The sequence below is a fragment of the Callionymus lyra genome, chromosome 6 (genome assembly GCF_982586985.1).
Source record: "Callionymus lyra chromosome 6, fCalLyr1.hap1.1, whole genome shotgun sequence".
NCBI classification, from domain to species: Eukaryota; Metazoa; Chordata; class Actinopteri; order Syngnathiformes; family Callionymidae; genus Callionymus; species Callionymus lyra.
The window spans coordinates 18,053,691-18,581,655 of record NC_141823.1 but is presented as its reverse complement, the minus strand read 5'-3'; the positions used below and the strand labels follow the sequence as shown (position 1 = coordinate 18,581,655).

The 527,965-nt window shown below is 39.0% G+C and overlaps 14 protein-coding genes and 429 non-coding genes across 449 annotated transcripts in view; 5 read left to right on the top strand and 438 right to left on the bottom strand.

Annotated features, from left to right (window-relative positions):
* Positions 1-35,908: 35,908 nt before the first annotated feature.
* On the bottom strand, positions 35,909-37,723 carry LOC148077056 (WAP, Kazal, immunoglobulin, Kunitz and NTR domain-containing protein 2-like). The gene is made up of 2 exons (XM_087794031.1): positions 37,538-37,723; positions 35,909-37,450 (listed from the first exon to the last, which is right to left on the bottom strand). Exons 1-2 carry the CDS (start codon positions 37,721-37,723, stop codon positions 35,909-35,911), a joined length of 1,728 nt encoding a protein of 575 aa, XP_087650157.1.
* A 2,866-nt stretch (positions 37,724-40,589) lies between these two features.
* On the bottom strand, positions 40,590-68,855 carry abcc3 (ATP-binding cassette, sub-family C (CFTR/MRP), member 3). Of its 2 annotated transcripts, none has more exons than XM_087794030.1 (31): positions 68,603-68,855; positions 62,834-63,010; positions 62,204-62,329; positions 61,738-61,875; positions 60,037-60,162; positions 59,887-59,948; positions 59,511-59,642; positions 58,565-58,810; positions 57,946-58,123; positions 57,709-57,870; positions 57,540-57,632; positions 56,346-56,549; positions 53,987-54,133; positions 53,822-53,909; positions 53,587-53,653; positions 53,139-53,265; positions 52,241-52,417; positions 51,670-51,837; positions 51,317-51,500; positions 51,119-51,230; positions 50,523-50,676; positions 50,078-50,285; positions 47,323-47,636; positions 45,672-45,871; positions 44,545-44,671; positions 44,038-44,139; positions 43,773-43,919; positions 43,161-43,319; positions 42,315-42,481; positions 42,059-42,253; positions 40,590-41,088 (listed from the first exon to the last, which is right to left on the bottom strand). In XM_087794030.1, the coding sequence occupies exons 1-31, from the start codon at positions 68,636-68,638 to the stop codon at positions 40,977-40,979; spliced, it is 4,635 nt and encodes a 1,544-aa protein (XP_087650156.1). In that variant the 5' UTR covers positions 68,639-68,855; the 3' UTR covers positions 40,590-40,976. The 2 variants fall into 2 exon arrangements, with proteins under 2 accessions (XP_087650156.1, XP_087650155.1); XM_087794029.1 differs by lacking the exon at positions 47,323-47,636 and adding an exon at positions 49,206-49,516 and having other exon boundaries at positions 68,603-68,854.
* An 11,001-nt stretch (positions 68,856-79,856) lies between these two features.
* trnav-aac (transfer RNA valine (anticodon AAC)) lies at positions 79,857-79,929 on the bottom strand. Its single transcript has one exon. It is a non-coding gene; the product is annotated as a tRNA-Val (tRNA).
* Positions 79,930-80,040: 111 nt separating this feature from the next.
* trnav-aac (transfer RNA valine (anticodon AAC)) lies at positions 80,041-80,113 on the bottom strand. The gene has a single exon. It is a non-coding gene; the product is annotated as a tRNA-Val (tRNA).
* Positions 80,114-80,592: 479 nt separating this feature from the next.
* On the bottom strand, positions 80,593-80,665 carry trnav-cac (transfer RNA valine (anticodon CAC)). Its single transcript has one exon. It is a non-coding gene; the product is annotated as a tRNA-Val (tRNA).
* Positions 80,666-80,776: 111 nt separating this feature from the next.
* On the bottom strand, positions 80,777-80,849 carry trnav-aac (transfer RNA valine (anticodon AAC)). The gene has a single exon. It is a non-coding gene; the product is annotated as a tRNA-Val (tRNA).
* A 111-nt stretch (positions 80,850-80,960) lies between these two features.
* On the bottom strand, positions 80,961-81,033 carry trnav-cac (transfer RNA valine (anticodon CAC)). The gene has a single exon. It is a non-coding gene; the product is annotated as a tRNA-Val (tRNA).
* A 111-nt stretch (positions 81,034-81,144) lies between these two features.
* On the bottom strand, positions 81,145-81,217 carry trnav-aac (transfer RNA valine (anticodon AAC)). The gene has a single exon. It is a non-coding gene; the product is annotated as a tRNA-Val (tRNA).
* A 111-nt stretch (positions 81,218-81,328) lies between these two features.
* On the bottom strand, positions 81,329-81,401 carry trnav-aac (transfer RNA valine (anticodon AAC)). The gene has a single exon. It is a non-coding gene; the product is annotated as a tRNA-Val (tRNA).
* A 111-nt stretch (positions 81,402-81,512) lies between these two features.
* trnav-cac (transfer RNA valine (anticodon CAC)) lies at positions 81,513-81,585 on the bottom strand. The gene has a single exon. It is a non-coding gene; the product is annotated as a tRNA-Val (tRNA).
* A 111-nt stretch (positions 81,586-81,696) lies between these two features.
* Positions 81,697-81,769, bottom strand: trnav-aac (transfer RNA valine (anticodon AAC)). Its single transcript has one exon. It is a non-coding gene; the product is annotated as a tRNA-Val (tRNA).
* A 116-nt stretch (positions 81,770-81,885) lies between these two features.
* trnav-aac (transfer RNA valine (anticodon AAC)) lies at positions 81,886-81,958 on the bottom strand. The gene has a single exon. It is a non-coding gene; the product is annotated as a tRNA-Val (tRNA).
* A 111-nt stretch (positions 81,959-82,069) lies between these two features.
* Positions 82,070-82,142, bottom strand: trnav-aac (transfer RNA valine (anticodon AAC)). Its single transcript has one exon. It is a non-coding gene; the product is annotated as a tRNA-Val (tRNA).
* A 295-nt stretch (positions 82,143-82,437) lies between these two features.
* On the bottom strand, positions 82,438-82,510 carry trnav-uac (transfer RNA valine (anticodon UAC)). The gene has a single exon. It is a non-coding gene; the product is annotated as a tRNA-Val (tRNA).
* Positions 82,511-82,805: 295 nt separating this feature from the next.
* Positions 82,806-82,878, bottom strand: trnav-aac (transfer RNA valine (anticodon AAC)). The gene has a single exon. It is a non-coding gene; the product is annotated as a tRNA-Val (tRNA).
* A 111-nt stretch (positions 82,879-82,989) lies between these two features.
* trnav-cac (transfer RNA valine (anticodon CAC)) lies at positions 82,990-83,062 on the bottom strand. Its single transcript has one exon. It is a non-coding gene; the product is annotated as a tRNA-Val (tRNA).
* A 111-nt stretch (positions 83,063-83,173) lies between these two features.
* On the bottom strand, positions 83,174-83,246 carry trnav-aac (transfer RNA valine (anticodon AAC)). The gene has a single exon. It is a non-coding gene; the product is annotated as a tRNA-Val (tRNA).
* A 663-nt stretch (positions 83,247-83,909) lies between these two features.
* On the bottom strand, positions 83,910-83,982 carry trnav-aac (transfer RNA valine (anticodon AAC)). The gene has a single exon. It is a non-coding gene; the product is annotated as a tRNA-Val (tRNA).
* Positions 83,983-84,093: 111 nt separating this feature from the next.
* On the bottom strand, positions 84,094-84,166 carry trnav-cac (transfer RNA valine (anticodon CAC)). Its single transcript has one exon. It is a non-coding gene; the product is annotated as a tRNA-Val (tRNA).
* Positions 84,167-84,277: 111 nt separating this feature from the next.
* trnav-aac (transfer RNA valine (anticodon AAC)) lies at positions 84,278-84,350 on the bottom strand. The gene has a single exon. It is a non-coding gene; the product is annotated as a tRNA-Val (tRNA).
* A 111-nt stretch (positions 84,351-84,461) lies between these two features.
* Positions 84,462-84,534, bottom strand: trnav-aac (transfer RNA valine (anticodon AAC)). Its single transcript has one exon. It is a non-coding gene; the product is annotated as a tRNA-Val (tRNA).
* Positions 84,535-84,645: 111 nt separating this feature from the next.
* Positions 84,646-84,718, bottom strand: trnav-cac (transfer RNA valine (anticodon CAC)). Its single transcript has one exon. It is a non-coding gene; the product is annotated as a tRNA-Val (tRNA).
* A 479-nt stretch (positions 84,719-85,197) lies between these two features.
* Positions 85,198-85,270, bottom strand: trnav-aac (transfer RNA valine (anticodon AAC)). The gene has a single exon. It is a non-coding gene; the product is annotated as a tRNA-Val (tRNA).
* A 111-nt stretch (positions 85,271-85,381) lies between these two features.
* On the bottom strand, positions 85,382-85,454 carry trnav-cac (transfer RNA valine (anticodon CAC)). Its single transcript has one exon. It is a non-coding gene; the product is annotated as a tRNA-Val (tRNA).
* Positions 85,455-85,565: 111 nt separating this feature from the next.
* On the bottom strand, positions 85,566-85,638 carry trnav-aac (transfer RNA valine (anticodon AAC)). The gene has a single exon. It is a non-coding gene; the product is annotated as a tRNA-Val (tRNA).
* A 111-nt stretch (positions 85,639-85,749) lies between these two features.
* On the bottom strand, positions 85,750-85,822 carry trnav-aac (transfer RNA valine (anticodon AAC)). Its single transcript has one exon. It is a non-coding gene; the product is annotated as a tRNA-Val (tRNA).
* A 111-nt stretch (positions 85,823-85,933) lies between these two features.
* On the bottom strand, positions 85,934-86,006 carry trnav-cac (transfer RNA valine (anticodon CAC)). Its single transcript has one exon. It is a non-coding gene; the product is annotated as a tRNA-Val (tRNA).
* Positions 86,007-86,301: 295 nt separating this feature from the next.
* Positions 86,302-86,374, bottom strand: trnav-cac (transfer RNA valine (anticodon CAC)). The gene has a single exon. It is a non-coding gene; the product is annotated as a tRNA-Val (tRNA).
* A 111-nt stretch (positions 86,375-86,485) lies between these two features.
* trnav-aac (transfer RNA valine (anticodon AAC)) lies at positions 86,486-86,558 on the bottom strand. Its single transcript has one exon. It is a non-coding gene; the product is annotated as a tRNA-Val (tRNA).
* Positions 86,559-86,669: 111 nt separating this feature from the next.
* Positions 86,670-86,742, bottom strand: trnav-cac (transfer RNA valine (anticodon CAC)). Its single transcript has one exon. It is a non-coding gene; the product is annotated as a tRNA-Val (tRNA).
* Positions 86,743-86,853: 111 nt separating this feature from the next.
* Positions 86,854-86,926, bottom strand: trnav-uac (transfer RNA valine (anticodon UAC)). The gene has a single exon. It is a non-coding gene; the product is annotated as a tRNA-Val (tRNA).
* Positions 86,927-87,037: 111 nt separating this feature from the next.
* trnav-aac (transfer RNA valine (anticodon AAC)) lies at positions 87,038-87,110 on the bottom strand. Its single transcript has one exon. It is a non-coding gene; the product is annotated as a tRNA-Val (tRNA).
* A 112-nt stretch (positions 87,111-87,222) lies between these two features.
* trnav-aac (transfer RNA valine (anticodon AAC)) lies at positions 87,223-87,295 on the bottom strand. Its single transcript has one exon. It is a non-coding gene; the product is annotated as a tRNA-Val (tRNA).
* Positions 87,296-87,406: 111 nt separating this feature from the next.
* Positions 87,407-87,479, bottom strand: trnav-aac (transfer RNA valine (anticodon AAC)). Its single transcript has one exon. It is a non-coding gene; the product is annotated as a tRNA-Val (tRNA).
* Positions 87,480-87,590: 111 nt separating this feature from the next.
* Positions 87,591-87,663, bottom strand: trnav-uac (transfer RNA valine (anticodon UAC)). Its single transcript has one exon. It is a non-coding gene; the product is annotated as a tRNA-Val (tRNA).
* A 111-nt stretch (positions 87,664-87,774) lies between these two features.
* On the bottom strand, positions 87,775-87,847 carry trnav-cac (transfer RNA valine (anticodon CAC)). The gene has a single exon. It is a non-coding gene; the product is annotated as a tRNA-Val (tRNA).
* A 111-nt stretch (positions 87,848-87,958) lies between these two features.
* On the bottom strand, positions 87,959-88,031 carry trnav-uac (transfer RNA valine (anticodon UAC)). The gene has a single exon. It is a non-coding gene; the product is annotated as a tRNA-Val (tRNA).
* A 111-nt stretch (positions 88,032-88,142) lies between these two features.
* trnav-aac (transfer RNA valine (anticodon AAC)) lies at positions 88,143-88,215 on the bottom strand. Its single transcript has one exon. It is a non-coding gene; the product is annotated as a tRNA-Val (tRNA).
* Positions 88,216-88,326: 111 nt separating this feature from the next.
* trnav-cac (transfer RNA valine (anticodon CAC)) lies at positions 88,327-88,399 on the bottom strand. The gene has a single exon. It is a non-coding gene; the product is annotated as a tRNA-Val (tRNA).
* A 111-nt stretch (positions 88,400-88,510) lies between these two features.
* trnav-uac (transfer RNA valine (anticodon UAC)) lies at positions 88,511-88,583 on the bottom strand. Its single transcript has one exon. It is a non-coding gene; the product is annotated as a tRNA-Val (tRNA).
* A 111-nt stretch (positions 88,584-88,694) lies between these two features.
* Positions 88,695-88,767, bottom strand: trnav-gac (transfer RNA valine (anticodon GAC)). The gene has a single exon. It is a non-coding gene; the product is annotated as a tRNA-Val (tRNA).
* Positions 88,768-88,878: 111 nt separating this feature from the next.
* On the bottom strand, positions 88,879-88,951 carry trnav-uac (transfer RNA valine (anticodon UAC)). The gene has a single exon. It is a non-coding gene; the product is annotated as a tRNA-Val (tRNA).
* A 111-nt stretch (positions 88,952-89,062) lies between these two features.
* Positions 89,063-89,135, bottom strand: trnav-aac (transfer RNA valine (anticodon AAC)). Its single transcript has one exon. It is a non-coding gene; the product is annotated as a tRNA-Val (tRNA).
* Positions 89,136-89,246: 111 nt separating this feature from the next.
* Positions 89,247-89,319, bottom strand: trnav-aac (transfer RNA valine (anticodon AAC)). Its single transcript has one exon. It is a non-coding gene; the product is annotated as a tRNA-Val (tRNA).
* A 111-nt stretch (positions 89,320-89,430) lies between these two features.
* Positions 89,431-89,503, bottom strand: trnav-cac (transfer RNA valine (anticodon CAC)). Its single transcript has one exon. It is a non-coding gene; the product is annotated as a tRNA-Val (tRNA).
* Positions 89,504-89,798: 295 nt separating this feature from the next.
* On the bottom strand, positions 89,799-89,871 carry trnav-cac (transfer RNA valine (anticodon CAC)). The gene has a single exon. It is a non-coding gene; the product is annotated as a tRNA-Val (tRNA).
* A 111-nt stretch (positions 89,872-89,982) lies between these two features.
* trnav-uac (transfer RNA valine (anticodon UAC)) lies at positions 89,983-90,055 on the bottom strand. The gene has a single exon. It is a non-coding gene; the product is annotated as a tRNA-Val (tRNA).
* A 295-nt stretch (positions 90,056-90,350) lies between these two features.
* trnav-uac (transfer RNA valine (anticodon UAC)) lies at positions 90,351-90,423 on the bottom strand. Its single transcript has one exon. It is a non-coding gene; the product is annotated as a tRNA-Val (tRNA).
* A 295-nt stretch (positions 90,424-90,718) lies between these two features.
* trnav-cac (transfer RNA valine (anticodon CAC)) lies at positions 90,719-90,791 on the bottom strand. The gene has a single exon. It is a non-coding gene; the product is annotated as a tRNA-Val (tRNA).
* A 111-nt stretch (positions 90,792-90,902) lies between these two features.
* trnav-cac (transfer RNA valine (anticodon CAC)) lies at positions 90,903-90,975 on the bottom strand. Its single transcript has one exon. It is a non-coding gene; the product is annotated as a tRNA-Val (tRNA).
* A 111-nt stretch (positions 90,976-91,086) lies between these two features.
* trnav-cac (transfer RNA valine (anticodon CAC)) lies at positions 91,087-91,159 on the bottom strand. Its single transcript has one exon. It is a non-coding gene; the product is annotated as a tRNA-Val (tRNA).
* Positions 91,160-91,270: 111 nt separating this feature from the next.
* On the bottom strand, positions 91,271-91,343 carry trnav-aac (transfer RNA valine (anticodon AAC)). Its single transcript has one exon. It is a non-coding gene; the product is annotated as a tRNA-Val (tRNA).
* A 112-nt stretch (positions 91,344-91,455) lies between these two features.
* trnav-aac (transfer RNA valine (anticodon AAC)) lies at positions 91,456-91,528 on the bottom strand. The gene has a single exon. It is a non-coding gene; the product is annotated as a tRNA-Val (tRNA).
* Positions 91,529-91,639: 111 nt separating this feature from the next.
* On the bottom strand, positions 91,640-91,712 carry trnav-aac (transfer RNA valine (anticodon AAC)). Its single transcript has one exon. It is a non-coding gene; the product is annotated as a tRNA-Val (tRNA).
* A 111-nt stretch (positions 91,713-91,823) lies between these two features.
* On the bottom strand, positions 91,824-91,896 carry trnav-uac (transfer RNA valine (anticodon UAC)). Its single transcript has one exon. It is a non-coding gene; the product is annotated as a tRNA-Val (tRNA).
* Positions 91,897-92,007: 111 nt separating this feature from the next.
* trnav-cac (transfer RNA valine (anticodon CAC)) lies at positions 92,008-92,080 on the bottom strand. The gene has a single exon. It is a non-coding gene; the product is annotated as a tRNA-Val (tRNA).
* A 111-nt stretch (positions 92,081-92,191) lies between these two features.
* trnav-cac (transfer RNA valine (anticodon CAC)) lies at positions 92,192-92,264 on the bottom strand. Its single transcript has one exon. It is a non-coding gene; the product is annotated as a tRNA-Val (tRNA).
* A 111-nt stretch (positions 92,265-92,375) lies between these two features.
* On the bottom strand, positions 92,376-92,448 carry trnav-cac (transfer RNA valine (anticodon CAC)). The gene has a single exon. It is a non-coding gene; the product is annotated as a tRNA-Val (tRNA).
* A 295-nt stretch (positions 92,449-92,743) lies between these two features.
* Positions 92,744-92,816, bottom strand: trnav-aac (transfer RNA valine (anticodon AAC)). Its single transcript has one exon. It is a non-coding gene; the product is annotated as a tRNA-Val (tRNA).
* A 111-nt stretch (positions 92,817-92,927) lies between these two features.
* On the bottom strand, positions 92,928-93,000 carry trnav-cac (transfer RNA valine (anticodon CAC)). The gene has a single exon. It is a non-coding gene; the product is annotated as a tRNA-Val (tRNA).
* Positions 93,001-93,111: 111 nt separating this feature from the next.
* trnav-cac (transfer RNA valine (anticodon CAC)) lies at positions 93,112-93,184 on the bottom strand. Its single transcript has one exon. It is a non-coding gene; the product is annotated as a tRNA-Val (tRNA).
* Positions 93,185-93,847: 663 nt separating this feature from the next.
* Positions 93,848-93,920, bottom strand: trnav-cac (transfer RNA valine (anticodon CAC)). Its single transcript has one exon. It is a non-coding gene; the product is annotated as a tRNA-Val (tRNA).
* Positions 93,921-94,031: 111 nt separating this feature from the next.
* Positions 94,032-94,104, bottom strand: trnav-cac (transfer RNA valine (anticodon CAC)). The gene has a single exon. It is a non-coding gene; the product is annotated as a tRNA-Val (tRNA).
* A 112-nt stretch (positions 94,105-94,216) lies between these two features.
* On the bottom strand, positions 94,217-94,289 carry trnav-aac (transfer RNA valine (anticodon AAC)). Its single transcript has one exon. It is a non-coding gene; the product is annotated as a tRNA-Val (tRNA).
* Positions 94,290-94,400: 111 nt separating this feature from the next.
* On the bottom strand, positions 94,401-94,473 carry trnav-uac (transfer RNA valine (anticodon UAC)). The gene has a single exon. It is a non-coding gene; the product is annotated as a tRNA-Val (tRNA).
* Positions 94,474-94,584: 111 nt separating this feature from the next.
* Positions 94,585-94,657, bottom strand: trnav-cac (transfer RNA valine (anticodon CAC)). Its single transcript has one exon. It is a non-coding gene; the product is annotated as a tRNA-Val (tRNA).
* A 111-nt stretch (positions 94,658-94,768) lies between these two features.
* trnav-cac (transfer RNA valine (anticodon CAC)) lies at positions 94,769-94,841 on the bottom strand. Its single transcript has one exon. It is a non-coding gene; the product is annotated as a tRNA-Val (tRNA).
* Positions 94,842-94,952: 111 nt separating this feature from the next.
* On the bottom strand, positions 94,953-95,025 carry trnav-cac (transfer RNA valine (anticodon CAC)). The gene has a single exon. It is a non-coding gene; the product is annotated as a tRNA-Val (tRNA).
* Positions 95,026-95,136: 111 nt separating this feature from the next.
* On the bottom strand, positions 95,137-95,209 carry trnav-cac (transfer RNA valine (anticodon CAC)). Its single transcript has one exon. It is a non-coding gene; the product is annotated as a tRNA-Val (tRNA).
* Positions 95,210-95,321: 112 nt separating this feature from the next.
* trnav-aac (transfer RNA valine (anticodon AAC)) lies at positions 95,322-95,394 on the bottom strand. Its single transcript has one exon. It is a non-coding gene; the product is annotated as a tRNA-Val (tRNA).
* A 296-nt stretch (positions 95,395-95,690) lies between these two features.
* On the bottom strand, positions 95,691-95,763 carry trnav-aac (transfer RNA valine (anticodon AAC)). The gene has a single exon. It is a non-coding gene; the product is annotated as a tRNA-Val (tRNA).
* A 111-nt stretch (positions 95,764-95,874) lies between these two features.
* Positions 95,875-95,947, bottom strand: trnav-aac (transfer RNA valine (anticodon AAC)). Its single transcript has one exon. It is a non-coding gene; the product is annotated as a tRNA-Val (tRNA).
* A 112-nt stretch (positions 95,948-96,059) lies between these two features.
* trnav-aac (transfer RNA valine (anticodon AAC)) lies at positions 96,060-96,132 on the bottom strand. Its single transcript has one exon. It is a non-coding gene; the product is annotated as a tRNA-Val (tRNA).
* A 111-nt stretch (positions 96,133-96,243) lies between these two features.
* Positions 96,244-96,316, bottom strand: trnav-aac (transfer RNA valine (anticodon AAC)). The gene has a single exon. It is a non-coding gene; the product is annotated as a tRNA-Val (tRNA).
* Positions 96,317-96,427: 111 nt separating this feature from the next.
* On the bottom strand, positions 96,428-96,500 carry trnav-uac (transfer RNA valine (anticodon UAC)). Its single transcript has one exon. It is a non-coding gene; the product is annotated as a tRNA-Val (tRNA).
* Positions 96,501-96,611: 111 nt separating this feature from the next.
* Positions 96,612-96,684, bottom strand: trnav-cac (transfer RNA valine (anticodon CAC)). The gene has a single exon. It is a non-coding gene; the product is annotated as a tRNA-Val (tRNA).
* Positions 96,685-96,795: 111 nt separating this feature from the next.
* On the bottom strand, positions 96,796-96,868 carry trnav-cac (transfer RNA valine (anticodon CAC)). The gene has a single exon. It is a non-coding gene; the product is annotated as a tRNA-Val (tRNA).
* Positions 96,869-96,979: 111 nt separating this feature from the next.
* Positions 96,980-97,052, bottom strand: trnav-cac (transfer RNA valine (anticodon CAC)). The gene has a single exon. It is a non-coding gene; the product is annotated as a tRNA-Val (tRNA).
* Positions 97,053-97,347: 295 nt separating this feature from the next.
* Positions 97,348-97,420, bottom strand: trnav-aac (transfer RNA valine (anticodon AAC)). Its single transcript has one exon. It is a non-coding gene; the product is annotated as a tRNA-Val (tRNA).
* Positions 97,421-97,531: 111 nt separating this feature from the next.
* On the bottom strand, positions 97,532-97,604 carry trnav-cac (transfer RNA valine (anticodon CAC)). The gene has a single exon. It is a non-coding gene; the product is annotated as a tRNA-Val (tRNA).
* A 111-nt stretch (positions 97,605-97,715) lies between these two features.
* trnav-cac (transfer RNA valine (anticodon CAC)) lies at positions 97,716-97,788 on the bottom strand. The gene has a single exon. It is a non-coding gene; the product is annotated as a tRNA-Val (tRNA).
* Positions 97,789-98,083: 295 nt separating this feature from the next.
* Positions 98,084-98,156, bottom strand: trnav-uac (transfer RNA valine (anticodon UAC)). Its single transcript has one exon. It is a non-coding gene; the product is annotated as a tRNA-Val (tRNA).
* A 479-nt stretch (positions 98,157-98,635) lies between these two features.
* Positions 98,636-98,708, bottom strand: trnav-cac (transfer RNA valine (anticodon CAC)). Its single transcript has one exon. It is a non-coding gene; the product is annotated as a tRNA-Val (tRNA).
* Positions 98,709-98,820: 112 nt separating this feature from the next.
* On the bottom strand, positions 98,821-98,893 carry trnav-aac (transfer RNA valine (anticodon AAC)). Its single transcript has one exon. It is a non-coding gene; the product is annotated as a tRNA-Val (tRNA).
* A 111-nt stretch (positions 98,894-99,004) lies between these two features.
* Positions 99,005-99,077, bottom strand: trnav-uac (transfer RNA valine (anticodon UAC)). The gene has a single exon. It is a non-coding gene; the product is annotated as a tRNA-Val (tRNA).
* A 111-nt stretch (positions 99,078-99,188) lies between these two features.
* trnav-cac (transfer RNA valine (anticodon CAC)) lies at positions 99,189-99,261 on the bottom strand. Its single transcript has one exon. It is a non-coding gene; the product is annotated as a tRNA-Val (tRNA).
* Positions 99,262-99,372: 111 nt separating this feature from the next.
* On the bottom strand, positions 99,373-99,445 carry trnav-cac (transfer RNA valine (anticodon CAC)). The gene has a single exon. It is a non-coding gene; the product is annotated as a tRNA-Val (tRNA).
* A 111-nt stretch (positions 99,446-99,556) lies between these two features.
* On the bottom strand, positions 99,557-99,629 carry trnav-cac (transfer RNA valine (anticodon CAC)). Its single transcript has one exon. It is a non-coding gene; the product is annotated as a tRNA-Val (tRNA).
* A 111-nt stretch (positions 99,630-99,740) lies between these two features.
* trnav-cac (transfer RNA valine (anticodon CAC)) lies at positions 99,741-99,813 on the bottom strand. Its single transcript has one exon. It is a non-coding gene; the product is annotated as a tRNA-Val (tRNA).
* Positions 99,814-99,925: 112 nt separating this feature from the next.
* On the bottom strand, positions 99,926-99,998 carry trnav-aac (transfer RNA valine (anticodon AAC)). The gene has a single exon. It is a non-coding gene; the product is annotated as a tRNA-Val (tRNA).
* A 296-nt stretch (positions 99,999-100,294) lies between these two features.
* On the bottom strand, positions 100,295-100,367 carry trnav-aac (transfer RNA valine (anticodon AAC)). Its single transcript has one exon. It is a non-coding gene; the product is annotated as a tRNA-Val (tRNA).
* Positions 100,368-100,478: 111 nt separating this feature from the next.
* Positions 100,479-100,551, bottom strand: trnav-aac (transfer RNA valine (anticodon AAC)). Its single transcript has one exon. It is a non-coding gene; the product is annotated as a tRNA-Val (tRNA).
* A 112-nt stretch (positions 100,552-100,663) lies between these two features.
* trnav-aac (transfer RNA valine (anticodon AAC)) lies at positions 100,664-100,736 on the bottom strand. The gene has a single exon. It is a non-coding gene; the product is annotated as a tRNA-Val (tRNA).
* A 111-nt stretch (positions 100,737-100,847) lies between these two features.
* Positions 100,848-100,920, bottom strand: trnav-aac (transfer RNA valine (anticodon AAC)). The gene has a single exon. It is a non-coding gene; the product is annotated as a tRNA-Val (tRNA).
* Positions 100,921-101,031: 111 nt separating this feature from the next.
* trnav-uac (transfer RNA valine (anticodon UAC)) lies at positions 101,032-101,104 on the bottom strand. The gene has a single exon. It is a non-coding gene; the product is annotated as a tRNA-Val (tRNA).
* A 111-nt stretch (positions 101,105-101,215) lies between these two features.
* Positions 101,216-101,288, bottom strand: trnav-cac (transfer RNA valine (anticodon CAC)). The gene has a single exon. It is a non-coding gene; the product is annotated as a tRNA-Val (tRNA).
* Positions 101,289-101,583: 295 nt separating this feature from the next.
* trnav-cac (transfer RNA valine (anticodon CAC)) lies at positions 101,584-101,656 on the bottom strand. Its single transcript has one exon. It is a non-coding gene; the product is annotated as a tRNA-Val (tRNA).
* Positions 101,657-101,767: 111 nt separating this feature from the next.
* Positions 101,768-101,840, bottom strand: trnav-cac (transfer RNA valine (anticodon CAC)). The gene has a single exon. It is a non-coding gene; the product is annotated as a tRNA-Val (tRNA).
* Positions 101,841-101,952: 112 nt separating this feature from the next.
* On the bottom strand, positions 101,953-102,025 carry trnav-aac (transfer RNA valine (anticodon AAC)). The gene has a single exon. It is a non-coding gene; the product is annotated as a tRNA-Val (tRNA).
* A 111-nt stretch (positions 102,026-102,136) lies between these two features.
* On the bottom strand, positions 102,137-102,209 carry trnav-uac (transfer RNA valine (anticodon UAC)). The gene has a single exon. It is a non-coding gene; the product is annotated as a tRNA-Val (tRNA).
* A 111-nt stretch (positions 102,210-102,320) lies between these two features.
* trnav-cac (transfer RNA valine (anticodon CAC)) lies at positions 102,321-102,393 on the bottom strand. The gene has a single exon. It is a non-coding gene; the product is annotated as a tRNA-Val (tRNA).
* Positions 102,394-102,504: 111 nt separating this feature from the next.
* trnav-cac (transfer RNA valine (anticodon CAC)) lies at positions 102,505-102,577 on the bottom strand. The gene has a single exon. It is a non-coding gene; the product is annotated as a tRNA-Val (tRNA).
* Positions 102,578-102,688: 111 nt separating this feature from the next.
* Positions 102,689-102,761, bottom strand: trnav-cac (transfer RNA valine (anticodon CAC)). Its single transcript has one exon. It is a non-coding gene; the product is annotated as a tRNA-Val (tRNA).
* A 111-nt stretch (positions 102,762-102,872) lies between these two features.
* On the bottom strand, positions 102,873-102,945 carry trnav-cac (transfer RNA valine (anticodon CAC)). The gene has a single exon. It is a non-coding gene; the product is annotated as a tRNA-Val (tRNA).
* Positions 102,946-103,057: 112 nt separating this feature from the next.
* trnav-aac (transfer RNA valine (anticodon AAC)) lies at positions 103,058-103,130 on the bottom strand. The gene has a single exon. It is a non-coding gene; the product is annotated as a tRNA-Val (tRNA).
* Positions 103,131-103,241: 111 nt separating this feature from the next.
* trnav-aac (transfer RNA valine (anticodon AAC)) lies at positions 103,242-103,314 on the bottom strand. The gene has a single exon. It is a non-coding gene; the product is annotated as a tRNA-Val (tRNA).
* Positions 103,315-103,425: 111 nt separating this feature from the next.
* On the bottom strand, positions 103,426-103,498 carry trnav-aac (transfer RNA valine (anticodon AAC)). The gene has a single exon. It is a non-coding gene; the product is annotated as a tRNA-Val (tRNA).
* A 111-nt stretch (positions 103,499-103,609) lies between these two features.
* Positions 103,610-103,682, bottom strand: trnav-cac (transfer RNA valine (anticodon CAC)). The gene has a single exon. It is a non-coding gene; the product is annotated as a tRNA-Val (tRNA).
* A 111-nt stretch (positions 103,683-103,793) lies between these two features.
* Positions 103,794-103,866, bottom strand: trnav-cac (transfer RNA valine (anticodon CAC)). Its single transcript has one exon. It is a non-coding gene; the product is annotated as a tRNA-Val (tRNA).
* Positions 103,867-104,161: 295 nt separating this feature from the next.
* trnav-uac (transfer RNA valine (anticodon UAC)) lies at positions 104,162-104,234 on the bottom strand. The gene has a single exon. It is a non-coding gene; the product is annotated as a tRNA-Val (tRNA).
* A 479-nt stretch (positions 104,235-104,713) lies between these two features.
* Positions 104,714-104,786, bottom strand: trnav-cac (transfer RNA valine (anticodon CAC)). Its single transcript has one exon. It is a non-coding gene; the product is annotated as a tRNA-Val (tRNA).
* Positions 104,787-104,897: 111 nt separating this feature from the next.
* trnav-cac (transfer RNA valine (anticodon CAC)) lies at positions 104,898-104,970 on the bottom strand. The gene has a single exon. It is a non-coding gene; the product is annotated as a tRNA-Val (tRNA).
* A 112-nt stretch (positions 104,971-105,082) lies between these two features.
* On the bottom strand, positions 105,083-105,155 carry trnav-aac (transfer RNA valine (anticodon AAC)). The gene has a single exon. It is a non-coding gene; the product is annotated as a tRNA-Val (tRNA).
* A 111-nt stretch (positions 105,156-105,266) lies between these two features.
* Positions 105,267-105,339, bottom strand: trnav-uac (transfer RNA valine (anticodon UAC)). Its single transcript has one exon. It is a non-coding gene; the product is annotated as a tRNA-Val (tRNA).
* A 111-nt stretch (positions 105,340-105,450) lies between these two features.
* On the bottom strand, positions 105,451-105,523 carry trnav-cac (transfer RNA valine (anticodon CAC)). The gene has a single exon. It is a non-coding gene; the product is annotated as a tRNA-Val (tRNA).
* A 295-nt stretch (positions 105,524-105,818) lies between these two features.
* On the bottom strand, positions 105,819-105,891 carry trnav-cac (transfer RNA valine (anticodon CAC)). The gene has a single exon. It is a non-coding gene; the product is annotated as a tRNA-Val (tRNA).
* A 296-nt stretch (positions 105,892-106,187) lies between these two features.
* On the bottom strand, positions 106,188-106,260 carry trnav-aac (transfer RNA valine (anticodon AAC)). Its single transcript has one exon. It is a non-coding gene; the product is annotated as a tRNA-Val (tRNA).
* A 296-nt stretch (positions 106,261-106,556) lies between these two features.
* trnav-aac (transfer RNA valine (anticodon AAC)) lies at positions 106,557-106,629 on the bottom strand. Its single transcript has one exon. It is a non-coding gene; the product is annotated as a tRNA-Val (tRNA).
* Positions 106,630-106,740: 111 nt separating this feature from the next.
* Positions 106,741-106,813, bottom strand: trnav-aac (transfer RNA valine (anticodon AAC)). The gene has a single exon. It is a non-coding gene; the product is annotated as a tRNA-Val (tRNA).
* A 112-nt stretch (positions 106,814-106,925) lies between these two features.
* trnav-aac (transfer RNA valine (anticodon AAC)) lies at positions 106,926-106,998 on the bottom strand. The gene has a single exon. It is a non-coding gene; the product is annotated as a tRNA-Val (tRNA).
* A 111-nt stretch (positions 106,999-107,109) lies between these two features.
* Positions 107,110-107,182, bottom strand: trnav-aac (transfer RNA valine (anticodon AAC)). The gene has a single exon. It is a non-coding gene; the product is annotated as a tRNA-Val (tRNA).
* Positions 107,183-107,293: 111 nt separating this feature from the next.
* trnav-uac (transfer RNA valine (anticodon UAC)) lies at positions 107,294-107,366 on the bottom strand. Its single transcript has one exon. It is a non-coding gene; the product is annotated as a tRNA-Val (tRNA).
* Positions 107,367-107,477: 111 nt separating this feature from the next.
* trnav-cac (transfer RNA valine (anticodon CAC)) lies at positions 107,478-107,550 on the bottom strand. The gene has a single exon. It is a non-coding gene; the product is annotated as a tRNA-Val (tRNA).
* Positions 107,551-107,845: 295 nt separating this feature from the next.
* trnav-cac (transfer RNA valine (anticodon CAC)) lies at positions 107,846-107,918 on the bottom strand. Its single transcript has one exon. It is a non-coding gene; the product is annotated as a tRNA-Val (tRNA).
* A 111-nt stretch (positions 107,919-108,029) lies between these two features.
* On the bottom strand, positions 108,030-108,102 carry trnav-cac (transfer RNA valine (anticodon CAC)). Its single transcript has one exon. It is a non-coding gene; the product is annotated as a tRNA-Val (tRNA).
* A 112-nt stretch (positions 108,103-108,214) lies between these two features.
* Positions 108,215-108,287, bottom strand: trnav-aac (transfer RNA valine (anticodon AAC)). The gene has a single exon. It is a non-coding gene; the product is annotated as a tRNA-Val (tRNA).
* A 111-nt stretch (positions 108,288-108,398) lies between these two features.
* On the bottom strand, positions 108,399-108,471 carry trnav-uac (transfer RNA valine (anticodon UAC)). The gene has a single exon. It is a non-coding gene; the product is annotated as a tRNA-Val (tRNA).
* A 111-nt stretch (positions 108,472-108,582) lies between these two features.
* On the bottom strand, positions 108,583-108,655 carry trnav-cac (transfer RNA valine (anticodon CAC)). Its single transcript has one exon. It is a non-coding gene; the product is annotated as a tRNA-Val (tRNA).
* Positions 108,656-108,766: 111 nt separating this feature from the next.
* Positions 108,767-108,839, bottom strand: trnav-cac (transfer RNA valine (anticodon CAC)). The gene has a single exon. It is a non-coding gene; the product is annotated as a tRNA-Val (tRNA).
* A 111-nt stretch (positions 108,840-108,950) lies between these two features.
* trnav-cac (transfer RNA valine (anticodon CAC)) lies at positions 108,951-109,023 on the bottom strand. Its single transcript has one exon. It is a non-coding gene; the product is annotated as a tRNA-Val (tRNA).
* Positions 109,024-109,134: 111 nt separating this feature from the next.
* On the bottom strand, positions 109,135-109,207 carry trnav-cac (transfer RNA valine (anticodon CAC)). Its single transcript has one exon. It is a non-coding gene; the product is annotated as a tRNA-Val (tRNA).
* Positions 109,208-109,319: 112 nt separating this feature from the next.
* Positions 109,320-109,392, bottom strand: trnav-aac (transfer RNA valine (anticodon AAC)). Its single transcript has one exon. It is a non-coding gene; the product is annotated as a tRNA-Val (tRNA).
* Positions 109,393-109,503: 111 nt separating this feature from the next.
* Positions 109,504-109,576, bottom strand: trnav-aac (transfer RNA valine (anticodon AAC)). The gene has a single exon. It is a non-coding gene; the product is annotated as a tRNA-Val (tRNA).
* A 111-nt stretch (positions 109,577-109,687) lies between these two features.
* Positions 109,688-109,760, bottom strand: trnav-aac (transfer RNA valine (anticodon AAC)). Its single transcript has one exon. It is a non-coding gene; the product is annotated as a tRNA-Val (tRNA).
* Positions 109,761-109,871: 111 nt separating this feature from the next.
* Positions 109,872-109,944, bottom strand: trnav-cac (transfer RNA valine (anticodon CAC)). The gene has a single exon. It is a non-coding gene; the product is annotated as a tRNA-Val (tRNA).
* Positions 109,945-110,055: 111 nt separating this feature from the next.
* Positions 110,056-110,128, bottom strand: trnav-cac (transfer RNA valine (anticodon CAC)). The gene has a single exon. It is a non-coding gene; the product is annotated as a tRNA-Val (tRNA).
* A 111-nt stretch (positions 110,129-110,239) lies between these two features.
* Positions 110,240-110,312, bottom strand: trnav-cac (transfer RNA valine (anticodon CAC)). Its single transcript has one exon. It is a non-coding gene; the product is annotated as a tRNA-Val (tRNA).
* A 111-nt stretch (positions 110,313-110,423) lies between these two features.
* Positions 110,424-110,496, bottom strand: trnav-cac (transfer RNA valine (anticodon CAC)). Its single transcript has one exon. It is a non-coding gene; the product is annotated as a tRNA-Val (tRNA).
* A 111-nt stretch (positions 110,497-110,607) lies between these two features.
* Positions 110,608-110,680, bottom strand: trnav-cac (transfer RNA valine (anticodon CAC)). Its single transcript has one exon. It is a non-coding gene; the product is annotated as a tRNA-Val (tRNA).
* A 112-nt stretch (positions 110,681-110,792) lies between these two features.
* Positions 110,793-110,865, bottom strand: trnav-aac (transfer RNA valine (anticodon AAC)). The gene has a single exon. It is a non-coding gene; the product is annotated as a tRNA-Val (tRNA).
* A 296-nt stretch (positions 110,866-111,161) lies between these two features.
* Positions 111,162-111,234, bottom strand: trnav-aac (transfer RNA valine (anticodon AAC)). The gene has a single exon. It is a non-coding gene; the product is annotated as a tRNA-Val (tRNA).
* Positions 111,235-111,345: 111 nt separating this feature from the next.
* Positions 111,346-111,418, bottom strand: trnav-cac (transfer RNA valine (anticodon CAC)). Its single transcript has one exon. It is a non-coding gene; the product is annotated as a tRNA-Val (tRNA).
* A 111-nt stretch (positions 111,419-111,529) lies between these two features.
* On the bottom strand, positions 111,530-111,602 carry trnav-uac (transfer RNA valine (anticodon UAC)). Its single transcript has one exon. It is a non-coding gene; the product is annotated as a tRNA-Val (tRNA).
* A 111-nt stretch (positions 111,603-111,713) lies between these two features.
* On the bottom strand, positions 111,714-111,786 carry trnav-aac (transfer RNA valine (anticodon AAC)). Its single transcript has one exon. It is a non-coding gene; the product is annotated as a tRNA-Val (tRNA).
* Positions 111,787-111,897: 111 nt separating this feature from the next.
* trnav-aac (transfer RNA valine (anticodon AAC)) lies at positions 111,898-111,970 on the bottom strand. Its single transcript has one exon. It is a non-coding gene; the product is annotated as a tRNA-Val (tRNA).
* Positions 111,971-112,086: 116 nt separating this feature from the next.
* On the bottom strand, positions 112,087-112,159 carry trnav-aac (transfer RNA valine (anticodon AAC)). Its single transcript has one exon. It is a non-coding gene; the product is annotated as a tRNA-Val (tRNA).
* A 111-nt stretch (positions 112,160-112,270) lies between these two features.
* On the bottom strand, positions 112,271-112,343 carry trnav-cac (transfer RNA valine (anticodon CAC)). Its single transcript has one exon. It is a non-coding gene; the product is annotated as a tRNA-Val (tRNA).
* A 111-nt stretch (positions 112,344-112,454) lies between these two features.
* trnav-aac (transfer RNA valine (anticodon AAC)) lies at positions 112,455-112,527 on the bottom strand. Its single transcript has one exon. It is a non-coding gene; the product is annotated as a tRNA-Val (tRNA).
* A 111-nt stretch (positions 112,528-112,638) lies between these two features.
* On the bottom strand, positions 112,639-112,711 carry trnav-aac (transfer RNA valine (anticodon AAC)). Its single transcript has one exon. It is a non-coding gene; the product is annotated as a tRNA-Val (tRNA).
* Positions 112,712-112,822: 111 nt separating this feature from the next.
* On the bottom strand, positions 112,823-112,895 carry trnav-aac (transfer RNA valine (anticodon AAC)). Its single transcript has one exon. It is a non-coding gene; the product is annotated as a tRNA-Val (tRNA).
* Positions 112,896-113,195: 300 nt separating this feature from the next.
* trnav-aac (transfer RNA valine (anticodon AAC)) lies at positions 113,196-113,268 on the bottom strand. The gene has a single exon. It is a non-coding gene; the product is annotated as a tRNA-Val (tRNA).
* A 111-nt stretch (positions 113,269-113,379) lies between these two features.
* On the bottom strand, positions 113,380-113,452 carry trnav-aac (transfer RNA valine (anticodon AAC)). The gene has a single exon. It is a non-coding gene; the product is annotated as a tRNA-Val (tRNA).
* A 295-nt stretch (positions 113,453-113,747) lies between these two features.
* Positions 113,748-113,820, bottom strand: trnav-uac (transfer RNA valine (anticodon UAC)). The gene has a single exon. It is a non-coding gene; the product is annotated as a tRNA-Val (tRNA).
* Positions 113,821-114,115: 295 nt separating this feature from the next.
* trnav-aac (transfer RNA valine (anticodon AAC)) lies at positions 114,116-114,188 on the bottom strand. Its single transcript has one exon. It is a non-coding gene; the product is annotated as a tRNA-Val (tRNA).
* A 663-nt stretch (positions 114,189-114,851) lies between these two features.
* trnav-cac (transfer RNA valine (anticodon CAC)) lies at positions 114,852-114,924 on the bottom strand. The gene has a single exon. It is a non-coding gene; the product is annotated as a tRNA-Val (tRNA).
* A 111-nt stretch (positions 114,925-115,035) lies between these two features.
* On the bottom strand, positions 115,036-115,108 carry trnav-cac (transfer RNA valine (anticodon CAC)). Its single transcript has one exon. It is a non-coding gene; the product is annotated as a tRNA-Val (tRNA).
* Positions 115,109-115,771: 663 nt separating this feature from the next.
* On the bottom strand, positions 115,772-115,844 carry trnav-aac (transfer RNA valine (anticodon AAC)). The gene has a single exon. It is a non-coding gene; the product is annotated as a tRNA-Val (tRNA).
* A 111-nt stretch (positions 115,845-115,955) lies between these two features.
* On the bottom strand, positions 115,956-116,028 carry trnav-aac (transfer RNA valine (anticodon AAC)). Its single transcript has one exon. It is a non-coding gene; the product is annotated as a tRNA-Val (tRNA).
* Positions 116,029-116,139: 111 nt separating this feature from the next.
* Positions 116,140-116,212, bottom strand: trnav-aac (transfer RNA valine (anticodon AAC)). The gene has a single exon. It is a non-coding gene; the product is annotated as a tRNA-Val (tRNA).
* A 111-nt stretch (positions 116,213-116,323) lies between these two features.
* Positions 116,324-116,396, bottom strand: trnav-aac (transfer RNA valine (anticodon AAC)). The gene has a single exon. It is a non-coding gene; the product is annotated as a tRNA-Val (tRNA).
* A 111-nt stretch (positions 116,397-116,507) lies between these two features.
* Positions 116,508-116,580, bottom strand: trnav-aac (transfer RNA valine (anticodon AAC)). Its single transcript has one exon. It is a non-coding gene; the product is annotated as a tRNA-Val (tRNA).
* Positions 116,581-116,691: 111 nt separating this feature from the next.
* trnav-aac (transfer RNA valine (anticodon AAC)) lies at positions 116,692-116,764 on the bottom strand. The gene has a single exon. It is a non-coding gene; the product is annotated as a tRNA-Val (tRNA).
* Positions 116,765-117,064: 300 nt separating this feature from the next.
* trnav-aac (transfer RNA valine (anticodon AAC)) lies at positions 117,065-117,137 on the bottom strand. Its single transcript has one exon. It is a non-coding gene; the product is annotated as a tRNA-Val (tRNA).
* Positions 117,138-117,248: 111 nt separating this feature from the next.
* On the bottom strand, positions 117,249-117,321 carry trnav-aac (transfer RNA valine (anticodon AAC)). The gene has a single exon. It is a non-coding gene; the product is annotated as a tRNA-Val (tRNA).
* A 295-nt stretch (positions 117,322-117,616) lies between these two features.
* On the bottom strand, positions 117,617-117,689 carry trnav-uac (transfer RNA valine (anticodon UAC)). Its single transcript has one exon. It is a non-coding gene; the product is annotated as a tRNA-Val (tRNA).
* Positions 117,690-117,984: 295 nt separating this feature from the next.
* Positions 117,985-118,057, bottom strand: trnav-aac (transfer RNA valine (anticodon AAC)). The gene has a single exon. It is a non-coding gene; the product is annotated as a tRNA-Val (tRNA).
* Positions 118,058-118,720: 663 nt separating this feature from the next.
* trnav-cac (transfer RNA valine (anticodon CAC)) lies at positions 118,721-118,793 on the bottom strand. The gene has a single exon. It is a non-coding gene; the product is annotated as a tRNA-Val (tRNA).
* A 111-nt stretch (positions 118,794-118,904) lies between these two features.
* On the bottom strand, positions 118,905-118,977 carry trnav-cac (transfer RNA valine (anticodon CAC)). The gene has a single exon. It is a non-coding gene; the product is annotated as a tRNA-Val (tRNA).
* A 663-nt stretch (positions 118,978-119,640) lies between these two features.
* Positions 119,641-119,713, bottom strand: trnav-aac (transfer RNA valine (anticodon AAC)). The gene has a single exon. It is a non-coding gene; the product is annotated as a tRNA-Val (tRNA).
* A 111-nt stretch (positions 119,714-119,824) lies between these two features.
* On the bottom strand, positions 119,825-119,897 carry trnav-aac (transfer RNA valine (anticodon AAC)). Its single transcript has one exon. It is a non-coding gene; the product is annotated as a tRNA-Val (tRNA).
* A 111-nt stretch (positions 119,898-120,008) lies between these two features.
* trnav-aac (transfer RNA valine (anticodon AAC)) lies at positions 120,009-120,081 on the bottom strand. The gene has a single exon. It is a non-coding gene; the product is annotated as a tRNA-Val (tRNA).
* Positions 120,082-120,192: 111 nt separating this feature from the next.
* On the bottom strand, positions 120,193-120,265 carry trnav-aac (transfer RNA valine (anticodon AAC)). Its single transcript has one exon. It is a non-coding gene; the product is annotated as a tRNA-Val (tRNA).
* A 111-nt stretch (positions 120,266-120,376) lies between these two features.
* Positions 120,377-120,449, bottom strand: trnav-aac (transfer RNA valine (anticodon AAC)). The gene has a single exon. It is a non-coding gene; the product is annotated as a tRNA-Val (tRNA).
* Positions 120,450-120,560: 111 nt separating this feature from the next.
* trnav-aac (transfer RNA valine (anticodon AAC)) lies at positions 120,561-120,633 on the bottom strand. Its single transcript has one exon. It is a non-coding gene; the product is annotated as a tRNA-Val (tRNA).
* A 300-nt stretch (positions 120,634-120,933) lies between these two features.
* On the bottom strand, positions 120,934-121,006 carry trnav-aac (transfer RNA valine (anticodon AAC)). Its single transcript has one exon. It is a non-coding gene; the product is annotated as a tRNA-Val (tRNA).
* Positions 121,007-121,117: 111 nt separating this feature from the next.
* On the bottom strand, positions 121,118-121,190 carry trnav-aac (transfer RNA valine (anticodon AAC)). The gene has a single exon. It is a non-coding gene; the product is annotated as a tRNA-Val (tRNA).
* A 295-nt stretch (positions 121,191-121,485) lies between these two features.
* Positions 121,486-121,558, bottom strand: trnav-uac (transfer RNA valine (anticodon UAC)). Its single transcript has one exon. It is a non-coding gene; the product is annotated as a tRNA-Val (tRNA).
* A 295-nt stretch (positions 121,559-121,853) lies between these two features.
* trnav-aac (transfer RNA valine (anticodon AAC)) lies at positions 121,854-121,926 on the bottom strand. The gene has a single exon. It is a non-coding gene; the product is annotated as a tRNA-Val (tRNA).
* Positions 121,927-122,773: 847 nt separating this feature from the next.
* Positions 122,774-122,846, bottom strand: trnav-cac (transfer RNA valine (anticodon CAC)). The gene has a single exon. It is a non-coding gene; the product is annotated as a tRNA-Val (tRNA).
* Positions 122,847-122,957: 111 nt separating this feature from the next.
* Positions 122,958-123,030, bottom strand: trnav-cac (transfer RNA valine (anticodon CAC)). The gene has a single exon. It is a non-coding gene; the product is annotated as a tRNA-Val (tRNA).
* Positions 123,031-123,693: 663 nt separating this feature from the next.
* On the bottom strand, positions 123,694-123,766 carry trnav-cac (transfer RNA valine (anticodon CAC)). Its single transcript has one exon. It is a non-coding gene; the product is annotated as a tRNA-Val (tRNA).
* A 111-nt stretch (positions 123,767-123,877) lies between these two features.
* Positions 123,878-123,950, bottom strand: trnav-aac (transfer RNA valine (anticodon AAC)). The gene has a single exon. It is a non-coding gene; the product is annotated as a tRNA-Val (tRNA).
* A 295-nt stretch (positions 123,951-124,245) lies between these two features.
* Positions 124,246-124,318, bottom strand: trnav-aac (transfer RNA valine (anticodon AAC)). The gene has a single exon. It is a non-coding gene; the product is annotated as a tRNA-Val (tRNA).
* A 111-nt stretch (positions 124,319-124,429) lies between these two features.
* trnav-cac (transfer RNA valine (anticodon CAC)) lies at positions 124,430-124,502 on the bottom strand. Its single transcript has one exon. It is a non-coding gene; the product is annotated as a tRNA-Val (tRNA).
* A 111-nt stretch (positions 124,503-124,613) lies between these two features.
* Positions 124,614-124,686, bottom strand: trnav-cac (transfer RNA valine (anticodon CAC)). The gene has a single exon. It is a non-coding gene; the product is annotated as a tRNA-Val (tRNA).
* Positions 124,687-124,981: 295 nt separating this feature from the next.
* On the bottom strand, positions 124,982-125,054 carry trnav-uac (transfer RNA valine (anticodon UAC)). Its single transcript has one exon. It is a non-coding gene; the product is annotated as a tRNA-Val (tRNA).
* Positions 125,055-125,349: 295 nt separating this feature from the next.
* trnav-uac (transfer RNA valine (anticodon UAC)) lies at positions 125,350-125,422 on the bottom strand. The gene has a single exon. It is a non-coding gene; the product is annotated as a tRNA-Val (tRNA).
* Positions 125,423-125,533: 111 nt separating this feature from the next.
* trnav-cac (transfer RNA valine (anticodon CAC)) lies at positions 125,534-125,606 on the bottom strand. Its single transcript has one exon. It is a non-coding gene; the product is annotated as a tRNA-Val (tRNA).
* Positions 125,607-125,717: 111 nt separating this feature from the next.
* On the bottom strand, positions 125,718-125,790 carry trnav-cac (transfer RNA valine (anticodon CAC)). Its single transcript has one exon. It is a non-coding gene; the product is annotated as a tRNA-Val (tRNA).
* Positions 125,791-125,901: 111 nt separating this feature from the next.
* On the bottom strand, positions 125,902-125,974 carry trnav-cac (transfer RNA valine (anticodon CAC)). Its single transcript has one exon. It is a non-coding gene; the product is annotated as a tRNA-Val (tRNA).
* A 111-nt stretch (positions 125,975-126,085) lies between these two features.
* trnav-cac (transfer RNA valine (anticodon CAC)) lies at positions 126,086-126,158 on the bottom strand. The gene has a single exon. It is a non-coding gene; the product is annotated as a tRNA-Val (tRNA).
* Positions 126,159-126,269: 111 nt separating this feature from the next.
* Positions 126,270-126,342, bottom strand: trnav-cac (transfer RNA valine (anticodon CAC)). The gene has a single exon. It is a non-coding gene; the product is annotated as a tRNA-Val (tRNA).
* Positions 126,343-126,454: 112 nt separating this feature from the next.
* On the bottom strand, positions 126,455-126,527 carry trnav-aac (transfer RNA valine (anticodon AAC)). The gene has a single exon. It is a non-coding gene; the product is annotated as a tRNA-Val (tRNA).
* Positions 126,528-126,638: 111 nt separating this feature from the next.
* Positions 126,639-126,711, bottom strand: trnav-uac (transfer RNA valine (anticodon UAC)). The gene has a single exon. It is a non-coding gene; the product is annotated as a tRNA-Val (tRNA).
* Positions 126,712-127,005: 294 nt separating this feature from the next.
* On the bottom strand, positions 127,006-127,078 carry trnav-cac (transfer RNA valine (anticodon CAC)). Its single transcript has one exon. It is a non-coding gene; the product is annotated as a tRNA-Val (tRNA).
* Positions 127,079-127,189: 111 nt separating this feature from the next.
* On the bottom strand, positions 127,190-127,262 carry trnav-cac (transfer RNA valine (anticodon CAC)). Its single transcript has one exon. It is a non-coding gene; the product is annotated as a tRNA-Val (tRNA).
* A 111-nt stretch (positions 127,263-127,373) lies between these two features.
* Positions 127,374-127,446, bottom strand: trnav-cac (transfer RNA valine (anticodon CAC)). Its single transcript has one exon. It is a non-coding gene; the product is annotated as a tRNA-Val (tRNA).
* A 112-nt stretch (positions 127,447-127,558) lies between these two features.
* trnav-aac (transfer RNA valine (anticodon AAC)) lies at positions 127,559-127,631 on the bottom strand. The gene has a single exon. It is a non-coding gene; the product is annotated as a tRNA-Val (tRNA).
* A 111-nt stretch (positions 127,632-127,742) lies between these two features.
* Positions 127,743-127,815, bottom strand: trnav-cac (transfer RNA valine (anticodon CAC)). The gene has a single exon. It is a non-coding gene; the product is annotated as a tRNA-Val (tRNA).
* A 111-nt stretch (positions 127,816-127,926) lies between these two features.
* Positions 127,927-127,999, bottom strand: trnav-cac (transfer RNA valine (anticodon CAC)). The gene has a single exon. It is a non-coding gene; the product is annotated as a tRNA-Val (tRNA).
* A 663-nt stretch (positions 128,000-128,662) lies between these two features.
* trnav-cac (transfer RNA valine (anticodon CAC)) lies at positions 128,663-128,735 on the bottom strand. Its single transcript has one exon. It is a non-coding gene; the product is annotated as a tRNA-Val (tRNA).
* Positions 128,736-128,846: 111 nt separating this feature from the next.
* Positions 128,847-128,919, bottom strand: trnav-aac (transfer RNA valine (anticodon AAC)). Its single transcript has one exon. It is a non-coding gene; the product is annotated as a tRNA-Val (tRNA).
* A 295-nt stretch (positions 128,920-129,214) lies between these two features.
* trnav-aac (transfer RNA valine (anticodon AAC)) lies at positions 129,215-129,287 on the bottom strand. The gene has a single exon. It is a non-coding gene; the product is annotated as a tRNA-Val (tRNA).
* Positions 129,288-129,398: 111 nt separating this feature from the next.
* Positions 129,399-129,471, bottom strand: trnav-cac (transfer RNA valine (anticodon CAC)). The gene has a single exon. It is a non-coding gene; the product is annotated as a tRNA-Val (tRNA).
* A 111-nt stretch (positions 129,472-129,582) lies between these two features.
* Positions 129,583-129,655, bottom strand: trnav-cac (transfer RNA valine (anticodon CAC)). Its single transcript has one exon. It is a non-coding gene; the product is annotated as a tRNA-Val (tRNA).
* Positions 129,656-129,950: 295 nt separating this feature from the next.
* On the bottom strand, positions 129,951-130,023 carry trnav-uac (transfer RNA valine (anticodon UAC)). The gene has a single exon. It is a non-coding gene; the product is annotated as a tRNA-Val (tRNA).
* Positions 130,024-130,318: 295 nt separating this feature from the next.
* On the bottom strand, positions 130,319-130,391 carry trnav-uac (transfer RNA valine (anticodon UAC)). Its single transcript has one exon. It is a non-coding gene; the product is annotated as a tRNA-Val (tRNA).
* Positions 130,392-130,502: 111 nt separating this feature from the next.
* On the bottom strand, positions 130,503-130,575 carry trnav-cac (transfer RNA valine (anticodon CAC)). Its single transcript has one exon. It is a non-coding gene; the product is annotated as a tRNA-Val (tRNA).
* A 111-nt stretch (positions 130,576-130,686) lies between these two features.
* trnav-cac (transfer RNA valine (anticodon CAC)) lies at positions 130,687-130,759 on the bottom strand. The gene has a single exon. It is a non-coding gene; the product is annotated as a tRNA-Val (tRNA).
* A 111-nt stretch (positions 130,760-130,870) lies between these two features.
* On the bottom strand, positions 130,871-130,943 carry trnav-cac (transfer RNA valine (anticodon CAC)). The gene has a single exon. It is a non-coding gene; the product is annotated as a tRNA-Val (tRNA).
* A 111-nt stretch (positions 130,944-131,054) lies between these two features.
* Positions 131,055-131,127, bottom strand: trnav-cac (transfer RNA valine (anticodon CAC)). The gene has a single exon. It is a non-coding gene; the product is annotated as a tRNA-Val (tRNA).
* Positions 131,128-131,238: 111 nt separating this feature from the next.
* Positions 131,239-131,311, bottom strand: trnav-cac (transfer RNA valine (anticodon CAC)). The gene has a single exon. It is a non-coding gene; the product is annotated as a tRNA-Val (tRNA).
* Positions 131,312-131,423: 112 nt separating this feature from the next.
* On the bottom strand, positions 131,424-131,496 carry trnav-aac (transfer RNA valine (anticodon AAC)). Its single transcript has one exon. It is a non-coding gene; the product is annotated as a tRNA-Val (tRNA).
* Positions 131,497-131,607: 111 nt separating this feature from the next.
* Positions 131,608-131,680, bottom strand: trnav-uac (transfer RNA valine (anticodon UAC)). The gene has a single exon. It is a non-coding gene; the product is annotated as a tRNA-Val (tRNA).
* A 294-nt stretch (positions 131,681-131,974) lies between these two features.
* On the bottom strand, positions 131,975-132,047 carry trnav-cac (transfer RNA valine (anticodon CAC)). The gene has a single exon. It is a non-coding gene; the product is annotated as a tRNA-Val (tRNA).
* A 111-nt stretch (positions 132,048-132,158) lies between these two features.
* Positions 132,159-132,231, bottom strand: trnav-cac (transfer RNA valine (anticodon CAC)). The gene has a single exon. It is a non-coding gene; the product is annotated as a tRNA-Val (tRNA).
* Positions 132,232-132,342: 111 nt separating this feature from the next.
* On the bottom strand, positions 132,343-132,415 carry trnav-cac (transfer RNA valine (anticodon CAC)). Its single transcript has one exon. It is a non-coding gene; the product is annotated as a tRNA-Val (tRNA).
* Positions 132,416-132,527: 112 nt separating this feature from the next.
* trnav-aac (transfer RNA valine (anticodon AAC)) lies at positions 132,528-132,600 on the bottom strand. Its single transcript has one exon. It is a non-coding gene; the product is annotated as a tRNA-Val (tRNA).
* Positions 132,601-132,711: 111 nt separating this feature from the next.
* Positions 132,712-132,784, bottom strand: trnav-uac (transfer RNA valine (anticodon UAC)). The gene has a single exon. It is a non-coding gene; the product is annotated as a tRNA-Val (tRNA).
* A 111-nt stretch (positions 132,785-132,895) lies between these two features.
* trnav-cac (transfer RNA valine (anticodon CAC)) lies at positions 132,896-132,968 on the bottom strand. The gene has a single exon. It is a non-coding gene; the product is annotated as a tRNA-Val (tRNA).
* A 111-nt stretch (positions 132,969-133,079) lies between these two features.
* Positions 133,080-133,152, bottom strand: trnav-cac (transfer RNA valine (anticodon CAC)). Its single transcript has one exon. It is a non-coding gene; the product is annotated as a tRNA-Val (tRNA).
* A 296-nt stretch (positions 133,153-133,448) lies between these two features.
* On the bottom strand, positions 133,449-133,521 carry trnav-aac (transfer RNA valine (anticodon AAC)). Its single transcript has one exon. It is a non-coding gene; the product is annotated as a tRNA-Val (tRNA).
* A 296-nt stretch (positions 133,522-133,817) lies between these two features.
* On the bottom strand, positions 133,818-133,890 carry trnav-aac (transfer RNA valine (anticodon AAC)). Its single transcript has one exon. It is a non-coding gene; the product is annotated as a tRNA-Val (tRNA).
* Positions 133,891-134,002: 112 nt separating this feature from the next.
* On the bottom strand, positions 134,003-134,075 carry trnav-aac (transfer RNA valine (anticodon AAC)). The gene has a single exon. It is a non-coding gene; the product is annotated as a tRNA-Val (tRNA).
* A 111-nt stretch (positions 134,076-134,186) lies between these two features.
* trnav-aac (transfer RNA valine (anticodon AAC)) lies at positions 134,187-134,259 on the bottom strand. Its single transcript has one exon. It is a non-coding gene; the product is annotated as a tRNA-Val (tRNA).
* Positions 134,260-134,370: 111 nt separating this feature from the next.
* Positions 134,371-134,443, bottom strand: trnav-uac (transfer RNA valine (anticodon UAC)). Its single transcript has one exon. It is a non-coding gene; the product is annotated as a tRNA-Val (tRNA).
* A 111-nt stretch (positions 134,444-134,554) lies between these two features.
* trnav-aac (transfer RNA valine (anticodon AAC)) lies at positions 134,555-134,627 on the bottom strand. Its single transcript has one exon. It is a non-coding gene; the product is annotated as a tRNA-Val (tRNA).
* A 111-nt stretch (positions 134,628-134,738) lies between these two features.
* On the bottom strand, positions 134,739-134,811 carry trnav-aac (transfer RNA valine (anticodon AAC)). The gene has a single exon. It is a non-coding gene; the product is annotated as a tRNA-Val (tRNA).
* Positions 134,812-134,923: 112 nt separating this feature from the next.
* trnav-aac (transfer RNA valine (anticodon AAC)) lies at positions 134,924-134,996 on the bottom strand. Its single transcript has one exon. It is a non-coding gene; the product is annotated as a tRNA-Val (tRNA).
* Positions 134,997-135,107: 111 nt separating this feature from the next.
* Positions 135,108-135,180, bottom strand: trnav-aac (transfer RNA valine (anticodon AAC)). The gene has a single exon. It is a non-coding gene; the product is annotated as a tRNA-Val (tRNA).
* A 111-nt stretch (positions 135,181-135,291) lies between these two features.
* On the bottom strand, positions 135,292-135,364 carry trnav-uac (transfer RNA valine (anticodon UAC)). The gene has a single exon. It is a non-coding gene; the product is annotated as a tRNA-Val (tRNA).
* Positions 135,365-135,475: 111 nt separating this feature from the next.
* Positions 135,476-135,548, bottom strand: trnav-cac (transfer RNA valine (anticodon CAC)). The gene has a single exon. It is a non-coding gene; the product is annotated as a tRNA-Val (tRNA).
* A 111-nt stretch (positions 135,549-135,659) lies between these two features.
* trnav-cac (transfer RNA valine (anticodon CAC)) lies at positions 135,660-135,732 on the bottom strand. The gene has a single exon. It is a non-coding gene; the product is annotated as a tRNA-Val (tRNA).
* Positions 135,733-135,843: 111 nt separating this feature from the next.
* Positions 135,844-135,916, bottom strand: trnav-cac (transfer RNA valine (anticodon CAC)). The gene has a single exon. It is a non-coding gene; the product is annotated as a tRNA-Val (tRNA).
* A 111-nt stretch (positions 135,917-136,027) lies between these two features.
* Positions 136,028-136,100, bottom strand: trnav-cac (transfer RNA valine (anticodon CAC)). The gene has a single exon. It is a non-coding gene; the product is annotated as a tRNA-Val (tRNA).
* A 112-nt stretch (positions 136,101-136,212) lies between these two features.
* Positions 136,213-136,285, bottom strand: trnav-aac (transfer RNA valine (anticodon AAC)). The gene has a single exon. It is a non-coding gene; the product is annotated as a tRNA-Val (tRNA).
* Positions 136,286-136,581: 296 nt separating this feature from the next.
* trnav-aac (transfer RNA valine (anticodon AAC)) lies at positions 136,582-136,654 on the bottom strand. Its single transcript has one exon. It is a non-coding gene; the product is annotated as a tRNA-Val (tRNA).
* A 111-nt stretch (positions 136,655-136,765) lies between these two features.
* trnav-aac (transfer RNA valine (anticodon AAC)) lies at positions 136,766-136,838 on the bottom strand. Its single transcript has one exon. It is a non-coding gene; the product is annotated as a tRNA-Val (tRNA).
* Positions 136,839-136,950: 112 nt separating this feature from the next.
* On the bottom strand, positions 136,951-137,023 carry trnav-aac (transfer RNA valine (anticodon AAC)). Its single transcript has one exon. It is a non-coding gene; the product is annotated as a tRNA-Val (tRNA).
* Positions 137,024-137,134: 111 nt separating this feature from the next.
* Positions 137,135-137,207, bottom strand: trnav-aac (transfer RNA valine (anticodon AAC)). The gene has a single exon. It is a non-coding gene; the product is annotated as a tRNA-Val (tRNA).
* A 111-nt stretch (positions 137,208-137,318) lies between these two features.
* trnav-aac (transfer RNA valine (anticodon AAC)) lies at positions 137,319-137,391 on the bottom strand. The gene has a single exon. It is a non-coding gene; the product is annotated as a tRNA-Val (tRNA).
* Positions 137,392-137,502: 111 nt separating this feature from the next.
* trnav-uac (transfer RNA valine (anticodon UAC)) lies at positions 137,503-137,575 on the bottom strand. Its single transcript has one exon. It is a non-coding gene; the product is annotated as a tRNA-Val (tRNA).
* A 295-nt stretch (positions 137,576-137,870) lies between these two features.
* On the bottom strand, positions 137,871-137,943 carry trnav-uac (transfer RNA valine (anticodon UAC)). Its single transcript has one exon. It is a non-coding gene; the product is annotated as a tRNA-Val (tRNA).
* Positions 137,944-138,054: 111 nt separating this feature from the next.
* On the bottom strand, positions 138,055-138,127 carry trnav-cac (transfer RNA valine (anticodon CAC)). The gene has a single exon. It is a non-coding gene; the product is annotated as a tRNA-Val (tRNA).
* Positions 138,128-138,422: 295 nt separating this feature from the next.
* Positions 138,423-138,495, bottom strand: trnav-aac (transfer RNA valine (anticodon AAC)). Its single transcript has one exon. It is a non-coding gene; the product is annotated as a tRNA-Val (tRNA).
* A 111-nt stretch (positions 138,496-138,606) lies between these two features.
* On the bottom strand, positions 138,607-138,679 carry trnav-cac (transfer RNA valine (anticodon CAC)). Its single transcript has one exon. It is a non-coding gene; the product is annotated as a tRNA-Val (tRNA).
* A 111-nt stretch (positions 138,680-138,790) lies between these two features.
* trnav-cac (transfer RNA valine (anticodon CAC)) lies at positions 138,791-138,863 on the bottom strand. Its single transcript has one exon. It is a non-coding gene; the product is annotated as a tRNA-Val (tRNA).
* A 111-nt stretch (positions 138,864-138,974) lies between these two features.
* Positions 138,975-139,047, bottom strand: trnav-cac (transfer RNA valine (anticodon CAC)). Its single transcript has one exon. It is a non-coding gene; the product is annotated as a tRNA-Val (tRNA).
* A 111-nt stretch (positions 139,048-139,158) lies between these two features.
* trnav-uac (transfer RNA valine (anticodon UAC)) lies at positions 139,159-139,231 on the bottom strand. The gene has a single exon. It is a non-coding gene; the product is annotated as a tRNA-Val (tRNA).
* Positions 139,232-139,526: 295 nt separating this feature from the next.
* Positions 139,527-139,599, bottom strand: trnav-uac (transfer RNA valine (anticodon UAC)). Its single transcript has one exon. It is a non-coding gene; the product is annotated as a tRNA-Val (tRNA).
* Positions 139,600-139,710: 111 nt separating this feature from the next.
* On the bottom strand, positions 139,711-139,783 carry trnav-cac (transfer RNA valine (anticodon CAC)). The gene has a single exon. It is a non-coding gene; the product is annotated as a tRNA-Val (tRNA).
* A 111-nt stretch (positions 139,784-139,894) lies between these two features.
* trnav-cac (transfer RNA valine (anticodon CAC)) lies at positions 139,895-139,967 on the bottom strand. Its single transcript has one exon. It is a non-coding gene; the product is annotated as a tRNA-Val (tRNA).
* Positions 139,968-140,078: 111 nt separating this feature from the next.
* trnav-cac (transfer RNA valine (anticodon CAC)) lies at positions 140,079-140,151 on the bottom strand. Its single transcript has one exon. It is a non-coding gene; the product is annotated as a tRNA-Val (tRNA).
* A 111-nt stretch (positions 140,152-140,262) lies between these two features.
* trnav-cac (transfer RNA valine (anticodon CAC)) lies at positions 140,263-140,335 on the bottom strand. Its single transcript has one exon. It is a non-coding gene; the product is annotated as a tRNA-Val (tRNA).
* A 112-nt stretch (positions 140,336-140,447) lies between these two features.
* On the bottom strand, positions 140,448-140,520 carry trnav-aac (transfer RNA valine (anticodon AAC)). Its single transcript has one exon. It is a non-coding gene; the product is annotated as a tRNA-Val (tRNA).
* Positions 140,521-140,631: 111 nt separating this feature from the next.
* On the bottom strand, positions 140,632-140,704 carry trnav-uac (transfer RNA valine (anticodon UAC)). The gene has a single exon. It is a non-coding gene; the product is annotated as a tRNA-Val (tRNA).
* A 111-nt stretch (positions 140,705-140,815) lies between these two features.
* Positions 140,816-140,888, bottom strand: trnav-cac (transfer RNA valine (anticodon CAC)). Its single transcript has one exon. It is a non-coding gene; the product is annotated as a tRNA-Val (tRNA).
* A 111-nt stretch (positions 140,889-140,999) lies between these two features.
* trnav-cac (transfer RNA valine (anticodon CAC)) lies at positions 141,000-141,072 on the bottom strand. The gene has a single exon. It is a non-coding gene; the product is annotated as a tRNA-Val (tRNA).
* Positions 141,073-141,183: 111 nt separating this feature from the next.
* On the bottom strand, positions 141,184-141,256 carry trnav-cac (transfer RNA valine (anticodon CAC)). The gene has a single exon. It is a non-coding gene; the product is annotated as a tRNA-Val (tRNA).
* A 295-nt stretch (positions 141,257-141,551) lies between these two features.
* On the bottom strand, positions 141,552-141,624 carry trnav-cac (transfer RNA valine (anticodon CAC)). Its single transcript has one exon. It is a non-coding gene; the product is annotated as a tRNA-Val (tRNA).
* A 112-nt stretch (positions 141,625-141,736) lies between these two features.
* trnav-aac (transfer RNA valine (anticodon AAC)) lies at positions 141,737-141,809 on the bottom strand. Its single transcript has one exon. It is a non-coding gene; the product is annotated as a tRNA-Val (tRNA).
* A 296-nt stretch (positions 141,810-142,105) lies between these two features.
* trnav-aac (transfer RNA valine (anticodon AAC)) lies at positions 142,106-142,178 on the bottom strand. The gene has a single exon. It is a non-coding gene; the product is annotated as a tRNA-Val (tRNA).
* A 112-nt stretch (positions 142,179-142,290) lies between these two features.
* On the bottom strand, positions 142,291-142,363 carry trnav-aac (transfer RNA valine (anticodon AAC)). The gene has a single exon. It is a non-coding gene; the product is annotated as a tRNA-Val (tRNA).
* Positions 142,364-142,474: 111 nt separating this feature from the next.
* trnav-aac (transfer RNA valine (anticodon AAC)) lies at positions 142,475-142,547 on the bottom strand. The gene has a single exon. It is a non-coding gene; the product is annotated as a tRNA-Val (tRNA).
* A 111-nt stretch (positions 142,548-142,658) lies between these two features.
* Positions 142,659-142,731, bottom strand: trnav-uac (transfer RNA valine (anticodon UAC)). The gene has a single exon. It is a non-coding gene; the product is annotated as a tRNA-Val (tRNA).
* Positions 142,732-142,842: 111 nt separating this feature from the next.
* trnav-aac (transfer RNA valine (anticodon AAC)) lies at positions 142,843-142,915 on the bottom strand. The gene has a single exon. It is a non-coding gene; the product is annotated as a tRNA-Val (tRNA).
* Positions 142,916-143,026: 111 nt separating this feature from the next.
* Positions 143,027-143,099, bottom strand: trnav-aac (transfer RNA valine (anticodon AAC)). Its single transcript has one exon. It is a non-coding gene; the product is annotated as a tRNA-Val (tRNA).
* Positions 143,100-143,211: 112 nt separating this feature from the next.
* On the bottom strand, positions 143,212-143,284 carry trnav-aac (transfer RNA valine (anticodon AAC)). The gene has a single exon. It is a non-coding gene; the product is annotated as a tRNA-Val (tRNA).
* A 111-nt stretch (positions 143,285-143,395) lies between these two features.
* trnav-aac (transfer RNA valine (anticodon AAC)) lies at positions 143,396-143,468 on the bottom strand. Its single transcript has one exon. It is a non-coding gene; the product is annotated as a tRNA-Val (tRNA).
* Positions 143,469-143,579: 111 nt separating this feature from the next.
* On the bottom strand, positions 143,580-143,652 carry trnav-uac (transfer RNA valine (anticodon UAC)). Its single transcript has one exon. It is a non-coding gene; the product is annotated as a tRNA-Val (tRNA).
* A 111-nt stretch (positions 143,653-143,763) lies between these two features.
* trnav-cac (transfer RNA valine (anticodon CAC)) lies at positions 143,764-143,836 on the bottom strand. Its single transcript has one exon. It is a non-coding gene; the product is annotated as a tRNA-Val (tRNA).
* Positions 143,837-143,947: 111 nt separating this feature from the next.
* trnav-cac (transfer RNA valine (anticodon CAC)) lies at positions 143,948-144,020 on the bottom strand. The gene has a single exon. It is a non-coding gene; the product is annotated as a tRNA-Val (tRNA).
* A 111-nt stretch (positions 144,021-144,131) lies between these two features.
* trnav-cac (transfer RNA valine (anticodon CAC)) lies at positions 144,132-144,204 on the bottom strand. Its single transcript has one exon. It is a non-coding gene; the product is annotated as a tRNA-Val (tRNA).
* Positions 144,205-144,315: 111 nt separating this feature from the next.
* Positions 144,316-144,388, bottom strand: trnav-cac (transfer RNA valine (anticodon CAC)). Its single transcript has one exon. It is a non-coding gene; the product is annotated as a tRNA-Val (tRNA).
* A 112-nt stretch (positions 144,389-144,500) lies between these two features.
* trnav-aac (transfer RNA valine (anticodon AAC)) lies at positions 144,501-144,573 on the bottom strand. Its single transcript has one exon. It is a non-coding gene; the product is annotated as a tRNA-Val (tRNA).
* A 296-nt stretch (positions 144,574-144,869) lies between these two features.
* On the bottom strand, positions 144,870-144,942 carry trnav-aac (transfer RNA valine (anticodon AAC)). The gene has a single exon. It is a non-coding gene; the product is annotated as a tRNA-Val (tRNA).
* Positions 144,943-145,053: 111 nt separating this feature from the next.
* On the bottom strand, positions 145,054-145,126 carry trnav-aac (transfer RNA valine (anticodon AAC)). The gene has a single exon. It is a non-coding gene; the product is annotated as a tRNA-Val (tRNA).
* A 112-nt stretch (positions 145,127-145,238) lies between these two features.
* On the bottom strand, positions 145,239-145,311 carry trnav-aac (transfer RNA valine (anticodon AAC)). Its single transcript has one exon. It is a non-coding gene; the product is annotated as a tRNA-Val (tRNA).
* A 111-nt stretch (positions 145,312-145,422) lies between these two features.
* trnav-aac (transfer RNA valine (anticodon AAC)) lies at positions 145,423-145,495 on the bottom strand. Its single transcript has one exon. It is a non-coding gene; the product is annotated as a tRNA-Val (tRNA).
* Positions 145,496-145,606: 111 nt separating this feature from the next.
* On the bottom strand, positions 145,607-145,679 carry trnav-aac (transfer RNA valine (anticodon AAC)). Its single transcript has one exon. It is a non-coding gene; the product is annotated as a tRNA-Val (tRNA).
* A 111-nt stretch (positions 145,680-145,790) lies between these two features.
* On the bottom strand, positions 145,791-145,863 carry trnav-aac (transfer RNA valine (anticodon AAC)). The gene has a single exon. It is a non-coding gene; the product is annotated as a tRNA-Val (tRNA).
* Positions 145,864-145,974: 111 nt separating this feature from the next.
* trnav-aac (transfer RNA valine (anticodon AAC)) lies at positions 145,975-146,047 on the bottom strand. Its single transcript has one exon. It is a non-coding gene; the product is annotated as a tRNA-Val (tRNA).
* A 111-nt stretch (positions 146,048-146,158) lies between these two features.
* trnav-aac (transfer RNA valine (anticodon AAC)) lies at positions 146,159-146,231 on the bottom strand. Its single transcript has one exon. It is a non-coding gene; the product is annotated as a tRNA-Val (tRNA).
* Positions 146,232-146,342: 111 nt separating this feature from the next.
* On the bottom strand, positions 146,343-146,415 carry trnav-aac (transfer RNA valine (anticodon AAC)). Its single transcript has one exon. It is a non-coding gene; the product is annotated as a tRNA-Val (tRNA).
* Positions 146,416-146,524: 109 nt separating this feature from the next.
* On the bottom strand, positions 146,525-146,597 carry trnav-aac (transfer RNA valine (anticodon AAC)). The gene has a single exon. It is a non-coding gene; the product is annotated as a tRNA-Val (tRNA).
* Positions 146,598-146,708: 111 nt separating this feature from the next.
* On the bottom strand, positions 146,709-146,781 carry trnav-aac (transfer RNA valine (anticodon AAC)). Its single transcript has one exon. It is a non-coding gene; the product is annotated as a tRNA-Val (tRNA).
* A 111-nt stretch (positions 146,782-146,892) lies between these two features.
* Positions 146,893-146,965, bottom strand: trnav-cac (transfer RNA valine (anticodon CAC)). The gene has a single exon. It is a non-coding gene; the product is annotated as a tRNA-Val (tRNA).
* A 295-nt stretch (positions 146,966-147,260) lies between these two features.
* Positions 147,261-147,333, bottom strand: trnav-aac (transfer RNA valine (anticodon AAC)). The gene has a single exon. It is a non-coding gene; the product is annotated as a tRNA-Val (tRNA).
* A 111-nt stretch (positions 147,334-147,444) lies between these two features.
* trnav-cac (transfer RNA valine (anticodon CAC)) lies at positions 147,445-147,517 on the bottom strand. The gene has a single exon. It is a non-coding gene; the product is annotated as a tRNA-Val (tRNA).
* A 295-nt stretch (positions 147,518-147,812) lies between these two features.
* On the bottom strand, positions 147,813-147,885 carry trnav-aac (transfer RNA valine (anticodon AAC)). Its single transcript has one exon. It is a non-coding gene; the product is annotated as a tRNA-Val (tRNA).
* A 111-nt stretch (positions 147,886-147,996) lies between these two features.
* On the bottom strand, positions 147,997-148,069 carry trnav-aac (transfer RNA valine (anticodon AAC)). The gene has a single exon. It is a non-coding gene; the product is annotated as a tRNA-Val (tRNA).
* A 111-nt stretch (positions 148,070-148,180) lies between these two features.
* Positions 148,181-148,253, bottom strand: trnav-aac (transfer RNA valine (anticodon AAC)). Its single transcript has one exon. It is a non-coding gene; the product is annotated as a tRNA-Val (tRNA).
* A 111-nt stretch (positions 148,254-148,364) lies between these two features.
* Positions 148,365-148,437, bottom strand: trnav-aac (transfer RNA valine (anticodon AAC)). The gene has a single exon. It is a non-coding gene; the product is annotated as a tRNA-Val (tRNA).
* Positions 148,438-148,548: 111 nt separating this feature from the next.
* trnav-aac (transfer RNA valine (anticodon AAC)) lies at positions 148,549-148,621 on the bottom strand. Its single transcript has one exon. It is a non-coding gene; the product is annotated as a tRNA-Val (tRNA).
* Positions 148,622-148,732: 111 nt separating this feature from the next.
* On the bottom strand, positions 148,733-148,805 carry trnav-aac (transfer RNA valine (anticodon AAC)). The gene has a single exon. It is a non-coding gene; the product is annotated as a tRNA-Val (tRNA).
* A 111-nt stretch (positions 148,806-148,916) lies between these two features.
* trnav-aac (transfer RNA valine (anticodon AAC)) lies at positions 148,917-148,989 on the bottom strand. The gene has a single exon. It is a non-coding gene; the product is annotated as a tRNA-Val (tRNA).
* Positions 148,990-149,100: 111 nt separating this feature from the next.
* On the bottom strand, positions 149,101-149,173 carry trnav-aac (transfer RNA valine (anticodon AAC)). The gene has a single exon. It is a non-coding gene; the product is annotated as a tRNA-Val (tRNA).
* A 111-nt stretch (positions 149,174-149,284) lies between these two features.
* On the bottom strand, positions 149,285-149,357 carry trnav-aac (transfer RNA valine (anticodon AAC)). Its single transcript has one exon. It is a non-coding gene; the product is annotated as a tRNA-Val (tRNA).
* Positions 149,358-149,468: 111 nt separating this feature from the next.
* trnav-aac (transfer RNA valine (anticodon AAC)) lies at positions 149,469-149,541 on the bottom strand. Its single transcript has one exon. It is a non-coding gene; the product is annotated as a tRNA-Val (tRNA).
* Positions 149,542-149,652: 111 nt separating this feature from the next.
* Positions 149,653-149,725, bottom strand: trnav-aac (transfer RNA valine (anticodon AAC)). Its single transcript has one exon. It is a non-coding gene; the product is annotated as a tRNA-Val (tRNA).
* Positions 149,726-149,836: 111 nt separating this feature from the next.
* Positions 149,837-149,909, bottom strand: trnav-cac (transfer RNA valine (anticodon CAC)). The gene has a single exon. It is a non-coding gene; the product is annotated as a tRNA-Val (tRNA).
* A 295-nt stretch (positions 149,910-150,204) lies between these two features.
* On the bottom strand, positions 150,205-150,277 carry trnav-aac (transfer RNA valine (anticodon AAC)). Its single transcript has one exon. It is a non-coding gene; the product is annotated as a tRNA-Val (tRNA).
* A 111-nt stretch (positions 150,278-150,388) lies between these two features.
* Positions 150,389-150,461, bottom strand: trnav-cac (transfer RNA valine (anticodon CAC)). The gene has a single exon. It is a non-coding gene; the product is annotated as a tRNA-Val (tRNA).
* An 8,134-nt stretch (positions 150,462-158,595) lies between these two features.
* trnav-aac (transfer RNA valine (anticodon AAC)) lies at positions 158,596-158,668 on the bottom strand. Its single transcript has one exon. It is a non-coding gene; the product is annotated as a tRNA-Val (tRNA).
* A 111-nt stretch (positions 158,669-158,779) lies between these two features.
* Positions 158,780-158,852, bottom strand: trnav-aac (transfer RNA valine (anticodon AAC)). Its single transcript has one exon. It is a non-coding gene; the product is annotated as a tRNA-Val (tRNA).
* A 112-nt stretch (positions 158,853-158,964) lies between these two features.
* Positions 158,965-159,037, bottom strand: trnav-aac (transfer RNA valine (anticodon AAC)). Its single transcript has one exon. It is a non-coding gene; the product is annotated as a tRNA-Val (tRNA).
* Positions 159,038-159,401: 364 nt separating this feature from the next.
* trnav-uac (transfer RNA valine (anticodon UAC)) lies at positions 159,402-159,474 on the bottom strand. Its single transcript has one exon. It is a non-coding gene; the product is annotated as a tRNA-Val (tRNA).
* Positions 159,475-159,585: 111 nt separating this feature from the next.
* On the bottom strand, positions 159,586-159,658 carry trnav-uac (transfer RNA valine (anticodon UAC)). The gene has a single exon. It is a non-coding gene; the product is annotated as a tRNA-Val (tRNA).
* A 295-nt stretch (positions 159,659-159,953) lies between these two features.
* trnav-cac (transfer RNA valine (anticodon CAC)) lies at positions 159,954-160,026 on the bottom strand. Its single transcript has one exon. It is a non-coding gene; the product is annotated as a tRNA-Val (tRNA).
* A 111-nt stretch (positions 160,027-160,137) lies between these two features.
* trnav-cac (transfer RNA valine (anticodon CAC)) lies at positions 160,138-160,210 on the bottom strand. Its single transcript has one exon. It is a non-coding gene; the product is annotated as a tRNA-Val (tRNA).
* A 111-nt stretch (positions 160,211-160,321) lies between these two features.
* trnav-aac (transfer RNA valine (anticodon AAC)) lies at positions 160,322-160,394 on the bottom strand. The gene has a single exon. It is a non-coding gene; the product is annotated as a tRNA-Val (tRNA).
* A 111-nt stretch (positions 160,395-160,505) lies between these two features.
* On the bottom strand, positions 160,506-160,578 carry trnav-cac (transfer RNA valine (anticodon CAC)). The gene has a single exon. It is a non-coding gene; the product is annotated as a tRNA-Val (tRNA).
* Positions 160,579-160,690: 112 nt separating this feature from the next.
* On the bottom strand, positions 160,691-160,763 carry trnav-aac (transfer RNA valine (anticodon AAC)). The gene has a single exon. It is a non-coding gene; the product is annotated as a tRNA-Val (tRNA).
* A 111-nt stretch (positions 160,764-160,874) lies between these two features.
* Positions 160,875-160,947, bottom strand: trnav-cac (transfer RNA valine (anticodon CAC)). Its single transcript has one exon. It is a non-coding gene; the product is annotated as a tRNA-Val (tRNA).
* A 111-nt stretch (positions 160,948-161,058) lies between these two features.
* Positions 161,059-161,131, bottom strand: trnav-cac (transfer RNA valine (anticodon CAC)). The gene has a single exon. It is a non-coding gene; the product is annotated as a tRNA-Val (tRNA).
* A 111-nt stretch (positions 161,132-161,242) lies between these two features.
* Positions 161,243-161,315, bottom strand: trnav-cac (transfer RNA valine (anticodon CAC)). The gene has a single exon. It is a non-coding gene; the product is annotated as a tRNA-Val (tRNA).
* A 111-nt stretch (positions 161,316-161,426) lies between these two features.
* Positions 161,427-161,499, bottom strand: trnav-aac (transfer RNA valine (anticodon AAC)). Its single transcript has one exon. It is a non-coding gene; the product is annotated as a tRNA-Val (tRNA).
* A 111-nt stretch (positions 161,500-161,610) lies between these two features.
* On the bottom strand, positions 161,611-161,683 carry trnav-aac (transfer RNA valine (anticodon AAC)). The gene has a single exon. It is a non-coding gene; the product is annotated as a tRNA-Val (tRNA).
* Positions 161,684-161,794: 111 nt separating this feature from the next.
* Positions 161,795-161,867, bottom strand: trnav-cac (transfer RNA valine (anticodon CAC)). Its single transcript has one exon. It is a non-coding gene; the product is annotated as a tRNA-Val (tRNA).
* A 112-nt stretch (positions 161,868-161,979) lies between these two features.
* Positions 161,980-162,052, bottom strand: trnav-cac (transfer RNA valine (anticodon CAC)). The gene has a single exon. It is a non-coding gene; the product is annotated as a tRNA-Val (tRNA).
* A 111-nt stretch (positions 162,053-162,163) lies between these two features.
* trnav-cac (transfer RNA valine (anticodon CAC)) lies at positions 162,164-162,236 on the bottom strand. The gene has a single exon. It is a non-coding gene; the product is annotated as a tRNA-Val (tRNA).
* A 111-nt stretch (positions 162,237-162,347) lies between these two features.
* trnav-uac (transfer RNA valine (anticodon UAC)) lies at positions 162,348-162,420 on the bottom strand. The gene has a single exon. It is a non-coding gene; the product is annotated as a tRNA-Val (tRNA).
* Positions 162,421-162,704: 284 nt separating this feature from the next.
* On the bottom strand, positions 162,705-162,777 carry trnav-uac (transfer RNA valine (anticodon UAC)). The gene has a single exon. It is a non-coding gene; the product is annotated as a tRNA-Val (tRNA).
* A 111-nt stretch (positions 162,778-162,888) lies between these two features.
* On the bottom strand, positions 162,889-162,961 carry trnav-cac (transfer RNA valine (anticodon CAC)). Its single transcript has one exon. It is a non-coding gene; the product is annotated as a tRNA-Val (tRNA).
* Positions 162,962-163,072: 111 nt separating this feature from the next.
* trnav-cac (transfer RNA valine (anticodon CAC)) lies at positions 163,073-163,145 on the bottom strand. Its single transcript has one exon. It is a non-coding gene; the product is annotated as a tRNA-Val (tRNA).
* Positions 163,146-163,256: 111 nt separating this feature from the next.
* On the bottom strand, positions 163,257-163,329 carry trnav-cac (transfer RNA valine (anticodon CAC)). Its single transcript has one exon. It is a non-coding gene; the product is annotated as a tRNA-Val (tRNA).
* A 111-nt stretch (positions 163,330-163,440) lies between these two features.
* On the bottom strand, positions 163,441-163,513 carry trnav-cac (transfer RNA valine (anticodon CAC)). Its single transcript has one exon. It is a non-coding gene; the product is annotated as a tRNA-Val (tRNA).
* Positions 163,514-163,625: 112 nt separating this feature from the next.
* On the bottom strand, positions 163,626-163,698 carry trnav-aac (transfer RNA valine (anticodon AAC)). Its single transcript has one exon. It is a non-coding gene; the product is annotated as a tRNA-Val (tRNA).
* A 111-nt stretch (positions 163,699-163,809) lies between these two features.
* trnav-cac (transfer RNA valine (anticodon CAC)) lies at positions 163,810-163,882 on the bottom strand. Its single transcript has one exon. It is a non-coding gene; the product is annotated as a tRNA-Val (tRNA).
* Positions 163,883-163,994: 112 nt separating this feature from the next.
* trnav-aac (transfer RNA valine (anticodon AAC)) lies at positions 163,995-164,067 on the bottom strand. The gene has a single exon. It is a non-coding gene; the product is annotated as a tRNA-Val (tRNA).
* Positions 164,068-164,178: 111 nt separating this feature from the next.
* Positions 164,179-164,251, bottom strand: trnav-cac (transfer RNA valine (anticodon CAC)). The gene has a single exon. It is a non-coding gene; the product is annotated as a tRNA-Val (tRNA).
* A 112-nt stretch (positions 164,252-164,363) lies between these two features.
* Positions 164,364-164,436, bottom strand: trnav-cac (transfer RNA valine (anticodon CAC)). Its single transcript has one exon. It is a non-coding gene; the product is annotated as a tRNA-Val (tRNA).
* A 111-nt stretch (positions 164,437-164,547) lies between these two features.
* trnav-cac (transfer RNA valine (anticodon CAC)) lies at positions 164,548-164,620 on the bottom strand. The gene has a single exon. It is a non-coding gene; the product is annotated as a tRNA-Val (tRNA).
* A 111-nt stretch (positions 164,621-164,731) lies between these two features.
* On the bottom strand, positions 164,732-164,804 carry trnav-cac (transfer RNA valine (anticodon CAC)). Its single transcript has one exon. It is a non-coding gene; the product is annotated as a tRNA-Val (tRNA).
* Positions 164,805-164,915: 111 nt separating this feature from the next.
* On the bottom strand, positions 164,916-164,988 carry trnav-cac (transfer RNA valine (anticodon CAC)). The gene has a single exon. It is a non-coding gene; the product is annotated as a tRNA-Val (tRNA).
* Positions 164,989-165,099: 111 nt separating this feature from the next.
* trnav-cac (transfer RNA valine (anticodon CAC)) lies at positions 165,100-165,172 on the bottom strand. The gene has a single exon. It is a non-coding gene; the product is annotated as a tRNA-Val (tRNA).
* A 111-nt stretch (positions 165,173-165,283) lies between these two features.
* trnav-cac (transfer RNA valine (anticodon CAC)) lies at positions 165,284-165,356 on the bottom strand. Its single transcript has one exon. It is a non-coding gene; the product is annotated as a tRNA-Val (tRNA).
* Positions 165,357-165,468: 112 nt separating this feature from the next.
* trnav-aac (transfer RNA valine (anticodon AAC)) lies at positions 165,469-165,541 on the bottom strand. The gene has a single exon. It is a non-coding gene; the product is annotated as a tRNA-Val (tRNA).
* A 111-nt stretch (positions 165,542-165,652) lies between these two features.
* Positions 165,653-165,725, bottom strand: trnav-cac (transfer RNA valine (anticodon CAC)). The gene has a single exon. It is a non-coding gene; the product is annotated as a tRNA-Val (tRNA).
* Positions 165,726-165,836: 111 nt separating this feature from the next.
* Positions 165,837-165,909, bottom strand: trnav-uac (transfer RNA valine (anticodon UAC)). Its single transcript has one exon. It is a non-coding gene; the product is annotated as a tRNA-Val (tRNA).
* Positions 165,910-166,204: 295 nt separating this feature from the next.
* On the bottom strand, positions 166,205-166,277 carry trnav-uac (transfer RNA valine (anticodon UAC)). Its single transcript has one exon. It is a non-coding gene; the product is annotated as a tRNA-Val (tRNA).
* A 111-nt stretch (positions 166,278-166,388) lies between these two features.
* Positions 166,389-166,461, bottom strand: trnav-cac (transfer RNA valine (anticodon CAC)). Its single transcript has one exon. It is a non-coding gene; the product is annotated as a tRNA-Val (tRNA).
* Positions 166,462-166,572: 111 nt separating this feature from the next.
* Positions 166,573-166,645, bottom strand: trnav-cac (transfer RNA valine (anticodon CAC)). The gene has a single exon. It is a non-coding gene; the product is annotated as a tRNA-Val (tRNA).
* Positions 166,646-166,756: 111 nt separating this feature from the next.
* Positions 166,757-166,829, bottom strand: trnav-cac (transfer RNA valine (anticodon CAC)). The gene has a single exon. It is a non-coding gene; the product is annotated as a tRNA-Val (tRNA).
* A 112-nt stretch (positions 166,830-166,941) lies between these two features.
* Positions 166,942-167,014, bottom strand: trnav-aac (transfer RNA valine (anticodon AAC)). Its single transcript has one exon. It is a non-coding gene; the product is annotated as a tRNA-Val (tRNA).
* Positions 167,015-167,493: 479 nt separating this feature from the next.
* On the bottom strand, positions 167,494-167,566 carry trnav-cac (transfer RNA valine (anticodon CAC)). The gene has a single exon. It is a non-coding gene; the product is annotated as a tRNA-Val (tRNA).
* Positions 167,567-167,678: 112 nt separating this feature from the next.
* trnav-cac (transfer RNA valine (anticodon CAC)) lies at positions 167,679-167,751 on the bottom strand. The gene has a single exon. It is a non-coding gene; the product is annotated as a tRNA-Val (tRNA).
* A 112-nt stretch (positions 167,752-167,863) lies between these two features.
* On the bottom strand, positions 167,864-167,936 carry trnav-cac (transfer RNA valine (anticodon CAC)). Its single transcript has one exon. It is a non-coding gene; the product is annotated as a tRNA-Val (tRNA).
* A 111-nt stretch (positions 167,937-168,047) lies between these two features.
* On the bottom strand, positions 168,048-168,120 carry trnav-cac (transfer RNA valine (anticodon CAC)). Its single transcript has one exon. It is a non-coding gene; the product is annotated as a tRNA-Val (tRNA).
* A 111-nt stretch (positions 168,121-168,231) lies between these two features.
* On the bottom strand, positions 168,232-168,304 carry trnav-uac (transfer RNA valine (anticodon UAC)). Its single transcript has one exon. It is a non-coding gene; the product is annotated as a tRNA-Val (tRNA).
* Positions 168,305-168,599: 295 nt separating this feature from the next.
* Positions 168,600-168,672, bottom strand: trnav-uac (transfer RNA valine (anticodon UAC)). The gene has a single exon. It is a non-coding gene; the product is annotated as a tRNA-Val (tRNA).
* A 111-nt stretch (positions 168,673-168,783) lies between these two features.
* trnav-cac (transfer RNA valine (anticodon CAC)) lies at positions 168,784-168,856 on the bottom strand. The gene has a single exon. It is a non-coding gene; the product is annotated as a tRNA-Val (tRNA).
* Positions 168,857-169,151: 295 nt separating this feature from the next.
* On the bottom strand, positions 169,152-169,224 carry trnav-cac (transfer RNA valine (anticodon CAC)). The gene has a single exon. It is a non-coding gene; the product is annotated as a tRNA-Val (tRNA).
* Positions 169,225-169,336: 112 nt separating this feature from the next.
* Positions 169,337-169,409, bottom strand: trnav-aac (transfer RNA valine (anticodon AAC)). Its single transcript has one exon. It is a non-coding gene; the product is annotated as a tRNA-Val (tRNA).
* A 296-nt stretch (positions 169,410-169,705) lies between these two features.
* trnav-aac (transfer RNA valine (anticodon AAC)) lies at positions 169,706-169,778 on the bottom strand. Its single transcript has one exon. It is a non-coding gene; the product is annotated as a tRNA-Val (tRNA).
* Positions 169,779-169,889: 111 nt separating this feature from the next.
* Positions 169,890-169,962, bottom strand: trnav-cac (transfer RNA valine (anticodon CAC)). Its single transcript has one exon. It is a non-coding gene; the product is annotated as a tRNA-Val (tRNA).
* A 112-nt stretch (positions 169,963-170,074) lies between these two features.
* On the bottom strand, positions 170,075-170,147 carry trnav-cac (transfer RNA valine (anticodon CAC)). Its single transcript has one exon. It is a non-coding gene; the product is annotated as a tRNA-Val (tRNA).
* A 111-nt stretch (positions 170,148-170,258) lies between these two features.
* trnav-aac (transfer RNA valine (anticodon AAC)) lies at positions 170,259-170,331 on the bottom strand. The gene has a single exon. It is a non-coding gene; the product is annotated as a tRNA-Val (tRNA).
* A 111-nt stretch (positions 170,332-170,442) lies between these two features.
* trnav-cac (transfer RNA valine (anticodon CAC)) lies at positions 170,443-170,515 on the bottom strand. The gene has a single exon. It is a non-coding gene; the product is annotated as a tRNA-Val (tRNA).
* A 112-nt stretch (positions 170,516-170,627) lies between these two features.
* Positions 170,628-170,700, bottom strand: trnav-aac (transfer RNA valine (anticodon AAC)). The gene has a single exon. It is a non-coding gene; the product is annotated as a tRNA-Val (tRNA).
* Positions 170,701-170,811: 111 nt separating this feature from the next.
* Positions 170,812-170,884, bottom strand: trnav-cac (transfer RNA valine (anticodon CAC)). The gene has a single exon. It is a non-coding gene; the product is annotated as a tRNA-Val (tRNA).
* Positions 170,885-170,995: 111 nt separating this feature from the next.
* trnav-cac (transfer RNA valine (anticodon CAC)) lies at positions 170,996-171,068 on the bottom strand. Its single transcript has one exon. It is a non-coding gene; the product is annotated as a tRNA-Val (tRNA).
* A 111-nt stretch (positions 171,069-171,179) lies between these two features.
* trnav-cac (transfer RNA valine (anticodon CAC)) lies at positions 171,180-171,252 on the bottom strand. Its single transcript has one exon. It is a non-coding gene; the product is annotated as a tRNA-Val (tRNA).
* A 112-nt stretch (positions 171,253-171,364) lies between these two features.
* On the bottom strand, positions 171,365-171,437 carry trnav-cac (transfer RNA valine (anticodon CAC)). The gene has a single exon. It is a non-coding gene; the product is annotated as a tRNA-Val (tRNA).
* A 112-nt stretch (positions 171,438-171,549) lies between these two features.
* Positions 171,550-171,622, bottom strand: trnav-aac (transfer RNA valine (anticodon AAC)). Its single transcript has one exon. It is a non-coding gene; the product is annotated as a tRNA-Val (tRNA).
* Positions 171,623-171,917: 295 nt separating this feature from the next.
* Positions 171,918-171,990, bottom strand: trnav-uac (transfer RNA valine (anticodon UAC)). The gene has a single exon. It is a non-coding gene; the product is annotated as a tRNA-Val (tRNA).
* Positions 171,991-172,101: 111 nt separating this feature from the next.
* On the bottom strand, positions 172,102-172,174 carry trnav-uac (transfer RNA valine (anticodon UAC)). The gene has a single exon. It is a non-coding gene; the product is annotated as a tRNA-Val (tRNA).
* A 111-nt stretch (positions 172,175-172,285) lies between these two features.
* trnav-aac (transfer RNA valine (anticodon AAC)) lies at positions 172,286-172,358 on the bottom strand. Its single transcript has one exon. It is a non-coding gene; the product is annotated as a tRNA-Val (tRNA).
* A 297-nt stretch (positions 172,359-172,655) lies between these two features.
* Positions 172,656-172,728, bottom strand: trnav-aac (transfer RNA valine (anticodon AAC)). Its single transcript has one exon. It is a non-coding gene; the product is annotated as a tRNA-Val (tRNA).
* A 111-nt stretch (positions 172,729-172,839) lies between these two features.
* On the bottom strand, positions 172,840-172,912 carry trnav-cac (transfer RNA valine (anticodon CAC)). The gene has a single exon. It is a non-coding gene; the product is annotated as a tRNA-Val (tRNA).
* A 111-nt stretch (positions 172,913-173,023) lies between these two features.
* trnav-cac (transfer RNA valine (anticodon CAC)) lies at positions 173,024-173,096 on the bottom strand. The gene has a single exon. It is a non-coding gene; the product is annotated as a tRNA-Val (tRNA).
* Positions 173,097-173,207: 111 nt separating this feature from the next.
* trnav-cac (transfer RNA valine (anticodon CAC)) lies at positions 173,208-173,280 on the bottom strand. The gene has a single exon. It is a non-coding gene; the product is annotated as a tRNA-Val (tRNA).
* A 112-nt stretch (positions 173,281-173,392) lies between these two features.
* On the bottom strand, positions 173,393-173,465 carry trnav-aac (transfer RNA valine (anticodon AAC)). The gene has a single exon. It is a non-coding gene; the product is annotated as a tRNA-Val (tRNA).
* A 479-nt stretch (positions 173,466-173,944) lies between these two features.
* On the bottom strand, positions 173,945-174,017 carry trnav-cac (transfer RNA valine (anticodon CAC)). Its single transcript has one exon. It is a non-coding gene; the product is annotated as a tRNA-Val (tRNA).
* Positions 174,018-174,129: 112 nt separating this feature from the next.
* On the bottom strand, positions 174,130-174,202 carry trnav-cac (transfer RNA valine (anticodon CAC)). The gene has a single exon. It is a non-coding gene; the product is annotated as a tRNA-Val (tRNA).
* Positions 174,203-174,314: 112 nt separating this feature from the next.
* On the bottom strand, positions 174,315-174,387 carry trnav-cac (transfer RNA valine (anticodon CAC)). The gene has a single exon. It is a non-coding gene; the product is annotated as a tRNA-Val (tRNA).
* A 111-nt stretch (positions 174,388-174,498) lies between these two features.
* Positions 174,499-174,571, bottom strand: trnav-cac (transfer RNA valine (anticodon CAC)). Its single transcript has one exon. It is a non-coding gene; the product is annotated as a tRNA-Val (tRNA).
* A 111-nt stretch (positions 174,572-174,682) lies between these two features.
* trnav-uac (transfer RNA valine (anticodon UAC)) lies at positions 174,683-174,755 on the bottom strand. Its single transcript has one exon. It is a non-coding gene; the product is annotated as a tRNA-Val (tRNA).
* A 295-nt stretch (positions 174,756-175,050) lies between these two features.
* trnav-uac (transfer RNA valine (anticodon UAC)) lies at positions 175,051-175,123 on the bottom strand. Its single transcript has one exon. It is a non-coding gene; the product is annotated as a tRNA-Val (tRNA).
* A 111-nt stretch (positions 175,124-175,234) lies between these two features.
* Positions 175,235-175,307, bottom strand: trnav-cac (transfer RNA valine (anticodon CAC)). The gene has a single exon. It is a non-coding gene; the product is annotated as a tRNA-Val (tRNA).
* A 295-nt stretch (positions 175,308-175,602) lies between these two features.
* Positions 175,603-175,675, bottom strand: trnav-cac (transfer RNA valine (anticodon CAC)). The gene has a single exon. It is a non-coding gene; the product is annotated as a tRNA-Val (tRNA).
* Positions 175,676-175,787: 112 nt separating this feature from the next.
* Positions 175,788-175,860, bottom strand: trnav-aac (transfer RNA valine (anticodon AAC)). The gene has a single exon. It is a non-coding gene; the product is annotated as a tRNA-Val (tRNA).
* Positions 175,861-176,156: 296 nt separating this feature from the next.
* Positions 176,157-176,229, bottom strand: trnav-aac (transfer RNA valine (anticodon AAC)). The gene has a single exon. It is a non-coding gene; the product is annotated as a tRNA-Val (tRNA).
* Positions 176,230-176,340: 111 nt separating this feature from the next.
* On the bottom strand, positions 176,341-176,413 carry trnav-cac (transfer RNA valine (anticodon CAC)). The gene has a single exon. It is a non-coding gene; the product is annotated as a tRNA-Val (tRNA).
* Positions 176,414-176,525: 112 nt separating this feature from the next.
* Positions 176,526-176,598, bottom strand: trnav-cac (transfer RNA valine (anticodon CAC)). The gene has a single exon. It is a non-coding gene; the product is annotated as a tRNA-Val (tRNA).
* Positions 176,599-176,709: 111 nt separating this feature from the next.
* On the bottom strand, positions 176,710-176,782 carry trnav-aac (transfer RNA valine (anticodon AAC)). Its single transcript has one exon. It is a non-coding gene; the product is annotated as a tRNA-Val (tRNA).
* A 111-nt stretch (positions 176,783-176,893) lies between these two features.
* Positions 176,894-176,966, bottom strand: trnav-cac (transfer RNA valine (anticodon CAC)). Its single transcript has one exon. It is a non-coding gene; the product is annotated as a tRNA-Val (tRNA).
* A 112-nt stretch (positions 176,967-177,078) lies between these two features.
* trnav-aac (transfer RNA valine (anticodon AAC)) lies at positions 177,079-177,151 on the bottom strand. The gene has a single exon. It is a non-coding gene; the product is annotated as a tRNA-Val (tRNA).
* Positions 177,152-177,262: 111 nt separating this feature from the next.
* On the bottom strand, positions 177,263-177,335 carry trnav-cac (transfer RNA valine (anticodon CAC)). The gene has a single exon. It is a non-coding gene; the product is annotated as a tRNA-Val (tRNA).
* Positions 177,336-177,446: 111 nt separating this feature from the next.
* Positions 177,447-177,519, bottom strand: trnav-cac (transfer RNA valine (anticodon CAC)). Its single transcript has one exon. It is a non-coding gene; the product is annotated as a tRNA-Val (tRNA).
* A 111-nt stretch (positions 177,520-177,630) lies between these two features.
* Positions 177,631-177,703, bottom strand: trnav-cac (transfer RNA valine (anticodon CAC)). Its single transcript has one exon. It is a non-coding gene; the product is annotated as a tRNA-Val (tRNA).
* A 112-nt stretch (positions 177,704-177,815) lies between these two features.
* Positions 177,816-177,888, bottom strand: trnav-cac (transfer RNA valine (anticodon CAC)). Its single transcript has one exon. It is a non-coding gene; the product is annotated as a tRNA-Val (tRNA).
* A 112-nt stretch (positions 177,889-178,000) lies between these two features.
* On the bottom strand, positions 178,001-178,073 carry trnav-aac (transfer RNA valine (anticodon AAC)). Its single transcript has one exon. It is a non-coding gene; the product is annotated as a tRNA-Val (tRNA).
* A 295-nt stretch (positions 178,074-178,368) lies between these two features.
* On the bottom strand, positions 178,369-178,441 carry trnav-uac (transfer RNA valine (anticodon UAC)). The gene has a single exon. It is a non-coding gene; the product is annotated as a tRNA-Val (tRNA).
* A 111-nt stretch (positions 178,442-178,552) lies between these two features.
* Positions 178,553-178,625, bottom strand: trnav-uac (transfer RNA valine (anticodon UAC)). Its single transcript has one exon. It is a non-coding gene; the product is annotated as a tRNA-Val (tRNA).
* Positions 178,626-178,736: 111 nt separating this feature from the next.
* trnav-aac (transfer RNA valine (anticodon AAC)) lies at positions 178,737-178,809 on the bottom strand. The gene has a single exon. It is a non-coding gene; the product is annotated as a tRNA-Val (tRNA).
* Positions 178,810-179,106: 297 nt separating this feature from the next.
* On the bottom strand, positions 179,107-179,179 carry trnav-aac (transfer RNA valine (anticodon AAC)). The gene has a single exon. It is a non-coding gene; the product is annotated as a tRNA-Val (tRNA).
* Positions 179,180-179,290: 111 nt separating this feature from the next.
* On the bottom strand, positions 179,291-179,363 carry trnav-cac (transfer RNA valine (anticodon CAC)). The gene has a single exon. It is a non-coding gene; the product is annotated as a tRNA-Val (tRNA).
* A 111-nt stretch (positions 179,364-179,474) lies between these two features.
* trnav-cac (transfer RNA valine (anticodon CAC)) lies at positions 179,475-179,547 on the bottom strand. The gene has a single exon. It is a non-coding gene; the product is annotated as a tRNA-Val (tRNA).
* Positions 179,548-179,658: 111 nt separating this feature from the next.
* Positions 179,659-179,731, bottom strand: trnav-cac (transfer RNA valine (anticodon CAC)). The gene has a single exon. It is a non-coding gene; the product is annotated as a tRNA-Val (tRNA).
* A 112-nt stretch (positions 179,732-179,843) lies between these two features.
* Positions 179,844-179,916, bottom strand: trnav-aac (transfer RNA valine (anticodon AAC)). Its single transcript has one exon. It is a non-coding gene; the product is annotated as a tRNA-Val (tRNA).
* Positions 179,917-180,395: 479 nt separating this feature from the next.
* On the bottom strand, positions 180,396-180,468 carry trnav-cac (transfer RNA valine (anticodon CAC)). Its single transcript has one exon. It is a non-coding gene; the product is annotated as a tRNA-Val (tRNA).
* A 112-nt stretch (positions 180,469-180,580) lies between these two features.
* Positions 180,581-180,653, bottom strand: trnav-cac (transfer RNA valine (anticodon CAC)). Its single transcript has one exon. It is a non-coding gene; the product is annotated as a tRNA-Val (tRNA).
* A 112-nt stretch (positions 180,654-180,765) lies between these two features.
* Positions 180,766-180,838, bottom strand: trnav-cac (transfer RNA valine (anticodon CAC)). Its single transcript has one exon. It is a non-coding gene; the product is annotated as a tRNA-Val (tRNA).
* Positions 180,839-180,949: 111 nt separating this feature from the next.
* Positions 180,950-181,022, bottom strand: trnav-cac (transfer RNA valine (anticodon CAC)). The gene has a single exon. It is a non-coding gene; the product is annotated as a tRNA-Val (tRNA).
* A 111-nt stretch (positions 181,023-181,133) lies between these two features.
* On the bottom strand, positions 181,134-181,206 carry trnav-uac (transfer RNA valine (anticodon UAC)). The gene has a single exon. It is a non-coding gene; the product is annotated as a tRNA-Val (tRNA).
* Positions 181,207-181,501: 295 nt separating this feature from the next.
* Positions 181,502-181,574, bottom strand: trnav-uac (transfer RNA valine (anticodon UAC)). The gene has a single exon. It is a non-coding gene; the product is annotated as a tRNA-Val (tRNA).
* A 111-nt stretch (positions 181,575-181,685) lies between these two features.
* trnav-cac (transfer RNA valine (anticodon CAC)) lies at positions 181,686-181,758 on the bottom strand. Its single transcript has one exon. It is a non-coding gene; the product is annotated as a tRNA-Val (tRNA).
* A 295-nt stretch (positions 181,759-182,053) lies between these two features.
* trnav-cac (transfer RNA valine (anticodon CAC)) lies at positions 182,054-182,126 on the bottom strand. Its single transcript has one exon. It is a non-coding gene; the product is annotated as a tRNA-Val (tRNA).
* Positions 182,127-182,238: 112 nt separating this feature from the next.
* trnav-aac (transfer RNA valine (anticodon AAC)) lies at positions 182,239-182,311 on the bottom strand. Its single transcript has one exon. It is a non-coding gene; the product is annotated as a tRNA-Val (tRNA).
* A 296-nt stretch (positions 182,312-182,607) lies between these two features.
* trnav-aac (transfer RNA valine (anticodon AAC)) lies at positions 182,608-182,680 on the bottom strand. The gene has a single exon. It is a non-coding gene; the product is annotated as a tRNA-Val (tRNA).
* Positions 182,681-182,791: 111 nt separating this feature from the next.
* trnav-cac (transfer RNA valine (anticodon CAC)) lies at positions 182,792-182,864 on the bottom strand. The gene has a single exon. It is a non-coding gene; the product is annotated as a tRNA-Val (tRNA).
* Positions 182,865-182,975: 111 nt separating this feature from the next.
* Positions 182,976-183,048, bottom strand: trnav-aac (transfer RNA valine (anticodon AAC)). Its single transcript has one exon. It is a non-coding gene; the product is annotated as a tRNA-Val (tRNA).
* A 111-nt stretch (positions 183,049-183,159) lies between these two features.
* On the bottom strand, positions 183,160-183,232 carry trnav-cac (transfer RNA valine (anticodon CAC)). The gene has a single exon. It is a non-coding gene; the product is annotated as a tRNA-Val (tRNA).
* A 112-nt stretch (positions 183,233-183,344) lies between these two features.
* trnav-aac (transfer RNA valine (anticodon AAC)) lies at positions 183,345-183,417 on the bottom strand. Its single transcript has one exon. It is a non-coding gene; the product is annotated as a tRNA-Val (tRNA).
* Positions 183,418-183,528: 111 nt separating this feature from the next.
* Positions 183,529-183,601, bottom strand: trnav-cac (transfer RNA valine (anticodon CAC)). Its single transcript has one exon. It is a non-coding gene; the product is annotated as a tRNA-Val (tRNA).
* A 111-nt stretch (positions 183,602-183,712) lies between these two features.
* Positions 183,713-183,785, bottom strand: trnav-cac (transfer RNA valine (anticodon CAC)). The gene has a single exon. It is a non-coding gene; the product is annotated as a tRNA-Val (tRNA).
* A 111-nt stretch (positions 183,786-183,896) lies between these two features.
* trnav-cac (transfer RNA valine (anticodon CAC)) lies at positions 183,897-183,969 on the bottom strand. The gene has a single exon. It is a non-coding gene; the product is annotated as a tRNA-Val (tRNA).
* Positions 183,970-184,081: 112 nt separating this feature from the next.
* trnav-cac (transfer RNA valine (anticodon CAC)) lies at positions 184,082-184,154 on the bottom strand. Its single transcript has one exon. It is a non-coding gene; the product is annotated as a tRNA-Val (tRNA).
* A 112-nt stretch (positions 184,155-184,266) lies between these two features.
* On the bottom strand, positions 184,267-184,339 carry trnav-aac (transfer RNA valine (anticodon AAC)). Its single transcript has one exon. It is a non-coding gene; the product is annotated as a tRNA-Val (tRNA).
* A 295-nt stretch (positions 184,340-184,634) lies between these two features.
* trnav-uac (transfer RNA valine (anticodon UAC)) lies at positions 184,635-184,707 on the bottom strand. Its single transcript has one exon. It is a non-coding gene; the product is annotated as a tRNA-Val (tRNA).
* Positions 184,708-184,818: 111 nt separating this feature from the next.
* On the bottom strand, positions 184,819-184,891 carry trnav-uac (transfer RNA valine (anticodon UAC)). The gene has a single exon. It is a non-coding gene; the product is annotated as a tRNA-Val (tRNA).
* A 111-nt stretch (positions 184,892-185,002) lies between these two features.
* On the bottom strand, positions 185,003-185,075 carry trnav-aac (transfer RNA valine (anticodon AAC)). Its single transcript has one exon. It is a non-coding gene; the product is annotated as a tRNA-Val (tRNA).
* A 297-nt stretch (positions 185,076-185,372) lies between these two features.
* Positions 185,373-185,445, bottom strand: trnav-aac (transfer RNA valine (anticodon AAC)). Its single transcript has one exon. It is a non-coding gene; the product is annotated as a tRNA-Val (tRNA).
* A 111-nt stretch (positions 185,446-185,556) lies between these two features.
* On the bottom strand, positions 185,557-185,629 carry trnav-cac (transfer RNA valine (anticodon CAC)). The gene has a single exon. It is a non-coding gene; the product is annotated as a tRNA-Val (tRNA).
* Positions 185,630-185,741: 112 nt separating this feature from the next.
* Positions 185,742-185,814, bottom strand: trnav-aac (transfer RNA valine (anticodon AAC)). The gene has a single exon. It is a non-coding gene; the product is annotated as a tRNA-Val (tRNA).
* Positions 185,815-186,109: 295 nt separating this feature from the next.
* trnav-aac (transfer RNA valine (anticodon AAC)) lies at positions 186,110-186,182 on the bottom strand. The gene has a single exon. It is a non-coding gene; the product is annotated as a tRNA-Val (tRNA).
* A 111-nt stretch (positions 186,183-186,293) lies between these two features.
* On the bottom strand, positions 186,294-186,366 carry trnav-cac (transfer RNA valine (anticodon CAC)). Its single transcript has one exon. It is a non-coding gene; the product is annotated as a tRNA-Val (tRNA).
* Positions 186,367-186,477: 111 nt separating this feature from the next.
* Positions 186,478-186,550, bottom strand: trnav-aac (transfer RNA valine (anticodon AAC)). The gene has a single exon. It is a non-coding gene; the product is annotated as a tRNA-Val (tRNA).
* A 111-nt stretch (positions 186,551-186,661) lies between these two features.
* trnav-aac (transfer RNA valine (anticodon AAC)) lies at positions 186,662-186,734 on the bottom strand. Its single transcript has one exon. It is a non-coding gene; the product is annotated as a tRNA-Val (tRNA).
* Positions 186,735-186,845: 111 nt separating this feature from the next.
* trnav-uac (transfer RNA valine (anticodon UAC)) lies at positions 186,846-186,918 on the bottom strand. Its single transcript has one exon. It is a non-coding gene; the product is annotated as a tRNA-Val (tRNA).
* Positions 186,919-188,434: 1,516 nt separating this feature from the next.
* On the top strand, positions 188,435-202,214 carry LOC148076625 (ras-associating and dilute domain-containing protein-like). The gene is made up of 18 exons (XM_087793141.1): positions 188,435-188,559; positions 188,981-189,165; positions 189,721-189,895; positions 189,993-190,225; positions 191,983-192,410; positions 193,663-193,953; positions 194,023-194,376; positions 195,363-195,400; positions 195,471-195,694; positions 196,176-196,288; positions 197,965-198,202; positions 199,337-199,509; positions 199,750-199,894; positions 199,968-200,143; positions 201,233-201,446; positions 201,511-201,695; positions 201,765-201,904; positions 202,019-202,214. The coding sequence occupies exons 1-18, from the start codon at positions 188,435-188,437 to the stop codon at positions 202,107-202,109; spliced, it is 3,528 nt and encodes a 1,175-aa protein (XP_087649267.1). The 3' UTR covers positions 202,110-202,214.
* Positions 202,215-203,359: 1,145 nt separating this feature from the next.
* On the bottom strand, positions 203,360-216,860 carry slc22a31 (solute carrier family 22 member 31). Its single transcript, XM_087794025.1, has 9 exons — positions 216,427-216,860; positions 210,423-210,526; positions 210,197-210,351; positions 208,112-208,280; positions 207,367-207,512; positions 207,179-207,287; positions 206,903-207,117; positions 204,372-204,483; positions 203,360-204,254 (listed from the first exon to the last, which is right to left on the bottom strand). Exons 1-9 carry the CDS (start codon positions 216,814-216,816, stop codon positions 203,807-203,809), a joined length of 1,848 nt encoding a protein of 615 aa, XP_087650151.1. The 5' UTR covers positions 216,817-216,860; the 3' UTR covers positions 203,360-203,806.
* A 1,353-nt stretch (positions 216,861-218,213) lies between these two features.
* Positions 218,214-297,547, bottom strand: ankrd11 (ankyrin repeat domain 11). 2 transcript variants are annotated; one of them, XM_087794023.1, is made up of 14 exons: positions 297,149-297,547; positions 267,790-267,870; positions 236,565-236,710; positions 234,660-234,792; positions 232,049-232,222; positions 231,143-231,343; positions 230,906-231,048; positions 230,678-230,825; positions 225,588-229,989; positions 222,805-225,499; positions 222,463-222,561; positions 222,142-222,285; positions 221,973-222,065; positions 218,214-221,899 (listed from the first exon to the last, which is right to left on the bottom strand). In XM_087794023.1, the coding sequence occupies exons 3-14, from the start codon at positions 236,649-236,651 to the stop codon at positions 221,714-221,716; spliced, it is 8,505 nt and encodes a 2,834-aa protein (XP_087650149.1). In that variant the 5' UTR covers positions 236,652-236,710; positions 267,790-267,870; positions 297,149-297,547; the 3' UTR covers positions 218,214-221,713. The 2 variants fall into 2 exon arrangements, with proteins under 2 accessions (XP_087650149.1, XP_087650150.1); XM_087794024.1 differs by having other exon boundaries at positions 222,805-225,496.
* A 1,656-nt stretch (positions 297,548-299,203) lies between these two features.
* On the top strand, positions 299,204-304,692 carry spg7 (SPG7 matrix AAA peptidase subunit, paraplegin). The gene is made up of 17 exons (XM_087794022.1): positions 299,204-299,662; positions 299,780-299,882; positions 299,951-300,046; positions 300,118-300,350; positions 300,433-300,572; positions 300,710-300,812; positions 300,894-301,019; positions 301,146-301,308; positions 301,506-301,679; positions 301,746-301,870; positions 301,939-302,041; positions 302,134-302,244; positions 302,329-302,444; positions 303,066-303,222; positions 303,399-303,562; positions 304,180-304,257; positions 304,320-304,692. The coding sequence occupies exons 1-17, from the start codon at positions 299,468-299,470 to the stop codon at positions 304,518-304,520; spliced, it is 2,388 nt and encodes a 795-aa protein (XP_087650148.1). The 5' UTR covers positions 299,204-299,467; the 3' UTR covers positions 304,521-304,692.
* Positions 304,693-306,374: 1,682 nt separating this feature from the next.
* Positions 306,375-310,598, bottom strand: LOC148076621 (cadherin-15-like). The gene is made up of 10 exons (XM_087793432.1): positions 310,277-310,598; positions 310,081-310,203; positions 309,835-310,014; positions 309,020-309,159; positions 308,826-308,944; positions 308,141-308,368; positions 307,847-308,074; positions 307,616-307,749; positions 307,357-307,530; positions 306,375-306,762 (listed from the first exon to the last, which is right to left on the bottom strand). The coding sequence occupies exons 1-10, from the start codon at positions 310,325-310,327 to the stop codon at positions 306,532-306,534; spliced, it is 1,608 nt and encodes a 535-aa protein (XP_087649558.1). The 5' UTR covers positions 310,328-310,598; the 3' UTR covers positions 306,375-306,531.
* Positions 310,599-314,131: 3,533 nt separating this feature from the next.
* LOC148076620 (cadherin-15-like) lies at positions 314,132-329,697 on the bottom strand. Its single transcript, XM_087793264.1, has 14 exons — positions 329,647-329,697; positions 321,045-321,173; positions 320,464-320,619; positions 319,321-319,465; positions 318,770-318,951; positions 318,573-318,701; positions 318,286-318,468; positions 317,772-318,016; positions 317,567-317,703; positions 316,406-316,636; positions 316,091-316,330; positions 315,524-315,663; positions 315,270-315,461; positions 314,132-314,740 (listed from the first exon to the last, which is right to left on the bottom strand). The coding sequence occupies exons 1-14, from the start codon at positions 329,695-329,697 to the stop codon at positions 314,540-314,542; spliced, it is 2,361 nt and encodes a 786-aa protein (XP_087649390.1). The 3' UTR covers positions 314,132-314,539.
* A 1,564-nt stretch (positions 329,698-331,261) lies between these two features.
* Positions 331,262-334,369, bottom strand: LOC148076619 (uncharacterized). 2 transcript variants are annotated; one of them, XM_087793524.1, is made up of 5 exons: positions 334,288-334,313; positions 332,088-332,161; positions 331,840-331,986; positions 331,413-331,552; positions 331,262-331,348 (listed from the first exon to the last, which is right to left on the bottom strand). In XM_087793524.1, exons 3-5 carry the CDS (start codon positions 331,967-331,969, stop codon positions 331,292-331,294), a joined length of 327 nt encoding a protein of 108 aa, XP_087649650.1. In that variant the 5' UTR covers positions 331,970-331,986; positions 332,088-332,161; positions 334,288-334,313; the 3' UTR covers positions 331,262-331,291. The 2 variants fall into 2 exon arrangements, with proteins under 2 accessions (XP_087649650.1, XP_087649649.1); XM_087793523.1 differs by lacking the exon at positions 332,088-332,161 and having other exon boundaries at positions 334,288-334,369.
* Positions 334,370-356,095: 21,726 nt separating this feature from the next.
* Positions 356,096-379,424, bottom strand: acsf3 (acyl-CoA synthetase family member 3). The gene is made up of 10 exons (XM_087794021.1): positions 379,399-379,424; positions 378,028-378,784; positions 377,001-377,156; positions 374,010-374,164; positions 373,207-373,352; positions 370,111-370,211; positions 369,110-369,236; positions 360,178-360,312; positions 359,684-359,795; positions 356,096-356,986 (listed from the first exon to the last, which is right to left on the bottom strand). The coding sequence occupies exons 2-10, from the start codon at positions 378,703-378,705 to the stop codon at positions 356,872-356,874; spliced, it is 1,725 nt and encodes a 574-aa protein (XP_087650147.1). The 5' UTR covers positions 378,706-378,784; positions 379,399-379,424; the 3' UTR covers positions 356,096-356,871.
* A 93,414-nt stretch (positions 379,425-472,838) lies between these two features.
* Positions 472,839-509,465, top strand: cbfa2t3 (CBFA2/RUNX1 partner transcriptional co-repressor 3). 3 transcript variants are annotated; one of them, XM_087794012.1, is made up of 13 exons: positions 472,840-472,938; positions 472,994-473,879; positions 491,518-491,673; positions 493,632-493,873; positions 493,959-494,048; positions 495,505-495,686; positions 498,081-498,364; positions 498,801-498,886; positions 500,399-500,684; positions 501,755-501,823; positions 502,382-502,435; positions 504,114-504,304; positions 505,457-509,465. In XM_087794012.1, exons 3-13 carry the CDS (start codon positions 491,544-491,546, stop codon positions 505,844-505,846), a joined length of 2,004 nt encoding a protein of 667 aa, XP_087650138.1. In that variant the 5' UTR covers positions 472,840-472,938; positions 472,994-473,879; positions 491,518-491,543; the 3' UTR covers positions 505,847-509,465. The 3 variants fall into 3 exon arrangements, with proteins under 3 accessions (XP_087650139.1, XP_087650140.1, XP_087650138.1); XM_087794013.1 differs by having other exon boundaries at positions 472,839-473,879; positions 493,632-493,870; XM_087794014.1 differs by having other exon boundaries at positions 472,839-473,879; positions 500,399-500,534.
* A 2,861-nt stretch (positions 509,466-512,326) lies between these two features.
* On the top strand, positions 512,327-516,875 carry pabpn1l (PABPN1 like, cytoplasmic). 2 transcript variants are annotated; one of them, XM_087793275.1, is made up of 6 exons: positions 512,327-512,567; positions 513,955-514,078; positions 514,430-514,497; positions 514,567-514,673; positions 514,743-514,830; positions 516,313-516,875. In XM_087793275.1, exons 1-6 carry the CDS (start codon positions 512,493-512,495, stop codon positions 516,616-516,618), a joined length of 768 nt encoding a protein of 255 aa, XP_087649401.1. In that variant the 5' UTR covers positions 512,327-512,492; the 3' UTR covers positions 516,619-516,875. The 2 variants fall into 2 exon arrangements, with proteins under 2 accessions (XP_087649401.1, XP_087649400.1); XM_087793274.1 differs by having other exon boundaries at positions 512,330-512,567; positions 513,955-514,075; positions 514,427-514,497.
* Positions 516,876-517,106: 231 nt separating this feature from the next.
* Positions 517,107-518,280, bottom strand: trappc2l (trafficking protein particle complex subunit 2L). The gene is made up of 5 exons (XM_087793278.1): positions 518,224-518,280; positions 517,862-518,034; positions 517,561-517,648; positions 517,283-517,362; positions 517,107-517,223 (listed from the first exon to the last, which is right to left on the bottom strand). Exons 1-5 carry the CDS (start codon positions 518,254-518,256, stop codon positions 517,178-517,180), a joined length of 420 nt encoding a protein of 139 aa, XP_087649404.1. The 5' UTR covers positions 518,257-518,280; the 3' UTR covers positions 517,107-517,177.
* A 373-nt stretch (positions 518,281-518,653) lies between these two features.
* The window catches only part of galns (galactosamine (N-acetyl)-6-sulfatase), a 28,837-nt gene continuing 19,525 nt past the window's right edge, over positions 518,654-527,965 (top strand). The window contains exons 1-9 of the mRNA XM_087794011.1: positions 518,654-518,799; positions 519,097-519,220; positions 520,126-520,200; positions 520,290-520,392; positions 520,669-520,812; positions 522,898-522,964; positions 524,184-524,311; positions 524,392-524,531; positions 524,609-524,712. Of these exons, the coding sequence (XP_087650137.1) occupies positions 518,692-518,799; positions 519,097-519,220; positions 520,126-520,200; positions 520,290-520,392; positions 520,669-520,812; positions 522,898-522,964; positions 524,184-524,311; positions 524,392-524,531; positions 524,609-524,712 (993 nt within the window). The 5' untranslated portion in view covers positions 518,654-518,691. The remainder of the gene's footprint in view (positions 518,800-519,096; positions 519,221-520,125; positions 520,201-520,289; positions 520,393-520,668; positions 520,813-522,897; positions 522,965-524,183; positions 524,312-524,391; positions 524,532-524,608; positions 524,713-527,965) is intronic.

The window sequence follows — 527,965 nt, the reverse complement described above, 5'->3', positions numbered from 1 at the left end:
AATCCTCGCCTCCCACACCCACGCAGCTGACTCGCAGCAAGGACGTGTATACAAATACAGCGTGGAACAATCCTGTCACGCATCAGCGGCCGCTGTGATGTAACAGCCAACGCAGACAGATGATTGGAGGGCGGGCCGTGCGGAGGCGCTCCCATGTCACTGGCATGAGGAGGAGCCCGAGTGACGCCAGAGCCGTGAAGGAGGATGTAGCCATGACAACACCATTCCTTCACCTTGTAATAAAAGTAATGGTTCGCTGACGCAGCGAGGTGGAGGAACTGAGGAGAATATACCGCAGATGCTTTCCCATTATTATCGACGATTGAACACGTCGCCATGACAGAGGGATGGATGGAGGGGCAGATCACCCAGAAGATGGACATACATTTTATGTTTCTTGTCTCCTCCACGCCCAAGAGGTTTCTGGGAAAGAACAAAAATATTCTCTTTTATGGAGCTGAGAGTCGATGTTGTTTACATCTAGTTTGTGAGTCGATGATCTGAGCTTTGACTGTAAACAACAACAACACACTGAAGAGTTAGTAGAAATGAATAGTAAAATATAGTAATATCTAAAATATTTCATGTAGTAAACATAATGAATTACTGTAGATAAACAAACACAACATACCTTTAAGTGTTACATTCTCAAATATAGAAAACACACGATCTGTGAAAATGAAAATAGTAAAAATGAAAATTTTTACCATTTTATCAACTACTTGTCATGTTAAATTTAAGGAAAAACACTGGTTGTTTTTTTCTAGCCATACAATTGTATTTTTGAGGGTAAAAGATTAAATTAATAATGAAATTCCAAGTGTAAAATCAACATCATGTCAAATTAGCCGTAAAACTTTTTTTTAAATGTAAAAAGTACATTTGTTACAATAACATGTTGCATTTAGCACATTTCTTAACTTTAAAATAAGCAGTATCGATAATTTTTTTTTTACAGGAAATGGAAAAAATAATTTAAACGATTTTCATCGAGTACAGCTGTTGGTATTTTATCATAAGTACAACTTGAATTTACAACAACAATGTTTGGGAAAAAGTGAGAATAAGGGTCAAATTGGAGTTTGGTTACATTTCATATCTGTATTATAGTAATGCTTCTGCAGAATATGCTTATTTAAAAAAAAAAAAGTTTTAAAGCAACAGTATTTTTTAAATAATTCCACTTGTATCTTTTATGAAAGATAATTATTATTATTATCTCCTTTAATATACATCCTATTACATCTTTCCTCGTGCAGAAAACTGCAATTTCAATCAAAAATGTAGATGGTAAAAATGGCCAAATTAGCTGCTTCTTCAATACGATAAGAAGTTATCATTATACTGTATGTAATTTGAAAGTTGTTTTTGTGATTCTTTTTTTGCAGCTACTTTCCTAAAGTGGATCCACAATGTCGTCCCAGTTACATAGGGTGAAAAGTGGTGTGGTTCTGGACGGGTTCATCATAAACACATGTAGGGACTATGCAAGAAGCCATGCTGGACTCAAACCTAAAACCCTCTGGTTTGAGAAGATGACCTGGTTAGATTTAAGAAAGCTCTTCAGTGCATCAGAAGTTTGATCACGTCCTTGACAAGATTTCAGCGAGTGAAATGGTATATATACTGCAACATGCTCCCGCCTGTGCTTGAACAAACACAACAAAAAATGGAAGAATTCTCAGCAGCAGAACTTTATAACATGGTTGTTTATCCAGGTCTCATCGCTCTCCCCACGGTCCAGGAAGCTTCTCTTGTATGATGATCCCCCACCATGTAATTTCATCTCTGTGGTCCCATGGAGCTCTCTGACCATGATGCTTTGCTCTAATAATAGAACACCGGCTGCTCTCTAATGTGTTTGCGTGGAAGTGTTTTTACCTCTGCACTGTAGAGATAAGGCTCCCCCTCACACACACACACACACACACCGGGACACCTTCAGCCCGTGACAACAACTGCGATTGTGCCCATAATTGATACAGAACCAGAGATACCACATGAAGCGGAACAGACCTTTAAACCATCTAAGTTGATGCAGAATTTCTCCTGTGTGTCCTGCCAGGAGACTGTTGGCTCTAAATGCAGCATCAAGGTAAGTTGAAGGCAGCCCACATCCTATTATTAGCACTGGACACCAGAACATTCTGTGTAACTCAATCTGCACAGTCAAGAGCTCAGAGGCTCTTTCACGGATTGGACCCACTGAACACGGGCAGCAGAATCAATGCCATTTATCAAGTTTCCTTTTTTTTTTTCCAAAACTGTTCTGAATTCGGCGACACAAATGTAATTAGGAACTTGACATACGATAAGATAAAACTCTAGTCAACAAGAAAAGTAAAGATAAAGATTAAAAAAGAGTTTAGTTAGTTTAGAGTATAGTTTAGTATTATTATTCATCATTGTTGTATAGTTATTGTATAATTATTGTGTTATTATAATATAATTTTTTTGTTTTGTTTTTTTCACTGTATGATTAATCTAACATGTATTTGTTTTAAAAGCTAGAAGACAGAAGATATCTTTATTTTTTCCACATCAAGCCTCTTTTAGTTTAGGTTATCTTGTGTATTTTTTCCTCAAAAACCATGAACCTCGTTGTAAGTCAATATCGATGTAATACAAAGTATTGTCTTTTACCCAGAAATTCCCATAGAGAGAGGATTAAAAGGTTAGCTTTAGCCGCTGTGCTAACTTGTTGTCATGGTACTAAGATGAGCAAAGAAGTCGAGGATTCACATGATTTGGTTAATAATTGGAAATAGTTTAAAAGGGTTACTTATTCGTTTAGCTACTAATGCTTTTGTCAACATCCTCTGATAGTAAGTAAGTAAGTAATGGTTATTTCTAAAGTGCCTATCTAGGCCAGGGTGACAAAGTGTGATAGTGTCATCACCAGAACCAACCATCAACTTCCTACCTAAAATGTATTAGAATTAATTGTATTTTGATTGGATTTGTATCAGCCCTGTTTCACCTAAAAACAAACATACCAGTCTTAATAACGACCAGCGAAAGTAAAACAAATTAGCTTGCACTTTGCAATCTACCATATACATTATATTTGTGTGTGTCTATCCCCTTTTCTCCATCTTTCTATATAACTATCGAAAAAAATGTAGGTAGAAAAATAAACCCTAACCCTAACCCTAACCCCAACCCTAACCCTAACTCTAACCCTAACCCCAACCCTAAACCTTACCCTTACTCTAACCCTATCCCTATCCCTATCCCTATCCCTAACCCTAACCCTAACCCTAACCCTAATCCTAACTCTATCCCTAACCCTAACCCTAACCCCAACCCTAACCCTAACCCTATCCCTAACCCTAACCCTAACTCTAACCCTAACCCCAACCCCAACCATAACCCTAACCCTAACCCTAACCCTAACCCTATCCCTATCCCTAACCCTAACCCTAACCCTAACCCTAACCCTAACCCTAATCCTTACTCTATCCCTAACCCTAAGGTTAGCTTTAGCCGCTGTGCTAACTTGTTGTCATGGTACTAAGATGAGCAAAGAAGTCGAGGATTCACATGATTTGGTTAATAATTGGAAATAGTTTAAAAGGGTTATTTATTCGTTTAGCTACTAATGCTTTTGTCAACATCCTCTGATAGTAAGTAAGTAAGTAATGGTTATTTCTAAAGTGCCTATCTAGGCCAGGGTGACAAAGTGTGATAGTGTCATCACCAGAACCAACCATCAACTTCCTACCTAAAATGTATTAGAATTAATTGTATTTTGATTGGATTTGTATCAGCCCTGTTTCACCTAAAAACAAACATACCAGTCTTAATAACGACCAGCGAAAGTAAAACAAATTAGCTTGCACTTTGCAATCTACCATATACATTATATTTGTGTGTGTCTATCCCCTTTTCTCCATCTTTCTATATAACTATCGAAAAAAATGTAGGTAGAAAAATAAACCCTAACCCTAACCCCAACCCTAACCCTAACTCTAACCCTAACCCCAACCCTAAACCTTACCCTTACTCTAACCCTATCCCTATCCCTATCCCTATCCCTAACCCTAACCCTAACCCTAACCCTAACCCTAATCCTAACTCTATCCCTAACCCTAACCCTAACCCCAACCCTAACCCTAACCCTATCCCTAACCCTAACCCTAACTCTAACCCTAACCCCAACCCCAACCATAACCCTAACCCTAACCCTAACCCTAACCCTATCCCTATCCCTAACCCTAACCCTAACCCTAACCCTAACCCTAACCCTAATCCTTACTCTATCCCTAACCCTAACCCTAACCCCAACCCTAACCCTAACCCAATTTAAATCAAAAGATATATATGATGGTTAATCCAAATGGGTTCCTGCAAATCTTAAAACTATTTTGGTTTTCTGGTCAGTGGCCACAAAGCTGGTTAAAAACCCAACATTCATTGGTAAACAGCAACATCGAGTTCATGTATCATTAAGATTCAAAATAAATATCCTTAATAAAATTAATATTTTACACCTTTGATCAGGTCATTTCATAGCACTTGGTTTTCTTAAACCACGATGCAACACTGACATTTATGCTCATCATCCTATTATCACACAATATTTGAGGAATTTCATGTTTATTATTTAAAAGCGAACCTGCAAGCTTTTGGACTTCAAAGCTGAAAAGCACAAGAAAACTTTTTTTTTTTCATGCCTCACATCAAAGTAGCTCTTGCACACTCAGAATTCCCTTCAGCAGCTATGAAGAACCAGCTCCGTGCTTTCTGAAGCTATAAATATTTTACCAGCCCAGAGAGTAAATGCCATTCTGATGTCCTACACAATATTCAGCGAAAGGTCAAGGTGGAATGGAAAGATTGACATCTATGCAGCGGTTAGGGGTCCTCCAGAAGAAGCACTGCTGGGAAATCTGTCGAGAGAAGTAACATCAGCCTCGGATCATAGCTCGCGGGTCGATACTTTTTTAACCGCCATTGAGAGCCTCTCTCTTGCACTATTGACCTGTTTGATGGTGCTGTGGAACGGCAAAGGAAACTTATCTTTGGAACTTTTGTCGGATTTAACTGAGCTCACGTCCTCAATGATCCTGGCAAGTTTAATAAATCCTGTTGAGGCACAAGTACTCTCGATGGGGGTTTTAAATCCACGTGTCCAAAACCTTGCTCAAGGATAGACAAAGAGAGAAGAAACATTTGCTCAATCGCTTCAACTGCTTCTTTAGATTTCAGTGGCTAACGGTAATACTGATTTTCTCTTCCTAAAATCATTATTTTAAGGAACTGATACCTTCTGGCTTACTTTTTACATTAGTTTGTTGCACTTCCTTATGTTTCCATATTATACATCTTTCTTTTTATTGATTTGTATTCTCTTGTGTTTGTCAAGCACAGTGATGTGCACTTTAATTTAATCACAATTCGTAGATACAACATTTAGATCTAATATCTGATGTCAAATGTCAGTCCAAAGTTTACCAAATTCTGAATATAGAAATATAAATAAATCATGTTTTTCTACTTGAAACAACCATCCAGAACGGTTGGGTCAGCTGAGTTCGTTGAAATTTTTACAAGCAAACTGAAAATCTTAACCATTTTTCTGACCATGTTTTAATGGATCTAATTTATCAGAATCAGACATTTTTATTGCCAGTTTTGTGAACACAACGCCCAAAATCTCTGTGGTGGCATAGCAGAATAAAAGAAATATAAATTGAATAAAAACAGATATGGTTAATTAAAATAAACCAAAATGTATTAACATAAAATTACATATAAATAATTAATAAAAAATACTTTAAATTAAATAGTATTGCGGATCTGGAAAGACGATGGAGAGAAAGAGTTCTTGAACCATTGTGAAGTTATTGTCAATATTATTTAATGCTCTTATTTTTAAATCATATTCTCATCCAATTAAATAATCTGAGTTGGTTTGAACAGGCTGAAAGTCTACGACAGTTTTTGATTTTCCATTCTTCCTAATCATTTTGAGTGTCATTTTGTGAAGAATGCTTTATAGTTTTGAATGAACAAAGGTCTCAAATGTCATATTTGAGACTCCTGATAGTTAACTTTGCAAATACAAAAGAACACATTTTAAAACATAGTAATTGTGGTGTCAATGTTTAGTTTAGTTTATTTATTTAAAAGGACAATGTTTCTGTTTCTATTTTAGTTTTTTGTTAATTATCCAGATGTACATTTTTTTTAACAAACAAGTAATTTTCCCATTTTCTTCTATCCTGTAAACTTCAAATACATCTCTCATTTCTTGAGGCATTATAAACAAATACAAACAGATCAGATTATCATAAAGGTAATGAGTAATTTACGTTGTGCAGTGAAGTACTACTCAAATAACAGCCAGAGAGTTCTACTGACGGTTCAATTTGAAACCCATCATCACAGTACAATATCAAGTCATATCAAATGTTACATATCGGGCTTTAAAAGATGGTTTAAAATTCCATTATAACAAGCACAGCACTATTCTACAACTCTACGTGTTGTTCACTCCTTCAGTCCACAGATAAACTTGTGATTATTTCTTCAACACACACACAAAGGACCTTTTCTTTTCAACAGCTGATGTATCGATGTCTCTCGGATTTCTGCGCTAATGAGCACAAGCGAAACACATCGTTTCTCCACCGAGGCGATGAAAGAAAGAACTCACTGACTGTATGTGATGAAGCCGGATTCACTGTTCGTCAGCCTGAATCATTTCTTGCTTCCACCTTGTTACGCTGCAAAAAAAGAATTTGGACAGCACGTGTTGTAACACCTGCCGGCTTTCCAGAGTCTTTGCTGACGCCAGATGTGCAGCTCTTTGATGGTTCACTTGTTTACTACCACCTCTCCTTCTCTCTGGAGCTCTGTCCACCTTTTATTTACTGCATTAGCACCAAAGTGGTTGCTGGGTTTGATATGGATGTGGATAGTATAAATATAATCTCACGGATGGAAAGGTTCGGATTTCGACTTGTTTTGCTCCCGCTACCTCCTGAGAGGCTCTCAGGTCAGCGCTGAGATGATTTTCTTCTCACAGGTTCTCAGCCTGCTGTGTGGGATCAACTCAGCTCCAAGTTTTGAAACTCAACTTCACTGGCTCTTGGTGAAACCTATTAAAACTTGTTCTGGTTACACGTGCCAGCAACTTGTTAACGAAAACCTAGAGTTATATTTTAGTTATTTAAATAGTGACTTTGCTTATGGTTCATTAAATTGTTGCATGGAAACAGGCTGGATTCTTATATGCTGCACAAACTCAACAACTCTGTTTTAAAAAACAACATTTATTGTATGTCCCTTTTATTTTTTAATCAGAGATCATTGTATTAGAAACAAGACAACATGATATAGCATTGGTAAGCATTAATTAAGGTGATACTTTGCCCAAAATTCCGATTTAACTAATTTTCTACTCATGTCAACTAAGATTTAGGATTATTTTCAGAGTAATCTGTCTGTTTTTGGAGTTATAGGCAAAGATGTTTTCTGAATTAGGCTCCATTTTCTTCCAAAAAGACACACTTAAACACATAAATATACCTCCATACTACTCGTCTGTAATGTCCCTCTTGTTTTGAGACTTTGACAAGAGGAATTTCAATGGTCAGTAATGAAACAAGTCTATATTTTAAGCTTTTTTGTAGCAGAAGCTAACATGCTACACAGACAGTAAACACTTATTCCTGTGTCTACTGTCACTACTACACACACACAAAATAAAATAGATGACAAAGAGTTTCTATAGTGATTAGTGGAAGCGCTAATTTATTTAAAAATTAATTGTTACTCTATCATGGACTCACTTTTATGCAGACTGCTACAGAATTAAAAATATAATTTTAAACTGGCCTATGGTGGGCTAGTCTTTTGGGGACCATGGTTGGTGACCCCTGCTCTAAATCATGTGACAAAAAAGGAAGCACATTTTATTTCCCCATTGGTGACTTATCATCGCACCATAAGTGGAAAAGCAAGATGCAAACTGTAGCGTCTTTACTGTGTATCACTAACAACTTAATCATCCAACTGTCATGGTTGTATTGAGGTTTTATTACGGGTTGATAAATATCAACAGTTATGTTCTTTTAGTTTTGTTATTTGATGCACAATATAAGTCTTTACTTGTCTGATGTATTTGTGTCTTAATGCTCACACCCGTTTCTTTTCAAATGTTTCTGTCATCAAATATTTAATTTCAGTTTTTTTTTAGAAAATCCTGGGGAACATCTAGAAATGCTTCTGTCATTATATATCCTGTAAAATCACCTTGAAGTGAAACATTTTTTGACCCTAACTATTAAAACATTGAAGCCACAATGACCTGAAAGTCTCTGCTTTTACCTCAATGTCGATCAATTCCTAACACTGTCATAACTTTTTTTGTCGTTTTTATGTGTCTTAGCTTTGCGCGTGAAGGGTTTGTGAGTGTTTTGTGTCTTTCTGTGAATTATCTTAATAAAAACAAAACAAATACTGATTGATTTGCCATTTTGTAAATGTAGAATTTAAAAGTTTTACAAGCAGTTTCTGTTATATGTAACATGACTCAAATACTGAAACAAAATAGTCGTTTTCCAAACAAGATTCATGGATATTAACTAACTTTCTTAACTAAAAACAAGATGCTGACCGAGCCACTTCACAAAAAGTTAATTTGCAATGCAAAAAAAGGATTGTTGTCAAACACAGGGGACACCATGTTTGTTAAGTCATGGCAGCACGGTTTCCTGCACCACCTGTACTTGTCTAATCTTCTGCTGCGTCACAGTTTACTTTGGCGACAACCGACGCTGACCGTCTCGGTGACGGCGACATCCGCCGCGACAAATTGGGATGAGGCTTTTGAAATTGCATAACTTCTTCTTGCTCAGCTTTATCTGGCGGCTGCAGAGTTTCAAAGGCTGCCGGCGGAGTGGCGAACAAAGCAGCACAGTGGAAACGTAAAGCTCTCAGTGTGACTGTGTGGATCTTTGCTTTAAGAATCTCATTACCGGATCAAGTCTTTCATCCCGGGGTTGAAAGCAGCAGCTCAGCCGACAGCAGCGGTCGAGCAGACAGAAAGTACCAATAGATGAAGGGACGTAGATCAGAGGCAGCCGGCGCAGGGAAAACAGAGAGGAGAGGTTAATAAAAAGAAGGGAACCCTGTGCAGGTGCCACAGACATCAGGGAGTCAGAGCAGGGAAAACTGACTCTGCACGTTGGCTTTTGCAAAATACCAGTTTCTCTTTTCTTAATCTCCCAGTTTGCTTTATCTCCGCTGTCCTACTCCGAGATCACGTTGCACATCGAGTGTTTTCATCATCCTTACTTCCTCCCCTCTCATTCCACATTCTGGCCTTTCTGGAGATTTTTTAATAGCCTGCAGTTACTGCCTCTGCAAATCAATAGGGTGACATTCTGCTGGCGTGGGGGTCAGCTAAAAAACAGCTCTGTGTGCGACTGCTGACATCTGCTAGACAAATGAAGACAATCTTAAATTCTCACCCACTAGTTTAACAGGGTCTGACGCTGTTGCGGGATCAGCCAATTATTCGAAGAATAATGCAAGCCATGCTAGCAGTCAGTTTTTTTTTTTTCTCCTCCATGTATGAGCTGGTTGAGATAAAACTTTTGGTCTTGGGAAAAGCGTCTGACAGGCAGTGATGAGGCAGTAGGACTTTGAGGTTCCAGATTCCTTTACAGTGAGGGTGAAACTTCACCAGAGATGCCTTTTATTGTAATAATGTAATAATGTATTGGTAAAGCTATAGAGAAGAGGATGGTTTGAGATCTAATGACGGATTTACGCTTTTATTTTTTCATGTTTAATGTGGAGAAATTATACCCAACCAAATTCCTAATTGGTGGAACCTTTCACTGATAAAGGCAATAAAATAAATTCTGATTCTGTTTCAGATCCTGATTTATTCGATTGGTACAGTTTCCTCAATTATTTATTTGTGAAGTTCTGTCAAATTTCCTTGTATTCTCTCACAAGTTTTGGGTAGTTACCAAAATGACAAGATTGTCTCTTATAAAGATGAAGTCATATATATATGCAGAGAAACGGCTTCTATCGGCTTCTGCTATAGATTTAAATAGCAAAACAATCGAAAAGCTTCTTCATTAAAGAGCAAAACGTTTCTATTGACAATCACTGATCTATTTCCAAGGGTTAAATAAACCCAGCTAACCAATATTAGCATGTAGCTGGTTTCTAGTAAAACCTTTGGTAAAGTTAAAGGAAAGATGTTGCTTTAACTAGTTGGATGTCCCCAAAACTAAGCTGAAGACTAAAGGGGACAGAGCCTTTGCAGTGGCAGCTGCTCGGCTCAGGAAAGCCCTGCCTTGGTACTATTGAGCTTTTTAAATAATCTTTAAAAACCTACTTTTATTCCATGGCTTTCAATACGTGTTGAGTTGGACTCCTGTTTCTTGTTTGTTTTGTGTCTGCTTCCTATGCTTTGCTATGTCCTACATCGCTTCTTAAATGTTTTTATGTTGAATGTTTTTTAGGCTTTCGACTTAAGGTAAGGTAAGGTAAAACTTTATTGATCCCTCAGGATGTTTATTAGTGTTAGTATTTGACGTCACAGTGTACAGCACTTTGGTTAACCTTGGTTGTTTTCAAACGTGCTCTATATTTAAACCTTGACTTGACTTGACTATTTACCGTGAGTCTTCTTGGTAGTTGTTTAAATGATTTGGTTGTGTTTTTTAAAAGTCATGTGAAAAATAACTCCTTGGCTGAGGTACGTGCAGCCTGATTGCTCTTTTAAGTGGAATAAAGTAGAAAAAAAGTCAATTCAGCTAAATCTGTCACCATTATTGTTTCGTCTTCATGTGCTAAGCTTTACTTTATCAGCCGAGGTGTTAAGTAACTATTTTCTTACCATAACTCAGGGCGTGAACAGAGAGAGAATGAAACACTACTTCCTGGTTTATGGTAACATACTGTAGGCATGTATATGCGAGGCGGCTCCATCGTTCAAGGTGATGAACTGTTCTGTTTGATGGAACCTGCTCGCTCCATTACCCTTCTCTCAGCAGAGTCATTGTGTGGAGTATTGACTCAGTGTTCTTAGCGCCACCGTCGACTGTCAGATTAACAACAGAATTGAGGATGAGTTTAAATCTTTGGTGTGTCTTGATGTTGAGGTAAATAAAGTGGTGGAGAAGCAGCTGAAATAACTGAAGCCACTTTTTATAAACATGAATCCAATCTTCTCCTGCTTTGAGAGATGGTCGTGGCAATATCGCCAAAGTGCTTCCATGTTTATGGGAAGCTACATGTTACAATGTTATTAGGATTCTGGTCAGAGAAACTAAATCATATCCATTTTAGCTAATTTGAAAACAAGTCCCTGTTTAATTTGAATGATAAACAAGCTTGACAGATGCCGCAGAATCTGCCCACTGCTGAATACTCAATGCAAGGAGGTGTTTTCGGATGTGGGATGAATAAAACATCAGAGCGGCTTGTTTATTTCCATCCTCCAACCGTAACTCGTTCTTTACATAATTGAATTTCAGTCTCTCTTTTTTTTTCTCAGAGGTTCATCTAATTGAACCTCCAGCCCTAAACCGGGGAATGATTGGTTTCCGTGCTTTACTCGCCAAGCGGGTTCCCCCCCGAGGGCTGCTCCCCCAGAAGCTGCAGGTCACGCGTGTGCAGAGGCGGACCCTCCGAGTGTGATTCCCCGAGAAACGATGTTCTATTTACAGAAGGAAACATGTTTGAGATCCATGTTGTATCTTAAATACATGTCAACTTTTAAAATTCATTATGACCTTTGTGTATTTTGTTTTGTATTTTGACCCTCGTTGCATGTTCAGAGTTGTCTATAACCTGCTATAACAATCCACCAACACTCTCACAGATAAAGTAACGGTTGTCAAGCAAATATAAATAAATGCAAAAGGTACTTTTTGTACGTTTCTTAAATTGTTTTGTAGTTAAATTAACTCAGCTGCCACATGATGTTATACATTTTACGATGACTTTAAAGTTGTGATTTTACGTATTTTGTTCCGTCTTATGTATATTTGATCACAATATAAATTGTAAAAAGACAAAACATAAATATAATGCAAAGATACTTCATTTCAAAATACTTTTTTTCCAAACCCTTTTTGACTTATTTTGATGGACAATACCAAAATACTGCTAATAATACAACTACCAAATACCAAAAGTATTAATTTTGAAAAAAATGAAGTTCCAAAAAAAAACATTTCTATTTTTATGATCAGTTTTACTCTGAACTCTAAAGGGCCACGTAAATACAGTTGAAGGGCCACATATGGCCCCAGGGCCGCATTCTCCCCAGGACTAATCTTTCTCGTCTTTTCTGTACACATAATTGCTGCTCATAACAAGGTCACTTAAAAATGCCAATTTTCAACAATATTAAATACACAAAATAACACAGCTAGACAGAGTCCTGCAAAACAAGTTGTTTCTGCGTTGCTAAATTCTCTTCTAAGGTTGGACTTCAAAGTACGTATGCTCAACGATTAGACTGAAGAATTTAAAGAATTTAAAAAAACAATTTAAGACTCATTTGTCACATTGAAGTTCAGACCATCTCAGAAATTCCTGAGAGAAGAGGGCGACTGATACAAGAAGGACAGAAGGAGGCAAAGAATGAGGTTAGTTGAGCAGGTGGTAAAAGTACACAATGGAATAACACACAAACAGAATGATTACAGATGTCAGATTTTTTTTTCGAGCATTTAGAGCTTACTTTACGTGGCCAGGATTAAAGTGACAGATCTGTAGACGGGATGCTTTGGGAGGGGGGGGGGGGGGGGGGGTAGAAGCCACAGATGGACTGCAGGTTTGTTGCCATGGAAAAAAAAAACATCCACAAGGTCCAAAAGATGAATTTATGTTTTTTCTCCTTCAAAGAAGAGAAACAGCCAGACTTTTCTTTTCATCATGCTCTGGAGCGCTGTAACTGGTATCTGACCTCTGACCTTCCAGTTAGCCCACTTCCAGGCCATTGTTCAGAACCAATTACCCCGTACTCGTTAGCCATCAGCTCCTCTCCTCCTCCGAGCAGAAAGAATGTTTGTGCTGAGCTGGCCTTCACACACCATCCACAGGACCTGAGCTGCATCTGGAACATTAATACTTACCAGAGTTTTAAAAAAAAATACTGCTGTTACACACGTGAGCCTGAGGCTATTTTTTTATTTTATAAATACCACAGGGGCGATCCTCCCCTTCTGTCACAGTTCCAGGTTTTTTTTTTCTTCTTTTGTCCTTCAAGTGAATTATGTAATAAAAACACACTACAATAGACTCGTTCTGTGTTCGCGTCTGCTTCAGACACGATTGTCTTCGTGCACCATTACTGAGAAACCCCTTGAATATGATGTCCTGAACATGTAATTAATTGCATAATGTTTATACAACAACAAGACAAAAGTCTCTGGTATCTCATTATCTTTCTATATTAAAATTAAACAACTGTTGTCCTCACTCTTATATGAACCAGTCGCTTGTTAAAACCCATATTGTGATTTTATATTTATTTTTCTTTCAGTATTATTGAGCTACATTTATAATTTTCTGGTTAGAAAGACACCATTAATTGCGCTTTTGAAATATCATTGATTGCTTTGAGCTCCGCTGGACTATGGTTGGCGCTGATTTGTTCACGACACACAGCAGACGAGCACGAATCCAAACATCTTTAAATGGTTTGTGGAACCAGATGATCCATTGAAAGAATCCCATTCCTGAGGCCTGTGTGTTGTCAAAAGACGGGCGTCAAGTCTTATTCAACAATCGGTTTTAATAATATTAAACAAAAGCCTTGAAATATCTAGAATAGATTCACAGATTAATTTTAATAATTAAATGATGAGGAAGAAAAAGAAATTTCCCTTCCAAAAAATTAGCACTACTTAATCTAAGGGTTAATTTGAGATAAATAAAAGGACATACATTAAAGAATCTAAATGTAAAAAAAAAGTGATTGTCAACTTTACTTTACTTTTGTACAAACTTTTATTTGCTCTTTTATTGAAAATAAATGTGAATTATTTTGCATTGCATTCTGCAATAACTACAGTGAAAGGTTTCGCTAAATATAAGTAAAAAAAAAAAAAATACAGCAACACTTTCAAATCATTCTGATGTTTGGTAAAGTTGTTTTTATTGTTGTTGAATTTAACTAGAAAAGTAAAAAATAAAACTCTATAATTTAGTAAAAAATATATAATAAATATTATACTATAATATACTGTATATATATATGTGTATATATATATATATATATAGATTGTGGTCCACATTCAGCACTAACTGTATTTATAAGATGCTTGAGGTCAGAGTAAAACTAATTATAATCTTTACTGACAGCAAACTTAAAATATGATTATTGATTTTAATACAAATGTATCTATTTCTCCCTCTCTATGTGTGTATTTCTTGCCACTCAATAATTCCAGTAAATTCTATATTAAACTGTTGGGTATTTAAAACATAATAAAACAAGCCATAATAGTCGTAATTGCACTTGATTTTAATTTTCGTTAGATCATATTTTAAGTTTTTTTGTTCATGTTTTTATTTTTATTTTTTAATATTTTGATCATATTTAAGCTATTTGGTCATTCTTTGTTTTTACCCTCACAACAAGGAAATTGAATGGCCCATGTTCTACTCCACGTCTCTTGTAAATGACAAATCTTCAATTCTTTGCTGTTGTCTCAACAGTTCTAGATCATCGTTTGTGTTTTTTAAATAATGGATTTCTCATGAAAAACTAAATAAAAGTATAGATGTATAAATACTTTTAATTGATAATTGACAAAGTACAACAAAGCTTGGACTGTGCTGTTAAATACATTCAGTTTAGTAAAGTTAAATCTCTGATATACTTCAGCAAAAATCCCTCAAAAACACTCTAAGGGTGATAACTGTGATTGACAGCAAAAAAATCCCATCAAAATTATGATTTTTCCGCCGTTAAACTGCGTTTCAACTCCCATAATGATGATAAATGATTTTGATAAATTAGTTTCGTACGTAAGTATGTACGAAAAAATTATAAAGGTGTTTCTTTTTTCATAAAAATCAGCTCCTAAATATGTGAAGAAACAGAAACTCTTGTGCCTGTAGTTCCTTGATCCAACAGAATATAATATCAAAAGTAAATAAAAAACAACAAATCCTGTTGCTTTTAAATGGCAATAAAGTTACAAAGTTACAGTTATTAACAATAGAAGGAATAATTGTCTCAACCTGTGAAAGAAAAGCTTCATGAAAAATAAACATCTGAGGTCATTTGTCAGATCAACAGCTGATATTGACATTCCTCCTCATCTTCCTTGTGTGGGAAGATCACATGAAAATAGTAAGCTGATCTGTTGTGTTGGAGGGCGGAGGATGTGACAAAAGGTCGAGTGGAATGACTGAGATCAGCCTGTGCATGGATCATGTGTGTGTAGTCTAGTGACTGACAGCCGGTTTCCAGTGTTCACCAGGGAAACAGGAGACGAGGAGGTCAGCCGGGCTCTCTGGCTCAGGTTGTCAGGATCACTGTTTCCATCCACACCTTTCCATCCCAGTGAGAGAATACCCCCCGAGGAAGTCCTGAGAGTTCCTGGTCCAAGAACCCTGAAACCTCCACAGCTCACTCCACAATGACAGATTCCTGCACTTTGATTATTTGAATGTCACTTGGATTGGCTTCAGGAGTCAGTCGTCTGCTGAAGAAGTTACTTCATGTGCATAGAAATGAAGAAGAGAGCGTTAAAAAATCCACACTCTTTCATCATTCCTTCGTCAGCTTTCATCAGGTTCCTGCATTTATTCCCAAAAATTAATTTGTAGAACTTCTTGCAAGTTCAAACAATATTCTTTAGTCGTTGCACGATTCCACAACTCTATTACACTATTATTATTAATACTATTATTATATTATTATTATTAATACATATTATTATTATTAAATACTACTACTAATACTAATACTACTACTACTTGGTAATAATTATTATTGTTATTATTACAATTGTTAATATTATTATATTATTATTATTGACGGTGTCTTTAAGGTTGAATCACAGAAAATACAAAGGTTGAAAATATAAAGAATTTGAAATAACTATATTATATTATGATTATGATTATGATTCTGGTGATTATCGTTATTTTTTATTAATTATTATTGGTGTTGTTGTTTGTAATATTATTATTATATTATTATTATTGATGGTGTTTTCAAGGTTGAATCACAGAAAATACAAAGGTTGAAAATATAAAGAATTTGAAATAACTATATTATATTATGATTATGATTATGATTATGGTGATTATCGTTATTTTTTATTAATTATTATTGGTGTTGTTGTTTGTAATATTATTATTATTATTATTATGTTATTATTATTTTAATAATATTATTTTTATTGTTTTTTAAACCCATAATATTACTCTTTTTTATACATCTTTTTTTTCCATATATCTGTTCATTTACAAAAAACATGTGCATACATTATATAAAATAATCAAACTGTAAACCTCATTTATGATCATGATCTAAATAATTTCTTGATCAATTCTTCAAATAAACAACAAAAGGTTTAAAAAAAAATCTTTCAACAGATAACCTTATCACTCTGTTTACAAACAAATATCAAACAATATCCAAATAATAGTTGTTGTTCTGTCCTCCTGTGATGTTTCATCGCTGTACTACCCAACAGAACAATGGAAGGAGGGCACATTGGTTTGGCCTCTGAGGTCCAGACAGCCCCATTGCTCTGCAGATTGTGACAGAGATTGTCTCCAGGCCATCACACACGCATATAGCTCTGTCCATGTCCAGAAATATCTGGGTACATATCGTCGATGTAATGTCAGGTGAAAGTTAGGGATGTGTCAGCAGCCGCGGGACTCCTGACAGCCAGTCGACCTCTCAGCTTGTTTTTCATGGCCGGGTCTGTGCTGCGGCAGCTGAAGATGCTCCTTTTAAATGTGACTGTCTCCGTGAGCGAGTGCAAATAGACGCGCTATTCTCCGCCTGCTCTGCTAAGCTAGGACACCCCACAGCTGATGAGAAAACTCCCCGAATATAAAACACAGCAGGTGTGAAGAAGGAGCGGTTCGCACGGTCGATTGTGTTCTTGCTTGATGACGTGTGTAGGCTGGTGTGTGTGTGTGTGTGTGGGGGGGGGGGGTGTGTGTGTGTGTGTGTGTGTGTGTGTTGAAACAACAAGCGTATGATTAGGTTCTGAGTCAATACCATTTTCCCAAATAATTATTTTGCTCTCCTGGAATGTTTTGGCTGCCATTACAATTATAATAAATATATATATATATATATTCAATAATAACATTTATGTATTTATTTATATTTATATAGATACACATTATTAAGCAATAATGAAATACATAAAAAAAAGAGTAATGATGATAAAAGAATATCAAAAAAATGGGAAAATTGTTATATATATATATATATATATATATATATATATATATATATATATATGATAATACAATAAAAAATAAAAAATAATAATAAATACATTATTTTAAAATACATAGTTTCGAATTAGTGTTTCATTTATTATATTTATTGTTATGTTTATTTTACGATATTTTTGTTATTTTTATTATTCTAATTATTTTATTCATAGTATTATAAATATATTTATTATTTATTTTGTTTTTTTTTTGTTTTTTTTATTTATTCAATTTATATTTTTAATTTTTCTTTAGTATATACATATTTTGTTTGTGTGTGTGTGTGTGTGTGTATGTACTGTCCTACTATGACAGTATTTTTCTTGTGAAGTGCTTAGAAAAGTTCACTTTCTCCAAAGTGGAAAGAATAAAGTTTTATCAATCAAACAATCCAGGTCCCTAAACAAAGTTAAGGAGGATTTCTGCTGTGAAACAAAATGGACAGCAGGTGATTATGGAGGTTTATTTCGACACCAGGCTCATTTATCATGTCGAGCAGGTTGAATTAAAAAAGCACCAACAAGGAATATGAATAGAAATAAACGTGTCTCTGTTTTGGTAACCGGAGAACGACATTAAACGATATATTTATCATTTTCCATCAACCTATTCTCAGCGAGACGACGCTTTCAAGCGGCTCCCAGTTTAAATTAGCAAAATGTGTTGATGCTTCCTTTGATTCTGAGAGACAAACAGAGAGACGCCTGCTGTCATGGTTACACTTGCGTCAAGTTGTTTTAGGTGAACATCAGACCGAACCGACAAGAATACACTTGTGTGCTTAAGAGGAACCTTCAGCGTGCATCAGCACATATTGACGTTATTATTCACACGCTGTGTTTCTGTGTCACCGCCGAGAATAACACGTTAGACTCATGTTACTGCACTGATCATTTTGAGAGAATATAACACTAGATTGACAGTTGATCCTCACAAACTGTCACTTCTTCTTCAGAAAACACTTCTAATCACGCCATTGGTGATGTGTTGATGAAGCTTCATGAAGCAGTGTTCCTATTGTGAGTCCACTAGATGGCGCTCTCTGCTCGAAAATCAATCTAAACCTTGTTTTGAAACTATTGAAACCTAACATCTTTTTTTTTTTAATCTGAGAGCGCCACACTCAAAATACTGCTTCATGAAGCATCATGAAGCTTCATAACATGATCCAAACATGTGATCCTGATGAAGATGGAAAAGAACAAGAAAAATTGAGGCTTTGTTTTTATCCAAGTCTTGGAAATTGTGCCGGATAATACTGCATAAGTACGTTGTTGCTCTGAAGTTACAGACAATAATTGACACTTGAATTAATGGATACTTGAATCAGAACATGGATCCATCTGGGTTTCTATAAAGAACAAGTCAACAGGTGGAATTAAAACAGAAATAATTATATTCATAGACAAAATAATGACATCAAGAATCTAAAAAATCAAATTAATTTTGATTAAAACTTCCCCCGTATATGAAAATCCTGCTTCAAAGAAAAATAAAATACATGTTTTTATCATTAGAAATATATGAATTTCAAATATATCAGTTTCCCAAAGAAAAAATAAAGGGCAGAAAACGTTGCATCATATTTTGATAAAAAATTGTAGCTAAAAGGTTTTGTATTATTGACAAAGTGCTGTCAAAATGGTGACGAAAGCTCCTCAGATGTGAGCCAGAGACGTTTCATAAATGTGAAGTCAGCCATAATGCTCAGTCTTCCCCTCCTGCTGCAAGAGCCCTCGCTCTTATCTATTAATAATTCTTGCTGGTCTGTTGGATCTTCGACGTCACTGGCCAGTGGAAAAAAAACATCGAATGACACCGCCAGTGTATCACATGATAGGAGGGGGGGGGGGGCAGCTGCTGGACATGGTGAGAAAAAGTCACACTTGAAAAAGCTTTGATTGATCCGTATTCATTTCAAACTCCCTCGTCCACGTGTTGACTTGTATATGAAGCTGCAATAAATACGTGGCTTTAAGTAGCTGCGAAACATTCGCTGCGTTTACCTGAGTAGACATTATAGGAGCCTGCAGGACACCGTAGTGTGATGTCATGTCATATTAATAGCAACACGGCTATTTTCTCTGTGCTGACTATATCCTGTTTCTTGTTCCTATGGAAGTATCAGACCCTTCAGGATACTGTCTGGTTCAATTCATTTCACGTTTTGAAAACGTTTTGAATTGTACAATTGAAATTTCTTTCCAAGCATTTAAGGTAAGGTAAGGTAAGGTAAAACTTATTAAACTTATTGATCCCTCAGGAGGTCTCCTTCAGGAAATTGTTTTTTCCAATAGCCACAGAAAATACAGCAATTTTTCATTAAAAAAATTTTAAAATTTAAAATTTAATTAAATAAAAAAAATAAAAAAAAATAAAATATTTAACATGTTTTTAAATAATATTTTTCAATATTTGAAAGTATGATTGTGAATTAGTAGCCTTTTAAATTAAATATTAAAATATGTCTTCTATTACGCAAACTTCTCCATATCCAATTTTAAATTCTACAAATTAAAAAAGTTTTAATTAAGAAAGAAATTCAAACATTTCTTTGTAATTATGTTTACGTCTGTGTTTTCTTTTCTGTGCCTGCGTCATTCTCTATTCCTGTGTGGTGCTCGATATTTAATCTTTTCTGCGGTATTGTTCATTCCAGACACACATTATATTCTGAGAGAGTTGAAGTGAGCAGCCGGTGATAGAGGACTCTTAGCTGTCATAAAATACATGATGAGTTTTAGTTGCTCGTCTGCTGCGACACACACTGCTTCTGTGAGGTGAAATAGATAAATACGTGAAATAAAAATTAAATAAAAGCAATACAAAGTAGTACCAATTGTTGGAGATCACGATGAGTCATGTCCATTGAAAGTCTCGCATGTTAACTATTTGAATGTGGGTTTTGAAAATGTCAAACTTTATTCATCTAAGCGAATATAAGAGTCTATAGAGTGTGAGCACATTCAAGGAATACACTGAGCAGGCCTTCCCTCTTATACGGTGGATGAGGCAGCTGCTATGGCGATGACCCAAATCCCAATTAGCTGACTTGTGTTGAAGATACTTACATCTTTTCCATGATGGAGTCGCTTTACTAAGAAGTGTACTTAGTAGCATGTTAGCAGTTACATGGAGCACACGCTTTTACTGTCTATGTTTGTTCTAACTTGAACTAGCGAGTATTATTAATCAGCCCGGTGTCTCTCCTGCTACAATCCCTGCAGCTATGTATGCACAATTACGCATTCAAACTGCACCTTTGATGAGTGGAGTAGACACATTTTGAGGCTTTTTTTAAGTTAATATTTGAGATATTTTATAGAGAGGTTTGTCAGAACCTATTTCTTAATCACAAAGATGAAAAGACCTCTCCAGGGTGTCTTCTGGAACTCGGCCGATAAAAGAAAGTCTTAGTTCCACCCCCCTGGTCTAACTCTGAATATTGAATCCCTGAAATAACATTATTTATTTATTTTAAACAGAGGTTCCTTTTACCACTTCCAGGTTAGCGTCGAATTGACTTCTGCTGAGTCCCCACAGACTCAGATCTATCTGGACCTGTCATCACAGATGCAGAACACAAATCTACGTGTGTGTGTGTGTGTGTGTGTGTGAGAGACACTGTGCATGTGTTCAGAGGTCCGACTTTACTCTCGCTGGCATCGGCCCTTGTGCGCAGATGTGTTCACGTCACATGACCGAAGCTGATATTCCTGCAGGCAGGTAAAAAAAAAAAAAAAAGGTTTGAGTCGTCGACGCGATGAGACAGAGACGCCTTTGAAGCTGCAGCTGAAAGAGGCCAGTCTTGGTGAGGAAACACTGCAGGACGGTGAATAAGAGCCTCAGTCTGCTGGAGGACAGACAAACAAGGTCGACGGGCGTATCAGTGTTGCTGCGCTTTGGCATTGGGGGGTGGAATGAGGTCACGGGAGGGGGATCAGGTTGGGTCGAGGGGTGGAGAACATGGGTCGGGGGGACATGATAGAGGAAGTGTCCCAAAAGTACATACCATCAGACTTTTGGACTCCGACCAGGAAACTGTGCCCCGAGTACATGTTGTTCTCTCCTCCTCTGCTGCTCACTGTATTCTCTCTCACACACATGACACTGAAACGAAGTCCTTACAAAACGTGGATCGGAGACGACTCGACATCTGGACTTTTGATTGAATCAGAGTGACGTGAGTCATCTTGGCGTCCACTTCTGACCCTACTAGGTCGAGCGGAAACATCGGCGTGTTTGTGAGATCAACCATTGAGAGGATGCAGGGGTGAAGACGATGACTGTTCCCAGATTGAAATGTGAATTAAAGCCATAGGCAGGAGACGCAAGAGAAACGTTTGCAGAGAAGAGAGCGTGAATGGTTCAGTTGCTCTTTAAAGTCATGAATAAGCTGCTAATAAAATGATCTCCTTATATTCTCAAATTCTTCCTTTTGATATTAATCATTTTTATTAGTTTATATTAGGATCCCAGTCATATAGATATCGATTTCTTTAATATATCTGTTTAAACACTGTTCTGTTTGGAAGGTTGCATTTTTGTTTGTTAAAGCAACAATATGTAGTATTTTGACATTAGCAGACGTGCTCCAGCTCCCACTAGCTCGGTTCATTTACTGTGATAGACTGGTAGCTTTTGCTACAAACTAGCTTAAATTATATCATATTCTTTTTTTCTAAACCATTTCTCATGTCGGGGCTTCAATACATAGGGGACACTGCATATGAGCAGTATGGAGGTATTTGGATGTTTTAAAGTGTGTCTTTTTTGGACAAAGGAAAGTAATTTTATAACTTTGTGTGAGCGTCATGTACTTTAACAGAGCACTGAGTCAGATAATTTATTTTTTATATGAAGAACTGAGACTTCTTGAACTTAGCAGTAAAGTAATTCCAGACACTTTTAAAAAAAAGCATAAAATCTAAATAGAAATTTAGCAACAGCAAAAATTGGAATTTTGAGATTGCAGCAGCAATAATAAGCCACTAGGGGGAGCCATGAACACTGATTTAAATGTAATATATTGGGCCTTAAAAGTAAGTAAGTAAGTAAGTAATTTATATTTGTATAGCACTTTTCCAGACCAGGGTCACAAAACCCTAAAACAATCAAAAAAAGGGCAACTAATGAGTAAACACATCTCTCGTGATATACATGTTTCAAATGTGAAAGTCTTCCTCTCCAAGATGCAGGAAGTCTCTCATCATGATCATGTTTTGAACTTATTACTTTATAAAGTTCTGCCCCGTCTGAAATCTCATCAAAGTAGAGGTTACAAGAGTGGAGTCCATTATGACCTTATAATGGCTTCACTCCTCTTCCAGCCAGCTGTAATCATACTTTGTTTATACAATGAGTCCCTTAAAGGTGGAGACTCCCAGGAATGACGTGTGGTTGCAAAGTTTGACGTCGACCAATCACAGCAGAGTGGGTGTGCTTATTGTTAACAAGATTTAATCTCCAGAAAGAATGTTTTTAGGGCAGTATTTAAGATTTTTTTTTTATGTAAATATTTCAATGAAAAGATAGTTTTGTACAAACGGACACATACTGCATACGTACAATAGACGTCCAAGATCTATTTAAGATACACTTAAATCAACACATTAGTTGAACTTTAACAGCAGTTCATGAGAAAATATATTGTGTTACTGTTATACTTTAACAAAGGTGATGTTCTTGCCTTACAATTTTTCTCTTATTCCATTTGTTATTTTTGCTCCCTATAAGAAAGAGAAGTTTTACATTTTCTTCTTCATGGAAAGCCTGACATTAAAAAAGAATGCGGAGGTTCGGAAAATGTAATGTTTGAACTCAATCATAAGTTCTCGCTCGAGTCTACGACCTTGGATTCAACCCACATATTTGTGGTCTCACGTGTCAGCATAAATAAATGAGTAGATTGAAAAGGGAATGTGGATTTATTCATGGTTTTGTTAAACGTGGCCCAACAAGGCCGGGTACGGAATGACTTTGCTGGCGGTGATGAAATAGAAAAAGGAACATTGGTGAGGCTGCAAACAGACTCTGACTATGTTATGCACATCTGCCCGCCATGCCTCCCCTGGAGTGCTGATACAGTCTGTCTTTCCTACTTGCTCAGCTCCACACAGACAGAATAGAAATAAGAGAACGACGGCTGGATGTGAATTCCAATATTCCACCTGAGCCCTCCCCCGGCGGAGCCGAGCCGAGCCTCTGGCCTTCAGTGAAATAACCAAGAATGTGTTTCTGTTTTGTAACTGCTTCTTCTGTCAGTCACAGGATGATGAATCTCTTCAGCCGCACACATGTCACTGATCCGTCTGCGCGAAGACACGCCCTTCAGGACATCCCTGTCCTCGCCGTCTTATCATGTGACACCAGGTCCAGCCATGATAAGGAATGTTCCGCCATGTATGTCAACATGCTCAATCGCAGACTTTGGGTTCAGATGTTAAACCCTACCGTCGAACACAACTTAGTACTGGTTTATTGGTCTTCCTACCTACAGTACCTGTCGACCCACTTGATTCTTCCGTGTCCTTCTACCTGCCTGCGTATTGACTTGGTTAACTACTAACCTTTTTGGTACTAGGACCGGTTTAATGTTGGAATTATATTTACGCTCCGACATTTAGATAAAAGTAAATCAGACGGAGTTTGTCATTCTCTCTAGCTAACAGGTTTATTTTTTACTAAACATGACTAAAAGTAGAGTCTTGATGTGAGAAGAGTCACAGGCTGATGTTACTTCATTAAAAAAATGCTTTATTCAAAACAGATTAAATTTCGGACAGTAATAATCGACAGAACAGAAATTATCTTCTCTTTCTGACCGGCTGGTAACCAGTATTAGTCGTTGAACTGTGGGTTGGGGACCGATGCCAAAAGAACTTTAACCAAAATGACCTCCCAACCCAAGAATAAACATGTCTGCCTCCCTTGTCTGTACACTTACTGAGCGAGTTACCAAAATACTACTGAACATTAAACCTTACAACCAAATCTTAAAAAACTTGAACTTTTGTCAAGAACTTGGTAATGGACATGGATGATACTTTCTACGTTATTCTTTTTTTTTCCAGTAATGTATGCAAAGAAAATTACACCAAAAAAAAGGAGAAGATTAACAAAACCCTTCCCCTCATCCGAGTGACACGTACAGTATCTATCAACACAATAACCCTTGTTCCTGCATATGTTTTAATTGTGTAAACACAAGCGTGCAAACCACCGTGATGCATCATAACAGCCATTAACAGATGCTAATCTTGAGAGAACTTTTTCCAGTTTTATAAAAAGTCATTTTATCCAGCACGTGTATGCGAGTGGCTTCAAGGATTTCCAGTTCAGCAAAAAATAACTCTTCTGGGCAACAGAGAAGCAAATGACTGAGTCCCTTTTATTAGCCGTGAGTGTGCGTGTGCAGAGACAACATCTAATACTGTGGTCAGACAGTGTTAGGAGGGTGAAGAGATACAAAACTGTTAGACTGGTTTCATTCAGTTGAGCCAAACATACTTTAGTAATTTGGATTAACGAGCTTCAACTGAATGAAACCATGTCTTACAAATATAGATGGACCACATACTTGCTTTAAAACCTTGTTCTAATCATGTGTTTTTTTGGAAATTCTAGAAATGTAAAGAGGAAGGTTTCCAAACAATGTCTCATGTCACAGTCAAGGGGAAGAGATGGAAACATGGAAACACATCAATAACAAAGCTGTGGGTTTGATGTACTGCAAAAGTATTTTTTTAACCAACCAATCATTTCGTACTGATGTATCAACTTAAAACAATATTCACATAAAGCTCATAAATATGTCAGGTATATTCTGAACTGTACACATGTCATCATGAAAAAGGTTTTCAAATCAAAACTGGTCTAGTCTGGAGGATGTAGGAAGTGGGTTGACCAAACCAACCTTAAGCCAAAACCAGCGGACCGACAATGTTTACCCATAATGCCTTGCTGCCGTCTATTAACTTAACACAAGGACTCGAGTTCCAGCAGCTCATACATCTACCAACACACAACCAGAAGGAGAAGGAAAGACGTTTCATTTAGCGTTTCCGTGTTCTGATGATTTGTATGTTGACGAAAAAAAGACATAAATCAAGATGTGTCTTAAGGTGTCGAGGTTCATATCGAGACGTGTGTTGGTGGCTTATGTGGTGAGGCTTCGCGAACCAGCATACCACCACATGACCGGTTCAGGATGCGCTCGTGGCTTCCCTCAAAATTGAAAATATCACAACACAATCTTTTAGGTTTAGTGTACTTTTATGTGAGACTTAGCAACCGACCTTTTGTACTTATGGAGCTTATGCAGTAGCATTCTCCTAAATATGTATAATAATTATCTGATATATTTTGAAAGGCAGGTGAAAGAATCTCAAATAATTAAACCTCCTGAAGCCAAACACTTTTAAGAAAGTTGTTATTCTTGAATACAAATGAATAATTGTTCCCCCGGAACAGAAGTAATTGAAGCTTCACAGCGTCAGTGTTGTTGGTGACTTTAAAGCAGGCTGGTGTGAAGAACTGTCTCATTAATGTTCATTATAGTTGAGACGGGGAACTCAGCGGGGGTTGAGAACAAACTGAAGCCTGCAGTGTTTCAAAGAAGAAATTTCTTAACAAAAACTGCTTTTCTTCCTTCAAAAAACAAACCGTTTCATTGTGCTTTGTTATCATCGTTGTCGCTGAAGATGTTCTTTCGATGTTGGACACAGAAGCTCGGCCACATCTCTCACCAGAACACACGTGGATTCTTCCTCCGATCACTGCGATTACAGGCAGCAGAAGAAAACACAAACCGTCCTCCAGCCTGGATGCGTGTTGCCGACGTCACTGGCTGGCACGTGTGCGCTCAGCAGGAAACAGTCTCACTTGTTTATGCAATCATGTCTCAGCTCTCACCCACTCACCGTGCAAACACATCCCTCCTTCGAATGCCTCGTTTCACTACCGATGCCCGGGCTGAAGCAGAGGAGAAGTCCAAGTATAGCAGCAGGAGCGTGAGTCAAACCTGCTGTCCATGGAGACACAGTCTTCAGGGGGAGAATCACCTGAACAGTGACGATCAGTTACTATAGCAGCCGAGTCAGCTCCACGTGTAGAGGAAGAAGATTCAACAGTGTTGCTACATTTTAGCTTCTCCACCAGATTGGGAAAAATACATTTATATATAAACAAGTACATGGTATTAGAAGACTAACACAGATTAATATAGATTTGTAAACAAATATATCAGGTACTTAAGTCAAAAACATTTGTTTAAAATACAAGACATTGTGATTTAATTTAACCCTTGTGTTATCTCAGGGTTAAGGTGACCCCGGAGGCAGGAGCTCAATGTGTTTGTGGTATCCCTTGTGTTGTCTGTGGGTGCAGGTGAACGACCTCCACCTCTGCACATGTATTTATGGAAGCCAGAGTTCACCTCACAGTGAATAATTTAAGTAATGTGCGACATTGTTAAGTTAATTCACAGAGAAAAAAAAAATATTGTTATACTTTTATACTTTGGTTTTATCTGCACCTTTCTTGTTGAATAAGAAATAAAGAAGTGGTTTATACAATTATATTTTATACAAAATATTCTTGCTTATCAACATAATTAAATAGATAAAAGGTTGATTGGGTCAGTGCATGATCTTCTTAAGATGGAGCCAATTAAAATGATTAAGAATGAGAAAGAAATAAACAAACAACAGGGGCTAACACATCTTAGAAAATAGCAAAGTTGAATTTCTAAAAAATAAAACTTTAAAAAAGATGGAGCCAATATCCATAAAACCAGCTTGTTCTGTTCTTTAAAAGACTGAACTGTCAACATCCAAAAATAAAATAAAAATTATTTCTGGTCACAGACTCCTGCCTCCTGGTGCTCATATTACATCAAGTGGTTTAATTGGACTTAATAAAAGTTGTGAGGCACGTACATGTGTTTGTGCTTGAAGCAGGAAAAAGAGAGGCAGCTTTGTTTACCCAACACTTTAAACTAAGGTAACCTGGTCTGTTTAGGCAAAGATATTGTGAATTTTAAAGAAAAAAACAATACAATTTAATTCAAAATATTTTTATACTTTGTATGAAGTTTAGATATTTGGCCCAGGTTAAGTTAGTTTCTAGAATAAACTAAATCTGTTCTCAACCAGGAGAGTTTAAAATCAAATCTATTATTATTATTATTATTAGAATAACGCCACTCAACAAATGATAGATCTGCTGGTGAAGTTAGAATGTAATTATATAATAAATAACTGCTGTATTATGTAACAATGGCCGACAGCATGTGTTTGTGTGTCAGCAGCAGCGAGGAAGTGAGCAGGAGAATTAGAGAGTGAACACAATGTACTCTCACAGTTTCCTGCCTTGTGTACGAACGTTTGAACTCCAGGGGAGACTCGTCTGGCTCTTCGACGTCACTCTCACCTGACGCCCCCATGACCCTTATTCCTACTCCCCCCGTGCCCTTGAACCCTCTCTCTCCTCACTCACCTCCAGTGTTTTTATTTGTACCACCGGACTCTTGTGACCCTTCACCCCCCGTCCTCCCCCCCTGGCCTGGAATATTACTCTCCACAGCTCAGTGCCAGGTCTGTGCCCGGGTCTGCTGCCAGTGTGAGAAAGTGAAAACCCTGAGCCGGGACAAAGACGGGCACTGATATGTGAGTGCAGATCCTCTTCCTCTCGAGCCCCCGTCAGGGACAGATGGCAGGACGAGTGCAGCCGTACCTGCTCTTCAGCCACAGCACCCTTTGTGGGAAGTAAAACCCCATGTTTCCACTACTTTATTGAACTATTTCAGTTTCTTTGAGGAGTATTTACTCTCTGGCTCACACACACAGATTAAGGCAGATTGCATAATAAAGCAGGGTAGTGGAGATTTAGAACAGCAGTCTCTCTCTCTCAGCCCTATAACACTGGCCTCTCTCCTCCCTCGCTCTCTGATAAAGAGATTGCATAAGGAAAAGAAGATTGGATTGGGGTGGTGGTGGCTGTGGGAGCCGATGTGAGTGATTAGAGCAGACACTCTCTCTGTCTGTCCCGGCGCTTCCAGGCGACTCCTCCTGCCCTGGAACACTGTTCTATTCCTGACTCATCCCTGTGCAAGCTCCAAAAATATGACCCATGGAGAGGCTGGTCCTGCACCTCCAGCACCTCCAGACACAACACCCTCAAACAAACAAACCTGCCTGAAGAGAAAAGTGAGGTTAATAGATGCACATAAATCATCACAGAACGTCCTTTCCAGTCACAACGAAAGAAAACAAAAACACATCTTCTGAAAGTGCAGCTTATATGTCACCCACATAAATAACAACATAATATTGTGTTGGTAGAGTCTGAAGCGTCACAATATGTTTGTGGGGAGTTGTTGCTTCTCTTGACTGTTGTACTGGCTTAAAATGCAAAATGAAGTAATAATAATTGCAAGTACGTGATGTTCTATGTTAATCTGTCGTTGAATAATAATTCCCCAAAAAAAAGGAATACGCTCCAAAAACACTAGCAAGAGAGATTAATAAAATCTTTAAAATATGTTTTTGATTAATTCAACATTTTATTGGTCCATAATGAAAAATTAGTTTTATTGAGACCAACTGAATTATTATTTTGGAGGATTTTAGAAATTTGAACACAAATGTATATTTTTAAGTATCAATTATCTGTAATCCACACGAATATAACTTACCATGTCCGGTATAGGAGATGGTATCTCAAATTGTCAGTTTCTCACTCACTCAAGAAGCTTTATTTACAATTTGAGCGTGAGCATAAAACATACATTACACGCTGCTGCCCTCTAGTGGTTTAATCAGATGACGCAGTGTGACTTTACAGTAGCGCTTCTGTTTTTAAATTCAATGGACGTCTTGCAAAATAAAATAAAACAACTAGAATCTAAACGAATATTCAGACCAGCTCTTGTGTTCGTAAAGTGTGAACTGTGTCATGAGTGATGTATCAGTGACCACCAGGAGGGGCGCTCTTGGTCTGACCACGACCAGCGTTCACACATTGGGCAATTCAACGTTGAACCAGGTAATAATAAAAATAACACGAAAAAGAAAATTGATCTTAAGAAGTTAAAAAAGATCTTAAGAAGTTTTTAAGAAATCTAAAGAAGTTAAAAACTATCTCCAGAAGTTATAAAGATCTTTAGAGGTTAAAAAATATCTAAAAAAGTTTTAAAAACAATTCTAAAAAAGTTGAAAAAGATCTAAAGAAGTTGAAAAAGATCTAAAGAAGTTGAAAAAATATCTAAAGAAGATTAAAAAAGTATCTAAAAAAGTTAAAAAATATCTTAAGAACTTAAAAACTAACTGAAGAAGTAAAAAAGATCTTGAGAAGTTATAAAAGTTCTTGAAACATATATAAACGAGAAATTAAAAAATATGTGGAGAAGTTAAAAAAGATCTTGAAAAGTTTAAAACAATATCTAGAAGTAAAAAAAAAGAAGGTAAGAAGGTCTGGAAAAGAAAAAGCAAATATTTAAAAATATATATATATCTGGAGAAGTTAAAAAGATCTTAAGAAGATAAAAAAAGAAAGTAGAAAAGATTAGAAGAAGGTTAAAAAACACATTACTATCTTTAAAAAGAAAGAACCATTAAGAAGTTTTTAATGATGCTTTTTATCACGAGAAGTAACCAATAGACAAATAACTGCTAGAAATTCCTTCAGGTCTTGTGAACTTCTTTTTTTTTTAATTTCTCAAGACCTTTTTTACTTTTCCAGATCTTTTCTTCTTCTTCCATGTTCTCTTAGAGGCTCTGTAGGATCAGGCTGGTCAATGAACTTCAAATTTTCAACAAGTTTCTAATTTTTCTGTATGGTTTGATGTGATGTTGTAAGGCTGTCACCTCCACACCCCACTCCACATTGAATTAAATGACAATAAATCATCTGAGAATCCTTCAAAGTTAAAGCTATGATGGCCAGAGTGTCAGGGACTGGTCAGAGGAAGGTGAGCGGTGCAGCTGTGAGAAAAACCAACTCATCAGATCGACTGGAAAGTTGCAACAGTCATCTTCACTCATGTTTGTTTACTAAATCTAGCAAACGTGGTCGTGTCAGGAACGAACTCTGTGATTCCATCTTTCCTGGTTTCACTCCATCATGCACTGATTGACTTTTCAGAGCAGCACCGAGAGAGAGGGAGAGGGAGAGAGAGCGTCTCCTTCTCGGTCAAGGTCTCGACTGATGGCGCTTCAGGGAAGTGACTGCATCCCTCCATCATTTCCATCCAACTGTCATCGTCTGCGTCTCCGAACTGCCACCACCTCTCAGCTTCAAACCTTCAGGCTCCTGCTGCTCAGCCGTGATATACGGCCGTGGCATTTGCTCACCTGCGGATCGGCAGCTACTGTATCTCTGCTAATAGACGGCAGAGATGATATGACCATAACAGATGCAAGTCATGAATCAAGGGTCCCCGAAAACCACCCGGCTGGTTGATGTCTTCCACAGCTGCGCCACAGTGCCGTCATTCCTGGGACAGAACACAGAGGAGTCCAGGGGGAAGCATCCTGTATACCTGCTGCAGGTCTGAGCCCACCAGGCCTGAGCTGAACTGAGCTGGTGAACGCAATGACCCCGTCCAGAGGGAGGAGAGCAGAGGGAGCGCCAGAGACGACGAGACGCTTGACTCCCGCTCACTTCGTAGTTGGTGAGGTTTACACATGTTTCAATTTAAATTAGTAATAAATCCACTTTGTGGGTTCCCGGATAGAAGCCGGGAAACCAGAGGGAGGGAAAAACAACTTATTCTTGTAGTAAATTTCTACGTGAGATTTTCTTACAACTATTTATGGGTCATTCCATGGAGCTGGTTATTTTGTTAGTGTTTGAAAATGTAGAAATGAATAAAATTGATGTTAAAATAAACAAACGTGTTCATTTTAGATAGAAATTACACAATACACTTTTCACTGCTATTATCAGTATGGTCTCCACTAACACTAAAAATAACTTTAGAATATTTCTACGTCTTAAAAGTCCTAAGTAAGTAAGTAAGTAATTTTTATTTGTATAGCGCTTTTCCAGACCAGGGTCACAAAGCGCTTAAACAATCAAATCAAAATATTCAATAAAGTATATACTTAAAAGATCAAGATAAAAACTGATAACACAACAGGAGTTCCAGAAAATCAAGGAAAAGGCTGAACAAATAAAAACATCTTAATTTGTTTCTTAAAGGAGTCAGTAGACTCCATCAAGCGCAAAGAGAGAGGAAGATCTTTCCAAAGCTTAGGAGCAACAGCCTGGAAGGATTTCTCTCCTCTGGTCCTGAACCGTGTGTGAGGAACCATCAGTAGATTCTGATCCACAGACCTCAGAGCCCGAGCTGGGGTATAAGGCTGGATCAGATCAGTGATGTAAGGAGGAGCCTGACCATGAATAGATCTGAAAGTAAGAACCAGAATTTTAAAGTTGATCCTAAAAGAAACTGGAAGCCAGTGAAGAGTTTTAAGGATCGGAGAAATGTGAGTTCTTCTACTAGAGCAGGTCAGAAGTCCAGGCGAGAAGACACAAACGCATGGATAACAAGCTCCAGATCATGTTCCGACAACATTTTCCTAAGTTTAGAGATTTTTCTCAGTTGAAGGAAACAGTTTCTTGTCAGTTTTCTGCAGTGTTGAACAAGAGACATGTCTTTATCAAATACAACACCCAGGTTTCTCAGGCTCAGTTTGACAGACTGACTTAAGTCACCCAAGTACTGACTCAACCCTGGAACCTTATCATCAGGAGCAATCACCAGAGTTTCAGTTGTGTCCACATTTAGCTGCAAAGTGTTTTCACTCAGCCATTGTTTGATTTCTAGCAAACAATTTACTAAACTGTTCAGCCTCTGGGGCTCAGTTGGATCAAAAGAGCAGTAGAGCTGGATGTCATCAGCAAAAATGTGATAAGAAATATCAGGAAATCTCATGATTTTACCGAGGGGAATCAAGTACAGCAAAAACAATAAAGGACCCAGAACAGAACCTTGAGGGACTCCACACAACAGATCTGCCGATTCAGACCTCATTTGATTGGCAGATACACTAAAACTGTGCCCAGAAAGGTAAGATGAGAACCATTCTAACACAGACCCAGACAGTCCCACTTCATCCCTCAGTCTACTTATCAGGATCTGGTGATCAACTGTGTCAAAGGCTGAGGACAGATCCAAGAGAACCAGAAGAGTGGATTTACCAGAGTCAGCCGACATCATGATGTCACTGGACACTTTCAATAATGTCTCCGTAGAGTGATGTTTACGGAAGCCAGACTGAAACTTCTCATGGATGTCGCTCTGATCCAGGAACAAAGACAGCTGCTCAGACATCACCTTCTCCAAGATCTTGGACAAGAAAGGGAGCTTAGAAATAGGCCTGAAATTACTGAGGTCAGTTGGGTCTAAGCCTGTTTTTTTGAGCAGAGGCTCCACAATGTTTAAATGCATTGGGAAAAACCCAATAAGTTTCCATGTTTCTAAATTACTTTATGACCCATATTATGTCCTTTATAGTTTTAATAAATAAAACATTTATTAATAAATGACTGGTGTCACAGTTGTCCATAGCACTCTGTAACACTTAACAACATCTGGCTATTACAAAGACACTGATTCTCCCAGTGACATGAATTTCAATTCAGTATTGACTTTACTCAAAACCTTGTAGGAGACAGGGTCTCAAGAAGGTTATTTCTGACTCAAATCAATATCTTTATTTGCTCTTGTTTGGTAGTTAGATCGGCTCAGTTAAGGCCTCACTTACGACTTTGTTATGCAGGATTAATGACATGGTTTTATGTTTACTCTTTGGTGAAGTGAAGAATATTTGAAACATAATGTCAACCCTGCCAAGATTATAAAAAGTATTGAATATCCTGAGTTGAAAAGCCTTTGAATAAGTTAAAGATAAGAATCGAAATTCTGCATATCTCTTTAAAAACCAAAACTTAAAAAATATAATGTGAGATAGTTTGAAGACAGGAAAAATTTAAATGTTATGAAAAAAAATACTGTATTGTGTCTGAAGTGGAGCCTCGTCTGTAAAGAGGTGGTAATAGATCTTCTTCTTCTTCTTCAAGAGGTTTCATAAAACTTTTCAATGGCCACTAGATAGCGCACACTTCTTCAAACTCTTCTTAACTGATCAACTCATTCAATTACACCCATTTTAAACTAACAGCGCCACCTACTGAGCTCCAAAAAAGGACAGTTTTTCACAAAGCCTCAACCCACTGATAGTGTGTGTAGAGAAGCACTTGCATTGTTTATTGAGGCGTACATGTGGAGTGTTTGCACGTTGTAACCAAGAGAACAAATCCTAGTTTGTAATTTCCATCACAACTGTGTCTCTCCAAACTAATGTTGCTAAACATAAAACAAAAACTAAATTATTCTAACTTTTCTTTTCATAAATAAGGGCGCCACCTACTAAAAACATGACACTGCTTCATGAAGCTTCATCAGTCCATCACTAGTGTAGAAGTCTAGTGAACCGGGCGATGAAACCAAAACCATTTATACTAGTGATGCTGATATTGGTAATAGTTCAACAGTAACTTGACCCTTAGAAACAAATAATGAAGCTGGTCAAGCTGTCCTGAACAAGAATATATAAATGGATGGATAGAACTTCATTGATCCTCAGGAGGTCAACGATTACAGAGACAGAAGGAGAGAATCAGATGATAAAAAACGATGCCAGGTCATGTTTACTGAAAAATAGAATTTCTCCATCATGAGACTTATAAAGTCAACTTTAAAACCTTGTTTATTTGCCGAGGGTGACATTTGGAACAACAGCTGCTGAAGTGCAGATCTGCTTCTTCCAGTAAACCTCAACCCTACACACACTCATCTGGATGGGAGTAACAGAACCTCATCTGGGAGGTAGAACCACCCTCATCGAAGCCCACCAAGGCCTGTTCCCGTCATCCCAGAGACGCCTGCTGGCACCTCATCAAACACCCCCACACACACCCACACACACACACACACAGGAGTAGATGTGAGATTTACAGGATTACTACTATTATGTACGAAGCAAAGATTTTTTTTCTCAATACCGCAGGGGTCGTCGGTATTTAGTGAGGATGTTTGAAGTGTTTGAAGGCTGAAGGACAGATGAAGTAGAGCAGAGGCCGACTATTCCCCTCACTCTTTTATCTCCACCAGAAGACCCACAAGTATTTGTTTGATCGCACAAATACACATAATCTCATATTTGGAAACAATTAGGGAGTCAACAGTGGACCTTCTTTTATTAAAGGTTTACAAAAAACAGCCACTTTACAGAGTACAAAAAGCACACATGGGGCCAGTTGTTCAACAAAAATGCAATCTGTATTAAACTGATTAAACTAAAACTCTAGGTAACTTTTTACTTTAATGCTGGTTATTCAAAGCAACGTTGAATTGGATCACCCTGATATCGAAAGATTTTAAGATAACCAAATCTGGATTACCACAGCTTTAAATGGAACAATAATTTCAGTGTTTTTTATTTTTATTTAGTTTTTTTATTTTTGAGACAAACACAAAAGGAACAGAAACATCCACATTTTTTAACAACTTTTATCTGAACCACAAGAAATAACAAATATACACAAACAAATACATTGTGGATATATTGAAATACATCCAATTTGTATCATTATTACACAATTATCAGAGACAGACATGTTTAATGAACCATTTTTTTTTGTTCGTTTTTCGACTCTCGTTTATTTCATGGGGACAAGATCACAAAAAATCCTTTGATATGGCAACAAAAACTGTTTTTTTATTTCTACTTTACTATATTGGCATAATTGGTAGACTATGTCTACTTTATTAACTTCATCACTGGAACAGTTGGACAAATCAAGTGGAGAATACAATAAAAGCAGTTACAGAAAAATGATAAAAATCATTTATTTGACCTATTTTAAAATTTTGCAACATTTCCATCCTGAAATCCACCTTGAAATCCGGCCCCCTTAAGGTTTAGGACAATACTATTTTCTAAGCAAAAGTTTTTGACAACACATGTCGGAAGTTCGATCCAGATTAGAACTAGGATCGGTTTATATGATCCAATCCGATTTAAGAATCCTTCTTTCCCTTTTGAACAAATCATCTTCAAGATTTGCTCCGACAACATAAATCCATTAATACATTACCTTTGAACAACTGGCCCCTGGTGACAATAAATATATTTTTTTATAAAAGTAAAGACGTGATATTTTACAGCTTGTTCAGGTTGTCCTTGATACTTGTGGACATAGTTAAGTTGGAATATCAGATACTTAAGCTCATAACATGAGGAACACAAGGAATTATTCCCGACAACATATTTAACTTTCAGTCCATTCATATTTTCAGGAGCTTCAACTGCGTTCAGGTTGTGTGTCTGAAGGAAAGATTCATGCACGATAAAAGTCTGCTGAGTCAGCAGCAGAGCTACTGAGGACTGTTGGTGATGGCCCTCAGAATGTCACAGGTGTTCTTGGAGATGACCTCCTTCAGCTTGCGTACGCGCCGGGGGCTGGACGCGCCCACGTAGCTCTCGGGCTGAAGCACCGCCATGCCGTCTTGGGCGTTACCCATGATGATGACCTGGCCCTCCGCGGCCGCCCCCGTGATGTTCGGGCAGGGACAGTTCCAGTCCATGTTCAAGAAGGTGACCTCCAGGGGCTCCTTTCCAAAGAAGCGCAGCCCCATCTTCTCGTCCTTGAGAATCTCCTCAACGGTCACGAGAGCGTGTCCCGAGTCTTTCTCCTCCGTGAGCTCGGTCATGCGGCCCAGCACCACGAAGTCGCTCCGACAGAAGCTGGTCACCATCTTGCCTTTGGGCTTGCAGGCTTTGCAGTGGTGGTTTTTGGGGAAGGGGCAGAGCTCCTCGCAGGCGTCCTTTGACTCAAAGTTGTTGTCGTTTCCTTCGCACCCGCCGTAGATGAAGGACTGGCACTCGTGCTGACTGCTGCTGTAGGCCCAGCGTGGCTCGTAGGCTTTGCAGGGGCCCTGCAGACTGGGGAGTCCGCATGGTCCCGACAACTCTGGTCCGCAGCACTGCATGCATTGCTCGTAGGTGGCGAGGCCGGTCCTGGTCTGGAGTCCGCTGTGGTTGCCGAGGCAGTGGTTGAAAGAGAAGCAACTGTTTCTCTTGGGCTCGTAGTACCAGCTCACTTTGTCCGCCTCGCAATCCTCCGGAGCGTCGGGGGGCTTCAGGCACTCCCCTGGCTGGCAGCGGGTAACGTTCTTAGCCTCTGGTACGGCAGGTGGCTCTATGGGTAACACCGACAGAGGGTGGTGGGCTTGTATGGACCCGGACGGGTTCTGGGCCGTGCAGGTGTAGACGCCAGAGTGCTGCAGATCGGTGTTGTAGATGACCAGCTGGCCGATGTTGGTGACCACCATGTTTCCCTTCACGTGGTTGGGTTTCATGACCACCTTCTCCGCCCCGACGTGCTTCTCCCAGGTGATCTCCGGCCGCGGGTGACCCGTGACCTCGCACAGGAAACTGGCGGTGTCGCCCACCTTGACGGTCTGGAGCGAGGGGCTGCTCATCAGGGACGGGGCCTGCGGCCGCGTGGGGGGCGGGACGGTGACCCGGAGCGGGGCGGTGGTGGGGCGCAGCGTGGTGGCCTGGGTCAGCGAGGGGCTGGTGTTGGGCCAGGTGAGGTGGAAGCGGCAGCTGACCACCGACAGGCTGATGCCCTTGGAGCAGGCCTCGGCGTCCATGTAGCACTTGTTGTAGTAGGTCAGGCCGTCCGAGGCGCAGGTGAAGTGGGGCTCCCTCTCGCAGCGGTCCCTGCACTTGCACACGGGCTGGCCGTCCCACACGTCGCACCGGGACCCCTGCTGGGTGCACATGTAGCTGGCGCAAGTGGCCCCCGTCGTCGGCATCCCCACAGGGCTTTTGTTCCCGTCTACATAGCGGGCAGCCACGCAGCTCCGGTTCCCACACACGTTCTGACAGCACTTCTCAAAGGACTGGCACTCCTGAGGGGTCAGAGGGCGCCAGGTTTTTTAGCAGAAATGTGGTAATTAAATGATGTATTATTATGAATTAAAGAAACTTTCTCTCACCTGGTCAGACTGGCACTCCCTGGTGCAGGTGCTCATGGCGTCCACCCACAGGTTGGGGTTCATGTCGTTGGGGCAAATCCCCGCGTGCGAGTAGGTGACCTGCGGCAGCACCGCGACCTGCAGATGCGTCCACGTGAGCGCGCACGCCAGGAAACAGATCCAGCGTGGAAACAGCATCCACCACATCGCCAGACCGTGACGCGTCCCGGGGACAGAAAATAAGACTTCAAAAGGTTTCAACTCCTCAGTTCAGTTCAGAAAACACAAATAAATCACTGGAGACCGAGAGAGAAGAAGGTTTTGCGTTCACGACCCGCAGCATCACACGCGCTCCGCGAGAGGATGGAGGCAGCTTTATACACAAGTGAGAAGGGTTCGGGGTTGAGGGGCTGGCGGGGGTACCTGCTGTTTTTAAAGAGTTCGCTGGGAACCGGTTTAACCCTTCGTAGGATCCACGAGCGCCAGAGCGCATGCGTAAAGACGCACAACCTCTGCGAACCCACAAGCAGATACTTCATGAAGAATGAAGCAATAAAAAAAGTCGGTTTTAATTGAATTTCATTACGTTTTTAAAATAATAGTTCAGTGTAACGAATATAATGATTTTTATTATATTTTATCGTGTGTGTATATGTATATATATTCAACTTACCTGATACTAATATTTGCCAAATGAAATACCATACTACTTTCAATTAAACACAAGTGTAAAACCTCGAAATATAATATTTCATATAGGACACATTATTATGATAATAAAACAATAGCTGTCAAGATCCTTTGATGGATGGATGGATGGAAAGATAGAAAGATAGATGGATGGATGGATGGATGGATGGATGGATGGATGGATGGATGGATGGATGGATGGATGGATGGATGGATGGATGGATGGATGGATGGATGGATGGATGGATGGATGGATGGATGGATGGATGGATGGATGGATGGATGGATGGATGGATGGATGGATGGATGGATGGATGGATGGATGGATGGATGGATGGATGGATGGATGGATGGATGGATGGATAGATAGATAGATAGATAGATAGATAGATAGATAGATAGATAGATAGATAGATAGATAGATAGATAGATAGATAGATACATGTAATTTGACACTCATATTAAATAACTAATTGGTTACATTTAAGTAGCTACTAAACACAGGCAATTTATATGTTTCCTGACTTTATTTTCCAGTCAAACATCATTTTGTTTTGTTTTTTTTAGCCCAATTTTATTATCAGTGGGTTTCATTTACTTGTGTTCCAGCTTTATTTTTTTATTTTTTATTTTTTAAAACATTTATCATGAAATGTAATGCTCTTCTGACGTCCCTCCACTGGACCTCCAGACCTGTCCCGAACCATCCCTCTGTTGTGTGTCTGCAGCAGAGTTCTCTGGTGGGTGGGTGCGCTCGGCAGTAAAAACCTGTGGCGTGAGATATTGATGAAGAATTTCCCCCTGCTGTGATACGTGACCACCTCGGCAGCTCTGGACTTAAACCCTCCCATCAGACAAAGCTCCTCTTTGTACCAGGATCAACCTTCTTACTCAAATGTACAAGAACATAATAAAAAATATAATCTGGCACAGGAACTCCGACTACGTTTTGGCTCAACTTGACAGAATTTGGGTGAATGAGTCGGCCATGTTTAGCACGCAGGGGCTGGCAGCACTTTTCTTACTTTGAGGTTTTTTATTTTGATTGTAAATCTGTGATTGTTTTCTCCAAGTTTACCTGAGGACACACACACACACACACCAGGCTGCCGACTCTCACTGTGTGTGTTCGTCTGAGTCAGAGCTTGTCGACCTTCTTGAACTCAATCCCATAAGACGGATTATGAACATATTCTATATGTACTATATGAACCCGGACACTGATACGCTGTGGAACAGAGCGTCAATGGTTGGCACCCTGACCTCGGAGGGAGGCCGGAACACACTTGGAGGTCCGATTGTGGCCCACGGTAACTACACAAATGTGTGAAATGAATAATGTAAATTATCGTTATTCAGCTCCCTATAAAGGATGACTAAAGCATTATAGTCATGATTAAAGCAGCACTATATAACATTTTAATCCCCCACCCACCCATATTTTCTGTGATAGTCGGTTCTATTCTGTGCTGTAGAAGTCTCCAACTATAACTTAAAAAGTGCTCTTAACTTCACAGCATAGACCAGGCGACCCACTCAGTCACCCATGTGACCTACCAAAACCTTGGTTTTGCATTCATTTCCATAGTGGCCCCAGATACATGGACCGTGCCATTGGAGAATGACTTTTCACATATTTGCAAATACACAGTTTCAACACCAGGGAATCTCCAGATTAATAAATTCTGTAGTGACTAAACTGAAAGAAAACACCAGATAATTCATCACTAGACACACTGTTCTTTCATTTATTCATACATGTTAAGTTGCTTAAGATGGAGAAAAGGCCGCAAGTTAATACTTAACAAATAAGCTTAAGTGAATTGCCTTAATTTGAAGTGGACTATTTTTTTAAATGAATTAACACAGTCCTATATATATATATATATACATATATATACATATATATATATATATATATACACACATTACAAAATTAAAATGTTCAGTCTTAAATTCATTTAATACATATTAAATTAACAGTGCTCTATAGTGCAGCTCTTACAGTTAATACAGCCTTCAACCGTCTTCCGGTTTGAACTTTACTATCTGCATCTAAAGTAAATGTTTTTGTGAACATGTGACATGGGTTTCATGATGACACAAGCACAGACGTCAAACACTTTATGTATAAAGTCAGCTGTTCATTTGCAGACTTTTGGTCATAAAGAGTAACTTGTCTGTTGCGAAGGTGCAACAGCGCGCTCTGGCGTTTGGCAAGAGTAGTTACATCCAACCTACCGCTAGTAATATCAATAACCGACTGATGTTTTCTCCTTCGAACATTACAATTTAAGCGTTATAGCCACGTAAGACATCACTTGAAGTTCACTCTCAAAATGTTGTTCACTCTCAACGACGCACAGAACAGTCAACTCCCATATATTATAAAGCTATTTAATATTTGAAATATACCATTCAAGTTTTTAATAGATTTGGTTCAGATTACAATCACCTAGTACACTTAAATAAAAGCACAGTACAAAAATAATTTTTATAACAAAGAACAGAGTGTTTTTTTGTTTTTTTTAGGAATACATAGAAAAAAAACCCCTCCCCGTCCTACTTGGTAGTAGCAGCTCTCTGCTTTATTTCCTACCCTGGAAAAAGGCACTTGGTACGACTATTTCCTAAAGATATGGCTTCACTGCTTCCATCTCAAAGAACATGATCACAGCAGTGCACGTCACTTCTTTGCTTGTTTCCGTGATCGCTGGCTTTGTCTGGTCAGGATTCCACGCCACAGTGCAGCAGTAGAGAGGCTGAGTCTCTACTGTGCCAGCCCTGCATCTTTTGCCATGTTGTAGAAGATTCCTTTCTTTGCAAGGAGGTTCGCTGGCGTGTCGAACTCTGCCACCTGTCCCTTGTCCAACACCAGGACCCTGAAATCAAGCAGACAGAAGAAGAATGTTTGACCAGCAGGGGACCAGAGGACGCCAGACAAAGTGCCTACACAGGCCTTCGATTGTATACATTAGATAGACCTTAATAATCCCTCAGGAGATCTATTTCCAGGATCCGTTCGTTCTCAAGATAAAATTCTGTTTTTATGTACACACAGTGATAAATATATGTGATTACTCCTTCAAAATAAATCAACGATGAATGTGTGGATGAGGTACGTTGGAAAAAACAACACTTTCCAAGCGAATGATGCATTCAATGACATTAGTTTTGCTAAGTTTTGTTCAAGAGCTGATATTTTAAAAAGCAAACGCAAAAATCTATACAAGTGAAGAGTAATAACTTCCATGAAGTAATGAACACATAAAACAGGCGATAAGGAATAAATTCTCCTTTTTTCAAAGATATAATGAAGTTGTCTGTACTTTGTTATGTTAGTTAGTAATGTATTTTTATTTAACATTTTGAATTTGTATTGTTCAAAAATCAGTAATAAGTATTGGCTACAAAAATGACGATCGGTGAACTCATAAAACTGACGTCAAAATGCTTTGTAAAGCCGACAATTCCATTCATAATTTTTACTTGTTTAAGTTCTTAAATGCGATTTCCCCAATTTTTTCCCGATAAATTTGTTTGAGCATTGGTCACCCCTCGAAATGAATATAATAAAATGTATAATAATATCAAATCAAATAAGCCTGGATGTATAATGTCAAGTAATAACACTTGAAAAATATTATTATTCAAGAGTTTTTCCATTAAGGCAACAATATTTAACATTTGAGATTATTCTTTTTTTCAAATTTTCTATAATGATAAGGGTCTGTGAGGGTAATGTGACCCACTGAAGAGCAGTGTTTTCATATCAACTACTGAGAGATTTCCTTCATTAACCTGGAAGATAAAAACAGAAACTGTAGATGAGAAAACGAGGAGATGATTCACCTTGTGTAGTCCATGATCGTGTTCAGCCTGTGTGCGATCGTGAAGACGGTGCAGTCCTCGAACCGAGTCCTGATGGTGTCCTGGATGAGGTCGTCCGTCTCCAGGTCAATAGCAGCGGTCGCTTCATCCAGGATCAAGATCCTGGTCTTCCTCAGCAGTGCTCGAGCCAAGCACACCAGCTGCTTCTGACCCACGCTGCAACGAGACAGACGTCAGACCTCGGCTCAGGAGAGACACTGGAACGTTCACGCTTCACCTCAGGTTGTCTCCTCCTTCTGAACACTCCAGCTGCAGTTTGGCCGGCTGGTTGCTGATGTACTTGTGCAGGTGAGAGTGCTGGAGAGCGTTCCACACGTCCTCGTCACTGTATGTCTCAAAAGGGTCCAGATTCATCCGGAGGGTCCCTGAAAACAGAACGGGCTCCTGCGTGGAAGAAGAAGAGCTGCTCGGTGAGGGTGGATTATGAAAGTAAGTATCAGAGGCATCAGAATATTGAATGGTTTGATTTGAAATTTCAAATGTTGATTTTTTTCGAGTTTGTTTTTTTATGCAACATTGCAAATATGTATATTGGATAAATTGTTGAGTCGTTTTTGTTTAAATCTTTAAATGTGTTAATTTGAATATGATCAAAATGAAAATTCTTTTTCATAGCATTTGAATTCAATAAAAAATGATGACACTCATACAATAATTTTGGAATAATTGGATCTAGAAACTATTAAATCTTTAGCCTTTTAAATTCAAGATAAACATTTTGGCACTTTTTTTTTTACCAACATTTTAAAATACTCACAAATGAAAAATAATGATTTCCAATTATTGGAATGACAATATCAAATTATATGTGTAAAAGGTGACAAAAAATGAAGGGACTTTTATACCAATATTTTTATATTGAATTTAATAATAAAAAAATTAAATAATATTGAATTTAAAACATTAATTTTATGATTTTTTTGTAAGGAGAATAGCAAACCTCAATCTTTTAAAAAGCATCAACTTTTAAAATTCAATAAAAAAAGAAACCTTTCAATATAGAAATGATTGAATTAAATTATATTAAAACAAACTTTCATGAAAGTCTCTGCTGAACGCTCACCTGAGGGATGATGGTGAGTTTAGATCTCAGGTCGTGGAGGCCGATCTCTGATATCTTCACATTGTCGATAGAGATTTCTCCTGCTGCAGCTTCCAGAAGTCTGAACAGGCTAAGAGTCATGGAAGACTTTCCCGCCCCAGTGCGACCCACAATGCCGATCTACGAGCACACAGAGAATTTACAAAAAAATAAATCATACACAATTGATATGCAAATAGTATTTGTGTTGCAATTAAACTTATGGCCGCTCAACAGCAGCAGTCATTACATCCTGAGCTTAAGGAACAATAAAATTTGACAAGATCCTGAAAGATGACTGAGGACGAGAGGATACAGTCGACTCCAGTCAAGTACTCTGACAATACTACAAATATATTTTTGGTCCTACAGTATCACAATACATCATATAGTTGCTCATGTATCTTGATACATATTGCATCGCCAAATTCTAGCCAATACACACCACAGGTTAACCTTCTTTAAACTGTTTTATTTTATCCTCCTCCATGAAAAGTAATTTGTAAATAAAGTATGACGTAGTATGACAAGTATTAATGAATCACTCTTTTCCACCAAATGTAGACTCAGTGTCACTTCCTTGATTTTTCGCACCTTTTCACCTCCTTTGACACTCAACGTCAGGTTCTTCAGGACCAGATCAAGTCCCTCACGGTAACGAACACTGTATTCGCTGAACTCCACATTCCCCAGTGTGGGCCAATCAGGAGGCGGCTTTTTGTCCTCCACCTCCCAGGGAGCCTGTGGAGACGTTTAAAGAACCATCAGTCAAATACATAACGAGAGCCACTTATTTCTCCATTAGGAAAAGACATTAATAAAAGATCATGTTCAACGACACACACACACAAACACACACCTCAGTCTGGGTCTCAGAGTACTCCTTCACTCGCTCCACTGCCACGATGTTGTTCTCCAGATCTGAAGTCATTCTCACCAACCAGTTCAGTGACATCGTCACCTGCAACAAACCAGGGAACATTAACATTCATGTTGTAACTTGTATTTGTTTGAGTGGTTTTCAGTCTGTTTGGAGTTCATGGAATTTAAGGGTAAATCACTGAAGTTGACTTCTTTATCTTTTATTAATCTGTATATGGTCATCATTAACCCACCAACAGTAAACTGTTAAAGTAAAGTACAGGTCAACTTTAACCCTTTAAACGGAAAAAACATTGGAATTACATTACAAACAGACACATACTGATGAGTACAATAGAGGTCCAACATCTATTTAAGAGACACTTAAATCAACACATTAGTTGAACTTTAAGTATGGACTATGATAGTTTGGAGCCATAAACTACAGAGCAGATCACACAAACACAATGTACATGAATATATTTATCATACATCCCAGTTATACCTGAAGGGCGTAGGACAGCGACAATCCAACAACTCCGGGGTTCAGGCTCTCTTTTCCAATGACGGCAAACAGAGCAGCAAACAACACAATGCAGTTACCGATGAACTCAATCCGCACTCCAAGCCACCTGCAGGACACATAACGAACAACAGTCATTAGCCTTTATTGAAATTATATTTTCAACAATATGTCCCTTGAAAATATTTAGTTTCTGTGTGTGTCCACTGAATGTGCTTCAGGTTTTTACACCTAGAAAAATGGCTTCCTTCTTTGGTATTGAACTGTTTGCTGCTCTTTATACGCGTCCTGAAGTTTGAACGCTAGATTTTAGATTCTTAAAAAAACAGCTCCACATAATGCGGCCCGAGGCTAAATGCGGCGCTTCACTGTATTCATGCCGTTTGTGACTGAACCTATGAAACTGACCTGAAAAATGTAAAATCTCTGGTATTCATTTCTCATCATTAAAGTATTAAGTAAAATTGTACTTTTAAGGATGTTTATTTAGGACATACAATTCTATATTTAGCCTTATACTACCTACCTGCATTTAGTGCACATCCTACCCACACTATTACTAGTCAAACTAAACTGTTTAAAAATATTTTAATAAAAGGGAAACGAATAATAAAGCAACAAAGTTCTGTGAATGTTTTATTTGGCCCTCAAATGTTTTTATTTCTTACTTTTTTCTGCAAATCATGTAGTTCATCATGTAATTAAAAGTATATTTTATGAAACATTATCAAACTAAAAATATAACATTATTTATAGCATTTGATTTGTCTTTGTGTTTTTCTTTGATTCTTCCTAATACAGTTGGAGTCTATTCCCACCAAAAACATATTCTCATTATGTTATAGCTAAATTTATTTATTATTTTCAGAATCAGGGTCAAGATGACCTGAAAGCCCCTCTGGGTCATCTTGACCCTAAGATAACACTAGGGTTGCGAAATTGGTATTGTTTGTGAACACGGTAAATAAAACTTAAATAAAAGATAAATATAAAAAAGAACAATATACAAGGATTACATTGATTGAAGGTTTTGAAGATGCTGGTCTTATTAATGCTGACAACATCAATGATCTACATTCAAGAGCTTCATCACACATCAAGACATGTACCTGTTGGACACCACACCAGGGTAGTAGCTCTTCTGGTTCTCGTCCACTTTGGCGTCGCTCATCAAGACGAAGGCGGGGTGTCTGCTGTACGCTCGGATTACACTGGCGCCGGACAGGGACTCGGAGAAATGCGAGTATATGGGTGAGCGGCTGACTGACTCCAGGCGCTTCAGCTGCCGAGACGTGGTCACGTAGAATCTCTGCGGGCCACAGGAAGATAAACACACGGACCGAAGCAACAACAACACAGAAGAAACCATTCACAGTTTCATGCACACTCATGCACGCCGTCCTCCCCTGAACACCTGGCACCGGTGGATGAGCCCACTTTAGACGAGCACATCCACAGATGCAGGTGTTGGGTTGAGATGCATCTAAAGAGGAATCAGGCTCACAACCATGATTTGATTCTTCAGTCAAACAGTGTCTGCAGCCGTTAGTGATCAGAAAGCGTGTGGAAAATACAAGTCATGCTGAAGGAAGTTTTCATGAAGGTTCAGAGGAGTAAAAGAAGAGGTGAGAACGACGCCCACTGATTTCATTACTTGGTTGTACAAACATAGGAGGGTTTTATATGTCAAGGGTTTCATCCTTCTGACCTCTCTAGTACTTATGAGTCAGATTCAGTCTTGCCTCGTCTACTATACACAAGTACAATTTACTTTGAGGAATATTAATCAACTTAATTTCTCATTCAAAATCCACGTTTTCACATAAATCAATGAACATTAGCCTCGTATCACACAAAAATCAACGAGTTATGTTTACACACAGACAACACCAACACGTTAATTCTATAGAAACACAACATCTTGGCCAAAATGCAAAGGACCACCATTATAATCATTTGTCACTTGTTTTGTACACTGATCAATTTTGTACCAAAACTATTTTGAATTTGGAAATAAAAAAACCTACAAAATAAATTTCATCAAAATGTTTGTTGTCACTGCTTTATTCATCAATCTGTTTTTTTACTCTCTTTTAATCATTTTTCTATAATACTCACCATATATTTTTTTTACTTTTTGAAAATTTTTCTCATCATATCGTTATTACTATTGAGCTATTTTAAATGAAGCAAATTGTTTTTTTTTAAGCAAACGCGGAATATCTAAAAAGTGCTTTATTTTAAAAATATATTATTAATATAGTGAAACAATGGGAAAAATAAATATATAAATTGTGAGATCACAGATATGAAATGGTCACATGGAAGAAATCCACCCAATCAGCATCCTGGACTATGTTGCTATCAACATGTTAGCATATTGTTATGTTTGTTAAGAGTTCTTATGGTTTCAAACACAAACTACAATCAGATCAATACGTTTACGATTTTTGTGTCAAGAATACTATCTTCAAAAGCCCTTAGTGTTCAATAATTCAAGTGGTACAGCGCCCCCTAGAATTATTTTCACCATATGCCATTGATTTATATCATTATTTTGGAGGCTTTGTAAACGTGTACAAGTAACACGACCTATTTATGATTTCCATGAACTACACATTTTCTTCTGCCAATGTTGGTGATCCAAAACATATTGACAAGACTGTAGCAACACACACAAACACACACACACACACACACCAGAACACTCGCAGACATGCACGTTGAATTATTGAATGTGCAGACTTGTGTCCAATTTACCTGAACCCACCAATAGAACCCCATTAACGGGGCTACGACTATGAGGAACATTGGGGTGAGGGCAGAGCATATGAGCAGCACATTCAGTGTATACCAGAAAGTGCGCATCCATATGTCAATATTGTCAGGGATGTGTGTGTCTATGGCATCCACGTCCTTGCTGAAGCGATTTAGTAAACGCCCAGTAGGGTTGCTCTCGAAAAAGGCCTGCGGTGCTCGCAGGACCCCTTGAAGCATGTTGTGGTGCTGGATCTGGGCGGCACGCAACATACAGTGGGCTCGGCACAGCAGGCAGTTACCCAACAACAGCCCACCTGAAGAAGGGAGAAGTGAGGGTGTGAATGTGTAGAGAGAGAGAGAGTGACCCGTTCTGTGTTCAATCCACCTGACCTTTGTGTGGACGTATATCAGTGCCATCAGAATATTTAATGCTTGAATTTAACATTTAAAAAGGTTGATACTTTGAATGTATTGCTTTGATTTATTTATGTGTTTGGGGCATGTTTTGTTAAGCATTGAAATATTCTTATATTAAAATTACAATATCAAACATTATTTATTTAATATTGTATATTTTAATGAACAAATAGACTAAAACAAATTAAACTTTTCAATGTACAAATTACTGAATTAAATTATACTATATTATTATAATAGAAACAAACCTTTCAATATAGAAAATTGCAAATTATTTAATAGTTAAATTCAAATATTTGTATCAATTATTTTGAATGATTCTAAAAACTCTATTTGTGAAAAGAACTTCTCTCATTTTAAATATTACATTTTAAATGATTAAAAATCAAAAATATTTAAACAAAAAAAATTAGTATTTTAGTTTTTTAGTTTGATATTGGAATTCCAATCATTCACAAATATTTTTTTTAAATGCAATATTCTTTTAGGTTGTAACCTTAAACCCTTGACAGAGAGATAAGGGTTAAAATTCAATACAAAAATATTGAACATTTTTATATTTATTCTAAAAGGCTACGAATAAAGAAAATTAATTTAGAAAATGTACTTTTGATTTATTCTAAAAATTATATTTGTGGGCAAACATTTTTTTTGAAAATAAACCTTTTTAAAATAAATCATTATTAAAAAACAGAAATAGATTCAACCCTTTAATGTATAAATTATTAAATTAAAAACATTACATCTTCAATATAGAGATAACATTTGTTGTTGTTAAATAGTTGTACATTATATATTTAGAGGTTGAATTTTAATAATAAATACAAAAATGTAATATTTTCAAAATTATGTTTCAAAATATTCTAATCCCAATAATTCCCCAAATATTTTTGGCATAAAATGGCTATATTTTACTAATACATCACATTTTAATGACTACAATAAAAATAAAAAAAAAGAATTTAGAATAATTTTAACAATTGGAATTAGTATATGAAATGGAATATGTGAAAGAACATTCATTCATTTTGAAAATATTAATAAATAAATTTAAAAAAAATATATATATATATATATATATATATATATATATATAAAATAAAACAAATCCAATGAATCAATATACAAATTATTGAATTAAATCATTCAAAACAATAATGAAATGCTTAAAAACTAGTTTTTAAGCATTTGTTAAATGTTAAATTCTATCCTAAAATAGTCTGATGGCACAATTAGAAGTACAATTGTGTCATCAGGTGGTGTCACTAGAGGGCTCTTACACATGTAAGGAAGTCTGAACTAAAAGAGAGTAGATGTCCAGCAGAAGCCTTGGAGAGGGAAAAAGTCAAAAGTAAACGGCTCCACCACCAGCAACGCCACATGCCTTGAAAGGTTTGCAAACAAAAGTAGGAGAGTGTGGCACACAAGCAGCGGGACACGTAAATCTGCCACGACTTAAAGAGTACCTGGACGAGGATGTATATGAAAGCCAGGGGTGCAATGACAACTGCGAATATGGGAGTGCTGACAACGATGACTATAATGGTGGAGAGGGAAGAGAAGAAGGTGGCCAGGCACATGAGCACGGTAGACGGTAACGCTTCGTCTATGATGTAGATGTCCTTGGAGAAGCGGTTGATGATGCGTCCTAAAGGCGTGGTGTCATAGAAAGACTGTGGTGTGTGAAGTTTGTTGTTCAGCAGGTGGTAGTGAAGCCTTCGGGCAGCACCGATGTTTCCCATGGCCAACGTGAACGAGGAGACCATGACCAGTAACCCTGGAAAGTTTCGTGTATGCAGGCGTCAAACACAGGTCGAACAAATTAAATATTTGGGTTGTGAATGGATGACATGGATTATCTATAATTAAAACAGCAATAAAATAGAAATGTGATTATAATTCATCTACAATATAGTTCTAGCGTAATGATACCTATCCTATATGTTGTCTTTTCACTCCCATCTAACCTTTAACAACCACAATATAATTCTTTATAAATTACAAAACACAGACAATGTTTCTCTTTCTATCCTGTGTGAGTTAACGTCTTGTTGCTGAGGCATGCAATGACTTAAATATTAATATATAGATCACATTACCATTTAAAGACAATCTGATCCTTGTCCTTTCTATAAGTTAATAAGTTATTTGTTGATATTGTTATACCTCCGTACACTTTGTATCACACACAATATTTGTATCTTAAACGTATAGTTCTTAAACCGTCATGCCAATTTATACTTATAATTTACAGTATTAAATTAAGTGTCAATTTGCCATTAAATCCAGATATGAAAAATAATCTTTCCAACAGTGTCTGAGACAACATTTTTCTTACCTTGTGCTAAGCCCAGAGCTGCGTAAACCCCGACCCTCAAATCCACATTCTCTTGGGAGTTGTTTTTGTTGGCATCGTTCGTCCACTGACTGAGCCAAATGTTTGATCCCATGGAGGCAGCGCTCTGGCAGGCGTACAGGAAACAGATGAAGATCGACAGCACGACTCCTACTGCCTTGGCGTACTCCAGATACACCTTAGCCTTCACCTGGAGAGGGGCGGGACGTGTCAGAGGTTACAAGTTCATCAACGTCAATCAATGTGATGATCGGATGAAGCTTCATTATGCACTGTTATATTTTGAGGGGTCAGTAGGTGGCGCCCTAAATTAGAAAATGATGGAAGATTTCAATAGAAAAACCTGTTGAAAAGCAACAGATTGTTGGCCATAAGAGTGACATCTAGTGGAAATGTTATCAGCTCATATGTCCAGTTCAGTACTGACCCGTCCGGTTTCTGTCGTCTCCGTCTGGATCAGTTTTTCCATCCCGGTTGATTTTTTCTCTTGTATTTCCGGGTGTTTCCTTTGGCTGCAACTGTACCTCTTCACTGATCTGGACCTGGGGTTTTCCCCCTCACTAGACACAGCACTTATTTGTCTGTGAAACAATTCAAAGGTGATTTAGTTTTTACTTTTGACCAGAACTTCACTGTCTTCGCTGTCTGTGAATTACATCTCCAAATATGCTAAGGGCGACAATAACCAGGATTATACAGAATAAAGATAAAATGTTGTAATGTCATTATATTATTTGCAAAAATGTTTTTACAATGTTATATTGTAAAAAAAAAAAGAAGTAATGATTTTGGATATTAACTCAATTTTAAATTGAAAGAGTATCTGGTGAATGTTATGCCATTTTACATTATTATATGGCCTCTTGCGTCCTTACATACATCAATTCATACTTTATTAATTCAGTATAATAATAAATTAAACAAAAAAAGAAAGAAACAATTATTAGGGGTCTCCATTCTAAAATGTTCTAACAGTTTATTTATCTTTGGGGCGTCTATTGATAAAGAAGTTTAAAATATCACCTTATAAATCTTCTTTTGGTTTCATTTATCACCGGTTCACTTTCAACCATGTCGATGTGGTTGCTGAGTGTTTCAACAGGGAACTCATCATCCTCATCGTCCATCTCGTTTTCTAGAAGGAGAAGGGTTTGATATTGAGACTACAGAAGACCAGTCGCGTGTTAAATGAATAAATAATTACTAATTAATAGTAAAAACCTGAGGCCTCATCTTCCTCAACGATGTCTTCCATTGCATAGTTCCTGAGAAACTCAGCAAAAGCTCCATTCTCTTTGAGCAGTGCGTTGTAAGAGCCCATCTCCGACACCGTGCCGTCCACCATCACCATTATGTTGTCCACCTGAGGCAGGAAGCTGATGCCATGTGTGACCAGGATGCGTGTCTGTTGCACAGATAGAAACAGGATGTGTGAAGGATTTCAAAAGTGAGTGGAATTCCCTGCCAAACGGTCATAAATCTAAGAAGGAAGATAAGGTTAACTGGTTCAAAGTTTAACTTCCTCATCCTGAATGAATTTCACTTCCCCTGGAGATGAGAGAATCACTTCTCACCTTCCCCACCAGCGCTCCTTCTGGACCAATCAGGTGGTCGAAGATATGTTTAGCGACGTGGGCGTCTACAGCGGACAGTGGGTCATCCAGCAGGTAGACGTCGGCATCACTGTAGAGAGCTCGGGCCAGACTGACTCTCTGTCTCTGGCCACCCGAGAGGTTGATGCCCTGCAGGAGGAAAAAGAGAAAGAGAAAGAGAAAAAATCTATGTTTTAGGACAGAGGACAGTCTGTTGAAATGACCTTTCCTGCACATGTCAGTCATATCACACAAACTTCTGGGCAAGGATAATAAAAGCGGGAAACAATATCCTTATTCATGAAACAACTGATGAGGTTTTATGATACCGTGTTATCTTCGTCGCTCCACTAGAATGCCTGACCTGCTGTATTTGTCTTAGGTGTGAACCAATATTTTAATGAAACCTTAAATATTTTTTAAACACCATATCAATAAATCTTATCAGCTGCTTCATGAAAACTCATCAACCAATATCAGTATAAATCATGAGCATATATAGTAGTAAAGGACTAGCATCAGATGGTACTTGAAACCCCCAAAAAAGACATACCTTCTCCCCAATCTCGGTCAGGTCTCCTCCAGGCAGCACCTCCAGGTCAGGAGTTAAGGCACAAGCCTCCAGCACACAGCGGTACTTCGGCTCGTTGTAGGGTTTCCCAAACAGGATGTTGTCTCGCAGAGTGGCGTTTTGAATCCAGGCTTGCTGAGGTACGTACGCCACTGAACCCTGAGAGGGTCCAAAAGAGGAGTCAGTTCAGGAGCAAAGACATGAATTTCAGCAGGTTTGCTCATTTTTGTGTTGCAATTAAATTTCTGGGCCGCAGTCACTTCGTCCTCCGCTGCTATAGGAACAAAGAAATCCTGTGAGATCCTTCGCGATGACTGAGAATGAGAGGATACAGTCAACTACAGAGGCTTTTATAGAAAGCCTCAATAAACATTAAAGCAGTTATGACTTTGGCATTGAAGTATTTACGTACAGAGTCAAGTACTCAGGCAATACTACAAATATATCCTTGTTCCTACAGTATAAAAATACATTGTATCGCAGCACTTGTATCGTGACAAGTATCGTTTTGCCAGATTATTCTGTCGAAGTCAAGCGCAGCTGAAAAATTATTAATGTCATTTTACAATTTGTGAAAAAGTCAGAACTGTTTGTAAGGGGACTCATTAAAAGAGGCAATAGAAAAGTTATTAAATTCATAGTTTTGCTAAATTAATAATACAAAATAACGTTAAAATACACCATACCAACAATTAAAGGAACAATAACAAAATAAAGTATGAAAACAATTACCTTAAATGTGGGTGAATTGGGTTTTTTCTCAACCTATTTTTACAGTTGTGTTAGGTTGTTATGGAAATGTTCCGTTATATTTTATTTTATTTGTGTTGAATGTTAAAAGATGCATTTTTCAGCACAAAAACACAAAATATGGTCATACCCTGACAGAAATGTCCCCTTCAAGTTTCTCCATTTCTCCAAGCAGTGCAGATATGAGGGAAGATTTCCCGGAGCCAACATGACCAACCACTGCCAGCAGGGAGCCACGAGGCACCATCAGGTTGACACTAAAACACACATCGAAAATCTTCTTTAATTCAAGTGACAACACAGATTGTTTGACTGTTTGGGTGAAGTTGAAAAAGATCCACTGGTCTTTCGAGTCTATTATGTTCTAGGGTATTAGTCCAATACCACATTTACATCAGCTTTACAGTGATGAACTTTTTTCAGAAGATTCAAGGTCCAAAAAACCTTATATGGACGTAAAACAACTAATTAAATACACAGGTTTGCAGGATAATATACAAAGTATTCGTCAATTAAATGTAATTAGAAATTTGATAGAATTCTGCCAATCTAGGACTTGACTTTAGTTGGATTCATACTTGTGTAAAACAGGCGAGTCGTCTTTGCTCCAGGTGAACCTCCCGTTGAGCACAGACACTGCGTGTTCTGTTGAATAACCGAAAAAAATGTATTCAGTCAGTTGCAGAGAAAACCAAATTAAACATTTTAGTATCTCAAACCATTTATTTATTTATTTGTTTGGATTGGCTTCAGGGAATTAAGAAACATTTGAAAGGATTTGGATAAATAAAGTCCAATAGAAACTGCCATCACCTGAGGAGGTGTTCTTTCTGTCAACCGAGTCTGGATCCAGCTCATCGTGACTCAGGAATTGTTGGATTCTAGTCAGGGAGACACTGGCCTGCAACCAAGTAAATGAGACATAGCACTCTTGTGGGCTAGAAAAGGGAGTGGTGATAGAGAAGAGAGAGCTGGCACCTGAACTATGCTGCTAATGACTTGTGGAAGCATGTTGAGAGGAAACCGGAGAATGTTAAAAAGGGAGAGGGACACAAAGGCCTTCTCTGCATCCAGAATGTTCTTCTCATCCACAGTTACGTACACAGCAAACGTTGTCAAGGCAACCTAGAAGCAGACAAGTCAATGTTTTTTAAAAAAGGACAATATATAAAATTTCGATATTTTCTCTGCAAAACCGAGAGTTTACGAAATTACACTATTAAATTTTGCAGACAAAACTGTGTGAGTGACAGAAACAATACAAAAATCTTTAAGATTCTATTTATTGTCACTGTAATGTGGAGTTATCTGTGAAGAATACCTAGTGACAGATAAGGAGATGGTCAACTGATATAAAAGTACACCAAGTAAACTCACCAATACCAATTAATAACTGTATTGGAAACACTTTGTACTTGTACAACAAAATGGACTGAAATCAAGAACAAAATAAAAAACAGTGAATGAAAAATGGAAACAAAGAAATAGTGGTCAAGTGCACTTAAATTCAACCATCCAAAAATATGCCTCAGATGGCGATCATTTTGAAACTTAAACAACGTAATGCATTCTTGGAAATCAAGTATCTTTCCAAAGTTTTATTTTATTTTATAATGCACAAAAGGAATTTTTCAAGAAGAATATTTCAACTTATTTACATATATATATAACATATTTCTTACTATTTCCTTTTTTGCAACTTGCAATATGTGTTCAATTGAAATTTGTGATATTGAATAACATATCTCGGGAGACTTTACTTCTACAATTGCTGCAACAAATTCATCTGTTCCCGGGTCATGTTGCACAGTATCCACATAAAAATACCTGAAGAGAACTTCATGAACTAGCCAAAGTTTATATCTGGATTACAAACTAGGTTATCTACTTTAATGGCATGTATAACAGTTAAGTGTTCAAGTTTATGACAGCTGTGTTTATTTTTCAGTCAGCCTTATTGGAAAAAAAGAATAAAAAAAAGTTTGATTATGTCATTTAAATGTATTTTTCTCAAACATACATCAGCTTAGACAGTAAAAGCTTTAACTGCTTATTACGTTTTGTAACTCGAAAGGGTTCATGCAGGTCATAAGGTCACATCTCTGCATGGAGGAAGTGTTACAAACATTATTTAATAGAAGCCTATGAAACATAAGGTAAGGTAAGGTAAGGTAAAACTTTATTGATCCCTCAGGAGGTCTCCTTCGGGAAATTGTTTTTCCAGTAGCCAGCAATTTTTCATAAACAATAAAAAATAATATATAAAAAATAAAATAAGAAAAGAACATAAGAGGAAGAACAATATGACACAATCTAAGTATAAAGATAAAGACAAGGAACATAGGTCAAAGAAAAACAACAAAGACAAAGGATACAAAGACTAACATGGAACAGAACATCCAGATACTCTCACTCCACTCCTGCCCCCGAACTCAGAATTGTACAATTTAATAGCCCGAGGGATGAATGAGTCCCTGAGTCTATTTGTTTTGCACCTGGGTAGGAGCATTCGTGCACTCATTCTGCTTCTCTGCTCACTGATGACGGTGCTCAGAGGATGACTGTCATCATCCATGATGGACAGTAGTTTGTTCAGTGATCTCCTCTCAGCAACTGTCACCAGTGAGTCCAGCTTCATTCCAACCACAGAGCCAGCCCTCCTGATCAACCTGTCCAACCTGTTGACACTCCTCTTGGACACATTTCCACCCCAACACACCACAGCATAGAACATAACACTGGCCACCACAGACTGGTAGAACATGCAGAGGAGCTTCTTGCAGATGTTAAATGATCGAAGCCTCCTCAGAAAGTACAGTCTACTCTGAACCTTCTTATATACATGGTCTGTATTGCAGGACCAGTCCAGTTTACTGTCCATCCACACACCGAGGTACTTATAGTTGTCAACTATCTCCACCTCGTCGCCTCTGATGGACACTGGACGTGGCTTTGTCCTGGACCTCCCGAAGTCCAAGACCAGCTCCTTGGTCTTTGAGGTGTTCAGCTGCAAGTGGTTCCTCTCACTCCAGTCCACAAAGTCACTTATCAGACTCCTATACTATACTCATGTACTCGTCATACATACATATTTTAGTCGTACATGTTCGACTAAAAAGCAAGGCTTGCTGAATCAGAAGTTAAACTCAACGGGAATACCTGAACCAGAAAGGGCCAAAAACATGACATAAAAAGATGAAATCTTTGAAGCTTTGAAATCAAGCTTTGACTCTACAGTTCAACCAGCTGACCATTCAAAAGGACAAGCTTTCAAAACCACATAGCTAAAAACATGCTATACTCAGACTTTCAAGGTTGTCCACATGAAGGAACTCACCAGGAAGGGTGCGCTAGTCCAGGCCATAGTTGACAGGGCTCCAAGATACGCAGTCTTTTTTAACACATTCAGCTCTTTCTGACGGATTTCCAGGACCTTGTCCCTGAAGGAGTTCTCCCAGGCATACAACTTCAGAACTTTAATCCCATTCAGGATCTCGTTCATCAGTTTGATCCGATCGTCCTTGTGATGCATCATCTCCACCTGTGAGATAAAAATAATGAGAGTAATGACCTTAAATTGAACTGAAATTCTCTATTTTTCTAATCTAATTGTGAGAATAAAATAATATGGATTATAATAGTACAACAGCGGTTGGATATTTAGTAAACATTGAAAAACATTTTTTATTAATGGAAAATGTTTGCAGAGAGAAAAGAGTTAAACTTTCAGAAGGAGGCACATTTTTTGAAGATTCAAACAGACCTTTATTTTAAATGGTTCATCTGCTTTTTCAGCACCCAAAGCATTTTAAAACAAGCGATGCCTTCACCCATTCACACACTGATGGGACTACAACTTCTCATGCCAAAAGTCAACCACTCTATCGTCATAGCGATGATATTTCAGCTGAATACAAGTTTTAAATTGTTATTCTCTTCTTCTCGTTAACATTTATTTCAGTTTTTCTACAATACATTTTATGGGACTATTAATAATATTAGCTTTCGTTTATTAGTCGAACAGATTCTTAGTGAGTTTTAAGTCGGTGGTGAACAGTCCTAAATAGATCTTTAGATGATAAATATTGCAGACTCCTGAGCTAGATGATGTAGGTCGGGAGAGAAAAGTCTGGGCTTCCCTGCTGAAGCTGCTGCCCCCACGACCCGGAACAGATTAGCAGAAGAATACAAAGAGTAACTGATGTAACTCATCAAATCTTTAAATAAAAAAAAAACAATCTATTTTCTTTACAAGTAAGTTCAAGTAAATGGTTTACCAATGTTCTAAATTGTAACTGCTGACTCAAGCTGCCACTGGCACCGTTTTGTTGGTGTGTTACAAAGCCTGTAGCTGGATCACATCATTCTTTCTCGTTAATTAAATAAAACAAAAGATTTGAATAAAAATACATAATTTTATTAATGAGGAACTTTACAGTGGTTGAACAGAGTAGCATTGTTGTTGTTTTCTTTGTTTCTTTTTGCCGTTTTAAGCACACAAAATCATTATCTTAATTTTTTATGGCTTTACCTGGTAGGCCCGCGTCTTCATGGCAATAACAGCATTAAAAGGGATCAGCAGGACCATGACAGCGACTCCAGCCAGCACAGATGGTCCGAGAGTCTGCAGCACACAACGCAATGATCACAAACACCAACTGCATGCTGCTGCACACAGACTCATTTTAAACGTTTTGTACCTGCCAGAGGAAATAAAGTGCGAGCACAATCTGAAGGGGAGCAGACCACATCATGTTGAGGAAGGTGGTGAGATCCATGAACCTCTGAGCATCCACAGACATCAGGTTGACCACCTCGCCCACTGTAGAAGCTCGTTTCGCAGCATTTGTAATGACCATAGACTTTTATAAAAGCAGATTTGATTCAGTAAACGTATTATGAACGTGTGCAGAAATTAGATAAAAAATTAATCTTACCTTCCTGTAGATGGCTCCGATAAGAGCCGTGCGGAGGTTCATGCCGGTGACAAAACAGTACTGGAAATGCTGGTGGAGGACGAGGGTCTGCATGAAGGCGGTGAAGAACATGAGAAAGGCCAGTGAGAAGCCCCACCACTTAGGAGCACCTTCCTGTTTTGTGAAGGTGATTAACATCCTGCAGAAGAAAAACATATTTTAATACAATGTTTAGTTGCCATCAAACTGATATCAAAATTACTAATGATCCCAACATCTACGATTTCAAAAAACTTTGTTCTGGAATGACAAATACCATGCTGTCGTCAAAATCCCCTTCAATAGTTAATTAATATGCACTAAAACAACATTTGAGAAGGAGATTTTGGAATAAAAATCCCTCCAATCGCTAAAACCTTCTAACCATCTAAAACAGGTATATCCAGAGAATCTTCCCAAACACGTCATTTGTCAGCAACAACATATCCCTGATGACGTTGGAACATAATTCCATATATATATTTTGAATAACAAATTACTTATCTGTAAGGAAGCATTGAATTGATGCAAACAGAACATGCAAATAAATGGTACATTAACTTGTTTTCAAAGAGGCGACCTGCAGGTAGAACATGTTCACCTGAGTAACTGTGGGTTGATGAAGGTGATGACGTCCTGCAGGAGCTTGTAGGCCGAACCAATGAGGAAGTAGGGTGCAAAACCTTTGACAATGGCTCGTAGGAAGGATGGCTTTTTGGGTGCAGCTTTTTGGGACAGCAGAACCTCTACCTCCTCAGGGTTGGTCTCTGCTCCGCCTGGTGCGTGGTTATTGGTGGGTGGTGGCGGCTTGCCGTACTGGGCCTGACTGGATGAGTTCTGATCACATCTGTAAGATATCCATGTTTTTTTTTTCCCATTCTCAAAACCATTTATTTTCTAAATTAGAAATACATTAACGTCACAAACCTTCCGCTGACAACTGCGACACAAGATTGTTTATTTCTTATTCAGAACCATTTTTTATTTAATTGTCTCGTCCTTACTTACTTGAACACCCGAGACTAGGACTTTAAGAAAATGGTTTTAAATGTTTTAAATAATTACTCAAAAGCCTGAAGTCTGTTTGCTTTTTCTTTAAGAAAACAAACATGATAGTTAGATTATTATTTTCTTTAAATGGAGGAATTGTTTATTATGTAAAAATGTGTTAACTTTCAAAAGTATTCAAAATTAAATTTAAAAAACTTAAGAAGAGTTGATTGAAAAAAACGAAAAAGCGAATACAACCTTTAATACAAGAAAGAAGGATTAAATCTACAGCCAACAATGTTGTAAGTTAAACACAAAACAGGTTTTCAGAGGATCATTTTACTTCCTGCTCTCAGTGATACCTAATAGGAAGCAGAACCACAAAGTGAGGTCACTTATTCAGACAGTTTTTGTCCCAGAAACAATGAATCTCTACAGAAAATAGCGTCACAGAGTCTCAGAGATGAAAATGAGTTTGTACAAGTTGATTAGCTTGACTGTTTATTTAGGGTTTAGGCGTTAATAAAGTCTGATTGAAAAACAAACTTTTTTTTTACCTCTTGCTCTTGGACAACTCTTTCTCCCATTCTTTGAGGAGTTTTGGTACAATCACTTTGGAACCGTCACGCTCATTCAGCGACCATAGGTCCTTGGCTTCCAGTGGCATTTTGTATCCCTTGATGGCCAATCTAGAAGAAAAGTTAATTAAATACTGTTTAAGTCAATACAAAATAACTCTTTAGCACCTGCCATAAAGCCACTTGTTGAATTAAGAAAAAAAACACTGAGAAAATCTGAATTTTTAATTAATTTTAAAATAAAGAATTCATGTTGCATTTCGCTGTATTATATTCAATTTTCTTGGTATTTTTCTTACATTTATTTGAACTCCTAAAACTCCTAAAACTGACACAAGTTTTGATATTGACTCACCTTGTAAACCACCAGAATGTAATGTGGGAGAGAAACCCTGCAGTATTTTCAGGGCATGGATTCTGAAGTGGAAATAGAGTGTTAATATAAGATAAAGAAAGCCACATGAAAGAGTGAATATTTTGATATTGGTTTGTAGAGATGACTCACAGGGTCTGTGATAACGCTGGAGAAGAGTGGAGGTTTTTCATTGAAACAACAAAGAATCAGCTCACAGACCACCAGACCAAAGTAGAAGTAGAAGGTCGTGAATCGCAGCTTGTCTTCCACTTCACTCTGAAAAATCCAACAGGGGTGAATACTTGGAACTTCCTGCTTTTGAACTTCAAGGGAGAACGCAAGTTATTGTGCTTGGACCCAGACTTTGAGGCTCCCCACTTTGGTGCTCAAAGACAGCAGCAACAAGTGTCCCTTTATCACTACACATTTCACTGTGGTCTGAATGAGTAACTTATAATTGAAATCTTGACATGTTCGACTACAGGACATGATGCAAGTTATGAGAATCTTTGGGTGTCTCACGACTCAATTTTATTTCTTGGGGCCGAGATACGATTCTAGCAAAGCACCCCATTTCATTCTTTTATTTCCTGGTTATAAAGACTTAGACAGCAGCTGATTTGACAAGTTGCCTGGATTGACCTTGTCCCATGACTGCTTCACTTATTTTCAAAGCCTGCCTGAGGCCGATTATTTTTATGCGCTACACAAACGAATAAATTACTCCACGGAAGCAACTTTCCTCAATAAACTCACGTGTTGACAAATCAGATGGAGCTGCGTTACGTGGAGTTACGTTGAATTATTTTCCCAAATGTTATTAAATATATTAGTATGATGGGGACTTTAATAGACACATTCCTCCTTCATGTATCAAAATTTAAAATCACAATATAATAAAAAACATAATTCAGAAGTTGAGCATCATTCTCCTGAGATAAAATGTACATTTATGAACATATATACACTTGTAACGTTATATATTTCGGTGTCAAGTTAAGTTTATGGTAATGAACTTCCATGGAGAACAGGTTTATGTGCCATGTTTTAGCATAAAAATAAGTAATTCAAAGTGCAAGTAATTAAAAAAAAACCCTCTTTTGAGTCACACACAAATGTTGAAGTCTTCCTCTCCAAGATTCAGTTTTAAATGATTGCGTCGTAGAGTTCTCGACAAACGAGAGGTTACGAGAACGGAGCTCATTATGATGTAATAATGGGCTTTAATGTTTTACCAATCAGAGCACAGTGGGGGTGGTTAATCAAGGTTTAATCTCCAGAAAAAAAAGAGGGTTTTCAGTGGACGGGTGTAAAAGAATTTTCTTGTGTAAAAATATTTATATGAAAAGAGATTTTGTTCAAACAAAGACACATACTGATGAATACAACGGAGGTCCAACATCTATTTAAGATACACTTAAATCAACACATTAGTTGTCCTTTATAATATAGTGTATTCTCTATATTTTATATTAATGTAAAATATAATCCATTCTCCTACAGTTATGTCCATCCAAGTCTTAGGTTTGTTTTTGAAAAAATACCCTGGCCCTGGGCATACATACACTGTGGACATTGTGTCAGATATACAAGTGTGTCAGCTTTGTGCGACGTGAGCTTATTTTCTGCTGGTCTAAGATTTAAAGTAAACAAACAACAGCACAATTATTTTCCCAACACTCTCTGTGGTCTGTCCCGTCCTCACATGAACTCGTTTCAACACTCGGGCGAGGCAATTTGAGAGAGAAAACACATCAGCGCAGTAATTTAGACTCTGAATGACGGTGAGTAAAATGTCAGATGAGTAAAGAAAGAGGATGTTTGTTGCTACTCGTTGATTTATGTTCTCACCTGACTCGATGCCAGGAGTATATTGGAGCGGAATGGCACAATAGCGCACAGTACTGACAGGAACCAGAAGATGAAAAGGATCCCTGAAGACTGAACCCCACGCAGGCGTTCATACTGGATCAAAAAGGTGGCCAGCAACTGAAAGAAGGAAGAGAGTTAGAGAGACAGTAGGAGTCAAAGAGAGGTCGTGTGAGGTTAACTTCAAGCTCGCTGTCTGACTAAGACTGCACGAGTAATCAAGAGATCTCAGGCTGAGAGAAACACTGCAGTGTCTTCACGTCTTTCATCTGCTAATCTGTGTCTGACCCAATTCACAATGTGTGTACAAACTTACACGGAGCAGCTCACGTCCAACGAATGAAAGTTACTGAAGATTAAAAATGGAATCGATCTATCTATCTATCTATCTATCTATCTATCAATCAATGCATGGCAATATAAAAAAACGTCATGTTTGTGTACTCACCATGGTCATGCCAAGCACCAGTGGAGTAATAAAGTAGATGGGGGGTTGCTTGTTCCCACCTTGTAATTCATGGAAAGTGTAGAAAAGATCCAACCAACACACAATCCATAACAAGATTCCAAATATCTACAACAAGACAAGATGGGAACAAAGTTGAAAATTGTTGTGACTAAAACAACAGGGGAAAACTTAAGAACATATTTATCATCAGATTTAAATCACACGTTCGATACATCCTAAAAGTAAATCGATTTTTATGTCTAACACAAAAATAGACAGTTAAAAATATTTTTCAAAGTTCAAATTAAGGCAAGTTGAAGTCTCTTATAATACTCTTTTTTATCCTTTGAAATGTATTTAAGACACGTGTAAATACTTTGAAAAAAATTGTGCATGTGTGTTTTTAGACATTTTAAGGTTAAACCCAAGATAAAATCTTTCTTATATGTTCACAATTGACACTTTTTAAAATGTGATTTAAGACATTTTAATTAAGACGTCTTTTTTAGATTCATTAAATATTATGCCTTTATAAAACCTTTTATGGACCCAGAATAATTTGCTTGGGAAATGACAAAAAGGTCAAAGGTCATTTTTTTTGGACAGTCTGGGGCTGTCTGATCGTCTTACCGTTTTGAATCTGTTCAATATCGACACCATGATGTAGCCCTTGTGAACCCGCTTCAGATAAAAGATGTAGAGGGGCGAGACCACCCAGAGATATAAACAAGGCAGCCATGACAGAACCGTGAGCTGGAAACACTTGGGAAGGTCCGGCTCATCGGAGTGGAGCGTCACATTGGAGACCTGCAGGGAACAGAGATGTATCAAGTGAGGGACATCCGTCAAACTTCATGACACCAAGTATGAAGAAACCTAAACGCATAACATTCCCGAGACATGTTTTTGAACGTTTTGCGGCAAATATATGCTGAGAAAACACGATGATATCCCTGTAGGATTGCATTTGCTTGTATTAAAATAGTTATAATTGAAAAAAATGACACCTTCCCCTGGCAAACAATCGGAGTGAGTGAAAGGTTATTGGCAAAGCAGTCCAACAACATTCCGTAGACACAACACTTGAGCACATGCTTTGAGCATTCACACACCTTTACACTTAACAACTTACCTGTAATAACAACCTCCATCCTCACATGTGCGCCCTAATGAGCAGAAATCTATGTGCAATTCTTTTTCATTATTCTGTTAAATATTTCTACAACGATCCATGAAACAGCGGGAGTGGTGTGTAGCAAAGTGCGTGCGAGTCAAGAGGACATCCGTCGCACCAAAAGTAAACATGAGTCACAGCTCAGAGACAGAAAAAAAAAATTAGAATGGAACAAAGATAGAGAAGCCTTTTGTATAAACTAGATTGTTTAGTTTTCAACGGCAAAAGAATTAGGAAAGTGTGGGTGCTCCATCTATCATCAAGTTTCATCATGCCTTGTCCACCCTTAGTCAGTTACTGGGTGAGAAGTGAGTGAACCTATGGGATATTGGCCTATCCCTCACCAAAAATATTGCAGAGAAATTATCTGTAGACTGTTCACTCCTTGGAGAACTGAATTATTACACGGACAACAGAACTACATCAAGAGCCAAGTCAACAAGACAGATCTGGTTCATACTTGTACTTGTTGGCGAGCTTATGGACACAAATGGTGTCTTGTTCAGGTAGATTCAAAAAAGGTTTGACTGGAATACTAGAATGGAAAATAAAGGAATACACTTAAGAAAGTTAAGGTTAAGTCAAGGTCAAAGATCAGCAGATGATTATTGTGATTGTGTTGAACTTTGCAGTTTTGTTTTCATGAGAAGTGAGCATTTCATCAAATTTATTGTTGAGAGTTCTGGTCATTAAAACATTTTTTTTTAAATGGAGTATTATTATAATTTCCAGGCTAACAGTGAGGCTTATACAACGATGTGGCCAATCTATAGATCGCAAATGAATGGCCTCATGGACCTGATCTTGCAGGGCGCCAGAGCCAGTAAGAAGAGACAATAATTATAATAATATTAATACAATAATAGATTTTGTTTTAATAATTCATCAACGAATTGACGCTGAGCCATTGGATACGGTAAAAAGAACTGAGTCAGTGCAAATAAATCTTTCTAAAGAAATAAAAGCAAATGGCCTGAACATGAAAATGATTGTTCCGTTAGGAAGTTTTTTCTTTTCATCAAACCGTGTTACTGGTGCTTTACAATCGCTATTACAACCAATTCTGAGGACTAGGGAAGACATGGAGCAAAAATCTTGGCTAAAATCATTAAGCAGGATAGAAGGTCTGCATATATATTGATATTTATTAACACTTATATTCAAGTGTGCTCCAAAGTTAACAACGTTCATAAAGTCCTTGTAAAAATATATAATTTACAGGAGACATTTTTTCTCATCCCTGTTAAATTCTAGGGTTTATAAACGCTTGTTTTTGTACTAGGAAACAATTCCGAGTTAGGCTTCCGAGTATAAAACAAAAACAAATTCTGTGACTGTCATATCTTTGGTCATCTTTTTCCAAATGAAATACAAATAAGGGTCTGATGAAATGATGAATATTTAAATAGAACAGATTTAATCTGGGGAAAAACACATATTATCTTTGTTTAGATCTTACTAAAAACAAAATAGGATATCTGGGTGGATTTGCATATTTGTACATGTGCGTACATGCACGTCTATGGAAGGAAAGAGGAGATACGAAAGGTAGTTTTTTTAACGGCATGCGTTGTTCATTAACTTATCAATCCAGTCACAAAAATGCCACATTCAGTGACTAAGAAACCTCTGTTTTTCTCTGCATTTCTCAGCGAGTGTGTCACACTAAATATTAATATAAAACCTTTATCTTCACCCACAGCCACACTTTTATTGTTCCTACAACAATCAAGTATCACATGTAGCGAGGTGTTATACCTTCGGAGTAGCACTTGCACAGATGTTGTGCGTTAATAGCAAGCATCTGCGAACACTAATAAATCTTTCCTTTCCAAGAGGGTGGGACTATTCTTTCGGATAAGAACCGTGTATGCGAGTGAGAAACTGTTCACTTAGGGCTTGTCATTGTTTTTAAGTTAAACATTACGTTACTAGTGTAAACACTCAAGTGTACTGTGTGACTATCAGCGGGAAGACAAGAATGATGAAACAAAGGGACATTTTTAAAAGCAAATTAACTAAAGAAAAAATTGCAATTGAGTTGGAAATAATGAAAAATACAATAGGATTGTTTTTTGCAAATTTTACAATCAAAATGAGTGGTATGGAAGAACCTAAACTAGTCAACATTTGAGAGAAGAATCACCCTGTACATTGGATACACTGTATATAATGAATTACACTCAATTATTCCAATAAGTTGTCACAGAAGTACAGCTAAACTCATCTTTGGAGCAGATTGAAAAGAAAAAACTACATTACAAAAACAATCATCATTTCATTAATAATTTTAGATTTTTTATTAAAATCTGTAGAATCTGGTATATTTATCTGTGTATAATCATGAACATTACTATCACAGTGTGTGTCAGTTGATAGAAACAGTTTTTTTAATTTGTAAATCCAAAAGAAGAAAAACAAAAATAACACATCTGGGTAAAATTGATGGCACACTTACTAAACACCAGAAGAGAATTTGATAAACGAATGAACAGCATATTGTGTCTAAATGTGTATATTGAGGAGGCATAAACAAGGCCTGACGCCAAATTCCACTGAGCTTGAAAACCTCCCGTGTGAGACTTTTTTTAAACAAACCAGGTTGTTGCATGGCAACTTAATTGTATCACAAGATAGAGTTTCAGCCGAGGGGATTGAAAGATGATCACACAGACTATGCACCTACAGAAATTTGAGTTGGTAAATCACAGGCCACAAAATGATTGCTGCATCAACTCTTAAATCAGTCATACAGAAACAATATTCTTAGGGCGTTAACATCGAAATCATAGTTTGCATTTTAAATCTAAAAAAAGTAAACACTTCTTATTACTGCAGGCCTTTCCCTGGTTTTCTGGGACTCCTGTGTTTGTCTTATGTGTTTACACATTTACATTTACATTAACTTTGAAATAGTTTGATTAAACAGTGATTCTGATGTCCATTTCAAATCAGAAAATTCCTTATATAGTGTTTATCCTGTTTATCAATATTTAGTCAGGCCCAGCTAACAAACAGACCGACATCAAACATGTTTAAACGTCAGACATCTGTTCTCTTTTGGCTGCAAAGGGGAAGAATAATCACAGCCTCACAAAAACTTAGTTTTTACCTACATTAATGCTGTGCATAAATTACTATAGCAGTTTAAAAAAAATGGTTTATTGTATTTTTTATTGATCGGTAAACCAATGAAAATGGTGAACGAAAAAAAAAAAAGCAGTCAAGATGCATCAGCGACACATTCACATGTCGAAAATGTTTCCTGTAATTACTTGCAAGATCAGCAACAAAATATTTCCCCAGATTTTATGAGGAGAAACACCCACATTTCGCTATAGCTGTTAAAAAGCATGTTAGGAACGTGTTGTATGAGAGGATTTAATAATAAAATAATAAAATAAAAATATACAATATCATCGTATTTAAGTTCATAAAATAATATTTTGCTAACTCAAATTGCAAAGGCTGAGATGCATGAAATAAAAGGTAATTTAGAGAAGTATATGGTAATACACATTATTCAACCTCAGTTGGAATCCTGTGTGTTGTAATAAAAACACATGATCAGTCTTGCTCACTTCCCATTTTTGTGATCATCACACTGATAAGATTTTCCTTCAAGGGCAATAAAATGCAAAGCATTACAGTAACAAAAACGAAAATATGGCCAACAATTTGAGTATTATAGCAATTAGAAAACAGATACAAAATACCTATTATTTACGTAGACAAGTGTTCATTGAGTCCAACAAGTCCAGTTACTATTAAAGTGAACCTTCTTACTGAGATCTAATACTCTGAGAGAAGAAGTCTGTTGTACATATTTTTGATAATATAGTTTGTAGAAAAATAACCAATAGGCGGATGTGTACAAAAAGATATCGTACAGAAAATAATTCTACTGCCATCGACTTTCTTCTCTTAAAAAGAAAACATTAAATAGTCAAGTGGTTCCTAAACAGTGATGCCGTGAGACATTCATTTACCTGATTACACAGAAAACCTTTTTTGTTGTATGTATAATTACTTTGCAAAAGGTGTTTAGTTTTGAAGGAAAACAAACATTTTCTTCAATGACATATAATCCATTGACTGTTGACAGAGCACGTTTATTACAAGATAATATTAAAAACTAGTGAAAATGATAAAATAACAGACTTAAAATGAGACAATGTCGTTAAAGAGAAACCAGCCCAGGTTCATGCAACTGGTGAGATGTGTTTCCATGCACTTTTTTTGTTGGTCATGCCTTTTCTTAATACATCTAATAATTATCTAATAATTTAAACGGTTTGTGAAAGATCTGGACGATGTCACGACACTAAAACTTTTGAAATTACAAACAAGAAAATGTTGCCGAAAAAGTACTTGATAAGTCAAAAGAACAAAATTCTACTACTTTTTTTATATATACAGATTTATTTGAAATTATAAAAAAGGAAACTATGAATCTAAACCAGACTTTGGCAAAATATGGCCCGGGGGCCACATGCAACCCTTTGACTGTAATTATGCGACTATTTTAGGTTGATGGAGTCTACTGACTCCTTTAAGAAACATCTTAAGACGTTTCCATTTGTTCAGGCTTTTCCTTGATTTTCTGGAACTCCTGTTGTGTTATCAGTTTTATCTTGATCTTTAAAATTTATACTTTATTGAATATTGTTTTGATTGTTTAACCGCTTTGTGACACTGGTCTGGAAAAGCGCTATACAAATAAAAATTACTTACTTACTTAAAATATGATCATATAATAATTATAATTAATATTTTTATAATTTGTTCAAACAGAATTCAAACAACATCATAACATGTTTTTTCTTTCCCTCATGGATTAGCTCTTTATTATTATTATTATTGTTATTATTATTTTTGTTAGCATTTCTTTTCACTCAAAATGATATTAAATTTAATTGAATATATTAAAAAGTGATTTATTTAAATAACTTATCGACACAAACCTGATATCAAAAGCAAAATGAAGGGCTTTAAGATATTATTGTAAATTGTATTACGTTGGATATACATTTACAAAGAGCCTAATTTTAAAGATGATAATCCCCCCAAAATAATGATCGACTTGTTTGTTTTTAACTCAGGTCATGAATGGAAACACTGGTCAAGCAGTCAAAGTTTGACATGGTAACAAGTTCGATGGTGAGACGTTCAGGAGAAAAAGTAAAACCAGTAACACACACAGTGACAGGACACACGAAACATACCCAGAACGGGAGATCCGCGCCGCAAAGCCGCTCCATCTTCTTCAAACGCGGCGGGAGACCGTGAGTCTTAGCGAGATCTCAGGACTGATCCCTGGTCAGCGAGTCCTTCTGTTCATGGAAACAACCCGCGCGAACGACAACATACGCCCGACAACAGTTGCACACTTTCTTCGTCTGGGACGCCCGCCTCGACGGTGAGTCTACCTGCAGAATAAAACACTATTTCCGCTTCGTTGTTCCCTAACAAAAAAAAATGTGGACGAAGGTAGCCTTAAAATATCACTGCCGTGGGAGGTGACGTGACGTCACAGAAAAGGCGGCGTTTCCTGTCATAGGCCACGCCCACACCGTGCTTCCTGTGGCCACAGCATGACTCGACAAAAAGCGAAGCATTTTTTTGCAAGTCATGTTGGGACAGCAATTTTAAAAGAAGTGTTTCAGTTGGCGTGTCGTTTGCTGTCTTGATGACTCTTAGCGTAAAACAAGAGCTTTTCAATTTTTATACCCAGAAACTTGAGTTTATTTTTTTCATAATCAGGATACAAATGTTTACTTGCCAGTGTTGTGTTAGTTTGTGGTGGCATTACATAAAAATAAAATACAATACATTCTGAGAATACTCTCTAAACTTAGGAAAATGTTGTCGGAACATGATCTGGAGCTTGTAATCCATGCGTTTGTTTCTTCTCGTCTGGACTATTGTAACAGTTTGTTTTCATGTCTTAACAAGAAGGAGCTGTCTCGTCTGCAGTTGATTCAGAACTCTGCAGCGAGAATTCTGACCCGCTCAAGTAGGAGAACTCACATTTCTCCGATCCTTAAAACTCTTCACTGGCTTCCAGTTTCTTTCAGGATCAACTTTAAAATTCTGGTTCTTACTTTCAGATCTATTCATGGTCAGGCTCCTCCTTACATCACTGATCTGATCCAGCCTTACACCCCAGCTCGGGCTCTGAGGTCTGTGGATCAGAATCTACTTATGGTTCCACGCACACGGCTCAGGACCAGAGGAGAGAAATCTTTTCAGGCTGTTGCTCCTAAGCTTTGGAACGATCTTCCTCTCTCTTTGCGCTTGATGGAGTCTACTGACTCCTTTAAGAAACACCTTAAGACGTTTCTATTTGTTCAGGCTTTTCCTTGAATTTCTCGAACTCCTGTGTTGTTCTCAGTATTATCTTGATCTTTAAAGTATGTACTTTTTTTTTTTGAGTATTGTTTTGATTGTCTAAGCACTTTGTGACCCTGGTCTCGAAAAGCGCTATATAAATAAATATTACTTACTTACTTACTATAAGTTGCTCCAAAGCTTTGGACTGACTTACTTTTTAAGACCTATTTATTTGTGCAGGCTTAAATGCAAATGTAGGCTTGCAAAAATAAAAATAGAAAAACGAGGATATACTGTATATATATAGAGAGAGATATCTCTCTCTATATATATCTATAGATATATAGATATAGATATAGATACAGGGTGTCTTAAAATAATGTGTACACTCTTTAAATATTAAAAGTTAATAATATGTTTTTTTCTATTTCAGATTTGACTAACCGTTGATGATGGAGGATACTCAATTGACATTACAGCCCAAAAAAATATTTTAAAAACATTCTGAAAATATGAGAGCAAAGCTGAAGTACAAAGATGCTTCACAAGAAAGTTCCACAGGGACACCCTGTATGTATATATATATATATATATATATATATATATATATATATATAGTATATACAATGCAAAAGTTGTAGGCAGGTGGGAAAAAATTCTGTAAACAAAGAATGCTTTCAAAAGTATTAATAATATATATATATATTTTTAACAATTTACATAATGCAAAGTGAGCGAACAAAAGAGAAATCTAAATCAATCAAATCATTTGCACAAACTCAGGGGTTTTGTAGGATTCTAGTGAGGTGTACGATCAACCAATTATACCAAACAGGTGCTAATGATCATCAATTTCACAAGAAGGTTGAAACAGTCATTAAGTGAAAAGTGTAGGAGGCTGTGGGCGAGGAGCAGCCAAACTCTACCAAGCTGAGGTTGTGGAAGACGGGTTCATGTCACAGGTCATACATCATGGCAAAACTAGAGCAAGAAATAAGGGGCTAATAAATCATAGCAAATTGACAGTCCTTGTCTTCTTGCGACCTTGGATCCTGAAGTGATCCATGTTTCTTTTATTAACTTATCTTGTCATCATGATTGTCATCATCTGTTTGTTCTCCACCATCCCACATGTCAAACACTAGATCTAATTACTGTCTAAGCTCCTCTTCTTTCCGGTTCTCACTGGCTTTCATCCAAAAGCAGATGTCCATGACAACCAGCTATTGAGAAGCAGATATAATAATGGAGACCTGTAGAACGTATATCCTGGCCGGTGTTATCCTGAAATAACTGCCAGTGGCATCAGACCTCGCCTGTTGCATGTAGAGCATGTGTGCAGCTCCACCAATGGATATCAAGGTCATTAATCGAGGATTACCTGACCTGTATTTACAAAAACACAGTGCTAAGATTAGATGAGAGAATGACACATAACAAGTACTGTTATGACATAGCATGTCTAGCTAAAATGTAAAGGTTTTGTTTTTCTGTACTGTGCTGTTTTTTGATATATAATAATATTTCAACAATAATCAAGTAGTCAGAGTTATAATTATTATGCAAAGCAAGTACCTGTTTAAATGATTGAAATAAATAATTGCTTCTACTGTCAATAGTGAAGCAATCTTCTGTTGTTTTTTTTGCTCGCTTTTTAAATTACAAAATATCATTGTTGAGAAATGTTTCTTTTTTTTTTATGATTTCAGGATTTCTCTTTTTTATCTGCTTTAATGGAAAATGAATGAAAATTAGAATCAGAAAACCTTTATTGCCAGTGATGTAAAACAACAGTTTTGTCAGTTATAAAGTAAGTAAGTAAGTAAGTAATATTTACTGTATTTATATAGCGCTTTTTGAGACCAGGGTCACAAAGCACTTAAACAATCAAAACAATATTCAATAAAGTATATACTTTAAAGATCAAGATAATACTGAGAACAACACAGGAGTTCCAGAAAATCAAGGAAAAGTCTGAACAAATATAAATGTCTTAATATGTTTCTTAAAGGAGTCAGTAGACTCCATCAAGCGCAAAGAGAGAGGAAGATCGTTCCAAAGCTTAGGAGCAACAGCCTGAAAAGATTTCTCTCCTCTGGTCCTGAACCGTGTGCGTGGAACCATAAGTAGATTCTGATCCACAGACCTCAGAGCCCGAGCTGGGGTGTAAGGCTGGAAAAGTGTATTTAAGTATAAATTAGTTAAAATCAGAGTAATTAAATAAAAGTGAGAAAAATATAATTTAAAGGGCTATGAAATAAATAATGAATTCATACAACTAAGACAATTAAGACTGTTGTTTAGTTTTATAAAGAGAAAAATCAGCTAAAAGGCGTCATCTAGTGGACAAGAGCGGCAAAGGAAATTCCAAATTTGATACGATAGATTGATATAGGTCAACTAAGTGGTTTATCCAATTTTTCCAGAGAAACGTTTTAAAACTCCACAATTATCAGTGCGTGATAGAACAAGATAGTTGTCACCTAATATATGGAAATTGTTCTGGCTCCTTCTGTTCTGTGATTAAAATGAACAGTGATCGTCCAGGAACCATACACTTGAATCAGGAGTGTCTTTTTCATTGATAAGATTTAATGGAAATGTCTCCTATCGTAGTGGCTGTGTATGTTGCAAATGTGGAAGGCCCTGTCATACTGTCTCGATGGCTATTACAATTTTTAATTATATATTTTATTGGGTATTGTTTTGATTGTTTAAGCGCTTTGTGACCTTGGTCTGGAGAAGCGCTCTATAAATAGTAACTTACTTACAATAAAACTATGTAAATATATTTTACAATATATTGGCTTAATTCAATTACAATACAATCAATGAAATTTATTTGGGAATCCCAATGAAATTCGGGATTTTAAAAGGACGACTAATGTTGTGTTGGCAACACTCACAATAAAAGCTTCTGATTCTGATTATCTGGAGAATTACCCGTTACCCACGTTAAACCAGTAGAGCGAGATAATGTAGTGTTTTAAAAGCATATTTTCTAATTGTATGCGTGTCCTTGTTTGAACTATGGTCTTCTTTGGAATTGTATCTTTGCACTGAGCTACAGTCTACTTTGGATTTAATCTTTGCACTTCTGACGAGTTCTTTATCAGGGTCTGAATTATCGCTGCTGGATCTTAACCCTACTGTGTGGCTGGCCATACCACTGCACAGATAAGTCGACAGCTTTTGAGTGCTGGATGTTATCATTTGACTGATTTATTGTTCAGCAATGTATTAAATGTCCATGTGAGCTCCATCACTCCGTTAAGGGAGTTTTTTTAAGCATATTGGCCTTTATCTAAAAAAAAAAAAGAAAAGAAAATAGAAATTTCAAAACAAACAGTTATGGTACTTTTGACACTCACAGGACACATAGACAAACCCCAGACTCAATGGATGACTTCAAGGTTGGGCTTGTACACAGGTATATGAATCTCGTTAATGCAGGTGATGATGATCCTGTTGATGTAGATATTCAGTGTAGAAAGGGTCACAATAATAATAAAGACTTGACAGAACATAAATGAAGCCAATCTTGCTGAACTCCTTTTAAAATGTATAAGTATGTTCAAAAAGAATGTATTAGTGAGACCAAAACCTTTATTTTTAGATATTTTTTTTAATGTTGTAAAGGTTGAAGAAACGTCAACAGAATGTTTGCATGATACTTTTTTTTACCACACATAAATATGATTATGTTTATATAATATGTATTTATATTGACAAAAACACAATCTTCGTCAACCTAATCACTTTCCGTTCTTTAATTTCCTGACGATACATGTGACTTTGACACCAACGGAAGTGCCCGCGTTACATGTGACGAAGCCTCTGATCGTCCATTTAAATATCGGCAAAATTCAAAATGATTCCCACTTGATGACTTATAAGTGATTAAGTACCGAACGACAAATGGAAAACTTTCACGATGAAGTTCGCCATTTCTTGGCCAATGACGACTACAAGGACTTTACTCTTGACTGTGATAATCCTAAGAAAAGAAGGAGGATAATAGGAGAGCAGCAAAACAATACACTATAAAAGGTAAACACTAATTACATGTATCCTAAAGACTAGATTTTAGGTGATCTTCATTATTTTTTTCTAATAAATAAATACAAATTTAGTGAACATCTTACTTAATCACCCTTAAATAGTTTATCTGCTTTTTATTGTATATGAATGAGAAAATGGGGACATTTGTTAATATTCACCTTTACTAATTTACTATATTTTTTTTTCTAAAAGATGGCCATCTGTATTACTGCTTCAATGATGTTCTACGCCTGGTATTGTTCACACGGGACCAGGTGTGTGAAGTCTTGAAGATGTGACATGATGACCTTAGCACGGGTGTCACCCAGGTTTGTTCTTGTTCTTTTGCATGCCCAATATTCTTTAACCTAATTGTTTTTCTTACTCCACTCCTTCTGTATTTATCTTTCTCCAACCTGCCTAACTCTCATACCAATGACACACCCAATGATCTGATCACGCAGGTAAACGCCGAACTTATGGAAAGGTTACGGCATCAAACCACTGGACTAATCATCGACAAGATGTGGACAAATAGGTAAGATTTTTGAGAATTGTGGACATTGTACTCAACATAAGATAGGTCTTTAACATATTTTTCCAAAGGTTGATGAGTGTCCCCGCTGCCAGCATCATGAAGTTTTGAAGACTGTTGCTCCAGTACTTCATCCCATCGAAAGGAGGCATAGACTGTTCTTGGGATACACTTGTTTGGTCTCCTTCTAACCACCGTGAAGGGAAAATAGTAAATCGATACTTACAAAAAAGAGTAATTGCCACAAGACCTTCAGCATGTCTTAGAGTAGTAGTAGAATTTTTCGATTTATCTATTAGGTTCATATTGATGGCCACAGATTTATTCACCAAGTGGGTGGTGATTGAAACACTTTATACTAAAAGTGCCCATGAAGTGTCCAAGAAGATTGTGAACATTCCTTTGGAATTCGGACAAAAAAATGACTGACCAAAGCAGAGAATTCTTCAATGAAGTACGTGATATATATACGGCAATTAATGTGATTAATGGATCATGTGTTCAGCTCAACAGCAGTGTTTTTGAGGCTCTTGGCGTGAAGCACTGCATCACCTCTGCCTATCATCCACAGGCCAATAGTCAGGATGAGAGGACAAACAAAAACATAAAAACAGCCCTGGCCAAAAACTGTGGAGAAGAACAGAATGACTGGGATGTTAATTTCCAGGGAATTGTTGCAAGCATTAACACATCCAAACAGGTAACATGCCACAAAGTACTCTGATGGACAAAAACAACATAAACAAAATAAAATGTTTTTTAAAGAGGTCAATCAAGTACACACTATTGTATGCTCGTTTTTGAAGACACCCCTGTACTCCAGGTGAAATGATTGCTATGCCAAGTGGGATTGAAAGCACATCCGTGTCTGTTGAAATCTCAGAAACACAACTGGAGGCAAATGTTGCAACAGTTGTAGATTTACATGCTAAGGTTAATGTAATGATCATCTGAAAACTTCATGTATTTAAGCAAAGAATGTAAAGTATCCAATAACATTTGGTTTTGTATGCTTTTGTAGATCTACAAGAACATCAAGATTGCCCAAAAGAGCCAAAAGAAGGCATATGAGGCATGGAAAGGAAAACACGTGAAGTCTTTCCACTTTGACGTCAGCTATGAGGTCCTTAAGGCGAACAAGAGGAAGGAAGGCCGCAAAGGAGGGCGTTTGGAGTGCAACTGGTCTGGGCCCTATGTTATTGCCTCCATTTCAGGGAAAGGTGTGGCAATGCTGGCGAACACTGCAGGATATCTCCTGAAAGAGCGTGTAAACATTTCCCTTCTCAAACCCTTCATCAGACCTGAATAAAGAGGTATAAGTATTTTTCTTTATTACAAGAGTAGTTACAGTCTGAATTATATTTACATATTGACCTGATGTCTTTTTGTCTGCAGCATCCATTAACAACAGAGGGAACAGCATACGAGGTACATTTATAAAAGCAAGGAGTTTACTTTTAATGAAATGGAATTTCATGCATTCTGAAGCATTTAGGTAGTATGTAGCAAATAAGTATAGCAGGTGAACAATTGTTACAATAAGATTCTTTTTTTTTAATAACCGCCTTTAAGTATCGGGTAGGTGAGATGCTGTATGTAAAGGAATAACGAATATTTGCTACATTTTGATTTTGTTTAAAAGTATCCACATCGGAGCATTCACCATCACCAGGTTCAATGCATGGCCATGGTTACTGGTCAGATGCTGGATATTTAGGAGAGAGGTACCCTGACCAAGTCCTGCTGGTATGTATGAAAATGGTACATTTGCAATCCATCCATATTATGATGTATGTGTGATTTTGTTCCCAAAACTATTATTTATAGCTTGACTTCGTGCTGGATGACCTCAGACCACCCGCAGAGATCATTGCGGGTGAACAATCGGTGTGCCTTAGAGAGGACTTTTGGAACGTGGGCCTTCCTAGATGTTTGGAAGCCAATGTAGCTGTACAAATGTTCTAGTATGATCTGTCTCTGAAAGATATGATTGTCATTCCTGCCTAGAGCCGACAGACCGGGAGAGCAGATCACTATTCGTTCGAAGTGAGTGAATTTAAGATTTTATGAATTAATCTTATTGTAACCATTGTTCACCTGCTATACTTATTACTTGCTACATACTACCTAATTTTCAGAATGCATTAAATTACATTCAGGTCCTGAACCCAGCAAAGAAAGTGATTATCTTTCTTGGCTACCTTAAACCTGATGGGTTTGGTGACAGCTCCTACCAGAGCATTTTTAGGTTTCATAAATTCACTGAAGCCCTGTTTAGTGGCTTGTTTTTTGTCAATTTTATAGAATTAACATAACTTAACTTCATAACTTTATAAATATAATACATCATACATAGGATAAATACTGTGTGATCCCTGTCCTTAATAGATGCCTTGTTTGAAAGGCTTACATAGGTTGTTGTATGTATTTTGCATTCTACTGACTACTTTATAACTTTTATTTCCTGTGATAATTACAGTAACCTTGCTCATCTCATTGCTCCTGGCCAGTGGACAACACAATTTGGAGGAGACCTAGAGGTGCACTTCTTCTGTCACTAGTATTTTGTTTTATAACCCCCAAAAACAGCACTCAACTTTTAATGTATTATCCTGCAGGGATTTCCTAAACAAACCTCTGGGAATTACTGTGGAATTTTCATGTTGATGGTAAACTCACTACAGTACGCACTCCATCTAACCACCAGATCTCCGTTCTGGTTTAATGAGGTCAGCTTCTTGTATGTATAAAATAGGATATTGAATATTAAGATGATTAGTTGTACTGTACATGTAATGGGTATAACAATAATGTTATATTAATAGGATGACATACCACATATTAAATTGGTGGTGTATAACCCTGATGGAAAGATTTGAGACTGAAGGGTGATCTTTCAAAATGTAAAGCAATGGACGAAGATTTGCCTACTGGACCGATGAAGCCAGAGTTCTGCTTCAAGGGACACTGAAACATATTTACAGGTGTCCCAAAGTCCCACAAAAAGATACACATGGTAAGCAAGATAATAAAAGTAGCATTCAACTTTTGTTTGTCTGCACATGAATTCACTAAACTGTTATCGTTTAAAGGTTCGGACTGAAAAGGCGCATAGGTGTCTCATACTGGAGGTAATTCTAATTCATATTATGTTGCTCTGATTAACAGGCATTACAAAGTGAAAAAAAATAGTTGATGCTTCATGTCACTCGTGTCAAAAACATATGGATGTTTCATGTGATTTTTTTGTATTATTTTCAATCACATTCAATCTCTGGATTGCATCTAACCATTATTTTGCAGTCGCCAAAGGAGATCCTCTCAGAAATTCTCCTTGAGGTTATCTTACTGGTGGGAGATGGTGCATGGACCACTTTCAGAGATACCTTTTCCACAGATTTCTTCAGAATACGGAATTTTCAGTGGCTTGATAGTAAGTACAACATGCATGGATTTACAAATCCTCTCCAACTCCTTTTTTATGACTTTACATTTCCTGAGGCATTGATAACTGGAGCACACATTCTGCATCCTTCAAAAAACAGGATGTACAGGATCGACTCCTGCAGAGGTTGTGGCCTAGAATTAAAAAAACAGGTAAACCAGTAGATCAATTATATGGCTTAGAATCACTCACACATGTACATTAAGGTCACTATTTGAACAGAAAAATTGATAACCTTTATATTTATTTTATAGGTTACACTGGGACCGGAAAAAGCAGAGACCTGCAGGCCTTTTACTCAGAAGTTACTGGATACTGCAGTCATTCTTGCAGTCTAATGCCATAAGCAAAAGTAAGTTGATTTTAGATATCAGTGTAGTGTAGTTGCACTCTCTACCATGTATCTCTGCCTTCACAGTTCTTTGCCTACAGGCACACATCCAGTCTCCATTGTCCTTGTAATGGTAAGGTGACTTTTTGCCAATGTTGAGTTGGAAGATTCAGGCGAGTATTGAGTCTGATATTTGAGTTTCTGCAGTAAAAGAAAAAGAGACTGAGAGACATGATGAACCATTGGTGGATCAGACAGTTTATTACTGTGTTTGTTGAGTGTTGTGACCTAGAGGCCACATTCTCATGAATATACTGAAATACCGTCTTATGTCCAAGTTATTATTTACTAAAAAGGGAATATTCGTATACAAGACATTTTCTTCATGTGGTTGCAGGTGTTTTGCTCCAAATTGTGTTTTCTTGGTTGTCTTGTGTTTTTTTTTTTTTTTCAAAAAGTCCCTCAAGCATCTCCTCTATTTGGAAAACTATCAGAAAAGACTGGAGCCATTAAGCTTAGCAGAGATTGATTTGAGAAATAGGTATGCCATATATTGCAGGTCCAAGTATTTCAAGGAATCTTCTAGTTTGAATTGTAATTACTCTCTTGTTATATGGGGAACTTGAGGTTATTCTGGTCGGAGTTTGTATGTGCTCCCTGTGTTTACGTGGGTCTAATCCTAGGCACTCTGCAGTCCAATAAAATGACATTGATTTACTTTTATGTTTCTCCCCATATCCCTGTCAGGCCAAGTGGATGGAGCTACAGTGCTGACTGCCTGACCATAGCACCACTAGATGGGATAATACCCTGTGACACAGAAATGTGAAAATTAAAAACATAATTATTGAATGTTGATGTCATTTTATCATTGTTTCAGTCATTTATTGTTTTTGTCGCAGTGTTAATAAACAGACTTAAGTGTAGAATTGTACATATTATGCAATTGGAATAAACAGCCTAAACATGTTTCCACATTGTTTTAAAAGCTTGTTTACAATTGAGAACAAAAAGCAATATCGGATATATTCCAACAGTATTATGTTAGGAGAGCAAATCACAATGATATCATGAAAATGAGAAAATGTTGATTGCCAGTTGTGTTAGAAAAACACAGGATTTTTTAGTAGTGCATACATTATAAAAATTAAACACATTAAATAAAATTAAAAATGACTCGTTAAATAAAGTGGGCACATATACAAGGAAAAAATCGAAATGAAAACTGAATAATTACTGAGGTGTGTCACGATCCGATAAAGACAGAAGACACAGATGCGAAAGCAGAGAATAGATCCACGGAGAAAAGTAAAAAAAGAAAAACGTCTTTAATAACTCCAGAACACTATAAAAAGAGGAAAAGAGATCAAAACAAAAACAAACAGGCATTGAGGCAGGTCACAGCTGGAGATCGGGGACTCAATGGCAACTAAACAAAAGACAAAAACTCACATGAGTAAAGAAAAGCACTGACAAAGTCAGTTACAGTCCAAAGGGGTTCAAAAATTATGATCCAATACGTGCGAGAACGTGACAATAAGACAACCTGGTCTTGAGACGTGAGTTCATCCAAGTAGAGACGCTCCTTATCAATGGGAAGAACCCGCCATTCAATCACCACCCATTTCGTTGTTGAACGTTAAACAAATATTTCACCAAGTTTCAAACTGGGGACTTTTAGTAAGGCAAACGTGATAACCACAACACTATGGAAACAAGCTGACAGTAAAAGTATAAGTGTTACCAAGATGAAGTGTAACACCTCGAGCCCTTCATGGTCCAGTGTTAAAAAGATGTTTCCACCCAGTTTCGAACTGGGGACCTTTTGCATGTTAGGCAAACGTGATAACCACTACACTATGGAAACAAGCTGAGCGTAAAATTATGGAGGTTACAAAGTTTATCTTTAAGGAAAGTATAAGTGTAACTAAGATGAAGCGTAACACCTGGAGCCCTTCGTGGACCAGAGTTAAAAAGATGTTTCCACCCAGTTTCGAAATAGGGACCTTTTGCGTGTTTGGCAAACGTGATAACCACTACACTATGGAAACAAACTGACAGTAACAAATTGGAGGTTACAAACTTTATCTTTAAGGAAAGTATAAGTGTTACTAAGATGAAGCGTAACACTTTGAGCCCTTTGTGGTCCAGTGTTAAAAAGATGTTTCCACCCAGTTTCGAACTGGGGACCTTTTAGGTGTGAGGCAAACGTGATAACCACTACACTATGGAAACAAGCTAATAGGAAGAGATTAGAGGTTAAAAACTTTATCTTCAAGGAAAGTATAAGTGTTACCAAGATGAAGTGTAACACGTCGAGCCCTTCGTGGACCAGAGTTAAAAAGATGTTTCCAACCAGTTTCGAATTGGCGACCTTTTGCGTGTGAGGCAAATGTGATAACCACTACACTATGGAAACAAGCTGATAGTAAGTGATTGGAGGTTACAAAGTTTATCTTTAAGGAAAGTATAAGTGTTACTAAGATGAAGCGTAACACCTCGAGCCCTTCGTGGACCAGTGTTAAAAAGATGTTTCCACCCAGTTTCGAACTAGGGACCTTTTGCGTGTGAGGCAAACGTGATAACCACTACACTATGGAAACAAGCTGAGAGTAAAAGTTTGGAGGTTACAAAGGTTATCTTTAAGGAAAGTATAAGTGTTACTAAAATGAAGCGTAACACATTGAGCCCTTCGTGGTCCAGTGTTAAAAAGATGTTTCCACTCAGTTTCGAACTGGGGACCTTTTGCGTGTTAGGCAAACGTGATAAGCACTACACTATGGAAACAAACTGACAGTAAGAAATTGGAGGTTACAAACTTTATCTACAAGGAAAGTACATGTGTTACCAAGATGAAGTGTAACACTTTGAGCCCTTCGTGGTCCAGTGTTAAAAAGATGTTTCCACCCAGTTTTGAACTGGGGACCTTTTGCGTGTGAGGCAAACGTGATAACCACTACACTATGGAAACAAGCTGACAGTAGAAGTTTGGAGGTTACAAAGTTTATCTTTAAGGAAAGTATAAGTGTTACTAAGATGAAGCGTAACACCTCGAGCCCTTCATGGACCAGTGTTAAAAAGATGTTTCCACCCAGTTTCGAACTGGGGACCTTTTGCGTGTTAGGCAAACGTGATAACCACTACACTATGGAAACAAGCTGATGGGAAGAGATTGCAGGTTACAAAGTTTATCTTTAAGGAAAGTATAAGTGTTACTAAGATGAAGCGTAACATCTCGAGCCCTTCATGGACCAGTGTTAAAAAGATGTTTCCACCCAGTTTCGAACTGGGGACCTTTTGCGTGTTAGGCAAACGTGATAACCACTACACTATGGAAACAAACTGACAGTAACAAATTGGAGGTTACAAACTTCATCTTCAAGGAAAGTACAAGTGTTACCAAGATGAAGTGTAACACCTCGAGCCCTTCGTGGTCCAGTGTTAAAAAGATGTTTCCACCCAGTTTCGAACTGGGGACCTTTTGCGTGTGAGGCAAACGTGATAACCACTACACTATGGAAACAAGTTGAGAGTAAAAGTTTGGAGGTTATCAAGGTTATCTTTAAGGAAAGTATAAGTGTTACTAAAATGAAGCGTAACACATTGAGCCCTTCGTGGTCCAGTGTTAAAAAGATGTTTCCACTCAGTTTCGAACTGGGGACCTTTTGCGTGTTAGGCAAACGTGATAACCACTACACTATGGAAACAAGCTGAGAGTAAAAGTTTGGAGGTTACAAAGGTTATCTTTAAGGAAAGTACTGTATAAGTGTTACTTAAATGAAGCGTAACACCTTGAGCCCTTCGTGGTCCAGTGTTAAAAAGATGTTTCCACCCAGTTTCGAACTGGGGACCTTTTGCGTGTTAGGCAAACGTGATAACCACTACACTATGGAAACAAACTGACAGTAATAAATTGGAGGTTACAAACTTTATCTTCAAGGAAAGTACAAGTGTTACTAAGATGAAGCGTAACACTTTGAGCCCTTCGTGGTCCAATGTTAAAAAGATGTTTCCACCCAGTTTCGAACTGGGGACCTTTTGCGTGTTAGGCAAACGTGATAACCACTACACTATGGAAACAAGCTGATAGGAAGAGATTGCAGGTTACAAAGTTTATCTTTAAGGAAAGTATAAGTGTTACTAAGATGAAGCGTAACACCTTGAGCCCTTCATGGACCAGTGTTAAAAAGATGTTTCCACCCAGTTTCGAACTGGGGACCTTTTTCGTGTGAGGCAAACGTGATAACCACTACACTATGGAAAGAAGCTGATAGGAAGAGATTGGAGGTTAAAAACTTTATCTTTAAGGAAAGTATAAGTGTTACTAAGATGAAGCGTAACAACTTGAGCCCTTCGTGGTCCAGTGTTAAAAAGATGTTTCCACCCAGTTTCGAACTGGGGACCTTTTGCATGTAAGGCAAACGTGATAACCACTACACTATGGAAACAAACTGAAAGTAATAAATTGGAGGTTACAAAGTTTATCTTTAAGGAAAGTATAAGCGTTACTAAGATGAAGCGTAACACATTGAGCCCTTCGTGGTCCAATGTTAAAAAGATGTTTCCACCCAGTTTCGAACTGGGGACGTTTTGCGTGTGAGGCAAACGTGATTACCACTACACTATGGAAACAAGCTGACAGTAGAAGTTTGGAGGTTACAAAGTTTATCTTTAAGGAAAGTATAAGTGTTACTAAGATGAAGCGTAACACCTCGAGCCCTTCATGGACCAGTGTTAAAAAGATGTTTTCACCCAGTTTTGAACTGGGGACCTTTTGCGTGTTAGGCAAACGTGATAACCACTACACTATGGAAACAAACTGACAGTAACAAATTGGAGGTTACAAACTTTATCTACAAGGAAAGTACATGTGTTACCAAGATTAAGTGTAACACTTTGAGCCCTTCGTGGTCCAGTGTTAAAAAGATGTTTCCACCCAGTTTCGAACTGGGGACCTTTTGCGTGTGAGGCAAACGTGATAACCACTACACTATGGAAACAAGCTCATTGGAAGAGATTGCAGGTTACAAAGTTTATCTTTAAGGAAAGTATAAGTGTTACTAAGATGAAGCGTAACAACTTGAGCCCTTCATGGACCAGTGTTAAAAAGATGTTTCCACCCAGTTTCGAACTGGGGACCTTTTGCGTGTTAGGCAAACGTGATAACCACTACACTATGGAAACAAGCTGATAGGAAGAGATTGCAGGTTACAAAGTTTATCTTTAAGGAAAGTATAAGTGTTACTAAGATGAAGCGTAACACCTTGAGCCCTTCATGGACCAGTGTTAAAAAGATGTTTCCACCCAGTTTCGAACTGGGGACCTTTTTCGTGTGAGGCAAACGTGATAACCACTACACTATGGAAACAAGCTGATAGGAAGAGATTGGAGGTTAAAAACTTTATCTTCAAGGAAAGTATAAGTGTTACCAAGATGAAGTGTAACACGTCGAGCCCTTCGTGGACCAGAGTTAAAAAGATGTTTCCACCCAGTTTCGAATTGGCGACCTTTTCCGTGTGAGGCAAATGTGATAACCACTACACTATGGAAACAAGCTGATAGTAAGTGATTGGAGGTTACAAAGTTTATCTTTAAGGAAAGTATAAGTGTTACTAAGATGAAGCGTAACACCTCGAGCCCTTCGTGGACCAGTGTTAAAAAGATGTTTCCACCCAGTTTCGAACTAGGGACCTTTTGCGTGTGAGTCAAACGTGATAACCACTACACTATGGAAACAAGCTGAGAGTAAAAGTTTGGAGGTTACAAAGGTTATCTTTAAGGAAAGTATAAGTGTTACTAAAATGAAGCGTAACACATTGAGCCCTTCGTGGTCCAGTGTTAAAAAGATGTTTCCACTCAGTTTCGAACTGGGGACCTTTTGCGTGTTAGGCAAACGTGATAACCACTACACTATGGAAACAAACTGACAGTAACAAATTGGAGGTTACAAACTTTATCTACAAGGAAAGTACATGTGTTACCAAGATGAAGTGTAACACTTTGAGCCCTTCGTGGTCCAGTGTTAAAAAGATGTTTCCACCCAGTTTCGAACTGGGGACCTTTTGCGTGTGAGGCAAACGTGATAACCACTACACTATGGAAACAAGCTGACAGTAGAAGTTTGGAGGTTACAAAGTTTATCTTTAAGGAAAGTATAAGTGTTACTAAGATGAAGCGTAACACCTCGAGCCCTTCATGGACCAGTGTTAAAAAGATGTTTCCACCCAGTTTCGAACTGGGGACCTTTTGCGTGTTAGGCAAACGTGATAACCACTACACTATGGAAACAAGCTGAGCGTAAAATTATGGAGGTTACAAAGTTTATCTTTAAGGAAAGTATAAGTGTAACTAAGATGAAGCGTAACACCTGGAGCCCTTCGTGGACCAGAGTTAAAAAGATGTTTCCACCCAGTTTCGAAATAGGGACCTTTTGCGTGTTTGGCAAACGTGATAACCACTACACTATGGAAACAAACTGACAGTAACAAATTGGAGGTTACAAACTTTATCTTTAAGGAAAGTATAAGTGTTACTAAGATGAAGCGTAACACTTTGAGCCCTTTGTGGTCCAGTGTTAAAAAGATGTTTCCACCCAGTTTCGAACTGGGGACCTTTTGCGTGTGAGGCAAACGTGATAACCACTACACTATGGAAACAAGCTAATAGGAAGAGATCAGAGGTTAAAAACTTTATCTTCAAGGAAAGTACAAGTGTTACCAAGATGAAGTGTAACACGTCGAGCCCTTCGTGGACCAGAGTTAAAAAGATGTTTCCACCCAGTTTCGAATTGGCGACCTTTTGCGTGTGAGGCAAATGTGATAACCACTACACTATGGAAACAAGCTGATAGTAAGTGATTGGAGGTTACAAAGTTTATCTTTAAGGAAAGTATAAGTGTTACTAAGATGAAGCGTAACACCTCGAGCCCTTCGTGGACCAGTGTTAAAAAGATGTTTCCACCCAGTTTCGAACTAGGGACCTTTTGCGTGTGAGGCGAACGTGATAACCACTACACTATGGAAACAAGATGAGAGTAAAAGTTTGGAGGTTACAAAGGTTATCTTTAAGGAAAGTATAAGTGTTACTAAAATGAAGCGTAACACATTGAGCCCTTCGTGGTCCAGTGTTAAAAAGATGTTTCCACTCAGTTTCGAACTGGGGACCTTTTGCGTGTTAGGCAAACGTGATAAGCACTACACTATGGAAACAAACTGACAGTAACAAATTGGAGGTTACAAACTTTATCTACAAGGAAAGTACATGTGTTACCAAGATGAAGTGTAACACTTTGAGCCCTTCGTGGTCCAGTGTTAAAAAGATGTTTCCACCCAGTTTCGAACTGGGGACCTTTTGCGTGTGAGGCAAACGTGATAACCACTACACTATGGAAACAAGCTGACAGTAGAAGTTTGGAGGTTACAAAGTTTATCTTTAAGGAAAGTATAAGTGTTACTAAGATGAAGCGTAACACCTCGAGCCCTTCATGGACCAGTGTTAAAAAGATGTTTCCACCCAGTTTCGAACTGGGGACCTTTTGCATGTTAGGCAAACGTGATAACCACTACACTATGGAAACAAGCTGAGCGTAAAATTATGGAGGTTACAAAGTTTATCTTTAAGGAAAGTATAAGTGTAACTAAGATGAAGCGTAACACCTGGAGCCCTTCGTGGACCAGAGTTAAAAAGATGTTTCCACCCAGTTTCGAAATAGGGACCTTTTGCGTGTTTGGCAAACGTGATAACCACTACACTATGGAAACAAACTGACAGTAACAAATTGGAGGTTACAAACTTTATCTTTAAGGAAAGTATAAGTGTTACTAAGATGAAGCGTAACACTTTGAGCCCTTTGTGGTCCAGTGTTAAAAAGATGTTTCCACCCAGTTTCGAACTGGGGACCTTTTGCGTGTGAGGCAAACGTGATAACCACTACACTATGGAAACAAGCTGATAGGAAGAGATCAGAGGTTAAAAACTTTATCTTCAAGGAAAGTACAAGTGTTACCAAGATGAAGTGTAACACGTCGAGCCCTTCGTGGACCAGAGTTAAAAAGATGTTTCCACCCAGTTTCGAATTGGCGACCTTTTGCGTGTGAGGCAAATGTGATAACCACTACACTATGGAAACAAGCTGATAGTAAGTGATTGGAGGTTACAAAGTTTATCTTTAAGGAAAGTATAAGTGTTACTAAGATGAAGCGTAACACCTCGAGCCCTTCGTGGACCAGTGTTAAAAAGATGTTTCCACCCAGTTTCGAACTAGGGACCTTTTGCGTGTGAGGCAAACGTGATAACCACTACACTATGGAAACAAGCTGAGAGTAAAAGTTTGGAGGTTACAAAGGTTATCTTTAAGGAAAGTATAAGTGTTACTAAAATGAAGCGTAACACATTGAGCCCTTCGTGGTCCAGTGTTAAAAAGATGTTTCCACTCAGTTTCGAACTGGGGACCTTTTGCGTGTTAGGCAAACGTGATAAGCACTACACTATGGAAACAAACTGACAGTAAGAAATTGGAGGTTACAAACTTTATCTACAAGGAAAGTACATGTGTTACCAAGATGAAGTGTAACACTTTGAGCCCTTCGTGGTCCAGTGTTAAAAAGATGTTTCCACCCAGTTTCGAACTGGGGACCTTTTGCGTGTGAGGCAAACGTGATAACCACTACACTATGGAAACAAGCTGATGGGAAGAGATTGCAGGTTACAAAGTTTTTCTTTAAGGAAAGTATAAGTGTTACTAAGATGAAGCGTAACACATTGAGCCCTTCGTGGTCCAGTGTTAAAAAGATGTTTCCACCCAGTTTCGAACTGGGGACCTTTTGCATGTAAGGCAAACGTGATAACCACTACACTATGGAAACAAGATAACAGTAGAAGTTTGGAGGTTACAAAGTTTATCTTTAAGAAAAGTATAAGTGTTACTAAGATGAAGCGTAACACCTTGAGCCCTTCGTGGTCCAGTGTTAAAAAGATGTTTCCACCCAGTTTCGAACTGGGGACCTTTTGCGTGTTAGGCAAACGTGATAACCTCTACACTATGGAAACAAACTGACTTTAAAAAAATTGGAGGTTACAAACTTTATCTTTAAGGAAAGTACAAGTGTTACTAAGATGAAGCGTAACACTTTGAGCCCTTCGTGGTCCAATGTTAAAAAGATGTTTCCACCCAGTTTCGAACTGGGGACCTTTTGCGTGTTAGGCAAACGTGATAACCACTACACTATGGAAACAAGCTGATAGGAAGAGATTGCAGGTTACAAAGTTTATCTTTAAGGAAAGTATAAGTGTTACTAAGATGAAGCGTAACACCTTGAGCCCTTTATGGACCAGTGTTAAAAAGATGTTTCCACCCAGTTTCGAACTGGGGACCTTTTGCGTGTTAGGCAAACGTGATAACCACTACACTATGGAAACTAGCTGACAGTAGGTGTTTGGAGGTTACAAAGTTTATCTTTAAGGAAAGTATAAGTGTTACTAAGATGAAGCGTAACACCTTGAGCCCTTCGTGGACCAGAGTTAAAAAGATTTTTCCACCCAGTTTCGAACTGGGGACCTTTTGCATGTAAGGCAAACGTGATAACCACTACACTATGGAAACAAGCTGACAGTAACAAATTGGAGGTTACAAACTTTATCTACAAGGAAAGTACATGTGTTACCAAGATGAAGTGTAACACTTTGAGCCCTTCGTGGTCCAGTGTTAAAAAGATGTTTCCACCCAGTTTCGAACTGGGGACCTTTTGCGTGTGAGGCAAACGTGATAACCACTACACTATGGAAACAAACTGATAGGAAGAGATTGGAGGTTAAAAACTTTATCTTTAAGGAAAGTATAAGTGTTACTAAGATGAAGCGTAACAACTTGAGCCCTTCGTGGTCCAGTGTTAAAAAGATGTTTCCACCCAGTTTCGAACTGGGGACCTTTTGCATGTAAGGCAAACGTGATAACCACTACACTATGGACACAAGCTGACAGTAGAAGTTTGGAGGTTAGAAACTTTATCTTTAAGGAAAGTATAAGTGTTACTAAGATGAAGCGTAACACCTCGAGCCCTTCATGGACCAGTGTTAAAAAGATGTTTCCACCCAGTTTCGAACTGGGGACCTTTTGCGTGTTAGGCAAACGTGATAACCACTACACTATGGAAACAAACTGACAGTAACAAATTGGAGGTTACAAACTTTATCTACAAGGAAAGTACACGTGTTACCAAGATGAAGTGTAACACTTTGAGCCCTTCGTGGTACAGTGTTAAAAAGATGTTTCCACCCAGTTTCGAACTGGGGACCTTTTGCGTGTGAGGCAAACGTGATAACCACTACACTATGGAAACAAGCTGATAGGAAGAGATTGGAGGTTAAAAACTTTATCTTTAAGGAAAGTATAAGTGTTAATAAGATGAAGCGTAACACTTTGAGCCCTTCGTGGTCCAGTGTTAAAAACATGTTTCCACCCAGTTTCGAACTGGGGACCTTTTGCGTGTAAGGCAAACGTGATAACCACTACACTATGGAAACAAGATGACAGTAGAAGTTTGGAGGTTACAAAGTTTATCTTTAAGGAAAGTATAAGTGTTACTAAGATGAAGCGTAACACCTCGAGCCCTTCATGGACCAGAGTTAAAAAGATGTTTCCACCCAGTTTCGAACTGGGGACCTTTTGCGTGTCAGGCAAACGTGATAACCACTACACTATGGAAACAAGCTGACAGTAGGTGTTTGGAGGTTACAAAGTTTATCTTTAAGGAAAGTATAAGTGTTACTAAGATGAAGCGTAACACCTTGAGCCCTTCGTGGACCAGAGTTAAAAAGATTTTTCCACCCAGTTTCGAACTGGGGACCTTTTGCATGTAAGGCAAACGTGATAACCACTACACTATGGAAACAAGCTGACAGTAGAAGTTTAGAGGTTACAAAATTTATCTTTAAGGAAAGTATAAGTGTTACTAAGATGTAGCGTAACACCTCGAGCCCTTCATGGACCAGTGTTAAAAAGATGTTTCCACCCAGTTTCGAACTGGGGACCTTTTGCTTGTTAGGCAAACGTGATAACCACTACACTATGGAAACAAACTGACAGTAGCAAATTGGAGGTTACAAACTTTATCTTTAAGGAAAGTATAAGTGTTACCAAGATGAAGCGTAACACCTCGAGCCCTTCATGGACCAGTGTTAAAAATATGTTTCCACCCAGTTTCGAACTGGGGACCTTTTGCGTGTTAGGCAAACGTGATAACCACTACACTATGGAAACAAACTGACAGTAACAAATTGGAGGTTACAAACTTTATCTACAAGGAAAGTACATGTGTTACCAAGATGAAGTGTAACACTTTGAGCCCTTCGTGGTCCAGTGTTAAAAAGATGTTTCCACCCAGTTTCGAACTGGGGACCTTTTGCGTGTGAGGCAAACGTGATAACCACTACACTATGGAAACAAGCTGACAGTAGAAGTTTGGAGGTTACAAAGTTTATCTTTAAGGAAAGTATAAGTGTTACTAAGATGAAGCGTAACACCTCGAGCCCTTCATGGACCAGTGTTAAAAAGATGTTTCCACCCAGTTTCGAACTGGGGACCTTTTGCGTGTGAGGCAAACATGATAACCACTACACTATGGAAACAAGCTGATGGGAAGAGATTGCAGGTTACAAAGTTTATCTTTAAGGAAAGTATAAGTGTTACTAAGATGAAGCGTAACACCTCGAGCCCTTCATGGACCAGTGTTAAAAAGATGTTTCCACCCAGTTTCGAACTGGGGACCTTTTGCGTGTGAGGCAAACGTGATAACCACTACACTATGGAAACAAGCTGATAGGAAGAGATTGGAGGTTAAAAATTTTATCTTTAAGGAAAGTATAAGTGTTACTAAGATGAAGCGTAACAACTTGAGCCCTTCGTGGTCCAGTGTTAAAAAGATGTTTCCACCCAGTTTCGAACTGGGGACCTTTTGCATGTAAGGCAAACGTGATAACCACTACACTATGGAAACAAGATGACAGTAGAAGTTTGGAGGTTACAAAGTTTATCTTTAAGGAAAGTATAAGTGTTACTAAGATGAAGCGTAACACATTGAGCCCTTCGTGGTCCAGTGTTAAAAAGATGTTTCGACCCAGTTTCGAACTGGGGACGTTTTGCGTGTGAGGCAAACGTGATAACCACTACACTATGGAAACAAGCTGACAGTAGAAGTTTGGAGGTTACAAAGTTTATCTTTAAGGAAAGTATAAGTGTTAATAAGATGAAGCGTAACACTTTGAGCCCTTCGTGGTCCAGTGTTAAAAAGATGTTTCCACCCAGTTTCAAACTGGGGACCTTTTGCGTGTAAGGCAAACGTGATAACCACTACACTATGGAAACAAACTGACAGTAACAAATTGGAGGTTACAAACTTTATCTACAAGGAAAGTACATGTGTTACCAAGATGAAGTGTAACACTTTGAGCCCTTCGTGGTCCAGTGTTAAAAAGATGTTTCCACCCAGTTTCGAACTGGGTACCTTTTGCGTGTGAGGCAAACGTGATAACCACTACACTATGGAAACAAGCTGATAGGAAGAGATTGCAGGTTACAAAGTTTATCTTTAAGGAAAGTACAAGTGTTACTAAGATGAAGCGTAACACCTCGAGCCCTTCATGGACAAGTGTTAAAAAGATGTTTCCACCCAGTTTCGAACTGGGGACCTTTTGCGTGTGAGGCAAATGTGATAACCACTACACTATGGAAACAAACTGAAAGTAATAAATTGGAGGTTACAAACTTTATCTTCAAGGAAAGTAAAAGTGTTACCAAGATGAAGTGTTACACCTCGAGCCCTTCGTGGACCAGTGTTTAAAAGATGTTTCCACCCAGTTTCGAACTGGGGACCTTTTGCGTGTGAGGCAAACGTGATAACCACTACACTATGGAAACAAGCTGATAGTAAGAGATTGGAGGTTAAAAACTTTATCTTTAAGGAAAGTATAAGTGTTACTAAGATGAAGCGTAACAAATTGAGCCCTTCGTGGTCCAGTGTTAAAAAGATGTTTCCACCCAGTTTCGAACTGGGGACCTTTTGCGTGTGAGGCAAATGTGATAACCACTACACTATGGAAACAAACTGACAGTAGCAAATTGGAGGTTACAAACTTTATCTTTAAGGAAAGTATAAGTGTTACCAAGATGAAGCGTAACACCTCGAGCCCTTCATGGACCAGTGTTAAAAAGATGTTTCCACCCAGTTTCGAACTGGGGACCTTTTGCGTGTTAGGCAAACGTGATAACCACTACACTATGGAAACAAGCTGATAGGAAGAGATTGGAGGTTAACAACTTTATCTTTAAGGAAAGTACAAGTGTTACTAAGATGAAGCGTAACACCTTGAGCCCATCGTGGACCAGAGTTAAAAAAGATGTTTCCACCCAGTTTCGAACTGGGGACCTTTTGCGTGTTAGGCAAACGTGATAACCACTACACTATGGAAACAAGCTGATAGGAAGAGATTGCAGGTTACAAAGTTTATCTTTAAGGAAAGTATAAGTGTTACTAAGATGAAGCGTAACACCTTGAGCCCTTCATGGACCAGTGTTAAAAAGATGTTTCCACCCAGTTTCGAACTGGGGACCTTTTGCGTGTTAGGCAAACGTGATAACCACTACACTATGGAAACAAGCTGACAGTAGGTGCTTGGAGGTTACAAAGTTTATCTTTAAGGAAAGTATAAGTGTTACTAAGATGAAGCGTAACACCTCGAGCCCTTCATGGACCAGTGTTAAAAAGATGTTTCCACCCAGTTTCGAACTGGGGACCTTTTGCGTGTAAGGCAAATGTGATAACCACTACACTATGGAAACAAACTGACAGTAACAAATTGGAGGTTACAAACTTTATCTACAAGGACAGTACATGTGTTACCAAGATGAAGTGTAACACTTTGAGCCCTTCGTGGTCCAGTGTTAAAAAGATGTTTCCACCCAGTTTCGAACTGGGGACCTTTTGCGTGTGAGGCAAACGTGATAACCACTACACTATGGAAACAAGCTGATAGGAAGAGATTGCAGGTTACAAAGTTTATCTTTAAGGAAAGTACAAGTGTTACTAAGATGAAGCGTAACACCTCGAGCCCTTCATGGACCAGTGTTAAAAAGATGTTTCCACCCAGTTTCGAACTGGGGACCTTTTGCGTGTGAGGCAAATGTGATAACCACTACACTATGGAAACAAACTGAAAGTAATAAATTGGAGGTTACAAACTTTATCTTCAAGGAAAGTAAAAGTGTTACCAAGATGAAGTGTAACACCTCGAGCCCTTCGTGGACCAGTGTTAAAAAGATGTTTCCACCCAGTTTCGAACTGGGGACCTTTTGCTTGTGAGGCAAACGTGATAACCACTACACTATGGAAACAAGCTGATAGGAAGAGATTGGAGGTTAAAAATTTTATCTTTAAGGAAAGTATAAGTGTTACTAAGATGAAGCGTAACAACTTGAGCCCTTCGTGGTCCAGTGTTAAAAAGATGTTTCGACCCAGTTTCGAACTGGGGACGTTTTGCGTGTGAGGCAAACGTGATAACCACTACACTATGGAAACAAGCTGACAGTAGAAGTTTGGAGTTTACAAAGTTTATCTTTAAGGAAAGTATAAGTGTTACTAAGATGAAGCGTAACACCTCGAGCCCTTCATGGACCAGTGTTAAAAAGATGTTTCCACCCAGTTTCGAACTGGGGACCTTTTGCGTGTTAGGCAAACGTGATAACCACTACACTATGGAAACAAACTGACAGTAACAAATTGGAGGTTACAAACTTTATCTACAAGGAAAGTACATGTGTTACCAAGATGAAGTGTAACACTTTGAGCCCTTCGTGGTCCAGTGTTAAAAAGATGTTTCCACCCAGTTTCGAACTGGGGACCTTTTGCGTGTGAGGCAAACGTGATAACCACTACACTATGGAAACAAGCTGATAGGAAGAGATTGCAGGTTACAAAGTTTATCTTTAAGGAAAGTATAAGTGTTACTAAGATGAAGCGTAACACCTCGAGCCCTTCATGGACCAGTGTTAAAAAGATGTTTCCACCCAGTTTCGAACTGGGGACCTTTTGCGTGTGAGGCAAACGTGATAACCACTACACTATGGAAACAAGCTGATAGTAAGAGATTGGAGGTTAAAAACTTTATCTTTAAGGAAAGTATAAGTGTTAATAAGACGAAGCGTAACACCTCGAGCCCTTCATGGACCAGTGTTAAAAAGATGTTTCCACCCAGTTTCGAACTGGGGACCTTTTGCGTGTGAGGCAAACGTGATAACCACTACACTATGGTAACAAGATGACAGTAGAAGTTTGGAGGTTACAAAGTTTATCTTTAAGGAAAGTATAAGTGTTACTAAGATGAAGCGTAACACATTGAGCCCTTCGTGGTCCAGTGTTAAAAAGATGTTTCGACCCAGTTTCGAACTGGGGACGTTTTGCGTGTGAGGCAAACGTGATAACCACTACACTATGGAAACAAGCTGACAGTAGAAGTTTGGAGGTTACAAAGTTTATCTTTAAGGAAAGTATAAGTGTTAATAAGATGAAGCGTAACACTTTGAGCCCTTCGTGGTCCAGTGTTAAAAAGATGTTTCCACCCAGTTTCGAACTGGGGACCTTTTGCGTGTGAGGCAAATGTGATAACCACTACACTATGGGAACAAACTGAAAGTAATAAATTGGAGGTTACAAACTTTATCTTCAAGGAAAGTAAAAGTGTTACCAAGATGAAGTGTAACACCTCGAGACCTTCGTGGACCAGTGTTAAAAAGATGTTTCCACCCAGTTTCGAACTGGGGACCTTTTGCGTGTGAGGCAAACGTGATAACCACTACACTATGGAAACAAGCTGATAGTAAGAGATTGGAGGTTAAAAACTTTATCTTTAAGGAAAGTATAAGTGTTACTAAGATGAAGCGTAACACATTGAGCCCTTCGTGGTCCAGTGTTAAAAAGATGTTTCCACCCAGTTTCGAACTGGGGACCTTTTGCGTGTGAGGCAAATGTGATAACCACTACACTATGGAAACAAGCTGAGAGGAAGAGATTGGAGGTTAACAACTTTATCTTTAAGGAAAGTACAAGTGTTACTAAGATGAAGCGTAACACCTTGAGCCCATCGTGGACCAGAGTTAAAAAAGATGTTCCCACCCAGTCTCGAACTGGGGACCTTTTGCGTGTTAGGCAAACGTGATAACCACTACACTATGGAAACAAACTGACAGTAAGAAATTGGAGGTTACAAACTTTATCTTTAAGGAAAGTATAAGTGTTACTAAGATGAAACGTAACACTTTGAGCCCTTCGTGGTCCAGTGTTAAAAAGATGTTTCCACCCAGTTTCGAACTGGGGACCTTTTGCGTGTAAGGCAAACGTGATAACCACTACACTATGGAAACAAACTGACAGTAACAAATTGGAGGTTACAAACTTTATCTACAAGGACAGTACATGTGTTACCAAGATGAAGTGTAACACTTTGAGCCCTTCGTGGTCCAGTGTTAAAAAGATGTTTCCACCCAGTTTCGAACTGGGGACCTTTTGCGTGTGAGGCAAACGTGATAACCACTACACTATGGAAACAAGCTGATAGGAAGAGATTGCAGGTTACAAAGTTTATCTTTAAGGAAAGTACAAGTGTTACTAAGATGAAGCGTAACACCTCGAGCCCTTCATGGACCAGTGTTAAAAAGATGTTTCCACCCAGTTTCGAACTGGGGACCTTTTGCGTGTGAGGCAAATGTGATAACCACTACACTATGGAAACAAACTGAAAGTAATAAATTGGAGGTTACAAACTTTATCTTCAAGGAAAGTAAAAGTGTTACCAAGATGAAGTGTAACACCTCGAGCCCTTCGTGGACCAGTGTTAAAAAGATGTTTCCACCCAGTTTCGAACTGGGGACCTTTTGCGTGTGAGGCAAACGTGATAACCACTACACTATGGAAACAAGCTGATAGTAAGAGATTGGAGGTTAAAAACTTTATCTTTAAGGAAAGTATAAGTGTTACTAAGATGAAGCGTAACACATTGAGCCCTTCGTGGTCCAGTGTTAAAAAGATGTTTCCACCCAGTTTCGAACTGGGGACCTTTTGCGTGTGAGGCAAATGTGATAACCACTACACTATGGAAACAAGCTGAGAGGAAGAGATTGGAGGTTAACAACTTTATCTTTAAGGAAAGTACAAGTGTTACTAAGATGAAGCGTAACACCTTGAGCCCATCGTGGACCAGAGTTAAAAAAGATGTTCCCACCCAGTCTCGAACTGGGGACCTTTTGCGTGTTAGGCAAACGTGATAACCACTACACTATGGAAACAAACTGACAGTAAGAAATTGGAGGTTACAAACTTTATCTTTAAGGAAAGTATAAGTGTTACTAAGATGAAACGTAACACTTTGAGCCCTTCGTGGTCCAATGTTAAAAAGATGTTTCCACCCAGTTTTGAACTGGGAAACCTTTTGCGTGTGAGGCAAATGTGATAACCACTACACTATGGAAACAAGCTGAGAGGAAGAGATTGGAGGTTACAAACTTTATCTTTAAGGAAAGTATAAGTGTTACTAAGATGAAGCGTAACACCTCGAGCCCTTCATGGACCAGTGTTAAAAAGATGTTTCCACCCAGTTTCGAACTGGGGACCTTTTGCGTGTTAGGCAAACGTGATAACCACTACACTATGGAAACAAACTGACAGTAGCAAATTGGAGGTTACAAACTTTATCTTTAAGGAAAGTATAAGTGTTACCAAGATGAAGCGTAACACCTCGAGCCCTTCATGGACCAGTGTTAAAAAGATGTTTCCACCCAGTTTCGAACTGGGGACCTTTTGCGTGTTAGGCAAACGTGATAACCACTACACTATGGAAACAAGCTGATAGGAAGAGATTGGAGGTTAACAACTTTATCTTTAAGGAAAGTACAAGTGTTACTAAGATGAAGCGTAACACCTTGAGCCCATCGTGGACCAGAGTTAAAAAAGATGTTTCCACCCAGTTTCGAACTGGGGACCTTTTGCGTGTTAGGCAAACGTGATAACCACTACACTATGGAAACAAGCTGATAGGAAGAGATTGCAGGTTACAAAGTTTATCTTTAAGGAAAGTATAAGTGTTACTAAGATGAAGCGTAACACCTTGAGCCCTTCATGGACCAGTGTTAAAAAGATGTTTCCACCCAGTTTCGAACTGGGGACCTTTTGCGTGTTAGGCAAACGTGATAACCACTACACTATGGAAACAAGCTGACAGTAGGTGTTTGGAGGTTGCAAAGTTTATCTTTAAGGAAAGTATAAGTGTTACTAAGATGAAGCGTAACACCTCGAGCCCTTCATGGACCAGTGTTAAAAAGATGTTTCCACCCAGTTTCGAACCGGGGACCTTTTGCGTGTAAGGCAAACGTGATAACCACTACACTATGGAAACAAACTGACAGTAACAAATTGGAGGTTACAAACTTTATCTACAAGGACAGTACATGTGTTACCAAGATGAAGTGTAACACTTTGAGCCCTTCGTGGTCCAGTGTTAAAAAGATGTTTCCACCCAGTTTCGAACTGGGGACCTTTTGCGTGTGAGGCAAACGTGATAACCACTACACTATGGAAACAAGCTGATAGGAAGAGATTGCAGGTTACAAAGTTTATCTTTAAGGAAAGTACAAGTGTTACTAAGATGAAGCGTAACACCTCGAGCCCTTCATGGACCAGTGTTAAAAAGATGTTTCCACCCAGTTTCGAACTGGGGACCTTTTGCGTGTGAGGCAAATGTGATAACCACTACACTATGGAAACAAACTGAAAGTAATAAATTGGAGGTTACAAACTTTATCTTCAAGGAAAGTAAAAGTGTTACCAAGATGAAGTGTAACACCTCGAGCCCTTCGTGGACCAGTGTTAAAAAGATGTTTCCACCCAGTTTCGAACTGGGGACCTTTTGCTTGTGAGGCAAACGTGATAACCACTACACTATGGAAACAAGCTGATAGGAAGAGATTGGAGGTTAAAAATTTTATCTTTAAGGAAAGTATAAGTGTTACTAAGATGAAGCGTAACAACTTGAGCCCTTCGTGGTCCAGTGTTAAAAAGATGTTTCGACCCAGTTTCGAACTGGGGACGTTTTGCGTGTGAGGCAAACGTGATAACCACTACACTATGGAAACAAGCTGACAGTAGAAGTTTGGAGTTTACAAAGTTTATCTTTAAGGAAAGTATAAGTGTTACTAAGATGAAGCGTAACACCTCGAGCCCTTCATGGACCAGTGTTAAAAAGATGTTTCCACCCAGTTTCGAACTGGGGACCTTTTGCGTGTTAGGCAAACGTGATAACCACTACACTATGGAAACAAACTGACAGTAACAAATTGGAGGTTACAAACTTTATCTACAAGGAAAGTACATGTGTTACCAAGATGAAGTGTAACACTTTGAGCCCTTCGTGGTCCAGTGTTAAAAAGATGTTTCCACCCAGTTTCGAACTGGGGACCTTTTGCGTGTGAGGCAAACGTGATAACCACTACACTATGGAAACAAGCTGATAGGAAGAGATTGCAGGTTACAAAGTTTATCTTTAAGGAAAGTATAAGTGTTACTAAGATGAAACGTAACACCTCGAGCCCTTCATGGACCAGTGTTAAAAAGATGTTTCCACCCAGTTTCGAACTGGGGACCTTTTGCGTGTGAGGCAAACGTGATAACCACTACACTATGGAAACAAGCTGATAGTAAGAGATTGGAGGTTAAAAACTTTATCTTTAAGGAAAGTATAAGTGTTAATAAGACGAAGCGTAACACCTCGAGCCCTTCATGGACCAGTGTTAAAAAGATGTTTCCACCCAGTTTCGAACTGGGGACCTTTTGCGTGTGAGGCAAACGTGATAACCACTACACTATGGTAACAAGCTGACAGTAGAAGTTTGGAGGTTACAAAGTTTATCTTTAAGGAAAGTATAAGTGTTAATAAGATGAAGCGTAACACTTTGAGCCCTTCGTGGTCCAGTGTTAAAAAGATGTTTCCACCCAGTTTCGAACTGGGGACCTTTTGCGTGTAAGGCAAACGTGATAACCACTACACTATGGAAACAAACTGACAGTAACAAATTGGAGGTTACAAAATTTATCTACAAGGACAGTACATGTGTTACCAAGATGAAGTGTAACACTTTGAGCCCTTCGTGGTCCAGTGTTAAAAAGATGTTTCCACCCAGTTTCGAACTGGGGACCTTTTGCGTGTGAGGCAAACGTGATAACCACTACACTATGGAAAAAAGCTGATAGGAAGAGATTGCAGGTTACAAAGTTTATCTTTAAGGAAAGTACAAGTGTTACTAAGATGAAGCGTAACACCTCGAGCCCTTCATGGACCAGTGTTAAAAAGATGTTTCCACCCAGTTTCGAACTGGGGACCTTTTGCGTGTGAGGCAAATGTGATAACCACTACACTATGGGAACAAACTGAAAGTAATAAATTGGAGGTTACAAACTTTATCTTCAAGGAAAGTAAAAGTGTTACCAAGATGAAGTGTAACACCTCGAGACCTTCGTGGACCAGTGTTAAAAAGATGTTTCCACCCAGTTTCGAACTGGGGACCTTTTGCGTGTGAGGCAAACGTGATAACCACTACACTATGGAAACAAACTGAGAGGAAGAGATTGGAGGTTAACAACTTTATCTTTAAGGAAAGTACAAGTGTTACTAAGATGAAGCGTAACACCTTGAGCCCATCGTGGACCAGAGTTAAAAAAGATGTTCCCACCCAGTCTCGAACTGGGGACCTTTTGCGTGTTAGGCAAACGTGATAACCACTACACTATGGAAACAAACTGACAGTAAGAAATTGGAGGTTACAAACTTTATCTTTAAGGAAAGTATAAGTGTTACTAAGATGAAACGTAACACTTTGAGCCCTTCGTGGTCCAGTGTTAAAAAGATGTTTCCACCCAGTTTCGAACTGGGGACCTTTTGCGTGTAAGGCAAACGTGATAACCACCACACTATGGAAACAAACTGACAGTAACAAATTGGAGGTTACAAACTTTATCTACAAGGACAGTACATGTGTTACCAAGATGAAGTGTAACACTTTGAGCCCTTCGTGGTCCAGTGTTAAAAAGATGTTTCCACCCAGTTTCGAACTGGGGACCTTTTGCGTGTGAGGCAAACGTGATAACCACTACACTATGGAAACAAGCTGATAGGAAGAGATTGCAGGTTACAAAGTTTATCTTTAAGGAAAGTACAAGTGTTACTAAGATGAAGCGTAACACCTCGAGCCCTTCATGGACCAGTGTTAAAAAGATGTTTCCACCCAGTTTCGAACTGGGGACCTTTTGCGTGTGAGGCAAATGTGATAACCACTACACTATGGAAACAAACTGAAAGTAATAAATTGGAGGTTACAAACTTTATCTTCAAGGAAAGTAAAAGTGTTACCAAGATGAAGTGTAACACCTCGAGCCCTTCGTGGACCAGTGTTAAAAAGATGTTTCCACCCAGTTTCGAACTGGGGACCTTTTGCGTGTGAGGCAAACGTGATAACCACTACACTATGGAAACAAGCTGATAGTAAGAGATTGGAGGTTAAAAACTTTATCTTTAAGGAAAGTATAAGTGTTACTAAGATGAAGCGTAACACATTGAGCCCTTCGTGGTCCAGTGTTAAAAAGATGTTTCCACCCAGTTTCGAACTGGGGACCTTTTGCGTGTGAGGCAAATGTGATAACCACTACACTATGGAAACAAGCTGAGAGGAAGAGATTGGAGGTTAACAACTTTATCTTTAAGGAAAGTACAAGTGTTACTAAGATGAAGCGTAACACCTTGAGCCCATCGTGGACCAGAGTTAAAAAAGATGTTCCCACCCAGTCTCGAACTGGGGACCTTTTGCGTGTTAGGCAAACGTGATAACCACTACACTATGGAAACAAACTGACAGTAAGAAATTGGAGGTTACAAACTTTATCTTTAAGGAAAGTATAAGTGTTACTAAGATGAAACGTAACACTTTGAGCCCTTCGTGGTCCAATGTTAAAAAGATGTTTCCACCCAGTTTTGAACTGGGAAACCTTTTGCGTGTGAGGCAAATGTGATAACCACTACACTATGGAAACAAGCTGAGAGGAAGAGATTGGAGGTTACAAACTTTATCTTTAAGGAAAGTATAAGTGTTACTAAGATGAAGCGTAACACCTCGAGCCCTTCATGGACCAGTGTTAAAAAGATGTTTCCACCCAGTTTCGAACTGGGGACCTTTTGCGTGTTAGGCAAACGTGATAACCACTACACTATGGAAACAAACTGACAGTAGCAAATTGGAGGTTACAAACTTTATCTTTAAGGAAAGTATAAGTGTTACCAAGATGAAGCGTAACACCTCGAGCCCTTCATGGACCAGTGTTAAAAAGATGTTTCCACCCAGTTTCGAACTGGGGACCTTTTGCGTGTTAGGCAAACGTGATAACCACTACACTATGGAAACAAGCTGATAGGAAGAGATTGGAGGTTAACAACTTTATCTTTAAGGAAAGTACAAGTGTTACTAAGATGAAGCGTAACACCTTGAGCCCATCGTGGACCAGAGTTAAAAAAGATGTTTCCACCCAGTTTCGAACTGGGGACCTTTTGCGTGTTAGGCAAACGTGATAACCACTACACTATGGAAACAAGCTGATAGGAAGAGATTGCAGGTTACAAAGTTTATCTTTAAGGAAAGTATAAGTGTTACTAAGATGAAGCGTAACACCTTGAGCCCTTCATGGACCAGTGTTAAAAAGATGTTTCCACCCAGTTTCGAACTGGGGACCTTTTGCGTGTTAGGCAAACGTGATAACCACTACACTATGGAAACAAGCTGACAGTAGGTGTTTGGAGGTTACAAAGTTTATCTTTAAGGAAAGTATAAGTGTTACTAAGATGAAGCGTAACACCTCGAGCCCTTCATGGACCAGTGTTAAAAAGATGTTTCCACCCAGTTTCGAACTGGGGACCTTTTGCGTGTAAGGCAAACGTGATAACCACTACACTATGGAAACAAACTGACAGTAACAAATTGGAGGTTACAAACTTTATCTACAAGGACAGTACATGTGTTACCAAGATGAAGTGTAACACTTTGAGCCCTTCGTGGTCCAGTGTTAAAAAGATGTTTCCACCCAGTTTCGAACTGGGGACCTTTTGCGTGTGAGGCAAACGTGATAACCACTACACTATGGAAACAAGCTGATAGGAAGAGATTGCAGGTTACAAAGTTTATCTTTAAGGAAAGTACAAGTGTTACTAAGATGAAGCGTAACACCTCGAGCCCTTCATGGACCAGTGTTAAAAAGATGTTTCCACCCAGTTTCGAACTGGGGACCTTTTGCGTGTGAGGCAAATGTGATAACCACTACACTATGGGAACAAACTGAAAGTAATAAATTGGAGGTTACAAACTTTATCTTCAAGGAAAGTAAAAGTGTTACCAAGATGAAGTGTAACACCTCGAGCCCTTCATGGACCAGTGTTAAAAAGATGTTTCCACCCAGTTTCGAACTGGGGACCTTTTGCGTGTGAGGCAAACGTGATAACCACTACACTATGGAAACAAGCTGATAGTAAGAGATTGGAGGTTAAAAACTTTATCTTTAAGGAAAGTATAAGTGTTACTAAGATGAAGCGTAACACATTGAGCCCTTCGTGGTCCAGTGTTAAAAAGATGTTTCCACCCAGTTTCGAACTGGGGACCTTTTGCGTGTGAGGCAAATGTGATAACCACTACACTATGGAAACAAGCTGAGAGGAAGAGATTGCAGGTTACAAAGTTTATCTTTAAGGAAAGTACAAGTGTTACTAAGATGAAGCGTAACACCTCGAGCCCTTCATGGACCAGAGTTAAAAAAGATGTTCCCACCCAGTCTCGAACTGGGGACCTTTTGCGTGTTAGGCAAACGTGATAACCACTACACTATGGAAACAAACTGACAGTAAGAAATTGGAGGTTACAAACTTTATCTTTAAGGAAAGTATAAGTGTTACTAAGATGAAACGTAACACTTTGAGCCCTTCGTGGTCCAGTGTTAAAAAGATGTTTCCACCCAGTTTCGAACTGGGGACCTTTTGCGTGTAAGGCAAACGTGATAACCACTACACTATGGAAACAAACTGACAGTAACAAATTGGAGGTTACAAACTTTATCTACAAGGACAGTACATGTGTTACCAAGATGAAGTGTAACACTTTGAGCCCTTCGTGGTCCAGTGTTAAAAAGATGTTTCCACCCAGTTTCGAACTGGGGACCTTTTGCGTGTGAGGCAAACGTGATAACCACTACACTATGGAAACAAGCTGATAGGAAGAGATTGCAGGTTACAAAGTTTATCTTTAAGGAAAGTACAAGTGTTACTAAGATGAAGCGTAACACCTCGAGCCCTTCATGGACCAGTGTTAAAAAGATGTTTCCACCCAGTTTCGAACTGGGGACCTTTTGCGTGTGAGGCAAATGTGATAACCACTACACTATGGAAACAAACTGAAAGTAATAAATTGGAGGTTACAAACTTTATCTTCAAGGAAAGTAAAAGTGTTACCAAGATGAAGTGTAACACCTCGAGCCCTTCGTGGACCAGTGTTAAAAAGATGTTTCCACCCAGTTTCGAACTGGGGACCTTTTGCGTGTGAGGCAAACGTGATAACCACTACACTATGGAAACAAGCTGATAGTAAGAGATTGGAGGTTAAAAACTTTATCTTTAAGGAAAGTATAAGTGTTACTAAGATGAAGCGTAACACATTGAGCCCTTCGTGGTCCAGTGTTAAAAAGATGTTTCCACCCAGTTTCGAACTGGGGACCTTTTGCGTGTGAGGCAAATGTGATAACCACTACACTATGGAAACAAGCTGAGAGGAAGAGATTGGAGGTTAACAACTTTATCTTTAAGGAAAGTACAAGTGTTACTAAGATGAAGCGTAACACCTTGAGCCCATCGTGGACCAGAGTTAAAAAAGATGTTTCCACCCAGTTTCGAACTGGGGACCTTTTGCGTGTTAGGCAAACGTGATAACCACTACACTATGGAAACAAGCTGATAGGAAGAGATTGCAGGTTACAAAGTTTATCTTTAAGGAAAGTATAAGTGTTACTAAGATGAAGCGTAACACCTTGAGCCCTTCATGGACCAGTGTTAAAAAGATGTTTCCACCCAGTTTCGAACTGGGGACCTTTTGCGTGTTAGGCAGACGTGATAACCACTACACTATGGAAACAAGCTGACAGTAGGTGTTTGGAGGTTACAAAGTTTATCTTTAAGGAAAGTATAAGTGTTACTAAGATGAAGCGTAACACCTCGAGCCCTTCATGGACCAGTGTTAAAAAGATGTTTCCACCCAGTTTCGAACTGGGGACCTTTTGCGTGTTAGGCAAACGTGATAACCACTACACTATGGAAACAAACTGACAGTAACAAATTGGAGGTTACAAACTTTATCTACAAGGAAAGTACATGTGTTACCAAGATGAAGTGTAACACTTTGAGCCCTTCGTGGTCCAGTGTTAAAAAGATGTTTCCACCCAGTTTCGAACTGGGGACCTTTTGCGTGTGAGGCAAACGTGATAACCACTACACTATGGAAACAAGCTGATAGGAAGAGATTGCAGGTTACAAAGTTTATCTTTAAGGAAAGTATAAGTGTTACTAAGATGAAGCGTAACACCTCGAGCCCTTCATGGACCAGTGTTAAAAAGATGTTTCCACCCAGTTTCGAACTGGGGACCTTTTGCGTGTGAGGCAAACGTGATAACCACTACACTATGGAAACAAGCTGATAGTAAGAGATTGGAGGTTAAAAACTTTATCTTTAAGGAAAGTATAAGTGTTAATAAGACGAAGCGTAACACCTCGAGCCCTTCATGGACCAGTGTTAAAAAGATGTTTCCACCCAGTTTCGAACTGGGGACCTTTTGCGTGTGAGGCAAACGTGATAACCACTACACTATGGTAACAAGCTGACAGTAGAAGTTTGGAGGTTACAAAGTTTATCTTTAAGGAAAGTATAAGTGTTAATAAGATGAAGCGTAACACTTTGAGCCCTTCGTGGTCCAGTGTTAAAAAGATGTTTCCACCCAGTTTCGAACTGGGGACCTTTTGCGTGTAAGGCAAACGTGATAACCACTACACTATGGAAACAAACTGACAGTAACAAATTGGAGGTTACAAACTTTATCTACAAGGACAGTACATGTGTTACCAAGATGAAGTGTAACACTTTGAGCCCTTCGTGGTCCAGTGTTAAAAAGATGTTTCCACCCAGTTTCGAACTGGGGACCTTTTGCGTGTGAGGCAAACGTGATAACCACTACACTATGGAAAAAAGCTGATAGGAAGAGATTGCAGGTTACAAAGTTTATCTTTAAGGAAAGTACAAGTGTTACTAAGATGAAGCGTAACACCTCGAGCCCTTCATGGACCAGTGTTAAAAAGATGTTTCCACCCAGTTTCGAACTGGGGACCTTTTGCGTGTGAGGCAAATGTGATAACCACTACACTATGGGAACAAACTGAAAGTAATAAATTGGAGGTTACAAACTTTATCTTCAAGGAAAGTAAAAGTGTTACCAAGATGAAGTGTAACACCTCGAGACCTTCGTGGACCAGTGTTAAAAAGATGTTTCCACCCAGTTTCGAACTGGGGACCTTTTGCGTGTGAGGCAAACGTGATAACCACTACACTATGGAAACAAGCTGATAGTAAGAGATTGGAGGTTAAAAACTTTATCTTTAAGGAAAGTATAAGTGTTACTAAGATGAAGCGTAACACATTGAGCCCTTCGTGGTCCAGTGTTAAAAAGATGTTTCCACCCAGTTTCGAACTGGGGACCTTTTGCGTGTGAGGCAAATGTGATAACCACTACACTATGGAAACAAGCTGAGAGGAAGAGATTGGAGGTTAACAACTTTATCTTTAAGGAAAGTACAAGTGTTACTAAGATGAAGCGTAACACCTTGAGCCCATCGTGGACCAGAGTTAAAAAAGATGTTCCCACCCAGTCTCGAACTGGGGACCTTTTGCGTGTTAGGCAAACGTGATAACCACTACACTATGGAAACATACTGACAGTAAGAAATTGGAGGTTACAAACTTTATCTTTAAGGAAAGTATAAGTGTTACTAAGATGAAACGTAACACTTTGAGCCCTTCGTGGTCCAGTGTTAAAAAGATGTTTCCACCCAGTTTCGAACTGGGGACCTTTTGCGTGTAAGGCAAACGTGATAACCACTACACTATGGAAACAAACTGACAGTAACAAATTGGAGGTTACAAACTTTATCTACAAGGACAGTACATGTGTTACCAAGATGAAGTGTAACACTTTGAGCCCTTCGTGGTCCAGTGTTAAAAAGATGTTTCCACCCAGTTTCGAACTGGGGACCTTTTGCGTGTGAGGCAAACGTGATAACCACTACACTATGGAAACAAGCTGATAGGAAGAGATTGCAGGTTACAAAGTTTATCTTTAAGGAAAGTACAAGTGTTACTAAGATGAAGCGTAACACCTCGAGCCCTTCATGGACCAGTGTTAAAAAGATGTTTCCGCCCAGTTTCGAACTGGGGACCTTTTGCGTGTGAGGCAAATGTGATAACCACTACACTATGGAAACAAACTGAAAGTAATAAATTGGAGGTTACAAACTTTATCTTCAAGGAAAGTAAAAGTGTTACCAAGATGAAGTGTAACACCTCGAGCCCTTCGTGGACCAGTGTTAAAAAGATGTTTCCACCCAGTTTCGAACTGGGGACCTTTTGCGTGTGAGGCAAACGTGATAACCACTACACTATGGAAACAAGCTGATAGTAAGAGATTGGAGGTTAAAAACTTTATCTTTAAGGAAAGTATAAGTGTTACTAAGATGAAGCGTAACACATTGAGCCCTTCGTGGTCCAGTGTTAAAAAGATGTTTCCACCCAGTTTCGAACTGGGGACCTTTTGCGTGTGAGGCAAATGTGATAACCAATACACTATGGAAACAAGCTGAGAGGAAGAGATTGGAGGTTAACAACTTTATCTTTAAGGAAAGTACAAGTGTTACTAAGATGAAGCGTAACACCTTGAGCCCATCGTGGACCAGAGTTAAAAAAGATGTTCCCACCCAGTCTCGAACTGGGGACCTTTTGCGTGTTAGGCAAACGTGATAACCACTACACTATGGAAACAAACTGACAGTAAGAAATTGGAGGCTACAAACTTTATCTTTAAGGAAAGTATAAGTGTTACTAAGATGAAACGTAACACTTTGAGCCCTTCGTGGTCCAATGTTAAAAAGATGTTTCCACCCAGTTTTGAACTGGGAAACCTTTTGCGTGTGAGGCAAATGTGATAACCACTACACTATGGAAACAAGCTGAGAGGAAGAGATTGGAGGTTACAAACTTTATCTTTAAGGAAAGTATAAGTGTTACTAAGATGAAGCGTAACACCTCGAGCCCTTCATGGACCAGTGTTAAAAAGATGTTTCCACCCAGTTTCGAACTGGGGACCTTTTGCGTGTTAGGCAAACGTGATAACCACTACACTATGGAAACAAACTGACAGTAGCAAATTGGAGGTTACAAACTTTATCTTTAAGGAAAGTATAAGTGTTACCAAGATGAAGCGTAACACCTCGAGCCCTTCATGGACCAGTGTTAAAAAGATGTTTCCACCCAGTTTCGAACTGGGGACCTTTTGCGTGTTAGGCAAACGTGATAACCACTACACTATGGAAACAAGCTGATAGGAAGAGATTGGAGGTTAACAACTTTATCTTTAAGGAAAGTACAAGTGTTACTAAGATGAAGCGTAACACCTTGAGCCCATCGTGGACCAGAGTTAAAAAAGATGTTTCCACCCAGTTTCGAACTGGGGACCTTTTGCGTGTTAGGCAAACGTGATAACCACTACACTATGGAAACAAGCTGATAGGAAGAGATTGCAGGTTACAAAGTTTATCTTTAAGGAAAGTATAAGTGTTACTAAGATGAAGCGTAACACCTTGAGCCCTTCATGGACCAGTGTTAAAAAGATGTTTCCACCCAGTTTCGAACTGGGGACCTTTTGCGTGTTAGGCAAACGTGATAACCACTACACTATGGAAACAAGCTGACAGTAGGTGTTTGGAGGTTACAAAGTTTATCTTTAAGGAAAGTATAAGTGTTACTAAGATGAAGCGTAACACCTCGAGCCCTTCATGGACCAGTGTTAAAAAGATGTTTCCACCCAGTTTCGAACTGGGGACCTTTTGCGTGTAAGGCAAACGTGATAACCACTACACTATGGAAACAAACTGACAGTAACAAATTGGAGGTTACAAACTTTATCTACAAGGACAGTACATGTGTTACCAAGATGAAGTGTAACACTTTGAGCCCTTCGTGGTCCAGTGTTAAAAAGATGTTTCCACCCAGTTTCGAACTGGGGACCTTTTGCGTGTGAGGCAAACGTGATAACCACTACACTATGGAAACAAGCTGATAGGAAGAGATTGCAGGTTACAAAGTTTATCTTTAAGGAAAGTACAAGTGTTACTAAGATGAAGCGTAACACCTCGAGCCCTTCATGGACCAGTGTTAAAAAGATGTTTCCACCCAGTTTCGAACTGGGGACCTTTTGCGTGTGAGGCAAATGTGATAACCACTACACTATGGGAACAAACTGAAAGTAATAAATTGGAGGTTACAAACTTTATCTTCAAGGAAAGTAAAAGTGTTACCAAGATGAAGTGTAACACCTCGAGCCCTTCATGGACCAGTGTTAAAAAGATGTTTCCACCCAGTTTCGAACTGGGGACCTTTTGCGTGTGAGGCAAACGTGATAACCACTACACTATGGAAACAAGCTGATAGTAAGAGATTGGAGGTTAAAAACTTTATCTTTAAGGAAAGTATAAGTGTTACTAAGATGAAGCGTAACACATTGAGCCCTTCGTGGTCCAGTGTTAAAAAGATGTTTCCACCCAGTTTCGAACTGGGGACCTTTTGCGTGTGAGGCAAATGTGATAACCACTACACTATGGAAACAAGCTGAGAGGAAGAGATTGCAGGTTACAAAGTTTATCTTTAAGGAAAGTACAAGTGTTACTAAGATGAAGCGTAACACCTCGAGCCCTTCATGGACCAGAGTTAAAAAAGATGTTCCCACCCAGTCTCGAACTGGGGACCTTTTGCGTGTTAGGCAAACGTGATAACCACTACACTATGGAAACAAACTGACAGTAAGAAATTGGAGGTTACAAACTTTATCTTTAAGGAAAGTATAAGTGTTACTAAGATGAAACGTAACACTTTGAGCCCTTCGTGGTCCAGTGTTAAAAAGATGTTTCCACCCAGTTTCGAACTGGGGACCTTTTGCGTGTAAGGCAAACGTGATAACCACTACACTATGGAAACAAACTGACAGTAACAAATTGGAGGTTACAAACTTTATCTACAAGGACAGTACATGTGTTACCAAGATGAAGTGTAACACTTTGAGCCCTTCGTGGTCCAGTGTTAAAAAGATGTTCCCACCCAGTTTCGAACTGGGGACCTTTTGCGTGTGAGGCAAACGTGATAACCACTACACTATGGAAACAAGCTGATAGGAAGAGATTGCAGGTTACAAAGTTTATCTTTAAGGAAAGTACAAGTGTTACTAAGATGAAGCGTAACACCTCGAGCCCTTCATGGACCAGTGTTAAAAAGATGTTTCCACCCAGTTTCGAACTGGGGACCTTTTGCGTGTGAGGCAAATGTGATAACCACTACACTATGGAAACAAACTGAAAGCAATAAATTGGAGGTTACAAACTTTATCTTCAAGGAAAGTAAAAGTGTTACCAAGATGAAGTGTAACACCTCGAGCCCTTCGTGGACCAGTGTTAAAAAGATGTTTCCACCCAGTTTCGAACTGGGGACCTTTTGCGTGTGAGGCAAACGTGATAACCACTACACTATGGAAACAAGCTGATAGTAAGAGATTGGAGGTTAAAAACTTTATCTTTAAGGAAAGTATAAGTGTTACTAAGATGAAGCGTAACACATTGAGCCCTTCGTGGTCCAGTGTTAAAAAGATGTTTCCACCCAGTTTCGAACTGGGGACCTTTTGCGTGTGAGGCAAATGTGATAACCACTACACTATGGAAACAAGCTGAGAGGAAGAGATTGGAGGTTAACAACTTTATCTTTAAGGAAAGTACAAGTGTTACTAAGATGAAGCGTAACACCTTGAGCCCATCGTGGACCAGAGTTAAAAAAGATGTTTCCACCCAGTTTCGAACTGGGGACCTTTTGCGTGTTAGGCAAACGTGATAACCACTACACTATGGAAACAAGCTGATAGGAAGAGATTGCAGGTTACAAAGTTTATCTTTAAGGAAAGTATAAGTGTTACTAAGATGAAGCGTAACACCTTGAGCCCTTCATGGACCAGTGTTAAAAAGATGTTTCCACCCAGTTTCGAACTGGGGACCTTTTGCGTGTTAGGCAAACGTGATAACCACTACACTATGGAAACAAGCTGACAGTAGGTGTTTGGAGGTTACAAAGTTTATCTTTAAGGAAAGTATAAGTGTTACTAAGATGAAGCGTAACACCTCGAGCCCTTCATGGACCAGTGTTAAAAAGATGTTTCCACCCAGTTTCGAACTGGGGACCTTTTGCGTGTTAGGCAAACGTGATAACCACTACACTATGGAAACAAACTGACAGTAACAAATTGGAGGTTACAAACTTTATCTACAAGGACAGTACATGTGTTACCAAGATGAAGTGTAACACTTTGAGCCCTTCGTGGTCCAGTGTTAAAAAGATGTTTCCACCCAGTTTCGAACTGGGGACCTTTTGCGTGTGAGGCAAACGTGATAACCACTACACTATGGAAACAAGCTGATAGGAAGAGATTGCAGGTTACAAAGTTTATCTTTAAGGAAAGTACAAGTGTTACTAAGATGAAGCGTAACACCTCGAGCCCTTCATGGACCAGTGTTAAAAAGATGTTTCCACCCAGTTTCGAACTGGGGACCTTTTGCGTGTGAGGCAAATGTGATAACCACTACACTATGGAAACAAACTGAAAGTAATAAATTGGAGGTTACAAACTTTATCTTCAAGGAAAGTAAAAGTGTTACCAAGATGAAGTGTAACACCTCGAGACCTTCGTGGACCAGTGTTAAAAAGATGTTTCCACCCAGTTTCGAACTGGGGACCTTTTGCGTGTGAGGCAAACGTGATAACCACTACACTATGGAAACAAGCTGATAGTAAGAGATTGGAGGTTAAAAACTTTATCTTTAAGGAAAGTATAAGTGTTACCAAGATGAAGTGTAACACCTCGAGACCTTCGTGGACCAGTGTTAAAAAGATGTTTCCACCCAGTTTCGAACTGGGGACCTTTTGCGTGTGAGGCAAACGTGATAACCACTACACTATGGAAACAAGCTGATAGTAAGAGATTGGAGGTTAAAAACTTTATCTTTAAGGAAAGTATAAGTGTTACTAAGATGAAGCGTAACACATTGAGCCCTTCGTGGTCCAGTGTTAAAAAGATGTTTCCACCCAGTTTCGAACTGGGGACCTTTTGCGTGTGAGGCAAATGTGATAACCACTACACTATGGAAACAAGCTGAGAGGAAGAGATTGGAGGTTAACAACTTTATCTTTAAGGAAAGTACAAGTGTTACTAAGATGAAGCGTAACACCTTGAGCCCATCGTGGACCAGAGTTAAAAAAGATGTTCCCACCCAGTCTCGAACTGGGGACCTTTTGCGTGTTAGGCAAACGTGATAACCACTACACTATGGAAACAAACTGACAGTAAGAAATTGGAGGTTACAAACTTTATCTTTAAGGAAAGTATAAGTGTTACTAAGATGAAACGTAACACTTTGAGCCCTTCGTGGTCCAATGTTAAAAAGATGTTTCCATCCAGTTTTGAACTGGGAAACCTTTTGCGTGTGAGGCAAATGTGATAACCACTACACTATGGAAACAAGCTGAGAGGAAGAGATTGGAGGTTACAAACTTTATCTTTAAGGAAAGTATAAGTGTTACTAAGATGAAGTGTAACACCTCGAGCCCTTCATGGACCAGTGTTAAAAAGATGTTTCCACCCAGTTTCGAACTGGGGACCTTTTGCGTGTTAGGCAAACGTGATAACCACTACACTATGGAAACAAACTGACAGTAACAAATTGGAGGTTACAAACTTTATCTACAAGGAAAGTACATGTGTTACCAAGATGAAGTGTAACACTTTGAGCCCTTCGTGGTCCAGTGTTAAAAAGATGTTTCCACCCAGTTTCGAACTGGGGACCTTTTGCGTGTGAGGCAAACGTGATAACCACTACACTATGGAAACAAGCTGACAGTAGAAGTTTGGAGGTTACAAAGTTTATCTTTAAGGAAAGTATAAGTGTTAATAAGATGAAGCGTAACACTTTGAGCCCTTCGTGGTCCAGTGTTAAAAAGATGTTTCCACCCAGTTTCGAACTGGGGACCTTTTGCGTGTAAGGCAAACGTGATAACCACTACACTATGGAAACAAACTGACAGTAACAAATTGGAGGTTACAAACTTTATCTACAAGGAAAGTACATGTGTTACCAAGATGAAGTGTAACACTTTGAGCCCTTCGTGGTCCAGTGTTAAAAAGATGTTTCCACCCAGTTTCGAACTGGGGACCTTTTGCGTGTTAGGCAAACGTGATAACCACTACACTATGGAAACAAGCTGATAGGAAGAGATTGCAGGTTACAAAGTTTATCTTTAAGGAAAGTATAAGTGTTACTAAGATGAAGCGTAACACCTTGAGCCCTTCATGGACCAGTGTTAAAAAGATGTTTCCACCCAGTTTCGAACTGGGGACCTTTTGCGTGTTAGGCAAACGTGATAACCACTACACTATGGAAACAAGCTGACAGTAGGTGTTTGGAGGTTACAAAGGTTATCTTTAAGGAAAGTACTGTATAAGTGTTACTAAAATGAAGCGTAACACCTTGAGCCCTTCGTGGTCCAGTGTTAAAAAGATGTTTCCACCCAGTTTCGAACTGGGGACCTTTTGCGTGTTAGGCAAACGTGATAACCACTACACTATGGAAACAAACTGACAGTAATAAATTGGAGGTTACAAACTTTATCTTCAAGAAAAGTACAAGTGTTACCAAGATGAAGTGTAACACCTCGAGCCCTTCGTGGACCAGTGTTAAAAAGATGTTTCCACCCAGTTTCGAACTGGGGACCTTTTGCGTGTGAGGCAAACGTGATAACCACTACACTATGGAAACAAACAGACAGTAATAAATTGGAGGTTACAAACTTTATCTTCAAGGAAAGTACAAGTGTTACTAAGATGAAGCGTAACACTTTGAGCCCTTCGTGGTCCAATGTTAAAAAGATGTTTCCACCCAGTTTCGAACTGGGGACCTTTTGCGTGTTAGGCAAACGTGATAACCACTACACTATGGAAACAAGCTGATAGGAAGAGATTGCAGGTTACAAAGTTTATCTTTAAGGAAAGTATAAGTGTTACTAAGATGAAGCGTAACACCTTGAGCCCTTCATGGACCAGTTTTAAAAAGATGTTTCCACCCAGTTTCGAACTGGGGACCTTTTGCGTGTTAGGCAAACGTGATAACCACTACACTATGGAAACAAGCTGACAGTAAAAGTTTGGGGGTTACAAAGTTTATCTTTAAGGAAAGTATAAGTGTTACTAAGATGAAGCGTAACACCTCGAGCCCTTCATGGACCAGTGTTAAAAAGATGTTTCCACCCAGTTTCGAACTGGGGACCTTTTGCGTGTTAGGCAAACGTGATAACCACTACACTATGGAAACAAGCTGATAGGAAGAGATTGGAGGTTAAAAATTGTATCTTTAAGGAAAGTATAAGTGTTACTAAGATGAAGCGTAACACCTCGAGCCCTTCATGGACCAGTGTTAAAAAGATGTTTCCACCCAGTTTCAAACTGGGGACCTTTTGCGTGTGAGGCAAACGTGATAACCACTACACTATGGAAAGAAGCTGAGAGTAAAAGTTTGGAGGTTACAAAGGTTATCTTTAAGGAAAGTACTGTATAAGTGTTACTAAAATGAAGCGTAACACCTTGAGCCCTTCGTGGTCCAGTGTTAAAAAGATGTTTCCACCCAGTTTCGAACTGGGGACCTTTTGCTTGTTAGGCAAACGTGATAACCACTACACTATGGAAACAAACTGACAGTAATAAATTGGAGGTTACAAACTTTATCTTCAAGGAAAGTACAAGTGTTACTAAGATGAAGCGTAACACTTTGAGCCCTTCGTGGTCCAATGTTAAAAAGATGTTTCCACCCAGTTTCGAACTGGGGACCTTTTGCGTGTTAGGCAAACGTGATAACCACTACACTATGGAAACAAGCTGATAGGAAGTGATTGCAGGTTACAAAGTTTATCTTTAAGGAAAGTATAAGTGTTACTAAGATGAAGCGTAACACCTCGAGCCCTTCATGGACCAGTGTTAAAAAGATGTTTCCACCCAGTTTCGAACTGGGGACCTTTTTCGTGTGAGGCAAACGTGATAACCACTACACTATGGAAACAAGCTGATAGGAAGAGATTGGAGGTTAAAAATTTTATCTTTAAGGAAAGTATAAGTGTTACTAAGATGAAGCGTAACAACTTGAGCCCTTCGTGGTCCAGTGTTAAAAAGATGTTTCCACCCAGTTTCGAACTGGGGACCTTTTGCATGTAAGGCAAACGTGATAACCACTACACTATGGAAACAAGATGACAGTAGAAGTTTGGAGGTTACAAAGTTTATCTTTAAGGAAAGTATAAGTGTTACTAAGATGAAGCGTAACACATTGAGCCCTTCGTGGTCCAGTGTTAAAAAGATGTTTCGACCCAGTTTCGAACTGGGGATGTTTTGCGTGTGAGGCAAACGTGATAACCACTACACTATGGAAACAAGCTGACAGTAGAAGTTTGGAGGTTACAAAGTTTATCTTTAAGGAAAGTATAAGTGTTACTAAGATGAAGCGTAACACCTCGAGCCCTTCATGGACCAGTGTTAAAACGATGTTTCCACCCAGTTTCGAACTGGGGACCTTTTGCGTGTTAGGCAAACGTGATAACCACTACACTATGGAAACAAACTGACAGTAACAAATTGGAGGTTACAAACTTTATCTACAAGGAAAGCACATGTGTTACCAAGATGAAGTGTAACACTTTGAGCCCTTCGTGGTCCAGTGTTAAAAAGATGTTTCCACCCAGTTTCGAAATGGGGACCTTTTGCGTGTGAGGCAAACGTGATAACCACTACACTATGGAAACAAGCTGATAGGAAGAGATTGCAGGTTACAAAGTTTATCTTTAAGGAAAGTATAAGTGTTACTAAGATGAAGCGTAACACCTCGAGCCCTTCATGGACCAGTGTTAAAAAGATGTTTCCACCCAGTTTCGAATTGGGGACCTTTTGCGTGTGAGGCAAACGTGATAACCACTACACTATGGAAACAAACTGACAGTGACAAATTGGAGGTTACAAACTTCATCTTCAAGGAAAGTACAAGTGTTACCAAGATGAAGTGTAACACCTCGAGCCCTTCGTGGACCAGTGTTAAAAAGATGTTTCCACCCAGTTTCGAACTGGGGACCTTTTGTGTGTGAGGCAAACGTGATAACCACTACACTATGGAAACAAGCTGATAGTAAGAGATTGGAGGTTAAAAACTTTATCTTTAAGGAAAGTATAAGTGTTAATAAGATGAAGCGTAACACTTTGAGCCCTTCGTGGTCCAGTGTTAAAAAGATGTTTCCACCCAGTTTCGAACTGGGGACCTTTTGCGTGTGAGGCAAACGTGATAACCACTACACTATGGAAACAAGCTGATTGGAAGCGATTGGAGGTTACAAACTTTATCTTTAAGGAAAGTATAAGTGTTACTAAGATGAAGCGTAACACCTCGAGCCCTTCATGGACCAGTGTTAAAAAGAAGTTTCCACCCAGTTTCGAACTGGGGACCTTTTGCGTGTGAGGCAAACGTGATAACCACTACACTATGGAAACCAGCTGTTTGAAAGAGATTGGAGGTTACAAACTTTATCTTTAAGGAAAGTATAAGTGTTACTAAGATGAAGCGTAACACCTCGAGCCCTTCATGGACCAGAGTTAAAAAGATGTTTCCACCCAGTTTCGAGCTGGGGACCTTTTGCGTGTGAGGCAAACGTGATAACCACTACACTATGGAAACCAGCTGATTGAAAGAGATTGGAGGTTACAAACTTTATCTTTAAGGAAAGTATAAGTGTTACTAAGATGAAGCGTAACACATTGAGCCCTTCGTGGTCCAGTGTTAAAAAGAAGTTTCCACCCAGTTTGGAAATGGGGACCTTTTGCGTGTGAGGCAAACGTGATAACCACTACACTATGGAAACCAGCTGATAGAAAGAGATTGGAGGTTACAAACTTTATCTTTAAGGAAAGTATAAGTGTTACTAAGATGAAGCGTAACACCTCGAGCCCTTCATGGACCAGAGTTAAAAAGATGTTTCCACCCAGTTTCGAGCTGGGGACCTTTTGCGTGTGAGGCAAACGTGATAACCACTACACTATGGAAACAAACTGACAGTAATAAATTGGAGGTTACAAACTTTATCTTCAAGAAAAGTACAAGTGTTACCAAGATGAAGTGTAACACCTCGAGCCCTTCGTGGACCAGTGTTAAAAAGATGTTTCCACCCAGTTTCGAACTGGGGACCTTTTGCGTGTTAGGCAAACGTGATAACCACTACACTATGGAAACAAACAGACAGTAATAAATTGGAGGTTACAAACTTTATCTTCAAGGAAAGTACAAGTGTTACTAAGATGAAGCGTAACACTTTGAGCCCTTCGTGGTCCAATGTTAAAAAGATGTTTCCACCCAGTTTCGAACTGGGGACCTTTTGCGTGTTAGGCAAACGTGATAACCACTACACTATGGAAACAAGCTGATAGGAAAAGATTGCAGGTTACAAAGTTTATCTTTAAGGAAAGTATAAGTGTTACTAAGATGAAGCGTAACACCTTGAGCCCTTCATGGACCAGTGTTAAAAAGATGTTTCCACCCAGTTTCGAACTGGGGACCTTTTGCGTGTTAGGCAAACGTGATAACCACTACACTATGGAAACAAACTGACAGTAATAAATTGGAGGTTACAAACTTTATCTTCAAGGAAAGTACAAGTGTTACTAAGATGAAGCGTAACACTTTGAGCCCTTCGTGGTCCAATGTTTAAAAGATGTTTCCACCCAGTTTCGAACTGGGGACCTTTTGCGTGTTAGGCAAACGTGATAACCACTACACTATGGAAACAAGCTGATAGGAAGAGATTGCAGGTTACAAAGTTTATCTTTAAGGAAAGTATAAGTGTTACTAAGATGAAGCGTAACACCTTGAGCCCTTCATGGACCAGTTTTAAAAAGATGTTTCCACCCAGTTTCGAACTGGGGACCTTTTGCGTGTTAGGCAAACGTGATAACCACTACACTATGGAAACAAGCTGACAGTAAAAGTTTGGGGGTTACAAAGTTTATCTTTAAGGAAAGTATAAGTGTTACTAAGATGAAGCGTAACACCTCGAGCCCTTCATGGACCAGTGTTAAAAAGATGTTTCCACCCAGTTTCGAACTGGGGACCTTTTGCGTGTTAGGCAAACGTGATAACCACTACACTATGGAAACAAGCTGATAGGAAGAGATTGGAGGTTAAAAATTGTATCTTTAAGGAAAGTATAAGTGTTACTAAGATGAAGCGTAACACCTCGAGCCCTTCATGGACCAGTGTTAAAAAGATGTTTCCACCCAGTTTCAAACTGGGGACCTTTTGCGTGTGAGGCAAACGTGATAACCACTACACTATGGAAACAAGCTGAGAGTAAAAGTTTGGAGGTTACAAAGGTTATCTTTAAGGAAAGTACTGTATAAGTGTTACTAAAATGAAGCGTAACACCTTGAGCCCTTCGTGGTCCAGTGTTAAAAAGATGTTTCCACCCAGTTTCGAACTGGGGACCTTTTGCTTGTTAGGCAAACGTGATAACCACTACACTATGGAAACAAACTGACAGTAATAAATTGGAGGTTACAAACTTTATCTTCAAGGAAAGTACAAGTGTTACTAAGATGAAGCGTAACACTTTGAGCCCTTCGTGGTCCAATGTTAAAAAGATGTTTCCACCCAGTTTCGAACTGGGGACCTTTTGCGTGTTAGGCAAACGTGATAACCACTACACTATGGAAACAAGCTGATAGGAAGTGATTGCAGGTTACAAAGTTTATCTTTAAGGAAAGTATAAGTGTTACTAAGATGAAGCGTAACACCTCGAGCCCTTCATGGACCAGTGTTAAAAAGATGTTTCCACCCAGTTTCGAACTGGGGACCTTTTTCGTGTGAGGCAAACGTGATAACCACTACACTATGGAAACAAGCTGATAGGAAGAGATTGGAGGTTAAAAATTTTATCTTTAAGGAAAGTATAAGTGTTACTAAGATGAAGCGTAACAACTTGAGCCCTTCGTGGTCCAGTGTTAAAAAGATGTTTCCACCCAGTTTCGAACTGGGGACCTTTTGCATGTAAGGCAAACGTGATAACCACTACACTATGGAAACAAGATGACAGTAGAAGTTTGGAGGTTACAAAGTTTATCTTTAAGGAAAGTATAAGTGTTACTAAGATGAAGCGTAACACATTGAGCCCTTCGTGGTCCAGTGTTAAAAAGATGTTTCGACCCAGTTTCGAACTGGGGATGTTTTGCGTGTGAGGCAAACGTGATTACCACTACACTATGGAAACAAGCTGACAGTAGAAGTTTGGAGGTTACAAAGTTTATCTTTAAGGAAAGTATAAGTGTTACTAAGATGAAGCGTAACACCTCGAGCCCTTCATGGACCAGTGTTAAAACGATGTTTCCACCCAGTTTCGAACTGGGGACCTTTTGCGTGTTAGGCAAACGTGATAACCACTACACTATGGAAACAAACTGACAGTAACAAATTGGAGGTTACAAACTTTATCTACAAGGAAAGCACATGTGTTACCAAGATGAAGTGTAACACTTTGAGCCCTTCGTGGTCCAGTGTTAAAAAGATGTTTCCACCCAGTTTCGAAATGGGGACCTTTTGCGTGTGAGGCAAACGTGATAACCACTACACTATGGAAACAAGCTGATAGGAAGAGATTGCAGGTTACAAAGTTTATCTTTAAGGAAAGTATAAGTGTTACTAAGATGAAGCGTAACACCTCGAGCCCTTCATGGACCAGTGTTAAAAAGATGTTTCCACCCAGTTTCGAATTGGGGACCTTTTGCGTGTGAGGCAAACGTGATAACCACTACACTATGGAAACAAACTGACAGTGACAAATTGGAGGTTACAAACTTCATCTTCAAGGAAAGTACAAGTGTTACCAAGATGAAGTGTAACACCTCGAGCCCTTCGTGGACCAGTGTTAAAAAGATGTTTCCACCCAGTTTCAAACTGGGGACCTTTTGTGTGTGAGGCAAACGTGATAACCACTACACTATGGAAACAAGCTGATAGTAAGAGATTGGAGGTTAAAAACTTTATCTTTAAGGAAAGTATAAGTGTTAATAAGATGAAGCGTAACACTTTGAGCCCTTCGTGGTCCAGTGTTAAAAAGATGTTTCCACCCAGTTTCGAACTGGGGACCTTTTGCGTGTGAGGCAAACGTGATAACCACTACACTATGGAAACAAGCTGATTGGAAGCGATTGGAGGTTACAAACTTTATCTTTAAGGAAAGTATAAGTGTTACTAAGATGAAGCGTAACACCTCGAGCCCTTCATGGACCAGTGTTAAAAAGAAGTTTCCACCCAGTTTCGAACTGGGGACCTTTTGCGTGTGAGGCAAACGTGATAACCACTACACTATGGAAACCAGCTGTTTGAAAGAGATTGGAGGTTACAAACTTTATCTTTAAGGAAAGTATAAGTGTTACTAAGATGAAGCGTAACACCTCGAGCCCTTCATGGACCAGAGTTAAAAAGATGTTTCCACCCAGTTTCGAGCTGGGGACCTTTTGCGTGTGAGGCAAACGTGATAACCACTACACTATGGAAACCAGCTGATTGAAAGAGATTGGAGGTTACAAACTTTATCTTTAAGGAAAGTATAAGTGTTACTAAGATGAAGCGTAACACATTGAGCCCTTCGTGGTCCAGTGTTAAAAAGAAGTTTCCACCCAGTTTGGAACTGGGGACCTTTTGCGTGTGAGGCAAACGTGATAACCACTACACTATGGAAACCAGCTGATAGAAAGAGATTGGAGGTTACAAACTTTATCTTTAAGGAAAGTATAAGTGTTACTAAGATGAAGCGTAACACCTCGAGCCCTTCATGGACCAGAGTTAAAAAGATGTTTCCACCCAGTTTCGAGCTGGGGACCTTTTGCGTGTGAGGCAAACGTGATAACCACTACACTATGGAAACAAACTGACAGTAATAAATTGGAGGTTACAAACTTTATCTTCAAGAAAAGTACAAGTGTTACCAAGATGAAGTGTAACACCTCGAGCCCTTCGTGGACCAGTGTTAAAAAGATGTTTCCACCCAGTTTCGAACTGGGGACCTTTTGCGTGTTAGGCAAACGTGATAACCACTACACTATGGAAACAAACAGACAGTAATAAATTGGAGGTTACAAACTTTATCTTCAAGGAAAGTACAAGTGTTACTAAGATGAAGCGTAACACTTTGAGCCCTTCGTGGTCCAATGTTAAAAAGATGTTTCCACCCAGTTTCGAACTGGGGACCTTTTGCGTGTTAGGCAAACGTGATAACCACTACACTATGGAAACAAGCTGATAGGAAAAGATTGCAGGTTACAAAGTTTATCTTTAAGGAAAGTATAAGTGTTACTAAGATGAAGCGTAACACCTTGAGCCCTTCATGGACCAGTGTTAAAAAGATGTTTCCACCCAGTTTCGAACTGGGGACCTTTTGCGTGTTAGGCAAACGTGATAACCACTACACTATGGAAACAAACTGACAGTAATAAATTGGAGGTTACAAACTTTATCTTCAAGGAAAGTACAAGTGTTACTAAGATGAAGCGTAACACTTTGAGCCCTTCGTGGTCCAATGTTTAAAAGATGTTTCCACCCAGTTTCGAACTGGGGACCTTTTGCGTGTTAGGCAAACGTGATAACCACTACACTATGGAAACAAGCTGATAGGAAGAGATTGCAGGTTACAAAGTTTATCTTTAAGGAAAGTATAAGTGTTACTAAGATGAAGCGTAACACCTTGAGCCCTTCATGGACCAGTTTTAAAAAGATGTTTCCACCCAGTTTCGAACTGGGGACCTTTTGCGTGTTAGGCAAACGTGATAACCACTACACTATGGAAACAAGCTGACAGTAAAAGTTTGGGGGTTACAAAGTTTATCTTTAAGGAAAGTATAAGTGTTACTAAGATGAAGCGTAACACCTCGAGCCCTTCATGGACCAGTGTTAAAAAGATGTTTCCACCCAGTTTCGAACTGGGGACCTTTTGCGTGTTAGGCAAACGTGATAACCACTACACTATGGAAACAAGCTGATAGGAAGAGATTGGAGGTTAAAAATTGTATCTTTAAGGAAAGTATAAGTGTTACTAAGATGAAGCGTAACACCTCGAGCCCTTCATGGACCAGTGTTAAAAAGATGTTTCCACCCAGTTTCAAACTGGGGACCTTTTGCGTGTGAGGCAAACGTGATAACCACTACACTATGGAAACAAGCTGAGAGTAAAAGTTTGGAGGTTACAAAGGTTATCTTTAAGGAAAGTACTGTATAAGTGTTACTAAAATGAAGCGTAACACCTTGAGCCCTTCGTGGTCCAGTGTTAAAAAGATGTTTCCACCCAGTTTCGAACTGGGGACCTTTTGCTTGTTAGGCAAACGTGATAACCACTACACTATGGAAACAAACTGACAGTAATAAATTGGAGGTTACAAACTTTATCTTCAAGGAAAGTACAAGTGTTACTAAGATGAAGCGTAACACTTTGAGCCCTTCGTGGTCCAATGTTAAAAAGATGTTTCCACCCAGTTTCGAACTGGGGACCTTTTGCGTGTTAGGCAAACGTGATAACCACTACACTATGGAAACAAGCTGATAGGAAGTGATTGCAGGTTACAAAGTTTATCTTTAAGGAAAGTATAAGTGTTACTAAGATGAAGCGTAACACCTCGAGCCCTTCATGGACCAGTGTTAAAAAGATGTTTCCACCCAGTTTCGAACTGGGGACCTTTTTCGTGTGAGGCAAACGTGATAACCACTACACTATGGAAACAAGCTGATAGGAAGAGATTGGAGGTTAAAAATTTTATCTTTAAGGAAAGTATAAGTGTTACTAAGATGAAGCGTAACAACTTGAGCCCTTCGTGGTCCAGTGTTAAAAAGATGTTTCCACCCAGTTTCGAACTGGGGACCTTTTGCATGTAAGGCAAACGTGATAACCACTACACTATGGAAACAAGATGACAGTAGAAGTTTGGAGGTTACAAAGTTTATCTTTAAGGAAAGTATAAGTGTTACTAAGATGAAGCGTAACACATTGAGCCCTTCGTGGTCCAGTGTTAAAAAGATGTTTCGACCCAGTTTCGAACTGGGGATGTTTTGCGTGTGAGGCAAACGTGATTACCACTACACTATGGAAACAAGCTGACAGTAGAAGTTTGGAGGTTACAAAGTTTATCTTTAAGGAAAGTATAAGTGTTACTAAGATGAAGCGTAACACCTCGAGCCCTTCATGGACCAGTGTTAAAACGATGTTTCCACCCAGTTTCGAACTGGGGACCTTTTGCGTGTTAGGCAAACGTGATAACCACTACACTATGGAAACAAACTGACAGTAACAAATTGGAGGTTACAAACTTTATCTACAAGGAAAGCACATGTGTTACCAAGATGAAGTGTAACACTTTGAGCCCTTCGTGGTCCAGTGTTAAAAAGATGTTTCCACCCAGTTTCGAAATGGGGAACTTTTGCGTGTGAGGCAAACGTGATAACCACTACACTATGGAAACAAGCTGATAGGAAGAGATTGCAGGTTACAAAGTTTATCTTTAAGGAAAGTATAAGTGTTACTAAGATGAAGCGTAACACCTCGAGCCCTTCATGGACCAGTGTTAAAAAGATGTTTCCACCCAGTTTCGAATTGGGGACCTTTTGCGTGTGAGGCAAACGTGATAACCACTACACTATGGAAACAAACTGACAGTGACAAATTGGAGGTTACAAACTTCATCTTCAAGGAAAGTACAAGTGTTACCAAGATGAAGTGTAACACTTTGAGCCCTTCGTGGTCCAGTGTTAAAAAGATGTTTCCACCCAGTTTCGAAATGGGGACCTTTTGCGTGTGAGGCAAACGTGATAACCACTACACTATGGAAACAAGCTGATAGGAAGAGATTGCAGGTTACAAAGTTTATCTTTAAGGAAAGTATAAGTGTTACTAAGATGAAGCGTAACACCTCGAGCCCTTCATGGACCAGTGTTAAAAAGATGTTTCCACCCAGTTTCGAACTGGGGACCTTTTGTGTGTGAGGCAAACGTGATAACCACTACACTATGGAAACAAGCTGATAGTAAGAGATTGGAGGTTAAAAACTTTATCTTTAAGGAAAGTATAAGTGTTAATAAGATGAAGCGTAACACTTTGAGCCCTTCGTGGTCCAGTGTTAAAAAGATGTTTCCACCCAGTTTCGAACTGGGGACCTTTTGCGTGTGAGGCAAACGTGATAACCACTACACTATGGAAACAAGCTGATTGGAAGCGATTGGAGGTTACAAACTTTATCTTTAAGGAAAGTATAAGTGTTACTAAGATGAAGCGTAACACCTCGAGCCCTTCATGGACCAGTGTTAAAAAGAAGTTTCCACCCAGTTTCGAACTGGGGACCTTTTGCGTGTGAGGCAAACGTGATAACCACTACACTATGGAAACCAGCTGTTTGAAAGAGATTGGAGGTTACAAACTTTATCTTTAAGGAAAGTATAAGTGTTACTAAGATGAAGCGTAACACCTCGAGCCCTTCATGGACCAGAGTTAAAAAGATGTTTCCACCCAGTTTCGAGCTGGGGACCTTTTGCGTGTGAGGCAAACGTGATAACCACTACACTATGGAAACCAGCTGATTGAAAGAGATTGGAGGTTACAAACTTTATCTTTAAGGAAAGTATAAGTGTTACTAAGATGAAGCGTAACACATTGAGCCCTTCGTGGTCCAGTGTTAAAAAGAAGTTTCCACCCAGTTTGGAACTGGGGACCTTTTGCGTGTGAGGCAAACGTGATAACCACTACACTATGGAAACCAGCTGATAGAAAGAGATTGGAGGTTACAAACTTTATCTTTAAGGAAAGTATAAGTGTTACTAAGATGAAGCGTAACACCTCGAGCCCTTCATGGACCAGAGTTAAAAAGATGTTTCCACCCAGTTTCGAGCTGGGGACCTTTTGCGTGTGAGGCAAACGTGATAACCACTACACTATGGAAACAAGCTGATAGGAAGAGATTGGAGGTTAAAAACTTTATCTTTAAGGAAAGTACAAGTGTTACTAAGATGAAGCGTAACACCTCAAGCCCTTCATGGACCAGTGTTAAAAAGATGTTTCCACCCAGTTTCGAACTGGGGACCTTTTGCGTGTGAGGCAAACGTGATAACCACTACACTATGGAAACCAGCTGATTGAAAGCGATTGGAGGTTACAAACTTTATCTTTAAGGAAAGTATAAGTGTTACTAAGATGAAGCGTAACACCTCGAGCCCTTCATGGACCAGAGTTAAAAAGATGTTTCCACCTAGTTTCGAACTGGGGACAGTTTGCGTGTTAGGCAAACGTGATAACCACTACACTATGGAAACCAGCTGATTGAAAGAGATTGGAGGTTACAAACTTTATCTTTAAGGAAAGTATAAGTGTTACTAAGATGAAGCGTAACACCTCGAGCCCTTCATGGACCAGAGTTAAAAAGATGTTTCCACCTAGTTTCGAACTGGGGACCTTTTGCATGTGAGGCAAACGTGATAACCACTACACTATGGAAACAAGCTGATTTGAAGCAATTGGAGGTTACAAACTTTATCTTTAAGGAAAGTATAAGTGTTACTAAGATGAAGCGTAACACCTTGAGCCCTTCATGGACCAGTGTTAAAAAGATGTTTCCACCCAGTTTCGAACTGGGGACCTTTTGCGTGTTAGGCAAACGTGATAACCACTACACTATGGAAACAAGCTGACAGTAAAAGTTTGGGGGTTACAAAGTTTATCTTTAAGGAAAGTATAAGTGTTACTAAGATGAAGCGTAACACCTCGAGCCCTTCATGGACCAGTGTTAAAAAGATGTTTCCACCCAGTTTCGAACTGGGGACCTTTTGCGTGTGAGGCAAACGTGATAACCACTACACTATGGAAACAAACTGACAGTAACAAATTGGAGGTTACAAACTTTATCTACAAGGAAAGTACATGTGTTACCAAGATGAAGTGTAACACTTTGAGCCCTTCGTGGTCCATTGTTAAAAAGATGTTTCCACCCAGTTTCGAACTGGGGACCTTTTGCGTGTGAGGCAAACGTGATAACCACTACACTATGGAAACAAGCTGATAGGAAGAGATTGCAGGTTACAAAGTTTATCTTTAAGGAAAGTATAAGTGTTACTAAGATGAAGCGTAACACCTCGAGCCCTTCATGGACCAGTGTTAAAAAGATGTTTCCACACAGTTTCGAACTGGGGACCTTTTGCGTGTGAGGCAAACGTGATAACCACTACACTATGGAAACAAGCTGATAGTAATAGATTGGAGGTTAAAAACTTTATCTTTAAGGAAAGTATAAGTGTTAATAAGACGAAGCATAACAACTTGAGCCCTTCGTGGTCCAGTGTTAAAAAGATGTTTCCACCCAGTTTCGAACTGGGGACCTTTTGCATGTAAGGCAAACGTGATAACCACTACACTATGGTAACAAGATGACAGTAGAAGTTTGGAGGTTACAAAGTTTATCTTTAAGGAAAGTATAAGTGTTACTAAGATGAAGCGTAACACATTGAGCCCTTCGTGGTCCAGTGTTAAAAAGATGTTTCGACCCAGTTTCGAACTGGGGACGTTTTGCGTGTGAGGCAAACGTGATAACCACTACATTATGGAAACAAGCTGACAGTAGAAGTTTGGAGGTTACAAAGTTTATCTTTAAGGAAAGTATAAGTGTTAATAAGATGAAGCGTAACACTTTGAGCCCTTCGTGGTCCAGTGTTAAAAAGATGTTTCCACCCAGTTTCGAACTGGGGACCTTTTGCGTGTAAGGCAAACGTGATAACCACTACACTATGGAAACAAACTGACAGTAACAAATTGGAGGTTACAAACTTTATCTACAAGGACAGTACATGTGTTACCAAGATGAAGTGTAACACTTTGAGCCCTTCGTGGTCCAGTGTTAAAAAGATGTTTCCACCCAGTTTCGAACTGGGGACCTTTTGCGTGTGAGGCAAACGTGATAACCACTACACTATGGAAACAAGCTGATAGGAAGAGATTGCAGGTTACAAAGTTTATCTTTAAGGAAAGTACAAGTGTTACTAAGATGAAGCGTAACACCTCGAGCCCTTCATGGACCAGTGTTAAAAAGATGTTTCCACCCAGTTTCGAACTGGGGACCTTTTGCGTGTGAGGCAAATGTGATAACCACTACACTATGGAAACAAACTGAAAGTAATAAATTGGAGGTTACAAACTTTATCTTCAAGGAAAGTAAAAGTGTTACTAAGATGAAGCGTAACACCTCGAGCCCTTCATGGACCAGTGTTAAAAAGATGTTTCCACCCAGTTTCGAACTGGGGACCTTTTGCGTGTGAGGCAAATGTGATAACCACTACACTATGGAAACAAACTGAAAGTAATAAATTGGAGGTTACAAACTTTATCTTCAAGGAAAGTAAAAGTGTTACCAAGATGAAGTGTAACACCTCGAGACCTTCGTGGACCAGTGTTAAAAAGATGTTTCCACCCAGTTTCGAACTGGGGACCTTTTGCGTGTGAGGCAAACGTGATAACCACTACACTATGGAAACAAGCTGATAGTAAGAGATTGGAGGTTAAAAACTTTATCTTTAAGGAAAGTATAAGTGTTACTAAGATGAAGCGTAACACATTGAGCCCTTCGTGGTCCAGTGTTAAAAAGATGTTTCCACCCAGTTTCGAACTGGGGACCTTTTGCGTGTGAGGCAAATGTGATAACCACTACACTATGGAAACAAGCTGAGAGGAAGAGATTGGAGGTTAACAACTTTATCTTTAAGGAAAGTACAAGTGTTACTAAGATGAAGCGTAACACCTTGAGCCCATCGTGGACCAGAGTTAAAAAAGATGTTCCCACCCAGTCTCGAACTGGGGACCTTTTGCGTGTTAGGCAAACGTGATAACCACTACACTATGGAAACAAACTGACAGTAAGAAATTGGAGGTTACAAACTTTATCTTTAAGGAAAGTATAAGTGTTACTAAGATGAAACGTAACACTTTGAGCCCTTCGTGGTCCAGTGTTAAAAAGATGTTTCCACCCAGTTTCGAACTGGGGACCTTTTGCGTGTAAGGCAAACGTGATAACCACTACACTATGGAAACAAACTGACAGTAACAAATTGGAGGTTACAAACTTTATCTACAAGGACAGTACATGTGTTACCAAGATGAAGTGTAACACTTTGAGCCCTTCGTGGTCCAGTGTTAAAAAGATGTTTCCACCCAGTTTCGAACTGGGGACCTTTTGCGTGTGAGGCAAACGTGATAACCACTACACTATGGAACAAGCTGATAGGAGGAGATTGCAGGTTACAAAGTTTATCTTTAAGGAAAGTACAAGTGTTACTAAGATGAAGCGTAACACCTCGAGCCCTTCATGGACCAGTGTTAAAAAGATGTTTCCACCCAGTTTCGAACTGGGGACCTTTTGCGTGTGAGGCAAATGTGATAACCACTACACTATGGAAACAAACTGAAAGTAATAAATTGGAGGTTACAAACTTTATCTTCAAGGAAAGTAAAAGTGTTACCAAGATGAAGTGTAACACCTCGAGCCCTTCGTGGACCAGTGTTAAAAAGATGTTTCCACCCAGTTTCGAACTGGGGACCTTTTGCGTGTGAGGCAAACGTGATAACCACTACACTATGGAAACAAGCTGATAGTAAGAGATTGGAGGTTAAAAACTTTATCTTTAAGGAAAGTATAAGTGTTACTAAGATGAAGCGTAACACATTGAGCCCTTCGTGGTCCAGTGTTAAAAAGATGTTTCCACCCAGTTTCGAACTGGGGACCTTTTGCGTGTGAGGCAAATGTGATAACCACTACACTATGGAAACAAGCTGAGAGGAAGAGATTGGAGGTTAACAACTTTATCTTTAAGGAAAGTACAAGTGTTACTAAGATGAAGCGTAACACCTTGAGCCCATCGTGGACCAGAGTTAAAAAAGATGTTCCCACCCAGTCTCGAACTGGGGACCTTTTGCGTGTTAGGCAAACGTGATAACCACTACACTATGGAAACAAGCTGATAGTAAGAGATTGGAGGTTAAAAACTTTATCTTTAAGGAAAGTATAAGTGTTAATAAGATGAAGCGTAACACTTTGAGCCCTTCGTGGTCCAGTGTTAAAAAGATGTTTCCACCCAGTTTCGAACTGGGGACCTTTTGCGTGTGAGGCAAACGTGATAACCACTACACTATGGAAACAAGCTGATTGGAAGCGATTGGAGGTTACAAACTTTATCTTTAAGGAAAGTATAAGTGTTACTAAGATGAAGCGTAACACCTCGAGCCCTTCATGGACCAGTGTTAAAAAGAAGTTTCCACCCAGTTTCGAACTGGGGACCTTTTGCGTGTGAGGCAAACGTGATAACCACTACACTATGGAAACCAGCTGTTTGAAAGAGATTGGAGGTTACAAACTTTATCTTTAAGGAAAGTATAAGTGTTACTAAGATGAAGCGTAACACCTCGAGCCCTTCATGGACCAGAGTTAAAAAGATGTTTCCACCCAGTTTCGAGCTGGGGACCTTTTGCGTGTGAGGCAAACGTGATAACCACTACACTATGGAAACCAGCTGATTGAAAGAGATTGGAGGTTACAAACTTTATCTTTAAGGAAAGTATAAGTGTTACTAAGATGAAGCGTAACACATTGAGCCCTTCGTGGTCCAGTGTTAAAAAGAAGTTTCCACCCAGTTTGGAACTGGGGACCTTTTGCGTGTGAGGCAAACGTGATAACCACTACACTATGGAAACCAGCTGATAGAAAGAGATTGGAGGTTACAAACTTTATCTTTAAGGAAAGTATAAGTGTTACTAAGATGAAGCGTAACACCTCGAGCCCTTCATGGACCAGAGTTAAAAAGATGTTTCCACCCAGTTTCGAGCTGGGGACCTTTTGCGTGTGAGGCAAACGTGATAACCACTACACTATGGAAACAAGCTGATAGGAAGAGATTGGAGGTTAAAAACTTTATCTTTAAGGAAAGTACAAGTGTTACTAAGATGAAGCGTAACACCTCAAGCCCTTCATGGACCAGTGTTAAAAAGATGTTTCCACCCAGTTTCGAACTGGGGACCTTTTGCGTGTGAGGCAAACGTGATAACCACTACACTATGGAAACCAGCTGATTGAAAGCGATTGGAGGTTACAAACTTTATCTTTAAGGAAAGTATAAGTGTTACTAAGATGAAGCGTAACACCTCGAGCCCTTCATGGACCAGAGTTAAAAAGATGTTTCCACCTAGTTTCGAACTGGGGACAGTTTGCGTGTTAGGCAAACGTGATAACCACTACACTATGGAAACCAGCTGATTGAAAGAGATTGGAGGTTACAAACTTTATCTTTAAGGAAAGTATAAGTGTTACTAAGATGAAGCGTAACACCTCGAGCCCTTCATGGACCAGAGTTAAAAAGATGTTTCCACCTAGTTTCGAACTGGGGACCTTTTGCATGTGAGGCAAACGTGATAACCACTACACTATGGAAACAAGCTGATTTGAAGCAATTGGAGGTTACAAACTTTATCTTTAAGGAAAGTATAAGTGTTACTAAGATGAAGCGTAACACCTTGAGCCCTTCATGGACCAGTGTTAAAAAGATGTTTCCACCCAGTTTCGAACTGGGGACCTTTTGCGTGTTAGGCAAACGTGATAACCACTACACTATGGAAACAAGCTGACAGTAAAAGTTTGGGGGTTACAAAGTTTATCTTTAAGGAAAGTATAAGTGTTACTAAGATGAAGCGTAACACCTCGAGCCCTTCATGGACCAGTGTTAAAAAGATGTTTCCACCCAGTTTCGAACTGGGGACCTTTTGCGTGTGAGGCAAACGTGATAACCACTACACTATGGAAACAAACTGACAGTAACAAATTGGAGGTTACAAACTTTATCTACAAGGAAAGTACATGTGTTACCAAGATGAAGTGTAACACTTTGAGCCCTTCGTGGTCCATTGTTAAAAAGATGTTTCCACCCAGTTTCGAACTGGGGACCTTTTGCGTGTGAGGCAAACGTGATAACCACTACACTATGGAAACAAGCTGATAGGAAGAGATTGCAGGTTACAAAGTTTATCTTTAAGGAAAGTATAAGTGTTACTAAGATGAAGCGTAACACCTCGAGCCCTTCATGGACCAGTGTTAAAAAGATGTTTCCACACAGTTTCGAACTGGGGACCTTTTGCGTGTGAGGCAAACGTGATAACCACTACACTATGGAAACAAGCTGATAGTAATAGATTGGAGGTTAAAAACTTTATCTTTAAGGAAAGTATAAGTGTTAATAAGACGAAGCATAACAACTTGAGCCCTTCGTGGTCCAGTGTTAAAAAGATGTTTCCACCCAGTTTCGAACTGGGGACCTTTTGCATGTAAGGCAAACGTGATAACCACTACACTATGGTAACAAGATGACAGTAGAAGTTTGGAGGTTACAAAGTTTATCTTTAAGGAAAGTATAAGTGTTACTAAGATGAAGCGTAACACATTGAGCCCTTCGTGGTCCAGTGTTAAAAAGATGTTTCGACCCAGTTTCGAACTGGGGACGTTTTGCGTGTGAGGCAAACGTGATAACCACTACATTATGGAAACAAGCTGACAGTAGAAGTTTGGAGGTTACAAAGTTTATCTTTAAGGAAAGTATAAGTGTTAATAAGATGAAGCGTAACACTTTGAGCCCTTCGTGGTCCAGTGTTAAAAAGATGTTTCCACCCAGTTTCGAACTGGGGACCTTTTGCGTGTAAGGCAAACGTGATAACCACTACACTATGGAAACAAACTGACAGTAACAAATTGGAGGTTACAAACTTTATCTACAAGGACAGTACATGTGTTACCAAGATGAAGTGTAACACTTTGAGCCCTTCGTGGTCCAGTGTTAAAAAGATGTTTCCACCCAGTTTCGAACTGGGGACCTTTTGCGTGTGAGGCAAACGTGATAACCACTACACTATGGAAACAAGCTGATAGGAAGAGATTGCAGGTTACAAAGTTTATCTTTAAGGAAAGTACAAGTGTTACTAAGATGAAGCGTAACACCTCGAGCCCTTCATGGACCAGTGTTAAAAAGATGTTTCCACCCAGTTTCGAACTGGGGACCTTTTGCGTGTGAGGCAAATGTGATAACCACTACACTATGGAAACAAACTGAAAGTAATAAATTGGAGGTTACAAACTTTATCTTCAAGGAAAGTAAAAGTGTTACTAAGATGAAGCGTAACACCTCGAGCCCTTCATGGACCAGTGTTAAAAAGATGTTTCCACCCAGTTTCGAACTGGGGACCTTTTGCGTGTGAGGCAAATGTGATAACCACTACACTATGGAAACAAACTGAAAGTAATAAATTGGAGGTTACAAACTTTATCTTCAAGGAAAGTAAAAGTGTTACCAAGATGAAGTGTAACACCTCGAGACCTTCGTGGACCAGTGTTAAAAAGATGTTTCCACCCAGTTTCGAACTGGGGACCTTTTGCGTGTGAGGCAAACGTGATAACCACTACACTATGGAAACAAGCTGATAGTAAGAGATTGGAGGTTAAAAACTTTATCTTTAAGGAAAGTATAAGTGTTACTAAGATGAAGCGTAACACATTGAGCCCTTCGTGGTCCAGTGTTAAAAAGATGTTTCCACCCAGTTTCGAACTGGGGACCTTTTGCGTGTGAGGCAAATGTGATAACCACTACACTATGGAAACAAGCTGAGAGGAAGAGATTGGAGGTTAACAACTTTATCTTTAAGGAAAGTACAAGTGTTACTAAGATGAAGCGTAACACCTTGAGCCCATCGTGGACCAGAGTTAAAAAAGATGTTCCCACCCAGTCTCGAACTGGGGACCTTTTGCGTGTTAGGCAAACGTGATAACCACTACACTATGGAAACAAACTGACAGTAAGAAATTGGAGGTTACAAACTTTATCTTTAAGGAAAGTATAAGTGTTACTAAGATGAAACGTAACACTTTGAGCCCTTCGTGGTCCAGTGTTAAAAAGATGTTTCCACCCAGTTTCGAACTGGGGACCTTTTGCGTGTAAGGCAAACGTGATAACCACTACACTATGGAAACAAACTGACAGTAACAAATTGGAGGTTACAAACTTTATCTACAAGGACAGTACATGTGTTACCAAGATGAAGTGTAACACTTTGAGCCCTTCGTGGTCCAGTGTTAAAAAGATGTTTCCACCCAGTTTCGAACTGGGGACCTTTTGCGTGTGAGGCAAACGTGATAACCACTACACTATGGAACAAGCTGATAGGAGGAGATTGCAGGTTACAAAGTTTATCTTTAAGGAAAGTACAAGTGTTACTAAGATGAAGCGTAACACCTCGAGCCCTTCATGGACCAGTGTTAAAAAGATGTTTCCACCCAGTTTCGAACTGGGGACCTTTTGCGTGTGAGGCAAATGTGATAACCACTACACTATGGAAACAAACTGAAAGTAATAAATTGGAGGTTACAAACTTTATCTTCAAGGAAAGTAAAAGTGTTACCAAGATGAAGTGTAACACCTCGAGCCCTTCGTGGACCAGTGTTAAAAAGATGTTTCCACCCAGTTTCGAACTGGGGACCTTTTGCGTGTGAGGCAAACGTGATAACCACTACACTATGGAAACAAGCTGATAGTAAGAGATTGGAGGTTAAAAACTTTATCTTTAAGGAAAGTATAAGTGTTACTAAGATGAAGCGTAACACATTGAGCCCTTCGTGGTCCAGTGTTAAAAAGATGTTTCCACCCAGTTTCGAACTGGGGACCTTTTGCGTGTGAGGCAAATGTGATAACCACTACACTATGGAAACAAGCTGAGAGGAAGAGATTGGAGGTTAACAACTTTATCTTTAAGGAAAGTACAAGTGTTACTAAGATGAAGCGTAACACCTTGAGCCCATCGTGGACCAGAGTTAAAAAAGATGTTCCCACCCAGTCTCGAACTGGGGACCTTTTGCGTGTTAGGCAAACGTGATAACCACTACACTATGGAAACAAACTGACAGTAAGAAATTGGAGGTTACAAACTTTATCTTTAAGGAAAGTATAAGTGTTACTAAGATGAAACGTAACACTTTGAGCCCTTCGTGGTCCAGTGTTAAAAAGATGTTTCCATCCAGTTTCGAACTGGGGACCTTTTGCGTGTAAGGCAAACGTGATAACCACTACACTATGGAAACAAACTGACAGTAACAAATTGGAGGTTACAAACTTTATCTACAAGGACAGTACATGTGTTACCAAGATGAAGTGTAACACTTTGAGCCCTTCGTGGTCCAGTGTTAAAAAGATGTTTCCACCCAGTTTCGAACTGGGGACCTTTTGCGTGTGAGGCAAACGTGATAACCACTACACTATGGAAACAAGCTGATAGGAAGAGATTGCAGGTTACAAAGTTTATCTTTAAGGAAAGTACAAGTGTTACTAAGATGAAGCGTAACACCTCGAGCCCTTCATGGACCAGTGTTAAAAAGATGTTTCCACCCAGTTTCGAACTGGGGACCTTTTGCGTGTGAGGCAAATGTGATAACCACTACACTATGGAAACAAACTGAAAGTAATAAATTGGAGGTTACAAACTTTATCTTCAAGGAAAGTAAAAGTGTTACCAAGATGAAGTGTAACACCTCGAGCCCTTCGTGGACCAGTGTTAAAAAGATGTTTCCACCCAGTTTCGAACTGGGGACCTTTTGCGTGTGAGGCAAACTTGATAACCACTACACTATGGAAACAAGCTGATAGTAAGAGATTGGAGGTTAAAAACTTTATCTTTAAGGAAAGTACAAGTGTTACTAAGATGAAGCGTAACACCTTGAGCCCATCGTGGACCAGAGTTAAAAAAGATGTTCCCACCCAGTCTCGAACTGGGGACCTTTTGCGTGTTAGGCAAACGTGATAACCACTACACTATGGAAACAAACTGACAGGAAGAAATTGGAGGTTACAAACTTTATCTTTAAGGAAAGTATAAGTGTTACTAAGATGAAACGTAACACTTTGAGCCCTTCGTGGTCCAATGTTAAAAAGATGTTTCCACCCAGTTTTGAACTGGGAAACCTTTTGCGTGTGAGGCAAATGTGATAACCACTACACTATGGAAACAAGCTGAGAGGAAGAGATTGGAGGTTACAAACTTTATCTTTAAGGAAAGTATAAGTGTTACTAAGATGAAGCGTAACACCTCGAGCCCTTCATGGACCAGTGTTAAAAAGATGTTTCCACCCAGTTTCGAACTGGGGACCTTTTGCGTGTTAGGCAAACGTGATAACCACTACACTATGGAAACAAGCTGATAGGAAGAGATTGGAGGTTAACAACTTTATCTTTAAGGAAAGTACAAGTGTTACTAAGATGAAGCGTAACACCTTGAGCCCATCGTGGACCAGAGTTAAAAAAGATGTTTCCACCCAGTTTCGAACTGGGGACCTTTTGCGTGTTAGGCAAACGTGATAACCACTACACTATGGAAACAAGCTGATAGGAAGAGATTGCAGGTTACAAAGTTTATCTTTAAGGAAAGTATAAGTGTTACTAAGATGAAGCGTAACACCTTGAGCCCTTCATGGACCAGTGTTAAAAAGATGTTTCCACCCAGTTTCGAACTGGGGACCTTTTGCGTGTTAGGCAAACGTGATAACCACTACACTATGGAAACAAGCTGACAGTAGGTGTTTGGAGGTTACAAAGTTTATCTTTAAGGAAAGTATAAGTGTTACTAAGATGAAGCGTAACACCTCGAGCCCTTCATGGACCAGTGTTAAAAAGATGTTTCCACCCAGTTTCGAACTGGGGACCTTTTGCGTGTAAGGCAAACGTGATAACCACTACACTATGGAAACAAACTGACAGTAACAAATTGGAGGTTACAAACTTTATCTACAAGGACAGTACATGTGTTACCAAGATGAAGTGTAACACTTTGAGCCCTTCGTGGTCCAGTGTTAAAAAGATGTTTCCACCCAGTTTCGAACTGGGGACCTTTTGCGTGTTAGGCAAACGTGATAACCACTACACTATGGAAACAAACTGACAGTAGCAAATTGGAGGTTACAAACTTTATCTTTAAGGAAAGTATAAGTGTTACCAAGATGAAGCGTAACACCTCGAGCCCTTCATGGACCAGTGTTAAAAAGATGTTTCCACCCAGTTTCGAACTGGGGACCTTTTGCGTGTTAGGCAAACGTGATAACCACTACACTATGGAAACAAGCTGATAGGAAGAGATTGGAGGTTAACAACTTTATCTTTAAGGAAAGTACAAGTGTTACTAAGATGAAGCGTAACACCTTGAGCCCATCGTGGACCAGAGTTAAAAAAGATGTTTCCACCCAGTTTCGAACTGGGGACCTTTTGCGTGTTAGGCAAACGTGATAACCACTACACTATGGAAACAAGCTGATAGGAAGAGATTGCAGGTTACAAAGTTTATCTTTAAGGAAAGTATAAGTGTTACTAAGATGAAGCGTAACACCTTGAGCCCTTCATGGACCAGTGTTAAAAAGATGTTTCCACCCAGTTTCGAACTGGGGACCTTTTGCGTGTTAGGCAAACATGATAACCACTACACTATGGAAACAAGCTGACAGTAGAAGTTTGGAGGTTACAAAGTTTATCTTTAAGGAAAGTATAAGTGTTACTAAGATGAAACGTAACACTTTGAGCCCTTCGTGGTCCAGTGTTAAAAAGATGTTTCCATCCAGTTTCGAACTGGGGACCTTTTGCGTGTAAGGCAAACGTGATAACCACTACACTATGGAAACAAACTGACAGTAACAAATTGGAGGTTACAAACTTTATCTACAAGGACAGTACATGTGTTACCAAGATGAAGTGTAACACTTTGAGCCCTTCGTAGTCCAGTGTTAAAAAGATGTTTCCACCCAGTTTCGAACTGGGGACCTTTTGCGTGTGAGGCAAACGTGATAACCACTACACTATGGAAACAAGCTGATAGGAAGAGATTGCAGGTTACAAAGTTTATCTTTAAGGAAAGTACAAGTGTTACTAAGATGAAGCGTAACACCTCGAGCCCTTCATGGACCAGTGTTAAAAAGATGTTTCCACCCAGTTTCGAACTGGGGACCTTTTGCGTGTGAGGCAAATGTGATAACCACTACACTATGGAAACAAACTGAAAGTAATAAATTGGAGGTTACAAACTTTATCTTCAAGGAAAGTAAAAGTGTTACCAAGATGAAGTGTAACACCTCGAGCCCTTCGTGGACCAGTGTTAAAAAGATGTTTCCACCCAGTTTCGAACTGGGGACCTTTTGCGTGTGAGGCAAACGTGATAACCACTACACTATGGAAACAAGCTGATAGTAAGAGATTGGAGGTTAAAAACTTTATCTTTAAGGAAAGTATAAGTGTTACTAAGATGAAGCGTAACACATTGAGCCCTTCGTGGTCCAGTGTTAAAAAGATGTTTCCACCCAGTTTCGAACTGGGGACCTTTTGCGTGTGAGGCAAATGTGATAACCACTACACTATGGAAACAAGCTGAGAGGAAGAGATTGGAGGTTAACAACTTTATCTTTAAGGAAAGTACAAGTGTTACTAAGATGAAGCGTAACACCTTGAGCCCATCGTGGACCAGAGTTAAAAAAGATGTTCCCACCCAGTCTCGAACTGGGGACCTTTTGCGTGTTAGGCAAACGTGATAACCACTACACTATGGAAACAAACTGACAGGAAGAAATTGGAGGTTACAAACTTTATCTTTAAGGAAAGTATAAGTGTTACTAAGATGAAACGTAACACTTTGAGCCCTTCGTGGTCCAATGTTAAAAAGATGTTTCCACCCAGTTTTGAACTGGGAAACCTTTTGCGTGTGAGGCAAATGTGATAACCACTACACTATGGAAACAAGCTGAGAGGAAGAGATTGGAGGTTACAAACTTTATCTTTAAGGAAAGTATAAGTGTTACTAAGATGAAGCGTAACACCTCGAGCCCTTCATGGACCAGTGTTAAAAAGATGTTTCCACCCAGTTTCGAACTGGGGACCTTTTGCGTGTTAGGCAAACGTGATAACCACTACACTATGGAAACAAACTGACAGTAGCAAATTGGAGGTTACAAACTTTATCTTTAAGGAAAGTATAAGTGTTACCAAGATGAAGCGTAACACCTCGAGCCCTTCATGGACCAGTGTTAAAAAGATGTTTCCACCCAGTTTCGAACTGGGGACCTTTTGCGTGTTAGGCAAACGTGATAACCACTACACTATGGAAACAAGCTGATAGGAAGAGATTGGAGGTTAACAACTTTATCTTTAAGGAAAGTACAAGTGTTACTAAGATGAAGCGTAACACCTTGAGCCCATCGTGGACCAGAGTTAAAAAAGATGTTTCCACCCAGTTTCGAACTGGGGACCTTTTGCGTGTTAGGCAAACGTGATAACCACTACACTATGGAAACAAGCTGATAGGAAGAGATTGGAGGTTAAAAATTTTATCTTTAAGGAAACTATAAGTGTTACTAAGATGAAGCGTAACACCTCGAGCCCTTCATGGACCAGTGTTAAAAAGAAGTTTCCACCCAGTTTCGAACTGGGGACCTTTTGCGTGTTAGGCAAACGTGATAACCACTACACTATGGAAACAAGCTGACAGTAAAAGTTTGGGGGTTACAAAGTTTATCTTTAAGGAAAGTATAAGTGTTACTAAGATGAAGCGTAACACCTCGAGCCCTTCATGGACCAGTGTTAAAAAGATGTTTCCACCCAGTTTCGAACTGGGGACCTTTTGCGTGTTAGGCAAACGTGATAACCACTACACTATGGAAACAAGCTGATAGTAATAGATTGGAGGTTAAAAACTTTATCTTTAAGGAAAGTATAAGTGTTAATAAGACGAAGCGTAACAACTTGAGCCCTTCGTGGTCCAGTGTTAAAAAGATGTTTCCACCCAGTTTCGAACTGGGGACCTTTTGCATGTAAGGCAAACGTGATAACCACTACACTATGGTAACAAGATGACAGTAGAAGTTTGGAGGTTACAAAGTTTATCTTTAAGGAAAGTATAAGTGTTACTAAGATGAAGCGTAACACATTGAGCCCTTCGTGGTCCAGTGTTAAAAAGATGTTTCCACCCAGTTTCGAACTGGGGACGTTTTGCGTGTGAGGCAAACGTGATAACCACTACACTATGGAAACAAGCTGACAGTAGAAGTTTGGAGGTTACAAAGTTTATCTTTAAGGAAAGTATAAGTGTTAATAAGATGAAGCGTAACACTTTGAGCCCTTCGTGGTCCAGTGTTAAAAAGATGTTTCCACCCAGTTTCGAACTGGGGACCTTTTGCGTGTAAGGCAAACGTGATAACCACTACACTATGGAAACAAACTGACAGTAACAAATTGGAGGTTACAAACTTTATCTACAAGGACAGTACATGTGTTACCAAGATGAAGTGTAACACTTTGAGCCCTTCGTGGTCCAGTGTTAAAAAGATGTTTCCACCCAGTTTCGAACTGGGGACCTTTTGCGTGTGAGGCAAACGTGATAACCACTACACTATGGAAACAAGCTGATAGGAAGAGATTGCAGGTTACAAAGTTTATCTTTAAGGAAAGTACAAGTGTTACTAAGATGAAGCGTAACACCTCGAGCCCTTCATGGACCAGTGTTAAAAAGATGTTTCCACCTAGTTTCGAACTGGGGACCTTTTGCATGTGAGGCAAACGTGATAACCACTACACTATGGAAACAAGCTGATTTGAAGCAATTGGAGGTTACAAACTTTATCTTTAAGGAAAGTATAAGTGTTACTAAGATGAAGCGTAACACCTTGAGCCCTTCATGGACCAGTGTTAAAAAGATGTTTCCACCCAGTTTCGAACTGGGGACCTTTTGCGTGTTAGGCAAACGTGATAACCACTACACTATGGAAACAAGCTGACAGTAAAAGTTTGGGGGTTACAAAGTTTATCTTTAAGGAAAGTATAAGTGTTACTAAGATGAAGCGTAACACCTCGAGCCCTTCATGGACCAGTGTTAAAAAGATGTTTCCACCCAGTTTCGAACTGGGGACCTTTTGCGTGTGAGGCAAACGTGATAACCACTACACTATGGAAACAAACTGACAGTAACAAATTGGAGGTTACAAACTTTATCTACAAGGAAAGTACATGTGTTACCAAGATGAAGTGTAACACTTTGAGCCCTTCGTGGTCCATTGTTAAAAAGATGTTTCCACCCAGTTTCGAACTGGGGACCTTTTGCGTGTGAGGCAAACGTGATAACCACTACACTATGGAAACAAGCTGATAGGAAGAGATTGCAGGTTACAAAGTTTATCTTTAAGGAAAGTATAAGTGTTACTAAGATGAAGCGTAACACCTCGAGCCCTTCATGGACCAGTGTTAAAAAGATGTTTCCACCCAGTTTCGAACTGGGGACCTTTTGCGTGTGAGGCAAACGTGATAACCACTACACTATGGAAACAAGCTGATAGTAATAGATTGGAGGTTAAAAACTTTATCTTTAAGGAAAGTATAAGTGTTAATAAGACGAAGCGTAACAACTTGAGCCCTTCGTGGTCCAGTGTTAAAAAGATGTTTCCACCCAGTTTCGAACTGGGGACCTTTTGCATGTAAGGCAAACGTGATAACCACTACACTATGGTAACAAGATGACAGTAGAAGTTTGGAGGTTACAAAGTTTATCTTTAAGGAAAGTATAAGTGTTACTAAGATGAAGCGTAACACATTGAGCCCTTCGTGGTCCAGTGTTAAAAAGATGTTTCGACCCAGTTTCGAACTGGGGACGTTTTGCGTGTGAGGCAAACGTGATAACCACTACACTATGGAAACAAGCTGACAGTAGAAGTTTGGAGGTTACAAAGTTTATCTTTAAGGAAAGTATAAGTGTTAATAAGATGAAGCGTAACACTTTGAGCCCTTCGTGGTCCAGTGTTAAAAAGATGTTTCCACCCAGTTTCGAACTGGGGACCTTTTGCGTGTAAGGCAAACGTGATAACCACTACACTATGGAAACAAACTGACAGTAACAAATTGGAGGTTACAAACTTTATCTACAAGGACAGTACATGTGTTACCAAGATGAAGTGTAACACTTTGAGCCCTTCGTGGTCCAGTGTTAAAAAGATGTTTCCACCCAGTTTCGAACTGGGGACCTTTTGCGTGTGAGGCAAACGTGATAACCACTACACTATGGAAACAAGCTGATAGGAAGAGATTGCAGGTTACAAAGTTTATCTTTAAGGAAAGTACAAGTGTTACTAAGATGAAGCGTAACACCTCGAGCCCTTCATGGACCAGTGTTAAAAAGATGTTTCCACCCAGTTTCGAACTGGGGACCTTTTGCGTGTGAGGCAAATGTGATAACCACTACACTATGGAAACAAACTGAAAGTAATAAATTGGAGGTTACAAACTTTATCTTCAAGGAAAGTAAAAGTGTTACCAAGATGAAGTGTAACACCTCGAGACCTTCGTGGACCAGTGTTAAAAAGATGTTTCCACCCAGTTTCGAACTGGGGACCTTTTGCGTGTGAGGCAAACGTGATAACCACTACACTATGGAAACAAGCTGATAGTAAGAGATTGGAGGTTAAAAACTTTATCTTTAAGGAAAGTATAAGTGTTACTAAGATGAAGCGTAACACATTGAGCCCTTCGTGGTCCAGTGTTAAAAAGATGTTTCCACCCAGTTTCGAACTGGGGACCTTTTGCGTGTGAGGCAAATGTGATAACCACTACACTATGGAAACAAGCTGAGAGGAAGAGATTGGAGGTTAACAACTTTATCTTTAAGGAAAGTACAAGTGTTACTAAGATGAAGCGTAACACCTTGAGCCCATCGTGGACCAGAGTTAAAAAAGATGTTCCCACCCAGTCTCGAACTGGGGACCTTTTGCGTGTTAGGCAAACGTGATAACCACTACACTATGGAAACAAACTGACAGTAAGAAATTGGAGGTTACAAACTTTATCTTTAAGGAAAGTATAAGTGTTACTAAGATGAAACGTAACACTTTGAGCCCTTCGTGGTCCAGTGTTAAAAAGATGTTTCCACCCAGTTTCGAACTGGGGACCTTTTGCGTGTAAGGCAAACGTGATAACCACTACACTATGGAAACAAACTGACAGTAACAAATTGGAGGTTACAAACTTTATCTACAAGGACAGTACATGTGTTACCAAGATGAAGTGTAACACTTTGAGCCCTTCGTGGTCCAGTGTTAAAAAGATGTTTCCACCCAGTTTCGAACTGGGGACCTTTTGCGTGTGAGGCAAACGTGATAACCACTACACTATGGAAACAAACTGACAGTAACAAATTGGAGGTTACAAACTTTATCTACAAGGACAGTACATGTGTTACCAAGATGAAGTGTAACACTTTGAGCCCTTCGTGGTCCAGTGTTAAAAAGATGTTTCCACCCAGTTTCGAACTGGGGACCTTTTGCGTGTGAGGCAAACGTGATAACCACTACACTATGGAAACAAGCTGATAGGAAGAGATTGCAGGTTACAAAGTTTATCTTTAAGGAAAGTACAAGTGTTACTAAGATGAAGCGTAACACCTCGAGCCCTTCATGGACCAGTGTTAAAAAGATGTTTCCACCCAGTTTCGAACTGGGGACCTTTTGCGTGTGAGGCAAATGTGATAACCACTACACTATGGAAACAAACTGAAAGTAATAAATTGGAGGTTACAAACTTTATCTTCAAGGAAAGTAAAAGTGTTACCAAGATGAAGTGTAACACCTCGAGCCCTTCGTGGACCAGTGTTAAAAAGATGTTTCCACCCAGTTTCGAACTGGGGACCTTTTGCGTGTGAGGCAAACTTGATAACCACTACACTATGGAAACAAGCTGATAGTAAGAGATTGGAGGTTAAAAACTTTATCTTTAAGGAAAGTATAAGTGTTACTAAGATGAAGCGTAACACATTGAGCCCTTCGTGGTCCAGTGTTAAAAAGATGTTTCCACCCAGTTTCGAACTGGGGACCTTTTGCGTGTGAGGCAAATGTGATAACCACTACACTATGGAAACAAGCTGAGAGGAAGAGATTGGAGGTTAACAACTTTATCTTTAAGGAAAGTACAAGTGTTACTAAGATGAAGCGTAACACCTTGAGCCCATCGTGGACCAGAGTTAAAAAAGATGTTCCCACCCAGTCTCGAACTGGGGACCTTTTGCGTGTTAGGCAAACGTGATAACCACTACACTATGGAAACAAACTGACAGGAAGAAATTGGAGGTTACAAACTTTATCTTTAAGGAAAGTATAAGTGTTACTAAGATGAAACGTAACACTTTGAGCCCTTCGTGGTCCAATGTTAAAAAGATGTTTCCACCCAGTTTTGAACTGGGAAACCTTTTGCGTGTGAGGCAAATGTGATAACCACTACACTATGGAAACAAGCTGAGAGGAAGAGATTGGAGGTTACAAACTTTATCTTTAAGGAAAGTATAAGTGTTACTAAGATGAAGCGTAACACCTCGAGCCCTTCATGGACCAGTGTTAAAAAGATGTTTCCACCCAGTTTCGAACTGGGGACCTTTTGCGTGTTAGGCAAACGTGATAACCACTACACTATGGAAACAAGCTGATAGGAAGAGATTGGAGGTTAACAACTTTATCTTTAAGGAAAGTACAAGTGTTACTAAGATGAAGCGTAACACCTTGAGCCCATCGTGGACCAGAGTTAAAAAAGATGTTTCCACCCAGTTTCGAACTGGGGACCTTTTGCGTGTTAGGCAAACGTGATAACCACTACACTATGGAAACAAGCTGATAGGAAGAGATTGCAGGTTACAAAGTTTATCTTTAAGGAAAGTATAAGTGTTACTAAGATGAAGCGTAACACCTTGAGCCCTTCATGGACCAGTGTTAAAAAGATGTTTCCACCCAGTTTCGAACTGGGGACCTTTTGCGTGTTAGGCAAACGTGATAACCACTACACTATGGAAACAAGCTGACAGTAGGTGTTTGGAGGTTACAAAGTTTATCTTTAAGGAAAGTATAAGTGTTACTAAGATGAAGCGTAACACCTCGAGCCCTTCATGGACCAGTGTTAAAAAGATGTTTCCACCCAGTTTCGAACTGGGGACCTTTTGCGTGTAAGGCAAACGTGATAACCACTACACTATGGAAACAAACTGACAGTAACAAATTGGAGGTTACAAACTTTATCTACAAGGACAGTACATGTGTTACCAAGATGAAGTGTAACACTTTGAGCCCTTCGTGGTCCAGTGTTAAAAAGATGTTTCCACCCAGTTTCGAACTGGGGACCTTTTGCGTGTTAGGCAAACGTGATAACCACTACACTATGGAAACAAACTGACAGTAGCAAATTGGAGGTTACAAACTTTATCTTTAAGGAAAGTATAAGTGTTACCAAGATGAAGCGTAACACCTCGAGCCCTTCATGGACCAGTGTTAAAAAGATGTTTCCACCCAGTTTCGAACTGGGGACCTTTTGCGTGTTAGGCAAACGTGATAACCACTACACTATGGAAACAAGCTGATAGGAAGAGATTGGAGGTTAACAACTTTATCTTTAAGGAAAGTACAAGTGTTACTAAGATGAAGCGTAACACCTTGAGCCCATCGTGGACCAGAGTTAAAAAAGATGTTTCCACCCAGTTTCGAACTGGGGACCTTTTGCGTGTTAGGCAAACGTGATAACCACTACACTATGGAAACAAGCTGATAGGAAGAGATTGCAGGTTACAAAGTTTATCTTTAAGGAAAGTATAAGTGTTACTAAGATGAAGCGTAACACCTTGAGCCCTTCATGGACCAGTGTTAAAAAGATGTTTCCACCCAGTTTCGAACTGGGGACCTTTTGCGTGTTAGGCAAACATGATAACCACTACACTATGGAAACAAGCTGACAGTAGAAGTTTGGAGGTTACAAAGTTTATCTTTAAGGAAAGTATAAGTGTTACTAAGATGAAACGTAACACTTTGAGCCCTTCGTGGTCCAGTGTTAAAAAGATGTTTCCATCCAGTTTCGAACTGGGGACCTTTTGCGTGTAAGGCAAACGTGATAACCACTACACTATGGAAACAAACTGACAGTAACAAATTGGAGGTTACAAACTTTATCTACAAGGACAGTACATGTGTTACCAAGATGAAGTGTAACACTTTGAGCCCTTCGTAGTCCAGTGTTAAAAAGATGTTTCCACCCAGTTTCGAACTGGGGACCTTTTGCGTGTGAGGCAAACGTGATAACCACTACACTATGGAAACAAGCTGATAGGAAGAGATTGCAGGTTACAAAGTTTATCTTTAAGGAAAGTACAAGTGTTACTAAGATGAAGCGTAACACCTCGAGCCCTTCATGGACCAGTGTTAAAAAGATGTTTCCACCCAGTTTCGAACTGGGGACCTTTTGCGTGTGAGGCAAATGTGATAACCACTACACTATGGAAACAAACTGAAAGTAATAAATTGGAGGTTACAAACTTTATCTTCAAGGAAAGTAAAAGTGTTACCAAGATGAAGTGTAACACCTCGAGCCCTTCGTGGACCAGTGTTAAAAAGATGTTTCCACCCAGTTTCGAACTGGGGACCTTTTGCGTGTGAGGCAAACGTGATAACCACTACACTATGGAAACAAGCTGATAGTAAGAGATTGGAGGTTAAAAACTTTATCTTTAAGGAAAGTATAAGTGTTACTAAGATGAAGCGTAACACATTGAGCCCTTCGTGGTCCAGTGTTAAAAAGATGTTTCCACCCAGTTTCGAACTGGGGACCTTTTGCGTGTGAGGCAAATGTGATAACCACTACACTATGGAAACAAGCTGAGAGGAAGAGATTGGAGGTTAACAACTTTATCTTTAAGGAAAGTACAAGTGTTACTAAGATGAAGCGTAACACCTTGAGCCCATCGTGGACCAGAGTTAAAAAAGATGTTCCCACCCAGTCTCGAACTGGGGACCTTTTGCGTGTTAGGCAAACGTGATAACCACTACACTATGGAAACAAACTGACAGGAAGAAATTGGAGGTTACAAACTTTATCTTTAAGGAAAGTATAAGTGTTACTAAGATGAAACGTAACACTTTGAGCCCTTCGTGGTCCAATGTTAAAAAGATGTTTCCACCCAGTTTTGAACTGGGAAACCTTTTGCGTGTGAGGCAAATGTGATAACCACTACACTATGGAAACAAGCTGAGAGGAAGAGATTGGAGGTTACAAACTTTATCTTTAAGGAAAGTATAAGTGTTACTAAGATGAAGCGTAACACCTCGAGCCCTTCATGGACCAGTGTTAAAAAGATGTTTCCACCCAGTTTCGAACTGGGGACCTTTTGCGTGTTAGGCAAACGTGATAACCACTACACTATGGAAACAAACTGACAGTAGCAAATTGGAGGTTACAAACTTTATCTTTAAGGAAAGTATAAGTGTTACCAAGATGAAGCGTAACACCTCGAGCCCTTCATGGACCAGTGTTAAAAAGATGTTTCCACCCAGTTTCGAACTGGGGACCTTTTGCGTGTTAGGCAAACGTGATAACCACTACACTATGGAAACAAGCTGAGAGGAAGAGATTGGAGGTTAACAACTTTATCTTTAAGGAAAGTACAAGTGTTACTAAGATGAAGCGTAACACCTTGAGCCCATCGTGGACCAGAGTTAAAAAAGATGTTTCCACCCAGTTTCGAACTGGGGACCTTTTGCGTGTTAGGCAAACGTGATAACCACTACACTATGGAAACAAGCTGATAGGAAGAGATTGGAGGTTAAAAATTTTATCTTTAAGGAAACTATAAGTGTTACTAAGATGAAGCGTAACACCTCGAGCCCTTCATGGACCAGTGTTAAAAAGAAGTTTCCACCCAGTTTCGAACTGGGGACCTTTTGCGTGTTAGGCAAACGTGATAACCACTACACTATGGAAACAAGCTGACAGTAAAAGTTTGGGGGTTACAAAGTTTATCTTTAAGGAAAGTATAAGTGTTACTAAGATGAAGCGTAACACCTCGAGCCCTTCATGGACCAGTGTTAAAAAGATGTTTCCACCCAGTTTCGAACTGGGGACCTTTTGCGTGTTAGGCAAACGTGATAACCACTACACTATGGAAACAAACTGACGGTAATAAATTGGAGGTTACAAACTTTATCTTCAAGGAAAGTACAAGTGTTACTAAGATGAAGCGTAACACTTTGAGCCCTTCGTGGTCCAATGTTTAAAAGATGTTTCCACCCAGTTTCGAACTGGGGACCTTTTGCGTGTTAGGCAAACGTGATAACCACTACACTATGGAAACAAGCTGATAGGAAGAGATTGCAGGTTACAAAGTTTATCTTTAAGGAAAGTATAAGTGTTACTAAGATGAAGCGTAACACCTTGAGCCCTTCATGGACCAGTGTTAAAAAGATGTTTCCACCCAGTTTCGAACTGGGGACCTTTTGCGTGTTAGGCAAACGTGATAACCACTACACTATGGAAACAAGCTGACAGTAAAAGTTTGGGGGTTACAAAGTTTATCTTTAAGGAAAGTATAAGTGTTACTAAGATGAAGCGTAACACCTCGAGCCCTTCATGGACCAGTGTTAAAAAGATGTTTCCACCCAGTTTCGAACTGGGGACCTTTTGCGTGTTAGGCAAACGTGATAACCACTACACTATGGAAACAAACTGACGGTAATAAATTGGAGGTTACAAACTTTATCTTCAAGGAAAGTACAAGTGTTACTAAGATGAAGCGTAACACTTTGAGCCCTTCGTGGTCCAATGTTTAAAAGATGTTTCCACCCAGTTTCGAACTGGGGACCTTTTGCGTGTTAGGCAAACGTGATAACCACTACACTATGGAAACAAGCTGATAAGAAGATTGCAGGTTACAAAGTTTATCTTTAAGGAAAGTATAAGTGTTACTAAGATGAAGCGTAACACCTTGAGCCCTTCATGGACCAGTGTTAAAAAGATGTTTCCACCCAGTTTCGAACTGGGGACCTTTTGCGTGTTAGGCAAACGTGATAACCACTACACTATGGAAACAAGCTGACAGTAAAAGTTTGGGGGTTACAAAGTTTATCTTTAAGGAAAGTATAAGTGTTACTAAGATGAAGCGTAACACCTCGAGCCCTTCATGGACCAGTGTTAAAAAGATGTTTCCACCCAGTTTCGAACTGGGGACCTTTTGCGTGTTAGGCAAACGTGATAACCACTACACTATGGAAACAAGCTGATAGGAAGAGATTGGAGGTTAAAAATTTTATCTTTAAGGAAAGTATAAGTGTTACTAAGATGAAGCGTAACACCTCGAGCCCTTCATGGACCAGTGTTAAAAAGAAGTTTCCACCCAGTTTCGAACTGGGGACCTTTTGCGTGTGAGGCAAACGTGATAACCACTACACTATGGAAACCAGCTGATTGAAAGAGATTGGAGGTTAGAAACTTTATCTTTAAGGAAAGTATAAGTGTTACTAAGATGAAGCGTAACACCTCGAGCCCTTCATGGACCAGAGTTAAAAAGATGTTTCCACCTAGTTTCGAACTGGGGACCTTTTGCATGTGAGGCAAACGTGATAACCACTACACTATGGAAACAAGCTGATTTGAAGAAATTGGAGGTTACAAACTTTATCTTTAAGGAAAGTATAAGCGTTACTAAGATGAAGCGTAACACCTCGAGCCCTTCATGGACCAGTGTTAAAAAGATGTTTCCACCCAGTTTCGAACTGGGGACCTTTTGCGTGTTAGGCAAACGTGATAACCACTACACTATGGAAACAAGCTGATAGGAAGAGATTGGAGGTTAAAAATTTTATCTTTAAGGAAAGTATAAGTGTTACTAAGATGAAGCGTAACACATTGAGCCCTTCGTGGTCCAGTGTTAAAAAGATGTTTCCACCCAGTTTCGAACTGGGGACCTTTTGCGTGTGAGGCAAATGTGATAACCACTACACTATGGAAACAAGCTGATAGGAAGAGATTGGAGGTTAAAAATTGTATCTTTAAGGAAAGTATAAGTGTTACTAAGATGAAGCGTAACACCTCGAGCCCTTCATGGACCAGTGTTAAAAAGAAGTTTCCACCCAGTTTCGAACTGGGGACCTTTTGCGTGTGAGGCAAACGTGATAACCACTACACTTTGGAAACCAGCTGATTGAAAGAGATTGGAGGTTAGAAACTTTATCTTTAAGGAAAGTATAAGTGTTACTAAGATGAAGCGTAACACCTCGAGCCCTTCATGGACCAGTGTTAAAAAGATGTTTCCACCCAGTTTCGAACTGGGGACCTTTTGCGTGTTAGGCAAACGTGATAACCACTACACTATGGAAACAAGCTGACAGTAAAAGTTTGGGGGTTACAAAGTTTATCTTTAAGGAAAGTATAAGTGTTACTAAGATGAAGCGTAACACCTCGAGCCCTTCATGGACCAGTGTTAAAAAGATGTTTCCACCCAGTTTCGAACTGGGGACCTTTTGCGTGTTAGGCAAACGTGATAACCACTACACTATGGAAACAAACTGACGGTAATAAATTGGAGGTTACAAACTTTATCTTCAAGGAAAGTACAAGTGTTACTAAGATGAAGCGTAACACTTTGAGCCCTTCGTGGTCCAATGTTTAAAAGATGTTTCCACCCAGTTTCGAACTGGGGACCTTTTGCGTGTTAGGCAAACGTGATAACCACTACACTATGGAAACAAGCTGATAGGAAGAGATTGCAGGTTACAAAGTTTATCTTTAAGGAAAGTATAAGTGTTACTAAGATGAAGCGTAACACCTTGAGCCCTTCATGGACCAGTGTTAAAAAGATGTTTCCACCCAGTTTCGAACTGGGGACCTTTTGCGTGTTAGGCAAACGTGATAACCACTACACTATGGAAACAAGCTGACAGTAAAAGTTTGGGGGTTACAAAGTTTATCTTTAAGGAAAGTATAAGTGTTACTAAGATGAAGCGTAACACCTCGAGCCCTTCATGGACCAGTGTTAAAAAGATGTTTCCACCCAGTTTCGAACTGGGGACCTTTTGCGTGTTAGGCAAACGTGATAACCACTACACTATGGAAACAAACTGACGGTAATAAATTGGAGGTTACAAACTTTATCTTCAAGGAAAGTACAAGTGTTACTAAGATGAAGCGTAACACTTTGAGCCCTTCGTGGTCCAATGTTTAAAAGATGTTTCCACCCAGTTTCGAACTGGGGACCTTTTGCGTGTTAGGCAAACGTGATAACCACTACACTATGGAAACAAGCTGATAGGAAGAGATTGCAGGTTACAAAGTTTATCTTTAAGGAAAGTATAAGTGTTACTAAGATGAAGCGTAACACCTTGAGCCCTTCATGGACCAGTGTTAAAAAGATGTTTCCACCCAGTTTCGAACTGGGGACCTTTTGCGTGTTAGGCAAACGTGATAACCACTACACTATGGAAACAAGCTGACAGTAAAAGTTTGGGGGTTACAAAGTTTATCTTTAAGGAAAGTATAAGTGTTACTAAGATGAAGCGTAACACCTCGAGCCCTTCATGGACCAGTGTTAAAAAGATGTTTCCACCCAGTTTCGAACTGGGGACCTTTTGCGTGTTAGGCAAACGTGATAACCACTACACTATGGAAACAAACTGACGGTAATAAATTGGAGGTTACAAACTTTATCTTCAAGGAAAGTACAAGTGTTACTAAGATGAAGCGTAACACTTTGAGCCCTTCGTGGTCCAATGTTTAAAAGATGTTTCCACCCAGTTTCGAACTGGGGACCTTTTGCGTGTTAGGCAAACGTGATAACCACTACACTATGGAAACAAGCTGATAGGAAGAGATTGCAGGTTACAAAGTTTATCTTTAAGGAAAGTATAAGTGTTACTAAGATGAAGCGTAACACCTTGAGCCCTTCATGGACCAGTGTTAAAAAGATGTTTCCACCCAGTTTCGAACTGGGGACCTTTTGCGTGTTAGGCAAACGTGATAACCACTACACTATGGAAACAAGCTGACAGTAAAAGTTTGGGGGTTACAAAGTTTATCTTTAAGGAAAGTATAAGTGTTACTAAGATGAAGCGTAACACCTCGAGCCCTTCATGGACCAGTGTTAAAAAGATGTTTCCACCCAGTTTCGAACTGGGGACCTTTTGCGTGTTAGGCAAACGTGATAACCACTACACTATGGAAACAAGCTGATAGGAAGAGATTGGAGGTTAAAAATTTTATCTTTAAGGAAAGTATAAGTGTTACTAAGATGAAGCGTAACACCTCGAGCCCTTCATGGACCAGTGTTAAAAAGAAGTTTCCACCCAGTTTCGAACTGGGGACCTTTTGCGTGTGAGGCAAACGTGATAACCACTACACTATGGAAACCAGCTGATTGAAAGAGATTGGAGGTTAGAAACTTTATCTTTAAGGAAAGTATAAGTGTTACTAAGATGAAGCGTAACACTTCGAGCCCTTCATGGACCAGAGTTAAAAAGATGTTTCCACCTAGTTTCGAACTGGGGACCTTTTGCATGTGAGGCAAACGTGATAACCACTACACTATGGAAACAAGCTGATTTGAAGAAATTGGAGGTTACAAACTTTATCTTTAAGGAAAGTATAAGCGTTACTAAGATGAAGCGTAACACCTCGAGCCCTTCATGGACCAGTGTTAAAAAGATGTTTCCACCCAGTTTCGAACTGGGGACCTTTTGCGTGTTAGGCAAACGTGATAACCACTACACTATGGAAACAAGCTGATAGGAAGAGATTGGAGGTTAAAAATTTTATCTTTAAGGAAAGTATAAGTGTTACTAAGATGAAGCGTAACACATTGAGCCCTTCGTGGTCCAGTGTTAAAAAGATGTTTCCACCCAGTTTCGAACTGGGGACCTTTTGCGTGTGAGGCAAATGTGATAACCACTACACTATGGAAACAAGCTGATAGGAAGAGATTGGAGGTTAAAAATTTTATCTTTAAGGAAAGTATAAGTGTTACTAAGATGAAGCGTAACACCTCGAGCCCTTCATGGACCAGTGTTAAAAAGAAGTTTCCACCCAGTTTCGAACTGGGGACCTTTTGCGTGTGAGGCAAACGTGATAACCACTACACTTTGGAAACCAGCTGATTGAAAGAGATTGGAGGTTAGAAACTTTATCTTTAAGGAAAGTATAAGTGTTACTAAGATGAAGCGTAACACCTCGAGCCCTTCATGGACCAGAGTTAAAAAGATGTTTCCACCTAGTTTCGAACTGGGGACCTTTTGCATGTGAGGCAAACGTGATAACCACTACACTATGGAAACAAGCTGATTTGAAGCAATTGGAGGTTACAAACTTTATCTTTAAGGAAAGTATAAGCGTTACTAAGATGAAGCGTAACACCTCGAGCCCTTCATGGACCAGTGTTAAAAAGATGTTTCCACCCAGTTTTGAACTGGGAAACCTTTTGCGTGTGAGGCAAATGTGATAACCACTACACTATGGAAACAAGCTGAGAGGAAGAGATTGGAGGTTACAAACTTTATCTTTAAGGAAAGTATAAGGCCCGATTCCAATTCTCAGTTTGAGCCCTACCACTACCACTACCACTACCACTACCCCTAGCACTACCACTTCGCCAACCCGGTAGGCCCTTCGCGTCACCCTTCAGATTTGGGCCCGGCATACCCTATGTTACGTCATCAATCGTTGCCGCTGACGTCAGCAGAAGCGACTCAGAACCTGCTGCAACAACAGCACTGGCTTTGCTCCTGGCGTTATATCGTTTTATATATCATCTTTCTACAACAAGTCGCCGACCTATCCGGAGAAGAAGATATCATCGAAACATCCAAGTGCTGTTAGACAATTTCACGGTAAGTTTTTGCTTGAAAATAAGTTTTATACGCGCTAACGCTACCAGCGATTTATGTGTTTCTTTGTTTTGTTTTAAAAGTATGCAAACAGTATTGAAGTACATTTGGAGCTTATTGTGGTTGTTTTGTTCGATGTATTTTGAGGTTTATGAACTTTTTACGACCACAATTGTAAGCGGAATGCTATACGTGCTAGCAATGGTCAATACAAGCGATCTATTTTAACGTGTTTCTTTGTTGTTGTTGTTTCCTAAAAAATGCAAACGTTAGTGACCTAAAGTTTGGAGCTTATTGTGATTGTGTTAATCGATGTATTTTGAGGTTTATGCACTTTTTACGACCACAATTGTAAACGGAATGCTAAACGTGCTAGCAATGGTCGATATAAGCGATCTATTTATGTTTCTTTGTTGTTGTTTTCTACAACGATGCAAACGGTAGAGAAAGTTTGGAGCTTATTGTGAAGTAAATTAATGTGTATGCATTTTTAAGACCGCATTTACAAGATAACAATGGTCAATATAAGCCTCCATTTACCTGTTTGTTTTGTTTTTCTAAAAGAATGAAAACCCCTGAGTTATCTATTATAACCTCAGGTTCTGCGAGTTGGTGCGAAGCCCTCCAACGGCTTCGCTATGGGTTTACCCCGAGGCACCGCCTCGTCTCTGAGAAAGCTTAATGAACTCGCCACCCAGCAGGGGGCAGTACCTTCCTATAAAGGCGGGCAGCACCCGCCGCACTTTCTCCAACTGAAAACTCAGCGAGAAGGGCGGCCGCTGGGCGACGAGGTTGGAGGGCTTCGCACCAACTCGCAGAACCTGAGGTTATAATAGATAACTCAGGGGTTCTGCCTCATTGGTGCTCCGCCCTCCAACGGCTTCGCTATGGGTTTACCCAAAAGGCGAAGCCTGACGGGATAAATGTACCCCCAGCTGGACGCCGCTCCTGGAGCAGCATCACTAGGGCCCCGCCGGCCCAGGGTCCAATCCCACTTGAGCCGTGGGCCCTGAGGGGGGCACAACAGCGCTCAAGACAGTATGAGCTACTGATCCCGCCGTTACGTCGAGGAGATAGGCCTTAGCGAAGGTAGACGTGGACGCCCAAGAGGCAGCAGAGCAGATATCCTCTGCTGCCACACCCCGCAAAAGAGCCACTGAGGCTGCCACGCCACGGGTGGAATGTGCCCTCAGACCGCTAGGAGCGGATCCACCCGCTGCTCGGTAGGCACGGATAATGGCCGATCTCACCCAATGAGAGAACCTCTGGGGGGAGAGAGGTGAAGCAGGACATTGTGAATCGCCTTCAGCTCTAGCCAGTTTATGTGTCTGAGCACCGGACTGCTCCAGACCCCACTGGCATAGGCCTGACCTGAGGTGCCTCCCCAACCTGTCAGGGAAGCGTCTGTGAACACTTGAGTGTAACGAAGGACGCAACCCAATGGAACTCTCCGCCTGAGGTTGGCGTGAGAGTTCCAGAACTGGATGTCCTGCAAAACCCGAGCGGGAAGGCGCACTTTCCGACCTCTTTCCCGCTTGAGGTCTAGCTTGAGACGACCAAACCATCTCTGAAGCTCCCTCATGTGCAGCAAGCCCAGCCGAACAACCGTGTGGGCTGCCGCCATGAGCCCCAGGAGGGACATAACAGTGCCTGCTGTTGTCACGTGACACCGAGCTTCCAGCAACTGTGTTGTCAGTCGGAGAATGGGCTGGATACGCACGTCCGGGAGGCGCGCGTATCCTCCGAGTTCAACAGTACCCCCAGGTAAACTAACTGTTGAACTGGAGTCAGAGCGCTCTTGCTGAGGTTCACTGTGAACCCCAGGGTGGCAATATGGCTCAACACCTTCTGTGTGTGAGCGTAACTTTCTGCCTCTGACCTGGCAAGGATCAACCAGTCGTCCAGATAGGTCAAGATCCTTACCCCACTCACTCTCAAAGGCTCCACTGCCGCTTCCACACACTTGGTGAAGGTCCTGGGTGCCAGAGAGTAGCCGAACGGAAGTCGAGTGTACTGAAACACCCGACCCTCGAGGGCGAAACGCAAGTACTTTCGATGTCTCTTGACTATCGGTATGTGAAAGTACGCGTCGGTCAGGTCGATAGATGTCATCCAATCTCCTGGACATACACCTGAAAGCAGTTTCTTGACCGTCAACATGCGAAACGGGCGGGTAGCTATGAACTTGTTCAAATAGCTGAGTTCCAGAATGGGCCTCCAACCCCCGGTCTTCTTCGCCACGAGGAAGTACCGGGAGTAAAACCCTGACATCATCTCGGCTGCAGGGACCAGTTCTACGACCTCCTTCTGCAGCAGAGTAGACACCTCGTTTTCTCAGACAGGATAGTTTCTCCTGCTCCACCATACACGTCCAGAGAATCCCTGAAAAACGCGGGGGTTGACGGGCAAACTGTAGCGCATAGCCCCGCCTGATTACTCCCCCCAGCCAAGTGGGTCCTAGAAGTAAAACCAGGCGACTCCAAGCCGAATAATGTTCTGTCAGAACCGCAGCCCTGGCGAACCTTGGGTAGTCCTCCGGCCCGCCCCCCATGGACGGGCCGTAGACGAAAGGGCATCACACAAGCCGCGTCTCTATCTCTTGAATCCACAGAGCATGTACTCGAGTTGGATTCACTAGAACCCCCACTCTCATACATAAAAGCCGGCTCTGTGGGAGAAGCGCGCAAGTGCGCGTGAGACACCTCAGATGCGCGTCGTGCGTGTTTCCTTCCCCCCCCGGAAGTCTTCCCAACTCCCTGAGCACTTCTTAGTGTCACCGGAGCTGACAAAACCCGCGATGTGGAGGAAAGCGCTGGAGAATTAACCCGGAGCTGAAGTGAGTTAGGTCGCGCGCGCGTCGGCACCGCATCACTCACCCGGTCCCGTACATTCTCCAGCCCCGCTGGCGGTCCCGACCTGTTCGTGACTCGTGAGATCCGACCGCCACGCACCTCTCCAGTTGATCGACCAGACGGGACGGAAGTTCCTCGCCCTCGCCTGGTCTCAGAACGGCGAAAAAACTCGCACATAAAAACACCAGGTTGCGTCAGTTCCATGGCGCTTCTCCGCCGCCAAACGTGACGTCCTCCACGGTGCCAGTGTTTGTAGACAGCGCTGTGGGGGAAGGAACAACCTCCGGTTAACATAGACATGTCCGGACAAGTTCCACTCACCTCATCAGCTGTCACGCTCTGTCGGGCACGAGCGCTGGTCGACGCGGAAGTAAACACAGCTGATTCAGCCGGTCTCGCGGACCTCTGCTCGTCTGTAAACAAAACACATGTGGTTGGAGTCTGCCCCTCATTCGTGTGGACAGACTCCGTTATTGCAGTCTCGGTATGACCCGGACGAAGGGGTTTAAAACCTCCTTCGGACTGTGTTATGAGAGGAAAATCACGCCGTCTATGACCGGCGGAGCATGTTAGCTTAGCATTAGCGGCATAAGTTTCTAATGACGCCTGTGAATACGTCACACTCACAGGCGGAAACACATGCACGCTACCAACATCTCTCTCATAACGAACCACAGAAACGTCATACGTTCTTTTGTTTTTATTTACATAAAGCCCTTTGAAAGAGTAAGGGGGAGGAGGGCTCCCCCGAGACGAAGCCTCGACGCCCCTGCGTCCTCGCCGCTGCGGGTCCCTCCTCCGCTGGCTCCACTGCGGCTGCTGGCTCCGCTGCTGGCTCCCCGGCTCCTGCTGCGGAACCCGGCGACGCTCGCTCGTCGCCTGCCGCGGCTGTTGCCGTTGCTGCTGGTGCTGCTGGGGCGGCTGGCTCTGGTGACGCTTCCCCCCCGCACCAGCTGATGGGGCCGACGAACGGGCTCTCCGTCTCCGAGCGCCGGACCCCCGTCGCGCCTCGTCCTCACGCCCATGCAGGTGATGGCGGAGCTGCGCCGACTCCTGCTGCGCTGCCTCCTGCCGGGCCACGACGTTCCGGAGCTCCGGACCGAACAGCGAGTCCTCCGTAATTGGTCCGTCCAGGAGGAGCCTCCGGTCTCTCTCCGGCAGCGCTGTGGCCAGGTCTAGCCACAGGTGCCGGTGGCCCAGCTGTCCAGCGTCGCGTAGACCCCCTCCCAGGATCGCGTACGCCTGCGACATCCGGAGGAGCGCAGCCACCGAGTCCTTGACTTCCTCCAACTCCGAAGGTCCAAGGTCGTCTCGGTCCACGGTGAGCCTGTTGAGCGCACCGCACAGGAGAGCCATGTTGTTCGCGAGGGAGACCACCTGCGTCCCCCCCTTGTAGGATCGGTTGAACAACATTGCCGTCAACCTGTCTTCAGCTCTAGGCAGAGCTACAGGGCGGCCTGGCCACAGTCGAGCCGCCGGGTCGAGGGCGGCACGTACCGTATCCGAGGGCTCCGGGACACCGCGCCGCCAGTCCACCCCGTCCACACGGCAATAGGGTCCGTAGGATCCTACGGGAGGCCCTGAAGCCATGGGAGAGGCAGACCCTCGCCGCGCGTAGCCCCAGATTTCGTCCAGCTTAGGACAAATAACCCCCGGAACAGCAGGCCTGCGCGCTTCGTTCCGCCCGACCTTCACTCCGCATGTAAACGGTGGTGGCGCGAGTGGAGGCACGGGGGGGAGCTCGACCTCCATGCGGTTCGCCGCGGCGGTGAATATGCGCGGCAGGGCGTCAAGCGGGTAGCGAGGAGCCGGCCCGGCTCCCCCGACCGCTTCGACGTCCCCCGGCTCGGAACCGAACAGGGTGCTCGGATCCGCCTCATAACACCGCCGGTCGTCCTCCTCGTCGTAGTCGGCCCACGACCTGGCTGGAGGACGCGGCGTGCGCCGACGGGCCTCGTATGCTCCCCGTCTCTTCCGGACCTCCTCGGGAAGCATACGGCAGGCCCCACAATCCGCAAACGCGTGATCTGGGCCTAGACAAACGAAGCAGAGCACATGTGTGTCCCCCCTCCCCAGGGGGGTGTCACACGTTAAACACAAAGACACGTCTACGTCCACGCTCATGCTTACGTCCGCCATGCTGTAACCAGGAGCTTTCTCGCTGAGTTGAAAATGGAGAAAGTGCGGCGGGTGCTGCCCGCCTTTATAGGAAGGTACTGCCCCCTGCTGGGTGGCGAGTTCATTAAGCTTTCTCAGAGACGAGGCGGTGCCTCGGGGTAAACCCATAGCGAAGCCGTTGGAGGGCGGAGCACCAATGAAGCAGAACAGTTGTAAACTATGTTTAGAGTGTATTGTAGCTGTGTTTATCAATCGTTAATATGTTTACCATGTCGCTTACATAAACCTGAAGTAATTTGAACTTATTTTGAGTAGCTTTTACTCAAACTATTCTTTTTGATGCTCATTTCTAATAGTGTGTGAATTTTCCTCCTCAGACTGGTTCTCTCTCAGTGAACTGCAGAAACAACTTCAACTTGAACTTACTACTGTTATGGTTCAACGTGGAGACTGAGCTACAGCAGGATTTTCGCCATGTGTTTGTTTTATTAAAATGTTTATAATTTAACATTTGTATTTGTATTTATTGTACCAGTATGAATGTAAATGTGTATTTAGGAATGACAACACTAGAACTTGTAAAAACAAATATTGTATTTGACCAAACAATCTGACACATTTAAAATGCAGAACCAAAATAAAGTGCAACAACCAAACAAAAATAGTGCGTAAACTAAATAATGCTTAAACAAATACTCAAAAAAAGAAAGTCCATCTACATTTTGTATTTATTTTCCCAAGACAGATCTTTTTGTTGCTCTTTATGCCTCCTTTGCTCCCTCCTTCAAGTATTGGTGTTGCAGGCCTTGAAGCTGGGAGACCGGTGACAGAATCCAGACCTGCTGGACCTGAGGCGAGTGGTGGGTGTCGGAGCTCCCGACGTGCTGGTTCCGGTTTGGGGCATTCTGCATCATCCTGGAGAACATGGCAACAATAACATTATAATCCAGACATTCAAATAATCTGGAAATTATCAATTGTGTTGCTTTTATGAGTGATGTGTGGTAAACTGTTAAAACAAGTGTTGTCTTCACAAATACACATGATTTACATAAAATACTTTGCTTTAAAGAAATACACAAACAATAGCATCTTCACTGTTTCTCTTAAAAATGCATTATTAAATATATGATATGAAATATCGTTGAAAACAATGCTTAATTAGCGTAGAATTAAACATCCTTTTTAAGTGCAAGAAATAATACTTTTCACATTAAATACACAAACAATAGCATCTTTACTGTTACTCTTAAAAGTTTTTTAACATGAAATGTCGTTGTAAACAATGCTTAAGTAGCGTTGAATTAAACATCGTTTTTTATATGCAAGAAATAATACTTTTTACAGTGAATACACAAACAATAGCATCTTAACTGTTACTCTTAAAAGTGTATTAGCATGAAATGTCGTTGAAAACAATGCTTAATTAGCGTTGAATTAAACATCGTTTTTTATATGCATGAAATAATACTTTTCACAGTAAATACACAAACAATAGCAATCTTAACTGTTACTCTTAAAAGTGTATTAGCATGAAATGTCATTGAAAACAATGCTTAATTAGCGTTGAATTAAACATCGTTTTTTATATGCAAGAAATAATACTTTTCACATTAAATACACAAACAATAGCATCTTTACTGTTACTCTTAAACGTTTTTAACATGAAATATCGTTGAAAACAATGCTTAATTAGCGTCGAATTAAACATCGTTTTTTATATGCAATAAATAATACTTTTCACATGAAATACACAAACAACTAACGTCTTCACTGTTAAAAGTTATCAACTTAAAAGTTTATTAACATGAAATATCGTCGAAATGATGCATACTCAAGAGTTTATGAACAAACAATTGCTAACGTTAGCATCTTCACTGTGTGTTTATATTTTATCAACATGGACTATCAGCAAAAACAATGCTTTCACATGAATTTTATGAAGAAACACTAGCAAGAATACTCACATTTATGTACTGTGTTGCTCACAATTCTTCCGAGTCCGTCAGCACTCGGTTGCGAAGTGTGCCTCCGACATCACTACCTCTAGTAGGGAGACCTGGCACTACCTTGAACACTATCACTACGCCGAAAGTAGAATTGGGACTACACTACACTTCGCGGGCACGCGCAAACCTAGTGGTAGGGCGTAGTTGTAGTGGTCAAATTGAGAATTGGAATCGAGCCTAAGTGTTACTAAGATGAAGCGTAACACCTCGAGCCCTTCATGGACCAGTGTTAAAAAGATGTTTCCACCCAGTTTCGAACTGGGGACCTTTTGCGTGTTAGGCAAACGTGATAACCACTACACTCTGGAAACAAACTGACAGTAGCAAATTGGAGGTTACAAACTTTATCTTTAAGGAAAGTATAAGTGTTACCAAGATGAAGCGTAACACCTCGAGCCCTTCATGGACCAGTGTTAAAAAGATGCTTCCACCCAGTTTCGAACTGGGGACCTTTTGCGTGTTAGGCAAACGTGATAACCACTACACTATGGAAACAAGCTGATAGGAAGAGATTGGAGGTTAACAACTTTATCTTTAAGGAAAGTACAAGTGTTACTAAGATGAAGCGTAACACCTTGAGCCCATCGTGGACCAGAGTTAAAAAAGATGTTTCCACCCAGTCTGGAACTGGGGACCTTTTGCGTGTTAGGCAAACGTGATAACCACTACACTATGGAAACAAGCTGATAGGAAGAGATTGGAGGTTAAAAACTTTATCTTTAAGGAAAGTACAAGTGTTACTAAGATGAAGCGTAACACCTCGAGCCCTTCATGGAATAGTGTTAAAAAGATGTTTCCACCCAGTTTCGAATTGGCGACCTTTTGCGTGTGAGGCAAACGTGATAACCACTACACTATGTAAGTAAGTAAGTAAGTAAGTAATATTTATTTATATAGCGCTTTTCGAGACCAGGGTCACAAAGCGCTTTATACAAGCTGATAGTAAGAGATCGGAGGTTAAAAACTTTATCTTTAAGGAAAGTATAAGTGTTAATAAGATGAAGCGTAACACTTTGAGCCCTTCGTGGTCCAGTGTTAAAAAGATGTTTCCACCCAGTTTCGAACTGGGGACCTTTTGCGTGTAAGGCAAACGTGATAACCACTACACTATGGAAACAAGATGACAGTAGAAGTTTGGAGTTTACAAATTTTATCTTTAAGGAAAGTATAAGTGTTACTAAGATGAAGCGTAACACATTGAGCCCTTCGTGGTCCAGTGTTAAAAAGATGTTTCCACCCAGTTTCGAACTGGGGACCTTTTGCGTGTAAGGCAAACGTGATAACCACTACACTATGGAAACAAGCTGACAGTAGAAGTTTGGAGGTTACAAAGTTTATCTTTAAGGAAAGTATAAGTGTTACTAAGATGAAGCGTAACACATTGAGCCCTTCGTGGTCCAGTGTTAAAAAGATGTTTCCACCCAGTTTCGAAATGGGGACCTTTTGCGTGTGAGGCAAATGTGATAACCACTACACTATGGAAACAAGCTGACAGTAGAAGTTTGGAGGTTACAAAGTTTATCTTTAAGGAAAGTATAAGTGTTACTAAGATGAAGCGTAACACCTCGAGCCCTTCATGGACCAGTGTTAAAAAGAAGTTTCCACCCAGTTTCGAACTGGGGACCTTTTGCGTGTGAGGCAAACGTGATAACCACTACACTATGGAAACAAACTGACAGTAACAAATTGGAGGTTACAAACTTTATCTACAAGGAAAGTACATGTGTTACCAAGATGAAGTGTAACACTTTGAGCCCTTCGTGGTCCAGTGTTAAAAAGATGTTTCCACCCAGTTTCGAACTGGGGACCTTTTGCGTGTGAGGCAAACGTGATAACCACTACACTATGGAAACAAGCTGATAGGAAGAGATTGCAGGTTACAAAGTTTATCTTTAAGGAAAGTACAAGTGTTACTAAGATGAAGCGTAACACCTCGAGCCCTTCATGGACCAGTGTTAAAAAGATGTTTCCACCCAGTTTCGAACTGGGGACCTTTTGCGTGTTAGGCAAACGTGATAACCACTACACTATGGAAACAAACTGACAGTAACAAATTGGAGGTTACAAACTTCATCTTCAAGGAAAGTACAAGTGTTACCAAGATGAAGTGTAACACCTCGAGGCCTTCGTGGACCAGTGTTAAAAAGATGTTTCCACCCAGTTTCGAACTGGGGACCTTTTGCGTGTGAGGCAAACGTGATAACCACTACACTATGGAAACAAGCTGATAGTAAGAGATTGGAGGTTAAAAACTTTATCTTTAAGGAAAGTATAAGTGTTACTAAGATGAAGCGTAAAAACCTTGAGCCCTTCGTGGTCCAGTGTTAAAAAGATGTTTCCACCCAGTTTCGAACTGGGGACCTTTTGCGTGTTAGGCAAACGTGATAACCACTACACTATGGAAACAAACTGAAAGTAATAAATTGGAGGTTACAAACTTTATCTTCAAGGAAAGTAAAAGTGTTACCAAGCTGAAGTGTAACACCTCGAGCACTTCGTGGACCAGTGTTAAAAAGATGTTTCCACCCAGTTTCGAACTGGGGACCTTTTGCGTGTGAGGCAAACGTGATAACCACTACACTATGGAAACAAGCTGATAGTAAGAGATTGGAGGTTAAAAACTTTATCTTTAAGGAAAGTATAAGTGTTACTAAGATGAAGCGTAACACATTGAGCCCTTCGTGGTCCAGTGTTAAAAAGATGTTTCCACCCAGTTTCGAACTGGGGACCTTTTGCGTGTGAGGCAAACGTGATAACCACTACACTATGGAAACAAACTGACAGTAACAAATTGGAGGTTACAAACTTTATCTTTAAGGAAAGTATAAATGTTACTAAGATGAAGCGTAACACTTCGAGCCCTTCGTGGTCCAATGTTAAAAAGATGTTTCCACCCAGTTTTGAACTGGGGACCTTTTGCGTGTGAGGCAAATGTGATAACCACTACACTATGGAAACAAGCTGAGAGGAAGAGATTGGAGGTTAACAACTTTATCTTTAAGGAAAGTACAAGTGTTACTAAGATGAAGCGTAACACCTCGAGCCCTTCATGGACCAGTGTTAAAAAGATGTTTCCACCCAGTTTCGAACTGGGGACCTTTTGCGTGTTAGGGAAACGTAATAACCACTACACTATGGAAACAAACTGACAGTAACAAATTGGAGGTTACAAACTTCATCTTCAAGGAAAGTACAAGTGTTACCAAGATGAAGTGTAACACCTCGAGCCCTTCGTGGACCAGTGTTAAAAAGATGTTTCCACCCAGTTTCGAACTGGGGACCTTTTGCGTGTTAGGCAAACGTGATAACCACTACACTATGGAAACAAACTGAAAGTAATAAATTGGAGGTTACAAACTTTATCTTTAAGGAAAGTATAAGTGTTACTAAGATGAAGCGTAACACTTCGAGCCCTTCGTGGTCCAATGTTAAAAAGATGTTTCCACCCAGTTTTGAACTGGGGACCTTTTGCGTGTGAGGCAAATGTGATAACCACTACACTATGGAAACAAGCTGAGAGGAAGAGATTGGAGGTTAACAACTTTATCTTTAAGGAAAGTACAAGTGTTACTAAGATGAAGCGTAACACCTTGAGCCCATCGTGGACCAGAGTTAAAAAAGATGTTTCCACCCAGTCTCGAACTGGGGACCTTTTGCGTGTGAGGCAAACGTGATAACCACTACACTATGGAAACAAACTGACAGTAGCGAATTGGAGGTTACAAACTTTATCTTTAAGGAAAGTATAAGTGTTACCAAGATGAAGCGTAACACCTCGAGCCCTTCATGGACCCGTGTTAAAAAGATGTTTCCACCCAGTTTCGAACTGGGGACCTTTTGCGTGTGAGGCAAACGTGATAACCACTACACTATGGAAACAAGCTGATAGGAAGAGATTGGAGGTTAAAAATTTTATCTTTAAGGAAAGTATAAGTGTTACTAGGATGAAGCGTAACAACTTGAGCCCTTCGTGGTCCAGTGTTAAAAAGATGTTTCCACCCAGTTTCGAACTGGGGACCTTTTGCATGTAAGGCAAACGTGATAACCACTACACTATGGTAACAAGATGACAGTAGAAGTTTGGAGGTTACAAAGTTTATCTTTAAGGAAAGTATAAGTGTTACTAAGATGAAGCGTAACACATTGAGCCCTTCGTGGTCCAGTGTTAAAAAGATGTTTCGACCCAGGGACGTTTTGCGTGTGAGGCAAACGTGATAACCACTACACTATGGAAACAAGCTGACAGTAGAAGTTTGGAGGTTACAAAGTTTATCTTTAAGGAAAGTATAAGTGTTAATAAGATGAAGCGTAACACTTTGAGCCCTTCGTGGTCCAGTGTTAAAAAGATGTTTCCACCCAGTTTCGAACTGGGGACCTTTTGCGTGTAAGGCAAACGTGATAACCACTACACTATGGAAACAAACTGACAGTAACAAATTGGAGGTTACAAACTTTATCTACAAGGACAGTACATGTGTTACCAAGATGAAGTGTAACACTTTGAGCCCTTCGTGGTCCAGTGTTAAAATGATGTTTCCACCCAGTTTCGAACTGGGGACCTTTTGCGTGTGAGGCAAACGTGATAACCACTACACTATGGAAACAAGCTGATAGGAAGAGATTGCAGGTTACAAAGTTTATCTTTAAGGAAAGTACAAGTGTTACTAAGATGAAGCGTAACACCTCGAGCCCTTCATGGACCAGTGTTAAAAAGATGTTTCCACCCAGTTTCGAACTGGGGACCTTTTGCGTGTGAGGCAAATGTGATAACCACTACACTATGGAAACAAACTGAAAGTAATAAATTGGAGGTTACAAACTTTATCTTCAAGGAAAGTAAAAGTGTTACCAAGATGAAGTGTAACACCTCGAGACCTTCGTGGACCAGTGTTAAAAAGATGTTTCCACCCAGTTTCGAACTGGGGACCTTTTGCGTGTGAGGCAAACGTGATAACCACTACACTATGGAAACAAGCTGATAGTAAGAGATTGGAGGTTAAAAACTTTATCTTTAAGGAAAGTATAAGTGTTACTAAGGTGAAGCGTAACACATTGAGCCCTTCGTGGTCCAGTGTTAAAAAGATGTTTCCACCCAGTTTCGAACTGGGGACCTTTTGCGTGTGAGGCAAATGTGATAACCACTACACTATGGAAACAAGCTGAGAGGAAGAGATTGGAGGTTAACAACTTTATCTTTAAGGAAAGTACAAGTGTTACTAAGATGAAGCGTAACACCTTGAGCCCATCGTGGACCAGAGTTAAAAAAGATGTTCCCACCCAGTCTCGAACTGGGGACCTTTTGCGTGTTAGGCAAACGTGATAACCACTACACTATGGAAACAAGCTGATAGGAAGAGTTTGCAGGTTACAAAGTTTATCTTTAAGGAAAGTACAAGTGTTACTAAGATGAAGCGTAACACCTCGAGCCCTTCATGGACCAGTGTTAAAAAGATGTTTCCACCCAGTTTCGAACTGGGGACCTTTTGCGTGTGAGGCAAACGTGATAACCACTACACTATGGAAACAAGCTGATAGTAAGAGATTGGAGGTTAAAAACTTTATCTTTAAGGAAAGTATAAGTGTTACTAAGATGAAGCGTAAAAACCTTGAGCCCTTCGTGGTCCAGTGTTAAAAAGATGTTTCCACCCAGTTTCGAACTGGGGACCTTTTGCGTGTTAGGCAAACGTGATAACCACTACACTATGGAAACAAACTGAAAGTAATAAATTGGAGGTTACAAACTTTATCTTCAAGGAAAGTAAAAGTGTTACCAAGATGAAGTGTAACACCTCGAGCACTTCGTGGACCAGTGTTAAAAAGATGTTTCCACCCAGTTTCGAACTGGGGACCTTTTGCGTGTGAGGCAAATGTGATAACCACTACACTATGGAAACAAGCTGAGAGGAAGAGATTGGAGGTTAACAACTTTATCTTTAAGGAAAGTACAAGTGTTACTAAGATGAAGCGTAACACCTTGAGCCCATCGTGGACCAGAGTTAAAAAAGATGTTTCCACCCAGTCTCGAACTGGGGACCTTTTGCGTGTGAGGCAAATGTGATAACCACTACACTATGGAAACAAGCTGAGAGGAAGAGATTGGAGGTTAACAACTTTATCTTTAAGGAAAGTACAAGTGTTACTAAGATGAAGCGTAACACATTGAGCCCTTCGTGGTCCAGTGTTAAAAAGATGTTTCCACCCAGTTTCGAACTGGGGACCTTTTGCGTGTGAGGCAAACGTGATAACCACTACACTATGGAAACAAACTGACAGTAACAAATTGGAGGTTACAAACTTTATCTTTAAGGAAAGTATAAATGTTACTAAGATGAAGCGTAACACTTCGAGCCCTTCGTGGTCCAATGTTAAAAAGATGTTTCCACCCAGTTTTGAACTGGGGACCTTTTGCGTGTGAGGCAAACGTGATAACCACTACACTATGGAAACAGACTGAAAGTAATAAATTGGAGGTTACAAACTTTATCTTCAAGGAAAGTAAAAGTGTTACCAAGATGAAGTGTAACACCTCGAGCACTTCGTGGACCAGTGTTAAAAAGATGTTTCCACCCAGTTTCGAACTGGGGACCTTTTGCGTGTGAGGCAAACGTGATAACCACTACACTATGGAAACAAGCTGATAGTAAGAGATTGGAGGTTAAAAACTTTATCTTTAAGGAAAGTAGAAGTGTTACTAAGATGAAGCGTAACACATTGAGCCCTTCGTGGTCCAGTGTTAAAAAGATGTTTCCACCCAGTTTCGAACTGGGGACCTTTTGCGTGTGAGGCAAACGTGATAACCACTACACTATGGAAACAAACTGACAGTAACAAATTGGAGGTTACAAACTTTATCTTTAAGGAAAGTATAAATGTTACTAAGATGAAGCGTAACACTTCGAGCCCTTCGTGGTCCAATGTTAAAAAGATGTTTCCACCCAGTTTTGAACTGGGGACCTTTTGCGTGTGAGGCAAATGTGATAACCACTACACTATGGAAACAAGCTGAGAGGAAGAGATTGGAGGTGAACAACTTTATCTTTAAGGAAAGTACAAGTGTTACTAAGATGAAGCGTAACACCTTGAGCCCATCGTGGACCAGAGTTAAAAAAGATGTTTCCACCCAGTCTCGAACTGGGGACCTTTTGCGTGTTAGGCAAACGTGATAACCACTACACTATGGAAACAAACTGACAGTAGCAAATTGGAGGTTACAAACTTTATCTTTAAGGAAAGTATAAGTGTTACCAAGATGAAGCGTAACACCTCGAGCCCTTCATGGACCAGAGTTAAAAAGATGTTTCCACCCAGTTTCGAACTGGGGACCTTTTGCGTGTGAGGCAAACGTGATAACCACTACACTATGGAAACAAGCTGATAGGAAGAGATTGGAGGTTAAAAATTTTATCTTTAAGGAAAGTATAAGTGTTACTAGGATGAAGCGTAACAACTTGAGCCCTTCGTGGTCCAGTGTTAAAAAGATGTTTCCACCCAGTTTCGAACTGGGGACCTTTTGCATGTAAGGCAAATGTGATAACCACTACACTATGGAAACAAGCTGACAGTAGAAGTTTGGAGGTTACAAAGTTTATCTTTAAGGAAAGTATAAGTGTTATTAAGATGAAGCGTAACACATTGAGCCCTTCGTGGTCCAGTGTTAAAAAGATGTTTCGACCCAGTTTCGAACTGGGGACGTTTTGCGTGTGAGGCAAACGTGATAACCACTACACTATGGAAACAAGCTGACAGTAGAAGTTTGGAGGTTACAAAGTTCATCTTTAAGGAAAGTATAAGTGTTAATAAGATGAAGCGTAACACTTTGAGCCCTTCGTGGTCCAGTGTTAAAAAGATGTTTCCACCCAGTTTCGAACTGGGGACCTTTTGCGTGTAAGGCAAACGTGATAACCACTACACTATGGAAAGAAGCTGATAGGAAGAGATTGCAGGTTACAAAGTTTATCTTTAAGGAAAGTACAAGTGTTACTAAGATGAAGCGTAACACCTCGAGCCCTTCATGGACCAGTGTTAAAAAGATGTTTCCACCCAGTTTCGAACTGGGGACCTTTTGCGTGTGAGGCAAATGTGATAACCACTACACTATGGAAACAAACTGAAAGTAATAAATTGGAGGTTACAAACTTTATCTTCAAGGAAAGTAAAAGTGTTACCAAGATGAAGTGTAACACCTCGAGCCCTTCGTGGACCAGTGTTAAAAAGATGTTTCCACCCAGTTTCGAACTGGGGACCTTTTGCGTGTGAGGCAAACGTGATAACCACTACACTATGGAAACAAGCTGATAGTAAGAGATTGGAGGTTAAAAACTTTATCTTTAAGGAAAGTATAAGTGTTACTAAGATGAAGCGTAACACATTGAGCCCTTCGTGGTCCAGTGTTAAAAAGATGTTTCCACCCAGTTTCGAACTGGGGACCTTTTGCGTGTGAGGCAAATGTGATAACCACTACACTATGGAAACAAGCTGAGAGGAAGAGATTGGAGGTTAACAACTTTATCTTTAAGGAAAGTACAAGTGTTACTAAGATGAAGCGTAACACCTTGAGCCCATCGTGGACCAGAGTTAAAAAAGATGTTCCCACCCAGTCTCGAACTGGGGACCTTTTGCGTGTTAGGCAAACGTGATAACCACTACACTATGGACACAAACTGACAGTAAGAAATTGGAGGTTACAAACTTTATCTTTAAGGAAAGTATAAGTGTTACTAAGATGAAACGTAACACTTTGAGCCCTTCGTGTTCCAATGTTAAAAAGATGTTTCCACCCAGTTTTGAACTGGGAAACCTTTTGCGTGTGAGGCAAACGTGATAACCACTACACTATGGAAACAAGCTGAGAGGAAGAGATTGGAGGTTACAAACTTTATCTTTAAGGAAAGTATAAGTGTTACTAAGATGAAGCGTAAAACCTTGAGCCCTTCGTGGTCCAGTGTTAAAAAGATGTTTCCGCCCAGTTTAGACTGGGGACCTTTTGCGTGTTAGGCAAACGTGATAACCACTACACTATGGAAACAAACTGACAGTAACAAATTGGAGGTTGCAAACTTTATCTTTAAGGAAAGTATAAGTGTTACTAAGATGAAGCGTAACACTTTGAGCCCTTCGTGGTCCAATGTTAAAAAGATGTTTCCACCCAGTTTTGAACTGGGGACCTTTTGCGTGTGAGGCAAATGTGATAACCACTACACTATGGAAACAAGCTGAGAGGAAGAGATTGGAGGTTAACAACTTTATCTTTAAGGAAAGTACAAGTGTTACTAAGATGAAGCGTAACACCTTGAGCCCATCGTGGACCAGAGTTAAAAAAGATGTTTCCACCCAGTCTCGAACTGGGGACCTTTTGCGTGTGAGGCAAATGTGATAACCACTACACTATGGAAACAAGCTGAGAGGAAGAGATTGGAGGTTAACAACTTTATCTTTAAGGAAAGTACAAGTGTTACTAAGATGAAGCGTAACACCTTGAGCCCATCGTGGACCAGAGTTAAAAAAGATGTTTCCACCCAGTCTCGAACTGGGGACCTTTTGCGTGTGAGGCAAATGTGATAACCACTACACTATGGAAACAAGCTGAGAGGAAGAGATTGGAGGTTAACAACTTTATCTTTAAGGAAAGTACAAGTGTTACTAAGATGAAGCGTAACACCTCGAGCCCTTCATGGACCAGAGTTAAAAAGATGTTTCCACCCAGTTTCGAACTGGGGACCTTTTGCGTGTGAGGCAAACGTGATAACCACTACACTATGGAAACAAGCTGATAGGAAGAGATTGGAGGTTAAAAATTTTATCTTTAAGGAAAGTATAAGTGTTACTAGGATGAAGCGTAACAACTTGAGCCCTTCGTGGTCCAGTGTTAAAAAGATGTTTCCACCCAGTTTCGAACTGGGGACCTTTTGCATGTAAGGCAAATGTGATAACCACTACACTATGGAAACAAGCTGACAGTAGAAGTTTGGAGGTTACAAAGTTTATCTTTAAGGAAAGTATAAGTGTTATTAAGATGAAGCGTAACACATTGAGCCCTTCGTGGTCCAGTGTTAAAAAGATGTTTCGACCCAGTTTCGAACTGGGGACGTTTTGCGTGTGAGGCAAACGTGATAACCACTACACTATGGAAACAAGCTGACAGTAGAAGTTTGGAGGTTACAAAGTTCATCTTTAAGGAAAGTATAAGTGTTAATAAGATGAAGCGTAACACTTTGAGCCCTTCGTGGTCCAGTGTTAAAAAGATGTTTCCACCCAGTTTCGAACTGGGGACCTTTTGCGTGTAAGGCAAACGTGATAACCACTACACTATGGAAAGAAGCTGATAGGAAGAGATTGCAGGTTACAAAGTTTATCTTTAAGGAAAGTACAAGTGTTACTAAGATGAAGCGTAACACCTCGAGCCCTTCATGGACCAGTGTTAAAAAGATGTTTCCACCCAGTTTCGAACTGGGGACCTTTTGCGTGTGAGGCAAATGTGATAACCACTACACTATGGAAACAAACTGAAAGTAATAAATTGGAGGTTACAAACTTTATCTTCAAGGAAAGTAAAAGTGTTACCAAGATGAAGTGTAACACCTCGAGACCTTCGTGGACCAGTGTTAAAAAGATGTTTCCACCCAGTTTCGAACTGGGGACCTTTTGCGTGTGAGGGAAACGTGATAACCACTACACTATGGAAACAAGCTGATAGTAAGAGATTGGAGGTTAAAAACTTTATCTTTAAGGAAAGTATAAGTGTTACTAAGATGAAGCGTAACACATTGAGCCCTTCGTGGTCCAGTGTTAAAAAGATGTTTCCACCCAGTTTCGAACTGGGGACCTTTTGCGTGTGAGGCAAATGTGATAACCACTACACTATGGAAACAAGCTGAGAGGAAGAGATTGGAGGTTAACAACTTTATCTTTAAGGAAAGTACAAGTGTTACTAAGATGAAGCGTAACACCTTGAGCCCATCGTGGACCAGAGTTAAAAAAGATGTTCCCACCCAGTCTCGAACTGGGGACCTTTTGCGTGTTAGGCAAACGTGATAACCACTACACTATGGAAACAAACTGACAGTAAGAAATTGGAGGTTACAAACTTTATCTTTAAGGAAAGTATAAGTGTTACTAAGATGAAACGTAACACTTTGAGCCCTTCGTGGTCCAATGTTAAAAAGATGTTTCCACCCAGTTTTGAACTGGGAAACCTTTTGCGTGTGAGGCAAACGTGATAACCACTACACTATGGAAACAAGCTGAGAGGAAGAGATTGGAGGTTAACAACTTTATCTTTAAGGAAAGTACAAGTGTTACTAAGATGAAGCGTAAAACCTTGAGCCCTTCGTGGTCCAGTGTTAAAAAGATGTTTCCGCCCAGTTTCGAACTGGGGACCTTTTGCGTGTTAGGCAAACGTGATAACCACTACACTATGGAAACAAACTGACAGTAACAAATTGGAGGTTGCAAACTTTATCTTTAAGGAAAGTATAAGTGTTACTAAGATGAAGCGTAACACTTTGAGCCCTTCGTGGTCCAATGTTAAAAAGATGTTTCCACCCAGTTTTGAACTGGGGACCTTTTGCGTGTGAGGCAAATGTGATAACCACTACACTATGGAAACAAGCTGAGAGGAAGAGATTGGAGGTTAACAACTTTATCTTTAAGGAAAGTACAAGTGTTACTAAGATGAAGCGTAACACCTTGAGCCCATCGTGGACCAGAGTTAAAAAAGATGTTTCCACCCAGTCTCGAACTGGGGACCTTTTGCGTGTGAGGCAAATGTGATAACCACTACACTATGGAAACAAGCTGAGAGGAAGAGATTGGAGGTTAACAACTTTATCTTTAAGGAAAGTACAAGTGTTACTAAGATGAAGCGTAACACCTCGAGCCCTTCATGGACCAGTGTTAAAAAGATGTTTCCACCCAGTTTCGAACTGGGGACCTTTTGCGTGTTAGGGAAACGTAATAACCACTACACTATGGAAACAAACTGACAGTAACAAATTGGAGGTTACAAACTTCATCTTCAAGGAAAGTACAAGTGTTACCAAGATGAAGTGTAACACCTCGAGCCCTTCGTGGACCAGTGTTAAAAAGATGTTTCCACCCAGTTTCGAACTGGGGACCTTTTGCGTGTGAGGCAAACGTGATAACCACTACACTATGGAAACAAGCTGATAGTAAGAGATTGGAGGTTAAAAACTTTATCTTTAAGGAAAGTATAAGTGTTACTAAGATGAAGCGTAAAAACCTTGAGCCCTTCGTGGTCCAGTGTTAAAAAGATGTTTCCACCCAGTTTCGAACTGGGGACCTTTTGCGTGTTAGGCAAACGTGATAACCACTACACTATGGAAACAAACTGAAAGTAATAAATTGGAGGTTACAAACTTTATCTTCAAGGAAAGTAAAAGTGTTACCAAGATGAAGTGTAACACCTCGAGCACTTCGTGGACCAGTGTTAAAAAGATGTTTCCACCCAGTTTCGAACTGGGGACCTTTTGCGTGTGAGGCAAACGTGATAACCACTACACTATGGAAACAAGCTGATAGTAAGAGATTGGAGGTTAAAAACTTTATCTTTAAGGAAAGTAAAAGTGTTACTAAGATGAAGCGTAACACATTGAGCCCTTCGTGGTCCAGTGTTAAAAAGATGTTTCCACCCAGTTTCGAACTGGGGACCTTTTGCGTGTGAGGCAAACGTGATAACCACTACACTATGGAAACAAACTGACAGTAGCAAATTGGAGGTTACAAACTTTATCTTTAAGGAAAGTATAAGTGTTACTAAGATGAAGCGTAACACTTCGAGCCCTTCGTGGTCCAATGTTAAAAAGATGTTTCCACCCAGTTTTGAACTGGGGACCTTTTGCGTGTGAGGCAAATGTGATAACCACTACACTATGGAAACAAGCTGAGAGGAAGAGATTGGAGGTTAACAACTTTATCTTTAAGGAAAGTACAAGTGTTACTAAGATGAAGCGTAACACCTTGAGCCCATCGTGGACCAGAGTTAAAAAAGATGTTTCCACCCAGTCTCGAACTGGGGACCTTTTGCGTGTGAGGCAAATGTGATAACCACTACACTATGGAAACAAGCTGAGAGGAAGAGATTGGAGGTTAAAAACTTTATCTTTAAGGAAAGTATAAGTGTTACTAAGATGAAGCGTAAAAACCTTGAGCCCTTCGTGGTCCAGTGTTAAAAAGATGTTTCCACCCAGTTTCGAACTGGGGACCTTTTGCGTGTTAGGCAAACGTGATAACCACTACACTATGGAAACAAACTGACAGTAGCAAATTGGAGGTTACAAACTTTATCTTTAAGGAAAGTATAAGTGTTACCAAGATGAAGCGTAACACCTCGAGCCCTTCATGGACCAGTGTTAAAAAGATGTTTCCACCCAGTTTCGAATTGGCGACCTTTTGCGTGTGAGGCAAACGTGATAACCACTACACTATGTAAACAAGCTGATAGTAAGAGATTGGAGGTTAAAAACTTTATCTTTAAGGAAAGTATAAGTGTTAATAAGATGAAGCGTAACACTTTGAGCCCTTCGTGGTCCAGTGTTAAAAAGATGTTTCCACCCAGTTTCGAACTGGGGACCTTTTGCGTGTAAGGCAAACGTGATAACCACTACACTATGGAAACAAGATGACAGTAGAAGTTTGGAGGTTACAAAGTTTATCTTTAAGGAAAGTATAAGTGTTACTAAGATGAAGCATAACACATTGAGCCCTTTGTGGTCCAGTGTTAAAAAGATGTTTCCATCCAGTTTCGAACTGGGGACCTTTTGCGTGTAAGGCAAATGTGATAACCACTACACTATGGAAACAAGCTGACAGTAGAAGTTTGGAGGTTACAAAGTTTATCTTTAAGGAAAGTATAAGTGTTACTAAGATGAAGCGTAACACATTGAGCCCTTCGTGGTCCAGTGTTAAAAAGATGTTTCCACCCAGTTTTGAACTGGGGACCTTTTGCGTGTTAGGCAAACGTGATAACCACTACACTATGGAAACAAGCTGACAGTAGAAGTTTGGAGGTTACAAAGTTTATCTTTAAGGAAAGTATAAGTGTTACTAAGATGAAGCGTAACACCTCGAGCCCTTCGTGGTCCAATGTTAAAAAGATGTTTCCACCCAGTTTTGAACTGGGAAACCTTTTGCGTGTGAGGCAAATGTGATAACCACTACACTATGGAAACAAGCTGAGAGGAAGAGATTGGAGGTTAACAACTTTATCTTTAAGGAAAGTACAAGTGTTACTAAGATGAAGCGTAACACCTTGAGCCCATCGTGGACCAGAGTTAAAAAAGATGTTTCCACCCAGTCTCGAACTGGGGACCTTTTGCGTGTTAGGCAAACGTGATAACCACTACACTATGGAAACAAACTGACAGTAATAAATTGGAGGTTACAAACTTTATCTTCAAGGAAAGTAAAAGTGTTACCAAGATGAAGTGTAACACCTCGAGCCCTTCGTGGACCAGTGTTAAAAAGATGTTTCCACCCAGTTTCGAACTGGGGACCTTTTGCGTGTGAGGCAAACGTGATAACCACTACACTATGGAAACAAGCTGATAGTAGGAGATTGGAGGTTAAAAACTTTATCTTTAAGGAAAGTACAAGTGTTACTAAGATGAAGCGTAACACCTCGAGCCCTTCGTGGACCAGTGTTAAAAAGATGTTTCCACCCAGTTTCGAACTGGGGACCTTTTGCGTGTGAGGCAAACGTGATAACCACTACACTATGGAAACAAGCTGATAGTAAGAGATTGGAGGTTAAAAACTTTATCTTTAAGGAAAGTATAAGTGTTACTAAGATGAAGCGTAACACATTGAGCCCTTCGTGGTCCAGTGTTAAAAAGATGTTTCCACCCAGTTTCGAACTGGGGACCTTTTGCGTGTGAGGCAAATGTGATAACCACTACACTATGGAAACAAGCTGAGAGGAAGAGATTGGAGGTTAACAACTTTATCTTTAAGGAAAGTACAAGTGTTACTAAGATGAAGCGTAACACCTTGAGCCCATCGTGGACCAGAGTTAAAAAAGATGTTCCCACCCAGTCTCGAACTGGGGACCTTTTGCGTGTTAGGCAAACGTGATAACCACTACACTATGGACACAAACTGACAGTAAGAAATTGGAGGTTACAAACTTTATCTTTAAGGAAAGTATAAGTGTTACTAAGATGAAACGTAACACTTTGAGCCCTTCGTGTTCCAATGTTAAAAAGATGTTTCCACCCAGTTTTGAACTGGGAAACCTTTTGCGTGTGAGGCAAACGTGATAACCACTACACTATGGAAACAAGCTGAGAGGAAGAGATTGGAGGTTACAAACTTTATCTTTAAGGAAAGTATAAGTGTTACTAAGATGAAGCGTAAAACCTTGAGCCCTTCGTGGTCCAGTGTTAAAAAGATGTTTCCGCCCAGTTTAGACTGGGGACCTTTTGCGTGTTAGGCAAACGTGATAACCACTACACTATGGAAACAAACTGACAGTAACAAATTGGAGGTTGCAAACTTTATCTTTAAGGAAAGTATAAGTGTTACTAAGATGAAGCGTAACACTTTGAGCCCTTCGTGGTCCAATGTTAAAAAGATGTTTCCACCCAGTTTTGAACTGGGGACCTTTTGCGTGTGAGGCAAATGTGATAACCACTACACTATGGAAACAAGCTGAGAGGAAGAGATTGGAGGTTAACAACTTTATCTTTAAGGAAAGTACAAGTGTTACTAAGATGAAGCGTAACACCTTGAGCCCATCGTGGACCAGAGTTAAAAAAGATGTTTCCACCCAGTCTCGAACTGGGGACCTTTTGCGTGTGAGGCAAATGTGATAACCACTACACTATGGAAACAAGCTGAGAGGAAGAGATTGGAGGTTAACAACTTTATCTTTAAGGAAAGTACAAGTGTTACTAAGATGAAGCGTAACACCTTGAGCCCATCGTGGACCAGAGTTAAAAAAGATGTTTCCACCCAGTCTCGAACTGGGGACCTTTTGCGTGTGAGGCAAATGTGATAACCACTACACTATGGAAACAAGCTGAGAGGAAGAGATTGGAGGTTAACAACTTTATCTTTAAGGAAAGTACAAGTGTTACTAAGATGAAGCGTAACACCTCGAGCCCTTCATGGACCAGAGTTAAAAAGATGTTTCCACCCAGTTTCGAACTGGGGACCTTTTGCGTGTGAGGCAAACGTGATAACCACTACACTATGGAAACAAGCTGATAGGAAGAGATTGGAGGTTAAAAATTTTATCTTTAAGGAAAGTATAAGTGTTACTAGGATGAAGCGTAACAACTTGAGCCCTTCGTGGTCCAGTGTTAAAAAGATGTTTCCACCCAGTTTCGAACTGGGGACCTTTTGCATGTAAGGCAAATGTGATAACCACTACACTATGGAAACAAGCTGACAGTAGAAGTTTGGAGGTTACAAAGTTTATCTTTAAGGAAAGTATAAGTGTTATTAAGATGAAGCGTAACACATTGAGCCCTTCGTGGTCCAGTGTTAAAAAGATGTTTCGACCCAGTTTCGAACTGGGGACGTTTTGCGTGTGAGGCAAACGTGATAACCACTACACTATGGAAACAAGCTGACAGTAGAAGTTTGGAGGTTACAAAGTTCATCTTTAAGGAAAGTATAAGTGTTAATAAGATGAAGCGTAACACTTTGAGCCCTTCGTGGTCCAGTGTTAAAAAGATGTTTCCACCCAGTTTCGAACTGGGGACCTTTTGCGTGTAAGGCAAACGTGATAACCACTACACTATGGAAAGAAGCTGATAGGAAGAGATTGCAGGTTACAAAGTTTATCTTTAAGGAAAGTACAAGTGTTACTAAGATGAAGCGTAACACCTCGAGCCCTTCATGGACCAGTGTTAAAAAGATGTTTCCACCCAGTTTCGAACTGGGGACCTTTTGCGTGTGAGGCAAATGTGATAACCACTACACTATGGAAACAAACTGAAAGTAATAAATTGGAGGTTACAAACTTTATCTTCAAGGAAAGTAAAAGTGTTACCAAGATGAAGTGTAACACCTCGAGACCTTCGTGGACCAGTGTTAAAAAGATGTTTCCACCCAGTTTCGAACTGGGGACCTTTTGCGTGTGAGGGAAACGTGATAACCACTACACTATGGAAACAAGCTGATAGTAAGAGATTGGAGGTTAAAAACTTTATCTTTAAGGAAAGTATAAGTGTTACTAAGATGAAGCGTAACACATTGAGCCCTTCGTGGTCCAGTGTTAAAAAGATGTTTCCACCCAGTTTCGAACTGGGGACCTTTTGCGTGTGAGGCAAATGTGATAACCACTACACTATGGAAACAAGCTGAGAGGAAGAGATTGGAGGTTAACAACTTTATCTTTAAGGAAAGTACAAGTGTTACTAAGATGAAGCGTAACACCTTGAGCCCATCGTGGACCAGAGTTAAAAAAGATGTTCCCACCCAGTCTCGAACTGGGGACCTTTTGCGTGTTAGGCAAACGTGATAACCACTACACTATGGAAACAAACTGACAGTAAGAAATTGGAGGTTACAAACTTTATCTTTAAGGAAAGTATAAGTGTTACTAAGATGAAACGTAACACTTTGAGCCCTTCGTGGTCCAATGTTAAAAAGATGTTTCCACCCAGTTTTGAACTGGGAAACCTTTTGCGTGTGAGGCAAACGTGATAACCACTACACTATGGAAACAAGCTGAGAGGAAGAGATTGGAGGTTAACAACTTTATCTTTAAGGAAAGTACAAGTGTTACTAAGATGAAGCGTAAAACCTTGAGCCCTTCGTGGTCCAGTGTTAAAAAGATGTTTCCGCCCAGTTTCGAACTGGGGACCTTTTGCGTGTTAGGCAAACGTGATAACCACTACACTATGGAAACAAACTGACAGTAACAAATTGGAGGTTGCAAACTTTATCTTTAAGGAAAGTATAAGTGTTACTAAGATGAAGCGTAACACTTTGAGCCCTTCGTGGTCCAATGTTAAAAAGATGTTTCCACCCAGTTTTGAACTGGGGACCTTTTGCGTGTGAGGCAAATGTGATAACCACTACACTATGGAAACAAGCTGAGAGGAAGAGATTGGAGGTTAACAACTTTATCTTTAAGGAAAGTACAAGTGTTACTAAGATGAAGCGTAACACCTTGAGCCCATCGTGGACCAGAGTTAAAAAAGATGTTTCCACCCAGTCTCGAACTGGGGACCTTTTGCGTGTGAGGCAAATGTGATAACCACTACACTATGGAAACAAGCTGAGAGGAAGAGATTGGAGGTTAACAACTTTATCTTTAAGGAAAGTACAAGTGTTACTAAGATGAAGCGTAACACCTCGAGCCCTTCATGGACCAGTGTTAAAAAGATGTTTCCACCCAGTTTCGAACTGGGGACCTTTTGCGTGTTAGGGAAACGTAATAACCACTACACTATGGAAACAAACTGACAGTAACAAATTGGAGGTTACAAACTTCATCTTCAAGGAAAGTACAAGTGTTACCAAGATGAAGTGTAACACCTCGAGCCCTTCGTGGACCAGTGTTAAAAAGATGTTTCCACCCAGTTTCGAACTGGGGACCTTTTGCGTGTGAGGCAAACGTGATAACCACTACACTATGGAAACAAGCTGATAGTAAGAGATTGGAGGTTAAAAACTTTATCTTTAAGGAAAGTATAAGTGTTACTAAGATGAAGCGTAAAAACCTTGAGCCCTTCGTGGTCCAGTGTTAAAAAGATGTTTCCACCCAGTTTCGAACTGGGGACCTTTTGCGTGTTAGGCAAACGTGATAACCACTACACTATGGAAACAAACTGAAAGTAATAAATTGGAGGTTACAAACTTTATCTTCAAGGAAAGTAAAAGTGTTACCAAGATGAAGTGTAACACCTCGAGCACTTCGTGGACCAGTGTTAAAAAGATGTTTCCACCCAGTTTCGAACTGGGGACCTTTTGCGTGTGAGGCAAACGTGATAACCACTACACTATGGAAACAAGCTGATAGTAAGAGATTGGAGGTTAAAAACTTTATCTTTAAGGAAAGTAAAAGTGTTACTAAGATGAAGCGTAACACATTGAGCCCTTCGTGGTCCAGTGTTAAAAAGATGTTTCCACCCAGTTTCGAACTGGGGACCTTTTGCGTGTGAGGCAAACGTGATAACCACTACACTATGGAAACAAACTGACAGTAGCAAATTGGAGGTTACAAACTTTATCTTTAAGGAAAGTATAAGTGTTACTAAGATGAAGCGTAACACTTCGAGCCCTTCGTGGTCCAATGTTAAAAAGATGTTTCCACCCAGTTTTGAACTGGGGACCTTTTGCGTGTGAGGCAAATGTGATAACCACTACACTATGGAAACAAGCTGAGAGGAAGAGATTGGAGGTTAACAACTTTATCTTTAAGGAAAGTACAAGTGTTACTAAGATGAAGCGTAACACCTTGAGCCCATCGTGGACCAGAGTTAAAAAAGATGTTTCCACCCAGTCTCGAACTGGGGACCTTTTGCGTGTGAGGCAAATGTGATAACCACTACACTATGGAAACAAGCTGAGAGGAAGAGATTGGAGGTTAAAAACTTTATCTTTAAGGAAAGTATAAGTGTTACTAAGATGAAGCGTAAAAACCTTGAGCCCTTCGTGGTCCAGTGTTAAAAAGATGTTTCCACCCAGTTTCGAACTGGGGACCTTTTGCGTGTTAGGCAAACGTGATAACCACTACACTATGGAAACAAACTGACAGTAGCAAATTGGAGGTTACAAACTTTATCTTTAAGGAAAGTATAAGTGTTACCAAGATGAAGCGTAACACCTCGAGCCCTTCATGGACCAGTGTTAAAAAGATGTTTCCACCCAGTTTCGAATTGGCGACCTTTTGCGTGTGAGGCAAACGTGATAACCACTACACTATGTAAACAAGCTGATAGTAAGAGATTGGAGGTTAAAAACTTTATCTTTAAGGAAAGTATAAGTGTTAATAAGATGAAGCGTAACACTTTGAGCCCTTCGTGGTCCAGTGTTAAAAAGATGTTTCCACCCAGTTTCGAACTGGGGACCTTTTGCGTGTAAGGCAAACGTGATAACCACTACACTATGGAAACAAGATGACAGTAGAAGTTTGGAGGTTACAAAGTTTATCTTTAAGGAAAGTATAAGTGTTACTAAGATGAAGCATAACACATTGAGCCCTTTGTGGTCCAGTGTTAAAAAGATGTTTCCATCCAGTTTCGAACTGGGGACCTTTTGCGTGTAAGGCAAATGTGATAACCACTACACTATGGAAACAAGCTGACAGTAGAAGTTTGGAGGTTACAAAGTTTATCTTTAAGGAAAGTATAAGTGTTACTAAGATGAAGCGTAACACATTGAGCCCTTCGTGGTCCAGTGTTAAAAAGATGTTTCCACCCAGTTTTGAACTGGGGACCTTTTGCGTGTTAGGCAAACGTGATAACCACTACACTATGGAAACAAGCTGACAGTAGAAGTTTGGAGGTTACAAAGTTTATCTTTAAGGAAAGTATAAGTGTTACTAAGATGAAGCGTAACACCTCGAGCCCTTCGTGGTCCAATGTTAAAAAGATGTTTCCACCCAGTTTTGAACTGGGAAACCTTTTGCGTGTGAGGCAAATGTGATAACCACTACACTATGGAAACAAGCTGAGAGGAAGAGATTGGAGGTTAACAACTTTATCTTTAAGGAAAGTACAAGTGTTACTAAGATGAAGCGTAACACCTTGAGCCCATCGTGGACCAGAGTTAAAAAAGATGTTTCCACCCAGTCTCGAACTGGGGACCTTTTGCGTGTTAGGCAAACGTGATAACCACTACACTATGGAAACAAACTGACAGTAATAAATTGGAGGTTACAAACTTTATCTTCAAGGAAAGTAAAAGTGTTACCAAGATGAAGTGTAACACCTCGAGCCCTTCGTGGACCAGTGTTAAAAAGATGTTTCCACCCAGTTTCGAACTGGGGACCTTTTGCGTGTGAGGCAAACGTGATAACCACTACACTATGGAAACAAGCTGATAGTAGGAGATTGGAGGTTAAAAACTTTATCTTTAAGGAAAGTACAAGTGTTACTAAGATGAAGCGTAACACCTCGAGCCCTTCGTGGACCAGTGTTAAAAAGATGTTTCCACCCAGTTTCGAACTGGGGACCTTTTGCGTGTGAGGCAAACGTGATAACCACTACACTATGGAAACAAGCTGATAGTAAGAGATTGGAGGTTAAAAACTTTATCTTTAAGGAAAGTATAAGTGTTACTAAGATGAAGCGTAACACATTGAGCCCTTCGTGGTCCAGTGTTAAAAAGATGTTTCCACCCAGTTTCGAACTGGGGACCTTTTGCGTGTGAGGCAAATGTGATAACCACTACACTATGGAAACAAGCTGAGAGGAAGAGATTGGAGGTTAACAACTTTATCTTTAAGGAAAGTACAAGTGTTACTAAGATGAAGCGTAACACCTTGAGCCCATCGTGGACCAGAGTTAAAAAAGATGTTCCCACCCAGTCTCGAACTGGGGACCTTTTGCGTGTTAGGCAAACGTGATAACCACTACACTATGGACACAAACTGACAGTAAGAAATTGGAGGTTACAAACTTTATCTTTAAGGAAAGTATAAGTGTTACTAAGATGAAACGTAACACTTTGAGCCCTTCGTGTTCCAATGTTAAAAAGATGTTTCCACCCAGTTTTGAACTGGGAAACCTTTTGCGTGTGAGGCAAACGTGATAACCACTACACTATGGAAACAAGCTGAGAGGAAGAGATTGGAGGTTACAAACTTTATCTTTAAGGAAAGTATAAGTGTTACTAAGATGAAGCGTAAAACCTTGAGCCCTTCGTGGTCCAGTGTTAAAAAGATGTTTCCGCCCAGTTTAGACTGGGGACCTTTTGCGTGTTAGGCAAACGTGATAACCACTACACTATGGAAACAAACTGACAGTAACAAATTGGAGGTTGCAAACTTTATCTTTAAGGAAAGTATAAGTGTTACTAAGATGAAGCGTAACACTTTGAGCCCTTCGTGGTCCAATGTTAAAAAGATGTTTCCACCCAGTTTTGAACTGGGGACCTTTTGCGTGTGAGGCAAATGTGATAACCACTACACTATGGAAACAAGCTGAGAGGAAGAGATTGGAGGTTAACAACTTTATCTTTAAGGAAAGTACAAGTGTTACTAAGATGAAGCGTAACACCTTGAGCCCATCGTGGACCAGAGTTAAAAAAGATGTTTCCACCCAGTCTCGAACTGGGGACCTTTTGCGTGTGAGGCAAATGTGATAACCACTACACTATGGAAACAAGCTGAGAGGAAGAGATTGGAGGTTAACAACTTTATCTTTAAGGAAAGTACAAGTGTTACTAAGATGAAGCGTAACACCTTGAGCCCATCGTGGACCAGAGTTAAAAAAGATGTTTCCACCCAGTCTCGAACTGGGGACCTTTTGCGTGTGAGGCAAATGTGATAACCACTACACTATGGAAACAAGCTGAGAGGAAGAGATTGGAGGTTAACAACTTTATCTTTAAGGAAAGTACAAGTGTTACTAAGATGAAGCGTAACACCTCGAGCCCTTCATGGACCAGAGTTAAAAAGATGTTTCCACCCAGTTTCGAACTGGGGACCTTTTGCGTGTGAGGCAAACGTGATAACCACTACACTATGGAAACAAGCTGATAGGAAGAGATTGGAGGTTAAAAATTTTATCTTTAAGGAAAGTATAAGTGTTACTAGGATGAAGCGTAACAACTTGAGCCCTTCGTGGTCCAGTGTTAAAAAGATGTTTCCACCCAGTTTCGAACTGGGGACCTTTTGCATGTAAGGCAAATGTGATAACCACTACACTATGGAAACAAGCTGACAGTAGAAGTTTGGAGGTTACAAAGTTTATCTTTAAGGAAAGTATAAGTGTTATTAAGATGAAGCGTAACACATTGAGCCCTTCGTGGTCCAGTGTTAAAAAGATGTTTCGACCCAGTTTCGAACTGGGGACGTTTTGCGTGTGAGGCAAACGTGATAACCACTACACTATGGAAACAAGCTGACAGTAGAAGTTTGGAGGTTACAAAGTTCATCTTTAAGGAAAGTATAAGTGTTAATAAGATGAAGCGTAACACTTTGAGCCCTTCGTGGTCCAGTGTTAAAAAGATGTTTCCACCCAGTTTCGAACTGGGGACCTTTTGCGTGTAAGGCAAACGTGATAACCACTACACTATGGAAAGAAGCTGATAGGAAGAGATTGCAGGTTACAAAGTTTATCTTTAAGGAAAGTACAAGTGTTACTAAGATGAAGCGTAACACCTCGAGCCCTTCATGGACCAGTGTTAAAAAGATGTTTCCACCCAGTTTCGAACTGGGGACCTTTTGCGTGTGAGGCAAATGTGATAACCACTACACTATGGAAACAAACTGAAAGTAATAAATTGGAGGTTACAAACTTTATCTTCAAGGAAAGTAAAAGTGTTACCAAGATGAAGTGTAACACCTCGAGACCTTCGTGGACCAGTGTTAAAAAGATGTTTCCACCCAGTTTCGAACTGGGGACCTTTTGCGTGTGAGGGAAACGTGATAACCACTACACTATGGAAACAAGCTGATAGTAAGAGATTGGAGGTTAAAAACTTTATCTTTAAGGAAAGTATAAGTGTTACTAAGATGAAGCGTAACACATTGAGCCCTTCGTGGTCCAGTGTTAAAAAGATGTTTCCACCCAGTTTCGAACTGGGGACCTTTTGCGTGTGAGGCAAATGTGATAACCACTACACTATGGAAACAAGCTGAGAGGAAGAGATTGGAGGTTAACAACTTTATCTTTAAGGAAAGTACAAGTGTTACTAAGATGAAGCGTAACACCTTGAGCCCATCGTGGACCAGAGTTAAAAAAGATGTTCCCACCCAGTCTCGAACTGGGGACCTTTTGCGTGTTAGGCAAACGTGATAACCACTACTCTATGGAAACAAACTGACAGTAAGAAATTGGAGGTTACAAACTTTATCTTTAAGGAAAGTATAAGTGTTACTAAGATGAAACGTAACACTTTGAGCCCTTCGTGGTCCAATGTTAAAAAGATGTTTCCACCCAGTTTTGAACTGGGAAACCTTTTGCGTGTGAGGCAAACGTGATAACCACTACACTATGGAAACAAGCTGAGAGGAAGAGATTGGAGGTTAACAACTTTATCTTTAAGGAAAGTACAAGTGTTACTAAGATGAAGCGTAAAACCTTGAGCCCTTCGTGGTCCAGTGTTAAAAAGATGTTTCCGCCCAGTTTCGAACTGGGGACCTTTTGCGTGTTAGGCAAACGTGATAACCACTACACTATGGAAACAAACTGACAGTAACAAATTGGAGGTTGCAAACTTTATCTTTAAGGAAAGTATAAGTGTTACTAAGATGAAGCGTAACACTTTGAGCCCTTCGTGGTCCAATGTTAAAAAGATGTTTCCACCCAGTTTTGAACTGGGGACCTTTTGCGTGTGAGGCAAATGTGATAACCACTACACTATGGAAACAAGCTGAGAGGAAGAGATTGGAGGTTAACAACTTTATCTTTAAGGAAAGTACAAGTGTTACTAAGATGAAGCGTAACACCTCGAGCCCTTCATGGACCAGTGTTAAAAAGATGTTTCCACCCAGTTTCGAACTGGGGACCTTTTGCGTGTTAGGGAAACGTAATAACCACTACACTATGGAAACAAACTGACAGTAACAAATTGGAGGTTACAAACTTCATCTTCAAGGAAAGTACAAGTGTTACCAAGATGAAGTGTAACACCTCGAGCCCTTCGTGGACCAGTGTTAAAAAGATGTTTCCACCCAGTTTCGAACTGGGGACCTTTTGCGTGTGAGGCAAACGTGATAACCACTACACTATGGAAACAAGCTGATAGTAAGAGATTGGAGGTTAAAAACTTTATCTTTAAGGAAAGTATAAGTGTTACTAAGATGAAGCGTAAAAACCTTGAGCCCTTCGTGGTCCAGTGTTAAAAAGATGTTTCCACCCAGTTTCGAACTGGGGACCTTTTGCGTGTTAGGCAAACGTGATAACCACTACACTATGGAAACAAACTGAAAGTAATAAATTGGAGGTTACAAACTTTATCTTCAAGGAAAGTAAAAGTGTTACCAAGATGAAGTGTAACACCTCGAGCACTTCGTGGACCAGTGTTAAAAAGATGTTTCCACCCAGTTTCGAACTGGGGACCTTTTGCGTGTGAGGCAAACGTGATAACCACTACACTATGGAAACAAGCTGATAGTAAGAGATTGGAGGTTAAAAACTTTATCTTTAAGGAAAGTAAAAGTGTTACTAAGATGAAGCGTAACACATTGAGCCCTTCGTGGTCCAGTGTTAAAAAGATGTTTCCACCCAGTTTCGAACTGGGGACCTTTTGCGTGTGAGGCAAACGTGATAACCACTACACTATGGAAACAAACTGACAGTAGCAAATTGGAGGTTACAAACTTTATCTTTAAGGAAAGTATAAGTGTTACTAAGATGAAGCGTAACACTTCGAGCCCTTCGTGGTCCAATGTTAAAAAGATGTTTCCACCCAGTTTTGAACTGGGGACCTTTTGCGTGTGAGGCAAATGTGATAACCACTACACTATGGAAACAAGCTGAGAGGAAGAGATTGGAGGTTAACAACTTTATCTTTAAGGAAAGTACAAGTGTTACTAAGATGAAGCGTAACACCTTGAGCCCATCGTGGACCAGAGTTAAAAAAGATGTTTCCACCCAGTCTCGAACTGGGGACCTTTTGCGTGTGAGGCAAATGTGATAACCACTACACTATGGAAACAAGCTGAGAGGAAGAGATTGGAGGTTAAAAACTTTATCTTTAAGGAAAGTATAAGTGTTACTAAGATGAAGCGTAAAAACCTTGAGCCCTTCGTGGTCCAGTGTTAAAAAGATGTTTCCACCCAGTTTCGAACTGGGGACCTTTTGCGTGTTAGGCAAACGTGATAACCACTACACTATGGAAACAAACTGACAGTAGCAAATTGGAGGTTACAAACTTTATCTTTAAGGAAAGTATAAGTGTTACCAAGATGAAGCGTAACACCTCGAGCCCTTCATGGACCAGTGTTAAAAAGATGTTTCCACCCAGTTTCGAATTGGCGACCTTTTGCGTGTGAGGCAAACGTGATAACCACTACACTATGTAAACAAGCTGATAGTAAGAGATTGGAGGTTAAAAACTTTATCTTTAAGGAAAGTATAAGTGTTAATAAGATGAAGCGTAACACTTTGAGCCCTTCGTGGTCCAGTGTTAAAAAGATGTTTCCACCCAGTTTCGAACTGGGGACCTTTTGCGTGTAAGGCAAACGTGATAACCACTACACTATGGAAACAAGATGACAGTAGAAGTTTGGAGGTTACAAAGTTTATCTTTAAGGAAAGTATAAGTGTTACTAAGATGAAGCATAACACATTGAGCCCTTTGTGGTCCAGTGTTAAAAAGATGTTTCCATCCAGTTTCGAACTGGGGACCTTTTGCGTGTAAGGCAAATGTGATAACCACTACACTATGGAAACAAGCTGACAGTAGAAGTTTGGAGGTTACAAAGTTTATCTTTAAGGAAAGTATAAGTGTTACTAAGATGAAGCGTAACACATTGAGCCCTTCGTGGTCCAGTGTTAAAAAGATGTTTCCACCCAGTTTTGAACTGGGGACCTTTTGCGTGTTAGGCAAACGTGATAACCACTACACTATGGAAACAAGCTGACAGTAGAAGTTTGGAGGTTACAAAGTTTATCTTTAAGGAAAGTATAAGTGTTACTAAGATGAAGCGTAACACCTCGAGCCCTTCGTGGTCCAATGTTAAAAAGATGTTTCCACCCAGTTTTGAACTGGGAAACCTTTTGCGTGTGAGGCAAATGTGATAACCACTACACTATGGAAACAAGCTGAGAGGAAGAGATTGGAGGTTAACAACTTTATCTTTAAGGAAAGTACAAGTGTTACTAAGATGAAGCGTAACACCTTGAGCCCATCGTGGACCAGAGTTAAAAAAGATGTTTCCACCCAGTCTCGAACTGGGGACCTTTTGCGTGTTAGGCAAACGTGATAACCACTACACTATGGAAACAAACTGACAGTAATAAATTGGAGGTTACAAACTTTATCTTCAAGGAAAGTAAAAGTGTTACCAAGATGAAGTGTAACACCTCGAGCCCTTCGTGGACCAGTGTTAAAAAGATGTTTCCACCCAGTTTCGAACTGGGGACCTTTTGCGTGTGAGGCAAACGTGATAACCACTACACTATGGAAACAAGCTGATAGTAGGAGATTGGAGGTTAAAAACTTTATCTTTAAGGAAAGTACAAGTGTTACTAAGATGAAGCGTAACACCTTGAGCCCATCGTGGACCAGAGTTAAAAAAGATGTTTCCACCCAGTTTCGAACTGGGGACCTTTTGCGTGTTAGGCAAACGTGATAACCACTACACTATGGAAACAAACTGACAGTAACAAATTGGAGGTTACAAACTTTATCTTTAAGGAAAGGATAAGTGTTACCAAGATGAAGCGTAACACTTTGAGCCCTTCGTGGTCCAATGTTAAAAAGATGTTTCCACCCAGTTTTGAACTGGGAAACCTTTTGCGTGTGAGGCAAATGTGATAACCACTACACTATGGAAACAAGCTGAGAGGAAGAGATTGGAGGTTACAAACTTTATCTTTAAGGAAAGTATCATGTTACTAAGATGAAGCGTAACACCTCGAGCCCTTCATGGACCAGTGTTAAAACGATGTTTCCACCCAGTTTCGAACTGGGGACCTTTTGCATGTTAGGCAAACGTGATAAGCACTACACTATGGAAACAAACTGACAGTAACAAATTGGAGGTTACAAACTTCATCTTCAAGGAAAGTACAAGTGTTACCAAGATGAAGTGTAACACCTCGAGCCCTTCGTGGACCAGTGTTAAAAAGATGTTTCCACCCAGTTTCGAACTGGGGACCTTTTGCGTGTGAGGCAAACGTGATAACCACTACACTATGGAAACAAGCTGATACTAAGAGATTGGAGGTTAAAAACTTTATCTTTAAGGAAAGTATAAGTGTTACTAAGATGAAGCGTAACACCTTGAGCCCTTCGTGGTCCAGTGTTAAAAAGATGTTTCCACCCAGTTTCCAACTGGGGACCTTTTGCGTGTTAGGCAAACGTGATAACCACTACACTATGGAAACATACTGACAGTAATAAATTGGAGGTTACAAACTTTATCTTCAAGGAAAGTAAAAGTGTTACCAAGATGAAGTGTAACACCTCGAGCCCTTCGTGGACCAGTGTTAAAAAGATGTTTCCACCCAGTTTCGAACTGGGGACCTTTTGCGTGTTAGGCAAACGTGATAACCACTACACTATGGAAACAAACTGACAGTAACAAATTGGAGGTTACAAACTTCATCTTCAAGGAAAGTACAAGTGTTACCAAGATGAAGTGTAACACCTCGAGCCCTTCGTGGACCAGAGTTAAAAAGATGTTTCCACCCAGTTTCCAACGGGGGACCTTTTGCATGTAAGGCAAACGTGATAACCACTACACTATGGAAACAAGCTGACAGTAGAAGTTTGGAGGTTACAAAGTTTATCTTTAAGGAAAGTATAAGTGTTACTAAGATGAAGCGTAACACCTCGAGCCCTTCATGGACCAGTGTTAAAAAGATGTTTCCACCCCGTTTTGAACTGGGGACCTTTTACGTGTGAGGCAAACGTGATAACCACTACACTATGGAAACAAGCTGACAGTATAAGTTTGGAGGTTACAAAGTTTATATTTAAGGAAAGTTTAAGCGTTACTAAGAGAAACGTTACCTTAAATTAATTCAAGAAACAGTGAGTTAAGAATTCAACCGTCCAGAGGTATTTTGTGTGTAGTGGAGAGGACATCAGTGTAAAATATAGTCAAATATATCAAAGTAATTTTAAAGAGTCGTCACTATATCTAAAATGACATTCATAAATTAATAATCACAGTACATTCTGACATTTAACACGAATACATGTCAGCAGCCAGCAAACATGACGATGAAATAAGTATAAAAACATCAGCTCCTAGTGCCAGTAAACGTGGCCCTTATGCGACTGTAGCAACTAAATAAATTCCTACCTTATAAAACCTTAGTAAGAACATATGATTAAACATAACTAATAACGCAAATTATTTACACATGTTTTTGATTTAATACATTTTTCAAATTGGTGTATCTGTAAACAAGTATATTTAACAGTCCAATATGTTATGATGTCATTTTTAGTGTGTGTTTTGTTTGTCATTCAGTCACATGCATTACTTATGACTTTAATACTGCCTTTCACTTGTATAATGTAGATGCATTTGAAACTCTAGTGTAAACACTACAGTAGCACTCATTACTGAAGAGAACATGTTATTTTCTTGGTCTAACTTAAATTTTCAGTTATTCTTAACCTCTGATAACCTTAGACACATGCTTGATATAGAATCTACAAAATAAATGTGTCATACATTTCCATGTAGAAATATTGAGCTAATGCCTAATTTAATCAACTCTATTTGTAATTAAATATGATTAAGCAGGGATTATAGTGAGGATTACTCAATACACATTTTTAACCAGTAGAGGGGGACATTGTTCGGTTTTGAAAAAGCAGCGCATTTTTCCAAATGATTCGCTGTTTATATTTTCGCTTTTATCAGGAAAAAAAAACAAACTCCCCGCTTTATTTTAAAATAATATCTTGCACATTACTTTTCTTACATTCTTATTGTTTTGTTTTTTGTTTTTTTTTCAACAATTCAAACCACACGTTGAAGTGTGAAGGCTCTGAAGGGCAAACATCTGGACAGCGATGCATTTGTATTTAATTTTTAAAATGGTTCCTATTTATATAATACGCACAGATTCAATGACAACTATTAGAAAGCGAGAGAACACAGATGCCGGAGACAAACAGCTGGACGCGCGCAGGAAACATCTGCCGCTAGATGGACAGGCAGTGGCACCACGTGACTTTTTTCTTCTTTTTTTTAACCAAGCCTACAGAAACCGTTTATATCCCGGTGTCATGAACACAACCCTCGCAGAAAAATGGATCGAGCGATTTCTTCGGAGGAGATGCGATCTCTCCCTAAAAAGGGGCCACGATTTCCGAAAGCATTTCCAAGCAAGCGCTTCGTCAATCTTGGCAGAAAAAGAAGTGATGGTTCCTTACAGTGAGTAACTGTTTCACTTTCAACTCATACTGTTTTAATTGTCGGTTATTACTATTACTAACTATTGGTGTTTTTAATGTCAATACGATACGTTTACAACAGAAGAGGAATAACTTGACAAAAGAGAAAATCTATAAATATAATCAAATTAAATGGAGATCTCCCCAAGTAGTGTTTGGAAGTCTGGTTTGTGAAAAAACAAACAAACTATTCACTTATATATAATTTTGCAAATCCTTTTCGAAATGTCCCAAAAACATAAAAAAAATTAAATAATTTTCCACATTTTCGCTCAAATAACGTGAATTTGTTGTTTAAACAACTTTTTGCCCACATTTTTGTATAGAGTATAGAGTGTTTTGGTGGGTCTGCTTCAGCTTTTCACACATCGTTGTCACTTCTTTTCCTTTTGAATGTCAAGCTCATCTTCATCGACCGGTCCTTCAGCTGAAGCAGATGTGTCCATCAGACAGCCAAGGAAGAGCCGCCTCCATCGTCATGCCAACCGCCTGTCGGGGGTCTTCTTCCCTGCATCCGCCCCGAGTTCAGGGTCTTTGGTTTTGGGTCCAAGTGCCAGGTGGTCCCACTGGGATAAAAAGAGAAACTGTAAGTCCCTGTGATGGCATGCAATGATCTTCGTCCTATACATGTGGCGTATATTGAATTACACTTTTGTGTGTATATGTATTTGTTTATCTGAAGTCAAGTTTAAATCAAGAACTATGTTATCTTGCCCTTTAAAATATATACTTTATTGAATATTGTTTTGATTGTTTAAGCGCTTTGTGACCCTGGTCTGGAAAAGCGATATACAAATAAAAATGACTTACTTATTTAAAAATTATTTTCCAAAAACAGTGATTAAAGTAAAATGAACAAAAATGTAAGACTAGTAAAAATAATGAATTATGTTTCATGAACAAAACAAAAAAACATGTTTCACTGTTGAAAATAATTAATTGGATTCTGTTTTGTACACATTTAGAATAAACCTGTTTTATTTGAGTTTATTTTATTTTTCATGCACCAGATAAAAGCACACAGATAAACTCTAATTTTACGGTTGGCTAAGCAACACATTGAGTGCTACAGGAATAAATGTTATGCATGATCTTTGTGTGTCTGCCACAACAACATGTGTCAAACGTGTGCATCATGCAGCCACCCTGATAGATGATCTGGAACCTGACAACCACTGCGAGCTGTCCAACCAGATCACGGCACCTGGAATTCTGAAGGTGTTTGGAGGTGAGCTCTGCAGAGGCGCCCACTACAAGAGCGTCCTCGCCAGCACCAACTCCAGTGCAGCAGAGCTGGTCAAAGAAGCTCTGGACAGGTAAGATCAGACAGTTTATCTTGATAAGTTTGGGTGATATCTCGACATATCCATCCATATTCTCAAGCTAATATAAGGTCATTTCTCGTTTGCTCAGGTATGGTCTGGCCAAGGAGGAGTCGGAGTCGTACGTTCTTTGTGACACCATCGGCTCGCTCAGCAACCAACAGTGGAGGACTGAAGGGTTCAGAGCGGTGGGCAATAATGAGAAGCCCCTCCTGCTACAGTCGCTGTGGAAGCCGAGAGAGGGTCTTGCAAGAAGGTTTGAGATCCAGAAGAGAAGCTGGGTGGAGGAGCAGGCCTCCAAAGACAAAGACACCATCACAGCCGGTACAGTTTGAACTTGGTCAATTCTATACATATACAATGTTAAAAGCCCTTTTTTCTGGACTAATAAAGAAACCTGAACCCACACACACACACATGCAGACACACATATCGCACTACAACCCCTTATCTTTCCTCAACTCTAAACTTTCCACTGATATTCTAGCACGACCAGGGATGTGTACTTCCGGAGGTTTCCACTATCATTCGGCTGACTCAGCATGTGTGCAGCTGCTTCAGGTCGACTGTGGCAAACACACGTTTTAACATCTCAGCTGCAAAAACCCTTTTTTTGTTATCAGTGTCAACAATAATATTTCCGAATCAATATTCCAGCCATTATTTGGACTTCCCAGTCTAATGATGATGCTCAGAAATGTTTTTTTTTATGCTCTAACTTCCTGACCATCCCTGGGATCCTTCCTGTTATTTGTAATGGTTTAAAGTTGTTTCAGGACTTTATTTGGGCGTTGGACAGTCAAAACTAGGTTGTACAGCCAAATACGGCGTCATTTTCGTAGATGATCTATGTGGATTTATTTAGCCACTTGCTGACAAGTCTTGTTTTAAAGTTAAATAATTGTGTGGTTAAAATTATACTTTAACTTGAATATCTCACGGGCTGTAATCTAGAGACCCAGGTGCGGAAGAAGTCAGATTTCTAGGTTGGATAAAAATCTTTTAATCACAGTAATCCAGTCCATAAAATCTAAAAAGTATCCTCAAAAATTCAAAATCCAAGGAAAGACGTCAAGAAAAGGAAAGATAAAAACCCGAAACATAAAACAGGCGCCCAGACGGGAGGCTTCATGTGTTTCATTGAAAAGCGAGGGAGCCAAAGCTTTGTCAGGAGACGTAATACTTTGGTGGAACCTTCTGGAAAAAGATGCTCCTTATGAATGGGAGGAACCTGCCAATCAATCAGCCCCAACCATGCACGCCTGCCTGCGTCTGTTACAGAGAAAAAATAAAAGCGTCACATGGTCACCATGACAGAATACAAATAAACATGAAGATAAATAAATGCGCGGCAGGACTTATACCTGGATATAAATAAATAAAGTAAAAGTAAATAAATATATATAAACCCCTCCATGTGGATTATCAATAATAATTACAATTATTAATAATAATTCATGATAATATTTTCATTAATCTAAGCTCATCATGACTCTCTGTTTTTCAACCGTTTTTTTGTTATGATAATCACAATTTATATCTTCATTCAAGTGATTTCTGATAACCTACTAATCTTCTTTTTGCTTCTAAACTAAAATGGGAACACTTTTTTGGGGCCTGCAATCGGAATATTTCATCATAATCTGGCTAATGATATTTCACAATATAGTGTCATCCTGGGAGTCATTTTTAAGTTCAGCTCTGAAAGTGACAACATTCTCCTCAGTTGGTTAATAAAACCTCACTTAGACATTACTAACATTATATTCTCATTTAACTTCAGGTATTGAATGACCTTGATTTTTTGGGGGCTTCCTGGGAGATTTAAGAATAAAGTTGCAGCTGTTAAAGTAGTAAAAGTGTTTTTATTTTGATGTAATAATTGCTAACAGGTAAATGCTCTTCTGAAGCTAACTTGAAAGGTTGGTGAAAACTACTTGACAATGACAGGTTTAATAGTTAAATATTGTTTATATTTACAACATGGTGCTGCTGCCATTGTCATTGTCAAGTGTCAAAAAGATTTATTAAACATCATTATTGCATTATGTATTCTTAATATAGTTATTTTATTCCTGTAGGAATCAATGCTCAGGCTCGCAGGCTGCAAAAGAGCCACTCCAGAGTCAAGTCCACCCTCATGGAGAAGACAGCATGTGACACAAAGGACGAGAGGACGAAAAGAAGTGTGTTGGATTTATCCCATGTCGGTCAAAGCAAAGACGAGCCGATCCGTTGTCTGGAGGACACCCCAGAGCAGGAGTCTACTTGTCCAACACAAGGCTTTAAAGAAGATTACACTGAGCTTACATCTGCACCAGAGGAAGAGAGTGGGCTTCGGGACAAAACAGAGACCCTCTGTCCATCAGAGTCGGCGGGCGAGAGGGAAGCAGAGGAGTCGGAGAGGGAGGAGACGGAGAGCAGCGATGACAACAACACACAGTTCTCCATTCACCCTCCTCACGATTGCCCTTACCTCCTCCTGCTGCAGGGATTCAGCCTCGCACAGGTACATCATTCATGCTCCTCATTGCTATTCTGCCGTCCCCGATCAGAAGCGTTAGCTAAGCAAACACAGGGGGGTCCTGTGGACCCCGAACTGAATTGAAGCATGTGGAAGTTTGGGCTCATTTCAGCCCACAGAAGCATGAATTCAGCCAAGTATTCATTCTTCCCCGCCGGTGATATGTATTCTCTTCAACATGACCCCCCGTCTCAAACCTTCACTGTGAGGTCTGTAGTCTGCTCTACTTATACACCTAGAAACATTTTTCTCTAAAATTTAATTGTATGTCATCATTCAATGAAGCTTTTTAGAGCTACTGGATTCACACAAAAAGACTAAACACAACAAATTCACCAAATGAAGGTGTCAAAACCAAAGCTTGAACTTATTGTTGATGATTCCCTCAGTGTTAAAAAAGTGCAATTGCAATTTTTTGAAAACTCCAGAACCAGGTTTTTATAAAACTGGACAAAGTAAGTAGGTAAGTCTTTTTAATTTGTGCAGTGCCTTTCACAGACCAGGGTCACGAAGCCTTTAAACAACAGAACACAGTTAAATTTAAAATATATACATTCAAAAACTTTAAAAGGCGAAAACAACACAGTGACAAACACAGCCACCCCAAGAAAATTAAGAAAAAGCCTGCTCAAATAAAAAGGTCTTAAGATAGAGGGAGAGGAAGATCGTTCCAAAGCTTAGGAGCAACAGATTCTGAACCACAGACCTCAGAGCCCGAGCTGGGGTGTAAGGCTGGATCAGATCAGTTGTTGGGTCAGTTTCACGAGTTTACCTCCTGGAAATGTCAAAAAGACTCTCAGTATTTTCTACATTATGGAAATGAATGCAAGTGCTGTCTTCGACCGACATGAGGATGATTGGGCGGGTCTAGCACTGTTCAAATTATTTCCAGAGACCGTGTGAGAAACTCATCACAGAAAGTATGTTGTGAGGTTCTCTTCTTTAAAGAACCAAACAACAACTACATCATGCAGGCTTAACAATTTAAACAAAGTAAACTATTTTGCAGACTATAATAAAAAACAAGGCTATTGTCGAAGCAAACTATTTGGAATATGTTGATGATGATCTTCTAAAGACATGAAGTTGCACGTGTCAAATGCATGTTGAAACGTCATTATTGTTTTCTGGAATTCAGACATTATTCAAGTGTTTATGGTCTTAAGATAAACCATATTTAGTGATATGTATCAGTATAGAATTATATGACAAAATGGATACTTATACCTCTTTGCAGGACTTTGTCATGTACCTGCTAACAAACCGCAGCATTCTTATTGGAAGCTGGGAGGACACCGGGAACAAATCGAAGCCTGACATCATCCTTGCGTCGCCCGACATCCTGCCCAAACACTGCTGTCTCCATCACAGCAGCGACTCCGGTCCCGTTCTCCTTCGCCCCTGTCAGGGCGCCGCGGTCATGAGGAACGGTGAGGTTGTGAGAGAGGAAGTGCAACTGGTGCCGGGGGATGTCATCGGACTTGGCCACAACTACCTGTTTCTTTTCAAGCATCATTTCAATACCAAGGTAATGGAAACTTTAAGGATCAAGCTGAGTTTTTAAATTTTCTAATCATCTCTTTTATTATAAACGAAGGAAGCAACAAGTGCTGGAGTTCACTCGAGTGTGTCTCCTGGATTAATGTGGCACACAAACTCTGTGACTGAAAGAAAGGAGAAAATCACTCCCAGCTTGTGCTGGATCAACTCCCCTCCCTTCCTCAGCTCGCCAGAGGGACACTTCTTCACAGTGAGCTACCAGACTGAAGATGAAGCTAGAATCATCTGCGAGATAGCCGCAATGGGGGGCCGCGTAACAGAGGAGAGACCACCGTTGTCCGCCGCCTTCCTGCTGTGTGTGTGTCTTCAGTGCTCCTCATCCAGCCTTCAGACTTCAGACCTGAGGAGACTCCTTCTCCTCACTGCAAGTACAGTCCAGAGCTCTGTGTGGGTGAGTTGCTGGAACAGAAGTCCCACTGAGCACATATGTTCCAGTATTAATCATCTATTTTTCCAGTTAGACCAAATCTGTGGCTAAAAAAAAAGTACTTTTGATCCCATAACCACATTTAATTCTCACTAAAATCTGCCACATATTAGATTAAAAATAAATGAACAATAAGCGATGGATGATCAAAAAGATTTTTACTGGGAAAGCAATGGAAAGATTTGGTGGCATCATTTTGAAAGACATAACCGTTCCAAAATGGAATGATTTTCAGAACATAACTCTGCAAAACTGACTTATTTAGTAGAAACATCTGCCATCAATAGCAAAACGAGAAGAAAAAGACGTAAGAACTGTGATTCAAGGAGTCGTCTAATTGTCTGTGTTCATGAGAAACATCTGCTTTGGAGAAGCCATTTGAAACCCAACCTTCAAGTCACATGGGAAACATGACTTTTGTGTTGAATTTATTTCAAAAGTATCAATGTAAACATCTACAATTTAAATGAACGTACAAACATCTGGACAAGTGTTTGGGGAAAAAAGCCATCATCAGTTGAATACATGTGTTCTTTATGCGTTTAAAGCAGCACTATGTAACATTTGTACCTTTTTCTTTTCAACATTTTCAGTGATTATTGATATCATTTTGAACATCCAAGACCTATTGGGTCAAACTCTCTAATGGGCTTCTGTACACATCTTTCCCTGTGAGAAACCTGTGCTACTTTGTGGCAGTTAGTCAGAGCTGCAGTTGCATTCATTTCTATTGCAGTCAATTATGATCTCATGACAATTCAGTTACCAAGTTTTAACAGTGGAGGGAGCCAGAAACAAATATAGTCAATAGCAGTGCTACTTTAATTGTGTCTCTAAACGCATCTGGTGGGTTATTTTTTCGTTTTTTATTTACCTTATGGAAAGCTTTAGAAATGTGTGATGTGAAATGTAACGTAGAACTTCAACCGACTGATCTGTCCTCCTTTCAGAATTACTCAAAGATACTGGCAGCTGCTCAGCCTGAAGTGTGAGCTAACCCTTCTTTGATCTTCTTCTCCCACCGTTCACTTTCTAAAACACTTCTTTTTGCTCAGCAGTTTGGGTGTTGACACTGACCAACCGCCTCCCTTGGACCTGAAGGAACTTATCTCAGGACTACGCCCCCTGGTGACATGGCTGTCTAGCAGCTTGGAATTGTTGCAGTTCATCCAGAACAATTTGCCGAAGATTATACAACTAAGAGCAAATAACCACCAACAATGTGTGGAAGTAGAGGCAAGTGAGAAGCAAGGAAGCTTGGGCGACCCTTTTTTTTCGTCAGGTAATTATAGTTTTATATTTATATGTATATTTTAAAAACTTAAAATAGTTACTTAAAAGTATTAAGACTGTATGTTTTTTTGTCGTCAGAAAGGCTGGTCTGAGAGATATTTAAATTGTAGGGCCACCGGTTAAGATCGTGCACGACACAACAAAAAGTGAATGGACTTTTTTTTGTGAAGAGAGGGTTATTTGAGTATTATTTATTTCATAAATGTTGTTTTTTATTTCCTGCTTTTTTTCTGTGAAGCGCCCAGAGAGGGTTATTTGGTAATGTGTGTTCGGGAAAGCAAGACATTTTCACATTTAGACACTCCTGCGATCATCACACTTTTTCTGTTACAAACTGAACCCGGCCCCCCATCAGAGAAGGTGAAAGTTATGTGGCAAAAAGTTTAGGGATCCCAACACTAAACAAATAGAAGTTTAAATGAGCGTGTTGGCAACTTTTTAGTCTTAACTTGTATTTCCATGTCTTCCAGCTGCTGTAGAACTTCATCTATCTCAGGTTCAATCAGCCAGTGAGGAGACCATGTCTGTGCTGGAGGAAGTCATCATGCTCTGTTTCCAGCAGAGCGTTTACTATATCACTAAGGTGAGAATGATTGCTCGAGAACATATATATATATATATATATGGACTAGCTGAAATCCCTGGCATTGCCCGGGTATAAAAATGACATTTGAAAACCAAATAAAACAAAAGGAACTCCGAAGAGCAGGAGAGAAGTCACTAGGTCACCGTGTCATGGTTCATCGGGCCAGTGATTGTTGGTTCCATGGGTGGCTTTAAATAAATAACTTGAGGGGAAAGTGAAAACTCCTCTGGCAGTTTCCTGACAGACTACACTGTGGGCTCAGAGACCAGACTCTGGTGCCAGACAGTGGGGGTCTTTGTGAGGAACGGGAGAAGGTGAGTGAAAGTGATGCACAAGGATCTTTCATCACAAATGACACTTCAAATGAGGAGCTGTGAAGAACTAATGGATTTAAAAAACCCATCATTCTACAAAAGGAAAGTAAACAGTAGCAGGAAGATGAGCGTCGTCTTTTGGTCATTTTATACAACATTATACAACAAGTCTTTTTAAACATCTCGATCCATAAAAAAAAAAAGTGAAAAGAAATCTCACTTTGTCTCAGATATTATCGGTTAAACCATCCTGGACTTTTCTGAACAGGATATTTTCATAATTTAAAAAGAATAAATGATCAATAGGTAGAAACAAGCCATTATTTACCGGAGCGAAAACCAAACTTTTGGTCCAGTTGACATTTAACATTTCCAGTTATTGATATTCCGATCTGCAGTCTCCAGCTTAAGTCAGGAAATCCAAGGAACCACCCAGAGTAGAACTGTACTTGGAACATTTCAGACAAATTTCCATTAGAGGGTGTGGGTTCCAGCCAGAGCCAGAAAAGAACCACAAGGAAACATGAATTAACTTCCTTTGTTGGTGACCAGACGGGACATAATGGCATGATGTTTGAGCCGACCTCGATGACTTCGAATAGATTAATGAAACTTTTAGTAGTGGGTTACCAGAGACTCCATAAACATCCCCTTCCTATAGAGTTTGACCTTTTTCTGAAATCTTACTCCCTAGTTTGTGGTTAAAACTGAAGAGGGATTTAGCGTCAGAGCAAATTGTGAAAACTATTTAAAGCTTTGAATTTGTTGGTATCGTGTCCTGTTCATCCGCACAATATGGGTCTAAAAGTTGTGGAATGAAACACAAAGGCGCCACTGGTGAGCAGCTATTTGAGCATTGTGATGGAGGCTCATTCTGCCAGGCTTGTGGTCAGACTGTGTGTACTTGCTCATCACAATCATCGCACAAATGGGCAGTCAGCGCAGGACACACACACTGTGAGAAAATCCGATCCTTGAATGCCTGGTACAAGTCCAGATTGTTCAAGAGTTGAATGAATGAATCTCCGCTTGTAACATGTTTCCAAGTGGATCGTGAGGTTCTCACAGCTCTTCTTTCCATGGTCTCATGTTTAGGGAGTGGTACGCTCGCTCAGCCGTCCTATGGCTGCTAAACGCTTTACAGTAATTGTAAGATGATCCTTGCCGTGTGGATTCCTGAAGAAATTCTCACTCAGCAGTCTTGTTCCAGCACTTTGCCAAGCCCACATGAGCCATATTCCGGTTTTCCAGGAATGTGGATCCACAACCAGGCTGGCCTCCGAAATGGTTGGAGGGTGTAAGAGAGTAGAAGGAGGATAATTAAGCAAACTGTGACCACAATCTTTTTTATCTCACTAGGCTCTCTACCCCATTCTTCTGGGCCTGTTGGACTGCAACCCGTTCAGAGAGAGCTCAGGCTCGTCGACGAGCGGTGGTCTGAAAACCCCCGATGAGCTAGAAAGACTTGTGGCTGTCATGAGCGAGACAGGGAGGCTACTGTCCGACTGCCAGCTGCACCCAGAGATGTCCTCGCAGCTCATGGCGTACCTCTTCTACTTCATCAACGCCTCGCTTTTCAATTCCCTCATGGAGAGAGGTACGAACATGTGTAGCTTTACATCTACGACAAACTATACTCCACCATATCCGGTGGGCTTGTTATGGAACACGCCCAGGTCAGAACAGAAACAAAGAAACTTCAAATTCCTGCAACATATAAATGGAGCAAACCATTAAAATAAGATTTCCACATGTGTATATATGTGTGTCAATGTTCAGGATAATAAGTGAATGAAAAAAAATGTTCTTTCCTCCCCCATTTGGAAAAAAAAAAGAAAAAACTTGGACTTGTTGGCTGACAATGTTCAGTGATAGATAAAAGCCGCCCTGGTCCGCTTAAACTTTATTAAACAAACATATCTTATTAAACTTGAAAAAACAGGGTCACTGTCAAAATCCTCTCTAAACCGTTTAGATAAAAAACTACACAAATTAAGTCTGATGCTAAACTTACTGAGTAAAGCTTACATTTTCTACTTCTAATGTGGTAAAACAAGATAGTTTTAATAATCCACTCTTTCCACAGTTCACACAAAGTCAGGCATTAGTTCAAGTCAAACTCACTTTTGGGTCCATTCAGTTCAAACTTTCCAAAGCTTCTTGTCAGTAATGATAGGGGATCTGAGAATCTCATGACTAGAGCCAGAAACAGATTTAGTTCAGGTCAAAGAGTGAGAAGTGGTCAGTTGTTTTAAACCACAACTGGGCCCAGTTCTTTAGTAGCTACAAGGAAACTCTCATCTCCACCATTGGGACTAATTTAATTCAGAGTTCATCTTAAGAGCAAACTGTGACTAATAACAGCTTCGTCCACTCTTCAGTCGCACGTTGATGAACGATGATAGATGGCTTTAAGACTTTCAACTCCAATATAAAGGCTTCAGATAAAAAATCTATAGTCTTGCAGCTCAATTATTCTACAATCTAATCGTCTGGTTCATAGTGAACTTTGATAACAATTACAGGATGTGGTATTCGTTCATTTATAATACTCACCACCAATTATTTGTGGCTGAAACATAACCTCACCAGTGCAGCATTGAAATATCCAGATTTGGCAACTTCAAGTAAACCATGAGCTGGGTCAGCTTTTTTTATTTTAATGTATGCAGAGTTGAAGGTTGTAATGTGCATAAATGTAAACTGTGACCTTGTGTTGATTGATGTTCAGGCTCAGACCCGGGCTTCTATCAGTGGTCCAGAGGTGTGTGTCTGCGGGCGAACATGGACCTCGTTCTGGACTGGGCTCACGCTGCTGGACTCGGGGATGTGGCCTTGGAACACACGCTCACGTTCTCCACTGCCATTAATCTACTGGCGACGCCTCGGAAGAATTTACTGCAGGTAACGTAAAAGAAAAACCTCTCAGACAACTAAAGTTCCTCGAGCGGCTATAATTTAAAAAACACAGGAAGGGAGTTCTGACTGTAAGTTCCTGAACGGTAGGATTTTGTTCCTTTTAAACTCTATAATGAGACAGAAAATACTTGAACAAATGGCTCCTCGCACACAGTACAGTTGTTTCTATTTTTTTGAAGATACATTTAATACATATTCTTTGGGTGCATGTGTGTGTTTTTCTAGACCACCTGGGCCACCCTCCGACGCGAACACCCCAGTCTGAGTCCGGCACAACTTCACCACCTGCTGAGTTTTTACAGTCCAGCGTCTCCTTGCAGACACATCTGGTCCCCGTCTGTCGGGGACCGAGCAGCAGCCCACGATGCTGGTGAGAGGTCCTCACAGCTCTGTACATAACATTCTTTCTCTGCCGTCATTCAACGTGAATGTGTTGTTCTCAGCGGACATCTTGGCAGACTTCGATGAGCATCATCCGCTGGTCCTTCCAGATGTTGGAGACGGTTTTCGTCTCCGAGGGACGGTCACCGATTCTGGCCTCACCGAACAACTTCATCTGCTGAAAGAGTTTATAAAAAACCTCAGCAACTCAAATTCACTCGCAGTTTTGTCAATGCAGGTAGTTTTTGTTTCTAATCAACTTTAATATTCATCCATTAGTCTTGTTCGACGTGACTATGGTCAACTACATGCTGCGTGATATTCTTCAAATTAATAGACAGATAGTCCGAGTGATCACATTTTTAATCTTATAGCAGTTTATGGTTTAGATGATCTTGGATAACAACACTCATTCATCTGACATCACAGTTCTATTTTTGTTCATCTTCGACAAATGTGAACATGATGATTTTTTTAAATATAAAAAGTGTACGGAGATTGTATATTGTCACCTCAGAATATATCATCTAGGTAATCCAGCTAATGTACCAGTCAGTTAGAAGTGCTATTAACTTTAAAAAATAAAATCATTAGTTTATCTATTATCTCTAGCTACAGGTTGGTAAAGAGTAATGACACTATATATTTTTTTTAAGATAAAATATTAATCGGATTATTAGACTTGAGAAAGTTCCTGTATGAGACCTCGGCTCCTGAAAGATTTGATGTCCTTGAAAAAAACATGTAAACTCTGGTTTATATGTAAACACTGCATGATGTGGATAAATAAATATTTTTATAAAAAGGAAATTGTAAACAAAATGTGAATAAACACACAATTTCAATGATTAAATGTATTAAACTTAATTTTCATTTTTGGAAATCGAATGCTATAATAACATTCCATGAGTAACTAAATAGACACAGGTAAAATGTCCTCATTCTTTTTTAAATAGCCTTAATATTACATTAACAATGACTTTCATTATCTTATTTGAACTCTCTCATTAAATTTACAATTAATGGTTTTGATTCTTTAAAATGCATTTTAACGCTTTGGGAGTTGTTCACTAGATATATCCATAATAGAGAAACTTCTGGATGAATGCACTTTTAAGAACAAGCGATAGGTGGCGCCAAATATTGTTGAGATTTCTTCAATCATAACCGCGAAACGAATGTTTGTTTGTCTTTTTCTTAGAAACATGACTTGATCTCTATTTTGTTTACACTTTTTTGTGACAGTGGAGATGTTTTATATCTCAGTATCCTGACTGAAGCTCAGCAGGACTTTTTAAAAACTAGACCTTCCATGTTTTTAATCTAGGAAACTTCTACTGAATGTCTGCAAGACTGTCAGAAATTTGCCTCCAACACTGCACCTAACATGGAGCCACAGTCTAAAGAGACGGAGAGAACTGAGGTCATTCAGTTTGACCTGGAAACCCACACAGAGAGGCCCAAACTAGCAGCAGATATTTGGGAAAAGTTTGACATCGACTCGTCTCCACAGGGTTCTGCAGATGAAACACTTGAAGAAGGTAAAGAGCTTCTGCACGTTTCATGGCTTTTAGTTTCTTCCTATAATGATGTTGTTAATCTTAGGTGGGTTGGTCTCCGAATGTCTCGCCGCGTTGAACGTCAACGGCGGCACCAGGAGAGGAATGTCAAATCTGATCGAAGAAGAAGAGGAGGAAGAAGAGCTTTTCCACTGCAACAAGGACAAGTTGTTCAGCCTGGAGCTTCGACGAGGCAGAAGAGGACTTGGTCTCAGTCTGGTCGACACAAGCGTAAGCCGGACTCAACACTCTTTCACAGTATAGGAGTTAACTTGGATGCGGGTTTTCTGGATGTTCCAGGAAACTTCTGTCAATGTTAAAGGCATGATCGTCCGGGCAGTGATTCCAGACTCACCTGCAGCTCGTTGTGGGAAACTTCTCCCCGGAGATCAGATCCTGGCGGTGAATGCAGTCAGTCTGATCGGTCTGGATTATCAAAGGTAACGCAATAACTAACCAATGACCCAGAACTCATGTCGACCCTGAGATCAAATCACCTTGATCTCATAGTATCGTGAACTATTTTTATTCACCTCTATCTCTGTGTCCTTCAGTGGGAAGAGGCTGATCCAGACGTCAGGAGACCTGCTGAGGTTGCTGGTTGCACGGTCGGACTGGACACATCAGATGATGACTCATCCGTAAATGTTTTATATTGTATTTTAATTTATGGAAAACTGCTGTTGCACTGAAAAACAACCCATTTGGATTTGGATGTTTGAAGCAAATAAAATGTCATGTATTCATCAACATCTTTGTGAAGTGAATATTTGGAACCAAAACTGTCAGCTTGACGTTTTAGATCAATTATTAAAGCCGGGGATTTTTATTTTGACTAAAGAAATTGATAGTTCTCCCCCGTCTGAAATAGTGGCGAACGAGAGGTTACGAGAGCTATTATGACGTAATAATGGCTTCACTCCTCCTCCATCACGCCCCTTTGTTTATACAACGAAAGCCTTGTAGGCGGAGACTTCTGGGATTCCCGATGTTATTGTAAACAAGAAAAAAAATCTTGCCAAATTAAAAGAAAGTTAAATATATATATATACATTAAGGTTAAGTATTTTAAGTTTTGGGTTATGATTTGGGTATTGGTTAGGTTTCGGTTCAGACCCGGGGTAACATTTAGAAATATTATGAAAAATAACTATAAATATAAAATTAAAAAGGAATTAAAAAAATAATTGCTGTAAATATAAAGTAGATGGTTAACTAAAAAAAAGAAATTAAAAAAGAATAATGAAAAATGTTAAGGTTGAGGTGCGTTCTAGGGTTAAAGTCGGAAAGTTACATTTTAAATAAACATACAAATAAAATGAATTAACTGAACAATTAATTATAATGTAAAGAAAATGTAAAATAAATAATACAAAAATATTTAAACAGTTTATAAAAATATTAATATAATATATAATAATATAAGAACTAATCAATATTTTTAAATATGTATTTAACTTGTATATCTTTAAATTAATTCAAGTTTTAATTATGTACTATTTATTCATTCAATCAATATTTTATATAAAAACAAAGTTGAAATTGAGATTCAATGTGAAATAAATGTATCCCTAAATTTATATTTTTATATAATAAATTAATGATTTAACATTTTAAATACTTTACTTTATTTACAATGTTTTTAACTTTTTCTTTTTTTTTCGATTTTGTTTACACTTTATAACTTTATATATTCAATTCTTCCCAAAACATCCTAACCTTACATCTAACCGCTTGAACTAATCTATATTTTTATAATAAATAAACACCAATGAAACACAAATAAATATACAAGTTCAAGTTCTCAATGCTTAGTTTGAGGCCTTTTACGTTATTCAGTCTATTTATTTTTAAGGAGAATCATTTGAAAAAAACTTCAAACACACATTACCCATCGTAAAATATTTATTTTCTTGTAACAGAACGCTTAAAGTTCAAACTAAATTCACCTTTTTTTTCTGACGCTTTATCTGCGACTTGAACAACAACGTTTTTTTTTTTTTTTACAATCAGTGGAAAATGAAAAAAGAACTCTTTGGTGTGTTTTCTCCCTCTAGTGGGCTTTGTAAGTACTGCATTGATATCTGAAGAGCAGTTATAGAGCCTGAAGCTGAAATTCCTCCCTGTGGTCCAACAGGCCGAGATCAAATTAGATCCAAAGAAGTTAAGGAATTTTTTTTGTTCAAAGTCTTTGAGTCGACGCCACTGAAGCACGAGTGGTAAATGGATACGACAGCAGCTGACAGGGGTCAACACAGGTCAACGCCACACAGTCGGGGGAACTTCCCTGTTGCGTCCTCACGAAGGACAATCCAAGTCTTTAACAACGGAGGAATACTTTTTTATGAAACCACGTCTCTCAGAGTCTCGTCCGGTCCTTGAGTCTCGCTCTCCGACAGCAGGGGGGGATGATGATGAGCCGGGACGGAGATCCTGTACGGCAGATTATCTCTTCCCAGCATCCTCCTGGTGGCCGACACCAGGCGGGAGTAGTTGTCGGGGTTGTACTCGGACAGGGGTTGACTGGTGTGCAGCAGCGGCAGGTGGTCTCGGTTCGGCGGCGACAGGAAGAGCGGCGGCCGGCGCTGGTTCTCGCCTTCCTTCAGCGTGTCGGGCAGCGGCTTGCGTTTGCTCTCCGGCAGCAGCATGATGCACAGCACGGACAGGACCGCGAAGGAGGCGAAGATCACGTGATGCAGGAAGTAACCTCCGTTGTTCTGGAGCTCCATGAGGGACGAGGCCGCCATGCCGACGCAGCCGGCGGCCAGGACCAGACCGAGGCAGCCCCCTCTAGTGGACGAGAAGAGGAACTCAGTTATGAATAGACGATAAGTATCGTTTAATGTAACACTAGAGTAGATTCTCTGCATCCGTTCGTATGATTCGCTCACTTGTTTCCCATCTTACCTCACCACGGTCGGCATCACCTCCCCGGCGAAGAGAACGCTCAGCATGGCGAGAGCCTGTGAGAACAGCAGGCCCACGATGGAGAAGACCAACACCAGACCCCCGCGCAGGTCTGAGTACACATGGAAGGACAAAACATGGTGTCATGAACGTCTGTTGACGGTTCAGTCCCGACTTATAGGACTTACAGGATTGAAGAACTCATTTAAAGTGACTGTTATTCCTCAGAGCGTTATTTTAGCTGGAAGATTAAAAAAACATCTGAACAAAGAGAACTGGTAAAAATCTGGTTCAGGAACGCTACAGCAGTGATGGGTTCACTGAGGAGGAGTGAGACAATATATTGGAAAACAAGTTGGGAAGAGTAACCCAAGTGAGAAAGTTGGTCAGGAAATACTTTTTTTATTTTAGTTAAAAGGCGATTTAAAAAAATATTTTAATTGTGTGCCTGGCAGAAGAATATGATTGAGCATTGCATAGTAATACTACAGGCTCTAAAAGAGTAATACTTCAGAGCCTCACAGTGTAATACTGCGGAGCCTCACGGAGTAATACTACGGAGTCTAATAGGGTAATACTACGTAGCCTTATATAGTAATACTATGGAGACTCATCAGGTAATACTACAGGCTCTAAAAGAGTAATTCTATGGAGCTTCACAGTGTAATACTGCGTAGCCTCACGGAGTAATACTACGGAGTCTAATAGGGTAATACTACGTAGCCTTATATAGTAATACTATGGAGACTCGTCAGGTAATACTACAGGCTCTAAAAGAGTAATTCTATGGAGCTTCACAGTGTAATACTGCGGAGCCTCACGGAGTAATACTACGGAGTCTAATAGGGTAATACTACGTAGCCTTATATAGTAATACTATGGAGACTCACCAGGTAATACTACAGGCTCTAAAAGAGTAATTCTACGGAGCCTCACAGTGTAATACTGCCGAGCCTCACAGAGTAATACTACGGAGTCTAATAGGGTAATACTACGTAGCCTTATATAGTAATACTATGGAGACTCGCCAGGTAATACTACAGGCTCTAAAAGAGTAATTCTACGGAGCCTCACAGTGTAATACTGCGGAGCCTCACGGAGTAATACTACGGAGTCTAATAGGGTAATACTACGTAGCCTTATATAGTAATACTATGGAGACTCGCCAGGTAATACTACAGGCTCTAAAAGAGTAATTCTATGGAGCTTCACAGTGTAATACTGCGGAGCCTCACGGAGTAATACTACGGAGTCTAATAGGGTGATACTACGTAGCCTTATATAGTAATACTATGGAGACTAACCAGGTAATACTACAGGCTCTAAAAGAGTAATTCCACGGAGCCTCACAGTGTAATACTGCCGAGCCTCACAGAGTAATACTACGGAGTCTAATAGGGTAATACTACATAGCCTTATATAGTAATACTATGGAGACTCGCCAGGTAATACTACAGGCTCTAAAAGAGTAATTCTACGGAACCTCACAGTGTAATACTGCCGAGCCTCACAGAGTAATACTACGGAGTCTAATAGGGTAATACTACGTAGCCTTATATAGTAATACTATGGAGACTCGCCAGGTAATACTACAGGCTCTAAAAGAGTAATTCTATGGAGCTTCACAGTGTAATACTGCGGAGCCTCACGGAGTAATACTACGGAGTCTAATAGGGTGATACTACGTAGCCTTATATAGTAATACTATGGAGACTAACCAGGTAATACTACAGGCTCTAAAAGAGTAATTCCACGGAGCCTCACAGTGTAATACTGCCGAGCCTCACAGAGTAATACTACGGAGTCTAATAGGGTAATACTACATAGCCTTATATAGTAATACTATGGAGACTCGCCAGGTAATACTACAGGCTCTAAAAGAGTAATTCTACGGAACCTCACAGTGTAATACTGCCGAGCCTCACAGAGTAATACTACGGAGTCTAATAGGGTAATACTACGTAGCCTTATATAGTAATTATATGGAGACTCACCAGGTAATACTGCAGGGCCTCAAAGAGTAACACTAAGTAGCCTAACAGAGTAATACTACGGAGCCCCACGGAGTAATACTATAGAGTTTAACAGAGAAATACTCAAAGACTCACAGAGTAATACTATAGAGTCTAACAGAGAAATATGCAGAACCTCACAGAGAAACACTGAGGACTACGTAGTCTCACGGCGTAACACTAAGGAGTCTAACAGAGTAATACTATGGAACCTCATGTAGTAATTCTACGGAGCCTCACAGAGTAATACTACGGAGTCTAACAGAGTAATACTCAAAGACAGTGCCTTGCTGTGGGACTTCACAGTTTACCAACATTTTGACAGACTTTTGAGCGTGGTCTACAACATAAAATTGGTTCAAGTTTAGCAAGTAAAAATAGAATTGATATATTAGTTGAACTGTTGATATTCTTACAAAAATTAACGATTTTAAGTTTATAATTCATTTTTTAGAATGTTTTTTAGAAGCTGGAAAATGTTTATCCAAAAGATATCCAACTGTGCACATTATGACTTACATGGTGTGAGCGCGAGCAGCAGCAGCGACGACAGACCAGTGACGATGGCGAAAAGCAGAAGCATCCCCCGACGACCAAAGTGATCCACAGAGATGCAGATAAAGATGCAGGCTAAAGCTCCGGTGATCGCTCTGATGAAGTAGCTGAAGTAGAAGTTCTTGGAGTAACTGTGCATGTTCCTGGTGAAGCAGTACTGGATCCCCGTCCCGATGAACCTGGAAGGACGAGCATGAATCAGCTTCACAGTCAATCCAAGAACCGTCAAGTTAAACTCACAGAGTGAGGCTCAGGATGAGACAGTTCTTCCAGATGATACGAGTCCGACGAAGCTCCAAGACGGAGTAGAACCTTGGCTCACTCTCCTCGCCGTAGGCGGAGTCGATCTCTGGAGTGGGAATCATGAGCGTCGGTGAGCTGCTAACTGTCTTACGTGCCACTGAAAGTTGAGCTGAAGATGCATGTACCTGTCAGCAGAGACTCTCCCGGGTAGATTTCATCGCGCAGACACACGCCATTCCTGCTGGAGAATTTCTGCAGGTTCTGCTTGGCTTGAGGGATCTGGGACGTAGACATCTGCCAGCGAGGAGACTCGGGAAACACCGAGGCGAGGCTGAGGAGAACAGTTTGTCACTGGAGGTTAAAATCAGGCTTGATTTGGTAAATCAAAGGGAATTCACTGTCCAGCCTACGACAAATATTGAAATTACCAGATTAATTTAATGTATTTTCATCATTAAACCAAAGATATCGGTCCGAACTTTTGTTCAAAGAGGGCCACTTCTACAACGCTAGAACCAACATGGGGGACAAATGTGAATCTTGACATCCAATGTCTTTATCCCAGACAGACATTTTCAGTATTGAGGTGCATTTGGATGATTAAATCTTGTCATTAAAAGCTAATGTGGCGTATAAAATGTTTTATTTTTAATGAATGTTGTTGTTTATTTTAAATGTTATTGTCAAATCATACAGTTTATAGTGAGACTAATTAATTTAAGCAAACTTAAAAATAATAATAATAAAACACACTTTGTATAAATATTATTATTATTAATATTAAATATTATTATTTAAAACATATTCTCACAGAAACTTCAGGAAACAAGGGTGGCAAATATTTACAGATTTAAAAAAAAAAAAAAAAGCCATTTCATTGTTGTGCCGTAAACACATTGAGTCTGCAGCAGTATTGTGTGGATGCCTCACCACCAGTAGGAGAGCAGCAGCAGCAGTGGCAGAGTCAACACAGCCTGCAGAACCGGCCAATCACGGCACAGGACGGCAAAGCCCGGTAATAGCAGCTCTGCAAACACCCCGAAGAATCCGCTGACCATGGTGACCATGAGACGATGAGGGGGGTCACACAGCTCCAGCCCTGAGGGGGGGGGGAGACCACCACATCAAAACACAGATAAGGGCCTACTAAAAAAGGAGTCTGCAATCTCAGTTGAAATAAACTATTTTAGTGTTTATGTGACTCACTTCAGGGCCAACATCTTAGGAATTATTCACAAGTTACTGCTTAAATGACAGCAAAAGAAAAATAAAAACACGCCGTTTTTAATCACAAAAACTGATTTATTGTGAAAAACCTTAATGATACGATACGATTCTTTAGGTCACGATTTAATTCTCAATTCAACAATTGGCACAGTCGTAGCCACAGGGATACTTCACATTCGTCTGTCCTCGTCTGGGTCTTAAAGGTTCAGAGTCAAGGTTGTAAAGCCTCCTCTCTCGCATTACTGCCTTAGACAGATTCTAAAAATGTCCGGCCATTACCAGTCCACTGCGCAGACGTTTGAAGTGGTGAGATCATATCGCCGCTTTCAAAAAAGGTCTAGAAAATAAAGTTCGGTAGAAATGCATCTTTCTGACTGAGAAGTTCCTTTGTTGATCACATCTGTGAGCTTCTGACTTTCCTTTCCAGCTTCCCTGCACAGGGAAGAAAAGAGAAGCTCACTTCCTGTGTACTTCCTCTTCTTCTGTCCCGTTATTGTTTTCTCGTCCCTGGAGAGGAGCGATGCCTGCAGGATACGGCGAAATACGTTCCTCCTCTGCCTGCCCCAGAGTCGGCCTGGACTTAATCTAGATGGTGTTGCAGGAATGTGGGAGTGTGACGGAGGTATGTTGGAGAGCGATTCAGATGGAATCACTTATGGAGACGCATGAGCCTCCAGCTCTGGAATGTTATTTTTTTTACTAACACTGCTGTAAAGACATTATCCTGAGCGTCCATGAACGTTTCTTACGTAAGGATTTGTTTCTTCTACAGTCATGGGTGAGTAGCACCACTGAGTACCATCTGCCTGTGGTACTTCTACGTTCAGCATCATTCTACAGCAGCCTAGTAGGACTGAGTATCAATCAGAACTATACATTTTTCTTTACCAAGATCAGTTTTAACAAAACGAAAATGACCTTACACATAATACTAATCTTTTAAGTTTATATGAAGTATATAAAAAAACATTGCAAATTAGGTCAAAGTTGGTAAAAGGGTCATTTTTGATGTACTAAAACGAAATCTCATTTTATTATTTCATCTTTTTAACGCTTGCATTTAAATGTTTACTGGATATTTTCTGAAGCAAAGTACTGCATGACTTCGTGAACGAGACTCAATAAACTTAAGTCACATAAAAAAATACCCGTCACACAATTACAACCCTGATATATTTGAACATAGATCTATCGATCACAAGCAGCATGTTTTTAAACGTGATACTACAGAAGCCTGTTGATCAGTGCCACTAAAGAAATGAAGTTATGCTACAGATCTTATTTAATACAAGTATTTAATAAAAGCTTAAAGTGATAGTTCACCCAAAATTAAAATTTCACTCATTTTCTACTCGCCCTCATGTCGACCAAGGGTTGGGATTATTTTGAGTTTTCTGTTAGTTTTTTGGGTGAACAGACCCTTTAAGTTGAGGTTACTTGAATTAAAAATTGTAACATCAGTGAGACACATATATCTGATGAGTTTTGTGTAGGTTTTAATAAAAGCCATTGCCAAAGAGAGCTTAAAGAATAAATGAGTTTCTCATGGTTGAGTTCTGTCCGTATAATATCACTTAATTTTTATTTTATTTTGCGCATCTGCAGTTTAGTTAATGATCTTTTTATCAGGGAAAATTAACCCAGAACATAAATAAGGTCAGGTTAATAGAGTTTATGTCAGAGATGTTACTTATAGTCATGCCGGATGGTCATTGTTATTTATGTTAATATGTTCCGACTGCTTCCTGCAGATGATGATGATGATGATCGACCTCCTGATGTACTTACGGGCGACGTATGTGGTGATGAACACGCCCGCCAGCGAGGCGCCCTGAACCAGCCGCAGCAGCAGAAACACCACCGGGCTGGTGGACAGACACACGGCTGCTCCCAGCAGGCTGGACAGGCTGATGGTGAGGAGGAAGCATCGCCGTCGACCCAACCTGGTCCAGGAACAGAAGCTCAGCGACACAAGAACTCAGAACAGAAACGGGAATATGAAGGATTTATATACCAGTCGCAGAGCATGCCGAAAACGATGTATCCCACAATCCATCCCGTCATGAAGCATATGTGCTGAAGGGGGATTTTCCAGTAGTCGCCACAAACTAGATTCCACTGTGAAGGAGAGACATGAGGTGAAAAAGATGCACAAAAGGGGTGAGATATACTCAAATCTAAAAAGTGGGTCAGTTTTTATTAATTCATTCACTCTCGGGCACATCATCAAAGACTTCCAGATGCAGCGACTGAAACTCTGAAATCATGTGGACTAGGAGTGTGAGGAAAAAAAGGAAATATATTATAATAATTACTAAAGAAACAAAACAAATCATTATTCTGATATAAATATTGATTTAATTTAAAATACTGATATTTAACAGCACTGTATCGGTTTATACATTTTTGGCGTTTAAAGCGGACTTTATTCATATCATAGTGTTTTTTTGGTTTATAGTTCAATAAAAAGGTGTGTAAAATAAAATATTAGATGTTTCATTTACAATTAACATGCAAATAGTCACAGCGTTTGTTCATTTTGGAGTTTTAACAAAACTTTCAGTCGGTAGACAGCAGCAATCATTACACCCTTGAAAGCTGAACGCACACGAGATGAGATCACAGCCATGACCGGGGATGAGAGGATACAGTCGACTACTGCAGCTTTATAAAGTTGATGTTTGGACATATTTTGGCTGTCAGTTGTAGAACGTCAATCAAAAGAGAGCGGAAAAAAATCAAGATGTCACTAAAATTCAGTGTGCCTTAAATTTGTTCAGAAAATAAAGCAAGTGTATTGAAATAAATGCATCGTGAGATTATTCAGCGCTACAGCCTTAATGTGGACGACAGGTCCATTAATCCGGATACGACCAACTTCTTTTTTCTAGACTTTTATTGTCGCTTCCGCTAAAAGTGATTCTTCTTTTAAAGCAGCTACTCGCAATTCAAGGTTCACTTTTTATTCATTAAAATAATTTGTAAATTACATCATCTTAATTCCTCCAAATAGAGACTATTGTGATCGTCTTAACAATCCGTCCAAAATAGGAAAAATCAATTTCTCTTCAAGACCCCAGTGAGTGGGATCTCTTAGTGTAGCCAGAGAGACAAAGGTTTTCACTTTCTCCCCCGCAGGAATCCTGCCTTTTGTTGACAACGTTGTCCCGTCGGCTCCACAAGACCTCAAGCTGTTCTTGAGGCAATTTGCAGCTGAATGTGAAGCAGCAGGGATGAGATGCACTTTTACACATCGGAGACCTTTGTTCTCAAGCGTCTTATTGTTCCCCCCACAGAGAGAGATCATGTTTTTGAATGCATGTGTCTGTTGGCAAAATATCCTGCATCATTTCAAAAATTTGGTGTTGAGTAGCACAGAATTCAGCCCTTTCTGATCTATTGAAGTGACGAAGATTCCCAGATACATGTTGTTATAGACCCACCAGAACCACGATCTAACAAACAAAAAAGTTCCTCTAACACATGCTTGAAATCCATCAGAACCAGTAGTTGTCAAACATCACATTTCTGAGAGAGAGCAGTTTTTTTTTTAGTCAAGACACAGAATAGTGTGCTGGAGGAGGAATGTAGATCATTCTTATTGAGTTAAGGAAGTCTGCTGACCGCTTTATTAAGTTATGGCAGAGCAGTGTTCAAAGTGGAGAAGAACCACATCTGCTAGTACCAGCCGCCGCCTGCACGGAGGAACAGTGTGTTCCGAGAAGATGATCCAGCCCAGAACATGCATGCGCTTTTAAATTCAGTCCGGCATCTCCGGGTAAAGTTCTTTGGTGAACCTTCCACAAAGGCTTTGTTAAAACTAAACGTTTCAGTTAAATTTATTCAAAATAAACAACTTTTATTCCAAAGAGACACACACAGAGGTAAACATTTTAATATTTCTCCACGAAATGTTCCAATAGATTTCTGAGTGTGGAGATGCAGACAACATTGTTGTGTCAGCATATTATTAAATTCCATGAAAGTTCATGTAGTTTGTGGGCTTGACTACGGTCTAAACTAAGAGGGGGGTTATTGGATTTCTGTATTGGATTCTTTTAACATATACTAAGGCTAAAAAACTAGGGGAAAAACGTATTAATATTTGAATTATAACCAGAGTTGTAGGTCATAACAAGGCACCTGGTTGTTTTCAAATCACTAAGCATCATCTCATCTTCCACCAGCTGTCACTGGGGTAATATTATCATCGGTGGCTCCCAGACTTGGCATACCACGAACACTTGAGTAGACTCTGACTTCTGCTTCTGTTACTGGCTGTGATGGCCGGGACCTTCCTCAGCTGGTGCTCACCACAAACCCACCAAGAATGGCCTGGTAACATTCTTAAAAAGTCAACTAATGTGTAGCTTTATGCGTCTCTTAAATAGATCTTGACGCATCAGCAGTATGTGTCCGTTTCTGCAAAACTCTCATTGAATTATTTACATTAAGTTTAAGCCTCGTCCACTGAAAACACTTTGTCTATAGAAGAAATCGTGTTTATAACCACACCCACTCTGCTGTGATTGCTCAATCATCAAGGTTTGTCACCGCTCGTCATCAATCTCTGAAATCTCCACCTCCAAGGAGGGCGTGATTACAGCTGGCCAGAGGAGGAGTGAAGACCATTATTATGTCATAGTGGCTCTCGTAACCTCTCGTTCGCTGAGATTTTAGACGGGGGAGAACTTTATAAAGTATTAGGTTCAAAACATGGTCATGATGAGAGACTTACTGTATCTTGGAGAGAAATACTTCAACGTTTGAAACACGTTCATCACATCAGAATAATTCACTCTGGCTCATCTCCACGACAGACGTACTCAACTTACACTGACCAGATTGATTTAACGGTTGATTTCGTCATCCGTTGCACTTCAGAGATATTGATCTAGACTGAGATCATTGTAATTAAATATTGCACCGTGGAAAATTTAAAATGAGATTAGAGTTAAATGTATTAAGAGGAGTCATTATCTTAGATTGTTTCCGTGCGATTCCAAAGATAGTCTGGCTGACTTCAATAAGGGGGGAGTCGGGGGAAATTCCCACTAAGCTGATGCCATTTTTTATTAAATAATGTTGGCGACGACAACAATCACCTGATACTTGACAACAAAAATCAAGAGTTACATCATTGGGTCAATGATACGCTTATCGATATAAAACGTAATGCACTGGAATACTTAAAAAAAACTTTAATCAGCTTAGACAAAACTACTTGATGTCCTTCTCTCTCTCCAGGAGATATTCCTGTGCTGTGTCTCAAATCGCATACTAGCGTACTAAAAGTTAGTATTTTTAGTGCGTTAGTGCGTCTCAATTCTTAGTATGCGAAATTTAGTGCGCCATGCACACTAAATTGGCGTACTAACACGCCCACAAAACTGAGCATGGTTCGATGGACACTAACCACACTAAACAGCCGCCATCTTAGTGACGTTTTAAACGTTTTAAAGTTACGTCATATATAAATGCATATATATGCATATACTTACAGGTGCATTTTCCGCAGCAGTACGAGGATAAACACGTCTTCGCGATTATTTAGATTCTCATATTTTTTCTTTATTTCTTTTTCAATGCAATACGTGCTGCCAGCAGGTGTCGGCGATAGCGTTCAAACAGCTGGTAAGTAGAAGAAGATCTACTATCTGTGGAGAATTTGCGTACTAGTTAGTACGTACACTAAACTGATGCATACTAACTTCTAGCATACTAAGAGTAGTATGCGATTTGAGACACAGCACTGATGAATTCTGAATCTCTTCCACAGACCTTTGCTAACAAGAAGAGGAAGCTAATTGTGTTGAGCGACACACTCAGGGTCTCAGGAAGGAAAAAGGACGGAACACTTCCTAGCGCCACAATTTGTCTTGAGAAAAAAAACAGTCGTTTCCTTTGCGTTAGCATCTATGGAAAAGTGTTTGACACTGGAGCATAATGACCCGACCCATCCTGTCGCCCATGATCCACCTATGTTTTCTTTCAAAGGTAGCAACAACACACATGATCTGTCCTATCAACGCTGCTCGGACAACAATGCTGGGCTTTAACTCCCATCGCTGCATGTGTTCAATCATTTCAAACTGGTAAATAAAATTGGATTATATCTAGACATGTTTAAAAATATAGCGACACACAACAGGTGTGAGTTCTTTTCTATGAAGTATGCGCGTGTCTGCCATTAGTTCCGCTCGCAATTTTCACGCCAACGCTTCTCATCCCAAGCACAAAGAGATAGTCTTCAGTCGGGTTCAGAACCATTTTTAGATAATGTAATGAAGACAAATTCACTTATAAATCTAGATTCTTGAAAATGATTCTCGTGATAGTAAGTTACTGGAGGAAGGAAAGTCTGGTGCTGTGTCTCAAATCGCATACTTCTCTTAGTATACTAGAAGTTAGTATGCATCAGGATAGTGTACATACTAAATAGTACGCAAATTCTCCACAGATAGTATTCCTCAAATCAAACTCTGCTGCTACGCACTAACCGGAAATGACGCGACAGCTTCTTCTTCTACTTCTATTTAACGATGATTTCAACCAGAAGTTGGAATGATGTCGCCGACACCTGCTGGCAGCACGTTTTGCAAGTTTGGAAGAAGAAATAAAGGAAAAATATGAGAATCGAAATATTCGCGAGATATTTAAGCTGGTATCAGCACCGAAGACGTGTCATCCTCCAAATGCACCTGTTAGTATATGAATATATATGCATATACGCACTAAAAATACTAATTTTGAGTACGCTAGTATGCGTTTTGAGACACAGCACTTTAAACCATTTATCGACTTGTTGCATCGTCTAAACAGTTGTTGTTTTTTTTAATTATTAATCCATATTTGTTGTCTTCTTATATCCTCAACACGAGAGTGGATCTTTGGAGGCTTCAGAGCCAGAGACATAAACGTAAAAATAATAATAATAATAATCTTTCATTCAGATCACTGGTCCAGATAAAGCTCAATTCGTAGAGAAAACCACTCAAGACCCCTAAGATACAATTCCTGCACTCTGTGTTGTAATCGTTACGTGGTTGTGTTGCGGCTGCAGTAGCAAACTCTCCAGGCTTCTTTATTTTTATTCAACATTTATGTCTTTTTCTTTTCTTTTGGTTCGGACTGTATTTCTTTTCTTATACATAACCGACACCAGAGAGTTTATTCTGGAGAATTTACTGCCTCAGTATTTCTTAAGATTTATTTTTTACACTAGTAGAGAGACGTTATATTGTATTTAGTAAAACATCTAAATAACTATATTGTTGTTGAGGACATATAATGTTTTGCTGAAAACTAATAAGTATTTTGTGGTTAGGATGAAGTATTGGCAAGAGTACCTGCTTTTCAAATGAAGTATTGGCAAGAGTACCTACTTTTCAAATGAAGTATTGGCAAGAGTACCTACTTTTCAAAGGAAGTATTGGCAAGAGTACCTGCTTTTCAAAGGAAGTATTGGCAAGAGTACCCACTTTTCAAATGAAGTATTGGCAAGAGTACCCGCTTTCCAAATGAAGTATTGGCAAGAGTACCTGCTTTTCAAACGAAGTATTGGCAAGAGTACCTGCTTTTCAAATGAAGTATTGGCAAGAGTACCTGCTTTTCAAATGAAGTATTGGCAAGAGTACCTGCTTTTCAAATGTAAAGAAACACTAGCCAGTATGAAAACAAATGACAAGGAAGGAAGGGAGCAAAAACAAAAACAAAAACAATAATGTAACCCTGACCTACTGTATCGAGCGTTAATCGTCATGCGGGTCAAAGTTAACGTGTTGTTCGGTTCTGAGGAGACAATGTATCGAACTGATAAACAAGTGAAGAAGTCAAACTTTGCTTCAACTGTTCAGTTTCAGCCAATATTGACAGAAACACGTCTGCAGCTGATAATCTCAGACACCAGGACCGGTTTATGTTCGTCTAGTCAAACATGAGAAACACACCCGTGACAGGCGTCAGGAGAGAGATCCAGGTTTTTTTTTTTTAAAAAGACCAGAAAAAAAGAGACTAACCTCGGTGACGAAGTTGCTCTGCAGACCCGCGGCTCTGGTGAACTCCCAGCCCCGGGTGCACCCCACGATCTCCCGCGGGACCCCCTCGGAGAAGTGGGTGGTATTCCTCGGGTACTTGTAGAGGTCGCAGTGGCTCAGCCCGGAGCCGTTGACCCAGGGGATGGTGAGGTTGAGGTAGGCGTCCCTGGAGAAGTTGCTGAGGAGGAAGGCGGGCGGCAGGAGCTCCGGGTCCGGCTTGCAGTGGTAGGAGTCCGGCAGGAGGGTGTAGAAGGTGTCGCTGGACAGGTTGAGCATGACGGCGAAGGCGGGGAACCAGCTGAACACCACCGCGATCCGGTTGTAGCGCCCGTAGCCGCCGGTGTGAGGGAAGACCCTCGTCTCGTAGTCCATCTGGGGGGACGCGGGTCTGAGGAACAACAGATGGAGCCGCCGGTCCCTGCTCTCTGGGCGCGCTCCCGACTCGTGCGCGCCGCCGCAGCAGGTGGAGGGGAGGGGTCGGAGGGAGTACGTCACCCGTGTGACGGTTGCTATTGAAAAAAAAAAAAAAAAACAGTTTCTAATAACTTGTGTCAAACAAAAATGAGTTAAAACAAAAAAGCACTTACGGGCCATTCTTTTTTTAAATTCTAATTGTTATTTATGTTGGGTGTAAATTATGTTTAACCTTTATAGTATTTATGGTTGTTTGCTAAGACTTGGTCTGCATATTTATATAACAATAAAATACAGCAATAAAAAAACTTTTTTTTTTCTGGGAAAGAAACTTGAAAAAATGTCGCTTTAATTATGATGCTTTTCAGGTGTTGTGCAGCGGAAGTACCCGGTCACGTGACCCGGAAAAAAGGCGCCATAAATGAATCCCGAAGAAGTTAAAGAGACGATTCTTTGTTTAGAATGTGAGGAGGGAATGGATTCACTCGAGTCAAAAATGCTACTGCGATATAATACGTGAATGAAACCACAAGGTAAAACAATGTTAAAATAAAACAAAAATGCCGTCAAAAGTAAAAAAACAAAAACAACTTTTATCTTGAAGTTAACCCAGTTTATGTCATGCTTCCTTCATGCTTTGTCCTGTTTTTCCATTGTTTATTTGTTAGTGTTAGTACCAACTATGTGTTCAATAAATAATATTTATCTATACACACTTTACACGCAGATAAACGTATAACTGAGTGTTTAGCATTAGGATGGTCACAAGTGTCTGTAAAGTTAATATCTAGTGATGCATTTGTTACCATTTTAAATGAATTACATTTTAGTGTGAATGAGCTACAACATATAAGATGGTCTTTTAATCAATACTTCAATACTACACACTTTATTCCAAAAGCTGTCTTAATAACTTGGAATTGTTTAATTATTATGCCTCATTTATATACGTTTGAGGTTGTGTAACAACTCAATATTCATTGAGATTGAAGTATGTTCTTCCTTGCGTAACCAAATTACACACTCATCAGGCTCTTCTTGTTTTTCTGCTTGTTCATCTTTTTTTTCCCCTCTGAATATTTGGAATAGTGACGAACAATAGTTTGAGGCATCTTACATAAGGTGTTTTCTTTTATTCAAATTTTTGTGAGAAAGATCTGTAAGAGCCAGAACACTAGTGTGAAGCCCTCTTCAAGTCATTGTGATCGCTTGTATCGTGGGTGTGTTCATGTGCGATGATTGAAGAGGTTGTTTGCAGAAATATAAGCAGATATTCTGTCCATCCGTCAAACTTGACTTATTTCACTAGTATCTTTCATTGACAAAATCATCAAAAAGGGAAAAAAGGCATGGAATTAATATTTCAAAATTTTATTAACGAACATAATCTCTGAGGAACAACAGCAGTTATTTCGCTCTCTGTACATGCAACTGTAGAAAATAACAATTTAGAATCTTAACTTTTCACTTTGAGTCTTTTTTGTCCCATCCTTTCTTATTTTCCACTTTCTTTTTTAATTTTTTTTGTCGTTTTTTTGACTTATTTTTTTGCAGGAAATCAACAGCTGAAGGTGAAAGTACTGATTTCTGATACAGCACTGACGCTAGCATCAACAACCCCGTCATTAAACCCCGCCCTCCCCGCCCCTTAGCTGCTCCAACAATATGTACACAAATAAACTACATTTTACAAATAAAAAAAGTTACATTGTTACATCATAATCACCTGCAACGAGCGCACGCGGCTCGGTGCCGTTAGAACCCCACATTCTACGCAATTTTTCAGACTAGTACAAAGAGGAGGGTGCAAAACGTCCTGGGAGGTTCTATTTACACATCTATTTACAGTGTGTCTCTTTCGCGCATTACAAGAAGGAAAATTTACACAGCGGAGACCAACTTCAACTTAAAACATACCACAGATGTCAGGAAAAAAACAAAAACAAAATTATACAAAAATGATAATAAATAGGTTATTTCTCATCATTTTAAAGAGTAGTTCTCCATGCTTTGTGTTAGTCCACCCTAAAGGAACAATGGAACAGCTACAGTCTGGGGTTTTTCTCATGAAAAAAAAAGAGAGAGAGAGAGAGATCTACAAAAATAAAAGGCTTGAAATCGTGATTCCCTACATTGAAAATAAGAGAAATTCCGTCCTGAAAGAAACCAACAACGCAAATATGACTGAATGTGAGGAGAGTAGAGGTAATATGTTGCTGATTGAGGTGGTGTCATGCTAGCATCACCACAGCCAAGTGCTCTACTGTGCATCTGACGTGCATTTGTTCAAATAAACCAGAAATAACTGTTAGCTGAATGCTCGTGCTGCAGAAAAGACAAAGATCGGATGTGTTACATCTACTACAGGACAAATGAGAAGTTGTTTGGTCAGTGTGCGACTGAGTGAGTCCATCACCATTTCAAGCCTTCGCGTTGCGATAATCGACTGGTTAGAAAGAAAGAAAGAAAAAAAAAAAGCAAACAAAGGCAGGGCTTCCATCGTTACAAAAAAAAACGTGACAAGAAAACAAACACATTTGACATCTTGTAAACAATAGCGAGGGTGTAGTCGGTTCAGGGCATAGTAACGGTTTACATTCAGCTCTGTAAGCAACACGATTGACATGCCACTGGCGTTTAAACAAGGACAGGAAAAGTTAAAACACGGAAACAATCAAACCAACCAGATAAAACTGTGAATAACACCAAAAAAAAAACAACTGAATTTCCACACGGTGTAAGAACAAAACAAATTTTTGACTACATGTATACACATGGATCTATTAATTTCAACATAGATCGGCACGTATAACATAGCCTCTATATAGATTTTAAAACTGTCGTTTTTCATTTCGCCAACTAAAATTTGTAGCCACGTTGTCTGCACAGTGTATAGGTAATAACCAATGCACTTGACTAGACAAACCAGAGCTCAACTAATTGTTTATTAGCTTTTGGTATTTTCAAATGACACACAAGGCAAAAGTCTGTGTGGTGGATCACATAATAATCATCACAAATGCTTCGTTTGATGCTGAACCTTTTGTCGTGGTTTAAACCTGGCTCCATGCACTGGATAATGTAAAATCGAAAATTTATAAAAAAAACCAAGAAGTCTGACTTTCTTCGGCATTTATATAAAATTTAAAACATCAGTTTGAAAGAGTCGAATTTCTTACAATCGAGATTGAGATGAAATATTAACGGAACAATCCGAATGCAATTTTTTGTGATGATTATAACCGATTTCAGGCCAGATTCAAGATTTAAATAAAAAAAACAAAAACGGAAAAAGGTGTTCATGAATGACACGTGTCTACACTTTCATCACACCCACACACATCTATGACTTTGCCCGATGATGAGTACATTTTTTCGTTCACTGAAGAAGGCATTTTCTTGGTTCGATATTTTTCTGATACAATTGTGTAGTAAAGCAACGAATAATAATAATAATCTGTCTTCTTTAAATAAACCCTTAACATATATTTTGCTACATCTGTGGAACTATACGGTTAAATCCAGAGGGGGTCGCTGTCGGCCACTTGGGTGTTTGTTTGGGACACGCAAATGACTGAGAAGCGCTTAACAGAATGTACAGATTTTGGCCCATGGATATGAGGGGAAAGTGCTGCCTAAAAGTGAACTGTACATAAAAAGATAATTTTTATTTATTTTGTCTTTTTTCTTTACACGTAACTGAGTGATATTACAGTACATAGGTTATTTACAACTGTGCAGTAATGTGTGGCAAAATAAATTATCTAGAAGGCAGCAAGAATACATTGGTTAACGAATATAAAAACTGTACATCATTTACGGAATACAACTTTTTTCAGTTTTCTTTTTGTTTTTTCTCTCCATTAAACTAATATTGGCTCTGTAGTGTTCAAGTCACTTCCCCGGAAAACAATGAAATGCCCAAGTAAAGAAATAAACGACAATATTTCTCTCTTCCTGCCAAACCTCAATATCTCTCCATAGTTTCTTTGAATCTCAACATTCGTTAGACTTGTGTCTCCTCGGTGTTCTGGTGCACACTCCATCCATCCGTGGCTGGCTGTGGAGTTCGTGTCGGAATAAATGTGGCCGCTGAAGAACACTCCGGTTTGTCCTCGGCGATTCATTTTTCCATTGCAAGGCTGAGAGGCAGTGGCAGGATCAGTCTTTTCCTCTCAGACCAGCACACACGCTTCAGCAACCCTGGATGATATTCCATAACTTGTCGCAGTTTTGCGGGAACCGTCACTGCTGGAAAAGTGACGGTCACCCTTTTCTCGGTGGCTGCTCGTAGCTTCCTCGGCCCGCCGCTCTTATTTTATAATGGTGTGGACAGTCTTAATGCCCCCCGAGATGTCCTGAACCTCAACGTTGTTCCGGTCAACAGAGGTCCAAGCTTGTGGAGTTCACCCCGGGTGGCACCACACCGTTCAAACACCTCGCTCCGGTTACCATCTCCGCAAGAGGTCTTGAGAGATGGGGACTAAAATCTTTAGCAGAAAATATAAATCTGTCCCCAACTCATTTGAGCCAAGCACTGAGAAGATGGGTTCCATTGCCAGAGCATCAAAGCAAATAGTGTTATTGCTTTTCACACTCTGACCAAAATAAGAATAAAAACCTTTGAGGATGAAAGTGCAAGTTGTGTAAATTCTCCTTTCCCCCGGTAAAAACAGAATTCCTTCTGTACAGAAGGTAATCGAGGCAAAGTTTTGCACTATTTTCCTGCATACCACCCACCGCTCTAAAATCCTCTCTTCAACTCGATAGCCCTTTCCATTTGCTCTATTAGACAAAGTCTCTGAAAATAATGGAATCAGACGAAATTGTGTCCTTGTCTATCGAGCGAGAGTTCTCAGGCAGGCAGCAGGACGAAGTCGTCATTGACGTCAACCATTGGAACGTAGAAGGAGGGCACTTCGTTGACACATAGGGACTTATGAACGGCCGGGTCAAGCTCCTGGACCTTCAACTGCCACTCCATCCTCTGTACTGCATTGAGGGCTGCTGCCTCGTGCTGCTGCCGCATCAACAAGCACGTCTGGAAGAAACAAACATCTTAAAGAACTGCTTTACGACTCCTCAGACTGTGCAGAGCGACCGAAATAAGTTACCTTCATACGATCATATTTATCGTCCACGTCTTGAATCCAAGAAATGAACTGGCGAGCGTTGAAGCGATCTCTTACAGACTTGTTCTCATCAGCCTGAGGAAACAAAACCAGTTATAATACAAACAAGACTTCGACGAACGCGTTTCTGGTCCAAGTGATCGATACTGACCTGGTTTTCAGAGGGCATGTTGTACACTTCCGAGTCTAAAAGCATGGTGCAGGCACTAAATGGTACCGCCTGGTTGGCTATTGTCCGGGCCGCTCTGCAATGAACTCGCAGAACCTCCTGTTCACACGAGACGATGAGCTTCTCCTGCAATACACCGAAAAAATAAAAGAGACCATGATTTAAAGACAATAGACGGCATTAAAAGAGTTCTAAGGTACAAATTAGCCTTATTTTCCATTTCCTCCAAATCCAACTTAAAAATATATGTGTACCAACATCACACGGGGCAAACAATTTTTTAAGAATAAATAGAATTCACACCCGTTCTATGCTGTGCTGCAACCTGAGCTTCCCTCTCACAGCTTCCTGTTGTCTGAAGAGCTCCTTCAGAGGCTCCGACAGAGATGGAGGTGGAGCGATCTGAAAGACAGAACATAACAAAATGACTGTTTGCACAGATGTCCCATTTAAAAAACAAATACACGTCATGTACTTCAAACCACCTTATGTAATTCCCTTCACGTTTTTTTCCCCTAATAATCTAATGTTTGGTACATTACCACATGACTGCTTGCACTCGTACAAAGTATCTTGTATTCCAAGAACATAGCATTGAAGAGTTATGATGAGAGACATAACTTGAAAAAAGAAACTCTTACGTACCACTGGGATGTGAAGTTTGCTCAAGGGCTTTCCATCCAACAGGTAGGAGCCGGTGTAGGTCACATACTCAGCATAACACTGAGGGGCCTGTGGAGTGATGAAGCAGAGGATTTTCCTCTTCTCCTCGATCTTCTTCCTTATCTGCAAGTACTCAAAGTAGGGATTCGACCGGTCGCTGTGGTAAGGCTCAATGTCATCCAGCTTAATGGCATTGACTACAACCGCCAAAGTCTGCTGTATCATTTCCCTGGTTTGTTGCATGGCTGTGTTTACCAGCTGGACCTGGACCTGCTGGTTGGTGCCTCTAAACTTCCTTTTCCTGGGGTGCTGAGTTTGAGACTCTTCATCATCCACTGGATGGCGCCCTTTAGTTGTCTTACTAAGAACCACAGATGCCGTCACTGAAGCCAAAGCGGTCACAGCTGGGGTTGTATTAGCACCCATGGAGGAAACATTAAGTCCGACTTCCTTCTCCTTTTTCAGAGCCGACACGCTAGTGGCCGTCGTGGGAGTCGGCATTCTGGTTTGAGTCAGGTTAATGCTTACTACTGGACATGTTGTAACTGGGTTGGCTGTTGACAAAGAGCTTATTATACTGGAGGTAGAAGGGACAGCAGCAGTGGATGGATTGTTTTTAGCCCGATTGCGGGTCATTCTTTGAGGAATTTCTTCTACCTTCTTCGGGACATCTGAGGGAATGGGCACAGTGGTCATGTTTATCGTGGCCAGCCTAGATATCGTCTCCTGAGTGTCTGGTAGTTCCACTGTGCTGGGGAGAGAGACCGTTTCTGGGAGATCAGGAAGAGGACTGCATGTCGTGGGTACTGCCTCTGGCTCAGGTGTCTCCTGTGTCAACTCAGCCTTGACATCAGACACAGACTCTAGTGGCAGCTGCAATGATTCAGTCAAAGAAGGAATTTGGATGTGATGTTGTTGTTGTTGTTGTTGTTGCTGCTGCTGCTGCTGCTGCTGCTGCTGCTGCTGCTGCTGCTGCTGCTGCTGCTGCTGACTCGCATCTTCTTTCATGGATGAATACAGTAAATTTGTTGCGGACTCATCAGCACTTGCATAGTGCACCTTTCTTTCCAGTATGCTGCCTGGCTGTGGAAACGTTAAGACGTTACTGATAGGGACACTCTGAGGATCAGGGTCCAATTCTTGTTGAAAGTTTCCATGTGGTGACGGGACAACCAAGTCTTGAGACATTGTTTGCCGAAGTCCAAGGTCTTCAACGCGGCATGTGGTCTTAACGTAGCTTGGGAGGCCAACCTCCATAATGTCCGGGTCTTCCACTTCGGCGATGGTGTGCACAATATGGGGAGTTACATCCTTGTGTTCAGCAAGCTCTGGTACTTGGGGATCCGTTTCTTCAGACTTGTCTGGGAGTGGAAGGTCTGGCAGGGAAAACGGTCCGAGATCATCCAATTCATCAGTATCAGCAGAGAAAGGGTCTGCCCAGGGAACAACAGGTTCTGGCGCCACTGCCAGGGTCATGTGGCCATCTGCAGTATCACTAAAGGCATGTGTGACTTGTCTGATGTTTGGTTCACATGTTGGCTCTTTCTCGATCTGGTGACAGTCCTCAATGCTGGGCTTGCTGCAGATCGGGAAGAAAGACTCTAACCTTGCGGAAGATGAAGAAGTGTTTAAAAAGCTTTGGTCCACATCCAAGGCAGTGTCGGGCCGCTCTGGAGACGGGATATCAGCGACAGCTCCTTTTTGCTCATCAAAGTCCTCTGGTTCTTCTTTATGCCATCTATTCCACGTAGCATAAGGTGGAGTAATGGATGCATGTACTGAGATGTGCTGGATGTCATCCGAATGAGAATAAGGACTCGTGATTTTAGAGACTGCAGCCTCTATCTCTCCATATGTTCTGTGAGGAGACTTATCCATCTCAGTGTTCCAGCCCAGGTTGTGGTCAAAGCAGTTTTCCACTTGGGTAGGAGAAGAATGGACTGGAGTCAGCCTGTGGACCTCAGATGCTGGGGGACCTGGAGACCAGCTCTTTCTCAGGGGCTCCTCAGCTTCAGGTGAGTATGAACATTCCCTGACTGGCTCTGAATCCTCCATAGCACACTGATCTGGATCCTTCATCTCATCTACATCAACATCATTTTCCTCTTCATCTTCCCGTTGGTCCCTGGTTACAGAGGGAAGATCGGATAACACCAGGTTAGGCTCACTGTGAAGTGGCTCCGATATATCGTCAATATCCAAAGGTGGCAGAGCAGCAGGCGCTGGGGTGGGTGGTGCAGCGATGTCAAAGCAAGGCTCCTGGGGATCTGGTCTATGGATCGGAGTCGACGGTTTTGGCAGAAAACTGCTGTACACGCTGTCAGGGTGATGGTCATTGCTTTCCGTTCCAGCAATTGAAGGTGATGCCACATCTGCCGTTGGATGTGTTGGCTCCCTTCGAGGAGACAACAGTCGGATGGGAGAAAAGTAGGGCGACAGGCAGTCCAATCTTTCCACAGATGAGGATTTCTCTTCCAGTACTTGTAAGGACGCAGACTGAGTAAATTCAGCAGGGTCACTCTGCTGTCGAAGAAACTTGTCTGCTTCAGCTTTAAACTCCTCCTCCAGAGGACGACACACATCAGATGTTCCGGAGCGGCTGACAAGTGGCAGCTGAAGGTTCTTGGCTGGAGTAGGACAGGTTCCTTCCTGAAAACTCTGCGAGGTTGAATACCTGCTGGGTGAAAACAAGAAAACATGTTAAATTACACCACAACATAAGATCATTTTGGAGCAGCCAACACAACAATCAAGAGTTCCATTACCTTTCGAAAAAGGATGGTGAGCAAGCATTCATGGACATCGTCATAGCTGATGAATTTTGGCAATCAAGTCCATCCAGCATAATGTCAGGGTAGTCCTCTGCACTACAAGAGGGTGTCCGTGGAGTTTGCATTACGTCTTCAAAACTGGGACACGAGATAACTGGGGCTGGTGTAGGAACACCGGTCGGCCTATTCTGATCTGGCCTTGGAGAAGCAGGAAGATTCTCTTTGATTTGCTGTCCTACAATCCAGTCCTTTGAAGTTTCAGTGGGCGGAATCTTCCCAGTAGGCGATACAATTTGAGCAGAAAGACCAATGTCTTTTAGCTTTTTCTCTTTCAGGCCTGACTCCAGACTGTTTGACTTCTTAGAGAGCTCATTACGGTTTTTCCGCACTTCCTCCGTAGACTTGGTTTTGTCCCTGAGTTTAGGGTCTCCAGACTTGGGTCTGAGCTTCTCCATCTGCTTCATTCTTTCCTTGTGTCTTTTATGTCGTTCCTCGATCTCCTGATCTTTGAGACTCAACATCTGGCCAAAACTGGTGATTTGATAATCACTGTCCACCAACAGTTTTTCACGTGGACGATTATCCTTTCGCCCAACGTCTTTTGACTGAGACAGCTTTTCATTTTCATCCTTCGCTTTGGATTTACTGTGGTCGGTTCTGCTTTCTTTGTCTGAAGCGTCTCGATTTCTTTCCTTTTTCAAATCATATTTTGGACTTTCATCTTTTGATCGCTCTTTTAAAACATTGATTTGGGGGTCTTTCAATCCTGTTTTGACCTCATCTTTGGAGTGTTTGAATGATCCAAAACCATCTATGTATTTAGTTTTCTCCTCTTTAAGTTTATCCTTATGTTTCTCCTTTTTCTTTTTGTCTTTAATCCTGTCGCTGATAATGACAGTTGATTTGTCCTTTTTGGACATCTCTTTTTCGAACTCCAACGTTTTGTCAAAGTCATCTTCACCGTCACCTTTTCCACTGAAAGGGAATGTGTAGGGATCCGCCTCCAGAGGCATTGGCTCCTTCTCAAAAGGTAAACTCTCTCTTCGACCATAAGATTCTCTTATCTCCTCAGTTTTGTCTCGCTTGTCCACCTTCTCTTTTTTGACTTTTTCTTTATCCTTGTCGTGGCTCTTCTTTGAAGACGACGAAGAGGAATGTCTGTGTCTCTCCTTTTCTCGGAACTTATCCTGCGGAGTAGATATTGTTAAGGAGTCTCTCCTGTCCTCGGCGAGATCGGCCAGAGGGATGGAGTCATAGTAACTTGTGAGAACAGGCTCGTGTCCCCTGTCAGTGAAACTATCTGAAGAGATGTCACTGTTTTTGTCATTAGAATCATCTTTGTAGTCATTCATAGCCTCTTCCTCCAATTTCTCTAATAAGGACTTTTCGTTCTCCCCACTGCCTTTGGAAGGTTTTCGCTCCTTAGAATGCTCAAGTTTATATTTACTTTTTGTCTTTTCTTCACTAGGCTCCCTTTTATCAATCAGCTTCTGCTTGTTTTTCTTGTCTTGGTTTGACTCAACAGACGTTCTATCCTTTCTTTCCTTATATTTCAAATCCGCTGAATCCTTTTTGTCTTTGTTGTGTTTATCCAGAGAGCCCTTTCGCTCTTTACCAGTGTCAAATGTACTCTTTTCCTTCTTCTTTTCTTTGTGGTCTTTTTCTTTTACCTTATCTGCATTATGTTTGGTTTCTGCCGATGTTTTTCTGCCTTTGTCTGAGACGACATGATCAAGCTCAGCGTGATCTGGTGTGGAGTCTTTTCTAATGGAGTCTGGCACAAGTGATACGCCTGTACTGTAACTGTCCTCATCGTCACTTTCATCGGTGAAAATGTCAGCTATTTTGTACCATGTTTTCTCTCTGATCTTTTCAGGTTTTCTTTCCTCCTTTTTCACCTCCAGAAAATCCTTATCTCTTTCAGCATGTTTGTCTTGGAAGAGCTTTTCTTTCTTGTCTTTTGCCTGGTCCGATGAGATCTTCCTGTCCTTGCCGTGTGACTCTTTATGCTTTTCTCTGACCCCTTCCTTTTTGTCTTTGGTACTTCTTTCCATGTCCTTAATAGTTTTTTCACTGGGGGTTTTCTCACTTTTCTCCTTCTCTTGTTCAATTCCCCTATCTTTTATTTTTTCTTTATGCTTGTCAGCTTTAGTTTTCTCACGTTTCTCAATGCCATCACCCTTCTTCTCTTTCCCAGAATGGTTTCTTTCCCTGATTTCTGATTTACTGACAGCCTCTATGTCTTTGAAAAATGCATCACTGTTATAGTCATCTCTTGGCTCTTGCTTGATTTTAACATCTTTTCTTTCCTTCATGAAATCACAAGAGTCTTTTCGCTCTCGACAGTTCTCAACAGTTTCCTTCTCCTTTTTGTCTTTTATAATTTCGGTGGACTCTTTGCGCTTCTTTTCTTTCTCCACAGAGTAACTAGAGTTATTTTTTTGTTTATCTGACCAATCTTTCTTCTTCTCATTTGGCTTTTCTGATGATTCCTTGTCTTTCTTTTTGGATGTGACCTCTTTTTCCGATCTTTTGTCGACGTGGTCCGACTTCTTCTCCTTGATCTTATTTTCCTTTCTCCTCGGCTCATCTTTTACAGTCTCCACAATTAATTTGACCGTGTTGTTGGCTTTGTATTCCTTGTACTCCTTGACAGGTGCATCCCAGCTGTCTTCTCCATAGGAGGAGTCAGAGGACATCTCAGAGCCCCACCTGTCGTGGTGGTCATCTGACACACTGAGCTTTGTGTCTTCCAGATTAAGAAAATGATTGTTTACATCATAGCTCTCATACTCTGAATCCTCCTTCTGTGTTTTGTCTTTCTTAGATTTATCCTTGTCCTCCTTAGCATTTTTCTCCTTATCCGACTTTAAATGCTTGTCTTCTTTTGGTTCACTCTTCCGATCCACTTTTGAGAGCTTCTCCTTGGACTTTTTCTTTTTCTCTTCCTTGTGAGCCTTTTGTTTTTCCTCCTTAGGCTTCTCTTTTGTATTTCTCTCTTTGTCAGACTTCACAGGCTTTTCCCTCTCCTCCTTGTTTGTTTTGTCTTTGACAGAGTCTTTAATTTTCTTAACCTTCTCCTCTTTAACCGTTCTATGCAAGTCTTTTCCTGAGGACCAATCTTTGTCTTCCGATTTAATTTTGGAGACACGATCCTCTTTTTTCGAATGGTCCTTATCATGTTTGGACAACTTGATTTTACCCTCACCTGGAGAATCCGACTCGCCGATTAAGGACTTGCCTTGCCTTGAATCTTCAAAATCGAAGGAAAAGCTTTTGACAAATTTCTCATTCATGTCTTGATTTAGTACTAAACTAGGAGCTTTATCCTTCTCCTTGTTTTTGTGTTTATGCTTCACTTTATGCTTTTTTAGCACCTTCCCATCCATATCCGTTTTGGAAGCCGCACTCTCTGCATTGGAGGTTTTATATAGATCAGAAATCTTCTTGTCTATTGTGTTATTGTGCACGTTGTTGTTTTTCTTTTTGTTGTCCTGCGCTTTCCTCTTAACCTGCTTCACGGACTCTACACTGGAATCCGCTGAGGAGTAGTCAGACTCACTGGACAGTCTAGTCCTGACAGAATCCGATAGAGAACTAACATCAGACCATGTCGGCGATGACACCGTCTTCCAGCCATCTGTCCTCCACTGCTTTGGATGCTGTTCTGCTAGTGATGGTGCTTGTTTCTGAGAGTTGATGTTTCCATGCGAGGATGAAGAACACGCATTAAAGCCAGACGACTCCTTTAGGCTCGTGAGAGAAGAGTCTTTCATGCTGTTTGAGCATTTGTCGTCCTCACTCTCCATATCACCACAGTCTGAGTCAGATGTACAGAACTTGTTATTTACTTTTCCAAATCTGACCTCTTTACTGACGTTGTTTTTACTGTCCTTCTTTCGCTTCTTTTTTACTTTATTTTTGTCCTTCTGCGGTTTGGAGCTCAGATTGCCAGTCTCTCTCGTCTTGGCGTTTGTTTGCTGAGCCTGTTGGCGAGGTGTGGGCGCGGGTGTGAAACACAACGTCCTGTCATCTTCGTCTGAACTGTTGCTGTCAGAGATGATGCGCCTGACAGCTTTCTTTGGTGTGAGCGAGTTGCTTTTGGAATAGGTTTTGACTTCCATCTTGGGTATGGCGATTACGTTGTTAGGTTTTGTAATGACTTCTTTACGGAAGTCTTTTTTCAGCAGGTGCTTATCGTCAACAGGTGGAACGCGCTCTTCCTCGTCATCCTCGTCGAATTCATATTCGTCTTTGACAGGTGTGACGGCAGATTTTGAAGCGTCTATCAATTTCCCTTTCAATTTCAACCCCTTCTCAAACTCTGAGTCTGTGTTATTGCCATCAACAGAGCTGGATGGAGCAAATGAAGGAGCGTCTTCCTCCTCTGAAGATTCTGAAAAATAAAAGTAAGTACAATTAAGAATTTATCTTTATTAGCGGGACAAAAAAAAAACATGTTCAATCCATCTTTGGTGAACCATCTGGTTGAAATGGAAATGTTACCAAGTTTCAACCCATATCCTAAGAAGGCTAATATCCTAAGAAGTGGTTTCAACAACTGCTCAATACAGTCTGCAGCCACAAAGTTAAGTAGCCTTATTAAAATTAGAGGTAGTATGAAATAAAACTCCTGCACCAAAAGACTCAAGACACTATGTCATGAATCTGTGCATATTCTTATCGCTAGCTTGTGTGTTAAGCCAGAGAATAGTGTGTTGAAGCTTTGGTCCAAATCACACAGAGATTTTTTTTTTAAATTCATGATACTGTATTGTTTTTTTAAAAACTATTATATTCTTTCAATTTTATCATAGTTATTTTATTATTTATATTTGAATAAAGTGTAAGTCAAATACAATTTATGTTTTTGTTGTTGCATTTAAACCTCCAGCCAGTAGAAGGCAGTAGTCAATATGTCCTCTACAGCTGACGAACCAATGAAATCCTGAAAGAACCCAGCGATAGAGGAGGATGAGATGATAATGTACAGCTGGCTCCTGCTGCTTTTAAAGCTGACAACAACAAGCTGATGATGGTTGTCATAACCATATATGTATAAAAGTGATTCAACCGATACATACCTGATGAACTTTCTTCACTCGAAGTGTAAGTTCCTTTCCCCAATAACAAATTCAACATTGTTGGAGAGTTGGCAACTTTTAACGGTGTTTCACCCCTTCGATTGCTTTGACACGGGTCCCCTCCATACCGCAATAGTAGCTTGACCACCTACAAAGACACGATCAAAGTTAATGTGTTAGAAGCTTCGTATGATAAACAAATGTATATAAACTTATGAGATTAAAAACCTTGAAATGTCCATTATTCGATGCATCATGTAGAGGCGTGTCATCGTCCAGACCCTTGGTGTTGACCTCTGCTCCTGCTGCCAGCAGCTGTTTCGCCACATCATAGTATCCCCTGTTACAAGCCTCATGCAATGCAGTCCAGCCTTAAAAAACAAAAAAAAGGAAAATTAATGTAACGTGCAAATCTTGAGGAGCAATAGATTGCCTGGAATCCTCTGTAAGAATGTGTTCTCTCACCTGCAAAATCCTTTACATTCACATCAGCTCCCTCGCTGATGAGCTCCTTGATGCGGCGTACCTCCCCACGGATCGCTGCTCGATGCAGCCGTGTCTCGCCTCTTTCGTTTCTTTTATTCACTTTGTCTTTGGTTTTGGTTGCGGAGTTTGGCGTTCCCTTCTGACCCAGACTGGACTGTGACGGGTGCTTTGGTGTTGTGTCTGCAGGCATACGTCGATGAGAATTGTTGGTTATTGATTTCCTACGACATGATACTCCATGGATCGGGCATGTGATTCAGCAAAGCCTGCCATTGAAATTAATCTGAACTTCCTGCTGGGCGCCAAGAGGTGGCAGTATTCCTTAAGGTATTGACAAGAGGTTTTGGGTAACATTTTAGCTTTTACTGAATCATCACAATTACGAGCAAAATAAACAATGTCAAACAGTGCTTTTTTCTATGATTTTGTTAGCAAAGCTTTTAATTCAGATTGGATTTAATAACAGCTCAATTATATTAAATTAAATCTATGCCTAGAGGAAGAAAAAAGATTGACAATAAGGTATAGCAGACACAAAAATATAGCAACAACACATTAGCTCTCACCAAACCAAGTCCATAATGGGTATGAGATAAAAAAAAGAAAAACAGTTACGTAAACAAGATAATAAAACACCACAATCAAGATCTGATCTGGTTGATTTTTATCATTTACCTCACAGGTAAAATCATAAACCTAATCTTATTTCAACATTTGAACAGATCCCCCAACACTGCTATGTCTGAGCTTATAAATTACAATTTCTTGTATGTACGTTCAGAACGATGGATGTTTCTATGCAACAAACTAAACCCGAAGGAAAATCCTCCTTGAAACCTCTCTTTGCACACAACACAAGACGTGGTTGCAATGAAAAGCACGCACCTGGACTGTTGATGGACTCCTCAGCTGTCATTTGCATGAGCAAGGCCACCTGCTGCCGCTCAGAGAGGGGGTACCCAGCCCGGATCCCAGGCATCCCCATTCCGAACGGCAGACCCGCTTTCCGGGTGTTAGTAGGCTCCTTTTTGATGCGCTTTCTCTCTGGACCTGGTTTTTCTGAAAATATAAACATACCAATTACTCCACACTGAGTTGATTCAGTCGTGCTACTGTACTTCACTGTTTGTTTTTACACATGGGGGCCAGAACAAATGGCTGTTTAAAAAAGGGATGGACTATAAGATTGTCATTACAGCATACTGTTGCATATTAAAATGTATATTCCCGATATACATCATGTTTATTGATGGAATTATTCAGCTGCACCTTTGAGAAAGGAGGAGGGAGGAAGAATGTTTATGTTCCTTCCGAAGCCAATCAGCATGAATGGTGGAGAGGGAGTGACTTGGCAGAAACGCAGATGTTATGAAATAGTTGGTGTACATTTCAATTCCACACAGCTTTGCCAAGGTCACCACATGCCTGGTTGCTTGTCTGCCAGGCTGACTGGAGACATGCTGCTGTCTGACAAAAGCAGCTGTTCCACAAAGACACACCCAGCAATTATTTTTAGTGGCAACATATCATCTGATGACCCCTTGAAGTGAACGTAGCTATAGAAACAATGCTTCCATAATAGTACCATGTGTCTGAGTACAGCACAACACGCGCATAGAAATTAATAATAAAGGAGTATGGTTGAACTGAGGCACCAAACAACAGCGAATGTGTGAGATCTCTGAGAATCTTTAACATCCCCTCATTGCTTATGCCACAAACACAAGTAAATAAGGTAAAGAGTAAACTTGTTGTGTTTCCGGTGGAGGCCGAAAAGCTTTCCAGGGGAAAAATATTTTCCAGTCTTTTGAACCAAGCTGATGAACTTTCGCTAACATCTGTGAACACTTACAGCTAATGTTCCCCCACCCCTCTTTGATATACTCTCACGTTCTACAATGCTTCTGCCATTTAGACACATTCCTTCTGCTTAGACTTTTAACAGCGGGAACCACAGAAGCAGTCCAAACATGTTTTTTTGAGCTGCAGAACAAAGTAGTGCTTAGCTAGCCTTTTCAGGGAATGTTTACAAGTTAGAAGGACAGTTATAAAAAAAACAAAAAACAGTTCACGGAAACACTTTCAGGGCCTCAGTCAGATGACAAGATAAAGGGGTTAAAAACAGGTGAATATCTTGTTGACGATCGACTTCATTCATAAAACGATCACTTTGACTCCCAACCAGAATTCCAGATGTGGTGAGAAAAACAACTGAACAAAAATAACTTGAGAAGACTACTTTAATTAGTGTAATTCAAGAGCTCATTCCTCAGCATTGTCAAGCTCAGAGTGAACCAAAGTCATTACAAAATCCTAGAATAAAAAAAACAACAAGTAAAAGAGTCAGAGTTAAGTCTTGACCACTTCCTGTTCAAGTCCAATATTTTTCTGGTAAAGATTTAATATCATTCTCAACAGCTTCTGCATCAATGCATCTACAGAAAAATAATGAGGTAAAACTATAAAGTACAAAATCAAATTACAGTTTCGCTCATTAGTTTTTGAAATATTTACTGCATTTCTGAATAGCACTTCCTTCTCCGAGCCCGAAAGGGGAACAACAAGTGTATAAATAACAAAGAGAGACTATACCGCCAAATGAATAAACCGTTTTGGTAAGTCAACACTCTAGAAGAACCACTCAAACCAGCTCAACCAGATATATCCGACAGTTGCATGTTGTAATGCAACAATGCTATGAAACTAGTTTAAACTACACAAACAGTAAGTTAAGCAGAGAAGAAAGGAAGTGCCCAACAGGATGTTTGTTAATTGCAAAGAGATGAACTAAAGTACACGTTCAGCTGGCATATAGTATTTGATTTGATTGAGTATGAAGGAAAGAATATTACCCTCTTAAACACTAATTTAAGGAAAGACGTTTATTTTGACTGATATTATTTCTTAAAGTATGATGATCAACAAATAGGCATCACATGTCCCATATTCTTAAAACAAACTTTTTAAATTTAATTCAACTTGCTGGATTTAAACCTTACCAGATCAAGACTAAGAAAGAATCCCAAAAATAATAATAGATAAAAAATAAAACAACATATATAATATACACAGTACAGGTCAAATTGATTAGCATCATAAGGAAGTCGATTTTAACAACATTTGTGATAAATCGATAGTGGGCCCTAAGGAAGTGTAAGATAACATTTCTATGATAACAATTATTACTGATAACGGAAAAGCTCACATTTCATATACTAAAACCACTACTACTGTTTGGTTCTAACACTAAAAGCAACTTTAACAGACAACTGACAACCCTATGAGAGTAAATGAACAGTTACATGTGATCAGTTAATAGAGAGGAATAAATTACTTGATAAAATGACGACTCAAAAATCCAATTAACTCATCCTTTACACAAGTTTAAACATTACTCCACACTGCTGTTGGAGACTGCAGCAGAAGAGTCGTTTGAAGTAAATATTTGGAAAAGCCGAAGCACAACGACTCCCATCACTACAATTAATTGTCTTACCCGAGTCAGAATCTTTCTGTTCTCCATTGGCTCCAGCAGTAAAGGGCAGTTTCCTTTTTGGGGCCTTTTCTTTCATCTCCTTGACCCCATCACTGCGATCCAATTTTGGCGTCTTATTTGACAATACTTTATCCTGCGAGACACACCAATGAAGGAATACAGTTAACAGCATGAAATGAGTATATATTTGTACAGTTCTTTGTAAAACAAAACATTTACATGAATAACTAAAATTTTGAATGATCCTATCAGAGGACAAAGGAATTTAAACATCTACTTTTTCTTGTTTGTATTAGCCGACATAAGCCTTTTGGCCATTAATGGCTTTTAAGAAAGATATTTCCATCACTCCCTCTCCATATTCCATAGCCCGAAGAGCCAGGCACCAGGAGTGGCTCCACTATGTATGCTCTGCTCTGTGGTCTACAGCTGCTGGAAACAATCACTATCACAATCATGAAAGTTATCTGCTATCAACAGATGGACATACTTCTTGCATTATTTTTGTGATCTGGCTTAGTAGTATCAATTACATTAATATTTATGTTTATTCCACAATAGCGAAGGATAGTATCAGGACACATGATAACATTTCTTTTTAATAACGTGTCGTGAACCATTAATTTAGACACAGCATATACTGGATTATATCACTCCTTCCTACTATTTGTCCACTGTTCAATTCTCTCTATCCCGAGGGCAGGTTTAACATTATGTATCGGTTTGCTTGAACTCCTCCCCCTGCCCTGCCCCAGTCATAAGACTATGATGTCATGGTACAACGTGTGAGCTGATCACATTCCCACTTCACCCTTTGTCGGCATCTCTGACTCAAAATAACCAAACGTTATACAAATACAAATGTATGATACAATATTCGAGGAGGAGGACAAACAACAGTAATGTGGGTTCTTCTGTAAAAAGCGAATTCAAATTAACGGTTTTCTTCTGGTTTTAGCAGGATTTAAAACGAAAGATTACAATGTGATGATTTTATAGAAACCCTCTTGAGGAGATGCACTGCCTGGTGGTCTAGTCGTAATGCTGTCTTGTTCATTAATGTTTTCCACCCAACCCTGTGCACTTCATTCCCTCCCTCCTTTGCTTCATGCCAAAGTCTGATGCAATCCTTTGCAGAGGACTGTAAATCTAAGCCTGCATAAGCTGCACCTCTATTCTCCTCCTTGCATTGGCGTTTGGGGGCAGGCCGTTTTATTTTGAAGACATAAAGTCGCATCTTATCAAAAGCAAAATAAACAAACACATTAAAGTTATGATTCCAAAATTTGAGTAAGCAATATATAACCAGGGTGGTTTGACAAATGCTGATGAATACGATTTTGAAAGTAGTAGCACAATATGACTCAAATAAATCCATCACTGTTCATCTTTTTTTCAACATTTTTCTCCAGCCACAACAAATATCAAAGATGAGAAACAAACTGTCTTGCACTTGCCTTAGTAGAGACAGTTCTGTCATTAATATATGACGATTTCTGAGATGATACATTTTTATCTTTTAGTTTTCTTGTTCAAAAACACGAAATTTTATTTAGTTAAAAACTAGGTTAGTATTCTTTGTAGTAGACAGTAGACACTCAAGTATTTCCTGGTTGTGTAGCATGTTAGCTTTTGCTAAGCTTAAAACATACTTGACATAGACTTTTTTTTTTTTTAAATAATTGTTCTTGTCGAGGTTTCATTACAAGAGGGAAAGTCACTGTAAGTGACAATTAATTCACGTCAAAATTGTGTACGTCAGTTAACTGGGTAGATTTCTAAAATGAAACAAACGTACACAATAATTAAACATTCTCTTGAGCTACTTATGTTGAGGTTCACATTACAATCTTGAATAATCTCTGTGTTGTGAATATGTGATGTATATTAATTTTCCAATCTTACCTTCTTCCCACTCTGTTTTTCCACCATATCGGTGTTGAGTGGGAAGTGGTCCAGTTGGGGGGTTTTAGAACCCCCACCTTTGGGCATCGTTCAGCTCTCCCCACGCCAAGCTTCATTCACGCTGCCATTGCATCGTCATCAACCGTCTGCAACAAAGAAAAGGGATTCATTTGTATTAATGAAAATTATTAAATACAAAATAACAACAAGTAAGCACTTTGCTTCAGAGTTTCTTTTAAAATACATTTGCACAGTGCCAGACATTGCAGCCATTAGTGGTACATCAAGCACTCAATTTTCTACCATTACACCGGGACTCTAGGGGATGGACAAGACAGGATGGCATTCAGACTGGGCGATAACAAAAAAACAGGTCCATAAAAGAAAATCTGATGTGTTTATTGCTGTAGCAAAAAGCCACACATGAGGGTTCAGTACAAAACTTGAAGAACAAGATGGTTTGGTTGCTGTATTGCGATAATTTAAAAATATTTCAGACTTTATAGCTAAATAAACAATGACTGTGAGACAACACAATTCACTATTATATTTATAGTCACAATTTCAGCCACCAAAAGGATTTTGCAATAACGTATAAATAATAACATAAATACTATGGTTAATCGTAATTATATATGTTTTGCTTTGATACATCCCAGCCTCAAAGTAAACGCACATACACATTTAAGGCAGATGATGAGTCTGAGATGTAACTTACTGGAGGAAGTAAACATCTACTACCAGCAGAAAGCAAAAGAACGGGCCAAAACACAGCTGCAAAATGATACCATTTTCTAATAATTTAATTTCTGACATTCTTTCTGACCCTCCAGCCACAAATACAGTATATCACGTGTTTTTTAAAAAATAAATAAATCCTTATTCTTTAAATAACCAGAGCAACAAGTAGGTGGAGAGTGTTTGCTTGAGTGCTTTTGCACCACAATTATGTAATCATTTCAGGTCATATCACCCACTACTATTGACTTTACTGATTGGAAGTAAAACTGCGTTGGGCAGTAAATATATTTAATTTACCAAATTGTGCTTTGTAAGTTATGGCCAATGGGCAACAGTGGAATAAGTTCTGGGATCTAACGGTCAAGTAATTGCGTATGTAAAATGAGTGTATGTTACTATGACTTCAAAGTCTACATTCCAGTACAGTGTAAGCAAGCAGTGGTACCTTATTTCATAAACCGAGGCCTTTTGCATCACAGAACCATACATTAATCATGCATTCCATTCCTTCATTCTATGCTTTGTAATGCCCTTCCTCCTCTAAATGCAACCAAGTGTAATTATCCTTGTGACTGACCGAGTGGGTGAACAGATGAAACCATGGCTGAATCATTTTTTTTCTCGTTCACTGAGACATTGGCACTCCTATCTTCCCTGGCGCCACTTCATTCTCCCCTTCCCCCACCCATTTCCCTCCCCCTACAGTTATCCTACTCAAAGACTGCTATTTATATCCATCCAGTAAAGTCAGCCGAGTCAAAACAGCTATCTAGCTACCCAGAGATGTACAGAATTAGGGGTTAAATATTCCCCCGGCTGTCACCTACCGACTAATTCTCCAGGACTCCTCCATCAATCACTAAAAAAAAAGGCACAATGGGTGCGAAAGTAGACCATCCTCAGAAATGAAATGTGTAGTAACACACGCAGCTCAAACTAGGTCATCAGGGATTCTGGAAAAACAATCATGCAACTATTTTGGGAATACTATGAGGGGTGGATATTGCAGAAAGGCACTTGGCTGGCACGCCAAACATACACGCTACATTCTCAGGCGGTTGAAGGGACAATATAGAACATGTCAGTTTAATAATAAACATAAATTACTGAATGATGTAGCACAGATACATTCAGGTGATACATCTCCTGTGAGTGATGTGTCTATATGTACAACCAAGACTGACTGGTTATATAGCTTTGAGGCTTGCAAGTAAGTTGTTATGCTTTCACCTATATATGATGAAATGTAGGACCCAATACTAACATTAAAAAAAAACATTTACTTATAATCAAAACAATTAATTGAGTGTGAATTAAAATCATTATTTATTTTTAAGTTCATCTGGTTTGTAGCAAATTAAAGTTGAACTGTAAATACAGTTTTGATTGTTTAAGCGCTTTGTGACCCCGGTCTGGAAAACCGCTATATAAATTCAAATTACTTACTTACTTACATTCCCCAATAGAAATTAAGCAAACTATAATTACAAGCCACTTTGTAATTTCAGTAATTATTATACACTTATTAAAGTGCACTGGTCAATTAGCTTCATGCAGTTGTAGTAAACATAAACAAAGACATAGTTATATTGCAGTGAACCACTGGCAATTGATGTTTCACCAGATCAGAAAAATAAAGAAAAACATGTGTCCAACTTTTCAAAGAGAGAAAATGACAGTTCACGGCAGAGAAAAAAAGTGTAGAACAACGAAAACAAGGAACTAATTACTCTGGGAGGGTGGCAGATGTTAAACCTGCCCTTAGAAAAGACCAGATGAGCTCAGAAGTCTATTCAATATACAACTTGGAAGCCAGTGCAAACAAACTGTGACGTCAAGTTCAAGACAACCGAACAAACCAAAGCTCATTATTGGAAATTAAAATATTTATGCTTGTTCTCTGAATTTCGACGTAATAAAAGATGGCCACCAACACAAAAGTGACACGCAGGCAAAGAGATAAAAAGGTAGTAGTTTGTCTCTGCCCTAAGCCACTCCCAACATATTGCTCCTCTCGCACACATGCACAACACACCTCAAATATTCCACACCGACAGCTGAACAACACAGCTGCTGAGAGGAGGGATCGGCTGATCACTTTCAGTCGGTACCTTCTGCATACACAAGTACATACAATACGCACTGCATATTGCACAATTGTATACAAATAAATAGCACATTGGCATTTTGGCTATTATCATTTGCTGACCACAGCTTCTATTTGCCTTTACATCTATATATACATATATAAAATAGTAGGTCTGTGTGTCTGATGCTAGTTTCATATTGACCACTCGACAGGACCTCTCAATGAAGGTTTTAGTCGCACCTTCCTGGTGTTTAAGAAACTTTCCCACGACACTACTGTGGGGCAAAAGAGCAGGAACGCCACCTTCTGCTTCTTGCATGACTGATATGTACCTCAGACTCAATTATGCCACGCTAAATAGGTCTGTGCAACAAAAATCAATCATATAAGAGTTGCTAATCTCATTTGCAATGATTCAGAATCGACGTAAAATCCCCCCCCCCCTGATAAAATAGAAAATCAGCTGACTGTAGTCCTATATTTGTAACTAAGCGGGACCTCCCGGTCTATTGAACACACAGATTGGCATGAAGCACCAAAACAAAACATTCCAGGTAATAAACAAATGTCTGCCGGACACAGAGTGATAGCATTGTAAAACAAAGATCACGATCGGGATACGTTACTCATTTAAATATAGGACCAACCCTAACCGTGGTCTTTACAGTTCATTTCAAAAGATGCGTCTCTCTTTGGTCTCCACCTCCAAGAGACTTGCTACATAAACAAAGCAGGCGGGATTACAGCCTGCTGGAGGAGGAGTAAAGTCTATTATTACGTCATGGAATTTGCTCTCGTAACATTTCGTTTGCAGAGATTTCAGGCGGAGGAGAACTTTATAAAGTTAAAACTTCAAAACATCTTCAATAGCTTCAATAGTGAGGAAGCTGTGCAGACATGAGGACACGTCGGCAGATAAAGTCGCCGATTTAAAGAGACGTCTCTAAAATATCAGTGATGCTGCAAGTGTTGAACCACTAACCCTGTTTAATAGCTAGTTTTCAATGACCCTGAGAAATATACAAAAATCCAAAGAGTACACTAGAAAAAGGATACGTTAATAAATCATATAAAAGTGTGTACATTTTCAAGTACCTCTTTTACACTAAAAATGACCCATTTTGCTGCTATAACAAACAGTAAACAACAAGATTTTAAACACTAATCTTCAGCCTAGCGAACAAGATTACATGAGAGTTGCTAAATCAACTTTTAATGGGAACTTGGAATGTTGGAACGCAATAATAACAATAACAAGATATAAAGAAGTTGGAAATAAAAACCACATATAAACAACACTTGCATTTTTACTTTATTCTTTTTACTTTAAATATCTATCTGGCCAGGGTGTCTAATTTGTAAATATTTGACTTATGCATTCCTTGTTGCACGGTTATATCTGCAAAAGGAGGGACGGGATTCACAAGAAGAGCAAAGCAACAAACTAGCTAGCCTGTTTGGTGTTCAAATAAAACCAGACGAGCTCAGCTGCTGTATCCTGGCAACCAGAACCCAGCTTGCCTGCACAGTCCCTGACCTGGGCCCATTCACTTCATTATAAAGCTTTGTGGAGGGGTTGGGCAGGAGGGAGGGTGGAAAGAAGAGAGAAATAAACTGAAATATATATACACACACATACATACATGCATTAATATACATTTATAGACAAAAATTTGCTTAATGTCATGAAAAATTAGAATGCATAACACACTTATTGAAGTTCTTATTTTGCCAGGTGTGTTTGGCTTCACGTTGACCTCAATAATGCTTCATAATAGAGAAAAAAGTTGACAGTAGTAAGCCAAGTGTCCACAAAGCTTAAAGTTGAAGGAAGACAAAAAGAGTCAGATGTAGGAAAGGAATTAAATCACTGGTTCTGATTTTCTATTCTGAGCACGTTTCTTCTCCCTCACACCTCTCCCTTCCATCCAATAACAGCTCAGTGTTTGCTGCCTTCCTGCCACGCTGCCAAATCATGCCTTCTTTTCCAGTGACCTCCGAAGATTGTGGCGAAACTGTATCATCTTTGTCATTTTCGGGGTAATTTGTGACATCATGCACTTGTAAAGCAGCAACTATTGCTTTTTTTGACCTCACATCCCACTGACTAAGTGCCTTCTTCCTTGCTCTGAATCACTTATTTTAACCTCCCTCTAAAAAAATGTCTCCCTCGTCTTTCTTTATTCTCCATTCTGAACATCCCTCTGACTGGCTGAAGCTTACCATTACTAACATGTGAGCATGCAAACACACGCGCACACAAGGCCTGTTGCCTAGCAACTCAGGGGATGAGAAAGATACAGACCTATCAGAGAAGGCGGAAAAGAGCCAAGAAAGAAGAGTGCAACGCTATTGACAGAAAAGCGACTCTGCATATAAAACGACAGAAATGACACATTCGATTATTTCATGACCTTTAAGATGATCAACGACCCCACGATTCATTAGTTAACTTCTAAATACGGCGTATGTCATTTTTTAACAACCGTTATACATTAATGAACTACATTACAGAAACCAAGTAAATTATAATCACAAGGTACTGTTGACAGTCTGTTTTTTAAAAATACATTCAGTATTCAGCATACACTCAAGAAGATTAAATAAGGAACAATCCCATTTTGTGGAGTTCATTACTGCTTCCTCCTTTTGTAAAAGAAAAAACAAACATTTTGAGGATATTAAGTGCTGTAAGACTTTCTGTAAAGCAGTGGGTGTTAAATACGTATAATTTAAACTGGATGGTGAGTTTGCATGCAGTTATTGCAATTTCCATGTAATTCACCATTTCTTCAAAAATGTGTTATTTTTGTATTACTACTTTCATCATCAACATCAATATGTTTTACCATATCAAGGAAAATGTCATTTTTGCTTTACATTAGTATTATTAAGCCCGACAAGAGTACAATGTTGCTAATGGGAGATAAAAAATGAAACTTAAAATCAAATCACAATTTTTTTTTTCTCACCAATGAATCTGTAAAAATATTTTTCAAATAATGTAAGAACATGATCACAAAAGACTGCAAAGAACCTGTCTGAATCATATGAACATACATTTCAAAAGAGCCCAGTCAGGAAAAAGGAAAAAGGAAATAGTTAATATTAAATTTACACCAATATAGTTTTCGTATATAATGTATATGTTGTATCTAAAATGACTGAAGAAGCCAGCCTTCACAAAGCAGCCTGTTCGTTCAGCAGTGTCAAGCAAAGACACTACAAACTACAGTTGAGTAGAAGACCACAATGACCAAAAAGGGTCAGAAGTGGTTGGTCTATATTAAGATAACTGTGCAAGTTTATCTCACGGAAACTCTGCAGGACCATAAGAGTAGTAAACAGAGATAGAAGATAAGACCTTGCAAGTTGAAAAAAGTTGGTAAATGCTTTCCTCAATACTAATGTCTCCATGTTCTTGTCTAATATGATCAGTTTTAAAATGATGTGCAGTAGAGAAGAGCAATAGCAATGTTTAGTTACATTTCCACCATAACAACCATTAAATTAGCGGCAGAGCTATCAAGTTCTTTCCACCAGCTGACCTCTCTAAACACATGTGCAACCTTGTATGACGACAATGTTGAGGAACGTGATTGCTTATGATTTCAATTCAAAGAACATTAAATAATCAATTATAACTCCAGTTATTTATAATGCAAATACAAAACTTGAAAAATGAACAAGCCCATTTCAAAAGTAAATTGTCATATATCAATGCTGACATTGAAACCGGACAGTATTAGAAAATTCTTGCCAATAAATAGAGTCACAAATGTTAAATAATTGGCAGCGTTTTTTTTATTAAAATTGACAGGTTTTTCTTTGTTAATCTAAACAAAATATCTTGCCGACAACCCTGCTTAAAACAGAGCAGCAATACAACACAGTGTCAAACATTCTGCCTCACTGCAGGAAGCAGAAGGTGAATCAAGGAGCTGACTTGGCATGTATAAGAACTGAGAAGGATAACCAGCAGCAGACACACAGCCAGACAGGGAAACTGATCTCAGTTGTGACGGGGAAACTCAGACATGGCCAGGACAGAACACATTGAATAGCAACCATTCCAAAATGAGTCCCACTGGATGGGATTCAGGAAAAAAAAAAACGTGCAAGTGGGTGAAGCGGAGCCAGGGACCAAACGGAATGTTAATGTTGTCCTTATGCAGAGGGGCGGAGGAAGGCAGTATCCCAGATGAATTATTAATCACTGGGCAGGGCTGGATGTAGGGAATGAAGGTGGTGGGAGGCCTGCTACAGTAGAAGTGCCTAATTTGTTAAAGAAGATGGAGGAAAACCAAGTGAAGAACCTTTATTTAGCCAAAATTTGGTTTCTCTCATCCCAGCTTTTGTGAACATCGTTTCCTACAACATTGTACATTTAAACACATCTCAATAATTAATTCATAATTGAGCCCAAGATCCCTGTGTTGCTTCAAGTCCAATGTCCTTCTTCATTCTATTTTCTTTATCATTTTTGTTGCAGGTATTAAAATTAAATTTATATTTATAAAGTGGGTCTTGTAGCAGTTTACTGGCTATATTGGTTACGAAGGTAACTCATTTGTATACATTAAAATGTGTATTAACAAAACAATTACTAAAAGTGTGATTATGAGAATGTTCGTACGATGTTGTGCTTTGTTGTACAGCGATATACTTTTTTTATGGTCGTTCTTTGCTTGCACATTTTTTAATTACAGATTTGGCTTCCAGTGATCTATTTGAAATGCAAGCTCGGCTCGAAATGTAATCAACCACTTTCTTAGTTAGTAGTCAAACTACAGGAAGCCAAACACATGGTTAAAAACCCTTGTTACCACGGAAAGTGTCTGCATGAGATCCTGGAAGAGCAGCAGCTCTGCGGTGACTTCTGCCTGGCACCACAGCAGAGGGCTTTCACAGTGCAGCACATCTATGGTGACTCTCCACGTAACACGAGAACTAAATGAGACAGACCTTTAAATGGAACAAAAGAACTGCATATTTTTCTTAATTATCTATTGATTTCCCTTAACACATTGCAATTCACTTTTTTTTTAAATTAAATTCAGCTGACAAATACAGATGTTGACCCTTACATCAAAATAAAAACATCTTGAGACACGACTAGCTTGCACCCTACGCTATCAAGTCAATAAGAAAATGTAAATAACTTTATATTTATGATTTGAGATGTTAGATGTTGACAGTTTAAGTTTGCTTACAAGACCGAAAAATTGTTGTTGACTTGTAAAGGGAAAAAAAGGACTACATTTTGGCTTAATGCCACATCGGTTTACAATGCCTCACATAAGTTACTGAATTATGAAGGCTTATATGAATTTATTGTATCAACCCAAAGAAAAACGATAAGACATAGAAAGAAAAGAAATAAGTTCATTCATCTCCAACCGCTAGAACAGACTCTGAACCTCAAAATAACTGTAATCATCTCTTGGATTTCATCATGTGTCTTTACTGGCTTCCTACCTTGGTTTACAATGGAAACTTTAATTATGGAAAGAGGTATTACCCTTGGGGGAATTGATCTTCCTGTATCACACCATAGTATCCCAGGACACAGGTCCTCACAAAAACACACGCACAAGGCAACATTATATCTTTGCAATTCAGCCAATTAATAGTTTAACCTCCAACTCAGGCTTACCCCAGTGGCCTATCATTCTGTCTTGATTTCAGCAGCAAGAACCTTGTTTACACAATAAAGACTAAGTGACACGCTTTCCAGTCCAGAGAGTAATGGTAAATATATTAGGGTCGGGAACTACAGTTTCAACCAAGACATTACAGTAAAGAACAATTACTGTGTTTATTTGTGTTGAAATAAAAAAAAAGTTTTCTATATTCGACCATAACCTACACTGGAATGTAAACGATTACATCGATTCTTTCTTACTTTGGATTCGGGCAGATGAATGTGGAGTAAAGATTAACCCTTACAATCGGTCTCCAAAGTTTGGAAACTCGAGGAAAGACTTCAAACACTTTGAGGACATCTGTACTTGTACTCAAAGAGCTCAAGGTGAGTGAATTTCAGTTTTATATAACTTCTTTCAAGATTAACTACGATCGAACATTATTTGAGTGAGAGTCATTTCACAATAGTAGCACCCACTACAGACATGCATGTTTATAATACTGTACTTAAACTACTTTTACTAATGTGACGATACAGTGCGTTACAATTTTACATTATAAGATGCTCTCTGAGTGTGTTATTGTTACTTTTTTCTGTACAGTAAGTTGGAAGACACTGGTCAGAAGCAAAATAAACTGCAGCAAAGAGTCACAGAAGTATTTGAAAGGCAAAGAAAATGTGAAAATGTGTGAAAACTTATAACATTTTTGTAGAATAAAAAAAGTCATAAAAGCATTCTTGAAGTCTTCCCTGCTTCACAATTATCTAGGTTTTGCAAATAAATTGAAATAAAAGAAGCACACTTAATATAGTCATATATTAGTACAACATGATGTGACTCCGAGTCACATAAGATGCGGATGTGCGTCTGAGGGACCTTAGAGCAGAGGAGGTCTGGAGGACTTTCGGTCATGATCACCGTTTTAAACTTGCAGTCTTATGACTAAATTAAACTTCTTAAATGTATTCTTGTGTGATCATCGTCCTGAAGTTTGTAAAGTTTAAATCTAGTGGAGCGTCCGCTGACGACACACATGGAACTCAGCACCATCAGCCTTTATTCAACAAGTATTAAACACAAACTCTCAATTTATTGGATTGAAGCAGATTCCAATGATAGAGTCAACATTAACATCTACAAGAACATTTGTTATTGTTGACTTTCATGCGGTCGACAAAGTTTCTCTGGTCTCTACAGTACAGCAACCTGAAGTGCTCTGATTTGTTCAATCTTTTTGTTTCTTGGATCGGCTCATATCCTTTTCTGTGATACATCTTGAAATGCTTAATAAAGTTAATGGTGTTGAATCTTCTAGCATGATTTCTCCTCCAAACATCTTCACTCACATCTTCACTCACAAAGTGTTAGAGTGAGGACACATTTCACTGCTGCACACAGACACACAGCACAGTGAAGTTGTTAGTAAAGTATGGTGGCAGAGCAAACAAAAACTCTCAAACAGAGAGAGAAACGCTTCAAGAATCAAAAAGAGGATCCACATCTGTAGTTCAGAGTAGTCTGCTTCTTGTTCCTAAGCTATCCAAACTGTGTTGTTTTGCTTAAGTTAAAAAGTGGCAGCTAGCGGGACCACCATAAGCTTTTTGCTTCTGCACCTGAGCCAAAAACATTTTTTAGTTCAATAGAGACAATTGACCAACACGAAAAAAAAAAAATACAATGACACCAGCTTATTTTGGTACCCTAAGTACCGAATACACGTGTTCTTGGCTAAACCGACAAGCAATATATTCTTTTTTCCTTGACATTATCAGTCAGCTGACACTGACCAGAAGCAAGAGCGAGTAGAGCCAGGAGTCAAAGAGATCTTTGAAGTATACACTTATAAGGCTTAGTTTCGCAGTACTTGCATCAGTTTCCTGCCAAACTGAGCGACAGAGAGTTGTGACATCGCCAAATCAATAATAAATTCCACCTCCTTGTACACACACACATAACAGGTTATAAATGACCTGATGCTAACAACTTAGTTCATTAGCATACGCTGAAGAAGGACAGGTTTACACTTGTTTGGAAGTTCCACGATCTTATAAGAACGCTGAAAACAGCTGAGACGAGATGAAAAGTACTTATCATATTAGCAAAGGGTGTTGAAAGAGATGAGCGGCTGACTGGATCACTCGCTTTTGAGTAGCGCACATAAGTTAGTCTTACTTCTTTGTATATACTGAGCTGCACTAAGTCACTGTGTCGCCATAGCAACCGAGTATAGCAAGCTGCGCCTCACAGCTCACAGATAGACCGAGAAGTAAACAACAACGAGACATAGAAATACAAATTGACAACTTTACAGAACTTGACACCGATTGGTCAAAGTGTGCATTTAAGAAATTCTTGATTTATACAATAAAAAAATAATAAATTATCGCACAGGTTTTCGATATACATGTCGCACGTGACAATATCACGATATCGATATTTTTTAGATTTATCATGCAGCCCTATTCAGCATTCAATGTAGTTGTACAATGATTCAAACTTTATGATTTATGTTGATTTTGACTTCTGGCCAAATTTCACACTCAGAATACCTGTATATGGAGGTATTAGGACAGTATGAAAACGGAGTATGTACTGCAGAACGTATTCACAAAATAAAACAGTAATAATAAGAATAATAATATGAACTTTTAAAGATGGAAAGCCCAGTATCTGCTATAACCACAATATTAACCATTAGTGGGGTGGAATACAAAATAAATGTAGGTCTTAGTTATCTTACATACGTTTGAAACAATCATTTTGAATACAGCAACAGCCTAACTACACATTGTGCTTTCACAAAAACAAAAATATATATTAGAATCCCTTAATTGCTCATTTTAGCAGACAATTTGAGAAAATAAAGACTTTTTTTTAAACAAAAAACAAACAAAAGGATTGAAAGAGTTGGAAAAGATCTCCCAACGTAAGAATGACCGAGTCATCCGCATCCTGAAGATAACTTAGTTGGTGGTGACTGCTGGTTCGGTGGGTACAACAAATATTTAGTCTAATAATACTAGAGTGTAGATTTAGATACAGTACAGTAACATCAACATTCTGGTCAGTTGTACCGTGTTTCGAAAACTTTTCCCCTGGTAGAAGTGGATATTTTTTGGATTAAGGCAATAAATCTGATGCATGTAAACAACTTAATCGGACTACGATAGAGAAACTTGAATTTTTCAGTCTGACTAAGCTTCCTAGATAATCCATTTAACAGCATTGGTCAAGCCTGCTTGTAACAGGTAGCTCAATTACAATCAGGCTGGCGATCTGCATGTGCGCCAAGTTCTGGGGCCCTCTTAGATTTCTGAAAGTAAAAAAACAACATGTAGATTGTCTAATAGCATTCAATTGCCATGGCGAAATAAATAAAATAAAATTGGCTTTGGTATCTTGGAAGAGGTTGATGCAGTTGATATAGCTAGACATGTATAGAAAAATAAATTAATAGTATCTTGCTGTTCTGATGAGAAAACTTAATACATTTTTAAAATGTGACAATGAGGAGGTGAAATTGATACGTAGCAGTTTAAATTCCATATTCCAACAGGAAAACAGGTTGCAGAAAGTGGGTCCTCTCTGGTGGGGCAATTCAGAGGACAAGGAGTGCATTGAAGCTAAAGCAAAGAGGATAGATGATACATGCATGTGAATGTACAGCCCAAAACCTAAGCCTACTCATGTTTCCTTTACAAAGCTTCCCTTTAACCATGGCACACCCAACCCCCCCCCTCATCTTGCATACAGATGCATGTCCCACCACAGCAGCCAACCATAATGTAGCATGCTGAAACCATCCATGAACAATCCCAGTGACTTTTGTCACCAACACGAGATGTATTCTCGTCTTCTTTGTGATGTAATATGTGTTTTTAAAGTGTGTGGGGGTCGGTTGTAACGTCGCTATTGTATTATTTTCCTTACAACTCCCTTTTTTTTTTGTCCGGTTGAGTGACTCATCAAAAAAAAGTCTCTGTGCACTCTTCTCTACCCAAGTCTGCCCAAATGAAACAAGCCCTGGAGAGTATGGAACAAAAGGACACATGTGACACTCTTCATGCTTTTCACGATGTGGGTCAGGATAGTGAAGCCGGTCCTTCCAACACCCCAGACAAATTGCAGCTTCAGCACAACCTTTTAGATCACACAGGCCACTGCCAATATAGCAATAGATCCAGCAAAATCAAGACTCATCCTATTACATCCATGATACAATTTCCCTTTTTTTGACCAATTTCCCTTGTAAGTCAAGAGGCCACTGTGTTAAATGGCAGTAAGAACCATAAAGCAAAAGGAGGCATTCATATGCAGATTATGAACCATGTGTAAATAACATGTGATTTAATGCCAACATAGGAAACTAAGAACTGACAACTCAGCAGGTAGACCAGAGCACTCAAAAGTAAGCAACGTCAGACAGATGTGCCGTGTGGACCGACCTGAATTTGAACAGATTGTACTGTATTTGCAGCTATGTATGTGAAGTATTCCAACAGACATTTTCGCTATGGCTGTAAACAAGAATATTCATGTTCCTAACAGGATTTAGATTGTGTAGTAATGACTGTTCAACTTCACCATAAAAACACACATAAAGTTACAGAAATGGCACAAAATTCCATTGGTCATCTGTAATTTTGCTCCCCTGTGCACATTTCAAATGCATTTATTTTACACAACTCTGAACGTGAGGGCTCAAGATAGAGAAACTGAGCAGGGATACAGCTTTTGAAGCATAAAGGAGTGAGTCATGATGACCTACATAGGCAGTAAGGGGAGAGTGAGATAGAGTGAGAGGGGGTGGGGATGAGAGAGAGGCCTTCCGCATATCAAAGTGTTTACTTGGCTTTGCATGCTCCTCTCTTGGTTGCGGGGATAGGGAAGAGGAAAGCTAGAGGGTTGTAGATAACACTGAGATGGAAAAGTAGATACTAAGGAGGAAGGGTTAAATAAAGTAATGACTGGCACAAGTTGCCTCATCGACTACAGAGCCTTGAGATAAACAGTGACAGTGCTTGATGGTAAGGATATTAAAAAATGTTTGGATTAAATAAATATTTGCCTTTATTTTTTAAACAGGAATCAAAGGGTTGTTATGATCGTCATCAAACCTGTGCAAATAAATAAAAGGCTTGTTACTCAATGGTCATAAAAGGAGGTCACCATTTACCTTCTTACGTTGTAAGGAGCAGTAACAGTCTACAATATTTACTATTTCAGTCATTAAGACAATACCAAACTGCCAACGACACACTAAGATAATAGAGTTTAAAACTCAAACTTGTATCCAATCACATAATGTACAACATGCCTTTGTCAAATTTTATCCACTTAATCCTCTACCATCTTACAGCATGTTGACATGATAATACTTTGTTTAGAGTAATGCCAAAATAATACCATACAGGATACTAACCTAGGTGTGGCAGAGTCAGGTATCAAAACAGACATTGTCAAATATAACCTGGCTTTCTTGCCACCGTTCCAACTGCACCCTGTATTAGTCTGTCATTTGTACCGACAGAATAAAGTTGTTTCGGACTCTAAATTGTTCTGAGCTACTGTGACCCATTTTTAGAGGACGGGGCCTTCAGGGGTTAGGTAGAGTAATTGTAGAGAAAAGCCAAGGTTTCCACAGCTGATCAACAAAAACAGTTGAATTTTGGGGTTACTATCAGAAGGATTTTTACATGCTTATCTTGATCACATATTAGTAGTCTTGACAAGAGTGAGAAAGAGGAAAAAATACAAATTGTGGCCTTACAGTTGAAGGTAAAAATACAAACTGGTTATAGACCACAAAGCTTTCTAAAAAATGTGTTTTTTTTAAATAATCGAATGACATTGGCTTTCCCGGTTATATTAAGTTTAACACAAATATGTACCGAGACAAGAAGCAGATCTCTGCTCAGTTCCCATTTCCCTTTTTGGCTGCATCACCACTTAACTCGGACATGGGATATCTGCCAATAGTCTGCCCTCCACAGATCAGGGCTTCAACTAAAACATCCTTTTTTTTATATAAGAACACTATTCATTCCACTTTCAAATAAATTAAGCTTACAATGCACTTCAATTTATTACAATTGTTTTTTTAAACACATTTCTGAGGAGCGGATCAAGGGATGAATATAGAGTAATGAAGGGTGTGGTCTTTTGAAGATGGGGAAAAAGGGTGATGAGGTAAGGGTAAAAAGGAGGGCAGCTGGGAAAGGGGGGGTAGGAAAAGGAGGGAGGATTCACTGAAAAGACTGGTGAATTATTGATGAGAGTCAGCAGGCCAGCCCTGACTGCTAATGCACGCACATCCACACAAAAGGTGAAATTGTGCACATTTATACAAGAATGGATATCATTAGACGTTACATAAGTCATCGCACATCTCGCCTCGTCCTGCTCCACACACACCATCTTTCTCCTTGTGAAGCTATTTTGACGTCTTGTCTGGCCTTTGTGTTTACTTCTCCATTTCCTTTCCCTCACCGAAATCCAGTGAAAAACCCTGGAAACCATCGGCTCTTCTCTCGATAGAAAAAAAAACATATTTACATACATACGATGAATAAACATCCGTGTTTAAGCAGTAACCGATAAGAACGAGCTAACCACTGGTGGGTTCATGTAGAGGCTAAGAGCCACGCAGAGCCTGTTATACCCCACCCCCCATCTCCTGCGTGCAGGCCAAGCTAACACACTGGTAGACACATCCATTCCATACAAGCACAAGGGGGGAATAAACCATTCAGACTAGTAAGCTCTGAATGAGGATGCGTGAGAAGGGATGTTGCATGAGGGAAAATATGACACACAATAAGGCAAGAATTGCGGAAATATATGTGTGTGTGTGTGTGTATATATATATATATATATATATATATATACATATGTGTGTGTGTGTGTATATATATATATATATATATATATATATATATACACACACATTATATTTTTCTGTTTGCCATTAATATTTAAATTAGGTTTTGTAGTATAGGCAAATACAACTGCTTAAAACGCTCAGGTTATTTTGTCAATGTAATTTATGTCTGTGCGGGTGTATTAAGCAATGTTTTAACTACATTTTTAATTATGACATTCCTACAACATCCTTCCATTTTCTGATAAAGCCAAATAAAAAAGTCACCAGGTCAACTTCACCTAATGATGTTGGAAAGCGTTTGAGTGATATTTAAAGGATTTACACACTTATTTAAACGTAAACATCATCTTAAATATCGCACTTTTGAGTCAAGAATTAGACCAAAGGTTGCGATGTCAGTGCTACGTACAGACCATCCCATACTAAACAAGCAGAGCGATGAGAGCCAAACTCAGCCTCAACATCGCTGTTGCTTTTAGACTCCAGTCTGCCCATCCCCCAGTCCTCGCTCGCATACCCGTTCTTTCCCGCTCCCCTCCCCCTGACTGCGGCAGGCAGGCGAGCAGGGCAGATGGTATCCTAGCAAGCAGAATGACCCTGGTGTTCCTGCCCCTTGTTTTGATCCTACAATCCTGATTGTCCGGGCCTAATCCTACACTAGCTAGCCCTGCTGGACGGCTGCCCGTCCTCTTATTAAGAACACAAAGGCTTTTTTATCCCCAGCTAGAGTGCAAGCTAGCTCATCAGCCTACACAAACCCCAGAGCCATCATATCACATCCTAATTCTTTTTTCTCTAGTCTCCACTGGGTCAATGTTGCACAATATAAATGCATTTCCATGTCTTCATTTCAGTTGAACACAAGTTCATCGGTGCATTTAAGGTTTTGAGTCACACGGGAATGAGCTGCAACCGAAAATTGTTGTTTTCTCAATCACCAGTTGTATGTTTAATGAACTTCTTTATAGATATAATAAATAAAAAAATAAGTTAAAAAAAAACTTCTAATGTGATGGTAGTGTTTCTGGGTAACTTGAAAGAGTTCTTTCCTGTTCATCACTTGACTTGTATAATCTACTAGCATTTTATAAATGAACACCTCCATGTAGGGGTTTGAGAAAATATCGATTCATTTTTTTTTTTTTTACAATTCTCAGTATTCAGTCCCAATAAAATAAATAAAAAAACAAATACTTTTTCAGATTTCAAATCACATTTTATTTTTATCATCGTTATTTTGAGTTCAATTGGCTGTGAAATAAAAAAAACCTATACACGTTTTATTTTATTTACAATTAGCGTGGAGCTATTCTCCGTGTTTGTTCATTTGTAAGTAAGTCATTTATATTTGTTTTCATGTCCTAACAAGAAGAAGCCGTCTCAATTAAACTTCCAGCCGCTAGATTGCAGCAGTCAGTACATGATTACTGGGAATGAGAGGATACAGACTTCTTCTAAGATGATCTTTGGTTTAATTTGTTTTGAAACCAAAATATGCCCACTTATGACTTCGGTGTTACAGAATTTACAGACCACATTGCCAGAGGCAAGTACTTGGGTAATACTACAAATAGATTATTGTTCTTACATTATCACAATAAATCATAGAAGGATACTTACATATGGGCTAATTCTTGCCAATGCCCCACCCCAACATTTATGCTTTTTTTTGGGTGACAGGAATATTCTGTATCAACTAGGGCTGCATGATAAATCTAAAAAATATCGATAAAGATATTGGCACGTGTGATATGCATATTGAAAACATGTGCGATAATTTGTTATTGTATCGACCAATCAGTGTCACATTCTGTAAAGGTGTCAATTTGTACTTCTATGTCTCGTTGTTGTTTATGTCTCGGTCTGTCTGTGAGCTGTGAGCCCCTTTTTCTAAAGCAACTTAATCTGAGTACTTTTCATTTCGTCTCAGTTGTTTTCAGCGTTCTTATAAGATCGCGGAACTTCCAAACAAGTGTAAAGCTAACCGTCTCGCCGTATGCTAATGAGCTAAGTTGTTGGCGTCAGGACATTTATAAACTGTTATGTGTGCGTGTACAAGGAGGTGGGATTTATTATTGATTTGGTGATATCGCGACGCGCCGGCGGCTCCTCTCCGATGTCGCTCAGTTATTTATAACTGATATTTTTCTCCGATCATATCGGCACCGAATCACGAAAATAAACCAAAGGGAAATATCCAACGTTCTCCTTCTCTAAACCTCCCGGACCTCCCCTACAGTACTCGTGACGCGCACGGCTATATTTTTAGGTGAAGAAAGAAATATCAAACACCAATATCGAATATCGCACTTATTTCCAATATCGTGCAGCCCTACTATCGATCAATCTTCTCTTTATTTTCAAAGCCAGCGTTCCTATCTACGGTCTGTAGCTTCAGAAAGAGATGAATATCAAACATGTTTTAAAGCCACCCGATAGATTATACATTAATGTAAGCAGAATTAATCAAAACTGCACCACATTTCTCACCCATTCAGCTGTTACATAGCAACCAGTGATGTCTTTTCGCTAACATCAATGAGTGAAGACTACCAAAAAGAGAGCTTTAAACCCATTGTATATAATTCTGTAACAAAGACGGCTATTTATCATTTATTTTGTAGATATTCTAAACCATGTCATTTGAGATGATGTAGCACAATCAAAAACAGACAAATGTTCTGTAGTTAGAACATACAACAAGCTCAGGGATCAATAGAGATTCTTTGTGCTGCAGCTGCTGCACTGCAATAAAATCCTCAATGGGTAAAAAAAAAGTCAACACTGATAAAAAAAAAAAAAAAGCTGTGTTGGATTACAAGCAACCCTGCCCTCCTCTGAGAACTGCGACACACCTACCTTAAAGTGTTCATTTCAGTCACATGCTTTTAAGACTGTTAAACAAGTTGTGCTAAAGCAGTAACACAAACACAATGCAGTGCTCAGTAATGGTCAAGAGGCCGGTTTGTGTTGGAGAATTCTCATTTCACTGCAATTAAATTACTTTTGAGGGAATCATGGTATATACACAAGATCACACCATATAATATAGCTCCCAGTGAGTCTAAGGGGTACAGATTAAATCCATACAGAACAGTTCCTTAGCATCATTTTGTAAGAAGACACACAGGCCGATTAGAAACATGTTTTTGTTGCATTAGTACTTTCATATAAACTCGTATAGACAATCTCCATACCTGATTTTATTTTTACGAGACTCATTCTTATCATCTTATGGATGAGAACAGTGAAGACAAAAGGAACAAGAACAGAGAGGTTGAAGAAAACATGGAATGTCAGAACAGCTTCACCAAACCTTCTTATATGTACAGATTTATCAAGTCTAATAAGCCCTTTTCTCCATTAGTGTTTATTGCTCTGTTTTCTATCTACACCATTATATCCTAGACAAGTATATGTCCACACTTTACTTTAAACTAATGCAAGTCAGCTACAATATCAGGGGGAAATGAGGCAAAATTTAAGTAAGTGTATTCCCAAGTTTTACTGCAAGGCAAAGAAACTCAAGAGTCCAAATAACGTGAATTTGTAATCATTTTCTGAATCATTTGCATTTATGTTCACTTAAGAAGGAATCACGATGCAAATATGTGTCTACCTTGTAATATTACTATAAAGATTTATCTATCTATATATAGTTATAGTTGACAAAAAGTGAAATCCATGTCCATGCTTTTAGTATCAATTTTGTTTTAAGCATTAACCTATGAAAATGTTTCGTAGGCCAAAATAAGCTCAGACTAAAGTTATTGTGAAGAAGAACCGAGCCTGTTCATGAAATTCATTTGAGGATCATGGGACAGATGACGCTGCCATGTATACCCAATTACTCACTACAGTTTTCCCTTTTCATTCTTTGATGTAAGGGAAATAGAACAAAGTTGTTTTCACAGCAGACAGTTTTGAATACAAAAAAAACGGATGTACAATGGAGCTATTCCAAAGATTTGGCCTAGATCGAACCTTTACACACATGCAAGACAAGTGTCACTGAACTGAATACAAGGTCTTTACACACAATTTAGAAGTAATTAAATAGATCAATAACATCATTTCAGTCGGGAGATGCTCGAAACGCTTCAGCAATTACGTTTTTTTATTAGTTGGAAAAACACAATACCGAGGTCACTTTGATAAGAAGACAAACTCCTGTAGACTAACATTCGTAAATTAAAGCTTTACAAATCTCCAACAGAACAATCCTATCTCTTACTAGTGAAACTAAGAGTCTGTTGCCATCTTCCTGGCCTTTCTTTTAGGTGATCAATTAAATGTGTTAAGTAATTGGTAAATTACTATGTTAAAAAATGAACACAAGGCAGTTAAAATACTTCAATTGCGTTACAGGTTTACACTAGTTTGGAGGTTCAGCGATCTTATAAGAACGCTGAAAACAACTGAGACGAGAGGAAAAATACTTACAATATGTTTAACCAAGAGTGTTGAAAGAGATGAGTGACTTGTGTTTAAGTAGCGCTCATAAGTTAGTCTTACTTCCATGTATATACTGAGCAGCGACAACGAGACATAGAAGTACAAATTGAAAAGAACGTGACACTGATTGGTCAAAGGATTTAAGATATGCCTGATTTGACTGGTTGATTCATCAATGAAAAATTATAATTTATCGCACATTTTTTCGATATGCTCATCGCACGTGCCAATATCGCGATATCGTGCAGCCCTAACGAATATCCAAATCAGACACCAAAAATAGCACTTACAATAAAGTTCACTTCAAAATAACATTCAGTTTAATAAAAACGGTTCCTTCATAAGTTACTTCAATTTGCCGCTCAACAGTGTTGTAGATATGAAGAGGTTTAAGCGTAACATTTATTTTCTGTATAGAGGATTTAAGGATATATGATCAATATCAAAATAGTAAGTAAGTAAGTAATTTTTATTTGTATAGCGCTTTTCCAGACCAGGGTCACAAAGCGCTTAAACAATCAAAACAATATTCAATGAAGTATATACTTTAAAGGGCAAGATAAAACTGATAAACCAACAGGAGTTCCAGAAAATCAAGGAAAAGCCAAATAGGGCTGCAAAAACTAAATTGTATGATTATTAAAAGTTGAAAACAAATGAACACACTGAAAACAGCACGTCAACACAATTTTTTGACGTCACCACTGACATTTGTATTGTTTCCAAGAACCACAACATGGTGATTCTCATCCAGTGGTGAGACGCAGTTAGGCTGCCTCTCCTCTCTCGCAACCTTCTCAGTGCTTTAACATACTAGAAAGGAGTGGTTTTTATCATCCCTGGCTCTCCTGCATGTGACATCAGTGCTTCATAACATAATGACGGTTTAAGTATTTATTCACAGATAAATATTTGTCTTTCTACACCCAAGCAGCAGGCACGCACACACACACACTTGTGACAGTGACACAGGTTGGAAGCATGAAAGTCTCATATGGACAGATGCACGGCTTGCTCTGATATAACTCTTCTCTAAGTAAACCAGAACACAACAGACGCGTACAACAACGTCAACATGAGGGAATAAACTGGTGAAAGCGAGCAGAGTATCAAAGTGCAAGAGAGATTCAACAATAAAGCTCCATTTACATTTTTTTTAATTCATGCGTGCAATGATGATATAAATATTGTTAATGATTTAAAAAGCCAGATGTATATAAAAGGGCTATAATGGTTTATATGTTTTTGGCTCACTGACCCCTCACCGGTCTCTGCTATTTTTCTGTCTAAGCAAAATCTCCAAAAAGAATATAAAAAGCTACATACAACCAAATACATATATTGTCCACCTAGTTCTATAGGAAGGGGAAGTATGGTACTAAAGAAAAAATATGGATAACAAATATTCATTTGTGTCGGTTCCTTATTCATCGCTTCAGACTGTGTAGAAAAGAGCTGAAGAAATATTTATATTATCAGAGAAAAAAAACAACAATTATTTTGGTTATGTCAGATGGAATTATAAGCGCTGGTGTGAACCGGGCTCGAGTGTTGCCTTGTTACGCCACACAGTCACAGTGTGTACAGGCACACACCCACACATACTTACAAAACGAAAATAAGCCCCACTCAGAGCTCTGCAATACTACACTGCGCTCCTAAATTCTACTCAACAGTACATTATCCGTGTGTGGGAGAGTGGGTGGGAGAGGGTGCAGTGTGTCTGTGACTGGCATTTCAAACATCCTCCTTGCACAAAATAACATCCTGGGAAGATAATCTGCAAGCGTGTGACCATTTATTCAAGCTCACGTTTCTGCAGAGTGTGGAAGCCAGTGAGCAGTGGAGGGGAAGTGCAGAAGACCAATGAGTGAGAGCTGTGTACTTCTGCCCAGAGACACAGAACCAATAGTTTTCTATACATACGAGCCACAAGCAGCAAGGAAAAACATCTTCAAATCAATCTACAACCTTATTGCTATTCTTGTCTGACTCACCAGACGGAAAATATTTAATTCTGTGAGTGTTCTTCATATAGCAAATGTACTTAGAGATATCATTGTTCTTCTCAACAATTAATCCCATCTTAAAGCGTTTTGATGAATTTAAATATATTCAATATATCTGCTTAAAATTTGCTGAACATGAAAAAAACATCAGATTAACTAAACATCTTGTGTACATGACAGTCTGAAAAATTTGGTTTTCTTTTTGAAAAAAAGACAATAGTTGGAAGTGTAATCTAAGTATTATTACAAATGTTTTGAAGCTCTGTTTTAGAAGTGAACCTATTAAATGGACCCGTAGGAGAAAAGTTTAACTGGAAAAATGTCTTACACATAACTCCCTTCCTGCTTAACAAAATAAGCTAAATCACTTGACGTCCTTGGAAGATTTCAACTGAATAAAATATCCAAAACGCGAAATTAAATTTGATCATCCAAAATGTTCTTTCCTCCTCTTTTGTTGAATGGACTACAATAATTGTCAAGAATGTTTTTGACAGTGAATTTGGAATAGATGACACAAGTTCAAGTTATTTCAAAGAAAAACGTGAAATAAACAAATTCTAACATGAATGTAATTTCCCAACTTGGATATATGTAGTTAAGATGTATAATTTTATGCAATTCATTTTAGATAAATCACTAGATTTTACGAAGAAAAAAAACAACCTTTTTAGTGCGCACTGCACTTATATTCTTAGATTGCTCAATATGTTTTGAATGAATAAGTGTTTTGATTATTACAATATAAGATTAGTGATTTCAAACAGAGGCATAGAAATAAACAACTATAATAATGAATATAAGCCACACTTTTCAATAGCTTTTGTCACAGTTCAAACCTGACAGATACCATAGTAAAGGAAGTCAAAAACTCCAAACACAATTCACTCATTTCACTGGTAATCAAAAATTAATTCACCCTGAGACATGCAGAAGCCAAATGTCCAGGCCATCCCACTACACTCCAGAGACACCAATCGTTCGATAGGAAAGACAAAGCCCAGCATTTATCCAATGACAGTCTAGTTTCCCTGCCCCGAAAACACGCATTTGATACTTTTGAGCGGTCTTAAAAAAATGGGACACTCGGGGGGGATAAATGAAGGGGACATTTTTTTTGAGGGATGGGCATCAAACTTGGGTTCTTTTGTGGTGATGCTTTTATGCAAACTTGTTTGAAAGTCTTAAAGGATGTGATCCAAAGCACTGACTTGGTCTCGTCCACAGAAATGATAAAAAACAACAAGATACACAGGCACATTTGAAAGATAAGACCACATGCCCATTCACCGATAAAACTTGAAAAAGTATCAATCCAAACATGGTTTGATCCTACACAAAAGGTTGACCTGCCATTTCTTGTGAATAACTACAATGTTTATTACAGTGTTTATGTTTTTATGAGAGGTTTGTGGTCTTTTTCCAAGATGTCCCCCAAACTAAATAGAATATTTTTTTTAGTTTTGGAAAGTAGAATGCAATCGGCACAATCTAATCTTTATTAGAACACGCACACATCAAATTAACAACTATCATGACAGAAGAATTGTATTTGTTCATAGTTGGAAAAAAACTGGAATAATAATTTAGATGTATGCAGCAAGATGCAAACATAGGTGTCTTTATACCACCAGTAGCTCATCAGAAATACATATATAGATCTACATAATAAATCTGTGCAAGACGTATAGAACAATTGGACCTGTCTAAATGACTTGATGGTTTTAAATAACATTTAATCGCTTGCCTTGCTGATATTAGGGTCAAAACATGAGAAAGAGTTTTGACCTTTCACTGGTTCAATACTTCCATTTATTGCATATTTTGATAGGAAGAAGGGCTCGAGAACTTATAAAATATACTGGATGGACAGTGACTTTTCCCCCATTCAATATAAATGTGGGTCAGTTTTATATTAAAAAATATTGGAAAAGACGTTTTGCATCAGGTTTTTTTCCATTGCAAGCAATACATCGACAACTTCAATCATCCAACATATACATAACACTATCAAGCAGGGCTGAAGGAAGGGCGCTGAAAAGATAACTGTTACATGCAAATATGTTCCAAAAGTAGTTGCCACAACAGTCTGAAGTACACAATATTTATGAAAAATATGAAGGTTTGAAAAGATTGAATTGTCTTAATTTTTTTAATTAGATGTTTATAGTAAAATACCATAATGCCCATTTATAATAGGAAGTAACCACAAGAAGCTGAAAACACTAAACAAGAGCTGCAGGTATAAAGGAAAGCAAACAAGTATCGGTGTGGTCCTGATGTCTGTGTGGTAAGGAATAAGAGGAACTGTGACCGGTGTTATTAGTAACTGATGTTTATTGAATGAAATGTCACTGATGGTCTTAATTATAATTACAATGTGACAAATAAACAACACAATTAAGGATATTGTTTAGACGCCTCAATCCATGTTCTTTGAAGCGAACAAGGAAAAAGGGCACAGAATATTTTCTGTGAACACGGCTGTTCCAGAAATGGTCTACACCAGCACTCAGACTCTGAAAATGTGAGGACGACAGAGAATGAGTCACGCTCCCTTCTGCTCATGTTGAAATGAAACATTGCTTATGGGATTCAACAGAATAGTGAGGTGCATTCATCTTTTGCAAAAGGGTAAATACAATACAGTTAAGAGAAACAAAAACAGTTGAACTAAAAATGTAGATACCAAATGCATACAGCTACAACTCTGTTTTTGGTAACGTTGTGCAACTGATATTAATGTATTATCGGGCTAACTTTTATTGCCAGTGTTGTAAACACATATTGTTTTTTTTACATATAATCAAGTAAGCTGAACCTCTGACAACCATTGACCATTGATTTTTTCCTGCAACAATTACCGATAAATATCAAATGAATTACTATAAACGGTAAAACACATTTGAACTTTTCATCGACATAACCAATTGCAAAAGACCTCTAATGTTGCAGGGTGTTTATGAAGTAGTTAAAAAAAAGTGCCTTCTTGTGTCCAAACCAGTCGACAGACAGAGAAAATGCTAAACATCAACAGCCTCAGTGCATGGGAAGCCGTTTTTTTCCCTTTTGCTAACCTTGCCATGAGAAATATTTAATTTTTACAGTTCATTTTTACTTGCAGGTTTACTGTTACAGCCCTTTTATTGTCATTTGGGAAAGAAAAAAGCACCAATAAAATGTTACTAAAATAATGAAGATAATTTTGGAGAATTATTTAAATCGCAGCAAAAAATAGACATAAAATATCAGGATTATCAATTCCCATGTTTTATTATGATGGGAAATATAATTAACAACCTATGACTTTACCTAGATCGAATTGGAAGAAATAAAATCTGTGGTACATGTTGCGTGTTGGTTTCCCTGACAACACTTCTAAAAATAAGCCTCCACAACTGGAGCAAATCTTGAATAATAAAGCACGAGTGGTTCAGGAAAGGGAAAAGCAAATCTACAGAGCAAGAAACCATGTTTATTTAATGTCCATACCAACTGTATCATGAATTAAAAAAAAACAAGTGGATGGACGACATTAGCCACTAGCAAAGCGATAGTGTGGATTTTTTTGACCCTTGATCGTGATCAACACATGCATTACAGCACATGATATTTAGTACAATAAACAGTGTATTGCAGAATAGTTCAAAGACCTTACAACAAGTCGCTGAAATAAAAATCAATGAATGAAATTACATTCATTCCATGGAAGTATAGGCACATTTACTGTTCATTACCACAAACACATTATTGTTCTTCACAGTAAATAGCTGCGACTTGTGATTTATTAGCAGGTTACTTTCTTTCAGAACACAATGACAGTACTTATATGCAATGACTAGAGGTAAATCCATTAAAACATTTCATATCTACTCTAGGTTAGGTTTAGATTAAGCCGTCACTGTGTGGCTTTTTTATTTTTTGATTTAATAAACATACAAATTGAATCAGAAGAATTTTAATACCAATCTTAATATTATCACAATTCTATTTTTATTCTCTACCCTTTACACACATTTTCAAGTCACTAAACAGTGCATCCAAAGCAGATTTTTCACAAGAGCCAACATATTGGTATCATGATTCAATTGATTACGATTCTTGGGGTCAACTTTTCACTTATCAATCAATAACGTATCAATGAGGAAAATGATGGCATCAAAACAAAAACTTGATTAGCACACACTAGCTACAACAATAGCTAACCAAAGTGAATTATTTTACTGAAAATTTGTTTCCATTAGGGCTGAACGATATATCGATGTTGTATCTCTATCGAGAGATGGTATCGGCAAGTCCCGATCTATACACGTCAACAGTTTAGGAGTGAGGCATGGGTCGACAACCCACTCAAGCTCTACTACTCAAAGAGCCTTTCGGACCCGTTTCCTACAGTAAAGGAAACAAACACCGGGAGCCGCATAATCCTTCCGACTTTAAAAACTAAATATGATGCCATAGAAGGTTTGCTTACATTGTTTAGCTTTATGCTATCATTAAAGGATAGTTTGTTTTCACAGACCGTCAGGCTATTGGCCATCTTATTTTAAATGTGAAGCTTAAAAAGTGCTACAGAAATCTCAGTTTTGTGCAAAATGATAATATGAAGAAGACGAATGTTAAATATTTGTGAAAGTTAAAATGAAGTATAAAGTACTTTGGTCCACTTTTTGACATTGTAGTAATATTTAAGTAAAGGGCAGGTCCTTTAGACGGCTAAAAAGCTCCTTGTGTTATTACGTGGTCTAAACAGAAAACTGATTTTAGCCTTAGTAAAAGTCTGCAACTCTCCATGAACAAAGAATCAACATCTATTTTCATGCAAGAGAGTGAAGTTCAGTGTTGTGCAGCACGAGATTTGTCTGATCCAGTTTTCATCATCAAAAGTTAAGTCAAACACATTTCAGTAAACTAAAACTATGTTGTGTTACATTTAGTTCATTCCGTTGGGGTGAAAATCACTTGAGTCATCAGACAAGGAAGTGACAGAAGGACAGATGCTTGGATTGAAACCAGATTGACAAAGACTGTTTTGTGTGTGGTACAAAGTTGTATTTGCTCAAAAAAAAACAACAACCTTTAAATAAGTCGTTCCCATGCAGCATGTGACATAATCACACAGGAAGTTCCAAAATTGGCACTGGCCTCTGCCATGGCATTCATTATATTCTTCTTCATTTAAATATGTGCGACAAAATTACAGGCGCTTGCATTTTTAAGACTGAAATTTTGGTCGACCGAGTGTAACGCAGCGTCACCCGTTCTTTGGTACATCATACTAATGGTGACTGGTCGGTAGGGCTTGTGAATAAAGCACTATTATAAGACCAGGTAGAGCTTGTTCTTGCACTTTGTTTTTAGATATCTTCGGAACAAATTAACAAACAAATTGAAATTGACTTTTTTTTTTAAACCAAAAAAGGGTAGTATTAAATATTTTTTCTTTAGGGGAGACTTATATACCTGCCATGAAGGGATTGAACTCTGTTGATGCTTTTGAGGTGTGACTGAATGTAGACAAAAGGGAGACAGATAAAGAGGTGTACAGATTCACAGAGCATCAGACAGCAAGGTCAGCTCATCCCAAGAGAGGTGTTGGCTTTCCAACAGTAAAGCTACTTGAAACCAAGGTCAACATGATGTGGCTTGAGGCGGCTAGATAGGGACGGGTTTTAAGGAATTAGAGAATTTGTGCAAATTGGGGGAAACGATATGTTTTAATAAAATGGCATTAAAATGGATGAAATTTCATATATTACAGTGTGGCAAAAGAAACAAATGTATTTCTTAGCAATTAAACATTAGAAGATTAGACACCTTCGCAAGTTGTACACATTTTATACAAATTGTGTTTTTCCATACTTGAAATATTTATTAAATAAGGTACAGGGTATGCCTGACCTTTAAATCAACAATTGTATAACAATGAGAAGAAGTAGTTTGTCACTTCACCGAGTACATATATGTTGTATGTTTGGCTGTTAAACAAAAAACATCAGAAAAGTTAGAGTAAAATGCGTACTGCTGTTTGACGAGTTATTTGAGCTACAAACCAAATAGTGCAAAGAGGAAGGGCTTCTGCAATGTTATCTTATCCTCCCCCACCTTGGACAAAGGCCTAGCAGCTTCTAAAATTAGCCTTCTCATCTAAACAGACTTTAGTGTAGCAGCCACTTATGATGGGAACTTGGCAAACAACTGAGAGCTCAATCTAGCGGGTCGCCAGCTACGAAGATGAAGCTGCAATAACATAAGAATTTAATTCTCTCAATTACATTTTTTGTGACAATGTCAACGTCACGGATTAGAAACAAAGCATTTTTCAAGAGAAATTTTGTTGTTTCCATGGGAGTTCAGATTTCAAAGGTATACCTTTTAGTCATTTAAAGAACAACTTTACATGAAATATTAGTATAAATAACGTAGATCAAAGATAAATAACACAAAGAAAAGGATACAAAGATAAACATAGAATAGAATCATCCTTTCACTCTGCTCCTGCCCCCAAACTCAGAATTATACAATCTAATAGCACGAGAAATCAAAGAGTCCCTGAGTCTATTAGTGTTAGATCTGGCAATGAGCATCAGTGCACGCCATCTGCTTCTCTGTTCACTGATGACAGTGTTCAGAGGATGACTGTCATCCTCCATGATGGACAGTAGTTTGTCCAGTGATCTCCTCTCTGCAACTGTCACCAGTTAGTCCAGCTTCATGCCAACCACAGAACCAGCCCTCCTGATCAACCTGTCCAACCTGTTGGACACATCCTCTTGGACACATTCCCACCCCAACACACCACAGCATAGAACAGGACACTGACCACCACAGAATGATGCAGAACATGCAGAGGAGTTTCCTGCAGATGCGAAATTATCAGAACCTCTTCAGAAAGTGCAGTACCAGTCCAGTTTACTGTCCAACCACGCACGCCCTTATAAACAATAAAACAATTTCCCAGAGGGATCAATAAAGTTTACCAATAATAGTTGTCAACTATCTCCACCTCATCACCTCTGATGGACACTGGACTTGGCTTTGTCCTGGACCTCCCAAAGTCCAAGACCAGCTCCTGGTGCCTCTTAATCCAGTCCACAAACTCACGTAACAGACTCCTGTACTAGTTTCTTTCAAATCCTGCAAATGTCTACATCGATATCAATTTATATATATTAAAAAAAACACAATGTAAAACAATAACTATGATGCACCCCAATAAGTAATTTAAATATTGAATCAGTTGTGGAAACACAACCGATTTACAAAAAAAACTTGTATATATAAAACTTAACAGTAGCAACAAATCTTTTTATTTTTCAACTAATCATATTCATTTACCTACAAGAACTTCACCTTTAGTTCATGCACAATCACAAATGGCATTAAACTGCATGGAATTTCGGTCTGCAACCAATACACAAAAGTTCAGGCAAGCAGTATATTTTCTTAACTTGGCTTGAATCTAGACACATGGCTGCCTTTGTGGAAACTTTGAAAAAAGAAGAAAACAGCAAAGGCCTCAAACTTTCCTAAAACTTTAAGGCCTACAGTGTAGCTTGGATTCCAAGGCTACATAACTGCTATGTGTTACTATTTGAGATATACACTTTTAAATTGAATGTATACATCATTTTCCAGTTTAGCTCAAACAGACCTTTGGTGTGTCGTATCAATATGTTGTCTGGTGATGAGGGGAGTGAAACAGGGAGCACAGAGAGGGAGAGAAAAGGTTGGGAAAACAAAGCCTCTATAGTTGTCTCTCCAGACGGACCAGGCCAAGCAGCACTAGCGGGGGCGAGTTATGTAATGTGACTGGCAGGGCCCACTTCCCTGTTCAGAACTACTGCACACTCTAATCCTCGCTGAGGAACAAGCCCTGCTTTAGCGCAAGTCAAGAAACGGCAGCAGCAGAAGATAGGAGCGCAACATTTTTAGCATTGCTTTATAACGTCTACATTTATAGATTTGCCGCTAAGGTTTTGAGCTGATAACAAGATCAGACATCCAAACAAACGTATGAATAAAAAAATTAAAAATAAAATTTGTAATATTCCCTTTTTTCAGTGAAACCCAAAATTAATCTTCACAAAACGGCCCTTTTTCAATTAGAGGTCGACGACACACAGGGTTTAAAAAGTTCAATAAAAATATGGCACCGGGTGTTAATCATCCAGCACAGGCAGGTCTGTTTACCGTAGAGGCCAGGTGGAGGATTTAAACTTGTTATAAATAAAAGTCTGATTCTGATTTAGTGAGCCGCTTGCCTGAAAACCATGTGACTGGTATCACATGAGGAGAGAGAGAGGAGGTGGAAAGGGCTGTGAGCGAGTGGCGATTCGAGTAAGAGTGCGTGTGCTTTCAGCTCTAGCTTCAAGCATTCATTGCTCCGGCGTGTGTTCGACTCTATAATAAGCTTTGTGATCAGTTTCCTTGGTTTCCACTGACAGTAAGGAGATATAGTGATCTAGAGGAGGTAAACACTACACTGCTGGAAGCGGAGACACAGGCGAGGACGGCAATAGAAGAGAAGAAGCTAAATATGAAAAGATGCATCCAAACAGAAGTAGCCATTGATGCATTTTTTACCAAAACTCCCAGGTTTTCAAAACATTTTTTAAATAGGAAAATCAAAACAAGGCGTCACTAAGTTGTCCTCATCCAACCTACCATAAACAAATGCCACTTTCCAGAATCTTTAAATTACAACAACACTATTATGTGATTTCACACGCATCATGTTGATACATGTTTGGAAAAAAAACTCATGCAGCTTGTAAATCCAAAGCGTTTGACAGTACAGAACTCGCTTGCATGGGCAGTACACATTGAAAAAGCAGGAAAGTGTTGTGTTGTCTATTTGCATTGAACGTGTGAGAAGCAGACAGAGGGTAAAGAAGGGCTTTTGTTAAAACAGAGACTAATTCTGCACTACACAGGCTCTGACCTACTTTTGGTTTCTAACACAGCCTCTGACAATAGGGCAGGAAGGCAGAGGTTAGGCATGCACTAAGCCCTCTTCTTTATGGAAGCATTCCAGTGGATAACGCTGTATGCTGATGTACCTTGAGCTTGCTTGTTGGTACAAGCTACTGCTGCAACAATGTGACTGCATTTGGGACAACTGCACATTTTCCATCGCACACAAACAGCCTCCATCACAACCCAATTTCAGATAGCAACTTAAGATGTAAAGTGACTTGTGCAAAATGCACCTAAAGACCATAATACGAATTAGTTGTTTCGAGAGGTATGATATTTGTACAATCAGTCAATTTGGGGCTGCTTAAACCACAACAAGCGATACGGAATTGTAAAAGATTCCAAAGAGTTGAATAATCATCCCAGTGAGAAACAAAATCAAAGAAGCAAAAGGAATAAAATGGGTTTTATTCAGACGTACCGATTCCATGGTGGCGTGAGAATTCTAGTCGGCTAATATCCAACACGGAAAACGCATTAAGAGTCCAGTGTCTAGAGGTTCCTGTAAGACAAGAGGTAATTCATTACAAATTGGTGAGGTGTTGTACAGATGATGCAATACACAATGCGTATCCTCTCTTTAGGCAACATTTAGAGATATTTTGTGCAGTATCTTCCTTCAGGTGAGGAATAAACTTTAACTTCCTTTTCCACATACAAATATGTTATTGTAAAAGCAATGCAACACATAATGCACACCATAATGTAATACAATTTACAATGACATAACAAGTTCTTACTAATATGGTTTCACACTACTACAAGTTAACTTAAATATTTAAAATGTTTTAGTGCAAAATAGTAGTTAGTCACAAATTAAATGTTAGCATGGATCCCCCTTGCATTTGCCCCATATATTTGCCTCACATTCTGATCATCAGCCTGGATCGACAACGGAAACAATACTTTATCCGAGCACATATGAGAAGTGAACATACAGAATAAGACAAATATTGAGGGTGGCAGGTGGGTTTGGAGGAATAGATTCAGGCAAAGAATAGTTGGCCTCTTGTACAATTACAGGGAGAATGATAGGAATATATTTGTTTAAGAACTAGAGTGGATCTATGAAATAGAGCATAAACAAATAAACCATACAGTGTAATTGGTAAACAAAATGGTAAAAATTAAAAAGGGATACGCCTATTTATGTAGCTGGTTAAACCAGCAACACACATTTTTGTTGATGGACTGATTAGAGTTAATTCCAAAATAATTAGCGCTGCCAATCTTACAGACGCAAGTGAGTTCTTGCCAGGATATTTTTTTACAGCGTGGGGGGGACCTGTGCACAGCGCAGCCGCCATAGCAACCTGAGCCAACAGACAGAGACGAAAACAACAACGAGACATAGAAGTACAAATAGACCACTTCACAGAATGTGATGCATGCATTATAACGGCGGTACCTTTAACACATGATTTTATAAAAAAGGGAAAACAAAAGAAAATCCCCCCCTACGCTGCTTGAGACACAGCGTCGGGGGCCCTTATGCGAACAACGCTGGCGAGAACCCTGATGAACAGTACAACACCCATGTGATGTTACAGATAACTTCTACGAGCCAATAGTAAAGGATGTTTTGGCTATTTGGATATTTCCCATATTATTCAGGCTCCACAGAGTAAAAAACCTCGCAATATGTTTCAGCAAATTGAACAGAAGGTACATTTAGAAATGAAATAGTACCCGGCTTATCATATAAATTATGTTTTTACTTATTTTTGGTTACTTATGCAAATTATTTGGCCTGACCTTTGTTTCTAAATATAACTTTAGATAACTGGTAGAAGATATTTGACTTAGCTGAAGAGATTCAAATTTTGTTCAATTTCTCAGTCTCAGTTTTCTGCTTTTTTTCTTTTAAGCTAAAGACTGTTCCCACTTAGGCCCTGCAACTCCAAAAGAGAATATATATATACAATAATAATATCCAACAATAGAAGTTGTCAAAAACATGTTTCGGTTAAAATGTTCAACTCCATGAATTCTGCATTTGGTCCTTTTTTTTTAAAGCAACAAGCACTTTTATGATAAAAAAGTTTAAAGCTGTTTATATTTAATAATTGTAAATCAAGTTAAATAGCATAATAAAGTGATTTTATTCTTTGCATCATTTCATATATTTTTTAAGTTGTTCAAACATTTTCCATAGCTCTCGGATTGGTATTGGTGAGAAAAATGAGATAAGTTGAAAAAAAAAACTGTATTGAGACATTTGTATGCAGCCAGAGTAACACCAGGTATCTCAGGTTCAGGGTGAGATAATGATAACGTGTAGCTTCAATACATTATTTACATATTAACAAAACCTTTGTTGCATATTGGCACAAATACATGAAACAAACAGAGAAAAGCATTTTAAATTACATAAAACATGTATTTTTGTTTATTTCAACCTCATCTTGTCAGTTGATCAGTAAACAATTTTACGCATCAATTCGCACACAATATATGGATATAACCGTACATTTTCTACCATAATCATAGAGAATAAAAATGCTCCTTTCCCATGCTTCGCGCATTTTAAACTGAACGAGGCGTTCCACAATAGACGATAACAGCCACAGAAAACCATTGGTTGCTACACCTGAAGATACATGCTCACTATATCCATGGGCAAGTGTTAGAGAGAGGAGATATAGTTACCAAAAATATGTTAAAGCATATTCATTTCTAATCTATTCATCTGCTTTAAAATATTCTTGAGATAACTTTTTTTTTTTTACTGCACCTCACATTTAAAATGCCTGCTTGAGTAGACCGTAAACATACAGAAACTAAATCTCATTTCTAAGATGTATTTACCATCATTAAGTTTATCTATCCATTTAAAAACAACAAATGTCTTGTGTCTAAACTCCCATTAATAATAAAACGAGAAGAAGCAACAGCAGCCCGATACAGAAACATAGGTTTTGAAACTGCAGTATGTGGAGGTATCAGGTACCAGAGCTCTTTGTAATATCTTCACTAATTGGATTCAGTCGTATGCTTCTCTATGTGCTGGAGGCTGAAACATGATACTAGAGGGTGTGCGGGATAGCTTGGGGGGAAGGGAAGGATGTCCAACCGGGACGAGCGAGACATGAAAGGAAAAAGAAAAAAAAAGACTAGCATACCAAACCTTTCCTGTTCAAAAACATCTACATTATTGATAAGGCTCACACAGTGACCAAACGAGCCTGAACCACAATCAGACAATGATACCTCATTGTACATGACGGACAGACGGACTCACAACTTATTAAAAAATGAGAAAGAAGAACAGCAATAGAAATAGCAACAAGAAACAGAGGTCGCTACTTGTAAGCCATGTTATCTTGCACACAAACTAGTTCTCGTCTATGGCAAAGATTAAAGCATCTGTAGGCTACAAAGCCCAGTCCAACAGCGACCTACATACTGTACATTTCTTGTGGATTACAGATTTCTGGAACTAAGCAGCAGACTAGACTGATTCAAGCACGAAAAAGAAAGTGCACCGTAGAGTGCCTCATGTTAATTCAGAGAACATCTACCGTCTATAATATTGAAAATGGTGCAGTATATATTTTAAATTCAAGCCACGTTCCATTTAAGGATAATCAATTTTATTCAGAAAGTACCGACATTCAGTTTCGTGTCTTCATACTGCATCGCAATACGACTTCAACAACGTTTTAGTTCAAACTACATTTTCATTGGTCAGCCCGTTCCTCTAGCAGACATGGCGAACACAGAAAAGCTAAAAATAGTCAGCACAGGAGTAATCACTCAGAATGCCTATGACATAAATTGCTCACAATCCTTGATAGAATTAATCACTTAGAACGTTTGTTGATGTTTTGGTAACATTCACTACTTTCAACGAGCTGGCCAATCCATGTCAGAACACGGGCATAGATTTTCTGACAACAGCTTCATTTGGTGGACGGTTCAGAAGTAGTAGGAAAAGCGTAAACGCGCGAGCACAAGTGGACCTTAACATATGCGAAAAAATGTCCAAGGTAGGAACTGCAATGAGCCTCAGATCCGTTTGTGTATGACATCATGTTTATCGTCTGCCAGACAGACAAGGAAAGAATAATTTATGACCTAAATGGAACCAGTCTGCCTTAGTGTATGTTGCATCGACTGAGATGCACATGATAAATATTTAGAGTCGTTTTGGCTAGAAAAATATTATCTTGGTGTTGGCAAAAATAAAACTGAAAATATAAGTTATATGTATTAAATGAAGTACAAGTTGATGATCAAAATCCTTTTGCGGCCAAAATAAAATAGAAATTAAAGGGTTGGGGATAACAGGTAAAGGCAAATAAGACTTGGTGAACCGTGCACAGAACAAGCTTGCATAGTAATAGATCATCCAAAACACGATAAGAACAGAGATGATGTTCACTATACTGCTCAATCTAGAAAAATGTGTCCAGGGAAGAAACAACCACATTCAAATTCAAGATATTCATCTCGCAAAACCAAATATATATCTCGATATCCGCGCTCATCCTGCATATAAACTGTAGCAGATGTAAAGTTGCACCCGTTCCTGCGAACAACAAACCTCCTTTGCCGTCGATTGACTATTCCACTGATTTAGTGGCAACGAGGAAGTCTTCGCCCATAGTATGGAGATCTATTTTAGAATTGAGGATGTTAACAAGAGGGAGCTGCCATGCAGGTTATGCACCACTTACTACACGAAGAGTATATTACTATGCTGCTATGAGGTAGAAGACACGAGTTCTAAGTTAACACAGGTGAACACCAAGAAAGGTTTAAGGGGTGATTCATTCAGCTCCATCTGTTGACATCCACTAGAAACAAACATATGACAGAGGCCATCACGTATAACATTGATAAAGACATGCTACAAGTGCACACAGTCACAAAAGCTCCCTTGTAAAGCAAATTCTGTACCTGAGGCTACATTTAAAGTTGTGACAGGCCCAACATGTACTTGTTTTTTTGTGAATTTATGAGATGTTTTTAATCTGAAATTATTTTTTTTTTCCCCCATTCAATTCATCTCAATATAGATCCGATAGAAAATGGTAGAAATATGGAGATAAGAAATCCTAGTCTGAAGTGACAACTATCCGTAAGAGAGGCAGCATAAAGATCAGGTGTTTTTAAACGTATTAAATAGAAATACAAGGAGGAAGAAAAACGCAATTACTAAAAAACTTTTCAAGAATAATTTCAGACTCGAACCTCAATTGCATCTGTAAACCTGTCCTTTCCACAGCTCGTGGCTGTAAAACAACCACGTGGTGCCTAGCAATACAAACAATACTTGACTTGCTGGAGGTTACTTGTTCAAGCTTGCTCACCAGTTTGGTAACTGTAAAAGTACATTCAAAACATTCCAGAGAGAAAAAAAATTTGAGGAAGAAAATGATTGGGTGTTTTCGGTACCAACATAATTGTATTGCCCTGTCAGAAATTAATTAATTTTAAAAAAGGTAAATTATATAGAAATTACTTTTTGGTGGAGAGCCACAGCTTTTACCGAAAGACAGTGATACATTTAGTCACATAGAATCGCATAATGAGAATCAGCCAATGCAGAGGATTAAATTGTTATCCCATTAGCCTCATTGTTGAGACAATTGTATAGAAATACTTAGCAGGTAGAAACGAGCAGCAGTCGTCCTAGTGATACTGACAAAAGGGCCTTTGTTGTTTATAACTGCCAGAGTGCAGGTCAATGCACATATGCTCACTGGCACATAATACTGATCTGTGCACGATTACCAGTTGGTAACCTCATCAATGTTACCAATGCCAGGATAGGAAATGGGATCCAATTTATCTTACCTTATCTTTTTGTGTTAGTCATCCTTTCACACAAAATACTAATAAAGGTTTCACCACAATAATAACATAGAATTAGAAAGTTTGTATTTATTCAAATAAATAGTTTAATTTCTACCAGCATTTTGAGAACAAAAAAAAAAGGAGAAAAAGAAAAAAAAAAGTTAAATTGTAAACTTTGTTTCCCTATAACCTGAAAAATACTAAGACTGTCTCTGAAGTGGACAAGTTGGTGAAACAAAATATTAAGGGTGACATTGTGGAACAAAGTGCAAACAACCATGCAAGTGTCAAGATTATAAAGTGATCACAAAAGTCCAGAACTAAATAATAATAATAACACTTATTACACTTAAAATAAACAAGTCAAATAAAATGATTCTTAAGAGTCTTCCCTGCTTTAAAATTAATAGGGTTTTGAGAATAAATGTAAATAAAAGAAGCACACTCGGTATAAATATATAGTATATAAATTATGTAAACTAATCCAATTAACTAGTCAGATTTTAAAAAGGTGTGCATGCATAGACGGACCTTAGAACACAGAGGTCTGGATGTCTTTTATTCATGATCACAGTTCTAAACACAATTCTACTACAAGAAACACTCAATAATAACATTAATGATCAATACGGTTTTGAAGTTAGTTAGTAAAGCGTTTAACAGTGTTATGATTAAACTTAACCTGTTAAATGTATGTTTGTGTCATCATTGATCGTCCTGAAGTTTGTGACATTTAAATGTAACGAAGCATTGACGTCACACACAGAACTCTGCGCCGTCAGTCTTTATTCAACCAGAATGAAACACAAACTCAATTTATTGGATTGAGGCAGATTCCAATGATAAAGTCAACATTAACACTAACAAGAACGTTTGCTGTTCTGTAGAGACGAGAGAAACTTTCAATTGACTGCGTGAAAGTCAACAATAACAAAGTTAACCGCTTTGTCTTTATTTTTTCTTTGAGATGCTTAATAAAGTTAAATCTTGTGAAGCCATTTTTCCTCTCCAAACATCCGCTCACATCTTCTCCGCAGCAGCTGCTGTTAGATAGATAGATAAACTTTATTAATCCATCTGGGGAGCTCTGCTGTTAGCAGCAGCTGCTTCACCAGCGCAAATATAGAAGTATATAGTACGTTTTTCTTCTGCAATTCTTGAAAATCGATCTGCCAATTGCAGGCGAGTATTTCGAACACTCCTGGTAGAATCAAATCCAGCTCCCCCCCCCCCGACATGTACATCAGAATCAAAGTACAGAATATATATATTTTTTATAATGAAAGGCAAAATAATAGGGATGAATTGTATTGCACACTCTGCAGTGTTTCAGTTTCAAAAATTTTGCAATAAAGCCATAGCATGTGACAGTATTAAACACAGGGCACTCTCGCTAGTGTCGTTTTTTTCCCTTACTCACTATTGAACAATCCGGTCTGACACAAAACCAAATCCGCCATTATCCACAACATACAAGAGAGCATGGCTTATTACTGTGACGATACTGTACAGTAGGGTTAAATGATTAGTCGAGATCTGCGATATATAATCGCAATATTAAAAAATGCTATTATTTTATCGCAAAGGTCGGGTTTTTTTATTTTCGAGCTGTCATGTAGTCACGTGACTTACGATCACAGCCGAGCTGAACAAGCGAGACGTAAACACTCCGCTTTAACCCGTTGATCAATGAAATCGCCAGAAGCTGAAGAGCAGCAGTATATGACAACTGTGTGGATAAAATGCTAAGACTGTCTCAATGACATGTAGTATCAGCCTTCATAATCTAAACTCTTCAAACCTCCGTATGACCGCATCTCAACACACAGGTCACCCGTCTGATGGGATGATGGCAGCTCAGATGAATGAAGGAAACAGACTCAAGTGTTTATAACACATTTACATCCTGACATCGGTTTGTAAGTTTGAATTAAGACGTGTGCTGCTGGCGTGTTTGTGTGTGCGCGCGCCGCTGGCGTCTCTGCGTATGTGTGTGTGTGCTGATCCAAAGTGTGTTACCTTGTACATAAATTATAATATATTAATGTGTATGACGTATGAGCAGTAAGAAAAGGCAGAATGAGTGACCAGTTTTTGAACTTTTCTTCACTCTGCACTGAGGTTTGTGTGATTTACTATCGACTTGTAAATATAAATGTTTACATCACACTTTCGTTTTTGAAGATATTGTAAGATTAAAAGTGTAGTAACTAAATTAACATTCTCCCTTTATTTCAAAGTATGCTTGATTTACCTTTATCTTAAAAATAACGTTATCTTGTCACAAAGCAATACATTTTACTGTAAAGTCAATTATTTATTGTATAAGAGAAAAAATGCATAAAAAAATAACTGCTTTTTTATTGCAATCGCAATATTTAGAAAAATAATCGCAATTAGATTTTTTTCAATAATCGTTCAGCCCTACAGTACAGTGACATTTTGATATCATTGCATCCCTATAATATAATTTAACAAGAAGACACCACCAAGAAATTATATATTTATATACATTTCAATTCAATACGTGCTGCTTCATTTTCAAATCAGTGTCTAATAACAATTTAACACCTACAAAAATATTGTCAGTAAAAAAACAACAACCAAAAAAATGATAAAAACAACAGGAGCAGATGAACCCTCATGGAGCTATTATTATGTGATATACATTGCTCTTAGCCATATAACAGTTCACCTTACACAACCTTGCGGTTTCTCTCACCTTTTAAAAATAAATGACTAGATATTTAAAAATATTTAAATCAAACATTTATGATTCTGTATAGGAAAGCCCACTGTGTTCTGTATCTTCACTGGGTCAGTGCTGTGGTTCATGTCCTGGTTGTCCAAGAGACAGTATAAGAAAGTAAAATAATTTTCGGTGGAAAACAAATGGGACGTTGGTTGTGACGCTGCCCGATACTTTGTAGCGTACCAGACTGACGAGCGGCCTTTTACTTTTTTTTTGATAACTGATGCACACGCTGCTGTAAGCCTCAGCCAAAACACAGACAAGCTGTTCTCGCCTTGCTCTGTTCCTCAATCAAAACACTCTCTCTCCCTTTCCCCTCTAACCCGGAAACCAACACCCACTTCCTCAGCCAATCACAGCCAGTCTCATGAGACATTCTCTGACCTACTTAACATCCTGAACCTAACAAAAAATAAACTCCAAAATTATAATATTGATTCCTGATGAGCAAGTAGGGATTGTGTGGCCTTGCCTGGCATTTGATAATGAAAAGTAAACGCTCAATATTCTGTGCGTGTAAGCAAGAGACCACTGTACACCCAATTAAAAAAAAATTAAAAATGAGTCCATCATTGCTGAAACAATAAGATCGTTTTAGGTGGGTGACCAGAGTCGTTATATGGTCTTCACGCCACCCTGACACCAGTGTGTCCTCACGAAATGCACAATAAACTAAGCTGAACCCAAGTCAAAGAACAAAAGAACAACTACAACAACAACAATAAACCCACCAAAACCAACTAGAGATCATCACAATATGAAAAAAATGTGTTGAAATATTTAGAAGATTCTGTCGAATCCTATTGATGTTACAGGAGCCTACACAAAGTGCATGAAGACTTTAGTGTAAGTCGACTGTCCAATGGAGGCTCCACTGTTATGTTGTGTGTTTGTTCAAAACTTTAAAAACGTAGGTTATCCATTTGAACAGGCTATTTATAAAAAATATCTTAGCTTTGAAATGACTGATCTACATTTCCTCAAATAATGTAGGAACATTTATGTTGTCATTTTAATCTGCCGGATCTAATCCTAAACCATAAACATATTTCTACTTTAAACGAGGTTAAACAAGAGGAATGAAAGACCATTTATATTCCAACCTTCTTATTTTTTTTTAGTTTCATTCATTTTAATCTTCCATTGTCAAAAAAAGAAGAGTCAAAAGGGAATGGTTCCGAAAACCTTAACCTGTCTTCTTTGAAATATTAGTTTCTTTGCAGTGGGTGTGAGATGTTCTGCCAGCAACACTACACATCATCAGTCTGTGCCCCAACGCAGTAATGAGTCTAGCTCTGCCATTAAGGTTTACTCACAACCTGAGTGTCTCCACAATTCTGCCATTTGTCATTTGCTGTTGCCATGGTTGCGGTGAGATCTGTGAATATTGGAAATGCAGAGCAGCCTCACTCATGGTACACGTTTTTGGTCTCGGCTCCCACATTCACAATTTCCAACGAGCATTTCACCCCCTTAGAACCATAAATCTGTCATAGTAACAATCATGCGTTATTTAGTTAAATCATCACTAATTTGGCTACTGTAGCTTGAAATCTTCTCTTCGAAGATCCTCAGAAAACTTAAGGTATTTCCAGATCAAACGTAGTCTCCGGCATGACCTGGGTCTGACCTGTGGTCTCCTCCCCGTTGGACGCATATGCCTAGGACACTCCTGAGTGTGGAGACCACAAGGCATGGTTAAAAGTTGCCACAGTTGTTGCCATCATTTATCATCACCATCAGTGATCTTGCTCCTGTTTCACGACCTAAGGTTAGTGACCATAGAAAAGCCGGGACAAAGATCGACTGGTAAATCAAGAGCTATGCATTTTGGCTCTGCCCTTCACCACTACAATCCGATATTGAGACAGAGGTTGTTGCGTCGATCTATCTGTGGACGCACATGATTTTTCTCGTCTGAAAACCAAGACCAAGGACAATCACTGATTTAGAAAAGCCGATTGTCATCCAGGCTTATTCCCCTTTCTGGCAAATCAATTATTAATTATGCACTTGTTTTTTCTGATGTTATACTTCGGTCTATTCCGAGTGAATGGAATGACAATGAAAAATACCTGACCATCTTGCCGTTCATTTTTTCCCCCATAAGAAACCTTGAATCTATCGGCCCACCAAGATGTAGAACATAAGTGATGGATTGTACTTGGTGGATTTAGTGGATGTGCTTATAACACATGCGCAAATGTTGCCCAATTTCTAATAAGGTTTTCAGTCATTTGTCTAATGTACATTTATTATTACCTGTATATTGAAGAATGAATGCATTCAGGTTGTAGAATATTTCAAGATAAAAAGACGAAAAACGATCTCAAATGATGCTCGACTTTGTAACAGAAAAAAATAGTTTAACAAAGCATGCATGCCAGACATAAATGTCCTCCTTTTTCTAGTTTACTGTATTGTTCCCTGTAATTGTACATGGTGCACCAGCTTTCATTTTGTATTGCAAACCTGGAGTGATCCAGCGCATAATCCAACGGCAGCAGAAAACACTCCTCGTCTGTCAAGGATGCAGACAGCTTCTCGCAGCAAGACACGGATGGTACAATGTTGTCAACTTCTGCAGTAATGCCTGCATTTTAAATGTATATGTCCCAGAAAATGCAGAGGTCTACTAACTTCATCTCAACAAAATATCAAATAGCCTTCTTTATCACGGCTGCTTTTGCCTCCCTTTAGTCCTGGTTTACAACCTGCATCCACTCTAAATTCTTGTGCAGTCAGTCCCATAACACGCAAAAGTATTCATAACATTAAATACATACGAGGTCATCCTTTTTCTTTTTGGAATTACTCTCATAACTAGGGATACTTGGCCTCTAAAAAGTGTTGCGCCCACAATTTACATTGGTCTTTAACAGGCCTAAAGTTTATTTTGAACCTCTAAAACAAACATTGCCGTTATCTTTTAATACCAACTCAATGTTTCTTTTTCCACTGGAGAAATATTCCAGTGAGACCCATCTTTTTTCCATCGTCAAAAACATTGTTATTGACTTAGATAAGGATGAACATAAACAATACATTTTACTGACAACACCAACAAGTGATTCAATCAAGATTGGCTCAGACAACGATCGAAATATAAGGGAATGATTAGGTGACAGAAGTGAATATGGAGATAAAATAAATGAACAAAAACGTTTTAGTTTTAGACAAATTAGCTTATAATGTAAAATCTCTGGAGCTTTAGTCATTTACAAAATCAACACTATTCATGTCTTTGATTAATACGAATGATACATGGGTATTACAACATTTCTTTTAGACGTAAATTTCAAGTTTCTTTTCATATTTGAAATGTGAAAAAATACACATCATCGTAGTTTACTTGACCGACAAGGGAACGTAAATTTGCCACTGTAGCCTCAACTCAATTTTTTAATTGACTCATCATAATCGAGCTCAAACACTAACATTTAAGTGGGGTCTTGCTAAACCAAAACTGCATTTCCAAGATGGATGCAACGACAGATTGCCTTCAACACTATGCTTCAGGAAAAGACGGGGACAATGACTTCACAACTCCAGTAGTAAATAAACAATATATTGTGTTTCCATCTAGATATTCAAATTCAAGATATTAATATATCAAAACCAACTATATCACAAAATATTACCGCTCATTCTGCATGTAAACTGAAGCAGTAAAGTTGTACCATGGAGTATATTTCAGAAACGAGTGAGACTTTGTGCAGGCTGCACATCGCAAAAATGGTGGAGAAGCAACGCAGCACAACAAACTTGTTCTGAAAAAAACAAGACCACTCACCACACAAAGAGTTTATTACTATAAGGGAGAAGACAAGTTCTCAATAATCCCAGGTGAATTCCAAGTCTAGGTCCACCAGAGACAAAGATGATGCCATCATGTATAACATTGATAAAAACATGTTACAAGTGTACATATTCACAAAAGCTTCACAATATTTAAAGTTGTGAATAGTCCTGGACATCTGATGAACCTGTCAAGTAAAGAGTGCAACTGTCCAGAATTAGAATTATTTGTATTATACCATTTGTGTGTGCATTTACACAGACTACGAATTTCCTTCACTACAGCTGTGCAACATTGGACATTAAATGTCTTTAGGAGGACTATAAAATATTTCACTGTTGTTGCACTTCCAACTGAAAGTACAATATAACATATACTGACTAAAACTATGTCTACATCTTTCATTTGCGAGTTAATTATATTTATTACTACCGTCCTCTTTTACTTCATCTTTTTTATCTAATGCAATAAATAATTCACTTTAATCTGCAAAATTGCAGGTTATTTAAATTTTCTTCGGCAATCTAGAAAATCGATCTGCAAATTGCAGACTGCATGTGGGTATTTAGAACACTGGTTAGTTGCCGTTTTTCTGATAAATATTTGTTTTTCCCATTGATAAAGATATTTGGTAGAAATATCATGATATCAAGTTTAGTCCATAAGGTCCAGCACTAGTTACTATGTTCAACTCTTATACAGAATGTGAGTTCCACACCCTTCCTGTGCCTCCAACGGAACTTCTTTGAATGCCATTTGGTAAGGAAGAGGAAGAACCTTTGAAAAAAAACAACTAGGTTTTATATTTAAAAAAGGTCAGATGGAATAATATTGTACAAGGGGAATGCCTTTTTAAACTGTAAGAGGCAAGACAAAAATGGACACGTATGGGATGGAAGAGGTTGGCATGAGGGAGGACCGAGGAAAAGATTGTCTGCCAAGTGTGTGAAAGAGCAGCATATCAGAAACAACCAGTGCTCTTAGTTTAGTCCAGCAGCTAAACTATCCAAGTATCTCAGGAGTCAGCATGATGAAATACAACTCGCTGGCTTGTGGCACATGCTTGCATGGACAATATGCGTTTGTTGAGGTCATTACAACCGAGCTTTGACAGACTTTTACTCAATCCGTTTATAGCGTCATGTGAATGGTTAGGATTGCAGGGCTCGTAAATGTTGCCCAATTTATTTTAAACGGAACTATTATGCAAGAAGTGACTGGCATGTGACTGACCTTGGGACAGAAGGTTGTAGCTTACGGGAAAATTGAAGAAAAAGGCATACAAATGTAAATATACCAAGAAGATGATATTTATGTCACACATACAACTCCAAAAACAACTCATACCTTTATCTATAACACATACAATACTAATAATGTGCTACATTAATAGAAAAGGATATATCATTTTTGAAGAAAAGATTGGTGAAATATAGTGCCATACAAAGAATATTCAGAAAAGAAGTATAGTGACTTAAAGTTTAACCTTTTTGAAGATTCTAAATATTTTCCTTCAGGCAAGGCAGTGATTTTAGACAAGAAAGGACTTTGCATACTGAACGAGAAAGAATAAAAATATTGTCCTACATCCATGGCAGAGATTATACTACTGGCTGCCGTTTCTAAAAAAAGACCCACTGCAGGGAGTGTGAGCAACAAGCTCAGAGCAGCGAACGCTCCACACAGGACATAAACAAGGGAGTGTATCGACTTGGCCACATATCTTCTGCTTTGAGAAGAAGTGGTGAATTCCAAGCATTGTAGATAAGAAATAATATTGAATCAATAAGTCCAAACATGAATAGAGTAAGATCACAAAAGCGATCGTTCCAGGTCAGGCGTTTTTAAAGGGTTAAGCTCTGATTAAATAAATCCAGGCACCACTACTGTTAGAGACGCTAATCAAGCGTGGGCGAACATGAACTTATCACCACCTGCTCTGTAGCTTTAAGACGCGCTGGAGAGTGTTACCACATATTCAGAAGGGAAAGTCCCTCGACAGGCTTGTCCAGGATGATGTTATTTTCCACCAACTGGTGCTGCAGCGAGCACAAAATGAATACACAAGGAAACGTATAGCTTTATCGAAATAATTTGATACTTGAAAAATAAACAGGTTTTGTATTTATTATCTAAATGGCAAAATTTCACATTGACCGTTGCTAGGTATTGACTTAAAAAAAAAATACTGTTTAAAGTGGCTCTTTACCGAGTGTATTGCTTAAAATCAGATTTTTTAACTTGACAAAAATACAAAACACTTAAGTTGAAGGAATTCTAGGCCGACTTACTTGATTTATTCCATTTTCAATTAAATATGTTTATTTAATAAATTGTTCAGCACTACTGTGTGTTTCTTCCATTTGTGTTGTGAAACGAATTATCCCATAGTTGAATTAAAAAAATAAATATAAAAAAGCAATAACAAATTTTAATTATTTCGAGCTCAATAAAGAACATCCTTCGAGGGTAAAAACACCAGTCTTGTACAATGTTTAATAAACATTAACTAGTAGTATTGTAAACTGAAGCAACTGGCAGGTCCAGCCAATCAAAAACATCCTTTGTGGTTGATTGACAGCCAATAGCGAACACCAAAAAGGCGGGTTGCGATACACTCGAACATCAACATGAGCGGAGGATACAGCCAGTCTTCCACTTATTTAGTGGCACATGGAAAGTCTTCGCCAATAATATGGAGATATATGAGTATCGATTCATTCAGTCTCACTCAAAGCAACCATGTTCAGCCACGCTTTGCAGAAAGATCGAGTCTCTCCGTAAGCCTCTAGTATTGCTGTGGAGCACTTTAGAATGACGCCAACGTCTTCTTCTGCATAGTCAGAGCGTAGATTCACGACAACATAAACACCCTTATGCGTGAAAGCATATGTGTGGGAGAACTTCGGCTTCAATAACAATAATAAGGAAGCACTACATAGAAGATTGTCAGTTTACAAACTCTGTGGCACGAATGTAAAATACAGTGGAAATACAACACACCTTCGAGCGCATCTGAAGCATCAGTGTAATTCACAAACAAAGTCACGACAAAGCAACCGTATCCAGCGCAGAGAGTTGTGCTGACGTGGGACGGGTGGAGCTCACACACCCCCCAGCGTACATCACTATCACGGTGCAGTTTATAAACCAAGAGACCTGGTGACGTACTTGTTACAAACCAAAGACACACAGGCCTTTCTCTCGCTATGTGGAAAAATCAGTGGAAAGGACCGTACAATTGTCACAGATAACGCGACAAATATGACCATAGCAGCACTTAGCGCTTCACGTTAAATGCTATGCGCACATACTTAATCTTACTGCAAAGTAAAAACTGCAAAACTGTGCACGCCTGCTGGAAGGAGTTGTTGAAGCAGACATTAACATTATCATAAACATTTCCATTTATAATGTTCATAATGTATATAATAATTTATTAGCATTATTAATAATATGGCACTTAATTCACTTTTTCTAAAAAGTTCACGATGAAAATGCATTTATCTTTCATTCATTCAGAAGCTTGTACGCTACAGTTTGCAAAGTAAATAGTTCTACACGTTTTTTCCCACCACATCTTTGAAGAATTTGTCCAGCATTTGCAAGTGGTACATTCTGTATATTTTGTATATTTAGTCGCAATTCCATTTATTAAACCAAAAGAGAGTGGAAAAATCCCAAGATGTCACGAAGATTCAGTACCCTTAAATTATTCAAAAAGTATGCAAGTGTATCTAAATATAACAAATATTATAGTGAGATGAAAATATTGTATCGTATCAAATCGTGAGACTAGTGCTACAGAACGATCTATTAGAATGGTTTTTTTTTTCCAGAAAAATATTTTCACATATCTGGTAGAATTATATCAAGACATGAATTTCTGCCCATATCGTTCGGGCCTGGATGCATGGGTCGACAAGACCACGTCGTTGCAGAATAAAACCGTATGTAAATCCCTCTATGGACTTTGTTGATGTCGTGTTTAACAACTGGGACAAAGAAACTTCAGCTTAATATTTCTTGTTAGGTAGCATAGTTTTCAGTAAGTGGATAAACGCCTTATTTTCCGCTGTATAAAATGACACGATATCTTTCAAGCGACCGTCATGCCCCTTTATTCTGCTATGTGATGCCTTCAGTTAATAATTCCACTACTCTAAGCTGCTTTTTAAACATAGTCTGTTGACCGAGGCGTCATTTTCCCCTCATTAAGGGTGACATTTTTTCCACTCAGCTGGATGCTGGAATAAGTTTGTTTGCTACCGCCTTTTGTGTCAATGGGTTTCAGACCGGAGGAAATCTATGGAATGTCCAAAGAATTACCACAAAGAGCATTGTTTTTTTCATCTCTATTTCTATAGTTTCTCAGTCATTTGGCAGCTTTAACCAAAACATTACCGATCGAGTGGGATTTGTAAAAAAGATATTGCAAAGCCTCCTAAGTAGGGTGGAAACGGTGGAAAAAGAAAATTGATATTCATACGAGATCTTTTTATCAATGACATATATGACTTTAGAAAAAAAAAAAAATTCAGAAGAATAAAAACATAAAACACTACAACTAGATAACTTTGTACAACTAGTAGAAAGAGACACAAAAGTGCGATAGGTGTTGAAAAGACAGTATAACACCTTTACTTTTTACTTATGTATTTAGCCATGTTACATGTGATAGCGTCCGTGTCTGGTGGACATCGCCTCATCGTGTCTTTACAAGCTCACTAATGTTAACATTCTTGAATCTGAAATATTTCTCCACATTACAGAAGAGGGCTTTCACTAAATCAGTGGAAGACTGGCTGTATCCCTTGGTGCCCTTCCTGCTGCTTCAAATTACATTCAGGACGAGCAGGAATAGAGATACGACTTTTATGGTCCCGATACCGATATCTGGGCTTTGAGTATCGGCCGATACTGATCCGATACCAGTATTCAAATATTAGAATTATTCCCCATTGTGAAAAAAACTGATGTTTTTAATAAAAAGCAAAAATTACCACATATGTAATAACAAATTATTCAAATGAAGTGTTTAATGTTTATCAGCATTTTGTGACCAAAATTATAATAAGAAAAAGCAAGTTAAATTGTAGACTTTGTTTCCCTTATAACCTGAAAAGCATATGCCATCTGTGAAGTTGCAATTTTGGTGAAACTAAATACTAAGAGTAACAATATGGAAGTGTCAAGATTATTAAGTGACCACAAAGTCCAGAAAAAATAAAAACACAGAAGAATAATAAAGTCAAATAAAAGCACTCTTTGAGTCTTTCCTGCCTCAAGATTGCAAGCACGTCTCACACATGGAACTCAGCACTGTCAGCCTTTAGTCAACCAGTATTAAACACATTAAACTCGTGTCAGCGTAAACATAGTTATTAAACTGCTTGGACGGGATGCATTGATTGGAGCTTATCTGAAATATCCGATCCGACTTTGAGAGGCTGTAACGGACCCGATATCCGATTCTTATATTGGTGCATCCTTCATTGAGAGATAAAGTTGGTTTTGCGATATTACTTTAATATCTCGAAAGAGTTATGATACCGATACATCCCATTTTTGTAAGACTAGGCGCACCAACGCTGTACTATCTTTGATATCGCAATCAAACTGTCATGCTTTGCAATTATTAACTAGCTGTAGCACCAACTCATCTTTGCCTCAACTAGGGCCGAATGATTCATCGCACGATAACGCGATAAGCGTGTTTGCACCAATCCAAAAAAAGATTACGCAGTAAACAACCTGCAATTTTGCAGAAGTCTAAAAGTCGGATCCGGTACGGTGAAAAAGCTGCAGTCCATGCATAGTATCGAAGCAGTTTAAGAACTATAATTTGCGCTGATATCACGCGCCGGCGACACAGCTTTCAGCAGTCTGATTGACAAAGGTGTGCATGCATAGAAGGACCTTAGAGCACATGTAGACTAGTTTATTGGATTTGTTTACATCATTTGTGTTGTTCTAATATATTGTACCGAGTGTGCTTTTTACATTTATTCTTAAAACCCTATTCATTTTAAAGGAGGGAATACTCCAAGAATACTTTTATTTGACATGTTTACTCCAAGTGTTATTTAGTTCTGGACTTTTTGCGATCACATAATAATCATGACACTTGCAGGGTTGTTTGCGCTTTGTTCCACATTGTCATCCTTAGTATTTTTGCTTCACCAACTTGTCAACTTCACAGACCATCTACGTATCGTACGTCGAGGGTATAGGGAAACGATTTTTTTTTTCTTATTTTCTTAACTAAATGAACTTTCTCCCTTTATTTCAAAGTATTCTTAATTTGCCTTTATCTTATAAATAGCTTAATAACTTTATCTTAACAATCACAAAGAAATACATTTTACTGTATAGTGAATTATTTATTGCATTAGAGAAAACATGCATAAAAAAAAAAAGACATTGAAAAAATAATCGCAATCTTTAGGAAAATAAATGCAATCCGATTATTTTCAATAACCGTTCAGCCCTAGCTTTAATCATGTGACACTCACAACTACATGTCCTTCAGCAAAGAGTCAAGATGGACAGCAAAGAGGAACAAGTTGGCAAAAAGAAAAGCAACTTCTGTCATTTTGCATTCATCTTCATGAGAACATTTGTTGGGGCATAACAAACTAGCCAGCTACTCAAAAAGGTTTGTCTGACCTGCATCCCAGAGCAATTCACATCCTCCTTCACAACCAGAGTGACTCATAAGAAAATAGCAATTCTATTTCCAAATGGAATTCCAGCAACAAGATGGCAAGTTGCTTTGTCTCCGTTATAGAAAGGACACCAGGTATATACTGGTTTACATGCTTCTCTGCCCCTGGTTAATCAGTATAACTTACTCAAATTGCGCCTTAAAATGTTTCTGTTTTCTTATGTGTACACTTTTGATGTCGGAAATAATATATATAAAATAATTATCGGCAAAAGAAATTGCCATCAATAGAACAATGGTGGTTTTACAGTTTTAAAGAAAAGTATGCATTTTAAGGATCTTATCTTTTTTAATACAGTAGATACGGCGGTCACATCGATTTCCTTCCTTTATCAAAATGTGTTATTACTACTCATCCCATGATTTAATAACTTATGACCATCACATGTACATGGTATACAATTTTAAATATACGACAAATAGTTGTGCGACCCTTTTAGTTATTCAGTTGTCAAAATACACATGACAAAGTCTCTGATCATTTATTTGGAATCAATCCATTGTTTATTTTGGGTTAAGCTACAATTAGCATTAAGCTTTTATTTTAGTTTTATTTGTTTCAGTCACATCATATATATATACATCCTTCCAGTCCAGTTCCATTGTGGTTGACAAGAATATTGATAATCAACCATTGTACCCGCATACCATAACAATTTGCTAAAGCATCAATACAATAGCCCAGACCGTACAGAAAATACAGAATATAAACTAAAATAACAATTCAACACAACATGAAAGTTATGCATTTGTTTTTTGACGATGACGTGCAAACCATGCTTTATTATCGATCTGCAAAATGTTTATGAATTTCAACACCAAACACCAAAAAGATTTTTAGCCGGACACACGCACAGTTTTTATTGACAAAACCAACAGTAGCAAAAAGACATCTATTCGCACCTTTCTATCGAGTCGTGCGTCCAACAAATACATTACAGTAGCCTGTATAAATGGATAAAACTTGGAAATCGTAGATCTGTCCAGGTAGTACTTTCAAGAGATCCCAGAAACAGCAGTCAACCAGCGAACACTAGCACCAATGCTGTGCTGTGATGTCGATATGCTGCCTTTTAAGATCTAATGACCTAGAAATTGACTGCGCGGAGCAGCGCCATCGAAATTCACGGCAAGGCAGAAAGATGACTTCTCTGACATATATTAAGTTGTTAGATATGCTTCGGTTCCACATGTTAAGTTGACAGAAGGAACTCTTCAACTCCTTCAGTGTTTGCTAATGAGGTGCAGCAAAGTTTACACGTCCACAGTGCACTTGGTCTGATCTTAGTCATGCTAAAATGTATTTTGTTCAACACAATATACAAGTAGCTTAGTCATACCCAGAGGAAACAAATTGCTCTCCCATAACTGGACTTGTACGTTTGGCTGCCTTTTAACATTCTGATCTTGGACTGCAGCTCTCATTTCCTTTTCACTCCAAGCAAACAACCAATGCTTGAATAAACATACGTCAGAAGATGTCAAAATGTTATTACATCCATCTCACGATAAAAAAGCCTCACTTCATTAGTGAGCTTTATTTCAAGTTGTTTTCTGAGAGTAGATAAGGCATTAAAAATACACAGCCAATCATCCATTTCTACTTGATTATTTGGTTCCATGGCAAAATAAACATGCAAACCTCTGCAAGCAGCACAATGGGCCCCAACTATGCCATTGTCTAAACACACTTAAAGGCAACTTGTGTGAAAACCCAACTCTCCTGACTCATTCACATGTTTCAAATGTTAATGTTTTTTCAGTATGTAGTATGTGCCTCATCGTGATGCTCCGTTTTGAATTTAGGACTTTATAAAGTTATTCTCAATCTGAAATCTTAGGAAAGGAAAGGTTACAAGAGTGCTTTATTATTACATAATAGTGGCTAAACTCCTTCTCAAGCCAGCTGTAATCAAACCCATATCTTCTTGAAACCAACAAGGCTTTAACACATCAGTCGATGTTTGTGACGGTGTCCTGCAAGATGGCACACAGAGCATGTTCTTTGGGTATGTTTTGGTCATTGTTTTTCCGCTCGGGTCATTTTGAGGACTCCAGTTTCAAAACAAATTGAAGTGTTGTAACAGACGACAAGCTGGAGATAGCTTGTGCCAAGTCCCAAACCAATGTGGGGCATTTGGACAGACCATTGCACCTAGAGGAGAACATCATAATGTCCAGAGCAGTTTTTTTTTTTTACAGGTGCATCATAAATCCATCTATAAAATGGTTATAAGCTTCATCATTTTTATAGTTTTGTACACTTCTCTTAAGTGATAAAAGTTATGGAAGTCGAGATCTCAGAGTACAATTCTTTCTGACAACATACTTAAAACTATCGTAGTCTCTCAACTTCAAAGGGAAGACACAATTCCAGGTGATGGATTAAGAAGCATATTTGTTACACACACCACTATAGTGCATGTCTTTTGCAGAAAAAAAAATAGAGTTTAATAAGCACATCAACATACATATTTATTAGATATATGAATTCACAGACTATAACTGGCTGGTCTGCATCACAATGAAAATGTTGAACTCAACAGGGTACAGGGTAACTCTTCAAGAACAAGAACTGTCAAGGCCATGAAGGAAGCACTAACATTATGTAACCTCAAACAATAAAAAGTAAACTAAAAAATGTACAAGAAAAAAAAACAAATGTTGAACTGAATCAAAGTGAATGTTTGAATAGCTTGTGGTCATTTCAGATTATTAGCTGCTGTTACAAAGTTTCACAATTTAGGGTTAAGGAAATCGATTACTCAAGTATTCTAAAAAAAAAAAAGGTTATGTGACTTAACTGATAAAAGTTGTACGTGCCACATAAGTTCATGGATGAGCTGACAGAAATGAACAAGGCCAACCAGGAAATGTTGCCCAAGGAGGAGCTTGTTGCCAGGCATGTGTAAAGGTTTGGAGGACGGCTGGTAGGAACTCAAAAGACTGACCCAAATGTAATGTGTAAATATGTTTTGGTAAATTTTCCAAAAAAAGTTTAAAGCATGGAAACCATATACTATATGGATGTAGCCCTTTTTGGAATAATCAAATACATTTTTTATCAAATTACTCACATTACAAAATTAACAATAAAAGGAAACAAAAATAGAAAGTTTAAGTATTCCCTACTAATGTAAACAATGAAATATTATAAATTGTATTACATTGGATTATACCAATGAATGCAATCAATGGCAATAATGCAATAGAGTGAAGCTCAATGCATAAATGCAATGTAAGAAGGGTTTTCAGATACAAAGTATTGTATGAATGAAAGAAAGATTGATATGGGAGTCAGTTTTATCCCATATTACGGTCATGGCTATAAGGTAGACCCAGTAACTAAATAATAATGGGTCCATCTCTTTCACTGAGGGAGTAGAGTAAAAAAAAAAGGAGAGCAACTGGACCATAGAAAACCTTGCTGATGGTTTAAGCCATGACCAGCCATGGATTGAATAATAAGTCTGAAGAGACAGGATAAAAGGGTTGCAATTGAGAAAATGGTAAAGGGGTCATAACAACATTTACAACAGAATAGACTGAAAGTTTGATTGGGTGTGAAGGTGAGCAGGGCATAGATATTTACTGGTGAACCCCTTTCCTTTAGGTATGCATTAACTTTTAAAATCACATTCAATCGCCGCAACCGTAGAGGCCCATGTCCCCACAGACCTCTCCACCCCCTTCCTGTCGTTGCATTTTAATGTAAATGGCTTGATGAATGGCTGCAGCTGGCCGATCAAAAGGGTAGCTCTGCTGAAGCACTGTGACCATTGAAATGCAGCCAGGCTAGGCTTTCCTGACCCTCCCATGTCCAACAATGTGTCCAAACCCAATTTAAGCAATGTTATGGCTTTATCTCACACAGACAACACTCTGGCGAGAGAGGATCCTCATTGGACGGTTACATTTTAGTTCAAATCGATTTTTTTTTTTCACTTTCAAGAAATCCAAGGGTTGGCAATCCTCTTGAGCCGTCTGCCGTTTCTCCCCTTCACTTCTCCACTAGTGTGCAAAAAACAAAATAAAAGGTTTCAAACTAGTTTGTTTCTTTTTGGTGCACTAAAGCGTAAATAATACACATTTCAAAGTTTGTAATTATAACATTATAGCATACATAGCAGTAAGAAAAAAAATTGTTATTCGTCAGAATTCACCAAAATACACCCCATAAACGATGAAACACATTTAATGTTATGTTGATGTGAGCATGCGTGCACTATGCATCACAAAGAATGAATATGAAATGTGCCTCTTTATTACAGGTTTCTGTGTGCTGTCAAACTTGACATGTTGGCATATTGACAATGAGATGCAGCCCTGAAGGCCTTCTTCTACTTCTCCTTCCCTGGTTTACATGATGACCATCGGGATTAGATCGATATTTGGTTTTCTGATCTATGATTTTCGAGCAAATCACTTGCATCTAAAAGTTTAAGCGTCTGTAAAGCAGCTCCTCTTTCATCTGCTTCCATTCCTTCTCCACAGCATTGCTAGAGAGGAGGGTTCGAGGAGAGCACAAAGCTCCAGGTCAGACACAGAATATAGAGATAGATAATTTCCTTATATTAGTTTAGGCCTGTGTGTCGGCCTTCGGTTGATCGAAACATGCTTCATCATTCTGTGTTTTGGCTCGCATGCACGATCGAACCATTTAATATGTGGATTTCCCTGAAGAAAAACTGATGACCACCAGATTAATTTGTCACTTGTTAGCAAGTGTTCTTTTCCACTGAAAATTAATTCGTTATTCAGATATTCTGTATCAAATTAGCTTGGAGCGGAGATTTAGCAGAGCTGAGAAACTAAACTCGAAAAACTATTGTTCAGTAACAAAGTGAAGGTACCTGTATTGGTCGAAAATGTTCGATCAATACCTATCCCAACTGTGTTCAACAAAATGTGTTACTCCCAATGTCAAAAGGTTGGAAACTCTTTGTCACACATATTCATGTATAGTATTTACAATTAGATTTGTTATTTTTTTTTAAAATGGAGACTTCTTTTACCTGGGATTCTTTATTTTAACTTCATATCTTCATCAAGTGTTGTCGCATACCATAATGAAAGTCCATACTTTGTACCAGTTAAAGGGATTTCTACTCACGCTCTCATGTCAACTAAGGATTATTTTCAGAGTAATCTGTGTCATTTTGGAGTTATAGGCAAAAATGTATGTCTATATGACAGTCGCGAATGGAGCTCAATTTATACGTCCATGTTATCTCAAATCTAAATTTTAAACTTGTTCATACCAGAAGATAAAAGGATCTTATCTCAAGTCTACATGTTAAACTGGTTCATAGCAGAAGATAAAAGGATCTTATCTCAAGTCTACATTTTAAAATGGTTCATAGCAGAAGATAAAAGGATCTTATCTCAAGTCTACATTTTAAACTGGTTCATAGCAGAAGATAAAAGGTTAACATGCTACACAGATAGGAACATTCCAGATAAATATCACACAACACTCGTAAGGGTTAATGTTTTCGTTTTCATTCAAAAGTCAGACAAATCTCTCTCCAACAAAAGCAAAACTAAACAAAATCCTTGTACTGATACGATAAGTTGCAACCGCTTTTCAACACAATTTAGAGTAGAACGTGGTTGGGGAGATGTCCATCTCTGCTCATGTAACAGGTTTGCTGAAAGGCTTGGAAAGAGCAGAGCAGTGAGCCTCCTCTACCAAGAGCGGTGAAGGTTTAATAAAATAGCAAAATATATCGTTTACAATTACAAATTCATCACCCAACCCTAAGAAAACCATTTCACTGTTTACTTTTATTACACTTTCCCTGGTAACATTCCAGACAAAATATTCTTTGGTCCCAGTACTAATTTCATAGTCCCTGGGACGTTGTTACATTTAAATCCTGCTTTAAAGTTCAATATACATATTGTTTGTTTAATAGATATAACTTTAGTAAAACACTGTAGTGGGTGAGAAAACATAGAAATACGTTATGGCCATTATTATTGAAGAAATACTACTCTAATTATTATTAGATAAGTAAAATATCTAGATTAAAATGTAGCCAGTTTTAAGATAGTTTAGCATTTAAGATTGAACAAAAAAAACAACTTACAAACTAATGATTGTAAGTGTACATCAAGTGTTTCTTGAGCTTTGATTTCAAAACTAAAGAGATACATTTGCTGTGCATGTATTTTGGGAGCAGCAGTAACAACAGATTCAAAATATTCCCATGTATGTGCAAGACGTTGCAGAAAGAGCCAACCGAGCACAACCCTATACAAGTTCACTACAAGTCCAACCAGTTCAACCTCCTGAAATCCTAACCACGGATTTGCAACGCTATACGGAACACAGCAGGATTGTAGCCAGCCATTTTGTTCCATTTTGCTTCAAGGCTAGTAAAGTGGGGAAAGAACTAGGCTGAATTTCAAAGGACTTCTGATTCCATTTGAGTACCAGCAGAGATTGTGCTGCAAGATGAGCGGTTATAAAAGATTCACTCAACTCGTGAAGGGTGGATACACTGGCGTGAAAGGAAAAACTAAAGGAGGAAGTAAAAAGGCAGAAAGAGGGGCAAGAAACAAGAGTAGCCATGCTTGTTTACCTAAAAGGACCACACTCACAGCTTGGGTGGGGGAGGGGAACGTTACCAGAACAGTGAGTGGGTGCCGGAGATAAAGCTCAAGGATTGCATTCCCGTCACAAACAAACGGTAATAGTCTTTAGGAGAAACACAAGCCATTTAAGGCCGTTAATATCTGGGGTAAATACAGATAAGTGATGTAGGTCGATGAACATTTAGGTAAAAAATAATTCTGTAAATAAAAAGATTGTTAGGTCTCATTGTACTCTGTTGGTCAAATGTTCTACTTCCTTTGGAACAATAGTACGGTTTAAATCAAGGTATGATGGAACGTTTTAATTTGGTAACCGTGCTCAATGTGTAAACAATTACAACCTACTCGATTAAGAAAACAAATCCCTCCGGTAGCTTCATAATAATACATTGTTAGCTGGTCGGCTAAGAATCAAGTTAGTATACCGTCCAACATCTCAAACCTTAAATAAATCGATACAACTTACCATTCTGATCCACTGCTATAGACAACACAACATATGACAATAAATGGTTTAGGCCAGAAACAGAATTTGGTTAGTAGAGCTTTGACTTTAGGGTTTTATGACATGGATATTACTTAAATGTATAAAATGTAAAAAAAGAACTGGCTGCTTTCTTTGTCATAAATTCAACTCTAATCTATCAATAAAGCCAGTTGTCAATCAAAATGGATCTTTAGTGTTTAAAGGACCGTTGGTGTACATCTATGAATTAGGAACATTGCATCGATCCAAATGTGCATGACCAACCACACATTGTTTGGTAGCCCCTCTTTCAAGTCCAGCATGACCAAAAAGGTGAACCTGGACCATCAAAATAAACCCCTTTTCATCAATAACGTGAAGGAATAAGAGACTTGGGATTTTGTGCATGCACATTGCAAATTGGTGTTTATGCTTCGACCGGTGTCAAGTGTGTTTTTGTGTGAGCTCTCTGAGGGAATTGCATCATTTCCATTTTCCGCCCTGTGCCACGAAAGCTTTTGGTGTTTTGTCTTTCTCAAATGCGGGACAAATTATATTTCATCATAATGGTTAAATGGCCACTAAATACAGTATGTTGATTTAAGTGTCTCTTAAATCGATCTTGGACCTCCATCATCAGTACTTGTCTATACAATGCTATCTTTTGTTTCAAATACACATTGTGTATGTAATATACACACATACACACATTAGAAAATGTGTTTAAGCCCCTCTCAGTGAAAACGGGCCTCTTCTTACATGGGGGAGAACTTCATAAAGTATTAACTTCAAAATGGAGCATCGTCATGACGAGGGACTTACTGCATATCATGGAGAGGAAGACTTCATTTATAAGCAAGATAGAAAAGTTTGATGCCATCTTGACTGAATGCCAGAGACCGGGCGAAGTTTTAGAATACATCTTATTTCTGGTCAGGAGAAATATTTGTGGACATTTTAATTCCATTTTTTTTAAATTGTTAAAATCTTCAAAATTATGTGGATCACTTTTAAAAAGAAAAAGTTCTAGAATAGAGCAGAGCTGCCAAATCAGTGACCTTGTCCAAAAAGCCTCTTCACAAAATCACAATTCCAATGATTACCCATAGTATTGTTTTCAAATCCAGTACTGGAAACAATCCGCTCAGTATATTTTCATGACGTTTTCACTGGAACTACAGCTTTCACGCTTTACAATTAATAATTACCAACTTACAAGTTTCCCAGCTCAAGTTAAAGCACAGTATATACATTATAATACCAAAGTTATGACATGCATTCAATAGAACGCTCAATAAAAATGACCAAGGGATCTTGGGCAGAGTTACTACCTGAAAAACGAACTAGCACCGACATGATTACAATGGGACAGGAAGTCTATTTCAAAGGGTCTGAAAAATGTTGACTCACTTTGTCTTACACCACAAAGCCAGAAAAGACTATGATGCCACTTTCTTTGCATTTTATTTATTGATCTAATTTGGACGACAATGGATTCAACGATCTGATCCTCGTATCAAACCCATCCAAGTTGGAACGGGTATCGATCAGTATAGAAGATACGTTTTCGCTGACGTCAAACGCTAGTGCCCATCAAGCAGCGGCTGCTAAAAGTAGCAACTCACAGAAGAGTCTGGATGTGTGTGGACGCTAGGATGAGAAGATCACTTCCTCAATTAATCCACTTAAGATGCATCACACCAAAGAACGATTCATCCGGAAATAAGCAGTTAATTGTCAGAAAAAAATGTCAGAAATTACATAAAAGTTGTCGGATTTATTTATATTGACAGTCATTCACATGGTTCTAAATTAGGTGTTTCATTGCTCTGTTGAAAACTTTGAAACACCGTCTGCCATCCCATAAACATTTGTTTAAGCTAACGATGATATCTATATTCAAGACATTTATTCCTAATAAGGGTGTTTATTTTATTCAGAAAAATATTGACTTGATTAATAGTTCATTGTTACACAGGCCATCTTCGTTTTTTGCAGGTTATATAGTAAGGGGTTAAAATTTAACTGGATTTGTTCCATGTTCTCAAAAGGCTGATTGTACCGTTTAATCTCCATTTAAATGAATATGAATAATTCCATATTATTTTGCTCATCATTCAAAGCATGATCATTGTAATCTCACAATAGTGCAAGAAAGTTGGTATCGGATCGGTAGATACTCATAGCCCTACGTATCAGTATCAGGTCCGTAAAAGTCAGATCACTGCATCCCTGTGATACCATTTATCGTTTGTGGTACAGCCGGTAGAATCCGTTGATTTGAAAAGACGTTGAAAAGAGGAATTTTATGATAGGTTTAGTGTCTTGCTCAAAAGGCATATTGACACAAACACAGGTGGAGCTAAGATTTAACCAGCAACCTCTCAGTCCCATGACGAATACACTACCATAGAACTTTGCTGAAAAACGACACCGCTTTTATGTCATCACATATATAGCATCAACTTATAGGCAATAACATTCTGAAGCATTTCATGGACAGCTATTCGGATCTATTATCAGATTGAAATTGTTGATACTGTGCAAAAATTGCGCAGAAACATTACCATCAAATACATTCATTACATCCGGTTTATCCACACTACTGTGGCTCGAGGCAATAATCTATTTATTTAAAAGTTCTCACGTGCCAAGACTCCGCAATAAGAGAAATTCAATTAAAGTCCTAAAGTCTAAACATTATGCTGTTTAAACATTATTAATAATGAAAGAATTCTCAGCAAACACCAGAACAGTTTCAATCATTCTTGTGTGCTTTTAGTTTCACATTGAGTATTTATCCAAACTGCCAGTAGATAAGTGTGTGGTCAACATAACTCAAGAAATTTAACCTCCATTAACAAAAAATGCATCATAAAAACTGTGTCAATCCCAAATGCGTTGCTTTAGGCATTTTACTTGAATGCAACTAACACAAGATCTCATGGGGTTTGGACAGAAGAGTAAACTATGAGCAAAAAAAACTCAATGTGACTCAAAGTCTGATCTACTCTTGAAAGACTTCTGGAACCACTTCACCACATATCCTGGTAAAAAACCACGACCAAACAGCAGCACTGCAGTGTTGCACAGCATTTATACTGCACCAAAGTACAAGAGCCCAGCTCTGTTTCCTGCAGCTTCCATCCATCTACACCAGAATCTGAACACAAACCCAGCAAACTTCACAGTCAGGACTGAAAGCAAAAGAGCATCAGGCTTTACTTTAGATAAGGTTATGCTATGTTTGCTACGAGGAATCAACGAGGACTCAACTACGACTTGAGTTTACAGCGATTTTCCCATGACAGGAAGAGAGCTCTGTGAGCAAATATTACCAGAATGACGAACTGAATTTAAATGTGCAACTAAAAAGGCATTAAAAATAGTCAATTCTATATCCAAAACAATTATTAAGAAGATCCACTTATCACAAGTATATGTAGATTTTAAAAAAATACAAGCATGGTTTAAAACAGATCGTGTGAAAGACGAATTTATAGCAGAATGTATAAAGCATTTTATTTAAAAAAACCAAGTAGCAACAGCTTTGTCGCAGCACACGAGTGAAGCACCGGAGCAGGCGGTTTGTTGTTGTTACCGCCAAAGCTAGTTTAGTAAAGAAGAGTCTTACCTTCGTTTTTAATGTCCACGAGATTAAAAAAAAAAAAAAAGATCTCTTATCTCTTAAGTTATGAAATGTAATTCTCAGAGGCCGATGCTAGATGTTCCCATTTGTCGACGTTTGGTTTAGTCTTCCAAATATCCGCGTTCGTTGGCCAGCAGCACCATTGCAGCTCAGCAGGATCAAGGCTAGCTTGTTCGCAGCGATATTCACCAGTGAGGGAGAAAAACACTCGCCTACTCCTCTGGAACTCGCTTCTAGCGCGGCGGTCTCGTCTACATCACCCGGCGGGAAGCGTTAGTAGTCCATTTTGAACGACGAAAAAGCGTTCACGGGGCAAAGGTAAACCATAAAAAGCAGGAAATTTTCGCAGCAGTAAAGTCCTCTTCGCTAAGCCATTCGAGCGGCCTTTGACTTCAGTGTGGACGCTCTGAGCGGAAACGCTACGAAGATGAAAGGGCGTCGCTGATTGGTTCGTTGTGACATAGGGCGGGATTTCTCGCTGTGCATACGGAAACTCTCGCCATTTTGGATCAAGGAGATCTGGTTGCACTGGAAACACGCGAGCGAAGGCGCCAACATGGCGGACCGCGTCTCCCAGTTTCAAGAGCGAGCGTTTATATTCATAAGACAACAGAGCCACCAATCACAGGGAATTGGGACCAGATATACATTTGCGCTCTTTTTTAACACAACAGGGATATTCTCTAATGCTACATGAGACTTAAGATAAAAAATCAGCAACAACAGGTTTTATGTTTAATATTAGCAACTGAAGTGGATTCAGGTTTAATCTTTAACAAAAATCCAAGAGCTGCTTTATTCGCCATATTGGTATAAATACATGGAATTTTCCGTGGTTGTGGACGACTCCGAAATTGTTTAACAAAATTAGAATATGGATAAGAAATATGTAAAAAATATACAAGAGAAATAATAATTATTATAAAAAACACAGTAATAATAATAATAATAAACGCGGTGATATATTTCACCTTTAATTAAATCTATCTGACTGACAGAGCAAATTAATAAAATTATTCAATTTGGGTAAATGTGAATTGTCCAAGCAGGAAAAAGGTGAAAAATACAGTACACAAATTGAAAAATAACAACAAAAACGGCAATTAATACAACATTAATAAAATAATGATAAATATAAAAACAGCAATATAAAGTAGACGAATACAAGTACAAACAAATAAATGGGGGGGGGGGGGGGGTAATATAATAAAATGTAATGTTATATTATATTATATTTTTTGGACTTTAATTTGAAGAATCCGGGTCCATATAAACGCATATCCCGTCACAACAGGCTACCTAAATGAGATGTTACGAAAGCGCCAATTGGCTAATAGAAAACGTTCTAAAATCCTATTGGTCATTTAAACTGTCCATCTAAGAAACATCACAAGATGTGACCATAGTGCGTAATATAGCCTTAATCGGAAATTTTAAAATGAAGATGTTTTCACTTGTTAATTAGTTTTATAGTCCAGACTAAAATATGCCATTTTACTTAATTATCTTTGGGGAATATTACATTTTGAAACGCAACAGTCCGATTGATTTTCATTAAAACGGCAAGAAAAATGACCGACAGCTCTCTCTGGTGGTTGTTAAAAGAACTACATTCTGTTTTTTTCAGAAACGGAGCTTCCGCGTTACTGTTCGCTATGACCATTATTATTATATTATTATATTATTATATGACCCATCATTTTAAAATAGTTGTTCTTGTTAAATCAAGTGAGACACAAATTGATGTATTCCGAAAATATTGTTTCTTTTTCCAAAATGTGAAGTCATCTACATACAAGTGTTTAAAATCGTTTTCAGATATAAAAATGAATAAAATTAAAAGTGCCTGAGTCAATGTGATGGTCATTTGTTATTATCCTGCTTTTTTTTTTTGCTTGTCAACATTCAGTTTAACTGTCTATTTAGTTCTGCGTAAGTCTGCGCAGCATGTAGGCCGACGAGGCAGACACTTGGAAGCAGAGGGTATAGTGTTGCGTTAAAATGCGCACTTCAAAAATTAAAAAACGAAAAAAATTACACTAGTAATCTTGTTTTTGGCAAAAAATGAAGTTTAATTACAACATGGGCGATTAATTATATTATATTTTATGTGATTATATTTTTTTAACACGTACCGGAAGATGTCATGTGTACGCCGTGCAATGTTGAATAACAAGCGCTAGCTAGCAAGCTACCTTCAAAACAAGTTACGTTGCTCCAAACGCGCAAGTATAGCTAATGTCATTTCTTTTTTTCCGTTCATTTCTCATGTTATCCAAACGGAAATAGCCACAACATTTGAACATGGCTGCTATATTGTTGTTACAACGCGCTGGTATTTGTACGAGATATAGCAGGGAGCTACTCTGTAGATTAAAAAAGCCAAAGTCGAATGTATTAGCCAGTAAGACACAATGCAAAGGACCTGCACAATATTTGTTCGTTAACTGCTCTAACTTTACGGCAATAACAAATGTAGAGGCACGGAAGCTCAGTCAGGTAAGTCGGTTTTTCAAGGGTATCATTTGATGCTTTTCATTTCACATAGAATGATGTACATCTGGCGTTATCTATCCATTTAAAGATTCTTTATATCTCTTTCTCTCCTAATTCAAGAGTCTGCTCAACAGACCAATGAGTTCTGTTTTGGGTGATCTCAGCAAGAAATTAATATGGAAGGATCTTCTCAGAAACCATGTCGGTTTAAGCAGTTTCTTGGGTAAGCAAAAAGAAAAGTGCTGAGTTCTCCATCTCATAACATAAACAATTATAAAACATCCATTGCAGGTTCAATACGTCTCTTCAGTACGCCACAGCCGAATCAAGAAAACGATAAAAGGTCAGACGGACAAAATGGGAAAAAAACACCGGAAGAAGACGAAGGTAAATGTGTTCGATTTAATGGCATCAAGTCTTTTCTAATCGTATTCTCTCTTCCCCTTATTTAATTTCAGAGGAAAAAAGACGAGCCGAGCAGATGAACAGGGCTCGCTTGCGGAACATACTGCTCTTCATGTTTCTCAGCTTTGTGTTCAACTCCCTTATCACCAATAGTAGGAACATCTCTTGGAATGACTTTTTGAATGAGATGTTGGCCAAGGGAGAAGTGGCGAGCATACAAGCAGTTCCTGACAACGACGTTGTAGTGATCAACCTTCACCCTGGTGCCGTCGTCTTTGGTCGGCCTGTACGTCCACACAGTCTAATCCAATGCATTAATCTTGTTGACTTGTGAGATAACCTGGTGTTTACGTCTTTTATTATGACAGAACAATGGAACGGTGTTCAAAATGCAAGTAAGCAACATTGACAAATTTGAGGAAAAACTGAGAGCGGCAGAAGAGGAGCTGAATGTAGACGCCAAGGACAGAATACCAGTTTCATACAATCGAACTGGATTCTTGGGAGAGTAAGACCTGTTTTGTGCTGTTGTGAAAGTTGATAAATAATATATTGACATTATAAATACTTCTATTAAGAATTTTACTTTACTTAATATTAATATTGTTGATTAACAATAATGTTTTTGTGTCCATTTTATTCCAGAACAAGTTTTATTATTGTGGGAGCAGCCATTGCTGTTGGTCTTTTATGGTTCTTCCTACGCGGCGCAGGCATTGTAGGTCGGGAAGGTGGCTCCAGTGTTTTTGTAAGGAATTAAACCTTATCTCTTTATTGGATGTGTTACTTATGATAAATGCTGATTTTAAATGTATTTTTCCTACCATAGAATCAGTTTAGGACGGCAAAATTCACCATTGTGGATGGGAAATCTGGAAAGGGAGTGAGATTTAAAGATGTCGCAGGAATTCATGAAGCCAAAGTAGAAGTAAAAGAGTTTGTCGACTACCTCAAGGTGAGACGATTTTGTAATTTGTTAAGAAGTCATATGTCATTAATCAATTTCGTTTCATTTTGAAAAATCGTATATTCCCAAATAAATCCATGAAACTTAATGGGAATTCTAACCTTTGTTTTGTAGAACCCAGAACGATACATCCAGTTGGGGGCCAAGGTTCCTAAGGGCTCATTGTTGCTCGGGCCACCTGGCTGTGGCAAGACCCTGCTTGCAAAGGCTGTTGCTACTGAAGCAGAAGTTCCATTCCTGGCAATGGCTGGCTCTGAATTTGTGGAATTCATTGGAGGTATGTTGGATTTATCAGTTTGGGCAAGCTGTTTAACAAAATCAGAGCGATCCATTTTGTGAGTCTACCATGCTGCCTTTTTATAGTTCATATAAGTCTAAACCTTTTTCAGATACTGTAAATCTTTTCTGTTAAATAGTTCAAATTGTTTAATTATCCAAATTGTTTCATATATTCATTATTTGTTTCTTTTACAGGCCTTGGTGCTGCTCGCGTCAGAAGTCTCTTCAAAGAAGCTCGTGCCCGAGCGCCCTGCATTGTTTATATAGATGAAATCGATGCTGTGGGGAAGAAGCGCTCAAGCAATATGGCAGCTAGAACCAGTTCGGAGTTTGAGCAGACCCTGAACCAGCTCCTGGTGGAGATGGATGGTAGATATAAACATCTGTCTACAACAGTCGTCAATCAGATGGTGAATAACCTCCTTTTGTTCGTAGGAATGGGGACCACAGACCATGTTATTGTTCTGGCCTCCACCAACAGAGCCGACGTGTTGGACAATGCTTTGATGAGGCCGGGGAGACTGGACCGACACATCTATATTGATCTCCCCAATCTGCAGGTGAGTTTACTACATTTTACTGTGTTTACATTGGTACTAAAGCTTGCTCTATTAATGTCATTTTGAAGGAGAGGACGGAAATATTTGAGCAACATTTGAAAGTCTTGAAGCTCACTCAACCAGCCAAGTTTTACTCACAGCGTCTGGCCGAACTCACGCCAGGATTCAGCGGTAATAAAACTATGTTTTCATAAAAGACCCGTGCAGTTCCAGTCAGAGGTAGAAATGTGGAGATTTGGAATTCACAACATGATTCTCCCCAGGTGCTGACATCGCAAACATTTGTAACGAGGCAGCTATTCATGCTGCCAGAGAAGGACACAAGTCAATTCACACTTTTAACTTTGAGTATGCAGTGGAGAGAGTGATAGCAGGTGAAGCAGCAAAATGTGACTCGAACAAAGGAAGATACCTCTGTCTCAAACTCGTGTGCTTCTTTCTTTTTTTTACACTAAAAGGAAGTGCAAAAAAGAGCAAAATTCTTTCTAAAGAGGAACAGAGGGTGGTCGCCTACCATGAGTCTGGACATGCTCTGGTGGGGTGGCTGCTTGAGCACACAGAGGCTGTTATGAAGGTAAATAAATAATATATATATATATATATATATATATATATAATATTGCATGAATTGACACACAATACAATGAAAAATGTAGACAAACACTGCAAGGCCACATGCTGTGATATGCCTTGTGTTGTCTCTGGGGTCGAGGTAAACAAACTCCCTGGTTTCCAGAAATACAGATGCAGTGCTCAAGGTTGACACAGATAACACAAGTTTTAAACCTTTATTCTTACAAAATAATAAACAAATGTCATTAGAACAACAACACATTTTGATTCATATTTTTCTTTTGCTGTTTCTTAACAGCTGTGCACGTTAAGCATTGGTTAGAACCACTATAACGAGAAACATTGCATTAAAAACATATTTCAATGTAGCTTATATATTAACAAACGTATAACATGAATGAAAAAACAACTGCAGTAACCAATATCAAAAAGCGTCTAAGCTCTACAGGATGTTTTTTCTGTAATTGGGTTTAAAAAGCAAGAAACTATGGTTAAAAAAAGAAGAAAATATAGTTAAATAATTATTGGGGGCTCATAATTAAACACCAAAGATGAGTATTCCATCAAAAGGTGTCATCACTTGCCTTGTGATGAAAGTCCTTCATCTCCTTTGCCCTGACAGGTGTCTATTGCCCCGCGGACAAATGCTGCCCTGGGATTTGCTCAGATTTTGCCTCGTGACCAGTACCTCTTCTCTAAAGACCAGCTGTTTGAGCGCATGTGCATGGCCCTGGGAGGAAGAGCTGCGGAGGCCATCACCTTCAATAAGGTCACAACAGGTGAACAACAACTCTACATCGTTTCTATTTCAATGAAGGTGTGAAATGTAAGTGGCTTATACAGTGCATATTAAGAGAGTATGCTTTTTTTTTTACATGTGTCATGGTCATGTTTCAGCCCCCAAGCAATATTTAACGTTTAATAAATAATGAATCAATATTGCATTTTCTTCCAGGGGCTCAGGATGACCTGCGCAAGGTGACGCGTGTAGCGTATTCCATGGTGAAGCAGCATGGAATGTGTGAGAGCGTAGGCCAGGTCTCTTTCCCAGAGTCCGATGGGCAAGCTGCTTTCTGGCGTCGCCCCTACAGTCAGGCTCTGCAGCAGCAGATGGACCATGTAAGCTGCAAATAACGTTTGAAATTTATGTGATTCATTAAGTTGATGGAAACGTTAAATGCCTTTTCTTTTTTTTCCCTTATGTTTTCATGAGTGATCTGGATGAGTTTTGATGTGCACACTCACACTTGGACAAAGAACATGGGAAATGTTCATATGTCTATTGTTTAGGAGGTCTTAACCCTTGTGTTATCTTAGGATCAAGGTGACCCAAAGGCATGAAAAAAAATGTGTTTGAGGTATCCCTTGTGTTGTCTCTAGGTCAAAATGAGCAAGCTCCACCACTTCATATGTATTTCTGGAAGCCAGAGAGGTTGTTTCCCTTGACCGGGAGACAACACAAGGGGTTCCTCAAACACATTTGTTTTAGGCCTTCAGGTCACCTTGACCCTGAGATGACACAAGGGTTGAGAACATTCCCGCAGAGCCGAATGGAAGCTAATACTTACAAAAAGACCTTGATGAGCTCACTTGAATTGCATCTTTTTTTGAAGTAGGAAGTAATTCCTTTCTCATCTAATTTGGGCAGGATTCAGACTCATTTTCCCTCCTGCTTATCAAGCTAATGAAGCAATTCTTGTCACCTTTTTTTATTTAAATGTTTTTTGTTTTTCCAGGAAGCCCAAAGGCTTATTGCTAGTGCTTACCGACACACGGAGAAACTTCTGCAGGACAACAAGAACCTGCTGTCTTTGGTAAGATGGCTCTTCCTGCTCATGAACCGTGTTTTTGTTGACCAGGTCTCCTGTGTTTACAGCTGGCCAAAGCACTGATAGAACGGGAGGTGGTGAACTATGATGACATCGAAGCCTTGCTGGGTCCTCCTCCACACGGCCCTAAAAAGATGATTGTCCCTCAGAGCTGGGTGGAGGCGGAGAGGGACAAGGAAGACCTGGCTGATGATGCGCCCCCTCCGCCCCCCAGCAAGCAGAGGGAAGAGGACATGGATTCTACATGAAATTTGTTAATCTTCGTTAAGTGTTGAATTGTGTGAAATGGCTTTAGTCAGGCATTTGCAAATTTTCTTTAATAAAGAGTATTAAATTATGAGCTGTTTATGAAAGGGATAAGAGATGAATTTATAGGATGTCTCTTTTCTGAGGAATTAAAGGCTTTGCTGAAAAATTCTAGTGAGGTTTTTTTTAATTATTTTTGTGTTCCTTTTAAGCCATAACATTACATTACATTTAGTGAATTGCTGAGCAACCAGTGCCCTGGAAAAGTTCAGGTAGTTAACGTTAGAGAGAAAGACCTTATGCAAGAATCTTGATTCCGTCCGACCATTTTGTGACAACTCAAATGATAACAATCCAATTTTTTAATGAATGTTTCCCCTGCCTCTCTGGCACGCAACCTATAGGAAAAATGAGGCAACAGTTACCTCTAGATACAATGTTTTGTCTAAAATACAAACCACATGTATTTAAAGATATAGTCATGACAGTGTCTCGCAAAATACTTCATCTGAACCATGGAATATAATTCAGTTTGTGAGCTTGTTTGCGCTTTGTAAGCCATTCATGAACACCTGTTGTTTGTGTCTGCTGGTAGTCATTTTCAAAAGCTCTTTATAAGTAAATTAAACATTGAGTGTATGACACTTTAAACTACACATAACTTTTATATTAACAAAAAAAGAAGAAAATGTATCCATTTTCAAAGTTTCTGTGCGGTCTGTCACTTCCTGGTCTGACGTGACGACGCTTTTAAGGTAATTTAAACGTAATTTAAACCACAATTTATCATCTAAACGCAAAAGATGTTAACATTTTCAATATAACCTCTATTAAAATCAGTGTTTAGAACAGGGACTACGGTTCAGCCAATCGGCGGCGGCGTCAAAAAGCGAGGACAGATTCCATCAGCCCGAAAATCTCCTTTACTTTTACAAAGTCTCTCAAATGTGGCATTCATTTGTTTAAGCATCTTTTAAATCTACTGCTTTAAAAGCGATATTGGATTGAACTCAACCATCCATCCATATTCATTTCGTACAAAAATACTTATTTGGTTGCAACAATTTTCATCATTAAAGGGCAACTAATGTGAAACTCCAACGTTTCTGACTCACTCACATGTTTCAAATGTTGAAGTCTTCCTCTCCAAGATGAACTAAGTCTCTTATCATGACCACGCTTTGAAGTTATGACTTTATAAAATCTCAGCGAACGAGAGGTTATGAGAGCTCAGTCTATAATGATATAATAATGGCTTCACTCCTCCTCCAGCCAGCTGTAATCCCTGACCGCTTTATTTATACAACAAGTCCCTTGGAGGGGGAAATTTTAGGGATTGATGACATATGGTGACAAACCTTGATGCTTGGCCAATCCCAGCAGAGTGGGTTCGGTTATAGTAAACAAGATTTGATCTCCAGGAACAGTGTTTTCAGTTAAGAACATTTAGCCATTTCTTGGTTAATTCCTTCCTCAATTCCATTAAAATCCTGCTCCTCAGACATGCTTTTCTTTTTGTTATTGTGGGCACTGTCTAAAAAACCACATATATCTCCTGATAAGTTGATTCATGCCTTAATAACATCCATCCCAGACGTGCCCCCAGTAATGGTCGTACTTGGGGAACACTTTCCAAATCCTGCATCAGTTACTAGCTTTTCAAAAACCTATTGTGATGTAATTATGAAATCACATCCACAAAAACTTTTACTAGATTGACTTAAAAAAAATACCTATGCCAATACAAGCAGTCTACACAAGTGTAACACAACAAGAGTATTTTATTAAATTGACAACAATACATCGTAATATCAGGCACAATTAGACGATACCAAAAGACAGCAGGATTTGTGGATTTAAACAGGACATTAGTAAGAAATTGACGATGTGAAATATGAGGCTATTTAAAAACAACCTTGATATCATCCTTGAAATGATTTATGCTTCAATTAGCGCCGCTGTTTTATTCCCATTAAGATCATATATACGTAGTCAAATATCCAGAGATGCGCGTCAATGGCCTGAAGTGGCCTCGTCACCCTTCGTAATGTCCCAGCTCTCCTGGGCCAGTTTCTTGAACTGTGGTACCCAGTCGTTCAGGTAGTCAAACTCCTGTTCGTCACTACAGCAGGATGAGACGATAGAACTGAGGCTCCCTTCCATCGAGTTGTTGCCTTCATAGTTGTAGATCAGTGCTGTGTCGTACGGTGGCCCGTCCTCGTCCTTTTCGGCTTCGTCCACGCGCTGTTGACAAATTAGTTTTTTACATTTTTAAACAAGTCATTTTCCATGAAGCAATACCAAGAGTATAAACGATTTTGAAAAATGTGTAAGTACTATGGGAAATGAATTGATTCGTAAGAGATTGACGGTAACGTCATCGTGAATTTAACAGTACACTTTTCCATCCATGCAGTTATACATATCTACCCCTAACACCAACATGTTCTGGCTATTTCAAAGACACTGTTTCTTTATGTGACATCACAGACGACATCACTGAAACCCTTGCAAGGGCCAATATCTCTAGAAGGCACACAATTTAATATCATCTAATGGTTATTTTTGTCAATCGATCCATTAGGTTAAACTGTCTCATAACGCATACCTGTTAAATACACAGTATTTATATTTTTTATAAATCAAGTAATATTTGAACTGCACTATAGGTGCCACAGAATGGCTGCTTGGTGAAAATGAAACACACCTGGGTTACAATGAAAAAAGTATTTATGCCTGAGGTAGGAAAATATTATTTTAGGTTGTGTCTAAAATGTAAAGCAAATTAATAAATGGAAATGATTCTGTTTGGTTCTGGTGATTTGTAAGAAGACTTACTTTACGTATGCAGTCCTCAATATCTTCTAGAGACTTCGAGGTGGGAGCAGGTACAGGATGATCGGTTCCATCTGGTAGCCCCGGCGGGGAAGTGACCGAGTGCACAAGATCAAAGTTGTCTGCGGCCAACAGGACATTATTGAGTTTTCCCGCTCGGTTTGGATTGACCGGGTTCTACGGGCAGAAGTACAAAAGCTTGCAACACATCAATCGTCATCATGACACTGTACTTTAAATATCAACCATGTTTGTGTCGTACCATGTCTCGCTCTACGCAGCCTGCTTCACCGATATTGACTGCATCCCCTTGACCTTCTGGCTCAACCTCTCTGCATTTCCGTTTGTTGTGGTACTGCTTCAGAGCGTCCAGTAACTCCACAACTAGAATCACAACTACAAGAAAATATGAATTAATATTGTCATTGAATTCAAGCTTTAACCTCCTAGTGATGGTTGAAAAGTTTCAAACTCTGATGGAGAAAGAGCTTACATGGTATAAGTGTGATGACGACGATGACCACGATAAAGGCCACGATTCCAACTCCCATGTGAGATTCCAAGGCAGTTGCTAACTTACAACTACCAAAGTAGTCGCACGTGCACAGACTCAGGTTGACGTGAGCGGAGGATCGAAGAGTCCCGGAGTCTGAAACCGTCACCGAGACCTGGTACGGGCCTGACTGAACGTCCGAACCAGCCTGAAGCACCGCGTGAGTCTCTGAAATGAACAAAAGACACCATTAGAAGATTTATGGTTTAACTTACGATTGCGGATTTAACTCACCGTTGACTTGAGTCACACTCCATTTATCACTTGATTGCACCCAGGGTGTATCGAGTGAGTACTGTACTGCATGGGGTGGAAGGTTGGCAGTGCTCAGAACCAGACCAGAGTTAGATGCACCTTGATTCTTGCAGATGAAGCCAGAGAGAGGAGTGAGCAGTGGGACAAAGACACAGTTCTCGGCAGTAGTGATTTTCACACCGGCTGTGGTGGAATGTCCGGTGACAGCTGCAAAGATCAATCCATCAATTTATCTTAACAATTTTAATACATCGTCAAACAACAACATAATTTTTGTTCTGAAAACGTAATCTCTTAAAAATAGATAGAAATCTCATCGCAGTAAATCTTCAACGCATCGCCATCCATCAATCAATTTATCGATGTCTATCCATCAATCAATCAATCCACAAATCAATCTATCAATGTCCATCCATCAATTCATTATTCAAACTATCGACATCTATCCGCCAATCAATCTATCAATGTCCATCCATCAATCAATTTATCGATGTCTATCCATCAATCAATCTAACAATGTCCATCCATCAATTCATTAATCAATATATCGACATCTATCCGCCAATCAATCTATGGTAGTCTATCTGTCAATTAATCAATCGCAGTCTATCATCAATCTATCAATCAATCAATCAATCAATCGTACAAGCACAAGTCAACTCACCTGTCACCTTGATTTTAACAGTGCAGATCTTGTTTTTAACATTGCTTGTGATGGCCGTTCTATCTCCTGTATCTTTAGTGATGTTGAGCCAGTTCCTTGGGTCTGTGATCATCTCAAATCTGCAGCACATGAAGGATGAAGATGGATCTTTACAGACACAAACTCACTTGTATTCTTCCGATTCTGATTATTACCTGCTAGTGTCCTGCTTAACCACTGTGACGATGACGGTGGCTGTGCTCACTGAGACACTTGAAGATTTGCCGATTAAAGGATCGATGTTCCTGACAAACAGAGTCAGACTGTGCTCCTTCAGAGTCGCGTAGTCCAAAGACTAGAAGATAAAAGGACATTTTTAGTCACATTCATTCAAAATGGTTTTATTAATGTGTGTTATTTTGTATTATTACGTTACTATGTCAATCACTGAAGTATGTCAATCACATATCCAAACAACTGAAATTCAAGCAATTAAAAAAAACTTTATAGAAGATTTTATTTTATTAATAATCTATGTAGATTTAAGCTTTTTCACCTTTATACAGATTACTTTGCTCATTTTAAGAAAGGGATGTTTTCAAAACGACAAGAAATTACACATATATTTGAAAACACATCTCTAGAGAAAGTTTTTTTATTTGGCTGAAGTATTGAGAGACTTAAGTCGATTGAAACCACATAGAAATTGCAGCATTGCAGTTACAGTTCTGACACTAACAGAAAAGTCATTTGAAATACAGATTGTGCCTTGAATGCATGAAGAATAATTTTGCTTATTGTATATTTGGTGCTATTCCTATTCTTAGCTGCGTCATTTCAAATTGTGGACAATATTTTTTGCATCACATAGAATCCAGAAAACGACTTTTTTTGAACAGAAAATCTGGTTGAGAACACAAATAGAATATGTTTAGGAAACAAACGTCTGGATAATGGCTGGTTTCTATGTTTGTATTTTGCAAACATATTTCATACATTTGAATGATTTATTAGATCCTTTCTGTCGTACCTTCACCACACTCAAGATGCCCTGGTTGGTCTCAGAATCCGTTCTTATGCTGAAATACCCGTGAGGGTCATCAGAGACGGAGTACTTTGCCTCCCAGTTTCCTGTTCCAGGTTCATCTGCGTCTGACACGTTCACTCGGCCGATGTCACCAAGTTTGTTCTCCACAGCAGTCATGTGGTACTGGAACAAAGAGAAGAAGTAGAGAGTTAATAATCTAGTAGGTTTATTTTATTTGACAATTCTCACAGATGTTGGGCTGAACTCTGGGACATGACGGTTGATTTCAGTCATATTAATGAAGGTCTTATCTTCATCTCTGAAGCCGGAGCCACCTCGATCAGCAACCCTGAGTCCCAACGCTTTCACCGACTGAAAGTTTCAATGAAACGTGTCATATATTCTCGTCCTGTACTGCAAATGCATTGATCAAGTGTTGACTCACCCCACGGACCAGAGCAGCCAGCACACACACTGTTACCAGCCATGATTTCATACTGTGATCTTAAACACACTCTATCTTTCCTTTGACAGCCATGCAGTTTGTCCACTCTCCAGACTTCCCCTAAGAGTGTTGGACTATGTTTCCCATTCAATAATGTGTTGCACCTCCCCCAAAACAGAAGCTGGGAATCTATCATTGATCTTTTTTTCTAATAAAAATCAATGACAATGAGTCATACGAAATGAATCGCAACCAATAAATGTCACACTTGGATATTAACCCGTGTTATTCACATTATGTACTTCGTGTCTTGATGCATAGCATCCCGTAACGTTTAAACATTAAGGATCTTGGACACGTTTCTAACTTCCTCCTCCGTGTTGCTGCTTAAATAACCGAGGAGGAAATCCACTTCAAGGTCGTGAACAGCCAACTTTCATGTTGAGAAATTGTCAGGTTTAGAATTAAGATGACATCATTTCACAAATAAAGTCTTCAAAGGTAAATGTTGAAGGAGCAGACTACTTTGGAGCAGAGACTGGTTTGAAACACTAAATGTTCTTCTCCCTCCTGTCATACTCTTTACATTAAGAGATTTCAGTAAAACCCATGAGGTCGCATGGTAAAATAAAGGTATCTTGAAATAAATCTGGCCTTCTTATAGCTCCAGTATATAATCCAAAATCTTGCTTGACAAACACATTTGCTTATTTGTTTAAATGACGCACATTTTTGTAAGGGCTTCACAGAAATAACACAGATCCAAATGCACAAGACACCACAAGTAGTTTGACAACTATTTTATTTTAATACCAAATCAAAACATCTAAGAATTACAATAAAATTAGACCATATCAAAAACCAAGGTTGCTGGCAATTCCAGAAAAAAAAGAGAGAGCATCTTAAACAGAGTATTTTACAACACCAGGTAAAGACAATGAAGGTTCATCAGACCTGGTGCGGACACACATTAAAGGAAACCCTTACAATAAACCCTCACAATAAAACAGGAAGTGAAACAAAAACAAGTGTGCAAAAATAATAATTAACTAATGATTAACAATCAGAAATTACATGTTGTTTTTCCTTTTTAACATTTAAAGAAACCCGTTTTACTTAATACTATTTTGTACCAACATGCAACTTATAGCATTTGGAATATTTATAGCAAAGAGCTCATTTGGCAATTCTGCCAAAAAGTAATTATCCTGGTCCATTTCCAAAAACTATGTTAGTTATTTACATATTTTTTATATAATTTCTGATTACAAAAAATGTTTATGCTGTAATCGGATAATGCATAAGTGAGGATTTGCCAACGTCATGAAAAGCAGCTCAGAGAGACTCTTGAGCAACACTATTCATGAGAGCTGTATATATCGGCCACCTTCTGGAATGATGGTCCCCACCCATCCAGGAAGTCGTAGTCGTGATCGCCATCAGAGCTGGACGAGTAAATAGAGCTGAGGCCTACAGTCAGCCCTCTCCTTCATAGTGGTTGACGTAGTTCACGTCCAATGACGGCTCGTTCAATTTCTTGTTTTCATTGTTCTTCAGACGCTGACGAGAGCAATGGTTAGACATGTGCTTGATGAAATCTCTAATATGATCTTTCTTTCGATACAACACATGTTTATAACTTTACCTTACATTACAATATTCACATAAAGTGTCAGTACATTCCAATGAATAGTTATACACTTAAAATGCTTTTTTTTTTAAAACAACAGGACAACATAAGTCGGATTTACACAGAATTTCAATTAAATTTCAATGTAGAGTGTCTAAAATGTGTCTTTTGACGCTTACTTTATTCAACATGTCTTCAATGTCGGGATCAGGCAGGGCTTTGGAAGCGTCAACCTGAACTTCAGAGTAGCCTTGACTGACTTTAAACACGAGAGACAGAGCAATGTTGGGGACACGCTCTAGGTTGAGGTCGTTCTGAGGGGTATAAAACAATTGTGTTGGGTTTTAATGTCAAGAAATGATAAGTGAGTGAGCCAATGCTAGTTTCAGTTGCCTTATTAGGAAGACTAGTTCGCTAATTTCAGCAGAGGTTTTGAGTCATAATCAAATGTACAGAATAAAATGCATGGTGATAATTCATTTTATTTCGACAGAAAAAGCTAAAACGTCAAGAAATTCACCTCGTCCTCATCAGTTAGGGCTGCTTGTGCTCCACAGGTGTCGATAGGAGGCGGCAGGTGAACAATGGTTGTCAGCTGTTCGGAGATGACTTTTCGGCCAACCTGGACACTCATAATTATGAACTATTTATTCATATAAGTTAATAATTCATGATAACAGAGGTGTAACAACATGTGAATAAAAGAAAAATAAGTCACAATTGAAATTTGTCTTTAATAATGGAGTGTGTCCCTTAATCTCTTACTGTGACAAACAAACCACTGCAGCAGTCAGAACCAGACCAGAAGTTAAGTTCCCTCCATTCTTGCAGACAGAGTCGGTGAGAGAGCTGAGGGGGAAAGTGGTTGACATCCGCCATGACGATGACAGTGGCTCAAAAAAACGTGTGTTTTGTACACAGCACCAGGCAACAATACAAGAAAATAATTTACCTAGTATTATATTTTTAAGATGGGAGATTACTGTTTGCCGACAGAGAAACAAAAAATTACATATTGCATGTTCAGCAGGACTGGGAACCCGGACACAACTGTCAGTCTTCGAGTGTGTGCGAACCACAGAAAAATCTGACTATATCATCAAGAACGGGATGGTCTTAAACAGGAAAGGAAGGCTGTGTGTTTAAACAGATGTTTTTTCTGTTGTTGGTTGGGATGGGAAGCGTTCAGGTGCATGTATACATCGTATTCTCATTTGATACAGTAGCGGGAGTCACGGCCTCTGATAAGATTGTGAGCCGAGGCGTAATGTGACTGAAAATCAGGCTTTCATTCTTTAGAGCTCATCTATGAAATGAAGTTACTGTTACGCAAGTCCCACCACCATCACCCCATCACCAGTCATTGCAGAGGGAAAAGTGATCAGATTTGTTAATTTAAAAACCACAGTACAACTAAGGCTCAAGTCAGTACATATACCGTGGAATTCCCTGCTCTGTAGACACAATATTGGTTATTGTATTGTGACAATGGAAAGGCCTCAGAAATTTGGCCCCATTCCTAATAAATAGTTTGACAGAAGAACAGAAACAGATTGTATTTTTTCTACTAAATACACCTTTTAAAACTTTTGTGAAAGTCATTTCATTGTTCACACATATCCACAACTTAGAGTCATAGAGTCAGAAACAAAATATAATTAATTTCAAGAAAACTATGTCTTTGTTTTACCTTTTCTTTGATACTGTTGACGCCTCTTTTCCACTAAAATGTATGAATGTACAGACTTTGCTCACAAGTTTTTAGTTTTGTTAAAAAGCTTGTAAATTCCCTTTTCACTTCCCATCCCTGGTACGAATCAAAATATGTAATATATGTTATATATGTTTTATTGTTTACAGTTGAGTGAGATGCGGTTTCGTTTTCACTGCTTTTTATGTGGATTTTCCTCAAAGAGGTGAAAGGTATATTTAAGAGCAATTGTGTTGACAGAAAATATACTTTACATTACCTAAGTTTTTCATCCTCAGCTCTTAACTGAATCATGCTTGATTAAATTAATCAAGTGTTGAGGAATAAATGAGTGACAGGTCATTTAACAAGGATTACCATTCCGAAGTTTCTACTTTTATGAAATGTTAATGGATATGGTTAAGATAAATAAACAAAAAGGGCATTGTGTGTGTAGCATTTGGACCCTGTTGTTGAAATAACGTAACATACATTTGATAAAACAAGAACATTTATTGTGCAGACACTGATGCAATCTAAATGTTTAAAGCATAAAACTAAACAAAGTTTCTCCCCTTTACACAAACAGTAGGATATGCAATAGTCGTGCAATTATTCATTGTTGTAAATGCCTAATAATTTATGTGAAGTTTGTCAAAGTTCAAGTGATGATGAATCCTCAAGGAAGAAAATATAAACAAAAGGTGTAAAAAAAAAAAGAAAGAAAATTAAACATACTATATTGTGCTAATCCCTGAAAATGTAAAACCCTTTTCTTGTCTTTAAAAGCACAATCATTTCCACTCTCTTCTGAACTGATAATCTACTTGAGTACTGTCGCTCTACACGATCTTGTTAACTCTCGATTACCAGTGGAATATCGACTCCTTGAATGTCCTGAGAAGTCTGCCGGGGACAGACGACCATCTCGTCCCACTCCATCTCAACGGGGGCCGTACATGTCAGCTAACTTCTGGAACCTCGGCCCCCAGTCGTTCAGATAGTCGTAGTCCTGGTCGTCATCGGTGCTGGATGAGACGATAGAGCTGAGGCTCCCCGCCACTGAGCCGTCGCCTTCAAATTTGTAGATCAGTGCCGTGTCGTAGGGCGGCACGTTCGGGTCTTTGTCAGCCACATCCCGACCCTGAAGAAAGGATCAGTGCATTTTAAAATGCATTATTATTAATCTTAATGGCCAGTTTTGATATAAAATCAAACATGTGACTCTTCCATTGAAGTGGCATATCAAAATTAATAATAAAACTTAAAACGAATAATACATGATAAATAAAACAATGAAATAACTGGAGTGTTTCATGACATCAGGCGGGAAGAATGAGTTTTTGAACCGGGATGTTCTGGTCCTGAGAGATACTGTTTCCTCTGCCTGACGGGAGCCGTTCACACAGTGGGTGTCGCAGGTGCAAGGGTCTCGGCTACAATCCTTAAAAATCTGAACCACATGTTGCTGACCTCATCCTTCTATATCAGCAAATAAGTGTCACATCATAACACATTTCAAGAACACAAGTACATGTTTCTGAGTTTGAGACATATTTCCAAAATAGCGGAAAAAAAGACTCCAAAAAAAAAACTTTCTTCGGGATTATTTGTAATGTTTGCTCTTTATTTCCTTTGTTTGTATTGTAATAAATTTTTTAAAAAAAGCTTACCCTGTCAATGAAGTCCTCAATATTGTTGGGATCCGAAGGTGGTCTGCACGGGTAGGTGGGAGCAGGCAGGTGATGGGGAGCATCTCTCCTGATGGGCTGCTCGCCTCTAGGGCAACTGTAAATTGGGCCAAAGTTTCCGGGTGACGGCAAGACATCATTTGGGTTCCACAGAAGGTTGATATTAAAGGCGTTCTGACGGCATAAGAACACAGTGAGAACTCAGTCACAGCCTCCACGGTACACTGAATCTTTACCTCGTCCTCTTCACCACCCCCTTGTTCGTCGTAATTGAAGACATTGCCTCGTAAATCATCTTCAGAATCGCCGACGAGCAGACGTTTCCCCTTTTCCATCTGCCGACATCTTCCCATTGCCATCACTCCAGCGACCAGCACTTGAATATAAGCATGTTGTTAAAGTTGTAAACCAGAGACCAAGTTTTAAATGGTTAAATAAAATGGAATATTTGTGACATAAACGTTTTAGTATTTATTTTATCGGGATTGTAATTCTAATGCTGGGACAGCAGGAGTCACCAGGTCAGATCCTAACAGGACGCGACTCAAGGATAGAACTCCTCAGTCAACATCATGCAACCATCCATAGAAGCTCTTTCGATCTTTTTTAAATGCTCAGAGAAGGTAGTTGAACAAGGAAATGAAGGACAGTCTTGATCATTTCCTTTTTACATTAGAGAAGAGACGATCTAAATGATAAAACATTTGCTAATAACAGGAAGCTACAATGATCTCGACATAAGGGCAAATCCTAGAAACATTTTGTTTTGCTACAGTTGTATCTTATTCAACATGGAAACTTACACAGTAGGATAAGAACACTGGCGACGATGATGACGATGGCGATGAAGCCGATGCCAACGCGAGAACCCCGGAGCGCCACTGCCTCAGACTTGCAATCGCCAAAAAAGTCACACGCACATAGAGTGACATTGACATTGGTAAAAGAGCTGAGAGTTGGCCTCCCTGAGTCGGACACCAACACAGGGACCGTGTACACTCCTGACTGCAGGTCGACCCCAGGCTTCAGCGCCGCATGAGTGTCTAAAATAATATAGAAAATAAAAAATAAAGATCACAAGCTCTAGTTTTACCAGAAATAAAAGTGAATGGTCTCACTGTTAAGTTGAATTATTGTCCAGTTCACTGACATCTCCTCAAGTATTTCAAACGAGAAAGGTGCAGCGTGGGGTGGAAGGTCTTCGTCCACAGCAGTCAGAACCAGACCGGACCGGGACTGACCTCGGTTCGTGCAGACAGAGCCAGATGAAGGAGAGAGCAGTGGAGCAAAGTCGTTGGTCTCGACCAGTGTGATGTGCACTGCTGCTGTGGCGGAGATTCCATCAGAATCTACAAAAATAAACACAATAGTGTGATGAGTGGATCAAAAATACTTAATGTTTGATTTACATAAGGATAAACTATATTTGCTAAAGATATTATTATTTATTTAAACTTAGAAGCAGATGTGAAGTTATATGATGACATGATAGGGTATAAACTATGAATATTAATCTAGAACAATTCAAACTTTTAAGGAGTAAATTAAACGTAAAACTCTGTCGCCAAGTCTCACTGCACGTTTAATAAGTTTCCTTTTCTCGCACTTCAGACGAAGAAATCTCTTAAATATGGCCACTAGTGCACATGAACAGAATTAAAAACTGTTTTGGGATAATCCAGACATCAGATTGATCCTTCTTTATTCTCTTCACCGTACTTTTACAAAGTACCTTTCACAGGTGACTGAATTTTTTCAATTGATTACTTATAACATTTAATTTATTTGCTTTGAAGGTGTTTTTATGGATTATAGAAACAAATCTCATTTTACCTTTAACTAAAATTACTTTATTTAAGTATAAGTTAAAAAAAAAAAACCAAAACATGCTGAACATAAGTTTTTGTTTTCCACCTCTGTTTAAAAGCATTAAAATCTGAGTATTTATTACTTTGGCCAAATCCTCTCACTAGCTTTTACTACAATGACACCATTATCTAAATAGAAAAGCATACAGTTAATACAATGTTATATACCACATTGTCACATCTGTCTGCTAAGAAACCACAAATTAACTTGTGCCTTACCTTATCTTGCTTCATCCTACTGTATTCTGTTGCAATAGATATTCACCTAATTCAATTTCACCACTTTTTTGTGAGTTTCAAACTTTGGCTTCTTCAAACGTACACTTAATCTCAAATTATCTATCTGACTGACTTCTGTGATTCTAGAGTCGATCTCTACACATCTATGAAATATCTCCTGATTCTTCTCACCTGTCACTTTGACTCCGGCAGCGTAGACCTTGTTTCTGACATTTGGAGAGCGCATGTTGAAGCTTCTCTTTGCCAAAATTTCTCCTGTATCTTTGTTGATTTCCAGCCAGTTCTCCGGGTCCTTGCTAATTTCAAATCTGAAGCATTGATAGACTTGCATTTAATATTCACACACAGGAGTCAAACCCGCTTGCAATAATCATACCTCATGCCCAAATTCTCTGGGTCAAAGGCAATATTTTTCTTAAGCGACGTCCCAGGAACGACATTTTCTGGAACCACTATGCGAATGGGGTTTTCTTTGAGATATGGCGCTTCGTTCTCGTTGACCACATTGACGACCACAGTGGCTGTGCTCACTGGAAGGTTCGGAGCTTTGCTGCTTAAGGGGTTGACGTTCTCCACACGGATAATCAACTTGTGCACTTTCAAGGTCTCAAAGTCCAAAGGCTGAAAAAAGAACGGTGATAGAATAAATTGACTCTGAACAACTGAGTATATGACCAGAAAAACCCTGGTTCCATAACCAATTTTGGATATTATGCTTTATAAAAATTGAAGTAAAAGTAGGCTATTATGACATATGTGTATTTAATGCAAAAGCAAAGTTAGTACAAAAGCAGTTACAAAGGAGATAAATTGGCTTAATTTCCTAGGTAAAATTGGGAAAATGATTATCCAAATATTGGACTCTTAAACAATTACGGGGTTCTTCATACCTTTACCACGCTCAGGATGCCTTGGTTGCTCTCAGCATCTGCTCTGATGGCGAAATACCCGTGAGGGTCGTTTGAAATAAAAAACTTTGCCTCCCAGTTTCCTGTTCCAGGTTCATCTCTGTCGGTTACGTTCACTCGGCCGAATTCTGCGACCTCCCTGTTCTCCACGGCGGTCATGTGGTACTAGAATAGACAATAATTACACCGTCGAAAAACATTTTCAGGTAATGTTTTTTGGATTCATTTAAAATTAAAAAAATAAGTAATTTAAACATCATTATTCTTACCATGCTTGGTATAATCTTTGGGGCGTGATTGTTAATATCAATCACTTGAATGACCGCCACCGCTTCACTTGTTAAGCCGTCACCAGCCATATCAGCAACCAGGAGACCCAACCTGAACGCTTTCACCACCTGACAACAGTGACGGATAATGAGGAATAAATGTGGTGATCAGAGTCTTAGACACCGCAGGACTCTACCTCTCGATCCAGGCCCACGTCTCTTGTGTAGATGACCCCCGTGTTGTTGTTGATGCCGAACATAGTCTTTGTTATTGCGTTAGCCGGGATGCTCTCCTGGCTAGTGATGGAGTAGCTCAGCGTGGCATGATAACTTTCTGGATCATCTGCGTCGGTGGCTGACACTGACATCACAGAGGTTCCTGTGGACAACACCAGAAAGTCAGTGTTGGTCAACATGTCTAAAGAATTCATACTTATTCAAATAATTCATATTTTTTAATTCAATTGAATGTATTTTATTTTATATATATTTTTATTTCACTTTTATATTCCGTAACGCCACCAGAACTAATTTCAGTGTTGTGTTTACAACAATGGGAATAGAAGTGTTGTTATTCTGATCATTTGGACCCATAACATCCCAGCCTGTGTTCATCTTATTTGGACATGTTACCAGAGGAAAAAAATGTATTAAAAATAACAATATACTCTATGACAATTCATTATCGATAGCCTATAATTTATATGATACTATGACTTTTTCTTTGATTTTGAATGCTAGAGGTTACCTGGTACAGACAGTTCTGGGACAGAACCTCTGAATTCCTTCTGCGTGAAGGCCGGTCTGTTGTCATTCATATCCACCACCACGATCTCTATGGTGGTCGGAGTCTCCAGTAACTCTCCACTAGGAGACAGTGCATACACTTTTAACTGCAAGGACACAAGAACATTTTAGACTCAAAATGATTCTTTCACCAATTCTCTTCAGATGACTGATATTACAAGAAGTTACAGTTTTAGGGACATTTAATGATCCTGCTACAACAAAACACCCACTTCCTCCCTTGAATTGATTAAAAATAACTCTGCATCATAAGATTGATCATGATGACGTTGAATATGAAGAGCTGAGGTTGATAGAGACTCATTCAATATTCTATACATACAAAGAAAAAAAGACATCTGCGGTCGCCCAAAGTGTGTTATAAAATACTGTTAAATAATCTGTTTTCACATGTTGATTGCTTATATGCCTGTTTAATGTATTAAGGTAGAGTATAGTCTAATGTCAATAATGTATTTTTATGACTACGTCCCTCAGATTTCTGCTTCTTTTCCCGGGTGTTCCCTAGAACAGATCCCTGCTTCATCAGACCTGAGGCACATCAGACAGGTCACGAGTACATTAGGGTTCCCCAAATACAAAAAGCTGCATTACGAGCTTGAGTTCACTTGTAGTTGTGTTTCAGACTGGGGCAAGAAGACTGAGAAAAAGGCCTTTGATGTATGTTGCAGTTTTTTACCATTATCAGGATGAATGGCTCTTATAATTTACCACATGGTATGCATGTAAAAGACCTGCACCAACATGGGAATAGGAAATTCTACGCTAAAGTTCCAAGTCAAATTGTGTCTGCAAGAGATTTCGGTGTGTCTGGATATAACAGATGTGGGCCAGGATGTTTGTGTGGACGCTGTAGGTTTCCATCACAAGCTGGCTGGTCAGAGACACTCTGATGTGTCTCTCAAGACGCCCATAAAGTCCCTCAGTGCGTGACCTCTGTCTGTCTCGCAACTCTCGGGTCGTGACAAATGATTGAAGGGAAAAACAACTGGGAATAACCTGGCGCACATTCGCGGAAGTCCAGGCTTCTATTAAACCAATTAGTCAGACGAGGTTAAACTCCACTTTTCCATAAAGGACGTACCGTAAAATTCTGGTATTTCTCTCTGTCCAGTGGCTGTTTGCTCCAAATCACTCCATTCTTTTCATCGATTTCAAACAGATTCTTGGGCTCCTGGTCAATCCCTGGTCCCTCCAACTTGTAGAGCCCCTTCCCTTGAATAATTTTGTCAGATTTGACCTGGAGAGACAGAGAAAAAAAGGAGATCATGTGATGATTACAGTCACAGCGGTAGGATGGGGGGGCTGTGGGGTGTACTTCTAAACCAGATGTTGCTACACCGCACCAGACGGACATCGATCATTTGTAACCTTGACACCATACCTTGTAAATCTGACCAGTCTTGAGGCAGGAAGTTTCAAGATCTATTTCTGATATATTTATTGCTGAACATATTTCACCTCTGATCTTTGATTAAGCCCTGCCAATGTTCATCCATCACACGCATGTCTACGAAAGGGGACCCACTTCTTTCTGGCCCTAATGTGGATTCTGAGATTCTGAATGCTTTCTTTTAGATGCTTTCTCTTGCTTTTTTTAATCTAAATTATGATCCAGTAGGATTGAATACTACAGATTACATTTTTAATGAATAGAAGTCTTACCTGAACAAGATGTTCTGGGACATGCTTGCTGTTTTCCAGCACTTTGATTTGAGGGATGATCCAGTCTCGCTTTACTCTTCCTGTTGACTTTGGCCATGGGTTAATTATTTTAGCATCCAGGCTCCACACCTGAAACAGAGCAAACATGAAGCATGGAAATCCTCATTCAGACCAGTTTTCATCGCACATTAAAGTACTTTTTATGTCAGCAATCACAATAAACGTTTACAATCCCGGTGCGGAAAGTTGGAAATGAAGTCATTAGAGCTATTTGCAGCTGTTTACAGTCTGTTCCATTACATCCCTGCAGGGCTGACGGAATTGCTGTGTAACAGTCTGACAGGATTGATTGAAGCGCAGGAGTGGGGGGTCGGAGGGGGGTCTTTGGCATCAGGTTTCTCTCACGAATGCAACGCTTCGTCGGCCTCCTTTGATCTCGGTGTGAATTCATCTCAGGACCAGGAAAAGCTAACACTCCTTTCACAAGCTTTCATTCACCACATTGCTCTCTACACTGAGACAAAAACACAACACTGTACACACACACACACACTCACACACACACACTTCTGGGGGGGAAACACTCACACAACAGCTGCTGATTATGGATTTAGACCCTGTGCTTTCCCAGCCACATTCCCACTCAGGGAAACAAATTCCCCTTTATACTCCTCTCTGCACCTGACTGGGAGTCTGGGGTCGCCTTACAGATACGCTCCACGCAATTCCACCGACACACTCGGAAATACATGTGTTCTCACAGATCATCGTACATACATGCTCAAAACATCCACCCGCACATCATCATCTCTGTACATTTCCGTCGGTTCCTTCCGTCTTCTCTGTGGGAATTTGGCAGAGTCAACGTCGCTCCACATATGTTACAGTCATCTGGCTGCTGAAAATAAACCTTTAATGAAGTCATTTGCTGAAAATACTTTATGGTATACACACAGCTTTGAATTTATGGACAGTATTTTTTTTTATTAAAGAGTGTCTGCCTGTGAAATGGACACTTTAAGATCCGATCCTATGATACCTCGACACACTGCGAGACTGTTGGGCAGGAATGGTTAACACGGCTGGCATGTGCAGCGACGCCCGAGCGAAGGCTAATCTTAGATTTTTTCTCTTCAACTGTAGCCTGTTGAGCTAGCCGTGGCTATCACTGGATCAATTGGTGTCGAGGCTCATGTTCCTGGACTCTGACTGATTCATCCAGTTCTTAAAGGGATAAACTAAACTTGATTTAGAGTGTTAGAAAGTTGAAATATCACCGTAACATATTCACTTTGGAATGGGAGAGAAGATATTGTACATAGACTTGCATGCCTCTTTGTTTCTATCTTGTAACAAATTCTGGAGCTGCTGAACCGTGAATTTCTCTGTGAGATGATCTATCTATCTATCTATCTATCTATCTATCTATCTATCTATCTATCTATCTATCTATCTATCTATCTATCTATCTATCTATCTATCTATCTATCTATCTATCTATCTATCTATCTATCTATCTATCTATCTATCTATCTATCTATCTATCTATCTATCTATCTATCTATCTATCTATCTATCTATCTATCTATCTATCCATCTATCCATCTATCGATATATACATGCATTAAGGAGTCATTTGGTTTAATCTTTTTTTGCTGAATCGGCTTTCCATACCCAATTGAAAAATTATTCTCAATAAGAAACACACAGTAACTTGATATATAATGAATACTACTGAATTAAAGCTGACAATTCGCAACATGTGAGTGTAGGAAGTGAATGGAACAAGAAAAGTTAATGAATCCATAAAGTTAAAATTACACAACAGGATAAAAAGACATTATGATGATTTGACTCGATCTTTATGGATAGTTTAGTTAAAACACCACAATGACAAGATCTGAAATATCCCAAGATAATAGTCAAGATCAACCGACACCCTGAAAATTAAAACTATTTTCTTTGAAGAATCCTATAAAAGTTAACAACTGTCGACTGGCGCCCCCATCGAGGCATCCTCCAAGTGGATAAGCTATAAGCTCAGGGTCAACCCATTTCCTGGTTTACAACCACACTCGAAAGACTGTTCGTTTTTTGCTTGGTCAAACTTAACACACGTGTGCGAGACTTCAAACTACGAAAGTGATTCAATAGTGGTACAGAAACAAAGACTCGATATAAGTAAGTAATTGTTATTTGTAAAGCAACTTTCACAGACCAGCCTCTCTAGAAGCTCAGAAGTATGAAATATTAAAACATGTTCATACAAAGATAGATAGACCGTCAAAGCGTTCCTTCCTTCCTCACTGTGCATTTACGCAATGTTGCAATTGATTCCCACATATTCATTTTAAGTCAATTTAGAAGTGGAGCTTCCGCCAAGAAATGACAAGGTCGCCGCTTCAATGCTACAACCGTACATTAAATGCTACAGTTGAAAAATCATGTTGCGGTGTGTTAACCAATCAGAGTCCAGACTTTACAGTGGAGCGAGATTCCTCACCAGACTTAAGCAACGATTCACTTAAAACTCTAATACTAGAGGCAAATTAATGCTCACATAAAAGACAAAAGCGGAGAAAAAAGTCCTAAAAATAAATCTAAAGTCATATTAAGAGACTATAATAAATAATATAAATGAATACAAAATACTATTGTTAGTTTCTACATGGTCTTTAACCTCATGACAACACATCTTGTCACTACAGTCCCATGAACGTTGATGTATTTTAGTATATTATATACTGTGTATTCTTCTTGAATCCATGCGAACATATACAGCAGCCATTCATCGATCCAGGACAATCACCAACTGCCAGTTAAAGAGCATGTATTGTTTATCAGGCACAGGCAACAGAGAGTCAAGATGAACAGCCTGAGCCGTTGAAGGATGACGTCAGAAATGAGACTAAGACATTACATTTACAACTGAAGAATACAATTATATCCACAATAATATAGTAAAACAGATTGTCTTTTGACCTTTGCTAGTGCACGATGGCCAGATGTATCCCGTAAATCTACAGAACACATGTTGATTCATGGGTCGTGCTTTCCCGGCATTTCAAGGATAGAAGTGTAAAAAGAGTGTTGGTCACACATTCCAGGACTACATCACATCCTCCTTTCCAGAGGCTCCAAGCACGCCTCAGTCATTGCCATTCTTGCTAAATCTTCATATTAGAAAGATACATAAATAGATGGATGGATGGATGGATGGATGGATGGATGGATGGATGGATGGATGGATGGATGGATGGATGGATGGATGGATGGATGGATGGATGGATGGATGGATGGATGGATGGATGGATGGATGGATGGATGGATGGATGGATGGATGGATGGATGGAAGGTGTTACATAGTTTGAAACTAGACCTCTGAACAACACCGCAGTGATGCAAGTCTGGCAGCAGGTAAGAAAAGCAGCTGAAGAGACGGGTGATTTCATTTTCACGCATCATTCATCATTGTCTTTGACCTTTGACCTGGAGACGAGTAGCTCCTGAACTGACGCCTCATCACCACTCGGGCACATTTATAATGTTTTTACCGGACCGGGCTGCAGTAACACTCAAGTGTCACGTTACCAATTAGACGCCGTGTGCCATCCCGGTCTGAGTGGTGACACCAGGCATGGATCTGCTCTTTTGAGGGCTTTTCCTGGACTCTTTTTACAGCGTGACCTCTGACCTCAGCCCTCACAGAACTATGGACAGCTTGTTTGAGGACGATATGCCTCTTTACCATCACCTGTAAGCCATCAAACGCTAGGCACATGTTGTTCTCAGGGGTTTGTTAGTCATCATTTAAAAATGAAGTTTTAATTACATTTTTCCATTGGCCATCAAGCCAAAAGAAGGAAGGGATGAATTTAATATGATAGGAAAACTTAAAAATAAATAAAGTGAATAATAAAGTAAGAGTTTGTCTTAACTTGATTGCACATAGTTTCCTTTCTCAATTATTTTTATTTGAAAGATTCTGAAGAATTATATATTTAATTTAAAATAAAACAAATTAAAAGCACAAAGGGGTTATAATGCCTTAAAACAAGTTAATTCATATTTCCTTTAATAAAAATTAAAATTTAAAATATGATTAAAAAAGCACTTTATTACAAAAAAAACAAAAAAAAAACACTACATGTGAAAAGAACATATCGGATGAAAAAAGATCGGAGATATTTTATGGTACGGGCCACACTTTGCCCAGTTCTGATATATAGGAACCCCCTCGATTAAAATAAAAGATAATTGTTTTTGTAGATGACACAGACTCTCTCTGATGTTAGGTTAAATTATATTAATATATAATGTTGATTTATTTGTATTAAAAGCATTTTAAGAAGGTTTGAAGTTACATTTTCCTTTCAAAACAACAATTAACAATTGTGATCTTTTTAATAAGATTTTAGGGAAACAGAGTTCTTATTTGATGTCACAACCCAAACAGCTGCTGCAGCCTCATTCTGGGGGATCGACGACCAGCAGCTGCAGTAACCTAAGGACGGAGTCGTAGTAACAGCAGCTGATGCTAGTCGGACTTGTTGTTGACTGAAGCTTCAGAGGAGCGTTTGTGTGCGACGAGGAGGGGGACGATCTTCAGCACATGTGTAGACCAACGCTCCAACAAATTGATGTTTGAAGTTTCAATGATGGGGATAAAAGCAACAACTAGTAACTAGTTGATTAAAAACATTTAGGAAACTGAACTGAAGTGGCTCCAATTGATGCTCATCCCTTCTTCTAGATAAGTTGGCACAGCTGTGACTTCCTGACAAAGGTCGGCCCTCTGGTCAGCGCCACAAGTGTCCAGACAGCCTGAGAAACTTCTGCTGGTCAACCCTGTGAGTCACGACTGGTAGATGTTGGCATGGTCGCCCTATTTTTGGTGCCAAGTTGGTCTCCTGGAGCAGCAGGTGTGTCGGCCTGAAGAATGCTGAGCAAGGTTATAGCCTTCAGGCCAGCAGCAAGAATAGCTTCCAACATAAACACAGACCTCTTGGCTGGGGCAGTCTAGTTAAATATCTCTGAACATCTTTCACACGTCAAGACATCCACGGCTCTGTGACATGGTGCCCAAGCTATTTTTAAATATTGAAGATGAAATTTAGGTAACACTTTAGAATCATCTACGTATTCACATGTGTATTACAGCAAAATAGCCACTTATAAACCATTATACAGTGCTAACTCACACCCTTTCTACCCTTATTGCTTATTGATCATTAGAAGAAAAACACAAAAATTAAAATTAAAAAATAAAACAATTTAATATTTTTTTGGTGAAAACTAACTTCTCCATTTACCCCCATTAGGTGTTAGTACCATGAGAGAAGTAGTTCACTGTTATTAATGACATTTCTTAAAAAAAAACCCACATCTATAAAAGTATTTAAAGCATCCTTATTACTCAAAAACAAGTATTTGTGAATAATTGTTCCCTATTCTCAAGTCGCAACATATTCAGAATTCATTAACAAGTATCCAAACTACAAATACTTATTTTTACTTTTTTTTTACTTTAAAAGAGATGGTATTAATAATAGTGAACTACTTTTCACCTTGTAAGGGGTAAATAGAGAGAAGCTAGTTTTCACCAAAGTTAATCTTTAGTAAGGTCTTTAATTCATGTTAATAATCAGTAATTAATGTGTTTTTCCCTGTGAAGTAGTTATCAGGCTATTAAGGATAGAATAAATTCACAATGTAAAAGGTGGGACTACTTTATACGTGGCTAATTCTGTGATATAAAGATAGATATAAAGATATAAATAGCTCATTAAAAGGGTTTCCCATTGTAAAGTGTTACATTTATCATATCCTCCCCAAACTGTTGAATTTAACAGTGTTAAAAAAAGTGATAAAAAGTGTACAACAATTTAGAAGTTCTCGTAAATTCACTTCCGTGTTACACTACATGATACCCTGAGATCTCTTTGACATTAGAAAACTATGTTGCGACGTCACTGTGAACAAGCAGTTCAAAGGATTACATCCTTTTTCCCGTTATGTTATTGATGCCAAATTCCATCACTATCAGACCCTTTAATTTTATGGCTATTCTTCCTCAAAAACTATTCTCAAATCATTCACATTAACACTGATATCACTTACAACTTACAAATCAACAAATATTGTCAATGATCGTACAACATATTGTTTGTGATAAGAAAGAGCCTATTGGAAGTTAAAAGATACATTATAATGTCATGATATTTATTACTGGTTTAATTTGTGTGAAGAATATTAATACCATATGAAACTAGAGAGTATTCCACATACATTACGCTCACATTATTTTTGTTGATTCAACCGCCTGACACCCTTAGCTGTTATAAGATTACATTGGAATGTCTATGAATGCTACATGGATTCTTATTTGGGAAGGATAACACAATCTTCAAACCAATTTTCATTCTACAAATAAGAAAGACCCAATTGGTGTGTTTAATAAAGAACAATAAATTATGATTTTTGCTTCAAAGTTCAACTAATATGTTGATGTAAGTGTCTCTTAAACAGATGTTGGACTCTATTGTACTCATCAGTATGTGTCTGTTTGTACAAAACTCTTTTCATTGATGTATTTACATTAGAAAATGTGCTTAAGAGAACACTGTTTTTCTGGAGATTAGATCTCGTTTATCACAACCCAAACCACTCTGCCGTAATCGGTCAAACATCAAGGCTTGTCACTGCTCGTCATGAATCCAGGAATGTTTTGAACAATATCTGATGCGATTCTTACTTCCTGCTTATTCCTGAGACACTAAAAGTCTCAATGAGTGCTTCTGATGAGTGACACCTCAGCACACACTTTTTGATTTGTACCCGATTTCATGGTCCAGTTGCGACTCACTTCTCTTTCCGCACAGGGATTACCAAGCGGGACAAATGGCATCACGTATGCATCTGGGAACAGCTGTGCGTGAGTCAGGCGACACTAGACACCTGTTCACTTCAGTGGGCGTAAAGCGCCTTAAATATCACGTTTGACAGTGGAGTGAGTCTTTCACTGTTTTTCGTAAACCAATACCATATGCATAACAAATTATGCTTTTTTTTAAACATTTTATTTCATTTTGTCAGATGAACTAGTCATTCATTTCTGCAGTTGCTATAGTCCTAAGCAAGGAAACATCAACCCTTGATGAGTCAATATGTTTTGTAATCGGTGTGTCGAGGCATGTTATTGGCTAGCATCTGGCAACGTGATACGTATCACGATACAGGGGGAAACGATACATTATATGGTGATGTATTGCGATACAGTAGGAACAGTCATATATTTGTAGTATTGTCCGAGTATTTGACTCTTGATGAAGTTCTGAAACCAAAATGTCCAAACCTCAGCTTTAAAAACTGCTGGATTCCACTGTATCCTCTCATCCTCAGTCATCATCGGATTCTCTCAGGATTTCCTTTGCCCCTTTAGCTATGGAGGATGTAAGGACTACTACCATCGAGTGGCAGGCAGTTTAATTGCAAACATTTAATAAATGCTTCAAATATATGTCAATTGTAAATTTAAAAAATCTGTTATTTGACACACACTTTAATGAACTGTAAAAATTAAAATCGAACTACGATACAGTGTTGTCAAATATTGCGATAAAGAGCCGTGTCAATATTTTCCAACACCAATAATTACTATTGATGTTAAATCATTAGTATTATTTCAAGTGTTTTCTGCTTTTGTTTCGTACTAAGATTCTACAGGATTTTGTGGTATATTCAAAAGTTTTTAGGAGAAAAAAAAGATAAATATATAATAGTTACAGAAATTGGTTGATATACCCAGGATAAGGAGAAAAAGACATTTGGTATGAATTGAATGATTATTAAAAAAAAAAACTATGGATGCAGGACACATTGATAATACAGTTCATTAAAGCATAAAACCGGTGAAAAATGGGAGCTAAAATAAATAAACCGATGAATCTTTCTGTCAAAACAGGCATTTCCAATTAAGAAAAGTTACAAAAGATGTCTACATTCCTTCGCTGCTCACCTCATGAAGGCCATAGAAATACAGGTTGAACTTTGCCCTCGCTGCGATAAAACAATGCGCTCTCTACATTCCGCTATATCCTGAGATTAATTCTGATGCATCGGCTTATATTGCCATCAATTACACAGTTTGTGTCTTCTGACAGCAGCAAGAAATAACTCACAGAAGCCTGTGTACACATCTGGACTTTCATCCCCCCCCCTCAACCCCTCACCGTCCTCCAGCAAATGTTTACAGCAGCTTGAAACTGATTGCGGAGCGAGTTCCTTCGGCTGATGAGAAGTGATGAACGGCTCGTTGAAAAGCATCCCTCAGGTAACGGCATCCACTGTTTATTTCCAGGAGTCGGGTAGCTAGAGGTCGAACTCCATCTGGGATTCAACTCTTCATTTGGGAATCTTGTTTAAAATGTTTTTTTGTTTGAAGGAATTTTAACAAACTCCACGATCAAGTTTTATATTTTTCAGCGAGATTGTCATCAATCATGAGTTTTAAAGTTATTTTTCACACTTCAAAACGTGAACAACCATCGTTACACACTAACAACTCTCGTATATAAAGTTATATTATTCAAGACTTACTTACCCCACAGAGCAGAGCAGCCAGAACACACACCATCAACAGCAAATGCTTCATCCTGCGACTCGTCCTCACAGTAACCAAGAGGACCTGAGAGGATCCACGGGACCAGACTCCTCAAATCCAACGTCCTCTTTGCGCTCCTTGGACAGCCGTGTAGTTCGTCCGCCTGTTCCTTCCCAGCTCCTCCCTGGCCAAAGCCGGACTCTGACTCTCAGTCTCGGGGTTGGGGTTAGAATTTCGGTTGAGTCCCCCCCCACACATGTGCTGTCACTCACAACCCCGGGGTTGAGTGGGTGAAAAGAGGAGTGGGGCAGCTGCTTCTGGATTGGGCCGGGTCGATGTGTTCAGTTCGAAGTGCTTCCTTTTTTTTTGCAATTGTACCTCAAACTTCTTTTAAAAAGTTTCCCAATTTACGAAAACATGCCTTTATAATGTGCGTGTATAACATTAAATCGACTTCAAATGAGGTTTTGTTTTTCACACATATTTTGGAATAATAGTTGAAGAAAATAGTTCTAAAAACCTTCCTTGGTTCACATAGAGGTCCAGAACTACAACATGTAACTGTCTCTTGTACCATAATGAATATATTCCCCCTTTTAGATGTATTCAGAACCTTTTTTCACATGGAAACACATGGAAAAATGGTCACTATAACTCACAAAACTATCCCGGTGGACTTAACAAAACGTCAAAACTGGTAATTAAATACTCTTTTATGTTCCAGTTTCACTTTTTTACTTTCATGGATTCGGGTCGTGGTCATAGGCCATGTTGGAAATGCGTTATTCCAGTTCAGCCAGAGATCCGATGGGCTATAATGTGAACGGGCGATGAAACAGCATCGATTTAGCAACTCGTGAAGACAACACAAACAGCAAATTCACCAAAACCTATGTATTGAAATCCAGAGTGTGTAGTAGCCGTTGTAGCTTCATCAAAATGCCATAGTTTTTGAGGAGAATTGCAGATGGACGTAACTTTAGATTTGCTTCACGTGGTTCAGTAACAGACAAAATAAATCACAGATATGAACAATACATACTTACTTGAACCCTGCTTCTTATTTTGCAAATGCAGGAAAAATAAAATATGAATGGGAATTAAAAAGATGTTTACTTTACATTTTGTAAAACACGAAAGAAAGAAAAAGAAACAAATGTTGTTGGAGGTTTTTCACAACTGTTGAGTTTAAAATGACGATGTTCTTCTTGGGGGCGCAGAGATGCAGATTCAGAGGCAGCCGTGATTGGGATATAGTTGTATTCTTGCAACCATAAAGAACATGTTACGTCTCTTATTACCCCATGAGTTATCTAATCATAACTTAAGGTTCTAAGAATGGTGCGAAGCCCGCTCATGGAGCTACTCTATTGGTTAATCCATGAGGACCTGCCTTGTCTCTGAAAAAAACAAAGCTCAGTAGGGGGCGCTCTCCATTTAAAAATGTTTTGAGGTCTCATTTAAGGCAAATATTGCGGAACAGAGATCGCCATCTATCGATGCCTTAAGACTCTGTTACATCAACTTTTTTATAACGTACAAATAACATTGTTTCATATAATGATTGCATTACCTTGTACATTTTTCTGATGTTATTTTTTTTATTGTAGTAGAACTGCATTTTAATTCCTGGTTGAATAATACATCAGTTGGTTGTAGACGCTTGGATGACGATCACTCCCAGGAAGGTTCCACAGCTCACCTGCGCACAGACAAGCGTGGTTGAAGAAATGACTTTCAGAAGCGTGTACGCATGCGTCACTTACGATGATCCCTGGGTAATTTAGGGCATCGTGTTGCCTGCTCCCCTGGATGACAAAGAGGAACCCCAAAGCCCAGGTTATCAGAAAGATGAAGAAGACGTACATGGCCACCGAAAAATCTGTGTCCTGCTTCAGGTTCTTAGCTGTGAACAGAGAAACTTCATGTCATTTTTTTGAGACTTCGATTGGCCACGCACCTAAAGCTTTGACTGTATTTATGTTGCTATCTATGCTAACTATTTTATTTTGTATTTATCCATCACTACTTTAACTCTAGATAAATGTGATAATTAAAAAAAAACAAGATGATGTAATAGGGTTTTGTTTGAGGAATTGGGTTAGCATATTTAGCTTGATTTTGTTTGAATGTATTTGATTTTGTATTTGTTCTGAAGGAAGCATTAAAAAACATGAGTTGACTCAGAGGTACCTTCACATTCCACTGCTTCCTCAGCCTCTTCCACGACTGTATTCACATCATCCACTTTGACAGAAACCCAAGGTGAGTCATCGAGGGGGAATCCTTTTTCCAGGTCCACCACAGATTCCTCTTTAGACATGATTACTGGTCTTTATGCTGAAAAGTAATGGAAGGAAAAAGTTTACATGTTAACCAATATTCAGGTAAATGCGAATACGTTTGACTTATGATTGTTATTGGAAGGAAAAGATATTTACAAGTTTGTTCATTGATAGGGGTGATAGGATGGTGATGATACGGGCACAGCTAAATACTGGACCAGTTGGAGTTTCTGGAGGTTGAAAATGAGGAAGTCACAATAGTCAAGGCGGGAGGTGACGAGGCAGTAATGGGTAGTGTTGGATTCGGTTGCTATGAAGAGAATTTCTGTTTTCTCTGAGTTCGATGTAAGAAAGTTTGAGGTAAACCATGATTTACCTTTGTAAGATTTACCCTCTTAGAGCTTGGTCCACATAGCCGTTATTAAGTCGGACTCATTTCCAGTGAGGGTTGGACTCCTTCAGGGCTGCCTTTTGGAAATGATGTCCATAATAGTAATAAACAGAATTTGGTGACAAGCGCAGCCACAGGGCGTTGAGGGGCTCAGGTTCGGAGACCTTGGGATTGGGTCACCTTCTCCAGGTTGGGCATGAGATCCTTCCCCAAGTGGAGGAGCTCAAGTATCTTGGGGTCTTGTTCACGAGTGAGGGGAGAATGGAGCGTGTGATCGAAAGGGGGATCGAGGTGGCGTCAGCAGTTATATGATGATTCGTAGGGGTGAAGAGACAACCAAGCCATAAGGTGAAGCTCTCTGTATATCGGTCGATCTATGCCTATACTCTGACCTAGGGTCACCAATCATGGGTGGTGACCTAAAGAACCAGATCGCGGCCGAAATGAGTTTACTATGTAGGGTGGTTGGGTTCTCCCTTAGAGATGGGGTAAGAAGCAAGGCCATCAGGGAGAGGTTTGGAGTAGAACCGCTGCTAAATACATCATTGGGAAGACAATAACCAGTGGTCGAGCTGACCGGAAGAACCTCTGTTGAATGAAGGTCATGCAACTCCAGGAGGAATCGCTGATGGTGAGTAATACCATGAGGCTCTTTGCAGATGTCCAACTGGATCTGAACCCTCGGCAATGGTGGTCACCGCAGAACTCCGTGGTTTGGACAGAGCAGTTTTTCCACTGGTGAGGGAAGCTGCACAATCTTTTACCATCATCTAGACGTCATTGACAAGGCCAGGTCAGGCCACCAGACAAAACCCCTGCAGCGCTGCTTGATTTTCACAATGCCCAGGTGACCTTCATGTAGCATATGCAGAACATGTGCTCTCAACGCAGTGGTAATCTTTGTGCACAACCCCTAGCCACTTACGGTGGAAGGGTGTTAGTTGCAATGGAAAAACACCAAACTCATCCAACAAAATATTTTTTTAAGCTCTGTGTAAGCATGATAAAAAAGTTGGATGGATTAAATGTTGGGCATGATAAATATAGTCCATCATACCCGGGGTTTTATCTTGAGATGGCAAACGTGCAAAAACACAGATTGGTGGAATGTTTCACCAAATCGTCTCAGAGATTCACAAAACGCTACCCTGTCTTTGCAGTGACGAGCACTGTTGGGTGAAACATGTAATTAAGTAACTGTGATTCTATCAGTTATTTTCTCTACTTTATCTTTTACAGAAGCCCATTATATTCATACATGGTGATGAATGATGATAAGAAATACATTTGTGTCTTTTGGGTGGGTTTGACTAGTTCACTGTTGACCGTACATATTTGTGAAGGTATTTAATTGAACACGTTTACTTGTGTATTGTTTGTTATAGTCCTTTGAAGGTTGTTGATTGTTTAGGTTTTTCATAGTGTAAATTTTATTGTTTTTATTTAATAGGTTTGTGAGACTAATAGTAAAATAAAAAAGTGACTTCTGTGTGTGTTGAACTTCCTTAAGAAAATAAAATACACAAAAGTTGGTATTGGTAAACAGTTATTGGCCAAAACATTTATGATCTCCCCTTTGATTTGTTTTTGTCCTTTTGTTTTTGTTTATTTTATTTATTGTTCTTTTGTCTGAATTGATTAAGCTTAAGTGATCTTGGCCCATGCAGTAATAACTAATTACTAGTTACCTAGAAAGTAACAAACAACTTACTTTTCAACGAAGTAACTAGTAATGTTACCAAGATACTATTTTAAAGTAACATACCCAACACTAAACATGACATAAAGTCATTTTCTTTGCATTTACTACTGTGTGGAAGACGGTGTGTGGAAACGTGGCCAATAGATGGCAGTGTGGGATACATTCTGAATTCGGTGTGTTGTTTTACGTCGCGCAAGTATAAATAAAGTGTGAAGGGAAAACGCAGTCAATGGTGAAACACATTAGAATGGTAAGCGAGGCACCTGATAGATCATGGACTGCAGGTCAGAAGTCTGGCAACACTTTTCTCCTCAGTCTCTTGTGCTTCTTCCTTTTGTACTTGAGCAACGAATATATGCTTTTATAGGACTGATTAAAGTCGATTTTGTTAGTCCAGTTGACTTTAATTTAGCGAAGAAGAAAGCGTTTGTTTTGTCCATAATGTTTGCTTTTAAAAATTGTAATATAGGCACTTCTTTGATGCGAAGTCGCTATATTATTCTACCAATAGAGGGCAGCAGAGGATCAATCCTGTTCGTTTTGGGATGATTTGTTTGTATGGAATATGATAAATGTTGAATTTCATACTGAGTAAATGTATAAGTAAAATCAATTAAAGTCAGAAATAACAAACGAAATTAATCTCATGTGAGGATTTTCTGCTTGGCATCTACTGTCTCGTACATTTATCCAACTATATGGCTCCTGCAGACAAACACAGAATCTTGGGATGTTTTCCTCCAGTGTGGTATCTGGTGTGTGTCTGTGCGAGGTGAGCCGGGGTTGACTTTCTGTAGTTCTGTCAGGGTGGATCGCCAATTAGAACCAACAAATATGACACACTTGACTCCCCAGCTTGAACCATGGCTCGAGATAATAGGCCTTTTCCTGCAGCTCAATCGATGACATAATGTCCCAGGGAGTATGTCTGCCTGTCTACACACACACACACGCACACGCACACACACACACACACACACACACACACACACACACACACACACACACACACACACACACACACACACACACACACATCCATCCATTCTCTACTATTTTATTGTTGGAGAGTAACATGTCTTACATTCTTTGTCGTTCAGTAATAGAGAGAAAGCGTTAGTGGAAGAAGGAATTCACTGTATATTGTATATAGTAGATTAAAATCTCAACTTCCTCAACATTTACAATCTGTGACCTGCACGAGGTCACGTGACATAAAAACAAATAAAACAGATAAGAAAGACATGTTCCTTTGTTTACACTAAAAGCTTGTTTTCGTTTTCATTCAAACGTTTTTAATGGACCTTTAAATTCAAATTAGTAGCTATTGTGACATGTGGTGGGTTTGACTAAGTGAATTCTATTTCATGGTCTTAGATATAAATTATCTTTGCTTGGACAAATATTAAAATGTATTCTTAGTCCCTCATCATGACCATAATTTGAACTTAATACTTTATAAAGTTCTCCCTCGTCTTAAATCTCAGCGAATGAGAGGTTACAATAGTCCATTATGATGTAGTAATGGCTTCAGTCCTCCTCCAGCCAGCTGTAATCACACCCCGCTTTGTTTATACAATGAGTCCCCTGGAGGTGTAGACTTCTGGGATTGATGACACGTGGTGATAAACCTCAATGCTTGACCAATCAAAGCAGAGTGTGGTTATGGTTAATACTTGGGCGGGGCTTAAGCACATCTTCCAATGAAAAGAGAGTTTTGTACAAACAGACACATACTGATGATTGAACTCATCAGTATGTGTCCAAGAGTAAGAGTCCAACATCTATTTAAGACACACTAAAATCAACACTAGTTGACCTTTCAATAAGCATAAAAGACTAGAATCTAATGCTCATCATTCTATTTGTATATTGTCAAACATGTTTGTCTCACAATGCACGTGTTCAATGCCAATACCCGGCCATGCCCTTTAAGTAATCGACCATCAATGGTGGCTTGATTAGAATCGGTGCAATTATTTATAAGGGTGAGATAATTTGGGGGTGTGTGTTGGGGGGGGGTTGACAGTTAGGAGCGTGAGTGAGTCTAATGTGCCTCCATCAGCTGTCAGAGTGGAGGATGTCACAGCTCCCGAGGTTCCTGCTGCTCCCCTCCTCCTCCTCACTGGCAATGTCATGTTGTCAGCTCACATATGGTTGTCGGTTAAAAACATATTAAGGATCGTGGAAACGTGTTCGGCGACGGCTTGGAAATGACATGAAATGTGAGTAAGTAAGTAAGTAAGTAAGTAAGTAAGCTGTGAAGGGTATGACCACGAACCAATGATGCTGTGCTAAGAGTTAAGAAAACTGGTCACATCATGTGACACTGATAGTCAGGAGGCAGGCAGTGAACAATATTATCACCGGTGAAGATTGTTTACAATACACAAGGAACAATAGAACTTGTACTTCAGAACTGTAACTGATTCAAAACAACCCAAAACAATCCCATCAAATTCATTCAGGCCTCAGAGCACACTTGCCCAGAGTGCTCCCTGGCTGCAGGCTCCGTGATGGAGACAGTCTGAGTGCTTTGTATTTGCTGTAGCACAGAGTCATCACTGTCAGAGCCATTGATTTGTCAACAACATAGTGAAACACTGGCGATGGATAATGGCCCATCTTGTACACAGTTGCTGCAGTTTTCTGGACAGAGAAAGAGCATCTGTTGTTGTTGTTTTTCCTCTTCCCTTCTTCTGCCTGCTTCTCTTTACCCACATGTACACACACACACACACACAAACGCACACATAGTTGCAGCTCTAAAACAATCAAAGAAAAAAGCCATGTGTCTTGTTCAGTCACTAAATAGCTGTCTGGTTTGTGTCTCCTGAGGTGGCTGCACATCAGTGGTCAGACCATCTATCAGACTCTGCACAGCCATCAAACCTGCACGTGTGAGGATGATAAATACTCCAGGTGACCATAGAGATGAATGACTATCAGTCAACAAAGGTATTAAATAAATGAGATTGTTATACTGCGATAGCGACACCATATATTGTGATACTGTGGTAACAGATATACAGTTTATTTGTAGTATTCCCCGATTACTTGACTCTGGTGTTGTAGAATTTACAGACCACATGATTCCTGAAGAAGTTCTATCTGTTTGAATTTATTTGGAAACCAAAATATGTCCAAACTTGAGTTTAAAAAAGCTGGAGTCGACTGTATCTTCCCCAGATTAACAGACTCTAATTTGAGATTCATCAACATATTACGTGACATAATTTTAATAGGTTTAAAATAATTATGAAATATATAAAACATAAGATTAGACAGAAAAAGCTAAAAGATCCATGTTGTAACAAACCCTCAAGTTTAAAAAACAAAAACAACCTATGACAGCCAATTGGATTAAAGACCTTTGCCCTATTCACCCAATTAAAAAAAAATTAAAATAACATTAGAAAAACATTTTTAAAATGTATTTTCTATCACAATTTCTCACTCATTAATGTAAATGTGTCGATGTTATGATGACTCTTATTTTTTTTGACTCCCTTATCATACAATGATAACTTCAACACCTCACTGGAGACTTCAAGTCCTCAACATTTTTTTGACTCTGAAGGACTACAGACCTGTCACCCTGACTTCTGTGGTTATGAAGTGTTTGGAACGTCTTGTGCTGCCCAGCTTTAAAAGGATTACAGAGCCCCCTCATGATGATGCTCTGAACTTGGACCTGCACTTTATCCTGCAGCACCTAGACGAAGCAAGATCCTAAACCAGAATCCTGTATGTGGACTATTCTTCAACGTTCAACACAGTTGTCCCTGACCTTCTCCAGAACCAACTCTACCAGCTAGACGTGCCCAACTGTCTGAACAGATGGATCACTGACTTCCGAAAGAAAGCAGCAGGTCTAGCTGGGGAAACATCTCAAGGACCATCAGCACTGGTACCCCTCAAGGCTCACCCCATGCTCCCATACATGCTCCTGTACACCAACAGCTGCACCTCAAGTCATCCTTCTGTCAAGCTCCTCAAGTTCGAGAGGACACCACGCGATGGGACTTATCTCAGACGGAGACGAGTCCTTTTACAGATCTGATGTGGGTCGACTGGTGACCTGGTGCAGTGAGAACAATCTGGCGCGCAACACTCAGAAGACGTGGAGGTGATTGTGGACTGTCTGAGAGTTCCATCCACCCCGACCCTCTAATCATCAGCGGCTCCACGGTTGACATTGTGGAGTTCATCCATCAGCTGGGTCTTCAGTGGAGACGTGGGGGAGGAACATCGATCAAATCGAAGAAAGAAGTGGATGTACTTCCTGCGTCAGTTGCTGCAGATGCCGGTGCAGTTCTACACTGCCATTGTGGAATCTATCTTCACTTCCTCCATCAGCGTGTGGTACTCTGCTGCAACTGTTCTACTGAGAAGGTGATGGGCTGTCTTCTTCCATCTCTACAGGAACTGTACGTCACCAGGACATTGAGGTGTGCAGGCAGGATCCTCGCTGACCCTCTCGCCCGGAGAGACACAAACTGATCCCATCCAGCATGAGACTGAGATCAATAAAGGTCAGAACATCAAAGTTCAAGAACTCTTTCTACCTGTCTGATGTCCAGATTAATTAAATGTATTTTATTTTGTATTTATTTTTAGGTCATGTCTCTCATTTGATTTAAATTGATTGTGTTTTATTTTATCTTTTTATTTCCTTTGTGTTTCATCATTATATTGTGTAATGCCACCACGTCAAATATGTTTGCCCAAGTTTGAGAAGAGAAAAACTACATTGAAGGCAAAAAGGAAAACATATGTGATGTTCACCTTTGACAACTAACATGTAAAGATGTATAAAACTGTATTTAGCACACACGCGTGTGATAAAAGCAGGTCTATTCTGTCGTGCCTGCAGCAACTCTTTGAGTCCTTTGTGTGAGTTCGGGCCTCCTGACTGAAGCGAACCTGCCTCTCTGCACTTGCTCCCTTTGATTCAACACTTTCCTCACCACATCCCTTTGGTTAGATGCGGCTGTGTGACGGATCTATCTGCTCTGTGACTGGTGTCGACTGCCTGCTTGGTCTGATAGCGCTCCACTCTCAACCGAACTCAACCGAAGCCACACTATTTAAACAGTAGAAGAAGAAGAAGGAGATTAGGGCAGAATGCACCAAGACTAGTCACATGTATGATGAGTTCACAACTAGACTGAACATATTCTGAATCCTCTGAAATAGGACATGTGAAGTGAAGTTGTCAAGTTTTGAGAGTTTTTGGGGTCGTCTTTTCTGTACTCTTCTTACTCACTTAATGCATATTTTGAGTGACTCTTTGAGAACAAAGTTGTGTTTCTAAACAATATATTCATTGATCTAAAGCATATCAAAACAGAATTATCGGTAAAAAAAAAATTCTCCTCAACAACATTATGCTCTGTAATAAAAGTTCTGTTGTATTTTTTAACAATACATGACCACAAACACATCGTAGCTTCTGGAGCGATGAGAAAATCAAATGTTGCTTAGGGAGCCTTAATGGCTTGTGGTGACTCTGACACTAAGTTCTTCTCTCAGAGCTTTTACAGGTCCAGCTTGAAGCAGTGTTTTCCGATAGAGCTCAGTAGGGGGCGCTCTCTGTTTAAAAAAGATGTGAGATCTCATTAAAGGCAGACATAGCGGAGCAGAGATCGCCATCTAGCGGCGCATAAAGAGCCCATCAGTGGTATTAACATCATCTTTTCATCACATTTTATTATACAACATTCCTCCTCTGTCTCTTGTGCTTCTTCATTTCACTTTGGCACAAACTGTCTGCTTTCACAGGACTGATTAAAGTCGATTTCACTGTCCAGTCGACTCTTATTCAGCGAAGAAAGACATTTGTGTTGCCCAGAATTTTTACTTTTCATCAATTTAATGAAGGCAATCCTTTTGATGTGTGGTCACCATGTTACTTTACCAGTAGAGGGCAGTAGAGGATCAACACTGTTTGTTTTGGGTTGATTGACGTGTATGGAGTACAATAAATGTTGATTTTCTTACGGACTAAATGTATAAATAAATAGTCCGAAATATGCATTAAATTAATGTCATCTGAATATTATCTAGTGACTACTGTCACCAACATTTATCAAACTGTACGCCTCAGACAAACACAGAATCTTGGGATATTTTCCTCCAGTGTGGTATCTGCACAAGGTGAGCTTAGGCTCTACCCTGCCAAAGAGAAGGTCTGTTCACCTATAAAAGAAAAGCCCTCCCATGAAAAAGTGGGGTCTTGCATGCATTCGTAGAACCGACGGTTTGTTAGGAAGGGATTCTACCTTATTTATAATTTTACCCTCAGAGCCTCAGTGATGGCGTAAACCAAGGCAAAGAGGACTTCCTAAATGTAGTCCTGGTTGGCTGCCAAAGCGACAGTGGACATGGGAGTCCTGAAAGTTGTAGCTCTTGATACTCAGAGTGTGTGGGGGGGACAGTCGTCTCCCCCAGTCCTCTCCCCCATACCAACATGGGGCAATGAACCCATTGTGGTGTAGAGGAGGTAGGTCTTAACAAGGTAGAGGACCAGGATGAGGAGGCTCAGATCTCCTCCACCGGAACTCCATTCAGGAGGGACATAGAAGCAGCCAACCCCCAGTTAGACTGGGCTTGGAAGCCCATTGTAGGTTTGCAACCAACTACCGCATAACCCTTTGAAAGGGACCTGACCCCAAAAAAACAACCAAAACGACGCCACGTCTACTGAAGAGAGCCTGAAGAAAAGATCAGTGCAACTGCGACAGGAAGTGAACTGGGTGTCCCATTAAGGCAAACATTTTTTCAAGTGAAAGAGCCTCAGAACTCTTGATGGCGTTCAGCACCACTGGATCAAGGTCCAGACAGTTCAATCCATCTCTAGGAGTAGCCAAACTGTAAGTGGCTGATCCAGGACTAAAGGATTGGAGCTCCCTCTGCCTGGCAGAGAGCTAGTGGAGACAAAGGAATCGGCCACGGGTCTCCCACTGACAATCGCTCTATCTCCGGAAACCAGGGGGCACTCTGACACTCCGCAGCAACTAGCTGGTACGTAAAGTATGAAACTCATTTTACAGAAGAAATGAGATTTCCCCTGCGGATTGGTTCAGGTTGATTCTGATCCTGGCGTGTTAAGAGAGGACACAAGATGTGATCGTCTCTCCAAGAGATCCAGGGCTCCACCTCCAGAGCTTCTGCTGGCTCAGGATCTCCACCATGTCAACATCATCCAGTTTTCTGTCCTGCACCCTCCATGGACTATGCCGCCCTACTCTAAACTCTCATCTTTTCTCTCACTGCTTCCTCCCTCCCACCCGGTCGTAGTCAAAACTGGTCACTCGGGGCCCCTGTGCGCTGATCATATGACATTGAAGAGCTCAGTGACGGACCTGAAGCTGGAGAAACGTCTCTCAGATTTTAGGGAACTAAATCTGAATGCACTGGGCTCACAGACACAGATGAGGCTTACGTTCGGCTTATGTTACGTCATAGATTCTTTTATAAGCAGCGGTTCACAATTTACCGTTCGCAACATCTTGCAGCACTGTGTTACGAGCTTGAGCGTCTGTGGGTGCCAGACTGATCACCTGCTTCTAACACAACTGGTAGCAGGGAGTGTAAGAAGCACCACAACAAAAATAAAAGCGTTTTTCTGGACAGGTTCAGGAAACGCCGCTTACCGTACACTGCTTGAGACACAAAATCGGAAAAAGTGAGGGCTTTCAGAGCTCAGGACATGCAACTTCCCCTGCAATACACTAAGACTAACTAACTAGCACTTGCTTGTTTCAGAAGATTTTTTTTTTTTGGGATTCTTCATGGGAGGTATCGCTTTTATAGGGGAAGGGGACCTGACTGGGTGGCGAGAACCTTGTTTTTTCTCAGTGGTGGGGGAGAGCCCAAATGGATAAACCATCATTTTGTTGGAGGGCCAAAGCATGTATGAGGTGGAACCAACAAATATGACACACTTGACTCCCCAACTTGAACAATGGTTTTGAGATAATAGGCCCTTTTCCTGCAGCACAATCGATGACATAATGTCCCAGGGAGTATACCCGCCTGTCTACACACACACACAGACACACATACACGCACGCATACACACACAGACACATACACACAGACACACATACACACAGACACACACACGACAAGCTCGGACACACGAGCCTCCATCCATTCTCTACTTCTTGGAGTATGGAGTTGGAGTATAACATGTCTTACATTCTATTAGCGATAGATTGAAATCATTAGTGGCAGAATTAAATCACTGTAAATTTCTTAGTAGATTAAAATTAAATTAAAATATATTATTTAGATCCCCTTAACGCAGACTTCCTCCACATTTATAATCTGACCCGTATGAGGTCATGTGACAAGTGAAACGGACGAGAAAAACGTGTTCTTTTGTTTACTTTACAAGCTAGTTTTCTTTTAGAATTTTCATTAACCTACTAAGACTATTTTAATGGTACCTACAGTGACATGTGTTGAGGTTGACGACAGGTGAGTCTTGTTTAAAGTTATATTTTTAAATACAAAGAGAACACATTAATTATGTTTGATGGTCTTGCTATTGATAAGTTTTGATTGGACAACTAATCAATCGCATACACTAAAAAGTATTCTAAAATGAACCTTCTTATTTTCAAGATGTACAGGTGTGGCTTTATATCATTAAGGCAGCACTACATAAATAAAGTTACAGTTAAAGTTAATAAGGTTAGTTAATCTATCAATAAAGTTCTATCCATCCGTCCGTCCGTCCATCCATCCATCCATCCATCCATCCATCCATCCATCTATCCATCTATCCATCTATCCATCTATCCATCCATCTATCTATCCATCTATCTATCCAAGTTTGAATAGATTGGTTCTGGCTCTACCCAGTGTCAAAACAGTGTAGCTACAATATTGTGGAAACTCATTGTCACAGAACAGGCTGTTCCGGGGGAGGGTGTCCAGGCAGAGAGAATTGTTAAAACAACAGTGAGAGAAGTGTTTTTCTCACAACAAATACAAAATAGTTTAATAATAATACAAAACTGGCCAAAACATTATGAAGGATGGTGCGAGGTTTGCCCAAAATCTGGAGGTTTCTGCCACAATATGGCTGAGATTGCTTTGTCACGACTGGGTATTTGCACTGAACACACATGTTGTCAGAGAAACATGTTTGATGATATAAAAATAAGAAATTGGACATTAGATTTAAAATCTTCAAGGTGTATCGTTGATGCTTTTTTAAGAGAAGAGTTAAGAGAAATGATTGACCATCAATGGTGGCTGGATTAGAACCGGTGCAATTATTTATAAGGGTGAGATAATTTGGGGGTGTGTGTGGGGGGGGGTTGACAGTTAGGAGCGTGTGTGAGTCTAATGTGCCTCCATCAGCTGTCAGAGTGGAGGATGTCACAGCTCCCGAGGTTCCTGCTGCTCCCCTCCTCCTCCTCACTGGCAATGTCATGTTGTCAGCTCACATATGGTTGTCTACAGCAGGGGGGGTTGTTGTTCTGGGGGTGGCTGAGCCGAGAGGGAGAAAACGTAGGCGCGTTGGTTAGCCTGCGTCTTTTTCTTGCTGGCGGAGGCGACACTTCTCTGCTGGTGTGCCTGGGGTTTAACCCCTTCAGCCCCCACTGTCTTATCTGTAATGATATCAGGAACAACAGAATTGTGCTTTTGTTTCACTCCCTTTGTTTCTTAGACATGAAAAAGCTCTCTGGTGTTGGGGTGCAGCCGACTGGGCCGGCACGACCTTTACATTGACCTGAACAATGTCTCACACCTTCAAGGTTGTTTCGGAGTAAATAATACTTCAGACTCCAATTATAGGATTGGAATCACTTCTTGGATATTAACTGAAACTTGTCCATTATTCCAAATATAACTCTTATTTATACTTATCATTCCATGTCTGTGTAATGTGATTTGAATCAATGCAATCTAAGCATAAACAGGGTTTGAATAATGAATCTTTCATCTCGCTTTGTATTAATGTTTTGCATAATGTCTATATTGAAAGGTATAATTTGTGTTTTAATTGAACGATCATACAATAACTTGTATTTTTTATTTTACAATTGCCTTATTATCGAATATTTTCAAAATGAATGTATTCTTTTTTACACATTGAGTTTGATATTCAATCTCCAATAATTCAAAAACAAATATTCTAAATGCAATATTTTTTAGGTTAGGTTAGGTTAGGTAGAACTTTACTGATTGTGCTTTATTGAAATAGTTTTTTTTCCAATTAGACATAGCAATACAGCAATTATTCATAAAAATAATAATAAAATAAGAACAAGAAAAAAGAGAAATAAAGAGAAAGAACGATGATACAATCTAAGTCTAAAGATAAAGAACATAAATCAAAGATAAGACAATTTCTGACCTTTTTTTAATTCAATAAAAGGTAGAATAGTAGGTAGAATAGTAACATTTTACATTACATTTAAAACCGTACTGATATTACATTCAAATATAACTATTTTTTTTAGTTTGATATTCTAATTTCAATAATTCTTAATAACTTTTTAGTAAAGAAAATGAGAGTTTCAACATTTCAAATGTTACATTCAACCATTCAATATTCTGATGGCTCTGATATACTTCCACAGATTAAGTATAAATGGAACGCACCAGTAGGTTTTCTTGTCAGGACTAGTTTATCCATTTATCTTTGGATCGAAGCGTCTCACGTCCATCCAGCTCAACAGTTGTAGAAACATTACAACACATCACGTGACACTGATAGTCAGGAGGCAGTGAACAATATTATCACCGGTGAAGATTGTTTACAATACACAAGGAACAATAGAACGTGTACTTCAGAACTGGAAATGATCTTTACAAAACAACCAAAAAAATCCCATCAAATTCATTCAGGCCTCAGAGCACACTTGCCCAGAGTGCTCCCTGGCTGCAGGCTCCATGATGGAGACAGTCTGAGTGCTTTGTATTTGCTGTAGCACAGAGTCATCACTGTCAGAGCCATTGATTTGTCAACAACATAAACACTGGCGATGGATAATGGCCCATCTTGTACACAGTTGCTGCAGTTTTCTGGACAGAGAAAGAGCATCTGTTGTTGTTGTTTTTCCTCTTCCCTTCTTCCGCCTGCTAGACCTCCTTCTCTTTACCCACATGTACACACACTCACAAACGCACACATAGTTGCAGCTCTAAAACAATCAAAGAAAGAAGCCATGTGTCTTGTTCAGTCACTAAATAGCTGTCTGGTTTGTGTCTCCTGAGGTGGCTGCACATCAGTGGTCAGACCATCTATCAGACTCTGCACAGCCATCAAACCTGCACGTGTGAGGATGATAAATACTCCAGGTGACCATAGAGATGAATGACTATCAGTCAACACAGGTATTAAATAAATGAGATGGTTTTCTAAAGGTTAAAAAAATCCATAAAAACTCCTAGAACTTTTTTTCTTCTAAAAATGAAATGATTTTATAACTACACTTTTATTCACAGTTGTATGTTTTGAATATCTTATAATCTACAGTTTAATTTTGCAAATGATGGAGCTAATGCACTTAAAATATCACAATACAGGGATAATGATACTGTAGTAACAAATATATATTAACGCTTACATTTACTGCTCTCCTTTGGTTTTAAAAACCAAAATATGTCCAAACGGATGGAGTCGACTGTATCCTCTCGTCCCCAGAGGAAGTGACTCCAATTTTAGATAATCATTTTAAATGTTATCATAATAGGTTTGAAATCATTCTAGGATCTATAAAAAATAAACATTATATTAGACAAAAAAGCTAAAAGATCCACGTTGTAAGATAAAAACCCTCGGGTCTGCGATAAAGTTTAAAAAAAAAGTGAGGTTAAGACCTTTGACCTATTCACCCAATTTAAAAATAAACATAAAATAAATGGACCAGAATAGGCCATTAACTTATTTGTAATACAGTTTTAATTAAAAAGTCATAATCGTTGTATATTACTGAAAACATTTATATATTTATTTGTATCGTTAAGTTTTTATCCAGCAGGAAATATTAGTACTTTTGATGACCAGCCCACAGGCATAATAAATATATTTATATACAGTATAAATATAAAAAAGGAAAACATCTAAGAAAAGCTGTGATGTTTAAAAGACAGTTTACCTTCGACAACTAACATGTAAAGATGTATAAGTAAGTAAGTAAGTAAGTAAGTAAGTAATTAGTATTTATATAGCACTTTTCCAGACCAGGGTCACAAAGCACTTAAACAATCAAAAGAATACTCAATAAAATATATACTTTAAAGATCAAGATAAAACTGATAACACAACAGGAGTTCCAGAAAATCAAGGAAAAGCCTAAACATATAAAAACGTCTTAAGATGTTTCTTAAAGGAGTCAGTAGATCCATCAAGCGCAAAGAGAGAGGAAGATCGTGTATTTAGCACACACGCGTGTGATAAAAGCAGGTCTATTCTGTCGTGCCTGCAGCAACTCTTTGAGTCCTTTGTGTGAGTTCGGGCCTCCTGACTGAAGCGAACCTGCCTCTCTGCACTTGCTCCCTTTGATTCAACACTTTCCTCACCACATCCCTTTGGTTAGATGCGGCTGTGTGACGGATCTATCTGCTCTGTGACTGGTGTCGACTGCCTGCTTGGTCTGATAGCGCTCCACTCTCAACCGAACTCAACCGAAGCTGCACTATTTAAACAGTAGAAGAAGAAGAAGGAGATTAGGGCAGAATGCACCAAGACTAGTGCTGCACCCTCGTCATAGTCACATGTATGATGAGTTCACAACTAGACTGAAAATATTATGAATCCTCTGAAATATGACATGTGAAGATGAAGTGGAGTTGTCAACGTTTTGAGAGTTTTTTGGAGTTGGATTAAGTTATTTTCTTATACACATCTGACTCAGTTAATGCTAAAAATACTCTTTATCAGGCCTCTGAGATCACAGCTTTGTTTCTCAACAATATATCCATTAATCTTTTTGCATTTAAAAACCAAATTATCAGTTAAAATGATAACCCCGCAACAACATTATAGTCTGTATAAGTAAGAAATGTATACATATTCTGATTTTTAACCAAATACACACTAAGGTAGTTTCCTTGCTTTTCTGAGACTCTTGTGTTTGTCTCTGTGTTGTCTTGACTTTTCAAGTATTTATTTTATTGGGTATTGTTTTTTATTGTTTAAACGCTTTGTGACCCTGGTCTGGAAAAGCGCTATACAAATAAAAATTACTTACTTACTACTTACTATAAAAACTAATTACTGACTTATTTACTTACTTACATTCTTCAGAATAAACTCTCTGGTGTCAATTATGTAAGAATATAACTGATGCCTAAGTTATTCATCAAAATAATGTCTCTTATGATTAATGCAAAATTTTTTATAAATAACGCTTTAACATTGGATGTAAAAAAAGAGATACATATTGTTTAACTTTTCTTCAGTTGCCTTTTTGTACGAGTTCTTGCACCGTATCACTGCTTTAAAGTGTTGATATGACCTTGCAGTGTTTATTAAAAACACTACATTGTTGGTACATAAGTCGTGTAACCACAATAAATGCCTTTACTAAAAAAAGAAAGAAGCCTGCAATGCAATAATGTATCTATAAAACCCACCAAAAAGACAATGATGACATTAGGATTCAAACTCACATCCTTGAGATCAAGGGTTGTAAGAGTTGGAGTAGATTGAAGTAGATTGTTAGAGATGATTTGAACATAACTAGGACATTTCTAGATCTTTATACAAACCCACCCACACAGCCCCTGAAAGAGGACATGTCCAGGCAAGGGCGGACGTATGGTTCTCCCCTGCCACGACTTTGAACAGGAAGAAATGTTTTGCAAAATGTAGGGATGACACAACAGAAGTAGCCCTCAGTTGTTTTCGATGCCTCGGTACCCTCTGACCCACTAAATCACATGCTGGGCTTGCAAAACCACGCACACAAACATACAAATGGCACAAGGCGAACAAGCAGGATGCACCCGAGGACAAGTTTCCGCCTGGACGCCCTCGTACCCCGGCCCGTCCCCCCCTAACCCTCCTCCCCCCCGCTCGGCTCCCCCCCCTGCAGGACTACTGCCCTGTTCTGCCCACAGGCCTCCCCAGACTGGCCACTGGACTGAGCGACCTACACTGACTCTAACACTATGTGGCAGGAGAACCTAGAGACAGATGTTTCCTGCCACTGGCACGGAGCTGAAGAGGAGATGGTATCATATGAACACAGGGAGGAAGAGGAGGAAGACAAAGTGAGACACCGAACGCTTGAATGGTAACGTTGAGGGAAAGGCGGAGCAGTCGGCGGGACTGAAATAAATCAAGTCAATGCAATTGGTGGCGAAGGCTGCTGCAGTGTCATTAGGAATCCCGTCACGCAGCCGCTCCTCTGAGCGCTCGACAGACGTTTGTTGACAGCAGGCCAAAGAGGAATTTTAATTATCATTTTTTCAAGTCATGTTTTAAAGCTCACCTCAGCAACCCCGGGCCTGACAATAGCAACGACCAAACTCATGCTCAACGTAACCGCCAGGAGGGCTGGCTCTGTGGTTGGAATGAAGCTGGACTCACTGGTGACAGTTGCTGAGAGGAGATCACTGGACAAACTACTGTCCATCATGGATGATGACAGTCATCCTCTGAACACTGTCATCAGTGAGCAGAGAAGCAAATGGAGCTTCTTCCCATATGCAACACTAATAGACTCAGGGACTTCATTCCTCGTGTTATTAGGCCGTTTATTCTGAAACAAGTTCGCTATACTTGGATTTTGTTACCTTGCACTTTGTTCTTTTTATTGCACTTGTTCTTGTTTTTATGAATCCATCATGCGTGTTGCTGTGTTCTGGAAAAAACAATTTCCCGAAAGAAGATATCCAGAGGGATTAAGAAAGTTGTATCTATCCATCTTTTACCTTCTAACCGCTTTTCTCATCAAGCACCGTCAACTTTATTTCAATGTACATCATGTCATATGTCACTTTAGAGACAAATAATTATATTAAGATTATAAGATAAAAATGGATAAAGTGCCTTTTTAACAACGTTTCCTGAAATTATCGGTTATATGGCTAACAATCACAAATCCATAATAAAAAGAAGAGTTAATCCAGTTCTTTTTTTTTTTGACAATTTTATGTTTTTAAATAATTTCATTGTAAGAATATTTACTTACATGTTTTATGATTGTATTTAAAAAAAAAAGATATGAGGATTCTGCATAAAACACTTGGTTAAGACTTTTGGTTCCAGTCCGCAGTGTAGATCATACCCATTCCTATGCCGGTAAAGTTGACCAATAAAAGCTATAGATTCTATTCTTTATTCTCTAAATATTAAAATTTCTATTTGTGTTTAGGTCTATGAAGTTAATGATCTGGAGCAATAAGTTAAATCAATACAAATCTGTGTTGTGGCCTTTTTTTAGGACATGACAACAGAATGTTGTTTGTCTAAACTTGACAAAAGAAGGATGTGGTTTTACTCTGCCAGAGCAAAGTGAGTAACGCTGCACATTCATCCTCGGAGCTGCCACTTTAATGAGCAGACGAAATGGCCACAGCTGAATAATTAATACGTTGGTCCATTAACAAGGCATTAGAACGCATTCTACCTCTTATCGATTACATTTTCACTGCTTTTATTTTTCGTTGAAAACTTTTACTCCACTTGTAGACCCCTCCGTGTCCGGCTTCGGTGGGAGTGAAATATGGCCGCTGCTGTTTAAATGTCAGCTTTGTAATTACAAGTGGAGACACAAGCCCGGCAATTCTTTGGCCCAAGGGCCACTGATTTATCGTTCTGGAGACAATGGCATTGACACACACACACACGCACACACACACACACAGACATTCGCACGTTAAACATCCTCTCAACTCACAGCATATGCACGTGTCTGATAACACAACTATTTATTTGTGGGGATCGTTCCATCCATTATGCTTCTGTGCATTAAAACAGAAAGCATTAGAATTTATTTCATGACATAAGCAATAAATAAAGAAGGATATGTGGTGGATGTTCCGGAGTAAAAGCACGGCCACAAATAGAAAGGCACTTATTCATTTAAATGGATTGTTAAATCATGATGTCACAGCAGAATCTTATGTTAACTACTTTGTTTGTTTACACTTTGTTTCAACTCACAACCCACGGAGACTGATTTAGAACTAAATCAACTTCATTGTTTTCATGTTTTGACAAATAAAGCTCAATAAAAAAAAATGCTTTGAAAGCAAAAAAGACAAAAGTTGTAACCATGCTTTTTTCCAAGTCTAAGGAATTTTAAAAATAGTAAGGAAAAAAGTTATAATAAAACAACTAAAAAAAGGTTAAATGAGATTTATTTGTTGACTTTATCTTCTTTTTACCATTATATTTAACATATACAAAACAAAAATGTGCATGTACCGAGGTGTTTGTTTGTTTTACAAACTACACATTTACTCAAACAGGTAAAAGGACAAGATGGGATTAAAACAAATTAAAAACAAAATTAAGTTACTCGAGGGTTTTGAACTAATAAATACTTTGTGGACCGCCGCCTGACAGATCATTGTATAGTTGGTGCAGTAGCGACCACTTGACCAGGATCAGCTCACTGAGCTGAATCCGAAGGAAACACATAAAACAAAAGCAAACACAGAGATAAAAACAACGTAGCTGTAAAGCACACGTGATCAGTAGTAAAGAAAACAAGAGGAGGGAATAAAAAATCCCAGCTAAGAATTAGAAAAGCTTAGGAGCACCAGAGATTATATAAAAACAATAGGAACAAAAGGGAGGTCAACTTTACTGGCATAGGAATGGGTATGATCTGACACTGCGGATTGGAACCAGAAGGCTTAAGTAGCAGCTGAAGGGGTGCTCAATGCCGATTGGGTCCAGTGTATTATACCTGCCAAGGGGGAAAAAGAAGACATAACATAAAATCATTATATCAGTAATGACTAGGAAATCTTGGTTATAAGCCCAAATAATGAAGACCTATCTAGAAAAAGTTGTAATACTTTTTTACAATGTTCCCTCTTCCCCAAAAAACTCTTGACTTTTAACACTGTTTAGTAAAGGCCTCTACTTAGCTACCCTTCACCAGAAATCAAGACTGGAATATACATCCACTTTCTTTCAACCACTATATATATACTGTATATACATATATATACACTGGTGTTGAATGAAAAGAACTCAGCCGTGTCACAGCACCTTTGCTTAAAGTGACAAACCCCGTGAAGTCTGTGGTAAGAAAACAGTGAAAATGATCACACGTGTGCATACGTTCATGTCTCTAGCACTTTCCAACCCTCGGGCCCATGCTGGGACAAGTGGCATTCGCTCTTCTGAAACCATTTTTTTTTTTTTTGCTCAGCGAACTAACACACTCTAGTGGCATGTGTAACAGCCCGGTTCAATACACCCTCCTCCAATACTCATTCTGTCCATCAGTCAGATTCTGGCCCCAGATTCCTGCTGGGAAAACCAATCTATATCTGGATGAATGGAGGAGGAGAAGCAAGACCCGATCAATGTACAGATATTGATACATGCAGCCAAGCAAGGAGACTACATTCCTTCTCAAGTCATTCTCTCCTGGACGGGAAAGATTAGGCGTCAAGATGAACTGCTGAGTAAGGCGTGTGTGTGTGTGTGTGTGTGGGAGGATGAGTCTCGCAGTGGTAGATACTTTAGATAAAGCATTAAGGGGAGAAAATAGCAGACCTGTAGTGGAGACGCAGATTAGCGATCAGTAATGGGTGGAGCGTCAATAATAAATAGCTCCTATTACACGACGGCAGACGATGCGGCAGCCTGTAAAGCGTGACCCCTGCCGACACCCTCATCTCCCTCAAATTACACTGATGCTCCCACACTGAGCTTCTGCGCTCGCTGCATCGCAGACGTCTTTATTGAATCACCGAGCGGCATATCTGAATGTATTTTGTGTTGATCCCCTCTGATCCCCCCTTTTATTTTTTAAATCTCCTCTTCTTCTCCTGACATGCAGGTGTTTTATAGTATTTGTGCCTCTGATCATCCATCACGCCGATCGATCACTCTCCCAACAGCTTTTATTAATGATCTTGTCAGCCGGCTCGCTCTCGGGTGCAGCCGCTTGTCCAGAATGATAGATCATTAGCTAGTCCGCCTGCTATTTATTCTCTCGTGACCTTGTCTCGCTGCGTCTTGACTGGGCCGGAGAGCTGCAGAGCTGGAACACCATTATTCCCCATGGATCCTTTATCGATGCGACGTTTTCTAGGAGTATTTTTTAAATAAGTAGCAGAAAAACAGGTTTTCTCTTAAATACATTTTTTGTCCCAAAAGGCACTGCAGCTGATGCTCAATAATGGTTTATCACGGTGAAAAAGAGTGGAATCAACATCCACCTGTTGAAGGATAGGATCTGGGATGTATGTTCAAAGTCTCGTCCACGTCTCTTTAATCTCTTGCATTGTATGTAACTATAAACCAGCTTTTACGTCTGTTCTGTTGTGTTTTTTTTTTACTACTTTTCTTATTTTATTATAATCTTTAAATGTGTTGGAAAGGATAATAAAAACCCAACTACAATTATTACTCTGAATATAGATGAATATCTTCCTCTGAGGAATATAGTTTACTCTGAAACTACCGTCACGTCTGGACTACAGGGCAAACCTTAATTTAAACAAGAGTAAAAAAATAATACACGAGCACGTGTCACACGTTTGTACAAACCATAAGTTGCAACACGTGAAATAAATGTGTGTTTTTAATGTCCAGCGTGTCATACTTAGGACACAAATCACGGCTGAGGGACTCTGCCCACTGGAGGACAAAGTTAAAGTCATCAACGTATCAAAGAATATCCTTAACATTTTTTTTTTACTGAACAGTGCATTTAACACGGCAGTAAAACGGTTTCATAAAATACAAATAAAAAAAAACAGCTGAAAAGAAGAGTCATTGTTATGTCCGAACGACTGCTTTAATTACCTCAGAAAGCTTTTCTCGTTGTTATTGCATCAGTCGTTTACGCTGCCGTCTCCAATCACCATCGATCCTTGATGTCTAGCCAACGTCTTCACCATGAGGGTATGCAAATCGCCTTTCTTCTGCTTCTTGCTAGAGCGCCCCCTGTAGGCGGTAAACCTGTAGACATGTATAGATTAGCTGCATTGCTTTAAAGTTGTATGGTTCAAGCGTGTGAAAAAAGTGGGAAGGAAATTATTGCACAAATGCTTTTAAAATAAATATATAAAATACCCCCTCTCACCTGACATTCGTAAAAAATGTAACAAAACTTACCTAAAAGCACATTTTTTCAAACTGGCTTATTCACTGTAACTCTTATAAATATAATTAATTATTATGATTATTTTATAGAGTTTGTGTTTCACTTATTTCTACCAGTTAACAAGAAAATCTTTTGAGTAAACATGACTGAAACGAGGGTCTCGACGTGTTTAGAGTCACAGGCTAATCTTACTTTAGAAAGAAATACGATAAATACTTATAGACAGTAATAAAAAATAAAACAGAAATCGATATCATTTTTATATTGGTGCAGCAATATAACAAATGCCTGACGGATCGGTACCGGTGCGGGTACCAGTGCTTTAGATTATAAACCAGAAGAACTTTCATTTTCGTTCATACTATACTATAGGCGAAATATCCTCCTTAAGGCCACCACGGTCAGAAAATACTGCAACTTATGAAGACATTGTTTGAAAGCCACTTATTTGTTAAAAAATGAAAACAGTGTGAAAATGATGAAAATAAAAGTGTTGACTGAGAGTAAAAGTGTTCTAGAAGAGGGAGGCCTTGAGCCAAACTAGTGGAGTGTAAGAGCATCAGAATAAACATGAGGACCATGTTCTCAACAACCTGCCAGATACAAGAGTTCCGAAAACAACTCACACACACCTCGTGGGGTTCTGGGTTCATACAAGTGTGTCTGTGTACTTGTGCGTGTCCCTGGGGCTGAAGGGCTTCTTCTGCGGGTTCACATCTCTCTACACTCTGCTGCATACATGAATACCATCACGTTATTCTTTTGTTAATATCTGACTGTTGCTTTGGTGTGTGTTGTGACCCGAGTGCCAGAATTAGAAGAACAATTATGGAGATGTTTATTGGAAATTCGAAGCAGACGTGATCACAATTGAACCATTCAACGTTTGTGGTCGTGGTGTTTTAAAGTGTACATAGAAAAAAAACAACATTTCTTATAGCAATTTATTTAACATATTTGTGATTAATACAATTAATTTAAATATAAATTGAATTATTATTTGTGTACTCAACTAACCTAAGATCTGTCAACACAGAATAATAAAAATTAATAAATTATTTATTTATTATCATTTAATTATTTTCTAGTTAAAATTTTTTTCACTGATCATAAAACATGTTCAAAACTAAACTTTCTCTTCCAAAAGAAAAATAAATACAATGAATGTTGTACCTCCATGTTTACTGTTGGATTGTTACTATGATTACATACTCACACCGCCTCATTTTTAAAGTATTTTTTTTACTTTTGTTTATTAACTTTTAAAATTCCTGCATTACTGTTGCTTTTTAATACGTCTGTGCTGTATCTTGGCATGCTTTGAGGCTTTTATAGATACAATGAATTATTATTATTATTGTTGTCGATTATGAAAAAGATTGAAACCGTATTAAACGAAAAAGAATAAAAAATACAGAAGCACAAATTCTTTGAATTTTAAATCAATTAAATACATTTAATTAAACCCACTGATTTGTCTTTCAGTCTAAATACTGTACATGACAAATGTGTGTCGTTTTAATTATTCCTGGAGGTTTCCCCTCCACCAAATATAAACACCAATGTTTTGTAAAATAGTTTCGAGCTGAAAGTATGTGTGTCAACAAACTCACTGGTGTCCCCTACAACCCGCCCTGCAGGACCCCCGGGTCCAATAAGCAGCCATCCTCCTCCTCCTCCTCCACGCTCCAGCAGACACAAGTGTTACAGTGACTGAAAAAGGTAATTCAAGGGCAAGAGCGCTCGATCAAGAGCATGTCGGGCAGGTGGGTGGTTGGGGGGGGGGGGGTCTGTTATGTTCACACTAGTACCTGTACCTCGACTCCCCCCAGCCTACTTTTCTAGAACACCATTTTCGGGACGCAGTAGTCATTACCAGGCACTCTCCTAAGTTGTGGTTTTGACCCAGAGCTGCTGGCTCTTTCCTCGACGTGGCAGCCGAGGACGTTCCCAGCGGCTCCAGTGGACTCCGTGGCGTGGGTGGTGGGGTGGGGCAGCTCGGGGATCCGGGGGCATTGAAGCCGTCCTCTGCTGCTCCGGCAGACCTGCCTGCTCATCCATCCTAGTCTGCCAGCCCACAGATCGATCGCTGTGCTCTCTTAATCAGGTCTCTGGTGGCTGTGGTCAGACCAGTGTGTGTGTGTGTGTGTGTGTGTGTGTGTGTGTGTGTGAGAGAACATAGTGTTTTATTTGTACTTGTTGTTCCTGCAGTATATATTTTTTTTACACCGGCACAATCCAAAGTGCATCATTGTTTTCTATTTTTAGCATTCATCTATTTTTAAAAATCAACATTTTCCGGCAAAACATGCCAAAAGAACGTCAGTAAAAGCCACTAGAGCTTAATGATGCAACAACCTGTTTATCGTCATGACATACCTCATATGTTGGACTTGGATCTTTGGAGAAAGCATGACGGCTCCTCCACTTATCATCAGTGCTTCCATCAAGCCAAGGTTTTATTTCAGCCTAAGAATAACAATGAAAAAAGGTGAGATGAAGTTAACACGCTTTCACTTCCTCTTTCAATCCGTCCCACGACACTCACCGTGGCAGCTCGTATTGTCGCTCTCTCATCAAAGTACTTTAAAGGTAAGAGCCAGAAATGTTCAAGACTATTTCAGCAGTGCCTCCCATTGTTGACTTCAAAAGGCTGAATTTCATTCCCTCTTTGCTGCCATCATAAAAAGTCAATGTTGACCTAGAAATGTTTCATTTCACATCAGGTACCGGGGAAGTTGTTACGTGCTTTGGAATCTTAAACTGTGGACCAGAACATTAAAGCACTCACACGCCAAGCTGAAGTTGACTCAAAGAGAAATGAGTATTTTATTTGTACACTAAACACAGGACTGGACCAGTGTGGTACTGGTGCCACATGCTGCCCTTTGGACCTTTTTTTTTTAGCATTTGAAATATTTTTGATATCAATAAGCTCAATGGACCAGCAGGTACCAGGATAGTTCTTGAAAATTATTATGAAATACAGTATAAACAAGCAAGAAATGGAGCCTCTTTCTGCAACAGAGAGATTGATCATGTTCAAATAAATTGAAGATCCAGTTGGTGATACTTGAATTGAAATACTCATTTGTTCCTATCCAAAAATGTATTCCTAAAAAAAAAGTTTCAACTAAAGTTAAAATGTTAATGTACATTTTGTTATTTGTTTTGTTAATTCATGGAGATATAAACATCACATTAGAAGAATCATATTAATGAGAAAACCCTGACATCATTATTTAAAACATTTTAGGATGACTGACAACTAAAAAGTATTTGATTACGTTTGATCTCATCGACACATCGCGCCACTTAAAGGGAATTTGAAACTGATTCAGAGAAACGCATCTCTTGATACATGAACCAGAATATGACAGGATCAGGAGTATTAAGCTTCATATTATCTTTTTTTTGAAGCACAGTTTAAAATTAATCTTTGCTTTGATCAATATCACATCACACTGCTTAACATTATCTGTTAAAAGTTGCTTCATATTTTCAAAGTAAGAGTCGCTGCTCGGTTCGGTTCAGTGGCGTTCATTGAATCAAAAAGATTATTAAATGACTGTGAAGTCATGTGAAGAAGTGTCGCAACAGGTCCTTCTTGTTGACTTTTCCCATCTGATTTCTTGGCATCTCGTCCACCAGCAGCAGTTCTGTGGGGATGGTGTACGACGCCATGTGCTGCCTGCAGTCACAAACACAGAAGACGCTCAACTGAGAAGTCTGGTCATTTACTCATCAACAGAAATTTTACACAAAACAAAGAAATAACTGCAGAATGCAATATTACCCCTGGTTATTTCAGGGTCAAGGTGACCCGAAGGCCAGAAAAGGTCGTTAATCTTGATCCAAAAGCAACACAAAGGATAAAACAATTACATTTGTTTTCGACCTTTGGGTCACCTTGACCCTGAGATAAAACAAGGGAAAAAGATTTAAGAAATACATTTTTTTTCAGTTTTAGTTTATTCTGCGATTTAGGGGATTGTTAATTTTGAAGAAAATGCATAAAAAAAAGAGTTGATCTCAAACTTTCAATATTCAATTAGTGGGTGTTTTCTGTCTTTTCTCCCCTGTTAATATAAAAAAAGGAAATGCTTATTTATTGACCCTCACTAACTAAACTAAAAAAATTAAAATAAAGGTGAAATTGGATGTGAACTCTCTAAAAATAATGATTGCTTATGTAATTTACAAATTAGCCTTTACTGAATATAAATCATACTGGAGTAAATAAATCACATTTCATTTGCCAAACCATGAAACAATTCTAAATAAAAGCTATTCTAAAAGGTAATTTTTCATGCCAATAAAAGCCCAATGACATTAGGCAGAAATGATAAATGTGAAAAAAATATTTTAAAAAGGAAAAAAAAAGACTTTTATTAACACCATTATTAAAATATATTTTCCGGATGAATAGTTTTTCCGTGTCTATCCTGTTTGAGATCAAGTCACGATCAAGGTTTCTATCTTCCTTCATATTAGCGAGTGTGTGTGTGTGCACGTCCGTGACAATGCTTGCTCACATCATGAATTTCTCTGGGGTTATTTGTGTGTGTGTGTGTGTGTGCGGCAGCGCCGGTCTCCGAGGACTTGATAGAGATTTAGAGTGACAGCTGAAGCCGGGGCACTGAAGAGTGAGCATCCATGTACTTGTTTGTGTCCTTTTATCTTCCTGCTTCTGTCTCTCTCTTACACCCCGGCGTCACTGGTGGTGGGCGGCTCGCTGTTTGCTACCTTGCTGCCGGCCTCACCCGCGGTCGACGACACCGAGAGCGTTTTTTCTGTGTGTGTGTGTGTCTGTTAACCTCGGCCACAGTTAATCCAGCGTGCCGGACCAGTCGGCCACAGCCGGTCACATCAGATACAGTCGCGACCCCGGACGTGACAGACGGAGAGCAAAAACATTAATAAATAACATCAGCAGGTAGCAAAAAAAAAAGAATGTGGGAAACCTGGAATGACCAAAGAGTGAATAAATCACATGACTATGTGATGAAATGCAGCAGCAAGAGAGGAGAAACATTGAGTCAGAGCAGCATGTCAGCTCTATAGAGGAGCCACTTGACTTTAAAGCCAACAGAGATTTTCCCCTTTTCTTCATGCAGAGTCTCTCTCTAGAGAAATAGAAACAGCGATGTTTTTCTACTGAATCAATATTCATCAGCTCTATATCCATTTTCTTTTTTGGCTTTTAAATCATATTTCATTTTTACAATAGCCATTTATGGATTATATTTTGAAAACAGTGAGTGTAAAATTAAATAATTTGATTTTTCATTTACAATTAACATGCAAATATTTTTTATTGAAGTGATCACTAGTTGGCTTCAGTCATCATGAACAATGAAGTCCTGTGAGATACAGTCGACTTCAGCAGCTTTTAATATACAGTATGTATATATAAATATATATTTTTTTCATCTGCTTTATAAATTCTTCTTCTCTGGCCTCTTCTATTCAAATGCCATTGATCTAAAGACTCATCACTGGCCAACACGGGTCAGACCTCTGGGAGACCTGTCAAGTCTGCTCTCTTAATTTGACGCCCTTGCATCAATTTTCTGGAGTCACAATTTGCACATGATATCACCTACAAAAAAAAGGATTTTGTTTGCTGCGTTTTAGATGATGGATTGGATGGAAGTTATTCAGGTCACAGTCGTCGTTGGAGGTACCTGCTGGAGTCCACCTGCTGCTGCAAACATTTGAAAAGATCGTAGGAGGCTGCTTAACTGTAGGATTACATGTGGCTCTTAAGCAAAAAGATTGTGCGAGGAAGAAATATCAAGACCTGTTTTGTTTGTTCTGTCCTGACCCGTCGATCCCTCCATGTTGTTAGCCAGTACTTTACATAAAATAATAACCACATTTCACATTATACTGTTACTGGTGTGAGGAGCTATCAAGCACAAACAATAATTTATAATCTGATCATAAACTCTTTTCACTTTATATACATTTTACTAGGAGATACTTACTTCAGATTTTTACTTATTAATATGAATCTCTTCATGATGGGGAGAATACATTATTTTTCTTTAAAATAAATAAATAAAAAAATGTTTGGCAAAAAGTCAAGATAAATAAGAACTCCCTGTTTAAACAATATAACATAATAACCAAAGACGTTGTACGTGTGATGAGAAAAGACGAGCAAACACGTGTTAGCTCCTCTTCCTTGTGTTTTCAGTTGACTCATCTTGTCATAAAAACCTTGTATGTCCTTTTATTTTTAAATATAAAAATTCTATGGTTGAAGAAAAGACTTTCGGCCACACGAAAACCGCTCAAAGGCTACGAATGGACCCCGGGATGGACTTTTAACAATGCCTGGCTTAAAGGTGTATGATTGAGAGAGTAAATTAAGAAATCTTACCTCGCCCAAATTTTCAAATCATCAAGCGTCAAACTCCTTCCTTTTTTCAGTTGCACCACTGCGGTTACCCTTTGACCCCACGTGGCATCTGGGGCCCCGATCACAGCAACATCTGCAGTAAATGAATAAATATTGGTTATAAATCAGATCCGGTGTGTGTCACCTAAAAGACGAGTTTAAAGGGCAACTAATATGAAAAACCCAATTCCCTTGACTCTTATGTTAAAGTATTTCTCTCCCAGATGCAGTGAGTCTCTCATCATGACCATGTTTTGAACTTATTACTTTATAAAGTTCTCCCTCATCTGGCATCTCCGCAAACGAGAGGTTACGAGAGCAAAGTCCATTATGATGTAATAATGGGTTATGCTCCAAAATCACTGGTTCTGTCACGAGGTGCTTGGAGGCGGAGACTTCCTAGTTCTTAACCAATCACAGCACAGTGGGCGGGGTTATGGTGAACAATATTTAAGCATGAGAAAAAGCGTTCTTACCTACGATATCTGGATGAGCCAACAGATGGCGCTCCACGTCGAGAGCACCTATTTTATAACCGCCAGACTTGATGATGTCGACGCTGGTGCGGCCCATGATCCAATACACACCATCCCTAAAAGTGGCTGTGTCTCCTGCAACGATGAATGAATTACAACTATAAAAATATAAAAAATAATCTCCTTTGTTTAAGTGCAGTTACATTATTTAGCGAGTTAGCCTTATTCCATTTTTTAAAAAGATTTATAAAGAGACTGCAAGAAGACCAGAGAACCGTGAGGCGGGGAAAAAAAAACAAATGGGATGATGTTGTGAAACAGGTGTAGAACAATATTTGCATCATAAGTCTCTGCAGAAGGAGCGCCGGGCAGGAAAGATCCCTCCACCCTTGTTACACACAAACCACAGGGACAGGTGTGGCAGGATGAGTACATTATGTAGTTGAGGGGCACAGCTGGGTCTCGCGGTGACAAGCTGCGGAAATGGGTCAGTATGGATACGCCAGGAAGGACTGAAGGAGAGTGAAAGTGGAGCGGGAGGAGAAACAACAGGAAGGGTTTTTCTCCCGGATTATTGCAGTTGTTAAGTCCACAGCAGGGACTGAGGAGATGAGCGCTCAAGTTACACAAAACATACACAAAATAAATGATCAATAACAATGTTTCTGTCAGAAAACTGTCACTGCCAGGACATATAAAATTAGTGAAGACTTTTGTTGTTTTAGTTTCTGGTTTTATCTTTCTCGTCATTTCAATAAATCTCAGAGTATGATATATGAAAATACTTTTTCTGACCCACTGACTTGATGGTCACGTGACACATACATTTACACACGACAAGATGTGGTTCTACTACATGCGTCAGGATTGTTTATAATGAAACCATCTCAACAGAAAGATATGAAAGTGAAAAACAAATGTAACGTAGTGTTGCTTTAAGGGGGATAAAAGGTAACTTTTTGCGTTCTAAAAGTGAATTTATTTATCAATTAATGCTTTATATTTTCATACAACAAGCTTTATTTAGATGGATAGAAATTTATCTTAAGGCTGATTCATCACAGGAGTCTCAATAGAACCTGTTGTTCTGTGGTCTCTGAGATCAATATGCAAAAGAAAAATGACCTAAAATAGTTTTTTTTTCTTATAAACGAGAAATAACCCTTAAATAAAATACTACATTTAAACAACTGAGCCCCTTTTCATCACCTCATAAACTAACCCGACAATAATCCGACATTTATAAATATTCAATGCAAAAAACACACTGTGCATATTTGTACAGTAGCAAAGAGACATCTACTGCCTGCCCAAAACTCGTCCTCCGCCCATCACTCCTCACCGGTCGCCAGCCAAACAAACACACCTACATTCTTACCCTCCATTTTTCTCACCACCTCATTCATTCACCTTTACTTCCACCTCTCCCGAGCATCTCTCATCATGTCTCCTAGTTCCTTTTCTCCACCCGTCTTCCCGTCTCCTCTTCCCCCCGTGCTTCCACGCCTCGGCATCAATAGAGGACCCATCTGTTCCCATACATCACGCACTTCATTTCAGTTTATTAGCCGGGATAAATCATAAATATTTCATTATACATCACGGGCGGCTGTCGCCGGCACACCGACAATTTATCACCGCTGCCCTCTGTGCCGGCTTGCCACGGCCGCTATAAGCTTTCCAGTCTATTAAACAAGATTGATACAGTGTGTAAATTTAGATATTGGGAATTTCTTCACAGACCACTGCGCCGCACTGATAGGCCGGGTAACCAGGGAAGAGAGGGAGGACTGAGTGAGAGAGGCGCAGATGAGGGGGGGAGTACAAAAGCTGGAATGTGGAAGATCCAGACTCCAGTTTTCTCTTCTTTACAAATGTATTCAAACAAAAAAGAAAAATTGGAATTTTTCAGTTAACATGGAAATAGACAGAGGAACAGTTTTTCCATGAGCGCCGATGCTGCACATGTTCTAGTGCTTGCATGAGATGCCAGTAAATGAATCCATTCTGTCACAAATGTCTAAGCGTCAAGGGTGAACTGCATTTATGAGACACTTTTGTCAAAAGGGTGCACGACGTATGTTGAATGTGAAGTGCTTATGTCGGACTCTTTGACCTTGTCTCTTTGAGGAGAAAGGGAATAATGAGTGATGAAACGGCGTGTTTGCACAGCGGCACAAGTGGGAACAGTGATTGGAGGTACACAGGCTGATAATAGAAGACAGGAGCACCGGAGAGAGAGAGAGAGAGATTGTGGGGAACTATGTTACTGGGCCGTACACGCACACACACACACACACACACACACACAGGAGCGTGCAGCCACATCAACATGCACTCAATTGACGTACACACACAAACACACACACACACTACTTCAGGCATCAGAGACTCTGCCATTATGTGTTATGGCGTCTGAGACAGATATGGCCGAATGGCTTTCTTAATTAAAACGATAAGAAGCCTAATTGCACTGGGCTTTCATCTTGTTCTGAGGCATTAAAGAAAGTGAAGGCACATAGTGTGAAAAATGGAGAAATAAAAACAGATCAAGACTTGAGGATTGAGGGCAAAGAAACTTCTTAAGTGGCAATTATAAAAAATACAAATAAAAAATAACACAACAAAATGAATATTCATGGGCTCGTTTTGTCATCGATATTGTATTCAAAATACTATGTATTGATTTTAAGCAGTATGTATTCAAACAAATGCAAAAGACTGAGTAACAAATGTAACAAATGAAACACATTGCTCATTAAATTGATGGTTTAATTTGCTTCAAGAGCCAGAAATCTACCTGGATTATGTTCCATTTAACGCTAATGTCGTTGGCTCGTCTCAGTGTAGGACTCACTTGTTCAGTGGGTGGGATACTTATTTCACGAAGGTATTTGTTTGAGGTTGTGAAGTTTTTTATCACTTTTGGATGTAAATCCACAGAAATAAAACAAACTTAAAAAACCTGTAAGACCTTAATTTGCTGGTGTGTATATATACAGTACTTTAAGGATTTAAAGTATTCTGGAGTGAACTATAAGGAATAGCAGGAGAATTTGTCCACTCGAAGATGGTTATTTTCTTTCAATTTATGCCACTTTATTTTAAAACACATTTCTAAATGCGAACACCATCATGTGGGCAAAGCCTTCGACATGTTTTGAAACCAAATGTATTTACAAAAGCAAAAGCTTTGTAGAAGGAAATATCAAAGAGGACTAATAAGGAAATATCATCTATATTATTTTGATAAAACCTTATGCCACAGTTTTGTTGCAATGATCTGATAATTACACTGAAGGTAACACCGTTTTTTCACCAGTTGTCTAATAGCATCTAATCATAAAGCTATTTTATGGTTTTTATGTTTTTTATTTATGTTCAGTGCTTTCAAGAGAACATAGAAAACGGTTAATTAATTATCATCTGTAATTGATTGAGAATGTTTTTTTTTAATGTTTACTAAAATATGCAGCTATTTAATGAAATCACTCTGGCAGATGAAAAGACTGATATACAACAAATAAGTGACTTCACAGAATCATTAAGCATTTTTTTGAACAGATGCAGTTCTAGTCATTTACATTCTGCTGTATTTAGAGCAATCGTTGACAGCACGGGTAAATATAGATGTGTGCTTTTGTCTGAATAATTAGGAAAAAACAAATAAAACAGCAGGTCTGTATGAAGTGCTTTAACACTTGTGTTGTATCTGGGTCAAGATGACCCAAAGGCCTGAAAACAAATGTGTTTGTGGTATCCTTTTTGGTGCCTCTGGGTCAAGATGACCTAAAAGTCTGAAAACAAATCTGTTTGTGGTATCCTTTGTGTTGTGTCTGGGTCAAGATGACCTGGAGGCCTGAAAACCAATGTGTTTGTAGTATCCCTTGTGTTGTCTCTTGTTTCCAGAAATAAATATGTAGTGGTGAAGATCGTTCCCAGTGACAACACAACAGTTAAGTTAAACCTGAACTGACTCACCAAAACAGAGAACTTAAAGCTATGTAAGGCTATAAATAAAGAAATAGATTAATATCACTTAATAAAATAAATAAAGCACACATTATTTTTGATTATATGTAATCAATAACATGATTTGACAGCGCTGTACATTTCAAATACATTATGTATGTTACAAACAGAGAAGGAAGTTAAATAAGTATAACTAAAAAAAAAGAACTAAAAGTTATTCTGGCGACTGATAACATTAAAGCGCTGAATCGTGAACAAGGATGAATGGTATCGTAGCAGCTATTCAAGATTCTATGAGTGAGGCTTCCCTACACAAAGACAAAGGTCTGAATGCCAGCCATGCCTCTTCTCAAAGTGACTGTAAACACTTGGCACACATGAATATTAATGTTTCACATTAAAGCTCCAAATCCAAGATGGAAGAGTTAATGAGGATAAATAACAGACAGCCAAGCATTGAAATCTTCGCTCTGACGTTATTTATCATCCTTAACTTTTGTCATGGCTCCTTTTTTAGCAATTAATATTGTAGAAGAAAGCACTTTACACTTGGTTGAGTGATCTAATTTGTTTAATATAACGCAATTAAAGGAGCTCAGATTGCTTTATGTTAATGCTGATTATGTTCCTGGCTGCTGTGTCTCTCGGGCAGCAGATAACAAGCCGAACTTGAGGATTGATGTCTGTCTCGGATCTACCATGTTCATCAAGAGAACTACTTAGCTGTCGTTTGTATGCTTCTGTCAGGCCGTGGCAAAATGGAAAAAACAAAAGGGGACAGCATTTAAAACTTATTAACGACCTTTGCGTACGTTTTTCTAGCACTAGCTCAAGGTGCTTTCTGAAACATTTTCAGGATGTTCATCATCGAAATGTTAGGACTGTTGGTATTTACATTTGTAAAACACATTGTAAGCCACATTAGGGTCAAAGTCAGCAGTGAAACAGAACCAAACAAAACATTCAATTTCACAGCGCTTGCACTTCTCAGCATTTGCATTTCCTATTAACGCAAACACAAACAAAGGCTCCTACGAGAAGCCAAAACAGAGCAGCACATTTGACAAGAAAGCTGACGAACTGTGTGCTAGTTCAACACTTCTTTCACCGATTTATGGTCAAACCTTGTTTACACATATTTGCATGATTATAACCAGCAACAACCACTGTGGGGTTTAGTGACAGCATGATGAAAACAGAGAGAGAAAGAGTAATTTGATGATAAAATATATATTTTATTCTATTAAAATGGAGCCGTTTTCCATGTTTTTTTTCTTCTGTTTACTAAGTTACCTACATTTTAATTATTTCATTGCTGATATTAATTCCATGAGCTCTGTCGTCGTCTGGTGATACAATAAAAATGTCTTGATTGATTAAACCAAAGATAGAAATGGATACTCTGTAGCCATTAAGGGTTTATTAAAAATACAATTTAAACTGTGAACATGAACCAATATGTTCATCACGCGTCTTTTTTTTGGCGCCTTCACGTGTTGCACTGGTGAGAATATATTCTAGTAAGAGCTAAAATAGCGACAACTGATTTAGTTTCTAGTTCCGGCTGCGCAAACACAGTGCCATCATGAATCTACATCTAAAAAAAAAAGTTTGGAATCCAAGATTTTTCTTTTTCCACAAGAGAAAAATAGCAGATAAGCTGCACAGCAGTTCCATCGGAAATCACATGTTAATAAAGCCAGGCAGTCTGGTGTTGACACCTTGGCTGTAAATGTCACCAGGGGAGGCAGTTGTTGATTCCTACTTCAAGCACAGACACGGGGCTCCAAGGACACAATTTGACCGAGGGTACAATCTGACATTGGGAACAGAGAGAGTTGTAGGCAGGAAACAGGGGAGCACCGCTGGGAGGTAAAGAGCAGTTCTCAAATGACTGGTGATGGCTCCGCAGGATACAAGCCACATTTCAGTCTGTCTATCAGTCCCAGATTTTGCCAGAAAAGCAGAAGCTCACCTTTAGAGCCGGGGTTACGGATGCCTTTCGGACTTCCTCGTGCATGACACGTGCACGCGTCCACTCTACTATCTAGAGTGGTTCATCACAGTGACCCACTGCACAGAAAGCATCAGTACAAAGATCACAACATTCGGTTTTCCTCTAAGCTGATTGAGATACAAACATCCACAGTCACTTTTAGAATGTTCTTCTAGATCCATCCATCATTTACAGTAGTTGTCCAAAATAGTGAGAAAATAAACTGTTTAAGTAAATAAATATGTGTGATATCGGTTTACAAAGAAACATTTCCAAGACAGGAACAAATCAGATTTGTGTTGTCGCCTACAAAAAATACTTTATCATTAGTATTGACTTTAATTAGATCATTACAGACACACAATATGAAAAACAAGAACAACAACAACAATATTAGATAAGATTTAAGACTTTAAAATAGGAAAAACAGTGTATTCAGTGTGAATATAATGATTTTAACGGTACCTTATAAACCCCATTCTGCCATACCAATCATGTCTTATTCAAAAGTTATTCACTTATTTATGCTTTTAGTCATAACTTATTCCAAACAGGACTCGCCTATGGTCCAAAAACAAAAACTGTGTCGTGAAAATGAATCTCACCTTTTTCCTAATCTGACCATTGAAGACTTCATCCACTGACAGTCGGACTGTGTGGTGGGGGGTGAAGCCTACGTACATGCCACAAATACGGAGGAAAATCAATGAGCTCAGTGAGGTTTGTGATAAGAGGACAGAGGGAACACTCAGGGGAGGACGACAGCATCCCTATAGAGCTGCCAGTTATGTTGCACTGCCCCTCCTCCATTCTTTCTGAGGACCTCTGGTACCCCAAGCGGGTTCATAATTTTTAACCAATGTGTCAGTTGTACTTTAATGAGTCTTCATAGCTCGACATGTCAAAAAGAAATGTGAGAGTGTGACTAAAATGAAATAAAATCTGTATTTTATTATATTCATGTTTGGAATAAAGATCTGTGTTTAATAAATAGTAGTCGATGTGCAGTGTACTATCAAAGAAAAGGACGAAAAAAGTAGCTTTGATTTCTAATATGAACTAACTTTGTGACATTGACACACCCACTGATAACCAACAATGAGAAGGAAAACTTACCTGGTTATTAAACCCAATTTAAAATGTTGTTTGTTTAATAGACATACGGCAAACATTTAGGCAATAACTGGATAATGAAATAAATAGTATTAAATGAAAAAACGCACTACATAATTGAGTAGGATACAAAGGATTTTGGACCACAGTATGTGTAGTTAAAAAAACAAAAGAAAAAAGAAAGGTGATCATTCAGGAGTCACTGAGTGGAAGCAAGAAGTGCAAAAATCAAACTGTGTCAGAGCAAGGTGAGGTGTGAACTCCAGAACATGTGTGAAAAAGAGAGTGAGCAGCTGAGGTGAGCGGAACAAAAAGATACTTTAATAAAGGGCAGTCTATTCATATTTGCAGCCAGAAAGGTAAAATTCAACATTACAATGTCAGGTCATAATGAACATAAAGTAATTAAAAATATATCCCTGCATGATTAACAAGCCAATAAAGGAGAATACAAAATAAAATGGGGTATGATGTAAGAAGAGGATCATATTGCTTGAATTGGAGGCATATTGGTTGAATGTAAAATTGATTTATTTTATTCATAAAAGATTGATCAAGGCCCTCTGACAGGACTTTTTTTAAGAGCTGAATAATTAATACGGTCTACAAAGAAAAGTTAAATCCATGCAAGTTCATGAAACATGCATTTAGAAGAATCATAAATAACTAACGACCATGTTTATTTTCAAGTCGAGTAAACATACGACGCAAGACTCATTGCTTCGCCGTAGAAGTACATTTTAAAACCCTCTCTCTCCGAAATAACACCCTCACCTGATGATTGAGTGATGGCTAGTAAGTGGAAACAGTTGAACCGGGAGGACACAGCTCATGCTTGCCACTCTCCTGCAGACTGTTCCGGGGTGTGTGTGTGTGGCTTGAGGGATGGGTCTGTGGGGAGCTGATTGCACTGGGCTCTCATTATGTGGCCAGTGGCTGTAATGGAGTGTGACAGCAGCGTGCTGCGCTCTGGATCTCTGTCCTTCCAGCCTGCAAAGCCAATTAAACACAGTCTGCCTTGCTCTCCCACTGCCTTCCCCTGCTTCACTTGCCACCGCTCGGCCTTTCTGTGCTTTTTAACCTCCCTCCTTCGCTTTTTTTTCTCCCTCCGCTCTCTCTCTGGCACCACCAGCTATACATCCTCGCCCTCTCACTCTCCCCCCTCTCTGGTGAGACACTTCTCTCCCATCACACCACAATGTCGACCGGCTCAACTTTTAGCTTCGAGCTTCAGGCTCCTATTGCCATCATCTACATGACGAGTGGAAGTGAAAATGACGCCCGGCTCCTGGTGGCTTTGCGGTAAAGTGGAGCTCCTCTGGGGGGGTAGATAGAGAAGTGCTCGGCTTCAGGGGGGCACAAACTCTGTTGACAGCTACCCTCTGTGCTACCACACACACACACACACACATATGTATGAAGGGGAGGCAGAGGGAAAAAAAAACGAGGGAGCAATACTTGGTTCCTCAAGACCCAGAGCAGTCACAACCACTTAGGAGGAAAAATGCCCTGCAGCACCAAAAACACACAGTCCATTTATCACTCCCTCATAGTCCCCTAAAATGAGTGTATACACCCAAGTACACACAAAGTGAATTTCTGAGCGTGTGCTTCCAGGAGTGGGTTCCTGGTATTCTAGGTGTTTTAAAATCTAGCAGAAGCAGTGTAGCTGTCTGACAGGATGGAAACGTTGACATCTCCCCTCATTTAGTGAATTCTTGTCAAGTTACAACTCAAGCTGTAATTAGTGTCGGAAGCGACTCACTCCAGCAAGAGTGCGTGTTTGCACATGACCGTTTCACGGATGAAGGAGGACGAGGAGAGGGGAAGGATAGGAAGGTGCTCGAGTACCTGTTCTGAACCAGCCGTCCTCTGTAAAGGACTCGCTGGTTTCTTGAGGTTTGTTCCAATACTCCTTGAAGACAGACGGACCACGTACAAGAAGCTCTCCCTCTTTTTCTTCCAAATCTGGACGTACCTACATAACAAAAACAAATATTGACTTGAAATGTAAAAACAGTAATAGTAATAATAACAACAAAAGTTATATAAAAAACATTCAATTACAAGGAGAAATATAATTTGATGGACAAGTTATTTCAAATAGGAATGAGCAGAAAATATATTTTTCAATAATTGCAATAACATTAAAGGGTCTTCACTTTACTTTAGAGTTATTATAACTAGATGAAATACTGAAATTTAGTTTGTGCTGTGCAACCCAGGACTTTAGTTTATTCTTTCAAACAAGTAGGTCAGTATGGCATGAATCATTCTAAAAGCTGTATTTATGATGCATTAAATCCACCATTAATAGTGCTTTATATATAGCATCTCAACAAGGTTTATTGACACTCATAAAATCTTCTGTAGAGCCTTATAAGAGTCTTACGAATGTGTTCACAATGCAAAGATATATTATGCGTTTTGTTTTTCGTTTTTTGAGTAAAATAATGTTGAGTTTCTGATTTTGGTTGGTTTCTGATGTGTAGCTAGTGGACTACAAATATGTTATAAATAATAAATAATAACAATTCACAATACCGATACAGCAATTTAGAAAATATTCCTAATAAAAGGGTTTTGGAGTGAATTCAACTGTAAAGTTTGAATGCATCAGTGCGTGGGAAACAGGATTGTGAGATGTTCCTTCAATTTTCATTATTTTGACACAGCCAAACTACAGTCAAATGCTATAAAGTTAAAAGACACATTTATGTTCCTTTGTTTGATATATAAAATCAAATAAAAAATTATAATGAATAACAAAAGGTAGATTATATTTGTTTGAGTCACTTCAAAAGATAAATAAATTCAGTGGCATTGAGTGGATTGATAAATTATTGACTCACCACCCTAGTGTGTCTGTGGTTGCCCTCAACAATTGTAGTGTTCACTGAGTTATTCATGACGATCCGAACATCGACACCAGGAAGTGGCAAACCAACAGCCCCTATTGAACAGAAAAAAAAACTTTCATTAACCTTTTGATAAGTTTTTTTGACAAAAGAGAATTTATGAATACAGTAGATGTAATAAGGGAGTGTCAGCATGTATTGAGTCCCCTCTTTGCTTTTTCAATGTACTAAGGAGCATCCACCAGTCTTCCCACTTATTAAACTAAACAGGGTGAGACATTTAAATTTTGCAAAATTAAGGACCCACAATAAATTATACATATCATGTGTTATGTTGTTTCCATATACAAGAACATTTTTAAATATTTTCCTTATATCTATCTTTATTATAATTATATAATATATAATATAATTAAGGTATATAAGCATGACCCAAGAACCTTTTATTGATCATTTTGGTTTGTGTAGTACATTTATGAAGAGGCCATTTACAATATTTAACATGAATGTCAACATTTAGCGTTTGTATCTGAGTTAGCTTAAGATAATCTCAATTGGCTATGTACGGTAGATATGAGCAAACAAGCAATTCTAGAATACTAGTGCCTCCCAGAATTTTATCTTACACCCGATATTTGATCACAAAGTGTTTTTACCCTTCTAGTTAGTACAATATAGCAATCGAGAATTACTACCTAATGCAATTATTATTCAATGCTATGAGATTTTAAACAAGTAAATCCAAATGTACCAGGAGTAAAATCAACTAGTACTGAATTACTTTCAAGACAATGATACTCCTAAATCAGAAAATGAAGTGGCTACATGATATGGAGCAGATGACAGTGGAATATATAACTAAAGATCTATAGAAACATTTTTACTACAATACATAATGGACACAGTCTCCACCCTCATTATTAAAGTCTGTTCTCAATCTTGGTGGTTTGAAAAAAAAGGTAATTCACTGTCAGTTTTCAGACAAAGAGCTCTAACCACTGCTGACTGTTTGACAATGCTTTTACAGTAGCACAGTTACATGAAAAAAGGTAATGGAGTCATTTTGGCAAAGAGGCAATTAAATCCCTACAAGTAGGTTTAACAAAAGAAAAATATGAATGGCTTTGTAAAGATAGTTATATTAACACCAGCTCCTTTTTATGAAATTAAGTCTGAAGCACTCATTAGGTATTAATATCAGTGTGTCGAAGGCTGGTCCACATGAACATGCTTGGTTTCAATAATGGCATGGTGATTACATTTTTGTCTTATGTTACATGCTATAGAACGTATTTATTTTTCCATGCACACGTTCATGGGTATTTTTCAACTACACATTTCAATGCCTTGTAAAAAGGTCTTGAATATATTGCCCAAGTGATCAATAAACATCTAATAAAGTAGAGGCCATTCCTAAAAACACACAAAGATCATAGTAGATTTCGGTATGCATTATTTTACACCCAATCATTAATATATGAAGCAAATGTTCTATTACAGTTGTGACATTATTAACCAAAACACATACAAAAAAAACACCGTTCACTTGGAATTAATTATGAAAACATAGAAATTGGTTGTTAAATAAAATAAATTCAAGCTGTTCGGTCCAAGAAATGAAGGTCGAACTTGAGTTGGTTGAAAACCTAACAAACAGATTTATAAGAATAAAACGAAAACTGGAAACTGGTAAAATCATAACATAAAAGCAGACACAGGTAGTTGGCTGAAGACGCAATCAAATGGTTGAGCAAGTGAAAGGCTTGAGTGGTGACTCCCATCATCTCAGAGTGTTTCCTGTGGTTGCCATTGATTCTATTTTAACCTACTTTAAGATGAGACACCAACACTCCAGCTAAAACAGGCTCTGATTTAGGATGGCTTTTATACACGGGTGTGTGTGTGTGTGTGGTTTGTGTGTGCGTGTGCACATATTCCCCCTCAATTCTCACCAACACAAATTAAAATCACACTTTTTCTCAAACCGTTCTTAATAAACACCTTAGAGGAATCAAACAGACTGATCCTTTTTCTGTTGCCTGACAAAACAGACAACAACACAAAACTGTCAACAGGAAAGATAGGATTATCCAATGTTCTTGCAGGCTCATTAGTTTTACCTGCAACAGTGAAGGTTGACAAGGGAATAAAGGGGAGAACAGGAAAAGACAAAAGAAAAGATCCGAGAGGGAAAAAGAAGAACACTCGTCTGACCTAATTTTCCAGCTTTGCTTTTGCTATCTTGTGTAGGAGTAACAGGGATCACAGGGATTTTATTTTATGCCAGGAAATTAACATCTGGAGGCAAGATATAAAATACAAGTATACAAGGAAAGCAGTTAATGGTCTCAATCATTTTCAAGTGGAATAAGTCCCCAATTTGCAATAATAGAAATGACTTTGACAAATTACTTGGGGCTTTATTTTGTTTGGCTTAATTTCTTTTTTTGTTGAAAACCAAGGTGGGACTTTCTTTATGGAAGTATATCAGTGCCATCAGAATATTGAATGGTTGAATTTTACATTTAAAATGTTGAAATTTTGAATTAATTTTTTTTAATGAAATAAATGATATCATTTGCATAGTAAAAGGTTTGTTTTTTTAAATTGAATACTTTTATCCAACCTTTTTTTATTGAGGGTTTTCTTTTTTCAATTCTTTGAAATAATTAAATAGAAAACGTAAATATTTTCCGTTTTTTATTTACTTGATTCTTTTTTTGTTTTACAAATAAAGGTTGATGTTCTAAATACCAAAATATATATAGTATTTATTTTCAATATGAAAAGAATAATACAATAATAAAAATAAATTCCACTTTTTTAATATAGAAATTATGGATTTCAGTCATTCAAACACGACAAAAAATTCAACACTTAAACAACATTTTCAATAAAAAGAAATTCAAAGTTTCAACATTTGAAATATTAAATTCAACCATTCAATATTCTGATATGCTTCCAGAATTCTTGTATTGTCCTTTGAAAAAAAAATGTACTAAGATGCATTCATTTCAGGAGGTGAACATGTATTTCATAGATTAAGTGACATCCCATAGACAAGATCATTCACAATCTGAAGCTAAGTACCTGGGATTCGTGGCCCGTGAAGAGGATTAGACAGAGCCATGCCGATCTCAGTCATGCCATAGCGTTCCAGCAGTGTGTGTCCTGTGATGTTCTCCCAGCGCTGTAGAGTGGGCAGAGGGAGAGCAGCTGATCCAGAGACCATCAGTCTGAGAAAGAAAACGTTTTCTCTCATTCAAAATAAAATACTTTACCATCTTAGCAAAACCAGAAGATAAAATAATGAAGGGGTGATAGAACAACCTCAATATGATGACTGGTGTGTAAAAATAAAGATTAATAAAAAGCAAAACATTAATTATTTTCTGGGAATTAAAAGGGAAATAGTAAAAGTGCATTTTAATTTCTATATGACATAAAACCACTTTTTATTTTTCAAACTTTCAAATACTGATAAAAAGGACGAATCAAAATGGAATGGAATGGAATGAAGGTTTAAAAAAACAAGTTATATCAAGAGTTGAACTTTTAATGAATAAACACAAGTATTTCTGTCAAGACATTTACATTTAAGAATCATAATCACAAAACATTTATTGCCAGTATTGTAAAAAACAACACAGAGATTTATCGTAGTGTTGTACAAAACGGTATGATATAGAATAAAATGTGTTGAATAAATACATTAAAATAAAATGATTAAAGTCTTAAAGTTTTACTCTGACCTCATGAGGGTATAATTATACAGCTAACTGGAAACTTTGCCATGGTTTGCATTAACAGGGTACAAAGGATTGAGAATGAAGTCGTATTAATTCTTACATAATTATTTACGTTTGCACACAGAATTGCAAGATCTTCCGTACCTGATCCTCTCTTTACAGGCCGCTTTGATTTCATCCTTGACATGAGCCTGAGTAAAATGCTGATCATAGTAATGGATCAGTTTGGAGTAGATTGTCGGCACAGCCATGAAGACATTGACCCTCGGCACTTCGGAGCTCAAAAGCATCTCCCACACCTAGAATGCAAGATACATGTAAGTATAAATCAGTAATTATTCATTTCATATACATGATCATTCAAAATGAAGACCGAAAACTTCATATTTAGTTTATTTCACTTGAACTTTGACAGAGAGAACAGTCTGAGGGCATTGTCAAATTAAACCTGTCAAACAAAACACCAGGACAAAGACAGAGGAATGGCCAGATTTGTAAAGGTCAGGGAGAAAAGAAAAACAACAACACTGCTAAAGGCCAGGAGCGGTGCATCGGCTAGAGCTGTTTGGGATTTCATAAATAACAAAAATATAAAACATGATATAAAAAGAGGTTTTTAAGGTGCACGAGCTTAGAATGTTTTAAATCCATTTACTTGTGATTATGAACCGTCTCATTCACTTCTAACAAACGCACTTACAGACACACATATTCTGACAGATGATGGAAGGTAAGGGAAGAAAGCGAGAAATCAGTGAAGGTGAACGACAGTCTGTCTAAGTCTCTCTTAACCCCCTGGGAGACAAATGCTCCCCAGCAGCACTCCCCCCTTCCCTTTTCCTTCTGTGGATGCTTAATTCTTCCTCTTGGATTTTCCACATATAAACAAAAGCTGCTACAATCACTAAAAATCTGCATCTTTTGTTCTTTTTCCAATCATCACTCATACTTTCAGTTGTTCTGTTTTTTTAACTTAAGAACAAGCCCTCAAAAAAGCAATCATTTAACCAACAACCTGCCATTTAATCTCAATATTTTTTTTTTTTAAAGGTGATAATCATCTTCCTTATCCTGCGTACTTAGCTGTCCTGACGAAGCATCTAAACAGGAAGGTCTGGCATTGACCTGTTCCAGAGAAAAGTGAAGGACTATTAACTTATTCTGCCGTGACCACGATGTGAGGTGTCTATCAAGTTCAGCCGAGCGTTTCCGCAAAGTCCGTGCAGGAGTGTAGACGAAGGCAATTTACGTCCGTCAAAAAACCTGGACTCTACCTGAGGGACAGCGTGCAGTGTGAACCAGGAGACACTGCCTGAATTGTTAACAGTATTATTGTTAACACACTATTGATGGATCTCAGAAAAAATATGTTCTGCACAACAACAACGTTCTGCTCTGGTGAGAGGAATGAACATCATCAATGAGGCTTGTTTTAATAGTTTAAGTTGATGTTTCACTTTACTATTCATCCATATTAGGACAAAAAAAAGCCTGATTACCTCATCTATAGCTCCAGTTGAACCAGGCGTGAGAAACAAATTTTACTTTGAACCCCACAATCTACCTTGTAGGGTGAAAGTTCAGATATGAGCAGAAAAACTAAAAGTCAAAGGTCATGGCTAATGAGAAAAGATGCCTTGTGATGGACAAACCATTTTATTTGTCAATAATTCACAACTTAAGTGATCATAGGGAAAGGTTCCGATTAGAGTGAGATTAAAGGATATTTTTAAAAAATTAAATACATTCAAACGTTTATTAAGATTTTAAAACATGAAAGAAAGTTTTATTTTAAGACTTCACTTGATGATTAATTTGGAGTTAATTCAATTAAATGAAATGTTTACATGAGCTCATGTTTTAAAGCATAAAAGTCCAATTTCAAAGTATCTCTGTTTGATTCCAGGTTTTTAGACGCAAGTTCAATTTCAGTGTAGGCATTATTAAGAGATATCAACGATCAAAAATAAAAAACAAGCCGTACGTGCATTTATGAATTCATCTATCATTATCATTTTATAACATTAGCAACTATGACACAGAGGACTACTGTCTGCTCTCCAACTCTCCTTCGTAGAAAACACATTTTTGTGTTTTGTTTTCTCCATGATTGCTACTATTTGTTGCATTGTGGATTTTAAGCAGTTTAAAGAACCGTACGAAGAGTAAAATAAAATTTGATTTCAATTCTTTTTTAATGTCTAAAGTCTCTTGCACAGACACACTCATTCCTCTTGGAGCGAAACAAACGCTATCATTCCTCAAAGTCAGCTCATCGATTGATCTCCTGCTTAAGCCCATAGCGTGAGTCGGCATCGGTCAGATACAAAGCCACACAGGGCAATTCATCACTGAGCCCCAAACACTTAGTTTGACAGCCAGTAAGAGAGCATGGGGAGGGGGGGAGGAGGAAGAGGGGGAGGGCAGGTGAGAGAGCATGTCAATCAAAAGGAGAACCACAACACAGTGGTGGAGAACAAAAAGTTCTATAAAACTACTTCTTTTTTTTTTCATTGAATTTTAGAAAACAGGGAATATTGATGCAAAAAAAGATGCCACTCAACATAGCATCTCAGCACTCGAGAAAAATAATGCAACAAGAACAGTTGTTTGTTCGAGGGCTCGAGAATACCTTGGTAGAAATTTAGACAGCAAGATGAAGATTGTCCTTGTATAAATGTTCCTTAAGTGACTATTAAAAGGACCAGATTTTCTCAGAAGTAACTTAGCCTCTGACTCTTGACAATCCAAATTGCTTGTTTCAGTAAATTATTCTTAAAAAATAAACCTGTAAACTAGCTAAAATGTGCAAAATACCATTTTCATATGAGGCCATTTAAACCAGTCTACAGCTCCTGATGATTGAGGATCATAGTGAGATGCATTTCTCATGCACTTAACATTCATGAACGTGTCATGCCATTTTATTTTTGCCTTTTCATCTGAAAGTAAATATAACGCCAACATTAAACTGCTCCGTGGTGGTTGGGGGCCTCTGTACTATAATAATTTTTCAACAACGTATTTTGTTAATGTTGTTAAAATTATGTAAAATAGCCTAATGATTATGATCATCTATAGAAATGCATTACATTAAGAACACTCGACTGAGTAAAAGTTTTTGTTTTCTTTTACCTTGCCAGGGTGGAATTCTGGAAGCATTATGCACGTAGCACCCACTGAAAGAGGACAAAGCAGCTTGTTGACAATGCCATGCACATGATGGAGCGGCAATGTGTGGAGGATAACATCATCTTCAGACCAGCCCCACTCTGAAACCAGACAGTGGATCTACGGGCAAAACGAGGGAAAAACACTCGTGAGCTACAAAAGTTCCATTATAACCACAAATATATATTTTTTATATTGATGAACTATTATTACACGAATGTTAAATATTTGACAATTTAAATATAAATGATTTCACAAGGAATCTAGACTTAGAAGAATAACCAAAACAAAACAGCCACACAGAATATATGCACCGTTGAATACCAAACATAAGTAACACAAGTAAGTTACAATGTAGATCATTTAATTAGATAGATCAAATTGTGATGTTCCCATTCTGTTGGGAAAAATAAAAGAAAAGCGCTTTTGCCCTTTTCATTTTATGTATTTTATCGTTTACTTTTGAAAACGTTCAAAACATTTGATTTGATTTTACTAACATAAGCTACACAGTACTGGTCATATGTAAAATGTAAAATGTATAGGGGATCTTAAATTAAAGTCAGCATGAGCTGTTAAGCAAAGTAGGTCAGTGACCTATTGTTGTTGATGATGATGATCCTGATCTAAACCAAATGATTGATGCAATAATCTATACAATTCAATTATTATTTTCATTTCAGGAAAAATATACAGTACGTTGTTCTAGGAAAGTTGGTTGTAATCCATAATGTACTCAAGATGTGGTGATTATAATATATTATAACATAAATAAGGAGAGCAAACTAAGTTGTTACCTACCACACACCACATTAAATACATTATCGTTAAAAAAAAGAGGAAAGTTAAATAAGGACATTACAGATGCAATGTACATTTAACAAAAAACTATGGAATTAAGTTTAAACATTAAAAATGGTTGTTTATTGTCACCATATTTGTGTTTATTGCTTCTCAGTCAATATAACTGTAGAATAGTTAAATCATTTACCATGGCTTGGATGTTGCTGTGTGAGTGCAGAACACCTTTAGGTCTTCCAGTTGTGCCGCTGGTATAGATGATCATGGCTGGTTGCTGAGCCCAATCTGTGATGGGGACTTTAGTGTCTGTTCCACTCAGACAGTCCAAGGTTGAAGTGGGAGGCATCACTAGGTAGGGTAGACCAAGTCCTTGAGCAAGGGGCACCAAGGTCTCAGAATATGGATGAGATAGTAGCAGCAATGAACTCTGCGAGTCTTTGATGATGTACTCCAGTTCAGACGGTGGGTGTTTCCTGAACAGAGGCACAGCGGTTCCACCACTCATCCATGTGGCCCACTGGGCAACTGTATATGAGGCATCATTATCGCACAAGAAGGAGATTCTCTTTCCTCTTAACCCTCCTAAGTCAGAGTTGAGAGCTTGATTGATTCTCCCGGCAAGACCCAAGCTACTGCAATACAGTTGTTTGTAACTATGATTGCCATTGCTGTCAATTATAGCAACTTTCTCCCCAAATGATGGAGCCTTGGTAAACACTGGTTTTGTGCTTATCCTAGATGAGGTAGTCCACTGGTGGGTGTATGTCCTAAGAAATGATTGACAAGGCAATTTTTGAAGCCTTGAGGTTCCAGAATAAGTCATCCATTTTAGCAAGTTACGAGCACGAGCAACACATCTTGAGATCATGGCTGAGACAACTGCTTAGGTCGTCCAATTTCCTGAAGTCCTCATTCTTGTTTGTGTGTTGCGATTGGTAGTTAAATCTCTGTTGAGCAAAAGTGAAAATATAACATCCACACAGTACCATTTAAAAACGTTACAAAATGATGAAGATCAGTACTTTTCTATACAATTACAAATGTTTTCATGTCATTTCAGAAGATATGCTTCCATTAAAATGTTTGACAACTTTTGATATTAGTAATTTATAATTGTTTAAGGCTAATTTAGTTTAACATGTATACACCATGTAAATAACACTTCCCTACTAATTTGTTAATAATTTACTCTTCGACATATATAAGAAGTTTAAATCGTTTTCATCCAAAATTTAAGCAATTTATAAGCCTAAGATAAAATAAGTGAAACAAAATACGTTTTTAATCAAGGCAGCTCTGCAGGAAACAGTAATAATTATCTTGCTTCCTCTACTTGCTGAAAACCAACTTAAAAATATACGAATAAAATGAACTTACATTAACTAGGCAATATATGAAATATGGTTGGTCTGTTATTGTAATTTTTTCACATCAAATTGTTTGAAAATATCACCCATTCGTGTGTCGGTGAATTAATTAACTATACGCCAAAAACCCAATATTTTAAACGTCAAAAAACGTTGAGAAAGAACATTATTTAACAAAGTTCAATGTGTCTTACCTAAATCAAACAGGGACATCTTCTGGTGACGGACGGTGGAGCACAAATAATCTTCCGGGTAGAAAAGTTCCGCCTTGAAAATTCCCAAGCACATGAATACAGGCTGCGGGTAATTCATCTCTTCCATTCGATATGTGAATTAAAAACAATAGCAATCACGACAAGTTTTTCTGATATTTAAACTCTATGTACTTATGATTATTGTAATTATTTTTGATAAATATAATAAATATAAAAAGGAAATCGGCAATATCCCAATAACATATATATTATGTTAAAATCATATTGACGTATATCGAAGCAAGTTAAATTAAATTCTACATATTTATTACTACAAATTGTATTTTGATTGTTACTTGAAGCTTAATTAGCTCAATATTTAAATAATAACAAAAACAAAACTATATAACTATATATATAAAAAATTATATTGTTTAACTTAAATATATTACTATGAATTATTGCATTAGACTACATTTGATATTGTTTTTAATGTGTCTAATAGTAATAATAATGATAATGATAATATGAAGTATAACAATGTCATTATTAGGCGCCGCAAAATGGCTGCCTTGGTGATTGGTTCTGTTATTCTAATGCTTTTTTGTGTGTTATCTTGTTTAATTATTTTATTCTGTACTGACACCACAACAAAGAATATGTTGTGTTTGCGACACTGGCAACTAATGTTTCTGATTCTGATCTAGATTATCTCAAACTGAACTGTAAAACCCTTTACACGAGTAACATAAAATGTATGCCAAATTAAAAACACTGTTGTGATGTGTTTTTAAAAGAATGAGCTTTAATTTTCTCTTAAGGCCTTTAATATTCAATTAACAATCATGAAACATTTACTAAGATGTAAGCCAACTTCTTCATCTGTTCTTTAAACATTTTCCATCTGTGGTTTACACAGCAGAAACACACACGTTATCATGTTTTAATCATTATGTATTGTGTTTATGTCACCTTATAGCTCCAACGATGAAAGTGACAATACACATTATGTCAGATCATTGTTTGTTTGGCACAGAGTTCCTTTATCTACTAAGCAACTTTCCCTTTTCTTCTGAGGACGGCTGTGGTTGGACGCCAAAGATGAGGGCACACAGTGAGATAGTCAGCCTATATTCATCCTCCCAACAGAGGGCTGTGTTTTGGCTTTAGATCACATACAAGTCCATCCTCTCATTGTGCCAACTGGCTTGGCTGGCTTCGGCATCACGGTGCAAGTGGGCACATTCAGCCGCCAGCTGGCAGTCGTGGGCCTCACATCAGAGAATGGTACAGACATGGCACACGTTCAAAAAGTTTTCACATCCCTCCCCAAACCCCCTACATTGCAGACGAGGATGGCATGTTCCTAATGAAACAGGAGCCTTTGTTACACATTTCTCCCCTCCAATCTCAGCAATAGTTTCGTCAAACACCACTCATCTCCATTTGTGGGGAAAACGCTTTTCTTTGGAATTCTATTTCAACCGCAAAGCAGGAAGATATCCAGGGAACCTTTTATGTGTGGGAATTTACACGCTTTTTCAGATGTTTCGAGGCTACACATTTACGAAGGATACTGCCAAATCGTTGTCCAAATATAGTCTCCGGTGACTTTAAATGAGACTTAGACGACAGGTTTTTGGAGCCGTTTTCTGGAAATGTGCCATATTTTTTGCCAAATTACTCGTGGAATCTGCCGGCTAGCGTCATGTACGGTGGCGGGAGATGGGGAAGACAACATGCTGGTGTGGATCATATATACTCGTGCATGTCGCTCACATAGAAGGTATGCCGATTGTGTAAAGCCATTGTAACGTTTATGGTGATTACAGAGAATACCTGATGAGAAGGAGATAGCATTCCGCTGAGATGGCCTGCAGCCAACGCATCATTCTGCGAAAACAACCTGAAACAATCTTGCCATGGATGAGCTTGATGGCGCCAAGCAGGTGCCAATACCAGATTTGGCAGTGGATGGCATCTGTGGAAAAGCAAAAGACTAGACCCCCCACGGACTTGTGAAAGAAGCTGAGATGGTACCGCAAACCGTGGGGAGAACCCTAGCATGTGTCAGGTTGGCATGAGATAGAGAATGCCTTGGCAAGTGCCTTCTTCATTCCCCTCCCACCCTAGCTTACACACAAACACACTGTTGCCCTGCTTGGAACACATGGTACATCAGCAGCGGCATCTGGCCGGGCTGACTACCGGCAGCTGCGCTTCGTCTTTGCCAGTTGGGAGTCTTGGCACTGCCACTTCATCAACTACCTGTGGCTCCTCCTGGGTAAAGAGACGCGCAATGAATTATTCCAAGACTGCAGCTGGAAACTTGACTTTCATCCAAGAAATCCATGCTAATGCTCATGCAATTCCAATACAAGCGGAGGCATGGCAACGTGGAGCGTCATCTGATGGCATGGTTCGTTTAATGGGATGGATCGACTTAGGATGTTATCAGAAGAAAGAAAAACAAAAGTTGAGCTTAATTGAAAGCTGTGTTAGTTAACTAAAATGAGTTTGAGATCAATTGGATAACATTTAAATTAACAATTTTTATTTATTTTCTTATTTCATTGAGTGATCCTCTGCTTGTCCAGAGGTCTCCAAGTAAAGGTCATGATGTGTGTCATGATTAGATATGTAACCCTGCCATGACAGCCAAGTATGAACCGGATCTGTTTTTTTACATGATGGTCTGTTTTAAAGACTTACATTTCAGGGATATTCAACTCTGTCCTCAAAGGGCCTGGACGGTGAAGGTCTTTGTTCCATCCAGCCAAGCATACATAAGTTAATAACTCATGCGTCAGCTGAGACAAGACTGACAATGAACTGATTACAGTCTTCAGACACCTGATTGGTTCAACTATATATGCTTGACTGGTTGGATCAAAAACCTACACCAACCTCTGAGGACTTTTATGCAAGTGACATTAAGTGATCTCTTGTTGTGCAATAATGCTTTGACAAATCGATTCCTTAGTTTCATTGGTGTCAACATAAGCTTTAAATCTTTGCAAACCATGTGAGAGAAATCAAAGACATCTCCCATTGTGGTCACAGCCGTAGAGACTCTTCCATGTAAGCTCTATTTTATAGCATGGATTTATTTTACAACACGTATATTCCAGAGCAATAAATACTTTCCATTTATTTGATTCATTCATCATTGTTTTAGATTAGGAAATGCAACCATAAATAAATGTGTCATTGCTCTTGCAATCAAAATGTACATACAAAATAAAAGACAATTGATTCAAAAATGTACTTTTTCCTCTTTATCTTGTCACATTTGTGTTGTTTCCCTGTCTTATTTTTGTAAGTATCAAAGTATTGGCATTTTTCTGAACATATATTATTTCTAATAGCCTCTCGTGAACATTAGTTCTACTTTTAAGGATTTATAAATACAAGTAAACAGTATTGTTTTCACAAATATGTGACTTATACTCCTTTATGTCTGAAAAGAATGTCTACTGTTCAATTTCAAATTGAATATCATATTTAGATACGGCAGGTTAAGAAACACCAGAAACGGATCACAAAGAAAACTTTAGGTAGCAACAGAATCTGTTGGCTCACAAGCGCCCTCTACCATTGATGAAGTGTACTGTTTGCTTAAAAAAAACTTTTTTTTTATATGAGGTTTTATGAATTGTATAATGAACCAAAACACAAGAAATACATTAGAAACATTAATTTAGATTATGGCAAATGTATTTGAGATATACTAAGGGACAGAGAGCAACTAGCCGGTATTGCACAACTGCTTCCTGTGTTTTACATTTTACTGGGAATATATTAAAAAAGGAGAAGAAAGGAGAAGATGTGTACAATACATTTCAGATTACATGATTTTGGTATTCTTTTTAAAATGACCATTTTACTTTACATTGGAAGGTGCGGCTTTGGCTCCTTTGAATTCAGGACTCTCTTTTTTTTTACAGCAAAATCTATGAGTTCAATTCATTTTGAAACCCACTTTGTTCCCATTTGCAAATCACTTCTGCAACATATTTTGGAAACCATCTTTGACCTTAGCAATAGAACTGATCTTTGGAGTACCTTCCTTTTTTTCCCTTTTTTTTTTCTATACCATCCGCAAACATGGCACCGTCGACTTTACACAGATATATGAACCCATTGTCACTTTTTCTCTGGGAGATGTCATCTGATAGTGACCCACTGGGATTTTTTTTTTACTACTCCATCTGTGTCAGTCTGACCCATTTTAGCCTTCGGCCACATCCAACTGTTCCATGTCCCGAACATATGTGTGGTAGCAAGGGGATAAGCGAACCTTCGCCGTGTGGGACCTGCAGACACACATTACAAATACGACCCTCAACCCTTCTCTAGAATTATGTTATGCATGTGATCGTTTGGTTGAAATAAAAAGATTTAATTTGTCGTTTTATTTGAGAGAGAGAGGCTTTTCTTGGGAAACTTTTCCAATTGTTGGAAGGGCTTGTGTCTGAGTAGGACCAGAAGAGGAATCTGAGATTTTCCATGTGGTCCATGTTGGCAGAAGCGATGGTATCATTGAACAGAGCTGGAACCCACGAGGGACTCTTGGGTGTGAGGCACATATGGGCAGCCAGGCTGCTGATGAGCTGCTTAAACAAGCCTCTCATTGTGGTCTCAGAGAGAGATTTCTCCACCAGAGGATTCGATGTGACTATATTTCGAGGGTCTCCTTTGTTTGCTTTGGCACAAGAAGATGAATTCAAGCTGCTGACAATGCAGTTTGCTTGTCAGCAGGAAATGTTCCCCTTCAGTTATATTTAAACATCCAAGACACAGACAGAGTCAATAACACTAAAGGTATAAATGTTTGACTGCAACTTGTTATTGCAATTAACAGGTTTTCTGAACAACTGCGGCAGACATCAACGGTCAAATGGATGGAATAAAGTTGATTCAACTGCAGTCTTAAGGTAACACACTATAAATCAATGCCGTCCAACTTCCTGCCTGTCTGTAATAAGTTTCTGAACCCTTTTTGATGGCTTTCCATTAACGCTTTATTGATCTCCTTACCCTTTTAACTTGCTCGGATGGAAATGGAAACTATTTTGCTTCAGCAGACAAACAGGACTTCCGCTCACTGAGTTTGATGTGCGTCATCTTCAAATGGTAGCTTGTGTAATATTTCTAATCTTTCACATCTAACCACTTATTTAAACAAGTATAATTTGAAATTAGGAAATCTAAATAAAGTAGAATTCATTTTAATTCATCTATTATTATTTCCATGCGGATAAAACCTTGTAGAAATGTTATTTGGGTGCATGACCAGAGGTCAATTATTGTGGGGACTGGGTCACTGGCTGGGGGGTCTTTAAGCAGTTTTTTTGTAGCTTTGAAAATTTGAATTATATTTTGTAGTTTAATGTTTGACGGATTTTTTTATGGTTTCACTTTGAAATTGATAAATTTTTTGATAAATTAAACGTGTAAATGTTATTTTATTTTAGATAATCTGTTCTTAGCTATATTATTAAAGTTTTATCATTGAAAACATTTGTTTTAATGGTCAACGCAAATGGCCCGCAGGCTACAACTATGGCACCCCTGATTTACATAATTTAAACACAACATACAGATATGACCTTATTGCTGCAGAAATAATTAACTGCTTATGCTAAATATCATGACCCCAGAGTGAAAGTTATCCCGATAACAATTGGATTCTTCCATCTTTTTAACCTCAGAGATATTCTGTGAGTTTTTATTCATTTCCTCTGGACAATGAATTATTATCAGGAGAGTCAGTTGCAGTTATTCTTTCTCATTTTGTTACAGACTCACACACGCCCACACACACTCACACACACACTCCGGCTTCAATGTTGCTCGTGTGTTGTTCTGTGGGAGACAGTGCCATATGCTGTCTAGTCTCAGAGGAAGGACTCAGTCTTCTGCTGCAATATTGTCACCGCTCTAGAATTAATGGTAAACACTTCACCTGTGCAGCTTAAATAACGCTTTTTTATAGTAACTATCTTTAATAGATAATCATTCAAAGAAGTGAATTACAAAAAAACACTTTAGTAGTAATCTTTTTTTCTAATCACCAGCATCAATGTTAAATCATCCTTGAGGCTTTTTACTTTTCTGTTGCTTGAGTTTTCAAGAATTATACTATACTGACAGGATAACACTGTCTGTTCATGTTTTACGCACAAAAATGTTCAAAAAATAAAAACATTTAGATTGCAAATATAGACTTACCAGTTGGTGAATTAATTGTAATATTACTTCTGATTAACTTACATAGAAACAATGAGGCTATTGTTTAAGAAATGGCAAATAATATATGTTTATGTGTTAATTTGGAACGTTCAGACTGACTGGGTTTGGCATGCTACTATTTTTTTCCATTAAATATCACAATTTAATACATTTGTGTATGTCTGCCTTTGCTTTTTGAAAATCCTTAGTAGTAAAAAAAATGAATGATTAATACCGTTTTTATTCATGTCAATAAATAGTAGCATTGTATACTTGAAATCAGTTTTAATTTTCAGTAACCATTTAAAATTCAAATTGTTTACCAAAGTGTTCCTTTGCTGGCTTAACGAGGTAAATATACACGTTCAGAATTATCTTATCTTTACGTTCATTACTACTTTGCATTTTAGGCAAAGAGCCGAGCTTCTTCACTAAATCGCAGGAAGGATTGTTAGACACGCGTGTTATTAATTTCTCCAAGGCTCCTGTGGCGTCTGTATGAATCTTAATGCTGCTGACTGGGCCGCAGCTTTATCGACTTTCTTTAAAATATGAAGAAGCTTTGCTGGAAGCGCCTGGGGTCATTAGCTGAAGAGTAGGCACAAATCCTTCAGCGAGCCCGCTTCGGCTTCGCCATGTTAAATGTGCTCTTGAAATATTCATAATCATACTCCTGCCTGCACACGTGCACACACACATGCACGCACACACAAAGAAACACTGGCACACATACAATACACAGGGGGGCACAAGGGGATCAATATTAAAATGTATTCCTTTCTGGTTTGCTGTTAATTAGCGGTGGTTCTTTTTAACTGTTAAGATTGTGAAGATTAGCTTTTTGCGTTTTTTAGATGACGATATTAGCTCTTATTCATTATTCTCAAAGTGATCTCAAATATGACGTGATTAGTCAGTGCCAGGAGATTTAAAAAAGAATATATGCCCAGCAATGAATTACAGAGAAAATCTCAACAGATGTCTTTTAGATCTAAGCTTGGATCTTCCATCACAGATCCTCTACCGAAGTACTGAAGATGTTTCTTTACAATTACACGTAAATTAGCATCTGGAAGCCACAACATGGGCCAGTGTGATTAACTTTAATCTAGGACTCCTTCTTCTTGTGTGATTTTATACATCATCCATTTCGAATGTTCTCAGGTTCATGCGCCCATTTCCATTTCACCACAGGTTAAAACACACACACAACACCTAGAGACACTTACAAGCACAACAAAAATGTTGTTAGTCTGTGGAGTATGCTTGAAGAAAACTCAAAAAGGAATAAAAAGGAAGACGCATATTTGGTGACACATAAAATATGCTTTGAGTGTTGTGTCACCTTCTTCTAGTTTGTGTGTACTAATAAACAGATACATGCAATTTAATTTGAAAACAAACACTGCTATTTCTAAAGAAAGAATAAGATGGCTTAACTATTAGATGTGTAAATAGTGTTTCTGTCAAGTTATTATTCATTTGCTACAATCAATACTTAGCTTTAGTTTGATAAATCTAAGAGTAGTTTAGAATATATACATGTGAGTATGCATTACTGCCTCAATAAAAGATGACCGATTTGTCATTGGTGGTATTTTGTCACAATCTTTAGGTGGATTTATTTATCTACCATCACAAGCTAGTGATGGTCTGATAAAGCCTCATGAAGCAGTGACATTATTTTCAGAGCCCACTAGATGGCGGTCTCTGCCATTTTTAAACGATTTTTCTAATGAACCGTTACATCATTGTTAAACTGATTGGCGCCTCCTACTGACCCTTTGCACAACATAAAACTGTTTCATAAGCCCATCACTATCCCAAGCTGTAAGACATAAAAGCTTTTGTTGTGTCATGTTATTGTGTTTCTTCTCTTCTGATCTACCTGAGCTGCATCTGTGGTTTAGGCTGTTTGCCATGTATGTCAATAGGCCGTGATTCCTGCTTTGCTGTTTCCACGTGTGAAAAAGAGCATTTGAACTGTCTGTGTGTTCACTTATGTTCCCTCTGAGGTTGCCGTCATGTTGACGGTTAAGATAGATTGGATTTTTCTTTTAAAAGCAGAAGAAACATTTAATTTTTTTCTCCCATCATATTATTTGAAGTACAGCAATTTCCAAGCTAGGGAGTTTACCACTTTATTAGCTTCAAGAATTTAAAGTTCAAATAATGCTAGTACCTCAACAGTAAGACAGTTAGCTAAAAAAAACAAAAACAAAACAAAAACAGTCAAATGTCTAACTATGGTATTTTTCTGTAATCATCCCTTCTGTCTTGCTCTTGCGCTACATGCTAGAGAACCTCGTGGATGAAATTATAGATTTGCCGCATCAAGATAAGAATCCAGCAGTTTAAAGTCCAGACATTTTTGTAATATTCAACCGACAACTCTTGTATGTTTCTACCGCTTTTTGTACAGCTATGCTCCACTGTGTCATTCTACTGAGTTGAGAATAAATCATATCATTGAGAAATTGTTGTACAAAATAGAATTACAAGTCTTTGTGTAATAATCTTACACTGATTTCCTTTATGTCTGAATCGGGTGGTCATATCCTCTATGATCCATCCTCGGTTGTAATTAGTACAATCGAGTAATTTTAACTGAAGCGATCATCAATCTGGGGTTTGCCTGTGGCCACATGCTATTTTTATGTTGGGTAATTTGAAATGGGTTTAAGTTACAGCTCATCAAAGGACTCCTGCATGTGTGAGACAGGTGCAGCGACAGGGAGCAAGCCAAAACAATCTTGTTGCTACAGAGAGAGCGACAGGCTGCCTAATTGAGGCCTGTTTGTATGGTCCACTGTTGGACAATAGACGGGACTGGCAGATGCATTTGGAGTGGGGGGTGCGGGGTATAATGATGCTACTAAGAACAATATCATGGAGACAATAGTGCTGCGCAACAAAGGAACACACGTCCAAATACTCTTAAATCTAGTTTTTACTAGTCTAGAATGTGTTCTTTAATTTAATCAAAAATATTATAATATTATTATAATAAAATGTATAAGACAGTTAAGCATGCATAGGTTAAACCCAATCAATAGTAACACCATGGATTTATTTTACATATATATTTCAATACCTTGTTTAGCATTTTAAATATATTTGCTAGTAATAAGTTTAGAGGGACAGCAGGCGGCAGTAGAATTTGCAGCTCCTTCTGCACCACAGAGAGAGACAAATCTGCTAAACATTTCTTTATGAAGATATTCTTTTGAAGACCCAGGATTGCCTCAAATGTAACGCGCCCCTTGTGAGGTAGAACTACACACCTGACAATGCAGAAATGTTTCTAGTTAAACTCTCAATATAACTTGTTAAAATACGTTATTTTAGGACCTTTCCCTGTTTTTCATGTTTCCTTTAAGTGAGTATTTCTTGTCTCTCTAAAGAATTAAAAACAATCTTAAAATATATATTCAGGAAAAAGTATGTATCTTAAATGAAATATAAATGAAAATGTAATTTTTGATTTTATAATTGTTTGAAATTTTATATTAAAGTTGGTCAATGAGTTTGTAGGTTAAAACGAAGAAAATATTTGCATACAAAAGTGTACTCAAACGCAACAAGCAGCTACTATTGATCTTTTTCCTACGTGACGGTGGGTCTTTATCGCTCAGCTGCGGTCAGACAAACACACAGAGAAGCTACTTACTGCATCCTTTTACTATAACTGAATCAATCACTTAGGTGAGGAATATAACTGTGGTCACTCTCCACAATGCTTAGTGATAGTAGATGTCGGGAAATTTAATTATTCAATCGGTGATTCAGTTACAAGCAGCATAAGACCCACATCAAGATGAATGTTACCTTGGGCCACGATGCATTACATCGTTACATTAAATTGAAAATGTGAGCCATGACATTGGGCTATGAGATGTAATTACAAGCTGTTCAAGAACAGTGGACCATGGAAATCACAGTGTGTGTGTGTCAGAGGGAGGGATGTGTGTGTCTTTGGAAAGTAGCTGCTGTTTGGCTTGGCCTTCTGTCCCCGCTTCAAAAGGCCTGTGAAATCACAATTTAAACGCCACAGAGTCAGGAAATAATTCTGCCAGATTTGTATTGCCCTCTTGTAATTGTTTGTTTATTGGATCTTGTTCAAAAGCAGTTCTGCAGGGATCTCCGCGGGGTCTAGGACTGAGACGAAGACGGGAGTCAGGTCAAACTCAGCAACAAATCACTTGTTCCGGGGACAATAAAATGAGAAATAAAAGTGTGAATGCTTTTTGTGTTTCCTATTCCGCGGCACATTAGTCAGCAGATGACTTGATCAGCAAATACAAGCTGCTGTACTGGTGGCAGCACAGACGACATGAATAGAGGCTGACCCCACCGGTCGGGACCCCGGTCACCTTTTGACCCTTGCAAATTGGACGTCTATTGTCCACTTGCATTGAAGTTCGTTCGCTCCTCTGGGTCGTATTTGTTTGTTGTTGTAATGCAGCATTTTAACGATTTAGTTCAGGCAGAATGTTCAATGAGTAGCACAAGTGTAATACAACTTGAAAAAATATATATTTTTTTTACCTTTAAGGTAACCTGTGCCTAACCATTTTAAGCATTAATTGTTTGAAAACACAAATATACAAATGCCAACAAAAAGAACAAAGATATCTCTCTCTTTTTTTTCTATACTGTAATATATGTAATGATTGATAACATTTTAGAACAGGTGTGACTCACTTTTTTGATTTGGATTATTTTATTTTCACCACCTTCCTCATCAGGTAAAGTCTTCTGGAGAGATTGTCACGTGACCACCATTGGGTCAGAGAAATAATGAAAATACTTTGTGAAGTTACTAGGAAGATGAACTTATTAACTGACACAAAAAAACTTTTTTTCTCTTTTCTTTAACAAAGAGAAAATTGGTGGCGGCAAAAGCAATGCAATTGAACCATTCCGACCCTAGGGGAGCCAAAAATAATGTTTTAAAACTACAGTTTATGGTTTTAACAACTAAATTAATTTTAGAGAATGAAAATTAGTGGCCAGTGGGCAAAATATATAAGGTTTACTAAAGTAAGTAAGTAATTTATATTTGTAAAGCACATTTCACAGTAACATTTAAATACCTGAAGCACTTAAATAATTCCAAAATAACTCAAAAAGTACCTCTGCCAAGGAGCTCATTTAATACAACTATAAAAACAATTCAGATAGAACTTTGGAACACATGAACAAAATTTTCTTTTTTACATTGAAATGATAAACCCTTCAGGTAGAGGTAAAGAACCATTAAGTTAACTTTTAGTGGCAGACGTGTTCGGCCTGAACAGTCAACCACTAATTGGTGATCACTTGACTTTACCGTAACCTTTGTGTATTGATTTGTCATCAATTATTATACAAATAGAAAGCTGACAGTGATGATACAAGGTCCAGCTTCCACCCATTCGCCGTTCCATTAATCATTGTCCTATAGGCAGGGGTCAGGTCATCGGGGCCCGAACAAAGACACCTACACCTCCTCCTTCTTACATACTGTACTCATGGGGGATCTACAGATGAGCACTCAGATCTGTCAGGACCAACATGAATTCAATCGAGCGAACCTGAACCACCTTACCAATGAATCCTCTCCAAAGTAAGAGAACTGTGGCTGTTTGTGTTCCTCTAGACAGACTTACTCTTTCCCTGAAGGGGGAGGTCCCGGACTATGTAAATCCAGTTGCTCCCTTCATTAACACAAGAACCCCATCCATCTGTCCCATAAACACCCGTCCTGCAGCGACCCTCTAGTCAGTTATCAATCCTCATCCACTTAATTAATGCTCACCTATGATCCAAACCAAAAACCTGCTGCTGTCAGTCACACAAGGGGCCACACGTTTGCTCTAGACTAGTGGTCCCCAACCTTTTTTTTTACACTGTGGTCCAGTTTAATGTTGATATTCATTTTCACAGATGGTGCTTAAGAGGTTGAAGGAGAAAAATGGCAAAATAGTGCCAAAAATGTACCTTAAGTACATAAATAAATACATCACCAAAACTGGAATCAGAAGGAAAAACCCGATGATATAGATCAGCTTTGTTTGACTCATATTTCACTAATTTACAGTTAATTTTAGTTAAAGTGACAAAAAAAGTGTTTATCTTGGAGGTGCTGATACTCATCCTTGCCGCGGGTCACTGTCTGATGAAGACGACAGAACCAAGTCATCCGCAAAAAGTAGTTACATAATCCCAAGACCACCAAACCGGACCCCCTCCTCGCCCTGGCTACGCCTAATTCTGACCATAAAAGTTATGAACAGAATCAGCCACAGAGAAAAGAGTCCAACCCTCACTTAATACCAGATATCCAGTACTAACCTCAGACTACTTTGTGTTTGAGGTCAAGAGCTCGATAAAGTTGGACTCTGGAAACATTATTATTAATTGTTTTGGGAAAAAGTTCAGCTCTTAACTCTTTAAATACGTTTACTTGAGGTCACAAACAAACAAATAGAACTCCAACTGCCAGCACCCACCTAATGTCTTGTATTATCTGACTTATTTGGTAAGCTAGCTCAGCTAACACTTGTAATGAGTCTCTTTACTTTTGTTTTGGGGAAAATGCAGAACTGTATTTTTTTAAATTGACAAGACTAATGCTGAAATTTATATTTTCATATAAATATGAAAATATAAATTTGATATTTAAATTATTGCAGCGAATATGCCACTTTCGGACATGAATAAAATACATTACTCTTGATGTTGCACTTTTGAAAGACATAAATAAACAGAGACAGACGTGATCCCTGTGACAGCTGTAAGGTCTGAGAGCAGATGATGGAGGCAGAGAGGAGACTAATTTAGCTGTACACTTGCAGTGCTAACAAGACGCCCGGCATGTGCTCACTAACACTCTCCCAGAGTCATGTTTCCATCACTACGGGGCATTTGTTTTTCGGGGAGGCTCACCATAACCACCTCGAGAACAACCGCTTATTATCGGATACAATTGGGCAGAAATTGCACCAATTAGAAGGAAAGACAATGTGTTATTTGCCCCGTAGAGCTGTGTCTCAACACCATGTACATTTTTTTTTTTTAGAAATGACTTCATATTCAGCAAATCATTTGTTCTCCTGCTGCCAGTTTGTGCACCTGAGTCTTTGTGCGTGTGCATCCGGACTCATGTGCCATATGGACTCACCTACGGCACCTGTCAATTAAATGTAGACAAGAAGGAGATGACAATGACATCTGATGAATAATTCATCCCAAAAGCTATTTTAAATCAACTTTAGACGGCCTGTCTTCTCTGCTGCCGTTCTTTTCTTACACCTTTATTTCCTGCTTGATAAAAAACACACTTATATAATTGATTTATGCAAATAAATCGCATTCAGTTATGTATTATATAATGTGATTTTTTTCTCGTCTATTTGTAGAAGATATGTGAATGTCTTCCGCTGATAGCAACTCCATACTTAGAGAAAAACACACAAACATGTGTTAACACGAATAACTCAGACTTGCCTTATGATTAATTGAATTAAAGGTAAACACAAACAAAACTCTCACCTTCCGACTCAACATTCATTCACTGCCATAACACTCCAAGGCTACGCACGTAATGAGCTGCTATTGTTTGAAGGCTGCACCGTGGAAAAGAACGCACAAAGAGCAGCTACGCTGAAGACGAATACAAAATCCGTTCTGGAAAACACGGAGGACACACAAGGAAGAAGACGCTCGTGGCCATTTAATAGACTTCTTTCTCTTTCTTGTATGCAACCTGAATACGTAATTTAACATAAAAAAATAATTTTAAATCTTCCTTTGGACAGGGTAAAATGAGTTAATAATTAATGAATAGTGCAGTGCTAACTTTCTTCAGTCATTTATTTTCTTCTTTCTTATATCAGGATTTTGTCACTGTATTATTTTTATTATTATTACTAGGCCAGATATTTGTGGGAAAAGCACAAACAAACAAATACCCATTATAATTATGGTGTTATAAAATGTTAAATTTCAAAACAACTTTATCTTTAATTGAATGAAAATAATGAAATACATTTTTTCAGGAAAGATTTTTGAGGATAAATAAATCAATAAATACATTTTTATAACAGTTTAAAAAACATAATTCAGAGATTTATTTATTTAAATATAAATAGAACTGGAAGTTTAAATTTCAATATGTTCAGATAAACAACAGTAATCATATTGTTTTGATTATCATTATCATTACTAGTCCATTTTAACGTTATATTTAAATATTTGAAATTGTAATCTTATTTCTTAGGAAAGTCTGCTGCCTTATGTCAGCACTATACAGACCAACACACTCACATTCACATCTGAGGACAATTTTGAGTCACTGGGTGCATTTGGATTGTGGCAGGAAATAATGGTGTAGGAAGCCTTCCTGCTGTGAGGCTGCAACACTACCCACCACTCTAGAGATCTGCTCACATTGACAAAGAAATAAACGACCCATATATCCAAATAATCCATCATTTGTAAAGCAAATATTTCATAAAATAAAAAAAACATTTTAGTGTGAAATGACACAGTATCTCAAAGATACAGTTTCTTCTTCCACGGTAATATTTGTCATTAGGCGATTTTAATGGGAAATAAGCTCCTTGCGGATATTTAACTTACTTAATCACCTAACACAGTGGCGTAGCTTACATGTTGGGGACTCCACTGAGTTAAAAATCCCCTTTGGTCAAAAGGGCTTTTACTTTGGGATCCCCGTGGAGTAATTTCAGCAGCGCTCACATCACTGTCAAAAATAAAACCAGATGTAAAGCTGCAGGAAACCTCGTGAACAAAGGCCAGAAAATTACCTCCTTCTTTTTTGGGTAATTAACAAACTCCATCAAAAGGAACCACTTTGATAAGTTGAGATATTTCGTGTTATATATACAGGAAATCAATTTCAAGATTTTTAAGTTACATTTCATTAGTATTCTGAGGATCCTTTTGGGTACAATTGGTCAGTTGTTGACAGGTTATGATGATTCTGCTGCAACACATTAGGGACACGACAGTGTGTCGAGTGTTGCACACAATGTGTGTGTGTGTGTGTGTGTGTGTGTGTGCGTGTGCGTGTGCGTGCGTGTGTGTGTGCTTGTGCGATTAGCCTGAGTGTGTACAATATTGCTTGTCTATTAAGGGTCAGATCTGATCAGCCCTTGAGTGATGTGGCATGATGAAATGACAGTTAGTCAGAAAGCAGGTCATAGGGCAGTGACGGCGTAGGCGGCTCTCTGCGCTCATACACTGGGTATAATTAGGCTCTCATTACCATATCAGTCAATTACCAACAAGCGTTCTGGCTGCTTTCTCTCAGGAATCTGCCCTTCTGGACACCAGCTCTGGAGAAGGACATGTTATTTTTTTTTTTTTTGGCTACAGAGGTAATTATTTCTGCTGTCCCTATCCCTCCCTTCCCCTTATTATGATTGCTACTGGTAAAACAATGGCTTAGGTTTTGTTGTGTTGCTGCGGGCACCATCTGTGGTGGTGAGGGGGAGGCACAACAATACCCATCCATATGTTCAGGGCATCAGCCGCAGCTATATCTGCTCATCAAGTCCTGTCATTGTCATCAGCCCGACTCTGCTCATACACCAGTCCACGTTCATCTGTCTCACAGACATGCACACATTGACACAGCAAGAAATGGCAGTATACTTATTTATGCGGCAAACGTAAGGATGGATGAGCAGCCGGCTTTTTTTTCATCATGCCTTTTAATTTTCTCTCCGTAAATCACTCGAATACTTTTTTATTCCTGCGCTCAATTTTGCTCAAAGACTGTGCAGAAGAATTACTTTAGGGTCGAATCCATCAGTCAGCGCCTGTAAGACTTTATCTTGAATTAGATATATATTTCTAGAAGATTTCTTTCATCGTAATAAAGTAATTTGCCACAGGAACATCAGCCACAACTGCATCCGTTGATTGGTGCTGGGAGCTTGGGGCGTCTTATGACTAACCCATCTGCTGTCTCGCACCTCCTAAGCTTCTGTGCAGCATGCACGCATAATATATAAAAATATATATTCCGTTTGACAGCTATGAGTAATGTTTTATTTATGCTCCGATGCTGAATGATTTATAGAAAACTTTACCGCTGTTAATAGTTAAACTATTTTATTTAAAAATCATTATTAAATTCCAGTAATCAATATATAATTATTTTCTACATTTTATAGTCTATGTACGTGAGATTAAACAACCAATAAAAATGCTCTTTTTATTTTTATTCTTAACAATGTAAATATGCATTTGCTTTATTGTTTTCCTCAATGTTTTTTAACATTAAAGTGATATTCAAAATTCACTCATTTTCAACTCATCCATAGGTCGACTAAGTGATGGGATGATTTTTAGAGTGATCTGTTCCCTTTTAGAGTCATAGGCCAAAATAGCGTGTCCATTTAAATGTAGCTACGGGAGCTCAGCTGCCATCGTCTTCATCTTCATCCAAAAAGATACTTCAAAACATCCATCTTACACTGAAGCCTCTACTACTAGGATTTTTCTCCAGACAAACTTAAGTAATTCTATATTTTTAGATTACTTTCAGCAGTTGATTAAAGGCCAACATCCTACACAGATACAGTGTAGTATGGGTAAATATCTTTTCTAGAAAATAGACAGCCCTTGCAATATTTACCTTGATATGCATTTTTGCCTTTAACTCATAAAAAGAGCAGATCACTCTAAAAAAAATCCCAACCCTTAGTCGACTTAAGTATAAAATGAGTGAATTTTGGGTGAACTATCACTTTAGGGCAGTTAATAAACATACAAACTAATCACTAAAACAGTACATAGCCAATAAAATTCTTGATATTATTAAAATTGTGGTACACGGTGGCCGAGGTTAATGCAATCGCCTCACAGCAAGAAGGTTACCAGTTCGCTTCCATTCGGGTTGGAGCAAACTTGTGACCTTTCTGTGTGGAGTTTTTTGTTCTCCCCGTGTTGTGTGTGTTTGCTCTGGGCACTCAGAGCAATCAGTTTCCTCCCACAGTCCAAAAACACAGAGGTTGATAGAAAACTTGGGGAAATTGTCCTTAGGTATGAGTTGTGTGTGAATGGCTGTATATCTTTGTGTGCCCTGCCTCTCTCCCATTGAATCTAGAATAGGCTCCAGCCCCAGAAGGTATTAAGTGGTAAAGAATAAATGTTTTATTATAATTGTTAACAATACAAGACACATTATAAATCACACAGCCTTGGATTTGAACTCACGCTGCTTTCATCATTAAACCAACACTGACCCTTAGGTCTCCAATGCAGCGATATAAAGATGGTGAATGACTCATATTTTCTGTTCATGCTTACTCTGAATTGAACTTGTCTCATAAGCGGCAGTGCTTGGAAGACGTACAAGTGACTAAGAAAGCCTTCAAAAGCTTCCTTAATCCAGGTTCAGACCAAAGAAGGAGACCAAAAATCTACTCACATCTAAGTTAGATAAGGGATCCTTTCATTTCACCAAGATCCACTATCAACTTTTTTTGGTGGTTTACAGATTTACGAACCAATTCACTTCTTATAAATATTTTACTTCATCAATCACACTCGTTCTGCAAATCCCAAAAATCTCTTGAAACACGTCATATTAGTCCTTGAATCCTTGATTGAACACTTCAACACAGTCCCTGGACTTGAACAATATTTTTATTTTATTTTTTCTGGCCGTGGTTCAGTTTGGCACATTTAAAGTAACATGCATGTAAGTTACATGCATGAGGACTTAAACACATCCATGTGCTTGGTCTATTTAATTCATTTTTTAACTTATGTATTCAAGACATCTCTGGACGCGAACACAAGTCCCAACGAAAAAAAAAAAAAGGGGTGTGTGAAGAGATGAGGTGATAGCGGTCTTACGATAAGCAATAAGCATGTTATATTGAAAGAGGACATGGTGACATGGGCTTTAGGAAAACAGATTACTTAAGAGAGATCTTCAGCGATAGAAAAGTAGAGATAGAGAGAAAGCAAAGGGGTAAAGGAAGGACAAAGCTGAAGGCATGTGAGTGCTAAGATAACCGGTTATCCCGCCGTCATCTCAATCTATGTTTATCTTTGTCTGCCTCACATCGTATCTTTCTCAGTCGCGGAATAATAGAAACCTTGAAACAAAGCCTGTGTGACTGCGGTTTTTAATTGGTCTTTAGAAACTATAATTAACAGCCATGACGTGGATCCTGCCGTTACCTACACCTTCTACATACACCGTGAATGAACTGTCTCTTTTTATTTTAAGATGAAGTATTGTTTTTAAATATTTAATAAAAAGGTGTATAACGTGTTATTAATACCTTATTATATTGTGTTTATTTCCATTTAGGCCAGGTTTGAGCATGATTGGCTTTAACAACAAGAAACATCATTATTTCTTGAGAAAAGATACATAATAACAATTTGTTTAATTACACTTTGTACACCACCGGTAGAAAGAGGAAGTGAAGTTTGCTGTTGGTTTTGGTTAGAGGAGAAAAAAGGAGAACAGAATGTGTGTCGGATGACAGACGTCTAATGTTTCTTTCTCTCTGCATGTCAGTATTGTAATCCATAACTCAGGGTAAATTAGTGCAGATTATTCAGGTCTTGGGATCTGATGCAGCCCAGGATTCTGTAGACCTCCACCGTGGATAAAGAACTTCTCTGGATGGTGATCATGGACCAGGGGGTCAACCTCTGATGTCAACTCTCTGATGCAGAAACTCCCATAATGCCTGTCTTTATAGTGAAGGAAAATCAACAGTGAATACTCTTAAAATGCCAGAAAAAGGACTAAAAAAGATGCACAATTGAATTAAAGGTTTGTTTCTCTTATGATCAAGAGAAAGAGGATTATTTACTTATTTAGACTTTTCTATTCCCAGTTAAATGTAATTATTTTAAATCCACAAGGCATTCAGATTTACAATAAATTATATACAGACTTCGTATTAAGTAGAAAATTAGATAAAAAAACAATATAGGTTTGAGTACCTATACATATAAATTGGTGGTTGGGTTTTACTGTAAAATAGGGTGTGATAATATGTTGTATATTCTGTAGGTTCTTAACCCAATTTACTTAATTACTTGTGTTACCTTAGGGGTCCAGGTGACCCGAAGGGTCAAAAACTAATGTGTTTGTGGTATCCCTTGTGTTGCCTGTTGTTTAAGGTGAACGACCTCCCTGGTTTGAGAAATACATATGCAGCAGTGGAGGTCGTTCAACTTAAACAAAAGGCAACACAGGGGATAATTTAAACACATTTGTTTTCAGTCCTTCTGGTCACCTTGACCCTGAGATAACACAAGGGTTAATCATCCATAAACAACATTCATGTCTTTTAAAAAAAATGATAAAATAATGCTTCTTCAATATATTTTTCTTTTACTTTTAATAAAAGAACACAGTTGTCACGGTAACAATGCAAATGGTCAAACAAAGAGGAGAGTGAAAATAATGGCCAGTCTTTTTTTTTCTTTTATTCAGAGGAGGTCCCGTTTGGATAAGCTAATACTCCCTGGATCATAGGGATTGGAATATTGTTTATTGGATCAGTTGAACAATAGACGGGGGAGCTCTCATCTCCTCTCTCTCCTGTGTTGCCTGAGGCATGTGTGGATCTGTGCCCTGCCCACGTCACTCTCTCCTCCCCTTCACTCACCACAACTTCCCTCAAATACAGACACCTTCACTATCTTTGTGTTGTAGCTGTCCTCCTCTTCCTTCTCCTTCTTCTCGGTGTCGCTCTCCCGCATGTTGCTGCTGACTGACCGTCCGTCAGTTGTGTTTGTGCGACCATGGCAGAGAGGGTCTTGTGCTGACAGTTGCCTGTGGCGACACTGAGGGACAAAGTGGGTGATGGGATGGGGATAAGAGGAGGGAAGTACATGGTCGCCGCCTCAGTCACTTCCAGCCTAGGGAGACAGCTGGACCCCCTCTCACCTTCTGTCTCCTGGAGGTCGGTCATGTACCGGTCTTTGCAACTTTATATGGGAGGAGCTTCATCTACATCAATCACAAAAATTTAGTAGTCAATTCAAGTTGATCTTTATTTGCTTATAAACATTTTGTTAAAATTTAAATATGAAAATAATAATAAATAAAAATAGTTATTATTACTTCAATGAAAAATAGTCCTGAAACTTTGTTCTGCAAACTTTTTTTGGAAGAGGACGGAGCTGAAGCTGTGTTTCGCATCCAGAATTGTCTCACACTTATTCCCTTTTTTTTATCAAACTTCATGAAAGGTGTAATTATGTCGGCCCCCTTGAAATATCCCTGGCGTGTTTGCTCGTGTTCGTGTGGTGCTCAGCACATATAATTTAATTAGAATTCATTACTCCCCCTCCTGTCAGTTAATATATTCATGACTTCCAATTCCCTCAGAGCTGTCCCGCCACCTGGAGTGTCCTCCCTCATCTGTGTCACTCCTCCCCCTTCCTACTCCCAAACCTTCCGTCTCCTCACCCCCTTCTGGCCCCGCGGGATCCCAGGGGGCCCATGAAGGGGTGTTAGAGTTGGGGTCAGGGAGGCTGAGGGGCACACTGCCATTAGGGTGCAGCGGAATGTGTTAGCAGGGACCAGCTGGGACCTGTCTGGGCCCTCCCTGTGCTGGTGCTGCTGGTGTTGGTCCGAGGGTGTGTCGTCACACTGGAGACACCTGACCAGTGGTGAGGCTGCGTGAATCCATCACATTTTCATACAGTAAGTAAGTAAGTAAGTAATTAGTATTTATAGAGCGCTTTTCCAGACCAGGGCCACAAAGCGCTTAAACAATCAAAACAATACTCAATAAAATATATAGTGCAATAACTTACTGTAAACAAGTTTATTGTATGTACTTATACAGATTGTCCAGTATACAAAGGTAAAAAAACAACAACTTAAATTGTAAATTATGTCCTGAAAAGTGGATAATGTTCACCTATACTGTGATTTCAATGTAAAGCTCAATCTTGATAGAACTTTCCTACATTACATTAAGTGTAAAAACATCTAAATGAGTTAGCAATCATCTGGAAAACTTATTTTGCAATCCATAAAAAAACATTGAATGAACAACAACAGATCTTTAATTGACATTCTTTTATTAAATGGTTGTTCACTCTGTTTTAAAAAGTTTTCCGTGTCGAAAAAACACCAGATGTGTTGCATAACGATTACAGACCGGTGGCACTGACTTCGCAGCTGATGAAGACACTGGAGCGGCTGGTCCTCAAACATCTCACGCCACAAGTCCAGCACGCGCAAGACCCCCTGCAGTTTGCCTACCAGCCAGCAGTTGGTGTGGAAGATGCCATCCTTCACCTCCTGCATCGGACCTACTCCCACTTGGATAAAGGAAGCGGTTCAGTGAGAATCCTGTTCCTGGACTTTTCTAGTGCCTTCAACACTATCCAACCCACTCTGCTGCAGGACAAACTGACTGAGATGCATGTGGACCCTGGTCTGGTCTCCTGGATTACGGACTATCTTACTGATCGACCACAGTATGTCAGGCTGAAGGACATCAAGTCTGACACTATGGTGTGCAGTACAGGAGCACCTCAGGGGACAGTACTGGCCCCTCTCCTCTTCACCATCTACACTTCAGACTTCTGCTACAACTCAGAGCTGAGTCTCGTCCAGAAGTATGCTGACGACACTGCCATTGTTGGATGCATCAGGGACAACAGCGAAGACGAGTACAGGAGTCTGATACGTGACTTTGTGGACTGGAGTGAGAGGAACCACTTGCAGCTGAACACCTCAAAAACCAAGGAGCTGGTCTTGGATTTCGGGAGGTCCAGGACAAAGCCACGTCCAGTGTCCATCAGAGGCGACGAGGTGGAGATAGTGGACAACTATAAGTACCTCGGTGTGTGGATGGACAGTAAACTGGACTGGTCCTGCAACACAGACCATGTGTATAAGAAGGTTCAGAGTAGACTGTACTTTCTGAGGAGGCTTCGTTCATTTAACATCTGCAAGAAGCTCCTCTGCATGTTCTACCAGTCTGTGGTGGCCAGTGTCCTGTTCTATGCTGTGGTGTGTTGGGGTGGAAATGTGTCCAAGAGGAGTGTCAACAGGTTGGACAGGTTGATCGGGAGGGCTGGTTCTGTGGTTGGAATGAAGCTGGACTCACTGGTGACAGTTGCTGAGAGGATATCATTGAACAAACTACTGTCCATCATGGATGATGACAGTCATCCTCTGAACACTGTCATCAGTGAGCAGAGAAGCAGAATGAGTGCACGAATGCTCCTACCCAGGTGCAAAACAAATAGACTCAGGGACTCATTCATCCCTCGGGCTATTAAATTGTACAATTCTGAGTTCGGGGGCAGGAGTGGAGTGAGAGTATCTGGATGTTCTGTTCCATGTTAGTCTTTGTATCTTTGTCTTTGTTGTTTTTCTTTCCTTGACCTATGTTCTTTGTCTTTGTCTTTAGACTTAGATTGTGTCATCTTGTTCTTCCTCTTTATGTTCTTCTTATTTTATTTTTTATTTATGTATTATTTTTTATTGTTTATGAAAAATTGCTGGCTATTGTAAAAAAACAATTTCCCAAAGGAGACCTCCTGAGGGATCAATAAAGTTTTACCTTACCTTACCTTACCTTACCTTAACACAGGATTGGTTTTATATTCAGCAATTTAGAAAATAATGAAATACATATTAATAAACAAATGAAATGAGATGAATAGAATACAATACGATCAAATAAAACAAGAGACATTATATTAAAGCAGCATTTAAAATAACTACAAGTTATTATATAAAAGTAATATTTTTGATCAGGACACCAAACAAGTTTTTTAACGATGATGTTCTAGTCCAGATTGATCTTATTCTTCTGCCTGAGGCGTAAAGTGCAAAGAGGGGGTGTCCCGGGTGAGAAGGGTCGGCTACGATCCTGCCTGCACGACAGTTCGGGCAATACTGGGAGAAGGCAGCCAATCACCTTCTCAGCAGGACACAAATATCTGCTGTAGTTTGTTTCAGTTCGTAGCTGTCGCAGCTGAGTACCACATGGTGATGGAGGAGGTCAAGGTGGACTCAACGATGGCCAATATAGATCATTATTTGGTCCAAATTTTCTGAATACTTCAATCATTTCTTCTTTCATCTTTATTGAACTTATTTTATTAATTCCAAACTCATTTTATACAGATTCAAAAGTAACATTTTATCATACTCTCACATTGTTTTCCTTCTTCTTGGTTAAAAAAAACCCTTCTTTTATATTCTCTGTATCTTTTGCGTTGCACCTTTGTACCAGGCTCTCGACTGAATATGTCCCTTCTGTGCAGTAAATATTTCATGGCAGGGAGCAGCTCGAAGTTTGATCTTTGCAGGGTGCCAGTACTGTAGTTCAAAGGAGATGGTGGGTCCTCTGACAGCACAGTCAGAACTGAGTGAGGAGTAAAGAAAGGGGTGAGACACGAGTTGGGGGCTGAGGACGATGGGAATAAGGGAGACGAAAGCGTAGTTGAAATCAGCACCACGTGTCTCTGGACAGCTCCCTTTGCCTTCACTCAGTATAGAGAGATTTTTGTTTTATTTCAAACGGCTCATATTCTTTTCCACTTCTTTACCAAATTATACTGCCAATCTTTTTTATATGGACTCTTAAAAGACAGACTTAAAATACATACAATTTAGTAGTGTGTATTTGTTTTAACATGGGTTGTACTACAATGATATAATATTACTTTTAATTTTACATGGGGGAAACTCTTTTATGAAAGGAGTTGTTAAAAATAAAGATACCATTCAAACGCACATAAAAAGATACATCGTCGTGTGTGTATCCATACCCAACATTTTGCAAATGTTTGTGCAAATGTGTATTGCTAGGAAAAAGGGAGGGGGCTTCATTATTAGTCAGAGCTCTTGCCTTAGAGAGAGAGAAAGAGCTGCTTACACTCCATGGCTTAATGACTGAAAATGAGCCATAATTATGGGCTGTCAGTCCAGCCCCTGGCAGCCCCTCTGCTCCTCCATCTCAGGGGCCCATGTCCTCCCCTCGCCTGCACCACACCCAGTCTGCCATCACTTACCATCACCGCTGAAATCATTGGATTTATTTGTACTGCAGCGATAACAGCAAACAGTAAACATGGGAAAGAGGACACTTTGATGAACTCACAATGAAAACTCTACTGAAATGAAACAGCAGTTGTACAAATAATAATTTGGATTTTCCTTCACTAGGAGTCTTGAGAGTAGCATGTAGGAGAATAAAATACATTTTTATGTATAGGTTTATTGTCATCTTTGTTCTGGAAATGTCTGAAAGAAAAACTCACATCAGCTCGGCAATTGAACATGTAACAATAGTTTTATTTATGGAGCCATTTCACTTTCTTTTCTTTTTTTTTTACAGTAAATTCCCAGAACATTATTATTTAATCTTTCTATCTCTAAAGTCACTTAATAAATGTATATTCATTTGGATGAATTGACATGCCTAAAATTGTTCCCTTTGTTTCTCCGTCATTTTTCTATAGTGCTTAGTGCCAAAATTCTTGTTTTGTATATATGCTATTTTACCTGTTTAGATTATTATCAAATTACAGACTTTATTGCAGATACGTAGACTTTGGCTATTTTCTTTTTAAGAAAACTTGGGAAAAAATATCTAAACTTTTCAATGGTTGTTTTTTTGTGTTTCCCATGACATTGGTTTTATTTTGTGGGGAATTAAAAAATGTAATGCTAGAATCTTTATAGACCTCTTTTTATTTCTGGAAAATGTCTGGATCTCAATATATTAAATTATATTTTGTTACCTTTTTGCAGTTTCAAAGATTTAAATTAATAAACAATTCTTTTTTTAAGGTGGTATTTCTAGGATTTCTTAAGCTACCTTAAAAAAACGCCAAGACGTCAATAAGCCGATTGTAATTTGTCTCTGAACATATGCAAATGTGATCTTTAAAAGCATTGTTCAATGAAGAATCTTTGCTTTAAATGCCTTCTTTTCCGCGATATCGTGCCCTTGCTTCCTCTGACTCGCCCGCTCAGAGCACAGCTTATCATTATGCGGCGTGTGGTTTGTCAGGGCTGATGATGAATTTGTTTATGAGTGCAGAGAGCTGATTTCCCCTGAGTAGTCTTTCTCTCTCTCCCTCTTACACTTTTCTTCTCCTCTGCATCCGTCAATACGCAAGGAACTTATCTTCTCACTCTTCTTCCTTTCGCTCTATTCTTTCTGTCCGCGCCGTCCATTAGACTTAATTCAATCCTGGCATAACTGACCATCAAAATAAATGTCGCCGTGGTTCTGGAGATTGTTTACACAACACTGACAGCAGCATCTTTCTCATTACCGTCACTCCTCGTCTCGCGACTCCAACTGTGAGAGTAAACACTTGCTGGAGGAATAAATGGATCCCGGACTAGACGAGTCACTGAGAACATTCCGCATTTAAAAAATATAACCCAACTGTTATATGAAAGCTGTAATGCATGTGTAATGCGTTGCCTGTTTAACTCCGGTTTTCCAAGTGTAAAATCGTTGGAAATGTCGACGCCACTGCAGATACCAACATACGTGTTGACAGGTCTCCCTTCTGGGCCTTTCAATACAGACATGCTGTTTGAAATCAGTCTGTATACACACAGGCGTACACTTAAGACACCGGAGGGGGTGGTGGAAGAGCCTGCTATAATCAATTAATCTTTGCTGTGTTTTTCCTCGTGCAGAAAGTACTACCATATGCTTCTCTGTCAGCCCGTGCTTTTAATTCACTCTTTATGTCTGCTGCGAAAACACACCAACAACCCATCTTTAATTCAGAATTGATAGCACGGAGAAGGAAGAGCAGACAGACATGCTGGACTGTGGCGCGCAGTCAGAGAGCTACGTGTTATACATGTAATTGATGTCATAAATTATGGATATAGAAAGAATATATTTGCACTCAGTAGTGTAAAAGGTCTTCTTATAATGCACGTCCGTGGGGATGTTTTTATTTTTATCTACCTTTCACCACAGAGGAATGAATGCTGTCTTTGCTAAAAGGCTTTAAAACAAATAAATTGGTTTCCAGAAACTTTACTTTGCTCTCTGCGTCTTTGTGACCCGTGTTTACTTTGCTGTGTAAATTCATGAATACGAAAAGATTGATTGCACGAATGCAAGTGTTGTGGTGTTCAATGACTCGTTCAACTCGGAAGTACGTAAGTTGCACGTTTGTCGGATTTGATTTTCCACTGCTGCTGGTTCCAGTGGACTGAAATGTACTTAAGTAATTGATGTCCTCAATTAATAACATGGTGGATCAAACTATTATGATATTTTAAACATCTTTGTGTATGTGATAGAGAAGGAGCATCACAGTCTCAGTTTAGGAAGGAATAAATTAATTCATACTGAATTTTATCAACAAAGAAAGAGACTTGGTTATGATATTTCAAAGCAGGAATATCTGTAGCCCGATAAGAAAGATTAGATTTAGATTAGAAGACAACATCCTCGACATTACAAACAAAGGAAAACATCAAAAAGTGTTCCAACAACATAGGTTATTCAAAATAGGTGTATATGTTTTGAATTTCCAAATAAAATAAATCTATGATATAATGTAATAAATAATATGTAATGTTTACATTTACTCTGGGATATATTTTAGGGTTCTTTTTTTTATAATTCCCACACATCTTTCAGACATAGAGACATCATTCCATAAATCTCCCAATTCTGTTAAAATCGGTTGAAAAATACAATTTATTATTTGGATGCTTTTAATGCCCGAAGAATGTCACCAACAATAATACATTTTTTCATCAAGTTTGACAAGATGTTTGATGCTAAGAAAGTTGGCTCATTGATGCTATTTTAACAGTTTTAAATATTTAAATTAAATTAGAGACTTTATTCAACATACCTGGACTCTGGCTTGGGATAGAATATATAATATAATAATATAGACTTTCATTCTATCGTTGTCTCCATTGTGTTTCCGAGATGGTGATGTTAGTGTCCGTTAATGTGGCTTGACGTTGTATAAAAATTAAAGAATTCCAGCAAATCTTCGGGCCTATACGATCTGCATCTAGCACCACTTGAATCTTGGTGCTCGCAGGCAAAAACGTAATGTTCACATTGTGGATTCATTTTAATGTTTTGCTAAAGAATGTGTTTTAATTAAGGGTTTCATTCAAGATTTAGTTACAAAATATTAAAAATATTGTTCTTGCTTTTAAAGTAAAAACAACAAAGATTCCAAAGTGCCATGCAAAAAAAAAAAATCATTACACATTTTATTAGTAATAGAAATATACTTACTGATAGTATATACATTTGAAACATACCATATATATTTAGTTTGTTTAATTGTTGTGGCACAGACTTGACACAATAACATTTCTTCTGGCTCCATAATGTTTATTAAAGGCCTAATCTAAAGTAAAAATGTAAATACAATCTATTTTTTTAGGGTAATATTTTATTTTATAATGATACATTGAAGATATTATGGTGACATAAATGTGTTTTTTCCCTTTCCTACACAGTCTGTGAACATCAGAACACACTCACATGTAATAAGCTCAAGGTCACCTGAAAAAAAACAAGAGACCCATTCACTGCCTCGACATTTTCCTGAACCTGTGTCAGGAAGTGAAGGAGCCTCTGTGTGTGGGTGTGAAAGGGGACGAGGTGAGGATGAAGAGGTGGAGGAGGGGTTAAGGACGGACGCATGTGTGTTTTCTTTGTCGGCTGTGAAGGTCTCAGGTGGAAGAGGGTCAGATTGATGGTACGGTGAATTTGAATGTGTGTGCACGTGTGCGTGTGGGTGATGGATGAGGTGTGCTCATGTGGTCTCCAGGCGCACGAATCATGGTCAAACAGACACTCCATCAGTGGATATCGGACCAGAGGATTCCAGCAGTCCTCAGGAGGGAAGAGAAGCTCAATCCCCAGACCTTGTTAAGCGGCGTTAAACATTCCGCTCTTAATTTTCTGAGTCTTCACGAAGAGTGAGAAGAACGGCCGAGTGAATATCCTCTTCAGTTATTCCATCGCATCCACGTGTCACTATATATCATGGAGAGAACATATTGTTGTCTCCGGAGGGACTTCAGTAAAACACCATTTGGGTTTAGTGGAAGCGTTTTCAGATTCCCTGAGCCTTGCCTGTTAACAGGGAGATCCTGAGAGGTTTGCATGAAGGGACCCAACTGTGATTTAACATGACAGTGAGATGGATAAAATATAAGGCATATGGGAGGACTCGTGAGATATCGCCGGGCTGAGAGCTTTCTGATGTATTTTTCAAAACACTATTTTGTTCTCATTATTGACATTCCTCATGCTGGAACAATGCGGATGGAAATTAAAACAAGTCTAGAAAGAAAGCCTTTTTTTTTTGTTAGGCTTGTAAAGTTGAGTTATTCTGTCTATGAGAGAAGTGGATAACCTCATTATTTATGTTATACCTATTTTTTTATTAGGTATAAAATTAGACATATTTTATAGGTGTTGATTTATGTGTAGAGGAGCCAATGTTTTTTCTTTTGTCTAATATGTAGAGTCATCAAAGTTACACTGGTATAGTTAAAATGATTGTTTCAAAAATTAGGGTTGTATTTTGTATATCAGTCCAATTGAAAATGATGGTGGTGGATTGCAAATTAATATATTGTTTTAGGTTGACCAAAACAATAGAAAACAAAACCAAAAAATAAAATAATAATAACAAAAAACCACAATGAATCCATAAGGAATAATGCTTCTGATGAAGTCAAAGTTTTACTTAAAAAACAAAAGGTGTTAATGTCACCTTACTTCTTCTGGTAACATTTAGATTTCCAGCTTCTGCGAAGAAATATCAGAAATATGATTCAAAGGGAATTTAATTGAGGTTGTAAATCTGATTAAGTTTATGCAGTGATTTCCCTCCCTCTGCCCACCATCTATTAGGAAATATTCTCATTTAATTCAAAAAAGAAAATTAAAATGAACAAAAATGGAAACATTTCGTCACCATAGTTAATTATTAATGTTTTAGGGAATTCTTTTAATGTTAGTTTTCCTTTTTTATATGCTCGTTCTGTACATAGCAGCCCATGAGCCACAGCAGTGAAACCATGTTAGTGAACGAGCATTCATTCAAAGTTTAAATCCAAGAATTAACATTTAAGACACAGAAAATCATTCTATTATCTCTTCCTTTTAAGATCATTCATTCATTCAATCATTTGCTGTACCTCTAATTCCCTTATGGGGGGTCTTCGGGCGAGAGACGGGGGACACCCTGGACTGGACACCAAAGACATACAACTATACACACATACTCATTATGGACAAATTTGCCAATTTCCGAATCAACCTTGTTCTGTTTTTGGACTGGGGAGGAAACCAGAGTTCCCAGAGTAAACCCCTGCAACACGGAGGAACATACAAACTGCAAGTTGGCTCCCATTTGACATGGAAGGGAACTGGCAACGTTCTTGCTTTGAGGTGATCGTGTTAACAACTGCGCCACCGTGGAGTCTGACAATTCCACCTCTACAGTGGATAACAACACTCTGACACTTTCATTTGCAATAACGTAAAGTCACTTTTTTATTTAATTTAATTTAATTTATATTTTTATTTTGTTTATACTGTCGTTATATTCAGTTACTGTTTTGTTATTTAATGCTATCGTCCTCTTCTGTGTGCTTTTTGGTTTTTCTCTATTCCTTCTGTGCTACTGGAAAACAGAAATTTCCCTGAGAGTGTCATCTCAAAGGGATCAATAAAGTGCAGTCTAAGTCTAAGTCTAAGTCTAAGTCCACCCTTGTCAGATCATCATGCCCCAAGATTGTACTCAATCATATTTATTCTTTTTTTTTTTGCCCCGAAAAAATGATGGATGAATTGACAGACAAACAGTAGATTTCTTTATTTAGTTCTGATGCACTCGTCCAAAGCTCGGTCCTGAGGGCGACCCGCGAGATATTCATGAACACTTCCATTAACCGGAGTTACAAATGCAAATAGTGGATCTCTCACTTTCATGACGATGTTGATCTGAGAGAGCGTATGAGGATGAAAAGAGGTCACCAGCAGCATCGCAGGTGCCGAGCAGAGCATCAGCTGCTGCACAAACACGGCCAATCATCACCGGGTCATCTCCGTCTAATGAGGAGATCTCCATGATCCTGCATCCAGGACTGGCCACCCTGACCCTCATCCGCCGATACTCCGAGCCCCGAGCTCCAGCTGCTCCTCCAAATCCAGAGGCGGAATAATAAGAAGAACACACTGTCAGGAACAAAATATTAATGTTTGTTCCGGGTTGTACTATATTATAGTGCTGCTCCTTGGAAAAAAAGGTTGTTATAGGTGTGGCAGCTTTTTCTTTTAAACATTGTTGTAAGAAACTTTTTCGGATTTATCTCGGAGCTCGTCAAAAATACAAATACACAACGTTGTGGCTTAAATTGGATTAAGGTAATGCTGATAGCAACAAATAAACTCTCTATCAAAGAGTTTATTATCAGAACAGCAGGTTGGACGATGAATGCATGCACATCGCTCCAGGTTTTTCTTATGAACTGATATGTTTGTCCCATTAAACATATCCAAGGAATAAAAATGATTGACGGAGTACATTTTGAATGAGCCCTGGAAACCTTTTTTTTTTCATCCTCTCTGAATAAATCGAAGTATATCAATGAGAAGTGCAAATGAATATGATGTTTTTTTTATTTGTTTTCAGCAGACATTCAGTTGTCATATCTAACCTTGCTTCTGCGCTGCAACGAGTTGATGTCGAGCGATTTCAAAAGCAGGAAAACCTTGAAGTGTTTCAGTGTAGAGAACGTCATTAAACATACTGAGCATTCTTTTCAAAGTTGTTGTTTACGATCCATTCTCTTTTTAATAAAAAAAAAAGAAAAGAAAATGTAATTACCGCCTCAGGGTTTTAATTAGGAAAGTGGGAGTTAATTCACTCGACACAAAAGGTTTTGAATGCTTTTGAGGGTCAATCGTCTTTTTAATCAGAGAACTGAATTAAATTGTTGGTTACTGTATCTGTTTTGTAGACATAAATAAACATAACGGGTGTTTTTTTTAATTAATTAATCAAACTTTCTTTATGGGGCGAATTAAAAAAGTCATGCTTAATGTGTTGTTCGTGACAGAAAGAAAAACATAAGCTTGTCCTATAAAACATATTAACGATGTTCTTGTAGATGTTGTTTTTCACAGCTTCGCCCTGGAGTTGACGGATAAAAATAAGAGAATAAATAAATAATTGGTCACAGGTTGACAAATCAAATCATACAATTTAATATTAGGAAGTCCAAGAACAACATTAATAGAGTTCACAGAAAAGAGTGCAATATCTCCTGGAAGTAACCACACAAAAATAAAAACCAAGATGAAAGGGAAGCATGGCAGTTTTATAACTCAGAAATTTATTAAAAATACACAACACTATCTGTCAATGTAGTCAAACATTTTAGCTAAATGACCAAAACATTTTAATGCGAGGCACAAAGGTGGAACGGGGAATCAGGCATTTTTCCTTTTTCAATGTGTAGAAGTTTTTTAAAAAACCCAACAAGATGCATTTCATATTAAAAGGAATCCATAAATATTATACAAATATCATTTTTTGGTGTTCATTTTTTGTGAAAACTCAACTCTCCTGACTCACTCACATGTTCCGAATGATGAAGTCTTTCTCTCCAAGATGCAGTAAGTCCCACATTTTGAGCTTTTTACTTTATGAAGTTCTCCCCCTCCTGAAATCATGGCGAACGAGAGGTTACGAGAGCTGAGTCCATTATGACATAATAATGGCTTCACTTCCCCTTGAGCCCCCTCTAATCATGCCCTGCTTTGATTAATCAATGAGACCCTTGAAGGTGGAGACTTCCTGGTGACAAACCTCGATGCTTCACCAATCACAGCAGAGTGGGTGTGGTTATGCAAAAAATAAAAATAAATGTTTTTTTCAGTGGGTGGGGCTTAAGTACATTTTCTAATATAAATATTTTAATGAAAAGAGAGTTTTGTACAAACAGACACATACTGATGAGTACAATAGAGGTCCAGGATCTATTTAAGACACACTTAAATCAACACATTAGTTGTCCTTCAAACAACAGTCACATATTTTGATCCATCATTACTCTAATTAAATTTACATAGGGCTCAAGGGACACCATCATCTCATGCAGGCATCAAACCTGCCTCGACTATCATGCATATATTAAAAAATTACCCTTGTTCTTTCATTTTAGACTCTTCTATTGTTTTCTTCCTGGTAGCACAATAATAATCAGTAATAGGAAAACATGACAACACCTCATTGTATGGCTGTATTTTAATGAAAAGGGCACATGCTCAAAAAGTAAATACGCCAGTAAATTCAAGATAGAATGAACACTAGGTACAACCCACATACTTTCGTGTTTAGTTAGTATTTTCTTATCCACTGGTCTTGTACAGGGGTCCCCAACCTATTTTGGGCCGCGGACCGGTTAAATGATCTGCAAAAACACTACAATTAAGTGCATGAAAAAACATCTCACCATAACGCTGAATCAGCAAGAGCTCCGGACTGGTTAATCAACACGTTTGTGTTTCTTTGCATCTATGTATATTTGATTGTATGCTGACGATGGTGTTGTACATGTGTGTGTCTCCTCGCTTTAAGGTACTTTGTGCCAATGTGTGAGCATGGTTGTGTGTAAGCAATTTTTATATGGAATGAGGACAATGACAGAGAAGTTTTGTTTCTAAAAAGAGTTTATGTTTTAATCATTTTCACTAGTAAAGAGTCACACGCTAATGTTATTTCAGAGAAAATCTGTTTAATTCTTTTTTAAATTAAACACCTTTTAGGCAGCAATAATAAATAGAAGATCGCATTATACGTCTCACGGACTGGTACTAGTCACAGAACCGGGAGTTGGGGACCACAGGTCTAGTATACTAGGATGTTTTGTTTTTTGATGATATATTGAAATATATTTCATGATCTGCCTCCACACAGTTTCATTAACATATGTGTCTTATTTCACAAACAAACGCTTCACAGAATGTGGTACGAAAAAAAACATGTTATGGTGGAAGAAAAGATTTACTGTCACCTGCTGAATTCATTCAATTACTTTGTTTTGTACTGGCAGGAGCTGCTCATCTTAAAATCAAATTAGCAAAACAAATCAAGCATATGATGCGCAGGTTTGCTGATTGCTGCTGTTTTTCTCTTCTCTTCGCTTTTATTGGCACTTTTTCTTTCCTCTCTCTTCCTTCCCTTTTTTCCTCATGAAGTTGCAGCTTTCTCGCCACGAGGGTCCCCGTGGACCGGACCAGATGTTCCAGGCAACACACTTCCCCACTCTCTGCCTCATGGAATATTCATGGGCAACCAGGCACCACAGAGCAGCGCAGCACCACGCCGCACAGACCAGAGACCACTTATTTATTTATTTCATCAGCCTTCTGCTGGGCTGTCTAATGCACAACAACAGCCCAACATACAAAAGCATCTTCTCACCTTCCTGCTCCTCTCAGAGACGCTGCCCACATCTTTCTCCCTTCCAGTCTCTCTTTTCATTGGCACACATCCCACTGACACTACAAACATCTGTGTATATTTTTTACAGATCCTCGGCCATACCTCCCTTTTCTGGGCCACTCGCTCACTTTTATTGGGCAGATGAGACGAGCGTGAAAAGAGTGATGTATAAGTGATGTATTTCTCTGAAGCCCTAATGGCAGAGATTACAATGCCATTATTTACAACCTCGCCTAATGCAATGGGACACTTAAATTCTTTGTTTGTTGGTGATAATTGGGCCAAATGTTCGATCGTAATGTATCCTGTTGGGCTATTAGTGGCATGTTTTCCGTGATGGATTTGCTTGTTGTTTTGGCAAAGGTTTGGAGGTCATTACTTAAGCTGGTCGTACACAACTCATTTGAGTCCATCTTTGAACACAGAGGCACTGATGCTGCTCAAGAGTGCTCATTTAGTCTTATGTCATGTTTGTACGTCATATGTTTGTGTTATTGTTGTTACGATGGAGTACTTTTTAATTCTACTTATACAGTAGTCTATTGTAGCCTATGATACTAGTGTTATCTAAAGATTTAATTTAATTTTGGTTTTATTTTGTAATATCACTCCCTGTTCTCTTATATCCCATAATTGCAAATTGCTTGACCTCAAAAAAAACTGCACTTATTTCAACCACCTGAGTCCGGTCTTGTGTAACAGATCAATAGATTTCCTGCTCTGGTATTGTAGTCGTTTCTCTGGTTCCCTTCCATGGATTATTCTCGTTTGCCTTTTTGTCCATGAACCTACGGGCTTTAGTTTGTTCTTGTTTATTCAGAGTGTTTTAAACCCCGTGATTTCTTTTCTGTTCTTTTTCCTTCCTGTTTTATTCCCAGCTTTGGTGGATGCTTTGGTTTTTGGACTGTTAGAGATATAGTCTTTTCTTTGTGAAGTATTTGTGTGATTGTTCTTCTTGTTATTTATTCCACGAGTTGTCTGCTGGTTTCTTTTACCTACAGTTCTGCCTCAGATGGATCGTGACTCTATCTCCACCAATCAGCCGGCTCTGACCCACATTTCCTCTGAAAAGCAATGAGGTTTTTAAACAGGTCTTGGGTTTGTTTTATTATCTCACGCTGGAAAAAAAAGAAACAAACAAACATAAAGATCTTTAACTTTTCGTTGGACGCCAGTGACTCTACTGGAAGGAGCCACCAATTCAGAAACGATTCCATATTGTACAACACAATTGTAACAGAATCTACAACTTAAGTGTTGATAACCGTCCCAACACACTTGCAAAAGCACACTCACAGACATTAGCTCACAAACCACATAAAATATCAATGAAAACAAGTCGTCTGACAAAAAAAAAAGAAGAAATTCAGAAACTTAAAAATGCCAGATCATGGAATGAAAATGGTTATCAAGCTGATTATTAAAAGGATTGAAAGCTCTGTACAAAGCGTTTTGTTTTTTGTTTAGTTTTATTTAAAAAGGTCCCAGAATCACTGAGAAAAGTTTAATTTTCAGTCCAAAAAAAGATTGTGTGTTACATTATTTCATTAAAATACAAATCCCATGTTATGTTTAAAACACTGATGATAAAAGTTTCTGATTCTGATGTTTTCAAAAAACTGAAATAAAAATGTACGGATTGCAATTTCTTAATGGATCGTTTGTCATAATGGGTGACCTGCCTCAGATCTGTTTACAGAACTAAAAAAAACAACAACACATGACCCAACCCTCTAATGCACACTTGTCAAATCCATGACTTAGGTGCCAGCCTGCCAAGTGTATTTTATGTGGCCCGCCAGACAGTCCATGTAAATATGAGATAAGATCAGAGACTGATGATGGATGTCAACAACAAGAGTAAAAGATTATGATGAAGGACATGAATTTGTTTGGTGAAAAAGGATTAACAAAGATAATAAACAGATCCTCAAAGAATACAATTACAACGTCAAAATCAGACTTCTACTTCCTGTTAGATAAATATACATTTCGTCTGGCTCACGACTATTTCTTTCATCTAAGTATGTTGTACTTTTGTACTACTTTATTTGTATGAACAGATGTTTGCTGAAGAATATTACTATACTATATCACTAATATTGACGAGCAGACCATAAAGGTATCTTTATGTCGCTGTATTTACATAAGTTCGTGTGATGGACCTTCCACCGTCAGATGTTTGCATAGATCAACACTAGAAGGGCCACAAACAAACAAGGTCAGGATCACGGGGTCACAGGGGGATTAAAAATAATGGAGAGAAGAACCAGGTTCCTGGTTACACAAGGGGGCAAACAGCCAGCCGGTACCTCTGCTCCACTTGACTGCGGTCCAAAATGACAGCTGACGGCTGGCACACCAACATCATGGACGAGCAGATGTGGCGGCAGCTTTCCAAGTGAAGCAACACTTTCTACCTCATCTCTTCTGCTGTGTTTCCCCACATTTTCTCCCTCATCTCCTCCACTAAAGTCTTTTTAGGTTCGCTCTTTATCGCAAACACGGTCCATTGAGGGAAACTCAACAATTGTCTAAAAAAGGAAAACTCGCCCGATGCCAAGTACACGTTTAGTTGGAGACGCCGCTCTTCCCCCCAGTGTCTCCCAGCATGCACCTGTGGTAGAGAGGTTATTCAGACTCTCTTCCAGCTGAGACACAGCTGACGAATCTGGCCCACATCCTGCAGTGTTTCCACTTAAGCTAATCAAATCACTTCTACATCACTAGCTAATTTGTGGCTAATACAATCTTTCAATTATCCTCATCTTGAAACATTTTCAAGGTATATTGTTATCATGCGTCGTTTCTCTTAACATCTGCACTCCTGCCAGACGACGACACAGAAGGCCATGTGTTTATCAGCGGGCTGGAAGGTATAAACTTCAGCGCGGCGGTGACGGAACAGCGGCGCGCCTCTGTGGGACGAGTTTATCAGCGGCGTGGGTCAACTAGGCAAGTTAATAATGCCGTTATCTTGAAGGAGAGGAGAGAAGGGTGCATAGAGAAAAGTAAATAGAAGACAAAGAAGAGACGAAGAGGGAGGTGAAGGGGAGGGAAAAGCAATAGGGAATTAGCCCATAGTTCAAAAGGAGATAAATCCCGGGAGAGAAAGAGAGGGGTGTTTCTTCTGACTGCTTTATGCTAAAGCTGGTTCTGCTGTATTCAATATTCCCGTCACCCCGGCCTGAGAATACCTCAGCAACCTGACTGGACTGCAAATGCTACTCCATCGCCACATCCTTCCATCCTTCAACTCGGCTTCCTCACACACACACACACACACACACACACACACACACACACACACGGGCTTCATATCCTGTACTCATTTACAAAATTAAATCAAACGTAATTGTCAACTTTGATCGATAAGTATCGCCATATTTTCTTTATCACTGAAAACAAAGTAAAAAAAGGGATTCCTGTTGCAAAACAAAAGTAACGTTTATTTTTTTTCGTCTTCCTCTATTCTCGCACATCTAGACAAACCTCATAAGATATGCTTGTAGTGTTGAGAAGAAGGCATGCTCCGCAGAACAAATGGTGTTAATTTGCCGCGCCTCTCTGAAGCTGCACATTAGAGAGAAGCCTTCAGGGAAGGAGGGAGGGTGCAGGGGAGGGAGGGATGAGACGCAGGGCTGGGGGGAGACGGGGGAGAGGATTGAGGAGGAGGCAGCAGCTGTGCTGGAATTAATGTCTGCATGCCAAATTAGAAACACCATGCATCTCCGTCAGAAAAAAAAAAAAAAAAGGGAGGAGACGGAGGTGAAAAGCAGACATGGAAACAGATGCAGACATAGAGGATGGATAGACAGAAACATAGATGGAGAGGTGACCGGATGGATATTTGAATGGACGGACAGACAGGGAAGGATGGTTGGGTTGACGTGCGGATGCAACTTTGAAATGATACGATGATGAGATGGCGTGCATACAGATGGTCTGGAGTGCAGGTGTTTGCTGATGTTGGAGGAACTGCCACCAGCCCCAGCGGTGCCCCCCTGGGACGGAGCATGCACGGCATTATCAGGCATGGGGATCAATAATGAGAGTACAGGCTCTCTCTAATGATAGCTGCAGGCCACAGGCCAGGGGCCTCGGGCTGCCAAGACAGCCTTCATGAATACAGGATAAGGCCAGAGGAAGCGTGTGCTCGTGTGTGTGTGTGTGTGTGTGTGCGTCAAAGTGTATATACGCGAGGAGGGCGAGGGTGTTTCAATGTGTGGGCCAATGTGGGTGAGAAATATGTCAGCTGAAGGACACACAGGGAGCAGATGGTAATGGTGGAGCCGTAAAAAAAACATCTCATCATTTATCATTTCAGTCAGGCTGGCTATCCGGTCAGTCCTGCTAACAACGAATGGATTTAATCTGGTTAACACCTGTGGTGACGCCGATCAAACCCTTTTGATCAAACCAACACTGTGACGCTGTCACAAGATCAAGAGAAGTAGATCGGATTTTTCACGAAAATGTTTCGATATTCAACAGCAATTTATTGATCACAATTTTCTAAAATTCAAACCATATTTTTTTCTATTCATATTTTTATGGTTAATAATTAAATAAAGTGTGTCTAAAATCAATTATATGTATTTTTAATTCATGATAAACATGCAAATGTTAGCGACCATTGTTCATTTTTATGTCGCAATTAAACCTCGGGCCGCTAGATGGCAGCACTCGTTGCGTCCTCTGCAGCTACATGAACAATGAAATCCAGTGAGATCCTAGGAATGACTGAGGACGAGAGGATACCGTCGTCTTGAGCATCTTTTAAAGCTGATGTTCGGACATATTTTGGTTTCAAAACAAATCCAAGCAGTTTCATTCTGCATCACCAGAGTCAAGTACTCGACAATACTACAAATATAGCCTTGTTACTACAGTTTTACAAAATATCGCAATATATTGTAGTGTTTCCCCTGAATGGTGATACGTGCTGTATTGTATCTCCAAATTCTTGCCAAAACACCCGGCTAATGACAAGCTTGTTTAATAATAGCGGGCATCTAAAGATCCCTCAGCCAGAGTGCAACAGCGTGTGAGTACATTATAAAACCGTTGCCAAGGTAACCTTTCAAAAGTGAAACGGGTGGATTCGATGGTAATCATGTATACTGGGATGTGAAGTGACCACATAGTGACAACAACACATGCTCATTAGCTAATTTTCTTTCTTTTTTTTCCCCTCCTATACTGAGCCAAATTAACCGTCCAGATTATCTTCTTTGTGTGTCCTCTGCAGAAACAAAGCCTTGTACCCCCCCCAGCCCCTCCTCACATTAGCCCTCCCTTCCTGCCACTCTAAAGTGTGTCTCGTGTCCGACCGTACTCCACTCGCCCCCGTACCCCCACTTCACACCTCCTAGTTCGCCCCCCCCCCCCCTTACACCATAGCCACCATCCACCTCCATCCAGCCCATCTCTTACCGAGGCGCACACACCCCTACTCACTCTTTCCCAATCACCCCCCGGGAGGTGACATCTGCTGGGATGCGCTCGGCTGGTTCCAGATGCACCACCGCCTCTTCCACCACCGTCACAGCCGCCGCCACCCGAGCGAGCGAGCGACACCCCGGCACTCATTTCAATTCCATCACCCTCTCCCAATCATCTTGCCTCTCCCCAGTGCAACATTAACAAGCCTTTTTCATTTGAATACATAATTAGCCGCCCCAGCACTCTGCTTCACTAATTTTGAGACAAAAGGACGAAGGATGCAAAAAGGGTGGGATAGTGGGGGTGGAAGGAGAATGAGTAAGGCTAGGGGGGGAAATAATAAAAACACCAAAGGAAAAAAGACATTAATTTAGAAGCCGGGGGGAGACCTTTTTTTTTAAAAATCAGGTTTACTTTTTCCGTTAATTTTCACATTAGTCTTCGGCCCTTTCTTTCATCTGATTTTGAAAAAAATAATATTTTCTCTTTTTTCATTTTTTTCAAGTCAATAATTCGCTTCTTCAATCTATCTTCAATTTCCTCATATTCTGTTACTCCAAACAAGAAATTATATTGGAGAGAAACTAAGTGTGTCTTAAATAGATCTTGGACTCTATTGTATCATCAGTATGTGTGTGTTTGTACAAAACTCTATTTTCATTGAAATATTTACATTAGAAAATGCGTTTAAGCCCCGGCTACTAAAAACATATTTTTTTCTGGAGATTAAATCTTGTTTACAACGTCCACTCTGCTGTGATTGGTTAAATATCGAGGTTTGTCACATGTCATCATCAATCCAGCAAGTCTTCACCTCCAAGGGAATCGTTGTATAAACAAAGCAGGGCGTGACTACAGCTTACTGAGGGAGGAGTGAAACCTATTATTACGTCATAATGGAGTCCACTCTCGTAACCTCTCGTTCGCCGACATTTCAGACTGGGATGAACTTGTAAAATAATCACTAAAAAACATTATCATGATGAAGGACTTACTGCATCTTGGAGAGGAAGACCAACAACTCAGGAGAGTTGGGTTTTCACTGAGTTGCCCTTTAAGGAATGAACAAGACAGACAACTTGTGTACTATTTTTATCACATTTAAATTGCACTCAGTTTGTGTCAAGGACATGTATGTTATAGGAGAGGGTTTACAATGACCTAAACCAAGGGTTACCTAAAGTAAAAAACACTAGGAAAAGAGGAAAGGTGTCAGTTTACCTTCAGAGTAATACTCATTTTGGCAGAAAAACAGAACTGGTCTCTTGCTAAATGTCCACTGTGATCCAGCTGTGATGTTAAATTAGTCAAATGCAATCGTTAAGACAAACCAAGCATGCTTATAAAAGTAATAATAACTAAAACAAAAAAGTATTGACACATTTAAAACAATGATATAACTAAACGTATATATCACGATTATATTATCTACTTTGGTTAAAAAACTGACAAAAACTTGTGAGAAGAGATAAGATCGATCTCATCTGCAAACATTATACATAATCATGTCACAGTTTTCATCAGGAGCTTCAGTGTCTATAACCAAGATGCTACTGTTGAGTTTATTTTACAATGAGGAAGTGAAATTCAAATTATTTAAACTTTATTACCTGCATGGATATCAAGACAATCAATTCAATCAACTCAATTGAACTAAAGTCATTGATTGAGAGAGACATGGGTTCAAATCCTACCATGAGTAAAAGATAAATGCTTGAACTCTCACTTGGGAAACATTTAAAACAATATATTTAGATATAACTAAATATCTTCATGTTCTACCAACAAACTATGAAAAGGTTGACATTTCTAACTAAAAATACACCAAACCAGAATGGACTAATCACAATGTTGAGAAGATACATTTTCCAAGATACATTTCTCAGTGTGTCTAAATGACAAAACATGCTTGTGTGTCAGTGAATCCATCAGAAGCCCTGAGGGCACGCAGCACTCCCAAGCCAAAGTAAACCCCACTTACTCCAGCACAGTAAATCATTCTTCTCAATGAGCTGAAGCCAGCTGAGACGCTCCTCAGAGCATTACAATATCATCTACATTCAATAAACATCACTCCAAATGCCCTCAGTGTGGCTGATTCCAGCTCGCTAGAAATAACGGCCTTGAGGCTTTTCCAGCGGACCCGCGACAAACAAAACGCAAATGAACATGCATTAGGGTTGCATGGTATTGCTGAGTAACAATGCCATAATGAACCAGAGCTCCATTAGCTATTCACGCACTGTGTATAAAAAAAAGTGAGAGCAGCTCCGACAAGGAGGATCTAAGAGCGACAAGGTGGAGACTGCAAGTGCCAGAAAGTGGGGAAAAAAAAGAGGCAGAAAATTGCGATGAAGCGTCTGTGTTTCGACTCTACACACTTCCACAGCCTGTGAGAACGATGTCGTTTTCCCTACATCTTGGTGTCGTGCCAGGCTTGGCCTCCTGTCAGCCATCGGGGGAGCCAAATGACAGCTTTGATCCTATTAGGATCTGCGCCAGATCAACACTTTGCTCATTAAGAGTCTGCACATGCATCTAACAATGTGCCCGCCTTCCATGTCACTCTATAGCTGACAGACAGAGCCAACGAGTCGCGCCGCTCACGAGCCAGACTCACCTGTCGTCGCCGTCGGGGCGGAAATTCGCCGCCGTGCAAGTGCTGACTCAGCATTTGGCTCTTAGGTGATTGGGTTCGGGGCGTTTTGAGTCGATGAAATTAAAACACCAATAATAAGAATTACACCAAAGGCAAACTTTGTTTCGATCAAATCAACAATTGACATTTTATTACCTAGATCCTCTGAGGTTATATCATTGAGGTCCAGGCGAAGTCTGAAATTTGTTAAATGTTCAGGGCTATAAGTTTTCATAGCATGTACTTTATCTTTGCGCTACAGACCATTGTATTTTGGAAGTAAACTAGTCGTCTTGCTAACTTAAGTCCAGCAAAGTAGCTTTAGTCATCTAAGAAAATGGCAGTTGCCATCCCTCTCAACAACACTCACAGTAACGGTACCCAGATCAACCTAAATAGTTCCCCCTGATGCTTTGCCGCCCAGCCAAACAATTGCAACTGTCAATCACTAAATTTTTTTTTGCATTGGCCATAATTTGAGGTCGTTTTTTTTAATTCAAGAATATGCTAACTTACCCTTAGGAAATAGGCTACCTCTTGTCTTGTTTTATCCCTACATAACATTATTTATATCCATTCACCTCTATCTCTATCTCTATCTCTATCTCTATCTCTATCTCTATCTCTATCTCTATCTCTATCTCTATCTCTATCTCTATCTCTATCTCTATCTCTATCTCTATCTCTATCTCTATCTCTAGCTCTATCTCTAGCTCTATCTCTAGCTCTACTTCTATATCTTAATATATCTGTATCTATATCTATATCTAAATCGACATCTAAATCTACATCTACACCTACATCTACATCTACACCTACATCTACATCTACATCTACATCTACATCTACATCTACATCTACATCTACATCTACATCTACATCTACATCTACATCTACATCTACATCTACATCTACATCTACATCTACATCTACATCTACATCTACATCTACATCTACATCTACATCTACATCTACATCTATCTATATTTCTATCTATGATGAAAACATGTGGTTGCTTTGTGTCTTTGTTAAATCAACTTTACCAACAATCCAAATATTCAAAAGCAACCGAGCTCAGGTTCGACGAAAATATCAATCGATGTGGTTTGCACAGATCTACTCTAATGAAACTCTTGAATGACAATGTCATTTTATTGACTATTGACTATTGACTTACGGAGGTCAAGAGGCTCAGGATTCACACATAACACTAAGGCTGAGTCTTTTTTTTACCATCTCTCTCCTTCACCTCTGACCCCTTTTTCTAAGACACCCTCAGATCTTCTGACACATGTTCTGGAAGCCGATGAATTAGATGAAAATATATTCATCTTAGGCAAGACAAAAACAGACTTATTGGATTGCAGATATTGGCAACGGCAGTCCTTTTTAAAAAACAATAATGGCGTCTTTGTTTGTTACAGCCAATAAATAATGCCACATTGTTTGTAAAGGGTTAAGTCCATTTCACAGTGTCGTCTGCTCTGCATCGGTGTACATTATGTACTCCTCATTTGCATACTGCAGCGCGAGCTCAATTAAAATGAACTTTTAATTTCTTACAAGTAAATTAGTTTTGCATGCGATGCGTGCAAATGTCGGGATAATGGGTGCCTTTTAATGAGCTCACAAGCTGAGCGCTCCCGATCAACTCCCGGGGTGGAAGAGAACGACGCGAGGGGACACAGCACCCGGCCAACTCTCCATCAACACCCACTATTCCAGACACTTCCATTTCTCTTTAACTCGGGGAGTGCAGTGTCGATAATGGTCTCTGTTGCTTTCCTTGCCAGAGTGAACTCCTCCTTTCTTGCTAGCATTTTTATTTTTATTCATTGATGCTCTGTCCTCGCAGGCGCTCTCCCTCTCCAGTCTTCTTCTAAAGGTAATTCATTCTCACCTACTGATGCTCCCATCGGAGGTGCAGAGGTGGTCTTTGTGCACTGAGTGCTGCTGATGTCAGGGATGCTGAGCAGGTGTGCAGGCAAGAAAGTACCCCGTTGTTATGGCATGACTGCTGGATAAACAAGCCAAAGGTCTGTGCCACGATGTTGCATGCACACACAAACACAGATTTATCAGTGGGAGCCACACTGGGACGTTCAATACAGGAGTGCTTCTTATTTTTCTGTTGTTGTTTCAGGTATGAGTCCATTTTCGGTGACTACACACCTACGTGCGAACGGTTCAGGGGCAGAGTTTCATAATACCGTGACATTGGTGTGCTGCAGGTGTGCCCTTGTTTGAGCTCGACAGAACCACCGACACCCGGCTCACACTTACATGAGAACATTGTCTTTTTGGGAAGTTGCCGAAGCTGCTGAAGATCATCCCAGTATAAAATGATTACTGTTCAGGTAAATGTGTGTTTTTGAAATACATTTCTAAAACAGAAATGTATCACCATTAATATCTGACAATTTGAAAAACCATCAGCATCAGCCCTTTTTATTAATGAATTCATAACGTATAAAATTCATTAAAAAAAAAGGTAAAAAATATATATGTAAAATAATAATAAAATATTCAAATCAAATATAAAAAATGTCAATATAAAGAAATTCAGTGTTTACACTGAAGTCTAGACATCCAGGCAACCAAGAAGAAGCAATGGACCCGTCAGGTTAAGCAGCAACGTCACCCAAAATTCATAAAACTGTTTTTTTTTTTGTTCTTTTTTTTTTTTAAATTTTACACAGAATGTATGCATGCATTGAAGATTAACTTTATTGTAGTTTCATGTTTTTTTGATGAAAAAACAACTAGAAATGTAATGGATTTTCAAAGTCTAATTTTCATGCTGTAAGAATTCGGAGCTGGACATTCATATTCAAAGTCTGTTGGCAGACATGACTATTTTAATCATTTTTAATTTTAAAGTCAGCTCGATGACACATCATAAACAGATCATTTGTTTATTTTGTCGTTTATTTTCTGTGTTATTGTTGGAAAAACAAACATACTTTATTTTTAAATGTTCTGTAAGCATTTGGAAGTTAAAAAAATTAACAGTTGATAATTGAATAAAAAAAACATGTTCCTCAATTATTTATTGTATATGCCACTTTGATGTGATATTGTATTACATTCCATTGATCCTATTTCAATTAATTCATATTTATGTCTCCATTACCATAAGTCATTCTGGTGTTGTGTTTACAATAAAAGTTTGCTGATTCTGATTTCAGATTTCTGATGGTAAAATCGAATTTGTAGGCTGTATAAAATATGTAGTAGCAGATGTTCCCTGTCCGGTACTGAAACCTGTTTTTGGATCTTGCAGATGGAGTTTCGCTCGACTCTGGCAAAATGTATTATGATTGGGCAATGAAATAAATTATATTTAGTTATTATAATGTCAATTCAGCAACATATATGAAATGAAATATAATAAAAGTAAATATGTAAGTAAGTAAGCAAGCAAGTAATTTGTATTTATATAGCGCTTTTCCAGACCAGGGTCACAAAGCACTTAAACAATCAAAACTTTAAAGGTCAAGATAAAACTGAGAACAACACAGGAGTTCCAGAAAATCAAGGAAAAGCCTGAAAAAATAATAATGTCTTAAGATGTTTCTTAAAGGAGTCAGTAGATCCATCAAGCGCAAAGAGAGATGAAGATGTATTAATGTAAGGCCCATGTTTTTTTAAAAAGCATTCTTTGAATGTTCTTATAGCCGTGTGTTGGTAATATCCATTCTCTCTGAAGCCAGCTTCAAGTGGACAATAAGTGAACTATAGCTTTTATCGTTTCTGCATTGGCTTGACATTTTTTTCAAATGGACTGTAGGTTTCCCCTTTCACTTATAAGAATGAAGGTTGCAATGCAGGTGAACGTTATCTTTTCGAAAGCAACAGAATCACCAAAATACATCAACTGTCATGTGACTTTGGCGAGTAAACATGATGTTGTTGTTGTTCAAAACTGCTTTAAGACACAAAGTGGAAAACACTGCAGAGCTACCATCTGCTGGTGGCGCAGTGGTTACTGTGCGAGAGAGTTTACAAGCTACCGCAAATAATTTTTTTAATGCTACAAGCCAGTAAACTTAGTGGAAGTTGCTATGTTTTCTTGATTGTTAGTGTTTTTGTGTCGTGTTTGGTTGAGGCTGTAGAGCCGGAGGTTCTTCATGTTGGTCATGACTCACAACATTCATGAATCAGGGTTAAAATACCTACTGAGTTGTTTACATATTGAAGAGGAATATCTTAGAAATTTTGTAATTTTTTGTCTGTACCTAAAGAACTTGGAGGAAAAAAAATTGAAACAACTATTTTCAATGTGTGTAACATATGAAAACTCCGGTAACAATATGTACGTTGAAGGTGTAAATGTGAAGTTGGAATACATATCATGTTTTTTAAAAAAAACACCTTATTTTACTGGCATCTGTTGTTCACCAACCATTCCTTTGTCTCTCACACATCCTGCCACCCTCTGGCTCTACAACTCTCTCCTCTTCTCTACCTCTTTCCCCGTACCTCCCAGCCTTCCTCCGGTTTCCCATTCTACCCTTCCTCCCTCGTCCTCTCCTCTCTTCTACCAGCTGCACAGCTGTGCAGAGGCAGATTAGTGTGTTAGTACCTGTGAGGCAGAGGCGCAGCAAGCTGCATGCTAAAACCCAATCAGCTAATGTTGATAAAGGAGGAGGGGTATGGACATCTGTTCACACAAAACACCAAACTCATTTGAATTACAAGATGAAATGCCTCACATCTGCGAAAATAGAAAATATCGTTATGCCCTCTTTGTTTTAATTTGGATGGAGGTGGGTTGACTCCAGATGCCTGGGTGAGCTAGTGAGTGTCAGTAATCCAAGAGAGGGATATATTCACGTAAATGTGTGATGGTGTGTTCATGCTATGCATATGTATGACGCTGACGGGTAATGACAGGGGGATGTGCTTTGCACAAATGGATATGATTACTTTAGTCACTGTAGTTGTTGCGGGGAGCGTCACTTACGCTAGATCATCTGGAAATTGTTTCATGTGTTACAAACTACAATGTTTGGTTTTGAGCTGGAATAGTTGATGCCGAATTTAGTATTTGATGGAACTTCTACCAAGAGAGGTCATGTGCTGTACTATAGGGCAACTCAATTATGTTCTAGAAAATAAAAACTATTACTCTATGTCAGAGAAAACTTTCTATGAGGGTCTTTTGTATAAGGCGTACACACACATGGATACCACATAATGTACATTTATAAAGCGTTATACAAGATACTATGAATATTTATTAAAATGATGCCTTATATGAAGTTTAGACTGTTGGTCCTCGTCAAGGTTTGTTGGTCTCTTCATCAGAATAGAGGACAGGTCACAAAAGTACATACAATTAAATAACTCTTACCGTCATATCTGTTATTATAAATTATTATATTATTATATTATTATTATAGATATAGTTTAATAGTATAATTCATCGCTCAGTATGAGACACAACTGTGAGGACATGTTTCCCAACAAAGGACCATTGTTTTTAATCTATTAAATATTAATATTTTTATTATTTTATAATCAACTTTTTGCAAAATTCAACCAAGTTTATTTAAATATATTAAAATGGATAATCTTTGAAGATAAATGCGAATCCTGCCTGGACCTCCACTGGAAACTTTTTCCCATCTGGAATCTGTTTTCCTATTTATTCATACAACACCAACATTTCTTACACACCCATTTACTTCATTCAAATTTTGAAAGTCTTTATTGTGTTTAAACATCATTCAAAACACACAACAACAGGATTTTGTTAAGACTTCTGGTATTAAAACATTAACCAAAGACAAAGAGGAGAGAGTATTGCCATATTACAGTGAAAAAGTCTACAAATACGCAGATAAAAACATGAATAACTGTAAGCCTCTAATAAAGACCAGGGCAAAGTGTGGCCTTGGGACCACATGCAATTGTCAAGTCCATTCTTTTATGTTTCCTTCTGTCTTACTTCCTGGTTTTATTGTGAAAGTCCTGATCCCTGTGAGTTCGTCTTGTCGACTTCCTTATGTGCTTGTCATGTGAGTCTTCATCACACCTGATCCATGTTCCCCTTGATTGTTTGTTTAAAAAATTGTTTGTATGTCAGTCTCTGTCGTGACGTGTCGTCATTTTTCCCTGCTATGTGTATCGCTTGTTTACTGTCTCTTGTTAGTTCAGTTGGCCGATGTGTTATGTTTTATCAGTGCCTTGTGTCTGCTCTTTTTCTAAGAGCCTTTTTGAAAAGAAAGTAGTTTGTTCATTTAATCCTGTTTCCTGAATCTGCGTTTGGTTTCCCTGCCCCGAGTCCTGACAAAAGTATGATCATGTAGGTATTGATCTTACAGAAAACTAACAATCTTCGTCTGATTTTTTTAATCATACATTTCAACATATTTTAACTATATTTAATTTTTACTATAACATGTTTTTGTGTGTTTTTTTTTTTTTTTTTTTTTGTGGGTAAATTCAAAAAGACGTTTAGTGAAAACATACCTTTGATCATATTTTACATTTTATTTGCTCCCAAATGGCAGCTTTGGGGATTTTCTCGCTTTTTACACTTCACAACGATACATTCCTGTTTTGTTTTTACAGTTTCCTGTTTTATTCTGACATCACTGGCAATAAAGTTCTTCCTGATTCTGATTCCATATATTATACTGTATACATATTTTAAATGCAACTCGTTCAGTTTTGTTAAAACAGGTCAATCTTTTAATTTTGTTCCTTCTTTCTATTGGCTGGGCAGTCACAGTACATCATTTGGCCCTATGACGTCACAAAGACTTAGTCAATCAAATCTTTTTTGCTACACCTATGACTTGCTACACTTTCCAGAACAACTTTATCGTTACTACTTATAGTACTATTGATGAGGAATACGGTTTTTGCTGACCTGTAAATAAGTCCAGAGGCAGAATGATGTTGTCGCTGTCCAGTGCTGAAACCTCCACCTCTATGTTTTTCAGTGAGACATCTTTTTCTTTTTCTCCTCAAGTACGTAGTAGACCTGAAACACTATAACTACATTTTTGATGGTTCATGAAAGTCAACGTGAGCAGCCAATGATCTTTCACTTCCTTTCCGGTCATGTGATCTGATGGTTAAATGGCTGGATGAATGATGTACTGCAGCTTCTTCTTGTTATATTATCTGAAAAGAACAGATGGAGGATGGAGGAGTTTGTTGTGTGACAAAAATACTTGTATATAAACTTGTAACGTCACATGAACTCTTCTCTGTTTACTACTGATCTGGGATCATCTGTGGCACCCACAGTAGGGTTTTGAAAATTCTCTGTGATGCAGAAGATCCTGCATGTGAGTCTCTCATCACTTGTCCTTACAGTCGTGAGAGACACTTAATAATATGATTAAACGTGATGATTGTGTGTGATGTGTGCAATGACTCGGATCTACTCAAGAAGGCACAATCTCTGAGTTCCAGCAGATGTTTGCATAAAATATGTGTGCAGATGTTTGGAAAAAATATTCCAAAGGCATTTTCCATCAATCATTTTGTTCAATACAAACTCAGCAGAACACAATTTAAACGGTAAGATGCCATTTAATGATTGAGTCAAACGGATTTAAACCATTTTTCAGTCATAAACATGCGTCATTATTTGTCACATTTTCTCAATTAAAACTGCAATTTACTTTTAAACAGTTTTGTTTGATAATAACATTAAAAAAACTGTCAGTATTGACTCTCTATCTTTATTAATATATATTTTTTCAATGTTTCTTTGCACTATTTTCAATTAAGGCCCCGGCTTTATTATAGTTTCTTTTTTTATGTGCTCGAGGAAACATTCTTTACAAACATTTGTATGTCTGCGTGTCCATTTGCGGATGGTCCACTTATCTGTGCTGCTTCACTCGCCGGCTCTCGCGGGCTCCGGGCATGCATAATGTCTTTGTACATAAATTGCGATTAGCCCGGCTCTGCCAATCACTGAAATTTACATTAAATCAGAAATTAATTTCACACTTTTTTCTCTTCGTAATTATGTCAACAGCTGCTGTGAAACCAAGCTGCACACATGAATTTTAATAGCTGTTTCTTTTATATTCCTCTGAACCTCGACGGGGCGGCGGGGGGTGCCATGTTATGGGCGATATTTCGGTCTCAGGATTTAGAGTCTTGGTGGGTAAAGTAGTCGATCATTTAGTAGTTTTTAGACCAGCAACCTCCAAATTGCCACTTCTTCCATCTGTTCCCTCATCTGTTCGAAGATGATATTTCGCTTTATTTATTTATTTATTTTCACAAACAGTGATGGCAGATAATTATCGAGAGTGAGATGGAGATTCAGATTGGTTTAAATAAAACTCATAAAAAAAACAACAATGCAGAATAGATATTTGTTACTGATCTTTTTTAACCCTGTTAACTCTGTAACCCGGTGGTGCAAAATAAAATGTGTCTGTGGTGTCCCTTGAGTTGTCTTTTGGTCAAGATGAATGAAGGTGGAGGTGATTCGGGCCTTCGGGTCACCTTGACCCTGAGACAACACAAGAGTTAACCATTAAGGCAAAAACAAGATGACAACTTTAACCAGTGATTACCAACCAGTGGGTTTCAAACTACTTTCTGCCCAAAAATAATGTTTTGAAGGTGTTGGTTGATTTACTCGTTTCTATATTTATTTATTAAAAACGCAGATTTCAATGTCAGACTTTGCAAGGGCTGTTTAATAATTTTATAGAAGTACATTTCTTTGCACTGGAATATTTCCATTAGTACCGTAAGTCATTTGTTACTGGGCCGCACAAAAATAAAACATAATTTATATAATTTCTGTCCCTATTTATTGTAACTGTCTTTAATGGGTTTTGTTTTGGAAAAAATACGGTATTTGCACTGAAGTAACATTAGTAACATGTAAGTAACATTAGCCTGTGATGCTCGTTTTAGTCAATTTTACTCAAAAAAAGGTTTTTTTGATGAAGGTTGATTCGTTAATTCAATGCCCACATTAAACCAGTCAGCAATACAAAAAAGGTTGGACCTTTGACCCCTTGTACTACAACTACAATACCTCCATGCCTGGAAAAATACTTATTTCCTATTTTTGTAACAAAGGTTGTCAGGGCCAGTTGAGAAAATCTGATTCTTTCTTTAATGTTTTTTTTTACTCAATAGCAATCATTTATTTCATCCCAAACTACTGCCTATTCTTCAGCTATTATCTCAGTGTCTGTTGCGGCCACTAAAGATGGCACCTGTTTGGCCATGATGCGCATTAACAAACCTGGCCTGACCAGCGGTGTCCTGACTCGCTCTCACCCCCTGCTGTGCCCGGCATTTGAGTAATTGCGAGAGATAAATATATATTGCCGCGGCGCGTCTGAAAAGGTTCGTGCGGGCGGCCAAAGTGGACGAGATGGCACTGAGGAGGGAGCGGCGAGAAGAGAAAGAGAGATGGCAACTATTGACAGAATGAGAGAAGCGATCAAGAGGTCAGAATCGAGGCAGTCAAGCTTTCAACCCTCGCACAGCAGGAGCCCACTTGCTGTAGCGCCACAATTATAGAGACATTTAGGCAAACAGAGGGAAAAAGAGGGAGGCTCTGGTGCTTTTACGCCACTAGACCAGTTTTACCTTTTAGCTTTAACTGAATCTCTTTCCCAGGCACCTTATAATGGTCGGACAAAGCCTGTGTTTTTTTTATCAGAAATGTATCTTTGAATCTTCAGTTATTGTGAGGTACTTAGAGGAAGGCATTTGTAGACTCGTGGTTGAAGAAGAAGTTTAAATGTTTCGAAAATTATCTGTGTTTTTAGATCAATTTAGTTATGTTTTCATTTTTTCTTTCACCAAATACCTCCTCTAAATGTTACATGAAACAACGTCTATTGGAAAACAATATTTGATTAAACACATATACCACATAGAACATTTTTAAAAGAGGAAATTTGGATTTGAAGCAAAGACTAATCCTAACCACCAAGTGCTTTTACTTTCACCCTAACCCCCTTTTTCGAACTTTAATTTAATTTAATTTTGCTTGTGCCAAAAACCTTTCTTTTGTGGAGTTTGAATGTTCTCCGCGTGTTGCATGGGTTTACTCCGGGCACTCCGGTTTCCTCCCACAGTCCAAATAAAATACAGAAGTTGATTAGGAACTTAGAGAAATTGTATGTAGGTATGAGTGTGTGTGTGAATGGTTGTTTGTCTTTGTGTTTCCTGTGACAGACTGGCGTCCTTTCCAGGGTGTCCCCCACCTCTCACCCGAAGAAACTGGGAAAGGCCACTGGATGTTGCACCAATAGAATCCATGAATCCCTCCAAAGCTTCCTGGACTCCAGAACACCACTCAAATTGAATCACATATTCCTTGTCCCCTCAACACAATTTTGTAAAGATATTTAAGAATTTTCAAGTAAATATGAATTTGTAAGAGTTGTTTCAAGAGGGCTTTTAAGAATCAAAGAAAAACAACATTGAAAAAAAGGCTCTTTTTTTCTTTTTCTTTTACTAGAATCACAAAAGCATTTTTCTTCCTTTCATTTCTGTGTGTGTGTGAGTCTGTCTCTGTGTGTGTAGGAGCAAAAGGTGGAGGCAGCGAGGTATTGACTTGAGGTCAGTGGAAGAAAGAAACGGGTCATTGAGTTTTGCTCAGCCGGCCAACACTTCTTAAAGACTCAATCGTAACTAATCACAGCAAAGATCTATCGATTGCTAAGAAAATGAGAGGCTGACGGTGAGGGGTGTGCGGCGGCACCGGCCAGTGATAATGACTGTGGCCTCCCGCGCCCTCAGTTTGTCACACTTCATCAGCATCATGTTGGATTTAAACATCTTTTTAATTCTGTTTCTCTGCATGTAGACCTAAAGGTCAGGCTTCATGTTACAATGAGCATTGTTTATTTTGTACCGTTTCAGAAAATGTGTTGGAAATGCAAATGTATCAATGTCTCCCTTTTTATCTGTTAGCTTCGAGGGTTTTTTATCTTATTATCTATACACTCAATCGTTCTACTTGTTTTTTTAATTTAATTTAATTTTATGTAAATGTGCTGTATTTATACAGCCCTTCACAGCAGTCCTTTCAGGGAACCAAGATGCTTTACAACAGTTAATAAATACAGAGGAAACAAATAAGGGTCATTAAAAACAGCAAAGCAGTAAAATAGCATAAAACATGATCTAAAAGGATTGAAGATAAAAGATAAAAAGGAAATCAAACTGCCTGATATTAAAAGCCATCTTAAATAAATAAATTTAGCCTAGTTTTGAAGAGGCTCGGGTCGGAGGTAAAAAAGACAACTCAACTCAACTCAACTCAAACACATTGATGTTTCACACAATGAAAGGACATCATATCTAAAGGTATTTTTTTCCCTTGTGTTTAGACAACAACAACGACAACAAACTGTTTGATTGTTTTTGTGTTTAAATTATATATTATAAATATGTTAGACAGAAAATTGTGGCAAGTTCTGGAATTTCAAAAACGATTTCAGCAACAGTAGCTCAAGAGTCAATCAGCTGTTTTTCTCCAGGAGAATTGGACAAATTTTGACCTTTACTCAGAGTGCAACACAAAGACACACACACACACACACACACACACACACACACACATACACACACTTGCACATACTTGGTTCATTGTTTTTGGAGAAATTTTAAGTTTTTTAGATTTTTTTAAAGCAACACCCACAATTCTTTGAAAAACTTAAATTGATTCATGCACACACAAACACACACAAGCACACACATGTCCAAACATGCACACATGCACACACACCCACACACACACCTACTTGGTTCATTGTTTTTGGAGCAATTTTAAATCTTTTTTTTTTTTTTTTAGTAACACCCACAATTTTTGGAAAACTTAACTTAACACACAAAAACACACACATGTCCAAACATGCACACATGCAAACAGACACAATGCATGCACTCATTTGCAAACAAGCACACACACACACACATATGCATGCACAAACATGCACGCGCATCGCACACACACACACACACACACCATGGTGACGATACATTGTTCCCACAGAAGTGAGGTTCAAATACCACTGAACCTCAAAGGGGAGCCGGGTGACCTTTAACATAGCAGCAGATCTTTTCTGTGTCCTCCAGTCACTCCTTTGCCCTCCTCCCCCCCTCCTTTCTCCTCCTTTTATGCATCAATCCTTCCGTCCCCTTATCAGACCTGCTCCTTCCTCCCCCGAGAGCATCGGCCCTCCTTCTGTTCCTCCCACATCTCCTTCACATCTTCTTTTCTTACCTTGAACTCCTGTGACAGGAGGGGCAAGTTGTCATTCTTCCATCTGTGATTTTTTGTCACGATCGTTTTACCCCCCGCCCCCCCACCCCCCATGTTATATACAGTCAGGAATCTAAAGCAGCATCATGGAGGCCTGAGGAGGTTCATTTAGGACCTGAAACAAAGGAGACACTTAAGGATTCATCTACTTGCCAATTGGAAGAAGATCAGGAAACAACGAAAAGTAAAATATTAACAAAGAAAAACTTTTGACTTGATTTCTTAGTTGTTAAAATGACATTTTATATATTTTAAGTCAACAGACAAATCTTCGGAACCTTATCACGCATTGTTTGATGCATATTTTTAGTATTTTTAATTAAAGAAATCATGCAACAAAATGTGAAATGACTGTATGTTGGTAGAGAAATAAAACACAAATAAACATTCACATTTAAAGTTAAACAAGATAAACACAGTTCCTGTTTATATGTATTATTATGTGACAGATAATGATGTATTTTTGTGAACGGTTTCAATTAAATTCAGTGACTTAAATTAGAAAATGTCATGTTTCTTAAATCAAGTCTAATAGAAAAAGTAGGGAAACAATGAAAAGTAAACCAAGAAAATCTTACGACTAACATACGACTGGATTTGGTTTCTTAGTTGTAAAAAAAAACCCAACACATATTAAATATACAGTTAAGCAACAGCCACGACTAGAATTTTGTTTTAGCATCTTAAATGAAGAAAGATGCAACTAAAAACATGTGTAATTACTTCATCTTGGAAGAGAAAAAAACAACTAAACATTTACATTTAAAATTAAAGCAAGATAAACACAATTTCAGTTTATAGGTTTATTTATATGTTTGGTGAACAGTTTCATTGTAATTCAGCGCCTTAAATTAGAAAAAGTTTTTAAATTAAGCCTAATACAAGAAGTTTATGAAACAACGAGGACTATTAAACCTAGAAAAACATAACATAAAAGGACCTTCAACTAGATTTGTTTACTTATTAGTTGTTGATTTGTTGTTTATTGTTTTGGGAGAAATTTAAGATTTGATATATTTTTTAAAGCAACAACAACAATTTTAAGAAATGAACCACATTCAAAGACTATAACCTCATTCAATCTTTTTCCTATTTTATCATGTTTGTTAAAAAAAATCAAAAATTTTGACTCATTTCTTTCTTTTTAAATCAAATAAATACAACAAATGTATAGTTACAAACACAAATCATGTCTGAATGTCAAAAAGATGCCTTCAAGTATTAAACCTTCTTGGACTGAAGACATGAGAGGTTAAAACAATCCAAACACAACATGAAAACGACAGATATTCGGCAGCAGAACTGGAAAAGCTGTTTCTTCAACTCGGAAAAATATAAAAAGCAAACTAAATTACACTTTTTCGGGGGTTCTTTTCTTCTCAGATCGTGTTTTCCAACCAACATTCTGTTCTGTATTCATCTAAAATAGATTGTAACACAAAGACTTCATGGCAAGGATGTAGACAAGAGTGTGTGCAAAAAAGGAAGGTCTGGAGGGAAGGAGGACGAGGCAGGGAGGAAGGTGGAGGAGGCTGTGGTTTGTGGGGGTCCAGCACCACCTGGTATTCCTTTACTACCAAGCGAAATGCCTGGAGAAATGATAATAAAATAGAGAGAAGTCACTGAGCCTTCTGTCGCTGACAGGAGTGTGTGTGTGTGCCCTGCGAGAGACGCGTGTGCAAGTGTGTGTGATGAATAATTCATGGCCCTTCATTAAGGAGAGAAAGTGTGAGTGAGTGATTGTGTACGGGCGTGTGTGTGTACGTGTGCGCCCTCGTCGCTCTGCGCCACGTCGCCTGCCTTGTGGCTGCCATCTGGCTTCACGCCATCACTGTGCCACCCTCCACAGCCCTCGCTCTCACAAACATGACAGGAGATGGTGGGGTGGTGTGTGTTTGTGTGTGTTGCTGTGTGCATTAGCGGGGGGTTGCAGGTTCCGGGGAGGGCATGTATAAAGTGCAGGGAAGGGGGACAGAGCCTCAAGTTAACTTCTCGGTTTCACTGATGTCATGTGACGTCCACAGTCTGGTGCAGAGCGTCGCGCGGTTAGACGTGAGCCACCATGACAGTCCGTCAAGAGTGATGCAAAGTGATGCGTTGTCATGTCACTTAAATCCACCTTTTTTTCCCTTTCGCTTCTATATGTTTTCTATCCTGTAGGCCTTTTTATGTTTTGAAGAAAAAACAGATTCAAAAAGATCGAGGTTTAACATCTATTAACATTAATTATTTTAAAAATATCAAGCAGTTTTTTGGTTACACAGTCATTTAAAAATTCTATATCTTTAAAAAAAAAATGTTCTCTCTTTTCTATATTTTAGTATTGTTCGGAGGTATATTGCAAAAAGTTCCAATTTATTTTACGCCTCGTTATAAATTATATATTTTCCATCCGGTTTTAAGTTATATATATATTTTTTTAGAATTAAGGAGATACTTCAAATCATGAAAGAACAAAGTCATCTTATCAAAGATTATGACTAAAAAAAAGGATTTTTTATACTTAATAGAGCAAAACAAAAATTGAAAAGGTTTTTTTTTTTACTTAAAAAGTGTGGAAAACAATTATATCTTGAAACAAGGTGGAAAAAAATTGAAAGAGGAAACTGGGTGGAAAAAAAAGATCAACCAAAACAAGGTGGGAAATAATTCTAGCTTAAAATTGGTGCAACATTTTTCTTTACTTAAAACAGGGTGGAAAAACATAACTTAAAATGAGGTGGGTAAAAATCTAACTTAAAACTGGGCATCAAATATTCTAACTTCAAAAAAGGTGAAGAAAAATTAACTTGAAATCTGGGCAGAAAAAAACGACTAAAACAAGGTGTAAAAGAATCTTAAAATTGGTGGGAAAAAAAAAAATTAAACTTGAAACTGGGCGGAAAAATCTGTAACTTGAAACAAGAAGGAAAAATATATTACTTACAGTAAAACGAGGTGTAAATTTACCTTGAAGCTGAATGAACCGTGATGTTGCTTCCTTCCTTTCATCCTTGACATCATGTGATTCGCTACTTTACGACTCTTGACGCGCTGCCCTCTGCTCTGGAACGCAGCCACGACAGATGATGGAGCATTTGTACGTCTGAATTGTGGGCAATGTGTGTGTAATGAGCACGAGGAGCCGTGTCTACGCCCTAGAACGCCAGGTGTGTGCACGTCTGCGTGCACGTGCGCCCGCTGCATGTGTGTGACAGTGTATAAGTATGCGTCCATCTGGAAGGGGTCCGCCGGGTCACAGTAATCTGGCACAGCAATCTCGCACTGTAATCATCTCTGTGCTCGGCAGGTGGTCCAGCAGACGGCGGTGGAGAAAAAGTTTCTCCAAACAGTTTCCAGACAGCTAAAGCTGCTCGGTGATGGTGCAATTCGGATGGAGACGCAATCACCATTTCTGTTTTTTGAGTCTTCACATATGTGGGGAAACTCCTCTTCAAGGTCTGGAGAGCTGGAATAGAAGCTGAATTCATTCATCACTTATGTACTCAGGGTTTGACTCGAGGCTGTTTGACTCACCCCGGTTGGAGGCAGCAATGTACCCGCGAGACATTTGCCACCCTTAATTATAAGAAGAAGAAGAAGAAGAAGAAGAAGAAGAAAAAGAGGAGGAAGAAGAAGAGGAGAAAAAAATATTTTATTACAATGGGTTTTTACAGTATCTTCATATAAAGGGACAAGTGCAATACTTTAATCAAGCCAGTGTGAAAATTGTAGATAGTTTTCTGGCATTGTGAAAATAAAAAAACAAGGTTAAAAAGACTAAAAACAACAGTTTAAACATCAAAAATCCCCGCCAGCCTCTCACAGTTTTTAAAAATGTGAAAAGTGTTCTCTGGTTGGCTGCAGAAAGGACTCTTGTTCAATACCCCGGTGTTATAATGCGCTAAAAAATGAGTTGCTCGCGATGGCCCCATGTAAAATCCTCCACTGGTGGTCACCGGTTCTTTTCTTCGAGTTGGCTTGTACAGAGGCTTTCTGTTTTTGTTTAACTTGTCCAGTGATCTCCCAGCGAACCTCACCGACCGTATCCCCAGTAATGTCCAGGCAGCCCGGGCGTCCGAGAGCACCGGTCTCACAGTGTCCAAAAGTTGCTGCAGGGATATGGTCATGCTTCTGACCAGCGCCCCCGTCAGCCCAGGTAGAATGCTGCTGCTGATGTTGTTTTTTTTTTTCATAGTCTTTGTTGGGGGGCATCTAGCTAACCATTATAACACAAGCCTCGCTTTTTCCCAAATTCACCCTAGCAGCAGACATGGTCGAGAATTTTTCTGATAAAGTGACAAGTGCGTTTAAATCAATGATATTTTACTAAAACCACAACATAATCAGCACAAGACGATAAAACCACATTCCCCCTAAAACCAGGTATAAACTGACTACCTCTCTCAGCCTGATGGCGTAGGATTTTTCGTCCGTACAAAGGAGGGAGACTGGAACGCCAGTTTTTTATGTCCTGGAGGTTTCCTTTCTTTGACAAGAGGGTGATGACGGCCCTCCTGCAGGACAGAGGAAGTGAGCTGGAATCAATGCTCAAGTTAAAAACGTCTGTGAGATCAGGAGCAACAATGAAGGCTCTGTAAAACTCCAAGCTGATGCCGGGTGTTTTTCCAGTGGGCATGCTGGCTAGTGTGGCGTGGAATTCTTGTGGAGATCTTGGGTAGTCCTTCGCAAAAGTTTGTGCTGCTGATACTCACTCGCGTACAGGTGTTGATAAAAGTCCACTGCTCTCTACCGGATCTGTAGGGGTTTTGTGAGTTATTTTCCATCTTTTGACAGTAGGCAGTGGATGAGCTTCCTCTCTCCTCTTTTAAAAAGCACCTGCCAGAGATGATGTGTTTGATTCTTGGTGAGTTTGGGGTAAACGCTCTAGAGAATAAAAAGTCCACAAAAACACTCCCCACTCCCTGGTCCAGTCGGTCTCGTTGTTAATATCACTGCGAGTCTCTTGTAAAAATAAAAACTCAATGTGTTTGGACCTCACAGTGTCAAAGATAAAACCCGGCTTGTATTTAAACTTCCCACTTTAAAACTCTCCATATTAAAAAGTAAGACGTTTAAAAAACAATAATTTAGTAAAAAAGACAAACAAAATCACCAGACATTTTGCGTTTCTACTTTTTGCATCAGTTTTTTTATTCTGTAGATTTCTGGGTCGGTGAATTCTTCTTTGTTTTTATAGCTCACATGCGTTCTTGCTGATAAATAAATAAGTTTCATGTCTGGGAAGTATTTTTTAGACCTTTCATGTTTTGTTTCTGTTAATAAATTCTTCAACATAGTTGTGCTGTCAATGTTCTTTTCCTGACTCGCTGTGAGAGGGTTAGAGACATTGTCACATTGTCTCCCCCATCACTGCTGTCAGTCAAGTCTGCTCTTCTTTGTTCTGTTTTTGTTATTTATTGTCGCTATTAATCTGAAGGTTTGTTTGCTTTTTCCTTCACTGCTTTTTTTGTTTTTCTCCCATTTTATTTTCACTACTCTCACTGACTCCTGCTCCATCTCCTCCTTACTCTGAGTCTTTGCAGCTTCAAATTCTGTTTGTTCAGTTATAACTTTTTCAAATGTTTCATTCACTCACCTGCCTGTCTCTCTCTCTCTCCCCCTTCACCTGTCTCACTCACCTGCCTGTCTCCCCCGTCATCCCGTGGGAGTTCGCTGCTCACCGGACCCGGATGGACCAGGATCCGGGTCAGTCACGCTCTGGCCAGGTGACCCTCCTCGCCACTCCTGAAGCCCCTCATAGTCGAGGATGATAAGCACCGTTCATCCGGGCTGCCGACCTGATGTTGCCGTGGCCAACCTTCTCCCCCACCGCCAGTGCGACCTCCTCCCACGGCTAACCTGGAGCCGGCGCCCACCTTGACGCCATGATTTCCAAGTTAGCCAGGTGAACTCACCTGACACCACCATAGTGACGTCACAGGCCGACCAGGTGAAGCTTGGTCTGCAAAAAACACCCTTAAATGAAAACGGACTTACAACACCCTTCACCAACAGTGACACTATACCATTAACACAAGTTTGATTTAACTATAAACGAAAGAAAATACAGATAAAGGCCGAAAAACCAACACTTTCTTAGCTCCTCCCGCACACCTCCATGATGCAGAGAAGAAGAGTGGAGAGCAAAAATAAATATTTTATTTGTATCCAGGGATGTGAGTAAGAAACGACAAACTTTAATAAAAATAAATAAATAATCACGATACCCTATCGATATTTAACAGTACTACATCAATATTCAATTTTAGTATTTTATTTTTATCGTCGTAATTTTATGGTATACTGTATATATTTTTCTAAATTTAAACTAAATTGCTTGTGTTGCGAATAATCTTCCATAAAATAGATGGCAGCAGTCATTGCGCCCTCAACAGCGAAAGGAACAACTCAATGCAGCAACACACCTGCAATGACTGAGGACGAGAGGAGACAGTGGACTCCAGCGGTTCTTAAAGCAGATGTTTGGACATATTTTGGTTTTTCAAAAAAAAAAGAAAGTAGTTACAGCCTCATTAAAAGACATGTGGTCTTTAAATTCTGAAACACCATAGTCGAGAACTCGAACAACACTGCAAATATTGTTCCTACAGTATCACAATACATTACATTATATCATATCATTGCCCCTGTATCATGATTCGTATCGTATCGCCAGATTATTGACAAAAGCTGTTTTTCTGCACAAGCTAAAGTGCTAACAAGTGACCAGAATGTTGCACGTATACTAACACCTTTACACTTTAATTACTAAAATAAACCTTATGAATGATGATAACCAAGGACATATAATAATAATAAAAGATAAAGCTGCACACATACATTTTAACTTTTATAAAATGCCTTAACTCACACATGTCAATTTTCTTACTTTCATCCCAGGTTCATGATTTTCAGATATACTTCTTAAAGGTAATTATGGCATGTTGTTGTCGACTGAGGCTCTAATACGAACAAAAACCTCTATACTTGCTTCTCGCTCTTCCAGTCAGAGTTGTAGGTCAGGGACAGATGAGGCCTACAGGACTGGATTATCCACAAGACGCCGCAATCTAACCTCACCATACGGAACGTCCCTTTTGTCTGTGAAGAACTTTCCTTCCCCTCGGTGCTGTTGTTCTCCCTCCTGAGGCTGAGTTTTTTGTTTTTTTACGGACACACCAGTGACCTCCACAAGGACAAGGGATGTTGATCTTTAATCATCTTCCAGCTATTCCTCTTGAGCACAGTAAGTTGGAGAAGACCATCTTCAAATTGCTGCTCACTCTGAGTTGATGTTGTCAGGAGTTATTACTGACTTAATCCACTTATTCATGTGTGTATTACCAGGATATCAGCAGTTTTCAGTCTTCGTTGAGAACTTATTTCAAGAGGTCATTCAAATACTTGGTAATACTCTACAACTGTCTTTTTTATCTTCTCCCTGGAGTAATCGTTTTCAATTTTTTGGTACGGTTGTCAAAGTCTCATCGCACTATTGTTAGAGGCTTTTTTTCCAGGAACATATTTGTCTGTATTACTTAAAATTAATGCATTTTTTTCAAATATTTAAATGCTATGACACAAAGAAGTTAACAGAAATGTATTTATTTTTTATCCATGACTTTCTTATGCTGATTGAACTGATCTGAAGCTATTGTTGTATTTCTTTTTTTATTTTTATTTTGTGAACTTATCACCAATTCTACATTTTTAAACATGTCCTCTTTACCTGACCCCTCGTGTTCCACCTTTTTTTCTAAGCATCGGTACTGTCACGGCATCCAGGATCCTCTCCATGTCACTTTTCTCCCAAATATCCCGTCTCTCCTTCACCCTCCCTCTCTTATTGGATGGCCTTTCAAATTGCGTCTGATTTTACTCAAGGTTTCTTCCTTGCCACTGTCACAAAACGTTTGAGGTTAACGATTCTCTGGGCTCTGTTTTTTCTCTAATAAAGTAGCATTAAATGTAGTTTCTTGAGAAAATTCTGCTTTGTTGCGTTGAATTAAACACTTAAAACTGAATGGAAATTAAATTAAAACTGTTCTTCTGTTAAAGAAAACCAGTTTCCTTCGTGACTCGAACTATCTCAGACTATATGTTATCTGATTATGTGACGTTTCTAGTCAAATAAACTAAACATTACAGCGGATATGGAATATAGTATATTGTTTAGTAATGGCTAACACATGTTACTTAATCTGTAATCTGTGTGTATTCAGCATCAAATACACGTATATGCATCTATAAATATTTTCCACATAAGCTCGTCATCACCAAGTGGTTCCCTGCTGTGCATTGATATATCCAAAAATGTCAATGATGGACCACCAGCCGGGCCAGGTACAGGGCAGTCATTTCCCTTCAAGCTAGACCTGCTAATCAGGTAAAAAGAAGAGGCTTAAGATACTATTTATCAAATGTGAGATCAATACAAAAGGCTTGATGTTCAAATGAAAATATATTTCACTGGCAGCTCTCAGATAATAGAATGATATCAGTGAGATTTTTTTACGAGAAGAAATCTCAACACTGATTTCCTCGCAGATGCTCACCTTATCTCACTTAGCCATATACGCTCCATCAACATGCATATTACCTTACGGTGATATTAAGAGTGTTTTTCTTTTTATCAAGAGAAAGAAATCGTCGGAAAGCAACTGAAGCAGCTGCTTTCTTAATCACATCAGCACACGATGCCTTTAATTAACCTTCAGTCCTGCCTTAACTTTAGTCGTGAACAGGTGCTTAGAAACACGTTTGCCTCGGTGACAGTTAAGAAGAATCAGTGACATTTGGTTATCGTCTTTGAGGAAGAGAATGTGACCCAGGATTAGTGTCCAGGGATTCAGATGAAATTAAGAATTAAGTAACCTTACTTTGAGTTTTCTCAGGGTCAAAGTGACCCGGAGGCCCTTGGTGGTAGAGGTTGTTCACCTTGATCCGGAGATACTAGTGATACCACACACTCATTTGATTTGCGGGCCTTTCGGGTCACCTTGACCCATAGATAACACAGGGGTTACGAGTAATAGTTAAGAGTCATCCATGAGTTAATTGATTCAATATTTGTATATTTGTTGAAATGTTAAAAAATACCTAATTATTTGTACATACAAAAAAGAAATACAATACAAATAAAGCAACAAAAACAACACCAAAAATACCGTTTTCATTATCTTCCCCTTTTCTTTTGAATTATTCTTTATTTTGAAGAAAATTGCCACATATTTCTACTTATATATTCCCAAATTCCAAAGGCATACCAACTAAAATCACACTTATAAAATAAAAAGATTTTATGGTTTAATTTGAAATGAATGTTTCCATCTATTAAAGAAGATATCTAGAAGAATATTACATTTTATTTAAATTAAATGGTGCATATTTTTTTTAAACAAAGTCTATTTTCAGTCCAATACAACATCCTACTTTGTATCCATAGTTTATTAACATCAATTTTGATGAGAATATGTAGGTACAGCAAATAAATAAAAACATTTGCAAGCTGAATTGGATTTATCTCAAATAAAAAAATAATAAATTAAAAACTAAAGCTTAATTCTTACTAATATTAATTTGTATTCATAGCTCTCTAAAAAGCTGGGGTACAGTAGACAATCCCAGTTATAGGAGGGGCACCCTGAGAGGTCAAGAGCAAATCTAGAGATAATCATATTAATGTTGGCTTTTATTCAATCCCTAACAAGCTCCAGTCATTCCAATACAATAAAACAATGTGTGACAAATGAGTCACATTCCATGGAACTGAAGGTCAAACCTTAAACTTGAGCTCAAGACCAGCAGAACCTCTGAGGAACAATCATTTTTGAAATGTCCTTCTTTCTCATCAGAGTTTGGCTGTAAAACTTGGTCAGGGAAGAAAAAAAAAAAGAGCCAAGACAGAGAGAAGGAAGTTGTTTAATTACTGTGTGAATGGGCAGAGTGTCGTACACAGCGCCAGGCCTGTTGGCCATTTTCCAGTGGGGATAGTGGGTGTCCCTGTGCCAGCTGGCAGCTTGTCTCTCCCATCTGTGGAGCCGAGGAGACTGTGCAGTAATCTCCTGGAGACAGCGGCTCAGCTCAGGCCAGATTTAAAGGGATATGGCCAGCTGGCCGGCCCTGGACAGGTCTGTACCAGAGAGAGAGGGAGAGTAAGGGCATGAGGAGGCCGGCGGGGAGGAGGGAGAGAAAGAGAGAGTGAGCGGCGATGAAGCAGGTCAGGTGTAATAGCTGGAATGATGGAGGACCTGAGTGGTCGGGGAGCTACAAAGAGTAAGAAGGTCCGGACACCTCACTGGGCTTGTACAAGATCTTGAAGTAAATAAAGGAATTCCTGGTTTTCGACGATAATATTGATTGAATACAAAAATTCTTCTACTTTTTAACTTATTTGCTACTGCAAGTACACTCATATACAAACAGACCCCAGTATCTCATCACAAAGTTAGTATCTCAGTTAGAGCAACCTGGGGGACAGATGTGGCCCTTTTACTTTATTTGTCAGAGGTCAAAGATCATGAAGGAACTAACTTTTTTTATTGTTTAATTGTTACAATATTTATTTATATATATATAACTTTTTTATGCTTCATGGCCCCTCACAACAGCCACTGTATAAAATTTGGCCCCTGCTGCCCACCACTGAGTTAGAGTCTATTAAGTCGAGTGTGACAAGATAGAAGTTTAGCTCACGGACAAGGACATCATTAATTTGATTAAAGATTAATGATGTGATTAAAAACGATCTTCCTCTCTTTTTGCGCTTGATGGATCTACTGACTCCTTCAAGAAACATCTTAAGACATTTTTATTTGTTCAGGCTTTTCCTTCATTTTCTGGAACTCCTAAGTGTTGGTCTAGAAAAGCACTCTATAAATATAATTTACTTACTTACTTATTTACTTAAAGTTAAATCAAATTCACCACATGGTGCTGGATCATTTATTGGTTATGGTTAGTTAGAATAATGAAGTATTTTCAAAAGTATTGAAAAGAAATCTGCCACTGTAACAAGTTCAAATTCTTATATTGTATGCGCCTTTTTTTTGTTTGTTTTTTTTGTTTTGCTGTACATAATATTCTTTTCCTAATTTATGTTGTTCTTTTTGTTGTTATTGATATTACTGAATACTGACTGTGTCATGTGGATATTGTGTGTGTCATGTGATGTTACTAATACTCATCTATTATGGTGTTATAGCTATTGTTGTTGTTTTTTTTAATCTAAATTAATATAATATAATTATGAATATATATAATTTTTCATGTGTTAATGGTGCAACAATATTTTGACAAGAAATCTTAAAAAAACTAAAAACTTTGTGTTTTTTTAGATTGTGTGTGTGTAACTGTGGTTTTAAATAAAGAAGAAAAACAACATGCTTTTTTGAAAGTTTAAAGTTAAGCTTGAGCCCTTAAAAATATACTTTACACAGGATGAAAACTTAAGAAGTATTGTGAATTTCACATCATATATTTTGGCTTTGTACTTCTTAGTTGTTTTTACCAACTTTACTTGGACAATGTTTTTGATGTATGTAGCAACAGTACTGAACTAAGGAAAGTTGAATTATTGTCCCAATCGAACCAATTTCCTGAAGTAGACCTCCAGAAGGATTAATAAAGTTCATCTTTATCTAAAAACATAACAAAATAAAGTAAGTAAGTAAGTAAGTAAGTAATATTTATTTATATAGCGCTTTTCGAGACCAGGGTCACAAAGCGCTTTAACAATCAAAACAATACTCAAAACAGTACATACTTCAAAGATCAAGACAACACCGAGAACAACACAGGAGTTCGAGAAATTCAAGGAAAAGCCTGAACAAATAGAAACGTCTTAAGATGTTTCTTAAAGGAGTCAGTAGATCCATCAAGCGCAAAGAGAGAGGAAGATCGTTCCAAAGCTTAGGAGCAACAGCCTGAAAAGATTTCTCTCCTCTGGTCCTGAGCCGTGTGCGTGGAACCATCAGTAGATTCTGATCCACAGACCTCAGAGCCCGAGCTGGGTTGTAAGGCTGGATCAGATCACTGATGTAAGGAGGAGCCTGACCATGAATAGCTCTGAAAGTAAGAACCAGAATTTTAAAGTTGATCCTGAAAGAAACTGGAAGCCAGTGAAGAGTTTTAAGGATCGGAGAAATGTGAGTTCTTCTACTTGAGAAATATAATATAAAGATATATTTGTTCTTTTTTTTTTTTTACTAAAAATCCACCAGAAGACAACTTTGGTTAACCAGGTTAGTGATGAAATATTAAAACATAACACCAATGAAAACCATCTTACATGTGTGCTCAGGAACACACCTCCTTCATCCAGACACATCTGAAATAGGTCTGAGTACAACACGTGCGTTCACAGGTGTGTACACAAATGTAGAGCTAGAAAAAAAAACACAGCCCTGCAGCAATGGCAGAATAATAAGTGAAGCTATGCAAATCCCCAGATGTGCAGCAACAGAGGCAGAGTATGAGGAACAGGAGGATTGGGAGGAGGAGTAAAGTGGCAGGGAAGAGGGAAGAGGGTGGGAGCAGGGAAGGTGGGGGGTTGGTGGTGGGCCAGTCCGGGTGTTTACTACTGTTTAAAAGGCAGTGGGTGCTGTGTGGAGATTAATAAACAGGAGGTAATAGCAGAAGGACTCTATATTTATTTTTTATCTTAAATGTTGCTTGTTTGTCTGGCTGGATGAATATTGACTGTGAAATTGGGATCAGGGGCGACACATGCCAGTGCTCGCTCTTATCTCCGGGATGCAGGCAGGCCCGGGGCCGTTATCGCGGTGCCACAGCGGCGTGCCGGCACTCCAGCGCTCTCAAAGCCACCACATTCCCTTTGTATCGGCCTGGAGAAGCCTGTTTACCTTTCACCGGCTTGATATTCCTATTAGAGCCGCTGACTATTTACTCAATGCCTCCTCCTCCTCTGCCTCCGCCACGCTCGGCGCTGTCTCATCTCTCCCTCTTTTAGCTTCCCTTTCTCCATTTGGATCTGGCTATCTCTCTCTTTAACTGTCGCTTTAGTTTGGGCTTTGTCCTTCTCGTTCATCTGACCTTGACGGCGGCACAAAGTTCTAGATGTGAGTGAAGTGCGCTGGATTATTCAATTATATGGGAAAACTTATCAAACCATAACATAACTGTCTGACCTGACACCATGAACTTTCAGGGAGTTTAAAAACAAGTAGAAGTTTTGATTTTCATTCAACTTACCCTTCAAAATAATAGTAATACTCTGTTCCTTATTTGGTTATTGGTGTTGAAAACTGTAATTCTTTTGCATGACACAACTGATCAGAAGATAGTCATGACTGTACATCATGTTGACCAAACTAATAATTTTGAAAGATATGATTCATCATATTTTTCTCAAGAATGGTGTCTTAGTTCATGGGTTTGAGGAGTCTATCTTAAAAGAAAAGTATCAAACATAATAGAGACACAATGTCAGGTTAGGAATCTGACTTAATGATTTTACTTAAAAAAAGAACAGAAATCAGATCTGGTTTAAAGATTTTACTCGTACAAGTGAGAAAAGAACAGAGTTAACATGTCTGTCTGAATCCTTAAGTTTCTCTTGTATCTTCGTTGCAGTTTCACAAGCCGTTGATGATCTTACGCCAAAGATCTCCACCAAACACAAACTTGACTGAGGTTATTATTGCTCAAGGTCGGGGTTAGATGTTCAGTACTTTAAAGGTCGTTCCCAACACAGACACATTTTTAATTCCCACATTCCTCACACAAGCAGTAATAAAAAATACGATCGGTGGTTAAGTATTCATGGTTAATTTTATAAATATATTTTAGCTCAGAACTCATACACGTTTATTTTTACTAATTAGGAAATTATACAATTTTATAAATCCTGAAATTCTTCAATCTTTTATTTATCTTTCCTTCTTATTAGAAAATAGTAACACAATTTAAATTAAAATTTGTCATTATTGCATCAACTTAAGTTAAGTTGGAGTCGTCTGTACTGGTGGAGGTGCCAGGACTGCAGACCTATAGTTCAGGTATTCACAGGCGACGGTGTCACTCATCTCTTTTCCTCTTCTTTGCTCATTCTACTTTTTTTTTTGCTAATCTTCTGCTCATTGTGTGTGCAGGGTGCACTGTGACTTGTTCTTTGTTTTTACTGTTTTTTTTCTTCTCGACAATTGGAATCCAAAATGTTTAGTATTCTAATTTATCCTGCTTTACTTTGTTTTTCCATTCACTGTCAGAATATTGACCTCAGAGGCACTTTAAACAAACCAACAAAAATGTAGTTTTAAATTAAGCAATCTTAATTTACCACTATCTTAGAATTAACCGTGTAAATCCACATTTCAGGGTTTTACACATATAAAAAATTAATAAATTCATAAGGCGTTGGATCTTTGAAATGCTTAAAGTATTTATGAATTAATAAAAAGGGGTGGTTAAAAGAACAAAAAGACAATTTAGGTGCAACCATTCTCTTCAAAAACGAGGTCAACCTCAACAAAGTCCACAAAAAGTTAGTTTACTTTTATCAAAAGAATTGTGTCAACCATACTTTTGTAGTTCAATAAAATGTTGCCACAAACAAGATCACGATATATTTTTAACACGGTCCCAAGAGTTGTTCAAACAGAAACGTCGATTTGACCTATTTTGGCAACACTGTGTGTTACAGACACACAAACTCCTCTTCTGAACTTTATACCGAAGCCTCCTGGAAACCTTCTGACAGATTTAGGTTCTATTTGTCATTTTGCTGCCTCCTCAGAGATTCCAGAGTGTCCCCCCGGTGAGACATCCTAACACAACGTTGGCTGTGATGTTGACTCTCAGACGACACCAGCACTCTTGATCAGATAATGTCACAATAATTGTTTGCTTATTTTTCCCTTTTTTTCATGTCTACGCCCGGACCTTCTGATCGAGTCCCTGAAGAGGGCGAGAGAATTAGAATCAGATGTGTAATTACAACCTTTACTAGCACATCTCACCACAAATCCGACTTTTTGTTTTGTTTATCCAAATGCTTACACATGCAAGTTCATAATACAATAGATAAACCAAATATCAACATGCCAGTTCATAACATTTAATAGTTATAGCGCCACACATAACACTTACCACTCTGAGCACATCTGTCAAAGATGAGGAAGTGATAAAGCTCTGAAACATTTGAACAATAGAGTGTTTAATAAAGATATGATGAACTGTCATCAGCCGAATAAACCAGATGCAGCTTGAGCCCTGAGGGTCTGACATCTTTAAACAACTATCTCTTTCTCGCTTGCTTTGAAAACACCGACATGTTAGATTACCGGACAGCTGTTGTCGTGAACTTAGCGCAAAGTAGACTTGAATGTTAAGTTGTTTGAAGTTCAGTAAAAGAAAATTCATGAAAATGTGCTGAGAAGGCCAAGGAACAAGTTGTTTTCTTTGATATAAGCACTGATTTTTCTCGTTTTGCATGTATTTTTGGCGATTAGGGTTGTCAGGAAATCAACATTTGAAGTGCTCACATTTTTAATGCAAGTCACTACTTGTAGTTATATATTTTTGTTTGTGGTAAGGAAACTTATTTACCCTTTTCTTTTTAGCAATTCCTCTAGGTTTTAATAGGAGATGAATGTAAAGACGAGCACCATGAAGGTATTTGGATGTTTTTAGTGTCTTTTTGGACAAAGACGAAGACAACTGAGCTCCAGTCGCTGCATTTAAATGAAATAAAAAGGAACAGATTACTCTGAAAATAATCCCAACCCTTAGTCGACATGAGGGTGAGTAGATTTTTGGGTGAATTATCACTTTAAAAAAATGACACACAGAAGTCAAAGGGCTTTTGCTACATGACTAAGATTGGTAATAGAACAAAGAGTTGTGCGTAATCGGTACAGTCGGTATTGCAGTCATGCAAGTTTAGAAGGTTCAGTACCAGCCATGTCACTGTGTCACTCACATATTGTAACAGTGCGTTCGGTAATCCACTTCCAAAATTGAAAAGAGAATAGGGCCAAGGATAGATCTTTGAGGCACATGACAGGAGAGAAAGGGAGATGTGATGAACGGATGTCACCGATAATCAATAAAAGGAAAAACAATTGATTCAAATCACAAAGCAACTGATGGTCGATGGAGATGATCTACTCTGAGTATCTGAAGAATGACTATATTAATCATTATCTTTTGTCTTTTAGTAGTTCCTGTGTCCGTTTTAAATAAATATATTTTTGGCAATTTTTACTTTGTTTTAAAAAGGCATCGTACTTAAAAAAAATTATATTTAAATATACATACACCACATACTTATTGATGCCATCTGTGTGTGGAAAACGCATCACGTCTGAAGGCGACCTCGTTCTCTGCCCCACCTTGAAGGTCACTTTGATTCCTCCAGCGATGAGTGCCGCAATCTTTATCAAGTATATTCTGTTTATCACCCATGCAGGGTATGCTCCGAGGGGTCTGTGCTGCATGCAATGCTGTGGAGAGGGATAAGAAACAAACAAACAGGCTGCGCTTAGTAACCCCGCTCACAGTGTCTGCCATGGTGCTGATAAGCTGACGGGCATGAGAGGACACCGATAGGTGGGACAAGTGGGTTACTGTGATGGTGATTGACTTTGCGAGGTTTTAGCGGCTCAATTGTCTTCATAGTGTCGGCACAGAAGGATGTACTCTTGACAGACTTGCTTCATCTGTTCGCTCCACAGTGTGAAACTATAAACAATCTGAAGCCTCTCAACAACGACGACGGAAGAAAAAAAAAACTTGTTATATATCATGTTATCTTGACTCGTTTTCCTTCCTCTTGTCACTGTCTTGTCATCATGAGAAAGATAAATGGCTGTTAAATGAAAGAAGATGCTGCGCCAGAGATACCGATGCATCTTCATTTCAGTTTCCTCTAACTGCACATTAAGATAAAGATGTTCAATTTACAACTTTATATGTGACTCACTTGGAATGAACACACTTAAAGGAAGCGAAAATCGGGGGTCTTATATTGCCAAAATGATGAAAGGCAAATTGAATTTCTTCTACATCTGAGTGAAAGAAAATCACCTCATCTTACTACACTCAAGGCGGAATAGGCTGCTGCGTAACTCAAAGTTGTGAAATCGCATTGTGACTTTATCATATGCAAACTAATATATCACATTAAGTGTGAGTTTGTGCCCTTTGGCAAAGGTGTAAAAGTTTCTGTTCTTCTGTTGCAGACAGGAAGTCCACCCGTTGCACCTTCTGCTATTTAGGTTTCGTCATATTAGCATCCATCCCTGGCATGTCAATCATCTTCAAGCTACTAGCACCTGGAAAACATTAAACTATGTTTCTCTTTTGTTAGCTGAATTGAAACTAAGTTCTGACTCTGAAATGAACCCATTAACAGCCTGTAGCTCTGACTCATGGGGGAGGAACTCAACACATATACATCTTATTATACCCCGGTGTTGCAATTGATAAGTTGGAGTATGTTTTTGTGTGTCCTGAGATAGACTGGCTTCCTGTCCAGGTTTTCCCCCTTTTCTTGCCTAAAGCAACAGGGATAGACTCAATGAATTGTGCTTTTGGTTTGGATTTTTCGCCTTTTGGGTTCAGATTAAAAAGTCATTAATAACCAACAGATGACATATTATTAATGTTTTAAAATATGTTTAATGTTTATCTTATATGTCTGAAAAGTTAAAGTGTCAATATTCAGTAGTACTATATGAATTTCACCTTACACTTTTAACTTGAATCTGACTAATAGGTCACAACGTTTAACAATAAATATCAAAGAATTGAGGAGAAAAAAAGGAAACCTGGCAGAAGAGCAAACGTAGTCTTCTTCCTGGCTTATAGTTGCTTTGTTGGGATGTTGGGAGAGAAAGATGCTCATCATGCTCACATTTTCTGGCATTGTACAAATATCACAGTATTTTGGGAAAATTATTTTGAGTAATGATCAATGTGTGTGAAATACAAAACATGGAGTAATTGACCTTCAAAATTAAAAAAAAAAAAAATGTGTGAACTCGGCGATGACACAATTGGACTTCACTCCATCACTCTTAATGAATTTAAGACTTTGAATGTTGGAAATTTGATTTGTTTTTGTTTATTTATCCATCTCATTTTGAGTGGTGGAAATGTAATATTTCTAAAATATAAAAAAATCGAATAAAAAGACAAGTATGTAGATATATATATATATATATATATATATATTACAAATTAAATATATATAACAGTTGATACTTAAACAAATACATTATTTTATGCACATTTTGCAGGGAGTTCTATGGAAAGTCTTTCAAGTATGTTCCGACCTATGAGATAAAAGATCATTGACTCTTAATTGGCATTGTCAGGCGACTCTTACTCCCACTCAATCCATTTCACTGCTGAGACAATAACAACATTATGGAGCTCAATAGCTCATATTCCTATGTGGTGATGATCCCTCCGCCTCTCGGTGCAAATCAATGCCGTAAGACGGCCTTTGGCTTCATTTTTCATCTTTAGTATCGATCCCTGCTCTGCTTCAGAGTGCAGTGTCAGTCCAATTACAGAGAGTTTAATTGATTTTTTCTCACAAGCTCGGCTAGATTGGATTGGTTTATGCAAAGCAGATCAAGGAGAAGTACTCCCTGGACTGCCTTCTATGTGTAAAATACAGCCTTAATGAGCAAGAGCACTTTTCCCACCCGCTGCCTTTTCTGGAAGTCAATAAAAATAACATACACCAAAATAATGAGATGCAAAACGAGTCGATATAATCATCGCAAGGATCCATTTTGACGGTTCGAGAGTCGCCTACTTTAATTACCTGACTATAACTTTTGCAAAGGATTGAAACTTGCAAGTATAAAAATGCTGATAATTCTTTCAATTATGTCGTTTGAATAAAGCAGGCGCTTTCTGGCTTTTTTTTTTTTTTCGTTGGAAATTCCACAATGACCTTTAGCGCTCGCATCCCCTCATGAAATATACATGACCCTGAACACAATGTGTCAGACGCAGAGACAAGGCCAATTATCTGCAGGTATTTCTGACGGCATTGCACTCGCGCCCTGCATTTATTGCTCACATACGCAACAAAGAGCACTCCGCGATTAGTATTTCAAGCTCGCATGACTGCGAGCGGGAATGTAAAAAAATTAGGACAGTAATTTCAGATATTAAATGTGGCTTTGAAAACAGCTTGTTTGTGTCATTCATTGAATATTTCATTGGAAATTGAAAGATTTATTTACCTGGATCAGAAAAAAGATCACTCTTAAAAGTTCAACCTTCATTTTAAACGTGTTTTACAGTTTATGTTTTCCCACTGTTTGCTGGATAAATAGTGATTTACAAGGAAGTAAATGGGCTCCAACCACACTGCAGTGTAACTTTTTCATTTATTAAATTCCAAAAGTGGCCAGCATTATTAAGACCGTACAAGTTGTGGATCAAACTAGATGTATCTAACAACCCGACACTCCTTGAACTTGATAAGGTCAATTTCAGTACATAGTGTTTATGGATTCACTGTCATTGTTTGATAACATCATACACTTTCTTTTATTTTAGAGTGTTATACTTTTAGCAGCAGGTAACAGAAACATAATTATTGACCCTGTACCCCTGTACCTCTGTAAGGGGTGGGTAGGAGGCTACATTATATACTAGTACTGTGGTGAGGGGCCGGCACACACCAAATAAGACTAAAAAACTTCATGGTTTACATTATTGTTACACAAAATAATGGGAATTCTATTTCGTCCTTACAAGCATCGCCTCTGGAGGTCATCCAGGACTCATAGAACCGTAGTTACATACATAACTTTCGAATTATGTCATGATAGAAAAAAAATTAGTCAATAAAATGCACTTTGACAGAAACATTCCAGGTAAAGTCACATTTTTTATTTATCAAGGTTGGGTTATTTGCAAAAATAAAACTTGTCTTATTTGACTTAAAACTTTCCTGACTCATAAAGGTTAATTTCAAATGTGAAAGTCTTCCTTTCCAAGATGCAGTAAGTCCCTCATCATTAAAATGTTTTGAACTTATTACCTTATAAATTCTGAAATCTCGGCGAACGAGAGGTTACAAGCACAGACTTCATTATTACATTATAATGGTCTTCTCTCCTCCTCCAGCAAGCTGTAACCACACCTTGCTTTGTTTATACAACGAGTCCTTCGGAGGGTGGAAAAGCCGGAATTGATGAAGCACAGTGACAAACCTTGATGATTCACCGATCACAGCAGAGTGGGTGTGGTTATGGTAAACAAGATTTGATCTACAAAAAAAACGGTGTATTCAGTGGGCGGGGCTTAAGATCATTTTCTAATGTGAATATTTCAATGAAAAGAGAGTTTTGTTCAAACAGACACATACTGATGGGTAAGATCTATTTAAGACACTCTTACATCAACTCTTCAATATTTGGCTAGACGTCCAGAAAAGGGTCTAAAGATAAGATAAGATTCTAAATTACTATTAATATTTAACATTGTCTGTCTTTCTATTTAAAGCACATAAGGTACCTGTTCTGAATCTAAGCTGATACTTCACAGTACTTATTCGTCATGGACACTCTTCCCTCTTCACTCCTGGACAACTTTCAATCAGACCAGTGTTGGATTCTATCTTTGCCAACACATTATAGTTTGGACAGACAAATGTGGTTTGCTCTCTCAGTGAGTGTGTGTTTTTTTTTTGGGGGGGGGGGGGGGTGTTGTATTTTTTCAGTCAGGAAGTGTGATAGCAAAGGACAAGAGTATAATTTGGTTCTGTATGAATATTTTCCAAGCATGTGTCTCTTGTTGCCATGGAGGGATCGAAAATTGTTGTTATAGGAGTCTGGCACTTGTCTCTTCACTTCAACCTCTACTTTCACATTCCGGCAGACTTGCAGTGGCACTAACACCCCCCCCCCCCCCCCCCTCCTCCACACACCTTTCCACAGCTTGCGAAGAGTGTGTGTTTATGGATGGTGGATAGTGTGCTGCCGGTCCTCGTCTGTGGGTGCCCCCTCACTGAGCTGTCATCACTCCCTGGCACCATGCAAAGAGCACAGCTGCGGGGGAACCACTCGGCAGGGAACCATCATTTCCATCTGTCTCGGATTGGCGGCGGCACCTATTTACAGCAGCTCTGCAGCTATGAGAGCTGTTGTCCACGAGACACTTTGGAAGATACCAGAGAGGTGGTGAAGTTTAGATCTCGGACAACTAGTTATAAAATCCTACCGAGTTAATTAAGAATCAAGATTTAGATATGTGAAGAAAGGATTTCTGTTTTAATCTGTAAACTGATAATGACATTTTCAGAGAGTTGGTTGGAAATGATAGACACCAGGGGTCCCCAACTCTCTTAATGACTGGTTTAATGACAGCATTATTTTCACGGAAAGACCTTTAGATAGAAACATACAAAATAAAATGGCGCAACCTGCAAATGACAAACGTTAAGAGTGCAAAAATACATGTCAAGAGACAAATATGGACTTTTTTTCTTCCAAATTAAAATGATTTTCAGACATTAATATTTAAAACAGAATCAACAAAAATTTTAATGAAACATTTTCTCTGCTGCCCGGTAACAAATTTGGTCCGGTACACTGTCATCTATATCTATCATTCATAGTTTTTCCAAGCTGATGGACACCCTGGAAAGGTCTCCAGTCTGTCGCAAAGAGAAAACAAACAAGCGTTCTATGGAAAATTATGAGTATGTTTTTAAACTTTGGGAGCAAAATGGAGATCCCGAAGAAGCGCCGGGAGATTATACCAACTGAATACAGAACAAACTGAGGTTGACTCCAGTGGAAAGTTAAACTGGAACCTCTTTGCTGTGAGGCTTTACTACCAACTACTGATGTGTAGATGAATCTTCATGAAACAGATTTTTTAGAGCTCACTAGGTGGCGCTCTATGATGTTATTGCTTTGAAAAGCCTTTCTAAAAACACTGACGCTGCGTCATGTAGCTTCGTTGCTAGCACTAGCCACCTGTGTAACCACTATCATGCTCAAATGTGTTGAGAGAAATTGGCGCTGTGTGTATTTGTCGAAAAAAGCCTCAGCCTGAACTAAACACCGGGAGAAATCCTAATGTTATTGGCAGATTTCAGTTTGCAATTTTCTTTTTGTTAAAAAAAATATGATTGAAAAACATTTCAACTACTTCTTATATGAACTATCTATCTGGACTCTGAACACTAAAGTAACTAGAATCCGTTATACCATCGTTGTTGTTCTTGTTTCCTATTAGACGCAGATAATCACAGCCAATCTGTCGCCGTCTTCTTAACCGAGGTCAGGGACATGTTGAACCGAACAGGACAAGTAGCTCCGTAATAAAATCGATTTGTTGTGAGAATCAAGAGACAAAAAGCACCAATGAATCCCTGGTTCATCCTTGGACCCCCTCCTACTAAATTTACAAATGTGAATGTATAAATTAATAATAACTCTTAGTTGGCTCTGTAGAAAATGGCCATCTTTTTCAAAATCTGGCATTTTTAAGTTAAAGTTAGACACTTCTTTAATACAAAACTCTGCAGAGAGAATTCTGACCCGCTCTACTAGAAGAACTCACATTTCTCCGATCCTTAAATCTTTTCACTGGCTGCCAGTTTCTTTCAGGGTCAACTTCAAAATTCTGGTTCTTACTTTCAGAACTATTCATGGTCAGGCTCCTCCTTACAGTGATCTGATCCAGCCTTACACCCTAGCTCGGTCTCCGAGGTCTGTGGATCAGAATCTACTCATGGTTCCTGAACACGCTTCCGGACCAGAGGAGAGAAATCCTTCCAGGCTGTTGCTCCTAAGCTTTGGAACGATCTTCCTCTCTCTCTGTGTTTGATGATCTACTGACTCCTTCAAGAAACAGCTCAAGACACTTTTATTCTTCGTTTTCCTTGATTTTCTGAGACTCAACTGTGTTGTTCTCCATGTTCTCTTGACCTTTAAAGTATATATTTTATTGAGTATTGTTTTGATTGTTTAAGCGCTTTGTGACCCTGGTCTGGAAAAGCGCTCTACAAATATAAATTACTTACTTACTAACTTAATTACATTCCAATTAAGATGATTCCTATTTCATTAAAGTGTTATTATATCGACTGTTATTTACACAACTCATTCGAAACATTTTGACACACAAGTTGGCTGGTGTTGACAACATAAACAATGGTGGTGCCAGTGTGACTCAGTGAATCCCACAGAGCTTAGTGTGTGTGAATGCAGTGACATTGGAGCAAACGTGTCATGTCGAACCACATGCTCTTTTATTTATAGTGTTATCTCTCTTCATCGGGATGTAAACTCTGTAAATAGACACGCTGCGCACAAACGGTAGGATGTGATGATGGAAATGATCAATAACAGTGATAGTTTTGTGTCAACATGATTGCGTAACAGCGTCTGTCTGTGTGTGTGTGTGTGTGAGACGACATGGTGCGTTCGTGAACTTGGCTTTGCATGTGTTCAAATATGAGAAGAGGCCTAATTTAGCAGGTGTGCGTTGACAGTTTTTGAACGAGAGCCAAGTCTGCTGTACGAGGGATAAGGAAGAGGAGGTGTGCTCGTGCATCTGTGCGCGAGTTCAACGCCGACAGATGGGGACGGTTTAACTTTTACAGTTCCGTTAGGATTTTGAGGTTTTTCTGACGTCTACTGTGCCAAACAGGTGCGTCGGTGAAAACACCACGGAGACAGAAAAAGGTGAACATGTCGCGCGTGACTTATTTGTCTTCGCTAAGCACGATACGTCACGTCGTGTTATTAAATGTGACAGTGAAGCATCTCAGCGTTTAGTAGAACTTCCTTCTAACACATCTACGTGTCGTATAGCAATCAGACCTGAACACTCCTCACACTTCTTGACAGTTAGGAACTAGAACATGACGAGGTCAAAATGATGAATTGTAAATTCACGCTTTGTTTTTTGTCTTCCCTTTTTTGGTCTATGTAAAAATAAAATAAATAGCAATAATGAAGTGCTAAGCTGTGCACTCAAATGTAGTGTAAGTCAGGTGGATTTTAACCGTTTTTATCACGTACTTAAACAAAAAAAAATCACAATTATCATTTTCATATAGTATAACTTCCTATTTTAAATACAAATGTTTAAGAGCTGATTATATTTCATAACAATTTGCCAGATCATCCAGTTCACAAAATAAAGAATTTACCTTATTCTTTTTTATATACTGTATATATATTTTTTACTATATACCTATTTACCTATAAGAATGTAAAGTGATTTAAATATAAAAATGTCTTTACATGTTCACAAACACAAGTAGTATGTTTGGTAGTAGTAGAGAAGTATGTTTGGGAATAAATAGGTAAATAAATTACAATAATAATAGTAATATAAATGATGATGATAATAATTATTATAATGTGTTTTGTTGTTGTTTGTTATTAACTTAATTCCTTCAATTAAATTGTGAATTATAGATTGTTATGTTTGTTTGTTATGTGTGTTAATGTTAAAAAAAAGTGAGTATGTTTAAAAAGAAGCTTGGAAAAATATTTAACTTTCTGGAATTTGTATTCTTCATGATATGTGATCTTCAGATTTAAAACACATGTTATTGGGGAAAAGTTTCTTTAAAAAAAAGAAAAAAATTGACTGATAGGATTTCGACAAGTTATAATTTAATGTCATGTGTTTGCATTCACTGGTCAAGTTTGGCAAATATCCTTTTCAAATTGAGACTTAAATAGAGGAAAACATCTTTTCAAACTACAGGATCCGAACACAAAACACAAAAATCAGTCTCGAACAGAATGGACTGTCACAATATTGACTCGTGATTTACTTTGAAGAAAAAACAAATGCTGGAGTGAAAGGAAGAGCGCAACATATTGAAATCTAAAGCGAGAAATCCTGCACAAGTGGTAGTAAACAGACTCATCCTGTGAGTGAATATCGGTGCCAGGGGTGAAAGGTCGAGCCGGTTCAAGCTGACCATGTGTTGCACAGGCAGCGAAGGCGATCTTGGCCATATGGCTGTTTGTGATCAGCAGACGCTACTTTCCCAGACTGTTTCACTTTACAAGTGGACGGCCGCCGCTGCCGCTGAGAGGCTCATGTCGTCACGTTATCGTGTCGGAGGTGAGGAAATGGAAGCATCTGAGGCGGGGGAGCCACGAGTTGATACATTCCCGCGCGCATCAAGAAAGTGATTTTTGGTCCGTGCATGCTGATTGGGGTTTTTTAAAAGCAGTAATGAAGTCCTGGTGTGTTCCCCCCTTCTGCCTGGTTTATGTTTGGTGGAAGGGGGCCTGGGTGTCGCTGATAGAGGGATCTCTCTGACACGGCGGCTCTGGCCCACCGCATCTGTAAGCCGGTAGCGGCAGCCGCTGGGGGGAGATAACGGGAGGCTGTGCTGCTCGTCTGCAACACACGTTTTGCCCCCTTTTGCCCTGTTCTCCCCCCTGCTCTCCCGCTCTCCCCCCGCCACCCATCATCCCTCTGACCTTATCTGAGGGGAGAAGTCACCACTGGGTCGCTGCTGTGATAGCACCTGCCAGAACTAGAGCTGGTCTCTGGTGATTATGGGGGGGGTGTTGGGGTAGTGAGGGGGGGGGGGGGGATCATTATCTCCCTCTTTCCCGAAAACTCATTTTATACCTGCCAACATCTGATGAGAGGGTGGAGAGTGAAGTAGCCTTTTTAGAAAGAAAATGCCTGTTGTTTCTGTTTCAGGACGAGAGTAAACATTCCACTTTTTTTTTTAATGGAATTTGTCATTTTATGTTGAGAGACTTTGAGACTATTTGAGACAGTTAGGTTGGATGAAGGGGCAAAGAAAAAGTCAAAATGAAATGATCAAGCAAACGAGTGAGCAGGAAAAATGTTTAGTAGAAAAGAAAAAAGCTTTTTAACCAACACTAAAAAACATAAGGAGCACCATAATGCATAATGAGCACCAAGACAGTTCATACCCCTGCCAAGGAGTTACTTTCTACAAAACCATCAAAATCCCATTGTATAAATATATATTATAATTATTAATTACTTTATTTAAACAATTTATTATCATCAGTTTAAGTATTTTAGTTGTTGTTGATTTATTTGTTTAGATATCCTTTTTTTTAAATTATCTCTGATTTTGTTGTTTAAGTTTGCCGTACATGCCTGTTAAAAATGTATCTTGTTTCAAACTAATAAAGATATTTGAAATGTAAGATTTAAAAGGAAAGTTGAATGTCAATCATAAATGTTAATCACCATGTCCTTTTTTTCGTTTGTTTAAAGTCTAAAACCTGATGTGGAATCAACAATAAAAACATTTGCACTACAGTCACATGCACACTTTAAAGTTTAAAAAAAAAGTTTATATAGATTTTTATTTGTTTTGTTTCTCCTTGAGTTCGTTACACGGCTGGGAATGTGAAAAGCCGTGGAAGTGATCGACAATACCGCTGCCACAATGGAATAATCTGTCCCTTGAGCATCATTTCATAAAAGTTTCATTGACATACGTTCATCCTTTTTTTAAAGATATTTTGCTTATAGAATTGTATTTGTCCCTTCCCTTTGTATTTGCTAATGAAACTATAAATCCAGTGGTTCAACCACCTGTATTTTTCCAAAAATATGTTTAACTTAAATAAAAAATAAATATATAAAAACTGTGGGAAGTCCCGTTAGATTTTGCCTTCTAATCCGACACACAAGAAGCAACAAGAGTTTCTCTCACTTCCTCTCTGCTGATGGCCATCTGTGCGTCCGTTTCAACCCGGCTTAGATCACATCTGTTTACTCACATCCTCTCTCACTTCTCTGCTGCGCATGCATCGCACTGCAGCGAGAGCGTTGGAGGCTAATGAGACGTAAAGGGTGAGAGGTGACGCGCCTCTGAAGTTGATTCGGTGTCACACGAGAGAACCTTTCATCTGACCCCTGTCGACATTGACACTTTGGATTGAGACATAAAGGAGTTTACCCCAAAACTGTCTGACTCATGCATCGTTTCTCGTTTCATTTTGTACGATTTTTATTTCCCATTTTATTAAACCAATGCTTGCTGAGGGAAACACAGGATTTCAACAGGTCTCACGGAATGTCGGGGGGAGGTCAAGGGACGGATCCACATCATGGTTATCTCCGTGTTTCAAGAAGCCAATTCCAGATGACTTGGGCGTTTTGTCACCTCCTGAATGCTTAAAATATTACTCTGTTGTCCTGGGAACGTTGAGGTATTCCATAAGAATTACACAAGGAAGAGTGGAATAAATCAATAAAACTCTTTTAAAACTCTTTGAATGATAGATGAACATTTTTAAAAACAAAAAAAAAACCTTCAAATGTGAATTTATTTACCTTTATAAATGCGTATAAAAGAAATACAAACACTCATTTTTGACTCAAGGTGGAACAACTTCAACTTTAGATCGTCATTTTCTGAGTATTCATCTCTAAACTTGGCACCATCTTCCCCAGAGATTAAGAATCAGAATGAGAAATCTTTTATTGCCAGTGTTGACTGTAATTCTTTGCGGTAGCAACTTAAATAACATGTTAATATTAATGAAAATAAAACGGAAAAAAACAAAACAAAAAAACAATATAATAATATTATTAAATTACTATGATCTTAAATAAATGGATCCAATTGATCTATTGTTATTAAACCGTACATAACATTGTAAGGAAAGTCTCCCCATATGAACTTTTCATTTGGATTAATTATTGTGGCAGATCAATTGATTTATATACAACCAAAAAAAAAATGTATTTATTGGTTTGAACAAAATGCTAGTCACTGCATTCTGCAGTAAGTGTTGCCTGCGACCTTCAGTTTCCACCAGCAGGGGTGAATATCGATGTGTTCCTTTGTCTTGATATTTACTAAATAAAAATAAAGCATCAGGTTTTTAATTAAGTGTCGAGGTTAACGAATAAAACCAGAACAATCAGGGAGTGAATGACTAATGTTTTCACCCCGACAACTCGTACAAGGCAAACACAAAACATAAGAACACATGTTCTAAAAAGGGAACATGCAAACACAAGTTGAGATTAAACATTTGATAAATTACCTTTAAAGTGTTATATATATTAACTTAATATGATAAATATAAAAACAAGAAAATTAATAATCTTTACTAATAAAAAACTGAATGAAATAATGTATAAATGTTGCTCAGAATAAACCTGAAAGCTCAATATTTTTTTTAAATTATTGACTTTTTGAGGCAACAATTACAACATTCATAAATAACCTTGTTATTATTCATGAGTAGCAGAAGATAGAAACGTGTGAGAAACATTCGGCAGAGAGTGGTGGGATTTTCTAATTTCCAACCACTTTATTTACCCCTAAAATAGAAAGAAAACATAATTTGAGACGCGAGGGAAAAACTCAATTATCTGTGGGAGTAATTAAAGGTAGTTGAAGACAACGGTCGACCACTGCTTCGTCTCCTTGGCAACTAGTCCTCCAGTCGGATTCCAGAAGTATCTTCACGCGTTCAGGAAGTTGAGCTGATCTGATCGCCAACACGTGGTACGTGAGTCAAGGTCGAGACATGTTAACATCTGGACACATGACAAGGCGTTTAAGATAAGGTCAGGAAATGATCAGATGTGTACTTCCTGTTGAGTCCATTTGACCCGAGACCATGACTGCAAAAACATTTCGAACCCCATGTTATTTAAATGTGTATGTTTTGCGTGAGAATAAATAAGCCAGTAAACCCCCTCAGCATAAAAGAAAAAGTCTATAATAGCCGTATCTCTTCTGTTGATATTGGAAATCTGTGAAAAAGCCATTTTCAACGCTCTTTAACCTCCGAATAAATTGGGAACAATTGAATGCAAATTAGAGTGTATGTTTTCTGTTTATGTTGAAAGCGTGTCTCCGACGGTTTCATACCGTGTTGTGGCGCGATGTGCAAATTGCTGTCAATCATCGGTAACAGAACATAATGAATCCATCTCTTTTGTAGCTGATGCTTCCATCAACATGTCAAAGAAAAACCTTCTTGACCTCCTACTCTTTGTGCACCTCCCTATGAAAGACCTTCAGGGTAAATATCTGAGAAGAAGACGAGACGTGGAGGAAAAGTGACTTTGTCAACCGAATGCGGAACAAACAACATTGTGGTGTAAATGATGTCGGTGTGCGTCCGACATTCGCTGCGTCGTACAATATGTTATAGAACATTTATTCTCAAGGTGTGCAATTTTGACGCTTTCACACTATTTGTATTGTCCATGAATGTTCCTCAACCTTTTCGAAGTAGTCTCTAATGAGGATGTTTCTTTTTTGACAAATTAAAATGACAAACTGTTGATTTTTTCTTGACATTAGTTGTGTTGATCCTGTGCAAATATACTTTTTCAATCGCTTCTCTTTTTTTTTTTTACCTTTGTTGACCTTTCTGTCTGTAAACTGGGCTCAGAGCCTCACCTTTTCCGATTTGTTTGTTCTCCCAGACTGATTACTGGTCCTGGTCCCAACCCCCTAGCCTGGACTTATCAATACAGATTATTTTTGCTTGTACATGGTCTGGGTCTGGGAGTTGTGCGTTTTTTTTCATGGTGTGACTCCCGACAGCTCGATTATGATCGCATCAAGAGCCACTTCAGATGCCTGTATTTCCAAAGTATTTCCAAATTATTCACACTACATTCACTCAACAGACGCTCTGTTCTCAAAATAGTTTCCAGCTTTAGAAAACAGGAACATCGCACATTAGACGACGCAGATGCGGAGAGCAAAACTTCCTGAGGAAGAGGCAGACGTAAAAGGAATTAGCAAAGGAAGAAACTTCTGCTGTTGGCCGCAGACACAGCTGGTTCCTGCCGAGGAAGCCCAGATGGTGGCCCGGGTCTCGCTGCCCCGCTGTTGTCTACTAATATCACTGAAGCCAGCAGTGCTTCCCCAGGGGCCACCCAGACATACACTCCTTGCACACGAGCGCTGGCTTCTGTTAGGAAGTGCTGCGGTGGGCCGGGCAATAGGAGGGTTCTCTTGACAGCACGTCCCCTCAGCGTGAAACCACGATGAGATGATCCGAGACTGACATGAGCACATGCTAGCGAGTCGGTTGACAGAAACATACCCAGTGGATATTATCTTTACTAAGAGAACCGAGGTTATGAGAGGGTACTTTTAACAGTCATCCAAGAAAATCCTATTACTGCTGTGATGAATATATATTCCTATAGTTTTCTATGGAGCATCAGAAGACGTCTGAAATGAAAGCCGGCGCTCTAAACTCGCCGGCATTTTCTCCTCGCGTCCCCACGGTGACTCTTGTAAGCCACCGGGATCCGAGGGAGAAGCAAGCCGCACGCAGAGTCCGGCACAGAATCCTCGCCCCCCGCCCGGAGTCCAGCAGCTTCTACAGATGCGCCGAAGGTAGGTAGTCCGTCGTCCGCCCACAGAGATGGTGTTTAAGAAGTGCTCCTGGCAAGTGTCTCGCCCTCCTGATGAGTGATGGAGGCTGTCAGGGTCCGCTCGTTAAGTGTGACTGACAGGTCATCCGTTATGTTGATGTAGTATGACCAGATTTATGTGCCTTAGATCTTAATTTTTTTTAAGGGCTGAGTAGAAACACTTCAACATTTGATCAAATCAGAAGACTAAAATTCCAGAATATAAGACTATAAAGTAACTATTCTTAACCTGATATATCAGTCATCATCAAGTGAAGGTGCTTTTGTAGTTAATCTTTCATGTTTTTTAATCAATTATTGTTAAAATACGCGTTTCAAGCTTCTAAAGGAAAGATTAAATTGTATTTTTTATTGTATTTCCCAGTCATCTGAATTTAACTGAAATTATCACTTATATTATAACATCAGAGGCTGTCAATCTATGGTTGGACCTCATCCCAACCGGAATAACTGTCATTTCATTTCTAACACGATCTCAAACATCATAGTTCGCTAAAGCGTGTCTGTGCTCTTACTTAAGAGAAGAGCTTGATCATCCAGGAGTGACTCAGAGTAGAATTCCTTCACATATGAGAAGCCAGTTGTGGTGACTGGGGTTTGGTAGTCAGAGTCCCTCCTGGGTCTCTTTGCCAAAACTGCTGCCCCTGCAACTGTAGCATGAGAATATTGCTGATGTAAGTAGAGCTACAGAACTTTTTCTTTTAGTTAAGTGTGTCTCTGGATTCACATAAAAAGTCGATTTTTTTTAGCAGATGCTCCACAAGATAAAGGATGTTGTGTATGTCTAGACCTGACCCTGAACCGTTGTTTTTTAAAGTCTGACTTTCTGTCTGTCCCTCACGATTAATGAAAGTGATCACATTTTCTGTACTGGATTTAGGAAGTTTCAACATTAAATTACAAAATAAACTTGTTGTTATTGTTCATGTAAAATTGTTTTAAAGAGACATTGTGGAGATTTTGAGTCCCCCTGATGAGCGAGTAGACTTTGAACCCTGGAAGACTTTTATTTTAAATTTTATTTTCATGTGAAAATGTTCTCCTTAGTTGAGGTATGGAAAATTAAACAAGATAATATCATTATAAATTGTTACTTCCATCGCTTGAGTAAAAAGTAATGAGTAGTATGATTAGATAACAGAATAATTGTCTCTTAAATCATTCATTTAGGGATGAATGTTACACTATCAGCCTGTCTACAAATACGTGTCGACCATTCAAGGGGAGCAAAATGTCAGATAATAAAAGGGCCGATGAATAAGTCGGAATTCTACCGCCGGACTTCCCCACATAGCTGTGACGAACACGCTGTGGTTCTCAGCCGAGAAATATAAATGTGTGACATCAAGGTGATTGATGGAGTGACTACTGTAAGGCAGCAATTTGGCAGACGGATGAGGGATACTTGTGGAACTACAAGGAGAGAAGACGAGCAATGAGGAAAACGTAATTGATTCTTACACCGAGCAGCGCCTTGGGGTGGAAAAGAGGGGAGCGGGGAGGAGCGGGGGGGCTCCACTTAAATCGGCAAAAGGTTCAAGAATAGAGATCCATTTAGATTCAGACATTAAAAGGTCTAATTTTAAAAGCCTTTTAATATATGGAAAGTGTAAGCCAAGAAAAGGAGTAATGTGCTAACGTGTTGAATTACCTGCAGCACTTGCCATCTCTTGGCGGTAATGAGCTTTGTGAACATTGCGGTGATAAGGCCTCTATAATTAGGCTTAGTCAAATCACCCCCTGAACGTCTGTGATAAAATATTTATTAATATATATATTTATATGTATGGAGGAACTCTTGGTGTCAATGTTCGCATACATTCATACACACACGCATGCACAAACTGACAATATCAGAAGGGTTCTGTGGGATTTAAATCATTAGTTTTGTCGCAGGTAGTTTACCTGCGCGACATTGTGTGCGAGTGCATGTGAGAGTTTGTACTTGTGTGTGTGTGTGTGTGTGTGAGTGTGTGAGAGAGTTGCAGCAGAGGCTTCCTGTGAGGGAGCAGATGTCGCTGAGCTCAGGCACAGCTGCGAAGGGCGATAACCGCGGTGGCAAGAATATGTCGGGACGCTGGCTCTTTTCCCTCGGTCTTATCTTCCACACACAGCACACTGGCTCGCACGCGCACACACACACACACACACACACAAACACACACATGGGGAACTACCACCGAGCACTCACACTCACCAACGGAAGGCCCTGATAGAGAGTGTGAGGCGGTGAGAGAGATGGAGGATGCAGGAGGACTGACTAGATCAGTGAAGTTTGCAGAGTGAGCTGTGAATTCTTATAAAGCAGAGGCTCATGTCTATACTATCCTAGATTATTTTTATTGCAATCCTAATCCGCCACGGTTACATCACCGCGTTGCTCTTCTTAATGTAAAGATACTATATGAATGTCTTTGCCGAAGCCAAAGAGTTGTAGCAGATATCAACACATCTGGAATGTCTGATCTTTGGATTAATTGATCAGAATATACACCAAAGTTTAAGAACTTCAAGGTCTAAACAGGTCTTTCCGATGATAATAATAATAAAGCAAATGTGATGAATGAAAAAATGTCAAATGTATCCTATCGTGTAAGAAGTTAAGAAGTTAAGAATGCAGTTGATCAACTACCAGTAAAAAAAACTGCTCCCATCATCCACTTCAACAGTTGAATCTCTCACAGGGGCTAATGTTGGACGGATAAATTGTAACTGTCAGTTAACCTTGGTTGCATGTGCGAGGTTTATCTTTCAGCACATGTTTGAGTGTGACTTTCTGGATGTCTCTGAGTGACAACCCGACAACCGTCCTAGAGGGTCTTCCTCTTGGTACCAGATGGTATCTTGGATCAGCTCCAGTCGCTTGAAATCCTGGTGTTTCCAAACCAGGCAGTGGATGTCGGATGAGTAATAAATCGTTAAAAAATGACTAATTTGTTGTTTCTTGAGTACGTTTGCAAGGTCTGTCGATAAAAACCGCAAAGGGTAGATGCTAATGCTAACTCCTAAAGACTGAAAACATATCTTAAACTTCAAGAATATGATGGCACTGTTTGGCCACAGTTTATTTTCACATCCTAAAATGTGGTCCTCTTAGAAAGAAGGATAGAAACATTTCAACAGCCTCAGGTTTTCACAATTCTGTTGTCGTCTATTGTAGCCTCTTCGATTGGAGACGCAACAGTTCCCCGTCTATTATAGAAGAAAAGTTTTCCACCAATTTTCGCAGTGACGAAAATTCATCATTCAGAAAATTAAAAAATACAATTTAATATCTTTCACCCTTCGTTTTTGTGTTGATGGTTGCATGGGTTTTTATCCTAGTGACAAATGTTGTAGTGAGGAAAGGTGATTTTCACTTCAGTAAAGAGGGAGTCATGCAAAATTACACCGTAGCAAAATGCTGCAGACCCGAAAACACACAGTTTAGTGAAAATATTAACCTTTTCATGCACATGTTGGATAATCAATTCCTGTTTAATACGTACTTAACAAAGATCTCAGCATCTATAATCAGAAATATTTTTAATACAATGTTTATATCTTAAGCCTTATCCAGCCTCAAAATATTTTTTACTAGTTTCTCAAGGATTGTTGTTTTTATTTTGTACTTATTTACTTTACTTTATCTATGCATTGTATGTTTTGAATGAATCAGGACCTTTACCACTGTAAGAACCTGTAAAAAGGAAAGAATTTCTGTCAAAGTGAAATAATTTGTTGTGTCGGATCCTATAAACAAGTGATACGTGCAAAATAAAACAGAATGTAACTGGTTAATCTTTTACTTATTTTAGAAGATGCAAATGAAAAATTATTCTATTTCTTTTCTTCCACTATTATATGTGTCGCTTCAGAATAAATGAAATTCATGATAACATTATGTTTTTTTTACTATACAAACGAAATGAAAAGCCAATTGAATGAAGAATAATTAACTAAATCGTCCAAAAAAAATGGGTTGAATTAGCATGGTGGGTAAAGTGTAGGGGGCTTGAGTGGGAGGGGGATAGAACAAGAGGTGTTTGTGTGTATAAGAGCGAGAGAGAGTGAGAAAGAGAAGCAGAGAGGTGGGCAGAGGATCGAGAGAGAGCAGTTATCCTCTCTATTTTCTCAGCACCAGCTTTGTGGTTTCTATGAGGAACAGATGTTCACAACTTGATACAGTGCCTCATTCCTCTCCGCTCACTATCTCCAGTGCCAGCTCCACCAACTGTCTCTCAGCACACACACACGCTTTCATATACACACATAGGAAGAGAAGGAAAAATACATTTGCATCTCTGTAGATGAATGCTTTTTGTTTCAGGAAATCATTTTTCTAATAGGTCTTTTTTTCCATCAGTATCTATAGCTTCAATGCACGGGGAATATGAACTGACTCATATCTTTACCAGTGATTCCATTGATCAACAGTTTTCTCATTTCCCTTTGATTCTTTTATGTTAGAAAGTGAAAGTAATCAGCTTTTAAGGTGCTTATGGATTCTGTGGCATAGACGTTTTTCTGTCTAATATAAAGATCAACATTCAATAGGCCATTCTACCGAATATTTGTTAGACATCTGTTTGTGTAACATATCATCTGAAAATTACATTTTCGTACCTGAAACGTAAATCACCATTATTATAGTTTCTGACATTAAATCAATTGTAGATCTGTTATTTCAAAGGAGATTCAGAGAAATCAAATGCCAATCTTTTAAATATATAAAGATACACAGTGTATTTTTTGGAATAAAATGAACCTCAGCGTGGATGTAGTTGACACTGTAAGAACCTTGAGCAGTGAGTGTTGCTGTTCTTGAGACCAGGTCTTGTTCTCTAAACCACTTTATCATCAAGTGTCTGACTCAAACACAACATGCCTATGTCCCGGCCCTGGGCCATAAAAGTACTATGTTGTTGTGTGCATTCTTTTTTTATATATTTATTCATTTTTGGTTTTGATCTGAAAAAGTCTTGGTCTTGGTCTTGGTCTTGGTCTTGGTTTTGGTCTTGGTGTTGGTGTTGGTGTTGGTGTTGGTGTTGGTGTTGGTGTTGGTCTTGGTCTTGGTCTTGGTCTTGGTCTTGGTCTTGGTCTTGGTCTTGGTCTTGGTCTTGGTCTTGGTCTTGGTCTTGGTCTTGGTCTTGGCCTTGGTCTTGGTCTTGGTTTTTGTCTTGGTTTTGGTAAAAGTATTTGTGTTTGTCTCAACTGAGGCAGTCTTGAGAAAAAGTCTACTTATAAGTATTACATTCAGTTTAAGATTACTTCACTTAATAATAAAGATAAAAAAGAACACAATTTAATTTCAAGGAAAGATTGTGCGGATTATGGGTCTCACATTTTAGGAGCTGAAAATCATCATGTATCAAACTCAACCGTCTATGTTCCAATCCTTGGCCATAAATGTACTTTATTGGTCTTGGTCTTGAAAAGTATTTGTGTTGGTCTTGGTAGCGTCTTTGTCTTGGTGTTGTGTTTGTCTCAAATGAGGAAGTCTTGAGTAAATGTCTACTTATAAGTTTAACATGTAGTTTAAAATGACTTCACTTCACATTAATGTTTCAAGAAAAGTTTCTGCGTATTAAATCTGGAACATCTCCTCGCTGAGTACGTGATAACTATGGCTTAAGTCATTAAAATTCAACAGACAGACATTGTATCACATTCATGTTTCGGTTTCACGTTTAACATATAGGTTATATATTAGGACTTAATATACTCAGTATTTATTTGTTGTTTTTTTACAATTAAAGTGAAGCATGGGCTCAACTGTGAGTACCAACATCCCTTAATAGAGGGACTCTGCTCTATATTTGTGCTAAATCAACATAATATGAAATATACAGTAGCATTCTGTCTTAACGTCCAAGTAGAAGTTTTGATTATTATAACATTTTTTTGTGTGTTTTTTTCCTTTATTGACAGAAACTGCCAAAATAATTCATAAAATCAATCAGATATTCTCCTGGCGTCTCTTCATCCACTGACGCATCGATAAAAAAAACAACAACATTATTAGTAACAAGTAAAAACAGTGAAATGGATGCTGTTCTCCAGTCAACGCTCGTTGAAGGACGGTGTCTTGAAGAGCTTACATCCTAAAATCCTCGTCGTGTCTGACTGACCCTCAACCGCCGACACTTGATTGCAAAGTAAATGTCAGAGGTCTGTGGGTGCAATTTGTAAAGGAAGCATTCCAGCGCACGTGCTTGAGTGGGCGGGTCAATGATCCGTCGCAGCACGCCGTGTTACGGAACGCGCCGCTCTTTGTCTCCTTCTCTTTGGAGACATTATGAAACAGCATGGAGTTTCTTTGAGGAACAAAGCCTGTATGTGACATGTTTATGACTCCCAGCTACGCTGATTTACTTGCTTTTTTTTCCCCCCGCTGAATAAATGTTCTTTGCAGCCTTCTATTATGTGATATAGGCCTAATGGAATAGAGAGAAGGATTGAAAAGTGAGAAGACACAATGGCGCTCCATCATCTTCAGGGTCTTCTTCTTGACTTCCATGTTGCAACAGGTCGAGAGATTAAAGTGAGGCGACTGGACTGTCAGATGGTTTCAAAATTCCTGCCTCTGGGATTTTAAGTAGAAACATTCCAGCGCAAAGGTATCGTAAAAGGCCTCTGTCGTCACGACGACAAAAGGTAGAGACCAGGACACCACTGTTTTGGTCTTTAATGCAATCCAATTGACTTCCGATTACAGTGCTCAAGCAGCGACGGTTCATCCACGCGCGTGCTCACCTTCTTTGTGGAGGTTTATCAGGCCGACCACATGGAGTGTCGGAGCTAACCCACTGACCGCTCAACAAAAGGCCAAATTAAGAGGAGTGAGAGGCTGTCGTGGAGGGAGGCTGACAGGTTGACTGACGTTGTTGCAGAAGAGAATAGCATCCCGTCAATCTTGAGGCTGTCACGTTGACAGGAATCCTTTCTTTGGATGCAACCCCCTTTGCCAACCTTTCTGTCACTCAAGACCACACGGACACACACACACACACACACCTTTTTCAGTATTCTGCGTCGGTGCTGAACTGGAGACAAATAAGCACCTGGAATACTAAGAATGCAACAACCCTCCACCACCGGTGAGCACAGCTACCTTGGGCCAGCACTATGAAAGAGAAGAACTGGAATATAGAGAGCGGGTTTCATGAAAACTCCATTCATCTCCTTGACAACCATTTTTCTACCCTGATAGGCCCACTAGTAATGGCCTGTTTACCTGTTTATGTGGTGTCTACTGCACCATGTCAGCTTCCTGTGACCATCACTATTACCTTAACATCGTATTTTTTCTAATTCGATAGACATCTGTAGATGATTGGAATCCCGTGGAACACCTGTTTTGATCGTGAAAAAAGAAGTGACCTGAATCTGACTTAAAGGAGCTTGAAAAGTGGTCTGAAATGCACATAGAAATATCCAAGAAAAGAGACTGAAAGCAATTGATTCCACTTTCGATTTCTAAAAGATTTTTTAAATAAACAATCCTGATAGGCTGCAAAGAATCTCTGTCGGTTTTGAGTCAATTTCTCCAAGGTTGGACTTCGCTACTCGCACACTGTGTGCTTCGTATACCTTTTGGATGCCCTCTTAAATACTAAAACTCTCCTGAGTGATCCCCATTATGCCAGAATGATGCTTTTTTTGGTCTTGGTCTTGGTCTTGGTCTTGGTCTTGGTCTTGGTCTTGGTCTTGGTCTTGGTCTTGGTCTTGGTCTTGGTCTTGGTCTTGGTCTTGGTCTTGGTCTTTCATGTTAGGAGCTGAAAATCTAGAAATAAACAAACAAATATTTGCATTTTTGTTGCACTCTTAAAGACAAAATCTGATTTCCTTTGTGCCACAAGGATGCATTTCTTTTTTAGAAATAAGATAAAATAAGCATTTAGCATTCATGTTGGTGAGATTGTAGACGAGGCAGAGCAGCTGTCTCTGTGTACTTTATGAGCTGGTTTTGTTTGTTTTATGAAAACAGGAGGGGTCAGGAGGACGCTGGCAGCTCTGTCTTCTGCCCCTCTACCTGACACTGTGAGTTTGTGTATCTACCAAAGTGGTAGCAAATGGACAGGTGGGTGGTTCTCACTGTACAGGACGCGGATGTCGTCTTTGACTTTCTTTTTTTAATATATATATGACATGTTATATAACATTTCTTTGATTATCATCAAACTGATCAGAATATACCTACTGCACATTTTCCATTTAAAAATAAATTGAACTAAACTGAACTAAACCTTTTAAAAATAACAATCAAGTTGTAATTTACATATTTACATTTTTCTATATATTATTAGAACTTATAGACAAAAAAATGCTCAAGTGTCTTAATCGAGACACCTTAAAAATGCACTCATAAAAATAGATAAATAGATAGATATGAATGCAGAATGGCTGTCCTGGTGCTTCTATTTTTCTATTGCTTATTTATTTCTTTTTTTATTATTGCTTAACTTATTTGATTCTTTTATACTATACTGCCAACAAAAATAATACCATTTTGTATTCATAACACCTTCAATAAAAGTTTCTGATTCTGAATCCGATACCCTGTTCTTTATGATACGAGGAAACAGCGCCCCCCACGGGAAGAGAGAGAAACACTTCCAATTGGATTGCGCATATAAGGGATTACATCAATGGATCGTTTCCTAAAATAACAATATTTATATAATACATACCGAAATAAAAATGAATACTTAATATGATGTTTTGTTATTTTATAATGAGACCAATATGTAGTATATACAAAACATTTTCATTGGTGCATCATTCCAGTGACTTAAATAGTTGTTTTTTTAAAAAGACAATTTAATTTTGCATTTTTAACATTCGGATTCCAGAACAAAGAAGTGTGCTTGATGGTACCAGAGACACAGAGAGGAAGAGAAGAGAGAGAGAGAGACAGAGATAGAGAGAAAGGGGTGGATGGAGGAGGAGGGGGAGGAAGAGGAGGAGGAGGAGGAGGAGGAGGAGGAGGAGGAGGAGGGGTGGCTCGCTCCAGATGGTGTTTAAACGCAGACAGAAGGCTACAGCGAGGACAGAGAGAGAGAGAGAGAGAGAGAGAGAGAGAGTGAGAGAGAGAGAGAGAGAGAGAGAGAGAGAGAGAGAGAGAGGGAGGGAGGAAGAGAGGGAGAGAGACTAACCGAGCACCGTGGACGCGCCAGCTCCATTCATCACTTGACACCAAACAAGAGTGAAGCACCTTCAGAGGAGAAGCGTCTCATTTTATGTGACGGAGGAAAACGGCGACATCGCGGACACTGAGGAGGAGGAGGAGGAGGACCGGTTCGAGGGATCGCGTCTGTCACCACCGGGAGTCCTCAACTGTTTTTTTTTGGTTTTTATTTTTTTATTTTTTTAAACCTCTTTTCGAAAGACCAGCGCAGCGGACGAATCTGTCCATGATCGGATGTATTCGGACTTATTCGTGGACAGTGGATGAAGAGTGAAGTCGAGAAAAGAGTCGGAAAGTTGGACTGAAAAAAAGACGCATCTTCATATATTTATATATAAATATATGTTTTTCCATCACAGCCAAGAGCGTCTGCTCGCTGTTTGAGAACTCCCAAGGACAGCTTTTTTTCCCCTCTTGTATATTATTTATTCTACTTTCTGAAAAGGGGCGGATTTACATGAAGTTGTGATATTTTCCATGGCAAAAAAAAAAAATCCAGTTAAAAACCAAAGATTGTAAACGTGCTAAAGGATCTACCATTTCCTTCTGATAATAAAATACCTCATAATTTATTGAAACCTGGAAAGTCAAGAGCCCATCAGAACTCCCAAAGGAAAGGTTTTTTTCTTGTGTTTCACTGTGGCTTTCTCTGCCTCTTTTCCTCTCGATATTAGAAAGACAATACAAGGGAATTACCCCCGGACTGATTTTCGCTCTCCTGACGGCTTTAACCATCTGACCCTCTCCAAACGATGAGGATCGAGACCATAACAAACCTGATTTAGACACTATCTGGAGTGGATTATCACCACTTTCCTCAGTCTGACCTTCACAAAGTAAGTGCAACCTGAAACATTTGATATTTGATATGATGATAATTATTTTATATTCATAAAGATAAACACTTTATCTATATTTTTTACAATGCTTCAATCAAAGGTTTATTCACTTATGAGACCTTATTTAGTACTGTTTGAATACATGCTTGATTTCCTGGACCAGAGAAATGAAAGAGAGACTTGTGGGTGTTGAGCTGCACATCAAAGTGATGCTGAGACAAAGTGGTGACACAAAAATCCTTGCTCCGCGTGTCACAGTCTCCACCTGGACTGTAGGGAGGTGATGGAAGTGTGAAAGGGATAAATTGAGCCGTTTAGCCTTATCTTTCATAAGCCAACCTCGTACAGGAGAAGTCTGGTCTATTCCTGCAGCACTGTGTCTTGAAAGCATTAGAGCTCTTTATTTATTTGTTTTATCTAATGTGGATTTAAACTGAATTTAGATCAGGAGAAAATTATGTTATATTGTAGCAGCTTTAATATTTTAATCGTAAGTATTAATTTGCTAGTTTTAAGATGGAAGTTCTGTCTATATTGATGATACACTATTAATATTTTATTTTTATTTTTAGCTCCCTTTGATTTCAAACGTGGCTCTTTGTAATTTGACAAATACAGTCTTTTGTTTTCAAAAGAAAAATATTTAAAAACTAAAGAGATATCGTTTGAAAAGCAACAATAAAAGCGCCGACCACTGATGGTAAACAAACAGTGCCGGCACTCCCTCCCGAGGAAACAAGTCCAGCCAGAGGTTCGATCCCCACTTGAACAGCCTCAGCTCTCTCTTCCGCCTCTGAGTGCAACAGTAAAACACTCCAGCCATCTTTTCTTCCCTGCAGGACGCAGCCCTGCATAATTGCCCCTGGTAAATATCGTCTGAATTATTGAACACTTGATAATAGTCTCAAACAATAGATGGGGAGGGTTGCCGGGGTGAAACCGCACTGCAGACACCCGGCCTCACCGCACATTATTCCTGCCATCACCGACGTCGACTCGCTTCTCCCAACCACAGAGGAGACTAGTTGTAAAAGTCTTTTAAAAGAACTTCAATTAATTTGCTTCTCCACTTGAGCGGCGCGTGCATCATGCTATTGTGGCTAAAGCAAGGATGAGAGGTTTTTATTTTTTATTTAAATGCATTTTTCTCAAGGCAAAATGATGTTAACAGTAGCAAATTAGTCCTGTGTCTCTTATTCAAATGTAGAGGGCCGACACTTGAGGACCCGAAAAGAGACTGTCCTTGGCAACAATAGCCTGCAAAACGTTTTCGTTGAGTGAAAGAAGTACCTGTGCAGACACCTGTTTTTACTAGTTGGACTGGAAAAAAGCAGAAAGGAAACATTGCAGCGAAAAAAAGGGAATTTTTAAAAAATATCTGCCAGGAAAGGAAATTCTGATTCACAGAACATGATTTATTTTTCTTGAGTTCTTTGTTTGTTTTGAAAGGTTGAAACAGAAAAAAAAAATCTGTTTTGAATTAGTATATATTTTATAGGGCTATTCAATTTTTCAGGGGCCACAATTCATACAGTGGCTGTTGTGAGTGGCCATCTATGAAAACAGCCCCAGCGAAAAGTACAAAACCTGGTTTTAAAATCAGGCTAAGTATTCTAAAACTATAATACCATAGTATTTCATAAACCTTTTTTTTGCTTTTTAACAACAAACATGCTAAAACAAAAACCTCTTAGTCATATTCATAGAGTCTGGTAAAGAATAATAAAAATAAACACTAGAAAAAATTGCTAGTTTCTACATGATGTTCGACATAAATACAATCCAGGTCTGACTAAATTGATGGTTAATGTTGAGTGGAATTTTGATGCCATATAAACTACTTTTTATTCCTAAATGACTGATCTTATTTCATGATATAATCTGTATGTTATTTAGCCAAAATTATTATATTATTTCTGTTCTTTAAGCAGAAAGTAGCTCCCTGTTCTTTGAAAAGCTTTATACTACAATTACATCCAGCATATCTTCATTACTCATATATCTTACCGTGTAAAATGACATTTAAATTGTATGTACATGAACATTTTCTTCAAGAAAATAGTGAGGTGCTATAGACGTCTTTTGTTGACATTGTGTTTCCACCAAACAGGTGTTAATGTAGTGACATCACGACAAGGCTGCACTGAATGTGGCTTATAAGTGTAAATTTTAATCCAAATAAATAACAAAATGAATTTATATCATGTTGCTGAAAGGCAAAAAGATACTGCTAGTGTGTGAGGCTGCAGGGTCTGAACGTGATTGTGAAATTACCTTTTTTTTTTTTTTTTTCAATTACTTTGACACTTCAAAGGCCTTTTTTGAAAGCAGCAGAAGGTGAAAGTCATCACCGCTCTCGTAACCCGGCGCGACACCTGCAGCAGGTGACTGAGGCGCGTGTGTGCCGTGACTCCATGCTGTGCGATTGTGACCACTGTACAAGTGTGGGTTCTGTGTGCGCCGTGGTAATTATAGTCATCTAAATGCAGGCAGTGCAGGTGAAGCCGGCTATCTCCTAATTAATGAGCAGAACAGATGGCCTCAGGTGGGCGGCGGCGCTGAACCCACAGCGAGCGAGTCAGGTGGTCAACACGGCGCCGACACCTGGACCGCCGCAAACAAGTGAGGCTGACACGGAAGTTGACAGAAGCCAGAGACCGGTGTTGAAGCTTTGATGCTTCCAGTGATAAACAGTTCACGTCTGATGGTCCGTCTGCTGGAATTCTGTTGTGGCCTGAATAAATCCATATACCCACTGTGCATATTGAAGTGGACGGCGAGTAGTTTTCCAATGAGAGAAAACAAAAGTGTGTGTCAAATGTACAGAAGGGAGATGTTGTTAATCCGTGTAAAGAGCTACTTTAACCTTTTGTCTGGAGCTAACGCAGACCGGAGTGTATTGCGATATATACTATTATTATATAATAACAATCTTGCTTATTGCTTATTGCTTTTTACAACAATAGTCCCCACTTGAAAATGAATGTTGAAGTTTATAAGAGCTACATTCAAAGTATTCTATTATCATGTATTAAATACATTAAATCTATATTCAAATAACCCATATTTAGCTTGTTTTTATGTCATAGTATAATTCTATCCCTTTTATTATCAAGTTATTTCATGATATCATCAGATTAGTTCAAGATATTATCAAGTTATATCATAATATTATTAGATTATTTCAAGATATTATGAAGCTATTTCATGATATTATTAAGTTGTTTCATGATATTTTTAGATCAGTTCAAGATATAATCAAGTTATTTCAAGATATTATTAGATTATTTCATGATTTATCAAGTTGTTTCGTGATATTATCAGATTAGTTCAAGATATTATCAAGTTATTTCATGATATTATCAGATTATTTCATGCTTTATCAGTTTATGTCGTTACATTATCACAACATTTTTCATTATTTCCATTATATTCATTTATATATACATTTCGCTGTGTTTTAAATTGCATGTACGGAAAATTTTCTTTGTTAAAATTGGAAAATTCTACTGCTGTAGAAGTCTTTTGCTGACATTCCTGAAGAGGATTTTTTGCCGAAACGGATAAAATGTTGTGATGTCACTACAAGATGGTGGTGGTTTTCCAAATCTGGAGCTTTAAAAAAAATAAATCTTTAAAGCATCTGATAGCAGACAGTAAATATGTAATGATATGCCCAAATATTTAAATAAATAAATGCTTTAAAATGCCTCAAATAGCATCACAATTGTTTTAAGTTTAATGAGAATATAGTTAAAAGAATGAAGGTAAGATATTTTTCTGAATCGTTCACGAAAAGGTAGATACTGTGACGCAGCAGGTTGTTCCTGGCATTGATCTGTCACTCCATGGATTCGCAGAAAATGCAGCGACTACACAACAAATTGTCTGTAATCAGATCCGTGTGTAAATCTGTGTCCAAATATGGGAGCGAACGACCTGGTACTGATTCTTGGGTGTGTTTTCCCAAAAATACATATTGGGAAAGATGGCTGTGTTTCTGGCCGCCTCCTGATGTGTTGCTCGGCGCTGGCCTGTTCCACATGTGTTTGACATTACTGTGACAAGGCTGGCCAGCCTCTCCGGGGAGATGGGGAATGTCAAAGACTATAGAGTAGAGAAGCCAACAGCTTCCCAACATCTGATGGAATGAGAAACACACTGGCGGGATGGCTGGTCTGCTGACGCCACAGCGTGGGAGCGAGAGCGAAAAAGGGTGGAGGCCAAATGTGTGCTAACTATCACTTTTCTGTCATCTGTTGCACTCCAGTTGGCTCAATATTTCTGGGATACTGAGCCAATGTGATACTGACCAAAGGAAATCCTTTTCATGTTCTTGTTGTCCACCTGCTCAAATGCCCAGTCAACAGTTCTTCATCCATTTATCTGATATATGCTTTATTTTTTCTTTTTAAATCATCTTGATTGAAACATATATTAACCTAAAGCAGGGGTGTCCAAACGTTTTTCAGAGGAGGGGCCACATTTAATGTAGAGAAATCTAGCAATGAATCTCAACATCTTACCAAGCTTTGTGTAATTAGCATTTACCTGTTCAACACAAAACTGCTAACTTCTTCACAGACAGAAAAACATATTAAGTGTAAGGTTGGATCAGATCACTGATGTAAGGAGGAATAGATGAATAGATGAATAGATCTTAAAATGTTAAAAATCTGAATTTTAAAATGGATCCTGAAAGAAACTGGCAGCCAATGCAGTGTTTTAATGATCGGGGAAATGTGAGTTCTCCTACTAGAGCCTGTCAGAATTGTCGCTGCAGAAAGTTTTACACTGATAAACAAACTTATTTTTTGAGAAACTGTCCAAACAAAGACTAAATATTTATAGAACATTTTTTCAAAACTTTTCATTTTGTAACCTGTCTTTTGCTCACATTCCTGCCCTGGAACGGGTGTATTGTTGTGGTAGCACGACAAGATAGTGTTGCTAAATGTGGCTAATAATTCAAATTAAGCAAAAAGAAGTAGCATATACGATCTCCTCTTATAGACACTTATCCTGCATCCATTCTCTCATTTCCGTACCTTAACAGATGGCCGGATTTTGAAAGGTTTTATTATGATCAGTTCCCTGATTACCTGATGAAATATCCATTAGTGTCAATCACATAAAAGAAAATCACTCAAAGGAAGGAGGCGTCCAAGTCCAAGTTAATGCCAAAACATCCATAAATACTGGGAATTGCTGACAGAGTCACATCCTCCTCCTCCTCCTCCCTTCCTCGTCTTGTCATTTTCGCCTCTTGTTTTCCCGCCTCACCTCGTACTTCCTCGCTTGCTCTCCGACCTCTGAACCCCTTTCATGCCTCTGCCTTTGTGTCACAATCCCTGTCGCACACCGCGCCGGCCTCCCGCCTATCCCGGTCCATGGGAGCTCCTGGTAGGAAGTGAGCCGCGATCCCAGTCAGACAGAGGAAACAGCTGGTCTAATCTACAGTAGCACCAGCTCGCTCTTTTTTTGTGTGTCAACCAAGAGGGTTAACAGAGCGAATGGGAAGTTCATATCAGAAGCAACACTGCTTGATACAACGTATTCCACCCTTTCCTTCTCCCGGCACCACAATAAGGCATTTATCAGGGAATTGTCGTAAACAAGCAGTGGAGTTATTATCAGAGACTCCGGACTCAGATTGGGAAGGGAGACACTTCCTTCTCATTTAGTTCTCAATGCAAGATATTTGGGTGTGAAATTTAAAAAAGCTGTTATCTCCTGGAAACAGATCGGGTGCCACGCAGATGGTTCCGTCTTTTTTTTTTTTTCTTCTTCATATGGCAGCCAGTGTTTGCCGTCGTGTTACCAGTCAGACGCAGAGACCTTAATCTGGGCTCCAGCCTTCCTTCCTCTGCCTCTCTGTGTCTGCACACGAGCGCTCCAAAAATCTGCTGCATGTGAGGAAATCATCGCTGTGTCTCTGTGCACATGTTGCACGATGAAAAAGTTAATTTCAGCCTTAAAAATGATCTTTATTCGCCAATTATTTTGCAAAATATTAGTATATAAGAGAATATATTCCTTTATCCGCCCACATTTCGGGAATTTTTAGCTGTTTTAGATGTAGATAAACAACGTATAAACATTTAAGATAAAAACATAAAAATATAAGAAATAAAATGATAAATGCAATACAAATATTGATTAATATTAAGAAATACTATTATATATTATACACATTAAATATAATATGGAGCCGACAAGTGTGTTTCACATGAAAGATACTTTTGGTTTATAAAAGAATACATGTACATTACTTAGACAATTAAGCTAACAGCATTAGCATGTAGATTTTTCTCAGTGAGATCGATAAAGTATCTTTCTATCAATCAATCGTGAACACCGAAGTAGGAAGCAAACTGTTCTGACATTCAACACAGAGTCAATATCTAAAAGCTCAGAGTTATTGAGTTACTTCTATCACTGCTACCATATTTATTAAGAAGGTCATAATTATTTATTTTTCAATAAAACCCAATTTATCGAATATAAAAGTCTCTATTTTGAAAGGATTACTCAATGAAATTGTCTAAAATGCTTTCTAAAGCTGAGAATGGATGTCAATTTTCAGGATTGATTAAAAGTTGGTTGCATTTTGATGGTTTCCTATAACTTGAGCTGGACTTTGGAAGTTTTTGTAAAGGCTTCACGATTAACTTGTATGGCTTCTCACCGCTGCTGCTCAAGGTCTGTTAAGAACTGGCAAAACGAAATTCACAAAATAAGTCAAAGTTGGTCCTTAGACGGCATGTTTTAGATCTGATAGGTGCAATTGTTTGAGCTTCGAGAAATACTTTCAGATTTCAGGTCAGAATTGACAATCACGGAAGTTCATGATTTGACAGTGATTTATTTTATGGAGCCATGTGAAATAATATCCTCCTATTTTTATTATAATGTTACTTCATACGTAGAGGGAATATTTGCTCATACGTCACCACAAGATCCCTGATGGTGTCTGTGAGCGTCTCTGTGTCTGTGTCCTGGCTAATGTCAGGACTCGTCGCTGCTGTCGCTGCCATCTGAAACTGGCGGCACGAGAACGATGGCACGCTGAGACGCAGCCACCACTAAACAGACAGTTTTGTCAGCGCTGACGAGTGCCAGAGCAGCAGGTTAGCACTGAATGAATGAAAGACATGAAAACTAAACTGTTGTTGGAGTTGTCATCGTTGTACTGGCTGACGGTTCTGAACAGGCTTCAATGGAGTTGATTCACATTCGACGATAGATCACAAGCTAATTGAATATAACATTTTTGTCATTTTTCTTTTAGTAACATCATGTTATAATTTTAATAATTCATGCTATTTTATTTTAATATACAAACTTAATATTCACCTTAATGTATTTGCTACTTATCTTTATTTTCATTTACTAGAAAAAAAAAGAAATAAATGTATATAAAACATCTTTTTTTCTATCACAAAAAAAGTCTGATAATATCATTAAATAACATGATAATGTCATAAAATAATTGCAAATATCACCAATCACCAACCCTTATAAATAAAAATATAATATCATGAGAAATTATATAATAAGTATCAGGAAATAACGTGATAATAACATAAAATTACGTAATAATTATCACAAAATAATGTGAAATATCTCCAAAAATAGTTGAAAAAGTATCAAGGAATAACGTGATAATATGCCAGAATAATGTGATAATATTATAAAATAACATGAGAATAGGAAAAAATTAAGAATGTAATAAGTATCACAGAAAAATGTGATGATGATCAAGAAATAACATGGTAATATCACACTACTAACATAAGTAAAATAAATATAAAATAAAAAATCACAGAATAAACCAATAAATACCATAAAAGCACGTGATGACATCACAAAATAACTTAATAATATTATAAAATAACATGATAATATCACTAAATAGAATTTCAATTGGCTTATTTGGCTTTATTTGGCATTATTTACTTTCCTGGCTTTAATAAACAACATAATTTTTTATTTTTGCGTGCAGGGTGTGATGTCCACACGCTTCTAAATGTCTCTTTTACTGCAGCACCTGGTATTTGAATACTAATCCCACGAATATCCTTCAAAAACCCAAAATACCTGAATCACAGGTTGAGAACCTGTTTGTGACCGGGCACTTATTCTGAGCGGGCGCGCGTGTTGCCAGGGTCAAGTCCTAGTCTTTGTGCTCCATAAACCAGCAGGCGGCCTGCCGTGACGTCAGAGCAAACACAGCTTCTCTCGGCTGCAGCTGGTTAGAAGGAAGGAAAAACAGGAGAAAAGAACACGGGGAGGGAAAGACGGAGCAGGACAGCAGCTGCCAGGGCTCCGGCGCACACCTGTCACACAGGAAGTGGGTGCCCGCCACTGTTTCCTGGATACACCTCCTCAAACACCGGCTCCTGACAGAGATGGAGGCAGGACATCTGCTCGGTGCGCGCCCCGCTCACCGTGGGATCAATAAACTTGATGTAGCATAAGAATAAAAAGTGAGTTTTATGGCCGTGTTCCTCGTGTTCTCCGACCGCTGTGTGGTCCTTCTCTGTTCCAGAGGATGTTTGTGTTACAGCAGAGCTCTGTGACAAACAGGTCACTTCGCCGAAACTCCGGCTCAACTCTCCCACAAACTGAGAAAAAGGCCCGACATGCCTCAGACGTTAGACCGGGTCATTCCCACGCTTGTTCTTCTATTCCAGCATCTACACCCCCCCCCACCACCCCACCCCACCCTCCTGCGAGGGATATAATAGGGTCCAGATGCCGAAACACTTGAATCTCTTCCTCGGTGCCATCGCTTCTACCGCTCTCACTCCTACCTCGCCATGGCTCGCTGCTTTCACTTTCTTGTGGCCTCCGTTGTTAAAAAGCCCTCCTGTTTGTTTGTCTGGCTTGTCAGGCGAGTTCCTCAAGAGATCCCCTTTGTCATATTCCCAGGCTGCCCTTCATGCTGCCTGTACGCAATTAACAGAGTAATTAAAAGGCTGATGAGCTAATTGGTGCTGTGAGAGGTGCAGGTGTTCAGAGCTTTTGTTCGCCAAAGTGCATTCAACTGTTTACATCTTACAGGCGACTGCTCGTGAAGAGCGTCGGCATGTTTTTCCTCATAAGCTGTTTTCGTTTGACTCCAATGTGTTAATGGTGAGTTTTGAGCGAACGCACTTGTGACGATGGCACTCCTGTGGCTCCTGGATAGAACCTCCAGTGAAGACCAGGTTTGACTTGAGACGGATGTGACACTTATTTAAGAATTATCAGTATAAACTGCATGAACTAATATGATAATATCGCCAAATAACATGATAAAATCAAAAATAATGTAATAACTATCATGAAGTTACGTGCTAATATCAAGAGATAACGCGATAATGTGATAGAAATACAAAATAATGTAATAGCTATCATTAAGTAATGAGCTAATATCAAGAAATAATGTGATAATAACACAAAATAATGTAATAACTCCCATGAAGTAACATGCTAATATCAAGAAATAATGTGATAATGTGATAATAACACAAAATAATGTAATAACTATCATGAAGTAACATGCTAATATCAAGAAATAATGTGATAATGTGATAATAACACAAAATAATGTAATAACTATCATGAAGTAACATGCTAATATCATGAAATAACACTATAATGTGATAGTAACACAAAATAATGTAATAACTCCCATGAAATAACATGCTAATATCAAGAAATAATGTGATAGTAACACAAAATAATGTAATAACTCCCATGAAGTAACATGCTAATATCAAGAAATAACGCGATAATGTGATAGTGACACACAGTAATGTAATAACTATCATAAAGTAACACGCTAATATCAAGAAATAACGCGATAATGTGATAGTAACACACAGTAATGTAATAACTATCATGAAGTAACATGCTGATATCAAGAAATAACACTATAATGTGATAGTAACACACAGTAATGTAATAACTATCATGAAGTAACATGCTAATATCAAGAAATAACGCGATAATGTGATAGTAACACACAGTAATGTAATAACTATCATGAAGTAACATGCTAATACCAAGAAATAACACTATAATGTGATAGTAACACACAGTAATGTAATAACTATCATGAAGTAACATGCTAATATCAAGAAATAACGCGATAATGTCATAGAATTACACTATATCAAGAAAGATACAACAGATGCTGTAATAAGTATCACAAAATAACGTGACAATATCATAAACTAACATGACAACAAAACGGTATAACATGATAATATCACAAAATGATGTCATAACTATCAGGAAGTAACGTGATAATATTAGAAATAACATGATAAGTATAACAAAATAACATGATAGTAACAAAAAATTACGTAATGACTATCATGTATATATATATGACCCACACTACATATGCGTATATATATATATTGCGTAATGTTCTCCGAATTTTGTACCAAGGCTAGAATAAAGTGTTTACTTTGTCTTTGGTTAAATTCAGATTGACAATCTACGTCTTTGTAAAAAAAAAAAAATCAAACCAGCTTTTCATGTTAAAACGTTTGAGAACCATGTTGATTGACAGGCGATCCATGAGTATATGAAACAGATGAAAGTGCTGAGGCATCATCATAACATCCAACCGTATAGAAAGCATGTACGTCTGATCAGACGCTGCGAAACATGGCAGCCCGAGGCGCTGCTGGCACGCGACTGACAGGATGACGCAGAAACATGTAAAACAAGGAGAACAAAGAAGGAGCCGACGCCACACATGTATCTTCCTCTGTCTTTGTGTCTGTCTACCTTTTTTTTTCTATGAGTCTCTGGCTCCTTCCCAGACGTGAACTCGCTCCCTCATGCGTTTTTTTTTTGTGTTTTTTTTTTTTTTTTTTTCAACTTCCATCGTTCTCTGGCTGTGGCAGCTGTGCTGGTGATGGCTGTGTGCCCATGGTGCAAGCTGGCTGTGGGGGTCCCAGGTGGTCCACATGACAGTTATTGATGTTCAGGTGTTCAACTACTTTCACACAGAGACCCTGAAGCCACACACACACACACACACACGCAGACACGAGCGAGCAGGGAATCGTGATAACACATTTCAAATGCATCCGCAACACGCTGAGACAATAGTAGTCGTGGTCGTGTTGACGTGTGTAACATGGCGAGGGTTTTACACCCGATAAAAATAGTTTATTCCATCTCTAAACTGACTTTTTTATTATAGGATTGAAACTATCATCAACAGGTTTAAGGCAGAAGAGGGGTACGGAATTCAAAAAGGGGTTTCCATTCTTGATATGTTGGGAGTTAAAGTGTGTTTTAGTTGCTACTGTAGCGCCGCAGAGGAAACACAGTTTCATGTTTTGTTCTCCAGCTGGTTGAGTTAATGATGGAGTGAGTCAGGGAAACTGATCAAGCGCTTTTCATGTGTTCACTGAATCACTCCTTGAAAAAGTTTTTTTTCTTCAACTTCATCAGCTCTAAAAATGTGTAACATATATTAAAAATGAGGTAAAATATTCATTGAAGTAAAATGGATTACGATTAATACCATTGCAACTATAATTAATGCACTTTTTTGTCACTTTTATGAAATATTTTTATTTTTTAGGTCGAGATAATCCATCTAGAATTATCACCAAATAAAAACTTTTTCTTTAAATTATTATAAGTATGTGCTTGATGCTGTTTATCTTTTATTTATTGTTATTTACACGGGCCAAGGACAGTTCCCACACAATTATACTGTTTAATATGTAACTTAAGTTTATTTTTAACTTGTTTATATATCAAATATTATCTACTTTAGCTGGTTTATATCAATGCTAGCTGCACGCTAAAGAGGATTTTACCACCCAGTAGCACTTGTCTTCGTAAATTGTGAAGATAAAAGGCTTTTTTCCAATTAAATAACAACATTTTTTCCTTCAAATATAAAATGAAGGATATTTTGTGCCAGAAAAACATTGAAAGTTACACGTTTTTGTTTTGTTCCAAATGGCAGGAATCTTGTCCGTTATGATATGTTAAGATAAATTCAGACGCTCTATTAAAAATGACTTCTAGGTCACAATAAAACATCAATTCTAACATGCATTTGTGTTACAGTAGGTTCAAACAAATGACAAGTTCTTGCATCTTGTGGTAGTGAACGTCTGGAAAAAAGGTATTTTTCTTGATTATTCCTAAGAAATTTGACAGAATCAATACGTTCATCGTGAAAAAAACCTTTAACGTATCGTTGTCTCGAGACTTGTTTTCGGTGCAAGACTAGGGAGTCGGATTTAAGCTACCGTTGCCCCGCTCTCTCTCTCTCCAGATGTCTCCAGTTAGCTGAGAAGTTGCTGTTGGCACGACCGGCCTCGGCCGATTGTCACAAATACTTTTCTTTATTTAGGAACGACTGAGCTTGTGGCCGGAGCGAACGGAGGAGGCGAAGAAGGATGGCTTGTTGGAAGGGTAGAGGCAGGAAATGAAAGCATGAGTTGTTGGCGATGTGTTTGTATGTGTGTGTGTGGGAGGAGAGTGGGGGGGGGTTGCCGTGGTGAGGTGGCAAAGATAGGAGGATGGAGGACAGGGGAGGATGGAGGTAAGTCTGGCGTCTGGATTTGGTTAGCAGCCGTTGGGAAAAATTTGAAAAGGAAGTTACTTTTTTTTTTTTTCTGAGCAAGCACGTCGGCAGCAGCGATATGCCGCACATAACCACTTCACTGCTGACGAGAGGAGCCGGCCCTCCCAACGGTGAACAGATGGTCGCTAGAACTTCAATACAATTACATCAATAACAGCTTCCACAGATATGAGCCCTGTATGACAGGATTCCTGCTGCTCACAGAGTCAGAAATGCAAGTCCTCAATCTTTAGCACCTCTGGTCCAGGAAAAAAGAAAAGGAAAAGTCGTCTTTTTAATCTCGTCTTTCCCCCTTCCCATCTGTTCACTATTACGCAGCATTTTCCCGCTTTATTAATTTAATCTTAAGAGCAAAATAGATTTCGATTTGCGTCGCCCGGACGGATCTGTTCGTCAGCTGCGGCGATGACATGGGTGATGCATGTCCACAGCGTGAGGCACATATTCGGGCAATTTTTTTGGGGGGGAGCATGTGTGGCTACATCTGCGGCGTACAGATGTGTGCGAGCACGCACTCCACTCAGGTCTGTCATTAGTTAAGCCTTTTTTTGAAAAAAGCCAAATGAGTTCAAGATGAAGTGGAGACACATCTGCAGCGTGGATGTTGGACATCGTCCTCCTCCTCCGAGGAGGAGGTTACGATACTTCTTTGAATCGCCCCAAAAAACTCCAGACCAATGCCTCTGTAGATGCTGCGTCTCGGTCCAGAGCGCCGGCAACAATCCTTATGTTTTGATACGAGCGCCTGGTAGGGGGGCTGGAGGGCCAGAGGCTCGGGCTCTGTTTGTGTGGACTCCTCAGCGGCCTGATGGGGAACAGATGTGGGAAGGCAGGCGGCTGGGCATCCAGCCAGAGCAGCTGGGAGAAATTAAAAACAACAGCATTCCTGGAGACTGGGGGAATTACTGTGGGAGGGAGCGAGGCAAGGACTGAGACGGCGAGAGAGAGAGAGAGAGAGTTTTAGTACTATGTGGTCATTGACGAAAGTCTCTGCGGAGGACGAGAGATTGAATAGACAGGAGGGACTTAAGAGAGGACGGCTCTGACTTCAGCCGTTTGCTGAAGCTAATAAGTAGCAGCTGCGTTTCCACACAGCCCTTAGCAAAAAGTATCACACTTGGAGTTCATTTTAAAAGTATACTTAAGTATAAGTAAAGGGATTATAATAAGGTATATAATCTAAGTATATTGTTAACATTACAGTGGTATTCTCAAAGTACACTATTCAGTATACTACAAGTGTACTAGGTGTACATTCTGAGTCTATAGTTTTGTTTACAGAAGTATACTCAAAGTACAATATTGCCTATACTATCAATGTGTTAGGTTTACAATCCTAGTCTATAGTTGAGTTAACTGAAGTATACTCAAAGTACAATATTGTCTATACCATCAATGTATTAGGTTTACAATCCTAGTCTGTAGTTGAGTTAACTGAAGTATACTCTAAGAACAATATTGTCTATACTATCAATGTGTTAGGGTTACAATCCTAGTCTATAGTTTAGGTTACTGAAGTATAATCAAAGCACAATATTGTCTATACTATCAATGTATTAGGTATAAACTCCTAGTGTATAGTTTAGTTTACAGAAGTATACTTAAAGTATACTATTCTCTATACTACAAGTGTACTAGGTAAAAACTCTACAGAGTCTACAGTTTAGATTACATAAGTATACTTAAAGAACATTTTTCTCTATACTAGCAATATCTTGGGTTTACAATCCTAGTCTATAGTTAAGTTTACTGAAGTATACTCAAAGTTCACTATTCTTTATACTACCATTGTATAAACTCAGAGTCTATAGTTTATTTTGCAGACATAAACGAAAAGTATCGACTCTCTGTCCTACCAGTGAACTAGGTAAACACGCTGAGTCAACATTTTAGTTTACATAAGTATACTTAAAGTACACTATTCTCTATACAACCAATGTATTAGGTTTACAAGTTTAATGAAGTATAATCAAAGTATAGTATTCTCTATACTCCCTATGTACTAGGTATACACTCGCCGGACTATAGTTGAGAGTACACAAGAGTGTATGTGTGTGTGCCTAGAAAGTTTCCTCTAAAAACAGATGCAGCATCAAAGACAAACAAGGACATATTCCCAAAGTGTTTTGGCTGATCTGCTTCCCTGAATCTGAAGTCGTAGTTCTTGAAGTAAAGTTCATAAAGTATTCTTAAGTATAAATAAGAGTTTAGATCAGTGTACTAAACGGCAAGTGTACTACTTCAATTTCAGTGTAAAATAAGTCGTGGTTCACTTCATATATCCTCTCACAATCGACACACAGACCAATGCAGAATTGAATTTCTACTCGTTGGTAAGTGTGTTTACAGACTTTGATGTGTGTTATTAAATATGCATCGAGACCCGAAGATGCTCCTGGAGTTCTTCGCTCACGCCAGGCGTCCTGCTGCTGAGTTTGGTGGTGGGGAATTGTTTTTCGTCTGGTTTCATCATGACACAAGGGGAAGAGATGGAGTGCATACTTAGAGCTCAAGTTGCCTCTTTGGTGAGCAATCTGTGAACCCGTGTTACATCAATACCAGAGACTTCATACAGCTGCGTTCACAGATGATGTGTTTTTATTTTGGAATAAAAAAAGATTCAATCGACGGGGCGGCGTCAGAGAGGAGCGCAGATGTTCTCCCCGGCCAGGGATGAACATGCCGGGGTGAGAGTCTGAGACGATACGAAAGCTGAACTTTCGCCACTTAACTTCACCTTGGATTTTGGTCGGTTCTTTCCTTCTTTTTTTTTTTTTTTTGTCCTCTAGTGTGGAGCACAATGGGAGCACAGATGGCCACATATGGGAGCGCAGACTTAGCAGACTTCCTAATGTATTAAAAGTGAAATCCAGTGCTTTTTGTGTTGCGTGTGTGTGTGTGTGTGTGTGTGTGTCATGTCCCTGTAGCCGTTCAGATTAAACAGCTGTTGATAATCCAGCGGAGGAAGCAGACTCTTATATTGAAAAAGTTCCTTTTAATTATTAATATTTCGTCCATATCAAAGAACATACTCTAATTGTGTTGTCGGCAGGATTTATGGGATGTTTACTGAAAACACCGTGGATGACCTGTTTGTTGCATCTCAGCCTAGTAGCGGCGTCTATTAATACCGCTGAGGCCCGTCTGCCGCCGCTATCTACAACCTTGTGTGTTTGTGTTCGACACGTCTGGCATGGGGCAAACAGCGGAGTGCTCCTCGTGTTCTTGAGGATCACTGTGTCAATGGCCCTCGTACTGCACACTCCAGAGTGGCACTCTTTAAATACAGACACCAGCTGTTGAGCACTTCTACGCCAGCGTTCGGAAATAGGCGGAAAAAACTGAAGCCCCCGGTGAGAAAGAGAACATCTCAACTGCTGAATCATGAGGTGTTGGACAGTAGTTTGATCCGTTCAAAAAAAATTCAAGTATTTCTGTGGATCAGTACTATCATTTAAAATGTATTTTTTTCTGTTCCTAAAATACATGAACGCAAAAATGTTCTGAAATATGGTAAATAAATCACAATTATGAATAATTCATTATTAAGGATTCAGTATTATTCAGCATTATTCAGTGGTGGTCGATGAAGGGGACTCCTCAGGGGCCACATTGTATACTGGGACTTTTATAAGGGGTCGTCGAGCCAAAAACAAAAACAAATGCAAGCGCAAATAATAAGGAAAAAAAAAAAAAGACAAAGAATTTAACCAATTAATTTAAAATAATTTGATAAATAACTTTCTTTCTTTTTTTTTTAGATATTACCTCAATATTAACTCAAGTTATTTTGAGAGGCAAGAAATATTCACAAAGAGTAAAGATAAAAAAGAATGTAGGAAAGTTTTATTTACAGTAAATACAGTAATAAATACAAAATAAATATGTCAGAAACCTTTTCTAAATGTTCTCCTCTGACCTCAGTAGGACCACAGTGTTACAGTCAAAGGGCCACATGTGGCCCCTGAGCCTTACTTCTCCAGAGTCCCGTACACAATATTAATCTACACACGTGCGTTTAATTTAGTTGTTTTTTTAACATACTTTTTAAAAGCATTTCTTTAAAAACGTTGCTTTACTTCATCTTATGTGTGTCATGTTCAACAGAAAATTAATAATAACAATGAAGGACATGAAGGACAATCTGTGCAGATTTTATTATCTTTAACTTAAAAACATGTCCCATCTGCACTTCATCTTCTTTTTTTTAAAATACATTTTTAACATTGCTTGAGTATGTTTAACTCTTTGAAAATGTGCCATGAAAATTCTTTTGGCAAGTGAATTTTCTTTGTGACATCAGTGGCAAAAAACATTTTCAAAACAAGTTTTGTCATCGACAAATGTACATGAGAACATCGACCTGACCTTCAAATATATCGATGATTTGTGCTCATCAATACTGGTCAGGTGTAGCATGTTTATGCGTTTGACCTTTTGCCTGGACTCCTCGCCTTGTTTGGTGCTGGCCCTGCTAGAGGACGGAGCAAACCGGTAGCAAAGATGGAGCTCCTGCCGCAGAAAGCCAGAGCGTTATGATGGACAGCAGCAGATCCAGCTGCACTTGTCACTGGCTGTCAAGTGAGCTGTCTGAACCGGGGTACGAGAGGGGACAGCCGGACCCCGGCGTGCGCGAGTGTGTGTGTGTGTGTGTGTGTGTCCGGAGGTTACGACCAGAGCTCCACGGTGTGTGTTCATGTGCAGGAGAGACAGGGGAAGAAAGAAGGGGGCGGGGGGTCTCCGTCAGCAGCAGCTGAGTGAGTGAGCAGGTGTTACTGTGCGTCTCCCAGGCCCATGAATCTCTAACTAGAGAGACACAATACAACTTTGGAGCCAGTTCCTCTGCCTGCATTGATTTGTTCTGCTTCCTTTTTTTTTTTTTGGGAGCTTTTGTTTTGAAGGAAACAATCAATGGCCCCCTAGGTGAAATGTCAATGTTTTCGCTCTTTAAGTTTTCCTCACAAACTTGAGCAACGTTCTCACTCTTCTTCCTCTTCTTCTTCTTTTTCTTCATCCCAGGTAGCAGAGTGCAGAAGGCTGGAACAATGCCAGATTCACCTGCGGATGTGAAAACCCAGCCCAGGTCCACCCCACCCACAATGCCTCCGCCGCCCCCGGCAGTCAGCCAGGCAACCAATCGCAACGCTTCATTCACCCCGACCACCAGTAAATCAAGTAAAGTCCCATTTTTTTGGTCCAATAATGCTTCAAATAATGAAAAGGTTAGCTCTAATGTTCGTGTTATTGGAAATTTCAACCAATTGAAAGATGCAAATTTGATTTAAAAATCTGTTGATTGGAACGCTCGTAACGTATTTAAGAAAACTAATGATGGTATACCTTATTCTTGACACATTAAGAGTATATATGGTGTCACCACAGTTCACAAAAAAGATAACATAATTATAATTAAAACATACAGTACACATACATGTAATAATATACAATGAAACAATAATAAAATACAATTATAATAATAAAATACAATTATAGAAATAAAATAGGCACAATAATAAATAAAATAAATCAACAGCTATAATCATTAGTTAAGGTACTTGTACACAAACAAAAACAGAAGTTGGCTAAAAGAGTTATAAACACTTTTATTTTAATTCAATAAAATTATAACAGTGGGCAGAGAGGAGCGGCAGAATCTCCCTTTCCATGTATTTAGATTTATAACATCATTTTACACTTTTTTCAACAACTTTTCTGAGGTGAAATCCATTTAATTCTTCATATTTAAACAGAAACCTTACATTCCCCCTGGAAAACTAAGAATTTTAAACTGAAGGGGTGATGAAAACCTCAATTGTAAAAGCGTAGAAACTAATGTAAAGACTAGCTGACTAGCTTCAACAGAGTCAACTCACTTTATTAGGGATTTATCAAGATATCAGATGAGCATCTTATCAACGATTCTGTGTGAAACTTCAAAATGTACTTGATATTGACCGGCGACTGCACTGTGTTGTTTGCCATCTGGTAGTGTTGTGTCAATGCTTTTTCGGGGATCAGTCAGAGTGGCGTTTGCGGTGCGTGTAGACCTACTTTTTCACCCCTATATAGATATGACAGGCCGTGTTGTTTCACCTGTTGCGGCGGGTGGTCAGTGGTTGTAGCTCTTGCTCTCGCTGCCCCTTGCCTAAAACCAGAACACAAGTGGATCACAGGCAATAGCTTATGAACTGGAAAGATCATGGTTGAAACTCACAGTAAACTTTGACTTTTTTTTCAAAATGAGCACATTTTAAGTCAACTTCTGTTTACAATGATGTAAAATTGCAGTTTATTTATAAGAAATCAACTTTTTAAAAGTAAGTAAGTAAGTAATTTTTATTTGTATAGCGCTTTTCCAGGGGTCACAAAGCGATTAAACAATCAAAACAATATTAGATAAAGTATATACTTTAAAGGTCAAGATAAAACTGATAACACAACAGGAGTTCCAGAAAATCAAGGAAAAGCCTGAACAGATAAAAAGTTGCTTTTTAAATCCAAAAGCCACTCAAAAACACACCATGTTGCACTGAGAGTCTTACAACTTCTTCCTGTGTATTTGCAAACGTGTTTGCAGCCCCATTAAGCAAGAATATCACAGTGATTATATGTGTATGAACGCTGTGACTATTTTGATCCCCAAAGCTGTGAATGTACCTTCAGCTGGTGCTGGACATGTGCGCCGTCCATATTTAGCTACACACCTGCCATTGGAATAAAAGTAACATGGGCCCGGGCCTATTTTTGGCACCTCATTAACAAGTTCCTCTTATAGTCGATCCTAGTGAGTGAGTGAGGGGAGAGGGTGAGGAGTGGCAGGGAATAGACTGATACAGGGGGGGGAGCCGGGGAGGAGGGGGGGTCGAATGGTAACACTTGCATGACAGCTGGAGTGGGGGGCAAACACACACAGACGAGTATAAATATATATATTCAAAGCGTAAATTACAAGCACATTGTTTGATGTCATATTGTGTCTTTTACCGCCGTGACCCAAACACCCGACTATTGACGGGGCCAAAGTGCTCCAGCGCTCATTGTGGGACCTCACTTGACAGACTCCCCCCCAAGGCCCCTTTGGAAACTACTGACCCAATTCATGTTGTCTGCTCCGTCCGTCTGTTTATCTGCAGTGCTCAATGGCAGCAGCCACTCTCCCACGTCGCTGAATGGTGCCCCCTCCACCCCGAACGGCTTCAGCAACGGCCCGGCGATGTCCTCGACGGCCTCCCTGTCCAACCAGCAGCTCCCGCCGGCCTGCGGCGCCCGGCAGCTCTGCAAGCTGAAGCGCTTCCTGACCACGCTGCAGCAGTTCGGCAACGACATATCGCCCGAGATCGGGGAGCGGGTGCGCAGTCTGGTGCTGGGACTGGTTGTGAGTTTCACTGACGAGATGATATTGTGCCTTAGTTGAAGCAACATTGTTTTAAAACCACCTTTTTTTGTTGTTGTTGTGGCAGAACTCGACGCTCACCATTGAAGAGTTTCACTCCAAACTTCACGAAGCCACCAACTTCCCACTGAGGCCTTTTGTTATTCCTTTCCTGAAGGTATTTACCAAAGTTAAATGTGTCATTCTACTAAAACTTTTGCACTCTTTATTTTAAAAAAAAGAAAGTCAACTTGGGTAAATCAATGTTCATGTTACATAAGTCACAAACATGAACAGAATTTTACTACTTTTAAAATGTTACAGTGTTCAGACATCACCCATGAATAACCTCAGCTACCACAGGTATCAACTGGCTATGCTAGCTTGCTAGCAAGACTTTACATTACTATTAAAAATGTATTTCAACATTTTTATCTATTACGTGTTGGTATTTGTGGTGAGGGTACGTTTAATGGACCTGTGCAAACATGTCCGCTTGAGACCTTGGCCCCTGGTTAAGTTTTCTGTGAAGAGGTTTAAAGAAAAAGTTTCTTTGTTACATCCATAACGAATAAGAATGAGATTAAAGGAGTAATACTACAAAATTTGGCATGTTTAAGTTAAGTAAATGCATTGAAACAAAAACACAACAGGACTTTTCTGTGAAAAATGCTGTTGTTGGTAGAAAATGACAAAAAGGTGAGGCGATATATAATTAAAATGACTTCGAAACAATCCTCCTCTTATTCACAAAGCTGTTATTAACTGTTTTCAAATCATTTGTGATACGTTTTTACAATTTTGAGAAGTTAAAGAAAGGCAATGGTTTCAGAGAATGTGCTTCAATTTTGGAAATCACTACAGCTTTAACTTCTATTGATGGAGATAATGTCCAATTTATTACACTCTAAAAAGGTTTTACATTGTTAAGTCTAATCTAACACTGACTTGGATCTGAATCTTATATATGTGTGTAAGAATGTGTGCTGGACCTCCTGGTGTGCTGTGATCCCTCACATTTGGGACATAGCTACAAGAGTCTGTGTCTTATCAAGTCGACAGCCATAAGAGTGCGTTTTGACATTGTGCACACACACACACACACACAGACAAACACACACACACACACACACATACAATAAGCAGACCAAGGAAAAGCACATGGCAGAGGAATGTGTCAGGGGAGCTGTCTTATCTCATTGTGTCTATTCATCACTTTTGTTTTTTTTTCCAAGCACTAATCCTGTGTTACTTTCTTTCGTACTCGAATGACCTATTAGTCAAACGTTAGTTTGAACCTGCTCTCTGTCAAGGCTGTCGCGTGATGAATTCAGAAGATACCGACAGAGTGGGCAAATTATCTTTCTTTCATTAATTCTCCAGAAACATGATAGAAATAAAAATGAAACCAGTACTTACTTGGATGAAGGACAGCATCTTGCAAATTTAATAGAGATAATGAAAATAATATCATAAAATAATCATAATATATTATTATTATAGCATTGGTTATTTAATTCCAAAAAGACACTTTTACTGTTATTCAGCATCTAAATTTATAGCATTGGTTAACGTTGTACAAGAATATAAAGACCTTTTTTTAAACGTTTGTGTAACTCTGTGTGTGTCTGCAGGCAAACCTGCCTCTGCTGCAGAGAGAGTTGCTCCATTGTGCTCGACTGGCCAAACAGACTCCGGCTCAATATCTGGCCCAACACGAGCAGCTTCTCCTGGACGCCAACGCCAGCTCCCCTCTCGACTCTTCCGAGATCATGATGGAAATGAACGAGCACGGCAAGCGAAGGACCCCAGACAGGTATAGTGATCTCCATTGTTGATGCTGAAGTGTTTATGGAGGATCTGGTTATAGTGCTAATGATGTTAGATGAAGAAATGCCATGATGGTTTAGGGTTAGGGTTATGGTTATGGTTATGGTTATGGTTATGGTTATGGTTATGGTTATGGTTATGGTTATGGTTAGGGTTAGGGTTATGGTTAGGGTTAGGGTTAGGGTTAGGGTAAGGGTTAGGGTTAGGGTTAGGATAGAGGTTAAGGGTAAGGAGTTAGGGTTATGTAAGGGTAAGGGTAAGGGTTAGGGTTAGGGTTAGGGTTAGGGTTGGGGTTAGGGTTAGGGTTAGGGTTAGGATAGAGGTTAAGGGTAAGGAGTTAGGGTTATGTAAGGGTAAGGGTAAGGGTTAGGGTTAGGGTTAGGGTTCGGGTTCGGGTCTGGGTTAGGATTAGGGTTAGGGTTAGGGTTAGGGTTAGGGTTGGGGTTAGGGTTAGGGTTAGGGTTAGGGGTTAGGTTTAGGGTAGCTGCTTCCTGTATTACCCTGTACCATTATTATTGTCAGCATTAGCTGGTGGCCATAATAAATAAATACTTTAATTTAATTATATACCTTGACCTCTTTTCTGCTGACTCGTTTGGTACCTAGGGGGTTAAATCAATGTGTGTGTGGTCAAAAGTTAGGGTGAATAACTTAATAACCAAATTCCCTTTGTTGTGGTATCAACTGGGAACAATACATTAAATTAATAATGTGAGATGGAAGGCAGAATGTACCTAACATGCCAAAGACTCACTAATAAAGTCAGAAGTCATAAATGAATCAGACAAGTTAATAAACAGCGTCCAGATGCGTTTCGTTGGTTCTTGTTTCATCCAAGGAACACGACAATAAACAAGGTTTTCACGTGCACACCTCTCCGGCTCCACATTGTGCCATTGTGTTTCAGCTCGTATTACTTCTGTATGCTCTCTCGATCCCTCTCTGACCCGCGGGCTCCCAGCAGCAGGCCATATGTCAGGGATGTGTCCAGATGGTGCTGCTGACCGTAACACAGAGTACATACTGAGTGGGGGTGTGAGGATCCGGCTGGTGTTTGCAGGGTTGGGAGATGAACCTGCAACCTTCCGTTTTTGCTTTACCTCCTGACTAAGGAGTTTTCTTTTTTAAAAGAAATATGTAGGGAGAAAAAAAATACGTCATCGCTTGACCTGTTTCAGAAAATTAGAGATGGGTTCAAGTACCAGCGACCTGATCAAAACGCACCCGTGGATACGAAAAGTCAGCGCATCAACAAACAGCCGCTACATTTGGCAGGGCTGCAGTCGTTCCCCTTTGATCCCTCCGAAGATAAAGAGTGATTTCTATCGAAATGCCGAGCTATTGCCATCCAGCTAAACAGATTAATATCAACACTCCCGTTTAAACTGTCCAGATGGCTCAAAAACACACACACACACACACTTCCATACACACTAGGGTCTAAAGTACACATACACAAACCAGTGTGACAAAACATCTGCCAAACACACAATATTCAGTCCATATTGCTCATAAGCCCGAGAGCAAGGCTGCGGGGAGAGAGCGCGTAACACTTGCAATCTAAGAGTAGGCAGAGGGATATTCAGATTAAGAGCTTGAGATGTGGGGAGTATGCTTGGACCTGGCTTTGTTTGGTACATATGGTGTACAGCTGTGCAGAAGATTTGGTGGGGACGGCTCCAACGAAAAAACCTCTCAGTGGGGAGGGTATGATTATAAACAAAACTATTCAGGATTAAGGATGAACTTAATTGCTTGTGTTTTAATACAAGTGTTTGTTTTTTTATCATGTCACCGTTGAAAGTAGGTTAAGTTAGTCAGTGTAAATGACATGCATCGTTGTTGTTCATTTGACGGTGAATGTCGAGGCTTGAGTGTGAAAGGTTTGTGAGAGGTTTGAAAGTGAACATGCAGAAATGTTCTTACCGTTATACCTCATGGTTGTGATACTTAAACTAGGGAAGAAGATTAGGGCCAGTGGGGAAAAAAAGGATAATTGTCACCTTAAACTCAGAATTCTCACTTAAACCTTAATCCTCTTACGAATCAAACAGATCTGTGGATGATGACTTTAATAATTCATCCTTTTTTTACATTCACAGTTTTGCATTTAAAAGAAATATATATGTATTTGCCAAGAACTGATCTTGTTTTAGACCATAAACACAACATTCTTCTTCTACTTGTTTTGTAACTAGTATTGTGTACTTTTTTAAACTCCCAGAAAGATAGAAAAAAAGACCAAAAGAATGCTCATGCGAACAACGCCAATGAGGCTGGAGACACTTCCGTTTTCACGACAAAGTTTTGTCATCATTTTAAACACGAAATCTGATAACAATAGCCTCATGGTAGATGTGTTTTTTTTTGCCACCCACAGGACCAAAGAATCCTCAGAGAGAGACGGCTTGCACCACGAACACATCGCTAAGAGACCGTGCACCATCAGTCCCAGTCAGCGATTCAGCCCCAGCACAGGACTTTCTTCTCACCCGCCGCCCAACGGCCTACCCTCTCACCCGCCAAACGGTCTGCCTCACCCACCCAACCCTCAGATGGGTCCACAGCACTACCGCCTCGAGGACATGGCCCTGGCGCACCAGTACAGAGACGCTTACAGACACGGCGAACACAGGGATGCACGAGACAGACATCGTCCAACCGGTATGTCAGCAAAAGAAATCTTAACGAAGAAAAAAGCATGAAATTTAGACTTTAATTTCTCCCGCTGGTGTGTCTCAGAGATAATCAAATTACAATCAGGTCACACAACAAGCACCACAACTATTGAGCGCTCGTGTCCAGAACAAAGACCAGTTGTCAGTCCGGTGTGATAATCCTAGTGGCAGTGTGTCTATATAAAGCCCACAGCCATACATACCCATGTGCTACAACTGTGGCAACCATATATGCCACTTCTGCGTCCCCGAAAGAAACAAGTGGAATTCTTAGCCAAACTGTCTCCCCGTGAGATCACCGCGCCAAATGCCATCAGTCCTCGATGTGATCCGGGGGTTGAATTAAGTTGATTTTTGCACAAGCACGTATTCCAATATATATTCTCCCGCATAAATAAAGGAAAGACTTTTTGCTGTTGCAGCGGTTCATTCAGCCAGACAAGAGGAGGTGATCGACCACCGTCTGACGGATCGAGAGTGGGCCGAGGAATGGAAGCACCTTGATAATGTAAGTACTCATTGAAAAACACGACACTGATGTGACTTTAAAGAAAAAAAAATAATATTATAAAAATGGTTTTAATGGTTTTGTAACAGACAACAATGTCCTTCTTTACCGTTAATGCAATCATGACAGCATAGAAAATTGGTTATTGCAATAAAATAAACAATATGCATCAATGTGAAACTGTCTCAAACTCTGCTGATCTGAGTCCAGTGATGTCGCCTAAAAAACAGTGGCTTTGTAATATCTAGAAGAAAGTTAGGTGGTGTAAAACTGCGGGACAGGCATAAACATGATTTTTATGTAAGAAAGGGTGTTTTATTTGTATAGTACCCAGGGTACTTCTATAATCAATACTAGATTTTAATATTTTCAATGTTGGGCTTTCCAGACGTCAAAAGATTCACTTTAAAACAAGCAATATGTTACTTATAGATAGATAAATAGAACTTTATTGATCCCTCTGGAGGTCTCCTTATATATCAATAAAAGTTAGAGTTTTGATCAATTAATATTGCATTTAACCTCATTTGACACAGTTCCATAAAGATTTTACTCAATGACCCTGAATGAACCCCGACTGAATCAATGTGTATATAAGAGATATACCGTCTCATCATCACATTACATCCCACGGAAAACAATATGTCTCCTCCGCACGCCGGCGCTCATTTTTGTTATCTGCACGTGAAATCTGTTCCGGCCAAATAGCTCGTAATTGAACAACGGCGCTTTATAAATTGGCTCAATGGCCGCCAGATGATTTAAGTTAGTGGTAAACATGACGTGCAGATGACAGAAACAGAGTTGACACATTGAAAAAAGCTTCAGTCGCAGCTGAGCGAGCAGCTGACTGACATCTGAGCCGGCTCAGTTAGGAGAATCCAAACACCTCTTCTCTCCCTGTCACCCAACATCATAAAGACAAAACATACATACATGCACAACGCTCACGATCACACACGAGGAAAAGAGTGTGTGTGTGTGTGTGTGTGTGAGAGAGAGAGTGAGATATACTGGGCCACAGATGGAGCTCAAGACCCAGCAGAGCGCAGCTCCAGCTGGGCAGAGCAGCTGAGACAAGAGCTGCAGTCATGGAGAGAACCGGCCAGGCCTGGACCCGGGCCAAATTAGAAACACTTCACTGAAATAAATATAGCTAACTGAGAGGGAGTGGGGGAGATGAAGGAGGAGTGGGGGGGTTGAAATAGTGAAAAATCAACATTATTGGAGCCATTTATTTAAAAAAAAAAGAGACATATCAAAGTAGAAATATGGTGATTCAGCAGCAGACAAACAGTCTTTTCCCTGCAGCTGTTATATTTCAGTTCTCCCAGACAAACCCTCGCTCACGAAGAGAAAACAAAAGAAATCGTATATCAGCTCTAAATGGCGGATAGATTTATTGATCCCTCGTAAATATTTCCTCCTCAGCTTTAAATGTTTTATGGATTTCCTGAGTTGAACTGATGAGCTCGGCAGATGTTCTCATCTGTAAATCTCGCGTCTTTCCAGCTCCTGAACTGTATCATGGACATGGTGGAGAAGACTCGCCGCTCTCTGACGGTGCTGCGCCGCTGCCAGGAGGCCGACCGCGAGGAGATGAATCATTGGATACGGCGCTACAGCGACGTGGAGGAGATGAAAAAAGGTGGGAGCAACGGACAGCACTGCCTTCCTCCTCCTCCTCTTCCTCCTCCTACTCCTCTCCACAACTCCTCCTCCAACACAGCTAGCAGCAGCGAAGCGCTGTCCATAGGAGCGTCCTCCGCTGCCGAGAGGCAGACAGGCAGACAGACAGGTAGACAACACACACAAAAGGTCATTGTTTTCTCCAGGCACTCACTGGAAGGTCACTGGGTGAGGTTTAGAAGGTGTCAGAAGAGTGACCTTGGGCAGACTTAAGTTGGGGGAAAATGTTTTGTTAAAAAATAAATAAAAATAAAATCAGAATTTGAATGTTTAATGCCAGGATTGACAAAACAACACAATAATTATTGTGGTGTTTTGATACATTATCAACTGAACTTTATTTCTAAAGCACTTTAAAACATCGGTTGATACAAAGTGCTGTCCAGGAACAAAAAATAGCATTAAAATAAGCAGTTAACGATAATATGATACCAAATAATAGTAAAAACAAGTAAAAGGCACTCATTTGATTTTTAATTAAAGATAAAAAAAAAGATAAATAATTTATATAAATACATAAAAAAAAAAAAAAAATAGAGTAACTTGTACGTAAAAACAAATGCATTTTTAATAATTAAATACAATTACGTACTTACTGCAAATACAATTAATTTCAATTACCTGGATTTAGAATCCACCATTTTATCTTAAATATCTTAGATATATTATCATTACAAAACTATTTATTATAAATGATTTTATGTCACCTAATGCAAATATCTTTCACTCAAATGACCGAACCTCTTAAGACCCAATATATATATACATATATATATACATTTTTTATTTTACTTTGGGGGGGCATTTGGGATGAAAATACTTTTTTTTCAAGAAAATTGTTTCTTTATTCCTAAATTTGCAATACAATGTCAATATATACAGGTATTTTGCTGCCATTCCTGTCATAGTTTTTATTACATTTGGATGTTGTGATGTCACAGCAAGATGGTGCATGTTGTTTCCCTAAATATGTTTTTTTATTTGAAAAAAAAAAAAAGTATCATGGAGGTTAAAGGGAGATTGGTCACATACAAAGAAAAATTACTTTATACTTTCTGGATAAACAAGTCACTATATCAGTGAAGCATTGCTAAACAAAATCTGTAAGAAGTTGTAAAAAACAAGTGTTATTTACTTAAATGAAAAGGCAATAATTATGCATGTGCATGTGTGTTTCAGAGATCCACAGAGACTTCTTGCACAGACCTCCGTCGGGATATATACCAGAAGAAATCTGGAGGAAAGCAGGTGAGAGACAAGAATCTTTGGTTTTCTAATATTAGACACATCGTTTCTCCAAAAGCCCCGTCGGTCCAAACTAGAGCCACAGTCGCAGACAGAAGTGAGGCGCAGCAGTCACGGGGTCTCAAAGGCCGACGTTATTGAAGTGTCATTAGGGCTAAACGTGCTCCATCTGTCACCGCTATGAAAGGCCACTGCAGTTAAGCTGCAGTGAAAATGCAGTCACCTGGCCGAAGGCAGCGCAGCATGGAGCTTAACTCGACTCCATTGTTCTGAAAACACCTTCTGTATTCACCTCTTTTTACAAGACGATCAATTTAATTTCCTCAACTAGATTTTGTCTAAAAGTCCAACGTTTTTATATTGTGTACTGCATGTAAGATTAAAAAAAAACATCCCAGGAGTCTTCTGGCTCAGCCCTGGTTGCACTTCAGTCCCAGCACTATTATGTTGCAGTACACTTCAATACCCTGTGGAGGAAAAGATGCTGCTGTCGGCAAAACACCGTGCTGCATTTTCACCTGCAGAAAAAGCTCTTTTTAATTGCAGTTGTTTTTCATTCAGGTACCACAAGCATCCCGCTCTCCCCGGCACTAAAGCACCTCCAAAACAAGCAAGGTGAGTTGCACGTCATTGTCGCTGTCTCCACAAGTGTTTATTCCTCCACTTTTATTATCATCCGACTCACTTCAGGCTTCTTTAAAAACAAAAAAAGAAACCTCCTCCATCACAATACTTCCTGCCCTCGAGTTCTCTATTAAGTGCTAATTGCGACTCACATCTGCTATAGAGCCTCATTGATAAGACGTAATTACATTTACAAACTAATCCTTAGCGAGATGATTGTGAAATCTCAGGATAATATAGATATTGAATGAAGGCTTGAGATGAAAAGAATAAAAGCGAAAGGAAATGAACTGAAATGTAATTATTGTTGCTCCTGAATGAAAAGGGAGGGAAACATGATAAATAAATATTTGAGAAAATGGTTATTGAGTTAAGTTTGAATGACTCTTTAATCAATGAAAGAAACACAACAATTTATTTTTAAAATGACATAAATAAAATAAAAATCAAGATAAAGCCAACATAAAGTAACCAATAAAGATTAATTTGGTTAATTGATCCACTGATAAATGGTAATATACAGTAACTAAATGATGAATTTATACAAAGAAAGTATTATTAGGTGAACGTGCGGAGAAGAAAGTGTAACTAGTAAAAGCTCCGTTGACTCTATATTGGGATTTTTAAATTTTTCAGATTTAGAATCAGAAACTTTTATTGCCAGTGTTGTAAACACGTCGCTGGAATTTGTTGCGGTGTCTTTAAAAGAATATATAAATGAAATAATGAATGACATAAAAGGAGAATAATAAAATAAAACAAAAATAAGAGAAATTACTATAAAATTGCATATAAATAAATAATTAAAAAATAATGAATAAAAATACAAACCATTTCTTCACCAAATCTATATGAATCCCCTACATGTTTATAGGAATAAACTCAATCGTACAGCAGTTCAAGAACTCGCATGCACAACACACAGTGGACCGGAAGAAAGAGTTTTATTTTAGTTTGTGTTAAAGCTCTTTTTTGAGTTTCACATTTAACTCAAATCTTATCATCCTTTTTTGAGTTATTTGTCCGACTCATATCTAAGACGGTTATCACCTTGGAGCAGGTAACACAGTGTAAAAGTAAAATCACATTTACACAAAGAAAAATAAAAAGTTCTCTTAAAATGGTTCTCTTTTGCTTGACCCCCCTGTAACACTCCAGGAAACCCCCTATCATTTCTAAGACCACACATTTGAGTTCAGCGAGATCATAAGAGAAAGTTGTTGTTGTTTTCAATAGATTATTTCCTGCCCTGCATTATATATAAATCAATAAATGCTCCATACTTAGCAGGCTGGAGGCCAAGAACTCCTCTGAGAAATCTCACACTGTACATTTATGTTGTGCACCATGAGGCCAATAGTGAGAGATTGCAAAATGTAATTGCTCTCGCTTCCTACTGTGAAGGGACAGCAGGAAGTTTCTATTTTTGTCTGCCATCTGGAAGTGAGTCTACACACCTGCTTTCTGTACCGAACAGCCTCCTCACTCATTCACCTGGTGAAGCGACTCGCTGGTGTTCTCCATTCTCAGAGAAACATAGATCAGGAAATGTTTGTCAGAGGAAGTGTGAAGCTTCCGCCATGTTGGAAGTGACTCACTGAGAAGATGGTGACGTGAAAAAAGGAAAAGACACAAGTGCTGATGTTCGGCGTGAATGCTTTCTTCACAGAGGAAGCCGTCAACGAAGTGAAGCGTCAGGCCATGTCGGAGCTGCAGAAGGCTGTGTCGGACGCCGAGAGGAAAGCTCACGAGATGATCTCGGCCGAGAGGTCAAAGATGGAGAGAGCGCTGGCAGAGGCCAAGAGGCAGGCCTCTGAAGATGCACTGACAGTCATCAACCAGCAGGAGGACTCCAGTGAAGTGAGTATTATAGACATGATGGACTTTGACCTTTTTTTCTATCAAAATTAACTGTAAAACTTTTTTTGTAAAATGTAGATAAGTTAATAGTTACTAATACATTAAAATGTTTATATACAGTATATATATATATCATTAGAAAATGTGATCTATAAAATAAAGTTGCAAGGGTATTTTGTAATCATTTTTTATTAAATTCCAACCTAAATATTATTGATTTAGTTTTGGTGCCAATATTTAAAGAGTCTTTAGATCATCAGTTAAGTTTCCTCAGGGGCCACCATGTATCCTTTGACTGTTGTTGGGGGCTGCCAAGCCAAAATAAAGAAGTTACCAATTAAAGTAGCTTTAGTTTTAAAATCAAAATTAAACACAAAGACACAAACACAAAATAAAAGCTTTTTTTTTATTTAAAGTTTATAATTTTATTTAAACATTCTTAAGAAAAATAAACTATTTTTTTATATTGAATATGTTTTGTAACAACATAAAAAAAAGTCCCATTCATAATTATTACACGTTAATATCAAAACTATTCCCCCGAAAGGAGACGAATAAAAGAAAGAAAATGTGAACAAAGGTTTTTAATGAAAGATAAAATGATAGCCGTCATACATGATCTGTGGCATCATCATCATGCCGCACGCCTTTTGCCAACGTCTGTTCGCATCCCACGATTATCATAAAAACAATCATGGAAATATAATAGATTATAATACAATTGCAATGACAGAGCATATGTCAGCATCACGCCAACATCATCACCAGAGGAACAATCCAGTTGGTTGCTAAACAAAGGCAGATTGTCGGAGCAGAGGTCAACGTAGAGCAGATGACCAGCACATGCTGAAGCAAGAAGACAGATCCCACCACATAGCCACATCACTCTATGTATCCCTTTTATTTTTAAATGATTTATTCCCTTATTACTTGTCTTAATATATTTATAAATACATGTATTTAATCTTAAACCAACTGTAGGTTTTTTAAAAGGTACTATTTTGTTCTAATCTAGTTCTAATCAGACTGTTTTGAATTCAACATCTGGTTCTTATGTCTTCTTTTTTTTTGTCAAACCAAAAACAAAAAAAAAAACTGTGGAAAATGAGATTTATTTTTGTCAACCCTGCTCTCTTCCCACTGTCTCACCAGAGCTGCTGGAATTGCGGGAGAAAAGCCAGCGAGACGTGCAGCGGCTGCAACACGGCGCGCTACTGCGGCTCCTTCTGTCAACACAAGGACTGGGAGCGGCATCACCACGTCTGTGGTCAGGGCCTGCAGGGGATCCCGGGCAGCAGCGGCGTCCCGCTGGGCACCCCGTCGTCCTCCACCACCTCGCCGACGTCGTCCAGCGTCCCGCCCACCCACTCGGAGGGCACCCCGCCAGGACCCCTGTCTCTGGTGGGACAGAACAGTCTCGCCGGAGTGACGGGGAGCGCCAGCGGAAGTCTTTCCGCGAGTCCGAAGGAGAGCAGTTCGAGCAGCGTCTCTCGCTCCACGACCCCGGCCACCCCTGCCCTCTTGGACGCCACCTCTCGCTGACCCCGTGAATCTTTCCCCCCCTGTGGCTACATATAACCAAACGAAGACCTTTCATCGCACACTTCTGATATTTAATAGCTTTTTTTTTTCATTCACCATATGAACATGTTCTGACTATAACAGACTTAGGTTAACTTGTTTCTTTTTTCTCCAAAATATTGTTTGTCCTTCTACCACCTCCACTAATTCTAGCCAATAAAACCAATTCTGATAAGTGGCCAGCTCTCAGTCAGCGACATCCAGGTACAAATAAGGAAACATTGGGACTAACATTCTTTAACAGGCTTTAGACGGATGTTTTGTTAAAAAAATCAAAAAGGAAATAAAAGAGAAAAAAAACCTGTGATGCAACTAAATACTCAGAGTTACATCTTAGTATTTATTACTCCACCTGGCTTTAAAGGGAAGATCCAAATACTCTGAACAAAGCACTGGTGAAGCTGACCACCATTGAGAGAATGGTACATTAATTTTAACAGCTAACTACCTTGCTAGCGAGCCAAGAAATGTAACACCGGACTCACCTCTCTGCAGCATTGTGAACCCAAATGAATTTCAAAGAAGAAAACTTGATCCAAACCTTTGTATTACACTGCCAAAGTGAGTAAGTAAGCGATAAGGAGAAGCACTCATCCTATAACCAAACGCAACATCACCTCCTCAGCAGACAAGGCGGACCTGAGAGAAGCCGCAGACGTGGCGGGACAGAACCTGGTTTGGACAAAGAAGACAGCGGTTCCTCAGAGACTAAGGCTCAATTTGCCTACAATACATGGACTGCAAATCTGCCAGTGTGGTTAGTGTGAAGAGATTTTCAAAAAAAAAAAAAAAAAGGGACAAAGTCTCAAGAGAGGCAAAGACACAAGTGGTGATGGAGCTGCCAAATGAAAAAACCTCAAGCCTGAAAGCTTTCTCCAAGATGGTGTTTCATACTTTTTCAGACGCTCTGAGGGTCAAAGAGATACGTCGAGGAATTGTCCTTATCTTTACATTTACTCCCACCGATCTCTCCAAAGTGTGATGAACAGACAAGTGAGCCCGAAGACGGCAACATGGACTCTCCTGTCTCTTTCTACCTCCCCTAGCCCCCCAAGACACTGACCTTTTGCCACTTGACTCGAGTCCGTCCCCCCGACCCCCCCCCCGCGTTCCCGGACTGTTCGGACCACAGTCGGGACTGGGGGGAAAACGGGAAATTGATCCTGCTTGTAGATATTTTTCCTGTCGATTTTTCAATAATGTCTTTTGTCGCTGACGTCCACATGTGCTGCCCTTGTGTATATCCACCAAGATGGACGTTGATTTTGGTAACTTTTCTTTGCCTCCATTTTTGTTTTGGGCTGAGCGAAGAGCAAACACGGTAGTCGAAGATACAAAGGCTGACATTGTACTTATGATTAGTTGTATGTATAACAAAACGATGAACCCCCTCTTGTAGAATATTTTGTATTGCTCGCATTGTAAGACAGTGAGAGGACAGAGGTGCAATATGAAGAGAATTCAGCTACTGAATGGAACCTCAGCAACTGCCCATAGGGTGTCATATAATATAGATACATATAAATATATTTAAAGTAACATCAGTAACTTAATGTGAATGTACATAGTATTTAAAGAGGTCCAAAAATGTGTTTGCCAAATAACAGAATCCTTTTAAGTCTCTATGTCCAAATTCTGACTTTTTTTTTCTTTTGTTCTTTCTTCCACAGTTTATTTGTTTCACAAACACAACAATTTCATTTTTTATGTTGTTTTTCAACTTTGACACTGAAACATGATCCTGAGACAGAGTCGACGCAAAGGAGCTCCAAATGTCAATTTAGCTAATATACGTCATAACATTTTTGATCCAAACATCCTGCATCAAAACGCCATCTGGTTACATCATTTTGTAGAACTCAACACTTGACCCAATTTAAAAACTCTGTCAAACCAAATCTTTGCTCACGTGTCCTCCACATTGCCCCTCTTTTTAAAAAGCTTTTTTCATTCTCGACTGTCAACTTTACCGGTTATTCAACAACATGACAGTGTTAAACTAGGATACGTTTTCGCTTTGAAGAGTATCTGGAAGCTCTGAGGGCGATAAAGGGTTTGAATTGGTGCTTGTTTTTACGTCATGATTGAACTTTTCCGTTCCCGTTGTACCGACCGGCCCACTTGTACAGTATCATCCACGCTCACACTAGCTACCTCCCGTGAACATACAGCTAAATCACCAGGAGAGGTTCACCTGGACTTTAACAAAACTCGGTTCAACCGTAGACACAAGGGTGCACAGACAAACCATGACTTCAGCTCAACGGATAGTTATCACAGCAGTTCAGCGAACCCACCGTTACGTTCCTAAAAACCTGCCGCGTGTTGTCCAAAAACCAGTGAAGAGCACAGACCAAAGTACTTCTGCATGGCCATAGTGGGCTCTGACAAGGTGTGTATTGACATAAATCATGAAGCGACAGCTACAGCAGTTAACCAAAGTGTGTGAAACAAAACAAACACTCAGCGAACACAACAGTGACGAGCAATAAAAGCCGCCGAAATATTCAGAGCGCATGTTCTAGTAATTAAAGCACTCGGTGTCTTATAGTGTTTTTTTTGTGGAAACAATGGTGTCATCCGCCTCTGAGAAGCTGAGTGATTGTGCGCTCTCACAGTTACAAAGCCTTCGCAGAGATGTAATGAAAGCAGTGTTTTTATGTATATGTGAATAAGTGTTTTTTGACGTTCACATCTCTGTACTTGAAACCTTCTGAGCTTTAATGAAACATCACAGGCGTTCGTAAGGGAGATTAGAAAATATGTAGCAATTTGCTCTCTGCATTTTAAACATCATTATCCAAGGAGGAAACAGCAGCTTCTTCCACGGATTGTCTGCGCACCCTTGTCACCGACGGTGACCGTATTAACAAAGCTAAACCCAACAGACCACAGATAAATGACCAAAATACAAGAAAAGATCAAAACAAATGCCTTGAATCCATTCGTTGAGTAACGGCGTGAGACTATTTTCACTGCAACTCCACAAATCATTGTGTTTTTTTTTTGTTTTCGTTTTCAGTCATTCAAAAAGTGAGGAAAAAAAAGTAAGGGCTTTGCTGTTGTGAACACCATCTAATGTTCATCAGAAACTTTTGGTACCAATGCACATGATATGGAGGGCAAATCATGTATAAAAGAGGCATGTTGGTTTGTTCAGACACTGCTTTGGTGAGAAGTCTAGATAAAGTCCATGTCTTTACACAAAAAAAAAAGAAAGAAAAAAAAACAGGATGGTCCGTTTTATATTTTCATAGACTGTTGGAAATCATTCTTTACTGTATTGTGCAATACATTATCACAGAAAAAAAAATGTTTCAGTAGAAAACGTTTGTCCTTATTTTTTTTTTTTTTCGACTCTCCTCTTCAATAGGTACCGTTGCCATTTTAGATGAAGTAAAACTGTGCCGGAAGAATTTTATTCTGATTTGTATTTATTTCTTGCATGCTCTCCTCCCTCTTGCTAATACCGCTCTTTAACTGTTCGCTCTGTTGGATGTGTGAAGCTGTAAAACATTCTAATTCAGGTTATTGTCTGTGTTGAACAATGTAACTGTGTAATAAAATATGAAACAAATAATGATGTTTCTTCTTTAGCTGGTTAACTTAAGTTATGTTTACTTTAAAACTGACACAGAGGTGGCAATGAGTGGCTTCTTGTTGATCTATCCATTTACCCATGTGAAGATAAAGACTTGCAGAAGAACAACTGGTTGTTTCTAATTGATGAGGCAGATGTATAGTTATTTATTATTATTTCCATCTCTGCAGATGAGATCTTTTCAAGACACACCTGTCTTGGAGAAGACACACAAATGGAGGCATATATAAAGACACCCGAAAAGAGAATCCATTATGAATATTGACTAGTATAGTATAGTAACTTGAATGACCTCAGAGTTATCAATGCCTTACAGCTACTGCTAGGAGGACCTTCCTGGTATATTCTAGATCATGGGTCACCAACTTCTTTGCAACTGCGAGCCACTCCAAAGGCGCCATCACTACAGTACACTTCTGAAATAACCTAATATTTTATATATATTCATTTTCTGCCAGTTAATGGGGGCCCATCCCAGCTTCTTTGGGCAAGTGGCGGGGTGACACTCTGAACAGGATATTATTAAGGATGATAATGATACAATGATATTAATCAAATACAATAATCACAATATTGATTTTTAAATAATTGCCAATGAGACAAGAAGAAAGGAAACTCAATATCAAACAAGATAAGATAGCTTTTGTATGACAAATATATATATTAAACAGGCCTATTGTGTGCTACTCCTAGTGCCTGCTGGCTAACTGGTGCCTGAGGGGATGTAGTTCATTTGAATTTAATCCAATGGTATTTAAAGTATCATAACAAAGTGATCTCAAGACACTTTACAGTTTAAGACTTTATTGAAGAAGAAGAAAACGATCCAGACGAACAACAATGAGTGAATCAAAGCGAGACAGTGGCGAGGAAAAACTTCATTTTAGAAAGCAGAAACTCCGAGCAGAACCAGACTCAGAGTTGACGGCATCGTGCTGCGACCAGCTGGGAGGGTGGATAGAGGTAGACAGATGGATAGAGATAAGAGTGAGAGAGGATACAGTGAGGGAAAACAGGAGAGTATAGAGTAAGGTAGCAGGGTCCAGGGAGGGTCAAGGAGAGAAATCTGGATCTGTTGACTTGGTGGAGATCCTAACTATAGGCTTTATTAAAAATAATTCAGTTTTAAGATGACTTTTAAACATAGAGAGGGTGTCTGCCTTCCAGACTGAAGCTAGGTAGTTGGTTCAACAGCAGAGGGGCTTGAAAACTGAAGGCCCTGGCTCCAAATCTACCCTGCTCTACGTCTACCTTCAATTTTATTGTCAAGACGCTTCTCCAGGGCAATATTTACAGGTAGGTGTGCCAGAAAAGCATACTTTGTAAAGATGAAAAATCACAGAATTTAGCAGGACATCAGCACCGACTACATTATGTGCTCGGAATTATTCATCCGTCCATCGGTCAAAAATAGATCAGTTTTGAATGTTGTTTGTGGAATGTATCACCATCTGGATCCACGTATCTTTTGAAGCACTTTTGGAGACATGGAGCTGCAGTAAAGGCTTCTGACAGTTTGTTCATAACTCACAGTGGGTTTACCAGATTCATTAAGAAGCACTTAGGTGCTAGGATCTTCTTTGGAGTGCTCTTAAGAACTCTGTGATAGGATGATTGTGAGAGAATAGATTTTTTCCAGAGTCGCTCTTAGTTTAAGAAGATATTTCACTAAGAAAGAAGCGTAAGATCGAGCCGAACCCACTCTTAACAACCTTCTTATCGACCAAGTGATCCAGCTGCGTCACGCATCCTCCTTTTCAAAATAATAAAACAATGAGAAATGAAAAAGGAAAAAAAAATCTTTTATTGAAATACACGTTTAATCTAAATGTCCCGCCTCCTCATCCAGAGATCCGATTGGTTGACACATTCAAAAAACTGGTAGCTGGAGATATAAACAATTCCATAATTTAACCAAATTATCTACACTACACATAAAAAAACATTAACAATGGAAAAAGATCAAATTAAACCCTAGGCTCAACCTGCTACTCTATAATAACGCATCTCTAAAGTCAACGTGTGCCACGTGTGTGACTTACGGGCTGATGAACAGGTTTGGTATCGATTCAGTTTCAGCACCACTGAGGTAGACAGCTTCTACAGGAGCTTCTTACGAAGCGTCTTTGGCTTAATCTTAAAGTTCTCTAAAGAAGGGAAAATGTTTCCGACAGATAATAATTTTAATTGTAGTAAGTCTAAATATAACTTTCTTAAGTTCTTTCTGACATTTTTCTTTGTCCTTTTTGCAAATATTTAATTCCCCTCAAAATAATCTTAGCAAAAATTTAGATAATATTTAGAATGACATTTTTCTTCATATATATTTAGAAGCACATTTAGGTTTATTTCTTCTTTTGTTGTTTTCTGACTTTATGCTTGTCTTTATTGTCGCTCGGTGACAGCGAAAGTATATATTGTGGCTCCTGAGGAAATATAGATTTACACAACTAAAGAAAAGCGTATTAAAAATATAGTTTCTTATGTGATGCATTGATGTTCTGGCTATAAAAAAATACACTGTTTCTTTAAATGAGATCACAGAACTCAAATAAAAGAATAACGCAATAAACGCAAATGTTGATTTATTTATTTGTTTAACTAAACTAAAGTCTACATAAGTATAGTAATCTGACAATATTTTCTCTCCCTTTGAATTTTTTGTGCCCAGATCGCTCCTGTTGTTTACATTTCTATTGAGTGATATAATAATAAAATAAAAATGAAAATTTACAAATGAATAAAAAAAAGGAATAAAACTACTATATATTTTTTTAATGTTTCAGTGTTTTCTGAGCAATGATCCTGGGGGCCCGGGGCCGCCCCCGTGCTCGCCGCGCCTCTGCTTCGAAAGGCAACACCTTCTTCTTCTTCTTCCATCACCTCACGACTCACAGCTGCTGTCCATCAACGCTCTTCCCATCAGGTGCGAGGCTCTCCAGGCTCTCCAGGGCGGGATCTTAAGTCCGCGCGCACACGCGCACATGACGGATGTGAGCAGCTAGCATGGCGGACAACCATCTGGAGTACCAGCACTACATGGAGAGCGAGTCCGTCGCCGGACATTTCTCTGAAGACCCGGTGAGTCTTCGGTCTCCTCTGGAGCCTCCATGGCGGGGATGTGGCCGCAGATGCACGGACACGCGAACGCGGACGTGACATACGGGTCCTAGCATGGAGACCGTTAGCATGTCCCCCCAGTTTATGCGTCTTCTGTGTTCTTTTTATTATATCTTCACCTGGAAAAACACAGATGTTCAGATGAGAATATGGTTGATATCCATGAGCTGATCGTCTCAGATGTTCATGTTCCAGGGATGAGACTCCAGGCGTTATCTTCCCAAATCAGTGTTTTTTATTATTATTCACCTGGTATTTGGTGTGTGACTCATTCTAGCTCAACTCAAAAGATGATTTAAAATAAATAAATAAAATGTTTTTAAACTACAGAAACTCGCTGTACACGCACCTGCTCTACTCCAAGACTATTCCTGATCCCCTTCCATAGAGATCCAATATAAAAGGTTTTAAGCTGCAAATATAATTATTTTCCTCTGGTAACTAGAAGTTCCTGCTTCTAAAATAAAATAAATCTTCCCCACTATTTATTTCATTTTTTTAATATTATTATATCCACAAGCATCTTCTGCAAACAAGTATCCACAGGTACACTATTTATTTGGAGTCCATTTCATGAGTGGTGGCTCTGTGTAATGTTTGTAAATATTTTAGTTCTTTATATATTTTATACTGAACATTAAAAACGCACACAGCTCTGAGGAAGCATACCTCTGCCAAGGAGCTCATATTACACATGGCTTTATTAAGAACACAGCTGAGAGTCGAATGATGAGAACAGTATCAGTTTTTGCATTGGCTCACTGCGAAAGAAAATGGGATTAATGTGCTTGGCCTCAAACTCTGACCACTGTACCCCTAGTGTTGGCTTTTTGGCATTTGAAATAATAATTATCTTAAAATTAAGTTGCAAAAGCACAATTTGTAATTCTTGCCACCATAGAAGGGATTTATTTAAATTTTGAACTGGAAATAATCAGAATTTTGATTTAAGCTTTAGTTCTTCAGTACATGTTAGCCTTTCCAAGAATGTATATTTGTCAATATAATAATCAAAATGATGTATAAATTGTATGTTTAAAATCATGTTTAAGCACATCAATGCGAGAAGGTTTGGCTAACGTGGAGGACTTGTATATGTCAATACTACTACACTACTACCATTACTGTGTCAGTAAATAAACTGGTGGCCAGTTCTTCCGTTTCAATGCCCAATTTCTTTTCTTTGACCGGTTTGAACCAGTCCAATTTTAAGATTAAATGTGGGGCTATTTGTGCAAATTAAAAATGCTGGTCAGTGATCAACAAATTGGTAATTTCTCGTCAAGGGTTTGTTTTTTAGTTGACTGGCTTTGTGATTTCAGTTCAAGTAAGTGTGTTGCCTCCGCAGGATCTGGCAGCCATCAAGGCCAGAGTCCAGGAGATGGAAATGGAGGAAGAGATGGACCGACTGAAGGACGACGAAGGCTGCGACGTGGCAGAGATCCAGCCACTGACCAGTAGCCCTCAGCCTGGTAAGAAGTGAGGTTTTTTTTTGTAGCCTTCCATGACTCCACTTAACTCCACACGTGGAGCTGATTTTTCCCACTGTGGAAGCTGCATGTTTCAGCCAGGTGTGCAGCGCAGCAGCCAGCAGGCAGGTGAGGCAACATCTGGCCAACACCTGGGTCTATTCACTCCGCCAGTCAGACGTGCCTCATCACTGCCCAATGAGATGAAGCGGTAACCCCCAGAGAAGCAGAGGGAACCTTCTCGCTGCCTGTGGCTATTTCCTGCCCTCATGGCTCCCCTCTCACCACGCACATGTCGTCATTCAGTCACTCTTGAGGGTTCGTGTCGTAATAACGGTCGTCTTCCTTCACCAGGACACTTCTACAACATGACCCCCGAGGAGCGCATCGACGCAGACAACCGCTCCATCTACGTGGGAAACGTAAGCCCCTTAAGACATGGCTCTTTCTTTAAAGTGTGTCAAAAACTGATGTTGTGCGACTGATCCCAGGTAGACTATGAAACCACGGCGCAGGAGCTGGAGATCTTCTTCAACAGTTGCGGGCCAGTGAACCGGGTGACCATTCTCTGCGACAGGTTCTCTGGACACCCCAAAGGGTGAGTTTGAGCCGGATTCTTGGTCAAATTGTGTGTTTTATTGACGTACATTTTTTTTTCATTTCAAAGGTTCGCCTACATCGAGTTTTCGGACCGTGACTCTGTGCAGAGTGCAGTGGGTTTGCATGCAACGTTATTCAGAGGACGAGTGCTGAAGGTAAGACCACAGGAAATGGCTCCACAGTGCTTGTATATTACAGTTACCTCTGTGACATATTGAACTCAAACTGGGATGTGCAGTGTTTGGTCGTATTGGAAGAATTACATTTACACACAAACTTTAGAATCAAACCTTACAACTTGAATTTCTATGCATCTACCGCAGACCTGGGCAAAGTGCGGCCTTTTGACTGTATTTATGCGGCCCTCGTGATGTCCAAGTATGATCATGTATAAATGCTTCTAATGCATTAACAAATGTATTTTGTATTTATTCAATTACATTTCAACATGACACTCGTTTACTTTTTGTGTGTAATTTCTTGAGTATATATCCCTCAAAACATTTTAGTTAGTTAAAGAAATGTTTTGAAAACAAACTCGTATATACAAGAATAAAATTGCAGCTTATTTAGCTTAAATGTCATGACCTAATGAGGAATTTCTCTTTTAACGCGAGGGATTTTTACGTCTTTCTTTTTGCTTGACGACCCCTAACAACATTTAGTGAATTTAAAGTGGCCCTTGAAGAATTATAATTTCCCCACCCCTGCTCTACCAGGTGGTAGATCATTTAGATCGGTGCTGTGTCTCAAATCGCATACTACTCTTAGTATACTAGAAGTTAGTATGCACCAGTTTAGTGTACGCAAATTCTCCACAGATAGTTTGTCTCAAATCAAACTCTGTTGCTACACACTAACCGGAAATCACATGACAGCTTCTTCTTCTACATCTTTTTAACGATGGTTTCAATGACGTAACTTCCGTTTAAAGCGTCATTAAGATGGCGGGTGGTTAGTGTCCATCGAACCATGCTCAGTTTTGTGGGCGTGTTAGTACGCCAATTTAGTGTGCATGGCGCACTAAATTTCACATACTAAGAATTGAGACGCACTAACGCACTAAAAATACTAACTTCTGCGATTTGAGACACAGCACGGATCTTTTTATGTGGACCGCTGGATGGTTGTAACAGAGATCACAGATGTTAACAATTGTATAGAGACTTTAAATAAGGGTAAAACTGCTGTTGAAGTAAAGTATTTTTGGGGTGTTTGTTGAAGGACAAATGCAGAGATAATGCGATGTATTGAGCTTCATAGAAAATACAATATAACGCTCGTATTAAATGCCACAGACTGCAAGTATTTTCTTTCTGGGGCAGTGTTCCAAAATCACTTCACCAAGATGAGAAATGCTGGTGAAGAGTCAGCCAAGAATTGAAGACTGTGAGCTGGCGCACAAGTGGCCAGCATTTAGATGAGATGGACCATTTTTTGTTTCCTTCCCTAATTCCTAATTGGCTTTAGTCCACTGTAGCAAAGCAATGTAGATGTATTTTTGATGGGTCAGCCTCCTCCACCTACAATCTCTCTGATCCTCTTCATGTCCCTCAACGCATCCAAAACCTCAATGTTTTTAAACTCCTAATTGTATCAACATGTTTTAAATACAAGTCATGTTTTTTTTTTCAAAGGTCAAACCTAAAAGAACGAACATGCCAGGCATTAGCACAACGAACCGTGGAGGTCACCACCGAGGCAGAGGACGGGGTCTCCATCCACCCCGCTACCATCACAGCAATTCAAGAGGTCGGCTCCGGTATCAGGCCTCCAGGCCGCAGCACCCGTACCACGCCGGCCCTCCGGTGGGGAAGAGGCAGTGGGAACACGTGGATTACAACGATCAGATGTCTCAGCGTTACCCGTACCTTCTTCACATCACCCCGCTGTCCGAGGAGATGGATGCCTTGAGCGGACAACACTACCCACAGCAGCGTTGATGTCGCTCGGGGGGGGAAAAAGCCGCCTGTGAATGAACTTATTTGACTTCTCAAACGTTTCTAAGCACTTCTGAGATTTGAATTCGCAAACTGTATTGTTGCTCAAGTCTTTTAAAAGTTGTGAATGCATGTGACGGTTGCCAAAATGCTTCTTAATGTTTTTAAAAGCTGATTTGAATGTTTGCCTGCCATGTGATGTTTAATGTTACTCAAAAGGTCTTTGCTATGTCGGTGAATAAATAAAATCAATGAATAAATATTTGGATCTTAATGAGTTTATTGCATGTTTCTTTAAAGGTTGATGGCTATGATCGTGTGAGGCAAGAGTAGGTCAAGATGGAATTAAAACAAGTTAAGATTATTAAATGGCTAGAACTGCTGTAAACACTCATACCAAAACGGACTGATTTTTTTTGCTTAAGGTTTGAAAAACAATTATTCAGGAAACTTGGCTTTATATTGTATAAACAATTGATGACACTTTGTACAATAATTAACAGTTTATTCAATATCAGGAAATACATTTACAGGCAAGGCTCTCAAATACGGTAATGAGTGGTCAACCACTTTGGACCATCATTCCAGACACGATACCATCGAAGGCCCTGACGGAGAAGAAAATTAGATTCATGTTTGAACATTTTAAATTGCTGTCTTGACTTACTTTGACTTGATAGAATCGCCTGGACTGTGGAAAGGGTTGCACATGACGTCTGTGAAGGAGTTGTGCAATTTCCTGAACATCTGGAACCCACAGAAGAGACATGGTATCAAAGAATGAACTTAAGACTATTTACTATTCAATCTCTTAAGATAGTTTTAAAATACAAATTAATTTTATTTAATAAAAACAGCAAAATATCTATCTACCTGTTCATCTTATAAATACACATTTGAATTCAAAAACATGTATAAAATGTGAATATATTTAAATGCACTTACACTTCTGATTTCATTATCACGTAGAGATGTATTCGATGAGTCTACGACAATGACAAATTTTACCTTGGAGTTTGTCACATAACCATATCTGATAGGAAAGTCAAGAAAATAATCAGAACAATGATGCTTTATCTCAATAATAATGGTAATAAAAACAGTCCTTGTAATTGTTCAGGGGATTGAAGCACTCATTTACACACGGTGACAATTGTAAGGTAAGAATATGAAAAACAATAAATATATATACAACATCTAAACAATAAAATAAAGTTCACCACTGTTTCCTTAAACGAAAGGATACACTTTATAGTCCTCAGTAGGATAAAGGAGACCCAGGTACAGCTCTCTCTGGTCTGCCATTGACTTGCCCACAGCCGAGATCTTCTCCTCCACCACATCCAAGGAGGTGTGTACAGTGTAGTGAAACTTCAGCTCATTTTGAGAGGCGACACTGCGAATGAACAGAGGGTAGTTCTGCGAAACGATAAACAACATATCGATTAGATCACTCGATATTTCATCACAACGATCTGTTAGACCTTGTTGTCGTTTCGTTTTTCACTAGAACAGGCTTGAAAAAAAATCTAAATTAGTAATAACGTATTTATTGCACGGGGTTAACATACTAAAATGAGTTAAGTAAAATAGAAAACATATTGTTACCTCTTTTGCGATCACTGCTATGCAGACAGCCATATTGTTTACTTTTCTCTTCCGGAGTATGACGCGATCACGTGACGTGACGCTGTCACACCCTGTAACGTGTCCAAGTAAATATAATTTATTACATTTTTTAAAACTATTATTATAAATACGTCTTTAAGATGTTGGGGCTTTCTATATTTATTAAAGCGTTTATTGATACAAAAATATACAACCTGTATTTATTAGAAGAAATCAGCAAATGCGTCCAGGATAACTTTTATGTATATAAATATCTATCGTGACGGTAAAGGATGATTTTGTGAAATAAAATATTTCTCATTCAATCCTTTTCATAATTATTTATTTCCTTTTTTAAATTTTAAAACGTTAGCGGCTATGCGCAAAAGCTGCGCTTGAGAGTTGCGCGAAGACACTTCCTCATCTCCGAGCAGCTGACTGACTGCGCACAGCGTCGCAGCTCCAGTGATGTTTAAACTAATTTTAACTTTTTTAGCTGTTATAATATGTTGTTCTTTAAGCGTAAAACAAGCTACGGCTACAACTCCAAACATTATAATCATACTTATGGATGACGTGAGTTTCTATCATTTTAAACTTCTTGCTCGGAGCCTTGTTGACGTGCATTTAACTATTTCATGTACGACAGTATTGTATATTATGTATATTATAAGTATTATGTTAAAACTGGGTCTGTTGATTCAATATTTTATTGTTTCAGTAATTCAAAAAATATATAAAAATATTGCACATTATTTACTCTTAATGTTATTGATTCATCAAGAAGAAAATCTAACTATAGTTTGGTGTTGTGTTTACTGTGTGTCGTTAAAACGTGTTTCTTTTTACCCCCTTCATCCTCCTGTATTGTAGATGGGTTGGGGGGATCTTGGGGTGTTTGGCCAGCCTTCAAGGGAGACCCCAAACCTTGACACCATGGCTGCTGAGGGCATGTTGTTTCCAAACTTCTACACTGCAAACCCTCTTTGTTCTCCATGTAAGTCCAAAGACAACCTGAACTTGTGTTTCCTGTTTTACTGGATTTATTTCTTTTTATGTTGCTCTCATCGTTATGTAAAGTATTCTGTTCAAGAGTACACTGTCTAAGTGATCTTTGATATCAGCCCACACTACTGCTTACAGATTTGCTTTCTATTTTTATTATTGTAAAATAAAAAAAACAAAAACAAAAACAGCAGTTTTTTAAGCTGCACTAAAATAATTGGATTTTTAAAGTTATTCGGAAATTACTCATAAGTCATCAGTATCAGAATTATAATGACTTGATTTAACATAATAACATAATAATAAAACAATTTTAATTTTCTGGAACTCCTCTTGTGTTATCCTTATGCCTTATTGTGTTATACTTTATTGATTGTTTGATTGTTTAAGCACTTTGTGACCCTGGTCTGGAAAATCTCTGTATAAATAAAAATTACTTACTTACTTACTTACTTATTATATAAAATAATAAAACTAATTAAGTACAACATTATCCGTTTACTCACTTAAACAAAATGTTCCATTAAAAGTCTTTTTTTTTTTTTTTTTACTGTGATGAACATTTAAACTTCATAATCGAATGAAGATAATTAGATTTCTTTAAATAAAATAATCAGTTGACTTTTATTTCAATTAAAATTACTAATAAAAATAAAAATGTAACTTTTATCTTCTCAAACTATCCTTAAAAGTGCAAAATGTAATATTTATATTTAGCTTCTTTAAGATTTATTAAATCATTTGCGACTGCGTGTGAACTCTAAAGCCAAACAATTTTAATAAAAGTCTTTATTTATTCTAATCTAGTAATTTAAGTAAAATAATTTATAACATGAATTAGTTTGCAGATCTTTCCATATCATGTTATTCATATGTCGTCAACACGTGTCTTTGCAGCTCGAGCTGCACTTCTCACTGGGAGACTTCCTGTGAGGAACGGCTTTTACACAACAAACGCTCACGCCAGGAATTGTAATTATCACAATAATCGCTCTCGTTTTATTATCTTCTGTCTCATTATTGGACAATTAGATCGTCTTGACTTGTTTTTTTATTTCCAGCATACACACCACAGGAGATTGTCGGAGGCATCTCTAAAGATGAGATTCTGTTGCCAGAGATGTTGAAGAAGAAAGGCTATGTCAGCAAGATCGTTGGCAAATGGTGAACACATTATTGATTATTTGTTTATTTTTAGAAAGAAACGTTACAATAATGTTGTTTTTCATCAAGTTTAAAAGAGGAAGGAAAAATGTGTGTCGCAAGGAGACAAACAACGGAAGTTGTTTATTTTATTTTCTTAACAATGATTATTTTCAACCGATATAGACATTTTTTTGTCAAAAATCAAAATTCACCGTTATATAAAGTTTGTTTCCTGAATTCTGAAAACTAATTTCTACAAACGAGCTTGTAAATGAAATGTTTGTTGTCACGAAGGCATCTTGGCCACAGTCCGCAGCACCTGCCTCTGGAAAGAGGTTTCGATGAATGGTTCGGGGCCCCGAACTGCCACTTTGGACCCAACAACAGCAGTGAAAAACCCAACATCCCCGTCTACAACAACTCTGAAATGGTTGGCAGGTACCTCTGCATCATGTATTCACAGCACGGGCTGCATTTCTCGATGACTCCGTGGAATATCACGTCTACCTGCTTCTTGTCCCCCCCCCCCTCCTCTCGGTACCAGCTGTGATTGTGTATTTCATTTTCCGCCCATTTGTTTTCCCCCCAAATCAGCCATATGTGTATTCAGGGTCATTGGAATTAGCAGGCGGGTGCGTTTTCTCGCTTAACCACGGGTTTAATCAGCGCAACGTACCTGAGCCCCGGATTGACAAACGCTCAGAAACCTTAAAAAACGCTACATACTCCCACCCTCCAGAGACAGCCGCCTGGATTCGCCGCGTTCAAGCCCACCTGGAGGAAGTGAAGCATGTGAACGCGCCTGTCAGTGTGTTTTCAGCGCCTTGCTTCAGCAGCAGCGTAGAACCGTTTTCTTAACCGGACTCTTTGGAGAAAAAAAAACACCCCCAAAATATGTCTTATGTCGCTTGATAGCATACGTTAGAGTTTGATGTCACAAGGCACCATTAGTGACATATATATGATATATACACAAGATATACAAGATATATGTAAAGATTAGACCAACAATTAAAATGAAAGTATCTTAAATTTCATACTTATATTCTGACCAATAAAGATGCAGGTTATTAAGATGTAAAGATGGATGTCGACAATTATACAGATGTTTCCAACAACAGTGAAACTGAGGTTGAAGGAAAGGAAATTCAAGGGTATTTGAGTCTCCCTTTTAAAGACAGTTTGGTAAATAAAATAATATTTTAACTCTCAACCAAGAGTGCTAAAAGATTATGTGTGATTGACCAAAGTAATATTGGAATTACTAGTAATTTAATGCTGCTCCCCAGATGCAACACTAATAGACTCAGGGACTCACTCATTCCTTGTGCAATTAGATTGTATTGTTCTGCATTCGTTTGCTGTGAACTGGAAACCCAATTTCCAGGAGGAGATATCCAGACGGGTTTATAAAGTCTCTGTCTGTCTGTCTGTCTGTGTGTCTGTCTGTGTGTCCAGTGCTTTAATACGTGATTATGTGCCTCTTTCAATTTTATTTAAGGTGATTCAGTAATTGAAGGTCCAAAATATTTCACGATCAACCTGATAAAGGCTTTTTCCTAATCATATTATTTTAAAAATTAAAATTCCAGATGTATTTTCAAAATAATATGCCAGAAATACGGATGTGACGAAATTTCTGCCCTTGAGAGGAACTCATTTAGCCTAAGGTCTCTGTAAACATTTTCTCATGACAAGACTCAAGCGTTGATTCTAATTCCTGTCTGTCCATAGATGGATGGATAGATAGATGGGTAGATGGATAGATGGATGGGTAGATGGGTAGATGGGTAGATGGATAGATAGATGGGTAGATGGGTAGATGGATAGATAGATGGGTAGATGGATGGATAGATAGATGGGTAGATGGGTAGATGGATTGATAGATGGGTAGATGGATGGATAGATAGATGGGTAGATGGGTAGATGGATAGATGGATGGGTAGATGGGTAGATGGATAGATAGATGGGTAGATGGATGGATAGATAGATGGGTAGATGGATAGATAGATGGGTAGATGGATGGATAGATAGATGGGTAGATAGATGGATGGATAGATAGATGGGTAGATGGGTAGATGGATAGATAGATGGGTAGATGGATGGATAGATAGATGGGTAGATGGATAGATGGATGGGTAGATGGGTAGATGGGTAAATGGATGAATAGATGGATGGATGGATGATGGTTAGTCCCTGAATATGTTCCCAATTTTGTATTGAACAAGAAGATATAAGCACTTTTATTGTAAACTCTATTAGATAAGTTTTGCTAAAATGTTCACGATCAGCCCCTGCTTCTTTACATTTTATCATGTTTGTTTTTTTAAACTCCGAAAAATGTTTAGACTAAAGCGTATTTGACTTGGATTGACCTTATTTTATTTTTTATCTTTATACTGTACATTGAAGTTGTGGCCGGTTTTAAAATACAATTCCTTTTTCCTTTTTTTGCGGAACACAAAACAAATATAGGATTTCCAAGGAAAATTATAACTTATTTATACTTTTTTCCCTTAACAGATTCTATGAAGAGTTTGTGATCAACCGAAAGACCGGGGAGTCAAATCTCACACAGATCTACTTGAGAGTGAGTCAGACACCGATTTCATGAACATCACTTCACCACAAATAACATTTTGTGTACTCGCCAACATGACTTAATCCGGCCTTTTAAAGAACCGTTAATGCCATTAATGCCAGGTTCGGACCTTTGGATCCAAAAGCCGGACTCTATTACCAGAAGTTGAGGGTTTACATTCGCTCACACACTCACCGATTATCTCTGCTGCCAGCGACAGAACCATCCATTCCTCTTGCTCAAGGGATCAAAAGCGGCACGCAGAGACACACTGCATGCTTGAGAGGTGTAATGTGTCATCAGAGGGAGAGGATGGATCTGTCGAGCCGAGCCAGGAGACGCTTAAGAGGCCAGATTGGTGTCTGAGGATGCTAATGAGACACATTACACTGTTGAAATATATATGTATATATATATGCATGTACACACATGTACATGATTTTAATATGCTGTTCAATTTAGCTTGAAATATAATTCATAATGGACCATTTAACTTAAGCAGGATTGTGAGTCAAGTAGGTGTAGCAGGGGCCATTATTTTTCTTAAGGGATCACATACAGAGACTGTGGCGCATAGTTTGTGGGAAAATAGTGACAGGAAAAAATGTTTATTTAAATATTTAAAAATGCATATTATGTGTAATAATCCAATGGCATCATAAAAAAAATAATTTTAGGTTTAATTTAATTGTGAATGCATAATAATTTACTGTATGTCATACATTTATATACGTTTAAATAATAAAATAAATATGAGTAAAACACTCAAATTATATTGAAAAATGAAACTTTTAAAAAAAATTTTTAACTTTGACTGAACTTACTTTAAGGGAGAGTTCTCACACAACTACTAAATGAAAAAAGGAAAATTTAGGGTAAAAAACTATTAATTTGACAAGTTGCATTTAGAATTAAACTTAAACTCAAAATGTTTCCTCATGATCAGTTTTTGGATTTAGTCTTGAGTCTATACCGAGCCACACTTAAAGGGAGCTACTGAAAGTGACTCAGAAGTAAAGATTTGGAAACTGCATTTGTTTAAAATATCTCACCATTTTCTTTTTTGGCGTCATCAACATTTGAAGCATCAATAGCTCACCCGAAAGACATTCCCTGTTACTTGTTTTATTTTGTATAATTTCATGTTTAAATTGAGGTTAAACCTGAAGGTTCCTCTCTCCCTCCGTACGTCATCTTCCGACTGTTAAGATGGTGTGATGTCTTGCAGGAGGGCCTGGACTTCATAGTCCGACAGAATCGAGACAAAAAGCCGTTCTTCCTCTACTGGGCGGCCGACGCCACTCATGCACCCGTCTACGCTTCCAAGAACTTCCTCGGGAAGAGTCAGCGAGGCAGGTATAACAAACATGCGCCTCAGAACCTTACCTCCTCTTAAAGTGGTCATTTGTTGTTTTTTTTATCTTGATGTTGATTAGATACGGAGATGCAGTCATGGAGCTGGACGACAGTGTCGGACAGATGTTATCTTCGCTACAAAGCCTCGGCATCGACAACAGCACTTTTGTTTTCTTCACGTCGGACAACGGCGCCGCTCTCACGTCGGGCCCCGACGAGAGTAAATGGAACAATTACGATCGTGAGGAATCAATGATAACATGTAGATTGTGATGTTATTTTCTTATCGTGCCTCAGGTGGTAGCAATGGACCCTTTCTGTGCGGGAAGCAGACCACCTTCGAGGGGGGGATGAGGGAGCCGGCTATAGCCTGGTGGCCTGGACGAATCAAGGGAGGCACGGTATGTTTTTTACAAGGAGTTCCGAATAAATTGTCTGTTGATAAAGTAACTTGAAAATAAAGGAACATATTTTATACATGTTTTTAGAAAATGTTTATGCTACCTGCTTGTACAATTGAGCTCATTGCAATCAATGATATTTAAAAATGTATTTTTTTTTGGTATAATATTTATATTAAATGATACACATAGGGCAATAATACTTTTATAAAAAAAATCTCAAGGTGGGTAAAGCTGCTTGGCGGAGGTCTGGCTGTCTTGAGTGCTTTTCTTTCAAATGTTTTTAATGGTATTCAAGATAAAGCTTTACAAAAGTATTTTAAAAATACATTTATCTAAGTTTTCATTCATCCAGGATTAAACATTTGTAACATCATTTTGATTGTTGTTAGATAAGGTTTAGACTGTCATGTGGAGGAGATAAAAAGAGGTTTAAATATATATATTTATATATTAATAGTTAGAAGAGAATGGTGCGCCTTAATGATCAACTCACTACATCAATTAAAACACAGCTATCATAATCTAATTTAATTGTAATCTCACAGTTCTATTGAATATATACTGGGGGTGTTTTCACATCAAGATACACGGGCAATGATATGATAACTTGCAACACTATAGGAACAAGGATATACTTGTAGTGTTGTTGAGTATTTGACTCTGGTGTTGCAGAATTTATAGACCACATAACTCTTGATGAAGTCGTTAGTGCTTTCATTTATTTTTAATCTAAAATATGTCCAAACTTCAGCCTTAAAAGCGTCTGGAATCGACTGTATCCTCTCGTCCTCAGTCGTCGTCAGGATCTTGCCGGATTTTATTGTTCCTTCAGCTGCTGAGGACGAGATGACTGCTTTTATTTTACACACGCTTTATTGATATACAGACCATAGAATAACTATGATAAATTACATTATTGTAAAAAAAAAAAGTGTTATGGTAATATACTGTATATTGGTTTATCGATATATTCTCCCCCCTGACCTATACATCCGTTGCTCGGTGTTAAGTCTAAGAGCCGAGTCGCACATATCAACAGGCATCAGGGAATGTTCTGCGAAAGGCTGCGGGCGGTTAAACCACAGGAAATTGATTTGTTAATCCTCTGTTGTTCCTTTTTGTTTCTTCTATGTATATTTGCATTACTACACTCGTCCCCTGATGTCGACCTTAACTCTGCTCAACATCCGTTGACCTGTGACCGGACAAGATATTCTGTGATCGCGGTCGTAACATCTCCCAAACTTCACTCATTTTTTTTGGGGGGGGCTAGATTTTCTGCCTGGGCTCTCAATTTTTACTGCCTTCCTCTTACCCAATTCAACCCCCCACCCACACGGCGATCCTCTAAGCCTGTGCGTTCTGCAAATGACTTTTAATTGTATTAGGGGCAGCTGTGACACGGGGCTGTGGCGCAGAGGGATTTGGTGGAGGAGCGAGCGGAGGCTGCAGTCTGCAGTAAGCTTCGCCCCTGGCTCATCTCACAGGGGTGTGCTGGGGCCTGATAGCGCCGCGGAGTAGCGAGGGAGAGGGGGATTGGGAGCGTCTTAAGCGGCTAATCTGTTTGTGTGTTTGCTGAGGTTGGATTGAGCCGTAATGAGGACTTCAGTATCTGAATATGCCAGACGCTCAGGATAAAGGGGAGGGGAGGAAGGGGCGGCGGTTTGTGCGGAAGGAAGTGAGGAAGGAGTGAAGATACTGTCGGTGGAGAGGAAGAATGCTAAAGATGCTGGCAGTGCCACACTGTCGGGGACGTCTGTGTGTGTATGTGTGTGTGTGTGTGTGTGTGTGTGTGTGTGTGTGTGTGTGTGTGCCACATCATTATTGTGTGTCGCCGGTCATTTCCAGCCGCTTGCCAACATACGTTTACAGTTTGAATGTTGGATTTGATCCACGGCATGACAAAAACACAACTGCTGAACAGCACAAAAGAGTATTGGCTGTATTGGCCTGGTTTAAAGAACGACTGTCTGACGATCCTCCCCAGAGGTCCCTATGGTTATGATGACAAAGCTGCTTTGTTGAATACTACTGTACGCAACAGCTTTGGCTTTTTAAATCTCCACTGCCTGGGTAGAGGGGTTGGGAGGGTGGGTGGGGGGGGGGGTAGACCAGGCACATAGCCGTACCCTCCATAATTGTACGGGCTCCGGAAATCTCTTTCCATCTCCACGTTGAAAGCTTTTCAGAGCAAAGTGCTGAAGGCAACAAAGCAACGAAGAGCTTTTGTTGGATGAGACTTAGCATGTTGTTATTTTGTTGGAAACGGATGAATACAGTATTTGTCTGCGAAGGATTACTAAAGACGGGGTCTGAACTGATTGTCGCTCTTTTGTGTGAGAAGTGTAGCGCCTTACTTGGAGTTTAGGTTGGTATCTTTTTTTCTCCTTCTAAAGTTCAGAAACTTCTGTTAACATGTTATATGATCCAGGATACATTTCCTCTGGAAACAGCCGCTTAGATGTTAGATTATAATGGAGATAAGATGGTAGTTTGGTGGACACCATGGTCACAGTGCAAAGATGAAAAGTGACCCTCATGGAAGTAGATCAGTGACATCATTCTAAAACATGAATTAAATGCGCTTAAAATACAAAAAAGTTAAGAGCGGGTTTTGAATCCTCAACTCCAAAAGAAGAACCTAGTGACTTGTTTTTCTGAGCGAGTTAAATAGTTGTATTGGTCAAGAACCGGACAACCACACTCTTAAACAGGCTGATCTGACTGTATAACAAAGTTCCTGCTTAAATCCTTTGACATCAGAAACCACTGATAGAACGTGAGATCTTATGATAGATTTTAAAGGCATTAAAACAAAGTTTAGACGTCAGGAAATTACCTAAATTGTGTAGCATGATTTGCTGTAGCTCGGTACCCTTTTGGTTTTGTCTGGTGGCGCTACAATACCAACATTTATATTGAATTTGAAAAGCTTCAAACTTTTTAATATGAAGTTATTCTCGAGTAATACTGCTGAAAGAACGTGTATACTTGAAACCGGCCAAAGAGTTGTTTTGGTCTCCCTGTGTTCCTATGGATTTCCTAGAGGCACTCCAATTTCCTCCCAATGTCCAAAAGCAAACATGGATGAGAGAGACACTGAATTAAGTTTATTTATTTTACTTTATTTGATTGTATGTTAATATTCAATATTTAGCAGACATTTATGTTATAATACAGTGGGAGGAAAGTGCAAAAATAATTTGCAAAATTTCCTTAAAATTATTTAACAAAATAAAAAATAAAAACT

What these genes read in the sequence shown, in the direction of transcription:
- LOC148077056 (XM_087794031.1), bottom strand. Translation starts at nt 37,723, where the DNA reads ATGTGGTGGATGCTGTTTCCACGCTGGATCTGTTTCCTGGCGTGCGCG. An exon ending in GGGAGTGCCAGTCTGACCAG is followed by an intron (nt 37,451 to 37,537) that starts GTGAGAGAAAGT and finishes CTGACCCCTCAG; the next exon opens with GAGTGCCAGTCCTTTGAGAA.
- abcc3 (XM_087794030.1), bottom strand. Translation starts at nt 68,638, where the DNA reads ATGGAGCGGCTTTGCGGCGCGGATCTCCCGTTCTGG. An exon ending in CACTTTATTTCCTCTGGCAG is followed by an intron (nt 57,633 to 57,708) that starts GTACAAAACGTT and finishes TGTGTGCTGCAG; the next exon opens with ACTCTCGGACCATCTGTGCT. An exon ending in AGCTCTGGGCTTAGCACAAG is followed by an intron (nt 47,637 to 50,077) that starts GTAAGAAAAATG and finishes TCCCTTCTTCAG; the next exon opens with GTGGGCTGTTGTTGGGTAAC.
- LOC148076625 (XM_087793141.1), top strand. Translation starts at nt 188,435, where the DNA reads ATGGATCGAGCGATTTCTTCGGAGGAGATGCGATCTCTCCCTAAAAAG. An exon ending in AGAAGTGATGGTTCCTTACA is followed by an intron (nt 188,560 to 188,980) that starts GTGAGTAACTGT and finishes TTGAATGTCAAG; the next exon opens with CTCATCTTCATCGACCGGTC. An exon ending in GCGTTTACTATATCACTAAG is followed by an intron (nt 196,289 to 197,964) that starts GTGAGAATGATT and finishes TTATCTCACTAG; the next exon opens with GCTCTCTACCCCATTCTTCT.
- slc22a31 (XM_087794025.1), bottom strand. Translation starts at nt 216,816, where the DNA reads ATGGACTACGAGACGAGGGTCTTCCCTCACACCGGCGGCTACGGGCGC. An exon ending in GGGAGAGTCTCTGCTGACAG is followed by an intron (nt 207,288 to 207,366) that starts GTACATGCATCT and finishes TTCCCACTCCAG; the next exon opens with AGATCGACTCCGCCTACGGC. An exon ending in GTGATGCCGACCGTGGTGAG is followed by an intron (nt 204,255 to 204,371) that starts GTAAGATGGGAA and finishes CTCGTCCACTAG; the next exon opens with AGGGGGCTGCCTCGGTCTGG.
- ankrd11 (XM_087794023.1), bottom strand. Translation starts at nt 236,651, where the DNA reads ATGCCCAAAGGTGGGGGTTCTAAAACCCCCCAACTGGACCACTTCCCA. An exon ending in CGAATAATGGACATTTCAAG is followed by an intron (nt 230,826 to 230,905) that starts GTTTTTAATCTC and finishes GTGTCTTTGTAG; the next exon opens with GTGGTCAAGCTACTATTGCG. An exon ending in ATAAATATGATCGTATGAAG is followed by an intron (nt 221,900 to 221,972) that starts GTAACTTATTTC and finishes TGTTTCTTCCAG; the next exon opens with ACGTGCTTGTTGATGCGGCA.
- spg7 (XM_087794022.1), top strand. Translation starts at nt 299,468, where the DNA reads ATGGCTGCTATATTGTTGTTACAACGCGCTGGTATTTGTACGAGATAT. An exon ending in CCGTCGTCTTTGGTCGGCCT is followed by an intron (nt 300,351 to 300,432) that starts GTACGTCCACAC and finishes TTATTATGACAG; the next exon opens with AACAATGGAACGGTGTTCAA. An exon ending in TTGATCTCCCCAATCTGCAG is followed by an intron (nt 301,871 to 301,938) that starts GTGAGTTTACTA and finishes GTCATTTTGAAG; the next exon opens with GAGAGGACGGAAATATTTGA.
- LOC148076621 (XM_087793432.1), bottom strand. Translation starts at nt 310,327, where the DNA reads ATGAAATCATGGCTGGTAACAGTGTGTGTGCTGGCTGCTCTGGTCCGT. An exon ending in GCATCTTGAGTGTGGTGAAG is followed by an intron (nt 309,160 to 309,834) that starts GTACGACAGAAA and finishes TTTATCTTCTAG; the next exon opens with TCTTTGGACTACGCGACTCT. An exon ending in TTGAGGACTGCATACGTAAA is followed by an intron (nt 306,763 to 307,356) that starts GTAAGTCTTCTT and finishes ATTTGTCAACAG; the next exon opens with CGCGTGGACGAAGCCGAAAA.
- LOC148076620 (XM_087793264.1), bottom strand. Translation starts at nt 329,697, where the DNA reads ATGAAGCATTTGCTGTTGATGGTGTGTGTTCTGGCTGCTCTGCTCTGT. An exon ending in TGGCTGCTCTGCTCTGTGGG is followed by an intron (nt 321,174 to 329,646) that starts GTAAGTAAGTCT and finishes GCTCTGTTTCAG; the next exon opens with GTGTGGAGCCTGGATGCTAA. An exon ending in GACAATAATTCAACTTAACA is followed by an intron (nt 316,331 to 316,405) that starts GTGAGACCATTC and finishes ATATTATTTTAG; the next exon opens with ACACTCATGCGGCGCTGAAG.
- LOC148076619 (XM_087793523.1), bottom strand. Translation starts at nt 331,969, where the DNA reads ATGTCTAAAGAGGAATCTGTGGTGGACCTGGAAAAAGGATTCCCCCTC. An exon ending in GGAAGCAGTGGAATGTGAAG is followed by an intron (nt 331,553 to 331,839) that starts GTACCTCTGAGT and finishes CTCTGTTCACAG; the next exon opens with CTAAGAACCTGAAGCAGGAC. An exon ending in TAAATTACCCAGGGATCATC is followed by an intron (nt 331,349 to 331,412) that starts GTAAGTGACGCA and finishes GTCTGTGCGCAG; the next exon opens with GTGAGCTGTGGAACCTTCCT.
- acsf3 (XM_087794021.1), bottom strand. Translation starts at nt 378,705, where the DNA reads ATGATCTCAAGATGTGTTGCTCGTGCTCGTAACTTGCTAAAATGGATG. An exon ending in CAGAATTCCACCCTGGCAAG is followed by an intron (nt 374,165 to 377,000) that starts GTAAAAGAAAAC and finishes CTTGCATTCTAG; the next exon opens with GTGTGGGAGATGCTTTTGAG. An exon ending in TCACGGGCCACGAATCCCAG is followed by an intron (nt 370,212 to 373,206) that starts GTACTTAGCTTC and finishes TCTGTTCAATAG; the next exon opens with GGGCTGTTGGTTTGCCACTT.
- cbfa2t3 (XM_087794012.1), top strand. Translation starts at nt 491,544, where the DNA reads ATGCCAGATTCACCTGCGGATGTGAAAACCCAGCCCAGGTCCACCCCA. An exon ending in AGAAATCTGGAGGAAAGCAG is followed by an intron (nt 501,824 to 502,381) that starts GTGAGAGACAAG and finishes TTTTTCATTCAG; the next exon opens with GTACCACAAGCATCCCGCTC. An exon ending in AGCAGGAGGACTCCAGTGAA is followed by an intron (nt 504,305 to 505,456) that starts GTGAGTATTATA and finishes CTGTCTCACCAG; the next exon opens with AGCTGCTGGAATTGCGGGAG.
- pabpn1l (XM_087793275.1), top strand. Translation starts at nt 512,493, where the DNA reads ATGGCGGACAACCATCTGGAGTACCAGCACTACATGGAGAGCGAGTCC. An exon ending in GACATTTCTCTGAAGACCCG is followed by an intron (nt 512,568 to 513,954) that starts GTGAGTCTTCGG and finishes TTGCCTCCGCAG; the next exon opens with GATCTGGCAGCCATCAAGGC. An exon ending in TTCTCTGGACACCCCAAAGG is followed by an intron (nt 514,674 to 514,742) that starts GTGAGTTTGAGC and finishes TTCATTTCAAAG; the next exon opens with GTTCGCCTACATCGAGTTTT.
- trappc2l (XM_087793278.1), bottom strand. Translation starts at nt 518,256, where the DNA reads ATGGCTGTCTGCATAGCAGTGATCGCAAAAGAG. An exon ending in GTGATAATGAAATCAGAAGT is followed by an intron (nt 517,363 to 517,560) that starts GTAAGTGCATTT and finishes TGTGGGTTCCAG; the next exon opens with ATGTTCAGGAAATTGCACAA. An exon ending in GGCGATTCTATCAAGTCAAA is followed by an intron (nt 517,224 to 517,282) that starts GTAAGTCAAGAC and finishes CTTCTCCGTCAG; the next exon opens with GGCCTTCGATGGTATCGTGT.